This window comes from Squalius cephalus (genome assembly GCF_949319135.1).
Source record: "Squalius cephalus genome assembly, chromosome: 23".
Lineage (NCBI taxonomy): Eukaryota > Metazoa > Chordata > Actinopteri > Cypriniformes > Leuciscidae > Squalius > Squalius cephalus.
Window position 1 is genome coordinate 10510733 of NC_137144.1, and position 505503 is coordinate 11016235.

Genomic DNA, 505503 nt, shown 5'->3' on the forward strand with positions numbered 1-505503 from the left:
AACAGTTGGAAGCATCTCAATTTTTTTTTTCTTTTTCCACAAATTGTGCTTGCAAATTGGCCTATAATATCAAAAGGAAAACATGTCTAGTAATTGTGCAGTTAATTCTCATACTGTATTTTCAGTTTTGGAATATTTATCCTATCCCCAAATTTGTCACTAATAAAACACAATAAAAAATATTTAAAAGAAAAGGCTTATATTTGCCTTTTATTAGTTTACATCTACCTTGTATTTTTTTTTTTTTTATTAAAAAGGTTACAATTACAACAACAATTCAAGTGTAATCTTTCTTTGTAAAAACTAAAGTATACATTTTATCATACATATTTCAAAGTTAAGGATTCATTACTTGAATATAGCCTAGGCTACATTGGAATAAACACTATAACATATTATTTGATTATTTTTGACAAAACATACTATATTTAACATATGAGCAAAAATTGGCAAACAAAAGCTTATTTGAGGTGGCAGATATTTTACAGTAAAAATGTATAATCTATCCAAAACTAATCAATGAAATGTTGTCTTTCATGTAACATAGTAACTTTCGTTTTTATTATAAGAAATATAAATGTTAATTTGCAGTTTAATACGTTGCTTATACAAATACATTTTATTTCAACATATTTCACTCGATTTTTACTCAGTAGCCTATAGCAATACAGTTTGCTAAAAGCGAAACATTCACAGACAGAAACGATTCAAATTTAAACCGTCTTTTACCAGTTGTGGTAAACAGCGGCATCAGCCGTTCATTCATTCATTCATTCATGTCAAGTCATCTTCATTTATATAGCGCTTTTAACAACGTAGATTGTTTCAAAGCAGCTTCACAGAGATAAGCGTATAATTTAAGGTAACAGAGATTGTTTTGGCTTTATAGCAGAGTTAAGTTATTTTCCATCTAAAGTTAGTTTTGATTGATTTGCTTCCGTCGCAACGATCATTTGTTATTAAATTAGGGGCCGCTAAGACGACACCATTCCCTCTACACAGACTTTAAACGCGAACCTGTGAGAAACGCTGATGGCATTCACATGCGCATTTAGAGTGGGTTCTATAGTTATGTGCATTTGAAAATACGCAGGTTTGGAATTCCCTACAAGCCAAGCCTAAACAAAGTACTTGTCTTTCCTTATAAATTTTGATAAAGAATTTAATTTTATTTTATTTTGTTGCTTTGGGGTAGGAACGCGAAACGAATTTCCCGACAACGCCTTATCTGTAGAGTGGTAGAGGGATCCTCCATAGGGAGAAACTAGTTGGCACTTCAGCACTGCGTTGTCATCAGGTCCAGACGAAGGTCCTTCGTCAGATCTGGATACGGCCCGGATCCGGCAGGCTGCAGGAAAACCTCGGGATAAACACAGACACTAAAATTAGCGTAGATGCCATTCTTCTCATGATGTAACGAGTACATCAGGATTTATGGGAAGTGTTCCCGGTTCCGGCTGACCTAATCTATGCAGCCTAACATTAAATTATAGAAGTCTATAATGTATTATGTGAATGCTAGGTCAAAGAGACGTGTCTTTAATCTGGCTTTGAACTGACAGAGTGTGTCTGCTTCCCGGACAATGGTAGGAAGTCTGTTCCAGAGTTTTGGTGCTAAATAGGAGAAGGATCTACCGCCAGCAGTCGATTTTGATATTCTAGGTATTATCAACTGGCCGGAATTTTGAGATCGCAATAGACGTGAAGGACTATAATGCGTTAAGAGCTCGCTCAAGTACTGCGGAGCTAAACCATTTAGTGCTTTGTAAGTAATCAGCAATATTTAAAAATTTATGCGATGTTTAATAGGGAGCCAATGCAGTTTTGACAGAACCGGGCTAATATGGTCATACTTCCTGGTTCTGGTAAGAACTCGAGCTGCTGCGTTTTGAACCAGCTGTAGTTTGTTTATTAAACGTGCAGGGCAACCACCCAGTAGAGCATTACAATAATCTAGCCTTGAGGTCATGAACGCATGAACTAATTGTTCCGCATTTGTCAATGAGAGCATATGGCGTAATTTAGATATATTTTTAAGATGGAAAAATGCAGTTTTACAGATACTAGACACGTGACTTTCAAATGAAAGATTGGTATCAAAGAGCACACCCAGGTTCCTAACCGACGACGAAGACTTAACAGAGCAGCCATCAAGTGTTAGACAGTATTCTAGGTTATTACGTGAGGAAGTTTTTTGTCCAATAATTAGAAACTCTGTTTTTTCAGAATTTAGAAGTAGGAAATTACGAGTCATCCAATTTTTTATATCTGCTATGCATTCCGTTAATTTTATGAATTGATAAGTTTCGTTAGGGTTTGAAGAAATATACAGCTGAGTATCGTCAGCATAACAGTGAAAGCTAATTCCATGTTTCCTAATGATATCTCCTAATGGTAGCATGTACAGAGTGAACAGCAGCGGTCCTAGTACTGAGCCTTGTGGTGCGCCATACTGAACTTGTGATCGATGAGACATCTCATCATTTACTGCTACAAACTGATAACGGTCAGATAAGTATGATTTAAACCATGCTAGTGCATTTCCCGTAATGCCAACATAATGTTCTAATCTATTTAAAAGAACGTTGTGGTCAATGGTGTCAAATGCAGCACTAAGATCGAGTAACACTAATAGCGAGATACAACCACGATCGGATGATAAGAGCAAATCATTTGTGACTCTAACGAGAGCTGTCTCGGTACTATGGTACGGTCTAAATCCTGACTGGAAATCCTCGCAGATATCATTTCTTTCAAGAAAGCAACACAGTTGTGAGGATACTGTCTTTTCTAATATCTTTGACAGAAAAGGTAGATTCGAGATCGGCCTATAATTGACTAATTCTGTAGGATCAAGTTGCGTTTTTTTAACAAGCGGTTTAATCATAGCCAGCTTAAAGTTTTTTGGTACGTATCCTAGAGACAAAGATGAATTAATGATATTAAGAAGAGGATCTAGGACCTCTGGAAGCATCTCTTTCAGTAGCTTAGTTGGTATAGGGTCTAACATACATGTTGTAGATTTAGATGATTTAATGAGTTTAGTAAATTCTTCCTCTCCTATAGTAACGAATGAATCAAATTTTTCCTCAGGGAGACTACAATGCACTGCCTGATGTGATACTGTAGTAGACGGTTGCATAGTTATAATTTTGTCCCTGATATTATCAATCTTATAAGTGAAGAAGTTCATAAAATCATTACTGCTGTGTTGCTTGGAAACTTCTGGGCTTGAAGCTTTATTTTTCGTTAGTTTAGCCACCGTTTCAAATAAATACCTAGGATTATGTTTATTTTCTTCTAATAGGGTTGAAAAATAAGCAGATCTAGCAGCTTTTAAAGCCTCTCTGTAAGCAATTGAGCTCTCCTTCCATGAAATGCGAAATACCTCTAGTTTTGTTTTCTTCCAGTTGCGCTCCATTTTTCTGGCTGCTCTCTTAAGGGCCTGAGTGTGCTCGTTGTACCACGGCGTTGGACTATTTTCTTTAATATTCCTTAAGCGCAACGGAGCAACTGTGTCTAAAGTGCTGGAAAAGAGAGAGTTAAAAGTTTCTGTTGCAATATCGAGTTCTTCTAAGCTATCTGGGATGCTGAGATGATGAAACTGATCAGGAAGATTATTAATAAAGCAATCTTTAGTAGCAGAAGTGATAGATCTAACATATTTGAAACACGGAGTCGGCTTTGCAGCCTTGGCTAAGTGCAAATTACACGAGACTAGATAATGATCTGAGATGTCATCGCTCTGCTGCAGAATTTCAACGGCATCAACATCTATTCCATGTGATAATATTAGATCTAGAGTATGATTACGACGATGAGTAGGTCCTGACACGTGTTGTCTAACTCCAACTGAATTTACAATGTCTTTAAATGCCAATCCCAATGCATCTTTTTCATTATCGATGTGTATATTAAAATCACCAACAATTAGTACTTTATCTGCAGTCAATATTAATTCTGATAGAAAGTCCGCAAATTCTTTGATAAAGTCTGTATGGTGCCCTGGTGGCCTGTATACAGTAGCCAGCACAAATCTCAAACGTGATTTATCGTTTACACTATATATTTTTACATTAAGCACCAATGCTTCAAAAGAATTATATTTAAAACTTGATTTCTTAGTGGTTTTGAAACTATTACTATAAATTACAGCAACACCACCCCCTTTGCGTTTCAGACGAGGTTCATGTTTATAACAGTAATCTTGCGGGGTTGATTCATTTAAAGTAATGTAATCGTTTGGTTTTAGCCAGGTTTCTGTCAAACACAGCACATCTAGGTTATTATCTGAAATCATATCATTAACAATGAGTGCTTTTGAAGTAAGCGATCGAATATTCAGCAACCCAAGCTTTAGCATTTGCTCATCTGTATTATAGCTGTTTTTTATTTGTTGAACATCAATTAAATTTTTAAACTTAGATGGGTTAAAACGTTTTTTGGATTTCCAAATTCGGGGAACAGACACAGTCTCTACATGATGATAGCTAGGTGAAAGAGGCTCTATGTGATGGGATTTATCTGACCTTGGTGACGCGAGGCCGCTAGCAGACAGTCGGTTTAGCCAGTCTGTCTGCTTCCTGACCTGAGCCCAAGATTGTCATGTTTGAGCTCTAAGACTATGAGCCATATTACTAGAGAGAAGAGCAGCACCATCCCAGGAGGGATGAATACCATCTCTTTTCAACAGGTCAGGTTTGCCCCAAAAACTTTTCCAATTGTCTATGAATTCTATATTATGTTGCGGACACCACCGAGACAGCCAACCGTTAAGCGAACACAATCTACTAACTATCTCATCACTCCTGCGAACAGGAAGGGGGCCAGAGCAAATTACAGTCCTTGACATCGTACTTGCAAGTTCACACACCTCTTTAATATTAATTTTGGTGATCTCCGACTGGCGGAGTCGAACATCATTAGTGCCGACATGAATAATGATCAATGATCAATAATGATCACTTTTAAATTTGCTTTGATGTCAGGCGCTCTGGCTCCCGGCAAACATGTGACTATGGTGTAATAGAATCGCCAATAACTAGGGCACAATCGTTCTCAGTGGGTGTTTCACTGAGCGGGGCAAATCGATTTGTTATGGTAATCGGAACGGAAGAGTGGTTTTTAGATCCACGACTAGAGCGATCCCTCACTGTCACCCATTTGCCCGGCTGCTCAGGCACTACTTCAGCCAGAACCGACTCATGTAAAGTGTTCACTATACTATGCGCATCCAAAACATCTGAAGCTCTAGCACTCTTACTATCCTCAATTAAAGTTTGGATGCGTGTTTCTAATTCTGAAATCTTCTCTGTCAACCTAACTGTCTCCTTACATTTATCACATATAAATCCTATATTGTCGACAGAGAAGGCTATGCTAAACATGTGACATGAAGTGCAGGTGACAATAACAGGACAAGACATTACTCACCGTGTTTGTTGACTGATTCTTACTCACCTGGGGTCCGTTCTTCGTACGTCGCTAACTCAGTTAGCTGGATTTGATTGTTGGCGATTTGGCATGATCTTGGATTGTTTGGTTCTTCGACGCTCATCCTGGACTTGCTGTCATAGCAACATGTGCGCAAACTTAAACCTGCTCGGGAGCAGGCTTATTTCATGTTAAAGGTGCAGTGTGTGATTTTTAGCGGCATCTAGTGGTGATCTTGCGAATTGCAAAACCGCCATTCACTGACGCTCGCTCCGCTCTTTTCAAACTCGAATGAGAAGCTACGGTGGCCGACTTATGATAAAAAGATGTCGTCGTCTGAGTCGGAGTCTGCAGAGAGTATCAAGTCAACCCATGAGGTTTCTTCATATTATATTAAATTATATTTAGTTAAACCACGTTATTGCGATTGATATTTTTACTTGTTTATCATTGTGTTTGTCTTTTATTCAGTGAGTTTAGCATAGATTTTTTTCCATGCTAGTTAGTAAATGATAAGAGCTAATTATTTTATTTTATTTTGATAAGATCATCAAAGCAGCTTGGTAAGGGTAAAAAGCGAACGTCACAATGTCTGTGGCGTCGTTCAGACAGCATGGTTTTTTCCACGTTTGCAGAGTCAGGGACAACCTGACTATGTACCTGAGGTAACTCGAAGAGGGAGAGGTAGAGGGAAAGGGAGAGGAAGAGGGCAGAGAGGCAGAGGTGTTGGAGGTGCAGTCAGGGAAAGGAGAGGCAGAGGACCTACCCGTAGTGATGAATCAAGAGAGGATGAAGAAAGAGTGGAAGCCCTCCAAAGGAACCGGAGAGCTGTTACCGAGGTATGTTTTTACAAAGTATTTTCTGAACTGTTTGCACTTTATGACAAACCCCAGCACACAGTGATTACATTATTTACATAGCAGGTCTGTGCACATGTACCCCTGGTAGTGTAACCTGTCATTTATTAAGCAACATGTCAAGATACTAAGGAAAATAAATAACTATATAAAGTAGATAAGTAAGAAATGTAATTAAATATACAAAATAAAGGTAAATATCTAAATAAAGGTAATGTATACATATAAAGTAATTTACAGCATCAACAGAAGTGTAATGATAAATAATAGTAGTAGTGTATTAAATACTAATAGTAATAATGAGTACTGGTATAGTTAGTTTTGAGTGGAATACAATCTTAAAAACAACATTATTTAGACAGTAGCCAGAGTATTGAAGCAGATAATATTGCATATTGAGTATTTTTCCCTGTGTCCTCTTTCTTCAGAGACTTCTTCAGGAGATGACTCTTGATGAACATAGAGAGCTCTCCACCCTTCTGCTGGAGAGGCAGCCAGGCCTGGTCTTTGTGTAACTTACCTAGACCTCTCCTGACTTGTCTCTGCAACAAGTCTGATGTTGCTGGTGCAGGTACAGGAGGGACCAAACCAAGCTGTCTGGGGTCATCTGGTCGAAGGCTCCTCCTTCTAGGCATCCCAACACCGCTTGCGAGTCTGTTATTCACAATCCTTCGTTGCAACTCAGAAATGTATCCATAGGTTTTTTCTGATTTCAAGGCATACACACTGTATCTTCTTGCGTTCTTCTTATACAGTCTTTTGAAACTGAAATTACACAAATTTCAAACAAAAAACAATAAGTTTGTAAGCACTACATGAGAGAATCTTGAGTGTAAAGACAATCAATTGCATTTAAAACATTTGCTTAATATTGTACTGTGATTTTTAAAATTATACAATTGTAAAACGTACATCTCTTTGCCGTCCAACGTTTTCATTGTTGGTCGATTCAGGTGGAAATTGTAGTCCAAAGCAGCAAGCAGAACTCTTGCCTCATAAACTGGAGGGCTGAAAGCATACCGCTTGCTTGCATACATCAGGACATGATTGTGGAATGACTCTAGGTCTGCAGTCGATCTGATAGAACAACCAAACAAACAAATACATACTTCTGTGTACATGAGCAGTAAGCACAACTATTACTAATATATATCAGTGTGAAAAAGTATATACACTCTACCTGAATCGTAGATATTTGTGAACATCTTTCTGCCACCTCTTATTGAGAACAATGTCCACTAAAGCTTTGTGGCACTGGGAGTCTCTCTGAATCCACATCTTTCCCCGCATTTGCTCTGATTCAAGGTGCCCGTGTTTGCAGCTTCCCATAGTCCAGGTGTGAATGTTGCAGACATGGTGAAGGATGCCTACCCATAATGCCTGCAAAACATAATAATGTAATTTAAATGGTTTTAATATAGCAATTAATGAAACTACTCAAAGATATAATAAAATTGCGTGCTTACAAGAAACTCCTCACGTGTGTCGGCAGTCTTGCAACACCACCAAAAATGATTGACTATGTCCTTAAGCCAGTTCAAAAGGATGGACTGTCCTTTTATCTTTGCTGCCTTAAAAAGATTAAAAAAAAATGATTACTGTAAAATACAGGCATTCATAGTGTCAATGTTCAAACCCTACAAAAAAGCCTAGAATGAGTAACACACCTTCTGGCAGAGTAAAGTAAACAAAATCTATTGTCTTTTTTAGCGCAATTAAAAATTACATACTGTCATCCATCAACTGCACATAGTTCAATAACCCTGATTTACAGTACAGTAACTTTAAGGTTAATAAATGTTAAACAACATGAACCTGTGATTACACTTACTGCTGCTATTTTTTTGGCAATGTTCTTCGCACCATGCCACATATCCAGACTGTGATGAATTTCCAGAGCCTTGTATTTGCCTTTATCTGGGTCTATGAAGCGGTAAATAATGTCATGTAACTATAATAATTATATTGCTGTTATACATATGCATTCATACCATATATAAATTGAATACTTACTCATAAGGGCACTAATCTGGGCATGAGCATCTGTGCAGATCTCCACTAGCTTTATGTCCGATGTAAGCGTGTCCACAGTCTGGATGAAACCCTCCTTCTCCATGATGACAGAATTCCATGATGTTTGCCGCTTGTCTATGGTGACAACATGAATGATCTCCTTGGTCTCATTCTCCATGGCGGTGTAGCTACAGTATTGTGCACAGTGACCAGGAGAGTCATTTCTGTTAAAATTATAATTAAACAGAAAAAAAAGAATTATATGCTTCCATACTGTCATTGCTTAGTGTATTTGATAGATGTTACATAATACAGTATCAACTACAAACCTAGGACAACAACCTCTTTCCCTTGAAGCCGACAAAGAGCCTCTGTCCTTCTCTCTTCCCAGAATTCCTTTATTATATTGACGCAGTAAGTGTCCTGAATGGAGAAGAAGGTGTTCCTGTTCACCATTCCCATGTTCATGAACTTGAACAAGAGGGCAACCTTTGCGTAGTTGTTGCCAGACAACAAAATATTGGTGGACAAGAGAAAATCGCCAGCTTGCATCCCAAATTTCATTACAGGCTGTGAATTCCACCTCCACAAGCTGTGTCCATTAGGACAGATCTAAAAGTCAAATTGAAGAAACATTTGCTTTTATGATGTGCAGAACTGGCTTTTGATACAAGCTTTTATTTTATACTAATTTTAAGTTGTACTATTCTGTGATTTTCTGGACTTACCCATTCGATAGTAGCTGCTGTGCCCCTGGTGGTGATGTTGATCTCAAAGGGTGCAACAGAGTTGCACGGCGCACCAGTCCTCAGAAGGCCAGTGCATTTATCCACAGGCAGGATCAGAAATGTGGCCAATTGTCTTAAGCAGTTCTCGTACACTATGGAGGCTCTTACACCTATGATGTCATCTTCACAAAGGACTTTTTGTGGTTCTGGGATAACAGGGTCATGATGACAGGGAGAAGGCTCATCAGGAGGGTCTTCATGTGCAGGCAGATCATGGACAGTATCGTCGATTCCAATAACAGGAAGTCCATCGATAGAGTGTCCTTTCTTCAGTGCTCCACCCATTCTGTTGAGGGACAAAAAAATGTAGTAAACAGACACCACAAAACAATTGTAAATTTAGAATGACAAATAGCACACCGTATAGAAAGCGGTGGAAAATACTCTTCATCCGAGCTGAAACCATTCTGTCCATCATCTCTTTCAAGGGAGTAAGGGAAAGCTTCAACTGCCCAATCAATTCTGTATATAATGACAACTTGAAGTTAAATAAAACTTCTCAAGTAATCTCATTGAAAAATAATACATGTATTATAAAGTACTACTTACACACTGTTCATTGGGTCATTGAAAACAGTTTCCTCCAAGTCCGGCTCATCAATGCTCATGTTATGTAAGCTGCAAAAAAACATGGTATAAATATATATTATGAAACTTTGTAGAAAAGCAATACAGGACTAAAACTTATGATGTGTAGATCTTACCTATGTTCAAGACACTGAATTTCATTAGCTTCTGGAATGACATTAAGATGCTCATCTCTGTAAAGAAAAACCACAGCAATTTGTGTAACCTACATATGCTCATTCAACAGTAGATATAAACCAAATATAAAATTAAATTACACACTATTCATACAGTTCATGTTTTTAATCATAGATTTTAGGACAAAATTAATATATTATTATGAATGATTTACCTGTCTGTTCCACTAGAAGCACCAATGCTAGACAATGCTGGAGCTGGGACTTGCAAAGGTTTCCTTTTCAAGGGAGTCGATGTTGCAGGACCTGTCTCGTATCTGGAGAAACAACGGCAGCATCAATAAATGAAATGCTACGTGCCACAGTCACATACGACTGTAAAACATTACTGTACTGTAATCAACAATGTATTACATCTTGGTAGGGTTTGCTAATCTGGCCTAATAAACTGAACATCCCAAAAATGATCACATCTTGCATTACGTTTGCCATTTGATGTTGGGCAATGTTATGAGCGCGCTTGCAACGCGCGACCCGCCAACATTTGAAATAATGAAATTTTGGTCGGCGGGAAAAATGGTCCAACGAACCGTTCGGTTTGAAAATGCGTAACGTTAGCTACCGAACACCGAACCTAAAGCCTCGTACCGAACGGTTCAATACAAATACGTGTATCGTTGCACCCCTACTAAATAACTTTAGCCTACATATTTTTACACCACTGACAAGGGAAACGTCACTTCACACTGTGTCTATGGCTAGCTTCTAGGTAATGCTAAGATTATGAAACAACAGTTTTTATTTGCATTGTTAAAGTTGGAATACCTTACCTGTCCAGCAGAAAACAGGCAACTTCGGCGTCGCTTGTAAAGCCTTTTTCGCTTTTAAGACTCCTCCATCGCTGAAAAGCCAAACCGATGTTTACCCGTGATTTTTGCTTCTTTTTCTCCCTTATTTTTCTTGCTTCGTCATATTTTCTCTTTTTCGAATCAGATTTACCATCCTTCGGCTCTTGTCCGATAGAATAACTGTGGTCAGTCACATTCATATTCACGAAACTCTGCTGCTGCGTCTTTTTCTACTGTTTGTCAATCGAGTTAATGACGAAACGCGCTCAGTAGCGCTGCTTGTTCGCTGTCGGCTACAGTAGAAACATGACGTCACAATATGTCGACCTTCATAGAGAGGGGTGGCCGTTGTTATGTAGATATAAATGACTCATTCTAAGTTAATACAAACATAACGGTTAATTAAGTAAGGTCTTTATACACCACTGGGAACATAGTTATGGATCTTATATTGCATCTCTGCCATTAGATCCTCCAAAAAACACACATTGCACCTTTAACAGGATTAGATCCCGGCTTCATAAGCGGAGCTGATACGGGAAGTCCAGCGCAGCGCGATAGTGCACTTTCTGAAATATATTTTTTTTCTCGTGATTCGTGAGATTGTCGTTTTTTGTCGCTTTTATGTTTAAAAAACAGTTTTAGTTTTTTTTTGTGGCATTTCCAAGCCACTTAAAGGGATAGTTCACTCAAAAATGAAAATTCTGTCATCATTTACTCTCCCTCAAGTTGTTCCAAACCTGTATGACTTTCTTTCTTCTGCTGAACACAAAAGAAGATATTTTGAAGAAAGTCGGTAACCAAACGACTGATGGACCCCATTGACTTCCATAGTAGGAAAAAAAATACTATGGATGTCAATGGGGACCAGCAACTGTTTAATTACCAACCTTCTTTAAAATATCTTCTTTTGTGTTCAGCAGAAGAAAGGAAATCATACAGGTTTGGAACAACTTGAGGGAGAGTAAATGATGACAGAATTTTCATTTTTGGGTGAACTATCCCTTTAAGACCCAATGTTGTAAAGCAGTTTTTTTTTTTTTTTTTTAGGCTATCATAATTTTTTATGAAGATCATCAAGACCATGCCGATTACAGATATGTCACTCAGGCTTCACTAACGTGATTGGTACCATAGACTATAGGCTACCATAGACTGCCATCAAGGCCTCAATGAAGGGGATTATGTGAACAGAAAGGGGATTCACAATGTAAATGTGCAGCCCAGTTACTATTGTGATTCTTAATATTCCAGATTAGTAATATTATATCAAATAAAAAAAGGCAGTTGACTAAAATCTTCTATATCACAAATGTGAACGCAAAATGGCCAGGATCTGTGCATGACTTAAGCATTTTCAGAGATTCACATTTATGCACATTATTTGAAAGTGGTAAGGAAAGTTCCACAATTAAATATCAAGCTCACTGTATTACATACACTTATGCTGATCCTAACAGAACTGCATTTTTTCATAGGTGATTATGACATGTTCCTGCCTGCAGACAGGTGTTTTATGACCCCATTCCCATACAGAAATGTAATATATGTCAATATATGTAAATTACATATATAATGTTCGTGCCCATGTATGTCTGCTGCATATATGAGAATATATGCTAAATTCATATATGTAAAACACATATACATATATGAAACATATATTTCAAAATATATCAAAAATGGCCGTTTTCATGTAAGTGCCATATATTTTCCCATATATGCACATAAATGTGAAATATATGTAAGACGCATATATGTATACACGCATATATGGCGCATATATGTATACACGCATATATGGCGCATATATGTATACACGCATATATGGCGCATATATGTATACACGCATATATGGCGCATATATGTATACACGCATATATGGCGCATATATGTATACACGCATTTATGACGCATATATGTATACACGCATATATGACGCATATATGTATACACGCATATATGTATACACGCATATATGTATACACGCATATATGTATACACGCATATATGTATACACGCATATATGACGCATATATTTATACACGCATATATGACGCATATATTTATACATGCATATATGTACTTATTTCTATAGTACATACTTTCACATGTATTAGGGATACAAACCTTATATCTGAATGCCTTGAAATTAAATGCCTATAGTTGGAGATTGTCTATTGTGTGAATACCAAATATAGTATTTTAATACAATAATGCAGTGTTTTCTTTGTCATTTTTGACAAATACATCCACAAAGTACCATAACCATATGCCACAGCTTTAAAAATGCATCAGTATCACATGCATGTACACTGTAAAACTTTTCACTGTAAATTTACAGTTAAATACTGGCAGCTGGGTTGCCATCCACATACTGTATTTTTACAACACTACTACAGTAAACAGCATTTACAGTACTCCACTGTAATTACCAAATACAGTATATACCACATTTTACATTATTAAACTTGTCGACAGCAATAAATTGTATTTTTACAGGGAATACTGCTTTTATTATTACATAATTAAAATATTATACTTTAAGGTTTCATAAGAGTAGTCACACTAGGAAAAAGAAAACATTTTCTGGGTTTTAAAACATTTATTTAGTTAAATTGCCTTCTGTGAACATGTTGGCTGAATTACTTTTTAAACATAAAATGCAATTTTAACACTTAAACAGGTAACAGTTAGCACTTAATTAAAGGAATAGTTCACCCAAAAATTTAAATTAGCACATGATTTACTCACCCTCAAGTCATCCTAGGTGTATATGACATTATTCTTTCAGACGAATACAATCAGAGTTCTATTAAAAAATGTCCTGGCTCTTCCAAGCTTTATAACGACAGTGAAATGCTGTTTCTTTTTTGAAGTCCATAAAAGTGCAAACGAAATCCCATTCAAAGTCTGCAAGGTTTCGCAGAAGTGAGGACACCTGTAGGCTTACAGTGGTGTTCTTGTTTTGCACAACTTGGCCAGTTTTCTTTGAAGTTACTTGTCCTTTCTTTGTTTTTGATCCACGTTCAGGATTGATGTCAAGAAAGCGTCTAAAAGGCAGAAAAAAACAACAATTAAATATTATTAACTGAGTGTATATATTTTGACAAAGAGAGACAGCACAAAAGCGGTCTAAAACTGAACAACATGAAAAAAATAAAATAAATGCAATGTTGGATGTTGTGAAAAAAAAAATGCAATGTTGGATGTTGTGATCAATAACTGATATTTTTTCTGCCCTGGTAAAATACATCAACTCAATGTGTCTGTTTACATGCACACTGTCAACTAACTAAATTTTTGGAAGTGGGGTTGCCAGATTTAAAGTTTTATTCTACAACTTTTGTCTACTCATCACCCAGCTCATTAACAATATAATGCCCTCATCCGGTGCCATCAGAGTATCAGTGGAAAGGCAGTCTTTAGACTCTCCGTTTATATAGAGCACACACTGCCAGAATCCAGCCCAAACCTTTGTGACAGAAATAATTTAACTTAACTGCAAGCCTTGCAATGTTTATTGCATATATGACAACATGATTTACCAGACTAAAATGCATGTTTGCACCCAAAAATTTTAATTCTGTCATTATTACTCACCCTCAAGACTTTTGTTCATCTTCGGGACACAAATGAAGATATTTTTGATGAAATCTGATAGTTTTGTCCTTCCATTGATATCAATATCATTGCAACTGTCAAAGCCCAGAAAAGTGGTAAAAACATTGGTAAATATATAGCTACAGTGGTTCAACCTAAATATTATGAAGCAGGGTTTCTGCACATTTTTTAAAGTCAAATTTAAGGCTTTTTAAGACCTTTTTAAGACCCGAAGAAATAAAAATTAATACCATGCATTAGGGGTGTGCAATATTGACAAAATATGTCTCGATCGATATTTTCAAAGTTTTCTTGATAATAATTAGATAACATTTTACGGATTGTGTTTCTGTGCTTGGTGCCATGGCTTGTTTAGGCCTGTTGACAGCTGACTGACAAAGATATTCATATTCTATGCAGTGGTCAGTTTACAGCAGTGACAGAAATTAACATTTTTTATTAAGGGGTAATATATTTGCCACCTTAAATTGATTTCAAGGGGCATTTTCACCTATATACGGACATTTGTAGATGTTTCAACAAGATATCTTTCACATCTACTGCAGTCAGATTCACCCGTGTTCACTCTGAAGGAATCACTCACATGGCTGGGCACTTGTATGACACATTAAGGATGTTAAGAGGCTAAAAGCAGGTTTAAAAATTGAAGTCAACAGGGTGCAAATTTTAAAAAGAGGATAACACGGTGTAGGCAACACCGATTTTTGTCGTTGTTCTCTGTATTGACAGCACTCCAAATTTACAAAAAAATTAGCTCAATGTTAAAATTGACCGGAGTTCTCCTTTAAGGTTGCACTAGTTACATGGATTATTTAAACAATGTTTTTACTAGCTTTCTGGGCCTTAAAAGTTGCAAAGACGTTGCTGTCTATGGGTGGTTCAGAAACCTCTCAGATTTCATCAAAAATATCTTAATTTGTGTTCTGAAGATGAACGAAGGTCTTACAGGTTTGGAACGACATGAGGGCGAGTAATTAATGACAGAATTTTCACTAATCCTTCAACTGAAAACAACTTGCACCGATATATCTTAAAATATATGACTGCCACTGTTTTATCTCAAGATGCACACCAGTAATGTTTTTTTTTTTTTTAATGATACATTATTATAAAAGATGCTTAAATACCCTAATTTTATTAAGGCCTAGACCTGGCTTAAGCTAAGCCCTATATGGAAACCAGGGCCATATTGTTCATACCAGTAGTCAACATAATAAATACTGTCAAGTCAAGGTTAGTGACACAATTCAGTCTAATATATATATATATATATATATATATATATATATATATATATATATATATATATTAGGGCTGTCAAAGTTAGCGCGTTAATAACGCGTTAACGCAAAATCATATTAACGGCACTAATTTTTTTAACGTGCGATTAACGCAGCGCGTATTTTCTGTTTGACCCGTGGCCCAACCCCTAGTTGGAGAAATGGAGATACACAGTGTTGCTAATTTAGCGACATTGCAGACCCCTTTAGCGATTTTTTCCCTTCAACAAAGCGCCCAAACCTTATTTAGTTTCTGAGAATCTACCGGTACCGCCGGTACTGCTCTCTCAGCACGCGCGCGCGCGCACCTCTCTCTCTCTCTCTCTCTCTCTCGCTCGCTCTCTCTCTCTCTCTCTCTCTCTCTCTCTCTCTGCGTCTCGCGCGGAGGAGCAGCGCTTTAACTCAGTTAAGCACAGATATTATGTTGCTTCTCTATTTTTACAAGTATAGCCGAAATCAGAGCACAGATATTGTCTTTATCTTATGTGAATTTGATTTCACCAGACGACGGCTCGATTATCAGAATTTTTGTGCAGATTAACTTAACATCTTGGAAGGGAGAGCTGGTTATGTCTTAATGGGTCGCGTTTCAGTCACCATTTCAAATTCATTCCGTTGTTTGACAACAGAAACAGTAAAATATACCAATGAAAACAGTTTTATTGAGAATTTAGCTTCATCAAAATGGGCACAGAGAGAGACAAACTACAATGTAATAGGCTAATAAATAATAAATGTACATTTAGCATTTTCAGAAGAGCTGCCCTGTCATGCAAAAATCTAAACATGTTTGTGTTAGTAAATTGCTCAGTGCAAAGAAAGAGAAGTAATGGTAACCTGCCATTTTTTTTGTTCTTTCTACGTGTCTAATAGACATGAACAAGTTCTTTGAAAAACATCTGTGACCTTTGAAACATCTCATCCTTATGCTCTATATTGACTATGGTTTCAATAATAAACATACATTTGCATAAAGCATCTATATTTATCCATGCCCACGTTGATTAGAGTATTACAAACTTGAAAAGTATTAATTTAAGGTACATTTAGAACAATTAAAAAAATGTGCGATTAAATGCGATTAATCGCGAGTTAACTCATGACAATATGCGATTAATCGCGATAAAAAAAAATTAATCGATTGACAGCCCTAATATATATATATATATATATATATATATATATATATATATATATATATATATATATATATGAATGGCAAATATGCCAATGACTAACCTCTGACCAAACTCAAGGTGCTGCCTCTTCCTGGTACTGCAAGCTGAAGTTATAGGAGGAGGCAAACAGCGCTGCCAGGCCAGTGATGAAGAGGCTGTGATCCTTCACACACACCTTGACCTTCCAAACTTAATATCCAGCACTGGTTGCTTAGAGATTGACCTGTAATGGAATAAAAAAGAAAATAAAAAAAAAGAATAAATAAATTTACATTTAGTCATTTAGCAGACGCTTTTATCCAAAGCGACTTACAAAGTAGGACTAGATTAGTCCTGAATTAAATAATATTAATAATTAAAATAACTACTGTGGGTTCCACTGTGGTTCGATGTAGTTGTCTATTCATAGTTCTATGAATTAAATTTTTCAACTAAAAATTAAAATTGGTTAGAATGCTAAAATGCACTGGCATATAATTTTGTTTGTTTTAAGCATAAACTCACTTAATTTTGACTTATTCTTTCAGAAAACAAGACAATTTTTACGTGTCTAATAAATGCTTCTTCATGTAAGAATTGTAGATATCTGGACTGGAAACAAAATAAAAACACTAATTAAGAAAAACATATTTTGCAGTAGGGTGAGTAAATGATGGCTTTTCATTTTAGGTTTCATCTACCCCTTTAATGTTTACATACCAGGAAATAAGTCGTGGACTTTCTGGCAAATGTAGATTGCTGGACATCAGCGATGCAAATTTCTGAAACAATTTTTAAAAAGGACAGCACAACCTTGATCAACAGAACCAAAAAATAAAACATATTACAAATTAATGAGATTTGCTGAATAATCTCTACTTATCTGCTTGAAGGATAACACCGTCTAACTTCTTTGAATTAGGGAGTAGTTGTAGGACCATGGGATGGCAATCAGGAACAGGCCTACTACATTTGAAAACAGCATTAGGAACATGGATTTTCATGTGCTAGCAAAATTCTGACAACGATTCAAAAGCACGATCACAGAACTGACAGAATTTGACAGCATTTTTTTTTTTTTTACAACATAGACTATAACTGTAACACTACTTAAAAGCACTTACATTAACAATGGCCATCAGATTACAAAGCCTAAAACGAAAAAAATATCAAATGCACGTCATGCAAATAGCATGGTAAAGGTTGTCTATTATATGAAATGTCGAAGTTAACGTTACTTGGTAAACAGGTGGAACAGAGTCGTGAATTGCTTGCGCGGCCACGGTAGTAAACCGCGTTCGCAAAATCAAACCAAATACGTGAAAACAATGTAGAAATGCGAACGCCAAAAAAAAAAAAAAAAAAAACTTATATATTGGCTTACCGTATCACTCAGTTGAACAAATCTCCATCTTCTCAAACTCTAAATCCCACTTATCGTCACGCGCAGGTTAGATTATTCAATGACAAATTCTTCCATCCGTCTTCAGGTAGCTGCTACCGTTAACGTCGTCCATTTTCTGCTGCGTCACAGGCAACTAATGTTTGAAACACACGAACCGAACCTCAAAAAAGCTTTAAAATTGCTCACAGATTCGCAGACATTGTTTATCTTGATAACAGGAATGATTATTTGTTCAGTTGAATCCCGCTGACAAAACGAGTTTGCCTGTTGTAGCTGCCTAACGTTACTGTCTGGTCTGCTCGCATGACGCGTCACATTTGAACTGAATTGAGCGCGAAAGAAATCAATCCCACAATGCAATGCCTTTTCAGTCAGTATGATGGTAACGAATTTATCAGGACGAAAACATAAATGTGCTGTATATTTACAGCTGTTCTGTAAAAGATACAGCTTAATACTGTATTATGGAAATACAGTAGCCTACAATTCTGTAAGAAATTCGTTGTAAATTTACAGTAAAGGGTTACAGTGTATGTTTACATACATTTATTAAATATGTTGAAAACAAATATGTATGTCACATATTTATAATTAATGTTGTCCATATATGCGAGAAACCAATACTATACTGTAATATATGCAGATATATGGTATCATATATGGATGAACTCAAATATTTTCTTCACATGTTTGGACACATAAATGTTCATATATGCTGCAGGCATATATTGTGTTCTCAGATAAGTCAAATATATGTATAGATATATGTTGCAGTCATATATTGTGTTCTCAGATAAGTCAAATATATATATGTTGCAGGCATATATTGTGTTCTCAGATAAGTGAAATATATGTATAGATATATGTTGCAGTCATATATTGTGTTCTCAGATAAGTCAAATATATGTATAGATATATGTTGCAGTCATATATTGTGTTCTCAGATAAGTCAAATATATGTAGAGATATATGTTGAACATATATTGTGTTCTCAGATAAGTCGAATATATGTATAGATATATGTTGCAGTCATATATTGTGTTCTCAGATAAGTCGAATATATGTATAGATATATGTTGCAGTCATATATTGTGTTCTCAGATAAGTCGAATATATGTATAGATATATGTTGCAGGCATATATTGTGTTCTCAGATAAGTCAAATATATGTATAGATATATGTTGCAGGCATATATTGTGTTCTCATACAAGTCAAATATATGTATAGATATATGTCATGCTATTTAAAATATAAGTACATATATGGCCATATATTACATTTTTGTATGGGTTCCCTGACCCAAACCAGTTACAATGCAGCTCCAGGACAAGGGCACACAATGAAATTAACTTTGGCTAACTAAAGGGAAGATTTAGTGTCTGAAAAGTCTGAGGGTTGCACACCTGACAGGGCCTGTGACATTGTTGCATGTGCCATATTACACAACACTGCCCCAAAAAAAAAAAAAAAAAAAAAAACACTTTTCATTAAATGTTTAATAAAAGACAAATATGCTTAGCTCCTTGAGTTTTATTTCAATTGTTCTTTGTAAAGAAAAGCTAGTGGTCAAGTGCCTGCAACAAGAGATATTAGACACATGCCTCATGCAACAAATAAAAAGGAAAAGTTGGCTATACACTGCCCACCTGTAGGCCTATGTCTCCTCTGTCTGTGCAGACTCTTCTGTAGGCCTTTCTGTAGATGTGGAATCCTGCAACTTATATTGCAGCCATAAAGCATACAAGTATAAATGAAGTAAAGTTATTTATGCACTTGCAGGTAGGCTAGTTCCTCCATATGACAGTTATCTGAGAGGGTTTATTCACTGTCCAGTGCAATGGAAACAAATGGACATTACAAAGTCTTATACTTTCTTTCCTTTGGAAAGTTAGAAAATGTCCACTTACTGCACATATTTCAGCCACCACTTTCTTGGGAACAGATACAAGTGTTGGTGTATTATGTAAAAGTGCTCAAAAGAGGAAAACACAATGGCATTACATTGAACTACACTCGGGAAAAATGTGATCAATAACTCATGGCAAAATATTTTTACATTAACATAAGTTTATCAGTTTTCACTTTCACAAGTCAAAGCAATTCATCATTACTCAAGATTTAACAGTTGAAATGACTATACAGCTTTAATTTAATGCAGCAAAAATTATTTTACAGTGTAGGCTACTAAGATCTTTTCTATTTTTTTCTCAGCCTTCTTGGTTGCTTTTATAAACAGACAACCATTTATTTAACAGTACCTTTTATAAAAGAGACTATAATTTAACTAAAAATTACCATTATGTAGAATATTTTTGTACTTCACTTTTATTTGTTCCCATGTTCTAGTATGGTGACTGACATTACAATGCACAAAGTAATAATGCCATTATTAAAATACAAAAATATAGGCTAATAAGTGATAAAAACATCTAACATGGCCACTTCTAACGGATTTAAATTGTCTGCTACTTTTTGCCAGCCCTCTCTCCTGGCTTTTGCAGACTTTGAGGTGTTCCCTGGCGTTTTGATTAAACATTAAAATTCCGAATAAACTTCGACTATTAGTTCTTGCTCTGCGGAGGAGAAAAACTGAGCGCGCTCTTTGGCCACGCTGAGCAGCCAATAGCAGCGTTGCTGATCAATGTTTCTACTATCGATACATATCCGAGTTAGCCAGATCATGATATCATCGCACGATGATATCATCCTGGATGTGTCATTTGATCTCGGATGTAATAAGCAACGTACGAAGAACGGGCCCCTGAGCTTTTATGAACTCAAAGGCGCGGACGCGCGAGAGAAAAATAAATAAATAAAAATAGCTGAGCGCACGGGTGGCGCGTTAACAGGCTAGCGAATTACTAGCGTTTTGTGCTAGTAGTACTAATAACAGAAGCTAGCGATGTCAGTTTAATCTGAGATGTTGGGTAAAATGTAGTAGTATAAACAACTAGAAATGGTAGTAAATGATGGTTCAAAACAAAGAAATACAAGGCTAAGACGGAGCTTACAGCACCGAAGCTAACAAACACACTCACAGCAGGCAGCGAGGCAGACAGGAGCAATCGATCAGCGATCTCAATACACCAATACAGGACCAATGTCTGTAATGTGTGCTGTAGATGCAAAACCTTTAGGAATCGTATACAAGATTTAGGCTACTCAATATTAGTCTGTCGTATCCGACATAAAATATCCGCGAAATTAACTTGTGACCACTAAATGCAATAACTTCGTAAAACTTTATTAAAATAAAGAAAAGTGAAAGGGAAAATTATCACAATCATTAAAATTCATTTAGTGGAGGGCAGTAGAATTCTGACAGGCAGTCGAAATTCGACACAACACCTTTTATCATGTAGAATTAAAGTCTCAGAAGTAAATGCAATTAAAAACATAAGCTACATACCTACTGAGTAAAATGTAGTCATTGCAATAAACACTGAAATATGTAATTGATTATCCAGTGCATAAACCAGGAGCTTTGTTCTGATGACAGAGTCTTCTTGGACATAGGTGAGCAGCTACTTCAAGATTATTAATTTTAAATTGGATAATAGGAAATTATACATATGCATTCATTAATTTATTCCACATATTGTTTTAATTATCAAGTCTATTTATGTCAACATTCTGTTCTGTTTATTTTTGTTTCCATGGACTTTCAGTCGATTTTCATTTGTCATGTGTGTTCTTTGTTCAGATTCCCATCACTCGTTTGTCTCCTTGGTTACTGTTAGCTTTAGTTCATATGTGTCAGCTGTATGTGCTTAATTATCCTCTTTTGTGTTCCTTTTTAAAGGAGCATTTCACCCGTGGGAACATTAATCTTTATTGAACGTGGGTCATATATGTAGTTGAAATGTAAAATAAATTTAGAATTTGGTGCCTTTTTGACCGAGGAAAGACAAAAAGTAATTTAAGGGTGCATTTGTATGAAAGACAACAACTCCCATAATGCACCACATTGCACAGCTCCGCAAGCCACTCCCACTAATCCAGAACAGCACATGAGGTATCCGCCTATCAGAGAAATCACTCTTCCGTCTACAAGGCTAGCTACCACCAGAGCTTGAAATTCATTTCACACAAAATGTCTAGTTAGTTGGCGAACTCATTAGTGAATTACTCCTCATTTGTATTTCTTTCGAAATGGTGAATTATTGCATGGTACCGGGATGTTCAGTCAGATATGCGGTGCGAAACTAGGATGGTTCACAACACAAACGTCGGTGTCCTCATCTGATTCAAAGATTTCGTCCTGGAGAAATTGGCATCGTTGAAATTCTTTGCAGCAGACGGACTCTATCTCTGTGTCCTAAGCACACCAGTCCGCACAGGCACCACCAGTCCACCCCAGCTCGAGCCAGTTCGGGCTCCTCGTCTGCAACAGGCAGGTCTTCTGCCTCCTGTTCCTCCATCAGCCTCAGCTGCTCTTCGCTATATTGCGGCTCGTAAAAGTAGCCACCAACATCTGATTCAAGTTAGAGTTCTCAACGGGTCGGGTCGGCCCGACAAACCCGCGGGTCCCGTTCGGGTTCGGGTCGAAAATATAAGCAAATGACTCGGGTCGGGTCGGACCTCGGGCTTAATCTTTTCCGCTCAGTGAAAAAAAAAAAAAAAAAACCTTTATTAATCATCGCTGCTGTTCACCGTAAAGAAAGTCTGGCTGCTGGTGCAACGTGCATCATGGAGAGGGGCGGGGGCAGACCTGACGCCGCTGTGTGCACGCCTTTAGTCAGGAGAAGAAGATGGAGTTGGTGAAAAGTAAGCTTGACGCAGGTGAATTCACCGTCACTACTACAGGAGTGGGAAAATCAGAGGTCTGGAAAGTTGTTTGTATTGTTAAAAGGTGTGAACATTAAAGGTTGATTTGAATTCCCGTCTGCTGGTCATGATAATATGTGTATGAGAGAAAAAAATAATTATCGTCGGGCCGGGTTCGGGCAGATAATTCATGTTGAAGTGTCGGGTTACAGCGGGTCCGGGCTTTAAAAGCCACGGGCCGGTTCGGGTCGGGTTGTAATTTTCAGGCCCGTTGAGAACTCTAATTCAAGTATCAGACTTTCGAAATCCTCTTCTTCCATGTCAAATTGAGTACCTTCCGCTATTGTCATAACTTCACATCTGGCTCCACAGCGCCTGTTAGCTTACTTCCAAACAAGATGGAGGATATTGCTTTTAGTTTCTGCAAGTGAAGTCCCACCCACTGATTTGTAATAGGTCTGTAGCGTGAGTGGATGCAGCCCCCTGGGAAAAATGAGGAACGAGTGTTTGTAGTCTCAACCCCTCTACAAAGATATGGTACTTCCTGCTTAGAATGACGCAAAATGACAATTTTTGCGTCATTGTAAGCAGGAACTGCCACACTGAAATCCTTATTTCTCCCATCTCAGGGGAAAATGAGGGAATAATGCACGACCATTCAAAAATATGACTGGGTTTCTAACGATACAAGGCTTGATGCAAATGGGTGAAGTGTCCATTTAAGTTGTTCCCTCACCTGCATTCCTTGTTCGGTATTGTTCGTGTCTGAATGCTGTTTTGCATGTTTGCTATTTGGATTATTCTAATAAACCTTGTGTGCTATATTCCTCATCTTTATTGAACTTAGGCGTTACAGAATACCGGACAAAGAAAATGGATTATAGAGTGAGATTTATCATCCTGGCTCAGGACAGCCATCATTTTTTTTCATTTGTTACATACTTTTGTTGTCTTGCCATCTCCAGGCCCCTTGATGATGAGACCCTGAAGACATTGTTTTGGATCGGAGCAACCTTTCACCACCCTTTTGACCTCTAGAGAGTGTCATATTCCGATCCAGTACACAGCCAGATCCAGAGCTCGGATTACAACCCTCGACCGCAGAGAATTCGTGTGTGCCCCTCGCAGACGTTGAGCTATCAAACGCCACGACGCGTCAGCCAGAGCCCGAGGAGAAGAGGACAGAGCTGACCCTAGCCCCGGAAGTGGAGCCCCATCATGAGTCTGACCAGGGGTCTGAGCCCACGACATCAGCGGACGAGGGAGTCATAACTACGGAAAATGAGAACTGGCTAATAAACTAAAAAAATATTGTCTTCCACCCAGTACCTTCATCATCGCTGTGTTTGGACGGCACTAAAGACTGTATAAAATTTGAGTTCCCCATCTCATCGCTCTACATCAGGGGTGTCAAACTCAGTTCCGGGAGGGCCACAGCCCTGCAGAGTTTAGCTTCAACCCTAATTAAACACACCTGATTAGCTAATCTAGTCCCTCAGGCTTATTTGAAAACTGCAGGTGTGTGTGTGTTGAAGCAGGGTTGGAACAAAACTCTGTAGGGCTGTGGCCCTCCAGGAACTGAGTTTGACACCTGTGCTCTACATGGACTGTGCTATTCTTACCATTTTTCTGCCATGTGTTGCTGCACCACAAAGCTCAGTCAGTCCACCAGACCCACCGCTGCCGGATGTCTACAGCCCTGCACTGTCTCCGGGGAGTCCCTGTCACGTAGAGTGGCAGGTTGTGCATCTACCTGCAGCGTCCGTGCGAGAGTGCATGCGTGCGACTCTGGCCTTCGACTTCTTGGCTCCATTTCGGCCTGTCGGTTCCGTCTTTGCTCCTCTCACCTTCGGCTCCACCGGAGACCGTCGGACTTGCGGCTTCGCCAGGTACCCTCGTCCTGCCAGCTCCCCCTTGGTCAGTCGTCACACCACTTCCACAAAGGTATTGGGGACCATCAGCTGCACACCATCCCCCCAACCCTATGGCTGCAGCGGTTTCCTCTGGCCCCTCGGTGTCGCCTCTGTGAGAAATTATGAGAAATTATTAGAAATGGTTAAATTGTTTTAGTTGATTATTAGAGATAATTATAAATTAAGCTTTGAGCTATGCAAGAAAATCTATTCATGCATCATTCAAGTGGTTTGGCTTGAGTATGTGATAAAAACGGAGAATACAATGGCCATTTTCGCCACTATATTCAAGAACCCCTTGTCAAACAGCCTCAGTAAAAGTGACCAAACAATAGGCAAAACCAAATATTTTTTTCCATACTGCCACCTACTGTGCTGGAGTGTGACAAGGATTGCAAACCATTCACTCTAGTGGCCTTATATAAATGCACTCAAGGATCTAGGCAGAAATAGTAAGTCATCCTGGTTTTTCTCAGTAATGTTTCATGAATGTTAAAAATTCAGAGATACTACTCTTCATGGCAAATAACACATTTTATAACATTTAAAAAATCTATAAAAATATGTGCTATCCTCTCCATAACACAACAATAAAAATGACAAAAAGAAAAGAGCAGTCAAAGAAGCTTCTGATCACAGGAATGGATATGTTTTCACCATCCAGGTATTTCTCAGTAATGTTTCATGAATGCTAAGAATTCAGATATCCCTGCTGAAAAATCCAGCATCACTGGTCACCAGCATAAGGTATGTTTTGCACACTGTGACAACTTTGGAATGCGTATGTGTTATCTCTTAGTGTGTGTTCATAGTTAAAGGTCCCGTTCTGCGTGATCCCATGTTTCAAACTTTAGTTAGTGTGTAATGTTGCTGTTAGAGCATAAATAATATCTGTAAAATTATAAAGCTCAAAGTTCAATGCCAAGCGAGATATTTTATTTAACAGAAGTTGACTACAAAAAACGGCTCGATTGGACTACATCCCTCTACATCCTGCTTTAGTGATGTCACTAGAACCGTTTCTTGACTAACCTCCGCCCACAGGAATGCTCCCTCAACTCTACTGGCTACTTGCGCACTTCTTATAACTTAGGCTACTGTGTTTACTCAGCTCTTACGGTGATTTTCTGAAGTAAAACTGATGCTTCATCTTTTGTGTGATGTACAATAAACTTTATTAAACTCATCAGTACATGTTTGATCATCATTCAGACAGCAGACTTGTAGGCTATTAATAAATAATGGATACATAGCCTACAAGCAGATGACAAATACGTTATAATAACCGTAATTAAACTACTAAACCATACCTGTTTCATCTCTATACAGCACTCTGACTCTGTAGACATTATTGTCCGACTCAAAATGAACGCCGTTACTGAGAGTTTCTGATATTATCATCATTCCGTGAGATGAATTTTTCCTGACAGACTGAGCGCGAGCTCATGAAGCTCCGCCCCCTGTGTCGTCCAGCAGCAGCTCATTTGCATTTAAAGGGCACACGCTGAAACAGCTCGTTTTTCTGAGCCCCAAAAAATGTCAATTTAAACATGCTGTAAAAAATGATCTGTTGGGTATTTTGAGCTCAAACTTCACATACACACTCTGGGGACATCAGAGACTTATTTTACATCTTGTGAAAAGGGGCATAAAACGGGACCTTTAAATAAAGACCAAGTTAATTTCTCAATAATTTAAATAATTATTTGATGAACAAAAAAAAAAAAAAACATGCTGCAGGTTACATGTTAACTGGTGTGCAGCAAACTCGTCAGTGCTAAACAAACACTGCTCAATTTCCAAATGGTCCCAATCTATATTGAGTAGAAGTAACACTGAAGCAGTGTTGCAGTTAGTGAAATAATGTAGTTCCCTGTCGAATTGGAACTCGCACTGTGTCTGAACAAGATCATGGGTAATGCCTCAGCATGACCAGTGTCTGAAGCATGTGTCTAAATACAACAATAACATTGGTCAGCAACCGCCTATGATTGACCAGTGTGACCATAAGTATAAAAGGGCACATAAGGAACACGTCATCCTCTTCCTTGTTTTCTGGGGCCGTTTGTTTGTATGTGCAAGTAAGACATAAACACCACAGAGTGTTTGACTCCTTGAGCAAGCTGAATATGCTCATTTTATGCATTTGAGAAATCAGAATATTACACCGATTTTAAAGGGACACTAGGTAACTTTTTAACCTTAACTGAACAGCTTCGGAGTCAGTGGAATGGTTATATTACTTATTTCGGGTTGAATGGTGGTGGTTTCGCACCCCCCTGGTGCCCGAGAGCGGAAAAAACTCACTTGCAACTTTGGGACGCGGGTCGGTGTCAGGAAGTATCGCGTGATATCAGGTCTCGCGATGTAACGAATTGCTTGACGGCACTGCACACATACACGCCCCTATTCAAGCACTGGCGGGCTGGCTATAAGCAAAGGGCAACGATAGATTGAGTTATGGCTGAGGCTGAGCCTGTAAAAAAGAAGCAGAAAGCTAGGAAATCTTTGTCGGAGGACCAACGAAAGAGGAAACGGGAGACTGACCGAGCAAGAAGTCAGACTCGAGTAAATATATCGGACCGGCTTTTTCAGAATGGTGAGAACTGAGAGAAACAGAAGCCTGCAAAACGGATGCTGATCCTGCTGTTGCAATTGTAAGTTAAGTATCTTTGGAATAAACTGTGGTTAATAAGTTAATAAGTAATTGCGACCTCAGGATGTTTGCTATTGTCTGTAAAGGTTTTTATTATGATCGCTGTCTGTTAGGGGCTTACTAGTACGCTAGATACTATAACTTTGATGTTAGCATTGTCATAGCAAACACGTTTGATTTCTGTAGTTGTTTGGCCGTTCCTCTGTCGGTTTTATTTGTGTAACTTACACTTTTATTTTATGTCACTAAGCCAACGCGTCTGATAGTAACGTTAGGCAATATCAGACGCGCAAAATGTTGCACATATCATGATCGAGCTAGAAAAACCGTTCTGATGTTTTCTTAGACAAGCAAAGGTAAACCATCATTCTACCAGATGAACTTATAGACCTTGCTAATATAACTTTAGACAAATATTAGCCTCCGATATATATATTTTTATGCTCATGCCCATTCTCCCAAAAACAAACAAACAAACACGAAAGCAGTAGTTCGCCTCGTTCATATCGTTCGTTCCCGGTAAAAATACTAGTATGCATGACAACACAATAAATAAAAAAATCGCCATCAGTTGGAAAGAAAGTATTGCTTTACTTGCCTCGGTAGACATAACTGGTTTTGAAATAGCCGGTTCCTCTGCTCAGCTAGGTTGACAGCTGATCAGCTGGGTTGCTCGTGGCGAGGGGGAGGGACAACAGTTCGTTTTTATGACAGAGTGTTTGAAAGCATTATACTACCAGACACTAGGGGGAGCTCGTAGAGAAAAAACACTCAGACTTGCATAATGCCCCTTTAAAGTCTTTGCACTGGCTCCCGGTCAGGTTCCTAGTTGATTTTAAAATCCTTATGCTCACATATAGGGCACTGCAAGGTCCGGCACCTCAGTATCTGTCTGTGCTTTTAACTTTATACACACCAAAGCGTCATTTACGCTCCTCACAAGTTGGTCTATTGGCAGTCCCACAGACTCGGTAGCGTACTGTAGGGGACAGGGCTTTCTCATCCTACGCTCCTAGGCTTTGGAATGCACTCAATCCAAATATCAGAGATGCACAGACTCCACGTAATTTCAAATCTCATTTAAAAACGCATTTTTTTAGGTTAGCTTTTTTTATTTTTTTATTTTTTTATTTTTTTAATATGTTTGTTCTATTATGTAAAGCACCTTGAGAAGCTACTTTAAAGGCACTATCTAAAAATAAAGTTATTATTATTATTATTATTATTATTATTATTATAAGAATCTAGTGTTGAACGGAGCACGTTCGGCTCTCGAGGGAGTTGAATGCATGCTTTTTTTGCATTCATTGTTAAAGTGAGTACTCACTCCCTAAATGTTCTGTATATTGCAGAATCAAGTGAGTGGCTATCAGTGATCCTTTTTGATAAGCTTCATTTCAGTTAAGCATTGGTAGTACTCAGGTGAGCTTCCTTAACAAAGAGTGTTGTTAGGTCTCCTCTCGTTTAGAGAGCCGCCCTTCTGAGGCTTCCACTCCCCAGAGCTATGCATGTGTCACGGGTGACAAAATGCTGGGAAAAGCGGAAACCTTTTTTTTTCTTTCCATGTTCCCCGAGGGGAATTATTTTGGTGTAACGCCTCACTCCGGTTCCGGGTGTAGCGGAGATATTGTTCAAACTAATTACCGCCGATGCACGACAGGTGTGAGGGAGAGAGGAGCGGTGTTTGCACAGGCTTTCCGCTTCACAAGAGGAGGATAAAAGAGCCATTCGAAGTCGAGTTGAGGTCGAGGTTGGAACTGGTAAAAGTCAATCGGTGTTCAGTTGATCAGTTGTTTTGGCTGGGTCTCTGTCCTTGTGTTTTGGGGTAGAAGATCTCCTGTTTGAGTGCTTACATTTGATGCTGTAATCCTGGAAATTCGTGTAAGTGAAGAACTGCCATTGGAGTCTGTCGTTTAGAACTGCTTGTGGAATACTACTGGATTGGACTGCTGCTTGGATCTGCGCTGGAAGAGGAAGGAAGAAAGATAAGTGAATTAATTTCATCATTGAATCAAATGTAAAGCTTGAAGAAAAGACTGTGAATGTGAAATTTACTGTTGATGAGGACATCTGTTTCAGATACATTGGAGAGGAATTGAGAGTTGAATATTCCCGTTGAAATGCATGGATGAAGCGAGGCTTCTGATCAGCCCTACTGTGTGAGTGATTTGCAGTTGTTTGCCTTACCTGATGCACGTCGAATTAATGCTGTGGATTTGTAGTGAACACGAGTGCTGTGTGCTATGCTGAGAAGAGTCTTCCAACGCCTGCTTTCATTCTTGTGAGATGATCTACTGGTCTCCATCTAAATCCCAGAACGATACAACTGAACTGGTGAAGTAATGCTTTGTATTGTCCTCTCTTCCACTGAATATTGTCGTGAAGTAATTCCTCATTGAAGGCTCCTGTTAATCCTCTCCCTCTCTCTGAAAGTACAAGTCTCGTGAAGAACCGTATGGCTGTGGAAAAGTCTGAATCGTTATACTCACTGACTGAGCTCTGAAGATGTACAACATCGCTGGTAAAGCTGCCTATTGAGTCTCTCACTAATGTCTGATGAAAGTGTTTGATGTTAAGAGAAGAAACCTTACCTGTTACCTACCGTCTGAGTCCTGCAGATGTGCAGCAACGCTGTGAAGTGAGTTCCCTTTCGAGGGAACTCGCACTGCGTCGTTGAAAACGACTCTTTGGGGACGCTCCCTTAGCGTGCGCCTCTGAAGTATGAATGAAACTAATCCAATCCTGATTGGTGTTGCGTCATGACGTAACATGTGACGGCATAACCGGATGCATAAAAGTGACGCTGGCACACACACACATTAGCTTTTGCTCTTCAGCAAGCGTTATCTGTGGAACTGTCTGTCTTATTTGGTGTTGTTTGTCTGTTGAAAACCACTATATTATGCGAGTGGAAGATACACTAAGTGTGTGCACCCCTGCCCTATATTTCTCACGGGTGGGGACACGCATCAGTTGTGTGTATACTGTTTAGGAGCGCAGCACGCACAGGCAGCTCTCGAGGGGGCTGCCTGTGAACATTGTGAAAGTACTCCCGATTAGAGTGCTGCGCTCCCGTTTGGTTTCTGATAAAGGCCAGGCTCGCGATCCCCGCGGTTCGGGTCCCGCGTCCGTTGAGGCGGCGCGGCGGCTTAGATCGTGGGGATCGCAGAAGGATCTCGCGGATGAGAACGAGACTGCCGAGGCACTTTCTCGTTCATCATCCGCAGATTCTATAACGCTCGCTCACGACGCAGAAGCCCGCGATGTGGTTTCTTCTGCCCGTGACGAGTGCCCGATGCTCGAGCTATCTGCTTCTGAGGGAGTGGAGGTGCTCAGCATTGGGATCGAGGAACATGAGTCACACTCGCTGGTGTTGTTTGTGACCCAAAAATAAAGAATTGTCCCACTGCATTGCAATACAAAATCTATATTAGATAAATAACAAGATTTTGTGTGGGTGCGAGGCATGCACAGTCAGCTCCTGAGGGTGCTGGCTGCGTGTTCATTGAGAAATATCTCGACGCACACAGCCGTGCGTTTCGGGGGTTTTTCAGCCTCGCGCCCGTTGACTTTCTTCTCGAGAGATGAAAGCCAAATATATTGTGAACGATTCGAATCTCGCGTTTGCTGAGGCAGCGCGTAGATTATGAGTCTGCAATAAAAGGGATACACGCGATCTGTGAAATACTGTTTGGGTGCGAGGCATTCACAATCAGCTCCTGAGAGTGCTGGCAGTGTTTATTGAGAAATATCTCGGGCGCGCGTGCTAAATTCCGTGCGCTTTTGGATGTTTCAACCTCGCACCTGATGACTTTCTTCTCGAGGGATGAAAGCCAAATATTATAACGGCTCGAATCTCGCGTTTGCCAAGGCAGCGTGTAGATTACGAGACCGTGTAAATAAATATAAAAACAGTATATTGTCTGGTGATTATGGCTGCATTTAATTCTATGAGTTAAAATGATGGAATTGAAATGATGGAATATATTATTTCACTTTAAGAAGTTAGATATTTTAATTCAGCCTACCATCTAGACTGTGTTTCACTTATCCAGTGTTTTTGGCTGCATTTAATTCTGAAGAATTAAGATGAGCAGCGAACGTCGAAAATAGTTTTCTATTTTTTTCCCTGCCGGTCCTCCGCATCAGGGTATCGAAAACGAGACGAAGATGGCTGTCCCCCCCGTGGAGGGACGAGCGAGAATCGCTCCTCTGCGGAGCCCTCAGGAAATTGATGTTTGTATCCAGCGTCAACTGCGCTTCGGGACGCATCGGGTTTCAGCTAATGCACGCTGTAATGCCCGCCCAAAAAGGCTTGCGGCCAGGCAGTGTTCCTGTCCGCAGATCGGAAACTGTTTTCGATTATTCCCTGCCGGTCCTCCGCTTCAGGGTGTCGAGAACGAAACCGAAAGAGCCTCCCCTCTGGGGGAGCCCTCAGGAAATCGATGTCTGTATCCTGCCATAGGGCTGGTTCCCTTAGTAGATGTTGTAGAAGAATGGCAAAGCCTTCCGAATATATCTATATGAGTCCTGAATATTATAAAATATGGGTACAGACTGCAGTTCAGTCACCGACCTCCCAAGTTTGCTGGGGTGGTACCGACTGCAGTGGTTCCAGAACAGGCTCGGGTTATGGAACAAGAGGTACAGACTCTACTGGTCATAGGGGCCATAGAAATTTTTCCCCTACCAGACAGGGGGTCTGGGTTTTTATAGCCGGTACTTTTTAGTTCCAAAGAAGGATGGCGGGCTGAGGCCGATTTTAGATTTGAGGCAGTTGAATCGTTCTCTGAGGAGATTCAGGTTCAAGATGCTCACTATTCCCATCATCGTGAATCAAATCAGATCCGAGGATTGGTTTGTCACGATAGATCTAAAAGACGCCTATTTTCATGTCTCCATCCTTCCATGTCACAGGAGGTTCCTGAGGTTCGCTTTCGGGGGCGAAGCGTACCAATATCGGGTTCTTCCGTTTGGCCTAGCACTCTCTCCCCGCACGTTCACTATGTGTATGGATGCAGCTCTGGCTCCACTGAGGCTTCAGGGCATCCGTATTCTGAATTATATCGATGACTGGCTCATATTGGCCCAGTATCGAGAAATGGCAGTTCGGCATCGAGATGTCGTTCTTGGCCACATTCAGAATTTGGGGTTGAGACTCAACACTAAGAAAAGTGTGTTAGAACCAGCTTAGAAAACTACTTTTCTGGGCGTGGTATGGAATTCGGTTACGATGCAGGCACGTATGTTTCCCGCACGTATCGAATCCATCCTGACCATGGTGTCAGGGATAAAGCTAGGCCTGCCATCACTGTAAAGCAGTTTCAAAGACTGCTGGGCCTCATGGCAGTGGCATCCAACATAATTCCTTCGGGCCTTCTTCACATGAGGTCCCTTCAGTGGTGGCTCAAAGCCAAGGGGTTTTTCCCCCAAGGGGAATCCGTTCCGTATAATAAAGGTTACGCGCAGATGCCTTCGTTTCCTATTAATATGGAAGAATCCTTGGTTCTTGTCCCAAGGGCCAGTATTAAGGCCGTCATTTCGCCGGAAAACCGTTTCGACAGACGCTTCCATCACTGACTGGGGCGCGGTTATACGCCCGCTTTGCCAGGGGTCTGTGGCAGGACCATCATCATTCTTGGCATATAAATTGCCTAGAAATGTTGGCTGTGTTCAGGGCTCTGAGGAGCTTCCTCCCAGACATCAAAGGTTACCACGTCTTGATACGTTCGGACAATACATCAGTGGTAGTGTATCTGAACCGACAAGGGGGACTCAGATCGCGCCCTCTATCCAGATTGGCGCATCAAATTATTTTATGGTCCCAAGGGAAAATATTATCTATAAGAGCAATATATGTCCCGGGGGTTCAGAATCAGGGAGCAGACATCCTGTCGAGGCAGGGGCTGAGGCCCGGGGAATGGAGACTCCATCCAGAGGTGGTGGAGCTTATATGGCAGAGGTTTGGACCAGTGGAAGTGGAGCTGTTTGCGTCTCGAGGGACGTCCCACTGTGCACTTTGGTTCTCCCTCACTCATCCAGCCCCGCTGGGGTTAGATGCCATGGTACAGGCCTGGCCGAGGCTTCACCTGTACGTTTTCCCCCCGATTGCTCTGCTCCCGGGAGTCCTGGAGAGGGTCCGTCAGGAGGGCATCAGTCGTCTTCTGGTAGCCCCGTTTTGGCCGGCCCGAGTATGGTTTTCGGACTTAATTTCACTCCTGATAGCTCCGCCATGGCAGATTCCTCTGAGGAGGGATCTGTTATCTCAGGCAGAGGGCACTATATTCCATCCTCGCCAGAACTGTGGAAATTGTGGGTCTGGCCTCTGAGGGGGCTCAGTACCTAGATGCTGTTCTATCATTTGGGGTGCACGGAACCATACTTATCTCTAGGGTTCCGTCTACTAGGAGATTATATGACCTTAAGTGGAAATGTTTTTCCGCTTGGTATAGAGAACATGAGTTAGGCTCAGTTAACTGCCCAGTGGCTTCAGTTCTGAGTTTCTCCAAGATCGTTCTCTACGAATCTCTCCCCGTCCACATGTATGGTGCACATGGATGCCATTGCGGCGTTCCATGCACCACTGAATATTGGGCCTTTTGGGGAGGCACCAACTGGTCATACTATTTCTCCTTGGTACATAGAGGATGAGACTGACAGTCAGGTCCAGGGTTCCTTCCTGGTATCTGGCGGTGGTTCTCGAAGGCCTATCCCTGGCTCCCTTCGAATCCCTTCAGTTGGCTTTGCCTAGGACCTCATGTTCAAGATAGCCTTTCTCTTAGCTACTTCTTATAAAGAGACTGGGAGATCTCCAAGCCCTGGCATTAGTACCAGCTTGCTTGGGGTTTGCCCCCGGCGGAGTTAAGGCCATCTTGCATCCGCGACCCAGCTATGTGCCTTAAGTGCAATCTAACATGGCTAGGTCCATGGTCCTGCAAACATTTCATCCTCCACCACATGTGTCGGCAGAAGAGGAGAGGTTCCTTGCTCTGCCAGTCAGAGTTCCAAGTATTTCCTTGAGAGGTCCTCTTCTTGGAGGAGGTCGGACTTACTGCAGTGTGTTTTGGATCACCTAATAGGGGCTCCCGGCTAAACAAACCATAAGTAGGCCTACAAGGTGCGCAATTTGCCTTCACCTTTGGCTGTAAGGGCTCATTCTACTAGAGGCATGGTGTCCTCTAGACCCCTCCTCTCGGGAGTGCCCCTCCAGGAGATCTGTGAGGCAGCCGGTTGGGCTACCCCGCACATTTTATCAGGTTTTATAGTCTGCACCTCCCTAGTACGCCTGGTGCACGTATGCTCTAGTCCTAGCTGAGTGTCTGAGATCAGTTTCACTCTAGGGCAGGCCTTTTTCGGTGCGTGGCCTAGTGGGCATTCGTTCCCCAAAGAGTTGTTTTCAACGACGCAGTGCGAGTTCCCTCGAAAGGGAACGTCTCGGGTTATGACTATAACCCTTGTTCCCTGAGAAGGGAACGAGACACTGCGTCGTCCTGCCACGCCCCTCAATGCCTGAGAGCGGCTTGCTTCATCGCGAGGCTAATGTGTGTGTGTGCCACTTTTATGCATCCGGTTATGCCGTCACATGTTACGTCATGACGCAACACCAATCAGGATTGGATTAGTTTCATTCATACTTCAGAGGCGCACGCTAAGGGAGCGTCCCCAAAGAGTCGTTTTCAACGACGCAGTGTCTCGTTCCCTTCTCAGGGAACAAGGGTTATAGTCATAACCCGAGATGTTTTAAAGTCACAATTCCCCTCTCACGTCCTGATAAGAGAAATGGCTGTTAAGAGAAGAAACCTTACCTGTTACTTACCGCCTGAGTCCTGCAGATGTACAGCAACGCTGTGAAGTGAGTTTTAAAGTCACAATTCCCCTCTCACGTCCTGATAAGAGAAGCTGCTGTTAAGAGAAGAAACCTTACCTGTTACCTACCGTCTGAGTCCTGCAGATGTGCAGCAACGCTGTGAAGTGAGTTTTAAAGTCACAATTCCCCTCTCACGTCCTGATAAGAGAAGCTGCTGTTAAGAGAAGAAACCTTACCTGTTACCTACCGTCTGAGTCCTGCAGATGTGCAGCAACGCTGTGAAGTGAGTTTTAAAGTCACAATTCCCCTCTCACGTCCTGATAAGAGAAACGGCTGTTAAGAGAAGAAACCTTACCTGTTACTTACCGCCTGAGTCCTGCAGATGTACAGCAACGCTGTGAAGTGAGTTTTAAAGTCACAATTCCCCTCTCACGTCCTGATAAGAGAAGCTGCTGTTAAGAGAAGAAACCTTACCTGTTACCTACCGTCTGAGTCCTGCAGATGTGCAGCAACGCTGTGAAGTGAGTTTTAAAGTCACAATTCCCCTCTCACGTCCTGATAAGAGAAGCTGCTGTTAAGAGAAGAAACCTTACCTGTTACCTACCGTCTGAGTCCTGCAAATGTGCAGCAACGCTGTGAAGTGAGTTTTAAAGTCACAATTCCCCTCTCACGTCCTGATAAGAGAAGCTGCTGTAAAAGAGAAGAAACCTTACCTGTTACCTACCGTCTGAGTCCTGCAGATGTGCAGCAACGCTGTGAAGTGAGTTTTAAAGTCACAATTCCCCTCTCACGTTCTGATAAGAGAAGCTGCTGTTAAGAGAAGAAATCTTACCTGTTACCTACCGTCTGAGTCCTGCAGATGTGCAGCAACGCTGTGAAGTAAGTTTTAAAGTCACAATTCCCCTCTCACGTTCTGATAAGAGAAGCTGCTGTTAAGAGAAGAAATCTTACCTGTTACCTACCGTCTGAGTCCTGCAGATGTGCAGCAACGCTGTGAAGTAAGTTTTAAAGTCACAATTTCCCTTTTTATGTCCTGATAAGATAATCTGCTGTTGGGCGAAGAAACATTATTTGTCACTTACCGTCTGAGATCTGCAAAAGTACAGCAACGCTGTGAAGTGAGTTTTAAAGTCACGATTTCCCTTGCATGTCCTGATAAGAGAATCTGCTGCTGGGCGAAGAAACATTGCCTGTTACTTACCGTCTGAATCCTGCAGATGTGCAGCAACGCTGTGGAGTAAGCCTTCCCAGCCACTATTACACCATTGGGTCTCGAAGACAGTGGATAATCGATCCAGCGACTACTCCGGTCGAATAGCCTTAGAAGACAAGAGTTGCTTATTCTTTCCTCAAGTTGATTATTATTCAATAAAGATTGTTACTTGTGAACTCAATTACTTGCCTCCTCCTTTGTCCGTCTGTTGCGTGCCTGTGGTGTCGGCTCCTCACGGTGGTGTCTGGAGTCAGGGGCGGCTGGTCATCCGAGTCCGCCCCGGCCTGCACCGGTGACACATGGTTAGATACCAGGGTTTGTTAATTAGGTCCCCTCTTGTTTTAGAGTGGCATCCTGCTGCTCTCGATAGAGCTCCTCCTTCTAGTTAGGGACACTATGTCGCAGGGCTCCTGGTGAGCTTCCATAGTTGCATTAGAAGTAGCACTGGGTCTTCTCTCATTCTTGAGAGTCGTCCTGCATTCCTTTGAGCCCCGCAGCTTAGCGATGTCATGTCGCAAGGCTCTCTGTGAGCCTCCTCGATAAATATGTCTTTAGTATAAAGGGTGATTAGATTTCCTCTCATTTTAAAAACTCATTCTACAGAGGCTTTCACTCCCTAGAACTCCGCTTAGATGATGTTGCCAAGTGGTACAGCTCACAGTGAGCCTACTTGGTAGGGCTGTCTTTTTGTAAAATGGTGTAGAAAGGCCTCCTCTCATTCTAAAAAGTTATCCCATTGAGGCCTCCATTATCTTGAGCATTATCTTGATTATCTTACAGACAGTAGCACTTGGCTTGATATGAGTGTCCTTGGCTGCAGTCCTTAGGGTAGAGTGTTGTTAAGCTCTCTCTCGTTTGTTGAGGGTAGTTCTGCTGATGTCTCCGCTTCCCTGACCTCCGCTTGGATAGCTACTTGGATTGGCTATTTGGATAGTGTCAGGTATCATGGCTCTCTGTGAAGCCCCATTGATAGAGCTGTCCTAAGCATAGGAATCAGGCCTTCTCTCGTTTTAGAGAGTCATCCTACTTAGGCTTTCACTCTCTAATGGTGCTAAGGCTCTTTTTAAACCTCCTTGGCTGCTGTCTCTAGAGTAGAGGGTTGCTAGGCTTCCTCTGGTTTTTGAGATTTTGAGAGTCGTTATACTGAAGCTTTTTCCCATCACATAGAGCCTCTTTCACCTAGCTATCATCATATAGAGACTGTGTCTGTTCCCCGAATTTGGAAATCCAAAAAACGTTTAAACCCATCTAAAAATGTAAAAATTTAATTGATGTTCAACAAAATAAAAAACAGCTATAATACAGACGAGCAAATACTAAAGCTTGGGTTGCTGAATATTCGATCGCTTTCTTCAAAAGCACTCATTGTTAATGATATGATTTCAGATAATAACCTAGATGTGCTGTGTTTGACAGAAACCTGGCTAAAACCAAACGATTACATTACTTTAAATGAGTCCACCCCACAAGATTACTGTTATAAACATGAACCTCGTCTGAAACGCAAAGGGGGAGGAGTTGCTGTAATCTATAGTAATATTTTCAATACCACTAAGAAATCAAGTTTTAAATATAATTCTTTTGAAGTGTTAGTATACTTAATGTAAAAATATATAGTACAAATGATAAATCACGTTTGAGATTTGTGCTGGCTACTGTATACAGGCCACCAGGGCACCATAAAGATTTTATCAAAGAATTTGCGGACTTTCTATCAGAATTAATATTGACTGCAGATATAGTACTAATTGTTGGTGATTTTAATATACACATAGATAATGAAAAAGATGCATTGGGTTTGGCATTTAAAGACATTGTAAACTCTATTGGAGTTAGACAACACGTGTCAGGACCTACTCATCGTCGTAATCATACTCTAGATCTAATATTATCACATGGAATAGATGTTGATGCCGTTGAAATTCTGCAGCAGAGCGATGACATCTCAGATCATTATCTAGTCTCGTGTAAACTTCATTTAGCCAAGGCTGCAAAGCCGACTCCGTGTTTCAAATATGTTAGATCTATCACTTCTGCCACTAAAGATTGCTTTATTAATAATCTTCCTAATCAGTTTCATCATCTCAGCATCACAGATAGCTTAGAAGAACTCGATATTGCAACAGAAACTTTTAACTCTCTCTTTTCCAGCACTTTAGACACAGTTGCTCCGTTGCGCTTAAAGAAGATTAAAGAAAATAGTCCAACACCGTGGTACAACGAGCACACTCAGGCCCTTAAGAGAGCAGCCAGAAAAATGGAGCGCAACTGGAAGAAAACAAAACTAGAGGTATTTCGCATTCCATGGAAAGAGAGCTCGATTGCATACAGAGAGGCCTTAAAAGCTGCTAGATCTGCTTATTTTTCAAACCTATTAGAAGAAAATAAACATAATCCTAGGTATTTATTTGAAATGGTGGCTAAACTAACGAAAAAGAAAGCTTCAAGCACCGAAGTTTCCAAGCAGCACAGCAGTAATGGCCCAGGGCGGGGTTTATAGTCCGTCACAAAAAGCTAGAATCTGTAAACGGCTTGTTCTGAAACATTTCTTATGATTTATGAGGATTAAAAAAGAGGAGTGGGTGGATTTTTAATAGGTTCCCCTTTAATGCTAATCAAACACATCTGAACCAGCTAACCAAGGGTATTAGGATCAATGAAAACATCCAGGCAGGTGTGTTGGTGCTCAAATCATGACGAGGAATAAACACCTCTGAGCAATGGCCATTATTCTAAATTATATCTCAGTTCATTTTACATGAAACTATAGCATGAGGCATTCAAGTGACACATTTACCTTGTATTGTTTTTTTTTTTCAATGAACATTTCATAACATAATTGTATCTAAAACAATAACAATGTTCTACTTTTAAAAGAGGGTGAAAAAGAAATTAGGAAGTTATAATTATACATTTTATAATTAAATTTAAATTTTAGAATAAAACATTTTTGAATAAAAAATTTACATATTTTACCAGTCTTTTTTTCCAAAACAAAACAAAAACAAAACAAAACAGATACGTTAAATATAGAAATATGCAAGCAAAAACAATGCTTGTCTCCAAAGCACTGCCTGCTTACAGACAACTGGCCAATTCTTCAGGCCACTGGAAATTATCCCAAGGCTCCTGATGGCCAGTATGGGCTTGCAAACCTAAGAATTTCACAAATGCACAAACTTTGGGCAAAATCAAGAGTACAGTGGCAGCTTGTGAAGAGCAAATGCTGTTAAAACTGTTTCAGAAACACAAACAGATGCTTTAATTTGGCGTTTTTGATGTTTTTTTTTCTTCCATATTTCTAAATGTTTTTGTTTTTTGATGTAAAAAAGCTCTTTTTACTGATTTTAACTGATTTGTATACAGATCCTTTGAAACAGGAGATACTTTGATCCTTTCAAATGTTTTATCAGTCTGAGTTTTTTCTTTGTTATTCAAAACTTCAGATGACATTGATCAATAACACAATCATAGCTAAAACATTTAAAATGTTCTATTTTCAACAGAGGGTGCAAAAGAAATTATGAAGTTATAATTAGCCTATATATTACAATAAATCAGTTTTAATTTTAGAATTAAAATTTTTAATTGAAAGATTATCATGTGTTAAATATAGAAATATGCAAGCAAAAACAATGCTTGTTCCCAAAATACTGTGTGCTTACAGAAACTGGCCAACTCACCAGCAGGTCCAGACTGGCCACTTGGATAATTACCGGTGGTGTCACAGTGTCTGGTTTATGTTCCTTGGGTCACCACTAGATGTCCTCCTTCCTCACGGTGTCCAGCACACTCTTGAACTACATTCCCCATGATCCTTGTCTTTTCATTGCACTCAGCTGTCCCTTATCACTGATCATTGCACTCAGCCTGTTTCCCATTATCATTGTCATTTCCCTGTGTATAAATACCCTGCCTGTTTAGTATTTGTCACGGAGTCCTTGTTGTATTTCACGCCACTTCTGTGTCCGTTTCCTGCCTGTTCCTGTTTGTGTCTTGTTTTGGATTGCCTTATCGGATTTTGACCCTTGCCTGGACTTGACCATTGCTTTTGGATTACCCTTAATAAATCTTATACTGCGATTGGATCTTCCTTTGTTTCATTTAGTGTGGATCGTGACAGAAGGACTCCGTCAAACAAGAACCAGCGGTATGAGTTCAAACTTCTCTTCCCCAGCCACCGAACTGGAGAGGAGAGAAATTTTTAAGGGAACCCGCCTAGTTATTTTTTGTGGGACCCGGGGTGGTCGCAGAGGAGGAGGTGGTCGAGTGGAGATCCAACAGCACTCTTCACCATGGCCCCCCTTCGACCCTGGGCTCGTGAGGGACGGACCGCAACCACCATCTCGCCGTTGCGGACGGAGAAGAGGGAAAAGGAACACGTCTGCTGATCCAGAGACTGTTCATGTCACGTCGGCCGATCCAGAGACTGTTCATGTCACGTCGGCCGATCCAGAGACTGTTCACGTCACGTCTGTCGAGCCTGTGTCTTCGGACAAGATGGCCAACACGGAGCTGGTGTCCCCTGAGGAGATGGCCACTGGAACATTGTTTGATTATTTTTCAACGCTACTTAAGATCCTAGAAACACCAAGGAATGTTCACGTCACGTCTGCCGAGCCTATGTCTTCGGACAAGATGGCCGCCGTCGAGCCTGTGTCTGTTCCTGGGCCTGAGCGGGTGGTGTCTATTCCTGAGCCTGAGCCGGTGTCGTCGTCTGTTCCTGAGCCGGAGACGGTGTCGTCTGTTCCTGAGCCGGAGACGGTGTCGTCTGTTCCTGAGCCGGAGACGGTGTCGTCTGTTCCTGAGCTGGAGCCGGTGTCGTCTGTTCCTGAGCCGGAGCCTGAGCCGGAGCCGGTGTCGTCTGTTCCTGAGCCGGAGCCAGTGTCGTCTGTTCCTGAGCCGGAGCCAGTGTCGTCTGTTCCTGAGCCGGAGCCGGTGTCGTCTGTTCCGGAGCCGGTGTCGTCTGTTCCTGAGCCGGAGCCTGAGCTGGAGCCGGTGTCGTCTGTTCCTGAGCCGGAGCCTGAGCCGGAGCCGGTGTCGTCTGTTCCTGAGCCGGAGCCAGTGTCGTCTGTTCCTGAGCCGGAGCCAGTGTCGTCTGTTCCTGAGCCGGAGCCAGTGTCGTCTGTTCCTGAGCCGGAGCCAGTGTCGTCTGTTCCTGAGCCGGAGCCAGTGTCGTCTGTTCCTGAGCCGGAGCCAGTGTCGTCTGTTCCTGAGCCGGAGCCAGTGTCGTCTGTTCCTGAGCCGGAGCCAGTGTCGTCTGTTCCTGAGCCGGAGCCAGTGTCGTCTGTTCCTGAGCCGGAGCCAGTGTCGTCTGTTCCTGAGCCGGAGCCAGTGTCGTCTGTTCCTGAGCCGGAGCCAGTGTCGTCTGTTCCTGAGCCGGAGCCAGTGTCGTCTGTTCCTGAGCCGGAGCCAGTGTCGTCTGTTCCTGAGCCGGAGCCAGTGTCGTCTGTTCCTGAGCCGGAGCCAGTGTCGTCTGTTCCTGAGCCGGAGCCAGTGTCGTCTGTTCCTGAGCCGGAGCCAGTGTCGTCTGTTCCTGAGCCGGAGCCAGTGTCGTCTGTTCCTGAGCCGGAGCCAGTGTCGTCTGTTCCTGAGCCGGAGCCAGTGTCGTCTGTTCCTGAGCCGGAGCCAGCGTCTGTTCCTGAGCCCTCAGTGACCGCGACACTGGCCATTATGGCCACAGCCATGTGGTGTGTGTGGGCTACACTTGGACCGGTGGTGTCTGTTCCTGAGCCGGAGCCAGTGTCTGTGTCTGTTCCAGTTCCTGAGCCGGAGCCAGTGTCTGTGTCTGTGTATGTTCCAGTTCCTGAGCCGGAGTCTGTGTCTGTTCCTGAACCTGAGTCGGTGGGGCCAGTTCCGGTGGTACCAGTTCCAGTGCCTGAGCCGTTGGTGCCAGTTCCAGTTCCTGCGTCGTGGCCGCCCGAGGGGTCTTCACCGCCGTGGCCGCCCGAGGGAAAGTCTCCGCCCTGGCCGCCCGATGGACTGTTGACACCGCCCTGGCCGCCCGAGGGGTCTTCACCGCCGTGGCCGCCCGAGGGAAAGTCTCCGCCCTGGCCGCCCGATGGACTGTTGACACCGCCCTGGCCGCCCGAGGGAAAGTCTCCGCCCTGGCCGCCCGAGGGAAAGTCTCCGCCCTGGCCGCCCGAGGGAAAGTCTCCGCCCTGGCCGCCCGAGGGAAAGTCTCCGCCATGGCCGCCCGAAGGGTCGTCTTCGCCATGGCCGCCCGATGGGCCGTCTGCTTTGCCCTGGCCCCCGGCTAAGTCATCACCCCCTGTTTCTGTTCCCCTCCATGGTCCTGGCCCTCCATCCCTCCCCCTGATCCTCCACCGTTGCACCTTCCTCCTGGACTTTTGTTGGGTTTTGTTTTTTGTTATGTCTTGGAGCGTCTGGTAGCCACTCCGTAGAGGGGGGGTTATGTCACAGTGTCTGGTTTATGTTCCTTGGGTCACCACTAGATGTCCTCCTTCCTCACGGTGTCCAGCACACTCTTGAACTACATTCCCCATGATCCTTGTCTTTTCATTGCACTCAGCTGTCCCTTATCACTGATCATTGCACTCAGCCTGTTTCCCATTATCATTGTCATTTCCCTGTGTATAAATACCCTGCCTGTTTAGTGTTTGTCACGGAGTCCTTGTTGTATTTCACGCCACTTCTGTGTCCGTTTCCTGCCTGTTCCTGTTTGTGTCTTGTTTTGGATTGCCTTATCGGATTTTGACCCTTGCCTGGACTTGACCATTGCTTTTGGATTACCCTTAATAAATCTTATACTGCGATTGGATCTTCCTTTGTTTCATTTAGTGTGGATCGTGACAGGTGGCCAGTCTGGACCTGCAAACCTAAGAATTTCACAAATGCACAAACCTTTCTTGGGGCAAAGTCCGACAATGGCAGCTTGTGAAGAGCAACTGCTGTTAAAACTGTGAGTCATATGAATGTGATCATAAACATACTGTTCTCATATGTGAAAACCAAATAATGCATCCTTTAAAATGGAATAAAACGGTTTGATTTATTTGAGCCATCAGAGATGATACCCTACACAGACTGAGTTACATGTAATGTAGAGTAAATTATTCCTTTAAAAGTAAAGGTAGAGTGCAATGAATCTCCCTTAAGGAAAGGCAAATGTACTGCTTGAAATAAGAATGTTTGATTTCAACATTTTAGAAAGTTGATATGAATGATTTTTTGTAGTTGCCGATAAAAGGAATGTTGAAAATAAGTCTCATCCTGCCCGACCCCAGAGATCCCACAAGGCAAACCCCCAAGTGGACAAACAATTTTAAGGAGGTGCCATAGAGTATAAATTCCCCATGCTGACACAGTCAACTACATTGCTTAGAGGTTCATTCATCTTACAGGTAACTTTTACTGACCTCTCTCATTTATTGTTGATTCTTGTCTTGTGATAGTGTTGTTGTTTTTCAGTGTTTTCCAGGTACTTCCTTTACAGACAAAAAAATGTCAGAGAGCCAAGGTGGGTAAAAACTTCTGAATTGTTTTTCACCGAAAAAATGTAAACATCTCACATTTTGTATGTTGTTAATAATCGTTTATAACTGACACACGTCTGTGCAAAACCATCAAGTTGTAACTTTCACATTTGTAATTCTACAGAAATTGAGGTTGCAAGTAGCCCTGAGTTTGTTAAGGAGCTTCTTCCATCTGCTCAGCGGACAGCTCTGCTCTACCATCTCTCTTATCTCTGTTTGGCTAAGTTCCCCAAGTTGGAGAGGGTTCTCCGAGAGCGTGCTGTTGAAACTCAGCTTCTCTTTGGGTCTTCTGAGGCTCTTCTGCTGAAGGTAAAGCCAATGTTCTTTATCCATTTCTTTTATTGCACACCACATCCAATAACACTCTTAAAGACTCCAAAAGTGAAGAGTTCTTAAAAGATCCATGTGAAAAATATTATAGAAATCCAAAGAACCTGTTACCAAAAGAACCGTTATCTTTAAGAGTGTACTACCGTCAGTCCAAGAGATGAGTGCATTTTTTTAAATATTGCACAAGATCTGTTTAACGTCATGGTTAACATTTCTAATGAGTCCACCATTCTCCTCAACGAGAGAGATGGCAGTCATTAAATAATTTTAAAATTTGCAGTGTTTAGATGAATATTTAAATATGTGTTACATTCTATCTCTCAATTAATCAACAATCACATAATAAAAATGTTTAAGGAAGCTTCTGATCACAGAAATCTGCAATCCCAACACAATCTCACGGCAATTCGTACCAAATTCGTATGAATTCGTACGAATGACCTACACATGACCTCGCCCCTAAACCTACCCATCACTGGGGTTTAGACAAATTGCACGAATTTGTACGAATGAGGTTGTACGAATTAGCAACCTCGTACTCACTCATACGAATTCGTACGAATTGGTTGTGAGATAGAGTTGGGAATTCAGCACTCAACTCAAGGTTATTTGAAAATGTTATACCATACAGATCACTTCACTCTGATTGAGTGAAGGAATGAATGAGAAAGCGAACCCCTAGAGCAAACCCACCTATTACGTAATCATCATGGACTAATGACAGTTCGAAGGAGTTTACTAGCCGCCACAAACTTTTCTGGAATGTTGGCTTTGGTGAGCTGTTTCGGACTACTGAAATGAACTGAATTTATTTCAATAAGATTGCAGCCTAATCTTTGAACTGTTCACGAGACACTATATTTCATTGATTGATTGATTTTGACTAGATGTTTCCTATATAAAGTATGAAACGTGGATAAACAATGTAAGTATTTCTGCTGTCTTTCAGTGTGCGGCCACAAGTAAAAACCTAGTTTCCACACTTCTGCCGGCGCTGAAGGTTGCCGTTGAAAAGGATAAAACCATTTTGGCTATTAAGTCCCTGGAAAAAGCCAGAGTATGGATCACTGACATTGTTGACAAAGTGGGACAGATGGTAGACAGGTAAAATGTTTTAGCATAAGAAAGTTTAGTAACATTTGTTATATTTTCCATATCTGGAACACTTTCAATACGGCCACTGCCAAAAGTCCTCTGGATGAAACAGAACGTCATCATGTATATCAAGTGTATATCAGTGTATATCAAGAATTTTTACTGTGCTTTAGCTCACGATTAATCTGAAATCTGTTATTGCCAGATATGAGAAACACAACCACAGTGTGGCTTCCTGCACCAGTGATGTAATTCTTGAAAAGTCTGAGACAGAGAAAAAAAAGCACAAACTACTAAGGAGATAGAGGCCCAGGAGAAGGTGGTGAGAGATCTCGATGATCAACTGAAGAACAACAATGAGAAAATGTTACAAATTGAGGCAAAGATTTCAGAGAAAAATCAAGATCTGTATAATCATGTCAAAGAGTCTTCTAGCAAAAGTAATGGTCTGGGTATCTTTGCTGCCATTGTACCATTTGTTGGACCCATTGTTAAATCAATTCATGATGCTAAAACTGGCCCTGAAGCAGCTGCGAAAACCCAGGCTCTGTCCAGTGAATTGACTCAACTCTCCATTGACAAGTCAAGTCTAATGAGCAAGGAGTGGAGCATCCATGTCAGGATGATTGATATGCAGCTGAAGTTGGCAAGCATGAAAATAGAAAATGGTAAGATTCTTGGTGACACTTTATAATAACTTTCATTAATTAATCATTAAAAATCATTGTGTAATGTTTTACAGATCATTAGTTAATATATATGCACATAGCTAGACATATGAGATAATGTGCCTGTTAATGTTTAATGAACTTATTCAACATTACATAATGATTAACATATTTTTTTTAATGTAAATCGAAATGCTGATATTTTATTAAACTTTCAATCAGCATGATCAAGCACTTTTTAAAAAATCTACAAATGACTGGTTTACAATGATTAAATTGATAAATGATTAAAAACATTATATAATGCTTAACAGATCATTAGTTAATATATATTCAAATAGCTCTGAAAAAGTAGTGATAATATGCTTGTTAATATTTAAATGATCTGTTAATCGTTAAATTATCAGATTATTAATTATCAAATGTCATTAAACTTCAATTCATGAGTTACCTTTACAAATGTTGTGATTTTTTATATATATATATAGTAATTTTAAGCAGTTCACACACTATTCATGTTAACATATTATTCAATAACTCATGACAGTCTGTAAAGGTCACACATTTGGTCTTCGTTTGTTGTGGAGTGTATGCAGGCTAGGGTTCTAGTTTTTTGACTATTTTTCAAATGAAGATTTCCTGAATTATAAATCGATTCAATTTAGCTTTCAAAAAATGTAACAAACGTTACTGTTTATAAGTAGCACTTCCGAAAACTTATAGGACTTTTAAGAACTTTCTGGAATTTATCAGAGAGAGAGAGAGCACGCTTTATGAGCAAACAACTCAACTTGATACATGATATTTGTTTCAGTAGCAATATATAATGTTACACAAGATAAGTGAAACTACATCCCAGAAGAACAAGGCTGGACCAATAATCTAGTGAGATTTCAGCAATCAGAAGAATCGTCTCTACAAGACAAGGGCATAATGCCACTCCAAATGCAAATTATTGGAAAATACCAGTTTCATTAGACTTTTGAAGTCACAAAATGATGGAAGAATGAATTGAAATGGAAAATTCTATTTATTCTTCCATAATTTTGTGACTTCTATGGAGATTTCCACTATTTGCTCCATTCTTCCTTTGATTTCTGCTCCAAGAAACTGGTCCCGTCCAATAATTCTCATTTGGAGTGGCATTCTGCACTTTTCTTCTAGTGAAGAATCTTCTATAGGATTCCTCTAAAGTGACCAGATTCTTTCACTTAAAAGATCAATAATGCTCAACACATTCCCTGATTTACACCAGAAGCCTCAGAGTGATCTCTCATAATTAATGTCTGCTTCATATTATTTCTAAAGGTTCAATACCCGACCCTGTTCATCTGAATGACGTCCAAAAATGCCTCTCCCGAATCCAAAACATTCTGATTCAGCTTCAGAAGTTCTGGGAATCAGTGAGTGTAATGCTGGAGGCTCTCAAAGACGAGACTTTTGCTAGTGAACACTTCATCGAGGAGATTGAATTGAAGGAGATCTTTCTGGACTCTATTACTACAGCACAAGGGGTAACTTAGACTTTGAGAAAATGTTCAGTTGCTGGATTACAGAAATTGTTTTCACCTTGATTGTATTCTTTTTTCTGTGATTGATTTTGTACCTCAAATCTTCCAGCATTGGAAGGCCTTCGGTGAATGCTGTCTGAATGCAAAGAGCATCTTTAGCATGCAGACTAAAGATGCGTATAAGTTCCTGGAGACCAGCCCATCTGCACTGTCACCAGAGCAATGGAAAAAAGAGTATGAAACTGTCATAGAGGATCTGAACAAAATAAGTCCTGATCCCTTCAATCCCGAAGCACCAGCTCCCATTGCTCCCGAAGCACCAGCTCCCATTGCTCCGTAATGTACACACTTAAGAAGTCTTTACAGTATAAACAGAGTACTGTACATACCTACAATGTTTCAGGCTTACTGCTTTGAATAAAACATTTGTTATTTCTGATGCTGTTTTAATAAAACCTTTTCATTTCTAATGATTTTCATTTCTAATAATGACATTTATTTTCATTGGGGTTGTAATACAGAGGTTGATCATCCAAATGCATATAATTAGAGTATAATAATAAATCAATAAATGAAAGCATGAGAAACCAAGACTCACCACTAATAGCATAACATGGACAACACCAAAGCATGAACAAGAGAACATGAGTGTATAAATACTTGAGGAAATTTATATAATGTCTTATTGCTTGTCAGATCATTTATGATACTGCCCAATGACATGGTTCTATCCAAATGTTGCCCTCCATCTTAAAATGCACTTATGTAGATGATCAGCGAAAGCTATTTTTTCAGACACACTATAGCAAGCTCAGTTATTGGACCAGAATTTCTAAAACCTTGTGTACGGTCATGGACACACATAGAAAAAGTAATGACAGGACTCAAGAACAAGGGAAATGCTGAAGTAAGCTATTTTCTGTGAATGTGCGAGTCTTCGATTATTATTTTTTTTACCACAATGTGTAAATAACTAGAAGAATAACAAAGTGCAGTATATGGTAAAACTATTTGTGCTACAAACTAGTCTGTTTACAATTACAAGAATACATTAAAATAATATGGTAAAAAAAAGCAGTGTAATGAGTGTAAAACATTGTTTTGTACAAATAACTGGAAGTGGATGTGATATGAAAGGTGAAGAATACAAGATAAAGATCAAACAGGTCATGAACACATCAAAGCAAAAGGGGCAATGCATAGCAATGAACGGTTTAATACAACATCATCATGCACTCTGTTACAGCTTTCCACTAAGCTGCTGGGATTGGTAAAAGGAGTGAGCAAGTATTTGACACGTACAAACTCCATGAACACAGATGTAAGATGCTTTTCTTTCTTTATTGTGTCTTTCTTTATTGTGGTCCATTGGATAAACATTGCTTCCAATTATCTTCCTGTGGTGTCTCATTCTTTCAAGTTCACTGCATACGAACGTCACTCTTTACCAATGAATCATGTGCAAACATTATTAAGCTCAGTCCAACACATAATAATCCAATAAGCACGGTCAGCAATATTGGATCATGCATTAGCACGATCCTGTACGTTCCTGCATGGTCAAAAACTGTGTGCTTCCCAATTACCAATACACACCTCTTGTCTCATTATCCAGATGCCCTTAATATACAATGTCAGAGAGCCACCCAATGGACAAATATATAATTGCATGAAAATGGCTCCTACACTCGTTCAGAAAAACAAATGTTCCAGTTTATAAAGTTTCATTTGATGTATCCAGTGTGAACAGCCTCAAATAGTTGTGGCGTGTCACTCTAAAAAATGCTCCCGGTGCAGAATGGATGGATTATAATGGTTCGTGGTCCACTGGCACAGAGTGAGCGGAGCAGAGAGAGATTTTACAATTAATTCCTCCAGGAAGCTGAGGAATAAAAGCTTCACGCTCTCGCAGTGCATTGTGGGACTGACAGTGGCCAGAGAAAGTGTTGAGAGTGGCCGAGAGCATCAAAAGTTTGGGTAGTTTCGACTTTATGCAAATATCAAGCGAAAAACGTGGTCGTCAGCAAATCGGTTTGAAGTTCTGTCACGGAATAACAACGGGATCCAGAAACAAATGCAATCGATAAGAGTTTATTAAAAGTATAAAATAAGGACTTCCACTTCTGCCCGCCTGGAGTGAGCAGCAGAGAAGAAAGCTCCTCGAATAAATAAGCGATTATTTCTCAATAGACCAGTCTTTCGAGTAAAACTATCATTTCTGTCAAAAAGATTGTAGCTATGGAACTTTTGAAATGAAACCGAGCTTGTGCAAAAAAGTCACATCGACGATCCAGCATAATACGAAGACAGAAAGCGGTGAACGAACATATGCAAGACGATGATTCGTCTATTTCACTGAGTGCACTCAGAACGGAACAAAACACACACACACACACACAGAGAGAGAGAGAGAGAGAGAGAGAGAGAGAGAGAGAGAGAGAGAGAAGCTGTGATTAAAGACATTAGGTTGCAAATTGAAAACCTGCATTTGGAGATGCGAAAGAATCGAGAAGAGATGAAAGAAGACCTGCGTGCGCTGTGAGAAGAAATCTTTCCCGACCTGGCCGTCTTACACAAAGCACCGTCTTATACGAATCGACGAATGAGTGCACGGAGATGGGGAAAGCGCTGAGTGACACAATGGACAGGGTGGCAGCACTAGAACAGTCTCACGATCTCATGGCCAAAGAAGAACACAAGAAAATGCATGTATGTATGCATTTTTGTATGAATTGCTAGTTTTCATTACTATGTGGAGAAGAAAAAAAACTCATCATTACCTCTCTGGAGGCTCCGACCACAGTCTGAGACCCTTCTGATCGGGTACAATTCTGCCCTCTCTTTGCCAAGGGCTTCGTTGGTTACTGCCTCACACCAGTATTTTAAGCCATGCATTTCCATTGCTACCTTGAAAAGTATTGCCAGTCTATCGATGCCTTACTGAGTACTTTTCATTGCCTGTTCATTGTCGTCTTGTTATGACCATTGTGCTAGCCTTATTGGATAACTGCATTTTGGATTACCATTTTTGCTCTGTTTGCCTGGTTGGACTGATGACTTCTCTGTTTACCCTTTCTGGCTTATCGACTAGGTCTCTGTCTAGTGTATTGGATTTGTTTGCTGAGATTAATAAAACTTCCAGCATTTGGATTCTATTTCGCCTCTGTGTCGAGTCTCTCACACAAATATCCAAGATATTTTTTTTAATCCATTTATTTGAAAAAGCATGTTACATACAATACAAACACAAACTACATAACATTTAAAATGATACTATATTCATCATGATTTTGGCTTTACAATTTTTACATGAATTAATCATTTAGTACCAGAGGAATTCTATAAATCAAACTACAGACAAGATGTTTATTTAAAAATAAATGTATGCTCATATTTTTTACACAATTAGTTTTTCTTTTCAGGTTGCTTGTCTTTTATATTATACATTTGCTGATTCCATTTATATAATCTTTCCAATTTCAAAATGTTTAGTGGAAAGAAAATTGATTTTTTTAAAAAAAGAAGATATTTACAACATGGAATGACATATGTAGACATATGTCATTCATAAACTTTACAAGGAAACTAGTGGGAACGCCCACTAGCAACCACAGCGCTAACCAGTGATAATTTGAATTCATCTTTATAAAACATTATAAATGTGTATGTTGAATGTACTTCTATGTACTGTAAAGTAATGGCAGACATCATTGGCTAATGTGCACTGATGGCAGTACCTATTTTGGTAAGATCTGCTATGACAATGTCATACCGCCTTTTCCATTCCTCTGGTGACAGTGAAGATGGGCTGAATTCCAGGAACTTATATGCATCCTTATTCTGCAAGCTAAAGGCCATCTTTGCCATCAGACAGGATTCACCAAAGGCCTTCCAATTCTGTAAAATTAGAGGTACAAAATGAATCACAACATAGAAAATGCAATGAAATGAACTGTCATAATCTGCAACTGAATGTTTCCTCAGTGTGTAAGTTACCACTTGCGCTAAATCAATATGCATCAGAACAATCTCCTTCAGTTCATTCTCCTCAATGAAGTGTTCATTAGAAAAGGTCTCGCTTTTGAGAGATTCCAGAAATACTAGCATTGATTTCCAGAACATATTTTGCTTAAGCAGAGTTTGTTGGATTTGATAAAGGTACTTTTGGACATCGCTCAGATGGACAGTTTCGGGTATTGAACCTTGAAAAACAATATGAAGCAGACATTGATCATGAGAGATTACTCTGAGGTTTTTGACATTGGCACACAGAGATCTTGAAAGAATCTCACCCTTTTCCGTCTTCTTGTTTGCCAAATTCAGCTGAACATCAGTCAGCCTGACTTGGATATTGTGCTCCTGGCTTTTCAGGTTTGACTTCTGAGCAACGAGTCGAGCTTTTTCATTGATGAGAGCCTGGTTTTGTGCAGGTTTAGCTGCAAAAATGGATTTAAGAATGTGTCCAACAAATGGCACAACGACAGCCAGGAAACTCAAACCAAACATTCTTCCACGAGCAGATCTGGCCTGACACCGGTTTATCTTTGACTCAATTTGTCCGATTTCCTCTAAGGTTTTCCTCAGTTCCATCTGAAGATCTCTCACCACCTTCTCTAGAGCCTCTATCTCCTTGGTAGTTTGTGCACATTTTTTTTCAGCCTCAGCCTTTTCAAGAATCACATCACTGGTGCAGGAAGCCACACTGCGGTTGTGTTTCTCATATCTGATAATGACAGATTTCAGATAAACCATCAGTTCAATCACAGTAATCTTTGTAAACTTCATATTTTATAATGGTTTTGACAAGTAACACTAAAGCTCTATTAGGGATTAGTTTAAGATGAAGAGGTGGGGTAAAGTGATTATTGCCAGAGCTTCACAGTGATTTTAGTCCCATCCAAATGTACCATCTCAGCAATCATTACGGACAATGTCAGTAAAGATTACAGCAACTTTTACCTTTTGTAAAAATGTCCGGAAAAATTACCTCGGTAATACTAATCCTGTGCAAATAGACCAGCTGTAAACATGTACCTAAATATTCTGTGATTTCCTGTTTAAAAGTAGTTTTCTGCAGTTTTTCAAGTATGGAAGCGCTTGAAAAAGCATTCAATTGCGTTCTAGGCGGTGGGACAAGTCTGTGGCAAAACTCAAGTGTTTTCTGCTTACCATTCAAAAGGTTAAGAAAAGGATAAAAAAAGGTTGAAAGCACTTGTCAGAGGCACAAAGCTTCTTTTTGCTTTAGGTAAGAGCGTATTACCAACAGAATACAATCAGAATTTATTTTATTTAATTAATAAATCGTTGGACTGGACCTAACTGTTATATATATAGGTTATATATATAACTTATATGTGTTTACACACATGATATCAGGAAGCAACGTAATATGCACACGACAACAGGAAGGTAACAACTGTGCGTAAATTGAGTTACCCTCCCACCTCTGCTAGTTTTACTGAGACTTCTTATCCCGTGTGAATAATATTACAGATGTCCTGTGGTAAAATTACATTACTCCATCTACCCTTGTAAAACTAATCCCGTCTGAATATTAAACATATCCTAAAATGTTACCTGTCTTCCATCTCTTCCACTCTGTTAACAATTTCTGCAATCCATTCTCTTGCTTTTTCCAAAGACATCGTAGTCTGAATGTTTTCATTATTTTCAACAGCGAGTTTCAGTCGAGGGAACAGTGTGGAAACCAATTGGTTACTTGTGTCCACACACTGAAAGGCAGCAAGATTTTTTACATGTTATGTCCTTGCATGTGCCCCCTTAGATTTTTGAGCCAACTTAAAAAAATCATATTATATTAAATAATTAAATTCCATGTTTTTTTTGTAGGTACAAAATTAATAGTGCCCCAAAGTCGTCACCTTTTGGTGATTTCGCCATTTGAAGCCTAAATATGCAGGTGGTTGGGGGAATCCATCCAAAATTTTAAACAAATATTTATATTAATTCAAATTAATTTATCAACACAACCAAAGAGTTTTAGCATTTAATGAGAAATGTATTGCACTGTATATCATTGTCAACTGCATCAAATACTACAACAATGTGTCCCGTCATGTCAAACATTTATCATCAAACATTCCCCTTATCTCCACCAGAAGACAGAAAGTCTAACAGAGTTTAATAAAAATAAATGTATTTAGCAAATCAGACACGTATTAAATTCAATAGACATTTCTGCTGCTCCTAGCAACTACTGGACCTACTGAAAATAAGATAAATTATGTACTATATATTTTTTTACTTATCCTAAAAGTACAAAAATCGGTAACACTTTAGAATACTGTTCCTTCATTAATGAATAACTACACAGGAACAAATTAGTAACACACTGAAGGGTTAAAATTTAAGAATATGTTTTCAGATATGCTTCCTTACATAACATCACAGTGAAGAATACTGATTTTAGCTTTTAAGGTTAAGATCTCAGCAAAGTTGCAATTCCTGTTTTCTTTAATGGCTCTTCGAGCCCCAGTTTCACTCAGACTGATGGGATTAGCACACTAATGATTACCCAAATGGCTCTTGGAGCCTTATGCTGATTGAATTAGGATTGGCCAGACCCTCACAGTCTAGAGTGTTACCTTAACCTGTATACCTAATTTGCATGCTTTGTTCAACCTCAATGTAAATCCCTCCCCCTAAATGTCTATAAATTTGCAAGGCAACTCTCTTGAGTTAGTCTTGATGATGACGATGAACTACAGACTACTTGGAAGAATAAATCTCTTCTGCTTATAAGATCCATCTCAAGTCTCCTGGTCTCTGCTTTGAAGAAAGAAAAACTTTACAACAACACTATTAACATTGTAGTAACTACTATTAAGTAACAAGAAACTCGTTCCTTAGAAAGATGGCGCCGAGGCAGGGCGCCGTAGCAAGAGCTCTCCTGTGCGCTGTCTGTTTTATGTTTGTTTTCGTCTTTGATGCACTTGCCACTTTAAGTTATGGTCGCGAGACACTTCTGAGAATCCGTGAGGAAATTTGTGGACTGTCATCTGTCAATATTGGACTGAGGTGTGCTGATTTCGTTGCGTGCCCCACTCGAGGCGAGCGAGGCCGGGAGTCAGGCTACGGAGGTCGGGAGCAGAGCGAGGAGACGGGGCGGAGATATCGCCACACATGCCGTACACCTGTGCCCCTGAGTGGGGACGCTACAGGCTATCAGCGGCGGAAGCGCAGACACCGAGGGGAAGCGAGGGGGGCTGCTTGTGAGGCTACGCAGCCGCCAGTCGAGGATCCCGCTGCCGTCCATCTACCTGGCGAATGTTCAGTCATTGCCGAACAAGACGGACGACCTGCTGAGCCGCATCAAGACCCAGCGTGAGGCCCGGGATTGCTCTGTGTTTTGCCTGACAGAGACGTGGCTACACAGCGGTGTGCCGGAGTCTTTTTTCCAGCCACCAGGTTTCTCTGTCCACCGCTCGGATAGGGTGAAAGAGCGCACCGGAAAATCGAAGGGTGGAGGTGTGTGTTTTTTAATTAACGAACTCTGGTGCACGGATTGTGTCATCGTGAACAAAACTTGCAACGCAAACTTGGAATGTTTAATTGTGAAATGCCGGCCTTTTTATCTCCCACGGGAGTTCTCCGTGATGTTCCTGTGTGGAGTTTACATACATCCGCGAGCGGACACTTCTTTTGCCTTGAGTGAATTAAGTGACATTGTAAACAAATTTGAGAACTCCCATGTTAATGCTGTGGTCATAGTGACTGGGGATTTTAATAAATGTCATTTTAAAACTGCCTCTCCCAACTACTATCAGCATGTTAAACATCCAACTAGAGGACCACACATCCTGGATCACTGCTACAGTAACGTTAAATCTGCTTACCAATCCAGCCTTAGACCAGCTTTTGGAAAATCAGATCACTCCTCTGTGTTACTTCTTCCTACATATATACAGAGGAGTAAACAATCAAAACCTTCATCATGCATCATTCAGTACTGGATGAAGGAAAGTGAAGTGAAACTACAAGGATGTTTTGATGCTACTGATTGGTCTGTGTTCCATTTAGAAAACTTGGATGAGTATTGTGATGCAGTGACTGGGTATATTGACTATTGCATCGATTGCTGTGTTCCAAAAAAGGTAATAAAACGGCACGCTAGTCAGAAGAACCCGTGGTATAATGCGGAAGTAAATAGGAAAATACAACAGAGGGCCATGGCTTTTAAATCTGGTAACGCTGCTGCGTATAAGCTGTCCAGATATTCTCTGGAGCGGTCCATTAAAGCCTCTAAACGAGTGTATGGAGCTAAGTTAGAGGGATATTTCATGGAGGGGGATCCACGACGTATGTGGCAAGGGTTAAATTCTATCACCGCTTGGAAACCTAAAGGAAGATCCATAATCACTAATGTTGACCCATTTTTGCCGAACGAATTAAATGAGTTTTATTGTCGTTTTGAAATTGAAAATGCTGAACCTGTTGTTCTCACATCTTGTAATGAGCAGAGCTTTACCATCACTCAGGAGGATGTCCAGAGGGTCTTGTCCAGGACGAAGGTTAGGAAGGCCCCTGGAACGGACTGTATTCCTCCCCGCGTTCTTAAACTGTGCTCCGAGCAACTTGCTCCTGTTCTGACAGATCTTTTCAACATGTCACTTAGGAAGTGCTGTGTTCCAGTCAGCTTTAAAAGATCAATCATAATTCCAGTGCCCAAGAAGACACCTGTGACATGTCTGAATGATTATCGGCCAGTGGCCCTGACATCTGTTTTGATGAAAAGTTTTGAGCGGTTGGTGTTGGACTTTATTAGAGATCAAATCCCTGTGTCTGTAGATCCACTTCAATTTGCATACAGGAAAAACAGAAGTGTTGAGGACGCCATCTCCCTTGCTTTGAACTCTGTTTACAAGCATCTTGATGTACATAAATCATATGCTAGAATGCTATTTTTAGACTACAGTTCAGCTTTTAATTCAATGGTCCCCACAAAGCTCATCCACAAACTGAAATGTCTTGGACTTGATGATGCCATTTGTAAATGGATTTTTAACTTTTTGACTTGTCGACCACAAAGGGTCAAAATGAATGGTTGCATTTCTGATGAGCTGTATATTAGCACTGGTTCACCGCCAGGGTTGGGGAATAACGGAATACATGTAACGGCGTTATGTAATCAGGATACAAAAATCCAGTAACTGTAATCCGTTACAGTTACGTCAAAAAACGTAGTAATCAGATTATAGTTACATTTTGAAAAAAGGGGGAATACTTTCAGGATTACAATGGTTTCATTTAAAACTAAATAAATAAGTAATTTGGCATAATAACACTATATTAAGCGCTGCTTGATTATACAGTAGTTCCTGGTTCTGTTGCCAGTAATGACTCACGTGTGCCACGCGCAAATAACAGCTGTACAATCTCCTCAGATGCAGATTGAATCACTGCTGCTAGTGCTAAACGATGCTGCCTGCGGGTAAAATCGCTTTTAATTCATGGAAATTCCGCTGCTATTTTGTAGAAATTAGGAGGGTAGCTTTTTTAGTACCCAAAATGTCCTTTCTTAATCTTTTCTCACGTAACGGGATGTTCGCTGTCTAGGTAACGTAGGGGAACTCCCACTGCCAACGCCCCAAGTTCAGTCAGGCAAATTAAGAAAGACCACGGCTATAGTCAACATGTAGGCCTATTTTAAAATAAACTAATGTAGATTGTGTAAAAAAAATTAAATGTTTTTTTTGTTTTTTTTTTTGTTAAAAATGAGTTAAAAATAAAAGAAAATAATCTGTAATACCATACATTAGCCACTTATAGTATAGCCTAGTATAGTATTAGTCTGTATAGCCCTTTACATAAATATATATTCAGGCCTGTGTTAATGTGTTAAGGCCAAATTCTTAATAAATTAATAGATTAATTAAATTAAAAATAAAAGTTTTTTTTTTTTTGTATAATATTTCTTCTTGCTTGACTTTTTTTTTATATATGTGACCTTGAAGTAATCCAAAAGTAATCAGTTACATTACTTTCATATTATAGTACTTGGATTACGTTACTGAATACTTTTTTTATGAAGTAATTTGTAACTGTAACGGAATACATTTTTAAAGTAACCCTCCCAAGCCTGTTCACCGCAGGGGTGTATTTTGAGTCCCCTCTTGTTCACATTGTATACTCATGACCTTGTAGCATCTCATGATAATAATGTGATAATCAAATATGCCGATGATACAACTATCATTGGGCTGATTAGTTCAAATGATGAATCTCCTTATCGAGAGGAGGTGGAGAATGTTGTTCAATGGAGTAAAGAAAATAACTTGCTTTTGAACACTTCAAAAACGTGTGAACTTGTTATTGATTTTTGTCACAACAGGAATCAGTTGCCTATTACTATCCATGATTCTGATGTGCAGATTGTTGAGAAATGTAAATTTTTGGGTGTGACTCTTTCTCACGATTTGAATTGGAGCTCAAATACGACTAACATTGCTAAGAATGCGAGACAGCGCCTCTTCTTTTTACGTAGGCTTCGAGAGTTTACTCAAAATACTAAGATTCTTTTGAACTTTTATTTTTGTGTAATTGAGAGTGTCCTAACCAGTAGTATTAATGTGTGGTTTGGTAATCTCACTCTGAAAGAGAAGAGGGCTTTGAACAAAGTGGTTCGCTCAGCCAGCAGGACCATTGGCTGCACTTTGCCGTTCCTGGAGGCCACATATAAAGCTAGACTATTGAAAAGAGCTCTACAACTTGCTAATGATGCCTCAGGCCATCCTGCAAGGGCCTTTTTTGAAATGCTTCCCTCAGGGAGAAGGTATCGCTCTGTTAAATGTTCCACTGATCGCCATTTAAATAGTTTCTTTCCCCAAGCTGTGATCACTTTAAACAAAGCACTTTAAACTAGGCTTTTTAATTTATTGTATATACTTTTAAAGTACAGCATTTTACTTTTAAGACTTTATGTGGCATTTGCTTGTCTGTTTTTTTTATGTTGTGTTATCTTATGTGTCGACTTTGCACTTTGAGCTCCTTGTACATTTTCTTCCAATGTGGTTTCACACTGCAAATGGCTAATAAAGTGAATCTGAATCTGATTAATGAATTAGTAGTAAGTAATAGCATTCAGTCGAATGTGACTACTATCAATAACTACTATTTTTCATACCTCACTGAAGACTACTAAGAACTACTATATACAGGTTCATAATTAATATTAATAATGCATAATATATAATAAGGTAATGGTAACTCATTAGTAATTAATCAAGTATTACTACATCCTTCTAAAGGAACTACTAATTATTTGGATCAGTATTCTAAAGTGAAGATCATGGGAACACACTAGTAATGACTAAAGTGTTATCAAATCCATTGGAAGGAATTACTATTCAAAATCTTACAAAAATCTCAAAAGCTTACAATGACTTCAGTCAATATTAGGTAGCTATCATGTTTTTCACTTTAGAATACTGATCCAAATAATTAGAAGTTCCTTTAAAATGATGTAGTAATACTTGAGTCATTACTAGTGGGTTACCATTACCGTATTTTTCGGACTATAAGTCGCTCCGGAGTATAAGTCGCATCAGTCAAAAAATGCCTCATGAAGTGAAAAAAAACATATATAAGTCGCACTGGACTATAAGTCGCATTTATTTAGAAATTTATTTCACAAAATCCAAGACCAAGAACAGACATTTAATCAGGAAAGGCAAGTTATTCAACTACACAGTAGCACACAGAACAACAGGCTGAATAAGTGTCCAGTATGTTAACGTAACACATTAACGCCCGTTTCACACATACTCCGTTTGTAGTGAATATATTTTTCCGTACCCTTGTTAACAGGTCAGAGCTTTCACAATGCACGCGGTTGCAGTCCGTCGATCCGTTCCAGGTGCGGTGCGTATACAGCAGTGCAGCGATCGTTTCCGCACCGAGTCTATTTTTGCTGTGCTGCACGCGCTGAATTAAAGTGACAGCACACGGTTTGTGGTCAAAATGAACACCGATTGACCAGATTGACATGAAAATGTAGTAATTTCATCATAAATGCATTTAATTAAATACTAGCCTACTATTTTTCACAGTCATCTTTTTACTTCAAGCGTTGGTAAATCAAGGAAAACTACAATTTACTTCAACAAGGCGACATAATGAATAACACTCGTCTCATTCGTGGAGGTGGAAAAACAAGTTATTTGTGACATGCAAGATTTATTGTATAAAGATTTAAATTATGCAAAAGAAAGGGTATGAGTCTGCTGTTTTTGTCAATTTTAAGTTTTAATTTAAAATGTATGCGATTTTAATATAAGTGCATGGTTAAATATTTTAGGCCTACCACTTGCTTGAGCAACTTAATATATAATTATATAGAAGTAATGCATTGAATAATAGTTTGTTTAAATTGTGTTTAAACGTGAATACGTCTATTAAAGAGTACACGTATAAAGAGAATCGCAATGCTGACAAAAAACTTTTTCTTTTTTTTTAAATAAAATTTGCTGATAACTTCTGGATTTGAAATACAATGTGTTTGGGGTTACAGCCGCGGGTCAGTTACGCACTGCAAACGCAGCTTATGTGAAAGCACTTTAGCGCGTGCTGCTCCTGCACAGCATGCACCGCACACGCACTGCACACGTTATTCAGCTACACAATAGCATAAAGAACAAATATCTGAGAGGCTGAATAAGCTAAATTAACATAAGCCAGCGAGTCCAACAAGCAAGTTACCAGTACAAGTTCACCAAGCTCCCGCGATCTCATTCCTCATCATTTTCTTCATCATCCGTGTCGCTTCTGAACAACTCCGCCAACTAGAGCGCCCCCTCGCGGCTGTAGACGGTAATGTTTTCTCTTGGTTCATCTCAGTCTGAATTAATTTTGATATATAAGTCGCACCTGACTATAAGTCGCAGGACCAGCCAAACTATGAAAAAAAGTGCGACTTATAGTCCGGAAAATACGGTACCTTTTATTATAAATTATGCATTATTCATGTTAATTATGAACCTGTAGATAGTAGTTCTCTGGGAGGTATGAAACAAATAGTAGTTCTTGATTAGCTAATAATGAACTACTACATTCATCTGAGCGCTATTACTTACAAATTTGTTAATCAGAGTTTCTTGTTAGTTAATAGTAGTTACTACAATGTTAATAATGTGTTACTCATTTGTTCCTGTGTAATTATTCATTAATGAAGGAACAGTATTCTAAAGTGTTACCCAAAAATCTATAAAAACCATAAAAGCCTGTGTGACCTTGAAATTAAATGTTCTTCTTCAATTGTGCATGAACTGAAATTTAAGTTATTACAGTGAAATATATACATTTATTAAATGCATTATTAAAAGCTACTCTGGCATTTCTATTCATTTCAATGCAATTCAATTCTACTCCTTAAAATTCTTGTTTTGTACCTGAATTCAAATTTATTACAAATAAATCCTTGATTCCTTCTGTTGGTTATATTAGCTTATTTTGCGAGTTTTAAAAACTCTTTAGTTTGACTTCAATAAGAGAAAAGTCAGAAGAACATTGACTTTACCTTCTGCAGAAGATCCTCAGAGGAGGCAAAGAGATTCTTGGTTTCAAGAGCACACTCTCTGAGAACCTTCTCCAACTTGGGGAACTTAGCCAAACAGAGATAGGAGAGATGGTAGAGCAAAGCCGTACGCTCAGCCGATGGAAGAAGCTCCTGAAAGAAGCTGAGTTGATTTTCTTCCATCACTTCTGTAGAATTACAAATGTAATACTTACTACATGATGGTTTTGCACAGGCTTGAGTCAAATATCACAACATTAAGCATGTAAATACTTTAAGACAGAGATTTTTATTGCACTTTATTGGCCAAAAACAATTTGACCTTATAAACCTTAAAAGGTTCATACTCACCTTTCTTAACGGGCATTGCTTTTATGCAAGACATCTTCACTCTTCTTAGTCTGTAAAGAAATTGCAGTGCCTTAAAAACAACAAAAAAATAAATGAGACAAGAATAACTTCAACAATGATGGATGGATGTCAGTAAATGATACCTGTAAGAGGAATGAACTTCTAAGCAGTGCAGTTGTTGGTATCAGTACAGGGAATTTATACTCTATGGCGCCTCCTTAAATATGTTTGGAATGAAGATACATAAAACTGTCAAATAACAGAGGGAGTATTTTTTTAAAGATTTTCTAACAATGAACATTTGATATTTCTATCTGTTGGATCTAACTATCTGTCTGTGAGAAAACTGAGTGGGTGTTGTTTAGAAATGTAATAATTTGATTGCTCTCTGCCAGCGGTTCCTGTACAAGCCTGTTGATGACACTTGATTTAACCTCAAAATTTCACAATTGCACAAACATGCCTTGCTTTAGGCTAAGTCAAAAGTACATAAACAGCCTTAGTAAAATTGGCCAGGATAGTGGTTCAACCCATTACACATAACATTTTTGCAATTAAAGGCTGCAATGAGGCCCTCTACTGGTCCTGCATGATCCACTGAGGTCTGTCCATCTGAATCAGCCTCATCTGTCAAATTTTTTTCATTCACACAGTGAATGGGCACTGGACACCCCTGACATCCGATTGGCCACCTCGGGTGCCACCCCAAAATTTGATTAGCTACTGGCAGTTGCTGATGCTGATTTTATGTTTTATTTTTTACGTTCGCCGGCAGCGTGCACAGTTTTCAAACGGGCAAGCAGAGGACGAGAGAATATGGTTGAGAATATGGCTCTGAATAAATTTTCTGAATAAAAGGCTGCAATGGGCTACCAGTCAATCAGACTAGAGAGATCGGTTCGCAATTTAGCATAACAATCCGTACAATTACACCTGTGCTACTAATACACACATATACCATGCTGTGTGTACGTTACAGTATACAAATGTTTAGCTAATGTGGGAAAGTAGGCTACAGCTGTCAGTGTTCAGAAAGTTATCATTTGGCAGTTTGAAATCGATTAGGTAGCTCCGTTAGGCTACTGCAGTTCAGAATAGGGCTAGCAATGATCAAATTGGTAACTTAGACTGGTAGTTGATTTTAATGTACAGTTATGAATGTAATTTAAATTACTCCATTATCAAGTTAATGGTTTTCTGTGTTTTCACTGATATAAGGTATGGGGCACTATTACACATCTCCTGAACGAGTACTTCCAGATCAAAATGCAGGCAAAGAAGCAGAAACAAGCGATATCATAATGCGTTCACTATATGACTATGAAGTTTTGGGGGTGTTGATGGACTTGATCTACTTTTTGCATCACCACTGGACCCCAGAGCAGCTCCCTACCTTAGGCTAGTCAGAGTCAGTGTGGTCAGACTTCAGGACCACCAACCAAAACTGTGTGGTTACCAACATGCATTAAAATATCTTCTTTTGTGTTCCGCAGAATAAGGTCATACAGGTTTGGACCTTTAACATGTTGGTTCATGTGTGTTCTTGTTGTTGATGGCTGTTGCATTTATATTATGATTATACACTAATGGTTCTTGTGTTATAAATCGATGTATCAAGAGAGGACACAGATACCTCTGATTACTGTGTGTGTGTGTGTGTGTGTGTGTGTGTACCAGTGGTGTAGTCTACGTGATACGCAGGTATACGCCGTATACCCACTAGAAAAGGCCAAGGATTTGCGTATACCCACTTAAAAAAAGCGTGAGGATACGTATCAACTTCGTTTTGTGTCAGAACTTTCACACTTTCATTCATAAATTCACCCCGTCTGTGTTTGCGAAGCGACGGATCGAATCGGGGAATCCAGTCACAAATGGAACGTGCTATATAATACAGAACGTCACGGAATTTGGCTATTTTTGAACGAATAAATCAAAAGTAGGGCTGTACAATGAATCAAATCTCGATATGGACTAGTGTCTAGGAATATTAAAGTTAAAAGAGACTGCAATTGTTCTACGCGTCTCTGGGAATGAGCGCTCAGTGTGTGCTCCACTACACACACACACACACACACAGAAGCACGCGTGACTCACGCTCGTGGTGTTTTCAGCGTTTCACTGTATTGAGACATGATGTAAGCTACACATGTGCATTTCATCGCAGAGCTGCGAGAGTCACTTGATGAGAATTTCACCATTTCATTTGATAAAACTATCGTCATTCATTCGTTTCATATACACACAGAAACTGTTATGTCTTTACGACAACCTGTCAAAATAAAAGTTCTGTATAACTTGAAGAAATTATAACAGAAATATATTACTATTGCACAGAGTATACTTCAGGCCTAATAATAATAATAATAATAATAATAATAGTTTATTAAAACACACAGAAACTCAAATGTCTACAACCCACCAAAATAAAAGTTCGGTCTAACTCAAATTAATTAGAAAGAAATTGCACAGTAAAATGTATTTTAAAATAAAAAAAATTTTCAAAAACACCATTTCTAAAAGTAAATTTGTATTTGTGCCTATAATGCTTTAAAAAAAATTGTTGAAAATTGTCAACTGATAAAACCTGTGCTTCAGGGACCATATTCATATAACATCTAAGGCTAAAGGTAGCTCTTAACTGACTGAGTTAGATGGTGATTAACACTAAACAGTAGAAAATCAGTCCAGTCTCCCCAGCTGTAAATGTCATTGGCTGTTAAAGTCTTGTGTTGCTTATAATAAATTGACATGTTGATAACACTTAGTATTTCATAATGCTCTCAATTACATGTCGATGCATACTGTATGCATTAGTGAGTGTGGTGGTGCTTATGGGGTGACGCTCTGGGATGGGTGAGTATGTGGCGGGGGGGGGGGGGGTGGGGTGGGGGGTGTTATATTAGAGTATACTCACTACAAAAAACTAGACTACACCACTGGTGTGTACCCCCGAAAGTAGCAGTGACCACCCCCTGGCCAGCCCATGTATAAAACTCTAGATCAGCCACTGCATTCACAGCCACTATATATTCACCCAAAATAACATCATGTGAGATAAGACAGACAGACAGACAAACAAACAAACAAGCATACATTCATTAACCCTGGGTTTACATTCTTATTTGGTGTCAAAATCAGTGATTGGACATACAAAGGTGTTTAAAGTCGTAATAACATAGAAGTAGTGACAGATATTCCTCTCTGCATTATTACATACATCTGGGTGAAAAGTACAGAGCCTCTAAAGGGATGTGGTGGTGGAAAAAAAATTAGATGGGAGGAAAAAAATTGCATTCCTTCGCAAATTTTTTTTTTGCGTTACCTTACAAATAAATGAAAGCTTTAGCGTAAGTTCTGCCTGAAAGACTCAGTTGTTACGTCACTTACAGATCTGGCCTTTAAAAACGCGCGTTTTCTCCCGCGGCATTCGGCAATTCGTCTCGTAGAGTCTCGCAGAATTCTGCAAGTGCTTTCGGGGGGCGCTACTTACAAATTCCCTCCATGTGTTTCGCTTCACAGAATATCCACCAGGTGGCGCATAAAAAACAACTTTACGTTAGATTTTTTCTTTTACTTCATTACGTCACGATTGTGAGAAAACATCCACAATAAAATATAAATTATAAATAGTAATAGACACAAATATTTACAGTAGGCTACTGTATTATACAGACATTTGAAAATATTTGTAAATGCAAAAGGTTCATTAAGACAAGAAGGGGTATTGGACAACGTTTACGAATTTTTATATGCTTTGTCATTGCTGTGGTTTCCAGGAGATGAGTGCATGCAGAATATTTAACATTGCTTTTATTAAAACAGCAAAGTGACGTTCTTGCCAGTAGCGCATAACTTTTTTGTACAACTATTAAGATGATTGTGCATGCAATGCGCATTTATATAAGTGCAACAGAGAATTTAGTGTGAGCATAATACACGTGACTCTGCCTGTAAAAACCCAGCAGTATTTTTTATATATATACACAAAATCATCCTAACATAATGCAATTAAATAATGCGACTTACCCAGATTCTTAATTCGTGAAAATATTTCTTGTGTGATTGTTCTTGTGCAGATATTTCTTGTGAGGTAATGTTGCAGCTCAACGCGTAGCATTTATATTTTGGGCGCATCTGATTTGCCATTACATTATTAATAAATATTTTAATTGAACTGTCTTAATGCATTAAGCATAAAGATTTTTCCACGTTAGTCTCAGAATGTCCGGGGTTGGTTTGAGGTCTTGCCGACAGTTTGTAAATCTTCTAAATATTCATATTCACAAATTCCATACAAAGGGTGATCAACAGTTATGACTTCTAAAATAAAATAAAAATGACCAGATAAGAGGTATCTGATTGACAGTTTGACAGATGTTGTTTTAAAAAAATAATTACAACATTATGGGGAAGTGGTATTAAATATTCGGTAACACATAGCCTAATACAATTATTTTAAGTATGCATTTTGTTCAGTTTTGCTTTTACAAAATGTTCCCTGTTTTTTATATAATTAATTTAATCTGAGATGTGCGTTATATCGCTTTTTGATCATTATTTGTGTTGTCGAATTTTGACACAGTTTCATTACTTGTTCATAATAATTTGATTCATAATTATGTCGTTTTTTTCTAAAAGTAAAAGTAAAAAAACTAAAAGTTTTTCTAAAAGCAATATTCTAAAGAGATACAAAGACAGTGTACGTGTACCCACCAGATTTCGCCATGAGTCATTTTGTACCCACCACTTTTAACTTCCGTTGACCGTTTTCAGTGGTTATGAGGAGCAATATGAGAGAAAATTTTTGTAATCATTGTCTGACACAACAAAAAAAAATTATAATATTCATTTTATTTTAATTTTCGTGTTCGCATTTATGAGGGAAAAAACAACGTGTCAGTTTACGGTTATGGACGTGAGCGCTCTAAAAGCGGCAATAAAAGTCTGCTTTAAAACTTTCACAGAGACCTTAAACAGAACAGCTGCCTTTCTTTAAATCGAATTTCGTTTTGTATTAATTATGTCTTAATTTTAATCAATGTTTCGTGAACCAATTGCCTGGATTTAAGAAGTAAATATAGCAGACAATCACGACATTGGAGGCGCCGGGCGATATCTCATAAATGAACCGAAACTCAGCGTGTAATGCACATTCACATTTACAGTGTATTTAGACACATTTAGACGCATTCATAATCATTACTTTTACCGGTTCTTTGTGGCAAGCTTTATGCGTGCGGTCGTGCGCTTGAGTGCGGCTATATTATAGTAAATGCTCATTACTTAAAACAAAGCATAAGCCTCTTCCTGGCATGCAATGGAATCTACAATGTCAGTTGGTTATATCAACATATGTCAAATTAAGTTACGCGATATCAACAAATTAAGCTATAAACATTAATTTGAAATAACTTAAAGCGTATGTATAGTATATTTGCTTAAATAGCATTTAAACAAAGGAACTGCAAGGGATTAAAACCCCGCCCACACGCTGGTGAAAACTGGAAAAACCGGTTTTCTTTTGATTCCCTGAGAGGAGATCGATTAGCATTGGGGGTTGAATCGGCAGACCTGGGGGGTGGGTGGTTGTAATTTCTTGACTCTGTGCAATTGGTAGCAGCTAAAACAAGCAGCTAAAACAAAGACTGTGCAATTAATTACATTTTGGAAATAACTTTCTTCATGTCGTTTTATTTATACACTGTAAAACATTTTTTTTTTTTTTTTTTTTGAATTTGTAAATATTAAATATGTTTTACAAACAATTGGTTTACAAACTCTTGGAGGTTTGTGGTTACCATCATTCAGAAGAGTGGTGCTTGTGTTTAGACTTGTGTTTTACGTGATTAAATCAGGAAGATTACATTGGTTTCTGTCCACACGGAGACGCATTTAAGACGATTTAATCAGGAAATGGAGGCACCGGCGCGATATAACTTGCATTGCTCGTGAACTGAGCTCGTCTCATAAATGAACCGAAACTCAGAAATGTATCTAGAAAGCTTGAAATGTCCACTTTTAAACAAAACAATTCAAAACGAAAAGAAACAGACAACTCTCTTTTGTAAGTGTGCATTTCTCTCTATAGGCACGTTCACAATATCTGCGAAGATGACGAGTCAGCATTGTCAACATCTTTGACTGACACATAAAACACTAGTTGATTAGTAAACAATTAAAATGTCTCCTTGCTATATTTGACACATGATTACTTTTGTCAGTTCTTTGTGGCAAGCTTTATGCATCCGTTAACTATCGAATATCGTGACTCATATTTTGTACCAGACCATTTATGGTTGTTCATATTGTTCAACAAAGTTCTTGATAAAAAAAGAAAAGAAAAAAAAGAAGCTACTGTGCCTAATATTATTGTTGTATAGCGCGCAAGGTTTATGCGCATGCTTTAAGTCTTCTCCGTTTTTAGTGTATGTCTGTGGCAGAATTGCAGTGCCTGGTCTGGTATGTATACTAGGCTACATCGTTTTGAGTCGGTTTCAGTGGTTTAGTGTGTACGCAGATATTTCTTGAGACGACGCCATGTTTTTATGTTTTTATGCACTTTTACTCTTTTAGTTTTGTTGCAATTTCACCAAAAGCTTATAATTAGGAAATACACACAACACGCTAAACTTGTATTCTCTATATGTTAAAAATGTTGTAAAAAATACGTATTATTCTTATATAATAAGAATAACAATATGATACATTTATATTGCACTCGAAATGATTTAGATATGGAAAGAGGAATTCTTCTCAACTACCACCAATAAAGTTTTAAAATTCTTCTTTAGAAAATATTATATTTTGATGATTCTGCAAGTTCAGCAGACAGTGAGGTTCGGGTTTGTTCCGATCAGGGGTGCGTTTCCCGAAAGCATCGTTGGCCAACTATGGTCGCAAGTTCCGTCGTTACCAATAGAGTTCAATGGACATTGCGATGAACTTGCGACCATAGTTGGCCAACGATGCTTTCGGGAAACGCACCCCAGAGCTCGTGAGTGGAGAGCGCATTTCTGAATATTCCGCTCCGCTCGTTCATTCCGCTCAGGGTCCACGGCCTCGCTCAACACAGATGTCCTGTTGCCTGGTTCGAAAATATGTGGAATACGGGCTGCTTTCGACTAAAAGTTTTTTTTTTTTTGTAGTCGACTAGTATACTAGGCTAGTTGTTCATTTAAGTAATTCGTGGACAAATCGCCCCTTTATATTAATTTAATTAGCCTACTTATGGATCATGAGCGTTTACGTAATATAGCCGCACTCAAGCGCACGACCGCACGCATAAAGCTTGCCACAAAGAACCGGTAAAAGTAATGATTATGAATGCGTCTAAATGTGTCTAAATACACTGTAAATGTGAATGTGCATTACACGCTGAGTTTCGGTTCATTTATGAGATATCGCCCGGCGCCTCCAATGTCGTGATTGTCTGCTATATTTACTTCTTAAATCCAGGCAATTGGTTCACGAAACATTGATTAAAATTAAGATATAATTAATACAAAACGAAATTCAATTTAAAGAAAGGCAGCTGTTCTGTTTGAGGTCTCTGTGAAAGTTTTAAAGCAGACTTTTATTGCCGCTTTTAGAGCGCTCACGTCCATAACCGTAAACTGACACGTTGTTTTTTCCCTCATAAATGCGAACACGAAAATTAAAATAAAATGAATATTATATATTTTTTTGTTGTGTCAGACAATGATTACAAAATTTTTCTCTCATATTGCTCCTCATAACCACTGAAAACGGTCAACGGAAGTTAAAAGTGGTGGGTACAAAATGACTCATGACGAAATCTGGTGGGTACACGTACAATGTCTTTGTATCTCTTTAGAATATTGCTTTTAGAAAAAACTTTGTTTTTTTTACTTTTAGAAAAAAATGACATAATTATGAATCAAATTATTATGAACAAATAATGAAACTGTGTCAAAATTCGACAACACAAAGAATGATCAAAAAGCGATATAACGCACATCTCAGGTTAAATTAATTAAGCTCCTCATAACCACTGAAAACGGTAAAAAAAAAAAATCGAACCAAAAGTCAAATTAATATGGACTGAAGTTAAAAGTGGTGGGTACAAAATGACTCATGACGAAATCTGGTGGGTGCGTACCCACCGTCCCCACCGAAATCGACGCCTATAAGGGAAACATGATAGTATAAAAAGTACTGTGTGTAATGCAGAAAAGCGCATTACAACCATGTTAAAACTATTTAAAACGTTAAGATGCAAAAATGAACTAAATGTAAAATTAGATAATGATATTGCGCAAATGATCTCGGTCTCTTTAAAGGTCTTCGCAAATTATTGTGTTATAAGACTCAGTTATCATAGCCTACATCACGTCTCTTCTACTGTAAGTACACAGGAAAAAAAAAATAAGACAAATGATGCGCGTTTGAGTCGGATTTTTATGAAGAATATGTGACTGTTTATGTAACTGGCAAAAGAAAACATTGTATTCGTCATACTTCGTCAACTCAGTATGGCCACATGAAACACTACTGCCATCTACAGGTTTTAGTATTTCCTGCGTCCAACACCTAATCCCCCTTCTGCACGATCCCGCAGAATTTCGGAAGTGCTTGTGGCATTCTTTTCTCTGAGACGCGCATTTTTAAAGGCCACATCTGTATTACCTTCTCATCTAACCAATTGTGATCTAATACTCGTAGTATAAAAGATTGGTACTTACACACGTCTGTGTTCGCAGATGCTGACGCCAACACTCACCTCCATCCTCCCCACCACCACCAGAATGGTCCCTTCCCATAACTCCCAGGGGATCGGCTGCACCCCCACATTAATTTTCAGGCAAGAAATGCAGATTCTGTTACCCCCGGATCGACAGGGCTTGAAAGCTGTGAAGAACAGTGTACGAAAGAACCTTCCTTAGTCTGGAGGCACACAGTGGCAGAAGTCAGTGAAGGTGAAAGGAGCTGTGCTGCTTTGCAACTCGTCACTCTTACCTGTGTGCAGGTCTGGTGCAACAGAATGTGGGGAGGCAAAGTATTCACATTGACCGGGGTTCTGAGGCGAGTGTCAGATGTACGGGTGTCGCAGTGACAAGGGCCCTTAACTTCAGGTATTTGGGCAAAAGGAAATTGCTCTTAACAGCGACTGTTCACGTCATGCACGCCGAGCCAGCGAATGTTCACGTCATGCCCGCCGAGCCAGAGACTGTTAACGGTATATAGAGCTCCCTTCGCCGCTGGTCCCATCCAGCCCAGAGTTCCTTTCACCGCTGGTCCCATCCAGCCCAGAGCTTCCTTCGCCGCTGGTCCAATCCAGCCCAGAGCCTTCACTGCTGGTCCCGTCCAGCCCAGAGCTTCCTTCGCTGCTAGTCCCGTCCAGCCCAGAGCTTCCTTCGCTGCTTGTCCCGTCCAGCCCAGAGCCTTCACCGCTGGTTCCATCTAGCCCAGAGACTTTTTTGCCACTGGTCCTGTCCAGACCAGAGACTATTTCGCCACTGGTTCTGCCCAGCCCTGAGCCTGTCACTACCCCAGAGCCTGAAATCCCACCCAGCCTCCCTCTCCCACCTCTCCCACCAGGTTAGTGTAATCCTGCCTGTGTGTACCTGTGGAAATACCTATTGTGAGTAAAAGTTTATATTGGAAAAATTTCTGCCTTCATCATCTTTTTCATCATCTTACACCAAACAGTGACTGTAACAGATGGTTATATCTTAATCTCTGAGGTGAAACATCAGGACACGCAAACAGCTCAGTTACTGAACATCCATTTATTTTTATTCTTTCCTATACAACCTTCTATAACCTTTACTGCACTGGAGTGCCCTCTAGTGTCCCGTTGGTTACACTACATCCCCCCCTTTTAGTCTCAACATCTCTTATTATTATTCTACATACATATATTCCCATGGTTGCATATTTTCTTTTCTCAGGGAACAAACATCTCAATAACATAACATTAAACTTTCTTTCCTAAACTGGAAGCCAGGGTAGACTGCCTGGACATTCCTGACTCTACTGAAGGGATTATTCTGCCCTTTTCTTGACAGCAGGTCTTCCTATGCTAAATCAGTTTATAAGTCCATTCTTTCTGGTGGACGGGAAATCCTACCCGACCTTGTCACTGTACCGTTGACAACTTGCTGAGCAGGTTCTGGAAGAACTGTAAGATGAGCTCTATTCCTTCTCAGTGTTCCCATCTCAGTTTCTACCTGATACGATCTGGGCGTTGATGCTTCTTCCTGGACCGTTCCAGTGGTCTTCGATGTCCTGATCCACACTTTCTGTCCAGGAATGATGACTGGTAGATTTTTCGCTCTGTGTCTAGATCTGAATGTTTCTTGTTGTTTCTCTTTTAACACTCTATCTTTCCTTCTGAACACTTTCAGGTCAGGCCATCTTGGTGTGAGAGATTTAGGTGGAACTGGGACTGTTGACCTTATTCTCCTCCCCATCAAGAGTTCTGCAGGTGAGATCCCATGAGCTAATGGAGTCGATCTGTAAGCCAAAAGAGCTCTCTGAGGGTCTTGGTTCTTTCTCAGCATTTGTTTTACTGTACGCACCGCTCGCTCTGCCTCTCCATTGCTCTGTGGGTATCGTGGACTGCTTGTGACATGTTCAAAGTCATAGTCTTGAGAAAACTCTGCAAACTCACAAGATGCAAACTGTGGACCGTTATCGGTCACCAGTGTTTCAGGGATTCCAAACCTAGCAAAGATGACCTTCAGCCTCTCCACTGTTTTTGCTGTTATGAGTTTTGGCAAGTTTGCAACCTCAATGTATCTCGAGAAATAGTCAACCACCACCAGATAATGGCCTCCTTCCCATTGAAAGATATCAGCTGCGACTCGTTGCCAGGGTCTCGCTGGTAGAGGTGTTGGCATCAATTGCTCTGTTTTCTGCTGTGAATGCTGACAGCAGATGTCGCATCTCTCCACTAACTCTCTTATGTCTCTTATAACACCTGGCCACCATATAGATTGCTGTGCTCTTGCAATGCACTTCGTCATTCCTTGATGACCATGATGAAGTCTTTCAAGCATCTCTCTCTGCATGGGTTTTGGAATCAAAATCCGTTCTCCTTTCAGTAGAATCCCATTCGCTACATGGATATCTGTTCTATGAGACCAGTATGGCATGAGATGTTCCGACACTGTTTTCTGATGTTCTGGCCAGCCTTTTTGTGTATACCGTTTTAGTTGTTGGCAGGTTAGATCCTCATTCTGCATTTCCTGAATCTGTTTCAGTTTTGTTTTTGTTGCAGGGATTTGTTGCACTATGAGGTCCACAAATACTCTGCACTCATCCTCCAATGTTTCATTTTCTGTTGATTTTTCCGGTCCCGATGGCGCTCGTGACAACGCATCTGCAGTGACCAGTTGTTTTCCTGGAACATACATGATGTTGTACTTATATCGGAGCAGCCTCAGTCTGAACCGAAGAATTCTTGGAGGTAAATCATCAATTGGTCTGTTGCCCAGCAGTGATATTAGGGGTTTGTGGTCGGTATGCACCGTAAATTCCAATCCAAGCAAATATGCACTGAGTCGCTCACATGCCCATGTTGTCGCAAGAGCTTCTTTTTCGATTTGTGCATATCGTGTCTCTGTGGGTGTTAGACTTCTTGAGATATATACGACAGGCCTCCACTCACCGTTTTTTTGTTTCTGCATGAGCACCCCACCAAGACCATAGGATGAAGCATCTGCTGAAACTACAGTCTCGTTGTTTGGACTATACTGTGCCAGTATAGCTGGTGAGCTGAGTTCTGTCTTTACTTTTGCAAATGCTTCTTTCTGCTGTGCATCCCATGTCCAGGTGCTGTCATTCCTTAACAGATCTCTCAGTGGCTTTGTGAGAGTCGGCAGATGAGGTGAAAACTTCCCGACGTAGTTAACCATTTCCATGAAACGTCTCACTCCTTCCACATTCTGTGGCTCAGGCATGTTGAGGATGGCTTTAATCTTGTCCTGGTCTGCTTCTATCCCTTGAGCACTTATTGTATGGCCTAGGAACTTCACTCTATCAACAGCAAAGACACACTTCTCATTCAGCGTCAGTCCTGCTTTTTCAAACTTCTTCAGCACCTCACACAGTCTCTCATTGTGTTCTTTTTTTTCTTTTCCAAACACCAGGACATCGTCTGCATGGCAAAGAGCTCCAGTCGTTCCTGCAATGATCTGCGAGATTCTGAGCTGGAAATGCTCCGGGGCCGAAGATATCCCAAAAGGAAGACGCCGGAAGCAGTATCTCCCAAAGGGTGTAATGAATGTTGTTAGTGGCTCTGAGTCTTCGTGTAAGGGTATTTGCCAGAACCCAGATGTGGCATCTAATTTCGAGAACACAGCTGCTCCCTCTAGTTGCGCTAAAGTCTCATCCACAGCTGGCAGTATGTGTCTTTCTCTGCACACATTCTCATTCAACCTTGTGAGATCGACGCAAATCCTGATATTGCCATTCGGTTTTGGCACGACAACCATTCCCGCACACCAGGGAGTAGGCTCTTCGATTCGTCGAATGACTCCCATTTCTTCCATTCTGTGGAGTTCCAGTTTTACTTTCTCCACGAGCGGCAGCGGTACTCGTCGTGGGGCTGATAGTGCATACGGGACGGCTCCTTCCGACAATTTGATTTTGTAGCTGCCCTCTAATTTTCCGAGTCCCGAGAAAACTTTAGGGAACATTGCCTTGTACTGTTCTCCAGATTCATGTAGGTGGGCTACCTGTTGCAGTAACTGTAAGCTTTGGATTGCAGGCAGTCCCAGCAGCGGCATTACTAAATCCGTTACAACATATATATCTTGCCGGATTCTCTTTTTGTCCTTCTGCAGGCATGCGCTGAACATACCCATCACTTTCAAAGGAGTACTGTTAGGTCCCAAGATCATCTTTTTGGAATCTTTGAGTTTCCCTTGCTTTTCAGCTGAATACATAGATGCTGGAATCGCTGTGACTGCTGCACCTGCATCTATTTTAAAGGTGATTGGTTCTTTATTCACCAGGATTTTCTGTTGCCACATATTCTCTTGTTTTTGGGTCTGGATTGTTCCCAAGAAAGCAGACTCATATGAACTGTCGACTATCGCTTCAAGTCTTTGAACTGACCGGCATACTGCAGCAAAATGTCCTTTCTTTCTACATTTTCTGCATTCCGATTCTCTGGCTGGACAGGCTTTCCACGGGTGCTGTGGACTTTTCCCGCATCTCTTGCAGGAATCCATCTGTTTTATTTTATGAGCTGCATTATAAAAACTTTGCGTTCTCTGAGCTGTCCCCTCTGCTTTCTGCGATGTCATTCTTGCTTTAGATGTTCTCTTTGTCACGACTGCATCAACGTTCACTTCTTTCACTTCAGACTTTTCTCGTCTTATTATTGGCTGCTGACGTTTTATTTCCTCATTTTGTCTGACCTGAGTTATCGTTTTATCTAGTGTCAAATTTGGATCTAGTTGCAGTCTTTCTGAAAGCTTTGCATCTCTTATGCCCACTACAATACGGTCTCTGATCATTTCCTCATGGAGATCGCCATATCTGCAGTGTTCCGCGAGCTTATACACGTCCGTGATAAAACTCTCTGCTGATTCACCAGGCTGTTGAAATCTGCTGTTGAATTTCGCTCTCTCAAAAATAACATTATGTCTGCCAATAAAGTGCTCACTTAAAGCCTTCTTGACTTCTTCATAACTCTTTTTCTCTTCTTCGCTTAGGGGTAACGTATTTAATATATCGTCACTTTTCTCCCCCATAATGTAAAGAAGAGAGTTTACCTGGTAGGCGGAGGGTTTTTCTGCAAGGCCCGATGCTACTCTGAATCGCTCAAAGCGGCGCATCCACTGTGGCCATGAACTGGGCTCGTCAAAATTGAAACTTCCCGGAGGTGTCAGCGAAAATATCTGATCCATATTTTGACTGTGTTCACTCACTCTTAATCTCCGGCGCACTGCTCCGCTGTTCCTTTTCTTTTCTTTTCACAGGCCAGTCCTCAATTGCACTCATGCACTGTTTAAATTTCTTTGTTTCATTCTTTTCAGGTTGTAGAAACCACTTCTGACACCATGTAACAGATGGTTATATCTTAATCTCTGAGGTGAAACATCAGGACACGCAAACAGCTCAGTTACTGAACATCCATTTATTTTTATTCTTCCCTATACAACCTTCTATATCCTTTACTGCACTGGAGTGCCCTCTAGTGTCCCGTTGGTTACACTACAGTGACAATCACACACCATGAGATGGGTTAAATAGAGAGATTAAAAAATCCCCAATTTCTCTCCAAAACGGTACCAGTTATTGTGTTTTGATAAAGAAGGGTGGCATCACTCCGAGTACTCAACTTGAACTTTCTATACAAACTTGTTAACTCCTTCTGATGTCACGTCAGACATAAAGAAGTTCATATTTGACCCAAGGAACATATTTCTGGCCAAAGAATCCTCGATCTAGAATTTTCCATACATACTCATAGACTTCTTCTGATGCTTCATAAGCCATATAGAAGTCCATATCTGACCTATTGAACTTATTTCTGGACAAAGAGTCCTCAAATGGTTTTAAACTATATAAACTTAGAGAATCCTCCTGATGTTAAATTAGCCATACAGAATTCCAAATTTGACCGACTGAAGATATTCCTGCCCAAAGAGTCCGTAAAGTTTAAAACTATACATTCTTTGTAAGGAAAATTGTGCATTAAATAGGGAAGTATATCAGGGGAAACTTTTACAAAAGAAACACACACAAACAAATGCATATCTCTAAGATATATCTCGGCTAAGCTGTTTTATGAGCAACATCCACAACAACAACAACAACAAAATGTTGAACTTGAAAAATGTTTTTTTGCGCAAGTGCACTTGCTAAATCAAGGCGCGGATTGTACGAAATGGATCAATCAAAAAACATTGATTATTAACGAGCTGCAGTCAGCAGAACATGTTTGAGTAAGTAAAACTCCCATCTGCCTGTAGCAACGCACTGACAGAAATGCAGTTCAAGTGGTTCATAAGGTGCACTGTATACTGAATCTGGTCCTCCAATTTCAGTACAGAAGGTTTTTTTCCATAGTTTTATAGAGTGTCCCCAACGCACCTTCACAGCACACACCACGCGCAACGAGCTGCCGCCTTCTTCAAGTGACTCCTGCATGTCGAGCGCAAGGGAGGGACAGCAGTGCACAGATAACAACACGCATCTCTATATGAAGTGAATGGGAGCGGCAATACCGCATTATGAACTCGGCACTTGAGGGAGCAAACACTGGAACGCAATACCCCCAACCTCACACCAAATGTCAGGCCCTGTAGATCAGTGGTGGCTGCTGGTCTGTCAAAGAGGGGAAGCTCATTTCCGGCCTACATCATAAAAATTATTCATTTATTTATACGTAAATTCTATGTTCCTTTTCAAGAAAATGCTCTGTGAAAAATGAATGTAATGATATAATAAAGGTAGAAATAATAATATTATAAAATATAATAATAATTCTACTAATAATAAGATATTTTTTAAATTATTTTTGAATTATTACTACTAATAATAATATAAAAAAATATAATAAGTAATAATATAATAAAGGTATAAATGTATAATTGTGTGAAATGTATTATAAAAATTGGCTAGCAATTTAGACAAGTAAATAGCAAGAAATAAGTTGCAGCAGTTTGTCTTTGAAAAATCCGCGATGGGACTGAGCTCGAATAGCTTCAAAATCAGCGACTTTTTATTGTATGAAATCGCTGTCAATCAAAAGGAGACGCAGCCTTTCGACAGACCCTCCAATCATCACGCGGAAGCCCGGAGTCCAGGCCAGCCCACTCCCCGTTCACCCCCAGAGGAGCTGAGCTTCCATGGGCGGGACATAATCGCAGCTGCAGAATTTATCCAATGACCGTCTAGTTTCGAAGCGCTAAAAAAAACAGTTTGAAGCAGCCCCATAGAAGTCAATGGAAGCTGGGCTTCAACGGGGAAATGCACTGTGACGCTACGGGAATGTAAGGAAATCGAGTCAGCCGACCTGCTGTATGTAACTGATTCTGAACGAACTCGTCTTTGAGACAAACGTCTTCTAACGCATTTTAGTCAATAAAATGTTAATACAATAGTACATATTTGACCATTCATTTTTTTGACATTATAGGGGAAGCCGAGCTTCCCTTGCAGTCTTAAAGAAATCGCCACTGCTGTAGATAGGCCAGCCTATATATCATAGTTAGCATAAATGTGAAATGTACCTTAGCATATTACAAGAAGATGCTAATGGATAAAAATACAATTTAAAAAAAAAGCATGTAACGAGTAACGGCCATTAACAGAAGGAAAATAGCAGAGTAAAAGTTCCGGTACATCACTTAAAATGTACTCAAGTAAAAGTAAAATTACACAATTTTTAAACTACTCAAAAAAGTCAAATTTCTGGGGGGAAAAAACTACTCTGAACAAATTTATAAACGCAACACTTTTGTTTTTGCCCCCATTTTTCATGAGCGGAACTCAAAGATCTAAGACTTTTTCTATGTACACAAAAGGCCTATTTCTCTCAAATATTGTTCACAAATCTGTCTAAATCTGTGTTAGTGAGCACTTCTCCTTTGCCGAGATAATCCATCCACCACACAGGTGTGGCATATCAGGATGCTGATTAGACAGCATGATTATTGCACAGGTGTGCCTTAGGCTGGCCACAATAAAAGGCCACTCTAAAATGTGCAGTTTTTCTGTATTGGGAAATATATCCAAAAACCAGTCAGTATCTGGTGTGACCACCATTTGCCTCCCGCAGTGCAACACATCTCCTTCGCATAGAGTTGATCAGGTTGTCGATTGTGGCCTGTGGAATGTTGTTCCAATCCTCAATGGCTGTGGCTGTGCAAAGTTGCTGGATATTGGCAGGACCTGGAGCCCGCTGTCATATGCGCCAATCCAGAGCATCCCAAACATGCTCAATGGGTGACATGTAGGGTGAGTATGCTGGCCATACAAGAACTGGGATGTTTTCAGCTTCCAGGAATTGTGTACAGATCCTTGCAACATGGGGCCGTGCATTATCATGCTGCAACATGAGGTGATGGTCATGGATGAATGGCACAACAATGGGCCTCAGGATCTCAACACGGTATCTCTGTGCATTCAAAATGGCATCAAAAAATGCACCTGTGTTTGTTGTCCATAACATATGCCTGCCCATACCATAACCCCGCCGCCACCATGAGCCACTCGATCCACAACGTTGACATCAGCCAACCTGATATGCACACCTGTGAGGTGGATGGATTATCTCAGCAAAGGAGAAGTGCTCACTAACACAGATTTAGACAGATATTTTTCTTTGAGTTGTAGGATGCAGAGTTTCCACCTTTGATTGCAAGACATGACTGGAACTTTAAAAGGGATGAAACTAAAACCAGATGTGTTTGGTACACACAGGGATAAAAAGTATCCATTGCCCACGGTTAAATATACTGCTGGAGGTCCTGGACATCTTGTTCAGATACATGGTATCATGATTCAAGCAAATACCAATAGATAGAAAAATCAAAACCCAGCGGCCTCTGCTAGAAATCTTATAATGGGTCGTGGTTGGATCTTACATCAAGACAATGATCCAAAACAAAACAAAAGAGAGAGAGAGAGAGAGAGAGAGAGAGAGAGAGAGAGAGAGAGAGAGAGAGAGAGAGAAGCTGTAATTAAAGACATGAGGTCGCAAATTGAAAATCTGCATTTGGAGATGCAAAAGAATCGAGAAGAGATGAAAGAAGACCTGCGTGCGGTGTAAGAAGAAATCTTTCCCGAACTGGCCGTCTTATACAAAGTGCAGTCATGGAGATGGGGAAAGCGCTGAGTGACACAATGGACAGGGTGGCAGCACTAGAACAGTCTCAAGATCTCATAGCCAAAGAACACAACAAAATGCATGAACAATTTATGGATTTTTGTATGAACTGCTAGTTTTCATTACTCGGTGAAGGAAAAAATCCTGAAGCTGTCTAGAAATAAAAGCCGTTTCTACCACAAAGGTGCAGATCCCCTGTGCACATCTTCCCCAATGTGAGTCCAGAGGTTGGCAAACTTCACAACACATTTAATCCAGTGAAGGCCAAGCTGCGAGCTGCCGGGATCAACTATAGTCTGTTCTATCCAGCCAAAATGGAAATCAGGTACACGTTTGAACACCCTTGAGAAGCTGAGAAAAATATTGAGAGGAAAAATCAAACCTGAGGGCCAAATTGTAAGTCTAGACTATCTGACAAGCTGAGATGCGGTTATCATTTTCAGCACATACGCAAAGATTCATATAATTTAAACAAATTTCTGGACTCTTATAGTGACTAATTAGTCAAGTTCATCGGGAAAAGAACTGTAACTTAATCACCGACTATGTTAAAGTGAATAGAACCATTAGTGTTTTTAGAAAGGAGCTAAGTGGTAGGCCTAAGTCAGATTGTTTGCTAACCTTTTTGTTGATAAGTTAAAAAGGGTTTTCTAAACTTGTTCTGTTCTTTTTTGTATACCTCTCAATCAGAGAAAGGTAAATGGAGTTGCTTATAAACATATTAATGGCAAATTTGTAATTACACTCTATTCAGCACAAATAGGGCTACCATAATATGTGAGCAATATTTATGTACATGTTTGTGTTTTTGAGAGAATAATGTTTATGCATGGTTATTTAAAAAACTAAAAATTAAAGTTTCTGAAAAAAGGCCACAAAACACATACTAAATATGTGTCCACAAGACTTTTGACTAATGGATGTTGTCGCCTAGAGTTTTAGCTTCAAAATTATCTGAAAACCATCCTTTCTAATCAATCACATAAAACAATACATTGATTTAAACTTTGTAAGACACATTTTGTTTGGAAAGGCAATATGCTTGGGGGCGTGAATGATCATGAACAATGATGTGGTTCACACCTGAGAAGACTATGACCCGCATAATGAGCTGCATAATGAGCCTTTCATTCAGGTGTGTCACTGGGTATCACAAGAAGAATGTGAGGACTTATTTTGTATGCGCGCCCTTTTCAGCGCGAACGCGCTCATCTGCTTCTTCAACGCTCTCCACTGTTGACGGCGCTGAAGAAAAAGGTTATGTGTCTCTCCCTCCACTGGAGGAGGCGGTCGCCGCACACTTATGCCCTCCCACTGCAGGTAGTTGGAGGTCTAAGACCGTGCAGGACCACTTCGGCCATTGCCAGCCGCGCTTATGCTGCCGCCGGTCAAGCCGCCTCTGCACTTCACGCCATTGCGACCCTTCAAGTCTTCCAGGCTAAGCTCCTCCTCCCTCCTCCCACCTTTAAGGACCTCAGAAGTGCGACGGATTTGGCGCTACGGGCCACAAAGACCACTGCTCAAGCCCTGGGCCGCAACATGGCCAGCCTGGTGGTTTTAGAGCGCCACTTGTGGCTGAATTTAACTGAGATCAGGGACGCAGACAAGACCGCCTTCCTCGATTCTCCAGTTACAGCATCTGGCCTCTTCGGCCCATCTGTCAGCGGCTTCGCAGAATGCTTCACTGAGGCTCAGAAAGCTTCCAGCGCTATGAAGCACTTTCTACCCAAGCGCTCTAGCTCGGTCCAACGGCGCCCCGAGAGCACGCCGCGACCTGAGAGGGTGGTATCACAGGTCCTCCAGCCCCGCCCAGCGGCTGAGACCAGCCAGCGCCTGAAGCCTACAAAGCGGTTTCCGTTCCCTAAGCGCCAGGGCACGCGGCCGAAGCTCACGCTCGATCACGAGCCCAAGAAGCCGCCCTAACCGGCAGAAAGAGGGGTCATTGTCCCGCCCCGGCCGGACCAGCCCCGAAGATCGCTCGAGTGCTACTCTCAGCCCCCTCTTCAGTTCAGGCGGTTGGAGCAGTTTTAAATGCAGTAAAATGGCCCGTCACTTGTCACGCACCCCTGCACACAAACGCTGTTTTAACAGTGTTACGAACCTCAAGTGGAAAGTCCAGAGGAGGAGGAGGTTGGTGACAATAATAAAACCATTTCGGGTTGAAGGAACAAAGGAGACCAATTTATCAGCCAGTATGGTGTTTATTTACAACATTAATTGTAAATAAAGGGATGGCACATCGCTAAACAGAGAGAGATGAGAAGTTATTAACAACATTACATCATCACGCTGATCTGGGGAGAGGTATGACAAATGTGTCTCTAGGTCGGACAAGAGCTCAGAATTGGGCAGAATTGGGCGACCCACAAAAAGCACAAATCGAGCAAAATCTCTCACTTGCATACATGTCAGTTCGAGCCCCCGACTCCGGGCGTTCCAGATATGATAATGCCTCTGGCTCTGCGGGCTCTAGCTTGGCAAGCTATCCCCGGAGTCTCAGAATGGGTGATGAACATCATAAAGCGCGGTTACTCGCTTCAGTTCGCCCGCAGACCACCGCGTTTTCGCACGGTTATACAAACCACGGTAAGGAGCACACTGAGTCATGTCCTCCGCACTGAAGTGTTAAGTCTGCTGGCAAAAGGGGCCATCGAGAAGATCCCCCCTTCTCAGAGCGAGTCAGGTTTTTACAGCCGTTACTTTCTTGTTCCAAAGAAAGACGGCGGCCTGAGACCCATTTTAGATCTCAGACATCTGAACAAGGCTCTCATGTCACGGCCGTTCAGAATGCTCACTACCAGACATATCCTGGCGCAAATTCGCCCAGGCGACTGGTTCTTCTCAGCGGATCTAAAAGACGCTTACTTTCACATTCAAGTGAACCCCCACCACAGGCCATTCTTGAGATTCGCCTTCGAGGGGCAGACATACCAGTACACAGTTCTACCATTTGGACTGGCACTGGCACCTCGTACATTCACGAAGTGCATGGATGCAGCTCTCTCCCCCCTGAGACAGCGGGGAATGCGCATTCTGAACTACCTCGACGACTGGCTCATACTGACTCAGTCAGAGGCGGAGTCCCATACTCACAAAGCCTGGCTCCTCAGCTATCTGGAATGCCTATGGCTCAGGGTGAATTTTTCCAAGAGTATTCTGTTGCCCAGCCAACGTATCACGTTCCTGGGAACAGTTCTCGACTCCGTACTTATGAGAGCATGGCCCACATCGGCCCGTGCTCTATCGATTCAGCGGCTTGCCGCGTCGTTCATAGAGGGCTCTCACGCACCCCTCAGAACGTTTCAGAGGATCCTTGGCCTGATGGCCTCAGCATCATCAGTACTCCAACTAGGCCTACTGCACATGCGTCCTCTTCAGCTGTGGCTAGCACCTCAGGTACCACCCCACGCCTGGCACTCAGGCCACTTGAATATCAAGGTGGATCAGCGCTGTATTCGAGCCCTGGCCCCTTGGAAAAACGCCAGCTGGTACCAGCAGGGCGTAAGTGTGGGGGTGGTCTCAGAGAGGAGGGTTATTTCAACAGACGCTTCCAACTCAGGTTGGGGAGCCCTGTACGAGGGCAGGCCTGCCTCCGGCCTCTGGTCGAGCTCGGAGAAACGCCTACACATCAACTGCCTCGAGATGAGAGCAGTTTTTCTAGCCCTGAAAGCCTTCCTCCCATACCTGGCTGGACACCACGTTTTGGTCCGGACGGACAATATGTCGGTGGTCTCTTACATAAATCGCCAGGGCGGTCTCAGGTCCCACAACCTGTTTGCCATAGCCACACAGCTTCTGCTATGGGCTCACATCAACCTGCGCTCGCTCAGGGCAGCTCACGTGCCGGGCACGTTGAACACAGGGGCAGATATGCTCTCTCGGGGCAGGGTTCCCCCAGAGGAATGGTATCTCCACCCTCAGACGGTTCTCCTGCTCTGGGAGGTCTTCGGGAAGGCAGAAGTAGACCTTTTCGCCTCAGAAGACAACTGTCACTGCCCAATCTTCTTTTCAAAGAGCAGAGATGCGTTGGCCCACGACTGGCCCAACCTTCCCCTCTATGCGTTTCCTCCGGTCTCGATGCTCCCTCAGGTCATCGAACGGATCAGGAACACGAAATGCGCAGTTCTCTTGGTAGCTCCTCTCTGGCAGACCCAGGCTTGGTTCCCAGAGTTGATGCAACTGTCTGTAACAGACCCGTGGCCAATTCCAGTGAGGCGCGACCTCCTGGCTCAGGCCAACAGGACCATCTGGCATCCCTGTCCCGACTTGTGGGCCCTACATGCATGGTCACTCAACGGGTACCCCAGGATCTCCCAGAGGGTGTCCTGAATACTATTGGGGAGGCTAGAGCCCCGTCTACCAGACGCCTCTACCACCTTAAATGGTCAGTGTTCTCCAGCTGGTGTTTAGCTCGGAACCTCGACCCACACACTTGTGAAGTACCAAGCGTGCTTTCCTTTCTCCAAGAGATGCTGGATGCGGGTCGCTCCCCCTCCACACTCAAGGTTTACGTGGCAGCCATTGCTGCTTATCAAGTTTTGGAAGCCGGAGCCTCCTTAGGTAAAAGCGACCTTATAGTTCGTTTCCTTAAGGGCGCCAGAAGGCTTAATCCGCCTCGGCCACCGTCCGTACCGGCCTGGGACCTTTCCCTGGTTCTACGGGCTCTTAGGGGACCTCCCTTTGAACCACTTCAGTCAGCGGATCTGAAGCCCCTCTCCCTGAAAACCGCCCTGCTTTTGGCACTGGCGTCAGTGAAGAGAATAGGGGACTTGCAAGCGCTTTCTACTAGCGCTTCCTGTCTGGAGTTTGGCCCCAATGACTCTAAGGTCATCCTTAGGCCAAGACATGGATATGTTCCTAAGGTGCTCTCAACTCCGTTCAGAGCCCAGGTCATTTCTCTCTCTGCTCTTCCCTCCTCGGAAGAAGACAGTGATGCTCTCACGCTTTGCCCCGTCAGAGCTCTGAGAGTTTATCTGGAGCGTTCGGCCTCTTTCAGACAGTCTGAACAGCTCTTTGTTTGTTTCGGGGGCCGAAACAAAGGTCTTCCCGTTACAAAGCTCACGCTGTCTAGATGGATAGTGGACGCCATTGCTCTGGCTTACACTTCACTGGGCCTCTCTTGTCCCATAGGTGTTAGAGCTCACTCCACGAGAGGTGTCGCCTCCTCGTGGGCTTGGTCGAGCGGTGTTCCTATCGAAGACATTTGTGCGGCGGCCGGCTGGTCCGTTCCGTCCACATTTGTAAGGTTTTACAACTTAGAGGTCCCTGCTCTGCAGGCACGAGTTCTCTCTATCTAGATCCTGGCTCTGTGGACCCAGACTAGTTTTTGGACTCAGACACATGGTTGTCACCTTGAGTTGTGGGTTTACGTAAGACTGGCCCTTGGTCCAGATCCTATTATTTGGATAATCTCTGGGCCCGATGTTCCGGTCTCGTTATCCTGGCTATTCTGTAACTTCCCGGGACTTCTGGTGAGTCAGAGCGGCCACAAGATTAATAGCACGGCGTTTTAAATAGTGTTCCCACAGCGTTTGCAACGCAGTACGAGAGAACGTTCTCGTAAGGGAACGTACTTGGTTACTTACGTAACCTCGGTTCCCTTAGAGATAAGGGAACGAGTACTGCGTTGCCTTGCCGTGCTATTTCTCTTATGTCAGGTGTTTTTCGCTTCAGACGATTAGACCTGTCAAATGGCGGATTCTTCCTGTATTTATACTCTGCTGTCACGTGCAGTTTCGCGCGCTTGACACTGACAGCGCGGCAAGCGCCCTGATCGGTTCGCGAGCCTCTGCTGATCCGCCATTGGTTCGTGCAGTTGCCTCAGCACAGCCTATCAGCACGCTCGCGCGAGCCTGATGCTCTCGCCTGTGCTGCAGCAATGCGTTTTAAAATAAAGGCTTCAATATTCTCGAGAAAAGGAGTTTTCCCACAGCGTTTGCAACGCAGTACTCGTTCCCTTATCTCTAAGGGAACCGAGGTTACGTAAGTAACCAAGTACGTTTTCTGCCGCAAACGCGGTGGTGGTTCAAGAGAATCTGTGTATCTTTCGTTCAGTCGTTTTTTATTTAATATTAAGAGTAGAAAAATGAGAAAACAGCTTGAGTATTAGATTTCTAATATTCTAATAATAGTCCGCTGCAGCAGTTGCACTGAGCTTACAAAACTTAACGCGTGTATTGCAACTATAGGCTACATTTCAATTTTCTCATCAAACAACTAGACTAACGAATGGCTCGGTACAACAGAAGAGCCTAGAAAGGGCCTTTTCTCTGTGTAGACCAGCAGTTGGTCTGAATTTGCTATAACCTATAGGCTAGCCTATTTTCCGGACTGTATAGGCTAAGTCACGTTTTATCATGACACACGCTGTTATTTATTCCAAAGTGACTCGGGCATATATAATGCATTTAACGTTAAATAATCTAAATATTGACTTTCAAAAGTAGGCGCGCCAAGAAGGCTATTCTCTGTATTTTGGTTCATTTTTGGTGAGCATTTTACTGTTTCGAATAATGTCATATTATCTGTATGACTATAAATAACAGAGTATTAAGATATTTCCCAGCAGTGGAACAAATCCAAGTGATGGTGCTCGCGCATCGCGCTCTCACACAACATAGTATCAGTTCTGCCGTTGCTTCATATCGCAGACTGCTCATTATCAAAATGAAACACAGTCAACCAAATATATAAAAAGTTATTCTGCCTAATTGAATTGGTCTGTTGAACAATATAAAGGGCAAGCTGTGCCGCACACAGTCCTACTTGTTATTCCAAACATTTCCCTTGCTGGCATTCAAATGGTCAATTCTTTTACTTCAATGAAAGGTTAGATTTTTTTTATCTAAAAAAAGGCCAAAATTTCGTTATTTTCAAATGTAGGCGCGTTGCGCGTGGTAAGCACGCTCATAATCCGCCGGCGCGACTACAACATTGCCCAACATCAAATGGCAAACGTAATGCAAGCGGAACGAAACTGCTCGTTATTGTGTGGTTGACGGACCGTTTGAACTAAAGCGCGCGAGCCGATCTTGATCAAGCGACACTGTTACTATACAGCGCTAATAAGAGAACCAGTAAAGAGAGAGCATTTGAATTCGCCACAGAAGTAATAACATCGCTGCGAGATCTAGTGAGAAACATTCACTTTTCTCCGTTATTAACGGATCAAACAGCGCTGACGTGAAAACCAGGAAGAAACATTGTGGCATTGACTGAACTATCCAGTGTCCACAGATCATTCATGAATTCAACATTCATGGATTTACTGTAGTAACACAAACTGCAACCATGGAAGTTTGGCAGCAATAGTAGACTATAATGCCTTCAAGTAACATTACGTCGGTTTTATTTTGACATTATGAATACAATTGCTGCCCTCAAATGTTAATCTGAACTAAAATAAACCATGTGTCTATAACTACTACAATATTACATTCATTTTTTCCAAGGAGCTGTTTTGTTTTATATGCTCCTAAGAAGAGTCAATTATAGCTCCAGAATTGCTCAAAGTTAAAAAATATCATACTTTATGATGTTAGTTAAAAAAAAAAAAAAAGAATAAGAAAAAATTAAATCAAGGAAATTTCTTTGGCATTTATTTCTTTTTGCTGTATCGAAAACGAACCGTGACACAAGTGTATCGTATCGAACCGAACCGTGAATTTTGTGAACCGTTACACCCCTACTGATACAACAGCTGATGCAACAGCTGACCCCCCCTAGCCCCCCTCCCCCGCGAAAATTCATTTCGCGTAACTACCCCGAAATGATAACATAAAATAAAATTCTTTATCAAAATTTATAAGGAAAGACCAGTCCTTTGTTTAGGCTTGGTTTGTAGGGAATTACAAACCTGTGCACATATATTCAAACGCACATAACTATAGAACCAATTCTTAATGCGCATGTGACCGCCATCAGCGTTTCTCACAGGTTCGCATTTTAAGTCTATGTAGAGAGAATGGTGTCGTCGTAGCGGCCCCTAATTTAATAACAAATGATCGTTGCGACGGAAGCAAATCAATCAAAACTAACTTTAGCTGGAAAATAACTTTATTAAAGAACCACTATAAAGCCAAAACAATCTCTGTTACCTTAAATTATACATTTATCTCTGTAAAGCTTCTTTGAAACAATCTACATTGTTAAAAGCGCTATATAAATGAAGATGACTTGACTTGACTTGTAACTGGGGCATGAATTTACATTTGATAAATAAACTGCCTCCTCATTTCAGAAAAACACTGCTTGCAATGAATCTCCTTTTAAGGAAATGAGATTGAAATAAGAATTTTTGATTTCATCATTTTGGACACTTGATATTAATAACAGCTCTGGTAAGAGGAATGTTCAAGTCTCATTTTGCCCGACCACAGAGATCCCCCAAGGCTACAATACAACTTATGAATTGTGTAAGTTGTACATGAAGGACAATTTTAAGGAGGTGCCATAGAGTATAAATTCCCCATGCTGACACAGTCAACTACATTGCTTAGAGGTTCATTCATCTTACAGGTAACTTTTACTGACCTCTCTCATTTATTGTTGATTCTTATCTCATGATAGTGTTGTTGTTTTTCAGTGTTTTCCAGGTACTTCCTTTACAGACAAAAAATGTCACAGAGCAAAGGTGGGTAAAGACTTCTGAATTGTTTTTCACAGATAAAATGTAAAAATCTCACAAATTGACACATGTCTGCGCAACCATCAAGTTGTAACTTTCACATTTGTAATTCTACAGAAATTGTGGTCGCATGTAGCCCTGAGTTTATCAAGGAGCTTCTTCCATCTGCTCAGCGGACAGCTCTGCTCTACCATCTCTCTTACCTCTGTTTGGCTAAGTTCCCCAAGTTGGAGAGGGTTCTCCGAGATCGTGCTGTTGAAACTCAGCTTCTCTTTGGGTCTTCTGAGGCTCTTCTGCTGAAGGTAAAGCCATTGTCTTTAACAATTCCTATATATAAAAGTATATAAAATATATAAAAGCAATGTAATATGTATATATATATATATATATATATATATATGTATGTGTGTGTGTGTGTGTGTGTGTGTGTATAAAAACACTACAACCTTTTGTGAAAAGAAAGAGGACATAGATGCCAATAAATAATCTTTAAGAGTGTCAGTCTAAGAGATGAGTAAGGATGCATTGTAATACATATTGCACAAGATCTTTTTGAATAATTTTAAAGATTAAGATAAAGATTTAAGATAATTTTAAACATCTGCGGTGTTTAGATGAATATTTAAATACTGTATCTGCTACACTCTATCTATACATTACACAACAACACCACAGTAAAAATGATGAGAAAAGAGCGGTTAAGAAAGCTTCTGCTCACAGAATTTTGTGGATATGTATTCACCAGATCTGCAATTCAGCACTCTACTCAAGTTTATTTGTAGCGTTTTATACAATAAACAAATCACTTCATTCTGAATGAGTGAAGGAATGAATGGGACAGAGGAGCTCTAGAGCAAACTTCTATTAGACTAATGACAGGTAGAATGAGTTTACCTAGCTCAAACTTTTAACAAACTACCGAAATTAACCTTCTGTGAACTGTCCATCTTGACTGCACTTATTTCACTCTTGATTGGCACTTGAACTGAACTTGAACTGGTCACGAGACACGAGACAATAGGCATTGGTGTCAAAACTGTCATAGAGCTTTTATATTTCATAGATTGATTTTGACAAGTTGTTTTCTTATGTAAAGTACGAAACTCCATAGTGGATCAACAGTGTAAGTATTTCTGCTGTCTTTCAGAGTGTGGCCACAAGTAAAAACGTCTCGGGTTACTATTCCAATCTTGATTGGTGCAACGTCACCCGTGACGTCGCATGTGACGGTGATCCGGAAGCTACAAAAGGGTCACAGGAACCAGAAAATGTTAGCTTCTAATTGGTCAAAGCAAGTCGTTCTCAGGGGCGCGAAAAGTGTGGCCGAGGGATGCAGCGTCTCGTTCCCTACTCAGGGAACGAGGGTTACATACGTAACCCGAGACGTTCCCTTTCGTAAAGGGAACTCCCGCTGCATCGATACTCGATACTTTGGGGAACGAATACCCACACCGCCACACTGAGAGAAAAAACGCCCTGGTATAAAGCATCTGGTACACTCACGGACGATAGAATGAGTAGAGGGCAGATCCAAACTAGCTTGTCATAAGATTTGGTGCAAGAAGGGGAGGTCTGGAGCCGGAGGCTCAACTGACCTCATGGATGGGAGCCCCAGACAGTAGAAAATATTAGATGAGAGGTGAAGGCAAAAGCGCACCTTGTACTTCAGATATGAGTGGTTTTAGATAACCAACTGTACTCTTAATAAAGGGAATAGCTCCTAACCCTTGATGCATAACTAGATGGACTGTCTTCTCTCAGCCTGAGGCCTAATGTAGGAACCTCAAAGGCTACGACCTTGACCATCCGACACATGCGATGGAGGATGGAATACCCGAAGAATCTTACCATTGCCTACAGGTACCTCAGTACCAGGCAAAAATAACGTTGAGTGGCTCCCACGCTAGCAAGTAAGAGGGGGCAGCACCACCACTCTTCCAGGGAGTAAGACGAGCAGGAAGCAGACTCAATAGATTCTCCTATATATACTTATATATCTCAAATATATATTCGTATACCTCACCCACAGGACATGATGGGTGCCAGGGATAACCCATCAGCCTGATGCCAATAGGCTGGATGAAAAGGATTCATCCTCCAATCTACAGGAACATGGAGTTTCAGTGGGAACGTCCTTTCGAGCACACCCTTAGAGGCTTGCGGAGGGCACTGAGGCCGCCTCAGAGGCCCTAAGCATGAACAGGAGATCCCGTTAGAGAGCGGGATGGAACACCAGTACTGAAGCCAGTGGGCAGTAATAAACTGGGTGCAATGCCCTCCCTAACTTAATTGTTTTGTTCCTAGTAGGGTGGGGTTCTAGTATGGATGTCCTGACCACCTCGGTGGAAAGGGCAACCTAATTATGGGTGGGACCCCCTCAGGGGCCAGACCCATAGTCTCCATAACTCTGGTCGGGGATGAAATAATGTACCATCAGCCTGAGACAGAAGACCTCTCCTAATAGGAATTTTCCATGGAGGACTCTCCAAGAGACTAATAAGGTCCGAAAACCAAATTCGGGCCGGCCAGTACGGACCTGACCCTTTCTAGAACCCCAGGGAGCAGAGCAATCTCAGAGTGACCTCAGCCACATCTGTACCATGACATCCAAGCCCAAAGGAGCTGGATGTGAGAGAGAGTACCAGAGCGGGCAATGAGAGTTCTCATGAGAAGCGAACAGGTCAACCTCTGCCCGGCCAAACTCCATATCTCCATATAAGCTCAACCACTTCAGGGTGGAGCCGCCATTCCCCGGGCCTCAGCCCCTGCCTCGACAGGATGTCTGCTCCCATATTTTCAACCCCAGGAATATAAATAGATCTGACAGAGAGAAATTTGTCCTGGGACCAAAGAAGAATTTGATGCGACAGTCTACAAAGAGGGCGAGATCTCAAACCTCCTTGGCGGTTGATATAAGAGACCACCGACCTTTTGTCTGTCCTAACAAGAACATGATGGCCTCTGAGGTCTACAAGGAAGTGCCTCAGGGCAAAAAATATGGCCAACATCTCCAAGCGATAACTATGCAATGTGAGATGATGGTCTTTCCAAGTACCTCGGGTGTAACGGTCCTCCATAACCGCACCCCAGCCCGTGAGGGACGCATCCGTGGTCAGAGTTTTTCTCTCACATGGTGCTCCCAAAACCGGGCACTGAGACAGGAACCATGGTTTCTTCCATACGACAAGAAAACGAAGGCAACTGCGCGTAACTCTGATCGTACGAAAAGGGTTTTCCTAGAGGAGAAAATCCCTTGTTCCTGAGCCACCACTGCAAGGCCCTCATATGGAGCAGACCAAAGGGTACTACCGTGGAAGCTGCAGCCATAAGACCCAAAGCTCTTTGAAAGTGTTTGACAGTGATAGCCTGGCCTAACCTAATACTTTTCATTGTGTTTAAGATAGTATTTATACGAGCAGTAGACAATTGTGCCCGCATCGTGACTGAGTCCCACTCTACTCCCAGGAACGTAATCCACTGAAGAGGAGTTAAGGAACTTTTCTTCACATTGAGTCTCAACCCCACGCACCTCAATGAAGCAAAACAACATCTCGATGTTGAATTGCTAGTTCTTTTTGACTGAGCCAAAATGAGCCAGTCATCTATAAGATACGGACCCCCTGAAGTCTCAATGGAACAAGGGCCGTGTCCATACATTTAGTGAAGGTGCGAGGGGATAAGGCTAGGCCGACTGGAAGAGTCCAGAACTGATGCGCTTTTCTCCCCAAAAGTGGATCTCGGAAACTTCCTGTGATGGGGTTAGAAGGGAAAGAGGAGTTTAGGAGCTTGTGGATCTATCAAGACAGACCAGTCCTCGGAGCCCGTCTGACTGACAGTCGGTAACTTAAATCTGAACCCCCTCGGAGGTTGATCCAGTACCCTGAGATCCAAAATAAGGCCTAACTCCCCCCCTCATAGGAACTATGAAGTGCCAGCTGTAGAACCCGGGCTCCCGTAACCAAGGAAGAGCCCACTTTGAGGTTTCCTGTGTTAAGAGGGACTAGACTTCCTGTTCCAAAAACCGACCCTGCTCGGGACTGGCCGACATGTGAACCACCCTTAGTAGATAATATTTGTATATTAGCTCCACTGTAAGCAGGACCCCCTAAGCTATATTTTGAAGACCCCTCGGGGTGTCTAAATATGCCATTATGGGGACCAGTCCCTCGAGATTGGCCTCGGCTATAAATTTCCAAATGGCTTCGGTGACCTGAAGCAGCTAACTGGCAGGAACTAACCGAAATATGCTCTCTACAGACCTCCTGAGAGGCGGCGAACTCGACAGTGCCGCAACGTCTTCGGGAAGATACTGCGATTTGTGTTCGCTGGAAGCTGATGTGTCCCGAAGCGCCATCGGCGGCGGGAAGCGAACATCAATTTCCTAAGGGCTGCATAAGGGAGCGAGACTCCTGTACTCGCTCTCCTGGGGGAACGCCCATAAGGGTCTGCGTGTTACAACAAGACCTCTTAGTTGAAGCCGTCTTAGCCCGGGAGACAGTCCTCAGACCTGTCTTCGGTATGAAGAGCTTCGTGCGAGAATGTTTCTTCTGGCCCCAAGCCTTATACGGGGGGGCACGAGAGGAAACCTTCTCAAAAAATGAGGAGCTGGCGGCTGTCCCATGAGGCTGCCCCCTGGCAGCAACCCCATGAGACCTGGACTGACAACTGGGGATAGCTGATTGTCACTCTGCCTCCTGAAGCCTCTCGACAACGGTTCTTGCCGCGTCGTCAAAGAGGCCAGAAGGTGAAAGGGGAGCATCGAGAAGGAAAGCCCTGTCTTTCTCCCCGATCCACAAGCGATTAACCTGTTAAGCTGCAACCCCACTTTTGAAAAATCCCCAGAAATGACATACCCAAACTGAAACAGATACAGTTCATGAACCCTTTGCACTAAAAGCACAAGTATGATCTCATTTGAAAGCTGACACCTGGTAGTTTATTGTAAATGTAGAATTAATTATTGTCATAATGATTTTTTTTTTTTTAAATAGCTTCAAAGTTTTGTAAAGTTATTAGAATTTTTTTTTTATGAAACATATTAATGAAAATAAAATTGAAGTTGGCACTGGAGCAATCTAGAAATGCACTACAGCTAAAGCCACATGTCTGACCATGTTATATTTAAAATATGAAGATAATAAGTCTAAAACTCTGTATTTAGTTAAATGTTTTTCAAGATCATGTCATGACTTTATTTTGATTAGGCTACTCTAAAAATGCTACTGATGTTTAGTCGTCGTCTAAGCATCCATTCAGTCTTTTGTCTCTATTGTTTTGTGGTGCAAACGAGCCCCATTCAGTCTCAGTCTCCCCTGCACACATTCACACCTCTCCAGCCTGGTTATGGCTCGAAATATGCATTTCTTTTGTCTGCATTATAGTTACTAACGACTGGCTATTCACAGGGTTTTAATCCCTAATTTCTTTTATCAAAGTTCTCACTTCACATTTGAAGTGCACTAAATAGTGGTCAAATGCACTAAAACATATCAGTAAGCATTCTTATTTAGAACAAAATTCATAAAAGAATAACCCCTGGTGGCAGGTGCACCTGGGCTAGCTAGCATGTTAGCTTAGCACACCATCAATACACGACCATTTATGAGATTAAAACCATGTTTGTGCTCCAAACTTACTTCATAACGCAATCGAGTGTTTTAAATAATCTTCTGTGATATAATTTGGCTTCAGATAAAAAAAAAATCAGACAGAAAACATTATTTATAGTTTTATGCACGATGATAAAGTCTATATCGATTAGCATTACATTATAAATATAATATAAAATATAAAATACCTGGCATGGCTTGAAGAACACAGGCAAATCAAATATCATAGCAAACATGTTTATTGTCTTCAAAACATCTTTTATCTGCATATTACAGCGATCTCTGTAGCTTTGTGTGTAGCAGTGACGTCCTGGAATGTCACATGATTATGGCTCTTCTTCATGTCCCATATATGGATTATTTTTTGTGCATATAGCGCCCTCAGGCTATTGGTATGAATTGAAAACACTGCACATCTCAGTAAGAAGCGATCATAATGATTACATCGACGCATTTGGGTATAAATTCAATAAATATTATTCCTGTCTTTAGAAATATGACGTGAATCTATGAGAATATATCAATATTTCTCCAAGTTTGCACATTTTTGAGCTAAAAGCCCTGAAGGACGTTGTTTTGTGTATCGCTGTCATGACGACAGCACGGGAGTTTTTTATGAATGGAACAGGCTGACGCGCATAATTCATATTAAAGGTATCGACTCATTTTTTCATTTCATAACTCCTGACACAAATTAAGACATAACTGTCACTATAAGTTTCTCAGAATACAATAGTGGTCAAATACTGAAACTTGAGTATTATATCTTTTTAATGATGTATAGTTTGTCAAGGTATAACATTAAATCTGATAGTAACTTTGAACTATATAAATAAAAAAACGCTTCAGTGCGCCCACGCACTGGTGAAGCTTAACAGGTTAAGCCATAAATGTCTCTCTGAGACGACTAATGCTGCCATAGAACGGCCAATAGCACGGGCCGTCTCTTTAATAATACGGAGAGATAAGTCAGCTACTCTACGAAATTCAGTAATATCCATTGAGTGAGACCTCCCAGTTATCATCCACCTGCTTGAGGAGGTCAGCCAGGTATGCCTGTAATAACCCCATCATGTGTGGGCATGCACCGGCTCTACCCACCGCCATATATGCTTTCCCTAACAAATTCGATGTATGAGATTTGGAGGGAAGTGTCTGAGCTATCAGGGGTGATGCAATGTCGGGGAGAAAATATTTCGCAAAATATTCCTCAACCCGAGCCATCACCTCATAACCATTTTCATTAGATTCCCTAATGGATGAGTAAATATATACATGCAGGGAAAATAATGGATTTTTCCACGATCTCGATACCTCAGTATGGAGATCAGTGAAAAAGGGAAGGCTCTGACACGAAGATTGTGACTGGGTCTGCAGGAAGCGCTCATTCATTTTATTTTTTCTTAGTCGCTTCCTGCTTATTATATGGCCATTTAACATTTAATTTAACCACTGCCCTGATTACAACCTCCAGCAACTCCTCACTAACGGGAATATGGGGTGGCGAATCCCCATATCCACGTGATTCAGTGTTAATAGATAATATCTAACTCCTCGGAGCCAGATAAATCAAACGCTGTGTCTTTAACACGGTCGGAAGAAGCCGCAGCGCGGGCTTCCGAAGCGTGCTCGAGACCAGTGGAGCTGGTTAATAAACACTGAGAAAGGGTCGCAACCGTCTCAGTATCATATGCCAGCCCCACGTGCGAATCCCATGCATACAAGCGGCGCGCTGCCTCAACAGACGCGGGACCTAATGCACTGGAAACGCGAGCCTGATCTAATTGATCGAACAAGCTCTAACGGGAGCGGAGCTTTTTCACTGAAAACAGTTTGCACAGACAGCGCCCTCGAGCACCGCCTGTGCATGTGTCACGGGGTGACGAAAAGGCGGGGCGGAACCTTTTTTTTAGGGGGGTTTTTCCCCGTCGGAGCATTTCCGGTGAGACACAGGGCCGGTTCCGGTTTTACATGTCATGGCCGATCGCGGGGTGATGAATGAAGAAACGAGTGTCAGCTGCGAGAGATGAGGGAGGCGATCAGCGATTGGGACACGTGCCTTGGTAATGGAGATAAAAAGGCATTTTGAACAGGGACAAGGGCAGAGAGGGGCACGAGGAGATGTGAGGCACGCAGCACGTGAGCGGCCACGGCCGCTGATGCGGAGGGAGGCCGTGAGAGAGAGAGCAAGAGAGAGACAGAGAAAACTTCGGCTGGATTGCGGGCGGAAGCCTTGGTTGCACCGTGAGTCTGTTGAATTGCAGTTTTATTGTGGAAATGAGCACGAGTGGAACCTTGCAGTGTGTGGTGGATATGCGAGTGTGGGAATTGTTTATGCTGTTCACTCGCAGTCACAGCTGTTCATTAACCTCTTCTCTGCCTGAATCTGCTGGATTGGTGAAACACCACTTTAACCTCCTCTCTGCCTGAACCGGCTGCATTGGTGAAATGCCATTAACCTCTTCCCTGTCTGATGGTGCTGAGTTACGCGAAGAGAACGCTGAAGAAGAGAACGCGGAAGCTGTGAGTTATGTTCATTCCTCTCTCTGTCTGAAATTGAGTTACGTCCATTTATGTTCATAGCTCTCTCTGTCCGAGTCCTGAAGAGACCGCTGAAGAAGAGAATGCGGAAGCTGTGAATTATGTTCATTCCTCTCTCTGTCTGAAATTGAGTTACGTCCATTTATGTTCATAGCTCTCTCTGTCCGAGTCCTGAAGAGAACGCTGAAGAAGAGAATGTGGAAGCTGTGAATTATGTTCATTCCTCTCTCTGTCTGAAATTGAGTTACGTCCATTTATGTTCATAGCTCTCTCTGTCCGAGTCCTGAAGAGAACGCTGAAGAAGAGAATGCGGAAGCTGTGAATTATGTTCATTCCTCTCTCTATCTGAAAGTGCTGAGATGCGCGAAGAGAACAGTGAAGCTGTGAATTATGTTCATTTCCTCTCTCCGTCTGAAGGTGCTGAGATACGCGAAGAGAACGTTGAAGAAGAGAACGTGGAAGCTGTGAATTATGTTCATTCCTCTCTCTGTCTGAAGGTGCTGAGACGCGTGAAGAGAACGCTGAAGAGACTTTTTAAGCAACTTTTTATTTATTTAATAAAGAACATTTATTTTTAATGCTGTGTCTGTCTCCTTCGTGTCCACGGCCAGCTCCTCAGGGCCGGCACGCAAGTGAAGGGGTGGGCGGCCCGCTGGCGCTCCACCCCGACCTGTGACACATGCTCCACTCCCAGACAAATTACACAAAGCGAGTGTGTGTCACCCTCGCTTAAATAACGTGGGCAAGGGGACGCACACTGCCTGAATAGCTTCTCTTTATTCGCCATAAATAATACTCTTTTCACGGGACAAACAACACCAAATAGAACAGACAAGATGACATAGAGCGCTTGCTGAAGACCAGAAGCTTACATTTTCTGGTTCCTGTGACCCTTTTGTTGCTTCCGGATCACCGTCACATGCGACGTCACGGGTGACGTTGCACCAATCAAGATTGGAATAGTTGCATAGTTGACTTCAGACGCTTCATGCCGAAGGCATTCCCCAAAGTATCGAGTATCGATGCAGCGGGAGTTCCCTTTACGAAAGGGAACCTATATTCTACGCTGCTGCCGGCGCTGAAGGTTGCTGTTGAAAAGGATAAAACCATTTTGGCTATTAAGTCCCTGGAAAAAGCCAGAGTATGGATCACTGAAATTATTGACAAAGTGGGACAGATGGTAGACAGGTAAAATGTTTCAAAATGTTGCTAAAATTTTAATTCTAGAATTAGAAAGTGTAGTAAGATTTGTTGAATTTACCATATATGGAACATGTCACAAGTGTATATCAAGAATATTTACTGTGCTTTAGCTCACGATTAATCTGAAATCTGTTATCACCAGATATGATAAACACAACCGCAGTGTGGCTTCCTGCACCAGTGATGTAATTCTTGAAAAGTCTGAGACAGAGAAAAAAAAAGAACAAGGTTCTGTGGAGATGGTTGCCCATGAACAGGCGGTGAAAGATCTGGAAGAGCAACTGCAGGAAAACCTTGAGAAATTTAGAGAAATTGAGGAAATGATTAAACAGAAAAAAAAGAGATGTATAATCATGTCAAAGCAACTTCTAAAAAACCCAAAAATGTGGGTTTCTTTGATGCCTTAGCATCAATTTTTAGTCATTGAAACATACGGAGATGATGACCCTCAAGCAGCCGCGAAAACCCAGGTTCTGTCCAGCGAATTGTCTCAACTTTCCATTGACAAGTCAAGTCTGATGAGCAAGGAGTGGAGCATCCATGTCAGGCTGACAGATATGCAACTGAAGTTGGCAAGCATGAAAATAGAAAATGGTAAGATTCTTTCACTTAAAGGAGTCATGACCTGCAATTTTCACTTTTCCACGAGAATCAATGTATGTTATGATTGCCTAACGATTATACACTGGCCGGGAAGCCGATATTTAAAAGTGAAGCGTTCGTTTACCCCAGGGTTCATAAACCAGCGCGCGTGCACGCGCACTCAAATACGAGATTTTGATTTCAGCCCCGACTTGACGTCATGACGGGGCTGGATATACCATATATGGACACCGCAGACCTGCCACAGGAAGTGCGCCCTGGCGCCCCTCCTCCCCTCATATTCAGTCGAGAAAGAAGCAGAAACGTAGTGCACACTGAGTTGCTCTGTTGTTGACTGCCAGAATCAACATGTAAATGTGTTTTCTCTCCCAAGAACGGACCAAGCTGTCAGGGACCAGTGGATTAAATTCATTTTTAATGACGCGGTTCCTACAACCCTTCCCACTGGCTTAACGTTATGTGTCTGTGCTAACTAAACATTTTACGCCGGAATCCTTCACAAATTTGAGGCAATATCAGGCGAAGTTGGCATCGAAGCTCGGGAAAAAGGGGCCATTTTCAACAATCAGACACTTGCCTGCAATTGAAACAGTAAGAATGTGTTTTTATTGCTCTACTCTGTGTAACAAACAGCAGCTAACTGCTAATGCGGCTATTGTATGCTAGCGGGAGTATTAGCTTCGAGGTAAACATGGGGAATGGCTGCTAACGTTACTTTGCAAACAACAAATGACTGAGATCATCATGAATTCGGCTATTGTATATTGATTGCCTAACGCTTATATATGAGGCGCCGTCTAGTTTGTGTGTGTGTGTGTGTGTGTGTGTGCGAGTTTGTGTGTGTGTGCTCGCGTCTCAAATGAGTATGTGCGTGGAGAGTTCATATACATGTATGTGTGACTACTTAGTATGTATGCAAGCGTGTTTCATATATGTGTGCGTGAATGAAGTTTGATTTAAGCCCTAAACGGCGCCTCATACTTCGGGTCGGGTCGGGTTCATTCATAATTTGCGCCATGATGTCATTTTGTAATGATATGCTAAAGCGTCACCTGCGGTGTCAACCCCCTCCTTCCTGCCACCAATCAATGCGCCCCTCATTTGCATTATTAAAATGACTGTCCACGACAGCCAAAATATCGCATCAGATCTCGCGAGACAATAATGCCTTTAGAAATAAGGGTCTGAGGAGCTCTGTGTTTATTTTTTTTCCACTTTTCTTTTTTAAAGGGCCTGAAAGACTATAATACAGCAGTAGGTATCCAAGGTAATACTAGGTCATGACTCCTTTAAGGAGTTTCCAATGTGCTCGAAACAGTGCCTGATTTACATCATCATAATTAATGTCTGCTTCATATTATTTCTAAAGGTTCAATACTATGTGTAGCACCTCTAACCTGAATTAGAATGATAGCTATATATCTATTACCTAGGCTCTGAGCAGTAATTGACAAGACTCACAAGGAGACGTAACCTTTTTTTTGAAACAGAACAGCTGGCAGGTTTATTACACAATCACTGTGCAACACACTATTCACAGAATTATTTTAGAAAATACCCCAAATAAAATAGAGCTCTTTCATTTAGAAAAAAAATAGGAAAACAAAATAAATTGTCCTTGGGAAAATAGAAAGTCAATCTACCCGGGTAGTAAACCAAAACACATTCAAGTTTCCTTATCGGGGGCCTGTACCATGAAGGTAGTTGAACAAACTCGGGGTTACAGGATTAGTTTTGAGTTGACAAAACCAAACCGATGCAATCAGGCTTTATTGGTACCATGATGCAGCTCATCAACTTTCTCTGTCAACTCAGGCTTTGAGCTTTAAGCTATGATTACTCCACGCGCGTGTGCACATACCAAAGTCACGTTGGCACCGAACCAATCGCGTTCGATATGTATAGAGCGAGAGCGATATATTTTTCCGCGGAGGGGCAAGAGATAATCATTAAGAATTACCATGAATTTAAATATGTATTTCAAGCTCGAAACAATACGGTCTGCTGCCAAAGCAAGAGAAGACTGTTGGAGAAAGATTGCTGATTGCGTTAATGTGTAAGTTAAACAAATACGTTGTATATGCTATTCATGTAAAATGATGTATATATTTTAGCCTATTTTTATAATATATAAAAAATGTGCATGTATATACTAAGAAAGATTAATATTCATTGATTTTTAGATGCAACCCCAACTCCAAACGTTCGTGACAGCAGATAAAGACAACATATAAAAATATAATTCAAAAAGGTATTTACCACAACCTTTTATTATTTCTGTGAACATTTTATCACAAACACTTGTTTGCAGCAAACAGAAATAAAGAGTTAAATTCAGAAAACCGGTGGAGGGCCACGACTCCAGAATACACTGGCGGAGGAGTTGGCTCTAGCAATAAGGGACGGACGATTATGGATGGGATTACAGGTGCTGTACAATCTGACCCTGGTGCTGGCTCCTCTTAGCAAGTAACACTGGGTAGCCTACGTGTGCAATACATTACTACTTTTTTAAGTTTTAAATATGGCTGACTGTATGTTCTGCAGTAGAGGGAAATACAGTGTCCCTGTTGAAGCCAGCACACACACACACAGTCTCCCACACAGAGGTCAGTATGCAGCAGACAGAACACCAGAAACATAACCTGCTTTACAACAGTTATGCTTTATATTGGCCTACTTTTATTTATTAGGGTGGAGGAAATGATGAAGACACTGTCTGTGTGTTCTCAGACAGTTGCTGAGGTGAATGCATAGGCTTTTTATTATGGCAAACATTTGAATGTGTGGCTAAAAAAGGGACTTGCCCTTACACATCTCTTTTATTGTAGGATTTTTCACCACCTACTACAGAAACTGAAGCCTCTACCTCAATGGGCTTCAGAACAAATGTGAACAAGGATTTAAAAACCTTGACATAAATTACAGTCAGTCCTGTGTTTGTACGTAGGAAGTCAAGGAATTTTTTGTGATTTGATTAGCCTCCAGAAAACGTCTCAGGTTACGACTGTAACCCTAGTTCCCTGAGAAGGGAACGAGACGATGCGTCAATGACGCTTTGGGAACGCTTCTGCGTGATTGCGTCTGAAGCACTTGTATCAACTAGTCCAATGGCGAGAGTGGGCGTCACGGGCGGGTGACGTGACGACCAGGAAAGGATAAAGGACATCCGGTTTAGAACCGCGCTAGCTTCGAAAAGGGCCGAAGCAAGACGATCACAGGGATGTAGGAAGTATGGCAAAGTGACGCATCGTCTCGTTCCCTTCTCAGGGAACTAGGGTTACAGTCGTAACCTGAGACGTTCCCTTTCGAGGGAACTCGCGATGCGTCAATGACGCTTTGGGAACGAGAATGCCCAATACGCCATACGAAACAGAACCTGTCTGTGTGAATACTGCACAACTAAGACAAGAGCATTGAGAACCTGGGGAAGCGCCCAGGTCGAAGTTGCAAATCCTTACGAATGTGAGCGGAGAGGACCAGGCTGCCGCATACCACATCCTACAGGGATATCTACATATATAATAAGGCTTCTAAGCCATACTCCTGTCCTGGTCAAAAAGCACCATGGAAGAAACAACCAAAGGTCCCCCCCCCCTCAGGGAAATACCACCAAAAGGGACATGGTTGGACTAAGGCCGCCACGTACACCTTCAGTGTGGAAGGGGATAACCCTGCGGAAACTGAACCAGCAGTAACACCAGCACTGTACCAAACGGGCAGTAAACTGGGCCCCACTGTCCGAAACCCGCAATATGAAGTGAAAACCCATCACTTAATACATAAAGTTTCTTCATGGAGAGAGCTCTGGAGTGAAGTATGGTCTCCACAACCTCAGTTGAGAGACCAAAGTCAATGAGTTGGGCCCCCTCAGAGGCCAAACCCATGGGATCCAAATCTCTGGGCTGGGTGAAAGATCACCCAATCCACTTGAGAATGAAGGTCCCTCCTGACTGGAATCTCCAAGGGAGAGCCGTCGAGGAGAGACACCGGGTCCGAGAACCAGTAGGCACGGCCAGTACGGTTCTACTAGTAGTATAAATATCCATCCCGGCGGACCTTCTCCAGAACTCCTGGGAGCAGAGTAATCAGGGAAAGATGTACAGACGTAGCCTCGGCCATGTCCATACCACAACGTCCAGCCCCAAGTGAGCTGGGTGTGTGAGGAAGAACCAAAGTGGACCGTGCGTCGTATCCTGAGACGCGAAGAGATCCACTTGTGCCTGACCATAAACACCCCAAATGTGCTCCGCCACCTCGGTGTGGAGCCTCGATTCCCCGGGCCTCAGCCCCTGCCTCAACAGGATATCTGCTCCAACATATTCATGTAAGGGACCACCGATGTGTTGTCTGTATGGACAAGCACATGAAGGTCCTTCAGGTCTGGGAGGAATGTCTCAACGCATTGAAGACTGCCATCATCTTCAGGCAATTTATGTGCCAAAAAAGATGACTCCTCCACAGGCCCTGGGATGAGCGGCCTCCCATTACCGCTCCCCAGCTGGTGAGGTAAACATCTGTCGAGATAGCAACTCGATGGCAAAGAGGTCCCAACACCGGAACCTGGGAAATGAACCAGTATTTCCTCCATATAACCAAGGCGCAGAGACACCGCTGCGTGATCTTGATCGTACGAACTGGGTTTCCCCTCGGGGAGAACCCTCTGGTTCTGAGCCACCACTGCAAGGGTCTCATGTACAGTAGGCCAAAGGGAATCACAATGGACCTGCTGCCATGAGGCCCAACAGTTTCTCAAACTGTTTCACAGTGCGTGACTGCTCATGTGGGATAAGAACCAGTATTACCTCCATATAACCAAGGCGCGGAGAAACCGCCGCGTGATCTTGATCATACAAAGTGGATTTCCCCTCGGGGAGAACCCTCTGGCTCTGAGCAACCACTGCAAGGGTCTCATGTACAGTAGGCCAAAGAGTATCACATTGGACGCTGCTGCCATGAGGCCCAACAGTTTCTCAAACTGTTTCATAATGCGTGACTGCTCATGTGATATAGGAACCAGTATTTCCTCCATATAACCAAGGCGCGGAGACACCGCCGCATGATCTTGATCGTACGAAGTGGGTTTCCCCTCGGGGAGAACCCTCTGGTTCTGAGCCACCACTGCAAGGGTCTCATGTACAGTAGGCCAAAGGGTATCACATTGGACGCTGCTGCCATGAGGCCCAACAGTTTCTCAAACTGTTTTACAGTGCGTGACTGGCCTAGCTTCAACTCTTTTGTGGCTGTAAGGATAGCAGCTACACGAATGGGCAATAGTGTCGCATCGTGACTGAATCCCATACCACACCAAGGAAAGTGGTTCTCTGTAATGGAGAAAGCACACTCTTCTTGGCATTGAGTCTCAACCCCAAATTCTTCATCTGAGCGAGGACGACATCTCGATGCCGAACCGCTAACTGCTCTGATTCCGCCAGAATCAGCCAGTCATCGATGTAGTTCAGAACGCGTAGCCCTGCAGCCTGACGGGGCCAGAGCTGCATCTACGCACTTCGTGAACGTGCGGGGTGATAGCTAGACCGAATGGAAGCACCCGATAATGGTATTCTTTGCCCCCAAAAGAAAACCACAGGAACCTCCTTTGTAGAGGGAGGATGGAAGTAAGCGCCTTTTAAATCTATCGTGACAAACCAATCCTCGGATCTGATTTGAGTCACGATCTGTTTGAGTGTGAGCATCTTGAACTTGAGTTTCATGACTACACGATACAACAGACGGAGATCTAAAATGGGACGCAACCCCCCATCCTTTTTCGGAACAATAAAGTAGCGCTGTAAAACCCTGATTCTCTGACGGGCGAGTACACCTGCTCTATAGCTCACTTCGCTAATAGAGACTCTACTTCTTGCTCCATTACCAGAGCCTGCTCGGGGTGTACTAACACGAGTAGCACCCTGTTGTAACAAGGTGGAGGAGAATGAAACTGGATTCTGTAACCTCTCTCTATTATCTGCAGGACCCATGGAGATATATTTGGCAGATTCTTCCACTCTGTCAGAAAATCTACTAAGGGTACCAGTCTCTCGAGACTGGCCTCTGATGTTATTGGAACAGCCACTTCGGTGACCTGAAGCATCCTGGCAGGAAACAACCGAACTGACTGTTATTGAACCCCCCCCTAAGAGGGTGCGAGTTTGACACGGTGTCGTGGTGAAACTGAGCCATGTGCTCGCTGGAGACCGCTGCGCCCCGAGACCAAGGGTGCGGGGTTGGCAGAACGGCCTCCTGAGGGCACCGAGGTGGGGCGGGCACCGTATACTGAGGTGAACACCGCTCCACCTCGGTCGGGGTTGCCCCCAGAGGTCTGACACCAGTGGCATCAGGACCTTGGCCGAAGCCTTTTTCACAGAAAAAACAATCCTCAGATCCATCTTCTGCTTTAAAGGCTTCTGTTGAGAATGCCATTCTAGTCCCCAATCTTTCTGAGGGGGATCACAGGAAATGACACTCTGCCTGTACAAGGAGTTTGTTAATGGCTAGTGCTGCTCCGCCCAGCAGCCCCATTTATGAAGTTATAAACTCCAAACTCATTGTACACAGGAGATTGAGATAGTTTTTAGAATCTTCAATTCCCTTAACTCGATGCTCAGCACATAATTTTACCATTTAATTCCTCCAAATAAAATGTAGTAAAAGATCAACCAGACACAGTCTGGATGAAATGCTGAACTTACATGAATCTAACTAATGAAAGTCAGATAAGCAAATTAAATGCAGCCCACTTATTTAATTCCTCAGAATCAAACAGCAAAAAATCAACCAGACAAGTTAATATAGTCTGTGGCTGAATATATATTTAAGCTTATATATAAAAATAGTTTCAACATACAATAAAAGAATCCTAAATTCGTAGCTTTTAACACACTATATCTCTTTAATCAATGCATTGAATTTGTATAACCACTGGACTCTTATTGCAGTCTTTTTTAAATAAACAGTAGTATGGGGAAACTCTTGATAGTGAACACACGTCGGAAATGTTCATGAATGAACGTAGCCAGTCCACTATTATTGTTATAGCAGACCCCGTAATCTACGCGCTGCATCAGCACACGCGAGATCCGAGATCGAGTAACAGAATATTTATTGCAGACCCGTAATCTACGCGCTGCTCAGCAAACGCGAGATCCGGGCCAAATAATCTTTATTGACTTTCTTCCCTCGAGAAGAAAGCCATCGGGAGCAGAGCTAAACTCTCGATAGTGCAAAAGTTACACGTCAGGAATTTATGAATGAACACTGTTAGCCCCCTTATTTTACTAGAGCTGATCGTGCATGCTCCACTCCCAAACAAACAACACATGAATCGCGTGTGTCCCCACTCGTAATGAAGCGAGGGCAGGGAGGAACACACAATCCAAAGCTGTTTGCTCCCCATACTCCTGTCTAGATATATATATATATAATATGCTTGTGGTTGTGGACATGTATCGATGTTCAGCACTCTACCTCCTCAGAGATAGACTGCTGAAACACCGGGCTCTCTAACCATGACGGAAGAAGCCGCGGCGCGGGCTTCCGATCGCAGAGAGAGAGCGCTGGATCCCCCCGGATAAAGGCAGAGAAAAGGCGGAGCCCGTCTCTAACCTCTCCGCGAGATCCATTTGCGAACCCACAATACCAACTTCCGTGCTGCCTCGGCAACACGGTGTCGGTACTGCGAGGAACGCGAGCCTGAACACCCTAATCAAAGAGTGACAAGCGGGAACGGAGCGAGTACGATAGTAACTCGCAATGCTCGTAGTCAGCACCCTCGAGCGCTGACAGAACATGCTCCGTTTCAAACAAACAACACATACACCGTTGTGTATCCCCACCCGTAAAGACAGAGGGCAGGGAGGAACACACGATCTAAGGTTGTTCTGTTCGCCATAATATTTATGCTTGTGACAGACAACAATAAATAAGACAGACAGTATAACACAGAGCGCTTGCTGAGGCACAGAAGCTAGCGCGGTTCTAAACCGGATGTCCTTTATCCTTTCCTGGTCGTCACGTCACCCGCCCGTGACGCCCACTCTCGCCATTGGACTAGTTGATACAAGTGCTTCAGACGCAATCACGCAGAAGCGTTCCCAAAGCGTCATTGACGCATCGCGAGTTCCCTCGAAAGGGAACTTGTAAAGATCCTGTTTGTGGTGGAATTATGTTTCAGGAGGAAACAGACTCAGTCAGGGCCCTGTACAATAGGAGTATTGAACTAGACTGCACACTAAAGGAGTCTTGAACTAGACTGCACACTAAATGAGTTTTGCACACTAAAGTAGTCTCAAACTAGACTGCACACTAAAGTAGTCTCAAACTAGACTGCACACTAAAGGAGTCTCAAACTAGACTGCACACTAAAGGAGCCTCAAACTAGACTGCACACTAAAATAGTCTCAAACTAGACTGCACAATAAAGGAGCTGGACTGTGAGCTGAGGAGGCTCCAAATAAAAAAATAAAAAATTGGAGATCAAACAGCTGGATAAAACTGATCTCAGTATGTGAACTTATTTGACCAAGTAACACTTTATGAATATTTATTAATGCAACTTTCTCTTTCTCTTTCTCTCTTTCTCCCACCCATCCCACAAAACCAATAAAACAGTTTGAGGCCTATATCTGCTGTTTCAATGTGCCTTTATTAAGTGTAATATTGTGGTGATTGCATCTACATCTGCACCAGCTGGGTGGTCAAGTGTGATCGGGTCAGTTTCATCGGGGAGAAGCTGGTTTTGTGGTGTTTCTCGCTCCTTTCTACTGGTGGCTATATTGTGCAGAATAGCACATGCAGCCACTATCTGTGATGACTCTGGTGACTCTTAAGCACTGAACACAGTTGAAATGTGCCTTTAGGATGCCAAAGGTCATCTCTATCTTCACTCTGGTTTTACTGAGGGCCACCCTGAAGCGGTGCTGTGGCCCTGTCTGAGGGTCATGATAGGGGGTTATTGTGTATAGGTTTTTCTGCCCTAATTCAAATTAACAGTGTTTTGTACTGTACCAAATTTAACTTTCTTTCCTCAAAGTGCTGACATAACACAGACTCAGAAAATTCCTGGTCATGCACTGGAGCCAGGCCATTTGGCATCCAAACTTGTGATCATATGTTCATGACCACAAGTCATCTGCAGATGAAATGTTTAGTAGATCATTGTTATATGTTTATGTTACTATTAATTTAAAGATTCATCTCACAGAAAATAATCATCTCACATGTAGGCCTACTTGAACATTAAGGCTGTAAAGGACTTCCTATTAACATAATGTGCCTTATGTTCTCCTAGCAGTGGAGATTGCAACATGTGTGCAGTCTATTGCTCCAATAACTCTAGGGAATCCTATCATAAGATTAACAGAATAATAATAAAAAAGATTTGAAATAATTATTAACATGTACTGTATTGTATAGTATACATTTTAGAAATTTGCTTTTTGAAAGAAAAAAAAAATGTGTTCATGTGATGTCGCCCTATCAATAGCCTATATCTTACCGGCAATTTTATAAAAGCCCTCTTTTATGGACATGGTCGATAAATGTCCGGGGAACACTATGAAACTATTAATGCACTCCTGCAGCGCGAGGACCACCTTGTGAAAAAACGCAACGCAATACCATTTGCGGTAGCCTACAGTAAGTGCATGACGTGTCGTTCGAGCAGTTCGACGTGTCAAATTCTTGTGCGGTGTTAAAAGTTTGCAAAATTAACATATTCCTTCCGCGGAAAATCTGTATCTTTCAAACAAAATTCTTGAAACTCTTACTCTTGCTCGTCTAACAATTTGCGCTGAGATGTCCACAGGGTTTGGAAGACAAGGTGAAGACTTTTTTTTTTTTTTTTGCTTATGAACAATCAAATGACAAATAAGGAAAACAATTTAAAAGGTGAAGACATTGCAACAGACACTGGGAATTAGTTACGTCACCTATATGTTTCTTTGCTCACAGCTGATTGGTCAAACTTCAGTCTGAGATCTTGAATCCAGAACATAACCTGCCCCGGAGCAGGTTAGCCGTGCAGCGTAAGATACCATGGCAACGAACACGAATAAAGCCGAGCTACTTTCATAGTACCTAAAACCCAGGGTTGGCGGAAACTGAACTGAAACATAGCTGGCTAGCCACCTAAACCGGCTTCATGGTACAGGCCCGTGGAATCCATGGAATCCAATATCCGAGGTTTGGATACGAATCAGTTCAGTCACTCCACAGAAGAGAATCCGACACAGCTGGCCACACTGCGTCCAAACGGTCCTTCTGTAGAATGTCACTCACTGGGACAGGCTCGCCATCGAAGTCGGTATGGTTTGGAACCAAACTGAATCCAGGATAAAAACCAATCTGTACATAGCAGTACAGAATAGATGAAAAAACAATTATATCAATATCTCCTTTCCATATATGGTTCCTAATTTACTTTTCTCAATAAACCAGTTACACATTTAAAACCTTAGTTATGATTATAAGAGAACTGTTCAAATCACTCTACGACTATGCTTCATACAAGTCTGTTTGACTAGAGACCATAGTTCGCATTGGCAAATCCAAAACATAGTACAAAATTAAACAATAGCATTTATTTTCCTAAATAAATGTTCCTTAAAGGATTAATGCATTTTTCAATCATAACGTATAATGAACTATATGCTATTAAACTATTAAACAACATGAAATGAATGCATTATTTCCCCATTAGTCATTTTACCACAGTTAAACACATTTAGAACCCAGTACTTAGCTGAATGCTCAGTTTAACAAAACACAAAATTTACACATTATGAGCTAAGTGCACTATAAACATCTTACAATACTCTTGAGTCTCATGTCACTCCGATTGGTTTTATTATAATAGCATGAGATCTTAAAACCTAATATTGTTTACTGATAACATCACCTCGTGTTAGCTAGCAATATGGTAAGCTAATGAGCACACTGAGACAACATAAACTCACCGGAGGTTTCGGCAGAAAACACGATGAAGAACACAGAAAACCGTCTCTCACAATGCAATCCTCGGGTTACTAGTAAAAGATCATCTTATCCACACAACTCCTGATTAGAATTGACCAAATATTACAGTTTTTCGATCTATTTTCGCCACGTGAACTAGAGCTTTCTAATGCAGCTTGATACAAAAGAGAATTCCCAATGACGAATGTGAAAAACAGTGCTAGCGCGCCCTCTACTGGCATCATGTGATTTGACACTCGACTAGTTAACCCTTTAGTGACAGCATATTCTATATGGGTTACATATGGAATCATTCTTGTGCCAATAATAATGAACGTAGCTTTTCAAGAAACTAATGGAAATATAAATTGAAACTGAATAAAATATCTTTGAAACTGAAAAAGAATAAATCGCAGGCAAATTTTTTGACTTCGTTTTTAATACACTACATGTTTTGCTAACTATTTCTCATATTTCAATCGCTGATCTGAACTTACAAATGCGCTTCCAGAGTTTTCATTTGCGCTTCTGAAGTTTTCGTTTACGCTTCTGGAGTTTTCGTTCTGACACATTTCTCTCGTGGGGGCGTGGCTAGTGGCAGTGTGTTCTCATTGGCTACTGAGGTTTTGACTGACAGCTTCTTCACCTGGAAGTGAAGACGTCAGTGTTGTGTTTACATGTGTGGATTTAAGCGGCTGTAATCGCAGCTTTCTATTTCATTTTAGTGATATTAAGTTTATATCTGTATTTATTTGCTGCTACACTATATTGTTGAGATGATTTAAAATAGAAGGAATAGTACAGACGAATGATATCATTATCATTAGTCATCGTCGCCATCAGGATACTGGATAGCCTACTCGTGATAAGTCTGATTTTTTTTTAAATACTATAGGCTACTAATACTATTCATAATAATACAGTACTGGCTTTTTTCAGGTGGAGAGGCATTTTAGAGCTCAGTGAGAGCCTATAACATTATACAGCTATGTTGTCTTGATTTGACTGTTAGCCCAATCATACATGACTTGTTTATCTACATTCAGTTACAGTCTTCGATTAGATCATATTTCCCCCCAGCCACCCCAAACAACATTGGGCTAGAGTACTGTACAGTATCTGTACTGTAGCCTACACTACAAAAAATACTGTATCAGTCAATGACCGATGCCATAGGACCAGAGCGCTGTCAATCACTGCCTGATTCAACTTTGGCAATGTAAAGCCTTTTTTTACCATGCCAATAAAGCTATTTAAACCTGAATTTCTCAACTGATGATTAATTTGCGATGCAGAGTTTTTGAAAGAGGAGAGACACGACTTGACCACAGAACACGTCTCTGTTCATAATATGTAAACACTCAATTATTTTGAAGTATCGTCCTGGTCGCAATATTTATTCTGATTACTTTTGTGTGATAAAGATGACTGATAAAGCTATTATATGTAGGTAGTATGAGTAACAAAAGGCCTTTTCTGTGTCCATATTTGACTAATAATAATAATGAAAAAATTGCACTTCAAATGAACATTTCTGAGAAAAATGTTTAATCTTTAACAGTCTTTAATAATAAATATATGTCCAAATTAAAAACTTAATACATGCAAGTAATTATGACTGAAAACATCCAGCAACTGGGAAATACACAGCCATGGATGTTTATATATAGGGCTATACAGCCATCTACTGGTTACACAACAGTATTACAGATGATAAATGCTGCATGACTCCGAGGTAAATATTTAGTACTGTAAAATCTCTTAAAACATTTATATAATTTGTTTGGAATAAATATTTTAAGTCTGCAACTTGTTACTGTATGTGGGAGTTCAAAGCATTGTATTGTTAGATTATAATACATTTCCTCTCTCATTTTCCAGGGAGTGGAGCAACTTTTCCATAAACAAAATTCTGATGCTGACACAGAGGATGGAGTGATAGTACCAGAGATCCACCGTCCCTATCAGACAATAATCTTACTTTGTTCAGACACATCACCTTTGAATGACTGGGATCTTGATCTTCAGACACCTGATTTATTTTATTTTAATATTATAAACTAGCAAATATTTTAATTTCCTCTAGATTAAAACAAACACAGTTCACAAGTACACAAGAGGTTGCACTTTATTCTTATTAATCTATGCTGATCTTGGATTAGCATACCAACAGGTGAAGAAGCTGTCAGTCAAAACCTCAGTAGCCAATGAGAACACACTGCCACTAGCCCCGCCCCCACGAGAGAAATGTGTCAGAACGGCGAACGAAAACTTAAGAAGCGTAAACGAAAACTTCAGAAGCGCAAATGAAAACTCTGGAAGCGCATTTGTAAGTTCAGATCAGCGATTGAAATATGAGAAATAGTTAGCAAAACATGCAGTGTATTAAAAACGAAGTCAAAAAAATTGCCTGCGATTTATTCTTTTTCAGTTTCAAAGATATTTTATTCAGTTTCAATTTATATTTCCATTAGTTTCTTGAAAAGCTACGTTCATTATTATTGGCACAAGAATAATTCCATACAATACCCGACCCTGTTCATCTGAATGACGTCCAAAAATGCCTTTCCCGAATCCAAAACATTCTGATTCAGCTTCAGAAGTTCTGGGAATCAGTGGGTGTAATGCTGGAGGCTCTCAAAGACGAGACTTTTGCTAATGAACACTTCATCGAGGAGATTGAATTGAAGCAGACGTTTCTGGACTCTATTACTACAGCACAAGAGGTAACTTAGACATTGAGAAAATGTGCAGGATTACAGAAAATAAATTATTTTCACCTTGATTGTATTCTTTTTTCTGTGATTGATTTTGTACCTCAAATCTTTCAGCAATGGAGGGCCTTCGGTGAATCCTGTCTGAATGCAAAGAGCATCTTTAGCATGCAGACTAAAGATGCATATAAGTTCCTGGAGACCAGCCCATCTGGACTGACACTAGAGCAATGGAAAACAGAGTATGAAACTGTCATAGAGGATCTGAATAAAATAAGTCCTGATCCCTTTAATCCCGAAGCACCAGCTCCCATTGCTCCCGAAGCACCAGCTCCCATTGCTCCGTAATGTACAAACTTAAGAAGTCTTTACAGTATAAACAGAGTACATGCCTATAATGTTTCAGGCTTACTGCTTTGAATAACACATTTGTTATTTATGCTGTTTTAATAAAACATTTTAAGTGAGCTAATTTGTAATGGCTTTTTATTTCTCTCATGCCATTTCTCTGTTCCCTCTGTGATGAAATTGATTTTGACTTCAAAAATATAAACGTCTCGGTTACGTATGTAACCCTCGTTCCCTGAGTTCAGGGAACGGAGACGTGTCGTCGGGGGAGTTCCCTGACGAATTGGGATCACGCTAGGGAGACCATTTGCCTACGAGTGAATTAAAACGAGCCAATGAAATTGGCATGCAGGATTTGCATTCCGCAGCCCGCCTACCAGCGCGGGTATAAAAAGGCGGAAGCAACGCATCATAGTGCTTTTCGCTGAGGAGCCAAACGCTGTCCAGTCCTCCGCGAAGGTACAGCAACATGGCGAAGGGATGACACGTCTCCGTTCCCTGAACTCAGGGAACGAGGGTTACATACGTAACCGAGACGTTCCCTTTCGTCCTGGCGAATTGGGATCCCTAATAAAACGCCATGGTGCTGGCCTCTTCCAGCGCCCAGCTAAGCTACCCTGCAGCAGTTTCTTGTAATAGGTTGCGGGAGCTAGCTAGGGAATCACACTGCTGTTCCGCAAGACCCGCACAGTGGATTTTGGATAACACTGGGAAAGCGTGCCCTAACCCCCAGTGGGGGGGGGGGGGGGGGGACGCTGCGGAAGCCCAGTCTGCCTGAGAAAGGCCTGGAATACACATATGTACTAACCCAATGGGGTAGTGAAACATATGACAGTCCCTGAGGTAGTCCCAGTCCAAGGGAAGTGGGAGCGTACTCAACAGGGGCGACAGAACGAGTCTGTCAAGGGGAAGACACAGCTGAACTGCACGTGGCATCATGGGTCACCGTAGAGACCACTGGAAAAACACCCAGTCTACTAGCAACTCCTTACTAGAGGTAGCAGACCTGGCGCCAGCCGGTCCGCCACGCCTGGCATCGGAGGGGTGATGGAGGAACTCACGAGGCTCACCGACGTTGGGCGCCAACGGAGCAAAAGATGCACGTATCCGGCCGAGGCACGGAGTGGCGTAGCAAGCCGACACAACCTATTCCCTCGCACCACTGGCCGTAGCGAGTACTCGGGAGGAAACAGGTTCCACACGTAGGCTAAAGAACCTAGCGAACGTGTTCGGTGTCGCCCAGCCCGCAGCTCTACAGATGTCTGTCAGCGAGGTGCCTTGAGCCAAAGCCCAGGAAGCGGCAACACCTCTAGTTGAGTGAGCACGCAACCTGGGAGGACAAGGCTCACCCAGAGACTCATACGTTCGGGTGATAGCATCCACTAACCAGTGAGCTAACCTCTGCTTGGAGACAGCCTTCCCCTTCTGCTGGCCTCCATAACAGACAAAGAGCTGATCTGAGGTTCTGAAGCTTTGCGTTCTGTCAATATAAACCCGCAAGGCGCGGACGGGACAGAGAAAAGCTAGGGCTGGGTCTGCCTCCTCCTGGGGCAGCGCTTGCAGGTTCACTACCTGGTCCACGAAGGGAGTGGTAGGAACCTTGGGCACATATCCGAGCCGGGGTCTCAATACAACATGAGAAAGGCCCGGCCCGAACTCTAGGCACGATTCGTCGACCGAAAAAGCCTAAAGATCCCCGACCCTCTTGAAAGAGGCCAATGCTAACAGGAGTGCTGTCTTAATGGACAGGATATTAAGCTCTACTGTTGACAAAGGTTCAAAAGGAGGACTTTGAAGAGCTCTAAGTACCAGAGCTAGGTCCCATTAGAAGGTACAGAGTGCAAAACATGAGGTGGATTAAACCTCCTAGCACCCTTAAGGAATCTAATGATCACGTCGTGCTTTCCCAAAGACTCACCTTCCACTGCATCGTGATGTGCGGCTACTGCAGCGACATACACTTTGAGGGTGGAGGGAGACAGCCTTCGCTCCAACCCATCTTGCAGGAAGGAAAGCACGACTCTGATTGGGCAAGTTCGGGGGTCCTCCTGACAGGAGGAACACCATTCGACAAACAGGTTCCACTTCGACGCATAGAGGCGCCTCGTAGAGGGGGCTCTAGCGGAAGGGATGGTGTCTACCACTGCTTGTGGCAGGCCATCTAGAACCACAGCGTCCTTCCAGGGACCAGACATGGAGTTTCCAGAGGTCTGGACGCGGGTGCCATAAGTGTCCCGTCTCTGAGAAAGGAGGTCCTTCCTCAGAGGAATCGGCCAAGGAGGGGCTGTCGCGAGGAGCATGAGTTCCGTGAACCAAGTCCTGGTGGGCCAATACAGCGCCACTAGAAGGACCTGCTCCTCGTCATCCCTGACCTTGCACAAGGTCTGTGCAAGAAGGCTCACTGGGGGAAACGCATACTTGCGCAGGTCCCAGGGCCAGCTGTGAGCCAGGGCGTCCGTGCCGAGGGTCCCCTCGGTCAGGGAGTAAAACCACTGGCAATGGGTCGTGTCCGGAGAAGCAAACAGGTCTACCTGTGCGACTCCGAAAACACTCCAAATCAGCTGGACCGTCTGGGGATGGAGTCGCCATTCTCCTGGCAGGGGAGGCAGCCGTGAAAGCTCGTCTGCCACACAGTTGAGCTCCCCTGGAACGTGAACGGCACGAAGCGACCTCAGATGCTTCTGACTCAGGGTTCCAGACTGCGACCAAAATGGTTGCATATGCGACCATTTTTTGATTATGTGCGAGTTAAAATTTTATGTGGTCGCATTTGTGCGAGTGCATCGTCATGTACTACTCGGTTAAATTCACGCATGAATTTTCCTGCATTGAACTTGTTTTAGCGCTCGCCAAAGTGAATTTTAGTCCCGCCAAAGTCTTGTTTGATCGGTGAGTAATGTAAGATGAACTGCCGCGCTTGACAGGGCGCATGTTTAACTGAAAGAACGAGCGCTCAGAGAGCGAGACCCGGTCGCGTGCGCGCACTCTCTGTCTTCGGAGCCAGGCGAAAGTAAACAAGACTTCACCGTCTCCAAACTAAGCGCTGTCTTGCTCTCTCTCCCTCGCACATATTAATCCAAATAAATCGACACGGTGGTAAAAGGTCGGAAGAGTTTCCGTGGAGCATTCAGAGATTTTTTTCTTCTTTTTTTTTTTCTTCCGAACATTCAGCTGACATAAAACAACACTTTAATTAAACGAAAAAAACTATCCAGTGATGAAATGTTTTCTGTGTTGACACAAATCTTGAATGTCCATGTCCTAACTGCTGGGATAATCGCACAACGCGCATGACACGTCCGATTCGCGAACTAATGACTCCTTTGAACCGATCAATTTTAATGAATGGTTAAAACAACTGATCTGTCCAACAGTGAACTCATGAGACATCTGAATTGGTGTATAACTAATCAGTAACACTTTACAATAAGGTTCTATTTATTACATAAATTACATAAAAAGTAGGCTACAGTTTGCTTACTCAAGCTTAAAGTGTAAGTTGCAGGTTAACCCCACAGCCAATTAATGTGTAAATTAAAGTGCTCTATAATATGTATTTATTTCTGTCTTAAAATGCGTTAAAATAACATTTATTGGGGTTTCTTCAAAGGTAGCGTGTTTTTACTGGGTGATGACGTAATAAGAGGAACTCGCAACCCATACTCTGCTAGATTCCTACTGTATTATGGCTATTTGGAGAACGACTGAGGATGTGGGAAACCATCAAATTCTTTATGGACCACAGTCGTCATGTAGAATAGCAAGGAGGGACAATGACTGAAGACATTATTTACTTACATGGTGTCAAGTCGGTCCACAGGCACCAATCGCTAGTCTCATCGACGCCTCAAACGTCATGTAATACCCTTCCTCAATCCACGCATTTTCTCACGATTTAATTAGCGATGTTTATTGTCAGAAAAGAAAAAGAGAGATCGATGTCCCCATCACTGTGTTTGTGTGGGATCAGTTGAATCAGCAGTGTATGTGCTGCCGTGAGGTGAATGCGTTTTGGAGTTTAGTGGAACAGCTGGACCCGCGACCGGCTGATCTGACGAGCCTGAACCCGGTGCCTGAACCCGTTTGTTTTGCGAATAGCTTATAATTCTTATTTCCGGCAGGATCACGGTCCTCTTGAAGTCAGCACACACGAGTATGTTTACAATTGAGTTATTTTATCCATAATTTTTTTATCATATAAAACATACAACCAACTTTTCTGTAGTTATGTAAGGCATCTATAGCTTTCAAATAAATACAACATTGAAGAGTACCATACTTAATGCACGAGTAATTACATTTAGATAAAAACCAACATCAAGTTTGCTACATCCCTATCCCTAGCCTAGGCAATACAGCATACAAGCAGGCTGTACGTTGGGCATATGGCATTCTGGGGAGGCATATACGTAAGCCGATACCATCCTGCGTGGTTTCAGCCATCCAACATCACTTCCAAGAAGGACGGATTTGAAAGGCCTCATTTGGATGAAGATTAGCTTAATTAACACTTTCAGTTTTTTTTATTTTTTAAGAGTTTAGTGGTATGTTTGTGTTGTTGTGAGCGTACATCCCCAACCCCCTCATTGAAATAGATCTAAAAAACAGTAGACAGAAGACATGAATTTAATTTCAATAAAATTTGTTTATTATTATTTGGTTATTGTTATTATACCTGTGAAACAGATTAAATATGAAAAGACTCAAAGGTTGGACAAAATGTGATACATTTAGTACAGTATCTTGCTATATGATTTTGGAAGTCCTATCAAACAGAATAAATCTGAAGAGTCAAAGCTTAGACAAAATTTGAAACATTTATTAGATGGTTGCGTTCTGGGACTCACACATGCACAAACACATGCAAAGTGACCAATGACAAAACAACAACTATAAGCTCCCACCACCAGGTACAATTACAAGCAAATAAAACACAAAGCAACACTAACATGCAACAGCACACAATGACAGACCATGGCAAGCTACATGCAGAATTTCAGTGACAGGATCCCACCACCAAGTAACCAACAAACAACCACTACAAGCACACAGAACACAAACAAAACAAAAACATGCAGCATGCAAAAAATAATGAAGGGTACCGAGAACAATACATACCCACTCACTCATACCTTTACTCCGGTAGGGTCATGACTATAAAAAACAAAGAGGTTATGTTACAACTGCCAATTACAAATATAAAATCACAAAATTAGGAAATGATTACGGTATGATTATTAATAACAGATTCTAAATTCAACTTTTGCTAAAACGTGATTTTTGTGTAAGATAAAAGTTAACTGCTTCCTGTTTTGGAATTTGATTAAAGGATTTTGAGATGGGGGCAGGGCAGGTGCTATTCAAGGAAGCACTGGATTCTCTGAGTGCCGCAGGTGATCTGGTGTAGCTTTCTTGTAAGGACTGTATGAGTGCTGATGCATATCCTGGGGAAATGAAAAACATGTAGATCACATTCACTGATTACCAAGGTCTCATGCATACATATCCAAATATGATGGAAACTGACTGAAACTACTGACCATATGAGGCCTTCTGTTTAACTGGCCGGACTGTGTGTTCACCTTTCCGGAACCTCGGGTATTGCACGGCATACTTTGCAACACCACCACTTGTTTGTGCAACTTCGCGGCTTCCATTACAGTTGTAGTGCAGAGCTGCCAACAGAAGTCTATAGGAAATCATAAAATGAGAGCAGATTTTGAGATAGAAATATCAGATGTCTGTATGACATGCCAATATGAGATGTAGTTAATCCATTTCGCAACACTGACCTACTGTACATCCCAAGGTAAGAAAACCCTGTGTGTTTGGGAGCGAAGAGCAGGATGAGGGAGTGAAACGCCTCAAGGGAAAAGGTTTGGTGCTGTGGCGACAGCTGCTTCACATCCTTCAGCAAGGATGCCTTTGTGACAACACCCTCTAGTTTCACCGCAACCGTTGAGCCTGTAGAAAAAGAAGAAAAAAAAAAGTCCTAAACAAAACATTTTGTTTTACCCTGATTAATTGTATTACAACACAGGTTCCAGCAAAAAATCTCTCAGGTCACATTATCATAAAACCATAGAGTACACATATTTCATGGTGTATACCTGGTACTAGCCACTCCTTTTTCCGTTGCTCCCCCTCCAGAGGTAGATGAGCACAACAGGGAAAGGCAGGAGTGTCATGCTCATGGATGTCCTGTATGTGGTTCACCATGCTCTTCCACTTGGCCTCCATGACCTCTGGGTTGCCATCAGGAGTGGAGGCTGCAGTCCAGTAGAGGTGGTTTATAATTGCAGGCCTCCACAACATCAGGTCCCCACAGTCCTTTTCCTTGGCCGCCGTATCCAAAGCCTTGCTGAGACCTTGTTTACAACAAATGGAAAGTATTATATCGATGGAAATGTAATTTCAAGAATTACCTTAAAGCTTCCAACATCGCGATACATACCTTTCCCGACATGCCAGACATCAAAGAAATGCCTTGTCCCCTCAGTACACATTTCCTCTCGCACCCACTTGGCAACCTTAAAAGTAATACACAAACTGTTAGGAAGCTTGCACTATCTTGCCATCAGTGCATCAGCATGAGTACATTCTTCTGGCATCAGTGTATATTATACCATCCCTGTCATCATTCAGGCCTGGCAGGATGAACAGGCTGTGGTTAGCAATGACCCCGGGGGGATAGGTGGTGATCTAATTGTTGCAGGTGACTGTAGTTAATGCACTATTTACATGGTCTGATATGCTTTGCCAGGTCTCCTTGACATTTTGGCAGGAATTGAAACCACTCAGTAATAGAGGGGAGAATTTATACATCTATATTGTATATCTTTGTATTTACCTGGCGATGCCTGTCGGTGATGAGGGTCGACACTTGAAGATCCTGCCCCCTGAGGAGGGTTATGCTCCTCTTTAAACCCTCTAACTCGCACCAGTTGCTATTCGGGACCTCTGAGCACTGCAACATGACACAATCACTGTAAGTGGTGAAAGTGGATAAACTTTATTTCTTTGTCTGATAACATCACACTTACCTGGACAAGCTGTAGGTCGACAACCTTATTTATTCTCTCCTCAATCAGCGAGTAGGTCCCGTATTTCGCACAATGTCCAGGAGAGTCTGACCTGGGTATGATTATTTGTATTTATTTGTATTTTTTTGTAATTGTAATTATGTTAAAGATACAACATAGCACATCAGACCATGTCATCTGTAAACATGTCTCATATTAACATCAGGCAAATTGTGCATTACCTACAGTCCCCTGCTACAATCAGGCCACCCCCCATCTCCTTCAATTCACTTATCATGGTTGCTTGTTCTTCCTGCCAGGCCTGAATCACGATCGGGATGGTGTAGTAACGCTGGTGGCGGAAGAATGTATTCATGCTGATACACTGTAGACCAAATAATGTCAGCATTCTGAGAGTTTGGGTTGGTAGACATCCCGAAAAATGAATTGCCCCACTCAGAAGTAGGTTGCAGGCTGGCATGTTTCTGTGCAAAATTGGCTGGTTTTGCCAGAACCGCTGGAAGCCACATGTTGCACAGACCTACCATATGCAGAAAATAAATCAGAAAATTATCAGGTCACTGTGGAATAAGTTTTTTCAAACATGTTCTTCTTACCTGCTTTATTTTGATAAATGTGCCACCCTGCTGCACCATCCTACCGTTAGATTCACTACAGCAGGCAGGGCAAATGGTGAACAGGGCCATCAGCTGGTCTTTGCACACAATGTATTTATCTGGACCACTGTAAAACAAAAAGAGAATATTAGATACTTCATTCATCCCAGGGGGAATGTATGTATCCAGTAGCTTATACAACCACACTGCAACACAACACACATACAAACATCTCACACACGTGAAAATAACTCACAGAAATCTAAAAAGTAAAGTAAAGGGCATGTAAAGTGATACAAAGGCTTGGTAGGGACTGACCCTATGATACATTGACCATGACAAGGTGCTATGGTAGACAGACATCACAGTTTAAAGTTAGGAGGCTTATCGTCTCACTTTAGGTCAGAGTCACTTGGATGAGGTGGCGGATCCTCATATGATGCCTCCTCATCTGAGGACACGTCCTCTTCATCAGGCACCCAGGATGTGTCACTTATGATGAAAGACGCCTCTTCATCACTATTATCAGGACTGGCAAGGGGTGTAGATGTTCTTATGTGTGTGGTCTGTGTCCCCACACTGACCATCTTGGGCCTTACCTGCACAGCTGTGTCAGAGAAGCATAAGACAAACATAGCCACAATGACAATGATGGTATAATAATGACAATGATGGTATAATAATGCTGCTATGTTTTGATTTAAACAACAATAGCTTATTAATCAGTGTACATATATGAATGTGAATAATACATACAGTGTGATTTTGGAATATGTTTACTGACGTTTAGCCTCCACTACAACCCTGAACCCCAGACTAAAATATATCCCTAGACTTACCAAAGGACTTTCCATGAGGTTTCAGATCACACTGCGACCCAGTGTGACATAGGCCAGATGCAGGTGGAAGGGTTTCGGGCTCAGGAATGTCAGGATTTTCTTGGAGTGTTACATTTTCCAAAATCTTGTGTGAGAACCAGTGAAAACAGGGGAGAATCACAAGCATAATGAGTAAGAAAGTATGTAAACATGTATTTACATAATACATTGTCTAACACACGTCTTATGAGCAAACACTCATGGCAAGGCATTTAACTTTTGGGAGCTATGCGAGAAGATAGCCTTATCACTACTCCTAACTTTCAGCACCAGTGATGGCTACAGTAGCTAATATTTAGCTACTTCTGGATATTTTCATTTAGCTTTGGAAATTTTCACGAAGTATGCTTTTCTAATAATTCTAGTAGTAGTAGTCGTAAGACGTTAGAGGGAGTGCACTCTCAAAAACAAAGTAAAGGCGAAGGTATTTGTTGCGCTCCTCAGACGAACAACATCTAGCTCTGCCACCAGTACGCTCAGGCCAATCCAAACTTTTTCATCCGTCCTCACTGGTGGTAGAACGCGCTACCAGTACCTAATGTTATACTAGAGCAGGGACATTCCTCTTCAAAAAACTCAAAAAACAAAAAATCTCCTCTCGTAGCACTACTTACAACTAACCTGGCAAATTCTGACTAGAACTGACACTTGACCGTACAAAAACAGCTCTCACTGACGCACATACTAGCCAACTATTGTAGAATAGCTGAGACTTACCTCAGTTTCTCTTTTCTTCAGTGATTCTACTTATTAACAGCAGGTGTTCATCACTAATGCTCAACAATCACTTACATATTCACTTAATTATCTCACTGCAACACTGTCTCAATGTTACTTTTACTCTTTGTAGTGTGGATTTCCCTGTGGGGTTGAAAGGGTTAACAGTGTAAGATAAAAAGACACACCCACAAAATGTATTTTAACAGTAATAAACTGTAAGTTATAAAACTGTTTTATACTGGCAACACTGTTGCCAGTAGTTTACTGTAAAATAATTTTTTGGGTCACCATTGTGCAGAAGAGTAGAGCCTGTGCTTCAGTCCAGGAGAAGATCTACAAACATTGATGATATGCTGCATGTTGCTTTATTTAACAGGCGGTGACTGTGTAGTTGCTGGTCCAGTGGAAGTCTCTTTATGTTCAATAGTTTTTTAGTGGTCTCAAATGAAAGAAGTTCACAGTAATACATTGCCCCCCCCCCCCCCCCCCCGAAACCCAAAAAAATGCAGTTTTTCCTAAATAACTACCTGAACCGTGGCACCGAGGATGAAGACATTTTTATGGTATGTTGGTCTTAAGGGCCCACATCAACCTAGCCCATAATCACTCATTTGTGATTTGCGCCCCTCCCATAAAAAAGGAAAATGCAATATTCTTCTGCTTTAATCCCACCTTCAGTTGAGATGTTCAGAACTGCACCATATTTCATGTGTATGATTAACTTGACATCCTCTGGGGGTATGCTAAGTTTCGTAGAATTTCATCCATGGGGGAGTATAAAATAAATTCATTTATGTGCACATTTAGTGACTGTACACTCATCGGCCTGTAGATGGGGGTGTTGAGCGAAGGGTTGCTGGTTTAGGATGATACTGTCACACACACATGCAGGAATACAAACAAACGCAAGCATGTACACACACTGACATCCACACGCACAGACACACACCCATACACACACATATAAATCCACATGCACAGACACACACACACAAACACACAAGCGCACACACATGTACGCACGCATACATACACGCACAGACACACACACACACACACACACACAGACACACACATACACAAACACACACACACACATACACACACACACAGACAGACATGCACATACTACTACTTTTTTTAGGTATCAGCCATATTTTTTTTGTGGAAAGCCAGTGCTGGCCTGAGCGGCGGTCATATTTTGTACCGCCATGCGGTACATCTAGTTTTAATGTATGTTTATAATGTTCTTTGGAATGTTCATGTTATATTTGTTTTTGTTCCTTTACATTTTCATCCCTTCAAATATTTTTGTTCCCCCATTCCTTTTCAATGCTTGTTTATAATGCTCTTTGGAATGTTTTATTTACCTTAATAAATAAAAGGTAATGGGGCTCAGGTCAGGAAGCAGACAGACTGGCTTAACCGACCGTCTGCTAGCGGCCTCGCGTCACCAAGGTCAGATAAATCCTATCACATAGAGCCTCTTTCACCTAGCTATCATCATATAGAGACTGTGTCTGTTCCCCGAATTTGGAAATCCAAAAAACGTTTAAACCCAACTAAGGTTAAAAATTTAATTGATGTTCAACAAATAAAAAACAGCTATAATACAGATGAGCAAATGCTAAAGCTTGGGTTGCTGAATATTCGATCGCTTACTTCAAAAGCACTCGTTGTTAACGATATGATTTCAGATAATAACCTAGATGTGCTGTGTTTGACAGAAACCTGGCTAAAACCAAACGATTACATTACTTTAAATGAATCAACCCCGCAAGATTACTGTTATAAACATGAGCCTCGTCTGAAACGCAAAGGGGGTGGTGTTGCTGTAATTTATAGTAATATTTTCAAAACCACTAAGAAATCAAGTTTTAAATATAATTCTTTTGAAGCATTGGTGCTTAATGTAAAAATATATAGTGTAAACGATAAATCACGTTTGAGATTTGTGCTGGCTACTGTATACAGGCCACCAGGGCACCATACAGACTTTATCAAAGAATTTGCGGACTTTCTATCAGAATTAATATTGACTGCAGATAAAGTACTAATTGTTGGTGATTTTAATATACACATCGATAATGAAAAAGATGCATTGGGATTGGCATTTAAAGACATTGTAAATTCAATTGGAGTTAGACAACACGTGTCAGGACCTACTCATCGTCGTAATCATACTCTAGATCTAATATTATCACACGGAATAGATGTGGATGCCGTTGAAATTCTGCAGCAGAGCGATGACATCTCAGATCATTATCTAGTCTCGTGTAAACTTCATTTAGCCAAGGCTGCAAAGCCGACTCCGTGTTTCAAATATGTGAGACCTATCACTTCTGCTACTAAAGATTGCTTTATTAATAATCTTCCTAAACAGTTTCATCATCTCAGCATCTCAGATAGCTTAGAAGAACTAGATATTACAACAGAAACGTTTAACTCTCTCTTTTCCAGCACTTTAGACACAGTTGCTCCGTTGCGCTTAAAGAAGATTAAAGAAAAAAGTCCAACGCCGTGGTACAACGAGCACACTCGGGCCCTTAAGAGAGCAGCCAGAAAAATGGAGCGCAACTGGAAGAAAACAAAACTAGAGGTATTTCGCATTTCATGGAAAGAGAGCTCAATTACTTACAGAGAGGCTTTAAAAGCTGCTAGATCTGCTTATTTTTCAACCCTATTAGAAGAAAATAAACATAATCCTAGGTATTTATTTGAAACGGTGGCTAAACTAACGAAAAATAAAGCTTCAAGCACCGAAGTTTCCAAGCAACACAGCAGTAATGACTTTATGAACTTCTTCACTTATAAGATTGATAATATCAGGGACAAAATTATAAATATGCAACCGTCTACTACAGTATCACATCAGGCAGTGCATTGTAGTCTCCCTGAGGAAAAATTTGATTCATTCGTTGCTATAGGAGAGGAAGAATTTACTAAACTCATTAAATCATCTAAATCTACAACATGTATGTTAGACCCTATACCGACTAAGCTACTGAAAGAAATACTTCCAGAGGTCATAGATCCTCTTCTTAATATCATTAATTCGTCTTTGTCTCTAGGATACGTACCAAAAAACTTTAAGCTGGCTATGATTAAACCGCTTGTTAAAAAAACGCAACTTGATCCTTCAGAATTAATCAATTACAGGTCGATCTCGAATCTACCTTTTCTGTCAAAGATATTAGAAAAGGCGGTATCCTCACAACTGTGTTCCTTTCTTGAAAGAAATGATATCTGTGAGGATTTTCAGTCCGGATTTAGACCATACCATAGTACCGAAACAGCTCTCGTTAGAGTCACAAATGATTTGCTCTTATCAACCGATCGTGGTTGTATCTCGCTATTAGTGTTACTCGATCTTAGTGCTGCATTTGACACCATCGACCACAACGTTCTTTTAAATAGATTAGAACATTATGTTGGCATTACGGGAAATGCACTAGCATGGTTTAAATCATACTTATCTGACCGTTATCAATTTGTAGCAGTAAATGATGAGATGTCTCATCGATCACAAGTTCAGTATGGCGTACCACAAGGCTCAGTACTAGGACCGCTGCTGTTCACTCTGTACATGCTACCCTTAGGAGATATCATTAGGAAACATGGCATTAGCTTTCACTGTTATGCCGATGATACTCAGCTCTATATTTCTTCAAAACCTAACGAAACTTACCAATTCACAAAATTAACGGAATGCATAGCGGATATAAAAAATTGGATGACTTGTAATTTCCTACTTCTGAATTCTGAAAAAACAGAGTTTCTAATTATTGGACAAAAAACTTCCTCACGTAATAATCTAGAATACTGTCTAACACTTGATGGCTGCTCTGTTAAGTCTTCGTCGTCGGTTAGGAACCTGGGTGTGCTCTTTGATACCAATCTTTCATTTGAAAGTCACGTGTCTAGTATCTGTAAAACTGCATTTTTCCATCTTAAAAATATATCTAAATTACGCCATATGCTCTCATTGACAAATGCGGAACAGTTAGTTCATGCGTTCATGACCTCAAGGCTAGATTATTGTAATGCTCTACTGGGTGGTTGCCCTGCACGCTTAATAAACAAACTACAGCTGGTTCAAAACGCAGCAGCTCGAGTTCTTACCAGAACCAGGAAGTATGACCATATTAGCCCAGTTCTGTCAAAACTGCATTGGCTCCCTATTAAACATCGCATCAATTTTAAAATATTGCTGATTACTTACAAAGCACTGAATGGTTTAGCTCCGCAGTACTTGAGCGAGCTCTTAACGCATTATAGTCCGTCACGTCTATTGCGATCTCAAAATTCCGGCCAGTTGATAATACCTAGAATATCAAAATTGACTGCTGGCGGTAGATCCTTTTCCTATTTAGCACCAAAACTCTGGAACAGTCTTCCTACCATTGTCCGGGAAGCAGACACACTCTGTCAGTTCAAAGCCAGATTAAAGACACATCTCTTTGACCTAGCTTTCACATAATACATTATAGACTTCTATAATTTAATGTTAGGCTGCATATAGTAGGTCAGCCGGAACCGGGAACACTTCCCAAAAATCCTGATGTACTCGTTACATCACGAGAAGAATGGCATCTACGCAAATTTTAGTGTCTGTGTTTATCCCGAGGTTTTCCTGCAGCCTGCCGGATCCAGGCCGTATCCAGATCTGACGAAGGACCTTCGCCTGGACCGATGACAACGCAGTGCTGAAGTGCCAACTAGTCTCTCCCTATGGAGGATCCCACTACCACTCTACAGATAAGGCGTTGTCGGGAAAATTCGTCTCGCGGTCCTACCCCAAAGCAACAAATAAAATAAAATTCCTTATCAAAATTTATAAGGAAAGACAAGTATTCTGTTTAGGCTTGGCTTGTAGGGAATTCCAAACCTGCGTATATTCAAATGCACATAACTATAGAACCCATTCTAAATGCGCATGTGAACGCCATCAGTGTTTCTCACAGGTTCGCATTTAAAGTCTGTGTAGAGAGAATGGTGTCGTCTTAGCGGCCCCTAATTTAATAACAAATGATCATTGCGACGGAAGCAAATCAATTAAAACTAACTTTAGATGGAAATAACTTAACTCTGCTGTACAGCCGAAACAATCTCTGTTGCCTTAAATTATACGCTTATCTCTGTAAAGCTGCTTTGAGACAATCTACATTGTTAAAAGCGCTATATAAATGAAGATGACTTGACTTGACTTGACTTAATAAAAATGTCAGACTTTCTCATTGTTCTTTGTGTGTGTTTTTAAAATTATATATGAATGTATTAAAATTGGGGGGTTTAGTGTATACTGAGCAATATCTGCATAGCTGGCCTATAACCAATCAAATCACTGTGCGATAAGGCCTAGGGTGGGCTATGTTCTAAAAGTAACCAATCAAATCACTTTCGTGGGTTTTCAATGTGTCCTGTCCTCCAATAGTGGTCTGGGTAATGGGAGTTAGTGATGTCCGGTTCGTGAACGAATCGTTCTTTTGAACCGGTTCTTTTTAGTGAACTGGTCGAACCAGTACACTAAATCGGACTGAATCGTTCGAAACAGTTCGCGTCTTGCGTCAGCACTGATCCACAACAAGTTACTAAAGTTACTCACTTTCGGACATGCCTGAGTCCTGACAGTCCCTTCGACTCAAAATAAACCAATATCCCGGAGTAGGCATATGTTACTCCAGTAAATCCAACAGTTCACTGAACTGAGACATGTTGTGCTGAGAGAAGTGATGAGCACGAGCAGTTGATACTGAGCATGCGCGCACCACCGAACATACAGGTACGCGGTTCTCGGATCACCAGTACAGAACTGAGAACCGTTTCTTTCGGACACGTTCGATACGGAGAACCGATGAGCTGATGAGCTGAGCATGCGTGCAATTTCTTCAGAGGGACGTCGTGTAACAAAATAAAACATGTTAGAAACATGTTTATCACATGCCTTTTCACTGTATTATTTTAAAGATTGGAAACACAATGAATGGATTGTAAAACTAAACATTTATTATTATAATAAAACATTATTTTCTGGAACAGATCGTTTAATTTCTAAGTACTAGAAATTGTTGATATACATTTTTGACGTAAACTCTTGCCTAGGTTTTATAGGGTGCAAAGTAAATGTTTATAATGTGTCAATCAAAACATAACGTATTAAACATACTGGAGATATGCATCAAGTTTTTAGTTTTGTCGACTGAATAAGGCTATAGCCTAGTAAGGTTTCAGTAGTTCTCAGCTCACACACAGGCATACGGTTCTCGAGTCAAGAACTGGTTGTTGCAGCAGTTCTCGGATCACCAGTACAGAACCGAGAACTGTTTCTTTCGGACACGTTCGATACAGAGAACCGACGAGCTGGAGAGACTGCGCATGCGTGATAGCACCGTCTCTGAACCAAACTTTCTTTTGGCCAACTGAGTGTGTTCGTCTATGTGCTGTGCTGATACATGAGCACGGGTGAACCAAGGACTTGAATGAGGGGCCGAATTCGGCGAAATGTAAGTTTATTTAATTACAAATAAAATAAAAATGATGAAGACCAGTTTATTAACTTTAAGACATGTAAAACATCCGAGTTTGCGCATCGCCTTAGGCCTACTACTACAGGGTTCATTCTCAAAACGTAAAAGAAACCTATCCAAGATGATTATGAAGATGAGTACTATAATTTAACTGAAGTTATGATTACAAATGCCTTTATTTGAATGTATAGTTATCTGCCGGGATGATAGAGTTGACGTCATTACGTGATGACGTAAAAGAACTGGTGAACCGGTTTTTTGAACCGGTTCATTGAAACGAACTGTCCGAAAGAACCGGTTCGCGGAAAAGAACCGGACTTCCCATCACTAATGGGAGTGGTTTTAAAAGAAAAGGACCAATAGGGGGGAAGGCCAAAAGGTGCACAAAGGTGTGAAAATGTTCTCTTGAAAAAACCTTTGAGGGATTACTTGCCATGGCAACAAATGGCTGTAGCACGGAAGTATACGTCCACAACATACATCCGATTTGGTATCATTTCGGATGTATACGGATATATACAGACCCATGGAATTTGAGCTATCCGGCCAGTATACTCCTGGATTCTTCCGAATTTCAGCAGTGTATACAGGAGTATACTGGTCCGGATACACCTCTTTTCATGCAGTGGTATTTGGCTTGCTCTCCGGGGGGAGGGCTCTGAGCTCGGAATTCGGTCCGACCCCAGAGTACTCCCCCCATGAATGTATAGATCATGGGTATCTATGAGCAGACCCATCTGAATGTAAGGTGATGGGGTGGTGGCGGGATGCTGAGAAATTTGTCATGAGACAGGAGGTAAGGGAAGACTTTCTTTAAACTGGCTTCTTCTTGTGCTGATTGGGTGATTACCTGAACATGCTCCTCCCAAACTTTGTTACATGAAATTTCATTTATTAAAAGCACAAAATAAGGACTTCCGCTTCCGCCCGCCTGGAGTGAACAGCAGAGAAGGGAGCTCCTCAAATAAAAAAGCGATTATTGCTCAATACACCAGTCATTCGAGTAAAACTTTATAATTTTTGTCAAAAAGATTGTAGCTATGGACCTTTTGAAATGAATCAGAACTTGTGCAAAAAAGTCACATCGACGATCCAGCATAATACGAAGACAGAAAGCAGTGAATGAAAAATGGACGAACATGCAAGACGACGATTCGCCTATTTCACTGAGTGCACTCAGAATGGAACAACACACACACACACACACACACAGAGAGAGAGAGAGAGAGAGAGAGAGAGAGAGAGAGAGAGAGAGAGAGAGAAAGGTACGGTACGTGAGGTCCTGTCACGACCAAAGAGCCTCCAGCAGGATAGAGCTAACAACTGTAGAAATATTAGAAGATTAGACATTTTTACTGCTATTTTTATCTTCTTTTTATTATTATTTATTTATTTTTATTGTATAGTGTTATGAATGCTTTGGCAATGTAAAGATTTCTTTCACCATGCCAATAAAGCTATTTGAATCTTGAATCTTGAGAGAGAGAGAGAGAGAGAGAGAGAGAGAGAGAGAGAGAGAGAGAAGCTGTGATTAAAGACATTAAGTCGCAAATTGAAAACCTGCATTTGGAGATGCGAAAGAATCGAGAAGAGATGAAAGAAGACTCTCTCTACACTGGTTACCTATTAAGTTTCGCATTACAAAGTATTACTATTTACCTATAAAGCCCTAAATGGTTTAGCTCCTGGGTATTTAACGGATCTTCTATCACCCTACAATCCATCGCACTCTTTAAGATCACTAAATTCAAGGCTTCTGGTCATTCCTAGGATAGAAGTCCACTAAAGGAGGGAGAGCGTTTTCACATCTAGCTCCTAAACTCTGGAATGGCCTTCCTGATATTGTTCGAGGCTCAGACTCGCTGTCCCAGTTTAAAACTAGATTAAAGACGCATCTCTTTAGCCAAGCATTCACATAATGATTACCTTTTATACTACAGTTAAATCGGATCAAAACAGCAGCTATGCTAATTATTTCCCATCTGCTTTTTTGTTGTTATCTCGGGACGCTAGTTGACGAAATAGAGTTCGTCAGCTCCAGTTTGCATCCAGCCTCTCATGGAGACTTCAGATGCCCAAACACCCGTGAGGAGACGACTCGACGCCTGTGAAGAGATGACTCAACGCCAGCGATGTTATGCCCTAAATTAATACATAATTAACTAACTTTATTTTTTGCTGCTTTGAAACAATGTGTATTGTGAAAAGCACTATACAAATACATTTGAATTGAATTGAATTGCATTACACAAAGCGCAGGCGAATCGACGAATGAGTGCACGGAGATGGGGAAAGCGCTGAGTGATACAATGGACAGGGTGGCAGCACTAGAACAGTCTCGCGATCTCATGGCCAAAGAACACAAGAAAATGCATGAAAAATTTATGGATTTTTGTATGAATTGCTAGTTTTCATTACTATGTGGAGAAGGAAAAAACTCACCATTACCTCTCTGGAGGCTCCGACCACAGTCTGAGACCCTTCTGATCGGGTACAATTCTACCCTCTCTTAACCAAGGGCTTCGCTGGTTACTTCCTGCCTCACACCAGTATTTTAAGCCATGCAATTTCCATTGCTACCTTGAAAAGTATTGCCAGTCTATCGATGCCTTACCAAGTGCTTTTCATTACCTGTTCATTGTCGTCTTGTTATGACCATTGTGCTTGCCTTATTGGATTACTGCATTTTGGATTACCATGTTTGCTCTGTTTGCCTGGTTGGACTGATGACTTCTCTGTTTACCCTTTCTGGCTTATCGACTAGGTCTCTATCTAGTGCAGGGTTCGAATTACGTGGGAGCCAGTGGGAGCTGAGCTCCCATAGAGAGAAGATGAGCTCCCATGAAAGCAGTAAAATCATACACCTGTGGGGGTCTCTAAAAATCATCAGCACCATTATTTTAATTTACAAATAAAGCACTTTTTCCTTCAGACTACTGTAGCGTGACTTAAAAGATAGTACACGATGCCAAACTCATGGATCTCGCGGGATCTCGGATCATCATCACACTACATCCTTATGCTTCGCTTTCTGCCAGGACTTCTTTTCTCAACTCACAGAAGTGACGTCAACGTCTGATCTAGCAGTAGCAATAGCATAACCCATCAGGCAAGTGTTATTTTAACATAGGCGTAATTTGCGGGTGTGACTGGTGGGACATGTCCCCAACACTTTTTGCTAAGTTCTATATTGTCCACACCACTTTTGAAACATCTCGAGGCATTAATATAACAATACGTAAGGGATAATGTATAGAGAGGCGGTCGTTATAGCGAATAACAACCCCGACAGGCTGAACAGGACCCCGACGCGAAGCGGAGGGATTGGATGATTGGATGATTACCTGAACATGCTCCTCCCGAACTTTGTTACATAAAACTTCATTTATTGATTTAAAAATGGAATGTATTGCTTCCGCCAAAGAAAATAGTCCGTTCCGCGTCCATAGCAACGCGCTGTTTTTCATGGCAACGGTCTGTTATACTTCGCAGCGGTCTGTTATCAAGAAATAACAGACCGCATTCTACATTAGAATTCAGCCAAGCCATGTAATAAAAATAAATAAAACATCTCCAGTTAACAAGCAGAGCATTAATTTAGTTCGTTTGTTAAATAAGAGGCGATCTAGCGCTGAAATGTGTTGTTTTTTAAATAAAGTGCAAAGTGCTCGTCGCCGCTGCGATCAGTGGCGCGGATACGGTGTTCTCTTGTGGCTCTCGCACAGTCTCCACTCGGACGCACGCTTCAATCCGTTGTGGAGACTCTCTATTCGTTCCGGTGAAATTACAAAACAAAATGCACACAAATGTGTTCTTGCCTGATATACAACCGCTGATAAACATAATCGGTTTTGATAAAAAAAATTAAAAAAAACCTATACGAGTTTGGATTAGAACCCAGAACCTCTGATACACTTGGCAAAAATTCTGCCACTGGACCACTTAAAATTACACTTAAATTGTCGGATCTATTTATTTATTCACGTGAAAATTCTCACCACTAACAACATGGCTATTTCATTAAACGTAAAGACAAATTAAACCAAATGTACCATTTAAAGGTGGGGTACATGTATGTGATTTGCAAAATGGCCGGCAGATTTTGAAAATACACAACTCAAATGGTCCTACCTTCTTTCCTTTGACCCCACCCATTCGAAGAACATGGACATGGATGGGGGAGGGGGGATGGTACAACCGTTTGATTGACGCACTTACTGTCCAATGATTCTAGGTGGTCTTGGAAATGATTGGCTGGAGTTTTTCGAGTCCTGCCCGTTCCACAGATGATTAAATTGCTTAATTTTTATTTCAGTGCTTCTAACTCAGTGGCTGTAAGTGGGTTAGGAATAGGATTTCAAGTTATTTTGAAAAAATTGCCAAAAAAGGGAATTACATATACCCCACCTTTAAATTGAATTGTGTTAGCAACGCTTTTTTATTAAACATTTTTATTTATTTACATTAGTAAGCTACACCGTACCTGCTCATAGGCTACTTTTTTTTTTCTTTTTTTAAAGAGACCCCCACAAAGATGAAATCATAATTCGAACCCTGATCTAGTGTATTGGATTTGTTTGCTGAGATTAATAAAACTTCCAGCATTTGGATTCTATTTCGCCTCTGTGTCGAGTCCCTCACACAAATATCCAAGATGTTTTTTTTTAATCCATTTATTTGAAAAAAGCATGTTACATACAATACAAACACAAACTACATAACATTTAAAATGATACTATATTCATCATGATTTTGGCTTTACAATTTTTACATAAATTCATCATTTAGTACCAGAGCAATTCTATAAATCAAACTACAGAAAAGATGTTATTTAAAAAAACACATGTATTCTCATATTTTTTACACAATTAGTTTTCAGTTTGCTTGTCTTTTATATTATACATTTGCTGATTCCATTTATATAATCTTTCCACTTTCAAAATGTTTAGTGGAAAGAAAATGAATAAAAAAAAAAAGATGTTCACAACATGAATGACATATGTGAATTTCATTCATAAACTTTACAAGGAAACTAGTGGGAACGCCCACTAGCAACCACAGCGCTAGCCAGCGACAATTTGAATTCAGCTTTATAAAACACTGTAAATGTGTATGTTGAATGTACTCTGTAAAGAAATGGCAGCCGTCATTGGCTAATGTGCACCGATGGCAGTACCTATTTTGGTAAGATCTGCTAATGCAATGTCATACTGCCTTTTCCATTCCTCTGGTGACAGTGAAGATGGGCTGAACTCCAGGAACTTATACGCATCCTTATTCTGCAAGCTAAAGGCCATCTTTGCCGTCAGACAGGATTCACCAAAGGCCTTCCAATTCTGAAAGATTTGAGATACAAAATGAATCACAACATAGAAAATGCAATGAAATTAACTGTCATAAGCCGCTTTCCGACCAAGTAGTTCTAGGAAGTTAGTTCTAGGAACTGTCCACTTCTAAACAGTTCTAGGAACTACTCTCCCCCAAACTCGGTTTCGCTGTTTGCGTTCGCACTGACCAAGTGGCCATAGGAACTGGTAGGAGGGGTAAGGGAGTGACGCAAACACTGTGACTTTTATTTTGACAGCGTGGCGGACCTTTATTTTGGCGGCGCTGAGAACGCCAGAGCAAACAATGCTCGCATTCTCTGTTTATGAGTTAGCGATCTGTCTAACAGTACTGTTTAATATGTTATTAGATAGAACTGTTATAGAAAGTAGACAGTATATAAAAAAAAGGTTATTAGCCTATGCCGTGTGGTTGATGTCCAGTGTTGCTAGCTGGGCAGATAAACATAATCATGTTTGGCTTGCATGATCCCCTCAGCTGCGTTGGATTTTCTCTTCAGCATAAAGGTTTATAGGCCCATCTATCACTGTTTTCCATGTTTGTATAGTTAGTTTCTGGAGTAAATATATAGGCTATAATCTGTGTGTTTACATTATAGCTGTTTTAAAAATGGCAGGTGCTGGTGTTCCGCGTGAGTTCGGTCGGTTCGGTCAATCAGCGTGCAGTAACGTCACGGATAGTTCCTATAGTCCTGATTTAGACCCTACTCTGAAGTACGACCTAAATTAGTTCCTACAAATGGAGTTCCTAGAACTAAAATCGTTCCTAGTTCCTGCGGTGCGAACACGCCGACATCCGGGTACTTTAGCCAATAGTTCTAGGAACTGTGAAAAGGTTCCTCCGGTCGGAAAGCGGCTATAATCTGCAACTGAATGTTTACTCAGTGTAAGTTACCTCTTTTGCTAAATCAATATGCATCAGAACAATCTCCTTCAGTTCATTCTCCTCAATGAAGTGTTCATCAGAAAAGGTCTCGCTTTTGAGAGATTCCAGATATACTAGCACTGATTTCCAGAACATATTTTGCTTAAGCAGAGTTTGTTGGATTTGATAAAGGTACTTTTGGACATCGCTCAGATGGACAGTTTCGGGTATTGAACCTTGAAAAACAATATGAAGCAGACATTGATTATGAAAGATCACTCTGAGGTTTTTGACATTGGCACACAGAGATCTTGAAAGAATCTCACCCTTTTCCATCTTCTTGTTTGCCAACGTCAGCTGAACATCAGTCAGCCTGACTTGGATATTGTACTCCTGGCTTTTCAGGTTTGACCTCTGAGCAACGAGTTGAGCTTTTTCATTAGCAAGAGCCTGGTTTTGTGCAGGTTTAGCTTCAAAAATGGACTTAAGAACGTGTCCAACAAATGGCACAACGGCAGCCAGGAAACTCAAACCAAACATTCTTCTACTAGCAAATCTGGCCTGACACTGGTTTATCTTTGACTCAATTTGTCCGATTTCCTCTAAGGTTTTCCTCAGTTCCATCTGAAGATCTCTCACCACCTTCTCTAGAGCCTCTATCTCCTTTGTAGTTTGTGCAAAAAAATTTTCAGCCTCAGACTTTTCAAGAATCACATCACTGGTGCAGGAAGCCACACTGCGGTTGTGTTTCTCATATCTGATAATGACAGATTTCAGATAAACCATCAGTTCAATCACAGTAAACTTTGTAAACTTCATATTTTATAATGCTTTTGACAAGTAACACTTAAGCTCTATTAGTCGGGATTAGTTTAAGATGAAGAGGTGGGGTAAAGTGATTATTGCCAGAGCTTCACAGTGATTTTAGTCCCGTCCGAATGTAACATCTCAGCAATCATTACGGACAATGTCAGTAAAGATTACGGCGACTTTTACCTTATGTAAATGTCCAGAAAAATGACCTCGGGTAATACTTATCCTGTGTGAATAGACTAGCTGTAAATATGTACCTAAATATTCTGTGATTTCCTGTTTAAAAGTAGTTCCCTTTCAAGGGAACTCCCGTTGCGTCGAGAATGACGCTATGGGGAACGCTTTGCGTGATGACGTCTTGAAGCACATGTAAAATCAGTCCAATGGTGTAGCGGGACGTCAGAGGCGGGTGACGTCACGTACCAGGAAGCTATAAAAGCCGGCCCGAAACAGAAAACGAAAGCTTTCTGAGTCTTCAGTAGCGCTCTGTGTTGAAATCTGTCTGTCTTATTTGGTGTTGTCTGTATATATATATATTATATTCAGTATGGCGAGCAAGCAGCAGTTTAGAGTGTGTGTCCATCCCTGCCCGCGTTATTTAACGGGAGGTGACACACACACTCTTTGTGTTGTTTGTTTGGGAGAGGAGCATGCCCAGTCAGCACTCGAGGGTGGTGACTGTGAGCATTGCTGTGCGCTTCCATTGCGTACGCTCCGATCCCGCTTGGCTCGGTTCAATCCCGACCACGTTCCCCAGGGCTTTGGTCCCGCTGCTGCCGAGGCACGGCGTCGATCTCAGACCTGGGGTTCGCAGATGGATCTATCAGTGGATGTTGAGACGGGCTCTGCCTTATCTCAGCCTCCTTCTGATAGATCCAGTGCCTCTCATCAGGGTGTGGAAGCACGCGTTGCGGTTACTTCCCCCCCCGATAGAGGCACCAGTACTGCAACTATCCAGCTCTGAGGAGTTGGATGTTGTAAGTATTGATGCTGAGTCTGAGGATTCGCCACCTCAGTCTCATGCTTTTGAAGAACTGCTCGATGTGATCACGAGAGCAGTTGACAGATTGTCTATTGAGTGGCCAGAGGATAGGCAGGACGTTCGTTCAAAAAGCAAACTCGACGAACGCTTCCTGCCATCTCGTGCTCAGCCCCAGCGTAGGAGCCTGCCGTTTTTCCCCGATCTCCACACCGAGGTGTCGAGATCGTGGGGGAGACCAGTCTCTCACAGAGTTTACACACCACACACCTCTCTATATTCCACCATTTCACAATATAAAGAGCATGGTTATGGGGAGATGCCGAAGGTGGAAGAGACGCTCGCGGGCTATCTCTCTCCAGCAACGGCATCTTCCCTGAAGGCTCCTACACTTCCCTCAAAGCCAGTAAAGTTGACATCTACCCTGATTAATAAGTCGTATGCAGCCGCTGGTCAAGCTGCAGCGTGTCTGCATACGATGTCCATTTTACAAGCCTATCAGGCTTCTGCCGTTATTGGGGGATTTAGAGGAGGGCGGGGGAATCGGTCCCGACACTGTGGCTGAACTGCGCAGAGCCACGGATGTTTCTCTCAGAGCCACCAAGGAGACCGCTAAATCTATCGGGCGGTCTATGGCAGCCCTGGTGGCCACTGAGAGGCATCTGTGGCTCAACCTGAGCGATATTAAGGACAAAGAAAAGCATGTTCTGTTAGACGCTCCGGTTTCCACTGCCGGGTTATTTGGGGATGCAGTAAATATTGCGGTTGCAAAATCACAAGAAGCCGCTAAACAAGCATCTGCTCTTCAAAAGCTTCTTCCCCGCCGTTCTTTCTATGAGGCTGCTGAGCGGGAGCAGCCTCACTCCTCTAAAAAGGGTGCTGAGCATCGTGCCACTCAGAAGCAGAGCGTGTCCTCCCGTGCTCCCCCACAAAAATATCGGGGACACGGAGGGCGCGCTCAAACCCAGCAGTCTTCGAGGGGTAGAACGGATCTGCGGACCGTTATTACCGCCAAGAAGGCTGCTGGGAAGAAATCCTGACGTCCGAGGGCTCAGGATTAATGAGGGTAGTCCCCCCCGAAGCAGAGCGGTTAACACCTCTTTTTGCGGTGCCCGTCTCTCTTCGGTACCCTCAGGGGACCGTTCTGCCAACCCTGCCGCCATCGGTGTTACAGGGCGCAGCGGTCTCCGGCGAGCACATATCTCAAGGACCACCCGGAAACGTAGTGGCCTCGGGATGCCCGCCCCCTCCGAGGAGGGTGTTAGAGCAGTCTGTTCGGTCGCTCCCTGCCGGTGCGCCGTTACAGGGCGTCGAATTGACTGCTCAACAACAACAAAATCCAGAAACCAGTCTCGAGAGGCTGGTACCTCTAGTAGAATCTTTGACAGCGTGGAAGCTACTGTCAAATGTTTCTCGTTGGGTCCTGCAGACCGTGGAAAAAGGGTATCAGATACAATTCAAAAAACGCCCACCTCGGTTTATGGGGGTCCTGCCCACAGTGGTGGGCCCCGAGCAGGTTCTGGTCATGGAACAGGAAGTGAACACTCTGTTAGAGAAAGGGGCCATAGAATATGTACCTCCCTCCGACAGGGAAACCGGGTTTTACAGCCGGTACTTCATTGTTCCAAAAAAGGACGGGGGATTGCGTCCCATTTTAGATCTTCGAGTTCTGAACGATTCAGTCATGCAGCTCAAGTTCAAAATGTTAACATTGAGACAGATCGTGCCCCAGATCAGGTCCGAGGACTGGTTTGTCACGATAGATCTCAAGGACGCATATTTCCATATTTCCATCCGTCCGTGTCATTGGAAGTTCCTGAGGTTTGCTTTCGGGGGCAAAGCATACCAATATCGTGTTCTTCCATTCGGCCTAGCTTTATCACCCCGCACTTTCACCAAATGCATGGATGCAGCTCTGGCGCCGCTGCGCCTCCAGGGTATTCGCATAATGAACTACATCGACGATTGGTTGATTTTAGCTCAGTCGCATCAGTTGGCGGTTCAACATCGAGATGTTGTTCTCGCCCACATGAAAGAGCTGGGGTTACGGCTGAACGCCAAGAAGAGTGTGATTTCTCCACTCCAGAGGACCACTTTTTTAGGCGTGGTTTGGGACTCAGTGTCGATGCAGGCGCGCCTGTCACCGCCACGTATAGAGTCCATCCTCGCAGCTGTGAAAAGTGTAAAGCTAGGCCAGCTACTCACTGTCAAACAGTTCCAGAGACTGTTGGGTCTCATGGCAGCAGCTTCCAACGTGATACCTTTTGGACTGCTGCACATGAGGCCCCTGCAGTGGTGGCTCAGGACCAGGGGGTTTTCCCCGAGGGGCAACCCATTTCGCACAATCAAGGTCACGCGGCGATGCCTACGTGCCTTGGTTATGTGGAAGAAACCTTGGTTCCTGTCCCAGGGCCCAGTGCTGGGAGCTCCTTGTCGTCGCAAACTGCTAACGACGGATGCTTCCCTCACGGGTTGGGGAGCGATCCTGGAGGGTCGCTCGTCTCAAGGTCTGTGGGAAGACCATCATCGTTCATGGCATATCAATCGCCTAGAGATGTTAGCTGTCTTCCGGGCTCTGAGGAGCTTTATCACAGATCTCAGGGGACACCATGTGTTAGTGCATACAGACAACACGTCGGTAGTCGCCTATATCAACCACCAAGGGGGTTTGCGCTCGCGCCCATTATCCAATCTGGCACGCCATATCCTCTTGTGGTCCCAGGGGAAGTTGCTGTCGCTCAGGGCAGCCTACATTCCCGGGGTCCAGAATATAGGAGCAGACACTCTGTCGAGGCAGGGGCCGAGGCCCGGGGAATGGAGGCTCCACCCCGAGGTGGTGGAGCTGATATGGAGGGAGTACGGCCAAGCACAAGTGGATTTGTTTGCGTCTCGAGAGACGTCTCACTGTCCACTTTGGTTCTCCCTCACGCATCCAGCTCCTCTGGGACTGGATGCTATGGTTCAGACGTGGCCGAGGCTACGTCTGTACGCCTTTCCCCCAGTTGCTCTGCTCCCGGGAGTTCTGGAGAGAGTTCGCAGGGACCGGGTTTGCCTGCTTCTTATAGCCCCGCGTTGGCCGGGCAGAGTATGGTTTCCCGATCTGGTCTCCCTCCTCGACGGGCATCCTCTGGAGTTACCCGTCAGGAGAGACCTTCTGTCCCAGGCAGGGGGCTCAATATTTCACCCCCGCCCAGAACTGTGGAACCTGTGGGCTTGGCCTCTGAGGGGGCCCAGCTCATAGAGTCAGGTCTCTCAACTGAGGTTGTTGAGACCATTCTACAGTCAAGAGCTCCCTCCACGAGGAAACTTTATGCCCTGAAGTGGAGAGTATTCACTTCTTGGTGTAGTGACCGTCGGTTGGACCCAGTCCACTGCCCAATTGGTACAGTGCTGGAGTTCCTGCAGGACCGGTTCACTGCAGGTCTGACCCCGTCCACTTTAAAGGTCTATGTGGCGGCCATAGGTGCTTACCACATTCCTTTGGGTGGAATGTCTGTGGGGAAGGACCCTCTGGTATCTCGTTTCCTTCGTGGCACTTGGAGGCTGAGGCCTGCAGTCCGCTCTAGGGTGCCGCCATGGGACTTGTCCATTGCTCTACAAGGCCTGTCCCTGGCCCCCTTTGAGCCCATTGAGGAGGTTTCGGAAAAGTTTCTGACTTTGAAAGCTATTTTCCTTCTTGCCATTTCTTCTCTTAAGAGAATTGGGGATATTCAAGCATTGTCGGTTGCTCCGTCCTGCTTAGAGTTTGCTCCGGGTATGGTGAAAGCTTTTCTCCATCCCAGACCGGGTTATGTCCCCAAGGTCCCCACTAATGTGGCCAGACCTATTATTCTGCAGGCCTTCTGTCCTCCTCCCTTCCAGAATGCGGACCAGGAGGCTAATAATTTGCTTTGCCCAGTTCGGGCGTTAGACGCCTACGTCCACAGAGCTGCCCTGTGGCGCAGAAGTGATCAGTTGTTTGTTTGCTTTGGCTCCCCTAACAAGGGAGGGCCGGTGTCTAAGCAAAGAATGAGCAAGTGGGTGGTCGAGGCTATCTCACTTGCTTATGAGGCGGCTGGGCAGCCTTCTCCTTTGGCTGTCCGGTCGTACTCTACAAGGAGTATGGCGGCCTCTAAGGCCCTTTTTTCAGGAGTTTCACTACAGGATGTCTGTGATGCGGCAGGCTGGTCCTCACCGCACACTTTCGTCAGGTTTTTCTCTTTGGATCTAGACTCTGCTCCAGGGTCTCATGTTTTGTCATCCTAGTGCTGCTCTATTAGATTACACACAGGACAGACATTCGTAGCTATGGAGGCGTTGGTATAGACGTTCCCCATAGCGTCATTCTCGACGCAACGGGAGTTCCCTTGAAAGGGAACGCCTCGGTTACGACTGTAACCTCGGTTCCCTGAAGAGGGAACGAGCGTTGCGTCGCCTTGCCATATCTCCTTCATGCCTGTCAGCTCGACTTCAGACTTTTACGAAGCTTTCGTTTTCTGTTTCGGGCCGGCTTTTATAGCTTCCTGGTACGTGACGTCACCCGCCTCTGACGTCCCGCTACACCATTGGACTGATTTTACATGTGCTTCAAGACGTCATCACGCAAAGCGTTCCCCATAGCGTCATTCTCGACGCAACGCTCGTTCCCTCTTCAGGGAACCGAGGTTACAGTCGTAACCGAGGCGTTTTCCGCAGTTTTTCCAATTATGGAAGCGCTTGAATTTTTGATTTAGGTAAGAGCCTATTACCAACAGAATCCAATCAGAATTTATTTAATTGAATTAATAAATCGTTGGACTGGACCTAACTGTTATATATAGGTTATATATATAACTTATATGTGTTTACACACATGATATCAGGAAGCAACGTAATATTACACACGACAACAGGAAGGTAACAACTGTGCATAAATTGAGTTACCCCTCCCACTTCTGCTAGTTTTACTGAGACTTCTTATCCCGTGTGAATTGGCCATTAATATTACATATGTCCTGTGGTAAAATTACATTACTCCATCTACCCTTGTAAAACTAATCCCGTCCAAATAGGAAACATTTCCTGAAATGTTACCTGTCTACCATCACTTCCACTCCGTTAACAATTTCTGCGATCCATTCCCTTGCTTTTTCCAAAGACATCGTAGTCTGAATGTTTTCATTATTTTCAACACCGAGTTTCAGTTGAGGGAACATTGAGGAAACCATTTGGTTACTTGTGTCCACACACTAAAAAGACAGCAAGATTTTTTACATGTTATGTCCTTGCATGTGCCCCCTTAGATTTTTGAGCCAACTTAAATAAATAATATTATATTAAATAATTAAATTCCATGTTTTTTTTTTTTTGTAGGTACAAAATTAATAGTGCCCCAAAGTCGTCACCTTTTGGTGATTTCGCCATTTGAAGCCAAAATATGCAGGTGGTTGGGGGAATCCATCCAAAATTTTAAACAAATATTTATATTAACTCAAATTAATTTATCAACACAACCAAAGAGTTTTAGCATTTAATGAGAAATGTATTGCACTGTATATCATTGTCAACTGCATCAAATACAACAATGTGTCCCGTCATGTCAAACATTTATCACCAAACATTCCCCTTATCTCCACCAGAAGACAGAAAGTCTAACAGAGTTTAATAAAAATAAAGGTATTTAGCTAATCAGACACGTATTAAATTCAATAGACATTTCTGCTGCTCCTAGCAACTACTGGACCTACTGAAAATGAGAGAAATTATGTACTATTTCCAAATTATCCTAAAAGTACAAAAATCTATAAAAACCATGAAAGCCTGTGTGACCTTAAAATTAAATGTTCTTCAATTGTGCATGAACTGAAATTTAAGTTATTACAGTGAAATATATACATTTATTAAATGCATTATTAAAAGCTACTCTGACATTTCTATTCATTTCAATGCAATTCAATTCTACTACTTAAAATTCTTGTTTTGTACCTGAATTCAAATTTATTACAAATAAATCCTCGACCTCGATTCCTTCTGTTGATTATATTAGCTTATTTTGCGAGTTTTAAAAACTCTTTAGTTTGACTTCAATAAGAGAAAAGTCAGAAGAACATTGACTTTACCTTCTGCAGAAGAGACTCAGAGGAGGCAAAGAGATTCTGGGTTTCAAGAGCACACTCTCTGAGAACCCTCTCCAACTTGGGGAACTTAGCCAAACAGAGATAGGAGAGATGGTAGAGCAAAGCCGTACGCTCAGCCGATGGAAGAAGCTCCTGAAAGAAGCTGAGTTGATTTTCTTCCATCACTTCTGTAGAATTACAAATGTAATAGCCTACTTACTATATGATGGTTTTGCACAGGCCTATATCACAACATTAAGCATGTAAATACTTTAAGACAGAGATTTGTATTGCACTTTATTGGTCAAAAACAATTCATAAACCTTACAAGTTTCATACTCACTTTTCTCAACGGGCCTTGTTCTTATGCAATACATCTTCACTCTTATTAGTCTGTAAAGAAATTGCAGTGCCTTAAAAACAACAAAAAAATAAATGAGACAAGAATAACTTCAACAATGATGGATGGAGCATGTCAGTAAACAATACCTGTGAGAGGAATGAACTTCTAAACAGTGCAGTTGTTGGTATCAGCATAGGGAATTTATACTCTATGGCGCCTCCTTAAATATTTTGGAGAAGTTACATAAAACTGTCAAATAACAGAGGGAGTATCCTTTGGGGGATTAGCAGGCATCCTTAAAGGAGAAGTTCACTTTTAAAATGAAAATTCTGTCATCATATACTCACCCTCATGTTGTTTCAAACCTGTATGAATTTCTTTCTTCTGCTGAACAGAAAGGAAGATATTTAGAAGATTATCAGTAACCAGACAGTTTTTGGGTCCCAATGACTTCCATAGTATTTTTTTTCCTATGTTTGTATGTATGTAGTATGTAGTAGTAGTAGTATGTATGTAGTATGTAGTATGGTGTTTTATGTGATAAAACACCATACTAACTATTTTCGTTTTCATTTAAAGAAATCTTAAACATGATAGCCACACAAATGTGGTTCATGCATCCACTGCGCGCGCAAAACAGCATTCCGCGAGCAGGATTCCACTGTACAAGCAGAGTTAACCTATGAGAGTATGCCAGGCGCTCACTCGCAGCTACCTGTACACCTCTCGGTTGTTGAATTTGTGCGCGAGTACAGCTGAAGGTTCATTTTTGCGCGTGTGAAATAACATAATGTGCTCGTGAGCATGTCTTACACGCTCATAACATTTGACTAAAAAATAACGCCATAGATTGCTCTCTGCCAGTGGTTCCTGTACAAGCCTGTTGATGACACTTAATTTAACCTCAAAATTCCACAATTGCACAAACATGCCTTGCTTTAGGCTAAGTAATAGAGTTAATCTAACTCATAAATTGGACTCTATTTGAGTTCAGTGATTCAGGTCAAATGATTGTGAAATAATGATTATGTCAAAACACAACCAACACCATCAGTTCACCTTTTCTCGTTGTTCATCTGGCTGTTATAACTCATGTATAGCAGCCAAACAAAATTTAAAGTTAATAATTTAAGGGTCAAGAGCCCAACTAAAACACACACTGATCTCCACAATGGTGACTTTAATTATGGTTATTTGATATGGCTGTAGTCTATTTTACTGTAAAAACATTATAATCTATCCAAAACTAGTCAACAAAATCTTTATTTCATCTATATTCTATATCTATAATCTATAATCTATCTATTTAATCTGTAACATATCGTTTTTATGATATATTAATATAGGGCATATAAATGTTAATTTGCAGTTTAATACGTTGCTTATACAAAGACATTTTATTTCAACATATTTCAGGAAGTTTTTACTCATCTCAGTAAAGCAATATAGTGTTAACTAATAGATGTGTTCATGTTCATGTAGAAATAGCATGTTGTAAGTGCCTGTAGTAAACAACAGCACGCATTTGTGCCGTCAAGCACTTAAGAATAAAGAACTTACTATTCACAATCCTCAGCTGGATCCGTTGCTCCTCGAAATGAAACCGAAACCAGCACTTCTGAAGTAAATTTTTCCAGGATTATATTACTACACTGTAAAAAAGGATATATTGATTTTATTGATATCTAATCAATAAAATTGAGGCAACAGATTACAAGCAATATTATTAATTAAATTTAACACATTAGAATTGAGTAATAATTAATCAAATTAATTTCTTAAAAGTTAACCATTTAAAATGAGTAAAATTTACAAAATATCTTTTATTGCCAACATTGAAGACATGGTGTTAACAAGCAGAATCACTGAAGGAGAAAAGCTTTTGTTCTCTAATTTCTGCTCATATGTTAAATATATAGTATGGGATGTTTTGTCAAAAATAAAGTAGGTATATTGAATTATTGTAACGCCACGCCAGCAAAGGGAGCCCTCACCTGAGTATTGACTGTGTACCGCTCCCTCTGCTTCTACTTTCATTTCCTGTTTGAACAGTATTTAAGAGGAGATTGTGGGTTTGCACTTTGCAAAGTATTGCCAGTTCATCTGCCTTACCGAGCGTTTCCATTGTTTTCTGCCTGATTATCTCGTGTATGATTCTGCCTGATTTTCTGATTTACACCTGTTGGATTACCCCTCTGTTCTGGTAGCTTGTTTTGGACTGATGACTGTGTTTGGACCTCTTGCCTGTTTACTCATCTCTGCCTTTTGGATTACCCTTGTGTATGTCACTAGATTGGACTGTTATTGTGTGTAGCGGCGTATACTTTAAAAACAATCCAAAAGCCGCAGCAGGCTAAGACACGAGGAGATTAAAGACGTGTCACGCTGAAGTATTACATCTGATGTTATTTTATTACTCCGTTTCACCAGCAGAAAGAACAAACACCAATCACTTACTTTGTTAGATGAATTCAGTCGAGGGAAGATACATCAAACAGCGCATAGAAACAGATAGTGATGGTAGTAACGTCATTGACAGTAGTGACGGTCAAAAGAAAGTTTTTCCCCATGCTCACCCTGCAGCCATGCTCCAAACAACCCGCCATGTCCCACAGGTGAACACACACGCTAATATACACACCACACCCCCTCATGGTGCCATAGTTACAAATGACGTTACACCGCACGTGCACATACACAACAGTATAGAAGGAAAGAAGAAATATCACAAAAGACTAATCAAACCCGATGTTTGGCTCCTACATTCCGGCCCCAAGTTATTTCATAGTAATAATTAACCACCACTATTACCTTGTGGGAGACAGACACCAATCAGAATAGGAAGAATGAACTATTAGTCCTTTAAAGTCCAATAATAACAAAGTTCGTTCAATGTACAAGATCTTCACTGCCCTTCTGCTTCCTGCAGAAGGCAGACTTTGGTTATTGGTCTGTTCAAATAGCTAGTTTTGGTCTTAATCCGTACACTTTGTACCAGTCCATTTTTGTCTAGAACAGTATCCACAATTCTTCCTGTAATCCAAGTGTTTCGAGGTGCCATATCATCCACCAGCACCACCATATCTCCTGAAGCAAAGTTTCTTTTTACGGAATTCCACTTCTGGCGCTCCTGAAGTCCAGGAAGGTACTCCTTTACCCAGCGCTTCCAAAACAAATTCGACATGTACTGAACCTGTCTCCAGCGACGACGAGAATAAACATCCTCCTCCTTGAACAATCCTGGAGGCAATAACGGCTGCGATTTAAGCAAAAGCAGATGATTAGGAGTCAATGCCTCCAAATCTTGAGGATCTCTAGATGCTTTCGTTATTGGACGACTATTAACAGTCGCTTCAACCTCACAAAATACCATTGCCAAGCTTTCTTTGTCAAGGATCTGAGTCTTACAGACAGAGTTCAGCACTCTATGAACTGATCGAATTAATCGAATTAATCTTTCCCAAGCGCCTCCATGGTGTGATGCTGCTGGGGGATTGAAAACCTATTTAACACCCTTTTGCAACAGTACATCATTTATGAGGTTATGATTTAGATTCTCAGTTGCCTGCCTCAGTTCACGTTCGGCGCCCACAAAATTAGTACCGTTGTCTGAACGAATTTCCAGGACTTGACCACGCCTCGCTATAAACTTTCTGAAGCCATTAATGAAGGAGTCCATGTCTAAAGATGAAAGAACTTCAAGGTGTATGGCTCGTATTGCCAAGCATGTAAAAATGAGCCCATACCTCTTGATCACATTTCTTTCACGTTTAACTTCAAATGGTCCAAAACAGTCCAGACCAACTCGACTGAAAGGAGGCTCATCAGGAGTAATTCTGTTGTGAGGAAGATCAGCCATTTTCTGCTGTCCAGGTGAAGCAGACAGTTTACGACAGATAACACATTTAGTCAGAACCTTTCTGATGGCAACACAGGCACCAGGGATCCAATACTTCTGACGTAAATGAGAAAGCATGTGGTTTCGTCCACCATGGCCTGTTTCTTGATGTACATGAGCAAGGATGAGATTAGAAATGTGTTGATCTTTAGCCAGTATAACTGGGTGTTTCGCTTCAAGTGGCATTGCTGCTCTACTGAGCCGTCCTCCAACCCTAATGAGATCACCATCCAGGATCGGGTTGAGCTTGTAGAGATGACTTGTCCTTCTTACACACTCTCCTTTCTTCAAACAGGACAGTTCCTCCGGAAACCTTATTTATTGACAGAAACGGATAATATTTAACTCTGCCATGACCATATCCTCCAAGGATAAAACATCCTTTGGCACTTGAGCCTTAACACCTTCCATCTGAACCTGTAGCTTTTTCTCCAGCTGATCAGTACTTAGATCCAAATTCGAAAGGTTTTCTCTCAGCAGCTTTCGATGTCGCACCAACACTGTAAAAAATAAAATCGTAAAATAACGGTCAATGACTGTCAGCTGCGGCTGCCAAACAAAAACCGTAAAAATAAAGTAAAATATCCTAATTTAAATAAAGTGCAAAAAACTTTTACAGAAATTTTCCTTAAATGTTTTACAGAAAAACACTGTTATTTTACAGCTATTTCCTGAATTATTACGATCAAACACCTTCACTGTAAAAAAATCCTATAAAATAACAGTCAAATGACTGTCAGCAACGGCTGCAATACAAAAAACGTAAAATTAATGTAAAATATCCTAATTTAAATAAGTGCAAAATACTTTTACAGAAATCTTCATTAATCTTTTTTAACAGAAACACACAGTTAAAACACAGTTAATTTTTACATTTATTTTCTGATTTTTTTACTGAAAAACATGCAGTAAATTACATGCATGATTTGTTGTGACTATACGTCACTGCATCAGCATCTACACAGTTACTGTCAGTTAAATAAAGCAACATGCAGCATATCATCAGTGTTTCTCTGCTCATCCTGGACTGAAGCTCAGGCTCTACTCTTCAACACAACGGTGACACACAAAACACACCATACAGAAACACTTTAAACCCCAACAGAACATTAAACACTACCAGATCTCTCAGGATCTCAGCATCTTCACTTATTACAATCCAGACTGTATTTCTTTCATACTAACATTCTTATTGAGAATTAACAGAGGTTTAGAAGTTGAAGTTTTATTGAAAAGAATAAAGTTTGATGTCACCATGATAGAGATCAGTGTTTGCTTTAGTTGGGCTCTTGGCCTTTTAGTGTGCATCTTTAATGTTTCTCTGGCTGCATTAACTGAGTGTCTTTGATGCATAATTGTTATTGCAGGAATCCAAGAGAAACTCAGATCAGATGATGTTGGTCACTCTTTAGTGATAATAATCACGAAGAAGCGTTGGTCATGTATATAATCATGTAGTGTACTGTTTTATTAATACTACCTGAAATGAAATATCTGATTAAGTTGTTAAATATTAGTTGTTCATTTTGCATGACAAAATTGCTATAGAAGATCATGCAGTGTCGTGATACTCAGATTTTATGAAGTCATTATACAGAAAATGTTTTGACACACGAATCATTTTCTCTCTGATTTCCTAGCCATAATCAACATGTCTTATAAACACAGAGTTACAGCAGGCAGAGAAAAACTAAAATTAGAAAGTCAAGGGTCAAAACCCTAACTAAAGCAGTCACTGATTTCCATCATGGTGACTTCAAATGAAACAATAAATCATCAACATCTAAACCTCTGTTAATTCTCAAACAGAACTGTAGATGTATGACAGAAATAAAGTCAGTCTGGTTAGTAATAAGTGAAGCTGGTAATGCTGTTTGTGGAGTTGTTTAATCCTCCTCTGCTGAGATCTTCACAGATTTAATGTTTTTTATCTTCAGTTGATTTCATCTGAGGCTGTGGCTGAAGTCAGTTGTAGTTCTTGTGTTTCTGCTCGTCTCTTTTTTCTGTTCCTGTTGTTTCTCTAAATGGACATTCCCAGAATTCCCTGTGTGACACTTCACATTTGATGCTATTTCATTTAAATAATTATGTTTCTTCTTGGTTTTTGTTATCAGTTTTATACATTTGGGGTTTATATTACATCATATATTGTTTAATGAATGTTTATGGCATTATTTGGAGTCGTGTGTGTGTCACCATGATGGTGTTTTGTGTTTGTGTGTATGACACTGTGCACCTTCTCAATATTACCATGTACCTCAGTTTGTGAAAAACTAATGTTGTACTTAAATCATCGTGTTTTTTTTCTTTTTTGCCACTAGTGTTATTATGATGGTTATCAGTATATTACAAAGATATAAAGCAGACTTTAATACTTCAGTGAAATTTAATGATAACATTTATCGGTTTATGTAATATAACGGTTGTCCCGTGAAAACTAAAAGGTTCCTACTGTATTTTTTATGGTAAAGTACTGGGAACCACAGCTGATGTTTTTTTTTTACCACACATTTAAATCCTGCTGAAGTTTTTTTTTTGTTTTTTTTTCAAAGTAAGGTTGCTACCATATTTTTGACGGTAAAATACTGGCAACCAAGCTAACGTTTTTTACCGTAAATTTCACAGGGTTTTTTTTACATTGTGTTTTTTTGCCCGTAAATTTAAATCCCGTAAAACATAAAATGTTGCTACCTTATTTTTTACGGTAAAATACTGGCAACCACAGCTGCCGTTTTTTTACCGTAAATTTCACGGGATTTTTTTAACAGTGTATAAACAACATCTATGGATGTTGCAATTAAAGGCTCTAATAAGGCCCTCTACTGGTCCAGGCATGAGCCACGGAGGTCTGTCCATCTGTCAGATTCTTTTCATTCACAGCCACAGTATGTTCACCCAACACAACCCCATCTGCAGCCCCAGGTGCAAACCAAATAAATTTGTCCACACTGCTGAAGTATGATGAGAATTGCAAACCATTCACTCCTGTGGCCTTTTGAGATGAAGACACACTCAATGTTTCATTAAACATGGTGTAAGCCATCCGGGTATTTCTCAGTAATGTTTCATGAATGCTAAGAATTCGGACATACTAATCTTCGTGGCTAATAAACACATTTTAAAATATTTTAAAAATCAGGCCACAGGTGTTTAATTAGGTTTAATTATGTGAACGTGCTCCTCCCGAACTTTATTAATAAAATATAGTTTAGCAAAATGTGTCGTTTACTTGTGTAACCCTTGTCAGGGCTCCAGACTAACTTTTCCACTGGTTGCACTGGTGCTACCAACTTTATCAGTTGGTCGCACCAGCATATGATTTGGTTGCACCTTTTTTTTTTTTTTTTTGCTACATGCCATGAGATTAATCAATGCATGCTGATGGTGGTCTTAATCTGCATACCCTAGTTTTGCACTGATGTAAAAAGACTGACAGTGACACAAGACCTCATGTTAGCAAAATGGTTTAATCTTTTAACTCTCAAAATAACTATTAAAAAACATGTATGTTCTTTAATGTTTGATTATAATTTTACTGTCTTCACATAGGGATGGGAATTGATAAGATTTTATCAATATCAATGCCACTGACGATTCTGCTTATCGATCCGATTCTTTAACGATTCTATTATCGATTCTTGATAGCACTGTTTAGTCATATGCTTTTCAAAAAAACAAGTGGTTTATTTATTTTAAAGCTTGGCTAAAGTGTAGCCTACTTTTTATGTAATTTATGTAATAAATAGAACCTTATTGTAAAGTGTTACTGATTAGTTATACACCGATTCAGACGTCTCCTGAGTTCACTGTTGGAAAGATCAGTTGTTTTAACCGTTCATTAAAATTAGTCGGTTCAAAGTTCATTAGTTCGCGAATTGGACGTGTCATGCGCGTTGTGTGATTATCCCAGCAGTTAGGACATGGACACATCCAAGATTTGTGTCAACACAGAAAACATTTCATCACTGGATAGTTTTTTTTTTTTTAGTGTGATAGTGTGATTTTATGTCAGCTGAATGTCCGGAACGCTTTTCAGAGAAGATAAGGCGACTTATTTAGCACAATTCACACCCAGCGGTAATTCAGGAAAAAAAAAAATCTCTGAATGCTCCATATGAAACTTCCAACCTTTTACCACCGTGTCGATTTATTTTGATTAATATGTGCGAGGGAGAGCAAGACAGCGCTTAGTTTGGAGACGGTGAAGTCTTGTTTACACTTTCGGCTGGCTCCGAAGAGAGAGAGTGCGCACGACCGTCTCTCTCTCTCTCTCTCTCTCTCTCTCTCTCTCTCTCTCTCTCTCTCTCTCTCTGCTCGTTCTTTCAGTTAAACATGCGCCCTGTCACAAGCGCAGCAGTTCGATCAAATAAGACTTTGGCGGGACAAAAATTCACTTTGGCGGGCGCTGTGAAAACTGTAAAAAGTGCTAGTCAAGTTAAAGTCATGTAGGATTTATAGGCTACACATTTTGAGTAATTTGTTTCATACAGATTTCATGTTTTGATGACCAACATCACTTATATGCATATACAAAATTACAGTGCAGAAGCTGGTTCGAGGATCTAATGTCAAAATATCACTGACCTTTATGAGGACTGTTAATTTTTCCTACAGAATTTGAAAGAGCAGTTGAAAAATAATGACATTGTGAGACCGTGTATTTACATTAATTGTGAACTGGCTGGGTCTGTTGTTTGTGAACAAATCGTAACATATTATTGCAAATGAACAATGTCAAATATGATTCATGTAGGCTATAGGCCTATGTGACATGAACTTGGTGGTGATACACTCTAAAAACTTTTAATATGATTTACTCATTTTTTTGGTGAAACATTTTTACACTTAAAATATTGATTACATTTTAAAGCAGTGAAATCAATTACACATACACTGTATTAAGTAAATGTAAGTAAAAAAAATAAGTAGCCTGAGTAACTGCATTTGGTAGCCTACATTAACAAATAAAATTGAGTAGAAATAATTGGGGAAAAACATTTAAAAACCAATATTTATGAGTAATATTAACTGTTTTTATATACGAGTAATATTAACCTTTTTATTTCCTCTAAACCTTTGTAAAAATATTCCATACAACCACCGCTATAACTACATGACATTGGCCTTTATTGTCGATGAGTACAGCAATACAGCATATTTTTTACTATTTTAAAACATGTACAATATTGCCTACATTTAAACTCATGTAACAAGCATTTTAGAAGTAAAAATAAAACATTTAGGCCTAAACATTCAAGTAATTCAAGTGTAATCAACTGGTCTGTCATCCATTTTCCACCGGATCAGCGCTGGTTCTCGTGCCGGAGACGGACTCGTGCTCTGCGGGTGAACCTCTAACTTTAGACCGCCGTCTATTGGGGGTATTATTGTTGCAATATTCACAAATAAATGTAAAGAGATTCACAAAAATGTATCGAATTCACAAATAAATAGATTAAGATCCACAAATAAATGTCAAGAGTTTCACAAAAAAATATAAAATACACAAATAAATAAAATGAGATTTGCAAATAAATAAAATATTTACAAATGTTTTATTATTTTACAAACACAACTCTGCCTGGCATTTATTTGTGAATCGGTTCCTGTGCATTTGTAAATCACTGCACACATTTGTGAATCGGTTCCTGTGCATTTGTGAATCCCCTCACGCATTTGTGGATTTTGAAACACTTCTAGCGTTGACGTGCAGACAGATCCACAAATAAGTGGACTCCACCCACCGCCTACTCAAGCCAATCAGATAACGGCCACATCGAGCTGGCCAATCGTAGCACGTTCTTGCTTCAAACAATCACGTTTGGCTTTACACTGGGCGATCTTGCTCTGTGCTCATTCATCATTCATCTGCATTTCAAAAAGTGTACACGTAAAGGCCCATAAAATGTGTTTAAAATTTGGATTTTGTTAGAATTACACCATTAGACTGCTTGTCAAGCCAAGCCACAATTTTTATGAGCCTTGAAAAAAGCCAGAGAAACAGCCCTTTACATCTCTGTTATGGGAACAACCCATTACGGACACGTCACGTTATTCAAGATAGAACAGAAAAGCATCAAGTAGCTGACTAATGAATAACTGGGTTCAACCCATAAATAGCTACACGAGTTTTTAATTTGCATTGCAAGATTTTTATTTGCAGCACACGCTGATGCTGAGGCTCGTACCGTTCCATATTGGGTGGTCATTTGGGCTCATATTTGGTATTCTACATGACATTTATTTATGTCCTATTGCTATTTGTCACCGCAATTGTGCTTTAAAAGGCAAAATCGTATGTCCTGTAATTTCTTGCATCGTGTCTACCCCGTGCGAGGCTATCTATCTAGAAGAATCTATCTATCTTCTAATCTAATCTATCTTCTATCTATCTAGAAGTGCGGGCATCCCCGCAATGAATGCCCCGCGTCCAGGACACTATCACGAAATATGATTTTTCAAGTAACCAGCACTAGTCAAAGTAGCCTACGATCAGAGCCGTTAAGAGTACGATTATGCAGACATGTCTGCAGCTAAGCAGACGTCACATAGGGAATATGTGTTAACGTTTCAAACATGCTAGTTTTACATTATTTAAAACTGCTACGGCAGCAGTGAATAGATAGTGCCTATTTGCTTTTGATGCGCTGTGTCGCGCCTCTTGCCGGTGTAGAGACTGTTCATGATGCTCGGGATCTCTGATTATCATAATTCTCTGAGTGTATCCTGATGGAAATATAATATAAACTCCAACAATCTTTTGAAAACAGAGTGTTTTTACCACACAAACAGTTCAGCGCTGCTACTGCTCCTTTCAAGGATGCAAGAATCAGTTCCCGCCCTGAGTGTAAAGCCAAACGTGATTGGTTGAAGCAAGAACGTGCTACGATTGGCCAGCTCGATGTGGCCGTTATCTGATTGGCTTGAGTAGGCGGTGGGTGGAGTCCACTTATTTGTGGATCTGTCTGCACGTCAACGCTAGAAGTGTTTCAAAATCCACAAATGCGTGAGGGGATTCACAAATGCACAGGAACCGATTCACAAATGTGTGCAGTGATTTACAAATGCACAGGAACCGATTCACAAATAAATGCCAGGCAGAGTTGTGTTTGTAAAATAATAAAACATTTGTAAATATTTTATTTATTTGCAAATCTCATTTTATTTATTTGTGTATTTTATATTTTTTTGTGAAACTCTTTACATTTATTTGTGGATCTTAATCTATTTATTTGTGAATTCGATACATTTTTGTGAATCTCTTTACATTTATTTGTGGATCTTAATCTATTTATTTGGAATATTGCAACAATAATACCCCCATAGTCGTCCTGCGTTTCACTCATAGCCGAAATATGCTGCGACGCGACTGACTCCATCACTGCGACGCGACGCGACTGATCACTGCGACGCGACTGATCCGATTGAAAGGGGACCAGTCGAAAACCAGTCAGTATCTGGTGTGACCACCATTTGCCTCCCGCAGTGCAACACATCTCCTTTGCATAGAGTTGATCAGTTTGTCGATTGTGGCCTGTGGAATGTTGTTCCACTCCTCTTCAGTGGCTGGATCATTGGCAGGACCTGGAACACGCTGCCGTATGTGGCCAATCAAGAGTGTTTTGAAGAAAAACATTTATTTCATAATGTGATTTTCACTTTCAATTAATTTACTTCAATGAAAGGTTAGATTTTTGCGAATTTTTTTAATGAAAGATCAAAAGGATAAACAATGCAAATTTATTTTTACAGCCACCTTTGGTCATATTTGCCAGGGGTAAACAGCTGAACATAAAATATATTGTTTAAATTGTTACTGTTTTTAGTTTTTTTCTTTTCTTTTTTAATAGATGTTTAAATACTTTAGCAACTAAATTGATCGGTGTATGCTTGATTTTAATAATTAGAATATTAGTTACATAGTTAATGTTAAAATACAAAATAGAATTGTATTTGGTTACTCTTTTATGATGTAATGTTTATTTAACCAGGAAAATGTGACAACATCAAGTGTAACTGGGTCATGAATTTACATTTGATTTATATATATAAACTGCCTCCTCATTTCAGAAAATTCTTGCTCAATAGACCAGTCATTCGAGTAAAACTATCATTTTTGTCAAAAAGATTGTAGCTATGGACCTTTTGAAATGAAAAGCTTATGCAAAAAAGTCACATCGACGATCCAGCGTAATACGAAGACAGAAAGCAGTGAACGAAAAATGGACGAACATATGCTAGACGACGATTCGCCTATTTTACTCATAGACAGTATATAAACTGGACACAGCGAACCCATATGTTTCAACGGAGACAAGTGAAGTCAATTAGAAGCACTAGCTTCCTGGGGGTCGACTGTACTGCGCAGACTCAAACCGAGCTTGATGACGTAGATGTGACGTGAGCATCCCGTCTGTCTTCTAGTTGCTGTGCCAAGAGAAATCTGAATCATTCCCTTCCGAAACTTGCAGAGACGGAGAGTGTGAGTAGGAGGTGTCCATGAGCTTGGAGCAGGAGAAACTTTTGCTAAGTGTTCTGATGAATTATTTAGTAATTTGTAAAAAAAAAAAAAACACACACAGAGAAGCTTAAAGACATCAGGTCGCAAATTGAAAACCTGCATTTGGAGATGCGAAAGAAGACCTGCGTGCGCTGTGAGAAGAAATCTTTCCCGAACTGGCCGTCTTACACAAAGCACAGAAAAATTTCAAAGTGCAGTCACAGAGATGGGGAAAGCACTGAGTGACACAATGGACAGGGTGGCAGCACTAGAACAAGATCTCATGGCCAAAGAACACAAGAAAATGCATGAAAAATGTATGAATTTTTGTATGAACTGCTAGTTTTCATTACTATGCGGAGAAGGAAAAAATCCTGACGCTGTCTAGAAATAAAAGGCGTTTCTACAAAGGTGCAGATCCCCTGTGCACTTCTTCCCTGATGTGAGTCCAGAGGTTGGCAAACTTTGCGCCACATTTACTACAGTAAAGGCCAAGCTGGGAGCTGCCGGGATCAACTATAGTCTGTTCTATCCAGTCAAAATGGCAATCAGGTACACGTTTGAACACCCTCGAGAAGCTGAGAAAAATATTGAGAGGAAAATTCAAACCTGATGGCCGAAATGTAAGTCTAGACTATCTGACGAGCTGAGATGCGGTTATCATTTTCAGCACATACGCAAAGATTCATATAATTTAAACAATTTTCTGGACTATTATAGTGACTAATTAGTCAAGTTTAATTAGTCAAGCCTACTTTATTGGTGAACATAAGCTTATTTGATGTGACAGTAGTCTTTTTTTATAGTAAAAACTTTATAATCTGTCCAAAACTAATCAACGAAATCTTGTCTAAACATTCATATTTCTATGTCTGTAACATATCGTTTTTATGATACATTAGCATATATATATGCTAATTTGCAGTTTAATATGTTGTTTATACGGTACAGATGCAAGCTGTTTTGTAGTAAACAACAGTGCGCATCTGTGCAGTTCATTTATTCACACGATTCATATTTAAACAGTCTTTTTGCGGTTTACAGACACTATTGCACTATCGCGATTAGAACAAAGCACTTAAGAATAAAGAACTTACTATTCACAATCCTCAGCTGTATCTGTTGCTCCTCGAAATTAATCTAAACCGGCACTTCTGAGGTCAATATCCCAGGATAATTATTACGATAGTATTATTCCTCACAGCGTAGCAAGATGACACAGAGTACATTAAGCTGATTCAACTTTATGAGTTTTATCGAGCTGATGTGGGCGTTGACACGTTTGCATGGATCGCCTCAGATCATCTGCGTTTGAATAGTGTGCGCTCTCCGTGGGCGTGTTCACATTAGCACTTAATGAACTATAATGAGATGAAATGAGAATGACTGACATCTCTCTCTTTTCATACAGATTACATAAACTGAGAATATTTGTTTTTTATATAAATTACTTCATTTAAAAGAAGAGAATTCAAGCTTTATATGCCTGTATGCCTGTGTGACTGAGTATTCACTGAGTTACAGTTCATTTTTGGACGCGTTTCAGAATGGACTTCACTGACAGAGAGAAGGCAGAACTCACATCATGTTTATTTTTCTTTATTTGGCAAAAAGCATGACATTTTGTTTTTATTTTGAGTAAGTATACACAAAAAAATTGACACTTAACAGGATCAAATGATGTATAACACTTATATGTAAGATCAAAATCATTTTGAGACTCTTTTGCACTGAAAAAAAGCGAGCAGATCACGACGGCGTGTTCGCCGACCCCAGAGGGTTAAACTTCAACTGTAATCTGCCAAGTGTCTTTTTTTTTTATTATTATACCAAACTAATATCTGTGCTCCCAAGCTTAAAATTTCGCAGGTGTACCTGGACAAAAGACGTTTTAAACGCAAAGGGTCGTTACACCAAATATTGATTTGAATTCGCTAATAGAAGTTAAATCATAAATAAATTCAATTTATGATGTATATTTGAAAGCATTCTCACTTTACAGCATTTTAACACAAGTGCCAGTACTTTTCACAGTACTGTAGCTTTGCAGGAAGGTTTCTTCAAGCATCTTGGAGACGTTCCCGCAGTTCTTCTGGATTTAGTTTGTCTCAGTTTTTTCTGTTTCTTCATGTAATCACAGACGGACTCGATGATGGTGAGATCAGATCATACCGGTTGTTGTCAGACTCCTTGTGCATACACAAATCTCACTGGATTATTATGGCAAAAAGAATGTTTGGAAATGTAAACTGATATTTCCTACTGACACACTACAGCAAAAGATATAAATAACTAACTTAAAACCATTTTTGGGGGGGTGGGGGGGTGGGGGGGTGGGGGTGGGGGGGGTGGGTATTAACATGCCTAAGACTTTTGCACAGTATATATATATATATATATATATATATATATATATATATATATATATATATATATATATATATTTGTTTTATTATTATTTATTTTGCTAGTCTGGTTTAGACTGGACTGGTTTTGATGTTGCTTTTGCAAAAATGTTTCTGTGTGTGCCCTGCCACAATACACACTGTCACAAAGAATATACAACAGATCTGTGCATGCTACAAATGTAAGCTTTGAATATGTGTGTATGACAGTATTTATTAGTATTTGTCTCTAATTAAAAACACTTGTGATGAACTTGAATCCATTATGTGGCTTTCTACATTTACCACCTGTATTATGGTGGATATCAACATATTGTATTGGTATATTAATATTAAATATTATTTTTTTATATTAAAAAATAGCTTATTTTAGCATTGCAAAATAATGTGGATATACAATGGGGACACTGGTCATTTGTTTCTGGTTTCCCTTGTTCTTGTTTCCTCTCATTACTTTGCCTAGGTGTGTCCATGGTCGTTCGTAAGTTTTTAGGAGATCTGAGGTAAAAAAAAAAAAACTGAGCTTGCTGTGTCTGAAAAAAAGAAGAAGCTTTCCCTGATCTACATAAGTGCATTTTAAGATGGAGGGCAACTTTGGATAACTTTAGAACCTTGTTATTGGGCAGTATCATAAATTATCTGCCAAGCAATAAGACATGATATAAATTTCACATGTATTTCTGGTGTTGTCAGTGTTATGCTGTCTTAGTTTCTCATGCTTTAGTTTATGGATTTCTTATTATATTCTAATGTGCTATACCCCTGCATGACAGTATCCAGTTGAAAAGAAAATACGGTTTATATTTTTGAAGTCAAAATCAATTTCATCACAGAGGGAACAGAGAAATGGCATGAGAGAAATGAAAAGCCATTACAAATTAGCTCACTTAAAATGTTTTATTAAAACAGCATCATAAATGACAAATGTGTTATTCAAAGCAGTAAGCCTGAAAAATTATAGGCATGTACTCTGTTTATACTGTAAAGACTTCTTAAGTGTGTACATTACGGAGCAATGGGAGCTGGTGCTTCGGGATTGAAGGGATCAGGATTTATTTTGTTCAGAAACTTTATGACAGTTTCATACTCTGTTTTCCATTGCTCTGGTGACAGTGAAGATGGGCTGGTCTCCAGGAACTTATACGCATCTTTAGTCTGCATGCTAAAGATGCTCCTTGCATTCAGACAGGATTCACCGAAGGCCTTCCAATGCTGGAAGATTTGAAGTACAAAATCAATCACAGAAAAAAAGAATACAATCAAGGTGAAAATAATTTATTTTCTGTAATACTGCACATTTTCTCAATGTCTAAGTTACCTCTTGTGCTGTAGTAATAGAGTCCAGAAACGTCTGCTTCAATTTAATCTCCTCGATGAAGTCTTCATTAGCAAAAGTCTTGTCTTTGAGAGCCTCCAGCATTACACCCACTGATTCCCAGAACTTCTGAAGCTGAATCAGAATGTTTTGGATTCGGGAAAGGCATTTTTGGACGTCATTCAGATGAACAGGGTCGGGTATTGAACCTTTAGAAATAATATGAAGCAGACATTAATTATGATGATGTAAATCAGGGACTGTTTCGAGCACATTGGAAACTCCTTAAGGAAAGAATCTTACCATTTTCTATTTTCATGCTTGCCAACTTCAGTTGCATATCCGTCAGCCTGACATGGATGCTCCACTCCTTGCTCATCAGACTTGACTTGTCAATGGAGAGTTGAGTCAATTCGCTGGACAGAACCTGGGTTTTTGCGGCTGCTTCAGGGTCATCATCTTCGTATGTATTAGCGACTCCAGTGAAAATTGATGCTAAGGCTTCAAAGAAACCCACTTTTTTGGGTTTTTTAGAAGTCGCTTTGACATGATTATACATCTCATTTTTTTTCTGCTTAATCATTTCCTCAGTTTCTTTAAATTTCTTAAGGTTTTTCTCCAGTTCCTCTTCCAGATCTTTCACCGCCTGTTCATGGGCAACCATCTCCGCAGAACCTTGTTTTGTTATTTTTTCCGTCTCAGACTTTTCAAGAATTACATCACTGGTGCAGGAAGCCACACTGCGGTTGTGTTTATCATATCTGGCGATAACAGATTTCGGATTAATCGTGACCACAGTAAAAATTCTTGATATACACTGAAACGTGTTCCATATATGGTAAATTCAACAAATCTTACTACTTTCTAATTCTAGAAAAAAAATTTTGCAACATTTTGAAACATTTTACCTGTCTACCATCTGTCCCACTTTGTCAATAATTTCAGTGATCCATACTCTGGCTTTTTCCAGGGACCTAATAGCCAAAATGGTTTTATCCTTTTCAACAGCAACCTTCAGCGCCGGCAGCAGCGTAGAATATAGGTTTTTACTCGTGGCCGCACACTGAAAGACAGCAGAAATACTTACACTGTTGATCCACAATGGAGTTTCGTACTTTACATAAGAAAACAACTTGTCAAAATCAATAAATCAATCTATGAAATATAAAAGCGCTATGACAGTTTTGACACCATTGCCTATTGTCTCGTGTCTCGTGACCAGTTCAAGTTCAGTTCAAGTGCCAATCAAGAGTGAAATAAGTGCAGTCAAGATGGACAGTTCACAGAAGGTTAATTTCGGTAGTTTGTGAAAAGTTTGAGCTAGGTAAACTCATTCTACCTGTCATTGGTCTAATAGGCGAGTTTGCTCTACAGCTCCGCTGTCCCATTCATTCCTTCACTCAGTCAGAATGAAGTGATTTGTTTATTGTATAAAACGCTACAAATAAACTTGAGTAGAGTGCTGAATTGCAGATCTGGTGAAATCATATCCACAAAATTCTGTGAGCAGAAGCTTTCTTAACCGCTCTTTTCTCATTATCATTTTTACTGTGGTGTTGTTGTGTAATGTAGAGATAGAGTGTAGCAGATACAGTATTTAAATATTCATCTAAACACCGCAGATTTCTTGCCAGTATTTAAAATTATCTTAAATCTTGTGCAATATGTATTACAATGCATCCTTACTCATCTCTTAGACTGACACTATTAAAGATTATTTATTGGCATCTATGTCCTCTTTCTTTTCACAAAAGATTCTAGTGTTTTTATATACACACACACACACACACACACACACACACACACACACACACACACATATATGTGTGTGTGTGTGTGTGTGTGTGTGTGCGCAATATATATATATTACATGGCTTTTATATATTTTATATACTTATATATATATATATTACATAGAAATTGTTAAAGAACATTGGCTTTACCTTCAGCAGAAGAATCTCAGAAGACCCAAAGAGAAGCTGAGTTTCAACAGCACGCTCTCGGAGAACCCTCTCCAACTTGGGGAACTTAGCCAAACAGAGGTAAGAGAGATGGTAGAGCAGAGCTGTCCGCTGAGCAGATGGAAGAAGCTCCTTGATAAACTCAGGGCTAAAAGCGACCACAATTTCTGTAGAATTCCAAATGTGAAAGTTACAGCTTGATGATTTTGCTCATATTTGTGTCAATTATTAACAACATTAAAAATGTGAGATGTTTACATTTTATCAGTGAAAAACAGTTCCCGGATTTTTACCCACCTTTGCTCTGTGACATTTTTTGTCTGTAAAGGAAGTACCTGGAAAACACTGAAAAAACAACAACACTATCACAAGACATGAATCAACAATAAATGAGAGAGGTCAGTAAACGTTACCTGCAAGATGAATGAACCTCTAAGCAATGTAGTTGACTGTGTCAGCATGGAGAATTTATACTCTACGGCACCTCCTTAAAATTGTTTGTTATGTACAACTAACACAATTCAGAGGTTGTATTGTATCCTTGGGGGATCTCTGTGGTCGGGCAAAATGAGACTTGAACAACAAGTGTCTAAAATGATGAAATAAAAACTGATGAAATCAAATCATTCTTATTTCAATCTCATTTCCTTAAAAGGATATTCATTGCGAGCAGTGTTTTTCTGAAATGAGGAGGCAGTTTATTATGACCGCCGCTAGCATAGCTAGCGAAAGCGGTCATATAGGGATTGTCAAAAATTTTTTTTTTTTTTTTTTTTTTTTGTCATCTAGGCCTCTGAATTTTCCGTCAACGATACCAGGGACACCGAAACACCGGGGGACATGAAATTTGGTGGGCATGTAGCCCCACTAGACTTTTACGGAAAAATTTCGTTTGGTCCCCGGGGGCCACTCCCCCCCCCCCCCCCGCCCCCCGCCCCCCGCGCCCCGCGCTGGGCCCCCCGAAACCCAAAAAATGCAGTTTTTCCTAAATAACTACCTGAACCGTGGCACCGAGGATAAAGAATTTTTATGGTATGTTGGTCTTAAGGGCCCACATCAACCTAGCCCATAATCGATTGTCAAAGTTTTTTAGTTTTTTTTGGTCATCTACTGAATTTTCCGTCAACGATACCAGGGACACCGAAACACCGGGGAACATGAAATTTGGTGGGCATGTAGCCCCATTAGACTTTTACAGAAAAATTTTGTTTGGTCCCCGGGGGCCACTCCCCCCCCCCCCGCGCTGGGCCCCCCCAAACCCAAAAAATGCAGTTTTTCCTAAATAACTACCTGAACCGTGGCACCGAGGATGAAGAAATTTTTATGGTATGTTGCTCTTAAGGGCCCACATCAACCTAGCCCATAATCACTCATTTGTGATTTGCGCCCCTCCCATAAAAAATGAAAATGCAATATTATTCTGCTTTTATCGCCCCTATCTTCAGTTGAGATGTTCAGAACTGCACCATATTTCATGTGTATGATTAACTTGACATCCTCTGGGGGTATGCTAAGTTTCTTAGAATTTCATCCATGGGGGGGTATAAAATAAATTAATTTATGTGCACATTTAGTGACTGTACACTCATCGGCCTGTAGATGGTGCTGTTGAGCGAAGGGTTGCTGGTTTAGGATGATACTGTCACACACACACATGCAGGAATACAAACAAACGCAAGCATGCACATACACTGACATCCACACGCACGGACACACACACATGTGCACACACATGTACGCACGCATACATACACGCACAGACACACACACACAGAGACACACATACACAAACACACACACATACACACACACACACACACACACAGACATGCACATACTACTACTTTTTTTAGGTATATACATAAACACGCAATACAGCCAAATTGCTCCACGTCATTTATTTTTGTGGAAAGCCAGTGCAGGCCTGAGCGGCGGTCATATTTTGTACCGCCATGCGGTACATCTAGTTTATATCTAAATTCATGTTTAATTAAAACGCCAGGGAACACCTCAAAGTCTGCAAAAGCCAGAAGAGAGGGCTGGCAAAAAGTAGCAGACAAATTAAATGCGTTAGTAGTGATCATGTTAGATGTTTTTATCACTTATTAAAGTATATATTTTTTGTATTTGAACTTTTTCAGTTTACTTTGTTCAGTGTAAAGTCAGAGTCACCATCCACTACTAGAACATGGGAACAAGTAAAAGTGAAGTACAAGAAAATTTTACATAATGGTGATTTCTACTACTTATACTAGTCTCTTTTAAAAAGGCACAGTTAAATAAATGTTTGTCTGTTTATAAAAGCAACCAAGAAAAAAAAAAAAAACAAAAAAAAAAAACATGGTGGTCCTGCACCTGGCAGAAGAGCTGGCCCTTGGGTTGAATGTGAATTGACCTATTGTGGAGGGCATCCCTGGGTTCAGCTCTTTCTTAAACCAACAGCCAGGGACTAGTAGCATCTACTCCATCATAAATTAACTTTAAATTGTCGGTGCGGTTCTTTTGGGCACCGCAATCGCACTCGGGTGCAGACCAAAAAACTGTACCTAGACCCAGCTGAAGAGGTGGTCTCGGTCCGGTTCCAAACGAACTCTGGTATGGTTTGTTTAAGGGTGCTTTCACACCTGCCTCATTTAGTTCGGTTGAATCGCACTAGAGTTCGTTTTCCCCATTGGCGCAGTTCGTTTGGGCAGGTGTGAATGCGGCATTTGCACTCGGGTGCACACCAAAAGTGGACCAAACTCTGAAGCGGTTCGTTTGTGGTGAGAACATTATCCGACCTCGAACAGAACCAACTGCCAAAGAACTGAGCATTTTTGGACTAAACCAGTTGCCGTAGTCAGCTGCGCTGTGTATTATGGGATGAGGAGAAATGTTTGTTGACAGTTTGCACTTTAAGCATGGCAGCTCGCGGACAAACTTGGAGTTGTGAGGAGGTGCGGAGCCTGATAGAAATTATTAACATTATTTTCGAGCCGCATCCTCGCTTCATTCTCAAATATTATTGTTTGTCTAAAGTGGTGTAGACAAACTATATAATAAAATATGACCAAGGATACAATCAGTCTCTCCATAGTAAACAGCGGCGTGTTGTCTGCCGGATTTTCCACCTCTTTGTTTACTTCCGGGAGTTCTGTTGGAATATAGATGAGCAGTGCTTGGTTAACACTAAGGACTTTGCTGTGTAGCCTACAAGTAAACGTACAGTTTGGTCAGAATTATTGGCACCCCTGGTAAATATGATTGAAGATGGCTGTAAAAAAAAAATCTAACCTTTCATTGATGTAAAAGAATTGAAAGTGAAAATCACACATCTCCAAAACACGTCGGCCACAATGATTGGCAATGGCATCCTTTTATTAAATACTTTTCACAACCTCATTTTGCCAAGATAACAGCTCTGCGTTTTCTCCTATAATGCCTGATGAGTTTGGAGAACACCGGACAAGAGATCAGAGACCATTCCTTCATAATCTCTCCAGATCCTTCAGATTCACAGATCCATGTTGATGCTTTTCCTCTTCAGTTCAACTCACTCATTTTCTATATTCTTCAGGTCCGAGGACTGGGACGGTCATGGCAAAAGCTTCATTTTGTGCTCAGTGACACATTTTTGTGTTGATTTTTATGTTTGTTTTGGATTGTTGTCCTGATCAAAGATCCAGCCACGGCCCATTATAAGATTTCTAGCAGAGGTCGTCAGGTTTTGATTTTTCTATTGTTGCTTGTTTTTCTATTGTTTTCTACAAATTGCTCTTTGTAGAAATTAAGTTTTATTCACAGCCGGGAGATCACTGGCCACAACAATCAAGTGAGTCTCCTGAAAAGAAAGATACATGTACATTTATATCATTGAGTAAAAATCAATGTCACAATGTCTTCTTCATCGTGATTTGTTCTGGTGTTTGGTTTGTAATGATCTAAGCTAATCATATGACTGTTAGTTATACTGTGTTAAGCACTTTTTGGTTAATATGGTTTTTGACCTGAGCATCCTTAGGCTGCATTTCTCTGTACATTTAATGTTGAAAATACCCATTACATAAAATATTTCTATCACACTATCTATTGGTATTTGCTAGAATCCATGATACCCTGTATCTGAACAAGATGTCCAGGACCTTCAGCAAAAAAATAGGCCCCACAACATTAAAGATCCAGCAGTATATTTAACCGTGCATGGGGTATTTTTTATCCTGCTAAAAAAACTCTTTTTAGTTTAATCTGATAATAGAACCAGGTCCCTTTTAAAGTTCCAAAAGATCATGAGGATTCATCATCACATAACGCACCTGCAGCGCTTCTCTGAACGGAGAAAAATAGAATAAAATCACATTGTGATAGTTTCTATTTATGGAAAGTAATGCATTAAGTTACATTTGCATTACTTTTTTCTCACCTGGGCTGCTTGCTTGTTTTTTGTTTTTTTTTGTTTTTATAAATAAAAGTTCTGTCTTTGTCAAATGTGTACATTGTGTTCCAAATTATTATGCAAGTGACATATCAGTAGGGTTTCAGTAAAATAAAACTTTTAGATTTTAGTTTTTGTTTTATTCCTTATACCTTGAAAAGTAGTTTCAATCTCAGACAGGTTTGTTAAGCAGTTTGTCAGTTAAGCAGTTTTTGTTTTATTAAAAAGTTTTTGTTTTATTCCTCGTACCTTTTGGAAAAGTAGTATCAATCTCAGACAGGTTTGTTAAGCAGTTTGTCAGGTCTTAGGTAAATGTAAAACCTACTGAAAGGGATTAGTCCACCTTATTAAGCAAGTTACAGTTATTATGCAATATGAGGAACAAGAAAGAAGAAGATAAAAAGCATGAAATGGTGCAATGTCTTGCAAAAGTCATGACAGTAATTAAGATTTTGCCAAAACCGAATGGAGATTATTGAACTTTCAAAATATTTGTGAACTCGGTCAGTTAACGGCTCATTAAGGGAAGTTTCTGTCAAACAAAATAATTGTGTTAAAGCTATAGGTATTTGAAGCTGCTGGTGTCTCTGGAGTCTAAACTAAAAGGAACCCTAATCCCCATAATGGAGACTTCAAACAGACTTCAACAACTTTTGTACATGAACCATGTGAAAGAAATAAAGCCAAACTGGTTTATAATAAGTGAACAATGCCGGTTTTAAGTTGTTTATGCATCCTCTGATATCATTGATTTAATTGATTTAATTTGCAGTTGATTTAATCTAAGGATGTGTGGCTCTGAGTCTGTTGTACTTGTTGTGTTTCTGTTTGTCTCCCCTTTTTTTCTGTTCTTGTTGTTCCCTATTAGTGAAGTCACGTTCAACGTAGTCGACGTGTCGACTAATTGGGATCACGCTTAGGGAGCCTGTCATCTTCGAGTATTGTTAAAACGAGCCAAAGCACATTGGCGTGCGAGAATTGTATCACATAAATACGGAAGTGGTTGTCTTTCGCTTCGGAGCCGAACGGTGTCGATGTCACTGAAGAGTGTTGTTGTGTACAACGAGCAAGTGTGTCGGTGTTCTTCTGGAACAATCTCCTAGTGCTGGTGGTTTCCACAGCGAGAGTGCAGTGGTGATCGCAAACTTCTGAGCTCTCAACTGCTGTTTTAACATCATCAAATTTCTGTGTTTGTTGACGGTTGGTTGAGGGCGAAAGAAGTGAGTGCTTCACTGTTACAGTCTTACTGTCAGTGTTGCTGCGATCATTCCCCTGTCTGCTCCGGCAATGGTGATGGGTCCCATTTCCTGAAAGAGTAACACGGGTGCGTTTGCGTCTTTTTCAAGATGCCATTCCATCCGTGTGTTTCTGGGTAAGGTAGAGTTCTGTCCCCCTCTGACGGTCACAATAGTTGTATCACGTGTTTGGGCTTAAAGCACGCTGAGGCAGCTGGAAATGACCCACTACGGGAAAATGACCATCGCAGTGTTGAGATCGAGACTCGCCTTTGTCTGCGAGTCCCCATTCCCATGCCAACTCTAGTGTTTCTTCTGGGCCAACTTCCCAGAAGAAGTCTGGAGTGCCATGCGGGTTGGGTGATCTGAGGATCACAGTGAGGGGTTCCCTGCCCGGCAAAGCCCTGTGGGTCACTCACTCCTCCTTCGCACCACAGCCGGTGGAGCTCACCGATGAGCGCGCTGGTCCCTCTGTAGTGGACCGACCAGCCGTTTCATTCAGGGCCCCTCTGGAGGACAGGATGTCCATCACAGCATCGGAGGGTGAGCTGGGCTCTGGAGATGAGGACTCGGCTGTGCTGCCTCCCTCTGGGAGAACAGCGTTGCCCAAGCCAGATCCAGAGATGGCAGATATGCTAAAAAGGGCAACCGAGGCGGTAGGGCTCGCGTGGAATCCTCCACTGCATCCCGAACCGTCTTGGTTGGATGATTGGTTTCTTGGGGCTGGCCAGGCTGGTTCTCGCCCTCCGGGGCACGAAGGTTGCAGCTTACGCGATCAGTCTGGCGATGTCTACCTTAGTGGTCCAGGAGCGTCATATCTGTACAACATATTTTGATTTTTCTATCTATTGGTATTTGCTAGAATCCATGATACCATGTATCTGAACAAGATGTCCAGGATCTTCAGCAAAAAATAGGCCCCACAACATTAAAGATCCAGCAGTATATTTAACGGTGGGCATGGGGTATTTTTTATCCTGCTTTTTCATCTGATAATAGAACCAGGTCCTTTTTAAAGTTCCAGAAGATCATGAGGATTCATCATCAAATCACGCACCTGCAGCGCTTCTGTGAATGGAGAAAAGTTTAATAAAATCACATATATTGTGCTAGTTTCTATTTATGGAAAGGAATGCATTAAGGTACTTTGCATTACTTTTTTTCCAACGCATTCTCATCCTAGGGCGTCATATACTGACTCTTTTGACATTTCGTATACATCAAACGCACATGGCACCCTTTAGCGTCAATATGACACGCACAGAGCCTTGTTCGGATATGGGTAGGTTTAGGTCTGGGGTAGGGTTAGGGTTAGACCGCTAGGAGGCGCCTTCTGGCCCATATCTATCTGCGTCTCATATTGACGATAAAGGGTGCCATGTGCGTTTGATGTATACGAAATGTCAAATGCGTCAGTATTATGACGCCTTGGGATGAGAACGGGCTGTTTTTTTCTCACCTGGGCTGCTTGCTTGTTTTTTTGCTTTTTGTTTTTATTAAATAAATAAAAGTTCTGCCTTTGTCAAATGTGTACATTGTGTTCGAAATTATTATGCAAGTGACATATCAGTAAGGTTTCAGTAAAATAAAACTTTTAGATTTTAGTTTTTCGAAGAAAGTGTTTTTGTTTTATTCCTCATACCTTGAAAAGTAGTATTAATCTCAGAAAGGTTTGTTAAGCAGTTTGTCAGTTAAGCAGTTTATCTTAGGTAAATGTAAAACCTACTGAAAAGGATTAGTCCACCTTATTAAGCAAGTTACAGTTATTATGCAATACGAGGAAGAAGAAAGATCTTTCTGAAGATAAAAAGCATGAAATGGTGCAATGTCTTGCAAAAGTCATGAATTAATATTTTGCCAAAACGGAAAGGAGATTACTGAACTTTCAAAATATTTGTGAGGGATTTAAAGCAGAAGAACTCGGTCAGTTAAAGGCTCATTAAGGGAAGTTTCTGTCAAACAAAATAATTGTGTTAACAGTGTGTTTATAAATTCGTAAAGACTCATTTTAGTTAAAATAGTTTTATTCACTGACAAATGGCATACTACAATGGATTGTCTAGAGGGATGGATTCACCAAAGGGAAACGTTTACAGTGGTTGTAGAAATACGTTTTTCAAACAGTTTATTTGCTGTGGTGTTTTTTGCAGAATGGGATAGTGCACTGTCCTGCATGAAAAACCTTTTATTTCAGAAGACACTATCTTTCTTTTCATACAATAGCAGAAATGGTAAGTTATAAACTCCACATATCTTGCAGAAGCCATTTTGACACCCTCAGAGACCCTAAAGGGATCTTCCATCTCACTTGCCAATATTCCAGCCCAAAATCATCACCCGCCAGCTCCTTGCTGACATCGCAGTCTTGTTGGAACGGGGTGACAATTCATCAGCCGTCCAGAGATCCATCCATCTAGACCATGAGGTCCCCAAAAAGTTTTACAATGAAGGGCCAAAAATCAAACTTGACTGAGGTCTGTGGGTCGAAAGTACAGTTACATTATATGAAACTGTTCCATTTTCCAGCTCTTTAGATTTTGCTAATTTAAAGTCTTTAACCTTTTGTCACAGTTTAGTCCAAATGATGATGAAGATGAGTCCAAAAAGGTTCCAATGAACAGAAGATTTATTAATAAAACAAGAAGGCAACATAACAGCATGCATCACACAACAATAACAGACCATGAACTGAAGAAACTGAAGGTCTTAAAAACACAGGGTGATGAACTCAATGACGGACAGGTGAGAACTAATTAGTCAATAACCATAGCAACATCTAAAGAGCAGGAAAATGGAACAAAGGAAAACAGCTAACCAAGGAAATACAAACAAATAGTTCACAAGAACGAAAACAAACAGGCAGATCATGACAGACTCCAGGAAGGTGCTACCTTGTGCCGTAAAAGTTTGACTTAGGATGCTGGCTGGATAGACCAGGGTGGAGAAGACGGTTGGAGGAGCTAAGGATGAGCTCAGTGGAAGAACCTCTGGAAGACTGGATGGTGGAAGGATTCATGGAGGGACGGATGGGGGAAGGGCCCATGAAGGAGTGGATGGTGGAAGAATTCATGGATGAGCGAATGGCCGAAGAGAGTTCAGAGCGACCCAGGAGATGGCCAGATAGGAGGTAACCTATGGCGTAAGTGATAGAGGGAGGAGCCAAGGTGGACACTTGAGCCCAACCGACAGAGGTGGCACTGAGAGATGTGGAGACTCAGGCGAATTCCGAAGGACCGAGAGACAGAGAGAGAAGGATAAATGGACTAGGACAGTGGATCTCAACCTTTCTGACTTCAAGCCTGGAAGTCCATGGCAAGGGTGGAGTGACAACAGACTGGGGGAGAGCTGGTGGGATGAGGGAGCCTGGTGGAGCCAGAAGGATGATGATCCCTGGTGATGCCGAGCGGGCGAGGAGCCAGGATGGAGTCCCGACTGGTTGACGGGCTGAGGTGGAACCAAGGGCTCTGAGGGACAAGGTGGAGCCAGGGACTCTTCATGCAAGGGTAGAGCTGGGGACTGCCAGCCCCAGGGCGCATCAGGGCTGCATGGTGGGGCTGATGATGAAGAGGAAGGGCTGCAGGGATTGATAGCTTGCTACGGAATAGCTTGCTTCGGTAGAGCATGCAGGAGATGAAGGTTGGGTGCGGAGACAGATGGACAGGGATGGTGGTGACAAAGACCATTGCACAAACATTCTGCTGGATGGAACCAGAGGCGATGAAAAAAACACTGTGCAGGACTGAACTTCCAGTGATGACGAGGACAACACTGTGATGAACGGGACTTCTAATGGCAGAAGAGGTTCATGGGTGTGAAGCGTGACCTCTGTCTTACAGTCGATCAGCCATTCCTCCTCTTCCAGCTCCAATAAAACTTTAACTGGCACAGATGTGACAGTCGGCTCACACACCTGGTTAGATGTCTTGCATAGGTTGCAGCTGTCGTGGCAGATTCAAAGTCTTTGGTTTGGATCTCAAGGGCAGGATGTTCAAATCTCTCAGAGTTGAAGTTTCAGGTCTCAGAAGAATTAACTTTATTGAACAAGCAACAAAGTGAGATGCCAGATGTTCATCTGACATACAATGTCAAGTCAAGTCATCTTCATTTATATAGCGCTTTTAACAATGTAGATTGTCTCAAAGCAGCTTTACAGAGATAAATGTATAATTTAACGTAAGATTGTTTTGGCTTTATAGCGGTTCTTTAATAAAGTTATTTTCCAGCTAAAGTTAGTTTTGATTGATTTGCTTCCGTCGCAACAATCATTTGTTATTAAATTAGGGCCGCCAAGACGACACCATTCCCTCTACACAGACTTTAAACGCGAACCTGTGAGAAACGCTGATGGCGTTCACATGCGCATTAAGAAAGGGTTATATAGTTATGTGCGTTTGCATATATGTGTGCAGGTTTGGAATTCCCTACAAACCAAGCCTAAACAAATTACTGGTGTTTCCTTATAGTTTTGATTCAGAATTTTATTTTATTTTATCAATTCGGGGTAGATACGCAAATTGAGTTTTCTCGACGACGCTTTATCTGTAGAGTGGGAAAGGGATCCTCCATAGGGAGAAACTAGTTGGCACTTCAGCACTGCGTTGACATCGGGTCCAGGCGAAGGTCCTTCGTCAGATCTGGAAACGGCCTGGATCCGGCAGGCTGCAGGAAAACCTTGGGATAAACAAAGACACTAAAATTAGCGTAGATGCCATTCTTCTCATGAAGTAACAAGTACATCAGGATTCATGGGAAGTGTTCCCGGTTCCAGCTGACCTAATCTATGCAGCCTAATATTGAATTATAGAAGTCTATAATGTATTATGTGAATGCTATCAATGTCAAAGAGATGTGTCTTTAATCTAGATTTGAACTGACAGAGTGTGTCTGCTTCCCGGACAATGTTAGGAAGACTGTTCCAAAGTTTTGGTGCTAAATAGGAAAAGGATCTACCGCCAGCAGTCGATTTTGATATTCTAGGTATTATCAACTGGCCGGAATTTTGAGATCGTAATAGACGTGAAGGAGTATAATGCGTTAAGAGCTCGCTCAAGTACTGCGGAGCTAAACCATTTAGTGCTTTGTAAGTAATCAGCAATATTTTAAAATTGATGCAATGTTTAATAGGGAGCCAGTGCAGTTTTGACAGAACTGGGCTAATATGGTCATACTTCCTGGTTCTGGTAAGAACTCGAGCTGCTGCGTTTTGAACTAGCTGTAGTTTGTTTATTAAGCGTGCAGGGCAACCACCCAGTAGAGCATTACAATAGTCTAGCCTTGATGTCATGAAAGCATGAACTAATTGTTCCGCATTTGTCAATGAGAGCATATGACGTAATTTAGATATATTTTTAAGATGGAAAAATGCGGTTTTACAGATACTAGACACGTGACTTTCAAATGAAAGATTGGTATCAAAGAGCACACCTAGGTTCCTAACCGACGATGAAGACTTAACAGAGCAGCCATCAAGTGTTAGACAGTATTCTAAGTTATTACGTGAGGAAGTTTTTTGTCCAATAATTAGAATCTCTGTTTTTTTCAGAATTTAGAAGTAGGAAATTACGAGTCATCCAATTTTTTATGTCAGCTATGCATTCTGTTAATTTAGTGAATTGGTAAGTTTCGTTAGGTTTTGAAGAAATATAGAGCTGAGTATCGTCGGCATAACAGTGGAAGCTATAGGGTCTAACATACATGTTGTCAATTTAGATGATTTAACGAGTTTATTAAATTCTTCCTCTCCTATAGCAACGAATGAATCAAATTTTTCCTCAGGGAGACTACAATGCACTGCCTGATGCGATACTGTAGTAGACGGTTGCATAGTTATAATTTTCTCCCTGATATTATCAATCTTATAAGTGAAGAAGTTCATAAAGTCATTACTGCTGTGCTGCTTGGAAACTTCTGTGTTTGAAGCTTTCTTTTTCGTTAGTTTAGCCACTGTTTCAAATAAATACCTAGGATTATGTTTATTTTCTTCTAATAGGGTTGAAAAATAAGCAGATCTAGCAGCTTTTAAAGCCTCTCTGTATGCAAACGAGCTCTCTTTCCATGAAATGCGAAATACCTCTAGTTTTGTTTTCTTCCAGTTGCGTTCCATTTTTCTGGCTGCTCTCTTAAGGGCCCGAGTGTGCTCGTTGTACCACGGCATTGGATTATTTTCTTTAATCTTCTTTAAGCGCAAAGGAGCAACTGTGTCTAAAGTGCTGGAAAAGAGAGAGTTAAAAGTTTCTGTTGCAATATCAAGTTTTTCTAAGCTATCTGGGATGCTAAAATGATGAAACTGATCAGGAAGATTATTAATAAAGCAATCTTTAGTGGCAGAAGTGATAGGTCTAACATATTTGAAACACGGAGTCGGCTTTGCAGCCTTGGCTAAATGTAATTTACACGAGACTAGATAATGATCTGAGATGTCATCGCTCTTCTGCAGAATTTCAACGGCATCAACATCTATTCCATGTGATAATATTAGATCTAGAGTATGATTACGACGATGAGTAGGTCCTGACACGTGTTGTCTAACTCCAATTGAGTTTACAATGTCTTTAAATGCCAGACCCAATGCGTCTTTTTCATTATCGATGTGTATATTAAAATCACCAACAATTAGTACTTTAACTGCAGCCAATACTAACTCTGATAGAAAGTCCGCAAATTCTTTGATAAAGTCTGTATGTGTTACAGTTCTGTGTTCCTGAGTTCTGTTTTTGTTTCAGTTTCGGTGTTCCGTTTCCCCCTGTCTTCTGTGTTTTTTGGTCTAGTCCTTTGTTTCCATGGTTTTTGTAATCAGTTCATCTGCGTCACCTGTTCTGCCCTCGTTAGTCATGTCAGCTGTGTCTTGTTTCCTTGATTAGTTCTCCCCATGTATTTAAGCCCTGAGTTTTGCCTTGTTCAGTGTCGGTTCTACTTTGTTACTACCTTGGTTCTCGTTTTGGTCACGTTAATGTAACGTTGGTGTTCAGTTTGAGTTCTGCCCATTTTCCCTGTGTATTTGGATTCCTTTTGAATTAAACTATTGAATTGAAGTGCTCTGTCGTCATCGCCTCCTTCTACCCGCACCACATCGTAACAGAAGAACCGACCCAAAAAATATTCGATGAACATGGACCTAGCAGCGGGATGGAAGATTTTGCGGCCACGCCTAATTCTGGTACCCAGGGTGGCCGCCATAACATCGCCGGTGAGTTACCAGCCAAGGAGGCGGCCACACCTAGTTCTTATTCCCAGGGTGGCCGCCTTCCCACCACCTGAGATTCTCCATGCCTGCCCGCCAGAACCAGAGCCCGTCGCCTGCCCGCCAGAGCCAGAGCCCGTCGCCTGCCCGCCAGAGCCAGAGCCCGTCGCCTGCCCGCCAGAGCCAGAGCCCGTCGCCTGCCCGCCAGAGCCAGAGCCCGTCGCCTGCCCGCCAGAGCCAGAGCCCGTCGCCTGCCCGCCAGAGCCAGAGCCCGTCGCCTGCCCGCCAGAGCCAGAGCCCGTCGCCTGCCCGCCAGAGCCAGAGCCCGTCGCCTGCCCGCCAGAGCCAGAGCCCGTCGCCTGCCCGCCAGAGCCAGAGCCCGTCGCCTGCCTGCTAGAGCCAGAGCCCGTTGCCTGCCCGCTAGTGTCTGTGAACGTCGAGACAGAGCCTTCATCTCCGCTGGTCCCGTCCAGCATAGTGCATTCTTCTCCGCTGGTCCCGTCCAGCATAGTGCATTCTTCTCCGCTGGTCCCGTCCAGCACAGTGACTTCTTCTCCGCTGGTCCCGTCCAGCACAGTGTCTACATCTCCGCTGGTCCCGTCCAGCACAAAGCCTTCTCCGTTGGTCTTGTCCAGCACAGATCCTTCACCGCTGGTCCCGTCCAGCATAGAGACTTCTTCACCGCTGGTCCCGTCCAGCACAAAGCCTTCTCTGTTGGTCCCGTCCAGCACAGATCCTTCACCGCTGGTCCCGTCCAGCATAGAGACTTCTTCACCGCTGGTCCTGTTCAGCTCAGAGCTTTCACCACAGGTCCCGTCCAGCACAGTGCCCAGCTCAGAGCCCTCATCGCTGCCCAGCACCGAGCCCTCATCGCTGCCCAGCGCCGAGCCCTCATCGCTGCCCAGCGCAGAGCCTTCATCGCTGCCCTGCACCGAGCCCTCTTCGCCGCTGTTACTGCACAGCTCCGAGCCCTCTTCGCCACTGTTCCTGCACAGCTCCGAGCCCTCTTCGCCGCTGTTACTGCGCAGCTCCGAGCCCTCTTCGCCGCTGTTCCTGCACAGCTCAGAGCCCTCATCGCTGCCCTGCATCGAGCCCTCTTTGACACCCGGGACTTTGCCCAAGTATTTTTTGGGGGGGGGGCCATATACCTCTGTCCTGGCCATCTGAAAAAGATTCCCCGCCATGGCCGCCCGAGGGGGTTTCCCCGCCATGGCCGCCCGAAGGGGTTTCCCCGCCATGGCCACACCCTCAGCCTGCTCCGCCGTGGTCACGCCCACAGCCTGCTCCGCCGTGGTCACGCCCACAGCCTGCTCCGCCATGGCTACGCCCACAGCCTGCCCCGCCGTGGCCACACCCTCAGCCTGCTCCGCCGTGTCCACGCCCACAACCTGCTCCGCCGTGTCCACGCCCACAGCCTGCTCCGCCGTGGTCACGCCCACAGCCTGCTCCGCCATGGCCACGCCCACAGCCTGCCCCGCCGTGTCCACGCCCACAACCTGCTCCGCCGTGTCCACGCCCACAGCCTGCTCCGCCCTGGAGGCTTCCTACTGTGTCTCCCTTGCCTGGTCTCCCCTGTCAGCCTCCAGGGCGCCCACCCTCCCACCCCTTTGGATGTTTATTAGGCGTGAGGACGCGCCTACCGGGAGGGGGGAGTAATGTTACAGTTCTGTGTTCCTGAGTTCTGTTTTTGTTTCAGTTTCGGTGTTCCGTTTCCCCCTGTCTTCTGTGTTTTTTGGTCTAGTCCTTTGTTTCCATGGTTTTTGTAATCAGTTCATCTGCGTCACCTGTTCTGCCCTCGTTAGTCATGTCAGCTGTGTCTTGTTTCCTTGATTAGTTCTCCCCATGTATTTAAGCCCTGAGTTTTGCCTTGTTCAGTGTCGGTTCTACTTTGTTACTACCTTGGTTCTCGTTTTGGTCACGTTAATGTAACGTTGGTGTTCAGTTTGAGTTCTGCCCGTTTTCCCTGTGTATTTGGATTCCTTTTGAATTAAACTATTGAATTGAAGTGCTCTGTCGTCATCGCCTCCTTCTACCCGCACCACATCGTAACAGTATGGTGCCCTGGTGGCCTGTATACAGTAGCCAGCACAAATCTCAAACATGATTTATCATTTATACTATATATTTTTACATTAAGCACTAACACTTCAAAAGAATTATATTCGAAACTTGATTTCTTAGTGGTTTTGAAAATATTACTATAAATTACAGCAACACCACCCCCTTTGCGTTTAAGACGAGGTTCATGTTTATAACAGTAATCTTGCGGGGTGGACTCATTTAAAGTAATGTAATCGTTTGGTTTTAGCCAGGTTTCTGTCAAACACAGCACATCTAGGTTATTATCTGAAATCATATCATTAACAATGAGTGCTTTTGAAGTAAGCGATCGAATATTCAGCAACCCAAGCTTTAGCATTTGCTCATGTAACCCCTCTCACCCAGGTCCTTCACACCCCGCTTCGTGCGGGTCTCGAACCCGGGTCTCCGGCATGAGAGTCAGGCGCTCTAACAAGGAGGCTAAAGAGGCCTGTTGAGATCAGAGGAGTGAGGTTTACTCGCACAGCAACTACTAGCTGGCCTCCGTTACACTCATCTGTATTATAGCTGTTTTTTTATTTGTTGAACATCAATTAAATTTTAACCTTAGATGGGTTTAAAAAATTTTGGGATTTCCAAATTCGGGGAACAGACACAGTCTCTATATGATGATAGCTAGGTGAAAGAGGCTCTATGTGATGGGATTTATCTGACCTGGGTGACGCAAGGCCGCTAGCAGACGGTTGGTTTAGCCAGTCTGTCTGCTTCCTGACCTGGTGCCCAATTTGTCATGTTTGAGCTCTAAGACTATGAGCCATGTTACTAGAGAGAAGAGCAGCACCATCCCAGGAGGGATGAATACCATCTCTTTTCAACAGGTCAGGTTTGCCCCAAAAACTTTTCCAATTGTCTATGAATTCTATATTATTACACAGACACCACTCAGACAGCCAGTGATTCAGTGAACACAATCTACTAACTATCTCATCACTCCTGCGAACAGGAAGGGGGCCAGAGCAGATTACAGTGCCTGACATCGTACTTGCAAGTTCACACACTTCTTTAATATTAATTTTGGTGATCTCCGACTGGCGGAGTCGAACATCATTAGTGCCGACATGAATAATGATCTTAGAGAATTTACGATTAGCATTAGCCAGCACTTTTAAATTTGCTTTGATGTCAGGCGCTCTGTCTCCCGGCAAACATGTGACTATGTTCGCTGGTGTCTCTATTTTCACGTTCCGTGTGATCGAATCACCAATTACTAGGGCACAATCAACAGAATTCTCAGTGGGTGTTTCACTGAGCGGGGGGCAAATCGATTTGTTGTGGTAATCGGAAAGGAAGAGTGGTTTTTTGATCCGTGACTAGAGCGATCCCTCACTGTCACCCATTTGCCTGGCTGCACAGGCTCTACTTCAGCTGGAACCGCACCATGTAAAGAGTTCACGCTAGGCACATCCAAAATAGTATCTAAAGCTCTAGCACTCTTACTATCCTCAATTAAGGTTTGGATGTGTGTCTCTAATTCTGAAATCTTCTCTGTCAGCCTAACTGACTCCTTGCATTTATCACATATAAATCCTACATTGCCAACAGAGAAGCCTATGCTAAACATGTGACATGAAGTGCAGGTGACAATAACAGGACAAGACATTACTCACCGTGTTTGTTGACTGATTATTATGAGCTTTTATTAACTCAAAGGCGCGAGCGCGCGAGAGAAAAATAAATAAATAAAATAGCTGAGCGCACGGGTGGCGCGTTAACAGGCTAGCAGTAGCGAATTAGCGTGTTGTGCTAGTAGTAACAGAAGCTAGCGATGTCAGGTTAATCTGAGATGTTGGGTAAGCTGTATTTAGTATAAACAACTACAAATTGTAGTAAATGATGGTTCAAAACAAAGAAATATGAGGCTAAGACGGAGCTTACAGCACCGAAGCAAACAAACTCACAGCAGGCAGAGAGGCAGACAGGAGCAATCGATCAGCAGGGAGAGCAATCGATCTACCAATTGGCAGTTTGAAATCGATTAGGTAGCTCAGTTAGGCTACTGCAGTTCAGAATAGGGCTAGCAATGATCAAATTGGTAACTTAGACTGGTAGTTGAATTTAATGTACAGTTATGAATGTAATTTAAATTACTCTCCCCGCCACTGATGAGTTTATGGCTTTCTTTGTTTTCACTGTTATAAGGTATGGGGCACTATTACACATCTCCTGAACGAGTAGATCAAAACGCAGGCAAAGAAGCAGAAACAAGCGATATCATAATGCAATCACTATAGGACTGTGAAGTTTTGGGGGTGTTGATGGACTCAATCTACTCACCTCTGTTTTGATCATCATTCTGAATCTGATCTGGATGTAGTCTTTGATAAAAAAAAAAAATTATCAGCAGGTGCAAACAGACCCCAGCCGTTGCATCACCACTGGACCCCAGAGCAGCTCCCTACCTGAGGCTAATCAGAGTCTGTGTGGTCAGACTTCAGGACCACCAACCAAAACTGTGTGGTTACCAACATCCCAGCTAACAGGGAACGTTCCCATAACTTTCACTAACGTTCTTTAAAAGTTGTGTAAATGTTAGTACAAAACGTTATTAAAATAATGTTTTCGGAACGTTCATATAACATTATTAACGTTCTTGTAACGTTGAGAAAAAAACGTTCTTAGAACAAGGTTCTTGGAACGTCTTTATGACGTTATTTGTGATTGATGAAAGTTCTCATAACGTTGATAGAAAACATTCTTAGAATAAGGTTCTTGGAACGTCTTTTTGACGTTATTTGTGATTAATGAACGTTCTCATAACGTTGATAGAAAACGTTCTTAGAACAAGGTTCTTGGAACGTCTTTATGACGTTATTTGTGATTGATGAACGTTCTCATAACGTTGATAGAAAACGTTCTTAGAACAAGGTTCTTGGAACGTCTTTATGACGTTATTTGTGATTGATGAAAGTTCTCATAACGTTGATAGAAAACGTTCTTAGAACAAGGTTCTTGGAACGTCTTTATGACGTTATTTGTGATTGATGAAAGTTCTCATAACGTTGATAGAAAACGTTCTTAGAACAAGTTTCTTGGAACGTCTTTATGACGTTATTTGTGATTGATGAACATTCTCATAACGTTGATAGAAAACGTTCTTAGAACAAGGTTCTTGGAACGTCTTTTTGACGTTATTTGTGATTGATGAACGTTCTCATAACGTTGATAGAAAACGTTCTTAGAACAAGGTTCTTGGAACGTCTTTATGACGTTATTTATGATTGATGAAAGTTCTCATAACGTTGATAGAAAACGTTCTTAGAACAAGGTTCTTGGAACGTCTTTATGACGTTATTTATGATTGATGAAAGTTCTCATAACGTTGATAGAAAACGTTCTTAGAACAAGGTTCTTGGAACGTCTTTATGACGTTATTTATGATTGATGAAAGTTCTCATAACGTTGATAGAAAACGTTCTTAGAACAAGGTTCTTGGAACATCTTTATGACATTAATTGTGATTGATGAAAGTTCTCATAACGTTGATAGAAAACGTTCTTAGAACAAGGTTCTTGGAACGTCTTTATGACGTTATTTGTGATTGATGAAAGTTCTCATAACGTTGATAGAAAACGTTCTTAGAACAAGTTTCTTGGAACGTCTTTATGACGTTATTTGTGATTGATGAACGTTCTCATAACGTTAATAGAAAACATTCTTAGAACAAGGTTCTTGGAACGTCTTTTTGACGTTATTTGTGATTGATGAACGTTCTCATAACGTTGATAGAAAACGTTCTTAGAACAAGGTTCTTGGAACGTCTTTATGACGTTATTTATGATTGATGAAAGTTCTCATAACGTTGATAGAAAACGTTCTTAGAACAAGGTTCTTGGAACGTCTTTATGACATTATTTGTGATTGATGAACGTTCTCATAACGTTGATAGAAAACGTTCTTAGAACAAGGTTCTTGGAACGTCTTTTTGACGTTATTTGTGATTGATGAACGTTCTCATAACGTTGATAGAAAACGTTCTTAGAACAAGGTTCTTGGAACGTCTTTTTGACGTTATTTGTGATTGATGAAAGTTCTCATAACGTTGATAGAAAACGTTCTTAGAACAAGTTTCTTGGAACATCTTTATGATGTTATTTGTGATTGATGAATTTTCTCATCATAACGTTGATAGAAAACGTTCTTAGAACAAGGTTCTTGGAACATCTTTATGATGTTATTTGTGATTGATGAATTTTCTCATCATAACGTTGATAGAAAACGTTCTTAGAACAAGGTTCTTGGAACATCTTTATGATGTTATTTGTGATTGATGAACGTTCTCATAACGTTGATAGAAAACGTTCTTAGAACAAGGTTGATGAAAGTTCTCATAGAACAAAGAACAAAGTCTTAGAACAAAGTTTTTAGAACGTCCTTGTGATGTTATTTGTTCTTGACTGATGTTCTCATAATGTTGAGTGAAAACGTTCTTATAACAACGTTCATGGAACGTCCTTGTGATGTTCTCATAATGTTGAGTGAAAACGTTCTCATAACAACGTTCATGGAACGTGCTTGTAATGTTATTTGTTCTTGACTGATGTTCTCATAACTTTGAGTGAAAACGTTCTCATAACAATGTTCATGGAACGTGCTTGTAATGTTATTTGTTCTTGACTGATGTTCTCATAACGTTGAGTGAAAACGTTCTTAGAACAACGATCATGGAACGTCCTTGTGATGTTCTCATAATGTTAAATAAAAATGTTCTTATAACAACGTTCATGGAACGTCCTTGTGATGTTCTCATAATGTTGAGTGAAAACGTTCTCATAACAACGTTCATGGAACGTGCTTGTAATGTTATTTGTTCTTGACTGATGTTCTCATAACGTTGAGTGAAAACGTTCTCATAACAATGTTCATGGAACGTGCTTGTAATGTTATTTGTTCTTGACTGATGTTCTCATAACGTTGAGTGAAAACGTTCTTAGAACAACGATCATGGAACGTCCTTGTGATGTTCTCATAATGTTAAGTAAAAATGTTCTTATAACAACGTTCATGGAACGTCCTTGTGATGTTCTAATAATGTTACATGAAAACGTTCTTAGAACAAAGTTTTTAGTACGTCCTTGTGATGTTATTTGTTCTTGACTGATGTTCTCATACTGTTGAGTGAAAACGTTCTTATAACAACGTGCTTGTGATGTTATTTGTACTTGACTGATGTTCTCATACTATTAAGAGTTCTTAGAACTTTTGATACTATTGAGAACATACTATTGAGAACGTTCTTAGAACAACATTCTCAGATACAAAAATATGTTCTTAGAATGTTTTTCTAACATTCCCATTAAGTTATGAAAATGTTATTTCTGAATGTTTTCTTAATGTTCCAAACATCCAGGTTTTTTTAAGTATTAAAGAACGTTTTTTTCTTTGTTTATGTGAACGTTAGAATAACATTCCATTCTATAATTTTGGAAATTTTATGAAAGCGTTATTTATGAATTTTTTCTTAACGTTCCAAACATCCTTTTTTTTTTTAAGTATTAAGAACGTTTTATCATTTTGGAAATCAAAACATCCAGTTTTTTAAAAATGTTTTAAGAACGTTTTGTCTAAACATTTATACATAACTTTTAAAGAATGTTAGTGAACGTTATGGGAACGCTCTCTTAAGGTTATAAAAAAAACTAACTTGCAGGGAACGTTCTGGAAAGCTCTCTTTAAAATATACTGTAAAATAAAACCTAAAAATAACCTGCTAGGAGAGATCTTGAAAGTTCTCTTTAGGTTATAAAAAAAGAACCTACAGAGAACGTTCCTAGAACGTTCTTATTTGGTTCCCAAAACAATAACCAAATGGAAACCATATGGGAACATTAGGGGGGGAAGTTCTGTGTTTGTTGGGTTCTTATGCATTACACTAATCAGTCAGAACTTTGAATTTCCATTTGGTAACAGCATTTCATCTGATTCTGAACTAAATTATCTCATTGTCTTTCTATCACTCACAACTCTGTGCATGCGCTCCATTCCATGCCATCTTTACACCAAACATCCAGCGTCTCCAGGCAACCATTAACCATTAATCCAGCTAACAAAAATAAGTTGTCAGAACGTTTTGCTAACATTCCCATTAAGTTAGGAAAAAGTTATTTCTGAATGTTTTTTAAACATTGAAAATGTCCAGTTTTTTTAATTGAGAACGTTCCCTGCAGGTTATTTTTAGGTTTTATTTTATAACCCAAGGAAAACCTTCCCAGAACGCTCCCTGCAGGTTATTTTTAGGTTTTATTTTACAGTATATTTTAAAGAGAGCTTTCCAGAACGTTCCCTGCATGTTTTAGTTTTTTATAACCAAAAGAGAGCGTTCCCATAACATTCACTAACATTCTTTAAAAGTTATGTATAAATGTTTAGACAAAACGTTCTTAAAACATTTTTTTTAAAAACTGAATGTTTTGAACGTTTAGAAAACATTAAAACAATTATGTTTTCATAACATTTCCAAAATGAGAAAACTTTAATACTTAAAAAAAAAAAAACGGTTGTTTTGGAATGTTCAGAAAACATTCAGAAACTTAATAGGAATGTTAGAAAAACATTCTAAGAACATTTTTGTATCTGAGAATGTTCTATGAATCTTTTCTCTCAATAGTATGAGAATATCAGTCAAGTACAAATAACATCACAAGGACGTTCCATGAACGGTGTTATAAGAACGTTTTCACTCAACATTATGAGAACATCACAAGGACGTTCCATGATCATTGTTCTAAGAACGTTTTCACTCAACGTTATGAGAACATCAGTCAAGAACAAATAACATTACAAGGACGTTCTAAAAACTTTGTTCTAAGAACGTTTTCTATCAACGTTATGAGAACGTTCATCACAAATAACGTCATAGACATTCCAAGAAACTTGTTCTAAGAACGTTTTCTATCAATGTTATAATGAGAAAGTTCATCAATCACAAATAACATCATAAAGACGTTCCAAGAACCTTGTTCTAAAAACGTTTTCTATAAACGTTATGAGAACTGTTATGATGAGGAAGGAGAACCCAGGCGCAGACAAAGTACACTAAACACGATTTATTATAGGCAAAAAGGGGAAAATAAAGCCCACAATGGGGTAAAACAAGACAATACTGAGGATACTAACTAGACTATAAACTTGACAGAAGTCTAGACACTAACTAACAGCAAATACACAAACAGGATCTTCACAGGACTCGTAACAAAGACAGGATACTCACAGGAACTATTTTGCAATGACTCACATGAAATAATAGCACAGGCAAGATTCACAGAGTAACATCACAGCAGTATTCACATAAAGTATGGCAATGAACCGACACAAGACAGCAAACACAAGGGGATTAAATAGGGAGAAACTAATGAGGGAAACAGGTGACGGCGATGATACAATAATGATAACAAGATGAGAAAACAAGGGGGCGGGGTTACATGACGAGACAACGCAAGCACACAGCCAAACAAATGGCCATGTGCTTACACACAAAACATGGGCCTGTCATGATCCTGCCTCAAGACCAGGGAAAATCAGAGACAAGGCAGAATCATGACAGAACCCCTCCCTTAAGGAGCGGCTTCCAGACGCTCCCTAAGGGAACACTAAACACGTGACATGACGGACTGAGACATGGACACAAACCAACAAAACATGACAAAAACCAACAACGGCAAACATGAATAAACAATAGCAGGGTTGGGGTGAAAAATCAAAAACAACAGACAAGGCAGAGGAGGTGGAGACAACACCGAGTTCATGGGGGAATGTCCAGGGTGGGTGGATGGGACTGTGGTCTTGGGTGGACAGGATGATGGCTGAGGGCGAGGGGTCCGGGCAGACTTGGATGGGGACACACGAGGAACAGTCTTAGGGGAGACAGACCGGGGTGAAGTGGGGACAGGACTGGACACAGCTGCTGGGACAGGACTGGACACAGCTGCTGGGACAGGACTGGACACAGCTGCTGGGACAGGACTGGACACAGCTGCTGGGACAGGACTGGACACAGCTGCTGGGACAGGACTGGACACAGCTGCTGGGACAGGACTGGACACAGCTGCTGGGACAGGACTGGACACAGCTGCTGGGACAGGACTGGACACAGCTGCTGGGACAGGACTGGACACAGCTGCTGGGACAGGACTGGACACAGCTGCTGGGACAGGACTGGACACAGCTGCTGGGACAGGACTGGACACAGCTGCTGGGACAGGACTGGACACAGCTGCTGGGACAGGACTGGACACAGCTGCTGGGACAGGACTGGACACAGCTGCTGGGACAGGACTGGACACAGCTGCTGGGACAGGACTGGACACAGCTGCTGGGACAGGACTGGACACAGCTGCTGGGACAGGACTGGACACAGCTGCTGGGACAGGACTGGACACAGCTGCTGGGACAGGACTGGACACAGCTGCTGGGACAGGACTGGACACAGCTGCTGGGACAGGACTGGACACAGCTGCTGGGACAGGACTGGACACAGCTGCTGGGACAGGACTGGACACAGCTGCTGGGACAGGACTGGACACAGCTGCTGGGACAGGACTGGACACAGCTGCTGGGACAGGACTGGACACAGCTGCTGGGACAGGACTGGACACAGCTGCTGGGACAGGACTGGACACAGCTGCTGGGACAGGACTGGACACAGCTGCTGGGACAGGACTGGACACAGCTGCTGGGACAGGACTGGACACAGCTGCTGGGACAGGACTGGACACAGCTGCTGGGACAGGACTGGACACAGCTGCTGGGACAGGACTGGACACAGCTGCTGGGACAGGACTGGACACAGCTGCTGGGACAGGACTGGACACAGCTGCTGGGACAGGACTGGACACAGCTGCTGGGACAGGACTGGACACAGCTGCTGGGACAGGACTGGACACAGCTGCTGGGACAGGACTGGACACAGCTGCTGGGACAGGACTGGACACAGCTGCTGGGACAGGACTGGACACAGCTGCTGGGACAGGACTGGACACAGCTGCTGGGACAGGACTGGACACAGCTGCTGGGACAGGACTGGACACAGCTGCTGGGACAGGACTGGACACAGCTGCTGGGACAGGACTGGACACAGCTGCTGGGACAGGACTGGACACAGCTGCTGGGACAGGACTGGACACAGCTGCTGGGACAGGACTGGACACAGCTGCTGGGACAGGACTGGACACAGCTGCTGGGACAGGACTGGACACAGCTGCTGGGACAGGACTGGACACAGCTGCTGGGACAGGACTGGACACAGCTGCTGGGACAGGACTGGACACAGCAGCTGGGACAGGACTGGACACAGCATCTCCAGAATCTTGGCTAGACTGGACAGATACTCGGACAAGGCTCTTGCAGCGATGACAATCGGCATCTCGTGGCTCGCCGAAACCGACCACAAAACAGCCTTAGCAGCTGAATCGGCCGCTGCTCGCTCTGCAGCCCTCATGACTGCAGACTCTGGAACAGCGCTTGCAGAAGCTGGCTCTGGAACAGCGCTTGCCGAGGCGGGCTCAGGATCAGCGCTTGCCGTGGCGGGCTCAGGATCAGCGCTTGCCGTGGCGGGCTCAGGATCAGCGCTTGCCGTGGCGGGCTCAGGATCAGCGCTTGCCACCGCGGGCTCTGGAACAGCGCTTGCAGTAGCGGACTCTGGAACAGCGCTTGCAGTAGCGGGCTCTGGAACAGCGCCTGGGACAGCTAGAGATGAAGAGCGAGAGGCTCCCTTTCTCCTCTTCCTCTTTGAACGCGAAGCCGAATCTGTAGCTGGACTAGCGACCAGTTGGAGATGTTCAGCTGGAACCGCAACAGGAGCAGGGATGGCGTTCTCGGGCAGCGCTGACTCGGTCGAGGAAGACTCAGACGGGGAATCCCAGGAAACTCGTCTCCCTCGTTTACCATGGAGAACAATGGGAGCAGAAGGGGCCTCAGGAGAAGTGGAACCGGCCTTATCACCATGGGCAACAACGGCCAGGACGCGACCCTCTGGGATCACAGGTAGCGAAGCGGAAGAAGACCTTGTAGAACCCCCTCGATCACCTCCTCTACTGCGGCCTCCACGGATCCCGCAAAACACGACCAACCGGGTCCCTTCAAAAGATTGTCGCTTGGCAGGAAAGGACATACTGTCTGCTGGGTTCAGTATTGGTCGGTTCATTCTGTTATGATGATGATGATGGAGAACCCAGGCGCAGACAAAGTACACTAAACACGATTTATTATAGGCAAAAAGGGGAAAATAAAGCCCACAATGGGGTAAAACAAGACAATACTGAGGATACTAACTAGACTATAAACTTGACAGAAGTCTAGACACTAACAGCAAATACACAAACAGGATCTTCACAGGACTCGTAACAAAGACAGGATACTCACAGGAACTATTTTGCAATGACTCACATGAAATAATAGCACAGGCAAGATTCACAGAGTAACATCACAGCAGTATTCACATAAAGTATAGCAATGAACCAACACAAGACAGCAAACACAAGGGGATTAAATAGGGAGAAACTAATGAGGGAAACAGGTGACGGCGATGATACAATAATGATAACAAGATGAGAAAACAAGGGGGCGGGGTTACATGACGAGACAACGCAAGCACACAGCCAAACAAATGGCCATGTGCTTACAAACAAAACATGGGCCTGTCATGATCCTGCCTCAAGACCAGGGAAAATCAGAGACAAGAAGGCAGAATCATGACAAGAACGTTCATCAATCACAAATAACATCATAAAGACGTTCCAAGAACCTTGTTCTAAGAACGTTTTCTATCAACGTTATGAGAACGTTCATCAATAACAAATAACATCATAAAGACGTTCCAAGAAACTTGTTCTAAGAACGTTTTCTATCAACGTTATAATGAGAAAGTTCATAAAATCACAAATAACATCATAAAGACGTTCCAAGAACCTTGTTCTAAGAACGGTTTCTATAAACGTTATGAGAACGTTCATCAATCACAAATAACGTCATAAAGACGTTCCAAGAAACTTTTTCTAAGAACGTTTTCTATCAACGTTATGAGAACGTTCATCCATCACAAATAACGTCATAAAGACGTTCCAAGAACCTTGTTCTAAGAACGTTTTCTATCAACGTTATGAGAACGTTCATCAATAACAAATAACGTCATAAAGACGTTCCAAGAAACTTGTTCTAAGAACGTTTTCTATCAACGTTATGAGAACGTTCATCCATCACAAATAACATCATAAAGACGTTCCAAGAACCTTGTTCTAAGAACGTTTTCTATCAACGTTATGAGAACTTTCATCAATCATAAATAACGTCATAAAGACGTTCCAAGAAACTTGTTCTAAGAACGTTTTCTATCAACGTTATGAGAACTTTCATCAATCATAAATAACGTCATAAAGACGTTCCAAGAACCTTGTTCTAAGAACGTTTTCTATCAACGTTATGAGAACTTTCATCAATCACAAATAACGTCAAAAAGACGTTCCAAGAACCTTGTTCTAAGAACGTTTTCTATCAACGTTATGAGAACTTTCATCAATCACAAATAACGTCAAAAAGACGTTCCAAGAACCTTGTTCTAAGAACGTTTTATATCAACGTTTATGAGAACTTTCATCAATCACAAATAACGTCATAAAGACGTTCCAAGAACGTTGTTCTAAGAACATTTTTTTCTCAACGTTACAAGAACGTTAATAATGTTATATGAACGTTCCGAAAACATTATTTTAATAACGTTTTGTACTAACATTTACACAACTTTTAAAGAACGTTAGTGAAAGTTCTGGAAACGTTCCCTGTTAGCTGGGGAAGAACTTGATATTGCGACAGAAACTTTTAACTCACTTTAATTAATTATAAAAAAACATTGAAAACAATGCATGAACATTCACAAGAGCACTCATGATTGTGAAATGTAAAATTATTTTGTTTACCATAAAAATAACCTAAAATTATGCCTGAAAATAATCATAATTTACCTAAATAAATCAAAATATGTCATAAAATTAGCTTTGAAATCTGAAAATGCCAGAAATGAAATCAGCATCCTCTAAAACCACTCACATATTGTAGAAATCGACCATACAGTGAAAAATATCGGGTGAAAATGAACGATTAAGCTAATAATGCTAATAATGCTAATTATGCTAATCATGCAAATTGCTCAACATAATTATGCAAATTAGCATCTGGCAGTTTCTGTATGCTGGGGACCCATACTTCACATTTCTGCAATAAAACTTTGGTGTACTCAACATTTCCGGGTTCACCTATAGTTGGCTACTAGACTATTTCATGACATTGGGGTATTACGGTTTGACATGCTAAAACTCCCAAATTTACCAATTTTTAGCAATTTATTTTAGAATTATTGCCTTTATCTCATTATTTCACTAATTTGGAACCTACTTTATTTGTGATGAATGAACCAGTTGATGAATTATCAACTGGATGAACCAGATTATTTCCATGGAAGGTACTTTTGCCATTTTTTCCGCCTACAGGGGTCAGTCACTTCAAGCGGTCATAACCACTACTAAGCTGCCAGTTGGCAAGGGTTATCATGTCAAAACATTATCTAGGGATGCTTATGATGTAAAAAATCGCAAATAGAATTTGCCCACCCAGATGGTACCAATACGTGAAATTTTGGGTCTTGGCCCAAGGACTATATGTGTGTATGACAGTATTTATTAGTATTTGTCTCTAATTAAAAACACTTGTGATGAACTTGAATCCATTATGTGGCTTTCTACATTTACCACCTGCTGGATATCAACATATTGTATTGGTATATTAATATAATTTTTTTTTATATATATATATCAAAAAATACCAGTTATATTTAGCTTTTTACACTGCTTGTAATTCCAAACTGGTATTTCTAACAACATTATTTTAATGTATGGTCATAATAATAAAATACACTAGTTTGTAGTGCAAATAAATTTACTTTGTTGTTCTTCTATTTCTTTACATATTGTGGCTAATGATTTGTAACTCTCGCACATTCACAGAAAATAGCTTACTTTAGCGTTGCAAAATAATGTGGATATACATTGGGGACACTGGTTATTGTTTCTGGTTTCCCTTGTTCTAGTTTCCTGTCACCGGGTGAAAACCTGGCAAATCCAAAAAGATTCCTCATTGGTCCTAAATCTGGTTCTGTTGAGTGTTGGCCATAACGAGCGCCAGCTGAAGCAAATCAGCTGCGCTTCATTGAAGCACGTGCTCAGGAAAAGGAGCATAAAAAGGGAGTGTTTGAGCAGTGTGTGCGTATGGGCAGGCAGCAGTGTGTGTTCTGACAACGGCGGTGAAATAAGAAGGCTGAAGGTTTAATGCCGGATTGGAGTTCTACTGTGAGATTCCCCGAGGCGTGCTCATTTAGTGAGTTTTCTGAAGAAACCATGAACAGCAACGCAATGAAGTAAGTGAGAAGATTATACAGAAGAAAAAAAGGGGAGTGACTGGCAGAAGTGAGAGAGGAAACCACTGCAGGATATTGAGTGACTCACCGAGGAAAAGTTAAGTGCACCCTTCCATTGATTACCCGTTGAGAAACACATTTGAAGATTGACCATCACCAGTGTGCAACTAACCTTTGTTTGCGGGCAGTGTGTGTGATCTTGTTGACAGAACGAAGCGTAGTAACTGGAACAGCTGGGAGGATCGCTGATGTGTTCATGCTGATCTTCTGAAAACATTATTCCTCGAGTCATTCACCCTACAGAGAGAAGAGAAATGAGTTGATTAATCACTGTGGAGATGAAGTGAGTTTGCAGTGTCTGAAAGAGTGAAGTGCACACGTGTGAAGATTTACAAGAGTGATTTATGCACAAGTGTGGTGAGATCAAATGACTGCGTTTCCTCTGAAACTTTGATGGATGAATATTGACTTATGACTGTGAAGATTCCTTCAAATTGATCTGTCTAAAGCTGTGTCCAGGTTCCCATTCGAGTGTACGGTGTGGAGGGAAAGAGCTCAACGCACCCCGAGTACCACACCCCACGAGCACTGTCTCTCACGTCCACGAAAGTCCAGTCTCACGAACTCTCCCAACGACGCCGCTCTGCTACGCACGGAACGAGAGCAAAGGCGGGTAAATTACCACAGTCCTGTCTCACTTGTTATTGCCTGATCCACCGTTACTGTCTGTCCCTCACACTGTAAAAAGTGAACAGTTGGATCAACTTAAAAAAATTACTTCAATTGGTAACACCTAAAGAAATTAAGTTCTCAACTTAAATTATCACGTTTTTCATGATAAAACATGATAATTTAAGTTGAGAACTTAATTTCTTTAGGTGTTACCAATTGAAGTAATTTAAGTTGATCCAACTATTCACTTTTTACAGTGCAGAAGAGGTGAGGAAGCTGCTGTCATTCGATCGGCTGTTCTATGAACACGTCCACAAGCCGAGTCTGAGCACCGTCACTGTCTGTCCCTCAGAAGAGGTGGGGAAGCTGCTGTTCATTCGATCGGCTGTCCTAAGAACATCTTCACGAGCCGAATACTTACCTGCTCTGTCCGTGGGGAAAGCTGAAGGCGAGAAGAAGCCTCTGTCCGTCCTACAAGCACATTCTGACGAGTCGAAGAAACAAGAAGAAATTACTGTCTGTCCCACAAGCACTTTTCTGACGAGTCGAAAAGACGAGAAGAAGCCATTGTCCCACCCACGAGCCAGTAGAGGAGGAATATCCCCCCCCCCCCCCAGTTCCTCTTCCCAAACCGGGTTCCAGCCACAAACATTCTCAGCACTGTTTTTGTTTTAAATTAATAAAAAAAAAAAACTACCTTTTAAAAGTCATTCTGTTGTCCGCCTCTTGGTGTCCTCTGTTGTCTGCTCCTCCGGAGTGTGGTAATTGTCCCTCGGCCCTAACATCGGTTACATTCCTCTCATTACTTTGCCTAGGTGTGTCCATGGCTGTTTGTAAGGTTTTAGGAGATCTGAGGTAAAAAAACTGAGCTTGCTGTGTCTGAAAAAAAAATCCCTGATCTACATAAGTGCATTTTAAGATGGAGGGCAAATTTGGACAACTTTAGAACCTTGTCATTGGGCAGTATCATAAATGATCTAGACATGATATAAATTTCACATGTATTTCTGGTGTTGTCAGTGTTATGCTGTCTTAGTTTCTTATGCTTTAGTTTATGGATTTCTTATTATATTCTAATGTGCATTTGGCTGAACAACCACTGCATGACCGTATCCAGTTGAGAAGAAAATATGGTTTATACTTTTGAAGTCAAAATCAATTTCATCACAGAGGGAACAGAGAAATGGCATGAGAGAAATTAAAAGCCATTACAAATTAGCTCACTTAAAATGTTTTATTAAAACAGCATCATAAATGTGGTGTTCAAAGCAGTAAGACTGAAACATTATAGGCATGTGCTCTGTTTATACTGTAAAGACTTAAGTTTGTACATTACGGAGCAATGGGAGCTGGTGCTTCGGGATTGAAGGGATCAGGATTTATTTTGTTCAGATCCTCTATGACAGTTTCATACTCTGTTTTCCATTGCTCTGGTGACAGTGCAGATGGGCTGGTCTCCAGGAACTTATACGTATCTTTAGTCTGCATGCTAAAGATGCTCTTTGTATTCAGACAGGATTGACCGAAGGCCTTCCAATGCTGAATGATTTGAGGTACAAAATCAATCACAGAAAAAAGAATACAATCAAGGTGAAAATCATTTCTTTTCTGTAATCCTGCACATTTTCTCAATGTCTAAGTTACCCCTTGTGCTGTAGTAATAGAGTCCAGAAAGATCTGCTTCAATTCAATCTCCTCGATGAAGTGTTCATTAGCAAAAGTATTGTTTTTGATAGACTCCAGCATTACACTCACTGATTCCCAGAACTTCTGAAGCTGAATCAGAATGTTTTGGATTCGGGAAAGGCATTTTTGGACGTCCTTCAAATGAACAGGGTCGGGTATTGAACCTTTAGAAATAATATGAAGCAGACATTAATTATAATGATGTAAATCAGGGACTGCTTCGAGCACATTGGAACCTCCTTAAGTGAAAGAATCTTACCATTTTCTATTTTCATGCTTGCCAACTTCAGTTGCATATGCGTCAGCCTGACATGGATGCTCCACTCCTTGCTCATCAGACTTGACTTGTCAATGGAGAGTTGAGACAAGAACCTGGGTTTTCGCGGCTGCTTGAGGGTCATCATCTCCGTATGTTTCAATGACTCCAGTAAAAATTGATACTAAGGCATCAAAGAAACCCACTCTTTTGGGTTTTTTAGAAGTCGCTTTGACATGATTATACATCTCATTTTTTTTCTGTTTAATCATTTCCTCAATTTCTGTTTGAAGACAGAAGTTTTTCACCAGTTGCTCTTCCAGATCTTCCACCGCCTGTTCATGGGCAACCATCTCCACAGAACCTTGTTCTTTTTGTTTTTCCGTCTCAGTCTTTTCAAGAATTACATCACTGGTGCAGGAAGCCACACTGTGGTTGTGTTTATCATATCTGGTGATAATAGATTTCGGATTAATCATGACCACAGTAAATATTCTTGATATACACTGAGACGTGTTCCATATATGGTAATTCAACAAATCTTACTACTTTCTGTCACAGTGTCTGGTTTGTGTTTCCCCGGGTGTCCACTAGAGCAGTGGTTCCCAAACCTGTCCTGGAGGACCACCAACACTGCACATTTTCTTTTTCTCCCTAGTCAAACACACCTGATGCAACTCATCAGCTCATTATCACATGGGTTAATGAGCTGATGAGTTGAATCAGGTGTGTTTGACTAGGGTGAAAAAGAAAACGTGCAGTGTTGGTGGTCCTCCAGGACAGGTTTGGGAACCACTGCACTAGAGGTCTCTCTCCCTTACTGTCACATTCATTCTGGAACTGCATTTCCCACAATCCTTTGTCTGTTCTCATCACTCATCATTGCACGCAGCTGTTTCCCATTACATTGTTTAGTTTCTGTGTATAAATACCCTGTCTGTTTTAGTCTGTCACGGAGTGATTGTTAATCGTCACTACACTTCTGGTCTACATTCTTGCCTGTTTCTTGTTTTGTTTATTTGTATTTTGGATTGCTAACATGGACTTTGAACCTTGCCTGGATGACTACGAGATGGATTACACTTTAATAAACACCTACTACCATACTGCATTTGGATCTACCTATTTTCCTGTGTGTCCCCGTGACACTTTCTAATTCTAGAAAAAAATTTACCTGTTTACCATCTGTCCCACTTTGTCAATTTCAGTGATCCACACTCTGGCTTTTTCTAGGGACTTAATAGCCAAAATGGTTTTATCCTTTTCAACAGCAACCTTCAGCGCCGGCAGCAGCGTAGAATATAGGGTTTTCACTTGTGGCCGCACACTGAAAGACAGCAGAAATGCTTGAGCTCTAGAGCATCTTTTGCTCTAGAGCTCCACTGTCCCATTCATTCCTTCACTCAGTCAGAATGAAGTGATTTGTTTATTGTATAAAATGCTACAAATAAACTTGAGTAGAGTGCTGAATTGCAGATCTGATGAAATCATATCCACAAAATTCTGTGAGCAGAAGCTTTCTTAACCGCTCTTTTCTCATTATCATTTTTACTGTGGTGTTGTTGTGTAATGTAGAAATAGAGTGAGATGTAAAGTAGAGATAGAGATATTACATAGAAATTGTTAAAGGGATACTCCACTTTTTTGGAAATAGGCTAATTTTACAACTCCCCCAGAGTTAAACAGTTGAGTTTTACCATTTTCAAATCCATTCAGCCGATCTCCGGGTCTGGCGGTACCACTTTTACCGTATGGCTAGGAACTATACTCTCATTCCTGCGTAATAATCAAGAAACTTTGCTGCCGTACCATGAGTCCAGCAGGCGTAATGATATGACGCAGCGCCTGATAATAGTCCCCAGCTCGGTAGCCTATTAGCAGGCGGCAGGCGCTGCGTCATATCATTACGCCTGCTGGACTCATGGTACGGCAGCAAAGTTTCTTGATTATTACGCAGGAATGAGAGTATAGTTCCTAGCCATATCAGCCTAGAAAATCGCAACTTTACATTTTCCGTCGGTCTTAGTACACAATGTAACTACAGAAGAGTCAAGTTTTAAATAGGAAAAATATTTAAACTCTTTGGTCATTTTTTTTGAGGGAGATGCTAATGGTCTTGTCCGATTCAATGATTTATGCTAAGCTATGTTAAAAGTGGTACCACCAGACCCGGAGATCGGCTGAATGGATTCGAAAATGGTAAAACTCAACTGTTGAACTTTGGGGGAGTTGTAAGATGAGCCTATTTCCAAAAAAAAGTGGAGTATCCCTTTAAAGAACATTGGCTTTACCTTCAGCAGAAGAGCCTCAGAGGACCCAAAGAGAAGCTGAGTTTCAACAGCACGCTCTCGGAGAACCCTCTCCAACTTGGGGAACTTAGCCAAACATAGATAAGAGAGATGGTAAAGCAGAGCTGTCCGCTGAGCAGATGGAAGAAGCTCCTTGACAAACTCAGGGCTACAAGCGACCACAATTTCTGTAGAATTACAAATGTGATAGTTACAACTTGATGGTTTTGCTCAGACTTGTCAATTTTTAACAAAATTAAAAATGTGAGATGTTTACATTTTATCAGTGAAAAAGAATTCCCGGATTTTTACCCACCTTTGCTCTGTGACATTTTTTGTCTGTAAAGGAAGTAACAACAACACTATCACGAGACACAAGAATCAACAATAAATGAGAGAGGTCAGTAAACGTTACCTGTAATATGAATGAACCTCTAATCAATGTAGTTGACTACGTCAGCATGGGGAATTTATACTCTACGGCACCTCCTAAAAATTGTTCGTCATGTACAACTTACACAATGCTCTGTGATACCAATCTTTCATTTGAAATTCACATACCTAGTATCTGTAAAACCGCATTTTTCCATCTTAAAAATATATCTAAATTACGCCATATGCTCTCACTTACAAAGCACTAAATGGTTTAGCTCTGCAGTACTTGAGCGAGCTCTTAACGCATTATAGTCCTTCACGTCTATTGCAATCTCAAAATTCCGGCCAGTTGATAATACCTAGAATATCAAAATCGACTGCTGGCGGTAGATCCTTTTCCTATTTAGCACCAAAACTTTGGAACAGTCTTCCTAACATTGTCCGGGAAGCAGACACACTCTGTCAGTTCAAAGCTAGATTAAAGACACATCTCTTTGACCTAGCATTCACATAATACATTATAAACTTCTAATCCAATGTTAGGGTGCATAGATTAGATCAGCCGGAACCGGGAACACTTCCCATAAATCCTGTTGTACTTGTTACATCATAAGAAGAATGGAATCTACGCTAATTTTAGTGTCTTTGTTTATCCCAAGGTTTTCCCGCAGCCTGCTGGACAGGCCGTATCCAGATCTGACGAAGGACCTTCTCCTGGACCCGATGACAACGCAGTGTCATGTGCTGAAGTGCCAACTAGTCTCTCCCTATGGAGGATCCCTTTCCCACTCTACAGATAAAGCGTCGTCGGGAAAATTCAATTCGCATACCTACCCCGAAGTGACAAATAAAATAAAATTCTGTATCAAAATTGATAAGGAAAGACCAGTACTTTCTTTAGGCTTGGTTTGTAGGGAATCCTAAACCTGCGCACATATATTCAAATGCACATAACTATAGAACCAATTCTTAATGCGCATGTGAACGCCATCAGCATTTATCACAGGTTTGCGTTTAAAGTTTGTGTAGAGAGAACGGTGTCGTCTTGGCGGCCCCTAATGTAATAACAAATGATTGTTGCGACGGAAGCGAATCTATCAGGGAACTACACTGCGACCAAAATGGTCGCATATGCAACCTTTTGAAATGCCATTGCGACCAAAATTTTTAATGGGTCGCAAATGTATCACTGATTATTTTTGTACCTATATTTTAGGCAATATGCTATGATTTACTATGAGCATTTATTAAAACAGAAATGTGTATTTTAAGAATACGTTTTATAACGTGCACTGAGCATTCAACACATCAAGTTGGCTTCAGCCCCGCGACCGTTACTTAGATTAAAACGTACCATTGTATCTGCGCGACTCGCGAGCTCTCTCTCTCTCACACAAATACGGACGCGCGCGCACACAGAGAGAGAAGATAATTGTAAAATGAAAATTGACGGGCTATAGTTTAAATTTTGTTCTTGCTTGTTTTTTTTTTTCTGTCAAAATGTCGGAAAGCATATTGTATTATCCATCCGTGTTTTTAAAATTCGTTAAATGACGGACGTTTTACAACACAGCCCTCGTTATATGTCGGATTCGTCAAACTTAGCCCACTTGATATTATTTTTAGAATAAGTGATTCGTTATGCTATTATTGGACTCCTGTCTATTCATTGTCAACTGTTTTCTATAAATATGTTTGTATTGGCTAACATTTATGCAGCTAATGCCTGTTTAAAATGTGCAATGTTCAAAGGCAAAGACAGCACGTCACAAATAGAAGCTCTTTTCCCTGTGATATTTAGTATCATATTTGGTTATTGGAATAATAAATTAAGTAGCCTATCTTTATTGTACACCTGTTTTTTTTTTTTTTTTTTTTTTTTTTTAAACTGTTTTCTAGGGGTTTCTTAATTTTAGACAAGTTGACCAGCACACATTATATGCAATGCAATATAATGCATGTGTGTCCTATGTGTGACATATTTTGCACAGAGGTAAAGGTGCCCAACATAAGTCATTTCTAAAGTAAAAAAAAAAAAAAAAAAAAAAAAAGTTTTGGAAAATATCTCTTTATTTAATTATCAGTAAATTTGTTTTCTATACAGAGATATCGATATCGGCCATAACAGCAATATTAATATCGGTTATTATCGGTATCGGCCACAATTTTCACATCGGTGCATCACTACTTAAGAGTTCAGGAGTCTGCCCATCTGTGCCAACCATATGTTGAAAACCATTTTGCACTTTATTGTGTACTGTATTTTCTATTGCAGTAAATCTATCCCAACCAATGTTAAAGAAAACAAAAACAAGAAGGCATGTGGTTTAAAAGATGGCAAGTAAAATAAAAAGCACATCTGTATGCAATACAGTTTCATTATTGTTCATTATTATCCAGAGTGGCTTACTATAAACAATTTGTGCGACCAAATCATGTTTTGCGCCAGTAACTGAAAAAGTTAGTAGCGCAAGTGCCACCAGTGGAAAAGGTTAGTGTAGTTCCCTGTCTATCAAAACTAACTTTAGCTGTAAAATAACTTTATTAAAGAACTGCTATAAAGCCAAAACAATCTCTGTTACCTTAAATTATACGTTTATCTCTGTAAAGCTGCTTTGAAACAATCTACATTGTTAAAAGCGCTATATAAGTAAAGTTTTATGTAACAAAGTTCCGGAGGAGCATGTTCAGGTAATCATCCAATCAACACAAGAAGAAGCCAGTATAAATAAAGCCTTCCTGTCTCATGACAAATTTCTCAGCATCCCGCCACCACCCCATCACCTCACATTCAGATGGGTTTGCTCATAGATACCCATGATCTATACATTCATAGGGGGGAGTACTCTGGAGTCGGGCCGAATTCCTAGCTCGGAGCACTCCCCCCAGACAGCAAGCCAAATACGCATTATAATATTACATCAGATTTCATTAACATGTGAACTCGTGAAATGAGGATGACTTGACTTGACTTCAAAGCTTACCGAGACCACCTCTTTAAGGAGGTCTCGTTACGCTTGTTTGGTCACCTTTTGGTGCGCACCCGAGTGCGATTGCTGCATTCACACCTGCCCAAACGAACCCCGACAATGGGGAAAACGAACTCTAGTGCGATTCAACCGAACTAAATGAGGCAGGTGTAAAAGCATCCTTAAACAAACCGTTGAATCGCACTACTTACAGATTGTGAAAGCGTGAGCACGTTTTATGAATTTGTGGGTACAGATTGCAAAAACTGAAGGCACAGTTTACAAATCTGAGAGCGCGGATTAGAAATTCATGGATACGGTTTATTAATCCGTGGGCACGATTTGTTAAACCAAGGAAACAGTTTGAGAATTTGTGAGTACGGTTTATAAACTGAGCGGACGGATTGCAAAACCGTCGCCATGGATTGTTTGTTTTTTTCTCACACAGGTGACTTCAGGCTCCGTAATAACCAGATGTTTGTCATTTTTTTCAGTGGTGTGCCTTCTGTCTTAAAGGGATAGTTCACTTTGAAATTAAATTTTGGTATGTTTTAGCTTACCTCAATGGCATTCAATATGTAGGTGTCTTTTTTTCCGCAGTAGTTTCAATTTTGATATTTTTAGGTCAAACCGTTCTTGTCTGTCAGTCATATAATGCAGGCCTGTGGTCACTGTCTCAAAGAGCATGCACAGAGTCCAAATTAAACAATTCCCCATCGTCCAAATTAAACAATTCCCCATCGTAAGTACACATTGATGGCCTAAGACACGAAACGAGTGGTTTGTGTGAGAAAACGAACAGTAAATATCGTTTTTACTAGGGCTGTTTTCGACTAAGGATTTTCATAGTCGAATCTGATTCGTTAGATTTTGCCGTAGTCGACTGATAGTCGAACCTTTTTTAGTCGAGCAGCTAGATTTTTTCCATTTCAAACAAAAGAGCTAAAAAAAACTAAAAGAAAAACATGGTGTGTAACAATTCATTTAAAGCCAGATGAACAAAACATATCAAGCTTTTTTCACGTTAGGACTTTGCCTATATATAAAGCCCATGAGAACCGTGTGGAGTCAACCCACAGCCGCTCCGCAAGCCCTGCTGAAAATGTGAAGCAGATTTTTGAATACATTTTTATTTATTTACATTAGTAAGCTACAGGACATCGTCTTTCAAAACATGACCTGCGCAAAAGCGGAAAAAAAATGTTTCTACCCAGCCCTTCTGAAAATGCGAATGCGTCTCTGTCCCCAGCACATTTCAAACCAAACTGACGCCCATGTATTCGACTATGAGGTTCATAGTCGAATCAGACCTCTCCGAATCGAATCGTCGAATCCTCGACTATTAGAAGTCAGCCCTAGTTTTTGCCTCTTGTACACAACCACGTTCAAGTGATCTGAGGGCGCGCGCGCTTCCTACCAATGATTTATTGCATTGTTGCCTCCCAAACGTCTCAGGTTACAAATGTAACCTTTGTTCCCTGAGAACAGGGAACGAGACAATACGTCATTCGACGTTATGGGGAATCGCCTCAGCGTGACCAATGACTGAAGTACCCGTGGAATCCCGCCAATCGCATTGGCTTGCGTCAGCCATGACGTGAGGCTCTGGCGTGCCCAGGAAGTATAAATAGAGCGCCCAGAGAACATGTCATCCTCTTCGTCTGAAGGGACTGAACAGGCAGAACCGAAAGCATGGCAGGGAGACGTATTAAGGTTACATTTGTAACCTGAGACGTTCCCTTTCGAAGGGAACCTCGACAATACGTCATTCGACGTTATGGGGAACGCTATACCAACGCCACCATGCTAAGGGGATGCCTGACCTCTACAATAAATCCAGGTAACAGCCCCTACAGTCCACACGTCAGGCTAACTGTAGCACTAGGGCCAACACTGAGCTTTAGCTCAGGGTCTGGACACCAATAAGTATATGGAAGCCTCAGCAATACGACCCTCATATGGAGAGGAAGCCTACTACATATACTAACACAAAACTAGCTTGCTATTTGCATGAAGGCCTCTGCAGGATGACCTGAAAGTAGAGGAAGCCTGAAACATGCAATATGTATATGGAGGCCTCAGCAGTACGACTCGCAAATGGAGGAAGCCTAGCACACATACTAACAATAACTACCTGAGCTCAATAAGTATATGGAGGCCTCATTAATACGACCCTCATATGGAGAGGAAGCCTACTACATATACTAACACAAACTAGCTTGCTATTTGCATGAAGGCCTCTGCAGGATGACCTGAAAGTAGAGGAAGCCTGAAACATGCAATATGTATATGGAGGCCTCAGCAGTACGACTCTCAAATGGAGAGGAAGCCTAGCACACATACTAACAATAACTACCTGAGCTCAATAAGTATATGGAGGCCTCATCAATACGACCCTCATATGGAGAGGAAGCCTACTACATATACTAACACAAACTAGCTTGCTATTTGCATGAAGGCCTCTGCAGGATGACCTGAAAATAGAGGAAGCCTGAAACATGCAATATGTATATGGAGGCCTCAGCAGTACGACTCTCAAATGGAGAGGAAGCCTAGCACACATACTAACAATAACTACCTGAGCTCAATAAGTATATGGAGGCCTCATCAATACGACCCTCATATGGAGAGGAAGCCTACTACATACTAACACAAACTAGCTTGCTATTTGCATGAAGGCCTCAGCAGGATGACTCTAAAAGTAGAGGAAGCCTGAAACATGCAATATGTATATGGAGGCCTCAGCAGTACGACTCTCCTAAGAAGAGGAAGCCTAGCACATATACCAGAAATAACTAGCCTGCCTAGGTTCAATAAATATATGGAGGCCTCAGCAATACGACCCTCATATGGAGAGGAAGCCTACTACATATACTGATAAAAAAACTAGCTTGCTATTTGTATGAAGACCTCAGCAGGATGACTCTAAAAAAGATGAAGCCTGAAACATGCAGTATGTATATGGAGGCCTCAGCAGTACGACTCTCATATGGAGAGGAAGCCTAGCACATATATCAGCAATACAATAAGTATATGGAGGCCTCAACAATACGACCCTCATAAGGAGAGGAAGCCTACTACATATACTAACACAAAACTGGCTTGCTATTTGCATGAAAGCCTCTGCAGGATGACTCTAAAAGTAGAGGAAGCCTGAAACATGCTATATGTATATGGAGGCCTCAGCAATATGACCCTCATCTAGAGAGGAAGCCTACTACATATACTAACACAAAACTAGCTTGCTAATTGCATGCAGGCCTCTGCAGGATGTATATGGAGACCTCAGCAGTACGACTCTCATATGGAGAGGAAGCCTACAGCATATACTGACGAAAGCTAGCTAGCTATTTTCATGAAGGCCTCTGCAGGATGACTCTGAAAGCAGAGGAAGCCTGAAACATGCAATATGTACATGGAGGCCTCAGCAGTACGACTCTCATAGGGAGAGGAAGCCTAACACACATACTAACAATAACTAGCCCGCCTAGGCTAAATAAGTATATGGAGGCCTCAGCAATATGACCCTCATATGGAGAGGAAGCCTACTACATATACTGATAAAAAACTAGCTTGCTATTTGCATGAAGGCCTCAGCAGGATGACTCTAAAAGTAGAGGAAGCCTGAAACATGCAATATGTATATGGAGGCCTCAGCAGTATGACTCTCATAGGGAGAGGAAGCCTAACACATATACCGACAAAAACTAGTCCGTCTAGGCTCAATAAGTATATGGAGGCCTCAGCAGTACGACCCTAATATGGAGAGGAAGCCTACTACATATACTAACACAAAACTTGCTTGCTACTTGCATAAAAGGCCTCTGCAGGAAGACTCTAAGAGTAGAGGAAGCCTGAAGACACAAAAAATATATAGAAGTGACTCCTATAATGATAGAAAAACTACTAAATATACTGTTTACAAGCTAGCTTATTGGTTTTAAAGAAACATATCTACTCTGATTTTTTTTTTCAGCTATACACCAAGCCCGATGCAGACCATCAGACTAATACTCCATCATCATAGGTCCGCTGGGCCTGTTGTTACTTAAAAAGGGGAAAGAGGGAAGGCGGTCTTAAAAGAGGAGGACCTATCTGCTCCTTCTTGGGCGATCCTCCTCACGCCTAGACTGGAAGTCCTCTCTCCTTACCCCCTGCCTTCTCCTCCTGGACTCGTGCCGTCTCATGGCCTTGCTCCGTACAAGAGGAGCGGCGACCGAGCCCCGCTTGTCCTGCCTACGCTCCTCGAAGCGAGACGGACCAGGACCCCAGGGGCGTCTGGGTGTGGACCTGGACCGGAGCGGTATGCACGATCTATATGCTGCCGAGCGCGCCTTCGCCTCTCTAAACTTTCCGACCACCGCCTCGACGGAGGTCCCAAAAAGCTCAGAAGGCAAATCCGGGGCATCGAGGAGAAAAGCCCTCTCTTTCTCCCCGATGCCAGCCAGGTTCACCCACAGGTGCCTCTCCGTAACCACCATAGCAGCCATCGAACGACCGATGGCCGCCGCTGTCTGCTTAGTGGCCCGGAGAGCCAGGTCTGTGGTGCGGTGCAGCTCGGCCACCGCATCAGGGGATAAGCCCTGACCTTCAGCAGGTCGGCCTGGTATGCCTGCAACACGGCCATCGTGTGCAGTGCCCCACCAGCCTGACCTGCCGCCGCGTACGCACTGCCATTCAACCGAGATGTGGTCTGAAGGGGTTTGGATGGCAGGGTGGGAGTCTTCAGCGTCGATGCTCCCTCCCCCACCAAATAGCTGGCGAAGGAATCTTCGATGGGAGGCATCGACGCGTAACCATGCTCCTGCATCGCTTCCACGTTTGCATAACTCAAACGCTGGAAGCGATGAATGCGCGAGGAGTATGGTTTCTTCCATGCCCTCACGACCTGAGAATGGAGGTCAGGAAGGAATGGAAGGCTCCCAGGAATCGATGGAGTGTGGCCAGAGAGGAAGCGCTCGTCAAGCCTCCCACGAGCAGCTTCCTCTCTTACGCTCTGCCAGGGCAACTCAAGCCTGGCAGTGGCACGCTCCATCACCTCCATTAATTCCTCATACGCGGGGCAGGAGGGCTGGGCAGGCTCAAGCATCTCAGCATCCTCGCCCGCCTCTCGCACTTCCTGCTCGCCCTGGCTTGACGCCAGAAGAGCACTGCCTGCTGTCCTAGAAGATGCCGAAGATGCATCATCATCGGCCAGCAGCTCGCCCTCGTCCCGCGCTGACGATTGAGAGAGATTCACCCCTCTCTCAAAATCGTCAGCGAGGTCTCTCTGTGATCCCCACGATCTGAGTCTTCTCTCGGCCTCGGCGCGAGAGGGACCCGATCCGCAGGGCAAAGAAGACTGTCCCTCCTCCCTCGAGAAGAGGGACAGACGAGAGCGAAGCGTCCTCAAGGGAAGACGCTCGCAGTGAACGCACTCCGCCCCCTCGAGAGCAGAGCACGCGTGCTCCTCACCCAGACACCAAACACACAGGTCGTGTAAATCACCAGGTGCAAGACACCTCTCGCACGGGTAAACACACTTCCTAAATGTTTTCTTCTTTGTCGCAGATTTATCCATCTTACAGTACTCAGTGATATCAGTCCCTGAAGACGAAAAAGAGAGGATGACATGTTCTCTGGGCGCTCTATTTATACTTCCGGGGCACGCCAGAGCATCACGTCATGGCTGACGCAAGCCAATGCGATTGGCGGGATTCCACGGGTACTTCAGTCATTGGTCACGCTGAGGCGATTCCCCATAACGCTGAGGCGATTCCCCATCAAGGTTCCCTTCGAAAGGGAACAACGAGGTAGTGTCTAGAGAGTGGTTAATTTACTCACCATCAGCAGGTATGGTTTACTGCTTTGCTTGTAAACTGCTATCCTCACAATGTAATGCTTTTACGTCTGGGTTCTCTGACTGGAGACATCCTGAGCGAATTTCGGACCATGAGAAGAGTGCAAACCACAGGCACAGCATGCTGGATTTATTGCACAGATCGAAGAATGTGGGCACAGTGGATGCTTCGCTCAGGCGGCAGAGGGATGCTGAGGGAAAATATTGGCAGGAGGTTTTGAGGCGCATTGTAATTAAATTCTTGAGTGAGAGAGGCCTGGCATCCAGAGGCGATGATGAACTTTTGCGCTCATCAAGTAATGGCAATTGCCTCTGATTACTGGAACTTATTGCAGTTTGATCCGTTTTTAAGAGAACACATAGAAAAGTATGGTCAACGAGGGACGAGGGACAACATCATACCTGTCATCCACTGTGTGTGAGGAGTTAATTTGCTTGATGTGTGAGAAAGTAAAGAAAACAATTGCAGACGAACTACAGCATGCTAAGTATTTCTTAGTCATCATAGATTCAACCCCTGATATGTCTGGCATTGACCAGTTGACATTCGTTTTTAGATTTGTCAGCGAGGAAGGGAAAGTGGTGGAGAGATTCATTGATTTCGAGCCTATTCACAGCCACACTGGAGCAAGTCTTGCTGAATGCTTAATTAAAATGGTTCATGATCTGGGGTTAGACTTGTCAAATTGTCGGGGACAAAGTTACGACAACGCCAGTAACATGGCTGGTAAATATAACGGTCTTTAGGCACATCTGAAAAAAGTTAACCCTCTGATTCATTATGTGCCTTGTGCTGGACATTCGCTTAATCTTGTTGGTGTAAACAGCATTGACAACAGCTGTAAAGATGCGAGTGATTTAATCTCTGCATTTGTTTGTGGCAACACTCAGATATCAATTTTCTCAGTTTGAAAAGTCATCTCGGGGACATGTGTGACTCATTTCTATCAACACGAGACACAGCGGGTGAGAAAAAGAAAAAATCATGGAGAATGACGAGATCCTAAATAGAAGTCAGCGATTTAAGGTGGAAACATATAATGTGATCATTGACAACTTCTTTCTAAACGCATTGATGCATACAGGGACTTGAATGAACTTCTAATGTGGTCACCCAGGGACACTACACGGTGTTAATCCAGTGTTAAGCCTGCATATACATTAACTTTACACTGCACACACATCAACTTGCGGAGAAACCAGGAGAACTTCTGGACACTTTATTTTATTTATTTATTTTCTTTTTTTATTCTTGGACCTTTCATGCACAACCTGGACTAAATATTGCTTTTCTCCATTTCAGATAGGGTTGTGTTGGAACGAGACATCATTACATTGCCTTGCTCTTGTAGTATTTGGTTATTAAATGTTCTGAGTACAATAAATGTGCTGGCTGTATAGCTGATTCACACTATTTGGCCTAAAGTTTATTTTTATCCTCCTAAGAGTCAAACCTAGCCCTCTACTTATACATATTCAGAGTGACACAACACTTATGGTGTTATATTGACAACTGTTTCTGTGTTACACAAATACAATTCTGTTTTGTATTTTAACAGTAACTATATGTAATTAATATTCTATTTACTAAAATCAAGCATAAATGGATCAATTTAGTTTTTAAAACATTTTAACATTATATATATATATATATATATATATATATATATATATATATATATATATATATATATATATATATATATATATAAAAAAAAACAACTAAAAGCAGTAACAAGATAAACAATATATTTTATTTGTGAACTGATGTTTAACTGTTTTAAAAAAGTGCACATAGTGGAAGTTATGTCATTGCAGAGCATGAATTATTGTAGAAAATGCTATTTTAACAATTGCTGAAAGATAATTAATTTACCCAAATACAAGGGCCAAGATCTCAACTAAAAGGAACAGTAATCCCCATAATGGAGACTTCAAACATACTTCAACGATTTTTTGTATGTGAAAGAAATAAAGACAAACTGGTTTATAATAAGTGAACAATGCCGGTTTTAAGTTGTTTATGCATCCTCTGATATCGTTGATTTAATCTGCAGTTGATTTCATCTAAGGATGTGTTGCTCTGAGTCTGTTGTACTTGTGTTTCTGTTTGTCTCTTCCCTTTTCATCTTGAGCGATTCTGCTTGTTATCCAAAGGTGTCGTAACTAATGCTCAATCATCACTTGTAGAGTGAATCTACTTTATTTCACAAACTGCAACACAGTTTCAGTGTTACTCTCTAGATTGGGACCATAAGAAAACTGAGCAGTGCTTGGTTAACACTAAGGACTTTGCTGTGTACAAGTAAACATGTACAGTTTGGTCAGAATTATTGGCACCCCTGGTTAAATATGATTGAAGATGGCTGTAAAAACAAAACAATCTAACCTTTCATTGAAGTAAAAGAATTGAAAGTGAAAATCACACATCTCCAAAACACGTCGACCACAATGATTGGCATCCTTTTATTAAATACTTTTCACAACCTCATTTTGCCAAGATAACAGCTCTGCGTTTTCTCCTATAATGCCTGATGAGTTTGGAGAACACCGGACAAGAGATCAGAGACCATTCCTTCATAATCTCTCCAGATCCTTCAGATTCACAGATCCATGTTGATGCTTCTCCTCTTCAGTTCAGCTCACTCATTTTCTATATTCTTCAGGTCCGAGGACTGGGACGGTCATGGCAAAAGCTTCATTTTGTGCTCAGTGACACATTTTTGTGTTGATTTTTATGTTTGTTTTGGACTGTTGTTCTGATCAAAGATCCAACCACGGCCCATTATAAGATTTCTAGCAGAGGCCGTCAGGTTTTGATTTTTCTATTGTCGTGGAAATTCTTAATACGAATACAGCCTACTTAATCTGACTTCTTTACCACGGACAATTTAAACAACTTGCAGTTGTTAAAAATACAATACAATACTTCCCTGAAGTAAGGTGACGGCGTCCCATCGATGAAGCTACTATACCTCAATCACACTTGATGTTCTGCTGTTGTCTTTTGAGAGTAGAATCTATTTCTCAGCTGCACAGCATATACCTGGCACGACTCTCAAATTGCTCTTTGTAGAAATGAAGTTTTATTCGCAGCCGGGAGATCACTGGCCACAACAACCAAGTGAGTCTCCTGAATAGAAAGATATATGTACATTTATATCATACTTTACTATATCATAAGCAGTTTGTCAGTTAAGCAGTTTGTCTTAGGTAAATGTAAAACCTACTGAAAGAGATTAGTCCACCTTATTAAGCAAGTTACAGTTATTATGCCATACGAGGAGGAAGAAAGATCTTTCAGCATGAAATGGTGCAATGTCTTGCAAAAGTCATGACGATAATGAATATTTTGCCAAAACCGAATGGAGATTATTGAACTTTCAAAATATTTGTGAGGGATTTAAAGCAGAAGAACTCGGTCAGCTAAAGGCTCATTAAGGGAAGTTTCTGTCAAACAAAATAATTGTGTTAAAGCTATAGGTATATGAAGCTGCTGGTGTCTAAATAACCTCACCATGCAGGCTGGCAGTTGTGCATAAAGTTGAATTTCAGCCACAACTAACCAAGGCTCACAAAGACAAATGTTAACAGTGTGTTTATAAAGACTAATTTTTAAATAGTTTTATTCACTGACGAAGGGCATACTACAATGGATTGTCTAGAGGGATGGATTCACCAAAGGGAAACGTTTACAGTGGTTGTAGAAATACGTTTTTCAAACAGTTTTAATGCAGTGGTGTTTTTTGCAGAATGTATTTTGCAGAGTGCGCTGTCCTGCATGAAAATCCTTTTATTTCAGAAGACACTATCTTTCTTTTTATACAATAGCAGAAAACGGTCATCTCCACATATCTTGCAGAAGCCATTTTGACACCCTCAGAGACCCTAAAGGGACCTTCCATCTCACTTGCCAATATTCCAGCCCAAAATCATCACCCGCCAGCTCCTTGCTGAAGTCACAGTCATGTTGGAACGGGGTGACAATTCATCAGCCGTCCAGAGATCCATCCATCTAGACCATGAGGTCCCCAAAATGTTTACAATGAAGAGCCAAAAATCAAACTTGATTGAGGTCTGTGGGCCAAACGTACAGTTACATTATATTAAACTGTTATTTAATTTAAAGTCTTTAAACTTGTGTCACAGTTTAGTCCAATAATGATGAAGATGAGTCCAAAAAAGTTCCAATGAACACAATATCTATTAATAAAACAAACTCAGGTAATCCAAATGCAAGAAGGCAACATAACAGCACAACAGTATCACACAACAATAACAGACCATGAACTGAAGAAACTGAAGGGCTTAAAACACACAGGGTGAGTTTGTTTGCAAAATGCTGGATTTGTTTGTTTAATTATGGCACATAATTCGCTCCATATATTTGGTTATTAAATGTTCTCAGTACAATAAATGTGCTGGCTGTATAGCTGATTCACACTATTTGGCCTAAAGTTTATTTTTATCCTCCTGAGAGTCAAACCTAGCCCTCTACTTATACATATTCAGAGTGACACAACACTTATGGTGTTATATTGACAACTGTTTCTGTGTTACACAAATACAATTCTGTTTTGTATTTTAACAGTAACTATATGTAATTAATATTCTATTTACTAAAATCAAGCATAAATGGATCAATTTAGTTTTTAAAGCATATTAACATAAAAATAAAAATAAATAAAAAAGCAGTAACAATTTAAACAATATATTTTATTTGTGAACTGATGTTTAGCTGTTTAAAAAAAGTGCACATAGTGGAAGTTATGTCATTGCAGAGCATGAATTATTGTAGAAAATGCACTTTTAACAATTGCTGAAAGAGAATTAATTTAACCAAATACAAGGGCCAAGATCTCAACTAAAAGGAACAGTAATCCCCATAATGGAGACTTCAAACATACTTCAACAACTTTTGGATATGAACGATTTTTTGTATGTGAAAGAAATAAAGACAAACTGGTTTATAATAAGTGAACAATGCCAGTTTTAAGTTGTTTATGCATCCTCTGATATCGTTGATTTAATCTGCAGTTGATTTCATCTAAGGATGTGTTGCTCTGAGTCTGTTGTACTTGTGTTTCTGTTTGTCTCTTCCCTTTTCATCTTGAGCGATTCTGCTTGTTATCCAAAGGTGTCGTAACTAATGCTCAATCATCACTTGTAGAGTGAATCTACTTTATTTCACAAACTGCAACACAGTTTCAGTGTTACTCTCTAGATTGGGACCATAAGAAAACTGAGCAGTGCTTGGTTAACACTAAGGACTTTGCTGTGTACAAGTAAACATGTACAGTTTGGTCAGAATTATTGGCACCCCTGGTTAAATATGATTGAAGATGGCTGTAAAAAACAAAATCTAACCTTTCATCGAAGTAAAAGAATTGAAAGTGAAAATCACACATCTCCAAAACACGTCGACCACAATGATTGGCATCCTTTTATTAAATACTTTTCACAACCTCATTTTGCCAAGATAACAGCTCTGCGTTTTCTCCTATATTGCCTGATGATGAGTTTGGAGAACACCGGACAAGAGATCAGAGACCATTCCTTCATAATCTCTCCAGATCCTTCAGATTCACAGATCCATGTTGATGCTTCTCCTCTTCAGTTCAGCTCACTCATTTTCTATATTCTTCAGGTCCGAGGACTGGGACGGTCATGGCAAAAGCTTCATTTTGTGCTCAGTGACACATTTTTGTGTTGATTTTTATGTTTGTTTTGGACTGTTGTTCTGATCAAAGATCCAACCACGGCCCATTATAAGATTTCTAGCAGAGGCCGTCAGGTTTAGATTTTTCTATTGTCGTGGAAATTCTTAATACAAATACAGCTTAATCTGACTTCTTTACCACGGACAATTTAAACAACTTGCAGTTGTTAAAAATACAATACAATACTTCCCTGAAGTAAGGTGACGACGTCCCATCGATGAAGCTACTATACCTCAATCACACTTGATGTTCTGCTGTTGTCTTTTGAGAGTAGAATCTATTTCTCAGCTGCACAGCATATACCTGGCACGACTCTCAAGTTGCTCTTTGTAGAAATTAAGTTTTATTCGCAGCCAGGAGATCACTGGCCACAACAACCAAGTGAGTCTCCTGAATAGAAAGATATATGTACATTTATATCATACTTTACTATATCATAAGCAGTTTGTCAGTTAAGCAGTTTGTCTTAGGTAAATGTAAAACCTACTGAAAGAGATTAGTCCACCTTATTAAGCAAGTTACAGTTATTATGCAATACGAGGAGGAAGAAAGATCTTTCTGAAGATGAAAAGCATGAAATGGTGCAATGTCTTGCAAAAGTCATGACGATAATGAATATTTTGCCAAAACCGAATGGAGATTATTGAACTTTCAAAATATTTGTGAGGGATTTAAAGCAGAAGAACGTCTCGGTTACGGATGTAACCCTCGATCCCTGAGTAGGGAATGGAGACATTACGTCGGATGACGACGATTGGGGTTTCGCTTAGAAAGCCTCTCACCTTCGAGTATATAAAACGAGCCAATGGCAATGAAATGCCATGGGTCTGCGGAATTTGCATAGCGTATCTCCGCCCACCGCAGGGGGTATATAAGGAAGTACGCTGCAATATGCAGATATGTCTTCGCTGAGGAGCCGAGACTGAACTCAGGCGTTTTTCAGCGATACAGCGGAAGTGGCAGGAAGACGTAACGTCTCCGTTCCCTACTCAGGGAACGAGGGTTACATCCGTAACCGAGACGTTCCCTTTCGTGGTCACTCCGAGTTACGTCGGATGACGACGATTGGGGTTCCAGTCTAATCACGCCACCTCGGCTGTCATCCAGTGCCCTGCGTAAGTCTGAGCTCCCTGTTGTGAGACTAGCACGAACGAAGGAGTCCTACTTAACACAGGAATACCAAGGTACACTGGGAAGCATATCTCAGGAGAAATATGCAATTATGCCCAACCATTAAGGGGGGGACTTGAGAGACACATATGACCCAGAGGGATGCATATGGGGTATCACTGAGGTGTCCAGCCGCAGGTGGAATATTTAAACCCCAGGGGTGGCAAGGTGGCTTGCCAAGGGAAAGACACACGCTCAAAAGAGACTTACAGTGGAATACACATGTGGGGGTCGCCCAAAGGGGGGACCATGCACATGGAGGCACCTAGTCAAGCGCAAAAGCTGTGTTATGGCAGATTGGCATAACTCAGGCATTGACGTAACCAGTGCTGGAGGAAACTCAGAGCTTATCAGACTCACCTGAGAAGATGATCGCACGTATCCCGTCCGTGGAGAGGAATGGCGAGCAAGCGAAGACACCTGAGCAGAATCTAGTACCGGCTGGTTGAAGCGAGTACATGGGAAGAAACTGGCTCTACTCGGAGATTATAGAATCTCGCGAATGTGTTGGGTGTCGCCCAGCCTGCAGCTCTACAAATGTCTGTTAGCGAGGCGCCATGCGCTAGAGCCCAAGAGGAAGCCACACTACGAGTGGAGTGAGCTTTCACACCAAGGGGGCATTGACGACCTTGCTGCTGGTATGCCAAAGCAATGGTATCCACTATCCAGTGAGATAACCTTTGCTTTGAGAGAGCCTTTCCCTTCAGCTTCCCACCATAACAGACAAAGAGCTGGTCTGAGGTCCTGAAACACCGCGTTCTGTCCACGTAAGCACGAAGGGCGCGTACTGGACAGAGCAGTGCCAAGGCTGGGTCTGCCTCCTCCAAGGGCAGCGCTTGCAGGTTCACTACCTGGTCTCGAAAGGGTGTGGTAGGAACCTTGGGCACGTATCCAAGCCGGGGTCTCAGGATCACGTGAGAGTTAGCCGGCCCGAATTCCAGGCACGCTTCGTCAACCGAAAATGCCTGCAGGTCCCCTACCCTCTTGATGGAGGCCAATGCAACCAGGAGCGCTGTCTTCATAGACAGGAACTTAAGCTCTGCTGATTGCAAAGGCTCAAATGGAGCACTCTGCAGGGCAGTTAGAACCACTGAGAGGTTCCAAGAGGGTACGAGGGGAGGACGAGGAGGATTCAGTCTTCTCGCTCCCCTCAGGAACCTGACGATCAGGTCGTGCTTCCCCAGAGACTTACCATCAACTGCTTCGTGATGTGCGGCAATGGCGGCAACATACACTTTCAGGGTGGAGGGAGACAGCCTTCGCTCCAACCCTTCTTGCAGGAAGGAAAGCATGACACTGATGGGGCAATTCGTGGGTTCTTGATGTTTAGAAGAACACCAGTTGACGAAGAGGTTCCACTTCAACGCATAGGCATGTCTCGTGGACGATGCTCTAGCGGAAGTGATGGTAGCCACCACCGCTGGTGGTAGGGTACTCAAACCTGCCTCGTCCCGTCCAGGAGCCACACGTGGAGGTTCCAAAGATCGGGACGAGGGTGCCAAAGGGTGCCCCGTCCCTGAGAAAGGAGGTCCTTCCTCAGGGGAATTGGCCAGGGAGGTGCTGTCGCGAGGAGTACTAGTTTGGAGAACCAGGTCCGGTTGTGCCAATACGGGGCAACCAAAATGACCTGCTCCTCGTCCTCCCTGATCTTGCGCAAGGTCTGCGCAAGAAGGCTCACTGGGGGAAACGCATACTTGCGTAGGCCCCGCGGCCAGCTGTGCGCCAGTGCATCCGTGCCGAGCGTGCCCTCGGTCAGGGAATAATACAGGTCGCAGTGGGACGAGTCGTGGGAGGCAAACAGATCTACCTGTGCGTCGCCGAACTGATCCCAAATCAGCTGGACCGTCTGGGGATGGAGTCGCCATTCTCCAGCGAGAGGCCGAACTCGAGACAGCTCGTCGGCCGCCTGGTTCAGGTGTCCCGGGATATAAATGGCTCGAAGCGACCTCAGATGCTTCTGACTCCATATGAGGAGGTGGCGAGCGAGTTGCGACATACGGCGGGAGCGTAGACCACCCTGATGGTTGATGTACGCTACTGTTGCGGTATTGTCTGATCGGACTAGTACGTGCTGACCCCTGAGCAGCGCATGGAAGCGGTGCAGGGCGAGACGTACAGCCAGCAACTCGAGGCAATTGACATGCCAAAGGCGCTGGGGTCCTGTCCAGGAGCCCGCGGCAGCATGACCATTGCACATGGCGCCCCAGCCCATGGTGGAGGCATCTGTTGATACAACAACATGCCGGGAAACTCGTTCTAAGGGCACTCCGGCCCGTAGAAAAATGAGGTTCGTCCACGGGGTGAAGGTCTAACGGCAGGCTGGAGTCACTGGGACTCGGAGCGTGCCGTGTTGCCATGCCCACCTCGGGACTCGATCGCGAAGCCAAAGCTGAAGCGGTCTCATATGAAGCAATCCCAGCGGCGTTACTGCGGCTGCGGATGCCAAATGCCCCAGGAGCCTCTGAAAAAATTTCAGTGGAACCGCACTCTTGCCCTCGAACTGACGAAGACAAGTCAGCAGTGACTGCGCGCGCTCGCTCGTAAGCTGCGCGCACATGGCGACCGAGTCGATCTCCATACCGAGAAAAGAGATCCTCTGCACGGGGCAGAGTTTGCTCTTCTCCCAGTTGACCCGAAGGCCCAGACGAGCTAGGTGCCGGAGCACTAGGTCCCTGTGTTCGCAAACCTGGTCTCGAGAGTGAGCTAGGATTAGCCAGTCGTCGAGATAGTTCAGGATGCGAACCCCGTGTTCCCGGAGGGGAACAAGGGCTGCCTCGACGACCTTCATGAAGACGCGAGGAGACAGGGCTAGCCCAAAAGGGAGAACCGCGTACTGGTATGCCTGCCCCTCGAAAGCAAACCGTAGAAACGGTCTGTGTCGAGGTAAAATGGAGACATGGAAGTAGGCGTCCTTCAGGTCGATCGCTGCAAACCAATCCTGCGGCCGCACACACTGGAGGATGTGTTTGGCCGTTAGCATCTTGAACGGCAGCCTGTGAAGGGAGCAGTTCAAGACGCACAGGTCGAGGATTGGCCGTAACCCACCGGACTTCTTGGGTACAATGAAGTAAGGGCTGTAGAAGCCGGACTTCATCTCGGCTGGAGGGACAATCTTGATCGCACCCTTCGCCAGTAGGGTGGCGACCTCCGCTCTCATGACAGGGGCATTGCCACCGACCATAGTGAAGCGGACTCCCCTGAAGCGGGGAGGAGATATCGCGAACTGAATCGCGTAGCTGAATCTGATGGTTCTCGCGACCCAGCGGGACAGTCTGGGAAGCTCTAGCCAGGCCTCCAGAAAGTGCACCAGAGGGGTCATACGAACCACAGACGCACCGTCGGTGGGGCAGCGAGGCGGAATGACCGGCACCGGCGAGGGTGGCATAGCGGCCCTGTGCGGGGGCACGGTCATTAACCGCGTCCTGCCAGAGGAGGCCAGGGGAGGGCGCGCGTCCCACGGGGGCGTGCTCTGGCAGGGGTCTGGCGACAGAGGGGGATGAGAGGAGCGTGGCCCGTGGGCGGCGCGTGCTGTCATCCACAGCCTCTTGGGGCTTGGAGGAAGGGACATCTGTTCTTGAAACAAGAATTTCCCCCCGGCCCTCCACCGGGGAAAGGAGTGGCCCTGCTACCAGCTCCTGAGAAGAACTGAGCCCTAACCCCAAGCTGCCCGTCTCAGAAGTGCTTAGCATGCCGTTTAGCCGGCTAAGGGGCGGAGACAGGCGGTGCCACCCTCCTGCGACCTCCTCTGCTGTGGGCCAGTGAAGGCTCGAGGGGAGGAACACAGAGGGGCGGTGTCGGCGGGAAGCAGGCTAAGGAGACCGCACGGACAGATGACCGTCGGTGCAGAAGGTCCTGCGCCTGCTTATAGAGTGATCGAAGACTGTTGGGCGCAATCCTCAACCACACCGCCGACTAGGCTGCCCGTCTCAAGAGTGCTGCTTAGGCTGGCGTGGCAGTCTAAGGGGCGGAGACGGGCAGCGCCGCCCTCCTGCGACTTGCTCCTGCTCAGGGCCGGTGAAGACCCGAGGGGAGCAACCGCATGGAGGGGGCCTTGGCGGGAAGCAGACTAAGGAGACCACACGGATGGATGCCACACCGCCAAAGAGCCCAGCCCGGGACATGGGGGAGCTTAGAAAATGAACTCTCAGACACCCCCACATCAACCTGGCTAAGCCCATGTCTGGACCACACTAGTGGACATCACCTGACCCAGGATCACGCAGGTGCTGATGTCGCCTGAGCGAGGTCGGCAGTGTGCGTGGCGGAACAAACCAGGCCGGGCATGGGAGGCATAGCGTCCCAGCATAGGGGCGTGGTTAGAATTTCCGCGTTCTGCCAGGGTTGGCCAGGGAAGGACTAGCGTTCCACTGCGGCCGGTTCGACAGAACTCCCGGGACAGCACTGCATCGAAGGCGCAGGCGACACACAGCACTGCATGACCGTGCCACGATAGTGACAGGGAACATGCAGACCATGATCGCCGTGCGATCGAAAGCAGCGAAGGCGGAGGACACCCGCGGGCCACGAAAGTCACGTGGAGTCTCGCGCAGCGCAGGCGTCCTGATGCACGTCCGGGAGAAGCTTACAGCGCTCGGGGGGAGGGCGGGGCCACTCCAGCCGATGCTTTCAGCTGCCCGGGAAAGCATGGCTGACAGCTCTGGATCGGTCCCGGCAACGATGGCACTCCCGTGGGAGGCAACGTAGTCGAAACTTCATTTCCAGAGGAATCAAGCCCGCCTTGTGATGCTGTGAGTGCATAGTCTGCGATGTGGAGGGGGGTGTGGCCCGAGGAATTGACTCGTCGGTTGTTGTGCCACACCAAACCCTCAGATCACCCTGGCCACCAGCCAAAGTATCCCTTCTCGAGGAAGAGATAAATTGGGGTGTGGCAGAGGGGACTCTACTCACATGGAGATCATTGAGTCTTGATCTATAAACATCGCGATGGTCATGTTCCCGCAATGAAAACATGACTCATCAACGAGCGCTGCCGAGCGTGATTAAGCCCAACACGCAAAACAGCGCTCGCGACCGTTAGGCAGATGACTCACGCACACACATCCAGAAAATACACGGGCGAACCGTCTTGAAAAAGATGTGCCGCGTGCAGCTCTTTTAGAGAGTGGAAAAGCTCAGCAGAGTGCTGAAGCGCCCAGGGAGAAACACACTCACTGTCGGCAGATTACTGCACAAATCAGCAGCAGGAAATGCGATCTCGCTGGAAAGCGCCGTCACACCAACACACTGAAGAGCCGCTCGTCTCGAAGAGATTTGAGATGACACTCAAAAGGCTTGTGGAGTGAAGTACTGAACTTGGCTCCGAAGCGAAAACATATCTGCATATTGCAGCGTACTTCCTTATATACCCCCTGCGGTGGGCGGAGATACGCTATGCAAATTCCGCAGACCCATGGCATTTCATTGCCATTGGCTCGTTTTATATACTCGAAGGTGAGAGGCTTTCTAAGCGAAACCCCAATCGTCGTCATCCGACGTAACTCGGAGTGACCACGAAAGGGAACTCGGTCAGTTAACAGGTTAACAACAAGTAAAATGAGTTTGCCATTAAACATTTTATTTGCACTTTGTGCTAAAAAATGCAAGCATTGGAGAACAAATCTTGTTTAAAAAAAAAAATCAACAACAAAAAACGGTCATGCTTTAAAATTTAAATTCAGCTGCTTGCGTTCAGGTTTGTCCGATGTCTTCCTTTAATACAGTGAATTATCATAATTTGCGTAAAATTCCGAGTTTGAGCTACCAATCCACCGATCCTGATGGAAATATGACAAAGCCAAGTGAATGACGCGCTAATGTAAAACAGCTCTATTAGCCTGAAGTACACTGAGGTGCTGTCACCAAGCGTTCGTTTTTAAACAATAACTTAATCTATTCTGTTTCTTTAAAGGGGGGGTGAAACACTCAGTTTCAGTCAATCTCATGTTAATCTTGAGTACCTATAGTGTAGTACTGCACCCTTCATATCTCCAAAAAGTCTTTAGTTTTATTATATTTATAAAAGAAAGATAGGCTGTTCCGAGTCTTTCCGGAAAAAAAATGAGCGGCTGGAGGCGTGCCGTGTGGGCTGTGCTTACGCGCCGATAGCTAACAACACACAGACATTTGAAGCAGTTTTACTCACCGCCTGCGGTTCCAACGCACGACCGTGAACCTTTATCGTTGGGACTGCTCCATCCTTAAGCATTAGAGCATCGAACTGGGCCTTGTTTATAAAACAATCATCGTCGAAATGCAGGGAACAAACAAAGTCCTGTGACTGCAGCGAGCACAGCGCTTTGATGGGCGTACTGCTTTCGCTCTCTCGCTCTGGTCTACGGGTGTGCGCGCGCCTTTCCTGGAAAAGTGCTCTTAGGACCCATATAAGGAAATTCCGCTCCATCCAAGGCCGCCTTAATGCACGGGCTTACCTGGGCTGAAGCCCAGGGGCCTCCCAAGTTCAGGGGCCTCCCATGTTCAGGTTTATGATGAGCTGAAAAGGTCATATTGTTTTAACTTGTCAGATTTTGTCGTTGTATGTCGCTAGTCGCTTGTGGACGTTGGTAGTGCTGTCGCTCTAATGTTATTGTTATGGTGCGTTCACACCAAACGCGAAAAGAGCGTCTGGCGCGAGTGATTTCAATGTTAAGTCTATGCAAAGACGCGTTTACGCGCGTCTAGAGGTCCCGCGGCGCGAATGAGGCGTTGCGGTTCGTGTCCGCTCAGTGCCACTAACGTCTCCGCTTTGGGGTGTCTGTTGCGAGTGTGTTTAATCAACGTTTTTTTCAACACACAGTAGCCTATAATCATCAGCGATGCACGCGATTACATTTAGAAATAGACAAGCTTTGTTTCCAAATGCACCAAGCAATGATCCTTTCAATTTTATAAACTTTTATAAACCCAGCCAATATAATCACAATGAACACATCCAAAATAAAATCTTTAACATGTAGGCTATATAACAACTGCAAAGCATCTCATTTGTAAACAAAATGATTTACGCACTAAATCCAGAATAAACTCACTGACTGTCGACAGTTTCTTTTCCATGCATCATTTTATTATATCCATGTTTGTGGTTAGTTACTGTCAAATCATATAAAACGGTGAAATCGCCCTCGAACTCTTCTGTCTCTCCTGCACTCGAGACGGTGACGGGAGCTGAGCTCCACTTAAGGCTTCTTTCCTATTGGTTGTCGCTCGCGAAAATCGCTTCTCATTTGCATAAAGTTGAAATTTAGTTGCTGTGTGTGGTTGTTAAATAAAGTTTCTTGTGTTTATTTGCTCAGTGATATGTTAATAACAATATTAAAATTGAAAACAATATTAAAAAAAAAAAACTCACTGTTGTAGGTCTCGAAAGAAACTAATGCATTATGTGATGTAGATTACCTAGATATTACACTTTTTTAAAATGAGACTCTATAAATCGAGGGGATGGGGGGCCTACAAAACCTCTCAGCCCCGGGGCCTAACATTAGGTTAAGGCGGCTCTGGCTCCATCTGACGTCACACATGCCCATACTCGAAAAAAACTTTCCGAAACTTGTGACAAACCGGAAGGAGTATTTTTGGCACAGAAATACTCCATCAAACGTACAACTTAATTTTTGAAATCCAACTCTTTAACAGTGTAAAAAACTCAGTATGCATGAAATAGCATTTCACCCCCCCTTTAAGTACAATACAACATTAGCCAATAGATCTTAACTAAAATTACCATGGTAAACCGATAACAAGATACGATTAGAGTTAGCATTTAATAGTTCATTAATACGGCAAAATCATTCACAAAATAGTACATTAAATAATGCGCATACTCAGGCTTGAATCGTCTAGGCCAATAAGATTGCTGTAAAATAAACCAATGTGTTGCCCCGCCCCATCGTCCAGACTGCACTCTGGGGCACTACTCCAGATGGAGCTGTCGTTCAGTTATGGTTATGGGCGTTTTTGTTTCCGACACACACTGTACACGGTAGACAGATCACAACAGACTGGGCCATCTGGCCAATCAGAGCAGAGTAGCTTGTGGAAAGTAGGAATTTAGAGAGACTGATTCATCAGACGAGTCGTTTGAAAATCATTGAAAGATGTGGTGATGTGCAACGTATATTATGAGAAAATGAAAGAAGGTTTTTTGACCTTTCATGCATGTAAACCTGTTGTAGGAGACCTCCAAAACAAAATTAGGAGACTTTAAAATAGCATAATGTGCACTTTAATTTGAGAAATGATCAGAAGTCATACAAACATTACACAAAAACAGCTTTTTGTTAATGCATATTTATTGTTTTGGCATACAACAACAAAATAATGCCCAAACAGTAAATTCTGCATTTATAAAACAGATGTTTGATTTATAAATCATGTGAATAATTGCATTTACAACATACTAAATGATGTGCTTGCTGCAAAATTACTAAGGAGTGGCTCTCGATCGATTCCTCCTGTGGTCCGTCTTAAAAGAAAGTCCTGTAAAAAGAGTGACAGAAAATATAAAAATAAGATTAGTCTGATAGATATTTAAAAGAGGGTTTCCTTCCGAGGGGAACATCGGCGCCGTGTCATGGTGTTGACGCAATGGGAACGCCTTCAGAGCGTGCAGGTGTCTGAGTCACGTGTAGTACAGGCCAAAACATTGGCCTAGGACAATAAATAACACCTGCGCAAGAGCGTCACCAGTAGTAGTCTTCAGAAGCTGCTTGTCAATCACTGTGTGTGCAAAACTGTTTGTCTGTCTTTAGAACAGGAGATGTGTTTCACTGTGCCCCCGTTACATTATTGGGGATGACCGACACAAGCTGTGTATTCTTTGTTTGGGAGCAAAGCTCGACAAACTCTCAGAGGAGCTGATTATGTGCAATGCAAGCATTTTGATTTGAGAAAGCTCAGCTCCTGCCTCGCCCTCTTTGATGATCTGGGGAATTTTTTTATACACCTCATGGGTGGGGTCCCGTGGCTGGCATCGAGCATCGAGTCAACTTCACTCATGGGGTTCTCAGATGAAGCTCTTAGATGAGCCTGAGTGAGGCACCACCCTTTCTCTCACTCTATCGACGGACTCCGAGGGTCCTGGATATGGAAGCTCGCTCTGCAACTGCAATTTTATTCTCTCTCAAGGTCATGGAAAGCCCCATGTTCCTTGTGTATTTATAACCCAGACACGTTGGAGTCATTGCCAAGGGTAGAAGAGATTGCAGTCTCCCGCTTCGGCTTCATCAAAGAGGCCACCCTTGCCCACGAGACCCTACAGGATCACATCCTCTTTGTGGATAATGAGGCAGCAGATCAGGCTCGTCGATCCCTGCACACCACGGTGCCGTTACCAAGGCCTATCAGGATGACCTGCTCAAAGAACTCGACACGGGCAAGAGCCTTGGCCCTGAAACAGGCCACAGATTTGTCTCTGCACGCCACTAAGCAGACGGCCTATGCTAGAAAAATATTTTCTTTACCCGTGGGTATTTTGAACTAGGGATGGAACAATTACCAGTTTCACGATAAACCACGATAAAATGTCCTGATGGTTAGGATTATAGTTTAAAATGGAATCATTAAAACCATGTTTGATTATCAATTTTAACAATTTTGAAAACTCACTGTAAATCCGGTCCATGCCTCAGTCTGACGCAGCCGCAGCATGCAAGGGTTTTTTTTTTTTTTTGACATGGCGGAAATCAGTGAGAGTACTCGGAAGATTCATTCCCCAAAAATCCTCCCTGCCACGGCTGCAGCTTCTCAGTGACGTCCGATATTGTACGTACCTTTCTTTGTTATTGTTAAGCCCCACTATAAGGCATAAAAACATTGTAAAGCACCATAAAGTTTTCGTGCACTAAATTCCAAGACTTCTGAAGCCATTCGATAGCAGCTCAGTCATTCTCCATTCAGCAATCAAACAGCGCGCCGCGTTCGGTTACGACAGTAAAATGAGGGAACTCGCTCCAAGATCAATGTTCCCATTATTATACTTTATTTGTAGATAAAGGTCTATGGTTTTGCATAAAAGTACTTTATCTTGCTGGAGTTTATTTATGTTTCTGAATCATGTTATCTCTCTACCGGATGTCTGTTAGATCACAACAATGTGAGAGCACATAGCAGAGAGCACTATGAATTGTTCTTCACACGCACAGTAACTGAAATTTAAAACTGTTAAAAGAAAAGGCTCAGTAAATTGTTGCATATGATACTGTGCACTACGTTTCAATATCTCTTCCCCTTGTGCTTAGAACTTTTCAATGCAAAGCGCTGCGACTCCTTGTCGCTTCAAGCGCATCATTCTGTGCACAGGATGCGCATAAGTGCTTTGTGCCGCTCTGTATTGGAGCCTTTCATATTAGGCCTATAATACTTTTGCACAATTAAATATTATTAATAGTCTTTCTTATTCTGTCTGATCTACCATATGTTGTTGACTCATTAATAAGTTGCACTATACATTTTAAAGAAATGTCTTTTCATTGTATAGTGTGACGTCTCAGCCTAGGCTGTGCGTATACGTGTGTGTGGTTGGTGTGTATGTTTTTAGGTGCCGTCTGGAGGGGGTGTGTCCGACGACCGACCTGTCACTTGTTGGATGCAGAATGAAATGTGGCTGAGACTGCTCGTGAAGTGGGCTGTTTTGGGCGTTTGTCTCCGGCATGGTGTTTGATGGTCTGCGCTATGCTGAGTGTCCTGCCCGACCCTGATACATCTCTTTATTTATGTTGCTTCACGCTTTTGGAAGCAACATAAGCACATTTTTAGAGGTTTTCTCTTGCATTAAAATAAATGTTTTGCTGAGAATTGATGCGTCTGGTCTCCTTTTTGTTGCAGCCTGAGAGCCGGCTGTAACATATAGTATACAGTATATAAATACAGTACATTTACTTGTTTTTCATCAATTTTTCAACATTTTACCTTTTATCTGATCCCCACTATTTTTTTCCCACTATAATAATAACAATAATTATAAACCTCATTTATAATAGTATTTTTTGCTATAGATTATGAATATAGCCTTCTCTTACAGTGGCAGATTAAATCTTTACAAATAAATTTGTTTTGACGGAGATGGTTTGTTGTTTTAAATATTCAATTGCTCAGAAAGTGGCCCAAGATTTTTTAAAATCTTATAAAACTTCGATGTTTATAAATCCATGTTGTACAGTGTAAAAAAACAATCATCCAGACAAGATGATCATTACAACAATATTATAGTAATAGTAATACTAAAGTCCTCGGATTTAATTTTCAATACAATAAAAAATGGAGACGCAAGAAGGCAAGTTGCATTTTAATGAAACAAGAGAGCGCGTCCTCAGTGATACAAGAGATGTGCTCTGTTTTATAATGCGTCTCTATTGACGGCGGTCATATAATTTAATGTTTATGCTTTAAAAAAAGCTGCAAATTTTATTTTCAATTATAAGATTTGTTGAAATGTTTTCAGTGTGCGTATCAGTTCTTTTTGAACAGTTCAATCTAATTTTAGCGAAACCGTGATAATATTGATAATCGTGATCATTTTGGTCACTATAATTGTGATATGATATTTTCATACCGTTCCATCCCTACTTTTAACAATAGAAAATGGTTACAGGATCCAGTTCAAGTATCATCCTCCATGTTTCTTACAACAGTGAAGTCAGAACAAGGTCAGTTTCTTGCATAGGAGTTAGAGTCCCTTCTGGCCAAAGAGGCCATAGATCGTGTTCCCCTACCAGAAAGGGACTCTGGTTTTTACAATGGATACTTCCTCGTTCTCTAAGAAAGAAGTGGGGTTGCGTCCCATTTTAGATCTTCATCTCTTGAACCGTACTCTGCGGATCTACAGATTCAAGATGTTAATGTTAAAGCTCATTGTGTCTCAAATCTAATCTAAGAATTGGTTCGTCACGATAGATCTTAAAGATGCATATTTTCACATAGATATTTTACCCACTCATAGGAAGTTGGTATTTCGACATTGAGATGTCATTCTTGCTCATAATGAGAATTTAGGTTTGAGACTAAATCTAAAGAAGATCAATCTGTCACGATGCCAGAGAACTAGGTTTCTCAGGGGTGGTATGGAATTATACCATAAAGCAGGCACAATTGTCCTGGCTCGGGTGAAATCTATTCACACCATGATAGGCAGTCTGAGGTTAGGCCAAGAGCTTTCCGTCCATCAATGCTAGGTTCTGACGGATCTTATGGCTGCAGATGCCAACGTTGGACTTGTTGCACATGAGACCCTTCCAGTGGTGGTTCAAAAGCAGTGGGTTTCATCCCTTATTAAAACCCATTTTTATGGTAAGGTTCATGCGCCGAGCACTACATGCCCTTTCTTTTTGGAGGAGTGTTACCAGCGCAAGATAATTATGATGGATTACAGGCTGGGGAGAGGTCATAGAAGGACGTCCAGCTCATGGTACTGGGGAGGGCCCTCATCTGTCTTGGCACATCAACTGCCTAAATATTATGGCTGTGTTCTTAGCACTAAAACACTTTCTCCAAGACCTGTGGGGCTATCATGTGTTGGTGTGGACGGACAAAACACCAGGCCAAAGTGCGTTCGCACCCTGTTCATGCTGGTACAGCAGATCCTGCTCTGGGCGTATGGCAAACTGCTCTCCTTAAGGGCAGTTTACATTTTGGGACATTTCAAATTAGGAGCAGACATCCTGTTAAGGCAGGGGCTGAGGCCCTTGGATTGGCGACTCCACCCTCAAGTAGTGGAGTCCATATAGCAGAAGTTCAGCCAGGTGGAAGTAGACTTGTTTACCCCAGAGGAGTCAACCCACTATCTCCAGTGGTTTTCTCCCCATCCTCCAGCTCCTCTGGGACTGAGGTACAGACGTGGCTGTATACCTTTTTTCCCAATCCCTCTGCTCCACGGAATCCTGGCAAGGGTCCGTCAGGAGGGGCTCCACTTAATATTGGTAGCCCAATCCTGGCCGACCCGAGCCAGGTTTGCGGACCTTGTGTCTCTCCTGGAAGGCTCTCCTTGGGAGATTCCAACCAGGAGGGACCTTCTCTCCCAGGCTCGGGGGACAATCTTTGTCAATCTGATCAATCATCTTGTGGTGCCAGATGGCTGAGGTCAATCTGCAGACTGTGGGTTCTGTCATGGGATCTTTCTGTGGTACTTGAAGGGTTGTCTAAGTCTCCCTTCGAATGCCTGGAGTCAGCCTCTGTGAAGCTTCTTACTCTTAAGTTGGCCTTTCTTATTGCTATTACCTCTCTAAAGAGGATAGGAGACCTGCAGGCTTTGTCAGTGGCCGTTTCATGTTGTTCTTCAGCCCTTCTCTCCTCCACCATCTGAGGTTCCGCTGCTTCCAAACAGACGTTACTCTCTGTCATTCACTGAAAATGTTACGATGGACTTCCATCAGCAGATAAGAGCTACTTGGTAGGGAGTGGTATGAGAGTGCTGTGGTGCTCCACTCTTTCAGTAAGCCCCTCTGAATCACAGTGGAGGTAATTGTCAGATGGTTTTGTGTCGACTAGTTCCCTAGTAGACCCGATTTTGGTTAGCTATGTTCCTTGGTAGAGCAGGCAGTTCAGAGAATGGTGTTCTCTCCTGAGGCCTCTCTTGGTCCGGAATGCATAATACTTGCTCCCTCTGGAACTAATGGCAAAGGGTCCGGGTGGCAGTCCTCTAGTCTGCTCTGCCTTATTGGTGGCAGATGAAGTGAGCCTGCAATCTTCCTAGTCAGTTCTACCCCTGGGTCATATAGATCAGGTAATATGGGTGGTATTGAGCTGAGGACATTGCTTTAGGCTGATAGTTCTTGGTTACTAGGTGTGCTGTATGGCAATCTTTAGTGACAGCTTAGCTCGCTGGTGATTTCACAACACAGTGAGCAGGCATTTGGGGAGTATGTCATGGTGGGTATTATATTACCATAGCGTCAACTCCATGACACATTGTCTCGTTCCCCTTTTGAGGGAACCAGGGTTACCTACCTAACCTAACATTTTATATCTCACATCCACACGAGGGGTGAAGAAAAAAGGTTGCACTCTTAGCAAGGAAAATGAATTTTACAACAAAGACTATATGCTATATATGAAAGTGACACAAAAATGACAAAGAATGTCACTGCATTGATTCACAGAATGTGCAAAAAGACATGGTGGAAAAAAAAAGTCAAAAGGCACAATTACTATCTGCTGCAACCAGCGGGCCATTACTGGTAGTGCAAATCTAAATGCATTTGTGGCGAGGGGGGCGTGGTAAAGCGAAGGGAACGAATGCAGAGTAGAGCGGTAATAAGGAAGTCAATTAAATGATGACAAACACCTGTCTTTAATTCTAGTGTTTGGCGGAGAGACGGATCTAAGAGTGCACCTGGGACGGGGAGAGAGAGACTTATGCTGCACAGACAATTTTTAAGTATTTTTGATGTTGTTCGGCTGCCCGGCGTCACTGAACCAGGCCATCCAGCTGGCTGAAGATCATCTGGTTGCATGGCCCGGGGTCGGGAAGCCCCTAATTAACCTCTCTCTCTCCAACCCCTCTCCCTCTCTTCCTTCTCTCTCTCATCCTGTCCCCGTTCCCAGGTCGCGCCCCTACAGTGGTTCTACCGCATGAAGGATACCAACGTGTGGTCCACAGGCCGGGGGCACAGATGGCTGTAGCCAACTTCCTCTCTAAAAGTGGGGGGCAGGGGATATTTTGGAGTGTTTATTTTAATGTGCGAGGCAGTGTTCCCGACTCAAGTGATTTTCTTTCTTTTGTTTCTTTATTTGTGATAAAAATAAGGACTTGGTTTGCTCGCCACTCAGACTTCTATGTCATTTCTATCTTTGAATGGTTTACAGCCTTCAAATACAAATATTATACCCATCTATATATTTTTGACTCCCTAGTTTGCTCCTAATGAACCAATGGCAGTATATTTTCATAATTCCACAGCTGTAGACATTTATAGTAACATGCAGTAGCAAAAGGACAGATCAAAGTTGCAATAATCAATGCATGAGTCATGACATGTAACAGTCCCTTTGAACAACATCAATCAGAACGACTGCACAGCCTTGTGAATAACAGTTCACAACAATTGATATTGCATTATTGAATAATTATCACAACAAATCCCCAAATGAAAACATCTGGTTGAGTTTCCAGATTGACAAAGAAAAGAGATTGTCACATGTACATGATGCACACTGCAGAATGGTATGGGGTATGGGGGGGGGGGGGGGCTATTACCACTGGGCTATTGGCCGATCAGGTTGGGGGATGGGGGGTCCTCATCTGAAGGACGTAGCCCTGTCTGTACACAGGGGCACTGCCTTGGAAAACCTTTTTCTTTGCAGTAGGTCTGACTGATGCTGCTTTAGGGCTGAAGACATACAGCAGATGACAGCTTCACCACTGAGAGCCATTTACCCAACTGATTGCTTTTTTCATTGGACATAATTGAAATAGACCACATAAAGCATAATACTATAATTGAGTGAATTGAATTTAGAGAGCACTGGAGCTGTCATTGTATAATGAGGAAGAATGCAACTATACGTACACTTCATCTTCATATTCCTTCGGTGGAGACACCGCAATGACCAGGTCAATCCAGTCCTGCACACAAATACACAGAAAAATGCCAAGCACATGCACATGAATAAAAGGATGGAAGTCAGATAAATTCTAGCACACAATAAAAGACATTTTATACACAATAAAAGAGATTTTTCCTCCTACATGTTTCATTTGCATTAATGAAATGAGTTAACTGTGAATAACATTAGCCTACTTAAATCCCTACTGTCTTGATGTTTGACCAGCACATTGGCAGAATTTTATTGATACATTCTGCTTCACTTCTGCTCCAACCCTTCATCTATATTAAATGATGTTTGCTGAAAAAAATCATTACAGCAACAGACCATGTGCACTTTCTTGTGATTTGTGTCTACTAAATGTAATTCTGCAAAATTGGTTTAATGCAGCATTATGTGGAGTCAAAATTACCGTAATTACTGTAATTGTGCAATGAAACCTTAGAGATTCCACATTGTGCTATTCACATCATTGTACTCTGAAATTATTCATTTCTAGGGTAGTGCTGATAAGATCCAGTTTTGTTGATGACAGTAAAATACATAAATCACTACATTTCAGTTCACCTCTATATTCATCCAAACCAATCTTACTAAACAATTACAGTTTGACAAATTCATACAATCTAAGTTATATGAAAACGTAAGATTTTTTTAGAAAAATAACCTAAGCATGAAGGTCCACCCATAAACCAAACCCAGATCGTATTAAAACGTAAATCAGATTTTACGAATTCATATGAATTCACTACCAATGTAAAACGCCAAAATGTTAAATAGTTACGAATTGCTACAAGAGTGTGTTGATTCATCTGTAAAATTTTGAAGAACAAGGAATCTGCACAAGGACTAGAATAAAACTACATTTGAGACTGACAGACACAATGCTTTATAAGTTCATTAAACCGCTGAAGGCTGAAAAGGCTTGGTTGATTAAATTTAGGACATTATGTTAATGTTTTTATAGCAGTTATTTCAACATGATTTGAATGCTGAGTATGGCAAGATGTAAGATGAGAGCAAGACTCTAATTTGTAGTGGAAAGCAATATCAAATTTGTCAAAATATTCACAAACGCAAGAGGATGGGAAATGTGTTGAATTTGATGAAGGACGGGTGTTCGAATTCTGAGTGAATTTAACTTAGAAGTGTTATTGACAAAAATTGTATTTAAGAGTGTGTTTGGCAGGTTTGGTTTGATTAAAATGAACTCTGGTGCACCTGCTCTGTTAGTGCGGTTCATTTGAAAAATTATGAACATCAGAACCCTGGTGCATATCAAACAAGAGGACCAAAACCCACCTTTTCAGGGGGTCTTGGTCCACTTCCAAATAAATTCTGGTAAGGTTCGACTGAAATATGAGTGCAACAGACCAAAGAAATTTAGAAGTCACGAGATGCAACCCCAAAAAGGGCAGAATGCTCAAGCATACCTATTATTTTCTTGTTATATTCACGATGTTGCGGAGGAATTCCTGTTGCTGTTTTGACTCATCACAATTCATAAGCTATTCTTGAGTTTTCAGCTGGTAAAAATACCATAATATGTACGCACATACAGCGAGCATGTTTAGCCACAGCATTGTTTTGGATTTTCGGTAAGTTCCGTTTTTGTGTTTTGTACCTTTAGGTTTTGCTCTTAAAAATAACAGTGTGAAAGCTAAGCAAACCAGGACTAAATGAATCATTTCCTTTTTTGATCCAGACCAAAAAAAAAAAAAAAAAAAAAAAACAAGACAACTGAACTACAAGTGTGAACTCCCTAAATATGCATGAATGCAAACCATTTGGCTCCAATGAGCTGCATTGTCTTCTTCACCCCAGGACAATCTGTTCAGACAGATCAACTGATTTAAAGTGATTGGCTGTTTTATTGTAATGCGGGCCGTACCCCTCCACTGTGCCAGGCCTGAGCCATTGAAGTCTGTCCTTCAGCTAGAGTCACATCCGTGAGGATCTTTCCATTCACAGCCATGATCTCATCACCAGACACGACCCCACCTGAGATAACATGAACAAAACCATAGAAAATTAACAGTAATATATTGAAAACACTAAGCAGGTAATTTTGAAACAAAACTAAATGTTTTATTAAGTTAATATAATCAATATCATAAATGACTGAGAAATAAACTAGACTTTTGCATGATCATTATTAGGTGTTGATGATAAGGTGTTTGTTAAAGCATGAAGTCAAAAGAACCAACCCTCAAATCTCTATGATATCTTGGAAACGTGTTATGTTTGTATGACTTACCATGTTTATCTGCTGCACCTCCCTCGTAGATAGATGACACAACAATCTTTCCCAATGGGGAGTCGATTCCTCCCTCTATGGCCAGATCAAGCTTTCCTTCCTGAAGAATGTGAATAGAATAAAAAAAATCTCCCAATTCTTAGTTTACATTTTACAGATGTTGCTCACATTTCTTTCTTTTTTCCCCTTAATTACCTTCTTAATTCTCAAAAGTCGCACATCTCTGCCAGCTAGCTGCTCAGCCGTGAACTGTTAAAACATACACAGTTAGAGCTAAGATGGTAAAAGTAATATTCCATAGAGAAACTCAGGGAGTGTGGCATATCTGTGTTATAAAATATAAAAATGGCAAAAGGGTGCAGAAAGAACTGTTAATGTAAAGGGTTACAGTACCATGGAATATGGATCAAAATCATCCACGTATTTCTGAAATCCCTGCAAAAAAAAAAAAAAAAAATAGGAAAAACTGACAGTATAGTATAGTCTGTAAAATGTGAGGTTCGTTCTAAGGACATAATTTAAGCTATACAAATTAGTGCTCATTGATTTCCAAGAAGAGACAAATGAACACTATATATCTGGATAGTTGTCACCGCTAATCCAATCATTGGCAGGTTGTGTTTAGTCTTCCAGATCAGTGCCTTAGTAGTTTGGCATGACCACTAAATCAATCCATAAAAAGCATCTGATCTTAAAAAGTGAACTCTGTATTTCTTCATTTAAAGTCATTTAAACACAAAAACTAATAGCATATTTTGAATATATTTAAAATAGTGTACAATCATATGAGATAAACATATCATTAGTCTAAAAATCTGTTTAATTCTACATGGTTGCTTCATGGTGGCTGCTATTTTGAGATCACATGACCAGCTTAATGCTACTTGCTTTATTTTTGTAACCTCCATTTTGCTGGACATTTTCGCTATCAGAGTGAATTAATCAGGGCTGAATGTGAATTTATATGATGAAATTGGTAACCGAAAATACTTGCTTATGCACAATGCTACATCCACACCTATAGGTGTCAGTATAAATTCCAAGACAATTATCATATCAGCCGGCATTGCAAACAAAATTTTGCTGAGTGCACATTTAAACAAATATATGTTGCTTACCTTGCTTATTCATATGTGTTAATGCATAAAATTAATGCATGAACAGGTTTGATTTGACTAACTTTCTTTTTAAATGCAAAACTAAACAATATAAAAAGTCAATAAATCAAACATGATATAACATAATAGATGAAACAGTATAACACACTGCATTATATACTACAGTACCGTACTGCATGGTGCACATATTAATACTGAAAAAGTGTGCATTTGTTTAGTTGGATGGATCAATTGGTAGCTTTCTAGTTGGATAGTGTCAATAGACAATCATCTGCAAAGATAGTTACAATATAAAGGGTCTCTAACAACCACAACACACTTAAAACTGAACCAACAAAATGGAAACACACAGAGATGCCATCCATTGCATATTCACTCTAATATTAGATCCACTCAGAGGCTGCTTTCACAGCAAACAAGATGGAGGTATGATTGCATGGAAATATATGGGTGTGACTGGAGTAGAATTCTGAGAAATTTGAGTTAATTCAGCAGTTCAGTGTCATGGAAAGGTGAAAATGTAATGTCTTAACTGAAAAAAGTGTAATATTGCAATCATACTTCTGATGTCCTTGAGTATTTTAAGAGATATTCATAACACGCACGTTTAAACTCAAGAAATGCAGTAGACAGAATAAAATCTACACTTCCACAAACAAACCAAAAATCAGACCTTAAAGGGGTCATATAATGTATCTTCATATAATTTAATCCACCAAAAGTGACTTTGTGAAATGTTATTTTTTTTTCCTGCTGTGCCTTTAAGACTTCTATGTAGACACCCATTTACAAACAAACAACAGCACTTTGGTTCAATCACACACATTTTTTTTTTTTTTTTTTTTTACAGCAAGTATCCCTTATGATATGACCCCTTTAATTATTGTCAAGGAAACAAAACTAGTTTTAAATCAGCTTAAATAGATACATTGTACCAATATCCTCAGGGAAATATTGTTAGAAATGTAGTATATACTATACTATACTGTATATGCAGATGTATACACTCAGACAGCAGGGGACTTCACTCAAGGGCCAGAGAGAGAGAGAGAGAGAGAGAGAGAGAGAGAGAGAGAGAGAGAGAGAGAGAGAGAGAGAGAGAGAGAGAGAGAGAGAGAGAGAGAGAGAGAGAGCGAGAGAGAGAGAGGAGGGGTGTAACGCAAAGTAATGATGACATTTACTTGTTTTTTGCTGGATTTAAAGGACATGTTGTACGTGACCATCCGTTTGAGCATCTCTGGGGGCTGAAACAAACATAATTGTGACTGACTCTTACAAACACCTCAAAATAACACTTGCACCATTTCATTACGTGCCATATAAGGTTCACATCAACATGGCAAATAGACCTATTAACTAGTATCTATGAATTCAGGCATCTTTGAGATTTACGACGACACTGACTGCGTGACTGAACTGATAATCCATTATATACAGAACAGCAGTGATGGTGATGCTACAAGGTACTGGATCATTTGAGAGAAATGACACCTGATTCTTTAGATTCGAGGGAACAAGATAGACAATCAGGCTTATGCATTATAGCAAACACCTTTAACAATAATAAAGAAAGACTGAATACTACCTCAAGACAGCAACTTATTGTCCTCTCTTGACCTTCTTGCTACCCTCCTAAAATAACCACAGAATTGGCAAGCACCCATTCACTTAAATTAAGGAGGCACAAGAACAGGGCAAAGTGATTAACTTCCTTTGTGATCTGATAAAACAGGACTGAGAGTCTGATGGATGACAGGGACAGCATGTCTAGGTTTGTCGTGTTGATCAATCAAAGACATTTAAATTCTGATAATCTATCTCATTGTGCACGCAAATGGAAGAAGCATCTCTCTTTTAACCTCTCCCCTTCTGTCCTTCTCTTTCTGCCTTCTGAATCAGTGCAATCAGTAAAAGCTGCATCTACCTGGTCCTCCTCGAGTTTGAAACTCAAATTATAATCAGAGTCAAACAGCAATTGGCGCAACAATCAAACCAATGAGTCAAAGTCGTAAAGATATAGTAGCTTATTTATGCATCACCAGCACCATCATCCTCCTCCTCCTCCTCCTCCTTCTCATCATCACCATCGCACGTGCACACACTGGTTCTCCCTGTCTTACCATAGTCTCAGAGCGGAGCGTGGGTCTGTGTGAGGTCTGACTTGGCAGCATGACAGGTTTGGACATGACAGGGTTCATCTGTCTCCGCTGGTTTGGAGGGCTGGGGGCTATTTGCTATGCAGATGTTAGCAGTAAGGGACACAAACTTAAGGTCAGGGCGTGATATACCTTCAAGAGTTATGCAATCCTAATCACACAACACAAAATATTGTAGGAACATTTCATTAAGGACATATATAGACTTTGTCTTTTTAGTAATAATTATGTTTTTGTGAAATGGCTTTTTAAATGTTATTAATTCACAAATAAAAAAGAGGTGTGCATATTTATAATACAGTGCAAAGAGTTACGGTTTCAAAAAATGCCCCTTAAATAGGATTTGTGGCAACTATATTCATTTTGAAATGGTGTTGTTATATTAAGAGCAGGAAAACAGAGTAATCTATTGAAACATCTAAGCACAGAGAACTGTTGGAAAACTATTTCCGTTGAAAAAGAGATGCTGGTTTGAATTAAGCTTGCATTACATTTGTTAGACAAGGGTGGCAAGTCTGATTTGTGCTAAAAATGGAGCGGAAGGTCCAGAGCAGCATGTATCATTTACAAACTAAGGACTCACCAGTGGATTATTAGAGGTGGATATCCTGCTAGCATGAGATGTGTTTCTCATCACCTGGACCACAAGGACAAGGTTTTCAACAGTCCAACAAAAATAGAAATCACAGGTACTGCAAAGTCATCAAACCAAACGACATGCTTTTCACCCCAAATGATGACATGTATCCTAACAAACATCTTCAATAAGAAATTAAAAGTGGGTATTCACATCTGCTAAACAACAAACTCAAGGCATGCATGAATGTATGACATAATTGGAGGGTAAAAAAAGTTATATTATTTGGGGGTGACAGTACAACGGCACCTATAAGCATGTTCAGCTTGCTGCCAGTTCCACACACACACACAAAACAAGCATCTTAATTTCCAAAACAATTGGAAAAGCAAACCGAATTACCACTGCTGTCACAGGTTTCATTGCACAGGATTTACTTCTCTATGGGTTTTCGCTCAGTGTTGCAGATGCAACATTGGCGCCACTTCAGTGAAGATATCAATACTATGTATCATGAAATCAATTTGGAATCAAATTGGAATGAATTGCGATGCGACTAAAAATACCCACTCCTATATGACATACATAATCAACTCTCACACCGCTAAAAATGTTAACTATGCTAACCGTCAAGTTGCGGTCAAACTTCGGGCTGGGTGGGCGTGAGAGATCACTGGGGATGCTGGAGTAGAAGCCCCCTCTCTGCCGGTAACCATTGTCCCCAAACCTACTCCCTTGTTCGGATAAGCTTGGGGAGCGAGGGTAGTTGGATGACCCTGCATGGTACTTGTCCTCCATGTGCACGGGTGGAGGGGGTGGCGGAGGAGGAGGCGGTGGTGGTGGAGGAGGAGGTGGTGGGGGGGGAGGGGGAGGCGGCTGAGATGAGGACAGACCCCTGGAAGAGAATAGTGGGGAAGAAGGGTGTTGCCGGCTTTGACCCATTGAGGAAGAGGGTACCCAAGTGGCTGGTGGGGAAGGTGGGCGTTGAGGGGATGGTCGGGAACTTGGTTGCATTTGGTGCTGTGTTCTTGGAGATGGAGGGCGATAGTTGGATGTCTGGTAAAGTCGGGGTGAGGGTGGAGGGCGTGGTAAGGGAGGTGGAGCTTGGTTGGATGTTGGTGGAGTTGGGGCTAGTCTTTTCAAAGGCTGCCTTAGACTTTGGTCCACATCATCTAAGTTTATGTCATCAAGGTCAGTGGTGGCCAATGTCAAGCCTCCAGGGAACCTCCGTCTGGTGGGACCAGTCGATGCAGGGGAACGGGTTGGAGACATCTAGAAGTACACTTTAATTGCTTAGAACTCTGAACTAACAAACTATTGACTAGAAGACCAACACACATTAGGATACTTGCGTGAAACTCGATAGACTTTACCTCTGGGGACTCATTTTCAACTGAGGAGATTTGCTCTAGTCTGGTTTGACAGAGCCTTTCCACCCAATGCTGCACCTTTTCCGACTCTTCCAGATCTTCCCTCTCAGTTTCTGACACCTAGTTGAATTAGTAAAGCCACACCCAAAGATGGAAACTTTGATATACTAATGAGAATGTGGTGGACTGCCATTGGTAAGGGTACAATAGTGCAGTTACCTGCTAAATTTAATTTAGTCTTTGTTCAAATGGGTACATTTGACCAATCAATGAGAGTCAGAGGGCCAAAGGCCAAGGAGACAGAATCATTTACACACATTAAACTGGGAGGACAATTTAAGTCAGCAAACCCTACTGTAACCTCACTAGAACAAGTCTGATACCTCTTGTAGAAGTCTGCTGATTTTCATCTGCTTCTCTCGCTCAAGTACTTCTTCCTTCTCCTTGGCAAGTTTCAGCTCAAACTCCATCTCTTTCTTGTTCTTTTTCTCGGCTGGAAGAGTGTCAGTCTTGGACATCTTCTTCTTCTTTTTGGTCTCTTTTCCTTTCTAAATATCCAAAGTGATTTGAGAACACCTGGTGGACTTTTCACCAATGTCAACCAAACTATCATGCAAACCATAACTTCAGACATATCTCCAAGATGAACAACATATTCCATAGTTCTAGGACACCAAAACAGCACAACAATCTTGCAGCACACAATGTACCTTTTTGAGTGTAGGCAACTTTCCTTCGTAACGGTAAAACCAACCGAACGCTAAGATAGCAAGAATGATATATTATTTTCATGAAAAACTCTGCAGATTCATTCATCCAAAAGCTACCAAAAGATCCAACCAAACAAGACGAGTATAGTCTACATGCAGTTGAAGAGTCTTAAAAAAGGGGAAGTTTGTCAAAGGATGCCATATGAATACTTCACTTACTTCTTCACTCTCTTCTTCATAGGACTCAGCATCTGATGGAACCAGGAAGTGACAGACACGGCACAACAGAAAGGCAAATAGACAGAAAGACAAAGAGCACACAAAGAGAGATGATGCATCCAACATAAATGCACATCCGTTCATGCAGAGGAGAAAGGAGTAATGGTGCATTACGTGTACCATTTTAGACATGGTAACATACTTGTTTACTATTAAGAGAATAGTGTAGTTTTACAGAAGGCATTCAAAGTGCATGCACTGGAGAAGTTTTATAAGTGTTGTCAACTTACTGGAAGTTTTGGGTTTGGGTGAAGGTGTGCGGCGGGTGGGTGGTTGGGGCGAGGGAGAAGGGGAGGGGGAATGAGATTTGGATTTTTCCTTGGAGCCCCAATCTTCTTCCCACTCTTTGTGGTGCTTACTTTCCGATGCTTCAATTCTGACACACACGACACATACATTAAATGGACATCTATTCAGACAAGCCTGCTAAATAATTTCTGAGTTGATATATATTTGTTTTGAACATCAACACAAATGTCAAGAAGTTGGCAGTAAACATTACATTTTGTGTGTCACATTTATTTATTTGTCGTATTCCTCATATATATAATTTGAACACATTATACTGGACAAAAAAACATTGGTTGTGAAAATTACAAGTGACTTAGGACAGACGGAACAGAATGTACTTCCATCTCTCACAACATTGCTTTCATCAACATCGATTTGCTCTACTCTGACATCTGAGGTCTGTTTTCTTTGAAGATATTTTTGCTTGGCAACATTATACAAGTGTTACCTCTCCATCTCTTTGCGATGGCGTTGTTCTTCCTCTGCAGTCTTCTGTGATATCTCCATCTTTCTCCTGCAAAATATTGCACATATAGAACAATAAAATTGATAACAACTCAAGCAGATTTCATGCAGGAATTTGAATTATATGTCTTTAAAGTGAAGACAATTTTTCAGCATTGGTAATGATTCATCAGATTCATTACTGACAACATGAAGAGACAATAACAAACAGATAAAGCATGATTATAATGGCAATTACTAAAGAAGTATTTAAGTACAAGTGAATATTCATTTTTGTTTTCACCACAAGAGAACAATACCTAAAATGTTTATAATAAAGATACAGTTAAAGAATAACTGCATAAATGTATTAAAAAGTAGAATTTAACTGCATTAGTTACGAATTTTGCTGTATCGTTAACATTTCTGTTTTGTCAGTTGTTGCGCAAATGTTTAGTAGTTTCTTCGATGTTCTTGTACATTGTAATGTCTAGAATCCTAATTGTTTTACAAGAGAATGTGAGGTAATATCAAGGTTTACACAAAAGTTCTGAAAATCTTTTTTGACCAATTCTTAATTCTGCTAACACTTATGCTGGTAGAATCTGGGTATTTGGCATGCTGTATGTGACCTATATAAGTAAACTTATGTCACAAAATGATGTTATCTTGAGTTATATCTTGAAGGAGCCAACCAAATGTTCTTTTACAGCCGTTTGCATGTAAAAGAATACAGTGTGAATAGGTAGTGTGGTGTAGTGTTCAGTTGTGTGTTTTTTCACTGACTGGCGCTCTTTCTCCTGCTGTTCTTTGACGATTTTGTTGGTCTCTAATGCCACCCTCTTCTGATGCATTAGCTCCTGTCTTTCCAGCTCACGTCGAGCTTCAGCCGCCAGCCGCTCCTCATCCGTCATAAACAGCTCCCTTCCCTGAAACATACAGTTGACAAATCAGCACTTTTGCAAAAATATACGTACAAATACAATCCATCATATACTGTACAGGTCGCATAATTCACATACATTTACCAACTAAAATACCAGTTAAATAAAAAAGACAAATGCACCAATAAATAACCTAGAGGTTAACACCATAATACAAACAACATCTCCACAATGTATAACCCTTGTCCACCGCTGTCAATTACAACAGCTTTATACTAGGCAAATGGCTTTCTTTTCCACACAGCTGAGAGAGCTAGAAGCCACAGCGAGTATTCGAGATGTTCTGATGGCAGAAATGCATTAGTGGGCTTTCAGTGAACTTACAGCTCCAGTGAGGACAGTAATAGTTAGACTCCTGCTGCTCTTTAACACTCGCACTGCCTGAAAACACACACATTACCAGTTTAAATACACAGAGAGGTTCTTAATTAATTGGCTAACTTTTTCAACAAGCTCCTACTTACCTCTTGATGACTCAGGTTGGTGAATTCCACCCCATTGACCTCCACAATCTGGTCGCCAATCTACAAGCCACACAAACACACACAAGTGTGTTACTGAGGTTGAATCAAACAGCAATGTTCTATTAATTCAGTTTAATCTAGGAATTAAATTAAATGACCTGTAAGCCCACTTCAGCAGAGAGTGAACCCGGCTTCACATTGCTCACATAGATGCCTGGTTTCTGTGTTGGTCCACTCGATATGCTACAACAGAGAGTATTTCTTTGTCACAAGGTGTTGCATTAAATTTATAACAAGTTCATTATGGCAACATGCATCAATAAACCAATAGAATTTAGTAAAGTTTTTCTCAGTGTAATTCAACTGTGCACTTTAGTGTATATGGGAGGTAGAATCAGTTCAGATTCTTCCGTACCTGATTCCCATGCCTTTGGTGCCCACCAAACTAAGGAATACTTTTTTTTCCTTGATCTCTTTCCCTCCAATTGAAGTCAAGCCAGCAATACTGGTCTTCCTCTCCTGGGAAGGAAGAGTCAGAAAATGTGGCTACATTAAATTAGCTTCAACTGGTTTAACCCTGTAAAGCCTGGTCTATAAAATAGTATTCAGAAAAAATAATAATAATAATAATAATAATTATATATATATATATATATATATATATATATATATATATATATATATATATATATATATATTATATATATATATATACTATTTTTTTTTTATAAAAGAAACAGTGCATACATTTTCTTAGACAAAAAACATAGTATGATATTGGAAAATATAAAGCTTATGAAACAAATCTGAGCAAAAATATATGTCTAAGCAAGATTATATTAAGTTTTATGTTTATAGCTGTGTAGTTTTTACTGTGGGGGCAAAACATATAATGAAATGCAACACAATGATGATTGAGAGAACAACAAATAAACGATCCTCAAAAGCATCATATCTGATACTCACAATTTACATGATTTTTCTAAAATGTATGTATGGCTATTCAGATAAACCTAAGTTGCCTCAGTCCAGTAAGTGTTCATCTTGAAATACTACAGAAAATATAAACGTTATTCTTATGTTTACTTTATAAAATGCAAAATTTAACTGCAAAAAGACACGTTTACCATGAACTGAAGGGGAATGATTTTTAGAATTATACTAAAAGGCCCTTTACTTGCTAAAAAACTAAACTATCAATCAGACGACAGAAGGCATGTGTAAGATTATGTATAACAGGTTTTCAGAAAACTTTTGATTTAGAGGCTTTGGAAATTTGCGTAGTGTAAAAATGTGGAGAAGGAAAATCTTACCCCTGACTCAGACACAAACTGATCCACAAACTGCCACTTCAGAGGCTCATCAGTGGAGCTGATTAGGACAATAATATTATAACAATATTATTATATAAAAAATAAAAAAGACAAATGAAAGTGTTAGAAAAAGTTCCTCTAATTAAAGTGATTGATCACACCAAATTACCTCTTGAGAGGAATCATTCCCACATCTGTAAATAGAGTGTCACAATGGGAATAATTAAAAACACGTCAATAAATAGTCAATAAATAATATATTTAGCTAGTGGCAATCCCAATAATGAACTCTTCTAAAGGAAGACACTGTTTCCTAATGAATTGCTCGACTGTTACATCAATCACCATTCAACTGTGAGTGAATCACTGTAACTGTCAGCTAAATCAAGATGCCATAAATGTGTATATAGAAATGAAAAATCTTACGGCGGACTTTCAGAGAGACAGTCTTCTTGGTCTTGATAAGGTTAATAACCTCCTCGTGAATGCAGGAGGAGATGGAGTAGCCATTGATGCGCACAATCTCATCGCCAACCTGAAGAAGACACAGCAAACCACATTAATATTACTTAAAAAATGCTAATATGATACTTACCAGAATAGTTTCATATTTCAGGTCTCTGTCATAACAAAGGTAGCACTTTGCACTATAAACACATAGTCTGCATTTGAATGCCATTTATCTACAGGACAAACATTGATCTTGGAGATTATAGTAGAGGACAATGTGTTTGGGAACAAAAGACAGGAAGACTTTAAGAAGGCTTATTGCTCCCTCTAGTGGAGAGAAGGTGCACTGATCATGACGGTTTGCCATGTAAAATGCACACATCTATTTGAAAGTTTAACATTTTTTGTTGTCAGATATTTAATATAAGGCAAAAGAGTGTCTGCTTAGGGTCCAAATATGTTCAACATGCTCATATATATAAAAGTATGCTGTATAAAAGTTATAAAAGCAGCCGCATAGTAGCATCCTTGAATAATGTCTGGATTTTCGTACCTGCAGGCCGACATTTCCGGCTTGTCCATCTTTGACTATCTGTGATATGAAGAGCCCAGAGCCAAACTCCAGCCCCCCTCGAACACTCAAACCCAGACCCTCAGGGTGTGTGCGGTCCAGACGCACTTCCTTCAACTTCCTGCTCATAACAGAAGTGGACAAAAGAGTGGCATCTAAAATCAGTAAAAGTGATGTTTAGTGAAATGTATTATGTCCCACAAATTACAATAATATTTTAATTATAAAGGAAAAATTTGTCGAGACAAATTTTAATGACTTAAAGCATTGCCTGAAAATTTTAAAATATTTTCAAACTATTTAGTGGTTTTGGAAAGAAATCAATAATAAAAAACAATATAAAAATCCCCCCAAATTAAAACCAATACCAAATACCAAAATGACTTATAATATATGAGCAAAATGACCAATATAATATATCAAATATTTTATATTAAGTAATAATAATAATATATGAGAGTATACACCTTTATTAATATTAATAATTATATTTTATTTAGGGCTGTCAAACGATTAATCGCATCCAAAATAAAAGTTTGTGTTTACATAATATATGTGTGTGTATGGAGTATAATTATTTTCTATATATAAATACACACACATGCATATATATTTAAGAAAAATGTGTTATTTATATATAAAATATTTATATATAATATAAATTATATATAATATAAATATATATACACAGTATATACATGCAAATATTTCTTAAATATATACATGCATGTGTGTGTATTTATATATAGAAAATAATTATACACCGTACACACACATATATTATGTAAAAACAAACTTTTATTTTGGATGCGATTAATCGCGATTAATCGTTTGACAGCCCTAATTTTATTATTAATTTACTTAATAAAAATAATAAAGTTTGTATATATATATATATATATATATACATACACACACACACACACACACACATACACTTTTTGCTACACCTGCCAAAGGCCGGTGACTTAAGAAAATGTAATTTATTATTTATTTATTTTCATAAAAATGTTACCGGCCGACGCCGATTTTTACTCACATTGCTTGGCGAGTGTTAATTTTAGGCCCTGCACATACAGTATATATAAATATAATATAATACTTTTATTATTTTTTCTCTGAGAAAGGCACAGCAAGAGGAAACAGAATCCAGTTCATTAGCGCCGTGCATAAGACACGGTTGAATAAGCTTCTTCTCTCTGTGCTCATAACCACGTCTGACCGAGCATGAGGGAAAACAATGATTCTCTTTGGAGACGAGAGCAGCGGCTGTCATTCTACCTCCTCCTCTGATTCTCTCTGTCTTTATTGCCTTCTCTGTTATTCATGCAGAGAAAGATGGCCATACTGCACAGAAGCATCACACCCTATCAGCCCTTTTTTAACACGTATATTCCTCGTTTCCTCTCTCACCTGGATCTCTTGGGCGTGAGCTGGTCGTACTGCACCTGGTGCTTCAGAGGAATCAGGGGTCTGATGGCATCGAACAGAGGAAGGCGTTTGGGCTCATTTATCACCAGTTTCAGGTCACCGACCAGGACAGGCAGGTCCATGGATCTAAAGGGCAGAGCAGAGACATTTAAACAGGACCTGATTGAGAACATGCAAACAGGAACGCTAATTCAGAAAAGCACAAACAGCTTGTGCTCAAGATATGGATTATATATCTTGATACTTGATCGTAAATCATTATTCAATCTTTTGTGTCAAGTCAAATGAGAGGTCAAACATAAAGCGTAAAGCACTAGGTTAGGTTTAAAGTTAATCGTTGTCATACAAGTTGCCTTTTTTTTTTTTATTAAATGTAATTTAAATATTATTTTCATTTCAATTAAACTCTTTTACCACCAGTTCCCATTACTGTATTGCAAAATACAGCCTCATTCCCATTACTCTATCATTAAAGAAAATATATAAATGTAGTTTAATATATAAAATTGAAACTATTTATACATCATGATAGCATTTATTATTCTGCCTTTGAAACATTATGAAAAAATCTTTGTAAAATGTTATGTTTTCCTTTTACATCCTGGCATAGAAACCTACATTAAAAACATTCTGATTTGTTGCTTGTTAAAGAAAATGACACTTTATACCCACATAAAATCAGCTTATGAATTTAGAGGCAGCTGCTCTATGAATCATTGATATTTCACTCCTGACTCAGATATCAGAGACAAAGGGGCGTCAGAGAATGGCTGCCCTTGAAAGCAGGGAGAACAGTGGAAATGATCTGATCCAAGTTACTTTTTCATCGGATTAAGCCTTTTATTTCTGTCCAGCGGAGCAATGACGTGTTGATTTACACACTATATCACAAATAAAGAGGAATGGATTCAGCATTTCCTATTCTTGCACACAGATAAACAGACACCGAATACGTTTGTCCTTTTGAATGTGCAGATTGCCAGCACTGCTGATGGAAAATTACATTATTTATCAGTAACGAAAACCTTCCAGACACAATGCTGCAGCAGAGATATTATGTAATGAGGAATTATGTAATATCTATAAACTGCAGTAAAAGAAAAACAAATGTTCACGTTTTCTGTGCAAAGATTCACTATGTTGTCAATGCTGTGCTTGCTAGATGGATTGTTCAAATCCCTAACCTTAAATCTGAGCAACAGTAATAACTAGGATTGAACCTGCAACCCTTATGTCAGCACCCAGGCTCCTTTAATATTACGCATCCAAAAAATGGGTCAAAAAAAGACTTACTGATGATACATGCGGAGAACATCATAAAGATAGTCCTTCTCTGCTTCATTATCAACTAGCAACTCCACCTGCACAACACAAACACACAAACCTCTGCTCAGATCATCATTAGTAATCAGAAAATCAATCGCATGCACATCTTTTACCTGGTGGTGGCTAATCTGCTGTAGGAAAGTTTTGAGGAAGCGTTTTGGCCAGTCAATGATGTAACACATCTCTCTCTCACTGAGTGAGAGACTGAGACGGAAGGTCAGCGAGGAAGAGAGGTCGTGGGAGAGAAAGAGAAAGAGGAGGTGGACGAACTATTGTTTGTCTGTAAGTTAGGCCTCTCTCAGATTGGTTGGGTCTCATGTTGTTAATGCTTGAATGTTTTTTTCTGTACTGTGAGTATCATTAGTTCAGATCTGCTCCACTGGACCTGGTAATGTTCCTGGGCTCAGATAAAGAGGTTTATCATGCTAGCAGTGTCACCTTACATTAGTGTGCTGCCGCGTTATTGTTATCATAGGAATGCTAATGAAGTTCATCTAATGTGAGACCAGCATGTTGAATGGAAAAGACAAACTTCTTCATTTTTTGAATGAATGAAGAGAATGAAGGTTATTTGAAAGAATAAATGAATGAACTAAATAAATAAAAAGAGTGAACAAATGAACAAACAATCAAACAAATACAGAAATAAATACACACAATAAGTGAATGAATGAATGAATGAATGAAAAAAATGAACAAACAAACAAATAAATAAACAAATAAGTGGGTTATATAAATGAATGAATGAATGAATGAATGAATGAATGATCATATGAAAGAATGATCATATGAAAGAATGACTAAATTAATGAATAAAAGGAGTGAAGAAATGAACAACCAAACAAATAAATAAACAAATAAGCGGATTATGTAAAAGAATGAATGAAAGAATGACTAAAGGAGTGAAGAAATTAACAAACAAATAAATAAACAAATAAGTGGGTTATATAAATGAATGAATGAATGAATGAATGAATGAATGATCATATGAAAGAATGACTAAATGAACGAATAAAAGGAGTGAAAAAATGAACAAAAACAAACAAATAAACAAATAAGCGGGTTATGTAAAAGAATGAATGAATGAATGAATGATCATATGAAAGAATGACTTAATGAACGAATAAAATGAGTGAAAAAGTGAACAAACAAACAAACAAACAAACAAACAAATAGGCTGTTTATATGAATGAATGAATGAATGGTTATATGAAAACATGAATAAAATGAAAGAATGAAAAAATGAATGAATATATAAATAAATAAATAAATAAATAAAAGGAGTGATTTAATCATAAATAAGAAACAAACAATAAAATGAGTGAGTGAAATAACTTACTAACTAAATAAATAAATAAAATGGTTGAATGAATGAATGAATAAATGAATGAATTAATGAATGAATGAATATGAAAGCATGAATAAAATGAAAGAATGAAAAAATGAATGAATAAAATAAATATATAAAAGGAGTGATTAAATGAACAAACATAAATAAATAAATAGAAAGAAACAATATATTGAGTGACTGAAATAACTAACAAACTAAATAAATAAATAAAATGGTTGAATGAATGAATGAATGAATGAATGAATGAATGAATGAATGAAAAATAAATGGGTGGATGAATGCATAAATAACAAGAACAATACAATTTACATATTCAAATAAATTAAAAAAGTTAAACATGAGTGCAGATAAACAGTTGTGATATTTTTATTTTTATTTAGCATTAATAAATATTACTTATTAGTATATGGTTGTTTTAATTATTAAAAGATATAGCATTATTACTCATAATAAAACATTGTGGAGAAATAAAAAAGCATATCCACATTGTTCCAAAATCAATACCAATATCAGGCCACATGTGATAAAACAGTGACGTTGTGTTCATCGGTTATTGAAGGAGTCATAAACATTGTGACCAGCCCAGATGACAGTCCACCTTTGGACTTTAACATCATAAAAAGCAGATGTCTGTAACTGATTCCAGCTTGATTTCCTGTACAGTTTTTGCAAAGTAATTTGAAGGGAGCAATGTAACAGATTGTCATAGAGGAGAAACCCAAATTAAATGCAAAGCTTTTGTGCAGCTTTCCCACCCCCGTCTACAGGCAATAAGACAAGCGAATAATTAATGCAGCAATCATTTACGCCTGATTACACATTTCTGACACTTCAGCTAATGCTGTGAAAAACTGTCCATTGTGTGCCTCATCCACCGCACACCAGATGCTACACTTCTACACACACACTGCACAGGGGAAGCCTTTGTGTGGTGTCTAAAAGAATAAGCACGAGCATGTAAATAGGTAGCCTATCAGAATAGGTAAATCATAGCAAATTCAAATATTAAAAAGTATTAACTTTACATTTAGGAGGCAAAAGGTAAACAATACCTGTTGTATTATACGTAACACATTTCACCTGCTCAGCCAATCAGAACTCGTACATCGGTTGACGTCACTGTGCAGCCTACCTTTCTACCTGTAAATTACGGCTTTATCTGCACCTTTGGCTTACGTAAAATTGGCAATAAAATTGTACGAAATAAGCCTTTACGTCGAAATTATTAAACAAGTAACATGTTTTACATGTTCACTGTAAAAAATAAAAACGTCTAAAACATCACAGAGCAGAAAAACTGGCGTAGGATGCTAGGTGTGGACATCTTTTAGGTCTTGGGTTTGGACAGTTTTACCGATCAAGTAACGACGGATCCTATCGATACAATACTACTTTCCTTGTCCGAAGTTAGGCGAATATTAATTTGACATACTTTACAAATATTTTAGAGCGTAAAAATGAAGTAGCCTTGTGCTTCTCCGCCATTGGGCACAGTGGGCAGCGACTGCTAAATAACTAACTTAGACCACTAATAACTAATGCTAATAAAAACAGTCAACACATATTTTAAGTTAAACAGTAACGGTTTAAAAGCTCACCTTATGCCGAAATTCTCTCGCCACTTTTCTCTCCATGCTGAGCAGCGGGTGTTTAGCCGGTGTTTTGCTGGTGTTGCTGGTTGTGCTGGCGTCTCAACCGTCAGTCAGTGAGTCAGTGAGCGGAGCACTGTCTCCGTGGAGGATCAGGCGCCGGTCAGAGGTCGATCTGCTGTAATATTGCTGTTGTTAGCTTTATTAGTAGCCAACACGAACGGGGATTCATAGGCATTTTTTCCAGAAAAAGGACTCTATCTATCTATCTATCTATCTATCTATCTATCTATCTATCTATCTATCTATCTATCTATCTATCTATCTATCTATCTATCTATTTATAATCTATCTATCTATCTATCTATCTATCTATCTATCTATCTATCTATCTATCTATCTGTAGGCTACCCTATGTCTGTCTATCATCTATCTATATTTATCTATCTATCTATTTGTATGTCTGTCTGTTTATAATCTATCTATCTATCTATCTATCTATCTATCTATCTATCTATCTATCTATCTATCTATCTATCTATCTATCTATCTATCTATCTATCTATACACTAGATCAGTAAGATTTTTTATGTTTTTAAAGAAGTCTCTTCTGCTCACCAAGGCTGCATTTATTTGATAAAAACAATAAAAAACAGTAATATTGTGAAATATTATGACAGTTTAAAATGACTGTTTTCTATTTTAATATATTTTAAAATGTAATTTATTTAATCTTGTGATCAAAGCTGAATTTTCAGCATCATTACTCCAGTCTTCAGTGTCACATGATTCTTCAGAAATCATTATAATATGATGGTTTTATGCTCAAAACACATTCATTATTATTTTCAATGTTGAAAACAGTTGTGTGCATTTTCTTTTAAAAATTCTTTGATGAATAGAAAGTATAAAAGAACAGCATTTATTTAAAATAGAATATTTTCTAACATTATAAATGTCTTTACTGTCACTTTTGAGCAATTAACTCATCTTGAGCCTTAACTCATCATTGATGAATAAAAGTATTGATTTATTTTATTTCTTTCCCCCAAAAATAAAATTTAAATTCTTACTGGCCCCAAACTTTTGAAGGGTAGTGTTTAATGTTACAAAAGCTTTCCATTTCAGATAAAAGCTGTTATTTTAAACTTTCTATTCATCATGAAATAAAAATGTAAAAAACTGTTTTCAACATTGATAATAATCATACATGTTTCTTGAGCATCAAATCATCATATTAGACTGATTTCTGAAGGATCATGTGACACTGAAGACTGGAGTAATGATGCTGAAAATTCAGCTTTGTCATCACAGGAATAAATTAAACTTAATTTTATATCCACATAGAAAACAGCTGTTTTAAATTGTAATAATATTTCACAATATTACTGTTTTTGTTTGTATTTTTAATCAAATAAATGCAGCCTTGGTGAGCAGAAGAGACTTCTTTTAAAAACATTAAAAATCGTACCAATCTAAAACACTTGACCGGTAGTGTATATCTATCTATCTATCCATCCATCCATCCATCCATTCATCTGTCTGTCTGTCTATCCATCCATCCATCTGTCTGTCTATCTGTCCGTCCTTCTAATATAACATAATATTGTTATGGGTCATATGTGACTTATAGGCTGTAGTTTTCATTTTGGTGACTATATAGTGCCTTTAAATGAAAATAATTGAACCCCTTATCCCTTTTTGCAATGTACCATGCATAGACAATTATGGGTAGACAAAACAGAGCACCAACTGCTTACAGTTCCTATCAACTCCTACCAGTACCGTTTTTATCACACAGTATGTTTATCTACCGTAATTCACAATATTTTACCCTGTGTGTGTTCTACATCACCGCTCTTTGGGGGAGCTTTGTAATTATCATTATTTATCACCATGACAAAACATTAGGCCTAAGACCACACACGTTCACAGGATAATGTGCGTGCTTGTATGTGTCCTGAGGTCAGTGCTGGCATATTCTCGTGCGTGTGTATGTGTGTGTGTGTGTGTGGGAGACAGTGTATGTGGGTGTGTACATGTGTCCAGTGCTCATTTTCAGGGGAAGACGCCAGGTTGGCCCCTGCTGGTTCAGCTGTTGGCAGTGCGGTGCTCTTGGGGGGTTCGAGCCCCTGCACTGACCCAAAGGCTTACAGAGAGGGATTACAGCCTGTAATACTATCTCATCAACCCACCATCAAAACACACGGACGGACAAAACTTTAGAGGGCCAGAACAGAATAAAGATTCGGACTGAATTAGGCATAAATGAATTCAAAAATACTGTTTGCATTTTATTTAAAAATACCTTTAGAGTTGAATATGATGATAAAAGACTATGATGCTAAAACACTTTTCCACTCTCAAGTTATGCAGGCAGGCCTTAAATATGTAACTTTTCCTCTTTTACTTAAAAGGGTATGCTAAAAACAGCATTTAACTATTCGAAGGTTTCATATTTATATTGACACCTTTCATATTTAACATCATATTATAATCAAGAAATTCTAGTTGCATAGCATTTATTTAAGATTTGTACATTTCCACATGTGCGTTGTATTGCATTTCACTGTAATGTGTCTCATTCTCACTAGTGATGATTTTCATTATTGAATGGGCTTCTATTGAAGATTATTAACCTCTAGACGAACTTTACATTCAATTAAATCGTGACAAAACAAAACAAAACAAAACAAAAACAATCCTTTACTTGGCAATAAGATCAAAACATGCATTAATATTCATACAAGAGGTAATATGACCACTGATCTCTAGGTGGCAGTATGAGAAAGCAAGTCTTGATATTCCACCAGTCCACTCACTCTTCCTGGAAGTCATGACAGTTATGCATCATAATGCAGTGACTAGACGGTGTCATCTGCATAACCATGTTTTATATCAAGCTTTACTAATCAATTCAAGGGATATTTCACCACGCAATTCAAAATGTGCCAGTTTTAAATCACCCTCATATCGTTCCAAACCCATACGGTTAAAAGTAAATAAATGTCTTTATTTCCACCGAAAAGAAGTTTAAAAACAACATGTGGGTGAGTAATGATGACAATGAATTTAATGTATTTTATTATTATTTGTATTTTATTTCTTATAAAGTTGTATCGAGAACCATCAAAGCTTTGAAAGTATATTTTTCCACACTGCTCTGCTATACTTGCAATTGGCCTCCAGCCAGGCCTTGTGCTTCAAGCTCACAGGAAGAGCCACATTGTGAAGGTGTTGAAAAGGAACAGGCAAATGTGTTAGTCTAGCACTTATGCTAAATGCTCTGGCACCTACCAAAATGTGTGTGGTTCAAGGTGTGTGACTGCAACAACTGAATGCGTGATTGAACAGAATATAGCTACTTGTGTAAAAACTACAATTCTAGTCTTTCTGAAAAAAATGGAAGTGGTGCAAAAGTCACTGCCATAATGGTTGTGGTGTGAGTGGTTGCCAGGGTGTTGCTATGATGTTGCTAGGGTGTAGTTACTGTATTGGTTTTTATTGTTGTTTTTTTAATCCCATTTTATCATCTGCCAGGCCAAAATCAAAAGTCTGTTTTTTTTTTCTATTCTCATGCTTAAGTAGTTTTACCCCCAGTAATATATATATATATATATATATATATATATCGTTTTTTTTTTTTTTTTTTTTTTTCTCATACTGTAGCCTATGTGTGGTTCTCTTTTGCTGAGCGATTCATCATACGATTCATTTTTTGCTTTTGTTTTAAATTCTCAGTACTCTCACTAATACTTTACTGGAACGAGAACAATCTTGCCATTTGTTAAATATTATTATAAAACAATAATATAAAATATTATATTAAAAATAATGTTTGTGTATATGGGCCATTCTACAGAATCTACAATCTTTTTTTGTAAAAGCCATAAAGTTTATCATACTGATTTCAAAGTTAAGGTATCATTAGTTTGAATATACATTGAACCAAACACTATTATAATATCTTAGTAGATTATTAAATATACTTAATTTTTGACAAAACATCCCATGTTCCAGTAGTGAAAGTAATGTTTTGGTAGAGGCCACATCACATTACAGAATTTATTACAGAATTTTAACTCGCATACTAAAACACTACTAAAACATACTAAAATATACTAATGATTTGCATAACTGATGCTAAAATTTGTTTGTTTCCCCCAAATAAAGGATTATGTTTTCCTTTTTGTCACTACCAAAACAATGATGTCACAATCGAAATGTTTAGCTAGCACAGTTCTGAACAGTTGTACACACATAAAAACTAAATTTTATAGAATAACACTAGATAATAGAAGGATCTCAGTAAACATCTAAGATTTGAATACTGAAATGATTTTTAAATGTGTTTTTTGGTTGTGGGTCAGCAGTTTGCACCAATTCTAAATGTATGTATATATATATATATATATATATATATATATATATATATATATATATTATTATTATTATTATTATTATTATTATTATATTTATTTATTTATTTTTCTCAGGGTCCTCCATCAAACAAACATCATCTCTTTCAATATCATCACAAACATTTTTTTTATTTCACAATAAGATCAAAACAAACTTCACATCTCTAGATTATTTATCTATAGGATTTGATTCCCCAATTAATTGTAAAGTGTAAAGTGTATTCCCATGCTAAAGTGTATTCCCATGCTAAAGTAGCTTATAAAAGGCAGTAATTAAAAAATAGGTGTATTATATACATACACTCACCTAAAGGATTATTAGGAACACCATACTAATACTGTGTTTGACCCCCTTTTGCCTTCAGAACTGCCTTAATTCTACGTGGCATTGATTCAACAAGGTGCTGAAAGCATTCTTTAGAAATGTTGGCCCATATTGATAGGATAGCATCTTGCAGTTGATGGAGATTTGTGGGATGCACATCCAGGGCACGAAGCTCCCGTTCCACCACATCCCAAAGATGCTCTATTGGGTTGAGATCTGGTGACTGTGGGGGCCATTTTAGTACAGTGAACTCATTGTCATGTTCAAGAAACCAATTTGAAATGATTCGAGCTTTGTGACATGGTGCATTATCCTGCTGGAAGTAGCCATCAGAGGATGGGTACATGGTGGTCATAAAGGGATGGACATGGTCAGAAACAATGCTCAGGTAGGCCGTGGCATTTAAACGATGCCCAATTGGCACTAAGGGGCCTAAAGTGTGCCAAGAAAACATCCCCCACACCATTACACCACCACCACCAGCCTGCACAGTGGTAACAAGGCATGATGGATCCATGTTCTCATTCTGTTTACGCCAAATTCTGACTCTACCATCAGAATGTCTCAACAGAAATCGAGACTCATCAGACGGGGCAACATTTTTCCAGTCTTCAACTGACCAATTTTGGTGAGCTCGTGCAAATTGTAGCCTCTTTTTCCTATTTGTAGTGGAGATGAGTGGTCCCTGGTGGGGTCTTCTGCTGTTGTAGCCCATCCGCCTCAAGGTTGTGCGTGTTGTGGCTTCACAAATGCTTTGCTGCATACCTCGGTTGTAACGAGTGGTTATTTCAGTCAAAGTTGCTCTTCTATCAGCTTGAATCAGTCGGCCCATTCTCCTCTGACCTCTAGCATCAACAAGGCATTTTCGCCCACAGGACTGCCGCATACTGGATGTTTTTCCTTTTCACACCATTCTTTGTAAACCCTAGAAATGGTTGTGCGTGAAAATCCCAGTAACTGAGCAGATTGTGAAATACTCAGACCGGCCCATCTGGCACCAACAACCATGCCACGCTCAAAATTGCTTAAATCACCTTTCTTTCCCATTCTGACATTCAGTTTGGAGTTCAGGAGATTGTCTTGACCAGGACCACACCCCTAAATGCATTGAAGCAACTGCCATGTGATTGGTTGATTAGATAATTGCACTGTAAAAAAATTCTAACCCTCCCAAATCAAAAATTTCAAGTGACCGATAACATCTACATTTTTCAATTGGCCCAAGTGAAATTCTGTAAATTTCAATTGGCCCAAGTGAAAATCTGTAAATTAAATTTTATAATTTACCGAATTTCACTTGGGCCAATTGAAAAATTTAGATGTTATCGGTCACTTGAAATTTTTGATTTGGGAGGGTTAGAAATTTTTTACAGTGTGCATTAATGAGAAATTGAACAGGTGTTCCTAATAATCCTTTAGGTGAGTGTATATTCGTGTGGTTATCTTTAGCTGAGCGACTCTATATATTTTCCTTCCACGAGGTGCTGGTAGTCTGTGAGGGGACATGTGTCCTGGAAGCTTGTTGAAGAGAAGTGAGGTACAGTATTCACAGTAACTCATGGTGGCCTGGAGATCAGGTTCCTATTCATGGCAATCCAACCCCAATTCCTTCATCCATCTCGCTGTGTGACAAATCATGAGCTGCCTATACTACTGCTGAACACCTCACAAAACTGAAGGATTTACAGCAATGTTTGTGACAAACACCTTGAGAGTTGCGTGTTAAATAACACATTTCATGACTGCAAAATTAAATCAATGACCAGTATGAAAACGTTTGTAATTTGTGAAGTTAAAGTAGGGGACTGACTTGGACTGACTGACCCTAGAAGCCCTGGCAAAGCAATTTACACACATATCTGACCTTTTGACATTTACCTTGGTGACACTTTATATAACAGTTACTCAGCTGCAGTGACTGTGTGTCTACTGTCTGAATGTGAATGGACTTCTAAGTCGCACTCTATTTTTACTGTAAGTTGTTACAGTATGATATGACCTGTTCTTGCTATGATCTGGTTTAGACAATATATTTTGAAATTAAACATCTTTACTGATGCTGGTCAATCTTCACACATAAAAAGGCTTAATAATTACAATTATTTTACTAATTTTGTCAGTCAGTTTATATGTGTCCAGTGTGAAATGTCATTAATTTAGCATGAACAGTTAAAAAAAAAAAAAACTCAATAGCAATTCATAGTAGTACAATCATTTGGACCCCAAAATATATGTATTCATTCATTCATTCATTCATTCATTCATTCGTGCATTCATTCATTCATCAATTGTATATTTATTTATAAATTTATGTTTTGAATAATTTAGTCAATCATTTATTTATTCATTCATCATTTCAGTCATTTATGTATGTTTTCATTCATTCCTTCAATCATTCAAACATTTATGTTTTTTCAATATTTATTTACTTTCATTTATTCATTCTTTCCATCATTTGTTTATTTGTTCATTTGTTTGTTTATTTATTTGAATTGTGTTTGATTTATTTATTTTGTTTTTAATCATTTATTTATGTTTTAATCTTTTATTCCATTTATTTATGTATGTTTTGTATCATTTAGTCAATCATTTATTTATTTATTCAACTTATTTATTTATTCAGTCAGTCGTTTATTTATGTTATAATTTGTTCATTTATACATTCATTCAATCATTCAAACATTTTTTTTTCAAATATGTTCATTCCATCATGTTTGTTTATTTATTAGATTGTTTTATATTTATTTATTTTATATTTTGAATCATTTATTTAGTTTTGAATCATTTATTTATTTATTTAAGCTTTTAACACATTTACTTTATGTTTCTTCTCTTCTAGTCTAGTGTCACTAGTTTATGCCACATGGAACTGAGCTTTTGGGGCCAGTCGATTTCCCAATACTATTACAGTAAAGCACAAACTACTTTTAAATGGCTTTGAAAACTATATGAAGAGATATTATGATACATAATAGACAAAGTCTGTTTTATAAATTATACATTTTAAGGGAATTAAATGATTATATAATACCTCCTGCATTATCCCATTGATCTCCATGATCATTTGCCATGCCTGGGTCTGAACAATGGCTATGTTATGGGACGTGGGCTCTGCAGTGCTCAGCGCCGCCCCTCCACTGGCCTCCCAGCCGCTGGCGTTTCATGGGCAGGCGTCAGGACTGCGGGTAAAGGCATGAGTCCTGCAGCTGTCAGCTGGCACACTCCGACCTCACAGAGAAATGACAGCTTTTGTCAATGCCAGACGCCTGCTGGGGATGAAAGCGCCTTTAATCACAAACTAAGATGGAAGAAGGGTATCGCGGTGAAACTGTTATTTCACCCAATCCTGATTGCAACAAAAAGTTTTGTTAGCTCTTTCTGGAGAACTATTCTGAGTGTTTTGTTGTGCTTTGTGAAAGTCCTCGTGAACCGGAAGTTGCAAACGACTTTTCTACAGTGTTGTGACGTATTTCCAAGTGAAAAGGAATATTGAACAGAGGGCGGGGTTTTACTTTAGCGCTCCTCCTCTCCATCTCTGCTCATAGCAGACTAACGGTTTGAGGGCAGTAGTTAAGCGTCTTCAACCCAAGATGTCAAACTGACGTCATCAGAAAAGGAATGCCATTCCAGACTGGAAGTAACTTTTCAGATTTTGATTAAAGATTACCACGCCAAACAATTTATTTCTGTGTATTAACTTGCATGGATTAATTGCTCACCACAATAATATGCGTTAACAAAGTAAATATTGTCAATTTTGATTTCATGTCGACTTTAAAGGTACAATGTGTAACTTTTGGCCCTCTAGCGGTTAAAACTGCATGCATTTTGCGGAAGAAAATTTTTTGGTTGTGCTTCAGCTCTGCGTGACCTTGCGGATGAATATGATTATCCTACTGCTCATAAAACATTCATGGCAAAGCTTAAGAGATATAATTGCGTTCCTGTATAGCTATGACCATTAATAGACACGGTACTTCCTTGAAAATAAATTCCAGAACAGCTCTACAACAACCATAATGAAACAACCCTTCACAATAGATAATGCTTTACAGTGAACTCTGTTAGAAAGCTACATATGGAAAATTATCTGTTGAATAAAATACCAAACTCACCTGTTGAGTAATAAAAACGCCATCTCCACGTCGCTTTAACAACATTTCAAATCCCTCCGTTCTCGCCATCTGCAAAAAAGCTAAGCCAAAGTTGATTCTGGTTTTATTACACGCTCTGTTGCGTTCTCTTTGCCAACAGACTCTTCTCTGTTCAGCGTTTTTTTCTGTTTTGTTTTTTCAGCAGGTGATTTCCCTCGAGATCGAATCACTACTAATTTAATGTCACAAAGTTTTCTTGGAAAACTATCGACGAGGCTTTTGACTTTTTTTGCCTGCATACTGTAAGAGAACTTAAAATAATGTTGAATTTTAACACAAAAGATCTTAAGCAAAACTTGAATAATGAGGGCCCTATTTTAACGATCTAAGCCACAGGTGTCAAAAGTTTTGTTCCAACCCTGCTTTAACACACACACACCTGCAGTTTTCAAATAAGCCTGAAGGACTTGATTAGCTGATCAGGTGTGTTTAATTAGGGCTGTGGCCCTCAAGGAACTGAGTTTGACACCCCTGATCTAAGCGCATGATCTAAAACGCAGGGCGCAAGTGCACTTAGGGCGTGTTCGAATCCACTTTTGCTAGTTTAATGACTGGAAAAATGGTCGGCGTGCCTGGCGCATGGTCTAAAAGGGTTGTCCTATTCTCTTAGTGAGTAATGGGTGTGTTTTGGGCGTAACGTGCAATAAACCAATCAGAGTCTCATCTCCCATTAACTTTATAAGCCAGTTGCGCTTGGGTCATGGCGGATTCGCTATTTACATGGCGGAATTTGCAAGCGGAAAGACTGAACGCTTCTCCAGAGAGGAAACGGATCTGCACGTGCGTGAGGTTAAAGCGCAAACAGGTCATCTACTGGATAAGCCGGATTCCACCATATCCCATGGGCGCACAAATGGGCGCAAATACATTTGCTATTTAAACAAAGTGGCGCAGGACGTGAAAATGATAACTGCGTCAGGCTGAAACTAGCAAAAAACACTTGCGTCGTGCCTGGAGCTGCATTGCACTGGGTGCATGATAGGGCCCTGAGAATCTAAACTGTTATCCAATCTAGATTTTCTTAATTGCTCCAGATGGAAAAATCCCTCCTGAAACTTCTAGCCCACATCACAGGGCCGTCTGCGACTCTCTGCATCGTGTTAATATTCTTAACCTGAGTTCATGTTACAGGGTGGGGGTTTGGGATGTATCTGTGCTTCTTCCAAGAGCTGGATGCTGAGACAGGGCAATTACTGAAGCTAAAAATATGGCAGCATTTGTTTTAGTTAATGGCAAAGTTACACCCAAGGCCAAACTCCTATGGCAAAAAGCAGATAGAGTTTCACTGCTGACCATGCTGGATGCCTGGCATAGTGGAGTGAGAAGATGGGGCGAGGGGGAGGGGGAGACCATTCAGAAGTGGGGAGTCCCGCTCCCCACATTATGATAAAGTGACAATTTTGGGTGAGTTTACGTACACAACAACAATGTACTAAAAACGGAAAATCTTTTTCTTTTTTCTTTCACAAAACAAAAAAAGACACATTACAATAAAATGCATTAAAGTGCAATGTAAAATGCAACACTTTGAAATGGTTGAATGCTAAACAAACTAATAGTAAGTGTAATGCTGCAGTAAAAAAAGTAGATATTTCTGACAAGTCACCAGTTTATAGTGTCAGAAAAAGACAATTTGGGTGTTAGTCACTATGAAATCAAAATTGACAATCTTTTTCTTTTTTTTTATTACAATTTGTATAGTTTATTGTAAATGATTTATTCATGCAGGCCTGCATCAATGCATGTGCTCTTTTAATTTGTAATCCAAATCACTTCCCCTCCCTCTTCATCTCATCTCTTCTCTAATGACGTGTTTACTGGCACGAGGGCGGGGCAACCTGTCACTCTTTTTGAGATCCACCAATAGCAAACCACAAACATCCAATCAATTCCCAATAGACAAAATCAAGCCGTTTCACTTAGATATACATCACAACAGGGAAAAAAAAGACTATCTCAAACTTATGTTTCATACCGATTTTAAGGTAACTGCTGGTCCAGGATTGTGCTCTAAGGTATTAATGAAGTGTGTCCATACATTGATTTGCACACACACACACACACGCACACACACACGTTAGCGTATTTGAGAAGTGTGCCACCAATACAGACCCATTATCCCAAACACATGGTGTGCTCGGTGCCTTATTTACTGATCCCACCATGCATTGCATCAGCACACGCCACTATCCTGTTTCTCAAAAGTTGAAATATTCATCGCAACATCTGTTTAATTAAAGCCCTGGACATAATCTCCCATGCCAAAGTTTGCAGATTTAGAGCTCCGCCACAAGTTATGCATTTGCATCCCCCTCCTCTTGCACTCTCTCTCTCTCGTTTTTTCTTGAATAGGCGTTCTTATCTAACAGTTGTTTTATTATTTATCCTCCTGGCATTAGGCTAACAGTTGCTGTTGGGCCCTCTGCTCCCCCCGGGCCCGTGTCGACACCTGCAGCTGTCATTTCTGCGGTCCCCACGGCTACCGCGGCCCTCGCGCTGGCACGCTCCACCCCACACCCCTCCACCGATGGGCCCCTATCCGAAGAGCCCCGACCCGCCGCTACAGAAGGTCAAACATTCACCCATACTTACATGAGCTGCCTGACACAATGAATGACATTCACACTTAACTTGAAGAAAGCCACTTTTCTAAAGCGTAAAAAGTCATTCACTTCATGTAGATGGAAAATATACCTCATTGCAGTGTATTGTATTTGACCTTTAGATTTACTATTTACAATTAACACACGGATACACACACATGTTAGATATATACTCAATATATTCTTTATTAAGAAAATAATACTTTTATTCAGCAAGGGCACATTAAATTGATCAAAATTTGAGATTATGTTCCAAAAGATTTCTATTTCAACTAAATGCTGTTCTTTTGAACTCTCTATTCATCAAAGAATCCTGAAAAAAAATATTTCCACAAAAAACATGAAGCAGCACAACAGTTTTCAACATTGAAAAAAAAAAATTATATATATATATATATTAAAAAATATATCTATAATATAATGTTTTGCATCATATATAGCAGTGCAAAAATAGGTCTTTTAGATCTTTCTTTTTTACTTGTATTCATTATATTTAACACACTATACGCTATGCACTTATACACTATTTTGACGCACTTTACACTATGCACTAATACACTATTTTGATGCACAATACACTATGCACTTATACACTATTTTGACGCACTTTACACTATGCAGTAATACACTATTTTGATGCACTACACACTATACACTATGCACTTATACACTATGCAGTAATACACTATTTTGATGCACTACACACTATACACTATGCACTTATACACTATGCAGTAATACACTATTTTGATGCACTATTCACTATACACTATGCACTTATACACTATGCACGTATACACTATTTTGATGCACTATACACTATGCACTTATACACTATGTGCTTAGGCACTTATGTACTCATTCGTGTATAGTGTATGAATTTTATACAATTATTTTGTCATTCATTGTCAGAGTCTGATAGCCCCACCCCCTCTGCTACATAATTAAAGCTGTGACAGAGTGCATGAAGTGTCTAACATTCCACATTTAGTTTTTTCACTTAATTAAGTGCATTATCCAGGTATTTAAAGTGCACTTTTTCTATTTGAAATTTTAAAGTACGTGTGACTTTCCCTGAATTTTGAATAAACTGAATTAATATAATAATTTTATTGTAACAGTGTGTGTAACTTGGGCATCTAGAATTCTTTTGTATGACATACTGTAGCTAAAGCTATGTATTCGTTCATAGCCATTTTGGCTTTCGCAAAGCACTATGAATGACTTGAGCACTTTCTGAAGAACATTTGTGGATTAAAGGCTAACTCTCTCTTGGACTGGAGTCTCGTACATCCGCAGGTATAGGGCTCTTGTTTCTGCAGCTGCCACTGGGCCTGAATTCCCCGGTGGAAATCCTTTGCTAGGAAATTTTTGGTTTTTCTGCACTGCTGTGTCTCCATCTGATCTCTAATGACCTGTCAGCTGAGGTCAAAGGCAATGTATTTGACCAGAACAGATCACGAATGATGTGATAAATCTCTAATATATAATAATAAAATAATTATGTAATAAATAATGTAAATAAAACAGTTTCTCCAACCCTAGAATCAGTGGTGTGGTGTGTTAAAACTAATGTTGAAAAACGCTTGTAATGTTGCAGATGTTAAAAATTCCTTTCTAAAATCCCTGTTGCATAATGCTGATTAAATGTGAAGCTTTATAATAAAGTTAAATTACATTTTGTTTGTTAATACAGCAAATAGGCCTATATATACACTATAAATGATTGATATGTAGCTACATGTTGTACAAGAAACCAGATAAGAACATTTAGCAAGGTTGGCAAGGTTAGCTATCATCTCCAAACCAGAAAATATCTCCTGAAACCACATGCAGAAATCACAAATTCTGCATGTGTGGGCACTAATAAAGCTTTTTATGTGTCAGTCAGGCACTGTCACTTACTATAAACATAAAACACCCAGTAAAATCTACCACTTGCCCTGATCTGGCCCTACAAAGAGACAAAAATGCCTACTCACAGATGTTTTTCTACGCATTTAGGATTAACACACATATTCTACACTATTCTACCAACTCAATGTGGAGTAGCCTATACACAAGTTTCATTTATCTTTTTGCAATGCTAATGCTAATGCTAATACAGACCTTCTCAAAACAGGGAATTATTTTCATGCAGTCACTAGAAAGTCTTTCCAATCCTAAAAAACAATCACGATAATCATTGAAATGTGATAAAAGGTCTAGATTTTACCCAGCTAACAGGTAATGTTCTCAGAACTTTGGCTTATGCTATGGCAAGGTTCTCTCAAAGCTTCTCTTATGAGCAAACATTCTTCCAGTAACATTAATAGAACATGCATTCAGAGTTATCTGGTTTAATGTTCTCAAAATGTTAGCAAAATTTGATTAACCATTTGATTTTTATTTGATACATCGTTCATGAAACTTTTTTTTTTTTCTGAAACATTTTAGTTGGACGTTCGTCTAACATTTTTTTAAATGTTACTAATTGATTTAGAACATTCAGAGAACATTTAAAAGTAATGTTCCCATAATGTTTGAAAAATGATAACATGGAATGTTCCCTTAATGTTTGCATAACAATTGATGTTTTGAATGTTCAGAAATACTGTTTTCATAACTCAAACGGGAACGTTAGCAAAATGTTCGGTTACACTTTATTACGATAGTTCACTTCTATTAACTATAAGTAACTTTGCAACTACATGTCAACAATCTCTCATTATACATGCAAACTAACTCTTAGAGTATTAGACTGTTAGTTTAGGGTTAATGTTTGGGTTATTAGAATATTTAAAGAAAAAAAAAAATTAACCAAATGTTCTTATAGAACATATGTTTGTTAGCTGAATGTTCACTTATCAGAATATTTGACCAAACATTGTAAACAAAGACCTAGTGGCCTTGAATTCATAACTCAAACCAAAAGTACATCTTACTCATCAGGCCACATGGGATTTTATGGTCATACTTGAGGTAAGAACACAGACCACAAAACAGATGGAGACAATCTCCTGCTCTCTGACAAATTGACCTTTGGATTTTTACAATAGGTAGAAACCGAATTCTTCCATTCTTACAAAGATCCAGAAACGTAACCTCAATTACCGTGCAGAAGCAATGACATGGTGTTCTGGGATTTTTGTTCACTGAGTTGTACTGTTTGTACTGGATGATGAAAACAGCTTCAGTAGAAACTACTTTCAATCACATTGTCACATCCGGTTAGGTTTTGTTTTGTTATGAAATTTATTCATGTCATGTGATTCCCTGTTTCCCACTGGTGATCTTGTCACACCAGAGTCTGGCGTTGCAGGCGTTACATGACGAGGCTCTGGCGTAGCGGGCATGACGTGATGAGGTGGCAGTGTCGTAACGAGGCTCTGGTGTGGCGTGCGTTACATGACGAGGCTCTGGCATGGCGGGTGTTACATGACGAGGCTCTGGCATGGCGGGTGTTACATGACAAGGCTCTGACGTGGCGGGTGTTACATGACAAGGCTCTGGCGTGGCGGGTGTTACATGACGAGGCTGTGGCGTGGCGGGCATTACATGACGAGGCTCTGGCGTGGTGGGCGTTACATGACGAGGCTCTGGCGTGGCGGGTGTTACATTACGAGGCTCTGGCGTGGCGGGCGTTACAAGACAAGGCTCTGGCGTGGTGGGCGTTACATGACAAGGCTCTGGCGTGGCGGGCGTTACATGACGAGGCTCTGGCGTGGCGGTGTTACATGACGAGGCTCTGGTGTGGCGTGCGTTACATGAGGCTCTGGCGTGGCGGGCGTTACATGACAAGGCTCTGGCGTGGCATGCGTTACATGAGGCTCTGGCGTGGCGGGCGTTACATGACAAGGCTCTGGCATGGTGGGCGTTACATGACAAGGCTCTGGCGTGGCGGGCGTTACATGACGAGGCTCTGGCGTGGCGGGTGTTACATGACGAGGCTCTGGCGTGGCAGGCGTTACAAGACAAGGCTCTGGCGTGGCGGGCGTTATATGACAAGGCTCTTGTGTGGCGGGCGTTACATGACGAGGGTCTGGCGTGGCGGGCGTTACATGACAAGGCTCTGGCGTGGCGTGCGTTACATGACGAGGCTCTGGCGTGGCATGCGTTACATGACGCAGCTCTGGTGTTGCGGGCGTTACACAACGAGGCTCTGGAGTAGCGGGCGTTACATGATGAGGCTCTGGTGTGGCGGGTGTTACATGACAAGGCTCTGGCGTGGCGGGTGTTACATGACAAGGCTCTGGCATGGTGGGCGTTACATGACAATGCTCTGGCGTGGCGGGCGTTACATGACGAGGCTCTGGCGTGGCGGGTGTTACATGACAAGGCTCTGGCGTAGCGGGCATGATGTGATGAGGTGGCAATGTCGTAACGAGGCTCTGGTGTGGCGTGCGTTACATGACGAGACTCTGGCGTGGCGGGCGTTACATGACAAGGCTCTGGCGTGACAGGCGTTACATGACAAGGCTCTGGCATGGCGGGTGTTACATGACGAGGCTCTGGCGTGGCGTGCGTTACATGACGAGGCTCTGGCGTGGCGGGCGTTACAAGACAAGGCTCTGGCGTGGCGGGCGTTATATGACAAGGCTCTGGTGTGGCGGGCGTTACATGACGAGGCTCTGGCGTGGCGGGCGTTACATGACAAGGCTCTGGCGTGGCGTGCGTTACATGACGAGGCTCTGGCGTGGCATGCGTTACATGACGCAGCTCTGGTGTTGCGGGCGTTACACAACGAGGCTCTGGAGTAGCGGGCGTTACATGATGAGGCTCTGGTGTGGCGAGTGTTACATGACAAGGCTCTGGCGTGGCGGGTGTTACATGACAAGGTTCTGGCATGGTGGGCGTTACATGACAAGGCTCTGGCGTGGCGGGCGTTACATGACGAGGCTCTGGCGTGGCGGGTGTTACATGACAAGGCTCTGGAGTAGCGGGCATGATGTGATGAGGTGGCAATGTCGTAACGAGGCTCTGGTGTGGCGTGCGTTACATGACGATGCTCTGGCGTGGTGGGCGTTACAAGACAAGGCTCTGGCGTGGCGGGCGTTACATGACAAGGCTCTGGTGTGACGGGCGTTACATGACAAGGCTCTGGCATGGCGGGTGTTACATGACGAGGCTCTGGCGTGGCGTGCGTTACATGACGAGGCTCTGGCGTGGAGGGCGTTACATGACAAGGCTCTGGCATGGTGGGCGTTACATGACAAGGCTCTGGCATGGCGGGCGTTGACGAGGCTCTGGCGTGGCGGGTGTTACATGACGAGGCTCTGGCGTGGCGGGCATTACATGACAAGGCTCTGGTGTGGTGGGCGTTACATGACGAGGCTCTGGGGTGGCGGGCGTTACATGATAAGGCTCTGGCGTGGCGTGCGTTACATGACGAGGCTCTGGCGTGGCAGGCGTTACATGACGCAGCTCTGGTGTTGCGGGCGTTACACAACGAGGCTCTGGAGTAGCGGGCGTTACATGATGAGGCTCTGGTGTGGCGGGTGTTACATGACGAGGCTGTGGCGTGGCGGGCGTTACATGACGAGGCTCTGGCGTGGCGGGCGTTACATGACGAGGCTCTGGCATGGCGGGCGTTACATGATGAGGCTCTGGTGTGGTGTGTGTTACATGACAAGGCTCTGGCGTGGCGGGCGTTACATGACAAGGCTCTGACGTAGCAGGTGTGACGTGACGAGGCTCTGGCGTAGCAGGTGTGACGTGATGAGGCAGCCGTGGTGTGATGAGACTCTGGCGTGGCGGCCATGATATGACAAGGAACTGATAACAAGATAACAACACAATGATCTAATGAGTAGATGACACATGAACAAAAATAAGACACGTCACCATGTAACGCCCGGTGGTATCAGCGCTTCCAAGTCCAGTGGTCTCAAGTCTTGTCATCCACGATTATGTCACAGCCACGGAGGCCATACAAGAACTCACTGTGTCTATGAATTTGTTGTCTCCCATGCCAGGCCACGGAGGCTGTCTATGCGCACTCTGTCACAGCCAGGAAGGCCGCCCAGGTCTATGCTCCGCCAAAGTAGCTGGAGTAACTTTTCTCTATTTATGGATATGATGAGTGATGTATGTACACAATTTCCAGTGAAATCCATCTTGCTAGGTCTAAAATATACACACCATTAATAGGCTTACCATAGTGAATCAGGGTAAGACAAAAAAAGGACTGATGATGTATTGACTACATGATATGATATATGATATAATACATGATGTATGGACTAATGATGTATAGCCAGCTATGGGCCATATGGTCTATTTTGTGGTGCTTTTTTGTTCTATTGTATTCTATATGATTTCATTATGTAAATAAATAAGCAGCATGAACATTATTCAAAACATATTATCTTTTATTCTCCACAGAAGAAAGCAATCCAGATGGGAACAATATAAAGATGAGTAAATGATGACAAAATGGGGACTTTAATTTTTGGGTGAACTATTTCTTGAACATGTTAACTTTGGCATCCAAGCTAGAAACACCGGTGTCTCATAGATTCAATTTGAAATCGAGCATCGGAGGCAAGGTGGAATCATAGTGAAACTTTGGCATTCACCTGCTGCAGCTGTTAGTAAAGAACCAGGCAGAATTCATCACACTAACTCATGGCTCAACATCAGTTGAGAGAGAATAACTAGTAAACGACCTCACGAGTGCCACGGCACGCAGATTTCAAGTGCAACATGTGCATACAAAAGTCTTTCAGTGCTGCAGAAATCCCTCTGCTCTGCTGCGAGGGCTTGAGTTACCCGCACAATTTTCAAGGGGGTTTAATGTCTTCCTGTGGAAATCAATATATTCTCTGTGTTAAAATGATTCAAGTCCATAATAGAAGCAGAGAGAATGTTGAGCCCCATGCCATGCTTGATGCCACTGCTGAAAGGCCTTACTTCAAAGTGCTCATCCAAACACGAAACATGGAAGTTAACACTGTTTTGACATGGACTGGAGGGATGAACACCATCTTCCTCATTTAAAGAGTTAACCTCAAAATGAAAGTTATATAGTAATTTGCTCACAGTCACACTCATGTTGCTCCATACTTAAACGATTTTTATTTTGAAGAATCTTTATGCAGCTGCACAACATCATACAAAATCAGTTTTTAGTTACTGTGTCTGTCAAGCAGTGCCAGGTGAAGCGCTGGGCAAACTGGGCAATTTCCCAGGGCGCCAGACACTAAAGGGTGCCGCACCATGATGAGCACAATCATTGAATAATCGATGGATGGCTTTGCTAAGAGCAGGGAATTTGATTTTCATTCTCTGAGCAGTGGTAACGTAGCCTGATGTCGTCACACTCAGATTCTAGTCAGAATGTGAGTCTGATACTGCTCCATTGGGCTGTGATTATGGGGCATGTTTCAACCGAACCAGGAAGGAAGATGCCTCTGCACTCAATAGACCTACAACCAGTCAGAGCAACGGAGTAAGTGACGCATGTTCTTCATTCATCTTTCCGATCGACAAATGCCTTGATTGCGGTTCTCTGCTCCTCTATTAAAATGAATGGGCTGTCGATATCTTCTATAACAGACGCGATGGCGGAATCTACACATGATGTTTCATAAACAAAGTTCGGGAGGAGCACGTTCAATTAATCAAACCAATCAACTTGTCATCAAACAATTACCATGTCTACCCCATCAGCATGAGAGGAAGCATATATTTATTCACTCTGTCAACTCACCTAACATTCCTTGACAGTTTTCAGCATCCCTCCACTCTTGGCCTGTTCTTCCACAGCCAGGAATACGGGGGGAGTACTTTGGGTTCGGGCCGAATACAGAGCCCGGAGCCCTCTCCTCGGACAGTACGCCAAATATGCATTTATTCTATCTGACTTATTTGTAAGTGTGAAATCTCAATCCTCCAGCGGCAGTCATCTTTGTTGTAAATGAATTCAACCCAAGCGCTCGTTGGTGATGTGGATGATTACGTTACTGTTGATCATCTGTCCATCATTGTATAAAGCCCGCCCTGACAATTTGATTAGTCCGAACAGCTTTTGTTCGGGCATAATAGCTCCACAACGGATCATGTCCAGAACGAACTTCCCTACCTAAAAAAGTTCGGCTGGCATCCAGGCTAGTGATAACGGGTAATCACAATGAGACGTTCAAAATGGAAATGTTTGGAAAGCTGTCCAAAATGAACAAACTTTTTCCCGAAAGGGAAACCTTAAACCTAACCTTAGTCTAGCTAGTTCTAGTGCAGCAGAGACTAAAGAGCAGAGGGGTGGAAAGACGAAGGCCGACGACGAGGAAGGTAAGATGCCGGTAACTATGGCATAAGGAGAGAGGAGTTTTTCGCGTCTCAAACTTGTGAAGAACTATCTGGCCGAATTTTTCAATTGAGCACCAAATCTATTGCAAATTGGATTACTCCAAGATAATTGAAAAGTTTGCAGCAGCCAAAGCAAGATAGGTCCTCTTTTAAATGGTGAGTCAACTGTTAATTCATTACACCTGTCTTAAGTCAATGGTAAGGGTCAATATGTGATAAATCAGCATTTTTTTCTCTTGAACTTTAACGTAGGTGGTGGCATATTCCTATTTTGCCCAGAGCGCTGAATTGTCTTTCCCCGGCCTTGCTGTCAAGCATCAAAAATAATAAAATAAAATGAATAAAAATTCATCATGTGCAACATATGATAGATTTATGTGAGGAATGTTTTTTTTTTTTTTTTTTTAAATATAATATAACAACCATATGAGGGTGAGTACATATATGAAATTATATGAAGAACATTAAAAGTATGTTGATCTCGGTGAGATGTCATTCTTACTTTGTATATTCTAAATGTATTATTTGGGACTCTAAATAAACCCAGCGTATAAATGTCAGTAAACTGACCAACAAAAACGATAGTTACATGTTTTGTTCATCATGATAATCTTCACAAATGAACACTACTTTTATGAATTTTAATGCCAAAATTGTAGGCATGTAACCAAAAACCCATTTAAGAAAAAGCAATTGACTTCCAGATGATGGAACCAGAAGTACAAACATGCTAACTCGTTTCTGTGTTTTAGAAATAATGCAACTCACTTCCTGTCATTTCAGTTTAACTTCCTGTGGGATGCAGCCAATCCATATTCCATCTCATGATTTGAAAAGGGACCCAGTGCTATAACATTTCATATGACATTTGAAAATAAAACTCCTGCAGATAAAAAGATAATAATGTGAGAAAAGACAAAATTATGCAATTTCCTGTAACAGAACCACTCATTATACACAAATAACATTCTTTGTTATATAAATGTGCTTTCAAACAACAGGCCAATTAGCCTGTCGAACACTCTGGTTCTCTCCTTAATGGTCAGTCCGTGACTCATGGTCGACTTCTAAGTCCACGTCAAAAGAAAGTACCGGGGTACGTGAGGACTTTTGATTGTGTAGGGTTAATATGACCCAAGGGGGAGCTTGAACCCCCTGCATCCACTCCACACACACTGTACCAGCCTAATCCTCCCAAAGCAAACGGATTAAGTATAATTTGCACCACAGCTGTCCGTCCTGGAAGAATCAAGAAATTGTGCTGCACATGTTCAGCTGCAAGAACAAATGTCACGGAGCAAACGAAAAAACAAGATGCCTCCATGAAAAAAGCAAGACGAAGAGAAAATCCCCCGCAGAGTGTACAGCCGAGTGTGCGTCCGTCCGTCTGAACACGTGTAAGTGTGGGTCATGGTCTTAAATTCGGGGGTGTTCCTGGCGGATGCAAGCACGCATCGTCCGGCTTGATGCATTAACTGTGAAGGATTATTGAGGAGTGCGAGGGGTCGGAGGGTTGTGGCGTCTGCTGAGTGGGTTCGCGATTTCGCGCATAGAAGTTGTGTCGATCTCCCATGAGACGTATGATTAAACAGCTTTCATAATTATGGCCTTAGTCAAAGACAGCTCACTGCTGTGCCAGAGGTTGAGGCCATCTAATGCATGGCTGCTGGCACACACATGGCTGAAGCATGCATCATGGGAAATCTGCCACCCATGTATGCCCTACATGCAAGAAAATGATTCAAATTATTTCCTTAAGTGAAGCATTACATTTATATATGAATAATTTAATAGATAAATGGGTTGCTCCTATTTTTGTCCTAGATATTAATTTATTTATTAATAGCTAGGACAAACTTGTGATGTATCAATGCACAAAGACAAAGGTTCAGAGTTTAATAGTATCCACAATTCACAATTCCAGGAGAGGCAACACAAGTCAAACATAGACGACACCAGACAACTCAAAAGTGAAAACACTAGAACTTACATACACAGGGTGTACACAGAACTTACATACACATACACCAGTAATAAGGTGAACACAACATAGAACCATTAGGTGAAGCGGTCATAGCCGTGTTTTATCGTTTTATCAGAATCAAGGATTGGAACTGACCAATCTAATAAGATAACTTATTTACTGTATAAGTAAATAAGTAAGTGCTAAGTCTTGGTTTTGTTTTGTTTTTGTTTCTTTTTTTGATTTTGTTATGTTTTGTTTTGTGTTCTTTTATTTTGTTTTATTTTGTATTTGCAACACATTTGCTTTGAAAGTCTTCAAACTTTATTTATCTTTCACTCAAACTGTTCCCTTTCGAGAAAGGTCACTTCGTGTTGCGTTTAGCTAGACGCTATGGGAAAGCTCCTTTTCTCGAGAATATTGAAGATGCAGATGCACAGCGAGCATAGAGCAGAGCGTCTAGCTTGCTATTGGCTGTGCTGCAGCAACTGCACATCCTATGGCGAGGCCATATCCTGAGCCCCCCAGAAGGGCTGTGGCTTATAGCTATATTAGCCCAGCCAGCTTCGCCATAGAGTCAGATTTAATCTCTTTCAGCGAAACTTCACATCGTTGACGTCTCCAGAGATCTCGCCGTCGAAGTGAACCTTGGCAGCAGAACGAGTGACCTGCCAGCTAAACAGATTCAGAGGACCGGCACCGGCTCCCTGAAATCGCTGTTAACCTGCAGCTCTCCGGCGAGAGAAGCCTATATCCTTTTCAAAGCTTTTCAGCGTGTTCGCCGTTGCGACACCTGCTTTAAGAGAAGATTTTCGAGTGTTGTTGCAAATGCCTCTCACTAACTGTTTCACGTGTGGAGCCCCTCTGCACGACGGTGACAGTCACAGTGAGTGCCCGCCATGTCTGGGCCTGGGCCCACACTATGACAGCCTTATCATCGCCATCCTGCGCTCGCGGCTAGCTCTCCTCTCGGGCGGTGACGGCGACCCCGCCCCTCGCGCTTTCCCGCTTCCTTCTCTTGAGCCTCAACGGAAGAAGCGACGTGCACAAAGGATGCCTAAGAAGAGAGAGAAGGGCGATTCCGCACCGGCCAATTCCCAGCGCCTCCCCCCTTCTCCTCGCAAGACCCCCTAACCAGTGGTGTTCTCGCGGATGGATCTCTGCCCCTTGTCTCAAGCGGCAGACCTCATTTCATTCGGTGCTTTAGGGGAAGAAGACGACGACAGCTTTTCACTCGCTGTGTCTGAAGGAGAGGATTGGCCGAACTCTACACCGGACCCCACCCTCCAGTCTCAGGCCAGCTGTGACGGAGCCAGAGTAAACGTCGACGCTGAGCTTATCCACGTCCTCACGAAGGCCGTTAGCGACCTCTGCATCGAGTGGTCTCTGCCTTAGGAGCCCACCGTGAGCAGGCTCGATGGGTGCTTCCTGCAAGGGCGCCAGCAGGCCCCCCCGTCAGAGACCAGCGCCTTGCTTGCCTGAAATCCATGACGAGCTCACGAAATCCCTGTATTCAGCACGCATAAAATCCTCTACCTCTGCTATGCTCTTGGTCATTGATGGCGCAGAGGAAAAGAAGAGGCTGTGGCTGCACACCTCTGCTCACCCACATCCAGCGGATGGAGAACTAAGACAGTCCACCCATCCAAGCCGTGCCGCACCACGTCAGCTCTCGCCGGTCGCGCCTATGCCCAAACTGCATCGGCGTTTAACACCAGACTCCTCCGTGCCATGGACGAGGCTGGACCAGACCCGGAAGCATTTGGTGATCTGCGCAGCACGACTGATTTAGCCCTGTGAGCCACTAAGTCAACTGCACAGGCTATCGGCAGGGGGATGGCTAGCCTTGTTGTATTAGAGTGCCACCTTTGGCTGAACTTGACCGAGATTAAGGATGCTGACAGAACTACTTTCTTGGACACGCCCACCTCCAACACCGGGCTCTTCGGACCAGCGGTGAAGGGTTTCTCTGAGAGATTCACTGAGGCACAGAAGTCATCGCAAGCCATGCGTCTTTTCTTGCCAAAGCGCTCAAGTTCAGTTTCTAGACGCCCTAAGAGAACGCCGCCTCCTCAGCCCCGCCCCGCGGCTGAAGCTCACAAACGCCAGAGACCAGTTAAATGCTACCCGTTCCCGGTCCCTCCTAGTCCAAGGACAGGGGAAAAAGAGAAGGTTCGAGTCCTCAAGGTTCGACTTCAAAGAGAGCTTGTGCGCATCTCACATTTCCCACTGCACTTCAGGTGACTGTAAATGCTTTTACTGCAGTGAATGGGCCCGTCATCATGCACGCGTCCCTGAAAACAAACACTGTTTCCACAGCAAACCAAGTAAAGCACAAAATGAGCACTTTTCTGTCTATTCCCCCAATATTAAAGTCGCCCAGTGGGCCCGCTGTAAAGTGCGCTCCACCTCAGACAAATGCCGCAACTATGGCAGTTCTATCAGAGGGAATAAAGAGTGTTTTCATAACAGCCCCCTATACAGTTCAGGCGGCCCAAAATGTTCAAACATCAGTCACCTAGCCCATTACAAAGCACGCGCCACTGATATCAGATACTGTCTCCACTACAGTAATAAACACTCTCATGAAAAGCGAGCCTCACGAGGCGCCGTTTCAGGCGAACGCTGTCAGTACGGCAGCTCATTCAGAGCGAATAAAGAGTGTATCAATAGCAGCCCCCTTTTCAGTTCAGGCGGCTCATACTGTTCATACATCAGTCGCAAAGCCCGCTACAAATCTCGCACCTCTGATAATAAACACTGCCTCCACGGCAGCGTCAGACACACTCATAAAGAGCGTCACGTCATGCATGCAGACCCTAGCCTCCCGGGCCGAGGCCTGGCAGGCCATCCCCGGGATATCAGATTGGGTTATCAACACTGTAAAACGGGGGTACGCGCTCCAGTTCGCTCGCAGGCCCCCGCGCTTTCATGTAGTAATAGAGAGCTTGGTGAAAGTCAGTGTAGCTCACATCCTTCGCATCGAAGTGTCAAAACTTGAAGGGAGCCGTTGAGAAGATCTCCTCGCCTCTAAGCGATTCAGGCTTTTTGGCGCTCCGGATACCTGTGGATCAAAGTGGACCACGAGTGTGTCAGAGCTCTAGCTCCGTAGCTCCTCAAGGAGGAGGGTGATCTCGACGGATGCCTCCAAACTAGGTTGGGGAGCCCTGTGCGAGAACAGGCCAGTCTCCGGCCTCTGGTCGAGCCCGGAGCAGCGCCTACAAATCAACTGCCTCGAAATGAGAGCAGTCTTCCTGGCCCAGAAGTTCTTCCTACCAGTACTGAGAAGACATCACATGCTGGTCCGAAGGGACAACATGTCGGTGGTGTCCTACATAAACCGCCAGGGTGGCCTCAGATCAGCCAAACTGGGCAGAATGGCCAGACTTCTCCTCCTTTGGGCTCAAGCCAACCTGCGCTCGCTGAGAGCAGCACATGTGCCAGGCATCCTGAACCAGGGAGCAGACATGTTATCCAGAGACAAGGTCGACCCAGGGGAATGGTCTCTTCACCCACAGGCGGCCCAGTGGATCTGGAACACTTTTGGCAGGGCAGAGGTCGATCTCTTCGGCAACGTTCTCTGCCCAATATTTTTCTGGGTACCCGGGGACCTCCCAGAGGGAGTCCAGAACACATTAAGAGAGGCTAGAGATCCGTCTACCAGGCGCCTCTATGCCTCGAAGTGGGCAGTGTTCACGAACTGGTGCACTGCTCGTGGTGTAGAATCAGCTGCATGTGAGTTGCATCTAGTACTCTCTTTCCTACAGAAGCTTCTGGACGCGGGCAGGACCCCCTCCACGCTCAAAGTATATGTGGCAGCCATTGCATTACATTGCTCCCATGGCTGGTCAATCCTTGGAAAAAAGCGATCTCATTATTCGCTTCCTAAAAGGGGCCAGAAGGCTTAAGCCGCCTCCGAGGAAGATGAAGACTCGGGCCTGCTCTGCCCAGTCAGGGCTCTCAGAGTCTATTTGGAGCGCTCCGCAGCGTTCAGACAATCGGATCAGCTCTTTGTATGCTTTGGCGGCCGCACCAAAGGTCGGCTAGTCACTAAGCAGAGGCTATCGAGATGGATAGTGGATACTATCTCTCTAGCTTACACCTCTGTGGGCCTTCAGTGCCCCAATAGGCATGAGAGCTCATTCTACCAGAGGCATGGCCTCTTCGTGGGCCTGGTTTAGTGGTATACCAATAGAGGACATCTGTGCGGCGGCAGGCTGGTCCTCACCGTCCACTTTTTTTAGATACTATAACCTCCAGGTCCCCGCTTTACAAGCGCGGATACTCTCTTGTATCCGCGCTTGGCTCTGGTTTTTCGGGCTTAGGCCTTAAAAAGCTCTGGAAGCATTTTTCCTATGTTAGGTTCCGGTTGCCCGCAACCTATAGGGACAAGCTTGTGTTTCTGTTTATTCCTTCTATCTAGTTCATAGCTTCTATCCCATGATATTGACTTTGCAGCTGCACTGCATTTTAAAATAAAGGCTTCGATATTCTCGAGAAAAGGAGTTTTCCCATAGCATCTAGCTAGACGCAACACTCGTTCCCTATTCTCAGGGAACCAAGGTTACGTTAGTAACCGAATACGTTATCCTGTTCAAATCATTTAGAATAATAATAAAAAAAAAAATAGGGGAAAAAAATGCAAAATACAGTACTGTAGGATAATTTTCCACAGTGGTCCCAAACATTTGGACCCCACTGTATGTTTCCTTTGTTCTTGCTCTTTACTAGTCGGGCAGCTGCAGCAGGAGTGTGGTCATTGCCCAGATCTACTGCTGGGTTCATTCCCTCTTTAGTGCGGCTCTAATACTGAATTTATCTGCCTGGCCCGAGCACAGAGCACTAGAAAGCTGCAGGCTTGCACACCGTGAAGATCTAGACCCTCTGGCATTTTATAGTTGGCAAAAAGCATGGAGACGTAGGTATGGCGCTTGGCGCTGGGCCAAATCCTACAGCGCTGTCAGGCAGCATTACTTTATCACTGACTATGAGAGAATTACTGATCATTTGGGCATAAATTCAGCATTTGAAAATACTCAGACTGACTGTAGACTCCATATTGCAACTGACTAGATGTACTAGACACACATCAGACAGGAAGATTATGTTGCCTGCTTATGGCATTTCCCAGTGAATGCCAGAAATGGCTTTGGTCTCAGTGGGCATTATCAGCTTCTGAGACAGACATATGCCAGTCGACAACAGGACACAACATCATGCCAGGCGTGTGTCTGTAGAGTAGATGACCTTTGACCTTTCATGCATTCATATGCTTGATATAACAGAGGCTTTTTAAAATATAAAACAGTTGGGTGGTTGTAAGGTGAGTGAATAATTACACTAATTATTTCAAAGGATTAAAGGTACAATATGCAAGATTTTCTGCCGCTAGAGGGCGCTACATTCCAAACAACAACAACGGCGTAGCTTGATGACGATGTGAAGGAGCGTGGAATGATGGGAACTGTCGTTTTAAACTCCACCGTGGATGTAAATCAGTCAGACGGGAATTGAAAAATCATGTTCATGGATGAGGTAAAGTTCTATTTTTATAAATGTTGCTTTTAATGACATGCTTTTATGAATTAACCGCAAGAAAAGTAAGGTTTAATCCTAAATTGGTTATCATAGATGTTACTGTATTTGTCGATTTCATTGTTGTGATAATGCTGCGCAGTTTTACGTGTTCTAAACAATTGTTGTAAAAGTACATTCGAACATACCCACATCATTTGCCAAAATACTGATTAATCTTTGTATAACACATGCTATATGTAACGAAGTTCAGATGTTATGGGAAGAAGGAGGCGGGAACCGGCGAACATTCATGACACATTTTAATGATAAAAATAAAACAAATACAAAACGAAAGTAAAAGACAGCAGCCCCTCACGGACAACTGCTGTCACAATAAAACAAAACACAACACAAGTTCAGGCCTGTCCTCTCTCGCTCTTCACTGTCGCTGTTCCCCCTTTATGCTTCCGCTCCTCCGTGAGAGATACGAGACCGGTGCGTCGCGCAGGTACGTGTCGCTCATCAGTAATCACGCCACCGGCCTTGTGCCGCTCTCTCACTCTCACGGCCCTCGGCCTCGTCCTGCTCGACACACTATATTTATTTACATGGCCATAAACACCAGACGTGATAAACAATGTCAATAAACTAAACACAAACCTAAAGCAATAATACCCGTACATTGACGTTTACGTTTATGGGACTTGTCTTTGTCGACAGAACCAGCTGCAATCGGTAAAGAATAATTGTGTTCCATAACGACTGCACGAAATAAGCTAACGTTTGTTGCTTGATCGACGCTACAACTACAACTTCCACATTTGTCCAGGACTCCACGCAGTACGAGCGCAAACCGAGGGTAACGCGGATATGACGGCATTGACTGGCGACTCCCAGTTCAGCCCTGCTCACACGCCCCGTTTGGTTAAAATCGCAATTTTCTCACGATTTAAAAATAGTTGGAAACATTTGGGATATTGTAAGTAATGAACTTAACAAAATATATAACACTGGCCTTGTGATTTTGGGATATTTTTATGCAAAAATCTTACATATTGTACCTTTAAATTTCAATAAAGTTCATATAAAAAATAAAATAAAAAAATGGATTTTTTTATGAAATTTCATTAGAAATTGTAGCAAATTATATGTAAAGTTTGGCTGCAGCATCCATTCATTTTCATATGTTTGTGTTGACACTGATATAGATCATTTGCATGTTGACAGCATCTTAATCTATTAAATATGTTCAATGTCATCACTTGGATGTGTTAAATTGATCAAAAGTAAAGTCATTAAGTCATTATTTCTGTTCTATGAATCTTTCTATTTAAAGAAACCTGAACAAAATGTATCATGTTTTTCACAAAGATATGAAGCAACACAACTGTTTTCAGCATAGTATAATAAAATAACAATTATAATCAGCATATTACAATGATTTCTGAAGAATCAACTTTGCTATCACAGGAATACATTACATTAAAAATACATAAAAAGAGTTGTACTTAGCTCTGATTGGCTAGTGTCCCATTGACGCTGAGGACAAGAATAGAGCCATAAAGCCGTCCACCGAACAAGCAGCCAAAATGTAAATGTCTTGAAGTCGTGTTAGTTTCCTATTAAATGACGTACACACACAGAGAGACGCAATGTGACGTGTCCTAATACTACCATGACAAAAATAGAATAAATATATATTTAAAAATAAATATAATGAATTAAAAAAAAGTTACATTTAAAAATGTGTGTGTGTGTGTGTGTGTGTTGTTCAAAATCAGGATTAAAGAAGTTTAGATAAAATACTTTTATTCAGTAAGGATGCATTCAAATTGAGTAATTGTGACAGTGAATACATCTCTAAAATTACAAACGATTTCTATTTCAAAATAAATACAGTTCTTTTGAGCTTTCTATTTATTAATGTCACATTGTAGAGGAAACACGCAGGAGAAATAAAAAAACAAGGCAACAACCATTCAACTTAATGATGACAAACACATAACTGGGAAAACCAAGGTCTTATATACACAGTGAATGATAATTAACAAAACAAAAAACAGGTGCGTAACTCAATTGGAAACCATGGAAACAAACATGGAACGAGAAATCGGGTCACGGGAACAGGGAGAACAAAACTAAACAGAACATGAGCTTTACAATTTTGGGGTACGTTTACATGACAACAATGCACTGAAAATGGAAAAGTTGATCCTTTTTAGTTTTTTTGCGTACAGAAGAGAACGTTGTCAAAACGATCCCTGTCCACACGGATCTGTGAAAATGACTAAAAAGGCTGTTTTATTTGTAAAGAAACACTACACGCGATGGAGACAATTTGGATTACATGGAACTTGCATTTTGAAACCCGATTTTTAAAAGCTTGCATTTTCAGGCCCCCAAAACGCTGTTGTCGGTTTTTAGTTTTAAGTTGAAAGCGGTTGAAAGCACTTATTTTAAATTGTAATAATATTACATTTTTACTGTATTTTTGATCAAATAAATGCAGTCATAGTGAGCATAAGAAAATTATTTTAAGAACATAAAAAAACAAATGTCTATCCGACCCTAGACTTTTGAAATAGAGAAATGGTGAAATGTGTTATAAAATGATTGGAATAAATTGGAATAAATTGAAATAATAAAAGTCTTATAACAAATATATTGGCTATTATGTTCACAGTGAGAAAATTTGATGTTGATTTGATAGGATTAGGAAAAGGAGGGAAAAAGTCTGTGTGGTGTGAGAAAGCTACTCAAATTTAATAAATCTAATCCTGCCTAAGTCATAGACACAGAGTGCATGGCTGTTGCTTTTCTTTCAGCTTAAAGGGTCTGAGCTGAATGTCCCTCAAAGACACCTCTACATTTCCTCCCAGCCCTACCACACATGAATGAAAGCAAAACAAAGCAGTGCTCACGTTCATATTCTATTCATAAAGAATAACAAACCAATTAAGATTGATGATCAACTATAAATATCAAGCAATTGCTGGCCCCAGATGCACAGGATTATCTGCTTTAAAGTCATTACGTTCACATCCTTTGCTTAATCTCTCAATTCCCTTCTCTGTGCCTTTGTAATTCCAGCCCAGGATCACTTTTCCATGTTAGACGGCCTGTTTGCCAACAGGATTTATTGATGCTTTTGTTTCGGAGGCTGAAAACAAAGGGCCTCACGATGCAAAGCGTGGTTTATTCGATTAAATGCTCCAGACAATGATATCGAGAGACGCTAGCAGAGAGAAGGTGGAACGGGAAACTTCGGAGGAGGTGTGGACCTCTGATGCTACGCACACTTTGAAGTGGGAACGCTGTGTGATCTGAACTCCAACTGCTTTGGAAGAGCAGAAAATCCCCAGACTTTTCAGAACATGTGAAACTCGAGCGCTAGCCCTGGAATTAATGTCTTAGCGTGTTTTTAATAGAGTTTTGATATCGATTAGATTTGCGTTCATTCAATACTGGTGAATCTAACAACTGCATGGAACAAGTGGGATTGGTGTGATGGGCATCTGGTCCATTTTCCAGAGGTGCGTGAAAGACCGTGAGCTGTCAAATGTTACACTCGTCCTATTAGTAGAGCTGCAAAATACACACTGAACTATTAAAATGTGAGAAAAATTAGGTACTGTGCTTGACCATCAAAAACATGCTTTCAAAATTTGAATTTGAATCGTTTTGTTGAGCTACTACACTCTTTCTCCCACATGCTAACAAGCTAAATAATGGAGCGTGAATTTGTTGAAAGTTGACAATGATGAGTTAATGTGACATACTAGAAGGTTTGAAGGCTATTGAGACTTTCGAGAAACTTGTCAAGGTAGCTGATTTTTTTTAAATACTCTTTTTAGCTACACTACTATGTTCTTTTAGGTTGGTAACTTTACCTTAACCAATGTATACAGGCCTGCATATGCTAATCTAAGTTAATGAACTTCAAAGAAAAATAAAGGGATGTTGGGACCCACTAATGTAGTTGAGTTAAAATGGAAAATATGCAAAACAAATGAACATTTATTTGCAAACTATTTCTGGAAATACCTGCACTGGGTTAAAAAATTGTCATTCAGTCATGTAAATAAAAAATTAACTTTGAATCCTGCACAGTATGTCCATGAACGATACCTCAAACTTAGGAGTGCAATATAATATAATATAACTTTTCCATTTTTAAATCTCAAATAGGGCAACAACATTAAACTTAAAGAAAATTTACCAAAAATATCTAAAATTACTAAAAATGACCAAAATTTCCAAAATTACTAAATTTTTACTAAGATTTATTAAATACAAATACAAAAAAATATATTTAACTTGAGTTGAAAACATATAACAGTAACCTTGTTTATTTAAGTATTTTGCTACTATAAAAAAAAAAAAACTAAAATGTATTTCTGATCAAATCAGTGAATTGTTTTTTTAATCCGTTTACACAAACCATCCATATATGAGAGACCAGGAACTAGTATTGTAGTCAAGACCAAAATAGGGTGAGACCACTGATCTATATAATGACTGGATAGCTCATGACGTTCTAAACTGCCACTAGGCAGTGAAGCCACCGGAAGTGTTCGAGCGGCCATCTTACGATTCCCTACCAGCAGAGGGCTCCAACGCCCGTTATACAGAGATTGGTAGCTCCGACGGCACTTTTAAGATGACCCGCTGTGCAGTAAACAAGTGTAAAACGACGTTCACAAAAGGATCTAGGAAAAACTGCCCACAGGTTGTAATTCAAGCCCTATTAGTAGTAATTTATATGCAAAATTGTCGCTATGCCCGTGTTGTTTTCTCCGAGGCAAGAGCTGCTGCTTCTTCAAAAAACAACGATAAAACAGTCAACAGTAGCCTATAAGAAACCTCAGAGCAGCAATAATCACAATTAAGTGTCCAATAGCGACACCATTTGGCAGCTTCAAAAGAGCTTCGTGCAGAGTCCGTTTATCGTTACATTAACCCATACAATTTGTATTATGCATTTCCTGAACATATACTTGCTAATCAAACACTTTATATGAGCAAACTACTAATCTATAAAACACAATCGGTCTACCGACCTTTTACTATTGTGTCAATTGATGTTGATATGCGCAAGGGAGAGAGAGAGCAATAGCCTACCGTGCTCGTGTTGTTTGAAGCCGGTGAGAGTGCGCGCGCGCGGCCGGGGCTCTCTCTCTGCTTGTTCTTATGCGCCCTGTCCACTGATCTAAATAATTCGTTGTTACGATGACTTGAACGACGAACTACGAATTACAACGTGGCTACAATATAATAAAACGAGGGAACAAATTAGTATAACGTGCTGAGGTATTATTAATTCGTGGCCAAGAAGCAATATTCACCTGAATATTCACCAATTCACAAAAATATAGGTCTTTTGCATTCACTATTTAATTAATAGTATCAAACTGTTTTTCTTACCTGTGAAGATAGCTTTTCAGTGAAGGCCGACTAGTGTTCTCGTACAGCTTTTTATTCCTTTTGCAAAGAAATTGCCGTTTTTTAATAAGCAGGAAAAATTTCCGACTTTAAACAAATACCCATTTAAATGCTTAGGATGTTTGCGTTGTGAGAATGTACAGGGAGACTTTAGATTTAAAAACTGTGTCTCGTTAGGCAATGTTTTTTCAGTCAAATCATAAAATTTCCTATTGATTCAATAGAACGCGTGAGCTCACTAGGGAATACCAATATGGCGGCGCGGTGGCTTCACTGTTTATGACGCCATGAGCTATCCAGTCATTCTATATAGATCAGTGGGTGAGACCGAGTCAAGACTAAGACTTTGTGGGGTTGAGACCAAGACAAAACCATGACTTTGAGGGGTTGAGACCAAGACAAGACCTAGACTTTGAGGGGTTAAGACCAAGACAAGACCAAGACTTTGAAGGGCTGAGACCAAAACAAGACCCTGACTTTGAGGGGTTGAGACTAAGACAAGACCAAGACTTTGAGGGGTTAAGACCAAGACAAGACCAAGACTTTGAGGGGTTGAGACTAAGACCCCAAGACCAAGACTTTGAGGGGTTGAGACCAAGACAAGACCAAGACTTTGAGGGGTTGAGACCAAGACAAGACCAAGACTTTGAGGGGTTGAGACTAAGACCCCAAGACCAAGACTTTGAGGGGTTAAGACCAAGACAAGACCAAGACTTTGAAGGGCTGAGACCAAGACAAGACCCTGACTTTGAAGGGTTGAGACTAAGACAAGACCAAGACTTTGAGGGGTTAAGACCAAGACAAGACCAAGACTTTGAGGGGTTGAGACTAAGACCCCAAGACCAAGACTTTGAGGGGTTGAGACCAAGACAAGACTTTGAGGGGTTGAGACCAAGACCAGACCAAGACTTTGAGGGGTTAAGACCAAGACAAGACCAAGACTTTGAAGGGCTGAGACCAAGACAAGACCCTGACTTTGAGGGGTTGAGACTAAGACAAGACCAAGACTTTGAGGGGTTAAGACCAAGACAAGACCAAGACTTTGAGGGGTTGAGACTAAGACACCAAGACCAAGACTTTGAGGGGTTGAGACCAAGACAAGACCAAGACTTTGAGGGGTTGAGACTAAGACCCCAAGACCAAGACTTTGAGGGGTTGAGACCAAGACAAGACCAAGACTTTGAGGGGTTAAGACCAAGACAAGACCAAGACTTTGAGGGGTTGAGACTAAGACCCCAAGACCAAGACTTTGAGGGGTTGAGACCAAGACAAGACCAAGACTTTGAGGGGTTGAGACCAAGACCAGACCAAGTCTTTGAGGGGTTAAGACCAAAACAAGACAAAGACCAAGCCAGAGCGAGACCAAGTCAAGACCAAGACAAGTCCAGCACTCCTCAAATTCATCTGAAAGATCCACATATACAGCCTGAGAATATCTTGATTTTTCTGGACATTTGTATTAATTTTGGTGTTACTTTTGACACACTTCCCTGTTAATTCTGACCTGGCACAACAGTAACAAAAGACATCAAATTAAAATTAAGTAATTGATTTTATTTGAAGCAGTATGCTTTACATCCAATCACACCAGCGATGTTAACAAATAAATCAGACAATTCACCGGCAATTTAGTGATATCCCCACAGTTGTGTTCTTGACTGATCTTGAAATCAAATCTCGAGTTAATCTGAGACAGAGACAAGACTGAGTACAAATGCGGTCGAGACAAGACCAAGACCTTCAAAAAATGGTCTCAAGACCATTCTCGAGGCCAAGACCAGTTTCGAGTCCTACAACACCGCGTTCGATTATTTTCTTCCGTTTTCTCAGCTTTGCTTCAAATTGCCAGTCAGTTCAATGTTCCCATCCGTCCTATTAAACGTCCATTTGACATTCTTCTAAACCGTGAGATGGGCTGAAACGGGAGGTCTGTTGATAAACCAGTGCAGTCCTGTCCGTTAATTAACGTGGTCTCTTGAACCCACTCACTGCTTACAAGAGGTATGCAAACATCTCCGCGGCCGGCTCTGATTTCAAAGTCAAGTCCAGAGGACCAGCTGTAGACCATGGGACAATTTCATCAGCTTTTTGAAACAAAAGCTGGGTAGGCCTGTTTGAGCAGCATAGGGCAAAAGAGATGGAGAGAGAAAGAGAGAGAGCGAGCGAAAAGGGGGGAAAACAATAGCGATGTCTGAGACGTTGCAGATGTCGAGTTGAATCCGCTAGTGGCTGTTGACAGTTTTTTGAGGAAAGACAGCTTGAGAGGTTGAGTGTGTAGTGGCTGGAGTATGTGTGGTTGTAGGCACACGTGTGTTTGTTCGGATATACTCACATGCACATGCGTGCACTCAACACTTGCATGCTGCTAATGCAATGATCTGCAGCTCACCATGCAAACGCTGTGACACAATGAAAGATGTTCCCTTGAAATAAAACTTTTCCTAGTTCTTCTCTTCATCTTAACACCTTCATTCCACATCAAGAGCTAATCAGAGGCAACATTCCTGTCTAATCCTTTAATCCCGTTTCCTGATCAAAACAGTGTTGTTGATAGTTTTGCTAAAGCCAAATACAACTGCAATTACCCCAGGCTTTGCACCATTGTTACTGAGAGGTGACAATTTCACAAATTTCAGGCCAATTGTAACACAAATATTTTTGCAAAATGACATTTAAAATAGCTTGCCACATTGTTTTAAACAGGACCTCAACATGCATGTTATATTAAACATTCCCTGTCATTAGCAATGTTAAAATCAGTTGTGCTGCTTAACATTTTTTGTGGAAACCATGATTTTCCAGTATTCTTTGATGAATAGAAAGTAAAAAAAAAAAAAAAAAAAAATTGAATTAGAAATCCTTAAATGCCTTTAATGGCTCTTTTGATCAATTTAATGCGTCCTTGTATTATTTTATATTGTACAATTTAAAAATATATATATATATCTTGCAGTCTGAACAAATAAAATGCCAAGAAAGACATGTTATAAACTATTTACTCTGATATTGTGGTTGATAACTTCCGGTTCATTCAAGGAATTCGAGACGGATGGTCAAATGGCACACATTGCATTATGGGAAATTTTATTCTGGATATTTGTAGGCTATACTCTGTTGAATACTGCACATTTTTGCAAATGTAGTAGGCCACAGGTATTGAATGCATACATAATAATACATAATGTGCAAAATATACACACTTAATAAGAGTTTTATGGTAGTATGCTTTCCCAAACATAGAAATGTGTTCTTAAATTTATTATTTTCACTTTTTTACAGTTTTATTGATACTCAAACTCACATCCACGACTCCAACAGGCATATCTTTTATATTGTTTTTAAAAAAAATCCCATGGTGCACAGCATTTGCATCTTAAACAGGATGTGTGTTGTGTTTTTAAATGTACAATCCTAAAAGTGCATTTATGATGAGTTTTAAGGAAACGAATTTAGCTATATGCTAACGCTTACATGAACAATTAGCAAGAAGGCTATTGTATCAACATTTCATGATGTGATACAGTAATGTATGTCCCAATACTGCCATACTCTTTTGCTACACTCTCAGAAGAATGTACTTTCACATTACCAACAAAGCTTATATAAGTATGCAAATTTGGACAAATTTCTGTTGAAGTTACATTATTGTCAACAATGTTGTGATGTATGAAGCACAACTCAAACAGCAATTGTTTGTTAATGTTGTACATCTGAGGCAAATTAAGGGATTACGGCCATGGAAATTTGCATCAACTGTAAATATGAAATGAATATAAATTGTCATCTTTTGATGTTTTTTAAAGCCTGTATGAATTTCGTTCTTCTGTTGAACACAAAAGAAGATATTTTGAAGAATGTCTGTAACCAAACTGTTGATGTACCCCATTGACTTCCATAGTATATATTTGTTTTCATACAATTGAAGTCAATGGGTTCCATCAACCAGTGAACTATCCATTTAAGTCTTCTTTGTCATCAGCCAGTTAAGGTTAGATAATTTGATAATAATAGTCGATACAACAGTTTCAAAATTAAAAGGGCCGATCAAACAATTTTCATTTGATCATTCGTAAAATCCTCAGATAGATTTCGGATCTCACTTCGTCTATTCAGAACAAAAATCTGAATCATGGCAACACAAGCTGTCAGAACATTGCCGTAAACACATCTATGACACCAGCCTTCACGCAACAAGAGCAAGTATCAGTTTACAAGCTAGAGCGTCTATATTGGGAACACACACACATATACACAGGCTATTTTTATGTCCCCCACGACTTCACACAACTTTTTGCGAGAGGATAGTTAATCCTTGAGTGTTTGTCAGGAACAGAATGTTAGTATGGCTGACTCAGAGGCCAAACACAGAATGATGATGATCAATGATATTATGGCAATTTTTCTGTCCTTTGTGAGAATTAAATGAATTAAAAGTACAAAGATACTCCACTACACAAGTTTAGTAATGGCTGCTGTCCGTAAGCAGCCAAAATCTTGTTTTCATTTCATGTAGTAGTCATGACTATCCTCATACTTCAGGCATAGAGTCATAACTAATCAAAGTGTGGATTGCCTCACTCGATTTTGCATGGTGAGCGGGGAAGCTCACTCGACGGAGACATTCTTTCCAGTTTAGTCCTCAGAAGATATTGAGCCCACCATCAAATGGAACATCTATGCCTCAACCTACTATTATTCGCTTCACAGTGGCTTATGCTGTTTGTCAATCCCTTATTCAGGGACACAGTGTAGTATGTACATACCTTAGCTCTGTGTAATGATAGCGTTCTAGAAACGGTGCGTAATTCACTATAAACATTACTATTAGTAATATTGTTAGAATTGGTAAAAGTCTTGAAATTGATAAAACTACCAATTTTAAAGTCGTCATGAAACGAAGGTTGTGATAGTATTTTCTTGCCTGTTGTGACGTTTATCTGTGTGAAACATATTCTCGAACATGAGCCTTGATTTTGAATACTAAAATTCTAAAATGTTTTGGGGAAAGTGGAGTAAACTCAGTAAGGTTTAGTCCAATGTGATAACGATAATTAGCATTTTCGGGGAAAAAGAAAATCCTCTCCGAGTCAAAATGACCCAAACACAACCTGAAGGTTAAAACAACACATATAGACAACATTTTTCATATACCTCTAATGGGCAACATAATTTCACAAAATCTCAAAAGAAAACATTGCTCTAAAATGTTCATCTGAGACCATTTTAGCTTTTTGTTTCTGAGGATTTAATAAGTCCTTGTTTATCTTCTGATTCAGTTATCTTTCGATGTCTTTGTCGACATTAGTCAGTAATCAAACTTAGTTACTATTGCATCAGGAAGCTGTGGTGAGACATATAGATAGTCTCATCCCTTTTTAAAATGGGCAGTGGTACCTAAAGCAACTGTACAGTAAGTTTTATTTACCTAGAAATATCAGTTTTAATATCATTCTGATGGTACAATGACTTCTAATTAGGCAAATGGCTTCTGTTTTTATTTTTTGTTCATGCTCCCCCTAAATGCCTGCTCTGGTAGTATGTAACTTTGGAGAGCAGGATACAAATTTCCTTGAAAAGGGTGGATTGCTTTATGGCAGTATGTCACACCAACATTGCCTGGCAAAGGAGTATTATCAGTACAGACATCATGGCAGAGTCTAAAGGCCAATTCACACTGCACCAATAGACGGCGACCAACGCCGACAATCATAAGATTATGGTACTTTATGAACGATGGCAAGTTAGGCTATAACCTTTAAGAGAAATTTGTCCAAAGTTCTTCCAAACCTTTTTATAACTTTCTCTGTTCAGTATAACACAAAATAAGAAATGTTGAAAATTGCCGTAGTATATTTTTGTCCGCATTTCCTTTCATTGAATGGACAAAAACAAAACTTTGATTAAATATCTGCTTTATTGTTTCTTTTGAAGAAAGAAAGTCATACACATTTATTTATTTTTTAGAAAAAAATACAAATATTTTGCTTTTGGATGAACTATCCCACATTACTGTTGACTTATTAACTTTTGTTATACTGTATCATGTATATTTGCTTGCTTAATTGTCACATTTCATAATGTGTTTGAAACCGACTTGCCATATTGATTTTTTACCTTCTGTGTGATTCAAACATGTGATAACATCCAAAAATAACCAAAACAATCCAGAGACCTAAGGTAAACCATTTAAAAAACATAAATTTGGCAGTGCATACAAAATCATCACTACAGCTTTGTTTCGTTTGAGAAATTTGGCTGATCAGTGACAAAGTAATTGAGTCCCATGAGTGATACAATCAGTGACAGATAAAACCGCACCCAGTGGCCTTAGACTGTTATTACTATACTATTACATGTTATTACATATTAATTACTGTATATCATAATTCAAACCAGTGAGAAAAACAACGAAATGAGCTGAACGAGTGAGAAGAGAGGTAAGAGGTCAGGAGCAGATAATTGCACTGGTGGGCTCCCGCAGAGAACTGGCTGTTTAGACCAGCGATTATTTATGAAAGCCATCCGGCCCCTGGGCCACAGATGCCACCGGGCTGAAGGGGATAAAAAGTTGGTCATCAGGTCAAGGGCCAAGGGGAGCATGCAGAGAACAGGTGGGGTGTACAGAGGCTTCTGGAACTGACTCAGGATGGCCCACACCTGCCCTGACTGTCAATCAACAGGAGCCGAAAGAAAAGAGACACTGGACTACTACTGTACTTGTACATGGTGTCTTTCAGAGTTTAGAAAAACTTCTCTGGATTTTCCCCTTTCACTGGTAAGTCTGACTGACTGAGTCATTGAATAGCTGGAGTGAAAATTGGATACTCCTTAAATGTTTTTACAGTCGACATGGCCATGGCTTGTTATCTAAGATAAGTATATCTAATGGGTAACCTCCAAAGATTTAATATGAAGAAAAACTAGTGTAATATTGAAATATTATGTGGAAAAAAAAATAGTTTCCAAAACCTCTGCCAACTTTTCAGAAGGCAAATTTTGGTTTTCAAAGATCTTTTCTTTTTCTTTTTTTAACCTAGTGTTTAGATAATATAACTTTGTTTGGAATTCGTAAGAAAACACTAATAATAAGTCTACTAGAACAACTGAACTCTACAATAAATTTGTCTTTTTGTGAATTTTTTAAAAGAAATACTGAGAAAAAAAAAAAACACTCCAGTAAGAAAAGGTGTCCTAAAAATAGGCTAGTTTCCCATTTAGAAATTATTATTGCAACACAATAAGACATTAAACCCAAAAGGCGAGGAATCAAGAAACCACTGACAACATCAAAAAACATCCATGAAACAATAATGCCATTAATGCCTTTTTCATGCAAGACTTTGTAAGCACATCTTTTAAAAACACTTTCAGAACAAATCCCTGATGGTTCCTTGGGGCTACAAGGAGGTTATAATTTCTCATTTTCTTTTCTTCTGCATCCTGTAAATCACTCATACATCCATGTATCATCCATCCATCAATGTGGGACATCCAGCCCGGGTCACGGTAGCAGTTCCCATTGGTTTCGGACAGCTAATGCCCCTTGTGAAACGGCACCAGCTCTTATAGAGTTGCCTGAGCTGCCGGCCGGACCCGTGTGTGCTGGGTGGGCAGCAGGTGCGAGCGTGAAGGACAGCTCAACTGCTGCACTGTACGACACACATACAGTACATACACACACAAACACATGCCGACTCTCAAAGTGAAACCAAACTTTCTAAGAAGCTACTTTTGCAACATCAACGTACTTTTTTTTATTGTTGGATGAATGCAGTTTGAAGGGAATTAGTCTGAATGCAAGCCCACACTAATATGTAAGTGCACATCATTACTGACTTTTGCACATTCTAAGTTACTTTGTTCTGTTAGCTGACTTTATTTACATCAGCATAACAGCGTATCTAACTTTCTTGATGAGATCTTGGTTTAAAAATAACTAGTGAAAATAATAATTATGTAAATATTGAATTTTTTTACTTAAAATATATTCAAATTATCTTCAATAATAATATCATATTTTAATCATTTATATGCACTTTTACTGTAGCAAAAATGTTTTAAATGTATTATATATATATATATATATATATATATATACACACACACAGTATATATACACAGTATATGCAATTATCTACAATTATTACAATAATATAATACAGTACATTATTATCAGAGCCGGACAGTAACAGAGTACATTTACTTGAGTACAGTACTTAAGTAAAATTTTGAGGGATCTGTACTTTACTCGAGTATCATTTTTGGGGAGTACTCATGACTTTACTCAAGTACATTTGAGAGGCAAATATTGTACTCTTTACTCCAATACATTTCTATCCATAACTGTGAGTACCCGTTACTTCTTCTAAAAAAAAAAGGAAAAAATAAACATCTCGGACACCCTCAATTTGTTGTTTCCCTCTCAAATGTGATTGGATTGTGCAGGCGCCACTGATTGGGACAGCCTATCACCTTCAGCTTTCCGCCAAAGTCAACTCCATGGTCAGATTTAGATAAGAGACGAAATCATGGACTAAACAATGGATGAAGATGCAGCAGGTCCATCCCGGGAGCGATATTTTTTTCCCCAGGATGGTAGGGGAAGACTCATGAATATTCATTAGGGAAGTCGTCCCTGATTGGTCTTAACCCCAGTGACGGGTAGGTTTAGGGGCGGGGTTAGGGAGGTCATAAGACCCCCAGTGACGGGTAGGTTTAGGGGTGGGGTTAGGGGTAGGTCATCAGACCAATCAGGGATGACTTCCCTAATGAATATTCATGAGTCTTCCCCTACCATCCTGGGGAAAAAAAAATCGCATCCCGGGAATGTGCCAACCCGTGGCCCCACCTCGCCAGACTATTTCAATTTTCTGAACAAGTTAATGATAGTTTTCGCTTCAAATGTTTGCTGTGTTTACCAATGTAAGCACTGTGGCAGTAGTAATGCAATATTTACAAAATGTACTCTTGTACTCTTGATACTCAAGTACTTTTAAAAACAAGTACTTTAGTACTTTTACTTAAGTAGACATCTGACTGTAGTACTTTTACTTGTACTTGAGTAAAATTTAGCAAGGGGTATCTGTACTTTTACTCAAGTAATGAAGCTGTGTACTCTGTCCGCCTCTGATTATTATTACAAGTATGCAGTATATGGTTGTATTGTAGATCATTTGTTTGTGTTTAAATAAAAAATAAATAATAAATTAATATAATAATATGCAGTAAATTATTGTGTGATATGTCTCAAAAACTACAATTATTACAATAATATAATAATATATAATCATAACAATTATAACAACATATATGCAGTAACTGTAGGTTTGTATAAATTATTTTATTTGATTAATTTTCTGTGCAAACCTTTTAAATGTCTATATATATTTTAATAAAACAAAATTTCCAATTATTTCTGATGATCTTAGACTTTTGGACCCCGCTGTGTATTCAGTATGTATTTGCTTCATCACTTTGGAAACATGGAAGAAGTTTCAAGGCCTCTGTGAGTGTAGATAAACCATCAGCCAGAGGGCGCTGTTCCATATTTGTGTTGGCTGGTTATAAGTCAGTGTGTGGTGTTGAGGCCATGAGGGACTTTGGGATTCTCCAATTGCAGGCAGGCAGACTGGCTGGCACCCCAAATGTAGCTTCTTCATCCTGGAGACAGCTGTTGTCTTTGTGACGACACTAGTGGCCAATGAGGTTTGGGTCCGAGCTGGGGGTGGTGGGGTGGAGAGGAGGCTTATGGGTTTGAACACGATCAACTGCTGCAGAATCTGAGGGGGCAGTTGGCCGTGGACAGTAAACACCATTCCAAGCCCTGCTGTACACTGGAAAGCAGCTTCACCGAGCGCAAATATACATCTTGACACTTCCTCCTATGAGAATACAGTCTATATCTAGTCCAGGAAGTTCCTGTCAGCTCCTTCAACTCAAATGGGATTGTTGCTATATTTGTCATTTACTTAGATGGGACTTCACATCGACAGAGTAAAAATACCTTTGAGAGATGATTTTAGTACAGATGGATTTTATTCATTTAAGGTTTTTGATAAATGTATTTCAAATGATGCACACTGAATTATATATCAATGGCTCAGAAAAGCTATTTTATTCTACATAAAGTGGGTAGCCCCTCATGGTGGCAGCCATTTTGAAATCACATGACCAGGCATGTCTTGAATAATTCCTGGTGTTTTGAGTTCAGGGATGCACCAATATTAAAATTATGTCTAATACCTATAAGATAAATGGCCTATTTCAGAGTGAAAATTGTTTCTACGTCAGCATACGAGTGAATTTAGACATCAAATTCGAATGTATGGTATGAAATAAAATCTATTTAATCAATTTCATTTGATACCAATAAATTAAAAAATCTCCAATATACTCTGATAACCACTATTATACTGATACAAAATATTGCGAATTATTACTTGAGTTAATAAACCTAAATTACCTTATTACCATGCATTATTATACTGTAAAACGTCTAAAGTGTCCTCATGTGCTATCGAATTTAATTCTCTCCTCACTCCTAGGTTAAATGTTGTCAAAAGCCTTCAACCAATCAGAATAGGCTTCCACTTCTGACGAATGAAAATGCTACATGAAATCTTATTGGTCAGGAAAAAATGGATGTTTAATTTATTTAGTTTTACATTGTTTAATAATATTAATCAAATGTATCTTAGAAATGGACAATTAGATGATTTGTACATATAAATGACCTAATCTTTGTACAGACATTACAGGTCAAAGCCTTCTGAATTTGGCAGTATAATTACAACGTACAACAGTCAACCTAACATCAAACAGCATGGATTCTCCAGACCTGATGGGAGCAGCAGAGAGGCAGATTCTGTGCATCTTTGTCTGTCATAAAAAAATCTCAATTAGAATATGAGAAGCAGAAAAACAGGTTTTGTTTAAAGGTATTTGTTTTACAGCCATGATACTCTCCCAGCATTAGCATCATTGATTAGACACAGGTGACATTTATGGAAACAATGAACAGTAAGTTTGCAAACCTCTAAAGATTGGCCTATGCACTTTCTATGCACACAGACCAAACACAGCATATCCAATTGATTTAATTTCATTGTTTCAGGGAATTTGACAGATTGACAGATAATCAAATCAAGCACAGCGTTAGTTCAGACAGGCCACGTAGGCATAGGCTGCGATCAGCTGACGCGGTCAGCTGTCAAATTGCTCCAACCACTACCGTTCTCCTATTAGACCGGAAGGATATATATACGTGGCACTTCCGCCTGGGAAACATGCTTAAACTACTCGCAACCCCCCCCCCCCCCCCCCCCCACCCTCACCACTATAAGTATCAAGCATATTTCTGTGCACCTTTTGGCTGTTGTCTTCTTTGTTTCAGATTATCAAGGCTTCCAAGTCCTAGAGCCACGGACAGCATCGTGAGAATACATCCTTCCTCATAGCAAGCTACAGCATAGACGTCCCGGACTTCACTGCTACGTCTACATGTTTAACCACGGCTTAAAGACATTACTAAACTGTCTTAATCATCTGTATTGCTCAAGCTGATGGTTCCATAGGAGGGTTAATGCTAAAGCTACGTATGTCATTAATTATGGAGCAAGAACCCCCATAAGGAACCATACCGCCAAAGATAAATTGTGTTCAATAAACTCAAGTAAACTTGCCAAAGTGGTCTCGTCTGAACTATATATATATATATATGTTACGCTTACTCGAGGAATGAGGAATATAAACACTGGATAAAACATCATAATAGACTTTACTGGAGACGGAGAAGTAGAACTGCACATACACAAAACAATAATCGACAAAGGACCGAACAGAACAGGAAGTATATATACACATAGTAAGTGAGGGAACTAAACAGGAATAGCTGGACAAAGATTAACTAATTAGTAACCATAGAAACTAACGGAAACTCACACAGACATGACAGGAACAACTAAACGGAATATAATCGTAACATTACGCCCGCCTCGGAAAGGCACGTCCTCGCGACATATAATATCCAACTGATGAGGGAGGGAGGGAGGGGGCTTTTCGAGGTGGGCAGGGAGCAGGTGACGGACAGGAGGCAAACACCATGGTGGAGCCGACAGTGGGAGGAGCCAAGGTGGAGCTTTAGCTGCAGGGCTGGGTAAAACTCGTGGACCGATCGACGGAGGCGGAACCAGGGTGTGTGGAGGAACCAGCGGAGCAGAGAGACTGACGGACCAGGGCGACATCCACTGCCCGGAAGCCAAAGGTGAAGCTGCTGGCTCATGGGACCGAGATGGAGACAGGGACTCGGCTGACCCGGGCAATGACGGAGCGATCGAGGACGATGGAGAAGCCGGAGGGAAGGAGAGGTCTGGTGGAGGCGAAGGGGTGGAGGGACGTGGCACAGCCGGAGACCCGGAAGTCCATGGTGGAAGCTGAGTGCACATCGACCAAGGCTGATCCAGATAGAAGAGGGAGGCCAGAGGAGTCCCAGGGCAAATGGGCCACGGTGAAGACGAGGGAACGCAGAGCCGGGGTGGAACCGATGGGCTGACAGGCCGAGGTGGAGACATGGGCCTGGAGGCCGGAAGTGCAGCCGGGGACTCAGCCTCATGCCCACCTGGTGGAGGAGAAGCCCAAAGCAAAGCTGATGAACCATACGGATCTAGCGGCGGGGGCAGAGCCGAGGAGCTTGACGACAGCAGTGGAGCCGACGGATCCAGGGGACTGGCCGTAACCAGCGGAGGAAATCAGGCACGAACCTCGGCAGAAGAGGATCATGTCCGGATGGGACCGGCGAAGAAGAAGAGGATTCGAGGGTGGGGACTTGGGTGGGAAATTGATCCGTGGACCATAGATCTATCAGGTTTAGGTTCGCTCCTGGCTCTGAGATGGACTGATCAGCATGCATAGACTCAGGGGCTTTGATGGCATCCGGCTCGGGTTCTGGTTCACCTTGTGGCTGCCTTGGGTTCGCAGGCTGTGGAACTAAACAGGAACAGCTGGACAAAGATTAATTAATCAGTAACCATAGAAACCAACGAAAACTCATACAAACACGGCAGGAACAACTAAACAGAACATAATCGTAACTATATATATATATATATATATGGTATGTACCTCAATTTTTAGGTCACGGTTCGATACGAGTTCAGTACAATAGGAAAAATTGTCACACTTTAGGGATCAATTCTCACTATTAACTAACTATTATAATCAGTTAAATGATTATTAGGCTGCATAAATTAGGTCAGCTGGAACCGGGGAACACTTCCTATAACACCCAATGTACTCGTTACATAATAAGAAGAATGACATCTACGCTAATGTTAGTCTTTCTGCTTATTCCGAGGTTTACTGTAATTAGCTGGATCCGGGCCGTATCCAGATCAGATGGAGGACCTGCGCCTAGACACGACCACAACGCATGATGTAGTCAGCCAGATCCGGGCCGTAGACCAGATGGAGGCGCCTTGACACGACCACAACGCATCCCTGAAGTGTCAGCAGAGATTATGTCAAATAGACTCTCCTCTGTGAAGGCCTCATCAACACTACAGCCATCAGCACTGATCCTCAACAAACCCGTCTCCATACCGGTGTGACTCCGATCTTCAACCAGATGGAACTGGATAATATTCTGATTGTTCCAAACCAATCTGACTTCTGACCTGTAATGCTGCCTGAATTAAAATCATACACTGTTCTTTCGTTGGCCAGAGGAGAACTGGCCCCGACTGAGCCTGGTTTCTCCCAAGGTTTTTTTCTCCATTATTCCACCTGATGGAGTTTTGGTTCCTTGCCACTGTCGCCTTTTTCGGCTTTGTCGCCTTTTTTGACCTTTGTTGCCATTGGCTCTTGGCTTGCTTAGTTGGGGACATTAAATTTAACATTCAACTTAATTTTCAACAATAATATTGATCTGCCTACACTGACACCATTACAGTATATTAGAACTGAACTGAGCTGGACGATGATATCGGTTTTCTCCAGAGCGGCTAAATATATAAATGAACCAAATTAATAACTTTTTTACAACAAAAATGAAACATCACTGAACTTACTGAAGCTGGACTGTGACGCTATTTTGGTCTGGAAACAAACTTTGTTGCATTATTTTCCTGTTATCTCAGTAAAGCTTCTTTGAAACAATCTGTATTGTAAAAAGTGCTTTATAAATAAATGTGACTTGACTTGACAATTAACTATCACTTTTTCCTCAAAATCCTGATTACTGTTTATTAGTTAGCAAAGTTGTTAAGTTTAGGTATTTGTAGGACTAAGGGATGTAGAATAATGTAGAATAAGGTCATGCAGAATAAGGCATTAATATGAGCTTTATAAGTAGGCCTACTAATAAACAGCCAAAATCCTAGTAATGCTAACAAGCAAGTTAATAGTGAAAATTGGACCCTAAACTAAAGTGTTACTGGAAAACGCAACAAATCCACAATGTTAGATTTATTTTATTTTTAGTAGTGCAAATTACTTTTTTTTTTTACACAACACCGTTTTCAACTAAAAACGTAAAACTGTTTATACATTTTGGACGTTCATTTGCACGACAACAATGTTTTGGGTGCCTGAAAACGCAAAATTGCACGTTTTTGAAAATGTTCTCTGTGTAAACAACAAAAACCTGCATCTCGGAAGACGGTGACGTCATGCACATGCGTATTACGTGTTCAGTCTACAGTGTTTCAACATCATCTTATGGCCTGGCAGCAGCAGCTGACAGCGTTTTAGTCGTTTATGCAGACAACTCAAAGGAAAAACTTCTCCATTTTAAGCATTTCTTTGACGTGTAAACCTACCCTTAGTCCCCCCTTTTTGACAGCCTCTTGTTTTGCGAATGATTTCCGAAGGATAATGTGACACTGAAAACTGTAATGATGCTGAAAACTCAACTTTGCCATCAAACTAGATTTTTTTTTTATAAAACATATTAAAGTGAAGAAAATCATTTTAACTGAAATAATATTTCTCAATAGTACTGCTTTTACAGTATTTTTGATCAAATAAATGACATTTTCCAGAGAATATTTGACAAGTAAAAGCCAATTATTTTGTGTTGTAAACAACATAATATCTTTACAATACCCCATTTATTATTTCAAACATGAAAATATACTACTGCCTTTATAATTGGGGTCCCTGGTAAGGAGGTCCATGACATTAAAATGTTCAAACCCCCTTAAAATAAATAATTATCAGCAATCAAAAAACAGTTCTGACATCAGATCCAGAGCTTAATCCCATCAGGCCGAATAATCCAGGGAACAGATCAAATCTGTGATCACCCAAGCAGCAAGTCCTCAGGCTGCACCTGCCTAAACGATGAGGGCAGCGTTCTCTCGCACTCACAGAGCTGATGCAGTCCACAGACGCTCTCGCTCTGGCTCTCACTGCGCTCATTGTTTCATGGTGAGGAGCATACACTGTTCTCTCTGATTCCCGTGACTATAACAGCAGCTGGTCGAGGCTTACTGCCTCAAAAACTTCATAAATCTTATCACTACAGTCCATCTAGCACGAAAAAAGAACAATATTTGTAATGATCATCCTCTGATATGTTCCATAACAGTCCAGCATAACAGTTTTCTGCAAATCTTCTATTCATTCATCACAGGATACAGGATCTATAATATAAATAATGATTTATTAGCTATCTGTCATCATTAATGTAAATAAATATCTAATAAATTTCACAAGTATTACGTATATATAAAGTTGAAAAAGGATGCACTCCGACTCAAGGAAGAAAGTATGCAGTTAAAGAGACAAGAAGTGAATTGAAACTGAATTAAAGTTAATCAAAGTGAATGTGAACAGATATTTGACCCTTACAAAATACACAATTACTTGATCAATTATAATAATGATCAAATATAATAATTATATTATATTTAATATATAAATATATATATTATAAATATATATATATATATATTTTTTATAAATATATATATATATATTTTATAAATATATATATTGATCACTATTATAATTGATCAAGTAATTGTATTATTATAATTATGTATAATTATATTTTTTATATTTTAACAATGTATTATTTATATACATTCATATACATTATCATATATATATATATATATTTATATACATTATATATGTGAAATATTATTATTATTTAAAATAACTACTTTAGAATTAATCTATTTTGAAATGTAATTTATTCCTGTGATGGTAAAGCTGAATTTTTAGCATCATTGTATTACATTATTCCTCAGAAATCCTTCTAATATGCTTTCATACTCAATAAACGTATAATATATATATATATATATATGTGTGTGTGTGTGTGTGTGTGTGTGTGTGTGTGTGTGTGTGTGTGTGCGTGCGTGTCTTTAAATTAACTTATTAATCAAAGTTATTATAAAGTGTTTCCAAAACCAAAAACACAATTAGATATGTTCTGTAAATAATTCAATTGTATATGATGATAAATGTCTATAGAAAATCATGGGGAAACATTTTATTTGTAACTTAAAATTGTACCGTAGATTTTGCATATTCAATCAGGAATGAATATTCAAACAGCATAATTAACTACCACAACACATGCCTACATGTTTATTAAGCTTAGTTTGTTGTCCTTTCAAAGACAACGAGTGGAAAATCCCCTCAATGACAAGTCACTTATCAGAGCCCACTTTCACAGACCCTAAAAGTGCCTGATTGGGGTCATTTACAAACAGGGGGAGGAGGGGTCAAGCGTGGGAACACATGCTAATGTTAGAATCAGGTGGAGGCTGCTTCTTTAATGACCTGAGCATGGACAGCACTGTGAAGAGCAGGCCTGCTGTTGGCAGTGCAAAGAAATGGACTGACCATGTGACAGGAAAGAGAGTGCATGACATCTGTCCCCCGTACACCTCTGAGGAAGTGACCTGCCACCTCTCACACACCCACAGGACAAGTTCCTTTTTGTGGAGGTCGTCTTTAACACACTATTTTGACAGCAGGAGAGGCAATGATGATCTGTGAGGATGTACATGGTCTTTTGATCTTCACAAGCTTTGTTTAAAGGCTGAGGAAGGCAAGTGGAAATCTGAATGCCAGTGATATGCTAGCAGCTATGCTAATGTGGCTACAGGCATAAAAAAGTAGATCTGACCTCATTTGTAAAGAAAAAGACTGTAAAAATGCAACAGTAATTGGTGGTGATGTTTTGAACGTTCAGAGAACATCCAGAAATAACATTTTCATTGCTTAATGGAAATGTTAACAAAATCTTCTTAGAACGTTTTTGTTAGCTGGGAATATAATAAAATACTGTCAAATGTATAGCTTTTGCAAGCAATGCAAATTTATGGTGAAAAACAGTAATAGAACAATCCCAGAAAGCCCTGTGTGACACATCACATGTGTCGTAAATCACGTGATTATATTTTATTGAAACATTTTATTGTTTCGTCTTTTTTTTTATGATTAATGTACATTAGGGTGTTTTGGATTACAGTCATCTTGTGGTTAGTGTGTATTTAAAAACAAATTCAGTTTATTAGTACTATTACAGAAATCGTATTGTTTCATTTATATATTACTGACAAATATGCATCACATTAAGTTTATGTAACTTTTTATAAAAGCAAAAAGCCACTTAAGTTTATCAGATTTAAACTTTCAGTATGGAACGAAACAATATCCATTAATATCTACTCCATTCACACTCAATTCAAATTCTACATTAATGCACCAGGTCACAGAATTCAGCATTTGATCATTATTTGAAAAAGTAAACAGCCGTATCCACTGTGATAATTAGTACTAATTAATGTAACTACTGTATGTATTGAAGGTCAGTGTCTTTTATTATCTTTTATTGTAGTTGTGACTGTTGTGAAAACGATATCAACTGAAGCTTGCTTTACTGTGGTAAAACCACTGTAACACATAGTTTTGTAGCAAACTGCTTTAGTAAACAATAATCGGCTACCATGAACCATTAGCCTAGCATTAGATAATGTACTTTCTCGCACAGATAAAGTTCGAATTTGAGAAATCCACACGGCCTAAAATGCTACAATTGTGTCCTTTCATCTTGTAAAAAACATATTTGTTGATATTCCAGAGGGCAAATCCCAGTTCCATTTGCAGGAGGTCAAGGCATCTTTCCTCCCTCTTTCTGTATGTGTTTCTGATGATTTGTGCAATTAGGTCACTGTCAGCGTTGACAGGCCTATGACAGACTCTGTCACTATACGCCCAATGCAGAGGTTTTCAAGAACACAGCGGTACAGGAGCACTTTAGCCGCCCCATCTGGTCCGTCTCCAACATCACAGGGAGTGTTTGCTTAAATTGTTAGTCCATTAAGGGAGCAGAACAGAGAAATTTGAAACTAATGATGCAGGAGGAGTGGGACTATGAAACGCTAGAGGCCACCGTGCTAAGCTATACTGGGATAAACAGAAAATAATGAATATTTGATTAACTATGTTAGATATATTCAGCGCTGGATTTGCTATGCCCTGGACCTTGCATGTGTGGATGATGACCTAAGGGTCCTTGATAAAGAAAAGGCAATGTTTGTGGGTTATGTGGAGTAGGTGCTTCTGCACTGTGGTTCCCCCCTCACCGCCTGTTAAGCAGAGTAGGACCTCGTCAGCCCCGCTCCAAGGATCCGGCAATGAAGACCGTACCCACCACGGACCCTGAGATAGAGCCCACTCCTGCTATGGAGTGAAAGCCAGCCACCATGTCCTTCCCGTCCCGAGGCCAGAGACTACTTCCAGTTCCATCCAGGAGTCAGTGATTGTGGCACAGTCCATCCCCAAGCCAGAAGCCGAGCTCTGGCTCATTGAGTTGTGGACAACGGAGCCAGTTCCCAACCAAGTCCCCACCTCCAAACTCTCTCCTCTTCAGTCGGACCTATGGAATTACCTAGATGACCTGAACCCACTCAGAGCCCTCCATGCTCTGGCCTCTCTGCTAGCTCTGTGCTGCTCTCTGGCTCTGCCTCCCCATTCCCTGCTCGGCACAGGTATTCCCTGGCATCACTTCAGGCCTCCAAGCCTTTGACTCCACCTCGGCCTGTAAGCACGTCGACTCCGCCTTGGCTGGGACAATAAATCGATGCATCGCGATTCGTGGTTTGATTCCAATATGTTTCGAATGCATCGCCATTCTCTCTCGAATCGATTCTGAGCATTTAGCTTAGACCCTAGGCTAGTTTTTAACCGCACGCTCAAATGCTCAAGAAGAAGAGCGCTGAAGAGCGCTCGTGCGTTCGGCTGAGTCTGAGAATGTACTTGCACCTCAGAATGCTTTTATGTCGCGAGATTAATGTAAACGGCCCACTGCAAACACCCTTGTAATTCACTTCAACCTTTTCAAACTTTATGAATGATTATTTTATAGAAGGTTCAAGTGGTGTGTGTAAGGCATTGGAAGCAAGCAGAGTACGGCTGTTTCTAAAGCACGCAGTGTCCTCTGCTGTGAAAATTAAGCTCAGAATCAATTCGAGAGAGAATCGCGATGCTTTCGGAAAATCTCAGAATAGATCCAGAGTCATTTCTCGATTCACGATGCATCGATTTAATGTCCCAGTACAGTATTTAATAATAAGTTTAATTAGCTTTTATTTTGATACTTTCAGTTAGAGTTAATTTTATTTTAGTTTTGGTATTAGTAATTTAGCTGTAAATTAATTTTATTTCAGAGTTAGTTGTAGAAAATTGTATAACTCAAGTTAAAAAAAATATATATATATAGAAATCCTGCCTTGGCAAATATCTGAAATAAAGTAAGTTTAAGAGTTTCATACTATATATATATATATAGCCTTTTTTTTTTACCATTATTTCAATTAACAAAAATACTTGTAATTTTAGTATATAATTACAACACTCGATATTATGACAATTTGGAATGGACATATATGTGTGACTTTTACAGTGAATAACGTGTGTTACCCAGTGAATCATTAAATGTTCTTTCTACACACACCCCTCACAACCCTCTTTACAGCTAAACTGATCTCAGGTCAGCGTAAATGGTCACAGACCGAGTAGGTGTTCGATGCCCAGCACATTTAAGCATGTAATGCATGCATCATGCAGAGAGTCTAAACAGGCTTTAGTGTTGGCTTTGGACCATCTACACCACACTGGATGTGATTTCACCCTAGCTAGATCTGAAGCTGTAAACCAGAACAAACTGTAGTTTTAATGAATTTCACAGCAATTTCAAAAAGCTTTACAGCTACATACTTCACAATGCTATTCCTAAACGTCAAGGAGAACTTCAGAGGGTTCAAAGAGAGCATAAATGAATCTGTATATGTGTGACGTGATACTTAAGTGTACTAGTTATTATTAGAAACTTTAATTGGTATTTTTATTTTAGGCGGAGAAAAATCTTCACAAAATCCTTGACAGCTGAAATAACACTGTCACTGACAAAGATAGGATTCAAATCTAATAGGGTCATTAACAGATCCACATAACTAAAACAAAGGATTAAACCATAATGAATTTCAGCTAACCATTTGGGAAAGTGTGGCATAATTAATTGAGTTCTTGAAGGGACAGTTCACTCAAAAATTATTCAGATATGAATGTACACACTCTCATGTCATTCCAAACCTGTATGGTTGTGTGGAGAGCAAAATTAGATTGTTTTGTAGAATATCGCTTCAACTCTTATTCATACAAATTAAAGCGAATAGTCACTTAAGTCTAGTTTAATGACTTTTTTGTGACAACATTTCTGTCTGTTATCATATAAAGCTGTCGTGTGGCTTCAGAAAGAACTGGAATATAGAATGTGATTTGAATTAACTACTTACAAAATGCCTTTTTTGGAGCTTGAAAGCACAAGTCTCCATACACTTCCATTGTACAGAATAGAGCCAACAAGACATTCTGCTAAATATCTCTTTTCCATCAAAGAATAAAATATGTTTGAACAGCTCATTTAACTTTTTTTTTTTCATGTGTTTAATAAAAAATAAAAAAAAAATGGAATTTAGAACTGCCTCTGTAAAATTACTTATGGCAAAAAAAAAAAAAAAAAAAAAAAAAAAAAAAGAAGCTATTTAAAAATTTTACGATTTCTAAGGTGATCTAGGTTTATAAGGGAAGGTCAACAGTGTAATTATATATGCCATTACAGATGTCATTAGATATTTAATTTAAATATAGGTATGCAAATGCATGTACACAGTAAGTGTATTGTATTAGATTGTTAATTTAAATGTTATTACATAGTAGTTAAAGACAAAATATAAAGTGGATCCAATCATTTTCCATTCTTTGCAAGACAAATGACTTATAAATTGATAACTCATAGTTTTTATATTTTCTTGCAAGGTTAATATGTACAGAAATCTCCCCCAGTTCAGCGTTTCTCCAACTTCCTGTTCTGCGGGTCATTTGTCAGCATTAACACGGATCATGTCAAGAGCAGTTGAGTAAATAATGGCTAGAATCATCTTGGCGTATCCATTTCTACACCTAATTCACAGAATGACTAGGTTTACCTAAAGATAAACAGAACAGCGAAAGAGAAAGGAGAATATCTGTTCTCAAAATTTCATCCACATTCAAAATGTTTAAGTTGTGTGTAATTTTGACAGTCCATTACCCTCCACCAATGGTGAGAGTTTGGGGGCGGGGCTATCTGTTTGCTTGACCAATGGCAGTTCAGAAAATCTGTTTGGGGAAAAAAAAAAGTAGTTTGTTGATGCTAATGGTGGCAAAATTACACACTTCAGCTTTAAGGTACTTGCTTTGAATGATAATTTACATGGTTTTGCCATTAAAACAAAAATTTTTATGATTTGAATTAACATAAAATGCGACAATAGTATCAAGTTTCTTTTGCTTTCCTAAACCCAAATCTTTAATCAAAATAAAAAAAAATTCTTGATGAAGGCATTTGCTTTATGGACTTGGAGCTTGTTGATGCCAGTGTATGTACAAGCAGAAGATTAGCATGATTATAAAGTTTCATCCCTGTCTGGTTCCTGACTGGGTGTCTGCCCCTCAGCCCTGATTCCACCCCTTACTGGCTTTCTCAGCTGCTGATATGCGTGTTATGTGAGTATGACTTGACTGTTCTTATTTTGGTGCATCACTATCAATCAAACTCCTGGATGAGAAGGCCAACTTGACCCCGATGCCCTGGGAAACCTGAAGCGAGGTGATCAGGAATCTCCTCGTTTTTTAAAGCCAACTGGACCAACAAGAGTCTTGAAATAAACTGGAATGGACTGGTTAGGAGAGGTTCTGAAGAAACTGAATTGGGGTGTTTCTTCAAGTATGGTCCCTTTTGTCCCCGTGGACTTCGACAAAATAAATATAATTTTCTCACTTTCACTAGTTTATTTGTCAATTACCAGTGTCCAACAGTGTATATACACATGAATTACAATTCTGTCAGTTTTTTGCCTTTTATCCCCTGAAAGTAATGAAAATTCCCACCAAAGTGTAATTTACACAACATTTAAAATGATATGTTTGTACTTGATAGCATTCTGTGGTGGAAATGACAGTGGTGGAAATGACAGTGGTGGGAAATTACATTTTGAATGTTTTTGAAAAAGAATGGCCGACTTCTTTGTCTTGTTAAGCATTTTATGTATCCTTAAAACACAAAATTAAATAATATTTTCTTTTTGTTTAATTTCACAAAATAATTTGGAAATTGAATTGGAAATGAAGCACAGTAAAAAAAAAAATATTGGGTAACACTTTAGGGTTCAATTCTCACCATGAACTAGTTGCTTATTAGCATTACAATTACTAGCATATTGACTGTTTATTAGTAGTACTTATAAAGCACATATTGATTAGTGTGATTGGTCTACTCTGCTCTGATTGATCAATCCCAGTCTGTTGTGATTGGTCTACTCTGCTCTGATTGGTCAGAAGGCCCAGTCTGTTGTGATTGGTCTACTCTGCTCTGATTGGTCAGATGACCCAGTCTGTTGTGATTGGTCTACTCTGCTCTGATTGGTCAGAAGGCCCAGTCTGTTGTGATTGGTCTACTCTGCTCTGATTGGTCAGATGGCCCAGTCTGTTGTGATTGGTCTACTCTGCTCTGATTGGTCAGATGTCCCAGTCTGTTGTGATTGTCCACTCTCCTCTGATTGGTCAGATGTCCCAGTCTGTTGTTATTGATCTACCCATTTATGTCAATGGGTCTACCGCTTACAGCGCGTGTCGGAAACGAAACTACTCTTACCTAATCTGAATTTCAGCTCCAGAGGGTTCGTCACTGCTTGATACACAGCGATACGAACAGATTTATGGTTTTCCGTATCAATTCTAGCGTGAGTCCTTGGAAGTGCAGCAATGTTGATTCACAGCTCTGAAAACAGCGTCTTCTCAACATGTCCACAACACGAACCATACTCTGCAGGCCACAGTTACAACTACAGTGTTTGAGGGACTATTTATTTTTACATTGTTATGTGTAAGTAATACTGGATTTGCTGGCCGACTCGTTTTAGCATTTTAGAATAAATTCTTTCTTTTAGGAAACAATAACTTATTTGTCGTGCACTTTAATCTTTAACTTTGAAGACATTTTATTCACAAACAGCGATATTACACGCTGCATGAAAGGTAATATTAAAAAAAAAAGCATAATAGGGGCACTTAAAAATGTTATCATTAATATGAATACTATACATATAATGGTTCTAAATGTATGAGTGATGAAGGCATTATAATAAGCAAGATTTAATGTGACAGTTTTTATTGAATAATAATTTACAATTTAATGTTTTTAAAATGTGAATTATTTTAATACAAATCAAATGCAGTGCCCAACATTTGTAGATTCTCTACTTATTCACTTCCACCAATGCATTCTAAGTGAAACCTGAATCATGTTACTCACGCATTGGCTCAGTGATTATCACCATACCAGAATCTCAAGCACAAGCAATGGGGTTTGGGCTTCATCACACCATAACACACTCATGGGACTATTTATCATGTGTCTTGTGCCACAGAAGGTAACATTTTTTTCACACTTTCCTTCCAAGTGTTGAAAATGTCCTGCTTAAAATGGAGTAGCCAGACGGAGCATTTAAATGGTGTTTTCATCAGGTTCCACTGCGTTTTCACCTCCCGGGTCCTCGCTGTTGATAGCTAAGAGGATCTTTAGCTTTTTTTGTTTGGAGCTAGACTGACTCAGATTGATGTCTTGGAGAAAGTCACTGGTTAATTAGAGAGAAAGCTGTGTAATGTCACGGTTCATATTGTCCCGAGGGGCCGGAGTGAGCGAGGCGTATAAAGTTGAAGGAGGGACGGAGGGTGAAAGAAAAAACATAGATATGATCATGACTTTGTCACATTCATGCTTTATAATCCATTTAGACTCCAATTGTTCAACAAAGTTATCTTTTAGGACATACAAGACGTGTCCTGCCTATAGAAACTGATTCTTGAGACATTGGCTTGATTTGCATGCAACCAAACAATCTGTTAGTTTTCAGATAGATGGCTCAATCGGACTGAAAAGCCTTCATACAAACACCTCAATCGAGCCGGTGAGCTTGATCTGAATAAAATTGCGATCGGATTGAAAGGGGTGGTGTAGATTTGTAATAATCCAACCTACTGGAAAAAAATAAACATGTACACACTTGAATTTGATTATTTTCTCAATCGAAAATACCTTGTGCACATGCGCAGTGCTATACGTCTGTTTACACATATTTTATGTCTTACGATTGTGCCTCACTTGTCAGTATAGGAGACTATTTACTTAATATTTGCTAAGAAAGCTCACCTGACATATATGACATATTTCTTTTTAGATATGTCATCAAGGCAAAAAATGACAATTACGTTCGGTGTTGTTTCAGTGATATTATTTCAATGGCTTTCTCTGGTTTTGAAGTCACTGCGAATGTGCTGAAGTTTTTTTCAGAATACATGTAATGCACTTGTAAACAAATGTGTGAATTGGACTGCAAAGTTTGGGTTCATGTAAACAACTTTCAGAATCTAAAATCGGACTGGATTCACTTGGATCGATGTAAAATAGTGCATGTAATAGTGCATGTAGTGCATTTTGAAAGTGGATTTTTCTTTTACTTCAATATGTTCTTATATGTTACTTATACTGTACGTTACATATATGATATATAATACTTATTTGGGTTCACAGATAGAAATAAAGAAAGCAACCAAAAAAGTGTTTGTGTTTTTTTTTTTTTTTTTGCAGCAATGCTATAAAAAACAACATCAAAATGATTCTCCAAAGAACCTTTTTTTGAACAGTTCAGAGTAGGGTCTAAACCAGCACAATAGGAACTACCAGTGACATAAGTGTACGTTGATTGGCCGAACGCATGCGAAACACCGGCACCTGCCATTTTTTAAATGTTGTGTAAACACAAAGTTTACACTAAATTATTCCACGACCAAAGAAAACAGCGATAGAAGGACAGACGGTGAAGTCCGGGCACTTCTCAAACTTTATGCTATGGAGTTGCTGACGTAGTTGAATGCCGAACTTAAATGATGTAGCCACATACTGGCAGTTCGAATGCAACCAGGAAAATGATGGCTAGATCCTATAATTGAGTTCCTATAACTACCCGGTGTGAAAGCCCCTTATGCTATGAAAATATGGTAACACTTTATTTTGATGGTCCCCCAACAGATATTCTACTGACAATAGTCAAGTCAAGTCATCTTCATTTATATAGCGCTTTTAACAATGTAGATTGTCTCAAAGCAGCTTTACAGAGATAAGCGTATAATTTAAGGTAACAGAGATTGTTTCGGCTTTACAGCAGAGTTAAGTTATTTCCATCTAAAGTTAGTTTTGATTGATTTGCTTCCGTCGCAATGATCATTTGTTATTAAATTAGGGGCCGCTAAGACGACACCATTCTCTCTACACAGACTTTAAACGCGAACCTGTGAGAAACACTGATGGCGTTCACATGCGCATTTAGAATGGGTTCTATAGTTATGTGCGTTTGAATATACGCAGGTTTGGAATTCCCTACAAGCCAAGCCTAAACAAAGTACTTGTCTTTCCTTATAAATTTTGATAAAGAATTTTATTTTATTTGTTGCTTTGGGGTAGGAACGCGAAACGAATTTTCCCGACAACGCCTTATCTGTAGAGTGGTAGAGGGATCCTCCATAGGGAGAGACTAGTTGGCACTTCAGCACTGCGTTGTCATCGGTCCAGGCGAAGGTCCTTCGTCAGATCTGGATACGGCCTGGATCCGGCAGGCTGCAGGAAAACCTCGGGATAAACACAGACACTAAAATTAGCGTAGATGCCATTCTTCTCATGATGTAACGAGTACATCAGGATTTTTGGGAAGTGTTCCCGGTTCCGGCTGACCTACTATATGCAGCCTAACATTCAATTATAGAAGTCTATAATGTATTATGTGAAAGCTAGGTCAAAGAGATGTGTCTTTAATCTGGCTTTGAACTGACAGAGTGTGTCTGCTTCCCGGACAATGGTAGGAAGACTGTTCCAGAGTTTTGGTGCTAAATAGGAAAAGGGACAATAAGTAACTTGGCAACTACAAGCCAACTTATTCTACTAACCCGAACCCTAACACTTAACCACAACCTAACAGTCGACTACAGTCTACTAATACTCTAATGAGAGTTAGTTGACATGTAGTTGCAAAGTTACTTATAGTTAGTAGAAAGTCTAAAGTGGACTATAGAAATAAAGTGGAACCAAATATATATTTTTAAAAATCATGTCCAAACTGGCATACTATAAGGTAGGTACTACATTTGGTTTGAAATGTACTTTGCGATTGCTAAAAAAAGCATGTTCTATATAGTATGAATGTGTGTTGTATGAATGAAATCTGGACGTACTACATCTGCCGTGTTGTCATTGTCACATGACCTATGCATCAGTTGCGTCGCTTCATTTCCATTCACAAATCCTCTCCCGTGGCCTCATAGTAAAGTGACCATCAAATGCGCACTTCAGAATCTCGCAGGCAGTAGTAGGTCATCCAGGTAATTTTGGCCTACTCTTTTATGAGTACTGTGAATTCGGACATACTACTTGGCTCACATACTGTTTTTTGCCTACAATGCAGTAGGCAGTAGGTATACGAAAGTATATGAAAGTCAGTGGTGTCAAATATTGCTTTGGACCCCAATGGCTTTCACTGTATGGATAAATCCAGTTATCTTCTTAAAAACATATTTTGTCTCCCCCAGAATAAAGAAAGTCATACAGGTTTGAAACAACATCAATGTGAGTAAATGATGACAGAATATGAATTTTTGGGTGAACTATCCCTTTAAATAAAATATAGTTTCACTTAATCACAGTCGCTAATATGAACATTTGAAAGAGTGCAACAAATGCCCACCTTAAACCTCTCATCCAGGGGCCACAACTGAGACCCAGCTCCTGTCTACAGACTCCTGGTAACTGAAACTACAGCACAGTTGGACAACACAGCATGATAATTGGAGAATTACAGCTGTTAGTCACACGAAATACATTGCAGTTGTAGGTCTGGGACCTGGAGGTCGAGGCACAGGAAGCTGAAGTGTAATTTAGAGGCAGCCAGTGCCAATTTCATACCCACAACCCCCCTTCATGAAGTCCACCTGTTAACTAGACCCTTGTCAAGCAAAGACTAAACATAATCAATGAATAATTAATAACAATTCATTTTTGCTATCTTGGCATGTCTTTCGTCATTTCTATTGAGATTAATGAGTAAGGCTTGTCTGATGTGTGCTATGAAAGAAACGTTTAATGTGCCACAATCGCTGCTCAACGAGCACTTTAACCAGAAAGAATTCGCTCTTAGTCAACGTCTGTTTAGAAGATGTGTAGTTACTAGTGGCCAGACACACTCTAAAAATCGAAATATATTATAATGTTATGTATTATGTTCTATCCATTTTATGTAAAATATCATTTTCCCACCATTACAGCTCAGAGAGTTTATCCTGAATCTTAAAAATGCACAAGACAATGACAAAATGGAAAGATGCCAAACAAAAGCCACAACATCTATTTGTATATGTAACATTTGTAAATAGTGATATATGAATATACTGTATAATTGTCAAGGTTATGTTTAGTTTATCTGTGTTTTAGGGCCAGTTTACACGATAATGATATTCATGCCAGGTCAGTAGTTGGCAATGTAAAGAAACATTCTTTAATATTCTTTAATATTCTTTTTGTAAAGAAACACAACAGATCTATAGACCTTATGTAACCCCACCCTTTTTCAGCGCTGTGCTTGTTGTGTTTCTGTCTTCCGGTTTGTATTTTCACATCATGAAGGTAAGATCATGAATAAGTAAATCCACCTACCGCAAAAACAGAAGTTCAAACACAAAATTCTAAAGAAGGCTGCGACCCAGACTGCAACATAGTGTCGGCCCAGATCCGGCCCACATCTGGTACTCGTGGATTCCATATGGTCCGGATGTGGGCCGGACCTGGGCTGACACTATGTTGCAGTCTGTTGAGCTTGTTTCACTGGCGCATAAGGTTAGACTGAACACGCAATATTGCAGATGACGTCAGTGTTTTCACAAATTCGCGTTTCTTACACTGAGGCGATAACTGTATAATTTTAAAAAACTTCCATTTTGAAACCCGTTTTCAAAAGATTGGGTTTTCAGGCCGCTAAAACACTGTTGTGTAAATGAAGAGCCAAAACACATAAAAAGTTCTCTGTTTTTAAATTTTTTTAAAGTTGAAAATGGAGTCGTGTAAACCCCTAGTTTGTTTTTTCTTGTTTGACTCGCCTGCGTGATTTCCTTGTCTGTTTCCATGGATTTTCATTGATTGGTTAGTTGAACACTTGTTGCTCGTATCTTTGATTGGTTTGGTTTTGTATGGAGCTTGTTGTTGTATTTGTAATTTTGTTGTACTTTCTGAGCTTTAATGGTATGAAAATCCGGTAACACCTTACTTTAGTTGCTTATTATTATGCATACTAGGATATTGGCTGTTTATTAGTACATTTAAAGTACATATTAATGCCTTATTCTGCATGACCATATTCTACATCCCTTAACCCTATCTCACATCTAAACATAACCATTACAACAACTTTCTTACCTACTATTAATAAGCAGTAATTAGGGGTTTATTGAGGTAAAAGTCATAGTTAATAGTGAGAATTGGACCCTAATATAAAGTGTGACCAAAAATCCTTGTTATAAATATGTGTGCGGGTCAGAGGTTGTGATAATGTGCAAATATATTTTAAACCACCTTTAAAAAACAATTAATTGTAGTAAATGAACACATTAAACTCACAGGCCTAATGGTGTAATATTTCTTTTCTGTATTTCATGGTCTTATTGAGCTGTATTGTATGTGTTTTGCAGATGTGTTCAGACCACCTGTTCGGCTTTCCTGTTTCAGAGTAACCTGTCCAGGAAGGTCATTGTGCTTTCCAGTGAACAACAAAGCACAATAGTCCTCAGGTCAAGGGTGAGGGGAGGATCTTTAGTCATAGCGCTTAATAACATCAATAAAATTTCATTTCAGAACATTATCAATAAGTAAATCATACATTATGAGTCATCTGTGTATTATAACGGTGGTAATAATTGCAAAGAAAACAAAACACCAAAAACTATAGCATAAACAAAGCAGTTTCTTGGGGAAAACCCCAGAGCTCATATGGAAAGTTAATCTAATGGCACCTCTCTAAAGTCCCCTTGTTCAGCCTCCCCTCTAAAGACCCCCTGCAGGCACAGGGCAGGGTGGGGACAGTCCAATGTGATTAACACCCAGGCGGGAACAGCATGTTGGAACATGTCTCTTCCTGGGTGCCCTTCCTTTGACTGAAAAGACAGATCTAAGATCAGTTCTCTTTTTCCGTTTGCTAACACGTGTCTCCCCGAAAACTGTCCTCAGATCAGAGAGGACGGGAGCGTTGTGACAAGCGATTCTCAAGTCGGCGCTGCAGCGATTGGGAAGAAGCTGGAAGTGTTGGTCCCACAGAACCAAACCTGTCGAAGCTACTGAGGGTGATCTAATTAGGGTCAAAGATTTGTTTGCAGAACAACGCAATGTGGTGGACTAATTCAGAGCAAGCTCATGAGAAAGCAATGAACTGGAAGTTCTGAGAGTTGAAAAGTGAGACAGCTTATTTTACCATAGATCAGGAGAATTTCAACACTGATAGTTTACTAAGATATATTTACAAGATACATTTATTTCTTTTCTTTTTTTGTGTGTGAAAAGCTATGGATCATCAGATTTGTGATCATCAGAACATGTGCTGAAAATATGATTTGCAAAAATACAATAAATAATACATATAATATGTAGTATTTTAAAGTCAACCAATCCAAAGTAAAATCATTTTTATTGCCAGGATCTAAAATGAGAAAACATTAAAAATTAAAAACACATAAAAGTATCATAAAAAATATCATTAAGTGGTCCACTAATGCACTACATTTTGACTGCTTTGAAGCCATATGATAATTTTGTGAGAGGAATACGGTTGTTTATTGTCAAGAATCTGCCGATACGATACATATCAGGATACAGGGGTTACGATACGATATGTTGCAATACATTGCGATATTTCTTGTTTTTTATAGGAAGAGAATCTAGTTTTAGAAAAACTGTCATAAAGAACACAACTCATTTGCATAAAACAAACCTGAGCAAAAACTTCATTTAATCAAAACATTGTGATCTGCAGTTTCATTTACATAACCGTTTTGTGCAATAAAGGAAAATAGTAAAGTGCTTGAAGGATTCTTTATATATCAGTCTTTCCAGGATTTTCCTATTCTTGGATTGCAACTTCGCAATTTTTCTAAATTGCCGCAGATGATTTAGACGCCTAGTGTGACGTCTAAGTAGTCCTAAAGACGTCAACGTTTGTGTGACGTCACAGCAAACACGTATTCATTCAACTTCGAATCGATCGCTAAATTTCTGTTTGCAATCTTCGGCAATGCATCTGTCACTCCTAGTCAGTCAACCACCGCAATCTGAATAAGTTCTTTTGTTATATTATAAAAATACCTACAATGCCTACAATGGCCTACAATGATGATTGAAAGATGAACAAATAAGCGTTCCTCAAAAGCCTGTTGTATCATTAACTGATTCATTTTAACATGATTTTTCTGATGCTAATGATTTTTTTTCAGCAAAGTTGTTCATGTTGATGATTTTGAGTCCTTAGAAATCCATGTATTGAATATGATACAGTAGGCTTTATATGGATAAGAGGACAACACTTAAGTTTCTCTTTTTGTTTATCTCAGTGTTCTCTTTTTATAAATTACAGAGTCCAATGTTGAGGTCACAAAAGTAATAAAAATGTCAGAAGAATGTTGTCTATGTTATATTTTCACTGCAGAACAACACAAGAAATGGCGTAAATATTGGCTAAAATTTTGACAAAACCAGTCATTTAAGGCCCCAAAAATCAGCAAAAAAGGTCTTGCAAAATCCTGGAGAAATACACCAAAGTTTAAATCAAATTGTACCCTCCCCCATAACACTCACATGTTCAAAACTTGCAACCTCAAGTAGCATTAAAGGGTTAGTTCACCCAAAAATGAAATTAGCCCATGATTTACTCACCCTCAAGTCATCCTAGGTGTATATGACATTCTTCTTTCAGACGAATACAACCTGAGTTATATTAAAAAATGTCCTGGCTCTTCCCAGCTTTATAATGGCAGTGAATGGCCGTTTCTGTTTGGAAGTCCATAAAAGTGCATCTATCCATCATAAAAGTGCTCCACACGGCTCTGGGAGGTTAATAAAAGCCTTCTGAAGTGAATCGATGTGTTCATGTAAGAAATATATCCATTTTTAAACCTTTATCAACTAAAATATATTGAACCTGAAGTCACTTCTGTGTTTTGCATTATTCAAAGTTGTAATATTGACCGTAGAACATTTCCAAGGCTTTGCCAGAACCCTCTGAAATGAGGAAACTGGCAAAAAGCTAAAGTATTAAGCAAACCCAAACTGAAAAGATGATCAAACCAGAATTTGTATACAATCAAAACAGAGAAATCTCTCTACCAACGACAATTTTTCCCACAGGCCTTGGATGTCATAACATCTGGATATTTGGTTTCGATTTTAAATGGTTTAAAGAAACACAACTACATCCCAAAGACCAGACCAACCAATTTACAGCCCCGTCTGCCACCCAGACTAAATACACCTGGATGTGGCGCAATTATTCACACTCGCTCACATTCCACCGTACATGGGGCACAAGCGCTTTACCACGCTCTTTAGGCGCACCAAGCATACAGATATACAGGTTGATATTAAATCTGATACCCAATGGTGTTTATCCTGCCAGACAGGGCAATCCAAAGCTGTAAAACACATTGAGGTTTAACTACACGCCATTGTTATCCAGTATGAGACTGTGAGAAAGGCGAGGTTCAGCGTGTTTAGTCCTGAGCTCGAGCACGGGTTATGTTTCAAGTTAATTAACTCTCTGTAATGGCAATGATCACAGTAAATCTGTGAAGTAATGAAGCAACGGTATCACTCATTAAAATTGTTTACATTTTCAGTGTAATACATATTTGAACAAATTCAAGAAATAATTCAATTAGAATAACAATTTCCTTAAAAAACATTGTGATATTATAAAGGCTGTAGCTGTACAGATCACCAGTGAGAGTGCCCGGGATTTCCATCAGAGGGCACTCCAACCTGGACAATCACCACATATCCACAGACTCCATTCCCCATAATCCTTTGCCCGGGCCATCATCCATTATCACATTCACCTGTGTCTCATTATCTTGTTTACTCGCCCTATATAAGCCTGGTTCTTTCTGTCATTCCCTGCGTAGTGTTGTTTAGTGTCTCTCCTGCAATTCCGAGCATTCTCTCTGTTCTTCCCGTGTTCTTGGTTTTTGATCATTGCACGTTTCTTGGATTCCCCCTTTTGCTTGTGTCCCCTGCCTTTTTGTGTGTTTGTTTGTTTGGACTGCTTACTTTGTGTTTATGACCTCTTGTCTGTTATCTGGATTACGTCTTTGGATTACCCTTTCAAATAAACACTCAACCTTTGTGTCTCAGAGCAGTACGTGACAGTATCTGATTTATATAGCTTATATTTTTTAAATAAAAATACTTTATTTGAAAGTGTTGGCAAAAATATTTTTAAAATTATATAATTATATACTATATAATAATATTATAGTATAATAATAAAAAAATATATAATAAAAATATTAATAATTTATGAACTATATATATATATATATATATATATATATAATATGTATTCCTGTGATGCAAAGCTGCAAATCATTAACCCACCCTTCAGTGTCACATGACTTCAAAAATCATGACAATGCTCAAGATAAATTTCTTATATATAACAATAATTATGTTTAAATACAATAAAATAATCTATATAAATTAAACATAAATTGACCAGAGGAAAAACAGTTTGAACACCATTTTCTTGAAACATGCCATGGAATGTACTGTATAGTTGTGAGAGATAAAGTAAAATCCGACTATATGGCACTGAACATAAGAGCTCATGTAGGAGTGGATGTGCAGGATATGATCGCATGTTAATGGGCCGAGTGAATGCAGCGTGGAGGATGGGATTGGGCATGGCATGGACCCTTGCAGAACGTCCACTGTCAACACCTCACAGAGCCTTTCCATGCCACCCCACATGAGCGGTTAACTCTTTAAGCCATCGAGAAGCATTGTGCCAAGCATTGTGGAGCAGATCAGAAGACTCATGCTGTTTTCATTCTGCTCAAAACAGAAAATCACACATTGAATTATTTTATGTCAGCGATAAAAGTCTTAAAACATTTACCATAAAACAAAAATGTTATGATTTGCAACAGTTAACGGGTTTGAGCAAATAAGGATGAGTAAATAATTCTAAACTATTCCTTTAATGTAGATCAAGCTTTGGGTCTCTGACAAAAACAAATATAAACTCAGCCATATCTCTTCCACGGCATCAAAGCTTTTCTCTTCGTGACCGGCCCTATTGGGACAGGGGTTGGTGGGGGGCCATGACCACAGCCCCTCAACATCTCTCATCGTTTAGACCCGATCGCCACTTCGTTGACATTCCTCCCTCTGCCGGCAGAACGCGTTCCCATTTTCCGAGCTCAGTGCCAGCGGCGCAGACCCCCCACCCTGAGGCTGGCATCGTGCCCACATTAAGTGCAGAACAGGCTGGACGGCGCCACTGGCGCTTAAAGAAACATTTAATGTTTCACAAGGCTGTAGGAGTCAGGATTACACTCTGCCGTTCTTTAAACCCTGCGGTGCGGGAAACAATCAGCTCATGGCTATTTTGCCTCGGTACATGAGGGCAAGGCTTGTTACGAGACCCGGCATTGGGGAACGGATCCAGATCTGGAGGGCTACACCTGCACCTGGCATGGGCATGAAATGACCAATAAAAAACAAGAACTTAAAAATGTTCCCAGTGCAGCCAGACATTTGATCTAACCGAATGCGGCCCATTGCGTTTACATTTTCAAACTGCTTCAGAAATCACAATAAAACCTTGTTTGGGAAGAAGGGGGCTTTGAAAGTCTGGACTGGGTCAGGGAGCCCCTCAGATGAGACACCAAACATGGCGTTCAATGACAAATGAAGGGAGCGTTGCAGAATCCAAATGGCGCTGTCAGAAAATGCACAGTGGTTTTGCCAAAGAGCTCAAAATCCCCCAAAACGATGCCCACTCATTGCATGTTGTACTTAGGATAGTTATCAAGTCATTGCCATTCCCATTTCCCCATACAAATTTGTTTTGGGAAAAAAAGCTCCTATTTCACCTCTTGGAACCTCAACAGTGCCTCCAGAGTTCAGCTTTGTGCTTTAATGAGCAAACTTGGTTCAGACTCTTTTGCTCCGTTTGACCGAGGCCAGTTGGGGAGATTTGGCAGACGGAGCAAGTGCTGATAGGACAAGGTCCATAATGTTGCACACGCACGCCAAAGTTTTCAGTAATGGCAGCACTGACAAAAAGAGAATTATGAGGGGATGGCGTAGCTGAGAGGTTGCCAGAGGGGAACTAGCATTTTGGACATGGGGGATATTAGATGTCAGCATACCAAAGGGACTGAATTCAAGCTATCATATAATACATGACCTACACACTTAAAGGGATAGTTCGCCCAAAAATGAACGTTCTGTCATCATTTATTCATCCTTGTGTCGTTCCAAACCCATAAGACACAGCAAGCACAGTTGTCAACCAAAGGACATGGGAAATATATATACTGTCTATTTCTTTCTGTTGTGTCAAATTGAACTGGGGATCAATTAAGGAACATCTATATATCATCATCTATCTAACCACTTGACTCATATGGATTCATTTTACGATGCCTTTATGACCTTTTTCTTTTGGATCTTCTAAGTTTTGGTTAACTGAACTTTCTTTAATTCTTTAATTCAGTTTGCATCCAAAAATGGGCATTTTTGGTCCTTCGTAAAACTCAAAACTCAGGGCACCTTAAAATAGTATTTTCACACTCTCATTAGGTAATTTGTCTTTTAATATTGTCCATCATTGAACATTCATGCGTTTTCTAACCCAACAATGTCATATCCACAACAGTGTCATTTCCATTACATCTCAAATCATGTTTAAAATTGTTTAATAGCATTCTGTTGTAGAAATTACGTTTGAATCATAATTGGAGCAAAATGCTAAGGCTAATTTCATAGCTAGCATTTGATGTAGGCCTAAGCTAATTACACACATTTAAACCAACACTATTTTTGCATAATTTGATCAAAAAGTGTATTCATTGTGGTGGCAAGGATTACTGAGAGACAGAATTAGACCGGGTTAATGAATCAAAATGGTTTATTTTTGCTCTGTTTTACAAATTATTAGAAAATAAGAAAATAATTCCAGTTAGACAATTATATAGTTTAAATTAAAGTAATTTTTTTATTAAAAAACAATCCCTGTGACATAAAGTGCCATACATAAGAAAACACACATCAATGTTATTTTATTCTTCTTTGAGTTGTAATTTACAGCATTAAATGGTTACATGAATGCACTCTGTTTCCAGAACAATTGTATGCCAACTTTGAATTAGACTTCAGTCAGAATATAATTATTTAAATGACCAATGCTAAACATCGTATGTGTATTTTTAGGCTTTAGGCCCCAAAACCTGAATGCACCCACTGGCTATTGTGAGGTTCACCCTGCATGCTCGTGTAACCTAAGCTAGCAGTATTACAGGGGTCCCGACACCTCGCATTAGGAGGGGAACTGCATCTCTCTGGCTATAAACACCAAGGTGGACTCATAACTGTCCACACCAAGCACATTCCAGGGCTTTTGTCACAGCCACGCTTCAGATTAGCATTAATTTATTTGGGTAGTAACTAAGTCACATGGGCACTGAGAAAGTAATAGCAGGAACTCTGGGAATTAAGAAGTAAAAAATATATGATTTAAGTGACTGTGAATGGACAGAATATTAGGCTTGCAATCTTTATGCATTGCCTATTAAAATGCATGTACTAGACTAGAGGATGGTGTGATGCTGCCATGCATTTAACATTGATAGTAGAAAATTGTGTACATTTGATTTTTATTTAAAAATATTCAAAAATTCATGTGGACACACACACACACACACACACATAAAATATTCAACAACTGCACAACATTTCACAATGACTGAATTTCTGAAAAATCTGAACAAAAAAGTTTGCATACCTGCATGCCAACAATCAAAATCAAAATAAAATCTTTCAAAACTGTGCCACTTTGTGTCAAATACCCTTAACACACATACAAAATTAATTAATTATTTTTTATATTTTTTCATCTTGAGCCAAGGATTCTAATTTTATAATGTGAAAAAATTATATAAACGTACAGTATATTACTAGGCTAAGTAATAATAGGCCTATATATGTATGCAATTTATTATTGTAAGGGTATCTCACTGTGACAACACACAGTATGTATATGTTGAATAGGTTTCAATAAAATAAATTTAATGCTTAGTTAGATTTAACTAACAATGGGAACCATTTAAATCTGATTTCCTTTCTAAACAAAAAACCCTAAAATTATCTATGTAAAGTTCAAACACTTCTGTAAAGTGACTGTCCCTTTAAGGATCCAATGTTAACAGATTGTGCCAAATGTTATCAAAGACCTTCATCTCAGCTCTCTCAAACTGTAGGTGACAGAAGCAAGATTCTCTCTTCCTTCCATACGATTAGTGACAGCCAGTAAACAAGCCAAGGGGAGGAGAGATATGCCCACCTCACTAATTACTGTAAATTAGTGTAATTAGCAAGAAACACCTTCTGTTTCACACAATCCCTTCTCAATATGCATGTGACATCCATTTAGCATCAGTCTGTTAATGCTACAAATGAGCCTTTTAAGGTTGTTTGAGGAGGATACTGCGCATTTTTTAAATCACAACATGAACTATTTGTCAAGTTTAGGGCACTGGACAAGCATTTCTTAGAATTCAACTTTTAGAAAGGACCAAGCAAAATGTGATTTCAAAATACAATAAATGACACCATTCATTGCATTCCATTCCATTGGCAAACAATTAAGACACTCAAAGGTGTGAATCTTGCTGAGTGAAGTTGCCACTGGTAGTAGCACACATTCCTTACATCACCTAAAGCCTACATTTGGGCCACCATGCATCTCAAACCCTTCCACCATTTGCATGTGACAAAAAAAATGTTGCAAAATGGACCACCAAGACAAAAGCAACAAAGCTTTGGAGGTGACAGCAGCTAACTACAACAGAGACATCACTCTGGGCCATCTCCTCCTCATTCTTGGCCTCCAGTAGCTAAATTTGGCAGAAGTCGGTGTGTCTTCAGGCTGGTTTTCACACCTGTCACCCTGTCACCATCCAGGTCCCAAACTCTTACGTTTTAATGTCCTGTTGTCGCAGGGCAGAGTCTCTGTGTGTGTTCCTCAGGACTCTCCCCATGGGACACAAGCTTACACAGGGAGATCAAAGAGAGGACACTATGAAAATATTGAAGCGCTGTGATCTTGGTCAGACCGTTGAAGGGTAGACAGTGGCCCCAGCAGAGAGACACTTCTGCTAGAAGTGTCTCACAGTGGAATCGAAAGATGGAAAGCTTGAATGGCTCTTTTACTCCCTTTCTATTGCTGGAGATTCTCAGGACAACTATGTATTATAGTGCATTTTATGCACATACATGAACGCAATGACTTCCAAAATGAGACTGGCATGTTTTTGCCCATTGGTGTGTTGATTTGTTAGATCTGACTATGTCACAAAAATTGCCTTTTCACAACTGCCAGTATCCTGCCACCCAAAAGTGCTTGCATTTCAACATAGATAAAGGTATAAAATAGTATTTCATAAGAAAGGATATTCTGAAAACGGCTGTTCCGAAATTCTGATTTTGCCATTGCCAGTTGTCTGGCAATCAGAATAATGCATTAACATGATCCATACATAATCAGAATGCAACCCATTTCTAATTAACATCAAAATAATATTGCATGCATGTAATTGCTTTTACTGATTCAACTATAATCAACCTCTTCAATACAATAATATGTTAAAGAAACCAATAAAGGGTGGATGTTCAAACAAGACTATTGTGCTTGTGTTGTGATCTATATATGAGCAATTTACTGATATTACAAGTATAATTGAGAAGATAATCTGTGTTTTTTATGTCTGAGCTGGTATAAAGAGGACTTTGGAAACATTGAGAAGGTGAAAGACCACACAGAAAGCACCCTCTCTCTTTCACACGTACCATACACTGGAATGACCTCATGCCTAACCTGTAATGTAACGTAACTCTCATTAAAATATTTTGGAATATTTGGTATGATTTTTATGGAACAGAGTCCCTCTTGTCTTTTCTAGTCCGGTGGTGAAGATCGGCATGAGTATTATACCTCATTACAGAGGCCATCAGAAAGGTATTCTCTTTGGCCAGATAAGTAAAACTGAGAATAGACCACTGGTGCATCTGATGCTCATTGACAAACATCGATGCGCATGATGTTTGTGTCAACAACCTGGACTCATTTATCTGAACTGGATGAACAGGAACACAGCAAAAACAGTGACCTATGACAGTTCCCAGCAGAACTCGTCTCTGGGTGGGCCAAACTGAAGGTGTACCTTGATGACCACTAGTGTTGTTTTTATAGGGCTCCTCTTCAAAGCGCATGTTTACAGGGGTGCCAAAGATTGGGCACAGAGCACCAGGGATTCTGACGCATAGGGACACACACGGAGAGAGAAGTAGGGTAGCTTTGGATCCCATTGCCAATCCACATTTCTAGCTATTCACATCTTCCACAAAGTGTTCAGTTTCATTAATGTATCTCATAGAGTTTCCATTTAAAGTCCTTCTGAATTCCCCTTCCCCCATCTATCCTCTGGCCTTCTGACAAACATACATCCACACCATGACACTTTATACACCTTTGAATGTCCATTATCTTGTGCTGTCCCTGTTGCCCAACTACTTTTAAGTCTAATGGACACAAGAAACAAGTTTTGAGCACTGCCAAATTCTTGTTGCCAGAGAGAAAATGTTTGTTAAAGTATGTGGTTCTCTTGTTCAGCTTTCTTGACTTCAATTAAAAGCATGTCTGCTAAGTAATTTCTATAAGATTGAGAGGGGTAACACATTCTAAGCTAGTGGCTACATGGTCATTAATAAGCAAGGTATAATGAAACTCATGATTAGGAAGTGGGTGGCTTAAATCCCCACAATGCATTGACGGAACAGCTATGAAGCTGAGATAACTTTCACATGGTACAGGCGTCATCATCACTATTCACAGAATCTCTACTGAAACCTGAGCCTGTGATCAGGGCAGCAGTGCCAGAGCTGTACCTTCCCAAACATTCCCCTGGCATGGACCAACTCTTGCCTCCACAAAATTCAGCATGACTCACATTCTACTCAACGTCAGAGAGCTGGAGCCTTCGTGCAACTTTACAGCCAAACGAATGGTGTACATGTTCATGTAGAAACTCTAACATGCAAACATAGTTTGTATTACATCAGTGAATCTTGGTTATTAAAGTGAATTCTTACATTTGTTGGTATAGTGAGGCATTAACCTATTGTCCAAGTTGGTACAGTGAGGGATGCAAAATTTGACTATTCAAAACCTTTGAATGTTATTTTTAGTAGTGAAACTTTTTAAGGCAAGATTTGCCTTAGGGTTAGGGATTTGAGCAAATCCTTAACATTAGATACTAAACTCTGGATCATAAGTTTTTCTGTACTGTATGTGCTACAGACATGAATGATACCTCAAATCATGTGGCTTGTTGAGGAGAGGTGACCTATTACATTTCAAAGCAATCTGGCATACAGCATTTGCCTAGTGGGCCATTAAATGGGGGTGGGGGGGGGTGGATTCATTACACTTAAATTGAAGGAGGAATCCAAGAGTTTTATCTAGAGTCCAGAATATGATAGAGACTAGGATCATCTAAGAGATGGAATCGTTCAACTCAAAAAGTAAACACCTTGAATACAGCTACAACACCTGAAACTGTCAGAAAAATCACAACAACAACAAAAAAAAACCTTTTATGGATACAAAAGCTTGTCTGTGGGGCAGTACCCTCAAATTGATATATTTTCTACCTTATACCTAAAATGTGCATTTTGTTACTTTAAGAGTTAGCTAAGTAGCAACTCATAATACTGAAAACAAGAAGGCATCTGATCACCTGAGATCTGCGATTCTACTGTCATCCTTTATCATTCCTTAATTCATAGCACGTAACGTGGAGGATTTCATTACACACAGTGAAATGCTGTACACTATATTTGTCTCTTTAATGAGGGTCCAGCGTTCCACAGAGCTTTCAGCCTAATCATTGTGTCTTGAACAACTATGCCTGGACACCCTCTTGCGCGCACACATATCATATCCCCATAACGCATGCTGCTCGTCAACAAGACGGCATGCATCTGACTCACAGTGCTTTTAACTACACCTTTACCAACACTACAAACGACAGTCACGAGTTGGAGACGCACACTCCGAAACCCCCTTACACAACCATAAAGGCCCCCATAACAGAGTCTTTCCACTGGGGATGACTTTAGGGACGGTGTCAAATGCCAGCCATGAAAGAGCGTGCCGACCGAAGGATTAGCTTTGGAGTGTTATGATCCACCATTGTATTTTTCTTTGCCCTTCTTTCCACCCTGTTTAGATGGCAATTAGTGAGCTGCCAGGCTCGGCCAAGTTGTGCGGGTGACGTTACCGAGTATTGTTTATAGACAGCTGCTGGCCCCGATAAAAGCTAAGGCCCATTGATGTATTCACCAGCTGTGCTTGTAAGCTACAGCCTGCCTCCACTACTCTGTCAAGAGCTGTCGAACCTGAAGAGTGACCCCTCATTTAGCTCGCCATACTTAGCATTTACAATTTGTCCGTTCATTTCGAATAATAATTGTACACAGTATGTACTGGGATTCATAGGTTGAACAATTGGTTACACTTTATTTTGAAGGTCCCCTTTAGACATTCTGTTGATTATAAGTAACGTTGCACTTACATGTCAACTAACTCTCATTAGAGTTAAAGTTGAGTATTAGTAGACTGTTAGGAGTAGGGGTATGGTTGGTAGTATAAGGGGTTCGGGTTAATAGAATAAGTTGACATGTAAGGGGCTTTCGCACCGGGTAGTTCTAGGAACTTAGTTCTAGGAACTAGTCACCAGGTTGGTTCCCCGAGAACTAATGGTTCCCTTAGGAACATTTTCCTGGTTGCATTCGCACCGCCAGCGAGAACGCCAGCGAGAGCACACAGTGCTCGCATTCTCCATGCTCATTAGTTTACGATCTGTCTAACAGTCCTGTTAAATACCTTATTAGATAGAACTGTTATACATAGAAAATAGACAGTATCTGAAAAGGTGTCCAGTGTTGCTAGCTGAGCAGAAATACATAATCATGTTTCGTTTGTCCCCTCAAAGTTGCGTTGAATTTTCTCCTTAGCGTAAAGGTTAGGAGGCTCATCTATCACTGTTTTCCATGTTTGTAGAGTTAGGGTGTATTCACACCTGCCTTGTTTGGTTCGATTGAATCGAACTCAAGTTCGTTTCCCCCCTTGGTGCGGATCTTTTGGGCAGGTGTGAATACAGCAATCGCACTCGGGTGCGGACCAAACAACCGAACCGAGACCCAGCTGAAGAGGTGGTCTCGGTACGGTTCCAAACGAACTCTGGTATGGTTCGTTTATGGTGTGAACATGAACCGACCCAACTGCAGAAAACTGCGCCTTTTTATTTGAATGCTCTTATGAGGATACTTAACAAAACGGACATTTTGGCATAATGGTGTGTCTTATTGTTCGTTCAAGTGCGAAAGAGAATTCTGGCGCGCTGTCTGTGCACACGATACTGTTGCGCGTCTTTCTGCGCGTCATGTGTGCATCAGGACATTCACAGACAGAGCGTTCTCTTTTGTCTTACCTCGCTTAAATGGTTTAAAAGCATGTTCTCTCCACCGGAACTGTCTTGCAGCACATCGTCGTCTTCTCAAAATCCTAATTACAACATCGTATAGATGACATTGTATCATATGATGCTCATTAGTTTCTTCATATTGCGTTTGTAGAGAATAACACCAAATCAGTAAAAGAACAAATATTGCATTACGAAATATCTCCACGCTGAGCCTGTTTTTGCACTTCCTGCTTTTCCCTGCTTGAGAATTCCTGTCCAATGAATAGATGACCTTAGCACACGTGTGGTTTTGTTTACACATTTTGGTTCACTTGCAAAAAGAGCAGTGTGAAAGCGAACCGTACCAAACAAAAAAAATCAACATTGTATTTGGTCCGGACCAAAGCAAGTGAACTATCGGACTTTCCTGGTGTGAATACACCCTTAGTTTCTGGAGTAAATATATAGGGTATAATCTGTGTGTTTACAAAGCTTTTTTTAATGGCGGGTGTTGGGGTTTCGCGTGCGTTCGGCCAATCAGCGTACGTTAACGTCACTGGTAGCTCCTTTAGTGCTGGTTTAGACACTACTCTGAAGTATGGGCTAAATTAGTTCCTCCAAAAGGAGTCCCTAGAACTAAAATCGTTACTAGTTCCTGCGGCGTGAACAAGCCAAAAAAATGATATATGCTACTCTATGAGTGAATTACCTTCCATAATTAGCCAGCACAATGCTAGGATGTTGTGGATGGTTTGCTAGCTGGTTGCTAGCAGTGTTAATCTAGTCGACAAAACTACTGATAGACAAAGGAAATTTTACCAACTATAAGTAACTTGTCAGCTACATGTCAACTAACTATCATTAGAGTATAAGTAGGCTGTTTGGGTTCGGGTTAGAAGAATAAGTTGACATATTTGCAAAGTTACCTTTATGGGTGTTACCTATACTTATATGGACCATTAAAATAAAGTGGGTAACACTTTACAATAAGGTTCATTAGTTAATATTAGTTAATGTATTTACTAACATGAACTAACAATTTGTTACAGTATTTATTAATCTTTGTTAATATTAGTTAATAAAAATACAGCTGTTCATTGTTGATTTTAATAATGTATTAGTAAATGTTGAAATTAATATTAACTAAGGTTAATAAATGCTGAAGAAGTATTGCTCATTCATAGTTCATGTTAACTAAGGTAGTTAACTAATGTTAACTAATGTTAACTAATTAACCTTATTGTAACGTGTTACCATAAAGTGTTACCAAACACACTACTGACAAAAATATGACAAGACACGTCACCACAAGATCTTAACAAATGTTTATTATAAAAATCTAGAAAAAAATATTTTGTTTTTCAAATAATTCAAATATAGTTCATACTTTTAGGGTTCGAGCTGTGTGAGCTGAAACTGACATGCAGTGAATGAACACCCGATCACTTTGCTCGCAGGTAATTAACTCACTTATCCTATATGCAATCTATATAAGATGAATCAAATACATAAGCAACAAAAATGTAATATTACTACTTGCATACAGTATGTACAAAATAGCACCAATTCACAAGTTAAATGCTAGTTGGAATGTGTAAATCATATATGCAGTCAGAACAGTTTAATATTGATTAAGATTATTTAATATGACAGATGATATATTGACTAAATGTAAAGATTCACAAAATCGTCAAATCACAATAAACTGTAAAAATTAGCACTGGTTCTTAGTGTGTTTTGGCTGGTTGTTTACTGACTGAAGTCAAACAATCCCTACACTCCACGTTTTGTTGCTATTTTTGATTTCTGGATATAGCTTGGATCCCTCTTTTAATGTAAATCTATGAGTTTTTCCCCCCACCAAATTAAGAGATTATTTATTAAATAAAGACAATACTATACACAACAAAACTGCTGTTGGGTGTGGTTCCACATTTCTCCCCATTTTGGATTTAGTATGTTACAAAAATAAACCTATAAAAATATGAGTCACGTCCAATGTGTTAATGCTTCTTCTCTGTTAAAAACAAGTTCCAAGGCACTGTGATAAATTCTTAAGTCTCAGATGTAGGAGCTACATCTTATATTTTGAGTCGTGCGATGAGAGACGGGCATTAAAAGCAAAAGGCCACATTCCGATGCTGATGCAGTATGAATTTACACACACACTCCCTGATGCCCAGGATCAACAACCACAAAAATAGCTCCACAAATGAGATGGTAAACTATAAAGGATCAGACACCCTCATTAATCTGAAATAAAACACTTGGGTGATTTTTAAAGAATGTATTAGAAATATGAGACAATATCCTTTAACAATTTAGACTGTAATTGATAAAACGGGGCGGATTAACATAGCGGGCATAATGACCCAACTGGGCAGCCCTTCCAGACATCTAAAGAGGAATACTTCTGAAAGGACTTCCCATAATTACTGTGACTAGCAGGATTTGGGATGGCACAACAAAACTAGGTGTGTTTTCCGAACTGCAATTCTAGCATATGGCTTTGTATATAAAAATATACACTGAATACTGATTACTATTTTTTTTAAATAGTATGTTTAACTATGCATTATATAATACATACATGTATATTTATATTAATGCATAGTTAAACATATTTATATAAATTTGATATATATATAAATTTGGTGAAATGTAAGCACTATAATCAATATATATATTTTACTTTTGGTGTAAAAGGTGTTCCTCGTTGTAGCTTTTAAATTTATATGTATTTTTATACATTTATATGTAGCCTATAAGCTACAATGAGGAACACCTTTTACACCAAAAGTCAAAAATGTATCTTCATGGTTAAAAATAACCACAGAATGATCACAGATGGAAGATAATTAGCATCATTCTACACAAGAATCTTTAAAATTATTTAGCTCATGCTAACCACCACACACATTTTCAATAAAGGATGCCAGAATTGTCCTCTGCTTGGTCAGAAAATGATATCCCAACGGGTTAAACAGTTAAGCCTCTGCTGCGTTTGGGTAACATGAAGGGGGAGATGTCTAGCCAGGATGAGCCACCCTAGACTATCAATAAGTAAAGACAATACTCAGTCTTTAACAAGGCCAGACACTGCAGCTATAGAGGCCTCGTCCCTTTAAGCCGACAGAGTTGAAGTTATGCAAGACAAGCAGCGACTATGACTGACTCCTGGATGACATATTCATAAATCTGTTTTTGGGGCTATAATCCCTGTAATGCTGCAACACGTTCGAGCCCACATGTTCAACAGAACCCTGTGTCCACTCATTGTCCATTGTGTAATCCATTGGTAATGTAATCTAGCCCTGGGCCTGTCCAAACACAGAGTCAGGGTTGTTGTAAAAATGTCTCGTCAGGGCAGTTCACCATCTTTACAGCTCAAAGCAGGTGTGGAAAGCACTCGTCCCATTACCAACAAGCATCAGAGCAGCATTTGTAGGCCTATGCATGTGAACATGTGCTTAATGTTTGTTGTAATGATTGTTGGACGTTGATATTCAATGTGATGCTACTGGGTAAATGAAGTTGGTGTCATAAGAGTTTATATATATAGTATATATATATATATATATATATGAATGGTCTGAGCTGTTGTTGCGTCCTACGATGTGAATAGAGGCCGATCCTTGAGGCACATGGCCGGCCACAGGCGTCACACACAAACTGCCTAGATGTTGTTATAGATCTTGTTAAGGCATTGTGCTTTCTGCGTCTTCATTTGTCTACTGCAGTAGTGATGCGGCTGAACTCAAAGAAGTGTATGGCAGTATGGCACTGTGCTCGCCATGATGTTCTGTCTGCAACCATCTCTTCAAGGTCCTTTGGGTCCATGTTGCATAGCTTCAAATGGGCTTGAAACATGTCCAGACCAGCGAAACTGCGCAGTAAGCAGGAAGGCCTCAATACCAGTGATGCCACAGGTCTGAAGTACCTCAGTATTTGGGGCTTTATCCTGCCATTTGACATGTGCAATACGACGGAGACAGCGTATGGAACTGATCAAGTTTGGTAATCTGCCGTTATAAAATGATCCAGGACTCAGATCCATACAACAGCACTGTGAGGATGACTGCCTTAAATACTGCCACTTTTGTGTCCAGCTGAATGCCGGGCTCATCCCATATTCTCTTGGATAGTCGACCGAAGGCAAAACTAGCTTTTGCGATGCGGGCACTGATGTCGGAGTCCGCTGTCATATCAGCTGCGAGAATGCTACCGAGGTTGCAGAATTTGTCAACGGCCGTCAGCACTGTCTCGTCTGCAGTAATTACCGGTGGATTGGAGTTTAACTTGCTCACCGCTTGAAGCATGACTTGTCTTCTTTAGACTGACAGTGAGCCCAAACCTAGAAGCTGCAGTTCGAGAACAATCGAATAGTGACTGAGCTTCGGTAAGGGTGTGCATGGTGCGCAATCATCTGCATACAGGAGGTCACGCAGAATTGCTGAATGTTTCTTTGTACAAGCCTGAAGCCTGCGTAGATTGAAGACACAGCCATCTGTACAGAACTGGATTGGAATGCCCATGTCGCAGTCCTTAAAAGCCACGGACAGCATCATGGAAAAAAAAGATGATGAATAACAGTTATTTGGTGCCATTGGAGATGTCAAATGGGTCAGACAGTTTGCCATCATCCAGCACCTGACCAAGCATGCAATCATGAAATGAACGGACAATGTTAATGAATTTCTCTGGGCATCCAATCTTATGCAGAATGAGCTAGAGCCCGGTGTGGGAAACTGAGTCGAAGGCTTTCGTGAGGTCAATAAAGATCATATAAAGATCAAGGTGTTGTTCTCTGCACTTCTTCTGAATCTGCCCAAGCAGTAAACACCATGTCCATAGTACCGCGGCCTACACAAAATCCACACTGACTTTCTAGGATGATGTCACTGTCATAAACGTGTTGTTGGAGGTGGTTCAGCAGAATTTGTGCCAAAACTTTGCCTGCAATGAAGAGCAATGAGATGCCACGATCATTGTCACAGCAGGCTCTGTCTCCCTAGCGCTTGTAAATGTGAACAATCAATGCATCTTTAAAATCTTGAGGCACAGCTTCCTCGCTCCATATTTTACTGAATAAAGCATTGAGTGCAGCAAGAAGAGATAGTCCACCTTCCTTCAGCACCTGACTTGGAATGCTATCAGAACCCGGGGCTTTACCAAGGGCATCTGCTTAATGGCACATGCGACTTCTTCCCAGGACGGGATATCGTCCAGGTCTGAGGCTGTTGGCCACTGCGCTATGTCGCCAAGCACTGAGTCATCAAAAGCAGCTGGTTCAATACCAATTGAAGTGGTCGACCCAGCGCCTAAGGATCTCAGCCTTGTCAGAAAGTAGGGTTCCATCAATGGCACGTACAGGTGTTGAACCAGCTCTCAAGGGCCTATAGACTGCCTTAATCATATCGGTCTGCAGCAAGTTGAAGTTCCTCAGCTTTTGACTGCCACCATCTGATCTTCATTTCACGCATGCTGACTTCTTCGCAGTGCTGGATTTATCATTGACCCACGGCAAGTGAGTTGTGTGCATGGTGTTCAACAGGGCTTGCGCTTCAACATCCTGGACCGTCAAACCAGATGTGGTGAAGCCGAGGACTTCAGCAGCTGTGTTGTACGTGATATCCCTGATTTTGGACCATGTCTCCTCAACATTAAGGGCAGCTTGATTGTCCAAGGTGCTGATCCTGTCTTAAAGAGTCTGTCAGAAGTTAATATGGCAAGAGTCAACACAAAGCTTAGAAACATCGAGTTGCTTCCGCCTTTTGGCTTTATGTCGACGAGATGGAGCTAGGTCCAGAGACATCACACTACGCAGCAGTTGGTGGTCAGACCAACAGCTTGTGCCTCGCATGGCTCGAGTTGTATGGACCTCCCTGAGATGATACTGCCGGGTGATGTTGTAATCCAACACGTGCCAGTGCTTTGATCGAGGATGTTGCCACAAGGTCTTGTACTTGTTCGCCTGCTGATAGAAGGAGTTTGTGATCGCCAGCTCATGTTGCGCACATATCTCCAGCAGCAGCGTGCCGTTTGTGTTCCCACTGAGTGTTGCCTCAAGACTTTCGGCCATGTAATGACATCACGTCCCACACGCGCATTAAAGTCTCCCATAAGGAAAAGCCGGTGTTTATGAGGCACTGAACGTAAGGCAGTGTTAAGGTGTTCACAGAAAGACTCCTTCTGGTCATCACTGGCAGTCATTGTGGATGCATAGGCACTAATCAAGACAGCACTGTTGCCATTCTTGAGCATCAGCTGCAAGGTCATCAGCCTTGGAAACAGGCCGCAAGGTTGCACTTCTAGGAGTGGTGGCAATGATGTCTTCATTGCAAATCCAACTCCAGCCTGCCTTGGCTGACCTTCGGGCTGCCCAATGTAGAAGAATGTACAGCCGGCGTTGACTTCTGTGAGTTTGGTTTCTCCAGAAATCCTTGTCTCACTGAGAGCACCAATGTCTATTCTGTACCTCGCCAGTTAACGGGCAATGATTGCAGTTCTCCGTTCGTGACGATCAGCAGAGTCCAAAAGTGTGCACACATTCCAAGAGGCTAGACGCAGTTTAGTCTTTATCTGTTGTACTTTTTATTGACCGCAGAATTGGATACTCAGGAGAGTGAGTGGAACGAGCGATGTCTGTCACCTGGGCAGGATACGGATGGTACTGTCGTTCCAGGTCAGCATCAGACGACCATCACACCCAGGCGGCCCTACATGCAGGTTTGTGACTAGGTGCTCCCAGTGGTATCCTCCACCTGCACCCGTCGCCACTTGCCCATCGTCACAGGACTTGCCGTCTGTGACATACCTTCACAATGAATGGATTATAGTGGGAAAAGCTTGTGGGACCGATCCCACTCTCTCTTCCAACAGTGACCGTTGCCAGCAAGCTCAGAACCTGAGACGTGCAGGCTGGTGACTGCTGGCGCAGCAAGCTGTCCGGAAGTGATCCTAAGATGGGAACCCTACCGCCCTCCAGAGTGGCTTGTGCCTGCTCTGCTGCGGTGCTGTCTTCGCAAATGTCGTGATGTGCCGAGTTGTAGCCAAAAGACACCATGGCAGTCTTTGCCGGAGCCCACTAGGCCAGTCATTTTCAGGATTCCTGCAAGGCCTTTCCACCTCGCGTAACGCCCTGGGTGATACTTCGGTGCGAGCACCTTCATCACTGATGGCATAGCCCGAGTAGGCAGTCCCCTACTTAACTGTTCACCCCCTCACCACGTTGAGGTGTGGGTCGGACTCAGAGGGATATATATATATATATATATATATATATATATATATATATATATATATATATATATATAGCTAACATTACTTTTATATTATTATTATATATATATAGAGAGAGAGAGAGCAAAACTTACTTTAAGGATGAATGTCACAAAAACATCAAGAATCAAGAATGTGACATATTTCCCCTCAAAAGCAAAATAAATAAATAAATAAGGTTACATACTTTATATACTGTATTGCTATGTTATGTTTGTTATAGACACAAAATATTTTTTTAAAGAAATTAATATTTCTATTAAAATGATCTACAGTGAAAGTAAAGACATTTATGTTACAAAAGAATTCAAATAAATATAAATAAATTAAAGATTTTCAAATAAATGCTATCCTAATCAAAGAATCCTAAAAAGAATCCTGAAAGTTAAGCTATAGCCTTTAAGGAAAACATTTTAAAATAGAAAACAATTATTTTAAATTGTAATAATATTGCACAATTTTACTGTTTTAGTGTATTTTAATAAAATAATTGCAGCCTTTGTGAGAGAAAGCAGTCATAAGAGATTCACCCATGACAATATTGAATAATTGAATAAAACTATTTTTTTTTTTAAATGGAATGAAACATGACTGAAACACCCGGAAAAAAGTTGAAAGAATAATCAAATATATATATATATATATAAAGTCACACACTGTGGTCACTGGATTCATACAACTGTATAAAGAGAAGTCAAAATAATATTTGAAGAACGTACTGTATGGAGAATATTTCAGGTGAGGCGATGAACAAGAGTAAGAAAAAGAAAAAGACAGAAAGACTTGAGTGCTTTTGGACAGCTGCACTGAGAAACTCACAGACAAAGACACAACATGGACAAAAGGCAGGTGGTATCCTTGAAGGAGGTCTACAGCAATCTACCCAAATGTATGACAACTCTATAACATTGTTATCTTAAGGAATACAACACATACCCACCACACTACAAGGGCCACAGGTTGTGACCTGAAGTAACTCAGAAATGTGAATCACACTTGCAACCTTAATTCCAAATTCAAACTGAAATTTAGCCTGATCCAGCTCTGTTCCCCCTGAGTGTGTCTGTAATTTGTTACACTTAAGTTCAGCTCAGGTCATTGTATATGTGTCTGAGAGGTGCAGAGGTCAAGTCAAGGGTGCAGGTCCTGTTGACCCAATGCTCCATGTACTCTGAGTGTTCCCCTTTCTTCCATCCAGACCCAACTGGCCCCCGGGGATTTCCCAGTCCCTCGTGTCAGTCATCCGCACTGAGGAGGGCCCAATGACACGGGCCACTGGTGAAACAAAAGACGAGTCCACCAGGGAAGAAGGGAGGGGGGACATAGCGAAGACCCCAAAGACAACCGAATGATTTGGTTTGAGTGGAAAAGGAGTATGTTGTCATAATACTTGTTGCTTCATAAAGAGGAACAAGACTTGATATAAATATGTTTTTCTTATAAATCACTAACACACAAGTCAAATTTTGATTTTTACAAATGGACAAAATAGCAGCAAAAAAAAAAAAAAAAAAAGATTGGATGGTAACCAATTATAATAGATGGATGAATAAGTCTGATTGAGTATACAAGCCAATCACACAAATGTGATGTGAACCCTTATTTGAAGGTTTCTAATGATATCCTACTAGGTGTTGCTTCTGGAAGTTGTGTTGCTCTATTACTGTTAGATCTTACCGCGGCATTCGGCACTACTGATCATAATAGTCTCATTGATTGCCTTAGAGTTTAGCATTCAGGGTTTAGCCTTGGATTGGTTTTCCTCGTATTTAAAGGATAGGACTTTCTCAGTTAGTTTATGGAACTCTGTTGCCCCCCTTCTGTGTGGGGTTCCTCAGGGCTCAATTTTGGGGCCAGTCTTGTTCTCCCTTTATATGCTTCTATTAGGTACGCTTCCATGACATTCATTATCATTTGTATACTGATGATTCTCAAATTTATCTACCATTGAAACGTGGGGAATTTTCTCTGTATAAATGTCTGACTGAGTTTATTCTATTTGGTAAAAAGGAATGTGTGGAGGATGTTAATGATCGTCTGGTTGCTTCCAGCGAAAAAAACTTTCTAGTGTAAAAAACCTTGGTGTCATTTTTGACTCTGAGCTGACTGTAAAGTATTGTATCTGGGTGTGATCCAGGTCTCTCTCACACTTGGAGCTTGTTCAACATTCAGCTGCTAGGTTTCTAACTGGTACTAAGAAGAGAGGGCACATACTGTAACTCCTGTACTAATCAATCTACACTGGTTACGTCACTGTACTAGTCATTATACGTTACAGAATTCATTATAAATTGGTGTTATATGTATTCAAAGCTATGCATGGCTTAGGACCTGAGTTTATCTGATTTAATCAGTCTGCATCAATCAAATAGTTCTCTTTGCTCAAATGATCAATTATATCGTACTTTTCCTCGATATTGTTTGAAATGTAAAGGTGACCGGGCCTTTTTTAGAAGCTCTAAGGCTTTGGAATGAGCTTCCCCTGTCCTTAAAAAAACATCCCATATATTAAATGTTTTTTCAGACTGCATTAAAAACCTATTTGTCTTCTTTAGCATTTAAAAAAGCTGTGTAATTTGTTGCTTGTTGTTACTTGTTTTTTATGCCTGTTTTCATTTATATTTCCTTGTACAGCACTTTGGTCCCACATTGTGGTGTTTGAAAGTGCTTAAGACATAAAGTTTGGGTTGAGTTGAGAACTTGTGCAGAACGCATGAGATAAAATTCCACCTGAACATATTCTATTTTAAATAGAAATGGCCGTTTAACATTATAAATGCCATTTTTTATTAAATGAATGTGTCCTTGCAGAATAAGTCCTTGATTTCTGTCAAAAATGTTTTTTGACAGATAGATATTTATTTGTATAGTTTATGCAGGTTAACAAAACAAATGTATTGTTATTTTTAAAAACATTTTTAGACTGAAAAAAGATTCGAAAAAATGGGGGAAAAGGATTAAATCATGAATGGCTCATCATATAACCATGTTTAAAACAATAAACTATTAAAACACATTATGTTATTATTTATAATGAAAAACAGTAGCCTAAAAACACATAACAAACCCTGGCTGGTTTACTGGTCTCCCACCCCAGTCAAACATATAAATAACACAATACAGTAGGCTATATAATCATGTCATTAAATCAAATGACTAGCAAAGTCATTTACATGTTTAGTATGTTAGTCAAAACTTCAAAGTGCACTTTAAAGCATGACAAACGATTTTTGAAACATAATGATTATTCACATTCAAAACAATTATTATTATTGCGCTCAAAAACATATTCAGCATGGCAATAGCCATTATATAATGATAATAAAACTAGATGCCTTATTCTAGATAATTTAGTATCAATATTGAATCAATATAACAGTACTAAACTACGCTAAAACTATAGTACCTAAATGTAAATGTTTGGCTAAATGTTTGTGTGGCAGCTTGTCTACTTATCCACCCACATAATACCGGATGAACTTGACAGAATGAACGGGAAACGCTCGCATGTTTAGTCTTTCCGCGTCTACATTTATCCAGCAGCAGTCGACTTTGCATATTAGTTCATCACTTATTTCTTCACAATACGGAAACACGACGTATAATAGCGTCATGATGTGAGGATATAGCTTACGAAACGCCTGAAATCACCGAGGACAGAGAGGACTTTCAGTAGGCTAGCTTTTTGATGTCCGTTACAGCGTAAAAATAAACATGTCGGAGCCGAGATTAAAGCGAATAAAAACTTGCCTCCCTCTCTGTAAAACACATTTATCTACTACTGGGAGTCAGGTCAGACAAAACTTCCCGCCTGTTGTGGAGGAAAGTCTGTGTGGAGTTTCCACTTTACTCATGGAGGTCTCTTACAGACTGGAAGCGCTGGTAAGAAGAACTCTAGTCTACTGTAAACATGATGCGCATTGGCAGTTACATTATAACACCCCAAATCATTCGTGTAGCAGTAGGCTATTGTAGAATACACTACATTCATTTACAGCATTGCTTTAAAAAGTTTTATATTTATAGAGTTCTACGCCATTAGTCAATTGAGTTTTATGGAAAAGTTTGGGTTGTTGTCAAGATGCGACCAACACCCTGAGCCAATTGTCGCCCTAAAAACACTGGATTTTATCACTGTATAACTTTCATTAAAACATAATTGGGACAAAAAGGTTGTCAATCTTTTAAAATTTTACTTTTCATGTTGGTTTTTTAGAGTTTTGAAAAAAAATGTTTTGCCTAGCCAATATTTTCAATAAAATATTTATTCCATGACACAAAATAGCCTATCAAATGGAATATTGAAATCATGGCTACTAAAACACTTTGCCTTGTAGTGTAGACAGCTTAATGATTTTTTTTTTTTTTTTTTTTGCTGTCTTTGTTTACAAAAATCAATCAGCATTTTCAATGTATTATTTATTTACATTGTTGACAAATATGATACATCATGAATATCAAATCTCACCACAGTCATGAGGGTCTAATGGGGTCCTCTCTGTTGGTTCTTGTCAAATGACAATAAAATGGCTTCTTATCACATGACAACAAATAATTATTTTTAACAAAACTGCTTTTTACATAATGATAACAACAATAATAAAGTTATTCTCTTGCCAAATTTTAGTGTATCCTAACATTACTAAATCTTTTACTACGGCATGTCTACGTATTTTTAATAAATGAGTAGAATTTGTCTATAAATAGTTCACAATGACATTTACTTTATTGGTTTTAAAAATAAACAAACATAATGGACTGACAGACTGACTCACATTCTTCACTTACAGGAAACTGTGGTTGGCAGAATCATTACACTGTTTTCTTGTTAGTTTCGTTTTAAGTCAGATCTGTCTTCCTTTCTGTTTTAGGCCAAAATATTTGAGCAGAGTGACTTGTCTTTACCCAGAGTGGCTGCGTATTTTCATCAGGAATCAGTGAAAGAACTAGAACGGGCAGAGGCAATGCTGCAGTACCTGTCCCAGCGGGGAGGGAAATTCTGCGGCAAGAACATTCAGGTATAACTCGCCCACCTAACCTGTTAACCTGAGGACCACCACAAGACTTGGCACCACAAGAATAGCACCTTGTGGAGCAGCCCAACAAAAATATGTTCTAAGAACAAAGACTTTTGCTAATATTCCCATTAAGTTATGAAAACTTTATTTCTGAATGTTTTAAACCGTTCCATTTTTACTTGGTTATGTGAACGTTAATAAAACATTCCATTTTATCATTCTGCAAACATTTTGCGAATGTTACTTTTGAATCTTCTCTGAATGTTCTGAAACAAGTAGTTTAAACATTTCCGTCCTTCCGATGACTGACATCACAGAATTTACCTGTATTTTGGAGCAGATGTGTGAATGGTCTCTTACCGGTAAAAAGCCGGAACGCCGTTACTTGTGTGAACAGCATATTTGTATATTTACCGGTAAAGTCATTCTGGCAATTTTACGGTAACTTACCGGGATTGCTGTGTGAAAGGGGCTTTTGACAGAACGTTAGGTTAGAATGTTTCTTGTTAACTGGGATAGAAGGCATCTTATTTATTTAAACTCATGTTTAAAAATGCGAAATAGAAAACTCAGACCCTAATTATTAATCATAAGCCTATTTTTCCCCCCATAAAACCTGAAGATATCCTTTTACCCCTGTTTGTATGGGGCAGCAGCACTTAAGGGGGGTGGAGGGCCGAGAAAAAGAGAGCGATGGGGGTAAACTGGCAGGGGGTTTTGCAGAGATCTCCCCTTTAATGCCTGTTAGGGTATATGTTTCCCCTGAGTTCCAGAAAATTGGGGAGATTAATGTGAAGGCGGAAGGACAGTGCATTAATTGTTGTTCCAGATGGATTCCGTGGCACTTGCAGTGCTGTCACTTTACACTGCGTCCTCTATACTGTTTTCTTTTCTTTCTATTTTTTTTTTTTTTTACTATCCAGTATCCACCCTTCCCTGATTTTATGACTCGTGTAAAATTGATCCGGACTGGGACTGGTGAGGGTCCATCAGCAGCGATTTTGAACACCTTGTTATCCGCTCCTCCGCACTGGGTGATGGTTGTGCACACTTGGAAACAATTGTGTGCTGTCTTCGTTAATTGTAGCTCAATTAAAATTTGACTGATATGAGGATTAATCAATTTAGATAGCTTTTGAGTTTTTATCAAAGCTCTTGAAACAATTTTAAGTTACTTAAATTACTTAAGTTAATGCTAATTTATTTAAAAAATACAATAAAACAGTAATGTTGAGATATATTATTACAATTTTATATTTAATGTAATTTATTCCTGTGATCAAAGCTGAATTTTCAGCATCATTACTGCAGTTTTTAGTGTCACATGATCCTTCAGAAATCACTCTAATATGCTGATTTGCTGCTCAAGAAGCATTTCTTACTATTATCAATCTTTAAAGAAGTCACGCATTGGTCGAAATAACACAAAATAAAAGGCTGCATCTAAACGCAAGCAGTGAAGGTAAACTTAGAAAAGCTAGATACAAAAAACACTGGAACAGAAAAACCCAAACTAATAATGACTAGATCACACAATGAACAGGAAAAAAAAAAAAACACAAGGCTTAAATATGCAGAGAAACTAATGAACATCAGATGCAAATGATAATCAAACGGTGAGTAACCAAGGAACTGAAAACACAGGAAACTGAACTAAACTAGTGAAAACCCATCCAAACATACAAAACACAGAAATACTATAACAGAAAACAGTTGTGCTGCCTAATATTTATTTATTTATTTTTATTTATTTTTTCAGAACTGAAAGTTTAAAAGAACAGCAGATGTCTACTGTCACACCTGCACACATAGATATTCAAACGCGCATACCTATAGACTAAACACGTAATACGCATTTGCACGCCATCAGCGTTCTCACAGGTTCACGTTTTTAAATTTTGCGCTGAGAGAACTTAAGGGGTTTCTGTTAGAACGGTGTCATGTTAGTGACCCCTAAGTTAGTAACTAATGATTGTTGCGACGGAAGTGAATCAATCAAAACTAACTTAAGCTGGACAATAACTTTATTCTAGAGCTGTTGTAAAGCCAAAACAATCTGTTACTTTAATTTCCTATTATCACTGTAAAGCTGCTTTGAAACAATCTATATTGTTAAAAGTGCTAAATTAAGGTGACTTGACTTGACTTGACTTTTGGTCCATTTAATGCAGCCTTGCTGAATAAAAAGTATTAGGGGCCGTTTACACAAAACCATTTTCAACTAAAAACAGGAAAACTTTTGTACGTTTTAGCTGTTAATTTTTTACGACAATGGTATTTTGGGGGCCCTGAAAACGCAAAACTTTGAAAACGGTTTTCAAAGTGCAAGTTTTTGAAAATGAAACCGTTATCATCTCAGTGTAAAGTACAAAAACATGACTTTGTAAAAAAAACGGTGACGTCATGCGCATGTGTATTACGTGTTCAATCTATAGGCGTGTAGTGTTTCTTTATAAAGTGACATCGCCATCTACTGGTCTGGCATGAGTAGTACCTCGTTTTTAGTCGTTTTCGCGGATTCGTGTGAACGGTTATCATTTTAATGACGTTGTCGTCTGTACGCAAAAAAACGCAATTGAAAAGCTTTTCAGTTTTTAGTACATTGTTGTCGTGTAAACGTACCCTTATTTCCTATAAATATATAAATGTATACAATAAATGTATAAAGGACAAATAAAAATGTATAAGCTTTCCTGTAGCTCAAAACAGTAGAGCGTTGGCACTTGCAACGCCAAGGTCGTGGGTTCGATTCCCAGGGAAAGCAAGAACTGATAAGAATGTAAATGTGTACCTTGAAATGCAATGTAAGTCGCTTTGGATAAAAGCATCTGCCAAATGTTTAAATGTGTAATTACCTTAAGTATAACAAAACGTCTATTTCTAAGAAGTTGGCACGTGTTTAAAACCAAAAAAACATTTTTTTTCTTCATCATGGACATATTTATTTGCCATTGGCTCAAATATTCATTGCAGTGATTCTAACATGAATGAATGAATACCAAACCAAACAATTGGTCAGACTCAAAATTTAGTTGAGAAAATCACATGTAACTTCAATGGCACTCAAAGCTGTGTTATATTGGCCTTGTCCCAAATGGCACACTTGACATAGACCTGCATTCTCACATGCGTCTGTAAGTCCAGAAGCCTGTAGGGTGTTTTTAGGGTGTGTTCACACTTAGCAGGTTTGGTTTGATTAAAACGAACTCTGGTGCGATTGCTCTGTTAGTGCTGTTGATTTGAATAAGTGTGAACACTGCCATCTGAACTCTGGTGCACCAAACAAGCGGACGAGAACGCTGAAAAGATGGGTCTCGGTCCGCTTCCTAACGAACTCTGGTGCGGTTCGACTGCGCAACAAGGACCAAAGACATCTAAATGCACAAAAAATAGGATATGAAATCACAGGATGCTGTTTTTTCTCGTCATTTACACATCGGTATAGGCGTCAGAAACGGCGTCTCCTCGCAGCAGATCTTCATTTGTGTGTTTGACGGAGGGATTCCAGCTGCTGTTTTGACTCCTTTACACATTTTATTAGCTCTTCATGATTTCTCCGCTGGTCAAAATACCATATTGTGTTATGTACACACATACTGTACAACGAGCGCATTTAGCCCAGCACACAGCTTGTTTTGGATGTTTGGAAAGTTCCGTCTTAAATATATGTTTTTTGTTGTTGTTTTGTATATTTAGATTCGGTCTTAAAAATGAAAAGTGAACAAAGACGAAAAATATAATTTTCTTTTTTGGTCCAGACCTAAAGAACCAAGAGAACCGAGCTATAAGTGTGAACACTCCCTTAGATTTCAGAAAGGTGCTGAAACTCAGTACTGACCAATCAGCATCCAGGACCGCAAATTATATTTGGTTACATTTTATTTTGATAACACTTTACAGTGTCCTTGTTACACATATTACATGTAGTTACTGTAGTAATAACTATACATTATTCATAATTGCATGCAACTAACCCTAAAACAAACCCCAATCATAGCTCTAACTCTATAGTAAGTATATGTGGTTAATTATTATTATCAGTACTTAAATGCATAATTACACTGTAACATGGACACCCCTTTATTTTAAGGTTACATTGTACTTACTCAAATAAGTACTGAGTAATATTAATTTATTACAGGTACCTACTATAGAGTTACATTTAGGGTTAGTTAGATTGTAATTATGCATAGTAACACTTTATTTTACAGTGTCCTTGTTACATGCACTTACCATAGTAATAACAGTAAATTATGCATAATTACATGCAACTAACCCTCAATTACTCAGTACTTAAATGTATAATTACATTGTAACAATGTAATTATACATGTGACCGTATACTGTTATTACTAGTAGTATGTAGTAACGTGTAACTATGTCAACTTAAAACAAAGTGTTACCTTATATTTTATAATTAATGTAACATTTACATCAGTTTAGTGTATACTTCTAATTCTTAACACACAGCGGCTTTTATACGTGTGATAGGTTTCAACTTAAAACATTAGGCTTATGACTAATTGTATGTTTGTGCGCAGAGGCCAGTCACTGAAAATGTGTCCGCCGTCCTTCCGGGTCTGGAGATCATGCTTGACCAGTGGAAGGAGGAGATGAGCGTCATGGTGGAGTTGAATCAACTGGCTCGTGAGTACGGAGATCCACACACCGCCAGCGTGATCAAAAGTCAGTTCGTTGAGCCCCTCGTCCCAAAGGTCAAGCTCGTCGGTGACCTCTTGACCAGCGCTCGCAGAGTGGGCTGCACCAGTGACAGCACAGGTGGCTTCGGCGAGTACCTCATCGACCAGCTACAAGAGACCCTGACTGCCTAGACTTCCTCTTCGAATCATTTAGGAAGCATGCATGTGTATATAGCACTTAAACAGATGAATGGATGGATAGACTGAGACACTCACAATAATGCAAGTTTTGTATGTAACAAGTATAGTCACTCCAATTGTAGGTATAACTTTGGTCACCCTTTATTTTATTATTCCTGTAAAATCAATGTATTCTTCAATGACAAGAATGAGAAGTTTAGATAAGAGTTTAAACTTATTTTCTCTTCATGTATTAGTGCTTCAGACCATAAATGTAGATGCATTTATATATGGAACACTGCTTTGTCCTGTTTATTCTCTGTGTGAGAGATTTATTTGTATAATTTTCTCAAAACAATATATATATATATGTTATATTTGCGTATGAATTTGATTTGTGAACATTATTTCAAATGAAAAGGTTATTTTACGTTATTTTAAGTTTTGACTTGCATATTATCCTGCACTGGTTTTAATAAAAAATGTCCACATTTCATATGCCATTGTGTATTTTTTCTTTATAGCATAAAAAAGAAACAACAAGTTGTCAGGCTGACGGAGTTATTATTGTACAGTTTTTAACATACAATCTTACTTAACAAACTCCAGTTGCATGTATTCAGGCAACAAGTAGGCCTACTAACACAAGACAGATAACGCAGCATATTTGGGACTTTTGAAACAGAATTGAAGTTTTTAACTCTCATCCGGCTCTTTAACGCCCCCTATTGTAGGACCGTTGTGCGTCCATCTGCTATTGTAGAAACGCTAAATAAAATGGGTCAAATCATAAACAGATCATGAACGGCAATACCTTTACCTAGTAGTAATTTTCTGTGTCCTAAATATATAAATAATCAATTAATTGATTAAATAAAATAATAAAAAGCCTACCAATTTCTTTAAACAAAATAATAGGCCTTCAAACTTAACATTATTCAGTGTAGCCTATGTTTTTATTTCAGTTCTGAACAACATATAGCCTACTGATAAACATCCTACCATTCAATAGGCCTACATTTAAGTCTAAACTATTATTCACATGCGAATGCATATATTTATTGTTAAAATTATGGTGTTTTTAGATATTTTATTATTTATTATTCACGTTTGTTTGAGATTCGCGATGAATGATTGAATTTAGTGTTCATTTGGCATTATTAGCCTTTTAGTGTTTTATTATGGAACACTTAAAAAAAGAAAAAGAAAAAAAAAAAAAACATTAACGCATGGATCACTTTTTTCTGTTAAATTAACCTTCTGAAATCCCTGCTGTTTGTCGTCTTATCAAATACAGTATAACACATTTATTTACTTATTAATTAGAAACAAATGATAGAGGAAAGAAACCCTTAGAAAATATAAAGGAAAATCCTTCCTCGAATTTTTTCCTAGGAAAATTCTGGAAAATGTAAAAGTAGAAGTGTTGAAAAAAAGCTGAAAAGCTTAAATCTTTGATTTGATGACAAATAAACAAATAAAAAAAAAAACATTTCAATCCAAATATTCACGCGACAAAGCAGTAAGAGCAACTAATATCATTATTTCTAAATTAATTTGTCATTTTAACATTTTTATGACGCCGTCATTAGTTGCAGTGGCAGGCCGTCAAAACCACGCCCTCTTTCTCAGCGCACATACTCATTGGTCAAACTGTCCTCTGCAGGACACGCCCCCAGACTGACTGGGCTGTATATAAACAGGCCGTGATCTCTGACCAGCATCAAGTACCTGAAGGGTACAAGCAAAGAAACCTTTTGAGGGCCTGCGGTTTTAAAACGGTTGTCTCTGGCAATACATTGTTTCAGGATCTGAAGGAATTTGTCTTAATATTCCTAAATCCTTAAAAACTTTACTACTTGGGAAGCATTCAAGTAGGCTAGCCTAGTTATAAGCCTATAGCCTACTTTTTTTTTTCTTTAATTCATAAAGATGGAGTTGTCGGATATTCCCTTCCCCATCTCATCAGCTGATGATTTCTACGACGATCCTTGCTTCAATACCAACGACATGCACTTCTTTGAAGACCTGGACCCCAGGCTCGTTCACGTGGGCCTGCTCAAGCCCGACGAGCATCACCACATCGAGGACGAGCACGTGAGGGCACCCAGTGGGCATCACCAGGCCGGCAGGTGCTTGCTGTGGGCATGCAAAGCCTGCAAGAGGAAAACAACCAATGCTGACCGCCGCAAAGCCGCCACCATGAGGGAGAGGAGACGACTGAGCAAAGTCAACGATGCTTTCGAGACCCTCAAGAGATGCACGTCCACCAACCCAAACCAGAGGCTGCCCAAAGTGGAGATTCTGAGAAACGCCATTAGTTACATCGAGTCTCTGCAGGCGCTGCTTAGGGGTCAAGAGGAAAACTACTACCCTGTTCTGGAGCATTACAGTGGAGACTCGGATGCCTCCAGCCCGAGATCCAACTGCTCTGATGGCATGGTGAGAAGGAGCCTATTTATATACAGATGCAGTGGTGTTATAATAGGAATTATATTCTTTACCTATTTATTTGACCAATATTTATTTGTCCGTTCATTCATTAATGGTTTATTCTATACGTTGGCAAAGTACATTCTAAGAAACGCTGGGTTGTTTCAATGGTCAAATATGGACAAACCCAAAAAATGTAAACCAACGAACTCGGTTTGTCCATTTTTGACCGTTGCAACAACCCAGCGTTTTTAAATGTGTTTTTATTTTATTAGAATTTGGAAACATGTGAAAACACATTTTTCATTCAACAGCCAAAAAAGATATCGCTAATGAATGAAACATTGTTAATTATAGGCCTAAGTAAATTATTTGATTATATACTTTGTTAATTATGTGTCTTCATTGTAAATAATATTTTTTTTCTCGTGTTTTCTAGATGGATTTCATGGGCCCTACATGTCAGTCGAGAAGACGGCACAGTTATGACAGCTCTTACTTCAACGACAAGCCAAATGGTACGTCATGTCGAAAAATTTCCAGAACATAGCCTATATAAATATCGTCTTTTAAAACTCTAAACATTTGAGTTCAAGTTAAATAAAATATCTGAGTTGAAGTTAAAATGTTATTTTGTTTTGCAGCCGACGCACGGAATAATAAAAGCTCAGTGGTGTCGAGTTTGGATTGTCTGTCCAGCATCGTGGAGCGGATTTCCACCGAGACCCCCGCATGTCCCGTGCTGTCGGTACCGGAGGGGCACGAGGGGAGCCCGTGTTCTCCGCAGGAGGGGTCTGTCCTGAGTGAGAGCGGGGCCCCTGCACAGTCCCCGGCCAACTGCCCTCAACAGCAGGCTCAGGATCCCATCTATCAAGTGCTTTAAAGATCCGCAACATTTCAAAGCAAATTGAAAGAGACATTCTGAATCAAGAAACATTCAGCAGAAAAAAATGCAAATCCGATCTTAACGACAAAAGAAAGACTATTTCGATCCACTGCTGGAAACTAGGAACGAATGATCTTTCTTTCTTTCTTTCTTTCTTTCTTTCTTTCTTTCTTTCTTTCTTTCTTTCTTTCTTTCTTTCTTTCTTTCTTTCTTTCTTTCTTTCTATGCTGTGGAAAATCTAATTCCTTTTTGAAAATGGCTCGGCAGATCAGCAAGTGAGTTTCTTAACTACGCTTATTTATATTATTGTATCCATGTGAAAATGTGACCATATTTTCTTTTTCTCCCCCTTTGTGAATATATTTTCTGTCACCATCACCTTTTATTTCCTAATTATTCACGAGAGAATCGTAATCCAGATACGGATAATAGGACCACTTTTTGTATATGTGTAAATAAGATCTGTTTTGTTAAAGCGACGAAAACGAACAAACATATTATTGTATTTAATGATGATGCCTGTTTGAAACACTAGCTTGTTGTGTCTTGTGTTAAACTTTATATTTATACTTCTTAAATGAGTGAATGTCGGATTAATAAAAAATAGCCTATAACTATTTATACTCAAATATTTGATGGGATTTTGTGTTTTATTCCATGCACTATTGAAAAACAAAACGGATTTAGCGTGACCGGGGGAATTGATACCAGTTGAGCTCTTTTTAAGTTTTTGTTTTGTTTTTGTTTTTTTTATCACAAAAAAAGACATAAAATAATATTTTACATTTTTAGCCTACATTTTGTCCATGTTCCATGTTCCAGAGAACCCTGGCAACTTGAGTTGATATAAGAATGTTTTTCTCGAAGCTTCCCCAATTTTTTTTTTTTTTATCTAAATCAAAATAAGCGTAAAGCTAAACATAAAAGTTAGAGGAAATAATTTACCCTGCTCGAGGACTTTTGAGGGAATAGCCTGTTAAAAAGGGGTAAAAGGTTTTCGTTTCACATTAATCGAATTTCGATAACGCTTCACAATCCATAAACAATTTTATTCAGTTGATGTAGGCTACATTCAAATATGAATAGCCTATATGCAAGTGTTCTTTAAGCTATACAATGGGTACCGATGTAATACGAAAATGTTTGATTGTGTTTATAAAAAACTAGTATAAAATGTTAGCCTACTTTTTTAATAACAGTTTTGTTATATCTTAGGGATATAGGCCTATATTTCTCGCGTAAGAAATTAATAAGAAAAAAATAGGGCTAATGGTTGACAGACTTGATATTATAACAACAGCACCATCTTGTGTAGCCTATTGAACGGTGTATCCTATTTGCATAATGCACACCTCATATTTGTAGCTAACTGATCATATTGTGCATTATTATACGTGTGTCACACTGTAAATCTTATATGAGCAAATACGTCACTTTTTTAGCCTACTTTCTCATCAAAATAATTTAACCAATTTCTAATTCTTTTTAGAATTTAAATTTAAAATTGTATTGACAGGATCTGTGACTGTCGATTATCACAGAATAATTTCGACACGTAGGCTAGGACTCGTACCTCAGCGTGTAGCCTAAAAACAAACTAAAACTGACTATACACTGCTAGACATTTTGAATCCTGGAAACTTGGATTTTGTTGGGACTACTGTCGAAGGCGGAGGAACATCTGGATACGCGTGACAGGTTACTATTCTTGTGGGTGGATAGTCACTGTTATCCTTCCGCCTGTCAAAGTTACATTTTACCGGCGTGACAGGAGAAGAACATTGAATATATTTTCACAGACAAGGTAAGAATCTCGAGTTTAATCACTTACGTGTCACATACGAGACAGTGTAACATTATTTAGAAACCGTGCGTCTTAATTTTTATCCGTGTGCAATAAAACTCGCGAATTTCACGCGACATAATTTTTTTATCGAACCTTGTTTCTGCACTCGTGGAATTAGAAAGAAATGGTCTTGGGTGACAACCTCCAAAAACAACGATTTTATTGATGTTTCAATAAGAACAAGTACTATAGGCTTTAAGTCACACTTTATTTACATGACATATAAAGGAATTAAACTACATTCCAAGACGATGAAGAGTGGGTTGATCAACAACTAGTCCTGTGCAGTCAGCACAGAATGAGGGTGTATCTTGTCCATCATCATTGTGGAGGTCTTGGCCTGCAGGACGACGCACTTACTTTCTGCGACGAGCGGCAGCGCCCTTCTTGCTGCTGCAATGTCAAGAGTCAAAACACAACATGTGAGGAAAATTATGCTTTGATTTAACACTCGACCGAATTAACACTGCTACACTCGAATTTACATTTCACAACACAGCAAGCACATACAGGGCGTTCAACCCAGGCTTCACTTAGTCCTATTGTCGCAGTATCATAGGCCTAATGATGTTTTTTTTGGCAGCTTCAATCAAAAATGAATTCAACAAAACTAGTTTAAACTAGTCCTGGAGCAAGGCGTAAATCCATATTCCCTACTGTCCTTTTTTCTTAGTTAGAGTTTCCATTTATTTCTATGTATTATTAGTATTTAAATGATCAAAATATATAGGCCTATTATTATTATTATTTCATTTTTATTATTATAATTTATATTATATCTTTACTTTTTTTCTCATAAACCTCCTCTGTCTTGTCCCTTAGACCTCCATTGTAAATGAATGATGATAATAATAATTAATGTCCCCCTGTAGTTAATAATTGTATCCTTTAAACTCATCTTTGATCACCAAACTTACATTATTTAAACGTTTTTTCCTTGATAAAATTTAATATATGCGGTTCTATGAATATGCAAATTAGCCACGCCTCCACTCACTCACTCCAGCTCAGAGATCCACTCGTTGGCGATCACACGTTGATCTGATTGTTTACAGGGTAGTTTGTGACGTCAGAAACACCAGTGATTTCAAACCGCGTTTTTAAGACTGTCTTTGGTTCACTGCAGTTTTAAGGAGAAAATACTCAACAATGGTGTTGACTAATGAATTTGCACATGGTTTGTCTTAAAGCATATTAAAAAAACCTCATAGACATAGCCTAAACAACATTAAAAACTTGATTTTTTTTTTACTTGATTTTAAGCGATTAATTATTATACATTTTTATTATATAATAAAAAAAATTAATTATGAAAAAAACTATGTAGTTTTTACAATAAGAAGTAAGATAATAATGTTGTCTGTGACATTAAGCATGTTACGACATCTCATAGCTTATGTTATGTATTTTATGGATAGCTTTACATGCAAAGGCAGCTTGGTGGAAAATAGAGAAACATAATGAACGAATGCTGATTTTCAATTTCTGCATATTGATAATAATTTAAGTAATTCCTAAAATGTATTACAAATGTCTCCTTGTGTCTATAAATCTGCAGATTAGCATGTTGCTGTTCTCAGAAAGCGAATGCGGTGTTCTTGCATGTTAAGGGGCCGTTTACTCAACACCATTTTCAGCTAAAAAAAAAAAACATAACTTTTGGGGCATTCATGGTATTTTTCTTTACAAAGTGACATTGCCAATTACTGGCCTGGCATGAATAATACAGAGATTTTAATAATTTCTGTGGGTCCGTGTGATTGGGGATTGTTTTGCCAACGTTGCCGTCTCTCTTCTGTACGCGAAAAATGCAAGGGAAAACTTTTCCGTTTGTCGTGAAAACGTACCCTAGGTTCACTTTGTTTTCACCATCACAGAAGATCTGTCAATGCACTGAAGCAGTCACACACAGGCCATGCACAGCAGGGGGCGCCATAACATTCAAGAAACATGCAACTTACAATTTGCCGAGCTCCTCCACTCTCTTGCGCAGTGTAGTAATCTGTAGAAGATCAGAGATTTATCAGTGATATCAAAATTGACCTCAAGGGAAAACATACCGCTGATGACAATTGGATATACAGGTTCATAAATGTTTCCTGTCCTCTTGTCTCTTTCGCTATTTGTTTTCTCACCTCATACTTCTGTCTCTTCAACCTCTCTGTGTGCTCAAATTTCTCAGATTCCAGGGTCTTTATCCAATCAAACAGCTCCTGTGCTTTATCTCTGAAGTCCAGGACACAAGACATAAGTAAGTTTACATGGCCTCCCTTTAACAGTTTATAACGGAGTATAACTCACTTCAGTTTGTCCTCGTTGAGATGGTCGATGTTGAGTGGCTTGCGTCTATCAGCCAGGATCTTTTTCTTCTTCTCTCTCTCTGTCTGCTTTTTGCCACCTTTCTTGGAGTCAGCCTGAAGGACAACAGAGCCTAGGGTTTCAGTCATTGTTGTTTCAGTTCATTCTCCTCAGTTCATTTTAACTGTTTAAATAGAGTTACCTTCTGCAGGTAGCTGCTGTAGTTGGAGCCCATGTTGGAAAGAGCTGACTTCTTCTTGGCATCTTCCTCTGCTTTCTTCTTAGCATCTGCCTCCTCTCTCTTCAGCCTTTCCTCCTGTGGGAAACATCAGGACACTCTGTCAGTTAGTGGTCGACCCATTATTGTTGTGTTTCAAGGCCGGTGCCGATATCTTAGGGCGTTTTCAGAGCTGTAGATCATTTGCTTTGTTTCCGAAACAGGGTTCAGATCGCTTTCACAAGGCAACATTTCAATTACCATTTCGTACCAAAATGTGTTTATGCAAGTCACATGTGAGTAAAGCTGTCCTCTTATTGGTCAGAGTTTCCACTGCATCATCCATAGCTGTCGTGAAACGCGCAAACACTTATACGTCAGTACGGAATCATGGCTTCGTCGGGACAGCATTGTTGCAATGCACAGAGAAAAGCAATTACTTTTACAACATTTTAAGTTAAAGAGTCACTCTTTGGTTTTCAACTGTGATAACTAATGTGCTAACTCTCAGAATCAGACACTACTGCTATTTATATAGCACATTTCCATTTATAAATTATGATAGCGCTTGGTTTGTTGGTCTATTGGGTCGGATTACTTTCTCACCTCAAGCGAACCGCCCCATAGTTCGGTTTCAATCGGGCTGAGACCTCCTCATTCAGGCAATTTCGGAGCGATTGTTTTGGTGCGGATCCGAGCGATTGCCGTGTTCATATATGCCTAAACAAACCGAACTAAGGGACAAAACACACCAGTTTCGGAAACAAACGCTCCAAACGAGCCAGGTGTGAAAACGCCTTCTGGTTGGCTGATATAGATGATATCTATTGCTGAAATTAATTGCTGAAATAACATTTTTATTTTACATAATATTTACTAAATTAGGAATAAATAATTTGAAAATGTATATAAAAAATTTAATTTGATTTAAAAAAGAAAATCTGCAAAATAATTAGATTTATACTTTAGATTGCAACATCTTGATTCTTTAATGCTTTTAGAGTAATTTTCACAAATACATTTTTTTTTTCTTCAACACTTCTGTCAAATAATTTATTAGACAGAGCTGTTTAACAGAAACAGAAATGAAGATGGAGAATGGGAGCACTGTGTGCTCATGCCTGGCATTATCAGCTCTATCAAAATAAAAGTCCCACTTCCAAAACCTTTTTGAATGTTGCTGATAATTAAAAAATGCCAAATATCAACCAATATATTAGCCTTGGCGATATATCGGTCGACCACTAATGTCGATGCTTTTGCTAGAAGATGGACACTTTCTAGCCTTGCAAGGTCAGTATGTGTCCATCCACCTATTTTTATGCGCATTTTGGGATGGAAACATCGTCAAGATGCACGTAAAATTCATTAAAAACTTAATTGAGTCGGATAAAAAATTTATTCGATAAGAAAACATGCGCATCAACTGCGATGGAAAAACTTTTACCGAATTAATTCTAAGATGCGCATCAAAAAAGACATGTGACTTGTGATGGGATGGCATGACTGGACCAACCAGCGGACAGATCTCATTTTGGTCGTTCTGAAATGCCTGAGCAAAGTCTGTTGTCAAAGTGGTTTGGTATAATTACCTCCCTGAAACGTCTTACACGACTGCGTTCCCAAACACCAGTCGTCGGCCTCCGAAAGCAAGATAACATGACCTCGTTTATTGCAAGTCATTTATTATATACGATAATTATTATATTATGTGGCTTGTCCTACTGCAGCAACTTCCATTTTTCTTATATCTTTTTGATATTTAGCGCCAGTTTATCAGGAATTGACGATTTTGTTCTCTTCAGCTCACTGGATGGAAACGCTGCTTTATTCGCGAATGTTTTATGTGATATTCCAATTTTGCGCATAAATTAAATCCGCAACTTTGGATGGAAACCGCTAGTGCTACACACCTCGCGTCTCGCCTGGCGCTCCTTATCCTTTTCAGCTCGAATCCTCTGCTGCTCTGCTCTCTCAGCTCTGCGCTTCTCCTGTTTGAAGACAGAAAACGTTCACATGTTCGTTTACAACTTTCTGAAGAAGATCAAGCTATGCCAACGATTTCGTGACTGTTTTATGTTCACTCACAATTCTCGCCTTGAGGGCGAGGAGTTCCTCCTCCTCCTTTTTCCTGTGCTCGAAGTGAGCATCGATGAGACCCTGCAGCTCAAGTGTATCCTTGTTCTGGCGTTTCTTCTGAATGTCCTGCGTTCAGACATACAAGAAACAAGTTGTTTAACCCACTAACAAATACATGGCCATTTTAAAGAGCGCCAAATAGGTACAAACTCTTACATCAAAGTCCACTTTCTCACCATCTGGGATCTTGGGTGCTGATGGCCTGGAGTCAAAGAAATAAAATGAGCATTATATCGTAGATTAAATTATTTCGATTAATGTGCAGTAATGTGCAAATATAGGTTAGCTTCTAATACTTACTTGTACTTTGGCTTCTCATCTGTATTAAGAGTGAAGAGGAGACAAGTACACGTGTTATTGTGAAATCCACTCAGGGCAATACAGTTAACGGTACACAGCAAACGTTGGAAAATTAAATTATTATTCATTTAAAATTATCAGTTATTAAAATATTAAAGATATTAAATATCTACATTGATTTTAGATCAAACATCCAAGCACAGCCATGATGCTCAGAAACACGCTTATTTTTATAAAAAAATTGTGACTTGTTTTAATCCCAATTGAAGAAATTTAAATATTATTAAAGATTGAAATAATTTAGTAAAAAACTAAAAATGATTTTAAATAAAAATATATTATTTAAAAAAAAAAAAAAAAAAAAAAGTCAAATTATTACAATATTTAGAGCTACATATGTCCAGTTCAAGAGTTTTCCTTGAAGAGGCTTCTTCTTCTGAAATAGCAGCTCTGCTCCTTAAAATGAGTTGGTCAGTTCTCAGTACATGCCATGCAGAACTCAAACAGTCACTGCACGGTTGTTATCATTTAATACTCTTTCACCCATTTCATTACATAGCCTAATCTGTGAATAGGTTATTGCCCACAGCATCATAAATGTTGTCCACTAGGAGTGAATAGGTTATTGCCCACAGCATTATAGATATTGTCCACTAGGAGTGAATAGGTTATTGCCCACAGCATTATAGATATTGTCCACTAGGAGTGAATAGGTTATTGCCCACAGCATTATAGATATTGTCCACTAGGAGTGAATAGGTTATTGCCCACAGCATTATAGATGTTGTCCACTAGGAGGAGACTACAGACAACTGAAACAAGTCCCTTCAACACTGATAAAGTGGGATACATCTGTAATCAACATACCTTCCCCTTCAGTGACAGCAAGCATTAAACAAGAACAAAAAACAAAAACAGAATAGATATTATTATTAACTATAATACTGTGGGGGACCGAATCCGCCAACATTAAAAATAAATAGATTTATTACATTTTTAAGTCCTTATTTATGTATTATTTTATTTCTTTTTACATTTATGTATATATTTTGCATTCATCTATTTCCACATTTAGTTATTTATACATTTTTATGTCTGTATGGTAATGAGGGGGCATGTTTCCACTCCACATAGTACAATGTATACATTACAGATTCAGTGCAAAGATAAATAACATATGATTTGCCTTATTGTGTAATAAAATCAATCAAATACAATGTAAAAATAAAAACTCAAAGATGGAAAATGCAGACCAGGATGTTCTAGATAAATGTATTTCAAATTTCATATTAATTTCATAATAATTATTAATTATTTAATTTTATTAATTATGACCAGTGCAGCAGTATCACACATTGCACAGTTATTACACATGTCCCATTGTGATTGCCTACTTTCACCACGTTCTAACAAGAAGAACGATTATTGGGAGAAATGGTGAACGGATACATAACATCATTTGTAATTGTTTTTAAAAATGCTCTGGCAACAAGATTTTACAAGAAAACGTTGAAAAATGTTACTCACCCTCGAAGTGCTCACTGTAAAAAACAAAACAAAAAACAGAAGCCTGATTATGCCCCCTTAGTGCACTTCATAGAAATCCAGTTCAATATAGACACTTTATGATACTTACACCTCCTCTGTGTCTGACATGGTGATAGTGGACTTTGAGACTAAAAGAAAATGAAATAATGATGCACAAATCAGAACCTCAAGTGAAGACGACAATGAGTTTAATGAATACTTAAAAAATCAAAGTCTCTCTCTCTCTCTCTCTCTCTCTCTCTCTCTCTCTCTCTCTCTCTCTCTCTCTCTCTATATATATATATATAGTCATCAATAATCATCAATAATGTCAGTGAGGACTAGGAATGTAGCATGCAAATACTCCCTCCAATTTTTTCCTGTATAAATTATAAGGCAACAATTGCATTTTTGTTTATAGTAGTCTGCTATGTTTTTCACTTTTCAATTTCTCAGAAGATGTGCAAAGTCATTTAGCTAAGTATTGTTAATTGTATTATTAGCTGACCTGTGAACTGGCTGACACTTGATCAATCTTAAATGCCCTTATCCATACTTGTACATGTAAAAGTTTGTTTCCACTTTGCCTGATAGGTCCTTGGCCTTGTCAGGACGGTAAAAGTCATTGAAAAGCTCAATAGTAAGGCACTTTCCTTCAGAACATATTCTTGTGTAGACAAACAAGTAGTAGAAAAACACATATCTTTGAAAATATAGTGTTATTTGCATATTTGTAGATGATTTGTGTTGTTTCCCAATTTCAGAACTAATATTTTTATATATAGTGCAGGACTCATATTTTGGAACAAATCAATACAAAATATTACAAAATCTTAAATAATAATTACAGGTTTTGATTAATGTAAAAATACAAATAAACCAGTTGTTAACTTCTGAATAATAATCAGGAAATGGATGTGAGCAATACCTAAAAGCATCTCGGCCGAATATGACTAGACAGCTGCACTTAATAGGCCCAAACATTGTTCAGGATCTAGTTTCCAAGTTCCATCTCAAGTCTTTTTTTTTTCTTCTATATTTGGACATAGCACTTTACGATCATATATATTGAATAGAATATGTTATTCAGACAATTCAAAATAAATTAAATGTAAATTTAAACATAATTTTAAAGCTACCCATTTGTCCATAAATGATATTTTAACTAAATCCATTAGGTTATATGATTTCCACAAGTTTGTGTAAAACCTGATGAGTTCACACGCTACTTATCACACATTGTCTTAGTCTAAACTGACTCACAACTACACACAAACTTTCCTGATTTCACAATTTCCTCACACTCTGCACTCATCCCCTCCTTCACCCTTACCTCAGAAAAGCTGAAAGAAGTGAGCTCCCTGCTGGCGAAGACTGGCTGTAAAGTTCAGCAAACATACATTTCTGTTATAGTGACACCTGATCTGTTTAAATCTCCCATTGGTGGAGATTCTGTAGTGGGAAGGGTTAAAAAGGGAAGGTCCAGAACTTGGCCCAGGCACTGAATAAGGAGATGAATGAGGGTTTGAGGAAATGTAACAGAGGCGTAAGTTTGGAGGAGTGAGTCCAGACACTGTTGCTATATTTGCTGTGGTACTACGTAAGCACAATTAATACATTTTCTGAAAGGGCCGAACGTGAGTGGGTTGAACTTAGCTTTTGGTGTTATTTTCAACATAATAGATAGATGCGTCGGATGAGGTTTTGGGGTGTGCCCCAGAGCTCGCTCCCAAGTCCACATATGTGTTACAAACACCTTACCTTTTTTCATTATAAATGTCTAGAGGTCACTAATATGCCAATACATTTTTTTGTAAATTATTTTAAATTGAGTTCAAGAATTTGGTGAAACTTAGTATCTCTAAGCTCTGTTGGTAAAAGACATTCAATGTGGTTACAATCGTAGCCATTCCAGCCTGTCAACATTAATTATCGTGTAGAAAGATAAACATAAGAACAGGAAATGCTATAATGCTATAATAAATAATCATATAAATTGTATATTTAAATTAGGGCTGTCAAATGTTAATTTAGCAAATTTTATTTAAAAAAATATTTAAATTTGATAAAAGCACACACACACACACACACACACACACACACACACAAACTGCCTGAAAATCTTAAAGCACCGTTTACAAGGTCACATGGGTCAAAAACAATGAAAACAAAAACTTTTTTTTGCATATTAGCAGGGCAGGTAAAAATCTGAACCGGCCCGACTGGACCAGTAGAAAAAACCTTAGCGTTGAGCCCTGATATATTAAAGGCACAGCTAATATTGTGAATATTGTTTTAAGTTCACTTAAATTAAAAGTTGTTATATATTTTAAAACCTATTAAATGTTAAAATTGCACATTAAAAATCCATTTAATAGAGACATCAGTGTCAGTGCTGGTATCAGTGATACTACCCTTTATTTATAGTGTATAGTAAATATAAATATACTTTTAATACAAAATATATTAAAAACTTTAATATTTGGTGCAATTAATTGCAATTAATTACAGAAAATTGTGCGATTAAGATAAAACAAATATTATTATTGATTGACAGCACTTATTTAAATATGAAACCGCTCACACCACTCTGCATACTGAGGATTTGTCAATTTCACCAGTTAGTTACATTCTGAAATGCACTGTTTAGAGTTTCATGTTGGAGAGACACTAACAAGTCAGTCACAATGTTCTCTTATATTGTAAACAAGTGTAAATTTCAACTTCATCATTTATGTCAGAAGGATTGACGTCTGTCATGTAACACATGAGCTTACTGGTGTAATCAAATCAGTCTGGCTTTTTATTCCAACCCTTACTCCTTGCCAGAGGCTTCCATAAATATTTGGTGTGTTCATGGGATTAAGTATCAACTTAAATTGAAGAAAAGCTCAACTTAAAAAGTTTAATCACAATTGGTGCTTGTTTGCACTACAACCTTTGAAAAATTCTGCTTCAAATATCTTAAGAAAGTGAAATGTCTTGCAAACGACAGTTCGCAGGGGTCTACTTTAAAGTCGACATCAACGGAATTTGCTATAGATTTTTCTTCCCTATTGTGACGTATATCCGTGTGAAACTGCTTCTTGAACAAGAAAAAATAAATATAGGGCAGGACTTGATTTTGTTCATCAGGAATTGATTGGATGGTTGAATCATTGTTGTTTGCTATTTCTCCAGTTTCATGGTGACCTTACAGAGTTGACCTGTAATAGCCCTTTAAAGGAAACTGCTTCTTCTTAACTGTAGGGGGTGCTGTGCTTATAGGTGTGTAGATGAGGGTGTGCATCTGGTGTCATGGGGGAGGGGGGCACTTGGTAATATCTAAGGTGACCTGGATCCCCCCTGCTTCGCTGACGGTTCCCTCTACACCGTCACCAGTCAGTGTGCATTCTGAGTAACGGGCTCAGGGTTTTATTTTTGGACTGCTATGGAGCCTGTGCCTTCCATTTGAAGGAAGGGGGAATAGTTGAACTCAACATGAGTCTCCCGTTCTGACAGTCCAAGCTGGGACAAGCAGGCAGCCGCCGGACACCCCTGAACAGCAGACACGCAGGTATAAAACCACAGCAAAACCGCTTGAAATTTGATTTCTGTCTTCTGGTTATTATTATATGAATACCTAGTGTGGAAGTGCATGCCATGTCTGTCCTTTGGGAAAAGGCATTAATAGCAGGCTAACTTTCTGTATCAGGGAGTGTAATATAACACTGTTACAATGAAATTAGTACTACCAATATTTGTTTCAATGCAACCATATTTTATGTCTAATTATATGTCCTTTTCATTAAAATACAGTTGCATAATTCAAGTATGTTTATGTTTACAGGGGACCTTGTCTGAAGTGTTTTCAACTGTCTTACAGTCATCTCTTGGTAAGTTTTTTAAGCACACACATACAAGTGTGGATATTGCCTTAGACCATATGTCTTTACATACAATTCCTTTTTTTTTTTTTCTTTTTTTTTTTTGTTAAGAAGCAATTAGGCAGTGCATGATTTTACTGCTTTGCTATTCTCGCCCTTTCCTCTTTTGAACTTGCATCTTGGAAATTCTCCAAACTGCCCAGCCTACCAGGCCCTTAAAAGGATGACCTCCTCTCATATGTGTCTCTCTGGGCTGGAGACTTCTTTTACAAGCTCTTACAGGTGGCCTACATTTGAACTGTTGCAAAAGATTGTGTTATACGGACACGAAATAAGTAAAAAAAAAAAAAAAAAAAAAAAAAAAAATATATATATATATATATATATATATATATATATATATTTTTTTTTTTTTTTTTTTAAGAATATTAGTAAAGAATATTTGCTCAGTTTTTGTATTTTGTAGTCAAATATCTAAACATTCTTTAAATAAGATAAATTTACTTATGAAGCAGAAAATATATATTGAATTAAGATAAATATTTTTTTAGTTAGTGATATTTATTTTTATGCTTAAGTTTTTTCCATAAATGCTAATAAACCCATGGATTCATATACATTATACTATATTATTGCATAAATTAGCCAGGAGAGGATTCATGAATATATGTTTTGATAGTCCAGTAATAATCAATAATGTATGAAAGAGCATAAAAGCAGCTCTTTGATATATGATCTTAGGTTGTGCGTCAACAGACACCACTGAATCTTATTGGTAGTACATTTTCAGTGATTTATTATGTAATTTAATGTAGCTGTCCTACCTATGGCTAAAGCAGTGGCTGCCCCCTTGGCATTGGTTTACAGTGAGGGTGGAGAGTGGCACCACACTCTGTGACATAGAGCAGATTACTTGCTCATTTGCTTTCACCCTAAAATTAGGCCAAGGAGCCACCCTAGATTTGTGGTGGAAGTTTACTGCATGTGAATGTGTCATAAACTTGATTCCTACAAAATCAAAATTAAGAATCATACAAAATATCAACTTTATTGAAAATAAAAAAAACGTTAATGGACTATAAATCACATTCTTTTTTAACCATGATACCATTGGGTAGAAAAAAGTTCATAACTAAACAAACAGGATTATATTAATATTATAAATTTTATAAATGGACTAATTCCAGTGTTTTCTTGAAACCTAAAAAGTGTAGTCAATTATGTTATGCAAAACGATGAACAATAGCAGAGAGGTAAGAAAATCAATGTCATATTTGTAATAAAATATAACACTCCAAGGTGTAAAACAAAGATTGGTAATGACTTAAAAGGCATACGAATCAGATGCAGGAATTTGGAATATGTTTTTGGATTATTCTACTATTAATCTATTATTTTTGATAGTCTATATAAATGTAACAATGTGTCAGAGTATAAAAATAGCATAGAAAATCAATATAAAACCGTAGTTGACAAAAATTGTAACTATATATTTGACGTTCACGTTCAGTTCACACTCATACATTGTTAAAAGTGGACATAATATCAGCACAAATACTGCAGAAAAATACTGAGAAAAAGAATTCAGAGAATACGGTTTTTTTTTTTTTGCTTTTTAAATTGTATATATGACAAATAGATTTTAAGAAAACATTAGAACATCAGAACATTAAAAAATCAATCATCAAAAATCAAAGACAGATAAGCATATACATTGTAATACATTGTATACATACATTGCAATTGGTTCTTCCTTATGTTGTTTTTTAGGTATATATATATAAATATTTGGGGTGGGAAATTTGATTCACATATGAATCGCAATTCTATCTTCTGCCGATTCGCATCGATTCACAAATTTAAAAAAATCCATATTCTAGAGTGTTACATTACTTTAACTTCGCTGTACTACTTAAAGCTATTGACACATTTAGGGCCCTATTTTAACGATCTGAAATGCAAGTATCAAACGCGAAACGCAAGTAACTTTGTGGGCGGATCTCGGAAAATCTAAAATGGGTTGGTCTGAAGTAGCTTCATTATTCATAGGTGTGGTTTAGGCGTAATGTGAAATAAACCAATCAGAGCGACATCTCACATTCCCTTTAAGAGCAGGCGCGCTTGTTCCATGGCAGATTGCTATTATAACGGCGGATTTGCCAGGCGCATGCCAGGAGCGGTTCACAGCTGAGGAGACCGACGTTCTCGTCAGGGCCGTAAAACACAGAGAAGTGACATTGGGGATGGGAGAAACCCACCCAAATTAGCTTCGGTTAAACAGGCGTATAATAAATTGGGTAAATGTGTAAGCTAGATTTATGCCTATTTTTTCACATCTTCATGGACACAACAATGATTTCCTTCGTGTGTTAATATTTTTCCTTGTAATAATGTATGATTTGCAAAAATGAAAACTGCTGCTTCTGTGTAGATGAGAGAATCAAAGTTTATGCACGTTGTGCACACGCTACATTATGGCCAATGCGCCCTTAAAATAGCATATGAATAACATGCGCAACGCGCCACCGACTTTAGACTAGGTTTTTCCTGGTCAGTGACGGAATTGTTTTCTAAACCTGCAAAATAGCACCAGGGAACATTTGTGCCGGAACACGCCTCCTCTTTTCGCTGCACCGCCCCCGGGAGCACAAGTTCATTCCCTACCGACATGTGTCTGTGGAGGGAAAAGTCCGCTGTGCGAGGGTGCAAAATAGGAATGATACATGCGTCGGTCTACAAAGACAATTGTGCTGGGTGCAAGATAGGGCACTTAGAGTGTTATTAATTACAATAAGCCGCGAAAAATGACTCAGTGTGGCGCTCAGATGCATGCAATCTCGAAATCAGCTCTCTTTCACAGCTTATTGCGCTTGAATGGTAAAATACACACACAATTATGTCAAAATGCACATCATGTGGAGTATTCACATAAACACAATCTGTTATGTCCTACATGTACATAGACAGTTGAAAGGAAATCGGATTTGTAACATATATATATATATATATATATATATATATATATATATATATATATATATATATATATATATATATAAAACTATAAACTGTTGCCATATGTTTATTAATCAAAAAACAAAAAACAAATCGCTGCTTTTGACTGAATCTCTTTTTCTTCTAGACCTATTAAACTGAACGTAAGTTTAAAAAAACGTAAATTGCAATCAAATCTACATTGAATCGAAATTTGATTTAAAATCGAGAATCGTTTTGAATCGAATCGTTTGTAACCAAAAGATTCCCACCCCTAATATATATATACAATATACAGTGTATATATATATATATATATATATATATATATATATATATATATATACATTTTTTTTTTTTTTTTTAGTAGGTGTGTGTGTGTTAATGTATATATGTTCTTGGTGAATTTGGAAAGATGCTATTGCTGAATTAAATTCCTCACAAGTCATCGCTGGATAATTCATCTGAAAGAAAAAGAAAACAACAGTATTAGTGAACAATGAAGCTTTTTTGCTGATTTATTTTAAAATTGTCTATTTTTGGAATGGTTTGCACTTTGTTACCATTATTAGCAAAAACAACCATTATTGTCATGTTCAAAGTACACAATATCTATTATTTGTTTCAGGGGGTTGACGTATTTATGGCTGGCAATATTGCCAATGCTGCCCAGGCTGGCCTGCTATCCCAGCAGTACCCACCACCTTTGCGTCCCAAACCTGGGAAAGAAAATGTCCGGCTCCAGAAACTACTCAAGAAGACAGCCAAGAAAAAAGCTGCTGCCCAGGCCTTACAACCATCGGTCCCCTTCCGCTCAAGCCTCTCTCCAGTAAATGAAGCAAGCCCTGACCTGGAGCACAGTGATCACTCAACTCCTCCTAAAACTCCAGAGGCACCTTTCTATATTGGCACGGTACATCCGCGCTTTAACGTCCGACCACTGTATCAGCATGTTGCGTCCCCTTATCCTCATCACAGAGGATTCACATATGGCAAGACAGCAAGGTTTTCACCACAACCAAATGTGATTCTGGGCCACAACACTCCCCAACACCTAGCTCCAGCATTTCCTTACACAGCCTCAACAATACCAGGACTTGACACACATGCTACGGCTCCAATCACTATTCTGCATACTGCACAAAGATCGGAAGTCAGCTCAACTCTTACCACCCATGTAATTACCTCTAAAACTCCAAGCCCTCAGCCAACTGTTTTGAATGTTTCTAGAACAACAAAACCATTGTTTGAAGTTCCTCAGATCACCAATTATACGGCAAAGTCAGCAGGTTTGATAACACCTTATGCATCACCAAAAAGGAGTAAAACACCTACTGCAGAGTTAATGAGAGGCCCAACACCAACATTTGAGGTTAGAAGGATAGTGACACCAACAGCGGAAATAAGAGACAGAACACCAACCAGAGAGATCAGAAGGGTTGCAACACCGACGCTTGAAATCAAGAGGATTACCCCAACTTCAGAAATTAAGAAAACCCAAACTCCAACTTCTGAAATCAAGAAAGAGACAATTCCATCTTCTGAAATGAAGAGGGTCAGTACTCCTGCTTCAGAGATTAAACAAAATGCAACACCGACACTCGAGACAAAACAAGGTACAACACTCGAGATAAAGGGGGTTGCAACACCAACTAGAGTAAAAACACCAACATATGACTTAACCTCAACAAAAACATTTTCAGGGCGACCCAAGACACCCTCGGGTACTGTGTCACGTGTTAGAGTATCTGTGATTGAGATTTCAAGACCAAATCCACTTTTATTTGCTGTTTCTCCTGTGCACATGGAGGGCAGAAGATCCAAAACGCCAACTTCAAGCTTGGTTGGTCCACATGATGAAATTCAAAAAATTTCAAATCAGTTGAATGACACCAATCATTCAGGAATATTCCAAAATGGGGACATAGATGTCCAATCAACTGAACTCTTAAAAGAAAAACTAGATATTGCCACTTCAGAAAACCTATCAAAAGTCGAGTCATCAAAGCCAAAGACTCAAATACAGGAAAGCCCAAACCTTAATGCAAATCAACATCCAAAGCCTGAAACCCCAACAGCACCAAATGTTGAACTCGCACAGCCTGGTTTGTCTTCAGTTGGCCATCAAAGACCGTTATTTAGAGTCCCTCCATTTGCAGGTCAAAGACCCAAAACACCAACAGCACCTAAATCCCAACCAACATATTATGGATTGACTCCCGCTGAATATGTTGCCCATGGAGGAATAAAGAGTTACTCGCCCAGTTTTAGCATTTCTACACCAACTGTACTACCAAGTGTAGAGGCAACTCATCTTCCAAAACAAGAACCATTAGTACCTCAACCTGATGAAAATGTGACCATGACAAATGACAAGTCTAAGGTAAAGCCTAAAGAGCAAGGTAAAGTCCAGCCACCTCAGTCTGTTATTGTTAAAGATGAAACCGCTATGGTAGCTCCAACTCCAGAAGTTCCAAAGGCAGCATCTAAACCAGAAGCTAACTCTGTAGAGGATGTTCCCAAGCAACCTGTGCCAAAAATTCCTGATGTTAAAATTCCAACCATTGTGGTATCTGTAGCTGACACACCACCATCAGAAGCAAAAGCAGAGGCTATAAGTACTGTGATGCCAAGAGTCAGAACTCCAACCTATGGATCTCCCAGACTTTCCCAAATGAAACCAACCCCTCCAACTGCGCAGGAAACTCCGAAACCTGAAAGTAAGGCTGTGCCATTGCCTGACCTAGACATGGGAAAGCCAGCTCTTCCAAAGCTGTCGAAAAGTAAAGTTTATGCTGAAACAGCCAAAGTGCAAGAGAAGCCAACCGAGGCAAAAATATCTCTGTTAGAGAGAATTAAGAAGCAGAATCTTGCATCTGCTTCTTCTGAAAAACCTCCTGAAAATGGAGAGGTTAAAGATGTGGTTAAGACTCTGCCTAAACCAAAAGAAGACCAAAAGCACCTTGAAACAAAGGACACTGAACATGTAAAGGTTGAAAGAGGGGAGACAAAAGCTAGTCCCCAACAAGTGATCAAGCCTACAGTGAAAAAGAAGGAGGAGGGTGAAGGCTCTTCCCTATCTGCAGAACCTCTCTTGAAGGTGATGCAGAAACCAAAAGGCATGAAGTCAAAACTCAGTGGCTGGTCTCGCCTTAAAAAACACATGGTGGTCGAAGCAGAGGAACCCAAGTTTCCAGAGGCGGAGCCTGGGTCAAAGAAAGATGACCATGCCAGCGCTGATCAAAATACAAGTGAAATGCAAAAAAAGTCTGAAGACGAAGATGAGCTTAGTGAGAGCCAGGACAGTAAAGACTCCCCTAGGGCAGCAAAGATGTGGGATGCTGTCCTCTTCCAAATGTTCTCCACTGAAGAGAACATAATACAACAAATTGAATCCAATAAAACTGAGGAGCAAAAGAAGATGGAGGCAGGACAGAAGACAGCAAAAGAGATTCCCTCATTTGCGCAGCGTTTGCCTGTTCTCCTGTACAGCCCGCGGTTTGATGCCAGAAGACTAAGAGAGGCAGCTTCTCGACCAGCAACAAAGATTGCAACAGTTTTTGAAATGGGACTCATAGGCCGCAAAAATAAAGACGAAGAACCAAAAGACTTTAATAGAACAGCCAAAGGCTTCAGTACTTATTAAACCACGGACATCTAACTGGATAACATAAATAATAGGCAAGGATGTTGTTAGCTGTCATTGCAATTGTAGAGTTCTGTTTATTATCTCACACAATTCTTTCCCTAAAACTTTTAATTTTCTAACTTTATAACAGGTCAGTTTGTAATTAAACTAAATGACTCTCTGTCAAATGCACAATAACCAGTTTGCAGTACTAAAGTAATTGCCCACTTGTCATTTGGCATTAGCCATTTAAGTTAATAAGAATAATGAATAAAGAAATAAAAAAAAAATCTTATCTTTTTGAAAGTTTTAAATATGTTTTTTTCTTAAGACTTTCAAAACTTATCTTGACATTTTATAAGCATGTCAAATATGGTTATATTTTAATAATACTTGCATCCCTGAACATCTTTGTCAAAAAAAAAAAAGAAAAAAAAAAAGAAAACAAACAAAACAAAACAAAAAACATTTTGAATTGAATAAAAAGAAAAATAATGACTCCAGCCTGCCACAAGATACAAAATCTAAGAAAATCAAGAAAGTGTTTATGGGTATACAAATATGAAATATATGCAGCTTTTAGTCATCTAAAAATATTAAGTTATCTTACAGCATTCTTTTTTTAACATTACAATAAAAAGCACCACACCTTTTTCATAGCAAACATTTTTTACAGCCAAATGTCGCTTAATGAAGGATAAAATTTATGGAAAACAGCATAAAAAGTATTGCGAATATAAGCCATATATATACATACATTTTTTTAATTCTTTTTGTCGATCTTTAAAGATAACATGGTTTCAAGGCCAAGGGACAAATTGCTATTGTATGGGTTTTTTTTAAGGTGTATGAACAATTGAGTGTAAGTTTTAGGTGGATGGGCAAAGTGGAACTGGTTAACTGTGGAAGAAAGAATTAAGAGATAGTATAAGAGAGATGTAAACAGTAAGTATGCTAAGTTTTGGAATTTGTTCTAAGCCTTATTAGTACTGAAAGCTAGGCATGGTGCACTCTGCCGATTGCATACTTGGTGCTCAGTGTTGACAAATAGCTTTCACTGATGGAGCCCTAAAATGGGCTTTACAAACCTTAAATATAAATGCTCTTGTTTTTCCATGTGATTAGATGAATAACAGTGAATTCTGATTGTCAACTCATGCATGTTCTCATTTTAGGCTTAGGTAATGTTAAGTTGTAGGCTTGGCCTTTTTTTGCATGTTTGTCTTTTGTCGCAGAAACCGTCAGACTGAGAATATTTTCTCTTTACTGACAGTGATGTGTATAATGCTTTGCATTCTAAGCTGCACTGTACTAGATTTAATGTTATTTTATATTTTTTTTCTAATAAAATTTGTTTTAAGAGATTATATTATTATTATTCTTTTGTATTACGTCACTTTTATGGCACTAGCCATTGAATGAAAACATTTGCATTGTGTTAGCAGCTTACTGTGATTTGTTTGAGATGCAAGTGTCAAATATATGATCAAACAGTCATACAGTATGAAAACCCTGCAGATTGCAAGGTTAAAATAAGTCTTCTTAAGTATTTGTACTGTCAGGCTTCGCAAACTTTTACTGTAAGATATGAACCCGACTGTAATGCCACAACATAAGTAACCATATTAATTCTAATGCCTGATCTGTGGTCAGTGATTTCTGATATGTAAGGATTCATGTACAGGCAGACGTTCTTTGTCTCATAATCATTTTTTGCTGTTTATGCATCTGTAAATCAAGCTAGTGACAAAACGGTCAACTTCACATTATTTCTCTTAATAGCATTAAAATAATCTGTTATTTAAATTGTTATTAATTTACATACAGTAAGTGATCAAAGAACCGTCCCTTTATAATCGCTGGAGCTGTCAATAACCACAACAGTTCAATCAGTTTCTGATAAACTGATAACGTGAGTTTATCAGTTTATCAGAGTTCTGGACTCTCACCAAAACTCCCATTATAATCAATGATGCTGTCTACACTGCACAATGAATCTCTTATTTACATCATGTTTGCACTGTTGGTTATGATGAAAGCATTCATTACGAGTGCAGAAATTGAGTTGTAATGATGAGATTACTGCATGTATGCGCTCAACAGACATGTCTGTCATCGGCTACAATGCTCATTGCTGCAACCTTTTAGACGACGGCAGTAGATCGTCTATATATAACACTATAATTAACACTTTTCATGATTAATTAATCTCGACATCTGTAACAGTAAAAACGTAAACGTTTTTGAGAGAGTTCCAGATGTACGACCCCAATTCTAAAAAAAGTTGGGACGTTGTGTAAAATGTAGATAAAAACAGAATGCAATGATTTGCAAACATCATAAACCCATATTTTATTCACAATAGAACATAGAAACCATCAAGTGTTTAAACTGAGGAAATTTACCATTTTAAGAAGGTAATTTTGAATTTGATGGCCATAACACGTTTCAAAAAAGTTGGGACGGGGGCAACAAAAGGCTGGAAAAGTAAGTGTTACTAAAAAGAAACAGCTGGGGGGAACATTTAGCAACTAATAAGGTTAATTGCAACAGGTCAGTAACATGATTGGGTATAAAAAGAGTATCTAGAGACTTTTCTCAGAAGTAAACAACATTTATCTAAACTCAAAATTACCTTATTTTATCCTTAAAATTTGACATTTCCTCAGTTTAAACATTTTGTTTATGTTCTGTTGTGAATAAAATATGGGTTTATGCAATTTTCAAATTGCATTCTGTTTTTATTTACATTTTACACAACTTTTTGGAATTGGGATTGTACTTATATAATATGCAAAATGCTTGTCAATCATAGCAGTGGGAATTTACATTGATGTCTCACAGGAAATATGCTCCTTCCAACAGAGCGTTCAAATTAAAGGACTAAAGTCAGGGTAGAAAAATTGCCTTTTATTTCTAAATTATAAATTATTATAAACTGTAAAAAATCATTCTAACATTATAACCGCACATTAGGAAACATGAAATAATTAAAAAAATCATGACCCATTTAAACGTTCTCACAAGGAGTAATTTTCAACAGAGTTGTTCTTTTAATTTTAAAAAGCTTTCAAATTTGAGATTTATTCTGTAAAATAGTAGAATGTGTCTCACTTGGTTTTCCACTTGGGTAGACACTGTAATGATCACCTTCAGTGGGAATCTTGTTGTATTTGCCATGGCCTGTCACAACAAACTTGTACCGTTTACCTGAGGAGGAGCCCTAAAAATATAAAAGGTGAGTAAAAAAAATATTAGAGAAGGGCATTAAGCAAGTGGCTCATTCTCAACCTATTTTTATGATTTTGAGGTTTATCAGTACAAGATTCTTTGAATATTTACCTTTCCTCCCAGTCCTGGCTTCTCTGCCGCAGAACCTTCTCCAATAATTTCCCACATGTTCTTTTTCTGCAGAACATCTCCAGGTTTAAGATCCTGTGAATGAACATTAGAAGGAACAATAAACAATGCTGAAAATGACTTTATTCTCCTAAATCTGCTGTTTTATTCCTCGCTATAGAACCCTTTTATTGAATAGTTCACCTGAAATTTAAGACGTTGTTCACTAAATGAATGACTAGATCATTTAGTGAGTTGAACTCAAGAATGTCTCTGTAACCCTGGCTCCCTGAGAAGGAGGGGAAAAGAGGGGATGCTACACAGTGATAAATATGACCCTGTCCCAACTTTTTTGAGACATATTACGGCCATCAAATTCAAAATGACCTTATTTTTTCCTTTAAATGGTACATATCTACAGTTTAAACATTTGATATGTTTTCTATGTTCTATTGTGAATAAAATATGGGTAACGTTTACTTTCGAGGGAACTCTACGCATGCGTCAGAATGTTGGCCCTGTCCCAACAGAATGTTGATGCTATGAGAACAATAATACCCTCTGTGCCATACTGACAAATGCATGTCATAGTGTGAATCATGACGACCACAGCCTAGGACATAAACACCTGAGACCCTGGTGTAGAGTCTTGATCCAGGCTGTAAAATCTGATGAATGTGTGTGGAGAGGCCCAGCCCGCTGCATCATACACTTGGAGAGAAACTCCTGACAGTAAAGCCTAAGATGCTGCCGTACTCCTAATAGAATGGGCCCTCACAACTAGAGACAACAGAAGATCATGGGCCTCATAAACCATAGAGATAGCCTCAACAGCCAATTTGCTTATTCTCTGCTTGGACACTGAGGAACCTCACCTGGGTAAAACGGCAGATAACAGCTCTTCAGTCTTAAGCCACTGAGCTGACCGGTGGATGTAACACTCAAGAGCCCTAACACGGCAAAGCACATTAAGCTCCATCCACAAACAAAATACAATCAGCGTTTTTTAAGTCATTACATCAACACCTCTCACAATGGGAGTGGGGGAACGGATTCCGACAGCTGTTTTTTGCCGTCGGATTCTGTTCCCCCCATATTTCTGACAAACTGAGGATCTAATATTTATCAAATTGATGCTGTTTAAGCTCCATACACACACAGAATATAATAAGCATATTTTAAGCCGATGCATCAACATCTCTCATCACTGGGGTGGGGGAACGGATTTCGACAGCTGAACTATTTGCCGTCGGATTCTGTTCCCCCTATGTTTGTTACACAGTAAGGCTCTAATATTTATCAAATTGCTTTAACTTGCTAGCCTCAATAGCCTAGTGGTCAGTTCCCTGGCAATATTTTTTTTTAGCTTTGGGCGACCCGAGTTCAAGTCCCGGTTCGTCGAACTTTCTAGATACTATACTTTCCTATCATAATAAAAGGCAAAAAAATATATCCTTTAAACTGATGCAAGTTAAGCTCCATCCACAAACAAAATACAATCAGCGTTTTTTAAGTCATTACATCAACACCTCTCATAATGGGAGTGGGGGAACGGATTCCGACAGCTTTTTTTTGCCATCAGATTCTGTTCCCCCCATATTTCTGACAAACTGAGGATCTAATATTTATCAAATTGATGCTGTTTAATCTCCATACACACACAGAATAGAATAAGCATATTTTAAGCCGATACGTCAACATCTCTCATCATTGGGGTGGGGGAACGGATTTCGACAGCTGAACTATTTGCCGTCGGATTCTGTTCCCCCTATGTTTCTTACACAGTAAAGGTCTACTATTTATCAAATTGCTTTAACTTGCTATCCTCAATAGCCTAGTGGTCAGTTCCCTGATACATTTTTTTTAGCTTTGGGCGACCCGAGTTCAAGTCCCGAGTCGTCGAACTTTCTTGATACTATACTTTCCTATCATAATAAAATGCAAAAAAATATATTCTTTAAACTGATGCAAGTTAAGCTCCATCCACACACAGAATAGAATAAGCATATTTTAAGCCGATACATCAAAATCTCTCATCATTGGGGTGGGGGAACGGATTTCGACAGCTGAACTATTTGCCGTCGGATTCTGTTCCCCCTATGTTTCTTACACAGTAAGGCTCTAATATTTATCAAATTGATGCTGTTTAAGCTCCATACACACACAGAATAGAATAAGCATATTTTAAGCCGATACGTCAACATCTCTCATCATTGGGGTGGGGGAACGGATTTCGACAGCTGAACTATTTGCCGTCGGATTCTGTTCCCCCTATGTTTCTTACACAGTAAGGCTCTAATATTTATCAAATTGATGCTGTTTAAGCTCCATCCACACACAAAATAGAATAAGCATTTTTTAAGTCATTACATCAACACCTCTCATAATGGGAGTGGGGGAACGGATTCCGACAGCTGTTTTTTGCCGTCGGATTCTGTTCCCCCCATATTTCTGACAAACTGAGGATCTAATATTTATCAAATTGATGCTGTTTAAGCTCCATACACACACAGAATAGAATAAGCATATTTTAAGCCGATACATCAACATCTCTCATCATTGGGGTGGGGGAACGGATTTCGACAGCTGAACTATTTGCCGTCGGATTCTGTTCCCCCTATGTTTCTTACACAGTAAGGCTCTAATATTTATCAAATTGCTTTAAATTGCTATCCTCAATAGCCTAGTGGTCAGTTCCCTCATACTTTTTTTTTTTAGCTTTGGGCAACCCGAGTTCAAGTCCCGGGTCGTCGAACTTTCTTGATACTATACTTTCCTATCATAATAAAAGGCAAAAAAATATATTCTTTAAACTTATGCAAGTTAAGCTCCATCCACACACAGAATAGAATAAGCATATTTTAAGCCGATACATCAACATCTCTCATCATTGGGGTGGGGGAACGGATTTCGACAGCTGAACTATTTGCCGTCGGATTCTGTTCCCCCTATGTTTCTTACACAGTAAGGCTCTAATATTTATCAAATTGCTTTAAATTGCTAACCTCAATAGCCTAGTGGTCAGTTCCCTAACAAATTTTTTTTTTTTTTTTTGATTTGGGCGGCCCGAGTTTAAGTCCCGGGCCGTCGAACATTCTGGATACTATACTTTCCTATCATAATAAAAGGCAAAAAAAAAATCCTTTAAACTGATGCAAGTAAAGCTCCATCCACAAACAAAATACAATCAGCGTTTTTTAAGTCATTACATCAACACCTCTCATAATGGGAGTGGGGGAACGGATTCCGACAGCTTTTTTTTGCCGTCGGATTCTGTTCCCCCCATATTTCTGACAAACTGAGGATCCAGAGGTGGGTAGAGTACCCAAAAACTGTACTCAAGTAAAAGTACAAGTACTTATAGAAATATTTACTCAAAGTAAAAGTAAAAGTAATAATCTTAGTAGTTACTTGAGTAAGAGTAAAAAAGTATCCAATGAAAAAACTACTCAAGTAGCGAGTAACTTACTTCGGATTATATATATATATGAAGAAGACTTCAGATGCAAAAGCCTCTGAGTGCCATCTGAAACTTTCTTCTAAAACAAGCATTTTTATCAAGCTTGTATATTTAAGTTCAGTAATTTCACTTTAATGACAATTAATAGGTACTTTCCATTGCCATTTAAGTGAAATAACTGAACATAAACGTACAAGCTTGATAAAAATGCTCTTTTAGAAGAAAATTTCAGATGGTACTTAGAGGCTTTTGCATCTGAAGTCGTCATATATATAAAATTATATTATTTAGAATTTTTATTTTTATTTAAATGACTATTATTTTCATAAGTAGATTGGCTCTCTTTGCAACAAAAAGCATTTTCTCCCATCTGTAGCCCGAAAAAGAAAATCATTGCCTGTCCTTTGGTTTGTATAATAGTAATATAACTTATACAACTACATTTGGATTATTAGACAATGTCGAAATAAAGTGAATCCGCAGAGTGTTGCATTCAAAGGCATGCAATTGACACAGAGAAGAAAGAGTTAAAACTCTTCACATGTGCTCGCGCTCATGACTGCTACTGAACATCTGAACATCGACGAATCTTCTTCTGTCGGTTCTCCAAAATATAATCAAATGTATATTTCTGCAAGCATGTTTAAACTGGTTAACTGTGTCTACGGCAGGCAATTAATTAAAGGCATTCGTTTTCAAGTCGAGTACCGTATGGTATACATCAACATCTCTCATCATTGGGGTGGGGGAGCGTATTTCGACAGCTGAACTATTTGCCGTCGGATTCTGTTCCCCCTATGTTTCTTACACAGTAAGGCTCTAATATTTATCAAATTGCTTTAAATTGCTATCCTCAATAGCCTAGTGGTCAGTTCCCTGATAAAATTTTTTTTTTTTTTTTGGATTTGAGCGACCAGAGTTCAAGTCCCGGGCCGTCGAACATTCTGGATACTATACTTTCCTATCATAATAAAAGGCAAAAAAAAAATATCCTTTAAACTGATGCAAGTTAAGCTCCATCCACAAACAAAATACAGTCAGCGTTTTTTAAGTCATTACATCAACACCTCTCATAATGGGAGTGGGGGAACGGATTCCGACAGCTGTTTTTTGCCGTCGGATTCTGTTCCCCCCATATTTCTGACAAACTGAGGATCTAATATTTATCAAATTGATGCTGTTTAAGCTCCATACACACACAGAATAGAATAAGCATATTTTAAGCCGATACATCAACATCTCTCATCATTTGGGTGGGGGAACGGATTTCGACAGCTGAACTATTTGCCGTCGGATTCTGTTCCCCCTATGTTTCTTACACAGTAAGGCTCTAATATTTATCAAATTGCTTTAAGCTTCTCTTGGTCTGAAATGGAGGATGATGAAAGGCCTGCAAGACTACTGAGTGTGCTACATTAGTTGGAACTTTAGGGACGTAGCCTGGTCTAGGGTGAGGGATTGCTTTAACCCTACCAGGAGCAAACTCTAGGAAGGAGGAGGCAACAGAGATGTAAAAGCATGTAAGGAAGCCATTTTAAGTGTAAGAAACTTCTCTGAATTAGTTCCAATAGGTTTAAAGGGTGCCTGGGACAGCCCCTTTAGAACCATGACCAAATCCCAGACCAGGACTCTTGCATATGCAGCAGGCCTTAACCTCAGTGTGTCACGAAGGGAACGAGATACCAGATGGTGTCACCCCAAAGATCCATTACTCAAAGATGCGTAGTAAGCAGCTATGGTGGAGGGGTAAACTAAAGGTAAACCTTCAGCGTGGAGGGGGATAGACCAGCAGAAAAACGATTTTGAAGGAACTCCAGCACTTAGTAAACTGGGTCCAACTGACGTTCTCTGCACCATAAATATATAGTGTAATATAGTGAAGACTTTCTACTTTAAAAGCGTATAGTTTCGCCGTGGAGGGAGCTTTTAGAATTTAAGATGGCCTCAACAACTTCTGTTGAGAAACCAGAGTTCAGGGGTTGAACCTTCTCAGAGGTCAAACCCACAACTTCCACATATCCATCCGGGGATGATAGATTGTGCCCCCAGCCTGTGACAAAAGGTCACTCCTGAGGGGAATCTCCCAAGGAGAACCTTACAGGAGAGACAACAGGTCTGTGAACCATGCTTGGGTCGTCCAGAACGGGGCTACTAGCAGTAGACGAACTCTGTCCTGGCGAACTCCCTCTAGAACTCCCGGGAGCAGAGAGATTGGTGGAGATACGTATAGGAGCAGCCTCTGCCCTGTCTGCACCATGTCATCTAACCCCAGTGGAGCTGGATGCATGAGGGAAAATCAGAGCAGACAGTGCGTCATCTCCTCGGATGTGAATAAGTTCACTTCCGCCTGGCCTAACTTCCTCCAAATCAACTCCAACGTCCATAGCCGTGGGAACGTTTTTTGAGCACGGGGTCAAATAACTTGCCCACCTCCCCCACCATTGTTTTGCAAAATAGTTCAGTTGGAAGCACAGAAGCAGCGCAGAGTCACGTGACGAGAGTTTGTCTGATTTACTGTTGTTGTTTTCATAAAAAAAATATTAGTGAACCACGAAAGTAAAGGGAAGATCTTTTATTTGTGTGTGTTACTATGCGGGTATATATCATCTGTCTTATTCATTTTGTTAATAAAAGTTTGATGTTAAATATAAGTAAATTTGTCATTGTACTATTTTATTGGTGATGTTTTCATTAATAATAATGAACCGCAAAATAAGCACTAGTTTTAAAGTAAGGAGAAAATCAAAGACCTTTTATTTATTTGTGTTACAACGCGGGTATACCATGTCTTTAGTCTTATTTGTTTTGTTAATAAAAGTTAATAAAAAGTGTTTTGTTCCAAGAAAAGGAAAGATCTAACGTTAAAGATTAAAATAAGCGCTACAGATCCGGAGCGTCGTTAACAAATATTTTCTTGTATAATATGCAGTGTATTCGGTAACACCAGTGTTGTTACAAGTTTATTAATCAATAGGGAAATTTCCTCATCGGCATATCCCTATGTGTACAGCCTATGTAAAGTGTTTATAAATGACCAGAATACGAGTTTAGTTGCTGCTGAGGGACAATAGACTCTTGCTATTTGCAATGACTGTGATGGTTGTTAATTCTTAATGTTGGCTACAGACATGTTACAGGTTTACTGCTGACCACATATTGTAACGTTATAGGCTTCTTAAGGCCAGCTATTTATTTTTTTTACTTTTATACTTTTAAGTTGCATTTGATTGTTTTTTTTTTTCAATCTCAAACAATTATTTTATTTTTATTATTGAGAGGTTTGCACAAGAGTTAGCTGTAAACTGTGCAAACATTAAACTTGCTGAAATTGCTTTGGTCTACTCTGGAAGTGCTCCGTTAGCTCTGCTAAACTATAATTACTAAAACCGAAACTAAATATATAAAGACTAAATAGAACGGTGTTAACAAAATAAAAACTAAATAAACCTAACAAAACAATTAATGAATCTAAACTAAACTTAAATGTATTGTAAATTTGAAAATGATATTAAAATAAAAACTAATTTAATGAATTTAAAAATGCAAAACTATAATAACCTTGGTATGGATTACTTTAATAATATTTTTATGGTGCTTCTGTGTCCTTTCAGAAAATGGAAATCTCCCATTCCCATTCATTATAATTGCATGGAAGAGAGACCAGCACAGGCTTCAGAATTGCTCGTTTTGTGTTCCACAGAAGAAAGTAAATCAAACGGGTTTGGAACAACGCGTTGGTGAGTAAACAATTGTTGGGTGAACTATTTGTTTGATATAAACCAGGGGCTGTCATGTTAAACTTAAAGAGACATTACATAATCCTTATGTACTTAAGCATCACTTGATTAATGATTATTTTAAATTGCTGTTGTGTAGCTTTTTTTTTTTAAAGAAAGTAACAAGCAAGCAACATTTTGTTTCAAAAGTCCTTACATTTGATAGAAACAATGTTCATTACATCTGGATGTAATGATCTGAATGATTTTTCTTTAAACCTTAACCACTAACATTATAAACCACATTTCAGAATATTGTGGTTTGTTTGACTTGATGATTGATGAACTGGATTTTGTGAAAACAAGGGAAAATAATTGAAGTTGCAGTAGATCATTTTGCCACAAGGGGGCACTATAAATGAATTATTTTGTGATTTTACTTGATTACAATTTGTATTTTTACTTTATTACGATCAGAATTTGTATTCCACCATGGGTCAAATACATTTAACTCCCCAGCCCAGTGGTTAACATTACCCAGGTTCATTAATAGACTCACAGATGGTGTGGAAGGGGAGTGTCTGTTCCCGCCTTCTGGACTTCCTTTCACCCAATGGTTGATCAGATTTGCTACTCCGACTTTCACAATGTCTGTATCCTAAAAATATAAAACCGTACATAAATTAGGACACTTGCAAAAACGTATAAATAGCAAAAATGAATTCATAAAGTTATGATTGCTTTGGTTAATGTTACCCAAGACTTCCTACACAACAGCTTCCCACTTATGTGTGTCAGACTCTGGCAAACTGATAATGTGTGTTTGAGTGTGAAAGTGTAAAGAACAGATGTTGTTCCACACTACATGACTACATGACCTATCTCACGCTGCTACACTCATGCCTCATGACCTCCATACTTGCACAATCTGATAGTAATAATAGAAGTGCCCTGACATCTTTGTTTCCCCTCATAATATTTAAAGGTATGATATGAAATAGCTGATTTCATATTAATTTGACTTTTTCTTTAATTTTTTCATTCACACAGACCTCCCATACAGATTTGAAATATATCATAAGAGTTGTGTGAAACATTTTTATGATTTTATTGCGCTTGCATCTTGAAAGCTTCCCTTTCATTTTACTATAAGAACACCCAGTACTATATTCAGAATATCTGCTTTTTTTCAAACTACATAAAGGTAAGTGAAGTGAAGAGTTCCCTTTCAGTTCGATCATGTTCAACGTAGTTGGACGTACCTTACTGATTGGGATCGCTTTGAGAGACCAATCTACTTCGAGTGTAATAAAACGAGCCAATGCACATTGGCATGCGATAATTGCATCAGCTGCTCGGCCTAGCAGCGCGAGTATATAATGAGCAGCAGTTGCGTCGCATCTTTGCTTTTCACTTCAAAGCCGAGCGGTTGTAGGCTACTGTTCCTGCTCTGCAATCTTATCTGAGAGTGTTTTAACTTCAAAGAAGAAAACGAGTCTGCTTCTTCGGGAGAACGTCTCTTCAAAGCTGGTGCTGGACCCCAAACTGCATTGGCACATCAACTGCCTCGAGTTGCTAGTAGTACACCTTGTGTAGTACACCACCATGTCCTCCTATGGAGTCAGAAGCATCTGAGGTCGCTTCGTGCCACTTATATCCCCGGCTTGCTCAATCGTGCCGCTGACAAGCTCTCACGATAGCCTGTGGCCCAGGGAGAGTGGACAGATAGATATGTTTGCCTCTCCGGACTCGTCCCATTGCCAGTTGTTTTTACTCCCTGACCGAGAGGACCCTCGGCACGGATGCACTGGCACACAACTGGCCCTGGGGCCTACGCAAGTATGCGTTTCCCCCAGTGAGCCTTCTTGCACAGATACTGTGTAAAGTCAGGGAGGAAGAGGAGCAGGTCTTGCTAGTTGCCCCTTATTGGCCCAACCAGACCTGGTTCCCCGAACTGATGCTCCTCTCGACAGCCCCTCCCTGGCCCATTCCTCTGAGGGAGGACCTCCTCTCTCAAAGACGGGGCACCATATGGCACCCGCATCCAGACCTTTGGAAACTCCATGTCTGGTCCCTGGATGGGATGCAGAGGTTCTAGGTGAACCACCACAAGCTTTCGTAGACACCATCACTTCTGCGAGAGCACCCTCTACGAGGCATGGTTACGCCCTGAAGTGGAACCTGTTCACTAAATGGTGTTCTTCTCACCGAGAAGACCCCCGAAGATGTTCGATCGGTACTGTGCTTTTCTTCCTGCAAGATGGGTTGGAGCAAGGGCTGTCTCCCTCCACCCTCAAAGTGTATGTTGCCTCTTTTGCCGCACATCACGATGCAGTTGATGGGAGATCCATGCCATCCCAAGATGCACAATGCCCCCCCGGGTTGCAAGCCCACTCCACTCGGAGTGTAGCTTCTTCCTGGGCGCAAGCACAGGGTGCCTCGCTGACAGATATTTGTAGAGTTGCGGGCTGGGTGACACCAAACACGTTCGCTTGATTCTATAGCCTACGTGTCTCGAGCCAGTAGCTTCCCATGTGCTCTCTTTGCATAGAAGCCAGTCAACACCGTAAGCCCCACTCGAAGTGTCGGCTTGCTGCGCCATTCCCCTCCTATGGACTGGATACGTGTGCCATTCTTGCTCCAGTAGAGTTCTTCATTAGCCAAACCCTGTTGAGTTCCTCCACACCCCTTGGCAGTCGGACGTGGCGGAGCGTCCATTGCCAGGCCTAACACTCGTATGCATTGGTGGAACCTGTGCTAGACTGTGTCCCATATGTTGTGACCCCTACGGCAATCCCATATGTGTATTCTTCCACGGTACGGCTCCCTGCGGCGAGCCCGTGTTTTTCCCTTGGCAGAGCCCACTCTGCCGCCCCTCTATAGGCTGGAGCCACCTACTGCCCGGAAATGCCCAGTCCATATGTGTAACCTCCACATGATACTTCCCTACAGGCAGGATGTGGCTTCCACAGTATCTCCCTTTCCACTGAAAGGGCACGCTTTGCCAGTGTTATCCAGGTCTGTCTGAGTGGGACATGCGGAACAGCAGTGGACTTCCCTGGCCTAAGCCCTGTCCCATCTCTGCCTCAATAAATGCAGGGGGATCAGGAGGTTTTCGCTAGGCACTGGAAGGTGGCAGTACTAGGTGGCATGTTAATTGGGATCCCAATCAGTACGGTACGTCCGACTACGTTGAACGTGACTGAACTGAAAGAGAACGTCTCGGTTACGTATGTAACCCTCGTTCCCTGAAGGAGGGAACGGAGGCGTAGTCCCGTCGCCACTATTGCTGGACCACCGCTGACTCCGGGCTCCGCTCGGCTCCTCAGCGGTAAAACAAAGATGCGATGCACCTGCTGCTCATTATATGCTTGCGTTGCGAGGTAGAGCAGCTGATGCAATTATCACATGCCAATGTGCATTGGCTCGTTTTATTTCACTCGAAGTAGATCGGTCTCTCAAAGCGATCCCAATCAGTACGCTACATCCGACTCCATCAGGGAACGAGGGTTACATACGTAACCGACACGTTTGCTACATTTAGAAGGAAATGCTTTTTTAATTTTTTTATTTGTGGGAGTAAATAAATGACCGTCTGATTTCTGACCTTTGATGGCATTCCTTTTAGGCTGGTTTGACTCCAGGCCTCTCCTGCTTCAAACAGATTTTTTTTGGAGGCCACCGGAGCAGAGACACATGGCATATCCACTACTACTGGCTTAGTCATCTTTGCTTCTTTAGACGAGATCTGAAACACATTAGGGCAGTCAGACTCAGTGAGTCAAGAGTGATATATTGTTTCTAAGAAAATTCTAATTTAACAATAGACTGTCTACTTAGAGATACTCTAAATGTAAACATCTAATCCATTAGTTTAAATGCTGCCAGAGACAGGACTGGTAGCCCTAAATAATGCTTTTACTAAGAGATTGTTCTTAAACCAGGCATTAGATACTAAAATCTAAAAAAGTTACTGTGCACACTTTGACTAGAAACTAATATATACCAATACATGAAAGCATAACATATAGTAGGATGAGACTGTAAATTGAACCTCGATTGCATTTGTGTATTGTTCCAGTTTGCCATCAATCTTGGGCAGGAGTACGGGTCTCTGGGACTTCTTGAAACTGTTACTGTTTTCAATACAAAAATTCTTGATTGGTACATATGAACCAGTGTTGTTATTGTTAACTAAAATATATATATATAAAAAAAAAATGTATATATATATATATATGTATATATATATAAACTTGAAAATGTTGCTTTGGCAGCTAACTGAAGTAGGTTTAAGTTAAGTAATATGATTACTAACTCTGATATAAAAATAAATTAAAGCTATATAGAAATATAAATAAAAAATTGGCAAATGCACATTACAAGCTTAAACTAAAATTAAAATGAAAACTGAAAAAATAAAAGCTAATTCAAAATACTTATAAAAATATAACAGTATGTAAGTAATACTAAAATAACACTGAAATGCAGGCAAAATACATAAAAACATATTCAGTCTTATATAATGTGTATAAGGCTACTATATATTGTACATATATAATATTTGCATTTAAAAAATACAAAATTGCAACAATTATTTATTAATTTAATTTATAATTTACAATTATTATTTACATAGTGTCCTGAACTTTTTTGTGTGTATTGGTGATAAGTCTTGTTTTAATCCACCACAATATCTTACTAGACATCAGGAAAAGCATACAATCTGGTTAAAGTTAGCCGACCCATAAATCATTGCTGACAAGGCGATGGACAAACAAAGTATAATAGTGACCTATGCCACCCATGCCAATATTTACATTTAGACAACAGCCATTTTGCCAACATACTTGTAAGAATCTGCCATTTATAGAAGTCACTGAGGCCAAAAAAAGGTCAAGTGCATGCTTGTTTGCTGTGTCTTATTACAATGTTATGTTGTTGAATGAACTCACCTTTTCTTTAAAGATCGATTCAGTGATTCTGTTCTCTCTGTGATCTAGAATAAAAAAATAAAAAAAGTTTAATATTAAAAAAAGTTGCAAGCAGAGTTGGAAAACCAGTTCTGCAGTGATTAAGCAACAAAAGGTAGTAATTTCCCCTCCAGTGAACTGTTACCTCGAGAATTGCTGTGACTGGATCATTCAGTCAGTGAATTGGAGGGAAAAATATCAGTGAATAGACTTTGAGTTTAATGATTCATTTAAGATTGCTGGCGTGTCTATTTATGTGGTGGTTTGAATATTGGTTTTAATATAGTGCTGTAATTGTTTGTGTGATCACTCTGCTTATAGAAGTTGCCATTTTTCGAGTTGCCAAATATCTTAATGTAGTGATTACTTTAATTTCTGACGCTATGGCATTTCTGCGCTGTGTCGGAGATGTTAGCGTGTCTCGGTCACAAACATCATCCCTGCACAATCTAATCCATAATGCCTATGCTGTCATCCATTGTCTGCAGCATTGTCTTTTTCCTCTCAGTCTTTCTGCCATTTTCTCCTCTGCTAAAGAAACTCTTAATCCTCTTAAAAAACACTTTTTGACCTTAAGAGCACTTTTAAGGGTTAAGATGCTTTGTGAATAACTTTTATCTTTACTAGGATCTTCTCGTTAATTTTAAAGGGAAACGCCCACATTTCTAAGGATTTTCTTAGAATTTTGTCACTAGGAGCAATTATTTGCACTAAGAATTTTCATGAATACGGGCCCAGATCATTTAGAGGGTTTTACAAACGAAGACAAAAAGTCAGGTCATTTGTGAGGTCAAAATGTCGTTTTAATGTCAATTAAAATGACTGTGGTAGAAAGAAGAATGAGGCCAATATGAATTTGCCCAGTTTTGTCGCAGTCATTTCTCAATTTTCCTCAGAATAACAGTGTCCCTTGTGTTGCTGTAGAGCCCGCTGGCTTTTTAACCTTTGCTCACTGAGAATGTACTTTCAACTGTCAATCACTACTTTTTAAGAATCTCAGGGTCCCCAAAACACAGAGTACAAAACTGTTATATCATTTATTTCAGATAGCCTCTCCCCTAAATGACACATAATACAAAACAGATAGCCTCTTCCTGAATAATTGTGGCATTTCACTTAGTGTGAGTGAATACCCAACAACATAATTTATGACAAATTTTATGAGAAATGATTAAGCCTGATGCCTTTACACGACCGGTCAAAACAAAGTTTAGAATAATTCAGATTTTTAATGCTTTTGAAAGAAGTCTCTAATGTTCTCAAAGGCTGTATTTATTTGATTAAAAAAATACTGTAAAAACAGTAATATTGTGTAATATTATTACAATTTAAAAGAACTGTTTTCTATTTGAATATACTTTAAAATGTAATTTATTCCTGTGATGGCAAAGCTGAATTTTCTGAAGAACTCCAGTCTTCAGTGCCACATACAGTAATCCTTCAGAAATCATTCTATGCTGATGTGGTGCACACTTTGACCGATAGTGTAGTGTTTCCCTAATATATTGTGGTATTAAGCCATTAATAATCACATTAATCACATTTGATTTAACATCTTGGGTAGATAGAATACTATACCACAGCTTAAATGAATGAGGAATGGACAACATAACAAGCAGCTAACCTGATTCTAGTACAAGAAACCTAACAGCAGGGACTATGGCTTTTTTGCAGCCTTTAGAATGCCATAATGCACTCTTGAATTCCTGAGAGATATTGCGCAATTCAAGAAACGCCTTCCGTTGTATGTGAGATTAGGATGTGTAAATCTGCTTTGTTCTCAAGAACTTCACATAAAAGTTCAAGATGTTCAGATATGGTCACTTGTCCACACTAATACATTTTCGTTTGAAACGCATCTTTTTCTCTCCATTTTGGTCTTCCGTCCACATCCGCTTTTTTTTTTTTAAGACAGAGCTTTTTGAAAATGCTCTCTCAGATGGATACATTTGAGAACTTTATTATGTCTATTATGTCATCTTGTGAACTATTTAGTATTTATGCATGTGCAGTAAGGTTGATTTAAGCATTTTCAGATGTTTCAATGTGGATGAACTTTTGGAAAACGTTTGTGTGGACTGGGAGTGCGTTGAAATGAAAACGCTGTTTTAAAATGTATCCGGAGAATGTAGATGTAGCATTAAAGGCCAATTCACACTGCACCGACAGATGGCAACAGTAACTTTGATCAGTGTGTTACCCCTGTCAGAGTCTGTTGGCATCTGTCAAAGCTTGTTTTCTCCGACTGAACATGCTAAATCGGAATTAGAACGTCTGAGAAGTGACATGCTGTTCCTTGGTGACTGACGGCGTTGGTCTGTCGGTGCAGTGTGAATTGGCCTTAAGACCTTAAGATCTTGCAATGTAGGAAAATGACTCATAAGGTTACTTGTTTTCCATTGCTGAGGGGTCCAGGTTTTGTGCCCCTCACACTATGTTCTGCATCTTTGTGGGTTGACCTTGGATACCAGTGGATAAAAGCCAGCCTAGCTATAAATTCCAGCTTTGCTATTCTCATGACCTACAGTTTGTGTTTAGGCTGAACCACTAAGTGTCTGAGTAATCTTACTTTATTTAGATTGGTAAGATTTGACTAGAGACCGATCCCCCAGGCATTAAAGAGTCTGCAGACCTATTGCCTGTGCAACCTCACCGCCATAATTCTGGGTAGTTGCCAGGGCGTTGCTATGTGGTTTTTAAGATGGTTTGGTTGGTTTCTTGGTGGTTATCCATGCCACAAGTCTCTATGATACTCTGGTCTCTAATTAGGGTTAGGAGTTTGTTTGTTGTGCAAGCACCACTGGTTATGAAATCTACCATTATGCTGTTTTCATTTTATTCCAACTTCTGGATGTATGATCCTGTTTTTAGAAAATCTAGGACAGTTCATTAATGAATATGTCTATGCAAATGCTTAATCATCACAAAATGTCATGTTGATTTTTTTCTGGAGCCTCTAAACGTGTTTTTCCATTTATTGATGAAATTCAACTCATTGGTTGAATGAAACTGATGAAACGTCTTCAATAAATGGACAAATGTGTCAGAATAAATTTGACAAGATGTACAACAATGAAAGTCCCATAAGTGCATGTGTAAAAACACAGCTGTTTTATAATTCATTGTAAAGCAAATGCAGCAAAGAAACAAATAACACTTTTCAAATAGTTTTGGTAGTTTGGTAGTTCAAGCAAAGAAACAAAAACTTTAAAAAAGAAAATGGCCTAAAAATGAACTAAACCAATTTAAAGGAATATCCCAAGTTCAGTAATGTTGACAGTTACCAAATAAAATTATGTATTTTTATTAGTTTGATTTTACAAAGTACAGGTAATAATTATTTTCTGTGATACTTAAAAACATGTTGTTTTTTTTTGAACCTGGAACATTCCTGTAATTCTTATCTGGAGATCAACATATGAATATGCATGCATGTCACTTGACTCAAAAGATGTGTTCAACCACTTATAATATGTGTATAACACTGCAAACAGGTGGTTATGATCACAGCACAACAAGCACAAGCAACTTACAAAATAAAATGGGGCTTGTATTCTGAAAAAAGAACAGGATTATTTATCATAATGTTCACTGTCTGAGAATTGCTTATTTGTTGTGGTTGTAAAAGCATTTCTAGATTTTCGTAGCGATGCAATTGAAGAAATGTTTTCAAAGATTATTTACCCAAAAATGAAAATTTGCTGTTAATTTACCTACCCTCAGGCCATCCAAAATACAATGTAGGTGACGTTTTTTTTCTTCAATTGAACAGTAAAGAAGAAAACTGTGGTCCTTGGTGATTTGTATAATGCAAGTCAATGGCTCCTGTCACTTTGATGGTAAAAAATAAACATATACAGGCAAAACAAAATGAATACCCATGGCTCCTGATGATACATTGAGGTCTTGTGAAGCGAAATGATCGGTCTGTGCAAGAAACTGAACATTATTTACAACATTATTATTACCTGTAATCCAAAGCCTCGGCAAACGGACAGTCTGAAGCACGAGGTTCCTGTTGCATAATGACGAATGTGCGTGAGCAAACTCACACATGTGCTGACACTGTGTTTGTTTAGAACAGAGAGGGGGGACGTGTGTGACTGTGTGTTGTATTGTTCATCAAACTCATATTGTTTGCTTATCCTGGATACAACAACCTATCAGGAACCTCAATCGGGAAGATTGGTTTGTCACAGATTCTCAACGCTTGCATTATACAAATCACCAAGGACCACAGTTTCATCTAAAAATCTTCTTTACCGTTCTACTGAATAGTGAGTAAATAAGTAACAGCAAATTTACCTTTTTGGGTGAACTTTCCCTTTACGAATATGAAGATATTTACAGTTACCTTAAAAGTTGGACTGATGGGGTTTAGAGGGTTAAATGGGTCATCACCATCTGTGGAAGTGATGTTTATATTCTTCATTCTCTTCTCTGCCGCTTCCATCCTCCTCCTCTCAATGTCCTCCTTCATCTGTCTCTTGTCCTCCTGTAGTTATTAATACAAAATTAAATAGAATCTTTAAATAATGTTCTGCTTCTGGAAGAAATCTGGAAAGTTTAACATTCCCACAACCAAAACAGTGTTTGAAAAGCATTTAAAGACATATATTCGTTAGCTGGGCTAATATTTGTGTTTTTAAATCAGCTCAGCCACCTCTTGTTTGGCTATTTTCTGCTGTTCCTCTTCATCTCTCTTCCGCTCCTCCTCTTCACGAGCTTTGCGGCGTTCCTCTCTCTTCTTTTTCAGTTCCTCTAGCTCCAGCTCAGCCTCGGCCTGACGCTGCCGTAGGTGCTCCATTTCCTGGCTCTCCTTTTCCTGGTGGCTACGTCTAATCTTCTCGAGCTTTAGCTCTGTCTCCAAACCGGCATGCATGTCTTTCTTAGTTTCAAAGGCCTGATCTACATCTACAGTCCTGCTGGAGAAGAGTGGAGAACAGGAAAATGGGGTTAGTCTCAAGATGGCATATTTGTTATTTTGATTAGATATTCTGATCATCCAGTCATACATTTTCGACATTTTTGGTGCTTGTTCACAGAGATTATTATATTTCCACACATTCAAATATGAATATATCTCAGATAACCTTAAACAGCTCGTAAATATAGAACAGGTTGGTCGCTTTACATGTCAGTCAGGCTGTCTCTTTCTGTCAAAGTGGATAGTTTTTGGCCAGAATAAGCAGTTGAATGGGCCAGACCTTACGCTTAAAGGTCTGACTATACAAGAGTAGATATTAACCAGCTCCCTTAACAGCCCTTTTAGAAGCTTCCTGGCAAGACTTTTTGGCAGCTACAATATTAGGTCACGTCTATAACATATATGACATAAGCCTCTAAATTTAACAGGACCAAATTCTACATTAATTTTCCCCCTAAAGTCAACTTATAATGTTAGTCAAATTTTCTTTTAGACAGTTATTATTTATCAAATACAGTGACTATTTATCAAAAACATAAATAATGACTCCTCAAAAACATTTAGTCAATACATAATTTTCCTTTTTCCATTAAACAGACTATATTTTTAAAATAAATATTTTTTTTTAGCTTTCGCATTAGTGTAATGCAATATATACAGTGCCGTTTAAACAGGTTTTTATGAAGTTCAGCAAGGACATTGATCAAAAGTAACAATAAAGACAAGGGAACTCGAGCTGCGTCAAAACGCTGTGGGAACATCCCTGCGTGATTGCGTCATGAAGCACGTATGGAATCAGTCCAATGGCATGATGGAACGTAATAGGCGGGTGACTTCATCAACCAGGAAACTATAAAGCACACCTGAATCAAACAGCGTCAGCTTCTGTGTCTTCAGCAAGTGGTCTGTGTGAATCATTGTCTCTGGTGTTGTTGTCTGTCCTTAGAAGTTGCTAGGCAGGAGTTTGCCGCGGGCCCAGCTCTTTCTCTGCCTTCATCTATCAGATCCAGTGCCTCAGTTCAGGGTTTGGATGCACGCACTGCGGTTACTTCCACCCAGAGTGAGGCACCGGTATTGCAACTATCCAGTTCTGAGGAGCTGGATGTTGTTAGTTTCGGGACAGGAGATACTGAAGACTCGTCACTTCAGTCTCCTGCATGTGAGGAGCTTGTGGAGGTCCTCACTCGTGCTGTAGCTAAATTAAGCATTGAGTGGCCAGCAGATGAACAGGAGACCAGGCAGAAAAGCAAGCTTGATGAACGCTTTCTGCCCTCTCGTGTGCTGCCTCCACAGGTGCTTGCCGTTTTTTCCCGACCTCCACACTGAGGTGTCAAAGTCATGGAAAACACCGGTTTCATACCGTGTATTTAGTCCACAAACATCCACATATTCAAATGTACATGGGTCTAGACAACACGGTTATGGGGTGATGCCAAGGGCCGAAGAGACGCTTGCGAGCCATCTCTCCCCTGAATCTGCATTGTCCTTTAAAGCACCGGCATTACCCACCAAGCCAATCAGAAACACATCAGCTTTGGTGGGTAAAGCTTATTCGGCGGCAGGTCAGGTCGCGGCATGCCTGCACACTATGTCAATCCTGCAGGCAAACCAGGCCGACCTATTAAAAGACATGCGTGAGAGTGAGGAGGTCAGCACTGACGTGATTCGAGAATTACGTCAGGCAGCAGATTTATCTCTCCGTGTCACCAAGGAGACGACCAAGTCAGTGGGCCATTCCATGGAAGCCCTGGTGGCCACTGAGAGGCATTTATGGCGGAATCTCTCAGGAATGAAGGAGAAAGAAAAGACCTTCCTTCAGGACACCCCGCTTTCCCCTGCTTGCCTGTTCGGTGACTCAGTAAACACGGTCATCATAAGGTTTCAGGAAGAAAAAAGCAGGCGGTGGCATTCCAGAAATTCTTGCCACTCCGCACTCATGTCTCAGGGGCTGCTGGACGGGAGCAGCCCCGGCCGTCGACTTGCTCCTCACACCGGGCGCAACAAAAGCAGAGCGTCAAAAAGACAGGGACGTGGCACTGCGCTCTCAGGCGAAGTCCTCTAACGGATCCGCAAAACGGATCTGAGGACCATTATTGTTTCGAAGAGGGCTTTGTCTAAAAAGAAGTCCTGACGCCACCAGCGTCAGGCTTCTGAGGGTAGTCCCTGCCGAGGGAAAACGCTGTTCACCTAATTATACAGTGCCAGTATAATCTCCCCTCTGTGCCCTCGGGGCCATTCTGCCAACCTCACCTTTATGCCGGGGCACAGAGGGTCCCAGCGAGCATTTTACAGAGGGGCGCTCGCTCCCTCCGAGGAGGGTCCTAGAGCAGTCAGACCAGTTGTTTCCTGCCAGTGCACCATTTCAGGGCACTGTGTCTGCTGTTCAAAGTAATTCAGAAGCCAGTCTCGAGAGACTGGTACCCTTAGTAGATTTTCTGGCAGAAATGTCTTCCAAATATATCTCATTGGGTCCCGCAAATGATCGAAAAAGGCTATACTATCCAGTTCAGGTCTCGCCCACCACGGTTCAGAGGGGTCCTGCCCACAGTGGTTGGCCCTGAGCAGGCTCTGGTAATGGAACAAGAATTAAAAGCTCTTCTGCAAAAGGAGGCTATAGAACGGGTTCCTCCTCCCAGCAGGGAGTCCGGGTACTACAGCCGGTACTTCATTGTCCCAAAGAAGGATCAGGGGTTGCGTCCAATTTTAGATCTGTGCCTGTTAAATTGCTCTGTAGGGAAGCTCATATTCAAAATGCTCACCCTCAATCAGATCGTGTCACAGATCAGGTCCGAGGACTGGTTTGTCACGATAGATCTAAAGGAAGCTTGTACTTCTATGTATCCATCCTTCCACAACACAGGAAGTTCCTGAGGTTGGTTGATTCTAGCTCATTAGGACCATCAGGCGGTTCGGCATCGAGATGTCGTTCTCGCTCCGATGAAAATGTTGGGGTTGAGGTTGAATACCAAGAAAAGTGTGCTGTCTGCATTATAGGGCTTTTGGAAAGGAGATTGATTTCTTTTAGAGTGATTGAATCATCGGACGAGTTGTTTGAGAATCAGTGAAAAATGTGGTGATGTGCAATTTATATTATGAGAAAATGGAAGTGTTTTTTGACTTTGATGCATGTAAATCTGTTGTAGGAGACCTCCAAAACAAAATTAGGAGACTTTAAAATAACATAATATGGGCAATTGTAATTATGAAATTACAACTTAAAAAATGTAAACAGTGTTTATATCTTTGTAGAACTCGTAATTAGAACTTGTAAACTGGGAATTTCGTGAGCACTCCGACTTGTACCACATGACCGCTGTGCCACCTGACTGCTGCAGTTTCATATTGCTGTTGATAGTGTTGCCATAGAAACGCATACTTTCGAGTCAAAGGATGTGAACAGCTCTTAGTAGAATGTCATGGGTTGGTAATTACGTTAATTACGACATGCCGTGAATGCAGCATAAAACCTATGGGTAAGAAAGTGTGTAGAATCAAGTTACCTTGGTGATCTTTTGGTTTTGATAAGATGTGATGTAATTTCCTCTGCAGATGCCTCTCCATTGCCATTAGGCGTTCTGTCTTTCTGTAGGAAGACTTTAGACGTGTATGACACTTTTACCTCCTTCCTCTCCTCTTTTATCTGTGAGTGATGGTTATGATTTAGACATAGTAACATACATGGTAAGATGTACTGTACTTCTAATATTGTAACAATTCTCCTGGCACCTTGTTCTCCATTGGTGGTTTTATTTCCTGTTGTCTTTCGCTGTCGGTCGTGTCATCATGCCATTCCTCTGGTCTTCGACTGCTCACCCTTTCACTGATCTCCATTCGTCTCTCAGCGCTCCTCGTCTCTGGTCTTTTCTCCTCTTCCTCCCTGTCCTGAATTTGCTGATACTGTTTGGAGGTGGTGAAGCTGGTTTTCTCTCTTTGTCTAGATATTGCATTCACATTTTTCTCCTTCTCTTGCAACTCTTTTCCATTCTCTTCCATTTTGGGCCGCATTCTCCGTTCCAGTTTCTGGGTCCAATCGCTGAAACCTTCATCCTCATCCACAGCAATAGTACTGCTGGGTTTGATTTCACTTTCGTACCTGAAACAACAACAACAACACACCTTTGAGTATAAAATCTTTTAAGAGCCATTGCTTGGCAGATATAGCATGTGCATTTAGCTGTGGTGCTCACGTGGGAAACGAAGATTTGAATCTTGCTTTTAAACTTAAACTAAAAAATGTTCACTCATTTTTAATCACTATTTATTTTCTACACTTTAAAATAATGTGAAATTTCTGTTTAAAAAAATGGACAGCAAACTGAACTTAAATTTACTGTTAAATTATTTTTATTTTTTAGTTATTTGTTCAAGAAGCTGTTTAAATGTCACATTGGATTATTGCAACTTCCGTTTCATGCCGACTTTAAAAACAGTTGGTAAAGAGAAAATCATGATAAATCAAAGTTCATCAGAAGTTGATTTTCCACAAACTGAGGGAAATACTATCATACACACAAATACTAAACACCATCATGATAACAAATATGAAACTAAAATATTGCAATAAACATCAATTAAACAACATAAGATGTAACATAAAACTGTAATGTACATTACTGATAAAAACAACAACTAAGAACAGTTATTTAAATAGTAAACATCAAGTGACCAAGTGCCACCAAATACTTTATATACAAAGACTGCACTCATGTTACTGCACATTAGCTGGTCTAGCCTGAAAAATATGTTTCTTAACGCTTTTTGAGCATAAGAAACAACATTTATGAAATAGTTGTTTGTCAGATTTCATTGTTGATTTCAAACATAAAATTTAATCCTAAATTTGATGAACAGCTTTGGAGAATTTAATGTTTCCACATTCAAAGAGATAGAAGCTGTGCTTGCATGACTGAAATAGCACCCCGAAAGGCCCTGAGTGAAATGACTTGCCTGAAAGAGAAGGTGACTGAGAATGTCAACTTACACTTTTTCACGTTATTTTTTACTTCCAAAAACCATGTAACAGTATTTTACTGTAAAAAGTTTGATGACAAACCTTGATGTTGGCTTAACAAAGCCTTATCTTAAAGTTTGAAATAACTTTGAAACGCTTGTAATTTGAAGATTTTACTCAGTCAATAAAATGTGAGTAACATGTTCTTGCACATTGCTAAAATGTTTTAGCAAGTTGCTAACATGTTTTAGCACATTGCAGGCAAGATTTAACATGTTCCTAACATCATTTAACACATTGTTAACATGTTTCTAGAATGATTTAGCACAATGCTAACATATTTTAGCATGTTGCTGTCACTATTCCTGAGATTTTGTTCATGAACTCTTATTTTAATATTCTTTTGTCTTGTATTGCCTGTGTTCAGTTTTTACATTCAATAAATATATGTTTCAATTCAATTTACAAAATAGGTATTTAATATAAGTATACTCAATCATGCTGATGACCGAACAAAACGAACAAAAACCTGGCCTTTTCTTTTAGATGATTTAGACTCCATTACTTTGGGGTAAGACACTGGAACTTTTTACTGGAACGAGAGGCAGACCTATATAATCACATTCATAGGGAATCTGGGCAAGTTAACAGTCAGTCAGGCATGAGCGGCTCCAGTCAGTGAAAGCACCGCTTGAAAGCACCCACACACCTGTGATGGTGTTACTTTGATGAAAGAAACTATGCGCTGAAGTCACTGTGCCAGCCTATTAACACGAGAGGCCGACTTCAAACACGCTCCTCAGAAAACAGATGTTTGAGGTGCGTGTGAGGATCTGACAGGTGGTTGGTTGTTTGTTGTTGTTTTCTTTCATTTGCCATGGGCAACCAGAGGATTTTGATGAAATGTATAATGTTCTATAATTTGAACTGTTTCATGTAACTTTGAAACAAAAAACAGGCAGTAAGCCGTATGCTAGTTTAAAAAGTAGTGTAGATTGAATGCAAAAATGCATCCCAGGATTGTGGATTGTCGCTTTACTGCATAGAAACTGTTAGAAAAGGGGGACAAGCTTCAGTGGGGTTCTATATAGAACCCTCGGGTTCTTGACTCAATCTTAAAGAAGGCTTTATGCCAAAAAGGTTCTATGTAAGGCAGTGGTCTCAAACTCAGTTCCTGGAGGGCCACTGTCCTGGGGTGCGTTTCCCGAAAGCATCGTTGGCCAACTATGGTCGCAAGTTCATCGCAATGTCCATTGAACTCTATTGGTAACGACGGAACTTGCGACCATAGTTGGCCAACGATGCTTTCGGGAAACGCACCCCTGATCCAGCTAATCAAGGTCTTCAGGGTTACTATACAGGTGCTGGTCATAAAATTAGAATATCATCAAAAAGTTGATTTACTGCAAGAATTCAACTTAACAGGTGAAACTAATGTATTATATAGACTCATTACATGCAAAGTGAGATATTTCAAGCCTTTATTTGTTATAATTTTGATGATTATGGCTTACAGCTTATGAAACCCACGAAATCAAAATCCCAGAAAATTAGAATATTACATGAAGTCACACAGTAATTACACAGTGATACCATGGTCATTGAACCAGGTTTTGGTTATTTTGGCAGTGTGGGCAGGTGCAAATCCTGCTGGAAAATGAAGTCAGCATCTCCATAAAGCTTGTCTGCTGAAGTCAGCATGAAGTGCTCTGGAAATGTCCTGGTAGACGGCTGCGTTGAGTGGACAGCACAGTGGACCAACACCAGCCGATGACATGGCTCCCCAAACCAACACAGACTGTGGAAACTTCACACTGGACTTCAAGCATCTTGGATTGTGTGCCTCTCCATTCTTTCTCCAGACTCTGGGACCTTGGTTTCCAAATGAGATGCAAAATTTGCTCTCATCAGAAAAGAGGACTTTGGTCCACTGTGCTTTATTAAATCCAGAGTCAACGCAGTCGTCCACCAGGACATTTCCAGAGCACTTCATGCTGACTTCATTTTCCAGCAGGATTTGCACCTGCCCACACTGCCAAAAGAACCAAAACCTGGTTCAATGACCATGGTATCACTGTGTAATTACTGTGTGATTTCATGTAATATTCTAATTTTCTGGGATTTTGATTTTGTGGGTTTCATAAGCTGTAAGCCATAATCATCAAAATTATAACAAATAAAGGCTTGAAATATCTCACTTTGCATGTAATGAGTCTATATAATATATTAGTTTCACCTGTTAAGTTGAATTCTTGAAATAAATCAACTTTCTGATGATATTCTAATTTTATGACCAGCACCTGTACACTTCCAGGAAGGTGAGTTAAAGCTGTTTGGAGCTGAACTCTGCAGGACAGTGGCCCTTCAAGAGCTGAGTTTGAGACCAATGATATAAAGAGAAATGTCAGAGAAAAATAATTAAAAGGATTATTTGTTTATGTATTTTTAGTAATAATGCATGTTTACGAACTGTTTAATTCATAACATTTAATAAAAAAAATTTAAAAAAAGAATTAAAACATAATTAATTCATTAAAACTAAATCCGTGAAGTTATCTCATGATGGGAAACATAAAAGGTTCTAAATGCGCTTGACAAATCCCTTTAAGGTCCTATAGAGAACTCTTTCTTCTAACACCGTGTACAATTCAGACGTATTGCGATAAGATTCCAGCGACAAACTATTTTTCCACACCAGATGTGACGCGACTTTGAGGGGCAACAAAATCAATCAGAAATCACAGCCAATCAGAAGAGCATTTGGGTGGAGTCTATCTACAAGTGCACTGCACTTGCAACAAAATGGATAAGCACTTCCATAATTTAATAAATACAACACCAATTTAACATTAAAATACATACTGAGTAGCTGAAGCAGTCTTTGTCATAGAATACACTTTGTTCACATTGAGTTGACAGTTTGGACATTCTTGTTTCCTTTAATTTATTTTCAAGATCTGAGATGAATTATCCATTGTCACTTTCAGTATGGTAATTAAGGACTCAAATTAGAAACTTCTAACATTCAATAAAGCACATAAACAGTACCTGAGATTATCATTGTCATACTACTCTGTATGATGTTTTCACAGACACCATCTGCACCTCTTACTATTTTCTGTTCATTGCGAAGCCTTGAATTAAAATCTATGTAATCTGCCCAGGAGCTGCCGGAAAGGAATGCCAAGCACATTCCACAAGATTATTAAGAAGATTTTCAGCAAAGCATAATGACTGAACATCAACAATCAGTCAATACAATTCAATGCAGAATAGCCATGCTTATTTACAATAAAGCTTATTGTATGAGTCTAGTTCAAAAACTCTTGCACATGTTGAAGCGATCTAAAAAGTCTTAAAAATGATTCATGTGTATCTAAGCCAAGAGTGAGCTTCTAATCTCTGATCAGGGATAATTACAAAGTGGCCCTAGACGACCTATTTGTGCTTTGAACAGGTTGACTCAGACAGCTGTGTTTAACTTCACACATATAAAATATGTGGTATGTGTGTGAGGTCCATAATGTTTCTTTGATTAAAAGCAAAGCACTATGGTGTGGGATATGACATAAACCCTGTTCCAAAGGCATGCCCTGCTGAAAATTCTTCAGAGATTAGGTAATGATGAGAGACCAGCTGTGCCGCCCACTATACATGTGCACATGTCTTTGGTTGAGAGAAAAGAAGAGAGAAAGAAAACTAAACTGACATTTTGCTAAGTCCAACCTTACTGTCAATGACATGACGCTCCTTTTTTTCAGATATGTAAATCTATTCAAAAATACATTATGTAATCAGATTACTTTTTTCATGTAACTAGTAAAGTAATGCAATACTTTTAAGTTCACAAAAAAAGTTTCGTAACTAATATATATATATATATCCCATGATAAGGATTATTTTCAAGAATGCGGGTCATGTGCAACAAACTTCCGTAATTGGTTTATATATAAAAAATATTTTATTTTTATATAAAAAGAAATTATATATATATAACGTCTCAATTTTTTTTTTTTTTTTTTTTTTTACCATAAATAATATATTTAAAAAGGTTTTTTTCAATATAATGGTTAAGATGTGTTCATGTTTTCAATGTGTAAGGAAAATACGTTGTTACTTTTTACTTGATGGTTACACATGTTTTTCAAAACCATATGAAAACAACATGAATACAAAGATTGCATTTCAAAGAACATGGCACTTCTGTTTTAAACTAAATTTTTCCTTTTATTTATTATGGACATTCTTTTTTGACCCAAAAACTAAACAAAAACTGCAGCTGTTTACATGTCGGTCAGACGTCTCCTTCTGTCTACTCTATGTGGACAAGCTCTTGGCCAGAATAAGCTGCAATGAGAACCAGACATGTTGCAAGTCCACATTTCCATATTACATATGGAAATCTGCCAGGCAACAAAACAAGCTTAACAAATGCCAGGTGAAGTGCGAAGTATAGAATGACGTTGATACTTACAGGCTGGCCTCAGGTGGGTTCACACTGTCCTGAGGGGACCCGGCAGATCTAGACAGGCTGTGTTGATTGCGGAAAGCCTCCCGTGCCCGACGTCGCCTTTCTCTCTCGATCTCCTCAGCATCTTCGACACTTCGCTGGGCCGTCACTCTGCAGGAAAAGAAGTGAGAATGAGAAATGTTATACAGAATACATTTTTCTTTCTTGACCCAGATGAGAATCGTGGTCGAATGATAAATGACCCCCTAGCCTAGAGTGCTGTTGACTATGATACATGGACCTCTTCAAGAAATCTCCAACAATAGTTTGTTTAGTCCCTTGTTTGAGATTTAGAGCCGGTGGAACATCTGCTCTGGCATTCGACACCGCCAATGCTTGAGTGACAGATGGGATGTCTATGCAAACTCACACTCAAGATACTGAGGCATCTCTGTGTTTATCTAGCCTGTAAACATACACAAACATGCTCTTCGTGTCTCCTACACTTTGAAAAGTAGGCCAAACGAACTAATTTAATTTGCCACTTGACGCTTTATTTACCAATGTATTACTGTAACTTTGCTCTTCCTAGATCATAAGGGGGTCGATGTTTTTGCAAAAAATAAAATTCTATAATCCTTTACTCACATTCCAAACCTGTATAACTTTTTCTTCTGTGGAACACAAAGGAGATATTTGGAAGTTTTTGTGTTTTTTTGTCATCCATACAATGGAAGTCATTGGGCTCCAATGTTGTGTAGATGCCAAAATATATTTTTTGTGTGTTCTGTAGAAGCAAGAATATCGCACAGGTCTTGAAGGACACACGAGAGTTAGTAAATGATTTTTGGGTGAACTATCCCTTTAGGCACTCAGTCTGGATTGTGGATCAATGAAGGGTGAACACAGGTCACCAATGACCCTCAAAAGAATTTCAGGCCAGATTACATCTGAGGTCACAGGTTGCTCTAATGGCTTTACAAATTGCCATAAAAGCATGTCGACTGATCAATATTGTCTCATCGACATTCAAAAGAGGTTTCAGCTTGATGCCATTTGTGAACGTTTTTATGTTCCACAACTTCTTATTTCGAGTTTTTTATTGATTGATCTACATTATATAGTGGTGCTTCAAAGAACCAGAAAACAACATGTTGAAATGAAGAACTTGTATGTAACACCGTGATATTTTTAATTGCCAAAGAACCACACAGCAACACAAGAATCCACTCCTTGATCAAAGGACCCTATTTAAAGAGTCATTGTTGAAGAAGAAGAAGAAGTTCATTGTTCTCAGAAGGTTCTGCTGACTAGCAGATACGCTTTGCTGCAGCAAAAGTCTTACTTTAATGTAGGAATTTTACTTTTTGGAACTGTTTTCACTAGCAAAGAAAAATATACAATCTAACTGGCTGAATTTAGTTTTAAATACAAGTTACAGAATAATAGTTTCTTATTTATTGAACTGTTAGAGAAAAGCACTTGCAGCTGGGTCATTCCCTGTCAACTCAACAAGAGGTCCTTGATCGGCTAAAAATGTGTTTTTGATATTTTTTTCTGGTGAAAGAAATACATAAATGAAGAAGAAAGGCAAAATATTAAATGTCATAGATGTAATCCACTCTTTTGTAGGGGGAGGGGGTGGTCAAAATGACAAATATCTCTGAAACTGATTCAAATACAGATTCTTATAAATAAACTTTTGAGAGCAAGTTATGGTGCCTTAATTCGACCATTTCACTGTATCTTTGGCACTGAGATTAGTTCTATGCAATTGTTTTGATAGAGAGAAAAATAATACATTTCTAGTTTCAACATTACATAATATTCTGATATTCCCCTTTAAATACAATAAGTATCATCTGTGTGCAAAGTGACTTTTGTGAATTTAACAATTTACTCTAAGTGCCATATATTGAGATCCCAATATCTCTGAAATTGAACCATCTAGGGTCTTAAAAATATGGATTCCAAAAGAAAAGTTTGTTAAAACCCAAAATGTAAAAGTATATTAAGAAATATTTAATACATCTTGAGTTACAGGCATGCAAATTACTTTTTCCCATACACCATTTCCCTAAAGTCAACAGATTTTACTAATAGACCTGTGAATCTCTGTGTACAAATAAAATAATGATGCTACCATCTTTCTCAAGTAATTTATACCCCCTTGTAATTTAGCTCCAAATCTCAGGTGAAAATTGTCATTTTGTTTGTCTTTCCTCAGAAAAAAATATGAACAAAATCAAAAAATTGAGCTGGGGAAGTTTCTGAAATTTGGTTGATTTGACACGGAATCACCCAATTATACTTGCAATCGAGATGTACCGAATATATCAGCATGGCTGCAGTTACCTGTGGCACTCTGCCTTCAGCAATACTGGTACAAACCAGTTTAATCATAACCCAACTACATCTTGAAACCAACCATACAGTTTCACAAAGGGCTTATGGCAGGATCTGATCTGTCACACACAGTTCCCGTGCCTCTGATTATAGGCTGTTAATCACTCAGACGGGATTACTTCATTTTTTGGCAGAAGCCACTTGAATGATGTAAATCCTGCCAATGATGTCATTCAACATCAGATTTATTTACCACTATCAGTCTGATTATGTAGCCTTTTCCCTTTATGTCTGGAAATACCATCTTTCAATAGTTATGGAAGTGAAAACAGATTTTCAGTCATGGTGAGCGTATTGTCAAACACAGACTGACAAAATGTTTCTGAATTAAATGGAAACAATAAAGTGGGAGAGAAAGAAAGGGAAAAGCAAACAAGAGCCTGGCTTATATTCAGCATGTATCACCTCCCCTGACTATGTGTTGACTAAACTTCCATAGCCTGGTGCCCTGAGGCAGAAAAGATTTGGGAAGCTTGATGGATTGGGAAATGTTTTTCGCCATTGTTGCCTGCCCTAATTTACCACAGCCAAGTCTGGTCTTGCAGAACACAAGATGAGCTACATGGGTCAGTCACAAATGGGTCACATGGAAGTTGACCTCCGACCTGAGTTTCCCTTTTCAGCTGTAAGCCTTAATTATTAATGTGAAATCAGTGATCAGTAAATACCAATTGTCTGATGCATGCTTTCCAGACAGGGTGTCATTATCATTATTGGAGGCATGTATGACTTCCATTGTTCTGTGGAACACAAAAGAAGATATTTAAACTGTTTTTGACCATATAATGAAAGTCAAAAGGGTCCAAGACAACCTATTTTTCATATGTTTTAAGTTCATATGTTTTAAAAAAGAAAAAACATAAAGGTTTGAAATAACATGAGGGTGAGCAAAAGATTTTTTGGGTAAACTACCCCTTTTAAAGCCCTGTTTACACCAGCAACTAAGCAACTGGAAGTTGATTTCTGGCAGCGTCAGTGTGAGTATGCTCTCCCGATGCTTCATGGGATAGTGTGCACTGGAATCTTGCACTTCAGAATCTTGCCAGAAGTGAAATCTGCGTACTTTTTGCCTTTTAGAAATTTATTTAGACATACTACTTTTTCATATACTGGTTTTAACCAGAAGTATGCACATTTGAATGCAGCCAGAGCTTTTATTTTTGGGTTAAATAAGCCCTGTTTACACGGACAGAAACTGGAAGTCGTTCATTGTTCAATAGAAGACAAGACAATACAGCGATCAGGTTAATGTTACTGGGATTTACAGGGATTTCACTGTTCTAAACTATGTGTCTCTGCCCAGTGTCCACATAAAAATTGTGCATAGAATTAGATTATTGTGAAATTCAAACAATAAATGTTGTTTTGGGACTGTTCAATGTGGAGTGATATCGCTACGTGAACACTGATGTAGAAACACCTAGCCCTGGTTGTAAGACTAAACCTGACATAAACTGTAAACTTGTCCCTCAAATCTGATTGGTTGATTGGAATGTTGTTCCAGGATCAACAAAGTTGGTGATCCAGGAACATGTTGTACTCGGTGAAATCAGGTTCACCTAAAAGGTCCTAAAAAAGTGTGTGAACAACAAATGTTGTGTTACATTTACCTCAGCAAAGTCATTCAATCCTGTTAGCATGAACAAAAAAAACTGTTAGAGAAGCATATCCTTGTTTTGTGTTTGTTTACAGGGTAGCAAATCCTTCTGTTTGAGATTTGAATGATGGATACTGTTATTTTCTTCCTCTCTCATTTTATATCTGAATTGAAGGGCAGCTGTGAGGTTTATTGCCTCTGTGAGTCAGATGATGTCATCCTAAGGACAGATTTAAAGAGCAAAGGAGAGTTATTTTCCCAGGCATGTTAGTATCTTCCTGCTGTCAGTGTGTGGTCACATCACTGCAAACCTCACATACATTTTCCAGTGTTCCCTAAACGGCTGAAGACATTTCAAAGCACTGATCTAAGCTGTGGAAAGTGCGCCGTTATGAATCATGAGGATTGTAACATCTGTAATTATGTCATTTTATCGGAGAGCTCTAAAAATGATTTATTTTTTTAGCACACTATAAAATGAGAGGATAGATTCCTAAATTACTTACACTTAAAAATTAAAGGGATAGTTCACTCAAAAATGAAAATTATGTCATGAAATTACTCAACCTCGTGTTGTTCTAAACCTGTATGGGTTTCTCTGTTCTGTTGAACACAAAAGAAGATATTTTGAAGAATGTCGATGTACCCCATTGACTTCCATAGTTTTTTTTTTTTTCCCACTATGGAAGTCAATGGGGTCCATCAACTGTTTGGTTACCGACATTCTTCAAAATATCTTCTTTTGTGTTCAGCAGAAGAAAGAAACTCACACAGGTTTAGAACAACACGAGGTTGAGTAAGTGATGACACAATTTACATTTTTGAGTGAACTATCCCTTTAAGGTTCCAAAAGAGGAGTTTTTACACACTTTTTATTTCCCCAAAGTTTTTAAAAATATTTTTTTTTCTTAGTGTGAAGGACATTTAAAAAATCTAATGAATCTAATGAAATCTTTTAGTTTTAAAAAAGTTTTATTTTAATGGTGAAGTTCAATGGATGTTAAAGGTTCTTTATGGAACAATAGATGCCAAAAAAGAACTTTTAGTTTTAAGAGTGTAGTGTGCATAATAACATGCAACAAAAAGGCTCTGGAATGGGATTGTGATTGATTTGCAAATAGTTATTTTTTAGTAGATTTTTTATTTGAAATGTATAGTTTTTTTATATGTATATATAATGTAGTTTATGTTTCTCTGTATTTCTATGGCCTAGGAGTTAGACACATTCTAATTTCAAATGATTGACATTCTAAAATATATATACTAACCTGAATTTTACCTCTTATCTCTTTTCTCACTGCCTAGAGCCTATCTTTAGTGGCTCATCTTACCCCACTCCCCCTATACGTCTTTAATGCTTAACTAAACATAACACAGTGCCCTCAGTGTTTATTCTACTCTGTTGCCTAAAACCTTCGGAAAAGCATACTGCCACAGGGATGGTAAAGTTTATTCCCCCTTTCGGTCAAACGGCTAAGCCTTCTGCATTCCAGCAGCTCTTATCAGAGAATCGTAAATAGAAGAGCTGCTCACGTAAAGTCCACAGATCGGGGGATCACGGCTTTGACCACAATGAGAAAGATGTTTCGTGCAAGATACAAACATTAGTGTAAAATTTGTACATTACAGAATCAACACCACAAAACCAAAAATCTAAAACGATTTTGCGGTAAGAGTCAGTGTGTACTGTACAATCTGTAGAGTTTGTAATGGTTTTCAAAACACTTTGACAAGTGTATACAAAATACTGCATGCACAGTGTTGCAATTGACATATCCGGAACGTGTCGCAGCAGTTCTGATGAATGTAGGCCGTTAATAGATAAAGCAGCTTGTTGAGTGTGAGAAAAAGCTGATTTTTGGCATCTCTGAAAAGCCTTGGGGGAATAAATCCTGTCTGCCATTAATGCAACCTGTTTGTGTTTGACAAAGCACACCTGATACACCTCAAATCCTTTCTGTACAGAAGTGAAAAATTGTTTTCCTGATTTGTTCTCACAAAATGTTTTCTTTAGTCAAATCAACTTAGATAATTTATGTGGATCATAACATACTATTTTGAGTTTCTGTTGATTCAACTAATCTCCTTCATTGCATTAACTCAATTATTTTAACTTCAATTAACTTAAATTTGTAAGGCAACCAGGTTACTTACTTTTAGCATTAGCATTAGTTAAACCAATCATTTTTGTACACATCCTGAGAGGTTACGCTATTTTTGTCCTTTTACAAATTGTGTGTCTTATCTTTAAACCACTCCTTTTGTGTTTCATGGGAGAAAGACAGTCATGTGGGTTTTGAAAGACATGAGGGGTAAACAATGACTATCATGTTTAGGTGAGCTAAGCTTTCTGTGACAAATTTTCGGGGGAATTCTGAAAAGACCGGTTTATGTTTGTACACTCAAAAAAAAAAAAAAAAGTCCCTTCATAGATATGACACATTTAAATTTTGGTTACTTTACTTAAATATATCTAACTAGGAGTAATACATGTTTAATGAGTTTTAACATAAAATATTTAAATAGTGTCATTTATACAATTTATTTAAGTTTGATCAACTCAGTTTAATTAGATTAAGGAAAGAGGATCGCCTTCTGTGCATGCAAAACAGCTGGGTAGTTCACCACTGGATTTTTTGGTGTTTAAATTAGTACATTGTGAAATGCCAGTTTCATTGTTTACAGTAAATAAACCTACAGTTTACTATCTAAATTATAGTTGGCTTGTAACACCTTTAGAGATAACCGGTCATATTGATGTGTGTCATTGCCAATGAATGTCAACAGGTCACATCTTTAATTAGGTGCCCTCAACCCTCTCCTTCCTCCCTTCTCCTGTCTCGTCATCTATCCACAATCCCACAGCACAAACAATAAACTTTCACCTGGAACCCTGACAAAATTCCAGCTCATAAAAGCCACAGTAAACGACACATCATGCATTTCTCTATAAAGACAACAAGGCATGAAGGTGTGACAAATTGCTAGAATGTAGTAAAATGTGCTTAGAGTTAATTATTGTATTTTATATACTATATGTAAATCTATCTTAGTACGTGTTCAGGCCTTGTTTAGGTGTAAACATCTGTTTTTGCCTGTTTGTTAAGCAATCATAATCACAAAGTTGGCATTTACATACATGTCGTTTTAGCTAACTTTATCAGCTCATATTAATTGAGAGACATTTGTGAATTGAGGGATTATCCATATTTTAAAATTCTGTTGCGCCAAAACTCATTTTTAACTATTAAAGACAAATGACTTAATGCTTATTTAGATTTTTTTTTTTATCAAAATAAAATGAAAAAATGAAAAAACTAAGAAATAACGACCAGTTAAAGGACCTAAGAAAAACAGCTTCTGTACAATTTAACCTAACATCTTAATGTTATATCAACTAACCAAATACAGACATTTCCATTACCCAAATGTAAAAAGTTAATATCTTCCCATAACAAAGGATGACAGGTTCTTAAAGAACACAACATGGCATTTAATATATGTGCATTAAATATTTACATTCAAACATCATTACCCACAAAACTGGCATTAGCAATTGCAAAAGAACAATGAAAACAAACTATATGTCCATCATCACACCTGAGATCCCAGCTGTAAACCTTACATTTGATGCCAAAGTCTGGTATACAAATTCCTCACCTCAAGAGGTTCTGCAAACCTTGCTTGCTGGAGTTTCGTCTCATGAATGCACTTGACATTGTTCTTTCTTCTCCGAGCTTCTTTTTTTTTTTCTGAGATGTTTTGAATTCCGTGGAATCTGATTCACAAAGACTCCCTCACGCTCTTTCCTTGGACGCTCGGCTTTTGAGGAGAGATCCACGCGGCACTCGGTCTCGTCTCAGAGACTGGCTTTAGTCACACACTGTCCCCTCCTCCTCTCCTCCTCTTTTTTTTCTCTTTCCTGCATGTGGTTCTCATTGAGAGAGCTCAGACCATAACCTAACATCTTTTCCCCCTCCTTTTCCCTCTTTTTCGGGGTCATGTGGCCGTCCCAGGGGAAAATGTAAGTTGATACCCCCCACCCCATGCTATGAATCCAGCCCCCCCACATGACCCCCGTCCCAAACCCAGAATTCAGCCTTTCTTTTACTCTGTTTACATTGGTAGCAAAGCTCCCAGACATGCTTACAAACAAACTTCAGAAAGAAAGTTTGAAATTTCAGAAATTTTTGATTCTCCCCATTGCTTTTCTCATATACTTGCAGGATCAATCAATCTTGATGATGACATAATTACACTACCATTCAAAAGTTTGGGGTCAGTATTAAATTTAATTTTTTTGAAAGAAATTAATACTTTTATTCAGCAAGGACACATTCAATTGATCAATTGTGTCAGCAAAGGCAATTATAATGTTACAAAAGATTGTATTTCAAATAAATGCTGTTCTTTTGAACTTTCTGTTCATCAAAGAATCCTGAAAAATAAATGAATCCTCAAGAATATAAAGGAGGGCAACTGCTGAAAATTCAGCTTTTCCATCACAGGAATAAATTACATTTTAAAGTATATTAATATCGAAAACAGTTATTTTATATTGAATTATACATTTTTTTCTGCATTTTCATCAAATAAATGCAGCCTTGGTGAGCTTAAGAGACTCCAAACTTTTGAAAGGTATGTTTCTTCAACTTTTTTGCCCCAGGTGTTGATTTTTACTAAAATAGATTTTACCTTTTATCTTTTTGTTATATGAAGGTAACCATTAAAACTTGGAAACTTTTTATATGCATTTACATTACATTTCCATTATGCATTTAACATTTTATCAACAGAGGAACAAAAGACATTTGTCACAGAGGCACATCATTCCTTCATTTACGTTTGCTATTTTTTTAAATGAATTTAAAGAATTTAAAATAATTTAATTGCTCTACTCTTGTCCCAGACCCAGACTTTCATATAAAACAAAGATAAATATTATTTTGTGTGTGTGTCCTTACCAGTCAAGCTGCATGTTTGTCAAATTATGCACAAATGTGTGAAAATGTTATTTAGTTAGGATAAATACTTATTTAGGATATGAAATGCTATAGTATATGATAATACCTTTCAGCAAGACAAAGAGTCAGCCATTTTATTCCTAAAAAAATCATTTCTATCACTGTCATTTCCACTACAGAATACCATTAAACACAAATAAAAAATTTGAGATGTGGTAGAAGTGACATTGTGGTGGGAAATATTCATTATTAAAAAGAAAAAGAAAAAAATTTATTTTCTAAAAGTGCCAAAATGCCCACATTTTAAGAAACACAAATACAGGGGTTTCAGACGAAACGTTTCAAAATACACTTTTTTACACTATGGGTGATTATGTGTTTTTTTTTTTTTTTTTCATTTGACAATGATCTAGAAATGGTGAAATGGTGACCAGTCACAGCACATAAATATAACATTTCCTAAAACATTCATTCATCTTATTAGACTATTATATTGTACTATTATCACCTTATAGAATATTGCTTGCTACATTCTTTAATGGTGAATTGTGTAATTTTCCCATTGGTCGGAGAAGCCGGTTTCCCTGCCCCAAACTCATGCCATTGGTTCAGCCATTGTTATGTTAGGTAGCTCAAACAAACAGAGCAATGTTTTGTAACCACCACAGTCACACAGTGTTTTCAGAAAATCAACCAACGAATAGCTTATTTTTAGTTTTCTCTGCATATTAAACTGACATTTTAAGCAGAAAAAAAATTACACAATTCACTTTTAATTGTCAAACTAATCAGCATGTTTCTAGCAGATTTCAAAATCAATATGTTTACACCCTCTCTGGTCTCATCTACTCTCTGGTTCACCACACACAGACACATTCACACACATAAACACATCTACTGAAGCAACAGCCTTGTTAACCCGGTAACTATGGTAAACTCTGCACCATTCAGGCCTGTATGACTGTTTAGGTCTCTCTCCAGACAATAACGGCACTCAGCATTTGCAGTCCTCAACACTTTACTGAGCCTTGTTTAACAAGTCCAGCCCTCACTTAAACACTGACCCACAAGCCCACACAGAAGAAGGGGAATTTGTGGATATCAGGAAGAAAGAAAGTCCTCCCGTTAAGTTATCTGAAGTTTCTATTTGAGTTTCTATGTAGTTGCCATATAGGATTGTGATGATGTTTTGAATTAAAGGAATAGTTTACAAACCCCAAAAAGGAAAATTATTTTGCTTAAGCTTGAGAAACACCCTTTACAAAAATAAGTATACTTCATATTAATTTTATTAAGTATATTTTTAATTATACTTTATGTAGTAAATATCAATGTACTAGAAGTATGCTTGTAAGTGTACTATTTCAATAATACTTGGGACTAAATTGGCCCCCTTTTTAGTGTGTAAAATTATACTTGTAAATATACTTTAAATGTAACAATAGTAAACTTTCAGTACACAAATAGTTTACAACTAAGTTTTTCATTTGTACTGCAACTATATTGTGAACTTATAGGTATACTGATAGTTTACTAATCAAATACTTGTTGCACATTTTTTAGTTTATGAAAGTACACTTTGAAGTCAAGTCAAGTCATCTTCATTTATATAGCGCTTTTAACAATGTAGATTGTTTCAAAGCAGCTTTACAGAGATAAACGTATAATTTATGGTAACAGAGATTGTTTTGGCTTTATAGCGGTTCTTTAGTAAAGTTATTTTCCAGCTAAGGTTAGTTATGATTGATTCGCTTCCGTCGCAACAATCTTTTGTTATTAAATTAGGGGCCGCTAAGACGACACCATTCTCTCTACACAGACTTTAAACGCGAACCTGTGAGAAACGCTGATGGCGTTCACATGCGCATTAAGAATTGGTTCTGTAGTTATGTGCGTTTGAATATATGTACGCAGGTTACCTCGGGATAAACAAAGACACTAAAATTAGCGTAGATGCCATTCTTCTTATGATGTAACGAGTACATCAGGATTTATGGGAAGTGTTCCCGGTTCCAGCTGACCTAATCTATGCAGCCTAACACTGAATTATAGAAGTCTATAATGTATTATGTGAACGCTAGGTCAAAGAGATGTGTTTTTAGTCTAGCTTTGAACTGACAGAGTGTGTCTGCTTCCCGGACAATGGTAGGAAGGCTGTTCCAAAGTTTTGGTGCTAAATAGGAGAAGGATCTACCGCCAGCAGTCGATTTTGTTATTCTAGGTATTATCAACTGGCCGGAATTTTGAGATCGCAATAGACGTGAAGGACTATAATGCGTTAAGAGCTCGCTCAAGTACTGGGGAGCTAAACCATTTAGTACTTTGTAAGTAATCAGCAATATTTTAAAATTTTAAAATTTAAAATTTTAAAAGTTTAATAGGGAGCCAGTGCAGTTTTGACAGAACCGGGCTAATATGGTCATACTTCCTGGTTCTGGTAAGAACTCGAGCTGCTGCGTTTTGAACCAGCTGTAGTTTGTTTATTAAGCGTGCAGGGCAACCACCCAGTAGAGCATTACACTAATCTAGCCTTGAGGTCATGAACGCATGAACTAATTGTTCCGCATTTGTCAATGAGAGCATATGACATAATTTAGATATATTTTTAAGATGGAAAAATGCAGTTTTACAGATACTGGACACGTGACTTTCAAATGAAAGATTGGTATCAAAGAGCACACCCAGGTTTCTAACAGACGACGTAGACTTAACAGAGCAGCCATCAAGTGTTAGACAGTATTCTAGGTTATTACGTGAGTAAGTTTTTTGTCCAATAATTAGAAACTGTTTTTTCAGAATTTAGAAGTAGGAAATTACGAGTCATCCAATTTTTTATATCAGCTATGCATTCCGTTAATTTTGTGAATTGGTAAGTTTCGTTAGGTTTTGAAGAAATATAGAGCTGAGTATCGTCGGCATAACAGTGAAAGCTAATGCTATGTTTCCTAATGATATCTCCTAATGGTAGCATGTACAGAGTGAACAGCAGCGGTCCTAGTACTGAGCCTTGTGGTACGCCATACTGAACGTGTGATCGATGAGACATCTCTTCATTTACTGCTACAAACTGATAACGGTCAGATAAGTATGATTTAAACCATGCTAGTGCAATTCCACTAATGCCAACCTAATTTTCGAGTCTATTTAAAAGAATGTTGTGGTCGATAGTATCAAATGCAGCACTAAGATCGAGTAACACTAATAGAGAGACACAACCACGATCGGATGATAAGAGCAAATCATTTGTGACTCTAACGAGAGCAGTCTCAGTACTATGGTACGGTCTAAATCCTGACTGGAAATCCTCGCAGATATCATTTCTTTCAAGAAAGGAACACAGTTGTGAAGATACTGCTTTTTCTAATATCTTTGACAGAAAAGGTAGATTCGAGATCGGCCTGTAATTGACTAATTCTGTAGGATCAAGTTGCGTTTTTTTAACAAGCGGTTTAATCATAGCCAGCTGAAGTATACACATACCCATACATAACATACTTATTGTTTTCTTTACAAATCAATATTTTCAAACAATGTAAGTTTATAAGATAGTAGAACTACTGTATGTGAAAAAGTATATAGGCTGTACACAACAACAAGCTTAGTATACTTAGAATACTTAATCATACTTTTAAGTATATCTCGATTGAGTATAGGCCAAATATACTTGGTATAGGCCAAATATACTTGGGGCCCTATCATACATCTGACATCCGTTTATACATCCGTTTATTGCTAGTTTCAGCCCGACGCAGTTGTCATTTTCACGTCCTGCGCCACATTGTTTAAATAGCAAATGCATTTGCACCCATTTGTGCGCCCATGGGCATGCTGGTCTGAAAACGAGGTGTGTTCAGGTGCACTGTTGGCGCGTTGCTATTTTGAGGCAACAACTGAAACAGACTGCGCCATTGAGCAACAAAACCATTGACCATTGACTGCACAACTCTCGTACATTCTCCTTATTACACAAAAAGGGATGCGCAGCAGCACACAATCTAGCCAAATATTAAAAATGAAAGGATCACAATGTAAAATATTATTATTGTGAACATAAAGATTTGGTGAAATCTGGCTTGTCCCGGAGATGGTCTGCTTGCGCTTTAACCTTACGCACGAGCAGATCCGTTACCTGCGTTCAGTCTTTCCGCTTGCAAATTCCGTCATGTAAATAGCAATCCGCCATGGCGCGAGCGCAACTGGCTTTTAAAGGGAATGGGAGATGAGACTCTGGTTGGTTTATTTCACGTTATGCCCAAAACACACCCATTACTCATTAAGAGAATAGGGACAACCCTTTTAGACCATGTGCTGGGCGCGCCGACCATTTTTCCTGTCGTTAAACTAGCATAAGTGGATTTGGACACGCCCTAACTGACCATGCGCTTAGATCGTTAAAATAGGGCCCTTAGACTTTTCTGACAGTATAAGTCAAGTATACTTAAGTGCAATTTGAAGTATATTTCTGAGAAGTACATAAAGTATATTTTTGAGAAGTAAATAAAAAGTGGACAGAAAGTTTTATATGAAATTCTTTTACATAAGCGTCACTTGATTTTTTTCTGTAATTGTTGGTTTTCATGTCAGTCTAAAAACTGTATTTACACATGTATGTAGACATCCAAAAACCTGTGGACAGACTGACACAAAAGTTACGATAGGTTCCAGGATGACAGCCCAGGTCTTGTCAAACATGTCAATACTGTCTCGCACCAGCACAGCTGTCTTTATATTAATATTATTTATAGTATTACAGTTTAACTCGTAACCTTGTAAATAAGAGTCCTGTTATGTGAAACAGAAAATCACTCTTTGACGAAAGAAGTTCAGAGGCCAGTTAGTAGGCGGTAAATCTTTTGCAGACCTCAAGTGAACACTGCATCCGAAATTGCGTTCAGCCGAGTATGTACTACTTTTGATGAAAAACTTAATTTTCAACCATTAAAAAAGTGTTCTACATACTATGAATGTGTGTAGTATGAAAGTAATCCGGACGTACAACATTCGTCATGCGACTTACAGTACAGCATCAGTTGCTATTCACAACTCTCGTGGCCTCATGGGATAGTAAAGTATCCACTGGATGCACACTTCAGAATCTTGCAGAAGTAGTAGGTCACCCCGGGTACTTTTCGCCTAGTTTTTTATGAATACTATGAATTTGGACATACTACTTTTCTCACATAGTTTTATCACCTACTATAGTTCTCAAATTGGATTGTCTTTTGTGGTGGGGATTTTCTGCAGGTTGCATTGTCATGCAAGGTGGCAACAAGTGACTGTCTTATGAGTGAGACATTAGAACCCAATGATTCATTAAAAAAATGTTACTGTCTATTAGGGGTGTCAAAATTTATCGTTTCTACGATGCATCGCGATGCAGATGAGGACGATTCGGTATCGGTTCAGTAGTAGACCATAACTGATTATAATGTACTGACGCTTTTCTGACGTCATTTTTCGCGTACGTGCTTTGTTGCATACAATGGCAGAGGGAGGTGAGACGCGAGTGCGAGTGATTAAAAATGATCCAACTACTTTAAAAGCCTACATCTGGGCACATTTCGGCTTTTATGAACAACCTGGTAAGCACGACCTGCAGAAGACACGTGCTGTGTGCGCTCATGTCACGCTCAAATAGAATATGCAGGAGGTAATACCACAAACTTGATAAACCATGTTAGCCGTTTTCACCCCGAGCTGTTAACGCCTGGCACAGTCTCACTGCTTTAGAGTAAGCGGATGAGCTCCAACGTCACCCGATTCCGCAGCCAAAAACAAATCATCCACCCGCCCCAATAACTTTCTCTGATTTAAGTATCCGATGGTCAAATTACAATTATTCTGTGTTGTTACGCGTGATTATAAATGGATGATCCCGGTTGATGCGCGCATCTTTAATGGAAACATAATACACTGATTAATGAGCGCTGCTTTTAAATGAACATTTATTTAAAACAAAATTTATTTGACAGATTTTCCTTTTCTTAATGGGATAAACAAGCTTTACTCCCTTGAAACACAACACGCGCGCACACATTACTTTTGAAGAAAAATTTAAAATTGAGGATGCGGTGCATCGCGATGCATTGTGATATCGAATTGAACTGAATCGATGACATGATAATCGTAATCGAACCGAACCGTGAGACCAGTGCCGGTTCACTCCCCTACTGTCTATATGAGTGAGTCATTGAATCAATTCAAAATGGAACTCCATAGAGAGGACTATTCAGCGAACTCAGTCTAGATTCTAGAAAACGAACCATCCCTGGAAGAACATGCAGTCCACTAAAATTTCCCTGGACACCTATTTCAGTGATGTCTGTCAGTTAGTGGGAACATTGTATGTGTGATATTAGCTAATAGCACATTTGAATAATTGTTATGGAGCATTTTAAGCTAGTGGTGCTGGGGTTTTAGTAAGTGTTAGGGCAGAAGCTGACCATGTATTTCTCAATCGACCTTTCTCTTTTTTGCTTGTCTCCACTAACAGATAAAAAAGAAAATGTTAATAATCACAGGAAATTGGCTCTGTCATCTTACAGGACTATGGGCTGACCTATGACTCACCATGGGAATGCAGAGTTCTACACTCCCTCACACACACAAACACAGAAAGTTTCAAGCCATTACCCACATTCCTGTTGTCTCCCACTTACTCAGTCCTGTCTTCTCAAATACACATGAACACACATAGGCCAGTTTTTTTTTACAGTTTTCTTTGGCAAATAAGTAACTACCTAACAACCACCCATATCCTCCTAGTGACCACTTAGCAATACCCTTGAAACCACCTCATGTTATACATGGGCATGTGAAAAACAATGCAGACAAAATGCAATTTTGATTTGGAGCCAGCCATTTTTAGGTGTGCAGAGAATAGAATAGAGCCCAGAACATAACCCTGGGGGACTCCCATGAAGATGTGGACTGGCTGGTTATGTACGCCATCTTGGTTGTGGCTGTCCATATTTTATGCTCCACTTACTTACAGTAGTATGGATAAATTCAGGTAAAGGTTGTTGAGTACTGAGATAGGATGTCCTGCAAAAAGATATACCATCTCAATAGGATGCTATCAATCAGCTCTATGGGAGAGTGGCTGGATGTAAGTTACTTTGAGAGAGGCTAATGACAAGCCCCCTGGAGTTTGACAAATGGCCTTTATAGGATCCTTAGAGCAAGAAGAAAACATTCTCTTCCCTGGTGAGACAAGAATTGAGGTCTTCAGGGTAGAAGACTCAGAAGACTATATAACTTTTTCCAGTGGTCTCAGGTCATGCCATAAATTCTAAGGTCAGACAGATTTGTGGCACTGCCCATGAAGTGTTCATTCCTGTCCAAAAGTTCTTTGACTAGCAACATTGTTCATTTTTGCCAACAGAGTTTAGTTTATGTTTGAGAACTACATTTTGTCATTATAATGTTTGATACATGAAATAACTACTTATTTTAGTTATTTAGTTAAAAATTCATTTACAATTCATACCTTAATTATTTAGCTTTTTAATTTAATTTTATTTTCAATTTCAGTAATAGATTGAGATAACCAATTCTGGTGGTTAAATAAACTAGTCATGACATTGATCAAGATTATAGTTTATAGTTGATGAAAAAGAGAATAAAGAAAGAAATTGTAAAATGTGGCAATTATTTAAATCATGCAAACAACATACGATTCTTAATACTTTTATTTGTTAATATTTTAATCAAAAATAAACTATACAATATTAATGAGTTTGGACAATGGACAATGGAGGACCAAGTTGCCAAAAATAGTTCTACTTTAAATCTACACATTAATTAATTTTAAAAAAATTGTCAAGATGTAAATTAAGTTACCAATAGTGTCTACAAATGTAATTGTCATGAGACATGTTCCCCATGCGATGGCATGCGATACGTGCACCAGCTGCTGTGCATCGCGGCGCAAGCATAAAATAAGTCGCATCTTTGTTTTTCCGCTGAGGAGCCGGACGTGTGACTCGGCTGTACAGCGGAAGCTCAGCAACTGTGGCGACGGGACGTACGTCTCCGTTCCTTCCTTGGGGTATGAGGGTTACCAAACGCAACCGAGACGTTCCTGCTCTACAAGGATCGATTTCTGAGTGTTTGCTGGAAGAGTTCTCTTTGGCAAGCAGTGCAAGCAGTGGTGGTTGCGATCTCTCCGAGAGTGTGCGCCTTCAATGAGATTACTGTTTATTCAGCTGTTGGTTTTGGATGTTCCGTTCTAAGAGAGAGAGTGCTCACACAGGCTTGCACTATCGCCCTGTTGTGTAGCCGCGGCCATCTCCCTGAGCGCTTCAGCACCAGAGAGAGCAACTTCCTAAAAGAGCTAACACGATCTGACCCTGTGTCTTTTTCAAGATGTCATTCAGAACGTGTGTTTCTGGATACGGTCAATGTTTGACTCCGGCTGACGGCCATGATCGCTGTATCACATGCTTGGGCTATAGGCACGCTGAAATTGTGTTCATGGATGACTCATGTTCCCATTGCGGGAACATGACCATCGGGGCGTTACGGTCGAGACTCCAATACCTCGAAAGGGCTGGAGCCCCTTTGCTTATTCCCCTATCTAGTGCTTCTTCTGACCAGAAGAAGCCTACTTGGGATAAAAACCTTGGTGACCTGAGGATCACAGTGAGAGTTAACCCGCCGAGTCAACCTCCTTGGGCCCCTCACTCCTCTTTAACGCCCCAAACTGCGGAACCTCCAAGAGAGTGCGCTGGCCCGTCCATGGCGGTGCCAGTCTTTTCTTTTGGAGCTCCACCGGTTGATCAAATGTCAGTCGTTGCATCGGAGGGTGAGCTAATGTCCTCTGGGGATGAAGATTCGGCTGCGCTGCCCCCTTCGGGTGTGTCAGTGTTGCCCGTGCCAGATCCAGAGCTCATGGCTATGCTTTCCCGGGCCGCCGCAACCGTGTCACGAACCTTCGCGGCTGGACGATTGGTATCTTGGGGCGGCCCGTGTTGGTTCTCAGCGCCCCGCCCCAGTGCCTTTCTTTCCGGAAGTGCATGATAAGGTTACCAGAGCATGGACGGCACCTTTTTCACTACCCTCGATGGCGGAGCAGCTAAGGGGTGTGTGGAGATCCCCCCGGTGGGGCGGTCTGTGGCGATGCAGCTGTGTCCCAAGACCGCTACCTCCTGGTGGGGTAATCCGCCTCTCCCCTCCCGGGCGTGTAAGTTCTCGTCCGCTCTCGCGGACAAGGCTTACTCAGCCTGTGGAGAAGCTGCCTCTGCCCTGCATGCCATGGCGCTCCTGCAGGTCTACCAGGCCAAAGCGCTGGCTTCCACCGGGAAGACCCCCGAAGATGTCCGATCAGAGTCGTGCTTTCTTTCCTGCAAGATGGGTTGGAGCGAAGGCTGTCTCCCTCCACCCTCAAAGTATATGTTGCCGCTATCGCCGCACATCACAATGCAGTTGAAAGTAAGTCGTTAGAAAGCATGACCTGATCGTCAAGTTCCTGGGGGGAGCGAGGAGACTGAATACCCTCTTGGGACCTGTCTCTGGTGCTCAGCACACTGCAGAGACCTCCCTTTGAACTACTGGAGTCAGCTGAGCTAAATATCCTGTCACTGAAGACTGCTCCTGACTGCTCTGGCTTCCATCAAGAGGGTAGGGGACCTGCAAGCATTTTCGGTCAACGAAACTGTGGCTTCCGCAGCGTCCCCTTCTCCAAGGGCACGCTTTCCCAGTGTTATCCAATAAGTCACATTGAGTGGGTCTTGCGGACAGACCTTCTCTGCTTAGAGCTCCAACTTTCTGCCCAACACTGCGGTTAGGCCAGGAAACTCAAGCGGAGCACTGGAAGGGCCAGCAGCAGTGGCATGTTGGTGGATATCCACATCCGTCAGTTCATCTCTGACATACGTAGAGAGTGACTGACGAAGGGGAATGTCTCGGTTGCATTTGGTAACCCTCGTTCCCCAAGGAGGGAACGGAGACGTACGTCCCGTTGCCACAGTTGCTGAGCTTCCGCTGTACGGCCGAGTCAAACGTCCGGCTCCTCAGCGGAAAAACAAAGATGCGACTCATTTTATGCTCGCGCCAATGTGCATTGGTTCGTTTAGTTTACACTCGAAGTGGATTGGTCTCTCAGCGAGATCCCCATCCGTCAGTTCATCTCTGACGAACGTCTCCATTCCCTCCTTGGGGAACAAGGTTTACCATACGTAACCGAGATGTTTCTCAGCAGAAATAAAAATTAACAATAATTTGGAAAAAGTATCTAAACTCTTGATAATTATATTTATTATATACACTCACCTAAAGGATTATTAGGAACACCTGTTCAATTTCTCATTAATGCAATTATCTAATCAACCTATCACATGGCAGTTGCTTCAATGCATTTAGGGGTGTGGTCCTGGTCAAGACAATCTCCTGAACTCCAAACTGAATGTCAGAATGGGAAAGAAAGGTGATTTAAGCAATTTTGAGCATGGCATGGTTGTTGGTGCCAGACGGGCCGGTCTGAGTATTTCACAATCTGCTCAGTTACTGGGATTTTCACGCACAACCATTTCTAGGGTTTACAAAGAATGGTGTGAAAAGGGAAAAACATCCAGTATGCGGCAGTCCTGTGGGCGAAAATGCCTTGTTGATGCTAGAGGTCAGAGGAGAATGGGCCGACTGATTCAAGCTGATAGAAGAGCAACTTTGACTGAAATAACCACTCGTTACAACCGAGGTATGCAGCAAAGCATTTGTGAAGCCACAACACGCACAACCTTGAGGCGGATGGGCTACAACAGCAGAAGACCCCACCGGGTACCACTCATCTCCACTACAAATAGGAAAAAGAGGCTACGATTTGCATGAGCTCACCAAAATTGGACAGTTGAAGACTGGAAAAATGTTGCCTGGTCTGATGAGTCTCGATTTCTGTTGAGACATTCAGATGGTAGAGTCAGAATTTGGCGTAAACAGAATGAGAACATGGATCCATCATGCCTTGTTACCACTGTGCAGGCTGGTGGTGGTGGTGTAATGGGGTGGGGGATGTTTTCTTGGCACACTTTAGGCCCCTTAGTGCCAATTGGGCATCGTTTAAATGCTACGGCCTACCTGAGCATTGTTTCTGACCATGTCCATCCCTTTATGACCACCATGTACCCATCCTCTGATGGCTACTTCCAGCAGGATAATGCACCATGTCACTAAGCTCGAATCATTTCAAATTGGTTTCTTGAACATGACAATGAGTTCACTGCACTAAAATGGCCCCCACAGTCACCAGATCTCAACCCAATAGAGCATCTTTGGGATGTGGTGGAACGGGAGTTTCGTGCCCTGGATGTGCATCCCACAAATCTCCATCAACTGCAAGATGCTATCCTATCAATATGGGCCAACATTTCTAAAGAATGCTTTCAGCACCTTGTTGAATCAATGCCACGTAGAATTAAGGCAGTTCTGAAGGCGAAAGGTGGTCAAACACAGTATTAGTATGGTGTTCCTAATAATCCTTTAGCTGAGTGTATATTTATTGGTTTAAATATTGCCTTATTTAATGGACAAATTTGGGGGATTCTGTTTTCACTAAAATTATATATTAGTGAGCTGAGAGTTGTATTGATATAACATAGAGAATTAGGGCAGAATTCTTCAGAATTTTTTTCAGCTGTAAATTTACAATTGTAAAACAGGTTTGATACAATTACATCAGTGAGTTTTGATGCCAGCAATTTATGGATCAATGCCATGCAAAAACTTCATATCATTACTGCCATGTTTTTTTACCCCAGGAGATGAAGATTCTCTGATGCTTGAAGACCTGGCACTTAACTTCTGTATATTTTTATTATTGGGCAATCAAACAGGAGCAACCTGGGGTTAAGCTGGGTTACTGGGGTTACTCCTTGCTTGAGGCCACTTCAGAATCTCTCCTTCCTAAAATGCATCATGGCCCTTATGTTCAGATTTTGTGGGCCAATATCATGACACATTCACTGCTCTCTATTTTTCCATAAATTCCAGCTTGTTTGGACAAAGCTGCTGAACAAATTTATAGCCTTTTAAAATGGAGTGAAAACCAGAGCCCATGCCATCAGCTTGAGCTACAATCTCATTAGAGTCTCCAAGAATAACACAACTATGTGTTAAAGGAATACTCTGACTATGAAGTCAGTCCATCCCTGATGTGCACTGCACTGCAACACTGTAGGTACATGTCCATAACTTGAATTAAAAGATATGTTACAAATATATGGAACCATGTTGAATATATTTGTATAATTTTGCAATTCATATACAGTTTCATAATATAAAAGATTTCGAGACAGACATTATGAACAGAAGTTATCAGGGTTCTGCCACTTCGGTCGGGTTTTATTATTGGTTTGGTGAAAGAACTCTGAAACTCCTATCGTCTGGTCTGTGTGAGCATGTAGTTTCGAGTTTCCCTTGGGCAGTAGGCTCTTTTGTCTGTGTATTGTTGTATTTTGTGTAGCATGCAGCTCCTGTTTGTCATCGGCCGTGAACTTTTATGTTGTGTTCTGTGTAGCACATGGCTCATGTTTATCTTCGACAGCATGCTTTCATGTCATGATGTGTGAACACTCAGTCAGTGAGAGCTCTCATTGGCTGTGTTTCCATGTGCTCAGCTGTCTATTGTCTAATAAGCAAGTTGCGGAACAAGAACCCTTTAAGTTTGCAAATGAACCCTGTACAGGCGATGTGCAAACACGGATGTTTTACATGTCTAAACGATAGCCTATAAAGTGAATAAACTGGTCTTCATCAATTTTATTTTATTTGTTATTAAATAAACTTACATTTCGCCGAATTCGGCCCCTCATTTAAGTCCTCGGTTCACCTGTGCTCATGTATCAGCACAGCATGCGCTTGGCCGAAAGAAAGTTCGGTTTAGAGATGGTGCTATCACGCATGCTCAGTATCTCCAGCTCAACGGTTCTCCGTATTGAAGGTGTCCGATAGAAACAGTTCTCGGTTCTGTACTGGTGATCAGAGAACAGCTGTAGCAGTATACGTGCGCTGAGCTGAGAACTGCTGAAACCTGAATATAGCCTATAGTCGACAAAACTAAAAAGTCGATGCATGTCTCCAGTATGTTTAATATGTAATGTTTTGATTAACACATTATAAACATTTACTTTGCACCCTTAAAACCTTGGCAAGAGTTTACGTCAAATCAACTTAGAAATTAAATTATCTGTTCCTGAAAATAATGTTTTAATATAATAATAATTGTTTAGTTTTACAATCCATTCATTGTGTTTCCAATCTTTAAGATAATACAGTGAAAATACAGTAATTATGTGATAAACATGTTTCCAACGTTTTATTTTGTTACACTTATTGATGTTCAACAAAATACTTAGAAACATGAATTTCATCCCCCTGAAAATATTGCACGCATGGTCAACTCATCAGCGCATCGGTTCTCTGTACGTGTCCGAAAGAAACAGTTCTCGGTTCTGTACTGGTGATCCAAAAACCGCTGTACCTGTACGTTCGGGAGTACGTGCATGCTCAGTATCAGCTGCCCGTGCTCATCACTTCTCTCAGCACAACATGTCTCAGTTCAGTGAACTTTCGGGATATTGGCTTATTTCGAGTCAGAGGGACTGTCAGGCATGTCCCAAAGTGAGTAGTTGTGGATCAGTGCTGACGCAAGACACGAACTGTTTCGAACTATTCAGTCTGATTTAGTGTACTGGTTCGACCAGTTCACTAAAAAGAACCGGTTCAAAAGAATGATTCGTTCACGAACCGGACGTCACTAATCATCACCAGGACTATAAAGACACACTCTTCTCCTCAGTTCACCGTCCGGTCTCGTTTATGCGTAGAGGACTACCTTGATATCACAAACCTTCATTATCTCCAGCGTCTCCATCTCCATTGTCTCCAGCGTCTCAATCTCCATCGTCTCGTCTCTCCTGTGTGTCTCCATTCCTGTGAGAAGAACTATTCCAATCATCACCTGCACACCGCTCTCCAAAGTATAATTGTTTCAAAAAGTCACAATTACCTTTTTAATTGAGTTTATATCACACAATTCATTCTTTTTTTTCTCAAAATTCCGAGTTTGTGTCTGACAATTCTTCCAAAGTAAAGCGTTGCTACAGCTGTAGTTTTCCATGCACAGCAAACTTATCGATAATGAAAATCAGAGTCAACTATTTTCTTTTTCTTATGATTCAGTTATTAATAATTTGCCCTATTCACCTTAACATCAGGTTATATGACTCAGAATATCATTCATGATTCTACCTGTTTTGATTAGTTGCTTGTTTCTACAGCACAAAGGCAAATCATCATGTGCTGACAGACTAATGCCCCAATAATCTGTCCCCAGTATGAGGAATTCAGTTTCCAGAGGTTGTTAACCCTGCTGTGTTTTGGGAATAGGAACAGCGTGCAGTGCATTCCAATAGACTGATATAACAGCTCAGAGGTGATACTTTTTTTCTAATAGGGTAATCACATGCCATGTGGTTCACTTCTTACAAGAGGGCAAATAGGTGCAAATGGGGTTGTTGACGTCAGTGGATGTTTACAACAATTTGCTTGCTGATCGAGGCCAAGGCCAAACCTGTGCAAGAAACTTGGCAATTCAAAAAGCTAGAATTTTGGTGAGAATAAAAATGGAGTCAGTTCTAAGAGAATAAGAGAGCATGTAAGGTCAGGAGGCTGGGTATTTTCATTGTCAGGTTCGGGAGGTTTGACGAGAAACATACATGTTCAAGTTCTTTACAGCAAGGTGCCAAGCATAGGTGCTCTTAATTATGTTTTGCTCTAAAACATAATTTACACATATTTGTACCTCAAATATGAATTTTGAAACAATCTAGTAAAATATGTAAGTTGCTAATAATTTGCTATCTGTTTTTCACCTGTTTGCTTGTCTAGTTGGAAATATGCTAACTGATCCCAAATGCTCAAGGAATTGTTGAATAAGGACTTGAATTCCCACATTTTTGTTCCCAAATGTTTATCATTTTTTATGCCCCAGTTTAAACTGTAAAATATATTTATAGTCTGAGACTCAGTCTGAGGAAACAAACGTGTTTGTTTTCATATCCAGGAATACAATTTATTTTGAAGCTGTTTATAAATTCAGATCTCAAAAATATATAGATGCTTATAATTAATTATAATTCTTAATAATGAATTCATTTTAATTGAATTGATATTTCATAACTATAGTGTTACCTCACAGCCATGATAAAATATTTGTTACTTGTTAGCTATATGAGCATCTCATTCATGTTAACAACAACCTAGAAATATTTTCTCAAAATGGATCAAAACTTCAGACAAGAGAAGAAAAATCTTTATATTTTTTTTGTTTTGTTTTGTTAAAAACATCTTAAAAAATAATGTGATCACACTCCCTTTTCACAAGTATGTATACATCCGGAATGGAAAAATTTAGTTACTAATGCCTGTTCTGTTTTATTTTTGCTAAAATATGTCATTTGTAATCTTGTTTTGACTCCTATATTTGGTAACGAAAACACACAAATATATGACATGACTTAATCTGCCCTCTAATGGCCAAACACACAAACACCAGATGAGATCCAGGCACATTCCTGTTTTGCTGATGTAATAATCCCACTTTCCATGGGAACAGAAGATCCATTTTTTGATTCCCAGCAAGTGCAATATCCACAAGCAAGACACAAGTTGACATTCTCATGGCCTGCATGATGGCACACTCAAGACTGCAGAAATAATATTTTTGATTTGAGAAACTGCATCTGTAATAATCAAGTTGTATCTTAACATGTATTTGCCACTGACACATTGGATTCCAGTTTCTGGTTTTATATACAAACCAGTGTTGACATTACAGAACCTAAACTGTCTGTTCTGCCACTCTTATGACATCCTGTCTTGAACATTTCCTGATCTGATGTCTGTGTTATGAATGACCAGATGGTGGTAGAGTTGACCGTGAGTGAGTCTGACAGTGGTCGCTGTCACTGAAACCACACTACTGTACATTTGCAATTCTGTCTGCATTCCAAAATTCCTGTTCTCTCTTTAAAAAATGAATCAAATAAAATGTAAATAACAAAACAATTCTATATATACATATACACTAATTGAAAAAAAAATCACTTATGTAATGAAATTTACTTATAGATATGAAAGTATAAGAAAGGCTTAAAGTGTAAATATGAAATTTAAACAGTTGCATTTTATATTTTCTGTTATAAATGTGAGACAACTCCTCTCAGTCATTGATTACATGTGGTTGCTAAGCTGTAAGCTGCCAGGTAACCTAACAAGATGTGTTGTGATAGTCAAAAATTAAAAAACATAAGCCTATATGATGACTGAATCAACCTGAATACATTTTGTTACTCTAAAAAAGTAATTAATTACAAGCTACTAATTACATTGTGAACAGTGTAATTAAATGATTGTACTAATTACTCTCTCTCTCTCTCAATACTTTCTAAATCCCATATCAACTTAAACCAGTTGAATAATGCAAGGATTGACATGAAACTCCACTTTTAATTCTTTCAAATAAACACAATTCTGAATGTGATTCTAACAATATAGTTCCTATATGTATTATATTTATCTATATATTCCTGTTTGAAAGCCCACATAAGAAAAAAATAATAATTCTTTGAGAAATCATCATTAGAACATTAAAAGTCAGAATTATGACATACTAATAACTCTTAAGTTAGAAATAAGTCAAATCTGAGCTGTAAAGTGGTAATTCTAATCAAGTCTGAATTATGAGGTAAAATCATAATAATGAAAAACTTTGAAATTATGAGAAGTAATGATTATAACAGTCACAATTGTGACCTATAATTATGTACATGTTTGTCCTAATTATGACTTTATATAATAATTTTGACCTTTTGTCATAATTATGACATCTCATAATTGACGTTTTATTTCATAATTATGACTTAATCAAAATTATGACACTGAATCATAGATTAAAAAGTTGAAATTCTGACATTCTAAGTAATAATTATAAAATGAAGTTAAGTTATGAAATAAAGTCAGAATTATGAGATGTCAGAAATATGACAAAAGTTCTACATTATTATATAAAAAGTCAGAATTATGACATAAAAAGTCAAATGTATGAAACACTGACTCGTAATTCAGATATAAAGTCAAAATTCTGATCTGTAAAGTCATAACTGTAATAAGAAGTCAAAATTATTAGAGTTACAAAGTCAGAATTATGAGATAAAATCATAATAATGATAAAAGTTGAAATTATGAGATAAGTAACAATTATAACAAAACTTCTAAATGAGATAAGTCTCAGTTGTGTTTCCAGTCGACATACTAAGCCATAATGACAACTGTGTTGTAATTAGGACATTTTATATAATCATTTTGACCTTGTCATAATTATGTCATCTCATTGTGACTTTTTAATTTTAAGTTTTTGAAATTCTGACATACTAAGTAGTAATTATGAAATAAAGAGTTGTGAATTATGTCAAAATGTTCATAATTATGACTTAGTATGTCACAATTGTATCGTAAGACTTGTCATTATTTTGACTTTTTATATCTCAGATTTACCAAAGCATTTTTTTTCTCTCATGTGGCAGAATTAGGCTTCCATACCTCTGTGTCTTATTAAACTTTACCCTTATAGTTATTGTCTGGCGTGAACTGGTCTTAAGATTCTACAGCGCTGCAAAACTTCAGTGCAGTAGCTGTGATAGTCCTGTGTAACCCTGGATTCTGCGTGTTGCCTATATGTGCCAGTTAAAGGCAGCTGTTTCTCATAAGTTCATGTGACTGTGAAGGGCCAGAGACCGCAGATGGGTCGTGACATTACTGACATAATAATGCGTCACAGGAGTGCCTGGAAGCAGGACCTCATTAGCCAATAAAAACTCTTTCCATTCGTACCATTTGCATTTGATTCTAATGCAGTATTCAGAGGGGTCAAATAAAATGAATAACAGCAATACTTATAATATGCATAAGTGGTTGTTTAAACTGAAATTCAGTCTCCTAAATGGTCCCAAAGGACACCAGATCTCATGGTGGCATGCAGTTTTCCAAATGTTATAACCCTTGTATTCGGTTTCAGGGTGTCTTGTCTAAGTGCCCTTGGAAATGATGTGTCCTCGACATAGTTTGGCATCTTCTTGCATTTAGTGCAGCAGGGTCAGGAGATATTCTTAGCAAGTCCTTGCAGTTCAACACTTGAGCTCCTTGGAGAAACTTAAGAAGGACCCTGAGCATGCACGGACCACTCAAGCTATTAAATACAGAGCGCCCTGACCTTACATGGAGGGAGTTGAGTGCCCTGGATCCAGAAACAGAAGATGTTGGTGGGTGAGCTGGGTGTGAAAGTGCGAGCCTGAAATGGCTCAGGGTCTTGGATAGTGAGAGTGATGGGGGTTCCTCTGTTGTCTTTTTGAAAAATGAAATGGCAAGACCCCGTATTATTCTAAGTAAGAACAGCTGGGATGTTTGAGATGGAGAGTTTATTTTTTAAATCTAAATATTTGCCGCAAGTTATACTTAAAAAGTCTCGGGTTTTACAATGGACCCCAGAAAAATGTCATTTGCAATAATAATACACCCATTAATGATACTAAAACAAAAGCATACTTATAAACAGGGTATTATATTATATTTTTTTATATTAATCAGATTATATTATATTATTCAGTGGCTCTCAACCAGGGGGCCTCAAGATGACATAGAAATTATTTAATAGCCTGTAATTGGACACAGTCATTACCAGCCTTACCATGATCATTTAATTTCATTCCATGTTTAAAGCATGTAAATTCCATCATCTAATACCATCACAGTACTATGGTAGCAGATTATGTTTAACAAGAAGCATAATTCCATATTAATAACCCGAGGTTACCGCTATGGTTAGAGTTTTTTCACTAATCTTTACAAAAGCGGGATGAGCTAAGAAAAAATAACAAATGTACCAGATAATTAACATGTTTTATTTTTGGGCCATGGTAGAATGGTATTACCATGGTATTCTCAAGGGACCATGGAAATAAAATGGTACATGAATACTGTAATTGATTAGTAGCATTTTATATGAAAATGTACCATTGTATTACCATATAATACCATAATAACTCTGATAATTCAGTCATTTTTCAATACATGAAAATGAGTTTAAATCTTCCTTTATGCTTTTCAGGATCTTTCATCAAATAAACACATACTGCAGACAAAAATGTAATATTATATCTGCTTTATGTAGGCAATTGTATCAAAGTTTACATGAGGTCTACAATACCATTCAAAAGTTTGTATTTTTCGAAAGAAATTAATACTTTTGTTCAGCAAGGATGCATTAAATTAATCAAAAACATTTATAATGTATACATTTCAAATAAATGCTGTTCTTTTGAAATTTCTTTTAATCAAAGAAACATTCCTACAAAATATGAAGACATTTTCAACATTGATCATAATCAGAAATGTTTTTTGAGCATCAAATCATCATATTCGAATGATTTCTGAAGGATCATGTGACACTGAAGTCTGGAGTAATGATGCTGAAAATTCAGCTTTGATCACAGGAACATTTTAACATTTGTGACCCTGGACCACAAAACTATCACATGGGTAAATTTTTTGAAATTGTGATTTATATATCATCTAAAAGTTGAATAAATAAGCTTTCCATTGATGTATGGTTTGTTATATGACAATATTTGGCCGAGATACAACTATTTGAAAATCTGGAATCTGAGGGTGCAAAAAAAATTGAGAAAATCGCCTTTAAAGTTATTCATTTGGTATGATGATTCATTTATGTCCGCGATTGTGCTGCATTCACTCACAAAAATAAATGTTTTATATATTTACAGTAGGAAATTTACAAAATATCTTTATGGAACATGATCTTCACTTAATATCCTAATGATTTTTGGCATAAAAGAAAAATCGATCATTTTGACCCATACAATGTATTGTTGGCTATTGCCACAAATATACCCGTGCGACTTGTTTTGTGATCCAGGGTCACATATATTCAAATAGAAAACATTTATTTTAAATGTTGACAAATGTATTTTTTATCATAAAATGCAGTCTTGATGAGCATAATAGTCTTCTTTCACCAAACCTTTGAACAGTAGTGAACATGCGAATGCTATTGGCTGTTCAGTAGAACTGCAACTCTGAGCAAAAACACAAAGGCATATATGTATACACTAATCTTTAATGCCATGCCATTCAACACTCGGACAATGTACAATGTGCAAAATAGTCCAGGAAAAATACTTTTTATTTGAACGTGAGGTTCACAGGATAGAAAGATGTTTGGCAGAGAAAATGTAAGACATATGGGAGAATAAAAACGATACATCTTAAGCCTCGCCCTCAAACATCTTCTTCCTGCCGTCCATACCAGCCTTGTCCTCAATGTTCTTACGCCAGTCGCCAACTTGTTCTACAGACTGTGGAACGCAAAAACAGCAGACATGAATACAACGTGCTGAGATGAGGAGAAAGCCCAAATACATCACACTTGGAGATGTTCCCACAAAATTAGAAACATGGCCAAACAAAGGAAAGAAACATTTCTGAATCTGCAACCCACCTCTTCTTTGACCTCCTTCTTGACTTGTTTCAGGTTGGCTCTCAGATCCATGGAGACCTTGTGTTTGGAGCCCAGAAGAGCCCCAAGCATCTGATCGGCAGACATGCGCACTTTCTTCAACGCGGGTTTCTTGAACTTGCCAATCAGGTCGACCACCTTGAGCTTCAGATCCTCAATCTATATTATTATATAATAATAAATAACAATTGGAAAAACAAATAAATGGATGAATCACTGATCAAATGATCACTGAGGTGTCATGGTCTTTACCTCCTTGTTTGCCTTGGAAACCTTTGACTCCAAGTCGTATCTCTCCTCATCAATGGTGTCGATCTGTTGGTGAAGCTTCTTGCACAGTTCCTGATACATGATATATGATATTGATTATCAAACATACAAAAATGATGTAAGCATTCTATAACCTTCCTGTAGCTCAAACAGTAGAGCATGGTGGTCATTGCTTCAGTTCACAAGTAAAGCACCTAAAAACATGAACATTGAATGCAATATACCTTTATATAACTTTTAGGTTACACTGGTCTGCTTTAGACATTCTACTAAGTAACTTTGTCATTAGCAGACTGTTTGGTGTTAGGCTGACGTACTTGCAAAATTACTTACATGTATAGTCAACAGAATGTCTAAAGGGGACTATCGAAATAAAGTGTTACCAACTTTTATATATAAACAATTATATTAATATAAAATTAAGTAATTATATTTAATAAATATGTATTAATATGTGGTTACTAAATTACATTTGATCTAATTATATATGAAAGTATAATAATATGTGGTCATATATATACATGAACCAACAATAAACAATACTTTTATTTAATAAACAAAACTCCATTTCTTAGTCTAGTAAATACTAGACTAATACCAATATTTGCTAAAACATTTTAATATCAAAAGTTGTGTCAATATTAGTTAATGCACTGTGAACTAACATGAGCATACATTTAACTAACATTAACAAAGGGTTAATGAATGCTATAAAAATACAGTTTGAAAAAAAAAATGTTTTTTGATAGCTAAAACATGTCAAAAAAGATATATATATACACATAAAACAAAATACTAATACAGTAATATTGCAAAAACTGTTATCCCATTGATATGATGATACAGAATAATTATTGCTTAAATATTGTATAACAATATTCATAAACTAAAAAAAAAAATGCTGCAGTAATTTTTTAACTACAATCAGTTGCATGTTTAAGTCATTTCAACTTAAATTACATTAAACTGGCTTAGTTGAATCTTGAATAACTTATAAAAAAATTGCTTAACTTATTTTATTGAGTTAAAGCAATGTAAAAACATATGTTGTCATAAATTATTGATCATATAATTTGTACAGTGTTATTGGTGAAACTAGCAATAACGTGGTAACCTGCAGCTCTTGCTGGGATCCAGGCATATCCAGAGCAGGGCAGTGTTCACTCATGTACGCCTCCTTATCAGCAATAACCTGCTTGGCTTCAGCTTCCATCAGATTGAAAGCGATGGAGAGCACCAGGCTCTGAGGGGTTAGAGGAAGAGAAATAAACAATACGCTTTACAAAACACTTAAAAAAAAACATGTGTTTTATGAAATTACAGTAAAATTGTCTAACCTTCAAATGATGCCTACGGCTGGAGGTCATCTTTTTTCTGTTTATGAAAACAAGTTCACCATGAGTATCAAACGGAGCTCTGTACTTACTCAAACTGCAAGGGATTCTATTATAAGCTATTCTATTCAAAGCAAACATAACTTTACACATATGTAGTCTATAAGGTTTTACACTATGTAAAACGTTATTCTAAATCAATAAAGAATCCACTGCAATCAGAATTAGAATACTTACTCTGACATCTTGGTGGTTTAGTGTGTTTTCACCCTGGATTGGATAGAAATGACTCATTAGATATAGGCAGTTTAGTTAATTGGCTAACTCAAGACAAGCACTTCTATGTGGTTTTAAACAGGTAAAGTTTGTTAAGAAATGAAATTCAATCAGGGACAACGAGTCTGTAAGTTTAGCTCAATAGTCTGAGATGCTCGAGTCAGTACATTTGTCACGACTTCAAAAGGTCATAAACATGATACCAGCGATCAGCTGCTGTATTCAGAGGCTATAAGACAAATGCGATTAAAGATCATACTATTTTATGCTCTGTTAAAAAAGTTACTACTTTAAATTGAGTACAATCAACTTGGATGTTTAAGTCATTTCAAATTAAATTACATTAAATGACTTAAAATGTTGAATTAGAGTTGAATCTTGTATAACATGTAAAAAAGTTGACAATTGCTTAACTTATTTTGAAGAGTAAAGCAATGTAAAAAAAAAACATATGTTGTCATAATTTATTGATATATAATTTTAATTATAAAAATATGATAATGATATATTTTAGCAATAACAACTACAGTCTAACTCATGTGATTTAAACAGAATAAACTGTCATATCAATTAGAGCATATTAAAATTGAACATTTTAATTAATATTTAACTTTTTGAGAGAAACAATTATAATAAATTGTATTGCTGTTAAATATTGTTTCCTTTCAATATTTCATATAAATTCTCTATATATCATTTAATACATGTATACTTTATCAGGTAATTCATAACTACATTTAAAAGCACACTTATCAACATATTGTATGTACTCATGAATATTAAAAGACTTTATCTGTCTGGACATATGGATGTAAAAATCAAGCACTTAGAGGACAATATGTCTCTAAACAACAGGAAAGATTCATCAGTAAAGTAATTGTTTTAGGAGATAAATAGTATCTAAATCTATGCACAAATGTTTGCATTCAAAGATGTGCCTTTGTCCTTTACGTACAGATCTACAGAGAGTTCTGGAATGACGCTCACCTAATGAGAAGAAGAGGAGGAACACTTGGAGGAAGAACTGGAAAGACTGGGTGAGCCTCAGAGAGAGAAAAGTTAAATAGGATATATATGTTGGACTCTGATGGGTCAGCAGATCTTGGGAGTCCTGTTTAAGGAAGTGGGTTCCAGCCTAGACCAATAAGCCGCTGAGCTCCTGAAATATCCCGAGCCCATCCTCGGCGGGACAACATTCCCCTTCCTTCAAGACGCATATGCGTGTGCTGTAAACGGCAGCAATGCGTAATACACCAAGATCCATAACATATCTGACAGAACAAATAAAGGGTTAAATAGCTAAATAATAAGAGATATTTCAGCGAAAAAAAAAAAAAAAAAAAGGATTTTAAGTTACTCACCATACAGCAAAAGAGGAGTCTCCATAAATGTGAGTTGAAATGCCACCCATATTTCTTCTGGAAGTTGTGTACCGACCAAATTCAATTAAAATGCCACCCATTTTTCATCTGGAAGTTGTGTACCGACCAAATTAAATTTCATTAAATTAAATTTTAATTTAATTTAACTAAAGGAATACCTATAGAGCAATGCAACTGATCAAATAGAAGAAAAAGCAGCATACAGTAGCACTATAGTATGTATTCATTAAAGTCAAACCAAAGCACCAGTAAAGGAGTGTAAGGGAGTAAAAGAACCAAAGTATGCGTAATAAAACAAACAAAAAAGGATTTTCCTCAAAAGCATTCATTTAATGGTCGTGGCTCAGCGATGATACACAATTCTCTTTCAGGACATATACATACTGCATGAAACAAATGCTCATTTGAGGCACTGAAAGCTAAAGACAAAACTACAGCAAAAAAAGATAAATGATTGCATAGCACTGACGAATTCCTACAATAATTAAACAAAGAAATGTCTAGGAATTTAGGCTTCGCCCTCAAACATCTTCTTCCTGCCGCCCATACCAGCCTTGTCCTCAACGTTCTTACGCCAGTCCCCAACATCTGAAACCTGGATTATGAGAGAGGAATTGAGTGTGAAGGAATGGTAGTTCAATTAAACATAGGCCTGTATATCAGGGCTGTCAACGTTAATGCGTTTACACATGCAATGAATTAAAAATAATTATGTGGTAACCTTGGTAGCACGCACAATTGCATCATTAACGGAATTTACGTCACGCAGTTAGATGATCTTAGAAGAGTTTTTCAGACTGACTCTGAGCATCTACAATGGCAAATTTCTATTCTAACCCTTTAACCTGATTTCACTTCTGTTTGCGATCAGATCATTTTAAGCCATTAAGAAAGTTTTCAATATAATTATCCAATTATTCATGTGTGCATAAATTTATGAATTATATGGACTTTTTATATCGTTTGGTTATTAGTTGTCCTTTTGGAGTCTCCAAGTGTCGTTTTTGGAAAGACATCTACATTTACCATGAAAAAAACTTGCTGAAAATGCAGTTTTGTGAAAATCATCCTTCAATCGGATAGTTTATTTTGCTGGATATAGCAAATGATGAGAAAATGAACATGTTAAACAAGATTAATCGCGATTAAAATCTATTGACAGCCCTAATATTACCTTCTGGAGAGCTGTTTTACAGCTTAAATTGAATTTGTTTCATAATTGATGATTTTACAACATTACTGTTATTTTCCTGTTTATAAATGTAAAGCTGCTTTGAAACAATCTGTATTGTATAAAATAAAATTTTACTTGTATAAATAAATGTGACTTGACATATAAACCAAAGGAAGACACACAAAAATGTATTATTAACTACTTACTCATTTTCAATATCAATAAACATATTTATTAAAGCAGGAAATCTTGAGAGCTCATACATTAGCAAGATGTTTGCCATGGTTAACGTTTGATAACAACCCCTAATGGCTTATTTGTTTTAATAATAAATATTATTTTTGATCATATTTATGTGATAAGTGCTTATGTTTAAATGCTCAACTATGCTACAAGCAATAAGCAACTTGAGGCCAGTTAGGGGGATTTACCCATGGTAAAATCACTGTAATGCACGGCCTCTCATGGGTTATGGCATTATTATTTCTGTCAGGACCATTATCGTCAAATACGATTGGCAATTAGCATACAGTTTGGATTGGCGGTATGGTTCTGTTCTAAACATGAATGTATTGCCGATATCATTAATTCAAGATTTTAAAGTACAACATAATTCGAGAATTTATTCTGATTCAAGGGGAATCAGAATGCCATCCTGACTGACGAGAGGAGGAGCTGGGGATGGAGGAGGGTAATCAGCTCCTGAGAAACGCGATAGCTGCTGATAATACTGAAGGAGCGTATATATGTATACAGTGATAGGCGTGATATTCCTATAGGTAGATGTGGATCAGCTGAGAGTCAGCTGACGTGAGCTTGACTAACGTGACCTGCCAGAACTGACGCTATACGCTTGATTTAGATAACTATTCACATCTGCTCTGTACTATAACCATTCACTCACCTCCTCTTTGACTTCCTTCTTGACTTGTTTCAGGTTGGCTCTCAGATCCAGAGACACCTTGTGTTTGGAGCCCAGAAGAGCCCCAAGCATCTGATCGGCAGACATGCGCACTTTCTTCAACGCGGGTTTCTTGAACTTGCCAATCAGGTCGACCACCTTGATCTTCAGATCTTCAATCTATACACACATTAGACTAGAGTCAAAACAGACCTCAGAGAACCCAATATATAGACTCAACAGAAACATCACCTTCATCATCATCATGAGGTATGTTTGAGTATTATAGTTTATAAGTTACCTCTTTATCTCCCTTGCCAACTTTGCTCTGCAAGTCATATCTCTCCTCATCAACCGTGTCGATCTGATGGTGAAGTTTCTTGCACAGTTCCTGAATGGCGACATTGAAAGAGTCAAGCTCTCTTTTCTAACCATCTTTTGCATCATAATGTTTCAAGAGTATGCAATATAACTTTTATCATGCCTAGTCGCATATACATCACTGAGACATCAGTGAAACTTCTGGACAGCACTAATATAGCCTACATACTAAGAACATATTTGTTTGTTCACAACCATAAATGTCAAGAAAAAAATATTTTAAATGCCATTCTAATATCCAAAACATTTGAGTAAAAATCTAAATATATTCCATTGGTTTTCCAGAAGTGTACTGTGGTTTTCTTGAAGTATTTTCGAAGTGCCATGTAAATACCATGAGTGCATCAGTTGTTTTATTTTATTTTATTTTATTTTATTTTATTTTATTTTACTAAAATTGCGAATTACTTAAAAAAAAAAATAAGTTTTTGTTTTAGTAAATGTTTTTATGTTTTAAGTTTTAGTAAATTTGTTGTGTTTTGTAATTTTTTTTAGTGCTTTTTAAAAAAAAGTTTCTATAACTTTTTATTTCACTCTTATTTTTAATTATTTTAGAATTCAAATGTCGCCTTGGCTACTACCTGAAATAATATTAGTTTTAGGTAATGATAATAACCCTGAAGTTCATGAGTATGGTAATGATATATTCATTGAATTACTGTTTTTGTAAACAATGTATTGTAAAATTCTGTCTTCCAAATGAAAACGTAAAAAAAAAAAAACATCTAATTGATGTGCATGTGCTATGAGAGAACGAAAATCATATTTGCTGTAGTTTCAAGGATTTTTAATTCATTTGGTGAATGTGGTGACAGACCTGCAGATCCGCTGTAGATGAGGGCATGGAGAGAGGAGGGCAGTTTTCTGCCATGTAATTCTCCCTGTCTACAATTAGCTGAGCAGCTTCTTTCTCCATAAGGCCCTTTGCAATGCTAAGCACCAAACTCTGTAGGGCAAATACATCAGTTAGACCCTGGATTTCATACAACACCATTATAGTGCTTTTATCAGCAACACACATACTGACAAACATAAAAGCAGTCAGAAGAAATTACACTATTGTAAAGACCACATGTAATCACATGATGTGCACAGTTTTCTTTCCTATTGAAACAGGAGGGTGGGACATTTCAAAGGATAGGATTTAACTTTTTATGTCAAAGCCATGATGTGATTTTTTCTTGCAATATAATATAATATAATCATTACTACGGGGCTGTTGAATGCTTGAATCTGATTGACTATATAATAGTAAACAATTTTACATGCTTTTTGCCAGAAAATTATGTTTTATTATGTATGGAAAGCACATACTCTATTTCTCCTGCTCTCCCACTCAAACACACACACATGCAGTACGGACACACACTCGCTCAGAAATGTGTTGTCGGCCACGTTAACAACTCGGTTTGTACATTTTTTTCGAATAATTCAACGACCCGTCATCAATTACTCCTTATATTATATTATATTTGTTACACATTATATGTGTCTATATATTATATATAGACACAAAATGACAAAATTATTTCATGAAATGAAATATTTTATAATATTTTATATAATATCAAAAGCATCTGTGCATTATTTACTCTACCTTGAGATGGTGCCTGCGGCTCGATGTCATCTTTTTCCTGTGATGGATGATGAAGGAATTACAATTACAAATAGATTCTCATTTCTTTGATATGAGATAAATAAAATAAATAACAGAGATATTCATATACTCACTCAGACATTTTGGACCCGTGTTTTCTTCACCCCTGTACAGAGTGCAAAACAGTGCAAAAATATTTAAAGACATTTTTTAGAAAGATGAAACAACTTTTATATATCTACCTTTTGATATACAATATTTAGTCTTGATTGATTCAAAGGTTCTTTTGTGATATATGCATTAAGAGAGATGTCATATAGAGTGGGCTGTGTTTTCTGCATTATAATTTGAAACCAGCACTTGGAAATGTCTTGCGATCCAGAGGGAGGGGTGTGCATTTCCCCCTCTGATATCCAGTATCTCAGTCTCTCTGCTTCTGGAACAATCTATGCATATGTCAACAATACAACTAATCTGACCCTGTCTGCAGACAGCTGTATAAATCACACAGATCGTGTTTTGCTGTATTCAGATGTCTTGGATATTTATAACAGATCCCTTCAAAGCTTAGGATGGTTCGACAGAGATATCTAAGGGACTGTTTCTGTTCTTTTCTTTCTTTCTTTTTTTGTGCAAATTATAGTATTAAAGGGTTAGTTCACCCAAAAATGAAAATTCTGTCATCATTTACTCACTCTCATGTTGTTCTAAACCTGTATGAGTTTCTTTCCTCTTTTGAATATAAAGAAAGATTTTGAAGAATGTTTGTTAACCAAACAGTTTCTGGTCCCCCATTGTATTATGTTCTATACTATGGGAATCAATGGGGACCAGCAACCCACAATATATGTTGAAAATATCTCCTTTTGTGCTCAGCACAAGAAATTAATACAGGCTTGGAACAACTTGAGGGTGAGTAAATGATGACAGAATTTTCAGCTATCCCTTTAATGATACAAACAATAAATGTATTAGCATTTGTAGTGGCATATTCATGTTCATACAGTCATTTAAAATGTCATTTTTGTGCCAAGCTCATTTTGGCAGTCCAACACGCATTGCAAGATATTCAACTGGCATTTAATTCAGTAGCAAGACAATTAAATCTTTAATACATGCCAATTTAGAATTAAATAATTTGTGCACAATACTCTAAAATATATTTTTATATAAATTAATTGAAAGAATAATGCAAAAATAATCACTTAATAAAATACAAATATTTGATATTCCTCTGAAGTTATTTTATAGTTCCAAATCACTATAAACTGCTTACAGAAATGCGTTTGTCATCCTAAAAATACAATCCAAAGCATGAGTTCAGTAAATTCCAAGTGAATAACACCTCAAAAACAAGTCAAGCATCTTTGGATGCTTGAGACAAAATGGAATCAAACCATGAAAATGTAGACATTGTCCTCACCTATATGAGAAAGTTAAGCAGCAGCTCAGCCCTGAAAGAAGAATATCTGAAGGAAGCAGACCACTAGCAGCAGGACTACACTTATAAACCGGTATATAAACCTGGTGTCATCATTCGTCTCCCCTCTTTATGGTAAGGTACTATCCACAGTTGGTTTGCCAGCCTCTTGAAATATCCACTTCTAATGTCCGCCAATCACACTGCTTAAAATAGACTACTGGAGAAAACAAATTTCCAGATGTCAGGATAATGAAACTAACAAGAAGAATTAAGCTGAATATGATCTGATAAGGGCTGTCAGGAGTCGTTCATCTGCCAAATGAATTGATTAACATGCAGGGTGTTGGAGAATAACACTTATTGTGTTTATGTTTCTTTCCTTTTTTGGTTATAACTAAGTTTTTTTTTTTTTTTTTCTGAGAAGGCAAGCTGCCATTTCTGCCTTGCAATGATCAAGTTTCTTATATGTTTAATTAATAGAAACGACTCATTTATTGTGTTTTACAGAAGTGCTCCCATGCTTTGACCTAACATGATCCTTTAGGTTGCAAAGTCAGCAGTGCTTACTAATACACATAAGATCATTTACAAATACTTACTCAGTTGTTAAGCTGGTAGTGTACTATTTACAGAAACTTCTAAGACTGCATCTGTTGGTCATAGAGATGCTACTGCCATTTTAATAAATTCCAACAGGATATGATGCACATTACGTAATGTTTTATGTTCTTATTTTCATCAAATTACAATTATGAGTTATTTTCAGTTGAGAAAGATTCTCCACGACCTTAGTCAGATGATTTAGATGACATAATAGCATGTTCATTAGACTCTACAGCTAATAAATCTGTCTCCTGCTTTTGACACAGTTAACCACCAGATCCTCCTCTTAACCCTCATGATGAAGAGCATCTCAGGAACCGCACTCCAATGGTTCAAGTCATACCTCTCAGGTACAGTAGGTCCTTTAGGGTGTCGTGGAGGGGTGAGGTGTCTAAGTCGCAACATCTAGCTACGGGGGTGCCTCAGGGCTCAGTGCTTGGACCACTTCTCTTCTGCATCTACATGTCATCACTAGGATCTGTCATTCAGAAACATGTTTTTTCCTATCACTGCTATGCTGATGACACACAACTCTACCTCTCATTCCAGCCAGATCTGGCGGTAGCTGCTCGCATCTCAGCCTTCCTGACAGACATTTCTTGTTGGATGAAGGACCACCACCTTCATCTCAACCTTGCAAAGACAGAACTGCTTGTGGTCCCAGCAAACCCAACACTCCATCACAACTTAGGTTTGTCAAACATAACTCCATCCAGGACAGCCAGAAACCTTGCAGTTGTGGTTGATGATCAGTTAAACTTCACAGACCACATTGTTAGAACTGCTTGGTCCTGCAGATTTTCCTTATACAACATTAGGAAGATCAGTCCTTTCCTATCGGACCATACTACACAATTCCTTGTCCAATCTCTTGTTCTATCCAGACTGGACTATTGTAATGCTCTCTTGGCAGGCCTTCCAGCATGGAATTGCCAATAGCCGCTCGCATCAAATTCAAGGTACTGATGTTTGCCTACATAACAACCAATGGCTCTGGACCCCTATACCTAAACTCACTTCAGAGCCCTCCAGAAGCTTGCGTTCTGCAAGTGAACGGCGCCTTGTGGTACCATCCAAAAGAGGCACAAAATCACTTTCACAGTCCTTTTCCTTGACTGTACAATGCTGGTGGAATGACCTGCCTATCTCAACCCAATCTGCTGAGTCTTTTGCCGTTTTCAAGAAATGGCTGAATCTGTTTGTCAACGCTTGACCCATTAATACTAACACTTACTATTTTATATATTTATTAAAAAACACCTTTCTACATGTACTGTGTAGTATACACTCACCTAAATGATTATTAGGAACACCATACTAATACTGTGTTTGACCCCCTTTCGCCTTCAGAACTGCCTTCCACGTGGCATTGATTCAACAAGGTGCTGAAAGCATTCTTTAGAAATGTTGGCCCATATTGATAGGATAGCATCTTGCAGTTGATGGAGATTTGTGGGATGCACATCCAGGGCACGAAGCTCCCGTTCCACCACATCCCAAAGATGCTCTATTGGGTTGAGATCTGGTGACTGTGGGGGCCATTTTAGTACAGTGAACTCATTGTCATGTTCAAGAAACCAATTTGAAATGATTCGAGCTTTGTGACATGGTGCATTATCCTGCTGGTAGTAGCCATCAGAGGATGGGTACATGGTGGTCATAAAGGGATGGACATGGTCAGAAACAATGCTCAGGTAGGCCGTGGCATTTAAACGATGCCCAATTGGCACTAAGGGGCCTAAAGTGTGCCAAGAAAACATCCCCCACACCATTACACCACCACCACCAGGCTGCACAGTGGTAACAAGGCATGATGGATCCATGTTCTCATTCTGTTTACGCCAAATTCTGACTCTACCATCTGAATGTCTCAACAGAAATCGAGACTCATCAGACCAGGCAACATTTTTCCAGTCTTCAACTGTCCAATTTTGGTGAGCTCGTGCAAATTGTAGCCTCTTTTTCCTATTTGTAGTGGAGATGAGTGGTACCCGGTGGGGTCTTCTGCTGTTGTAGCCCATCCGCCTCAAGGTTGTGCGTGTTGTGGCTTCACAAATGCTTTGCTGCATACCTCGGTTGTAACGAGTGGTTATTTCAGTCAAAGTTGCTCTTCTATCAGCTTGAATCAGTCGGCCCATTCTCCTCTGACCTCTAGCATCAACAAGGCATTTTCGCCCACAGGACTGCCGCATACTGGATGTTTTTCCCTTTTCACACCATTCTTTGTAAACCCTAGAAATGGTTGTGCGTGAAAATCCCAGTAACTGAGCAGATTGTGAAATACTCAGACCGGCCCGTCTGGCACCAACAACCATGCCACGCTCAAAATTGCTTAAATCACCTTTCTTTCCCATTCTTACATTCAGTTTGGAGTTCAGGAGATTGTCTTGACCAGGACCACACCCCTAAATGCATTGAAGCAACTGCCATGTGATTGGTTGATTAGATAATTGCATTAATGAGAAATTGAACAGGTGTTCCTAATAATCCTTTAGGTGAGTGTATATTTTACTTCTATAATGTGACATTTCTATAATTGAGAATTTATTTTATCCTGACTGGACCACGAAAAGTAGGTGTTACATTCCAAAATGAACGTAACCCTGAATCCAAGTTTGCTAAAACAATGGCTGAATAGCTACTTGGCTATTTCGTTTTTATTCAAATTTTCCTTCTAAATCAGTTAAAATGACTTGGTTTTCTGTGTAACTTAACCAAATTCTAATTATTATTTTTTTGTCTTTTCTATATTTAATTCTATATTTAATTTCTTATATTTTGCATGCAGAACATTATACATAATTTAGCATATAGGGCAATTTTACACCTGTAGATCTTTTGATTTGTTCCGAAACAGGGGCTTAATTTGTTGCAATGTTGCATTTTCTTCTTGGTTCGGTTTGCTTTCACAAGGCAACCTTTCAATTCGTACCAAAACGTGTTTGTGCAAGTCACATGCTAGTACAACTGTTCTCTTATTGGTCAGAGTTTCCGCTGCATCATCCATCAAGATGATTGACTGCCATTGTATTCATTCCATGAGCTTATTGTAGCTTTATTTGTAACACATGCAATGTAGTCGAATGTAGTCACCATTCCCGCTGTTAAATTATATACTTCATTCATATTAATACTACAGCAAATTCAAACACGCTCTCTCTGGATTTCCCAGTGCTGTCTAGAGGTTAACAGAGTCAAGACACATGCAAACAAAATAGGAATGTTATAATGCAGCTAGAAGAGAAATCAAGGCTTCAATTACATTTTAACATGAAGAGGTGCTCTTTTGGTTTTCAACTGTGATAGCTAATGTGCTCACTCGCAGAATCAGACACTACTGCTATTTATATACATTTCCAGTTTAAAAAAAATGGCTGTATAGCTAATTGGCTATTGGTTGGTGTTACCCAATACTCATGCTTCCTACCCGACATCAGTGAAGAAGGAAAGTAATTTCAGAGGAAGAGCAAGCTGATTTTTTTTAAACTAATTAATTGTGTAGAAAAGTAGAATTTTCTTGAATAATTAGCCTAAAAACAAGTTGGCTCTGAATGCATTTCAAATCACAAACAAATAGCAGTAGACTCACTGAACTTACTATCAGCTTCAAGGTGTCTTACAGAACTTCACATTCAATAGAAGCAGAAACGAGGTTAATTTGGACCAGATCCACTGATGAATTTCTCCGTCCATAACCAGCTCTGTAATAGTAACAATAACAGAATCAAACAGAAGCTGAGGCATCTCAGAAGCTCTGTTAACTGTAAAAATATGTTTTACATATTTAATGTCTAATATGATAAAGACTACAGTCATGTAAGTGTCTGCTTTATTCTGCAAGGGGCAGGTCGCCATCTCATGGAGGCTGCCATGTTGAGATCACATGACCAGCTGAATACTACTCACTTTATCTTTATCACTAACTGCAAACTTTTGCTCGAAACTGCATTAGTCTCGGCCTCAGACATCACTCTTTCATCTTCTGAACACAAAGGAAGATATTTTGAAGAATGTCTATAACCAAACAGTTGATGTATCCCATTAACTTCCATAGTATTTGATTTTTTCTACTATGGAAGTCAATGGGGTCCATCATCTGTCTGGTTACCGACATTCTTCAAAATATCTTCCTCTGTGTTCAGCAGAAGAAAGAAACTTCTGTCACAATTTGAGGGTGGGTAAATGATGACAGAATTTTAATTTGTAAGTGAACTATTCCTTTAATATTAAAGGGATACTTCAGGATTTAGCATTAAGCTTTGTATTAGTAGAAAACCTGTAGTATTTTGGAATTACCATGCTTTCCACCCTCATATCCCCCTGAGAGGAGAGATTTATGTATTTTTTGTCTGGAAAAAATCCTCCGATGACGCAAAAATCGTCATTTTGCGTCATCGGAGGATTTTCTGTCCAGAGGCTAAAGACTACAGCCAGTAGTAGGGGCTGTTCCGCATTTGTTCAACCCGCCCATAGAGGGTGGGATCTCACTCACATAATGTACACACAGTCAGCCGTCTTTCTTTGGAAGCTAAGCTAGCAGGCTCTTGTTCTGTGAAGAAAGCTGAGTAGTAGGGGTTACCATCCTCCTTTTCCCGGACCTGTCTGGCGGCCGAGATCGTTCAAAATGTCCGGGATTCAGCTTTTGCTTTCTGCGGTCGCCATTCATTGTTTACATGCACACCTCTTGTTTCAATCTAACTGAATTCATTCCGATTGGTGAATCTGAATGTAGTGTTTACATGAACGCTAAACAAGTGATCGGTTGATGTGCGTTTTAACATTGCTAAGGAAATTCCCGCACCTCCGTGAGAGATATGAGCGTCTCAGTAATGACGCCACCGGCCTCGCGCCGTTCTCCCGCGGCCGTCAGCCTCGTCCTGCTCGCCATAGTAAACATGATGAATGGCGACTGTAGAACGCAAAAGCCGAATCCCGGACATTTTGGGCGATCTCGAAATCCCAGGCAGACTCGTCACGGAGACTCACTGGTAGCCTAACCTTGTTGTTTTCAACTGCGCTCTCTAACCGGTAGGCGTGGCCTCCTAGGGCAGCGAAGCAAGTGCATTCTGGGAGTTGTTGTCTTTCATCCACATAAGCCAAAAATACATTTTCTGGCTTTTCTCAGTCTAGAAAGCTCCAAATAAAAAAAATTCTTCACATTTCTTCTACATAAATGACCAATTTTAAATACACATTCATCTTTCCAGAGGTGAAGTATCCCTTTAATCAAACAACAAAAGAAAAAGAGAAAAGCATTCACTGCTCTTTAATAGCTTTAATAAGGATTCATTATATTTAATTTATACAAATAAAAATGTCTGCTTGAAAGAATAAAGACTGATGTGTGCAAGTTGTTATAAAGAATGCATATATCATTCATTGAAAATAAGTCTGTGTTCTACTTTATGAGAAGTGGTTTTATTTAATTTTATTTTTTTTATGTACAGCAGTTAAATCGTCTGTATTGCATGTTCAAATCATTCATATTAACCGGTTAATAGATGATTTCTCCGAGAGTATATAATGGGTTTGGAAAGTAACATCAACCTCCTGTTTGCCAAACCAAATTTTGTACACATGCTTGGAATAAAAAAGTGAAATAACCATTCAGTATTCAGTATTTACTTCACTCACATAACAGGTAATTGACTCCACTGACTTAATTAAACAGGTAATGTAATGAGGTAGGCTATTCATTATGCAACAACAAGAATACTAAAATTGACACATTTATCACTGCATAGACTACAGTATCACATTGATTACAAGAAATAGTAGTCAGTATCCTGTTTTATCAATTGCATGTTATGTACAGTTAGTGTACAGTTATATTGTGCATGTTATTTACAATTATACATAACAACACACGGTCATCAAGATGCAGATTACCTGCAGTTCCCACCATGATCAGTAGATATCGCTAGAGACTTCTGCAACTCTCCATCCATCTCTCTTCCTGATTACGTTCATCCTTAATCCTTGAAAAGAAGAAGCAAAGGCTATTAGGCCTTAGTTCAATTAGGGCATTTAAATAGCTTTTTTTAATTTGCCTTAGAAAAAATATAACTGGTGTGCATCTCTATACAAAACAATTGCACTGACATATTTTAAGATTTGTCAGTGCAAGTTGCTTTCAGTTAAAACAGCTCAAGCATGAATTTTAGTCTGGGACTAGCGACTAGGTTTAAGCCTTGTTTGTGAAACCGGGGATAAAGGTTAGGTTAAAAACACCCAAACCAATGCTCCAAGCGTAAGGTAGGAGTTTAGTTGATATTTGCACTGATATTTTTGTTTTGAAGAAACATAACATGCTCCCCTGCTGCATCCCAATTCAAAGGTTGCATCCATTGTGTCACTGCGGCGTGACAAAGGCTGTCCCAATTTCGAAGGCTCCTTAAAATGCGTCCTTCTTTCCTGTGAAATGAAGGATGCCCTTTCTCACAGTTTTAAATTCCATTTATTTAAAGGCTGAGCCTAACTTAAATGTATGACCAAATTATCACAATTTATTTCCAATTGGATAAAAATTCTGTCATATACTAACTCACATATATTATATTATATTATATTATATTATATTATATTATATTATATTATATTATATTATATTATATTATAATACCCAAGATTTAAGCCATAGCATCATTGTCTAAAGCACCAAAGAGATCCCTGAGGGTCATTTTAGACACGCCAGCTGAAGTGTTATTTATTTATTTTAAGATTCGGTCTGAATCTCAAATCAACACATTATCTTTCATCTACCAAATGTGTGTCAGAATAGCTCAATAGTTCAATAGCAGTTTTCTATATTCCCAACAAGAATACAGATTTAATGTCCCATGACATAAAACAAAATAAAACCAGATAATTGATTTCCCAACAAATCAATCCTATTTAGTCTGAACAAACTTTTCTTAAAGGTTCTGAAAAATTATATCATGCACAAACTACTTTTCTCAATTTATGCTTACAAAATTGAAAATAAAAAATAAACAAGCAGTAAAAACACCTTTCAAATGCATCACAAATAGCAACATTTTGTTAAAATATTAAATTATCTGTCAACGCCAAAAATGTATACAGTGCAGTTGGTCAAGATTCACCCAGATGCTATTACACATTAACAATAGGATAATCAAAGGAAAAAGCAGAGAAAACAGCAGCTCACCTATGAGCTGAGGCACACACAGCCAGAAGAATGGAGGAAGAACTGGGTCTCTTCAGGGAGCGGGCATCATAAGTATATATTGTATTCCCCTATGACCAAGGAAATCCCATCTCTCTTTTTATGGTAGTAGATCCATCCAGAGAACCAATAGAACACACACACCTGAAACACAATATCAAATCCCTCATCTCCACCCGAACCCCCTCCATATAAATAACACCTCTTTAGATTGTGCAATTTATTTTTAATCTAACAAACTGAAGAACTCACATGAGGCAGTGTTCATAAACATTTTTCTAAATTTCTAATTTCTGAAAAGTTAATAAAAAAATGCATTTGCAAAAACAAAACAAAAAATATTGTATTACATCTTTTATAATATTCAAAATATATACAATATCATATTAAACCTTCACTTTTCAAGCAACAGGAATGGTGCCCCAGAAACAAAAAATTCCAAATTTGCCCCAGTCTGACAAATGAACCTAAAGGAATACTGCGATTTGATCTCTTTCTTGACTTTCTGAGCAAAACCAGGCATGTCTAGAAAGACGGAAACTCTCTTTTTTATTCTTGTTTATGGAAGTGGGTTCCAGCCTAGACCAATAAGCCGCTGAGCTCCTGAAATATCCCGAGCCCATCCTCAGCAGGACAAAATTTCCCTTCCTTCAAGACGCATATGCGTGTGCTGTAAACGGCAGCAATGCGTAATACACCAAGATCCATAACATATCTGACAGAACAAATAAAGGGTTAAATAGCTAAATAATGAGAGATATTTCAGCAAAAAAAAAAAAAAAAAAGTATTTTAAGTTACTCACCATACAGCAAAAGAGGAGATCTCCATAAATGTGAGTTGAAATGCCACCCATATTTCTTCTGGAAGTTGTGCACAAACCAAATTAAATTAAATTAAAATGCCACCCATATTTCTTCTGGAAACTGCACCGACCAAATTTAATTTCAGCACTATAATATTTATTCATTAAAGTCAAAACAAAGCACTAGTCAAAGAGCGTAAGGGAGTGAAAGAACCAAAGCATCAGTAATAAAACAAACAAAAAAGGGATTTTCCTCAAAAGCATTCATTTAATGGTCGTGGCTCAGCGATGATACACAATTCTCTTTCAGGACATATACATACTGCATGAAACAAATGCTTATTTGAGGCACTGAAAGCTAAAGACAAAACTATGGCAAAAAAAGATAAATGATTGCATAGCACTGACGAATTCCTACAATAATTAAACAAAGAAATGTCTAGGAATTTAGGCTTCGCCCTCAAACATCTTCTTCCTGCCGCCCATACCGGCCTTGTCCTCAACGTTCTTACGCCAGTCCCCAACATCTGAAACCTGGATTATGAGAGAGGAATTGAGTGTGAAGGAATGGTAGTTCAATTAAACATAGGCCTGTATATCAGGGCTGTCAACGTTAATACGTTTACGCATGCAATGAATTAAAAATAACTATGTGGTAACCTTGGTAGCACGCACAATTGCATCATTAACGGAATTTACGTCACGCAGTTAGATGATCTTAGAAGTCAGGAGTTTATCAGAACAGATGATACCAGACAACGTTTCTCGGCTGGATAAAGCCAACCAAAGTCTCGATGGATGAGCATTGTAAACACGATTGTGGTAATGTACAGGAGTTGTACAGTAAGAACGCGCGAGTCTGTGATATTGATACGCAAACAAACGCACATTGTATTTATGCTCAGACACATTTCAGTACATTCACGTTATTTCCACACACATTCAGGAGGATAGTTTTGTTATCTGTCATGTTGCTGTGTTTAGTCATTCTGAATGGATCCATGTACTGTAATGGTAGGCATATAATGTAGTCAGGTCAAGGCCATTGGTTTAGGGATTCTTATTTATTTATTGTCATCTCCATGTGGTTCTGTGTTGAGTATTGCAACTTGACATGTCTAAAACGTAAACAAGCTCTAAAAAGCTCTAAACAAGCTCTTTGCTGTTGCACTGTACACATACTGTACACTGAACTCTAAAAAGTTTTGTTCTGTAACTTTTTTTTTTCGTGTGTGCTTTTGTGTGCATACATTTATGAATTAAGCTATATGGACTGTTTATATCATTTGGTTATTAGGTGACTTTTGGCAAGTTTCCTTTTTGGAAAGACGCCTACATTTACCATGAAAAAAACAAAATCATCCTTCAATCGTATAGTTTATTTTGCTGGATATAGCAAATGATGAGAAAATTAACACGTTAAAGAATATTAATTGTGATTAAAATCTTAATCTATTGACAGCCCTAATATTACCTTCTGAAGAGCTGCTTTACAGCTTACATTGAATTTGTTTCATAATTGATGCATTTTACAACATTAACACTGTTTATTAATGTGAAGCTGCTTTAAAACAATCTGTATTGTATACAATAAAAATGTGACTTGACATATAAACCAAAGGAAAACACAAAAATGCATTATTAACTACTTACTCAATAAACATTTATTAAAGTAGTAAATCATGAGAGCTCATACGTTAGCATGATTTTTGCCATGGTTAACGGTTGATAAGAGTCTCTAATGGTTAATTTGTTTTAATAATAATAATTATTTTTTTATTCATATTTATGTGATAATTGATACAAATATTTATATTATTGTTTATATGTTCACCTATGCTACAAGCAATGAGCGACTTGAGGCCAGTTAGGGGGATTTACCCATGGTAAAATCACTAATGCACGGCCTCTCATGGCTTCATGGATTTATATAACTTCACATCTGCTCTGTACTATAAGCACAAAGGAATAGTCACAGCATCATATTTCTCTCACCTCCTCTTTGACTTCCTTCTTGACTTGTTTCAGGTTGGCTCTCAGATCCAGAGACACCTTGTGTTTGGAGCCCAGAAGAGCCCCAAGCATCTGATCGGCAGACATGCGCACTTTCTTCAACGCGGGTTTCTTGAACTTGCCAATCAGGTCGACCACCTTGATCTTCAGATCTTCAATCTATACACACATTAGACTAGAGTCAAAACAGACCTCAGAGAACCCAATATATAGACTCAACAGAAACATCACCTTCATCATCATCATGAGGTATGTTTGAGTATTATAGTTTATAAGTTACCTCTTTATCTCCCTTGCCCACTTTGCTCTGCAAGTCATATCTCTCCTCATCAACCGTGTCGATCTGATGGTGAAGTTTCTTGCACAGTTCCTGAATGGTGACATTGAAAGAGTCAGGCTCTCTTTTCTAACCATCTTTTGCATCATAATGTTTCAAGAGTATGCAATATAACTTTTATCATGCCTAGTCGCATATACATCACTGAGACATCAGTGAAACTTCTGGACAGCACTAATATAGCCTACATACTAAGAACATATTTGTTTGTTCACAACCATAAATGTCAAGAAAAAAATATTTTGAATGCCATTCTAATATCCAAAAGTTATCTAAATAACATGATGAGTACATCAATGTTTGTAATATATTATATGATATTATATTATAAAAAGCCACAAAAGTCTAGCATTAATAAACAATATTAAGAGCATGTCTGTTCGTTCAGAACCATAAATGTCAAGAAAAAAATATTCTGAATTCCATTCTAATATCCAAAAGAGAAGATTGTTGCAAAATCTAGATCAATTCCATTGGTTTTCTGGATGTTTACTATAATTTTATTAAAGTATTTCATGGTGCCATCTAAATAACATGAGTACATCAATGTTTATATTATATTATATTATATTATATTATATTATATTATGTTATGTTATGTTATATTATATTATATTATATTATATTATATTATATTATATTATATTATATTATATTATTAAAAGCCACAAAAATCAAGCATTAATAAACAATATTAAGAGCCTATTTGTTCGTTCACAACCATAAACGTCAAGAAAAACATATTTCAAATGCCATTCTAGTAAAATCGAAATATATTTCATTGGTTTTCCAGATGCGTCTATGGTGTAAGACTGGAGAAACTGGAAGAGAGGGCTACTCTGAGAAAATAAAGGAAATTAACATTTTAACTCTCTTGCTATATTACCATCCCCATTCGAGACACAATCACACTTGAGTTGATCACCTCCCAATTTACACATCATTCCCTTCACCCATCCCTACCTGAATTCACCCAAACATCTATATGGTTTTATATGAACAATTATCATACAGTATTATACATGTTTGGTATCATTTGAAATGTCTCAGTGCGACTGGTACAAATGTCTCATTCCCAAAGAAGTAAACCAAAAGGTAATAAAGTTCTTAAGAGTTTAGAGATAACTTGCACACAGGGGAGGGTGTGTCTTTCAGGCAAATGGCATTCTGCTCCCAAAAGGTGTAAACTCTGAATGCAAGTTCCCACTGTGAACTCATGTTTACATTTGAAAAGAGGTTTCTGCCTTGGTCTGAGTATTTAGGGAGATGCTGAAGAAGGTTTGTGGCGATTTGTAACTCAAATTAGCCTGTGATGCGGAGTGTATGCAGGCACTCCGCATCATGTATTTTATAATGTCAGGTTCGTATCTTCTCTCTTTATTCCAGAGCATTTGATGTTTTGTATTTATTATCTTTCATAAACTGATTATGAAATTGGCATGATACATTTACCTGACATAATAAATTGTTACATTTGATTTTATTCCAACTGACTCTGAAATTGTTTTCCAAAGTAGATTAAACGGATTCGTATGTTACCGCAAGTTTTGCGTCAGATTAGTGACGACTAATATTTGGCATTAATTCAAGTGTACGTGTTTTGCAAAGACAAGAAGTGAATTTCCTTTTAGGGTAGCAAAAGTGCTGCTTGACCAACCTAAATCTGGGTGTGTCTTACCTCTGTTTTAATTTAATGTTAGTTTAGATAGGTATACGTGGGAAACCTATTATAAGACAAGTAAAGTTGGTTGACTTATATCTGCAGTAGTGGCCATACCTCAACTGAAGTAAACGTTACTTTAATTTCAAGTGTATGCAATCACGGGGGCTATACCAAAGTATCTTTGATTGTGTAAGCGTGAATGTTTGGTGACCGAAGCTGGCGAGCTTGTGATCGTGAGACCCACGTTAAACAAGGAATGAGGACCTCTGAGCGACATAGCTTCCTAATATGAACGGGTAAAATATAAGTAAAGAGTTAAATAGAACAATCAAATGTATTGCTAAACTATTATATAATTGACCAATAAACCAATTGGCAATCCAACCTAAATTTGAGGTTGTGATAAAATGGAGTCAGATAAAAGCTTAAATGGAATTAAATTACTTTGCCACGCGGAAAGACAGTAACGCACAGAGACCTTCAACCGTTCTATCGGATGCCTCCTTTGGACCGATCTATACAGGCTTAAGGCCTGTTCACACCGGGACGAATTTCGCGCGCGATATTCGCCGACGTTTAACGCCTCGTGACTAAACAAAGGGCGCCAATGTGAGTGTGCACACCGACGCGAAAAACGCCACTCGTAAAAGCGTAATTTTTTTGTTTCGTTTTTTGGTTTGACGCGCCGCGTCAAAAACTATCCGACCAATGAGATTGGCGCTTTTGCTCACGTGTCTGGAGCTTCTGAAGTTACAGTAAAACACAACTTGGGGGCGCTCAAACACAAAGCAGTCTTGCCGAGCACACATACGTAACGGCGAAGAAGATATACGCCAAGTAGCGTCTACACTGCCGGGAAGAAATAAGACGAGGAAGATGCAAGGCAAGATGAATGTAGAGCTGCTGGTCTCGATGGTGTCGGAACATAAAGAACTATATGACAAACGCGACATGACTTGCTCTCTTCTTCTGAGTGACAAGCGAGTGTCAGAAGCGTAAAGTTGCGCAACGCCACCTTGTGTGCCGGGGTATTTCTGTTTTACATTAAGCGCCATCTAATGTCAGGGAATGAATTTGCATGTTCACTTGGCTCATCATCAGCGAAAATCGCTTGGGTGTGAACACAAAAAACGCGCTGAAAAACGCTGGCGAATAACGCGCGCCGATATTCGTCCCGGTGTGTACGGCCCTTTACACTGGTTTTCTTGAAGTACTTTCGAAGTGTCGTGTAAATACCATGAGTGCATAAGTGTTTTTCTTTTAATATTATAGATTTTAGTAAAATTACGAATTACTTTTAAATTTTTATATTTTCTGGGTTTTGTTTTGTTTTAGTAGGCTAAATATTTTTATGTTTTAAGTTTTAGTAAATTTGTTTTGTACATTTTTTTAGTGCTTTTTAAAAAAGTTTCTATAACTTTTTATTTCACTCTTAGTTTTAATTATTTTAGAATTCAAATGTCGCCTTGGCTACTACCTGAAATAAAAATATTAGTTTTAGGTAATGATAATAACCCTGAAGTTCATGAGTATGGTAATGACATAATGATGTATTCATCGAATTACTGTTTTTGTAAAGAATGTACTTAAAATAATCTAACAAAAAATTCTGTCTTCCAAATGAAAACATAAACAAATTAACATCTAAGTACATGTGCTATGAGAGAACGTAAATCATATTCATATATCATATAAAATCATACAAGGACTTTTAATTAAATTAGCATTCTGAACATTTGGTGAATGTGGTGACAGACCTGCAGATCCGCTGTAGATGAGGGCATGGAGAGAGGAGGGCAGTTTTCTGTCATGTAATTCTCCCTGTCTACAATTAGCTGAGCGGCTTCTTTCTCCATAAGGCCCTTTGCAATGCTAAGCACCAAACTCTGTAGGGCAAATACATCAGTTAGACCCTGGATTTCATACAACACCATTATAGTGCTTTTATCAGCAACACACACAAACATAACAGCAGTCAGAAGAAATTACACTATTGTAAAGACCACATGTAATCACATGATGTGCACAGTTTTCTTTCCTATTGAAACAGGAGGGTGGGACATTTCAACGGGTCGGATTTTACTTTTTATGTCAAAGCCATGATGTGATGTGCTACGTGCTGGTCTGTTGTAGATGGTATTAGAATGAGGGACATTCTCATTCTACAAAGCATTTGATTGGACAAAGTAATATCAGTAAAATAGTTTAACAACTTAAAAGCTACATGACATTTTCACTAGCGAGGTAATGACGGCACTGTTCTTGAAGCAGATAAACTTACTCCGCTTCGTGCCATGACCGCATTACCAACTCGGTTGTATATTATTTTATAATAATTCAATGACCCGTCATCAATTATTCCTTAATTATATTATATTATATTATATTATATTATATTATATTATATTATATTATATTATATTATATTAATCAGTCACAAAAGTAAAATATTATTTCATGAGGTCTTCAATAAATATTTTATAATATTATATAGTATCAAAAGCATCTGTGTATTCTTTACTCTACCTTGAGATGGTGCTTGCGGCTCGATGTCATCTTTTTTCTGTGATGGATGATGAAAGAATTACAATTGAACAATAATAGATTCCCATTTCTTTGATATGAAATCAATGAAATAAGATATTCATATACTCACTCAGACATTTTGGGCTCCTGTTTTCTTCACCCCTGTACAGAGTGCAAAACAGAGCAGAAAAATATAACATTTTTTGAGAGATGAAACAACTATGAACTATTATGCTATTTGTACTCGTTGTGAATACGCAGGTCACAAGAAGTAATTCTTTTATCACATTTACTCACGACATTTTACTCACGACATGCTATCCGGCAACAAAGGATACCCTGATCTAAGCTAGCGGCGGCGCTGCCAGAATAAGACAATGCATGGACTGAGACAAAAATGCGTTTGCCCGCCTATCTAAATGTAGGGGAGAGACGGTGAATAACCCCTATTTCAAAAAATGGTGGCGTGTTACTTTAAATATGAAGAAAAAGACGACGGACTTTTGACACATCTCTGAATAGTTCAGAAGATAACAGACAAATTGTCCTCTTGTAATCTGCTATTGGTGAGTATCTAACGTAGGCTACCCTGATCTTTTTGAAGATTCACTCACGTTATAAACGTCAAATAATATAGATTTGTATATAAATTCTTGCCCTTTGTTCGCCCTAGCTAGCCTGGTGATGAAAAAATAAAGAGAAAAGGTTGTTTTAGATCTATACACATAGATTAATGCATTAAACAAGTGTCTTCGACCGTTATTGCATCTCTTCAGCTTTTTCAGTTTCTCGCGCGTTTTAAAATGCTGTGTAAAGTCAAAAGTTCAACTTTTGTAAACACGTCTCGACACTCACGCTATTTTCCATTTTGTTTGCGTTTTAAAAGCATCAGCGCATTCCTTAATTTAGCTTACCGCCGTTTTAAAGCCCTCACTATCTGTTATAATATATACATGGACATAATACGTTGTTACACGTATAGGCTATAATTGTCTATGGGACTGCAAGTCGACAAGTTATAGTATATGTCTGTGTAGGGACTAATTACATGCTTGATTAGTGATATTAAAGTGTACTTTATTTTTGTTACAAGTAGCCTACATTACAAATTCATTACGCGTGTCTTCGAAACATACAAGCCATATACCATAAGTGTATTATATTTGAGTAAAAATTATAGGCTATGCTCAGTTACCTTTGGCTTAAATTCCAAATACTACAAATTGTACACTTTGTCTTCAATAACAAATGCACATTAATAAACAAATATTACTTAGCTATACTTTGTACAATATAGCCTACTATTGTATACTATAATGTATTTTGAAAGTATACTTCAATGCATTGTTTTCATCACACAGTTAAAAATATAGGCTACCTAATATATTTTAAGTAAAGTGCAAATAAACAGAATTTTCACGTCAAGTATATATATTTTTAAATATATTTTTTAGAAAATAATACTATACTAAAGTACAATTATTTTAAAGTGTGTTAAAAGTTGTTTTATGAAAATACGTAAAAGCATGATGCTAATATACTTTTAATATATTTAAAGATCGTATATTTGCAATGTACAATTGAAAACGGGAATATATTTCAAATACAATAAAGTATACTTTTTTTCATTAGGGATTATTTATTCTTAGCACCCCCTTTGAACTGTTAAGCCCCCCCTTAGCACCCTGAAGAAAACAAATCCTGGAGCCGCCACTTGAACCAGCACTTATAAATGTCTTGCAATCCAGAGGGAAGGGTGTGAATTTCCCCCTCTGATATCCAGTATCTCAGTCTCCCTGATTCTGGAACAATCTATGCATATGTCAACAATACAACTAATCTGACCCTGTCTGCAGACAGCTGTATAAATCACACAGATCGTGTTTTTTTCTGTATTCAGAAATGTATTATGCTGTATTCTTGCATATTTATAACAGATCCCTTCAAAGCTTAGGATGGTTCGACAGAGATATCTAAGGAAGGGTTATTTTTCTTTCTTTCTTTCTTTCTTTCTTTCTTTCTTTCTTTCTTTCTTTCTTTCTTTTTTTGTGCAAATAATTGTTTTTATAGCATTAAAGGGTTAGTTCACCCAAAAATGAAAACTCTGTCATAATTTACTCACTCTCATGTTGTTTTAAACCTGTATGAGTTTCTTTCCTCTTTTGAATATAAAGGAAGATTTTGAAGAATGTTTGTTAACCAAACAGTTTCTGGTCCCCATTGCCTTCCATAGTGTTATTTTCTATACCATGGAAGTCAATGGTATAGCAACCCACAATATATGTTGAAAATATCTCCTTTTGTGCTCAGCACAAGGAATTAATACAGGTAAATGATGACAGAATTTTCAACTATCCCTTTAATGGGTTAAACAATAAATGTATTAGCATTTGTAGTGGAATTTCAGCACATATTCATGTTCATACAGTCATTTAAAATGTCACTTTTGTGCCAAGCTCATTTTGGCAGTCCAACACGCATTGCAAGATATTCAACTGACATTTAATTCAGTAGCAAGAAAATAAAATCTTTAATACGAATTTAGGATTACATAATTTGTGTACAATACTTTTGTACTGTACCAGCTAAAAAAAAAAGGGTTACAAATTAATTTCAAAATTAATGCTAAAATAATCACTTAATAAAATGAAAAAAAAAAAAAAAGTATTATTTTATAGTTCCAAATAAAATAAAATAAAATAAAATAAATCACTATAAACTGCTTACAGAAATACGTTTGTCATCCTAAAAATACAATCCAAAGCATGAGTTCAGTAAATTCCAAGTGAATAACACCTCAAAAACAAGTCAAGCATCTTTGGATGAGACAAAATGGAATCAAACCATGAAAAGGTAGACATTGTCCTCACCTATATGAGAAAGTTAAGCAGCAGCTCAGCCCTGAAAGAAGAATATCTGAAGGAAGCAGACCACTAGCAGCAGGACTACACTTATAAACCAGTATATAAACCTGGCGTCATCATTCGTCTCCCCTCTTTATGGTAATGTAACTTACCACAGTTGGTTTGCCAGGCTCTTGAAATATCCACTTTTAATGTCCGCCAATCACACTGCTTAAAATAGACTATTGGAGAAAACAAATTTCCAGATGTCAGGATAATGAAACTAACAAGAAGAATTAGGTCAAGGCAGTTGTTGAATATGATCTGATAAGGGCTGTCAGGAGTCGTTCATCTGCCAAATGAATTGATAAACATGCAAGGTGTTGGAGAATAACAATTGTGTTTATGTTTCTTTTCTTTTTTGGCTATAACTAAAAAAAAAATTACATTTTGTTTAAACTTGATTATTTATTTTTGTTTTGGAAAAACAAGCTGCCATTTCTGGTTTGTAAGGATTAAGTTTCTTATGTTTAATTAATAGAAGCAACTGATTTATTGTGATTTATTGTGCTCCCCCCTGCCTTTACCTAACATGATCCTCTGGGTTGCAAAGTCAGCAGCGCTTACTAATAAACGTAAGACAGTTGGTAGTGGACTATTTTCAGAAACCTTCAACTCAACCTTGCTAAGACAGAACTGCTTGTGGTCCCGGCCAACCCAACACTCCATCACACCTTCTCCATTCAGCTAGGTTTGTCAACCATAACTCCATCCAGGACAGCCAGGAACCTTGGAGTTGTGGTTGATGATCAGTTAAACTTCACAGACCACATTGTTAGAACTGCTTGGTCCTGCAGATTTGCCTTATACAACATGAGCTATTCACAAAAGCAGCCTTAGCGTGTTGAATGCCCAAACACGAGAGCCAGCTATTGTTGCACAAGAAGGGATAGTGCAGTGCAATCTCAAAATGAGAAACTCCCACCGAACCAACACAGAAATGTAACAGCAATTGTTGAGCTTTTAAAGCTTGTGGCCACTGATCGCGCCGTCACACCAACACCAAGAAAAAGGATCTTCCCACGAAGCAGATTATTTTGTTAGTCTTGAACACACTCTGAAGAGAACAGGACAGCTCTGCTCTGAAGTGAAAGACAAAGGTGCGTGCATCCGCTTCCGTATTTATACCCGCACTGCAGGGCGGGACTACCCTGGAAATCCAGAGTTCTCGCGAGAGCACAAGTTGAATTTGCTCAGCGAGTTTACTCTGGCGTCGAGTAATGATGCTCATTAAACATGCCCTTGTATCCGAGCTGCACCAATCACATCGGGTTATCTGATATAGGCGGGCCAGAGGCGAGCTAAACAGATGACGACAACGCTGTGACATCGAAGTCATTAGTAAACATTGCAAGATGGCTATGGATGAATACCAGTTGTTTGAAACAGCTTTGGTCGCTACAATGAACAAGTTAGACTTGGCTTTTTATCTAAAAGAGGAACAGAAGACGCCACTCGAATCGTTCCTTTGCAAGAAGGGCGTTTTTGCTGTTTTGCCAAAAGTCTAATCTACCAGTTAGCTCCGCTGGTAGCTAAGCATTAGCTAGTAGCTGGTAGCTAGGCTTGTTGTGATTGGTCGTAGTGTTATCAAATTGCGTGCAGTGAGATTTTCAAATGCATGCTTGGTGCCGCTCCTCGAGCTGGCCGATTTTCATTAGTCGATGCCAGACCATTAATCTTTCAGATTTAGGTCTGGATTTCCAGGCTAGGGCGGGACAGGGAGCGCGAGATGCAAATCCCGCACGACAATGTGTATTGGCTCATTTTGTATACACTTGAAGATGATAGGGCTCCCTGAAGTGATCCCAATTACGTCGGCACGTCGATCATGACTGACTAAAAGAACTTCTTTCTTACTGAACTGTTCTAAAAAAGAACTTCACATTCAACAGAGGAGGAAATGTGATTAATTTTGACCAGTTCCACTGATGAATTTCTCCTCATTAGCTGACCATCATTAGCTCTGTAAAAGTAATAATAACTGAATCAAACAGAAGCTGAGGCATAGACAGCACATAGCTTTGTTAACTGTAAAAAAAATAAGTTTTACATATTTAATGTCTAATATGATGTTTAATTACAGGAGCTGAAGACTACAGTCATGTAAGTATCTGCTTTATTCTGCAAGGGACAGGTCGCCCCCTCTCATGGAGGCTGCCTCCTGGACCATGATCACATGACCAGCTGAATACTACTCACTTTATCTTGATAATTCCCCTGTTTTCAGACACTTTTGGTTGAGGAATAAATGAATAATGGCAACAAATTTGCCTGTGATGGGATAACTCAAGGCCTTGCCTTGCCTTGCCTTGAACGAACATCTGATGCTTAAAGCACACAAAATGTGAAACACTTTGGGATTTTGAAGTCACCATCTTATTGGTTGAATTCTATTTTCTACAGGATTTTCAGGAGAAATCTGTGTCGCAATCTTAAATGGTCTGTCTGGAAACAAAGCCATTGTGACGCCAAAGGCCAAACCCCCTCATGGAAGAAGAAAGCCGGCATGTTTACAACTGTGAAAATGAGCGCTTATCAGGATCAACTAAATGCTGGATTATCAAAAGTATGTGAAGTATGTCAAGTTTGTGGCATAGACTCTTTAAAAGATGTCCAAGAGTTTTACATGCCAGGCTGTTATTGTAGGGACATTGACTTTACATTTTCATTCCCCTAAACATGACGCTGAACAAAACAAACTGGGATTGGTTGCTTTACATGTCAGTGAGGTGGTCTCTTGGGTGGTCCTTGGCCAATGGAGCCATCAGTCTGAAGGTCTGGCTACACGAGACTAAAACTGCGTTCACATCAGCAGATGGCAGTATAAAGTCCAAGACAATTGTCCACAACCAAAAGTGTCAAATCAACAAGTGAAAAAAATGGTGCAATTTGCTGCCCATTATTAATTTGAATCAGCAAGTGAAATATACTTTTATTAAATTTATTTATAATTGTATTATTATTATTATGAATTAATTCATTACAAATTATTTCGATTGAGGCTTTTTTTTTGTTTTTGTTTTTTTGTTGGTAACTCAGCAATGTAAAAACAACTAAAGACTTTGCAACAACCATGTCCTGCATATTTTTGCTCACACTTTACCACACTGGTAATGTTTGGAACAGCATTCTCAACAACACTCAATATAGCATGTTCGATATGTACACATACTGTGCCCACTATGCATATTTTGTATGCATGACTAATTACTGCAGTATGCTGTATGTAATACTGTATCCGACAATGCAAAGCTCTCAACATGACATTTACAGTGTGATACATAAACCAAAAGTAACATCAACCCACTGTTTACCAAACCAAATGTTGTACACATGCTTGGAATAAAAAAGTAAAATAACCATTCAGTATCTACTTCATTGACATAACAGGTAATTGACTCCACTGACTTAATTAAACAGGTAATGTAATGAGGTAGGCTATTCATTATGCAACAACAAGAATACTAAAATTGACACATTTATCACTGCATAGGCTACAGTATCACATTGATTATAAAAAATAGCAGTCAGTATCCTGTTTTATCAATTGCATGTTATGTACAGTTATTGTACAGTTATATTGTGCATGTTATTTACAATTATGCAGAACAACACACAGTCATGTAAATCTAGTTACGGTTTGAAGATGCAGATTACCTGCAGTTCCCACCATGACCAGTAGATATCGCTAGAGACTTCTGCAACTCTCCATCCAGCTCTCTTCCTGATTATGTTCATCCTTAATCCCTGAAAAGAAGAATCAAAGGTTATGTTTAAAAAAATTAATAAATAATAATCAAGGCTTGGTTTCACAGACAGGATTTAGATTAAGCCAGGATTAGGCCTTAGTTCAATAAGGGCATTTAAGTACCTTTTTTAATGTGCCTTAGAAAAAAATATAACTGATGTGCATTTCTATACAAAACAATTGCACTGACATATTTTAAGATTTGACAGTGCAAGTTGCTTTCAGTTAAAACAGCTCAAGCATGAATTTAGTCTGGGACTAGGTTTAAGCCTTGTCTGTGAAACCGGGGATAAAGGTTAGGTTAAAAACACCCAAACCAATGCTCCAAGCGTAAGGTAGGAGTTTAGTTGCTATTTGCACTGATATTTTTGTTTTCCGCTTTCCAGACAGGTTACCAAACACTCCCCTGCTGCGTCCCAATTCAAAGGCTGCATCCATTGTGTCACTGCGGCGTGACAAAGGCTGTCCCAATTTCGAAGGCTCCTTAAAATGCGTCCTTCTTTCCTGTGAAATGAAGGATGCCCTTTCTCACAGTTTTAAATTCCATTTATTTAAAGGCTGAGCCTAACTTAAATGTATGACCAAATTATCACAATTTATTTCCAATTGGATAAAAATTCTGTCATATACTAACTCACATATATTATATTATATTATTATATTATATTATATTATAGTTTAAGTAAATGTGTCAAATAACATTAAACTTAATTTAATATTTACAACATAAATGTCCCTATTAGGATAAAAAAAAGTATATAATAATTAGTTAAAAACGGAGCAATTATCAACTGTCTATTCTTCTTCTGTGTCAGGATTACTTTTAGAATGCAAATAGCAATGCCAGGTCAAAAGTATGACAATGAGTTACCATTGTGATAATGTGAGTAAATATGTAGTAAAGTCCTTTACATTTGAACAATGCTAATACTCCAGATTTAAGCCATAGCATCATTGTCTAAAGCACCAAAGAGATCCCTGAGGGTCATTTTAGACACGCCAGCTGAAGTGTTATTTATTTATTTTAAGATTCGGTCTTGACAGCAAGATAAACATTGGCATATCACCCTCTAGTCCTAACAGCCGAAATGAATCGAGTTTCCAAATCTCAAATCAACACATTATATTTCATCTACCAAGTGTGTGTCAAAATAGCTCAGTGATTTTTCAATAGCTGTTTTCTATATTCCCAACAAGAATACAGATTTAATATCCCATGACAAATAAGACAAAATAAAACCAGATAATTGATTTCCTAACAAATCAATCCAAGTCTGAAAAAAGGCCAAGTTCTTAAAGGCTCTGAAAAATTATATCATGCACAAACTACTTTTCTCAATTTATGCTTACAAAATTGAAAATAAAAAATAAACAAGCAGTAAAAACACCTTTCAAATGCATCACAAATAGCTAAATTTGGTTCAAATATTAAATTATCTGTCAACGCCAAAAATGTACACAGTGCAGTTGGTCAAGATTCACCCAGATGCTATTACACATTAACAATAGGATAATCAAAGGAAAAAGCAGAGAAAACAGCAGCTCACCTATGAGCTGAGGCACACACAGCCAGAAGAATGGAGGAAGAACTGGGTCTCTTCAGGGAGCGGGCATAAGAAGTATATATTGTATTCCCCTATGACCAAGGAAATCCCATCTCTCTTTTTATGGTAGTTGATCCATTCAGAGAACCAATACACACACACCTGAAACACAATATCAGATCCCTCATCTCCACCCGAACCCCCTCCATATAAATAACCCCTCTTTAGATTGTGCAATTTATTTTTAATCTAACAAACTGAAGAACTCACATGAGGCAGTGTTCATAAACATTTTTCTAAATTTCTAATTTCTGAAAAGTTAATAAAAAAAATATTGTATTACATCTTTTATAATATTCAAAATATATACAATATCATATTAAACCTTCACTTTTCAAGCAACAGGAATGGTGCCCCAGAAACAAAAAATTCCAAATTTGCCCCAGTCTGACAAATGAACCTAAAGGAATACTGCGATTTGATCTCTTTCTTGACTTTCTGAGCAAAACCAGGCATGTCTAGAAAGACGGAAACTCTCTTTTTTATTCTTGTTTATGGAAGTGGGTTCCAGCCTAGACCAATAAGCCGCTGAGCTCCTGAAATATCCCGAGCCCATCCTCAGCAGGACAAAATTTCCCTTCCTTCAAGACGCATACATGTGCTGTAAACGGCAGCAATGCGTAATACACCAAGATGCATATCTGTCAGAACAAATAAAGGGTTAAATAGCAAAATAATAGATGTTTCAGAAAAAAAAAAAAAAAAAAGGGGGGGGGGGGGGGGGAGTATTTTAAGTTACTCACCATACAGCAAAAGAGGAGATCTCCATAAATGTGAGTTGAAATGCCACCCATATTTCTTCTGGAAGTTGTGCACAAACCAAATTAAATTAAAATAAAATGCCACCCATATTTCTTCTGGAAACTGCACCGACCAAATCAAATTTCAGCACTATAATATTTATTCATTAAAGTCAAAACAAAGCACTAGTCAAAGAGCGTAAGGGAGTGAAAGAACCAAAGTATGCGTAATAAAACAAACAAAAAAGGGATTTTCCTCAAAAGCATTCATTTAATGGTCGTGGCTCAGCGATGATACACAATTCTCTTTCAGGACATATACATACTGCATGAAACAAATGCTTATTTGAGGCACTGAAAGATAAAGACATAAAACTATGGCAAAAAAAGATAAATGATTGCATAGCACTGACGAATTCCTACAATAATTAAACAAAGAAATGTCTAGGAATTTAGGCTTCGCCCTCAAACATCTTCTTCCTGCCTCCCATACCGGCCTTGTCCTCAACGTTCTTACGCCAGTCCCCAACATCTGAAACCTGGATTATGAGAGAGGAATTGAGTGTGAAGGAATGGTAGTTCAATTAAACATAGACCTGTATATCAGGGCTGTCAACGTTAATGCGTTTACACATGCAATTAATTAAAAATAATTATGTGGTAACCTTGGTAGCACGCACAATTGCATCATTAACGGAATTTACGTCACGCCGTTAGATGATCTTAGAAGAGTTTTTCAGACTGACTCTGAGCATCTACAATGGCAAATTTCTATTCTAACCCTTTAACCTGATTTCACTTCTGTTTGCGATCAGATCATTTTAAGCCATTAAGAAAGTTTTCAGTCAAATTATCCAATTAGCGAATGCATTTAAACAGTCAGCCCAAAACAAGCGCTAATGTAAAGAAAACCAGGCTGATTACATCAAAGATGGCAGAGAGAATAGAGACTCAGTGAATTATTCATTCCAGTGTCTGTTTAGGTTTAAAACACAAGCTCTGTTATATTCTGTGATTGTGTCTGAAGAGCGCAAGCCTGAAAACAGACCGAACTTAACGTCAAAACATCCACCGTTGTATGAACAGATGATACCGGACAACGTTTCTCGGCTGGATAAAGCCAACCAAAGTCTCGATGGATGAGGATTGTAAACACGATTGTGGTAATGTACAGGAGTTGTACAGTAAGAACGCGCGAGTTTGTGATATTGATGCGCAAACAAACGCACATTGTATTTATGCTCAGACACATTTCAGTACATTCATGTTGTTTCCACACACATTCAGGAGGATAGTTTTGTTATCTGTCATGTTGCTGTGTTTAGTCATTCTGAATGGATCCATGTACTGTATTGTAGTAGGCATATAATGTAGTCAGGTCAAGGCCATTGGTTTAGGGTTTCTTATTTATTTATTGTCATCTCCGTCCCTTTCTTTCAAATAATAATACTGCAGTTCTCATTCACGCACTAGTCACTTCACGTATAGACTACTGTAATGCTCTTCTCACAGGTGTTCCCGCCAAATTGCTACATAAGCTTCAGTTGGTTCAGAATTCTGAAGCTCGTGTTCTATCTAGAACACATTCTACTGAGCACATTTCTCCAGTTCTTCAGCAATTGCACTGGCTTCCCAATACCTTACTCAGCTTCTCCATGTTTACACTCCTTCACGTGCTCTCAGATCTTCATCTTCAATTTCTCTTGTGGTACCTCGTATTCGACTAACTACCATGGGTGCCAGACCTTTTAGTTATGCAGCCGCCCACCTATGGAACTCTCTTCCCCTTGATGTTCGCAATAGCAATTGCTTGTTGACTTTTAAAACGCGTCTTAAGACATCTTTTTATACAAGCTTATTTATAACATGTTGTACTGAGTCTTTAATGCACTTTATCTGTATATGCAGCTTGTTTGTTGTGTGTATTGTCTTATGCAGTGACCTGTATATTGCTTGTGAGGTGACCTTGGGTGTTATGATAAGGCGCCATTAAATAAAATGCATTATTATTATTATTATTATTATTATATTATTATTATTATTATTATTATTATTATTATCTCCATGTGGTTCTGTGTTGAGTATTGCAACTTGACAGGTCTAAAACGTAAACAAGCTCTAAAAAGCTCTAAACAAGCTCTTTGCTGTTGCACTGTACACATACTGTACACTGAACTCTAAAAAGTTTTGTTCTGTAACTTTTTTTTTTTTTTTCGTGTGTGCTTTTGTGTGCATAAATTTATGATTTAAGCTATATGGACTGTTTATATCATTTGGTTATTAGGTGACTTTTGCCGTCTCCAAGTGTCCTTTTTGGAAAGACGCCTACATTTACCATGAAAAAAAACTTGCAGAAAATGCAGTTTTGTGAAAATCATCCTTCAATCGTATAGTTTATTTTGCTGGATATAGCAAATGATGAGAAAATTAACACATTGAAGAATATTAATCGTGATTAAAATCTTAATCTATTGACAGCCCTAATATTACCTTCTGAAAAGCTGCTTTACAGCTTAAATTGAATTTGTTTCATAATTGATGCATTTTACAACATTAAAGTAGTAAATCATGAGAGCTCATACGTTAGCATGATTGTTGCCATGGTTAACGGTTGATAAGAGCCTCTAATGGTTTATTTGTTTTAATAATAAATATAATTTTTTTATTCATATTTATGTGATAAGTGATACAAATATTTATATTATTGTTTATATGTTCACCTATGCTACAAGCAATGAGCGACTTGAGGCCAGTTAGGGGGATTTACCCATGGTAAAATCACTAATGCACGGCCTCTCATGGCTTCATGGATTTTTATAACTTCACATCTGCTCTGTACTATAAGCACAAAGGAATAGTCACAGCATCATATTTCACTCACCTCCTCTTTGACTTCCTTCTTGACTTGTTTCAGGTTGGCTCTCAGATCCAGAGACACCTTGTGTTTGGAGCCCAGCAGAGCCTGAAGCATCTGATCGGCAGACATGCGCACTTTCTTCAACGCGGGTTTCTTGAACTTGCCAATGAGGTCAACCACCTTGATCTTCAGCTCTTCAATCTATACACACATTAGATTAGAGTCAAAATGGACCTCAGAGAACATCTCGGATTACGACTGTAACCCTGGTTCCTTGAGGAGGAAACGAGACGCTGCTTTGAGATGCTGTGGGAATGCCTCTGCATGATTGCGTCATGAAGCACATATGAAATCAGTCCAATGGTGTGACAGAACGTCGTGTGACGTCATCAACCAGGAAACTATAAAGCATACCTGGAACAAACAGTCACTAGCTTCTGATAGGCTGAAACAAGTCGCACACAGGTATGCAGGAAGTATGGCAGGGCAACGCAGCGTCTCATCCCTCCTCAGGGAACCAGGGTTACAGTCGTAACCCGAGACAACATTCCACCACATCACAAACATATTGGAGGGAAACTCCTGATGCTAATGTTTTTGAAGCAGCCATACTCCTAGTCTTTTGGTCTGACACCTCACAGTGCCATGAAGGAAACCTAGAGGGTGTTTCCCCAAGGATACGCCACTTAAAGGGACGTGGTAAGCAGCTAAGGCCGCCATGTACAGCTTTAGTGTGGAGGGGAATAGACCTGCGGAGAAACGCCCCTGCAGGAACTCCAGCACTGCAACCACTGGGCAGATAACTGGGTCCAGCTGGTGCTCTCTGCACCAGGAAGTGAACAAATATCCACTTGAAGGCGTAGAGTTTCCTCGTGGAGGGAGCTCTGGAGTGGAGGATGGTCTCAACAATCTTGGTTGAGAGACCTAAACTTATGAGCTGGGCCCCCTCAGAGGCCAAGCCCAAAGTTTTCACAATTCTGGGAAAGGGTGAAGGATCAACTCGCTCGCCTGAGAGAAATAGTCCCTCCTGAGCGGAATCGCCAAAGTACGGTTCTCGGACCTGCCAAAATGGGGCTATTAACAGAAGAACTCTCTCCAGAGCTCCCGGGAGCAGAACGATAGGGGGAGTGACCTCAGCCATGTCTGCACCATAGCGTCCAGCCCCAGAGGAGCTGGCTGACTGAGTGAGAACCACAGTGGACAGTGTGTTGTCTCTTAAGATGAGAACAGGTCTACTTCCGCTCTACCAAGTTTTTCATAGGAGCTCCACCACCTTGGGGTGGAGTCTCCATTCCCCGGGCCTCGGCCCCTGCCTCGACAGAATGTCTGCTCCCTGATTTAAATACCCAGGGATGTAAATTGCCTTTAGAGAGAGCAAATTCCCTTGGGCCCTCAGGAGGATCTGGTGAGCCAGTTTATGGTTGATGTAAGAGACCACCGATGTGTTGTCCATGCGGACAAGCACATGATGGCCCCCTCAGGTCCGGAAGGAAGTGTTTGAGAGCTCAAAACAACACCATCATTTCTAGCCGATTTATGTGCCAAGAAAGTAGATGGTCCTGCCACAGACCTTGTGCCGAGCGACCACTCATGATTGCCCCCCAACCTGTGAAGGAAGCATCTGTCATTAGCGTTACGCGACGACAAGAAGCCCCATACACTGGGCCTTGGGCAAAGAACCAAGGTTTCTTCCACATGACTAAGGCACGTAGGCAACGCCGCGTGACCTTGATCATGCGAAACGGATTTCCCCTCAGAGAAAACCCCTTGGTTCTAAGCCACCACTGCAGGGGTCTCATGTACAGGAGGCCAAAAGTTATTACGTTGGATGTAGCTGCCATAAGACCCAACAGAAACTGTTTCACAGTGAGTGACTGGCCTAGTTTTACCCCATTTACGGCTGAGAGAATCGATGCTATACGAGCAGGGAATAGTTGTGCCTGCATCGTCATCAAATCCTAAGCCACACCTAGAAAAGTGATCCTCTGAGCTGGAAGCAGCACACTCTTTTTGGCGTTGAGCCTCAGCCCCAACTTTCTCATGTGAAACAGAATGACATCTCGATGCCGAACCGCCATCTGCTCGGAATGAGCTAAAATCAACCAGTAGTCGATATAATTCAACACGCGAATGCCCTGGAGCCTCAGTGGAGCCAGAGCTGCATCCACGCATTTCGTGAAAGTGCGGGGTGTTAAACCTAGGCCGCCGAAGGGAAGAACCCGATATTGGCATGCTTCGCCTCCGAAAGCGAACCTCAGAAACTTCCTGTGATGAGGTAGATTGCTACATGGAAGTACACGTCCTTCAAATCTATCGTGACAATTCAGTCCTCGTACTGAATCTGTGACACAATCTGTTTGAGTGTACGCCTCCATCCTTCTTTGGAACAGAGAGCAAATTCCCTTGGGCCCTCAGGAGGATCTGGTGAGCCAGTTTATGGTTGATGTAAGAGACCACCGATGTGTTGTCCATGCGGACAAGCACATGATGGCCCCCTCAGGTCCGGAAGGAAGTGTTTGAGAGCTCAAAACAACACCATCATTTCTAGCCGATTTATGTGCCAAGAAAGTAGATGGTCCTGCCACAGACCTTGTGCCGAGCGACCACTCATGATTGCCCCCCAACCTGTGAAGGAAGCATCTGTCATTAGCGTTACGCGACGACAAGAAGCCCCATACACTGGGCCTTGGGCAAAGAACCAAGGTTTCTTCCACATGACTAAGGCACGTAGGCAACGCCGCGTGACCTTGATCATGCGAAACGGATTTCCCCTCAGAGAAAACCCCTTGGTTCTAAGCCACCACTGCAGGGGTCTCATGTACAGGAGGCCAAAAGTTATTACGTTGGATGTAGCTGCCATAAGACCCAACAGAAACTGTTTCACAGTGAGTGACTGGCCTAGTTTTACCCCATTTACGGCTGAGAGAATCGATGCTATACGAGCAGGGAATAGTTGTGCCTGCATCGTCATCAAATCCTAAGCCACACCTAGAAAAGTGATCCTCTGAGCTGGAAGCAGCACACTCTTTTTGGCGTTGAGCCTCAGCCCCAACTTTCTCATGTGAAACAGAATGACATCTCGATGCCGAACCGCCATCTGCTCGGAATGAGCTAAAATCAACCAGTAGTCGATATAATTCAACACGCGAATGCCCTGGAGCCTCAGTGGAGCCAGAGCTGCATCCACGCATTTCGTGAAAGTGCGGGGTGTTAAACCTAGGCCGCCGAAGGGAAGAACCCGATATTGGCATGCTTCGCCTCCGAAAGCGAACCTCAGAAACTTCCTGTGATGAGGTAGATTGCTACATGGAAGTACACGTCCTTCAAATCTATCGTGACAATTCAGTCCTCGTACTGAATCTGTGACACAATCTGTTTGAGTGTACGCCTCCATCCTTCTTTGGAACAATGAAGTAATGGCTGTAAAACCCTAACTCCCTGCTGGGAGGAGGAACCCTTTCTATGGCCTCCTTTCGCAGAAGAGTCTGTACTTCTTGCTCCATAACCAGAGCCTGCTCGGGGTCCACCACCCGTAGGGAGGACTCCTAGAAATCTGGGCAGACAAGAACCGAACTGAATTCTGTAACCCTTTTCTATTGTGAGCAGGACCCAACAAGATATATTTGGCAGTAGTTTCCACGCTGCTAGAAAATCTGCTAAGGGGACCTGTCTCCCAGGACTGGCCTCTGGTATTGGTCAAACAGCCACCTCGGCGCCCTGAAACGGTGAACCGGGTGGGAACAACTGAACTGGCAGCACTGCGGCCCACCTCGGAGGGTCGCCCCCTAGATGGCACAGAAAAGAAACGGGCACCGTGTAATGAGGTGGAATCCGATTCTACCTGGAGGGGACTGCCCTCAGAAGTCTAACGGCCTCTGCGTCAGGACTTTTTCTTAGTTGAAGCCTTCTTTGAGATAATGACTGTCCTCAGATCTGTCTTATCCCAAGACAACTACGGCTTAAGGAACCAGCCTCTCAAGACAGGCAGGAAACAACCGAACTGACCCCTCTTAAACCCTCCTTCTGCGAGTCAGACACAGAAACTAGAACTCGCTGGAGATCGCTGCACCCCAAAGCACACAAGGTTGTGGGGTTGGCAGAAAGGCCCCTGAGGGCACCGAAGGGAGATGGGCACCATATAATGAGGTGCTATCCATTCCCCCCTGGGAATTCACCAAATATTTTCTCAGAATTAAATGACTTAAAATAATTAAAAGATCAGATGAGTACATATTTAATTTTCTCAAAAATTAAATGCAGCCAAATATCAACCAGACAAGAATGCATGGTCTGAATGACAGGCTGAATATTCATATTATAATCTCAACACAAAAAGAACCATAGCCTTAATAATAGTCTGCTAACAAACATAATTAGTTTGCACACAATCATGAGAGAAAGAGAGAAAGGGAAATTCCTGTCTGCTCAGTTCCATGCGCATATATATATATATATATATACGTTGCCTCGGCACACACGAGATGAGACACTAGATTATTAATGCAGAGATGCAGACCCAAAATCTACACGCTTCCTCAGTAAACGCAAGATCTGAGCCACTAGATTCTTATTGCAAACCCGTAATCTATGTGGTGCCTCGGCACACACGAGATTCGAGATCGAGTCTCAGAATCTTTACTGCAGACCCATAATCTACGCGCTGCCTCGGCAAACGCGAGATCCGAGCCAAGAATCTCTATTGACTTTCTTCCCTCGAGAAGAAAGCCAACAGAAGCAGAGCTAAAACTTACGACAGTGCAAACGTTATACGTCGGGAATTAATGAATGAACACTGTCAGCCCCCTTTTACTAGAGCTGACCGTGCATGCTCCACTCCCAAACAAACACCACATAAATCGCGTATATCCCCACTCTTAATGAAGCGAGGGCAGGGAGGAACACATGATCCAAAATGATGTTTGCTCGCCATTATACTCCTGTCTAGATATATTGTGCTTGTGGACAAACAACAATAAATAGACAGAGACAGTTTAACACAGAGTGCTTGCTGAAGACACAGAAGCTAGTGACTGTTTGTTCTAGGTATGCTTTATAGTTTCCTGGTCAATGACGTCACATGACGTTCCGTCACGCCATTGGACTGATTTCATATGTGCTTCATGGTGCAATCACGCAGAGGCGTTCTCGACGCAGCTCAAGTTCCCTTGATATGGAATTCAATATATAGACTCAAATAAAGAAACATAACCATCACCTTCATTATCATCATAAGGTATGTTTTATATTATAGTAAAACATTATATTATAGTTTATAAGTTACCTCTTTATCTCCCTTGCCCACTTTGCTCTGCAAGTCATATCTCTCCTCATCAGCCGCGTCGATCTGATGGTGAAGTTTCTTGCACAGTTCCTAAATGGCGACATTGAAAAAGTCAAGCTCTCTTTTCTAACCATCTTTTGCATCATAATGTTTCAAGAGTATGCAATATAACTTTTTTCACTGAGACATCAGTGAAACATCTGGACAGCACTAATATAGCCTACATACTAAGAACATATTTGTTTGTTCACAACCATAAATGTCAAGAGAAAATATTTTGACTGCCATTCTAATATCCAAAAGAGAAGATTAATCTAGATATCTACATAAAAATCCCATTGGTTTTCTGGATGTTTACTATGATTTTCTTAAAGTATTTCATGGTGCCATCTAAATAACATGAGTACATCAATGTTTATATTATATTATATTATATTATATTATATTATATTATATTATATTATATTATATTATTAAAAACCACAAAAATCAAGCATTAATAAACAATGTTAAGAGCCTATTTGTTCGTTCACAACCATAAACGTCAAGAAAAACATATGTCATTCTAGTAAAATTGAAATATTTCATTGGTTTTCCAGATGCGTCTATGGTGTAAGACTGGAGAAACTGGAAGAGAGGGCTACTCTCTGAGAAAATAAAGGAAATTAACATTTTAACTCTCTTGCTATATTACCATCCCCATTCGAGACACGATCACACTTGAGTTGATCACCTCCCAATTTACACATCATTCCCTTCACCCATCCCTACCTGAATTCACCCAAAAATCTATATGGTTTAATATGAACAATTATCATACAGTATTATACATGTTTGGTATCATTTGAAATGTCTCAGTGCGACTGGTACAAATGTCTCATTCCCAAAGAAGTAAGCCAAAAGGTAATAAAGTTCTTAAGAGTTTAGAGATAACTTGCACACAGAGGAGGGTGTGTCTTCCAGGCAAATGGCATTCTGCTCCCAAAAGGTGTAAACTCTGAATGCAAGTTCCCACTGTGAACTCATGTTTACATTTGAAAAGAGGTTCTGCCTTGTCTGAGTATTTAGGGAGATGCTGAAGAAGGTTTGTGGCGATTTGTAACTCAAATTAGCCTGTGATGCGGAGTGTATGTAAATATAATATTTAATAAAAAAATATAAGTAAAGAGTTAAATAGAACAATCAAATGTATTGCTAAACTATTATATAACTGACCAATAACCAATTGGGAATCTAACCTAAATTCGAGGTTGTGATAAAATGGAGTCAGATAAAAGCTTAAATGGAATTAAATTACTTTGCCACGCGGAAAGACAGTAACGCGCAGAGACCTTCACGCGTTCTATCGGATGCCTCCTTTGGACCGATCTATACAGGCTTACACTGGTTTTCTTGAAGTACTTTCGAAGTGCCGTGTAAATACCATGAGTGCATAAGTGTTTTTCTTTTATTAATATTATAGATTTAAGTAAAATTGTGAATTACTTTTACATTTTTATATTTTCTGGGTTTTTTTGTTTTAGTAGGCTAATGTTTTTATGCTTTAAGTTTTAGTAAATTTGTTTTGTAATTTTTTTTTTTGTGCTTTTTAAAAAAGTTTCTATAACTTTTTATTTCACTCTTAGTTTTAATTATTTTAGAATTCAGATGTCACCTTGGCTACTACCTGAAATAATATTTATTAGTTTTAGGTAATGATAATAACCCTGAAGTTCATGAGTATGGTAATGATATAATGATATATTCATCGAATTACTGTTTTTGTAAAGAATGTACTTAAAATAATCTAACAAAAAATTCTATATTCCAAATGAAAACATAAACAAATTAACATCTAAGTGATGTACATGTGCTACGAGACAACGTAAATCATATTCATATATCATATACAATCATACAAGGACTTTTAATTAAATTAGCATTCTGAACATTTGGTGAATGTGGTGACAGACCTGCAGTTCTGCTGTAGATGAGGGCATGGAGAGAGGAGGGCAGTTTTCTGTCATGTAATTCTCCCTGTCTACAATTAGCTGAGTGGCTTCTTTCTCCATAAGGCCCTTTGCAATGCTAAGCACCAAACTCTGTAGGGCAAATACATCAGTTAGACCCTGGATTTCATACAACACCATTATAGTGCTTTTATCAGCAACACACATACTGACAAACATAAAAGCAGTCAGAAGAAATTACACTATTGTAAAGACCACATGTAATCACATGATGTGCACAGTTTTCTTTCCTATTGAAACAGGAGGGTGGGACATTTCAACGGGTCGGATTTTACTTTTTATGTCAAAGCCATGATGTGATGTGCTACGTGCTGGTCTGTTGTAGATGGTATTAGAATGAGGGACATTCTCATTCTACAAAGCATTTGATTGGACAAAGTAATATCAGTAAAATAGTTTAACAACTTAAAAGCTACATGACATTTTCACTAGCGAGGTAATGACGGCACTGTTCTTGAAGCAGATAAACTTACTCCGCTTCGTGCCATGACTGCATTACCAACTCGGCTGTGCATTATTTTATAATAATTCAATGACCCGTCATCAATTATTCCTTAATTATATTATATTATATTATATTATATTATATTATATTATATTATATTATATTATATTAATCAGTTACAAAAGTCAAATATTATTTCATGAGGTCTTCAATAAATATTTTATAATATTATATAGTATCAAAAGCATCTGTATATTCTTTACTCTACCTTGAGATGGTGCTTGCGGCTCGATGTCATCTTTTTTCTGTGATGGATGATGAAAGAATTACAATTTAACAATAATAGATTCCCATTTCTTTGATATGAAATCAATGAAATAAGATATTCATATACTCACTCAGACATTTTGGGCCCCTGTTTTCTTCACCCCTGTACAAACAGAGCAGAAAAAATATAAAGACATTTTTTGAGAAATGAAACAACTATGAACTATTATGCTGTTTGTACTCGTTGTGAATACGCAGGTCACAAGAAGTAATTCTTTTATCACTTTTACTCACGACATTTTACTCACGACATGCTATCCGGCAACAAAGGATACCCTAATCTAAGCTAGCGGCGGCGCTGCAAGAATAAGACAATGCATTGACTGAGACAAAAATGCGTTTGCCCGCCTATCTATATGTAGGGGAGACGGTGAATAACCCCTATTTCAAAAAATGGTGGCGTGTTACTTTAAATATGAAGAAAAAGACTATGGACTTTTGACACATCTCTGAATAGTTCAGAAGATAACAGACAAATTGTCCTCTTATGATCTGCTATTGGTGAGTATCTAACCCTGATCTTTTTGAAGATTCACTCACGTTATAAACATCAAATAATATAGATTTTTATATCAATTCTTGCCCTTTGTTCGCCCTAGCTAGCCTGGTGATGAAAAAAATAAAGAGAAAAGGTTGTTTTAGATCTAAACACATAGATTAATGCATTAAACAAATGTTCGACCGTTATTGCATCTCTTCAGCTTTTTCAGTTTCTTGCGCTATGTTTTAAAATGCTGTGTAAAGTCAAAAGTTCAACTTTTGTAAACGACACCCACGCTATTTTTCATTTTGTTTGCGTTTTAAAAGCATCAGCGCATTCCTTAATTTAGCTTACCGCCGTTTTAAAGCCCATGGACAATACGTTGCTACACGTATGGGCTATAATGTCTATGGGACTGCAAGTCGACAATTTATAGTATATGTCTGTTTAGGGACTAATTATGTATGCTTGATTAGTGATATTAAAGTGTACTTTATTTGTGTTACAAGTACATTACAAATTCATTACGCGTGTCTTCGAAACATACAAGCCATATACGTGTATTATATTTGAGTAAAAAGTATAGGCTATGCTCAGTTTAGCTTGAATTCCAGATACTACAAATTGTACACTTTGTCTTCAATAACAAATGCACAATAATAAACAAATAGAACTTACTTTGCTATACTTTGTACAATATACTATTGTATACTATAATGTATTTTGAAAGTATACTTCAATGCATTGTTACAATGATCATTTTCATCACACAGTTAAAAATATAGGCTACCTAAAATATATATTTTAAGTAAAGTGCAAATAAACAGAATTTTCACTTCAAGTATATTTTTTTAAAATATATTTTTTAGAAAATAATATACTAAAGTACAATTATTTTAAAGTGTGTTAAATGTTGTTTTATGAAAATACGTAAAAGCATGATGCTAATATACTTTTAATATATTTAAAGATCGTATATTTGCAATGTACAATTGAAAACGGGAATATATTTCAAATACAATAAAGTATACTTTTTTTCATTAGGGATTATTTATTCTTAGCACCCCCTTTGAACTCTTAAGCCCCCCTTAGCACCCCGAAGAAAACAAATCCTGGAGCCGCCACTTGAACCAGCACTTATAAATGTCTTGCAATCCAGAGGGAAGGGTGTGAATTTCCCCCTCTGATATTCAGTATCTCAGTCTCCCTGCTTCTGGAACAATCTATGCATATGTCAACAATACAACTAATCTGACCCTGTCTGCAGACAGCTGTATAAATCACACAGATCGTGTTTTTTTCTGTATTCAGAAATGTATTATGCTGTATTCTTGCATATTTATAACAGATCCCTTCAAAGCTTAGGATGGTTCGACAGAGATATCTAAGGAAGGGTTATTTTTCTTTCTTTCTTTTGTGCAAATAATTGTTTTTATAGCATTAAAGGGTTAGTTCAGCCAAAAATGAAAACTCTGTCATAATTTACTCACTCTCATGTTGTTTTAAACCTGTATGAGTTTCTTTCATCTTTTGAATATAAAGGAAGATTTTGAAGAATGTTTGTTAACCAAACAGTTTCTGGTCCCCATTGCCTTCCATAGTGTTATTTTCTATACCATGGAAGTCAATGGTATAGCAACCCACAATATATGTTGAAAATATCTCCTTTTGTGCTCAGCACAAGGAATTAATACAGGTAAATGATGACAGAATTTTCAAATATCCCTTTAATGGGATAAACAATAAATGTATTAGCATTTGTAGTGGCATTTCAGCATACATATTCATGTTCATACAGTCATTTAAAATGTCACTATTGTGCCAAGCTCATTTTGGCAGTCCAACACGCATTGCAAGATATTCAACTGGCATTTAATTCAGTAGCAAGAAAATAAAATCTTTAATACAAATTTAGGATTACATAATTTGTGTACAATAATCTAAAATTACTTTAAAAAAAATAATGCTAAAATAATCACTTAATAAATTTTTTTTTAAAAAATGTATTATTTTTAGTTTATTTTATAGTTCCAAATAAAATAAAATAAAATAAAATAAATCACTATAAACTGCTTACAGAAATACGTTTGTCATCCTAAAAATACAATCCAAAGCATGAGTTCAGTAAATTCCAAGTGAATAACACCTCAAAAACAAGTCAAGCATCTTTGGATGAGACAAAATGGAATCAAACCATGAAAATGTAGACATTGTCCTCACCTATATGAGAAAGTTAAGCAGCAGCTCAGCCCTGAAAGAAGAATATCTGAAGGAAGCAGACCACTAGCAGCAGGACTACACTTATAAACCAGTATATAAACCTGGCGTCATCATTCGTCTCCCCTCTTTATGGTAATGTAACTAACCACAGTTGGTTTGCCAGGCTCTTGAAATATCCACTTTTAATGTCCGCCAATCACACTGCTTAAAATAGACTATTGGAGAAAACAAATTTCCAGATGTCAGGATAATGAAACTAACAAGAAGAATTAGGTCAAGGCAGTTGTTGAATATGATCTGATAAGGGCTGTCAGGAGTCGTTCATCTGCCAAATGAATTGATAAACATGCAAGGTGTTGGAGAATAACAATTGTGTTTATGTTTCTTTTCTTTTTTGGCTGTAACGAAGAAAAAATTACATTTTGTTTAAACTTGATTATTTATTTTTGTTTTGGAAAAACAAGCTGCCATTTCTGGTTTGTAAGGATTAAGTTTCTTATGTTTAATTAATAGAAGCAACTGATTTATTGTGATTTATTGTGCTCCCCCCTGCCTTTACCTAACATGATCCTCTGGGTTGCAAAGTCAGCAGCGCTTACTAATAAACGTAAGACAGTTGGTAGTGGACTATTTTCAGAAACCTTCAACTCAACCTTGCTAAGACAGAACTGCTTGTGGTCCCGGCCAACCCAACACTCCATCACACCTTCTCCATTCAGCTAGGTTTGTCAACCATAACTCCATCCAGGACAGCCAGGAACCTTGGAGTTGTGGTTGATGATCAGTTAAACTTCACAGACCACATTGTTAGAACTGCTTGGTCCTGCAGATTTGCCTTATACAACATTAGGAGGATCAGGCCCTTCCTATCAGAGCATGCTACACAATTCCTTGCTCTTGTTCTATCCAGACTGGACTATTGTAATGCTCTCCTGGCTGGTCTTCTGGCCCTCTCCTGGCTGAGTGGTCTTTAACAAGCCGAAGAGAGGACACGTTACACCTCTCCTCATAAATTTGCACTGATTGCCAATAGCATCAAATTCAAGGCACTGATGTTTGCCTACATAACAACCAATGGCTCTGGACCCCTATACCTAAACTCACTTCAGAGCCCTACAGAAGCTTGCGTTCTGCAAGCGAACGTCACTTCGTGGTGTCATCCCAAAGAGGCACAAAATCACTTTCACGGTCCTTTTCCTTGACTGTACCATGCTGATGAAATGACCTGCCTATCTCAACCCAAGCTGCTGAGTCTTTAGCCATTTTCAAGAAACTGTTTATGCAGAACATTATACATGATATAGCCTATGGGGCAATTTCACACAATATACATGATATAGCCTATAGGGCAATTTCACATCTATAGATTGCTTGTTTTGTTCCGAAACAGGGACTCAATTTGTTACGTTACATTTTCTTCTTGGTTCTGTTCGCTTTCACAAGGCAACCCTTCAAAGTGTACCAAAATGTGTTTGTGCAAGTCACATGCGAGTCCTCTTATTGGTCATAGTTTCCTCTGCGTCATTTATCAAGATGATTAACAAGCTCACACCATGAGCTTATTGTGGCTTTATTTGTAACTGTCAAGACACACGCAAATACTATACGAATGTAGCCGTCACTCCCGCTATTAAATTATGTACTACATTCGTATTAATACTACAGCAAATTCAAACACGCTCTCTCTGGATCTCTCTGCGCTGTCTAGATGTTAACAGAGTCAAGACACATGTAAACACTATATGAATGTTATAATGCAGCCAGAGCATGAATCAAGGCTTCATCGGGACAGCATTCTAGCACGGAGAAGTGCAATTACACAACATTTTAAGATGAGAAGGTGCTCTTTTAGTTTTCAACTGTCATAACGTCTCTTGATAATTGCTCTTTTATTGAAGTTTTGGGTACCACTGGCCGAGAGACCTGTGGCGGAACAAAAAGAAAGGGGAACAAAAGATTCTCCGCCCGGTCCTCCTTCAGGGGAGGGAGTGCGGTCACCATCTCCCGAAGAGCAGTAACTTCCACCTCCGGTTCACCCGTCTCAGGGTCGCTTGCACTTCTGCTTGCCACCTGGTTTGGCAGCAGCCTGGACAGGCTGGCCCGCCTTCCTGCGACTGGCTCTGCGTTGTGGCCTAGTTGGAGGCTGCTGCTGAGGCTTAGCGGGAGCGGAGGATGTCGCAGCAGGGCACCTTCGGCCGGCAGACGGGCAGCGGTTCGCCTCCGTCAGCTTCTGGGCAGCCGACAACTGTTGGGCGAAGCTCTTGACTGTGTCGCCGAATAGCCCAGCCCGGGAGATGGTGGAGTTCAGGAACCGATATTTATCGGCCTCCCTAATGTCTGCCAGGTTGAGCCAGAAGTGGGGCTCCTGGACCAACATGGTGGACATTGCCTGACCAATCGAACATGCAGTCTCCTTCGTTGCTCAAAGAGCAAGGTCGGTCGACGGACGTAGCATGGAGGGCAGAAGCAGCTTGTCCACAGGCTCTGTAAGTCTTGCCCGTGAGACCGGACGAGAACTTACAGGCTTTGGACGGGAGCCGCAGATTACCCCGCCAGGAGGCAGCGGACGCCGGACACAGTTGCATCGCGACGGCCCGCTCCACCGGGGGGATATCCACATGCCGCCCCGGGAAACCAATTGTCCTGCCTAGAAGGTTCTGGACACGGTGGAGGGTTCCACACGAGCCCAACCTTTTCAGCAGCCCGGGATAGCATAGCCATCCACTCTTGGTCCGTCTCGGGCAACGAGACAGAAGGAGGCAACGCAGCCGAGTCTTCATCCCCAGAAGACTGAAGCTCCCCCTCCGATGCTGCGATCGACATCTGATCGTTAGCGGGAGCCCCAAAGGAAACGGCTGGTCATCCATGAGAAGGACCAGCGCGCTCCAACGGAAGCTCCATGGCTTGCAGTGTTGCAAAGGCGTGAGGCACCCACGAAGGTTGACTCGGTTGACTCCTCACGGTGATCCTCAGGTCTGGGGACCAGAATAGGCACTAGATCGGGGCATAGGCGAGGGGACTGCACCTCCCTTGAGGTAAGCCAGTCTCGACCTCAACACCGCAATAGTCATGTTCCCACAGTGAGAACATGAGCTATTCACAAAAGCAGCCTTAGCATGTTGAATGCCCAAACACGAGAGCCAGCTATTGTTGCACAAGAAGGGATAGTGCAGCCTGCTGTGCAATCTCAAAATGGGAAACGCCCACCGAACCAACACAGAAATGTAACCGCAATTGTTGAGCTTTTAAAGCTTGTGGCCACTGATCGCGCCGTCACACCAACACCAAGAAAAAGGATCTTCCCACGAAGCAGATTATTTTGTTAGTCTTGAACACACCCTGAAGAGAACAGGACAGCTCTGCTCTGAAGTGAAAGACAAAGGTGCGTGCATCTGCTTCCGTATTTATACCCGCACTGCAGGGCGGGACTAGTCAAGTCAAGTCAACTTTATTTATATAGCGCTTTTCACAATGCAGATTGTATCAAAGCAGCTTCACAGTATTAAATAAAATAGTACATCAGTGTTTGTTTCTAGTGTAAAACGTCCACGTTTGGTAATGCTGATCAATAGTATTGTTGATTGATTGATTAAATTAAGTATCCCCAACTGAGCAAGCCAAAGGCAACAGTGGCAAGGAACCGAAAAACTCCATCAGGTGACCTAATGGAGAAAAAAAAAACTTGGGAGAACCCAGGCTCAGTCGGGGGCCAGTTCTCCTCTGGCGTTTATGAACTAGAGACCGGATTTAACTGTAAGATAAAAAATATTATATAAATGCCTGGCTGAAGAGATGCGTCTTTAATCTAGTTTTAAACTGGGAGAGCGAGTCTGAGCAACGAACAGTATCAGGAGGGCTATTCCAGAGTTTTGGAGCTAAATGTGAAAATGATCTCCCTCCTTTGGATGATCTGGATATCCTAGGTATGACCAAAAGCCTCGAATTTAGTGATCTTAAAGAGCGCGATGGATTATAGGGCGATAGAAGATCCGTTAAATAAACTGGAGCTAAGCCGTTTAGGGCTTTATAAGTCAGTAGCAATACCTTGTAATTAATACGGAACTTTATAGGTAACCAATGTAATGATGATAGAATTGGTGTTATATGGTCAAATTTTCTTGATCTAGTAAGAACTCTAGCGGCGGCATTTTGGACTAACCGTAGCTTGTTTATTGAGGATGCAGGACAACCAGCTAATAAAGCATTACAGTAATCTAGTCTCGAGGTCATGAACGCATGAACTAACTTTTCTGCATCAGAAACAGATAGCATATTACGTAGCTTAGCAATGTTTCTAAGAAATCCAGGGTTCCAGGGTTCTCGCGAGAGCACATTGAATTTGCTCAGCGAGTTTACTCTGGCGTCGAGTAATGATGCTCATTAAATATGCCCTTGTATCCGAGCTGCACCAATCACATCGGGTTATCTGATATAGGCGGGCCAGAGGCGTGCTAAACAGATGACGACAACGCTGTGACGTCAAAGTCATTAGTAAACATTGCAAGATGGCTATGGATGAACACCAGTTGTTTGAAACGGCTTTGGTCGCTACAATGAACGAGTTAGACTTGGCTTTTTATCTAAAAGAGGAACAGAAGATGGCGCTCGAATCGTTCCTTTGCAAGAAGGGCGTTTTTGCTGTTTTGCCGACCGGATACGGCAAAAGTCTAATCTACCAGTTAGCTCTACTGGTAGCTAAGCGTATGGGGCTTGTTGTGATTGGTCGTAGTGTTATCCAATTGCGTGCAGTGAGATTTTCAAATGCATGCTTGGTGCCGCCCCTCGAGCTGGCCGATTTTCATTAGTCAATGCCAGACCATTAATCTTTCAGATTTAGGTCTGGATTTCCAGGCCTGGGGCGGGACAGGGCGCGAGATGCAAATCTCGCACGACAATGTGCATTGGCTCATTCTGTATACCCTTGAAGATGATAGGGCTCCCTGAAGTGATCCCAATTACGTCGGCACGTCGACTTAAAGTCGATCATGACTGACTAAAAGAACTTCTTTCTTACTGAACTGTTCTAAAAAAGAACTTCACATTCAACAGAGGAGGAAATGTGATTAATTTTGACCAGTTCCACTGATGAATTTCTCCTCATTAGCTGACCATCATTAGCTCTGTAAAAGTAATAATAACTGAATCAAACAGAAGCTGAGGCATAGACAGCACATAGCTTTGTTAACTGTAAAAAATAAGTTTTACATATTTAATGTCTAATATGATGTTTAATTACAGGAGCTGAAGACTACAGTCATGTAAGTATCTGCTTTATTCTGCAAGGGACAGGTCGCCCCCTCTCATGGAGGCTGCCTCCTGGACCATGATCACATGACCAGCTGAATACTACTCACTTTATCTTGATAATTCCCCTGTTTTCAGACACTTTTGGTTGAGGAATAAATGAATAATGGCAACAAATTTGCCTGTGATGGGATAACTCAAGGCCTTGCCTTGCCTTGAACGAATGTCTGATGCTTAAGGCACACAAAATGTGAAACACTTTGGGATTTTGAAGTCACCATCTTATTGGTTGAATTCTATTTTCTACAGGATTTTCAGGAGAAATCTGTGTCGCAATCTTAAATGGTCTGTCTGGAAACAAAGCCATTGCGACGCCAAAGGCCAAACCCCCTCATGGAAGAAGAAAGCCGGCATGTTTACAACTGTGAAAATGAGCGCTTATCAGGATCAACTAAATGCTGGATTATCAAAAGTATGTGAAGTATGTCAAGTTTGTGGCATAGACTCTTTAAAAGATGTCCAAGAGTTTTACATGCCAGTCTGTTATTGTAGGGACATTGACTTTACATTTTCATTCCCCTAAACATAACGCTGAACAAAACAAACTGGGATTGGTTGCTGTACAAGTCAGTGAGGTGGTCTCTTGGGTAGTCCTTGGCCAATGGAGCCATCAGTCTGAAGGTCTGGCTACACGAGATTAAAACTGCGTTCATGTAACGGTCACCAGCTGGAGTGCCCTTGAGAGCCACCAGAGGGCACTCCACATAAGACTATTATCACTCACAAACTACATTTCCCATAACTCACTGCCCAGACTCATCATCACTTATCACTGATCACATTCACCTGTACCTCATTCACTGATTGCATTCACCTGTGTCTCATCATCCTGTTAGTCTCAGTCTATTTATACCATGTTCATTCATTCACTCACCGCGAAGTCTTTTTTAAGTGTTACACTGCATTTCTGAGCATTCTCCTGGTTTTCTTGTCTCTTGGTTTTGGATATCTTGCCCTGTTTCCTGGATTACTCTCTTGCCTCTGGTCCCTGGATTACTCTCTTGCCTCTGGTCCCTGGATTACTCTCTTGCCTCTGGTCCCTGCCTGTTTTGTTTGTTTGTTTCTTTGTTTTGACTGCCTGCCTGTGTATGACCCTTGTCTGTACATTGGATTACGCCTCTGGATTGCCCCATACAATAAAGCTGCGTTTGGATCTCAACCCTCGTGTCTCAGAGCAGTTTCGTAACAGAAGACTTTGCCGCACCCAGATCCAGCAGCTATGACCTCCAGGAATCCAGCAGTACGGATCTCACCTGATCTTCCCAGCATGAGCCGGGAGTTCGCTGGACAGATCGCGGCCTTGGCCCTGGATAGCCTCGATCTGTTCCAGTACACCTGGGGGTTTGTTCCTCTCGCTGCCTCTTGCTCTCTGGGTGACGAGGCAATTAAGTTGTGTTACCGGCTGGGGGCTAAGGAGGTCGACCCGAGGGAGCTCCCCGATCTCTCCGGTCTGGATTGGAGAGAGGCACTCTCCAGATGTCTGGAGAGCTTCCTTCCGTGGCACGCCATGTCACCGTCTGCACTTCACGCATGTCCAGCCGAGCCTACACTTCACGCCAGTCCAGCCGAGCCCGCACTTCACGCCAGATCTGCCGAAGCCAAGGCAGTATGCGTCATGCCCGCCGCCCCTGAGACTGAGAGCGGCATGCCCGCCGCGCCTGAGACAGCAAGCGACATGCCCGCCAAGCTAGAGCCTTCACCGCTGGTCCCGTCCAGCACAGAGCCCTCTTCACTGCTGGTCCCGTCCAGCACAGAGCCCTCTTCACCGCTGGTCCTGTCCAGCTCAAAGCCCTCTTCATCGCTGGTCCTAACCAGCTCAGAGTCCTCTTCGCCGCTGGTCATACCCAGCTCAAAGCCCTCACCGCCGCTGGTCCCGTCAAGCCCAGAGCGTGCTGATCCTGATCCAGAGACTGTTCACGTCACGTCTGCCGATCCAGAGACTGTTCACGTCACTTCTGCCGATCCAGAGACTGTTCACGTCACTTCTGCTGATCCAGAGACTGTTCAAGTCACTTCTGCCGATCCAGAGACTGTTCACGTCACTTCTGCTGATCCAGAGATTGTTCACATCACGCCCGCTGAGCCAGTGTCTCCGGACAAGATGGCCGCCGCCGAGCCAGTGTCTCCGGACAAGATGGCCGCCGCCGAACCAGTGTCTCAGGACAAGATGGTCTCCGCCGAGCCAGTGTCTCAGGACAAGATGGTCTCCGCCGAGCCAGTGTCTCCGGACAAGATGGCTGCCGCCGAGCCAGTGTCTCCGGACAAGATGGCCACTGCCACGTCGCCTGAGCCCTCAGCAGAGATGGCCGCCAACACGCCTGAACCTGGGCCATCAGCAGAGAAGGCCGCCGACACGCCTGAACCTGAGCCCTCAGCAGAGATGGTCGCCGACACGCCTGAACCTGGGCCATCAGCAGAGAAGGCCGGCGACACGCCTGAACCTGAGGCCTCAGCAGAGATAGCCGCTGCCACGGTGTGTGTTCCTGAGCCGGTGTCTGTTCCTGTACCTGAGCCGGTGTCTGTTCCTGTCCCTGTGTCTGTTCCTGAGCCGGTGTCTGTTCCTGTGCCATGGCCGCCTGAAGGGTCATCTCCTCCCTGGCCGCCTGAAGGGTCGTCTCCGCCCTGGCCGCCTGAAGGGTTGTCTCCTCCCTGGTCGCCTGCACAGCCTGCTCCGCCCTGGTCGCCTGCACAGCCTGCTCCGTCCTGGCCGCCTGCACAGCCTGCTCCGCCCTGGCCGCCTGCACAGCCTGCTCCGCCCTGGTTGCCTGCACAGCCTGCTCCGCCCTGGCCTTCCGCCCTGCCGGAGTCTTCAGGTCCTCTTCCGCTGCACGGGCCTGGCCCTCCATCCCGCCCCCGGGTCCGCCTCCGCTCCACCTCCCTCCTGGACAGTTTTAGGAGCGTCTGGAATCCGCTCCTTAAAGGGGGGGCTATGTAACGGTCACCAGCTGGAGTGCCCTTGAGAGCCACCAGAGGGCACTCCACATAAGACTATTATCACTCACAAACTACATTTCCCATAACTCACTGCCCGGACTCATCATCACTTATCACTGATCACATTCACCTGTACCTCATTCACTGATTGCGTTCACCTGTGTCTCATCATCCTGTTAGTCTCAGTCTATTTATACCATGTTCATTCATTCACTCACCGCGAAGTCTTGTTTAAGTGTTACACTGCATTTCTGAGCATTCTCCTGGTTTTCTTGTCTCTTGGTTTTGGATATCTTGCCCTGTTTCCTGGATTACTCTCTTGCCTCTGGTCCCTGGATTACTCTCTTGCCTCTGGTCCCTGGATTACTCTCTTGCCTCTGGTCCCTGGATTACTCTCTTGCCTCTGGTCCCTGCCTGTTTTGTTTGTTTGTTTGTTTCTTTGTTTTGACTGCCTGCCTGTGTATGACCCTTGCCTGTACATTGGATTACGCCTCTGGATTGCCCCATACAATAAAGCTGCGTTTGGATCTCAACCCTCGTCTCGGAGCAGTTCGTAACAGTTCACATCAGCAGATGGCAGTATAAAGTCCAAGACAATTGTCCACAGCCAAAAGTGTCAAATCAACAAGTGAAAAAAATGGTGCAATTTGCTGCCCATTATTAATTTGAATCAGCAAGTGAAATATACTTTTATTAAATTTATTTATAATTGTATTATTATTATTATTATTACCATGTCGTGCATATTTTTGCTCACACTTTACCACACTGGTAATGTTTGGAACAGCATTCTCATCAACACTCAATATAGCATGTTCAATATGTACATATACAGTGCCCACTATGCATATTTTTGTATGCATGACTAATTACTGCAGTATGCTGTATGTAATACTGTATCCGACAATGCAAAGCTCTCAACGTAACTTTCCATTTACAGTGTGATACATAAACCAAAAGTAACATCAACCCCCTGTTTAACAAACCAAATTTTGTACACATGCTTGGAATAAAAAAGTAAAATAACCATTCAGTATCTACTTCATTGACATAACAGGTAATTGACTCCACTGACTTAATTAATCAGGTAATGTAATGATGTAGGCTATTCATTATGCAACAACAAGAATACTAAAATTGACACATTTATCACTGCACATCACATATGCTACAGTATCACATTGATTATAAAAAATAGCAGTCAGTATCCTGTTTTATCAATTGCATGTTATGTACAGTTATTGTACAGTTATATTGTGCATGTTATTTACAATTATGCATAACAACACACAGTCATGTAAATCTAGTTACGTTTGAAGATGCAAATTACCTGCAGTTCCCACCATGACCAGTAGATTTTGCCACTTTCCATCCAGCTCTCTTCCTGATTATGTTCATCCTTAATCCCTGAAAAGAAGAATCAAAGGTTATGTTTAAAAAATAAATAAATAATAATCAAGGCCTGGTTTCACAGACAGGATTTAGATTAAGCCAGTGCAATAAGGGCATTTAAGTAGCTTTTTTTTGTGCCTTAGAAAAAAATATAACTGATGTGCATCTCTATACAAAACAATTGCACTGACATATTTTAAGATTTGTCAGTGCAAGTTGCTTTCAGTTAAAACAGCTCAAGCATGAATTTAGTCTGGGACTAGGCTTAAGCCTTGTCTGTGAAACCGGGGATAAAGGTTAGGTTAAAAACACCCAAACCAATGCTCCAAGCGTAAGGTAGGAGTTTAGTTGATATTTGCACTGATATTTTTGTTTTCCGCTTTCCAGACAGGTTACCAAACACTCCCCTGCTGCGTCCCAATTCAAAGGCTGCATCCATTGTGTCACTGCGGCGTGACAAAGGCTGTCCCAATTTCGAAGGCTCCTTAAAATATGTCCTTCGTTTCCTTTGAAATTAAGGATACAATAGATGGATCCTTCGCTGCATTGCGTACCCCTGAGTTCATTGCGCACCAATGGCGACATTTTTTATTTATTTATTGCCGAATTACACTTTTAAATGTAAGGATTGGGTTTCAACTTACTTAGAAGTTCGGGGGTTTAATATAAACTTTCATTTTAAACCAGAAAAAAAGTGTCTTGTCACCTGTTTAGCTTAACTGGTAAATTAAAATAAAATAAAAAAGTGTTGTTTCTATATTTAATTTCCCATATTTGCTTGCAGAACGTTATATGCTATAGTCTATATACTTTACAGTAAGGGCATACTAAATTAATTACCTTTATTTGACAAAAGTGATGTCCAATACAAATTACTGCAGGTCATTTTCTTTTTTATGAACAATTTTAGTGAAAGGTATGTTTAATTTGATTATTTTTTTTAGAGAATGTGTACTTTATCATAGTATGGTGTTTTCTATAAATCAGGGGCAGACATCTATTTCAAACCTTTTATCTTGGATTTATTTTGACCCCCATGACTTGTAACCAATGCTGCCATTTGAAATCGATATTGACATAATCATTGAAATACAGTTTTAAAAAGTAATATACTAATAACCACCATAAAGAACACTGAAGAAATAAAATTGGGGGGGAAAGAAACACGGGCCTACATTACTCCAGTAAACAAACACCACTTGGCGGTTCATAAATAATCCTGCTCAGATTTCATGGTGAATTTTTGCTCTTCTCAATACAGTAGTGTTAAATAGATTAATAGCGGGATCCAGAAAGCAGGTGTTTGCCATTATAGTCCAGTAAAGAAGGAGCATGTTAAAGCCTTCAGATCCAAGGTAAGATTCAGGGGAGTCAACCAAGAGGTGCTCACCCAAAGAAGAAGGCTGGATTCACACGTGCTGTTGACAGGCAATGAGGGTTTTTAATGGCATTCTTTGATGGCTCAGCAAAACCTCCGATTTCTCTTTAAGGAACTGCTGGGTTGCTAAGACCAGTGGATCAGAGCACACATCTGAAATTCACACCACAAATACCTTCGATGTTCCCTTCTTAAAAATAACCTAACCTTTAAAGACATTCTTTTTATTTAGAATTAATAGAATTTAATAGAATTTTCACCTCTGCTAGTAATGCCTACTTTCACTTATTAAATTTAAAATGCTTTGTGTGGGTCTTGACATTACTCACCCAATGATCCATCAAGACATATACAGGACATCATTCTGCAAGAATTATAAAATATTATAATTATATTTTACCCTCACACTTGATATTAACCTTTTAGAGACAAAAAAGTTCTGTCATGACATCTCTCTGAGTGTTTGGCATGGTAATGTGTATGACATTGTTAATGTGTTTGGTCTTGGCGGAAAAGTTCTGCTACGCTGCTGTTATTGCTGATGCTGTAGGTTATTGTTGCTGCTGCTCAAGTACAGTACTTGCCAATACACACATGACATGCTGCCCTGAGCAAGTAAGACATGCTGCTGCTGTACAATATAACGTACATCAATTACCTGTAGCATATCTATGCAGGTGGAGCTGGGGAAGGTGGAGGGTTTCTGAAAGCGCACTGCACTTTTAAGGCAAATGCTAACCAAGTATTTGAAAGTTGAGTATGCGAGCTCATTGGCTACTGATACAGCAGGAACCAATCAGCTGTGCCTTATAGAGAATGGTGTGATTGCAAGCAGATTGAGTTAAGGGCCGATCAGCCTGTGCCATCTAGAGTTTCATGACAAAACTTTGTATTTATTTATTTAAAAAGGAAGGAATCTTACCTTGATGATAAAACAACAAGCAGCAGTTGGTTTAGAATTGGAGTTAGTTATATTGAATTATAGTTTAGAAACAGTTCTGTGTAAAGTCAAAATGAAACCTTGGGTGGGTTTCAAAAAAAAAAAATGTTGGGTGGGACTTTATGAGATAAATACCAGTAAAACTGGTATCAGGTATTTGACGATGGAAAAATATGAGGGCTTGGTCAACTGAAACTGAGGTGGGGTTTACATTTAGTAAATGCAATTTTCTTTTTAACAACATTCACAGATGTTTCATTTGCATTAAGACATAGAATATATTTTGTCTGAAAAAAAGTGTTTTGATTACGTGTTAATTAAGCAAATTCAAGATTACAGTGATAGTTAAATTATAAAAAAAAAAAAAAGAAAAGAAAAAGCAGAGAGCAACAATTATTACAGTTGGGTTGTTTATTTAGAAAAGGTAGGATTTTGGCAAACAGTCAATCTGTGGTATTTCTATGGACTATAAATTAAACTGATCCTACAGAACCTTTAAGTAGTACATTTTATTTAGATCAAAGTCAGGAAATGATCATAGCGGATCACTCATAATCGTCTTCAAGATTCAGTTTCAAACATCTTCTTCCTGCCGCCCATACCAGCCTTATCCTCAATGTTCTTACGCCAGTCTCCAACATCACGCAGTTCTTTATCCTGTAAAACAAAAGGGGGTTTCAGTGACCTGGAAGTTGTCTGATCCCCTAAAAATGAAAATGTGGTCATCTTTTGTAGTCACCTCCTCTTTGACCTCCTTCTTGACTTGCTTCAGGTTGGCTCTCAGATCCATGGAGACCTTGTGCTTGGAGCCCAGAAGAGCCTGAAGCATAGCGTCAGCAGACATGCGCACTTTCTTCAAAGGAGGCTTTTTGAACTTGCCCTTCAGGTCAACGATCTTGATATTTAAGTCTTTGACCTAAAACACACAAATAATCTCACTGACCACATCGATGATGGACCACATATAAGGAGATGCACAAGAAACATCTTACCTCATTAATGACCATGATGGCTTTGTGCTCAAGAATATATCTCTCCTCATCAACAACAGCGATTTTTTCATGTAACTCTTTGCAAAACTCCTGTTGACAGAATAAAATTCACGCTAAAGCTTTGCACTTCCCCAAAAACTTCTAGAAGTAATAATAACCAGATTGGACCTCTAGTTCTTCTTTGGAGCTTGGACATGAAAACGGAGGACAATGTTCTTCCATGTATCTCTTCCTCTCCTCCTTCTTCTCGATGTTCTCTGCTTCCAGCAGGTCTTTTGCAACCACGAGCATCAAGCTCTACAAGAAAATTTGATTAATTGAGAATCCTAGTATACTTATAATTTTTAATGGAAATTTTTTGATGTTGGTTTGGTTCAACTGATAAAACATGCGCTCTTACCTTCAGGCTGTGTTTTTTACTACTAGACATTCGTTTGCTAATAAAGAGGAGAAATAAGGACATATTTTACATTAGGATATTCACCACTGTATTGTGGCATTGTAGTAACATTTGTACTTTGACACAATATTTACTGTGCTTGCAAGAAAGCACAGCATTGATATTCCTCAAGCCTTCTAATTACCGTTTGTTCTAAACTATGATCCATAAGTTCTTACAATTTTGCAATGACCCCTTTTTAAACTTATTTGTCATGTCAGCCTTAGGGCCCATTCACACAGAATGCCTTATTTAATTATTTCTCGAAACATGCATTAGACATGCATGTTTGACTGTTGCAAAGAATCTTGCTGCTTTTTTTATGATGATGTATCATGTTTAAATTCCTCGCATAAAAATTCTTAAGGCTGGAATCCACTAGATGACTTTTAAAATCTGAACAGATTTTAAAACACTAGGCATCATACACTTGCTGACTTTGTAAATGGTTACAGAGAAAAACTGGGCATTATATACTAAACGACTGAGAATTACATACTACCAGGCTTTTAAGTCGTTCAAACTCACACTAAAACATGTTAGGAGATGCATGACAATATGGGCTAGATTTACTAACAGCTTCCGCCAATGCAAACCCTCTTTTGGCGTTAAAAACTACCATCAGGACTTTACTAAAGAGTAAAGACACGCAGTGAAAAATTTGTGAAAAAAAACACATTAGGTTTACACAACAGGGTTATTTTTGCGGCTGACCTTATTGCATTTGCCTCTGTAGGAGTTTCCCTTTCAGACGCTGAGAGGAGAGTAATTAAAAGAATCATGCAAAGTGCTTCTGGCTGCTTCTGTGTTCTTTAATTTGCGCATCTTCAGTAGATCACACGCAGATCTTTCCACTCCCATCATACACTATGCAATTTTCTTTGAGATCTGTCAACTTTGAACTCCCAATATATGTAGACTTTCATCAACAAGGACAGTCTCATCCAGACTGCAAATCAAGCCAAAAAGCTGTGCAAAAGTCACATAGTGCGTTCCAGCCTTCTGATTAGCCCCTTAGATTCTTTTTAAGAAATGTAAGATTAGAATGTGAAGAATCTCCCATTTTTTACATTGATAGAATGTTAGCCATTCAAAACATAAAATATTTGCATTCTTTACTATAGCAGGTTTATCTTTCGCGTTCCTCCAAGAAACTTCCCCAGGGAAACTTTGCGTTTCCTGGCAAAGAACTCCTGCCTTACAGGCACTGGTATATTCTTCAAAATAATCAATGGATTGTATACTTACTCAGACATTTTGGAGAGTGTTCTTTACAACTTTTTGACAGGAAGAGAAAAGAGAAATGCATCAGAGGCCAAAAAATACACTTTACACAAGTATGAGAACACAAATGCTTCTAGGTACACAAGCATCATTTAGTTTCAACATTGCCACAAAGGGCTCTATAGCATACATTAGTACAAACTGTCTTCTCCTGTCATGGTGGAGCAGCAGTGAAGAGAAATTTAAACTGTCGACAGCACTGATTAATTAAAGCATCACCCCCCACCCACACCAAGTATATCTGTCCAACAACTTCAGGTTAAGGATTCAGTAAAGCCCAAAGCTCGTTTCTAGCACGCAGTTTGAACCTACAACCTTTCGGCAACCACTGCAGGTGGACATAATGGCACCAAATTCATAGACCAGGGTTCCTCAAATCCAGCCCTGGAGAGCCACTACCCTGCAGAGTTTATCTCCAGCCTTAATCAAAGACATCTGAACAAGATAATCATTGTCTTCAGAGTTACAGGTCTTTGAGTTTGATCAGGGTTTGATCTAAACTCTTCAGGCCAGCGGCCATCCAGAGCCGGATTTGAGAAACCCAGCCATAGACATTCTGATCATGTGAGCTTTTTTGCATTACCCTTGATGTCACCACATGGTCCCCAAAGCCTCTTTGACTCATCCGAGAGGATTTTCTCTAGGAGGCCACTGCAATATGATCTCAAGGCCAGTACATCAGCTGCAAACACAGCCCCATACTCAAGAGCATCTCTGGGATGTCAAAGATATGACAACACAGCTCTCCTTTATTCCCAGCTAAACAACTGTCTCAAATGTCTTTCTTAATATACTCCTCCTCTGAGAGACAGACGGGACTAACTGGCTAACCGATGACAAACTGATTGACTTATTTAGTACACTTAAATGGACTCTTAATGCCTCAATGACATACTTAGAAAGCTGTGAAGACAACAGTCAGTTCACATACATCTATTTGAAGAAGGACTATTCTAAGTAGCCATAAGGTGAATGAGGACACATTTTGCAAAAGCATATGACAGAATAGATCATGTAGTATAAAAGCCTTAGTGTCTTCTTGTGTGAGGGTTTGGTAAAAGAGCAACTTAAGAACTCTTAAAAGTCAAGACTAATCAGTTCTCTGAAGAAATATATGCATATTCCAGAGCTTCCAGATGGTTAAGGCATTTCAAACCATTACACAATAACTAGAAGGTCTTTGTGAATAGACAGCATTGTCTTTCAGATTCAAAAGTTTATACGAAGACAGCATCGTAAATCAGTTGTTTTTAAGGAGGACCATAAGAAAGTGTTGACAGGTGGAGTAAGACTTAAGGATCAGTTTCAAATGTATGCTCATGTCGGTGTTCACTTTCAAATGGCAGTAAACTGACATCAGCAGGCAGTATATCAAACCTGACTTCCCCCTTCAGATCACCATTCAAAACGATTTATCTTCTTTTTAGCATTGTGTTTCCAGAAGGAAAGACTTCAGTTGAGATCAAAAAACAGAAACTTTACACGAGTTAAAATCGCCAATAACGATCATACAATGTTTTGACGACTATTTGAAGATATTTTCACAAATAATTCACAAATCAACTTGGTATAAATACACAATAGCTACAAAACTACCTAAACAACAGTACAACAAATAATCTATATAGTACATACATGATCTTTGCAGATGCCTTCTTAACATTGCAGATTAAAAAGAAGAACCAATCCTCATGACAACCTTCTCCATCACCTCCATTATCAATCCCACAAACTACATTTTACAACTTCTAACAAATATCTACAAAACAAAATATAAACTAAGACAATGAACCGAGGGAACTGCTCTCACCCTTCTTGAAGAACAGAGGAACGTCTTCTAGGGACAGATGGCTGTCAAACCGAGACACAGGCAGCAGACGTGCTAAGAAGATATATATTGCATTCTCTGATCTCTCTGCAAATCCATGGTTTCTCTTTATGGAAGTGGATTACCCACCAAACCAATGAGCTGACAAGGTCATGAAATACGGCACTATCCCTCCTTCGCTGCGCCTTCAGTATAAATATCCTGTCCTTCAAGATAGTTATTCTTTTATTCTAAGAATGACTTTCTCACAAAGACCTCTTTGCTTCACAATCATCTATATCCATCCATCCATCCATTCTATCTATCTATCTATCTATCTATCTATCTATCTATCTATCTATCTATCTATCTATCTATCTATCTATCTATCTATACATCCATACATCATTACATCCATAAATAAAGAATACATATCATAATGTGAGTTACCTTATGTCCGTGTGTTCAGCATGTTTCCGGACAGCTGCTTCTCACAGGTGCCAGGAAGGTGTCACTGTTACCTGTTACATTTAATCATAATAAAAATATGTTATAAACTTTTATTTACTCATAAACCAATAATACAAACTGACAATAAATACTTACTTGTTCCACAGATTGGTGAAGAAAACTGGTTACAAAGTGGTTTATGCATCAAAATGAACACAGAACATCATTCCTGCTTCAACGTTTTAATGATTGTGTAAGACATTGATACATGGTTGAGAATGCACATTTCAGGTCCAATATTGAACAGAAAACTAAGTGATCACATTTACTTTCCCACAATAGCAAATGTAAATGAATGTGTTTAAAGTACAGTTTCTCTCACATTAAAGACAAGGCCAATTATGTTTGAGCAGCGCATTGAACTTTAACAAAATTTAAGCCTCAGTTTCAAACATCTTCTTCCTGCCATCCATGCCAGACTTGTCTTCAATATTCTTACGCCAGTCTCCAACATCACGCAGTTCCTTATCCTAGTATGAGAAAATAAAAATAAGATTTAGTCAGTTAGCCAATATACTTAGGATTTGAGATCAGCATCTTTTACAATTTTGAAGGTTCTAAACTCTTTTAGACAAAGCAGTAACATGAACTGCGGGGAAGGGAGAAGAATGCAGTTTAAACGCTCACCTCCTCTTTGACCTCCTTCTTGACTTGTTTCAGGTTGGCTCTCAGATCCAGGGACACCTTGTGTTTGGAGCCCAGAAGAGCCTGAAGCATCTGATCGGCAGACATGCGCACTTTCCTCAGCACAGGTTTCTTGAACTTGCCCTTCAGGTCAATAACTTTGATATTCAGGTCCTCGATCTACAATCAATTAGTGAGGGTTACCAATATAGAAACTTCAAGATAAAACACAAATTGGATTGTAATATAATTTAGATAACATCTTACCTCCTTTGCACACTTATTGACTTTCAATTCCAGGTCATATCGCTCCTCGTCAGTGACATCAATTTTGTGGTGAAGCTGCCTGCACAATTCCTATAAACAATGAGGACAAAGAGTATTTATTTAATTTTATCCACTTACATTATGTGTCCTCTAAGGTGTCAAACACATTTTTTTTTATTATTATTTATGGGAATTTATTATATTATACCTGTAATGCCTGCATGGATCCAGGTAGAGACAGAGGCTGGCAGGTTTCTGACATGTATCTCTTCCTCTCCACCTCTATGTCCTTTACTTCCTGTTCCAGTAAACTTTTAGCGATAGCAAGCATCAAGCTCTGGGACACAGAGAGGCAGGGTGTCATTATTAATCATTAATGGTCAATGAAAAATAGGTTTTATTTTAAATCATACTGTACCTTAAGATGATGCTTGCGACTCGAGGATATCTTTTTCCTGAGGTGTTTTGAAATTTTGAGATCAATCAAATACATTTTTTCACATTATTATTTTATATTCAATATACACAAACATAAAAATATACCACCACAGCAACTAATTTCTGTTAGTTGAGGAAGATTATGATAATCTAAAAAAGGGGAATTCAAAATATTTACTTACTCCGACATCTTGGCTGAATTTTACTTTCTGCCCACTGTGAAATAATACAAAATTTACAATTAATGCAAAGCACTGGTAAAATTACAGTATGCAATTAAAGTAATAATGAATATATTTTTATCAGCAAGGAAAAGGGACTGTGCATGGACTATTTAAAATGTGATTTGTTAATGTTTAATCTTGTATAGTGTAATAAAAATTTTAAAAAAGTTCATGTATGCACTTTTTTTTTTTCTCATCATTTATTCAATTATTGATTCATTCAGTTTAATAAGATTGTTTAATATAATATAATATAATATAATATAATATAATATAATATAATATAATATAATATAACTATTTGGGAGGCTGTAATAATCACACAGTGAATGCAATAACAAAAGTCTTAATTTGGCTAACATCATGATAATACAGGAACAAAACTCATAGGACACAACCACCTCAACACAAATGACATGGAACAATGAAAAGAGGACACTAAGGGTTTAAATACACAGACAGAGTGTGGCCAGCAGGGTGGGCTGAGAGGCGTGGGAATGGAGCGATGCCTGTGGCGTAATTACTAGCATCACCTGCGTGCCACATTAGCCTCATGTCTCAAGGAGGAGCTCCGGGACGATAGGACCCAGTTTTTTTAATGTTTATTTGCGGCAGTCGTCCGAGAGGGACAGCAGTTTTACTTTTGTTTTGTTGTTTGTTTGTTTATTTTACAATTCAATTATTATGTTGATCGTTCACCGCCGGTTCCCGTCTCTCAGAGTTCTATTTTACTCTGAGAACTGAGCAATCTGCGTTTTTGCCAGTCACCAAGATTTCAACAATGTTTAAGTTTGGGTAAAGCGCAGTGCTGAACGCAGATGTCGTCCAATCACAGTGGAGGAGGGGCAGGACAAATACCACATGACCAACCGTCACATTCTGCGTGTATAACGATAACAAACGACAAAAACAAGCACATCTCTTTATCCAAATCAAGTGCCAGAGCAAGTATTTTACATTGTGTTGACATTTTTATATTCAGAAACAAACTATTTGCGAAATCAGATACTAGTAACAGTTCCACGGATATTCAATATCATAGCACATATACTGTAACATCTCAACTGAAAAAAAAAACGTTGCACCGCCGAAACATTCTCAAGCGCTCGCAGCAAGGCATTTTAAGAAAAGCACTGGTGAACTGGTGGACACAAGGCCTAAGAACAGGTGAGGAACTAATGAGTAGCTATGGAAACTAATAATGACCAGGAATATAAGCAAAACATGAGCAGGGAAAATGAAACCAAAACCCCATTACACCCCCCACCCCCCAGTAACAGGGCCCGATTTACTAACAGCTAGCGCCAGCGCAAACCCTCTTTTGGAGTTTAAAAATCTTCTGTCAGGATTTACTAAAGACATGCAGTGAAAAATTTGTGCTAAAAAGGCATGGACAAAGTTTATTTTTGCGGCTGACCTTATTGCATATGTTGAAGTTTCCCTTTCAGATGCAAAATTTATGAGAGAAGACCATTTAAATGAATCATGCAAGGTGATATACTAAGGTTTGCGCTTGTTAATTTACTGGTGTTTGTGCCATTATTTACCGCCCAAAAAAAGCAAGTCTTAAACCAGATGCTAACAGGTAGACTGCGTTGGTCATTATGGAAATTATCCGGCTGCGTCTGTGTTCTTTAATTTGCGAGTCATCAGTAAATCACGTGTAGACCTTTCCACTCCTAGCATTTTTTTTTTTTTGTAATTGCCCTCTCATGCTAATTTGCCCTGTTTAGTAATTTGGCCCCAAGTGAGGAGGGAAGGCAGAGGCTCTGGAAGCAGAAAACAGTCCAGGAAACAGGAGGAGATAACGGCGGGAGAAACTAGGGAAGTGATGTCGGCAGGAGGAGCCAGGAAGGAGACAAGAACAGGAAGAGCCAGGCTGAGACCCAGAGCACAGCCAGGATGAAGGCCCATGGCGGAGTCAAGGGAAGGAGGAGCCATGGTGGATACTTGGTAGGCAGACTGAAATGGAACCGATGGAAGTGGAGACCCAGGCGGAGCCGAAAAGCCGATGAAACTAAGCAATACTGATGGATTTGGAGGCAGAGCCGCAGCGACGAGTGTCCGAGGCGGAGCCAGGGTGCCAGAGGACTGAGTCAGAGCCGATGGGACTGAGGAACAAGGCGTAGACAGAGGGAAGGTGGAGCCTGATGGACCCGAAGGGGTGGAGGGACGAAGTGTAGCTGAAGGCCATGGCGCCGGCAGAGCGACGACTGTCCAAGGCAGAACCAGAGGGACGACAGCCCCAGGTGGAGCCGAGGGAGGGAGGAGCTGAGGTGGAGCCAACTGGTCGACTAGCTGAAGTGAAATGATGGGCTCGGCAGCTGGAGGCAGAGCCAGGGGATCCCCTTGCCAAGATGGAGCTCGAAACCTGAAGACCCAAGGCAGTTCCACAAAGCAGAGTGTAGTCAACAGAAGGGGAGCCGAGGGACAAAAGGGAGCCTGCAGAGGCAGGGCCGGAGGACTGGCTCTCTTGGATCGCTCGCTGAGGCTGGTGTAATGGAAAATGCAAAGTGAGTGATCCGGGTAGTGGTTGAGCCAGGCCAGGTCTAAAAATGTCCTTGTGTGGTCCTCAAGGGTGTGCTCTTCCTGCTCTAAACAGAGCAGGTAGACTTCTGGTAAGTGCATTTATAGAAACATCGTAAAAAAAATCTTATCTTTCGATTCCTTGTTCTGTAACGATTTAAGTGGCTGTAATAATCGCATGACACAGGAAATGCAATAAAGTATTTACTTGGAAAACATGCCAGTAACAAAATTTATAGGACACAACCACTTCAACACAAACAACACAGAACAATGAACAGAGGAAACTAAGGGTTTAAATACACAGACAGATTAATCAACAGAACTAAGAACAGGTGAGGAACTAATGAATAACTATGGAAACTAACACAATTAAACTAAGCAGACTTAAACATAACCCTGACATCTATAATATAATCATCATTATGTTCAAATAAGGCAGTGATGGAGTCTTCTGGTCCAAAGTGAATCATCTGCTATTTTTGGGCAGAAGGTATAAGTTTTCCATCTCCTGAGATCTTCTGTGCTAAGCCTGTTTCTGGGTGATAATCAAAATCTTGACCCCACCTCTATTCCTTCCCTTCCAATCATCTGCAACTGATCTAACATAATGACTCAAATCATGACATCAACTTTTTCCACATAAACCCCTCTCACGGTTTTAAATTCCATTTTATTAAAGGCTGAGCCTAACTTAAATGTATGACCAACTGATCAAAATTTATTTCCAATGAAATAAATTACTTTTTTTTTTCATTGGATGAAAATTCTGTCATTTGCTAACTCACATATTATATTATATTATATTATATTATATTATATTATATTATATTATCATTTAAATAAATGTGTCAAATAACACTAAATTTAAATTTAATATTTACAACATAAATGTCCCTAATAGGATTAAAAAAAAAGTATATAATAATTAGTTAAAAACGAATCAATTATCAACTGTCTATTCTTCTTCTGTGTCAGGATTACTTTTAGAATGCAAATAGCAATGCCAGGTCAAAAGTATGACAATGAGTTACCATTGTGATAATGTGAGTAAATATGTAGTAAAGTCCTTTACATTTGAACAATGCTAATACTCCAGATTTAAGCCATAGCATCATTGTCTAAAGCACCAAAGAGATCCCTGAGGGTCATTTTAGACACGCCAGCTGAAGTGTTATTTATTTATTTTAAGATTCTGTCTTGACAGCAAGATAAACATTGGCATATCACCCTCTAGTCCTAACAGCCGAAATGAATCGAGTTTCCAAATCTCAAATCAACACATTATATTTCATCTACCAAGTGTGTGTCAAAATAGCTCAGTGATTTTTCAATAGCAGTTTTCTATATTCCCAACAAGAATACAGATTTAATATCCCATGACAAATAAGATAAAATAAAACCAGATAATTAATTTCCCACCAAATCAATCCAAGTCTGAACAAACTTTTCTTAAAGGTTCTGAAAAATGATATCATGCACAAACTACTTTTCTCAATTTATGCTTACAAAAAATAAAATAAAAAAATTAATCATCTGTCAATGTCACAAACTGATACAGTGCAGTTGGTCGAGATTCACCCAGATGCTATTACAACATTAACAATAGGATAATCAAAGGAAAAAGCAGAGAAAACAGCAGCTCACCTATGAGCTGAGGCACACGCAGCCAGAAGAATGGAGGAAGAACTGGGTCTCTGCAAGGAGCGGGCATCATAAGTATATATTGTATTCCCCTATGACCAAGGAAATCCCATCTCTCTTTTTATGGTAGTAGATCCATCCAGAGAACCAATAGAACACACACACCTGAAACACAATATCAAATCCCTCATCTCCACCCGAACCCCCTCCATATAAATAACCCCTCTTTAGATTGTGCAATTTATTTTTAATCTAACAAACTGAAGCCCACACAGTGTTCATTAACCCAGGCAGTGTTCATTAACACTTTGCTTAGTTAATAAAAAATGCATTTGCACAAAATAAAAACTATTGTATTACATCTTTTATAATATTCAAAATATATACAATATCATATTAAACTTTTCAAGCAACAGGAATGGTGCCCCAGAAACGAAAAATTTTCATTTTCAAAATTTGCCCCAGTCTGACAAATGAACCGAAAGAAATACTGCGATTTGATCTCTTTCTTGACTTTCTGAGCAAAGCCAGGCATGCCTAGAAAGACAGGAACTTTTTTATTATTATTATTCAGTAGATTAGCCTGTGAAAACATGAGGAGTAGCAGATTCTACTAATGTTTCCAAACAGCTGCTCTGGTGCTGATGGGTACCTGGGACTGTCCCACCCCAGGCACTCAAATATAGTGGTGTAATTGGCACAGCTGTCAAGCAAAGAGCATGATAAGCATCTGAAAATGTGCAAATTAAGGAATAATAATGATTTTCTGTACATTTGTATTATTATTATGGCTGCTGGAATGAAGAGAAAAAAATATAATCCGTTCTTTAAAGAAATTGTTTAATTAGTAACGTATCAACTGAAAAGAGAAAATTCTCATTTGATAACATAACATTACAATTGCTATAATTTCACTATTAACTCTTTCATTACTATTCCTCTAATATTACCTGAATGATCAATTCAATTAATTTAGTATAATTTAATAACTTAATCCTAATTTAATAACAATTTAAGCTTAATGGCACTTAAATGTTAAAACATATTTAAAACTCTTAAAACTCTTACTTAAAGTGGATATTAAATTGTTCTTTTAAATTGCAATAATATTTCACAATATTACTGACTGAATTTCAAACTTTTGATGGGTAGCATATTAGTGTGCTCTAATTCACTCTTTATTAATGCACAATTTGAACAATTACATCACAGTTGAATAATATTAAGCTTAGAGACTGTACCGTGTGTTATGTTTATTTAAATTATTTTAGCCATTGATTTTCCACAGGTACAGTATCATTGCAATGAACAAATCAAACAAAAGTAATTGAAATAGCTAAACATAAGTGGTTCAAGTGGTTTCCCCAAATTCAATTAAAAATGCAACTTTTAATGACTTCTGCAATCTCAAAATTATTCAACCCCTTCATGGCAAACAACTTTAGTACTTGTGGTCAGAATTAATGGCACCCCTGGTAAATATGATCAAAAATGGCTGTAAAAAACAAATCTGCATTGTTTATCCTTTGGATCTTTCATTCAAAAACTGTGCAAATATCTAACCTTTCACTGAAGTAAAAGAATTGAAAGTGCGGGGGAAATCATATTATGAACTAAATGTTTTTCTCCAAAACATGTTGGCCACAAATATTGGCCCCCTTTTATTATATACTTTTTGCAATCTCCTTTTGCCAAGATAATAGCTCTGAGTTTTCTCCTATAATGCCTGATGAGTTTAGAGAAACGTCTCAGGTTACGTCTGTAACAATAGTTCCCTGAGAAAGGGAACGAGACGATGCGTCGATAGCGCTTTGGGAACGCCCCCGGCGTGAATGTGTCTGAAGCATCTATGTCAACTAGTCCAATGGAATGAATGAATGAGCGTCACAGGCGGGTGACGTCATGACCAGGAAGATATAAAAGCGCATCCGGTGGAACCGCCATTAGCTTCGAAATTTGCCGAAGCAAGTCGATCACAGGGATGCAGGAAGTATGGCAGGGCGACGCATCGTCTCGTTCCCTTTCTCAGGGAACTATGGTTACAGACGTAACCTGAGACGTTCCCCTTCGAGGGAACTCGCGATGCGTTGATAACGCTTTGGGAACGAGAATACCCAAACCGCCAAAATTTCAAATGCCTGAGTGTAAGCCTGTTGTCAAAACCATACTAAGCACTGAGCACCTGAGACCCTGGGGCAGCATCCAGGTCCAGGCTATAAAACCTGACAAATGTGAGCGGAGAGGACCAGCCCGCCGCATCACAAACATCTTGGAGAGAAACTCCGGATATCAAGGCTTTAGAGGCCGCCATACTCCTCATGGAATGAGCTCTGACCGCCAAAGGACAAGGCTGGCCAGAGGACTCATAAGCAAGAGAAATAGCCTCGACTATCTCTTCTCTTCTGCCACTTACTAACTGTCTGCTTAGAGGCAGGAAGACCTTTCTTGGGTGATCCAAAACAGACAAACAATTGATCGGACTTCCTCCAGGGAGAAGACCGATGAACATAAGTATCCAATGCTCGCACTGGACACGAGAGGTTTAGCTTTTCCAGGTCCGAAGAAGTAAAAGGAGGAGGACAGAAAGCCTGAAGCACAATAGGCCTCGGAATAATGGTTGGCACCTTAGGGACATAACCTTGTTTAGGATATAAGAATGCCTTGACCATCCCCGGTGCAAATTCAAGGCAGGTGGGAGATACCGAAAGGGCCTGAAGATCTCTGACTCTTTTGAGGGACGAAATGGCTAGTAGAAAAACAGTCTTGAAAATAAGAAATTTATCTGAGACCGACTCTAAGGGCTCAAACGGAGCCCCAGATAGGCCTTCTAGTACCAATGCCAGGTCCCAAGCCGGCATCCTAGTGCAAGTTGCAGGCCTTAGCCTCAGGGTACCACGAAGGAAACGAGTAATCAGGGGGTCTCGACCCAACGATGTACCACCCACCGGGGTGTGGAAAGCCGCAATGGCTGCCACGTATACCTTTAAGGTGGATGGACATAAACCTGACGCAAAGCGATCCTGCAGAAACTCCAGTACTGTGTTTACTGAACAGTTAACCGGATCCCACTGATGCTGGTGACACCAAGAAGTGAAGACTCTCCATTTCAAAGAATATAGTTTCCTCGTAGCGGGAGCTCTGGAGCTTAGAATGGTCTCAACAACCTCGGTTGAGAGACCACTCTCTATGAGTTGGGCCCCCTCAGAGGCCAAACCCACAGTTTCCAAATCTCTGGTCGGGGTGAAATATTGTGCCCCCAGCTTGAGACAGAAGGTCTCTCCTGATCGGGATCTCCAAGGGAGGACCGTCTAAGAGATGAATCAAGTCCGCAAACCAGATTCGACTCGGCCAGCGTGGTGCTACTAGCAATAGGCTTATTCCGTACTGACGAACTCGCTCCAGAACTCCTGGGAGCAGAGCAACAGGGGGAAAGGCGTACAGACGTAGCCTCGGCCACGTCTGCACCATAGCATCCAGCCCCAGGGGGGCTGGGTGAGTAAGGGAGAACCAGAGTGGACAGTGCATCGTATGCTGAGACGCAAACAGATCCACTTCTGCCTGGCCGTAAAACTCCCATATCTTCTCTGAGGACACCGAGGTGGAACGGACACCGTATACTGAGGTGTGACCCGCTCCAACCTGGGTGGGGCTGCCCTCACTGGTCTGACGCCATAGGCGTCAGGACGTTTTCTTCTGAGCCGAAGCCTTCTTAGCCTGAAGAATGGTCCTCAGATTCGGCTTTTGCTTCGAAGGATTCAGCTGAGAGTGTTGCGTCTGCTTCCAATGTTTTTGTGGCAGAGCACGAGACGCAACACTCTCTTTTTGCTGTGCTCTATAGCTTGATGACTGGGGCTGCTCACGCCCAGCAGCCCCAAGGGGTTGGACACGGCGAGGGAGAATTTTTTTAAATGCCTCTGACTGTTTCTTGGCCTCCTGGAACCTCTCGACGACTGAATTAACGGCGTCGCCGAAGAGGCCAGAAGGCTCAATAGGTGCATCTAACAGAAAAGCACGATCTTTATCTTTTATCTCTGCCAGATTTAGCCATAGGTGCCTCTCAGTGGCTACAAGGGCTGCCATAGTCCGCCCAATTGCTCTGGCGGTCTCCTTAGTAGCCCTGAGAGATAAATCTGTGGCCCGACGAAGTTCTTGAACCTCATCGAGCCCCACCCCCTCACTCCTGTCCAAATGCCCCAGCAGATCAGCCTGATATGCCTTGAGCAATGCCATAGTGTGTAAGCACGCTCCAGCCTGACCTGCTGCCGTATATGCTTTGCCCACAAGTGTAGATGTTGTTTTTAAAGGTTTTGTGGGCAAAGCTGAGGCCTTCAGAGATGATGCTGAACCAGGTGACAGATAGCTCGCGCGCGTCTGTTCAGCCTAGGGCATCGACTCATAACCATACTCTCTCAGCCCCTTAATCCCCGAATAAACATGAACTTGGGGACTGTAAAGCTGAGAAGAATATGGTTTATTCCAAGATCTGGACAGCTCACTGTGCAGATCAGGGAAAAAAGGAAGGCCTCGTGGTGGAGATGATTTATTAGATGTTAGGAAGCGCTCATCTAATTTACTTTTAGGACGAGCATCCCTCTTCTCGGCTGGCCAATCAGTGTGTAATTTATCAACAGCTCGAGTTATCACCTCCACCAGCTCCTCATATGCTGGGGAAGAGGATGGCGAGTCCCCTTCCCGTGTGATTGTGTCACTGCCAATGCTCAGCACATCTACCTCCTCAGAGCTAGAGCACTGAAGCATTGGGCTCTCTTCCCGGGCGGAAGAAGCCACAGCACGGGCTTCCGACACCGGAGAGAGAGCACTGGATCCCCCAGGACAGGAAGGAGATAAGGCCCTTGTGCCCGTCTCCAACCCTTCTGAGAGATCCTTTTGCGATCCCCAGGAATGCATTCTCCATGCTGCCTCGGCAGCAGCGGGTCCTGTACCCTGAGGAGCGCGAGGCTGACCACTTTCCTCAAAAAGTGACAGCCGGGAGCGGAGCATGCGAATCAGAAGCTTCTCACAATGCTGGCAATCAGCCCCCTCGAAGGCTGATACCGCATGCTCCAGTCCCAAACACATTACACAAAGCTTGTGTGTGTCCCCACCCATTAAATAACGTGGGCAAGGAGAAGCACAGAGTTTGTACAATTGTTTCGCCATAATAGATAATGAACAGACAACATTAAATATGACAGACAGAGTAACACAGATCGCTTGATGAGGCAACAGAAGCTAATGCCGGTTTCACCGGATGCGCTTTTATATCTTCCTGGTCATGACGTCACCCGCCCGTGACGCTCATTCATTCATTCCATTGGACTAGTTGACATAGATCCTTCAGACGCATTCACGCCGGGGGCGTTCCCAAAGCGTTATCGACGCATCGCGAGTTCCCTCGAAAGGGAACAAGACATTTCAGACAAGAGACAAGAGATCAGAGACCATTCCTTCATACAGAATCTCTCCAGATCCTTCAGATTCTGTTCAATTTCATGTTCATGCTTCTTCTCTTCAGTTCACCCCACTCATTTTCTATAGAGTTCAGTCTAGGGGACTGGGACGGTCATGGCAGAAGCTTCATTTTGTGCTCAGTTACCCATTTTTGTGTTGATTTTGATGTTTGTTTTAGACCGTTGTCCTGATGTAAGATCAAACCACGGCCCATTATAAGATTTCTAGCAGAGGCAGTCAGGTTTTGTTTTTTTATCTTTTGATATTTGCTAGAATCCATAATACCATGTATCTGAACAAGATGTCCAGGACCTCCAGCAAAAAAAAAAATAGGCCCACAACATTAAAGATCCAATGGTATATTTAACCGTAAGCATGGGGTACTTTTTATCCCTGTTTGCACCAAACACATCTGGTGGGGTTGCTGCCAAACAGCCCTTTATTTTGAAGTCAGATGGCCCACCTCATGAGTTTTGAAGTAAGTCGAGGATGGTTAAATACCCAGACAAGAGCTGTATGATCTATGAGAATTTGGAACGGTCTTCCTTCCAAATATTTCTGCCACTTTTCATAGCCAGAAGGGACCAAGTACTTCATATTCGATCTGATAACGGGACTAACCTAATGGGTGCAAAACGAGAGTTACAGAATTCACATTCAGAATGGAACCAAAGCAGAATCCAGAAGGCAATGCTCCAGAAAGGAATTAATAGGACATTTAATCATTCAACAGCCTCATATCATGGGGGAGTGTGGGAGAGGCTCATTTGAATGGTGAAGCAGATATTATACTCTATTTTACAACACACCCTCGATGATGGAATACAAACACTATTTTGTGAGATTGAAGCAATTTTGAATAGTCGTCCCATCATCACATTGTCTGATGACAATCATGATCTGGAACCTTTGACACCAAATCACATTCCTCTGTTAAAATCTAGCCCTACATTGCCACTCGGATTGTTTCAAAGGTCAGATGTATACAACAGACGTCGGTGGAGGCAAGTACAATATTTAGCAGACCTGTTTTGGAAGAGGTGGTCCCAAGAGTACTTACCATTACTACAGGAACGACAGAGATGGTTTACTGCAAAAAGAGGACAACAGAAAGGAGATATTTTGCTTGTGATGGACAGTTCATCACCTTGTGGATCGTGGCCTATTGGAAGAGTAACCGAAGTTCTACCTAATTCCAAAGGACTCATAAGAACTGTTAAACTAAACAAAGACTGGTTTCTTGGAAAGACCTATTACCAAACTTTGCCTGCTATCGGAAGATGCCGAAAATTAGATCTGAACCATAGAAGTGACAACTGAATAATGATTAAAGGATGAGTATTCATTTTTCTTGTATAGACTCATTTGGCTCCATTTATATTTAGTTTATTGTAATTGATGCTTAAACGCTCAATTAGGGGCTGGGTGTAGTAGCCATACCTACCACCTTGCCCCTAATTGAGTGTTTAAGCAAAATTTTACTTTGACCCCCTTATATGTAAAGTGTTTTGAGTGCAGAGAAAAGCACTATATGAATGTAATGAATTATAAATGAATAATTTATTCATTATTATAAGACTCGAACCAGGCCGTGGGCCAGAACATCTCTGCCTCCGCTGGCCGTGCACGGTCTTTGACATCTCCACTCGGAACCGCTTCTCCCCTCTTCGCAAGACAGATCGCGATGCTGTGACATTCCATCGTATATATGGAACGTCCACGATACCTCAGCTAAAGGTAAGGTGCGGTTACTTTTTTCCTGGTGCTCGTGTACTCGATGACGCTGCGCAGGTACCCGAGATCCTGAATGGTGACGAGAGCATCGGAGCTGTCGTTCTGCATGCGGGGGTGAGCGACATCAGGCTGCGGCAGACGGAGGTTCTGAAGAAGGACTTCAGGAGCCTGATCGAGACGATACGCAGCACATCACCCACAACGAGGATCATTGTGTCCGGACCGCTTCTCACATATCGACGAGGACATGAAAGATTCAGTAGATTATATGCTCTAAATGAATGGTTAATGTCATGGTGTTATACTGTTATAAGCACAAGCCCCATCTGACTGGTCATGGTGGCGGTGTTGCAACAATCTATAGATATTCTCAATGTTACTCAGAAAACAGGACACAGGTTTAATTCAAGTGCTTGTGCTAAATGTTACACTCTCCAAATCGCTTTACATAGAAGGGGGGGAATCTCCTCAACCACCACCAATGTGCAGCATCTACCTGGATGATGCCACGTCAGCCATATTGAGCCAGAACTTCCACCACACACCAATTTATTGGAGGAGAGGAGACAGAGTGATGAAACCAATGAGTATGTATGGGGATGATTAGGAGGCCAATGGGCAAATTTGGCCAGGATGTCCTTCGAAAGAGTTGGGGTGTAACCCCGGCATCCTGGCCAAATTTGCCCATTGGCCTCTTGGGATTTTTAATGACCACAGAGAGTCAGGGCCTCGGTTTAACGTCTCAGCCAAAGGACGGTGCTTGTTAAAGTATAATGTCCCCATCACTATACTGGGGCTTTAGGACCCACACAGACCATAGGGTAAGCATCCACTGCTGGCCTCACTAACACCTCTTAGGTCTCCCATCCAGGTACTGACCAGGCTCAGCCCTGCTTAGCTTCAGTGGGCAACCAGTCTTGGGCTACAGGGTGATATGGCTGCTGGCTGAATTCTGAATACTTCAGATGCCCAACACCTATGAAAAGACGGCGCCAACTCCTGCAAAGACTTCAGATGACGCAAACTCTGAATCAACATGCACCAATGCTACATTTTTCTAAATGTCATAATCATTTGTTAACAAACAAGTATTCATTACTTCAATTAGCTCATTGTTTCTGCATTGAATTATACCATTGTTTAAATTAACTAAATTAAGAATAGCTAACTGTGATTTTGTATATGTACATTTCTGAAATACATAGCTTAGACAGTTACCTCTGATAACAGATCACTCTAAATTGTAATATGGACTCATGCACTTTCTGTGAAGCTGCTTTGAAATTATGTGTATTGTGAAAAGTGCTATTCAAATAAATTTGAATTGAATTGAATACTGATGGAAGTATTGTCAATATCTCACCATCACTCATAGATCACACTGCTAAGTACTCGGCACACCTTTCTAGGTAAGTTATTGGATCTTCACCTTCTGTGCGTCCAAATACGGGGAATTCTAGCTTGACTGCTGCCTTATAAGGAATTGGGTGAGATGTAGATATTGCCTGATCTACTGAGCATGACGTTGTGAAGGCTTGCGAGGCTATAGTAGTAGAAACAGCATTTGGGGCAGAACAAATCATAGGCTTGAGCTGATTAACTCTTCTCTTTAAGCTATCCATCATGGCCTTGCCCATATCTTGCACCTGTTCTTCCAAAACTTGCTTCAAATGGTTGCACCGTCTTTTAATTATCGAAAAGCTCTTCCTCAAGCTTTCGCAGATACAGATCAACCACCTGTGCTTGAGTTGTTGTCTGTTTGGTTATCTCTCGAACTTGTTCCTCTAGAGTTCTAAGACAGTGGTCATGTCTCTGAAGGTGATTTTGAATGTCTTGCTCCACTCTTATAATACACTCTACATTGTCGTTCTCCATCTTGTCCATTCTCATGCTTAACTGATTTAACTTGGTTGCAATGGTGAGACTGATAAGACTTTCATTCTCCCCTTCTACAAGTGGAGGTGATGGCAAATCATTCAAACCAACATCCTCCTCACATACTGCAGCCTGCTCCTGTACCACTGCCTCCTCTTCAGACTCTACAAACTACTAAAGGACCATATTAGTTCTTGAATTGGTTCTCGCCGAGTTGTGAAAGGTTCAGCAGTGAAGTCTGGGTCCGTACCCACATCAGCCTCGGCCCGAGATGTCTGAGTCCAGGCAGAAATAAAGTCAATTTCTCCCCACTCCAAAGTACTTCAGTTAAATAGGTGAATACTGTAGTTTGCAATGTTTCAATCAGTTCAATAATAGGGTTAGAAATGCAACAAAAAACATGCCCTTAAACCATAACCAGGCACCAGTCCAGGTAATCCACATACATGTCAAGTCAAGTCAAGTCAAGTCATCTTCATTTATATAGCGCTTTTAACAATGTAGATTGTTTCAAAGCAGCTTTACAGAGATAAACGTATAATTTAAGGTAACAGAGATTGTTTTGGCTTTATAGCGGTTCTTTAATAAAGTTATTTTCCAGCTAAAGTTAGTTTTGATTGATTCGCTTCCGTCGCAACAATCATTTGTTATTAAATTAGGGGCCGCTAAGACGACACCATTCTCTCTACACAGACTTTAAACGCGAACCTGTGAGAAACGCTGATGGCGTTCACATGCGCATTAAGAATTGGTTCTATAGTTATGTGCGTTTGAATATATGTGTGCAGGTTTGGAATTCCCTACAAACCAAGCCTAAACAAAGTACTGGTGTTTCCTTATAGTTTTGATTCAGAATTGTATTTTATTTGATCAATTCGGGGTAGATACGCGAATTGAGTTTCCCGACGACACTTTATCTGTAGAGTGGTAAAGGGATCCTCCATTGGGAGAGACTAGTTGGCACTTCAGCACTGCGTTGACATCGGGTCCAGGCGCAGGTCCTTCATCAGATCTGGATACGGCCTGGATTCGGCAGGCTGCGAGAAAACCTCGGGATAAACAAAGACACTAAAATTAGCGTAGATGCCATTCTTCTTATCATGTAACGAGTACATCAGGATTTATTGGAAGTGTTCCCGGTTCCGGCTGACCTAATCTATGTAGCCTAACACTGAATTATAGAAGTCTATAATGTATTATGTGAACGCTAGGTCAAAGAGATGTGTCTTTAGTCTAGCTTTGAACTGACAGAGTGTGTCTGCTTCCCGGACAATGGTAGGAAGACTGTTCCAAAGTTTTGGTGCTAAATAGGAGAAGGATCTACCGCCAGCAGTCGATTTTGATATTCTAGGTATTATCAACTGGCCGGAATTTTGAGATCGCAATAGACGTGAAGGACTATAATGCGTTAAGAGCTCGCTCAAGTACTGCGGAGCTAAACCATTTAGTGCTTTGTAAGTGATCAGCAATATTTTAAAATTGATGCAATGTTTAATAGGGAGCCAGTGCAGTTTTGACAGAACCGGGCTAATATGGTCATACTTCCTGGTTCTGGTAAGAACTCGAGCTGCTGCGTTTTGAAGCGTGCAGGACAACCACCCAGTAGAGCATTACAATAATCTAGCCTTGAGGTCATGAACGCATGAACTAACTGTTCCGCATTTGTCACTGGCGTAATTTAGATATATTTTTAAGATGGAAAAATGCAGTTTTACAGATACTAGACACATGACTTTCAAATGAAAGATTGGTATCAAAGAGCACACCCAGGTTCCTAACCGACGATGAAGACTTAACAGAGCAGCCATCAAGTGTTAGACAGTATTCTAGGTTATTACGTGAGGAAGTTTTTGTCCAATAATTAGAATCTCTGTTTTTTCAGAATTTAGAAGTAGGAAATTACGAGTCATCCAATTTTTTATATCAGCTATGCATTCCGTTAATTTTGTGAATTGGTAGGTTTCGTTTGGTTTTGAAGAAATATAGAGCTGAGTATCGTCGGCATAACAATGAAAGCTAATTCCATGTTTCCTAATGATATCTCCTAATGGTAGCATGTACAGAGTGAACAGCAGCGGTCCTAGTACTGAGCCTTGTGGTACTCCATACTGAACTTGTGATCGATGAGACATCTCATCATTTACTGCTACAAACTGATAACGGTCAGATAAGTATGATTTAAACCATGCTAGTGCAATTCCACTAATGCCAACATAACATGTAGGTGCAGAACAAGTTCAAAACATAGTCCAGATGAACTGTTTTTATTTTATGATGAATGAGGCCAATAGAGAACCGTCTGAACAAATATGCAAAACACAAATCAAAATATGCAATTGACACAGATAACAAATATAGAATTACAATATATATATACAACTTACACTGAGCTTTAGAACCAAAGATGTTCCTCATAATAGGTTTTCATGCATCAAGCTAAGCAAACACTCAAAGCCATGCCAGCACTTACTACACCCTGACTTGTGTCTCTTAAGAGGATAACCCTTCCTTTAGAAACCTCCCTAGATCCCCCTTGAGGTAGGGAGAAGAATTACAGCAAAAGAAATGGAACAGCTTATCAGAACTCTTACAGGGCAATATCTTCGCTTAACTTTTTGTACCATTCTTTTGACTTATCCATATTTCTAACATGCAGTCAAACATGACTCAACAAACCTAGCCAGTTCCGATATTTGGACAGATGAAACACATAAACACTTAGTATGGGTTTGGTTCATACAGGGGTAAAAAAGTACCCCATGTGTAAAATGAAATACTCTGCTGTATCTTTAATGCTGTGGGCCTAATTTTCTGCCAGAGGTCCTGGACATCTTGTTCAGATACATGGCATCATGGATTTGATCAAATACCAACAGATAAAAAATCAAAACCTGACAACCTGTGCTAGAAATCTTATGACAGGCCATGTTTGGATCTTCCAACAGGACAGTGATCCAAAAACAAACATCAAAATCAAAACAAAAATGGGTCACTGAGCACAAAACCAAGCATCTGCAATGGCCATCCGAGTCCCCAGACCTGAACCCTATAGAAAACGAGTGGGCTGAACTGAAGAGAAGAAGTACCAACATGGATCTGGGAATCTGAAGGATCTGGAGAGATGCTGTATGGAGGAATGGTCTCTGATCTCTTGTCAGGTGTTCTCCAAACTCATCAGACATTATAGGAGAAGACTCAGAGCTGTTATCTTGGAAAAAGGAGGTTAATAAAAAGTATTTAATAAAAGGGGGCAAATAATTGTTCCCAATGTGTTTTTGATAAAAACACTTATTTCATAATGTGATTTTCCCCCCACTTTCAATTATTTTACTTCAATAAAAGGTTTGATTTTTGCTTTTTTTTTTTTTTTTATAAAATATCAAAAGGATAAACAATGCAGATTGATTTTTTTACAGCCATCTTTGATCATATTTACCAAGGGGGCAAATAATTCTGACCAGCACTGTATATGAGGTTGCATTGGGTATAGAGTGGGCTCCACAAGTATTGGCACCCTTGGTAAATAGGAGCAAAACTGACTGTGAACATTTGTTTTCAATTTCACCTATTAGCCTGTCATTTAAAATATTCACAAAAATCTAAACTTTAATTAAAGTCAAATAGTTGAAATAATTATAAAATAATTTAAAGATAATATTAAAATGATCAAATAATATTTTTTCTGACATGACAATATTGTTCTGTGTATTCCACAATAATTGACACCCCTTCATATTTGTGCAACATCCCTTTGCCAAGATAACAGCTCTGGATCCTCACCTATAATGTGTAATAAGATTGATGAACTTATGGCAGCATCTGAAACCATTCCTCCATACAGAATATCTCCAGGTTCTTCGGATTTAGAGGTCCATGCTTGTGGACTGTTTTCTTCAGCTCATCTCGTGGTTTTCTTTTTTTTTTTTTTTTTGGTATTTGTTTTTTATGGGGTTTGGTTCAGGGGACTGCTGTGTCCATGGCAAATCCTTCATTCTGTGGTCAGTGAACTATTCTGTTGTTTTGCTTTGGATCATTGTCATGCTGGAAAATCCAACCACAGCCCAGTTTAAGCTTCCTGACAGGGTCAGTCTGGTGTTGATTTAATATATGCTGGTATTTGATGGAGTTTATGATACTATATATCATAACTAATTGTCCAGGGACTTCGGAGGAAAATTAACCTCACAGCGTTAAAGATCCACAACCATACCACACAGTAGGGATGAGGTATTTTTCTACATGGCAATGTTTCGGTCTATGCCAAATCCACCTCTGGTGTTTTTCCAAAAAGTTTTATTTTGATCTCATCTGACCACAAAAATCCAGTCTCACTGAAAGTGAGTAATGCCAGGCAAATGCCAGGCAAACTGTAGGTGCGTAGGCTTGCTGTTTGAGGCTTTTTTTATAGCAACCTTTCCAAACAAGCTATGGTTATATAGGTGAGGTCTAATCATAGTTTTTGAGACTTTCTGACCCCTAGTGTGTGGGAACAATGTAGACACACACCTTCTTCCACGTAGATTGTTCATTTCAACTTCTTAATTATTGCCCAGATAGTGGAAATGAGTATTCCAACAATTAAACTGATCTTATAGCCCTTTTGTGATTTGTGCAACTCAACAACCTTTTTCACACATCATTACATCATCACAGTATTCTCAGGTCTTTCCCATAGTGATGGAAGACTATAGGAATTTCACTTCATATTTAGAGCCCAGTGGAACAGGAAGTCAGGACTTATCACTTGTGTTTCTGATCAATAAGGTGAACTTAAAATAATACCATATGAATGGGAATATAGTTCAGTTAGATTTTTACTCATTGGAATGTTTAGGGGTGCTAATATTTGTGGAGCCGACTGTGTGAGATGGTATTGGGTGTATGTGGGGGTTTGGGGTATATGTGGATATATGTGGTGGCAATGGGTATATTTGTGGCACTGCGTATACAGTATTTGGGTGTATTAAGTATATGTGAGAATATTGTGTATATAATGTGATGTTGGGTGTATGTGGGGAGGGAGGGTGGTATTGGTGTATTTGTGTTATTGGAGATATGTGGGTGTATTGTGTATATTTAAGTATATATGGCAGTAATGAGTATACATATTTGTGGTACCATGTATATAACGGGGTATGGGGTATATGTGTTGGCATTGGGTAAATGTGGTGGTATTTGGTATGGTGTTATTGGGCATGAGTGGTATTGGAAATATGTTGGTGAATTGGGTATACTGTACGTGGCGACATTTGATATATTTGGAGGAATTGTATAAATGAGATGACTGGGTGTATATGGTGCTGTTGGGATATTGTGGGGCAGGGGTTCTCAACTCTGGCACTTGACGTTCTGCAGATTTTTTCAAGATTCAATCCTAATCAAACACACCTGAATAAGCTAATCAAGTGCTTCAGGATTACTAGAAAGCTATAGGCGGATAAGTTTGACCAAGGTTGGAGATCAACTCTGCTGGAAAATGGACCATGTGGTGATGTGTGATATGGGTTGTTGTGATGTGTGGTGGTGTTTGGTATACTTGGTGATGTTGAGATTTGTGGTGGGAAAGGGTAAATGGGATTTGGTATATATGTATATACAAGTGAAATAAGTCATAAATAATTTCTTTTACATAAAATCATTTCCACGCAATACATTTTGAAATGGTTTATGATTATATCACGCTTTGTTCATATAGTTTTAACAATGTAATATATTTTTGTAATACATGTATAATATATTGATGCATTTTCATAATTGGAGCTCAAATGTCTGGGTCTAAAACAAAGGTAAATTATAGAAGACATTTGCAAAGTATTACAAATAAATGTTAAAGGTATGTTAAAAGGTTTCCAAGTTTTAATGACAGCCTTCTGTTAAAAAAAAAAAAAAGACAAAGGTTTAAATCAGTTTTAATAAAATAAACCCCTTGAAAATAATATTGTCCAAAGGAGAAGCAGTTAAAGATATTCATTATGTTGAATCTATTCTCCCCAGTAGAGTAAAAAAAAACAAAAAAAAACTGCTAACAAATTGCTAATGAAGCCACATAACCAACAGAAATGCTCCAGCCGACTAGATGCAGTTACTCGTGAAATTACGCACTTGTATCTACATGTCAAGTCAAGTCAAGTCATCTTCATTTATATAGCACTTTCAACAATGTAGATTGTTTCAAAGCAGCTTTACAGAGATAAACGTATAATTTAAGGTAACAGAGAATGTTTAGGCTTTATAGCGGTTCTTTAATAAAGTTATTTTACAGCTAAAGTTAGTTTTGATTAATTCGCTTCCGTCGCAACGATCATTTGTTATTAAATTAGGGGCCGCCAAGAAGACACCATTCTCTCTACACAGACTTTAAACGCGAACCTGTGAGAAACGCTGATGGCGTTCACATGCACATTAAGAATTGGTTCTATAGTTATGTGCGTTTGAATATATGTGTGCAGGTTTGTTATTCCCTACAAACCAAGCCTAAACAAATTACTGGTGTTTCCTTATAGTTTTGATTCAGAATTGTATTTTATTTTATCAATTCGGGGTAGATACGCAAATTGAGTTTTCCCAACGACGCTTTATCTGTAAAGTGGGAAAGGGATCCTCCATAGGGAGAGACTAGTTGGCACTTCAGCACTGCGTTGCCATCGGGTCCAGGCGAAGGGCCTTCGTCAGATCTGGATACGGCCTGGATCCGGCAGGCTGCGGGAAGACCTCGGGATAAACAAAGACACTAAAATTAGCATAGATGCCATTCTTCTCATGATGTAACAAGTACATCAGGATTTATGGGAAGTGTTCCCGGTTCCAGCTGACCTAATCTATGCAGCCTAACACTGAATTATAGAAGTCAATAATGTATTATGTGAATGCTAGGTCAAAGAGATGTGTCTTTAGTCTAGCTTTGAACTGACAGAGTGTGTCTGCTTCCCGGACAATGTTAGGAAGATTGTTCCAAAGTTTTGGTGCTATATAGGAAAAGGATCTACCGCCAGCAGTCGATTTTGATATTCTAGGTATTATCAACTGGCCGGAATTTTGAGATCGCAATAGACGTGAAGGACTATAATGCATTAAGAGCTCGCTCAAGTACTGCGGAGCTAAACCATTTAGTGCTTTGTAAGTGATCAGCAATATTTTAAAATTGATGCGATGTTTAATAGGCAGCCAATGCAGTTTTGACAGAACTGGGCTAATATTGTCATACTTCCTAGTTCTGGTAAGAACTCGAGCTGCTGCGTTTTGAACTAGATGTAGTTTGTTTATTAAGCGTGCAGGGCAACCACCCAGTAGAGCATTACAATAATCTAGCCTTGATGTCATGAAAGCATGAACTAATTGTTCCGCATTTGTCAATGAGAGCATATGACGTAATTTAGATATATTTTTAAGATGGAAAAATGCGGTTTTACAGATACTAGACACGTGACTTTCAAATGAAAGATTGGTATCAAAGAGCACACCCAGGTTCCTAACCGACGACGAAGACTTAACAGAGCAGCCATCAAGTGTTAGACAGTATTCTAGGTTATTACGTGAGGAAGTTTTTTGTCCAATAATTAGAAACTCTGTTTTTTCAGAATTTAGAAGTAGGAAATTACGAGTCATCCAATTTTTTATATCAGCTATGCATTCTGTTAATTTAGTGAATTGGTAAGTTTCGTTAGGTTTTGAAGAAATATAGAGCTGAGTATCGTCAGCATAACAGTGGAAGCTAATTCCATGTTTCCTAATGATATCTCCTAATGGTAGCATGTACAGAGTGAACAGCAGCGGTCCTAGTACTGAGCCTTGTGGTACGCCATACTGAACTTGTGATCGATGAGACATCTCTTCATTTACTGCTACAAATTGATAACGGTCAGATAAGTATGATTTAAACCATGCTAGTGCAATTCCACTAATGCCAACATAGTTTTCTAGTCTATTTAAAAGAATGTTGTGGTCAATGGTGTCAAACGCAGCACTAAGATCGAGTAACACTAATAGAGAGATACAACCACGATCGGATGATAAGAGCAAATCATTTGTAACTCTAACGAGAGCAGTCTCAGTACTATGGTACGGTCTAAATCCTGACTGGAAATCCTCGCAGATATCATTTCTTTCTAAAAAGGAACATAGTTGTGAAGATACTGCCTTTTCTAGTATCTTTGACAGAAAAGGTAGATTCGAGATCGGCCTGTAATTGACTAATTCTGTAGGATCAAGTTGCGTTTTTTTAACAAGCGGTTTAATCATAGCCAGCTTAAAGTTTTTTGGTACGTATCCTAGAGACAAAGATGAATTAATGATATTAAGAAGATGATCTATGACCTCTGGGAGCATCTCTTTCAGTAGCTTAGTCGGTATAGGGTCTAACATACATGTTGTCGATTTAGATGATTTAACGAGTTTATTAAATTCTTCCTCTCCTATAGCAACGAATGAATCAAATTTTTCCTCAGGGAGACTACAATGCACTGCCTGATGCGATACTGTAGTAGACGGTTGCATAGTTATAATTTTGTCCCTGATATTATCAATCTTATAAGTGAAGAAGTTCATAAAATCATTACTGCTGTGCTGCTTGGAAACTTCTGTGTTTGAAGCTTTCTTTTTCGTTAGTTTAGCCACTGTTTCAAATAAAAACCTAGGATTATGTTTATTTTCTTCTAATAGGGTTGAAAAATAAGCAGATCTAGCAGCTTTTAAAGCCTCTCTGTAAGCAATCGAGCTCTCTTTCCATGAAATGCGAAATACCTCTAGTTTTGTTTTCTTCCAGTTGCGCTCCATTTTTCTGGCTGCTCTGGGCCCGAGTGTGCTCGTTGTACCACGGCGTTGGATTATTTTCTTTAATCTTCTTTAAGCGCAAAGGAGCAACTGTGTCTAAAGTGCTGGAAAAGAGAGAGTTAAAAGTTTCTGTTGCAATATCAAGTTCTTCTAAGCTATCCGGGATGCTAAGATGATGAAACTGATTAGGAAGATTATTGATGAAGCAATCTTTAGTGGCAGAAGTGATAGGTCTAACATATTTGAAACACGGAGTCGGCTTTGCAGCCTTGGCTAAATGAAGTTTACACGAGACTAGATAATGATCTGAGATGTCATCGCTCTGCTGCAGAATTTCAACGGCATCAACATCTATTCCATGTGATAATATTAGATCTAGAGTATGATTACGACGATGAGTAGGTCCTGACACGTGTTGTCTAACTCCAATTGAGTTTACAATGTCTTTAAATGCCAAACCCAATGCATCTTTTTCATTATCGGTGTGTATATTAAAATCACCAACAATTAGTACTTTATCTGCAGCCAATACTAACTCTGATAGAAAGTCCGCAAATTCTTTGATAAAGTCTGTATGGTGCCCTGGTGGCCTGTATACAGTAGCCAGCACAAATCTCAAACGTGATTTATCATTTATACTATATATTTTTACATTAAGCACTAACACTTCAAAATAATTCTATTTAAAACTTGATTTCTTAGTGGTTTAGAAAATATTACTATAAATTACAGCAACACCACCCCCTTTGCGTTTCAGACGAGGTTCATGTTTATAACAGTAATCTTGCGGGGTGGATTCATTTAAAGTAATGTAATCATTTGGTTTTAGCCAGGTTTCTGTCAAACACAGCACATCTAGGTTATTATCTGAAATCATATCATTAACAATGAGTGCTTTTGAAGTAAGCGATCGAATATTCAGCAACCCAAGCTTTAGCATTTGCTCATCTATATTATAGCTGTTTTTTATTTGTTGAACATCAATTAAATTTTTAACCTTAGATGGGTTTAAACGTTTTTTTGGATTTCCAAATTCGGGGAACAGACACAGTCTCTATATGATGATAGCTAGGTGAAAGAGGCTCTATGTGATGGGATTTATCTGACCTGGGTGA

General features: G+C 39.9%; 17 protein-coding genes and 2 long non-coding RNA genes across 24 annotated transcripts; 4 read left to right on the plus strand and 15 right to left on the minus strand.

Annotated features, from left to right (window-relative positions):
- Positions 1–12886: 12886 nt before the first annotated feature.
- On the minus strand, positions 12887–17485 carry LOC307151697. The gene is made up of 3 exons (XR_013819918.1): positions 17425–17485; positions 14247–14341; positions 12887–13696 (listed from the first exon to the last, which is right to left on the minus strand). It is a non-coding gene; the product is annotated as an uncharacterized lncRNA (long non-coding RNA).
- A 26276-nt stretch (positions 17486–43761) lies between these two features.
- On the plus strand, positions 43762–45939 carry LOC307151800 (uncharacterized protein). The gene is made up of 5 exons (XM_079859968.1): positions 43762–43830; positions 43898–43946; positions 44087–44271; positions 45242–45396; positions 45593–45939. Exons 1-5 carry the CDS (start codon positions 43783–43785, stop codon positions 45690–45692), a joined length of 537 nt encoding a protein of 178 aa, XP_079716094.1. The 5' UTR covers positions 43762–43782; the 3' UTR covers positions 45693–45939.
- A 4832-nt stretch (positions 45940–50771) lies between these two features.
- Positions 50772–61615, minus strand: LOC307151797 (uncharacterized protein). The gene is made up of 7 exons (XM_079859965.1): positions 61592–61615; positions 61449–61498; positions 61101–61285; positions 53144–53298; positions 51859–52289; positions 51563–51768; positions 50772–51463 (listed from the first exon to the last, which is right to left on the minus strand). Exons 2-7 carry the CDS (start codon positions 61480–61482, stop codon positions 51281–51283), a joined length of 1194 nt encoding a protein of 397 aa, XP_079716091.1. The 5' UTR covers positions 61483–61498; positions 61592–61615; the 3' UTR covers positions 50772–51280.
- Positions 61616–117920: 56305 nt separating this feature from the next.
- LOC307151638 (uncharacterized protein) lies at positions 117921–120083 on the minus strand (the record flags this gene model as incomplete). Its single annotated transcript, XM_079859752.1, has 7 exons — positions 117921–118225; positions 118312–118387; positions 118708–118824; positions 118901–118991; positions 119122–119420; positions 119497–119623; positions 119893–120083. The coding sequence occupies 7 exons, from the start codon at positions 120081–120083 to the stop codon at positions 117921–117923; spliced, it is 1206 nt and encodes a 401-aa protein (XP_079715878.1).
- A 12204-nt stretch (positions 120084–132287) lies between these two features.
- Positions 132288–142208, minus strand: LOC307151798 (uncharacterized protein). The gene is made up of 7 exons (XM_079859966.1): positions 142187–142208; positions 142041–142110; positions 141701–141885; positions 140676–140830; positions 134158–134588; positions 133862–134067; positions 132288–132957 (listed from the first exon to the last, which is right to left on the minus strand). The coding sequence occupies exons 2-7, from the start codon at positions 142072–142074 to the stop codon at positions 132775–132777; spliced, it is 1194 nt and encodes a 397-aa protein (XP_079716092.1). The 5' UTR covers positions 142075–142110; positions 142187–142208; the 3' UTR covers positions 132288–132774.
- A 15515-nt stretch (positions 142209–157723) lies between these two features.
- LOC307151862 (uncharacterized protein) lies at positions 157724–160624 on the minus strand. 2 transcript variants are annotated; one of them, XM_079860063.1, is made up of 7 exons: positions 160533–160624; positions 160417–160464; positions 160102–160286; positions 159067–159221; positions 158462–158919; positions 158162–158367; positions 157724–158055 (listed from the first exon to the last, which is right to left on the minus strand). In XM_079860063.1, the coding sequence occupies exons 2-7, from the start codon at positions 160430–160432 to the stop codon at positions 157849–157851; spliced, it is 1227 nt and encodes a 408-aa protein (XP_079716189.1). In that variant the 5' UTR covers positions 160433–160464; positions 160533–160624; the 3' UTR covers positions 157724–157848. The 2 variants fall into 2 exon arrangements, with proteins under 2 accessions (XP_079716189.1, XP_079716190.1); XM_079860064.1 differs by having other exon boundaries at positions 160417–160542.
- A 63971-nt stretch (positions 160625–224595) lies between these two features.
- On the minus strand, positions 224596–243723 carry ush1c (Usher syndrome 1C). Its single transcript, XM_079859959.1, has 27 exons — positions 243607–243723; positions 240625–240692; positions 239314–239457; positions 237883–238021; positions 237306–237414; positions 237049–237073; positions 236880–236937; positions 235982–236085; positions 235725–235809; positions 235567–235626; positions 235427–235483; positions 234945–235087; positions 234163–234228; positions 233654–233799; positions 233145–233194; positions 232818–232982; positions 232438–232554; positions 231692–232336; positions 231071–231124; positions 230452–230565; positions 229513–229575; positions 227607–227648; positions 227409–227462; positions 227214–227313; positions 226848–226957; positions 224920–224975; positions 224596–224739 (listed from the first exon to the last, which is right to left on the minus strand). The coding sequence occupies exons 1-27, from the start codon at positions 243640–243642 to the stop codon at positions 224625–224627; spliced, it is 2925 nt and encodes a 974-aa protein (XP_079716085.1). The 5' UTR covers positions 243643–243723; the 3' UTR covers positions 224596–224624.
- Positions 238872–420340, minus strand: LOC307151803 (troponin I, fast skeletal muscle-like). Of its 2 annotated transcripts, XM_079859973.1 has the most exons (8): positions 420240–420340; positions 419214–419246; positions 418980–419016; positions 418757–418885; positions 417625–417714; positions 417355–417531; positions 417102–417211; positions 238872–238882 (listed from the first exon to the last, which is right to left on the minus strand). In XM_079859973.1, the coding sequence occupies exons 2-7, from the start codon at positions 419219–419221 to the stop codon at positions 417122–417124; spliced, it is 531 nt and encodes a 176-aa protein (XP_079716099.1). In that variant the 5' UTR covers positions 419222–419246; positions 420240–420340; the 3' UTR covers positions 238872–238882; positions 417102–417121. The 2 variants fall into 2 exon arrangements, with proteins under 2 accessions (XP_079716099.1, XP_079716098.1); XM_079859972.1 differs by lacking the exon at positions 238872–238882 and having other exon boundaries at positions 416264–417211.
- On the plus strand, positions 329506–336370 carry LOC307151782 (ferritin, heavy subunit). Its single transcript, XM_079859932.1, has 3 exons — positions 329506–329912; positions 330902–331048; positions 335590–336370. The coding sequence occupies exons 1-3, from the start codon at positions 329745–329747 to the stop codon at positions 335878–335880; spliced, it is 606 nt and encodes a 201-aa protein (XP_079716058.1). The 5' UTR covers positions 329506–329744; the 3' UTR covers positions 335881–336370.
- Positions 337594–339813, plus strand: myod1 (myogenic differentiation 1). The gene is made up of 3 exons (XM_079860157.1): positions 337594–338310; positions 338741–338819; positions 338946–339813. Exons 1-3 carry the CDS (start codon positions 337801–337803, stop codon positions 339182–339184), a joined length of 828 nt encoding a protein of 275 aa, XP_079716283.1. The 5' UTR covers positions 337594–337800; the 3' UTR covers positions 339185–339813.
- Positions 341223–349021, minus strand: tnnt3a (troponin T type 3a (skeletal, fast)). The gene is made up of 12 exons (XM_079859967.1): positions 348848–349021; positions 347624–347663; positions 347515–347528; positions 345988–346006; positions 345844–345889; positions 345637–345753; positions 345462–345539; positions 343534–343647; positions 343335–343447; positions 343169–343259; positions 342995–343035; positions 341223–341426 (listed from the first exon to the last, which is right to left on the minus strand). The coding sequence occupies exons 2-12, from the start codon at positions 347641–347643 to the stop codon at positions 341390–341392; spliced, it is 690 nt and encodes a 229-aa protein (XP_079716093.1). The 5' UTR covers positions 347644–347663; positions 348848–349021; the 3' UTR covers positions 341223–341389.
- On the plus strand, positions 350778–360418 carry prr33 (proline rich 33). Its single transcript, XM_079859957.1, has 3 exons — positions 350778–351070; positions 351344–351389; positions 355003–360418. Exon 3 carries the CDS (start codon positions 355018–355020, stop codon positions 358018–358020), a length of 3003 nt encoding a protein of 1000 aa, XP_079716083.1. The 5' UTR covers positions 350778–351070; positions 351344–351389; positions 355003–355017; the 3' UTR covers positions 358021–360418.
- Positions 353293–354639, minus strand: LOC307151478. The gene is made up of 2 exons (XR_013819881.1): positions 354576–354639; positions 353293–353761 (listed from the first exon to the last, which is right to left on the minus strand). It is a non-coding gene; the product is annotated as an uncharacterized lncRNA (long non-coding RNA).
- Positions 354739–395708, minus strand: lsp1a (lymphocyte specific protein 1 a). Of its 2 annotated transcripts, none has more exons than XM_079859962.1 (13): positions 395482–395708; positions 387843–387989; positions 382144–382510; positions 381918–382057; positions 378154–378412; positions 377845–377985; positions 373473–373516; positions 372572–372653; positions 372125–372265; positions 369077–369175; positions 361345–361437; positions 361117–361225; positions 354739–354838 (listed from the first exon to the last, which is right to left on the minus strand). In XM_079859962.1, exons 1-13 carry the CDS (start codon positions 395538–395540, stop codon positions 354813–354815), a joined length of 1707 nt encoding a protein of 568 aa, XP_079716088.1. In that variant the 5' UTR covers positions 395541–395708; the 3' UTR covers positions 354739–354812. The 2 variants fall into 2 exon arrangements, with proteins under 2 accessions (XP_079716088.1, XP_079716087.1); XM_079859961.1 differs by having other exon boundaries at positions 378154–378415.
- Positions 419214–434518, minus strand: LOC307151806 (troponin I, fast skeletal muscle-like). Of its 2 annotated transcripts, XM_079859976.1 has the most exons (11): positions 433882–434518; positions 432603–432691; positions 430312–430414; positions 426111–426327; positions 424822–424853; positions 424688–424724; positions 423908–424036; positions 423011–423100; positions 422713–422889; positions 420240–421229; positions 419214–419246 (listed from the first exon to the last, which is right to left on the minus strand). In XM_079859976.1, the coding sequence occupies exons 5-10, from the start codon at positions 424827–424829 to the stop codon at positions 421143–421145; spliced, it is 528 nt and encodes a 175-aa protein (XP_079716102.1). In that variant the 5' UTR covers positions 424830–424853; positions 426111–426327; positions 430312–430414; positions 432603–432691; positions 433882–434518; the 3' UTR covers positions 419214–419246; positions 420240–421142. The 2 variants fall into 2 exon arrangements, with proteins under 2 accessions (XP_079716102.1, XP_079716103.1); XM_079859977.1 differs by lacking the exons at positions 430312–430414; positions 432603–432691; positions 433882–434518 and having other exon boundaries at positions 426111–426386.
- Positions 434519–434948: 430 nt separating this feature from the next.
- LOC307151804 (troponin I, fast skeletal muscle-like) lies at positions 434949–444218 on the minus strand. The gene is made up of 7 exons (XM_079859974.1): positions 444112–444218; positions 441372–441403; positions 441242–441278; positions 440473–440601; positions 436996–437085; positions 436698–436874; positions 434949–435236 (listed from the first exon to the last, which is right to left on the minus strand). The coding sequence occupies exons 2-7, from the start codon at positions 441377–441379 to the stop codon at positions 435150–435152; spliced, it is 528 nt and encodes a 175-aa protein (XP_079716100.1). The 5' UTR covers positions 441380–441403; positions 444112–444218; the 3' UTR covers positions 434949–435149.
- LOC307151805 (troponin I, fast skeletal muscle-like) lies at positions 441372–464012 on the minus strand. Its single transcript, XM_079859975.1, has 11 exons — positions 463857–464012; positions 461227–461258; positions 461097–461133; positions 460327–460455; positions 458375–458464; positions 453118–453294; positions 450240–450775; positions 449440–450137; positions 447802–447891; positions 444112–444326; positions 441372–441403 (listed from the first exon to the last, which is right to left on the minus strand). The coding sequence occupies exons 2-7, from the start codon at positions 461232–461234 to the stop codon at positions 450689–450691; spliced, it is 528 nt and encodes a 175-aa protein (XP_079716101.1). The 5' UTR covers positions 461235–461258; positions 463857–464012; the 3' UTR covers positions 441372–441403; positions 444112–444326; positions 447802–447891; positions 449440–450137; positions 450240–450688.
- Positions 464013–476202: 12190 nt separating this feature from the next.
- tnni2a.2 (troponin I type 2a (skeletal, fast), tandem duplicate 2) lies at positions 476203–480427 on the minus strand. Of its 2 annotated transcripts, XM_079859970.1 has the most exons (7): positions 480330–480427; positions 478484–478512; positions 477197–477233; positions 476965–477093; positions 476797–476886; positions 476544–476720; positions 476203–476461 (listed from the first exon to the last, which is right to left on the minus strand). In XM_079859970.1, exons 2-7 carry the CDS (start codon positions 478489–478491, stop codon positions 476366–476368), a joined length of 537 nt encoding a protein of 178 aa, XP_079716096.1. In that variant the 5' UTR covers positions 478492–478512; positions 480330–480427; the 3' UTR covers positions 476203–476365. The 2 variants fall into 2 exon arrangements, with proteins under 2 accessions (XP_079716096.1, XP_079716097.1); XM_079859971.1 differs by lacking the exons at positions 478484–478512; positions 480330–480427 and adding an exon at positions 477331–477381.
- Positions 480428–481008: 581 nt separating this feature from the next.
- Positions 481009–486824, minus strand: LOC307151801 (troponin I, fast skeletal muscle-like). The gene is made up of 7 exons (XM_079859969.1): positions 486563–486824; positions 482348–482381; positions 482146–482182; positions 481936–482064; positions 481728–481817; positions 481464–481640; positions 481009–481306 (listed from the first exon to the last, which is right to left on the minus strand). The coding sequence occupies exons 2-7, from the start codon at positions 482353–482355 to the stop codon at positions 481211–481213; spliced, it is 537 nt and encodes a 178-aa protein (XP_079716095.1). The 5' UTR covers positions 482356–482381; positions 486563–486824; the 3' UTR covers positions 481009–481210.
- Between the last annotated feature and the right edge of the window lie 18679 nt (positions 486825–505503).

Bases quoted from the DNA above. Each gene is read 5' to 3' on its own strand.
- LOC307151800 (XM_079859968.1), top strand. From the start codon at position 43,783: ATGCTGACACAGTCAACTACATTGCTTAGAGGTTCATTCATCTTACAG. The intron at 43,947-44,086 runs GTGGGTAAAAAC...GTAATTCTACAG, and splicing joins AAAAATGTCAGAGAGCCAAG to AAATTGAGGTTGCAAGTAGC. The intron at 45,397-45,592 runs GTAAAATGTTTT...TGTTATTGCCAG, and splicing joins GTGGGACAGATGGTAGACAG to ATATGAGAAACACAACCACA.
- LOC307151797 (XM_079859965.1), bottom strand. From the start codon at position 61,482: ATGTCTTGCATAAAAGCAATGCCCGTTAAGAAAG. The intron at 61,286-61,448 runs GTGAGTATGAAC...GTAATTCTACAG, and splicing joins AGCAATGCCCGTTAAGAAAG to AAGTGATGGAAGAAAATCAA. The intron at 53,299-61,100 runs GTAAAGTCAATG...GCTGCCTTTCAG, and splicing joins CTGAGGATCTTCTGCAGAAG to TGTGTGGACACAAGTAACCA.
- LOC307151798 (XM_079859966.1), bottom strand. From the start codon at position 142,074: ATGTATTGCATAAGAACAAGGCCCGTTGAGAAAA. The intron at 134,589-140,675 runs GTAACATTTCAG...TGTCATTATCAG, and splicing joins GTGGAAGTGATGGTAGACAG to ATATGAGAAACACAACCGCA. The intron at 132,958-133,861 runs GTAACTTACACT...CAAATCTTTCAG, and splicing joins ATATTGATTTAGCAAAAGAG to AATTGGAAGGCCTTTGGTGA.
- LOC307151862 (XM_079860064.1), bottom strand. From the start codon at position 160,495: ATGTCTTGTGATAGTGTTGTTGTTTTTTCAGTGTTTTCCAGGTACTTC. The intron at 158,920-159,066 runs GTAAAATGTTTC...TGTTATCGCCAG, and splicing joins GTGGGACAGATGGTAGACAG to ATATGATAAACACAACCGCA. The intron at 158,056-158,161 runs GTAACTTAGACA...CAAATCTTCCAG, and splicing joins CTATTACTACAGCACAAGAG to CATTGGAAGGCCTTCGGTGA.
- ush1c (XM_079859959.1), bottom strand. From the start codon at position 243,642: ATGGAGAGAAAAGTGGCGAGAGAATTTCGGCATAAG. The intron at 235,810-235,981 runs GTACGGAAGAAT...TCTCTGTTGTAG, and splicing joins ACCAAAGGCATGGGAATCAG to CATATCGAGTGGACCAACAC. The intron at 235,088-235,426 runs GTAAGTTCACTG...TGTATGTTTCAG, and splicing joins TTACTGTCCTCACTGGAGCT to GGAAGGGAGCTGTTTATGAC.
- LOC307151782 (XM_079859932.1), top strand. From the start codon at position 329,745: ATGTCGGAGCCGAGATTAAAGCGAATAAAAACTTGCCTCCCTCTCTGT. The intron at 329,913-330,901 runs GTAAGAAGAACT...TTTCTGTTTTAG, and splicing joins CTTACAGACTGGAAGCGCTG to GCCAAAATATTTGAGCAGAG. The intron at 331,049-335,589 runs GTATAACTCGCC...GTTTGTGCGCAG, and splicing joins TCTGCGGCAAGAACATTCAG to AGGCCAGTCACTGAAAATGT.
- myod1 (XM_079860157.1), top strand. From the start codon at position 337,801: ATGGAGTTGTCGGATATTCCCTTCCCCATCTCATCAGCTGATGATTTC. The intron at 338,311-338,740 runs GTGAGAAGGAGC...CGTGTTTTCTAG, and splicing joins CCAACTGCTCTGATGGCATG to ATGGATTTCATGGGCCCTAC. The intron at 338,820-338,945 runs GTACGTCATGTC...TTTGTTTTGCAG, and splicing joins CTTCAACGACAAGCCAAATG to CCGACGCACGGAATAATAAA.
- tnnt3a (XM_079859967.1), bottom strand. From the start codon at position 347,643: ATGTCAGACACAGAGGAGGT. The intron at 343,648-345,461 runs GTGTGTAGCACT...TGTTTCCCACAG, and splicing joins AGCGCCAGGCGAGACGCGAG to GAGGAAAGGCTGAAGAGAGA. The intron at 343,036-343,168 runs GTGAGAAAACAA...GATCTTCTACAG, and splicing joins TGAAGAGACAGAAGTATGAG to ATTACTACACTGCGCAAGAG.
- prr33 (XM_079859957.1), top strand. From the start codon at position 355,018: ATGGCTGGCAATATTGCCAATGCTGCCCAGGCTGGCCTGCTATCCCAG.
- lsp1a (XM_079859961.1), bottom strand. From the start codon at position 395,540: ATGTCAAGTGCATTCATGAGACGAAACTCCAGCAAGCAAGGTTTGCAG. The intron at 372,654-373,472 runs GTGAGTTCATTC...TATTGAAAACAG, and splicing joins AATCGATCTTTAAAGAAAAG to TAACAGTTTCAAGAAGTCCC. The intron at 372,266-372,571 runs GTTCAATTTACA...AATGTGTTTCAG, and splicing joins AATACACAAATGCAATCGAG to ATCTCGTCTAAAGAAGCAAA.
- LOC307151803 (XM_079859973.1), bottom strand. The intron at 418,886-418,979 runs GTTAGACAATTT...CTAACCCCTCAG, and splicing joins GCCGTAGGCATCATTTGAAG to AGCCTGGTGCTCTCCATCGC. The intron at 417,212-417,354 runs GTGGGTTGCAGA...TGCGTTCCACAG, and splicing joins AGAAGGAGGTCAAAGAAGAG to TCTGTAGAACAAGTTGGCGA.
- LOC307151806 (XM_079859976.1), bottom strand. The intron at 424,037-424,687 runs GTAGAGTAAATA...TTTGCCCTACAG, and splicing joins GCCGCAGGCACCATCTCAAG to AGTTTGGTGCTTAGCATTGC. The intron at 423,101-423,907 runs GTCTGTCACCAC...GTCGCCATTCAG, and splicing joins CATCTACAGCGGATCTGCAG to GAACTGTGCAAGAAACTTCA.
- LOC307151804 (XM_079859974.1), bottom strand. The intron at 437,086-440,472 runs GTCTGTCACCAC...GTCACCATTCAG, and splicing joins CATCTACAGCGGATCTGCAG to GAACTGTGCAAGAAACTTCA. The intron at 435,237-436,697 runs GTGAGAGAAATA...CTCATAATCCAG, and splicing joins AGAAGGAAGTCAAAGAGGAG to GTTTCAGATGTTGGGGACTG.
- LOC307151805 (XM_079859975.1), bottom strand. The intron at 453,295-458,374 runs GTAACTTATAAA...ATGTGTGTATAG, and splicing joins TGGGCAAGGGAGATAAAGAG to ATTGAAGAGCTGAAGATCAA. The intron at 450,776-453,117 runs GTGAGTGAAATA...CTCATAATCCAG, and splicing joins AGAAGGAAGTCAAAGAGGAG to GTTTCAGATGTTGGGGACTG.
- tnni2a.2 (XM_079859970.1), bottom strand. The intron at 477,094-477,196 runs GTAAGAGCGCAT...ATTTTCTTGTAG, and splicing joins GTAAAAAACACAGCCTGAAG to AGCTTGATGCTCGTGGTTGC. The intron at 476,721-476,796 runs GTAAGATGTTTC...TGTGTGTTTTAG, and splicing joins CCATCATGGTCATTAATGAG to GTCAAAGACTTAAATATCAA.
- LOC307151801 (XM_079859969.1), bottom strand. The intron at 482,065-482,145 runs GTACAGTATGAT...TCTGTGTCCCAG, and splicing joins GTCGCAAGCATCATCTTAAG to AGCTTGATGCTTGCTATCGC. The intron at 481,641-481,727 runs GTAAGATGTTAT...AATTGATTGTAG, and splicing joins TCAATAAGTGTGCAAAGGAG to ATCGAGGACCTGAATATCAA.